This window comes from Anolis carolinensis, chromosome 2, assembly GCF_035594765.1.
Source record: "Anolis carolinensis isolate JA03-04 chromosome 2, rAnoCar3.1.pri, whole genome shotgun sequence".
Classification (NCBI taxonomy): Eukaryota; Metazoa; Chordata; class Lepidosauria; order Squamata; family Dactyloidae; genus Anolis; species Anolis carolinensis.
The window spans coordinates 175,093,447-175,605,321 of NC_085842.1; the positions used below are offsets into that span (position 1 = coordinate 175,093,447).

The 511,875-nt window shown below is 40.2% G+C and overlaps 7 protein-coding genes, 2 long non-coding RNA genes and 1 other non-coding gene across 18 annotated transcripts in view; 3 read left to right on the plus strand and 7 right to left on the minus strand.

Moving 5' to 3' along the window:
* The window catches only part of smurf2 (SMAD specific E3 ubiquitin protein ligase 2), a 110,358-nt gene extending 105,495 nt beyond the window's left edge, over window positions 1–4,863 (minus strand). Inside the window, exon 1 of the mRNA XM_008116381.3 lies at window positions 4,586–4,863. Coding sequence (XP_008114588.2) covers window positions 4,586–4,637 — 52 coding nt within the window. The 5' untranslated portion in view covers window positions 4,638–4,863. The remainder of the gene's footprint in view (window positions 1–4,585) is intronic.
* Window positions 4,864–42,979: 38,116 nt separating this feature from the next.
* Window positions 42,980–55,246, minus strand: kpna2 (karyopherin subunit alpha 2). Of its 2 annotated transcripts, none has more exons than XM_003224440.3 (11): window positions 55,119–55,246; window positions 52,374–52,481; window positions 52,148–52,285; window positions 51,067–51,155; window positions 50,409–50,677; window positions 48,974–49,068; window positions 48,617–48,880; window positions 47,635–47,868; window positions 45,097–45,279; window positions 43,935–44,084; window positions 42,980–43,574 (listed from the first exon to the last, which is right to left on the minus strand). In XM_003224440.3, exons 2-11 carry the CDS (start codon window positions 52,446–52,448, stop codon window positions 43,482–43,484), a joined length of 1,590 nt encoding a protein of 529 aa, XP_003224488.1. In that variant the 5' UTR covers window positions 52,449–52,481; window positions 55,119–55,246; the 3' UTR covers window positions 42,980–43,481. The 2 variants fall into 2 exon arrangements, with proteins under 2 accessions (XP_003224488.1, XP_008114587.2); XM_008116380.3 differs by having other exon boundaries at window positions 52,374–52,455; window positions 55,119–55,223.
* A 2,266-nt stretch (window positions 55,247–57,512) lies between these two features.
* Window positions 57,513–57,585, plus strand: trnar-ccg (transfer RNA arginine (anticodon CCG)). Its single transcript has one exon. It is a non-coding gene; the product is annotated as a tRNA-Arg (tRNA).
* Window positions 57,586–68,886: 11,301 nt separating this feature from the next.
* c2h17orf58 (chromosome 2 C17orf58 homolog) lies at window positions 68,887–83,809 on the plus strand. The gene is made up of 5 exons (XM_003224449.4): window positions 68,887–69,170; window positions 76,774–77,376; window positions 78,404–78,484; window positions 80,069–80,260; window positions 81,436–83,809. The coding sequence occupies exons 1-5, from the start codon at window positions 69,113–69,115 to the stop codon at window positions 81,624–81,626; spliced, it is 1,125 nt and encodes a 374-aa protein (XP_003224497.1). The 5' UTR covers window positions 68,887–69,112; the 3' UTR covers window positions 81,627–83,809.
* A 3,861-nt stretch (window positions 83,810–87,670) lies between these two features.
* On the minus strand, window positions 87,671–174,183 carry bptf (bromodomain PHD finger transcription factor). Of its 6 annotated transcripts, none has more exons than XM_008116374.3 (32): window positions 173,245–174,183; window positions 157,747–158,569; window positions 138,047–138,270; window positions 132,211–132,408; window positions 131,101–131,283; window positions 129,845–130,006; window positions 128,801–128,976; window positions 127,199–127,554; window positions 126,666–126,797; window positions 126,249–126,378; window positions 123,749–123,884; window positions 121,873–122,127; window positions 118,661–121,019; window positions 116,788–116,912; window positions 115,485–115,613; window positions 115,238–115,388; window positions 114,312–114,354; window positions 112,036–112,288; window positions 109,281–109,442; window positions 107,781–107,932; window positions 106,036–106,144; window positions 104,749–104,969; window positions 102,832–103,051; window positions 101,636–102,555; window positions 100,309–100,391; window positions 99,638–99,863; window positions 98,885–99,285; window positions 94,923–95,096; window positions 94,040–94,232; window positions 93,656–93,740; window positions 90,743–90,929; window positions 87,671–88,572 (listed from the first exon to the last, which is right to left on the minus strand). In XM_008116374.3, the coding sequence occupies exons 1-32, from the start codon at window positions 173,933–173,935 to the stop codon at window positions 88,536–88,538; spliced, it is 9,696 nt and encodes a 3,231-aa protein (XP_008114581.2). In that variant the 5' UTR covers window positions 173,936–174,183; the 3' UTR covers window positions 87,671–88,535. The 6 variants fall into 6 exon arrangements, with proteins under 6 accessions (XP_008114581.2, XP_008114580.2, XP_008114585.2 ...); XM_008116373.3 differs by having other exon boundaries at window positions 106,021–106,144; XM_008116378.3 differs by lacking the exon at window positions 109,281–109,442.
* A 23,232-nt stretch (window positions 174,184–197,415) lies between these two features.
* On the minus strand, window positions 197,416–219,988 carry nol11 (nucleolar protein 11). 2 transcript variants are annotated; one of them, XM_062971143.1, is made up of 18 exons: window positions 219,812–219,988; window positions 216,545–216,658; window positions 215,601–215,657; window positions 213,387–213,532; window positions 212,891–212,948; window positions 212,022–212,163; window positions 210,870–211,067; window positions 210,295–210,371; window positions 207,785–207,908; window positions 206,017–206,108; window positions 205,299–205,421; window positions 203,725–203,909; window positions 203,409–203,534; window positions 202,061–202,288; window positions 200,977–201,055; window positions 200,012–200,104; window positions 197,982–198,089; window positions 197,416–197,565 (listed from the first exon to the last, which is right to left on the minus strand). In XM_062971143.1, exons 1-18 carry the CDS (start codon window positions 219,941–219,943, stop codon window positions 197,452–197,454), a joined length of 2,196 nt encoding a protein of 731 aa, XP_062827213.1. In that variant the 5' UTR covers window positions 219,944–219,988; the 3' UTR covers window positions 197,416–197,451. The 2 variants fall into 2 exon arrangements, with proteins under 2 accessions (XP_062827213.1, XP_062827214.1); XM_062971144.1 differs by having other exon boundaries at window positions 205,299–205,364; window positions 219,812–219,986.
* A 4,995-nt stretch (window positions 219,989–224,983) lies between these two features.
* pitpnc1 (phosphatidylinositol transfer protein cytoplasmic 1) lies at window positions 224,984–461,655 on the minus strand. Of its 2 annotated transcripts, XM_008116371.3 has the most exons (10): window positions 460,850–461,655; window positions 352,556–352,704; window positions 331,300–331,388; window positions 326,090–326,097; window positions 300,171–300,242; window positions 280,369–280,467; window positions 264,594–264,749; window positions 258,973–259,036; window positions 241,525–241,643; window positions 231,963–232,102 (listed from the first exon to the last, which is right to left on the minus strand). In XM_008116371.3, the coding sequence occupies exons 1-10, from the start codon at window positions 460,907–460,909 to the stop codon at window positions 232,097–232,099; spliced, it is 822 nt and encodes a 273-aa protein (XP_008114578.1). In that variant the 5' UTR covers window positions 460,910–461,655; the 3' UTR covers window positions 231,963–232,096. The 2 variants fall into 2 exon arrangements, with proteins under 2 accessions (XP_008114576.1, XP_008114578.1); XM_008116369.3 differs by lacking the exon at window positions 241,525–241,643 and having other exon boundaries at window positions 224,984–232,102; window positions 460,850–461,651.
* LOC134296372 (uncharacterized) lies at window positions 436,669–460,835 on the minus strand. The gene is made up of 2 exons (XR_010003095.1): window positions 459,476–460,835; window positions 436,669–456,538 (listed from the first exon to the last, which is right to left on the minus strand). It is a non-coding gene; the product is annotated as an uncharacterized LOC134296372 (long non-coding RNA).
* A 13,931-nt stretch (window positions 461,656–475,586) lies between the features above and the next one.
* LOC134296373 (uncharacterized) lies at window positions 475,587–479,811 on the minus strand. The gene is made up of 2 exons (XR_010003096.1): window positions 479,536–479,811; window positions 475,587–476,154 (listed from the first exon to the last, which is right to left on the minus strand). It is a non-coding gene; the product is annotated as an uncharacterized LOC134296373 (long non-coding RNA).
* Window positions 479,812–479,847: 36 nt separating this feature from the next.
* Window positions 479,848–493,625, plus strand: psmd12 (proteasome 26S subunit, non-ATPase 12). Its single transcript, XM_003224438.4, has 11 exons — window positions 479,848–480,039; window positions 484,124–484,183; window positions 484,656–484,784; window positions 485,409–485,516; window positions 486,332–486,436; window positions 486,977–487,126; window positions 487,240–487,374; window positions 489,171–489,283; window positions 489,858–490,032; window positions 490,576–490,653; window positions 492,704–493,625. Exons 1-11 carry the CDS (start codon window positions 479,932–479,934, stop codon window positions 492,911–492,913), a joined length of 1,371 nt encoding a protein of 456 aa, XP_003224486.1. The 5' UTR covers window positions 479,848–479,931; the 3' UTR covers window positions 492,914–493,625.
* The last annotated feature ends 18,250 nt before the right edge of the window (window positions 493,626–511,875 follow it).

Genomic DNA, 511,875 nt, shown 5'->3' on the forward strand with positions numbered 1-511,875 from the left:
CTTGTACATAAACCTTAATCTGGACAGAGTCGAAGCCAACAGAATTCACTCATCAAACGCTTTCCCACACAGCCAGGTCTTCACTTTTTTCCTGAAACTCAGAAGGGATGGAGCCTGCCGAATATCACTGGGGAGCGAGTTCCACAGCCAAGGAGCCACCACTGAGAAGGCCCTGTCCCTCATTCCCACCAGCCGCGCCTGTGAGGTGGGTGGGACCAAGAGCAGGGCCTCTCCAGACGATCTTAGTGTTCTTGATGGTTCATAGGAGGAGATACGTTTGGACAGGTAAGTTGGACCAGAACTTTGTAGGTCAAAACCAGCACTTTGAATTGGGCTCAGCAGCATATCGGCAGCCAGTGGAGCTGGCTTAGCAGGGGGGTGGTACACTCCCTGTATGCCGCCTCAGTTATTAATCTGGCTGCCGCCCGTTGTACTAATTGGAGCTTCCGGGAGCTTCAAAGGCAACCCCACGTAGAGCGCATTGCAGTAGTCCAAACGAGATGTAACCAGAGCGTGGACCACTGTGGCCAAGTCAGACCTCCAAAGGAACGGCCGTAGCTGGCGCACAAGTCTCCGTTGTGCAAATGCTCCCCTGGCCACCGCCGAGACCTGGGTCTCCAGGCTCAGCGATGAGTCCAGGAGAATACCCAGACTGCGAACCTGTGACTTCAGGGGGAGTGCGACCCCGTCCAACACAGGCTGTAACCACTAGGACTACAACACTTTATAGGACAATGTTTATCTAGCATAAACAATTCTAAATTGTACAAATAGTTATTTTTATTAATATTACTAGAAATTAATGTTTGGCTGTAATCCCACCATAAAGTTTCTTCGAGTAAACTCCATTTAACAAAGTAGGTTTAACTTTTAAATAAACATGTAGATTCACTTCTTTTATTAAAAACTTTCATTTCTTACACGAAAGTTTGAATATTGTCCCATTATCTGTCAGAATTCCCAAAACATTAACAGTTAACTATTGTGAAACAATCATGGAAAATTATGTAGTGTCAAAGTGAAAACATACTGAAATTCAGTTTACAGAACATTCAATAATTATGCTAACTATTTGGAAGAAGTTATATCAACATTTTATATTAATGCTTTACTGTCTCCTTTAGCATTTATACACATTTATAATCTTAACTCCCCTCTATAACTCCACATATATTTACAATTCCATACACTTTTACCTGCACCTAATCTGAAGTATACCTCAATGAAAAGGTGCATAAAACATGGAGTAGTAGAGATCTATGTGCTGATTGTTTAAAAGCAGTAAACAGTAATAGTATTTTTCAAGATCGAACTATCTACTTATTTTTAGAAGCAATAGATTACTTTCCTTCTGCAAAACTCCTCTGTTCAGATACACTCACATAAAAAGTTATTTTTCAAGAATCCACAAGATTAATGTTTTTACACAGAACGGCAAGATAACCATACAGAACTCCAATACAAAGTGGATGTGAACAAGACAACACAGCACAGCAGATCAAAACAAAGGGTACAAAGGGGCTGACAAGTCATTCAAGTTTATGCTCAAAGAGGACAAATTATCTTCTGGATCTCTCTGCTTTGGACCTTGTACTAACCCTTTCAGTGACTTAAACTTGCAACAGCCCAAATCAAGTGCAATGTTTGTTTTTATAGCACAATCAAACTACCCTCCACCATTTCTTCAAATGTTGCAAGATGGATGTAAAAAGTAAAGATTGGAAAGAAAAGCTCTAAGTTTAAATATGTTATAGTTACAGAGACAATACATTCCAAACTATCTTCTTTTGCTCACTAAAATTAACTCATCGCAGTTTCATCTAAATATTTCAGAAACATTTAATACTTGCAGGAAGATATCACACAAGAGGTTTCACTCTTGGGGTGCATCTACTCTGTTGAATTAATGTAGTTGGAAACCCCTTGAACTGCCATGGCTCAACATAAATTTCCAGTTTCTACTAATATTAATAAAAATAAATATCTACACAAATTGTTTATGTTAGATAAACATTGTCCTATAGAGTGTTTGCTGTTCTAGTGTGGTTAGCTCTCAAAAATATTCGTCTGGAATTTGGAAGAGTTATGATTTTAATGCTCCCCAAGCAACACTATTGGGAGCTGTAGTTTTACAAACATTTTAGCCTTCTCTGCCCCCGCCTCAAAAGTGCTGATGCCTCACCAAACTACAATTCCCATGAGTCATTGTATTTAAAGTGGTTTCAATCTGCATTAATACCACAGTGTAGATGTGCCCATTTTCAACAAGCGGCCAATTCAATGGAGGATCACTTCACCTAGAACTCAGTTTCCAGGACTAATGCAATATGTGTTTATGAACACAGGTATGTTTTCAGACTAGGGGTGATTGTTTTAGATTTACGCCCCATCTACACTGCCATTGTAGTTGGATTCGACTGGATTATATGGCAGTGTAGACTCATATAATCCAATTGATTGCAGTTCATATAAAATATAAAATAAAATAAAATCCAGATTATCTGCTTTGAACTGGATTATCTGGCAGTGTAACCCAGTTCAAAGGAGATAACGTGGATCATCTGCTTCGATATTCTGGATTATATGGCAGCATAGAAGGGACCTGAGACTACGCTAACCATGTAATGCAGTTCAATCTGCACTGCAGTGTAGATGGGGTAGACTACCCCTTCTACACGATCATATAAATCCAGATTATCAACTTTGAAATGGATTAAATGGCAGTGTATACTCATATAAGCCAGTTCAAAGGAGATATCATAGATTAGTTGCTTTCAAAATCTGGATTATATGGCAGCGAAGAAGGGGCCTTAAAAGTCGCAAAGGGGTTCAATATCAAATCCCTCTCCTTTACATTTTGTTTTTAAAATTTACCATACCATAGCATCCTATGCTGTATAGCAAGGAAATGAAATCAGGGGTCCTTCTACACAGCCATATATTCCAGAATATTGGCAGATAACCCACATTATCTGCATTGAACTGGATTATCAGAGGGTCCTTCCACACAGCCATATAATTCCAGAATATCAAGACAGAAAATCCCACAATATGTGCTTTGAACTGGGGGTCCTCCCACACAGCTGTATAAAATCCACATTTAACTGGATTATATGGCAGTGTGGACTCAAGATACCCCAATTCAAAACTGATATTATGCATTATCTGCCTTGATATTCGGGGGGGGGGGGGGGAGGGCTTCCACACAGCCATATAACCCAGGGCCCTTCCACACAGCCCTATATCCCAGAATATCAGCCCTATATCCCAGAATATCAAGGCAGAAAATGCCACAATATCTTCTTTGAACTGTTATCTGAGTCCACACTCAGATAAGGTAAAGGTTTCCCCTGACGTTAAGTCCAGTCATGTCTGACTCTGGGGGTTGGTGCACATCTCCATTTCTAAGCCAAAGAGCCGGCATTGTCAGTAGACACCTCCAAGGTCATGTGGCCGGCATGACTGCATGGAGCGCTGTTACCTTCCCGCCGGAGCGGTACCTATTGATCTATTCACATTGGCATGTTTTCGAACTGCTAGGTTGGCAGGAGCTGGAGCTAACAGCGGCCGCTCACACCGCTCCCGGGGTTTAAACCTGGGACCTTTCGGTCTCCAGCTCAGTGCTTTAACGCACTTCGCCACCAGGATACTGTGGGATTTTCTGCCTTGATATTCTGGGATATAGGGCTGTGTGGAAGGGCCCCCAGAATATCAAGGCAGAAAATCCCACAGTATCTGCTTTGAACTGGGTCCCCTTCCACACAGCTGTATAAAATCCACAGTGAACTGGGTTATATGGCAGTGCGGACTCAAGATACCCTAATACAAAACTGGTATTATGGATTATCTGCCTTGATATTCTGGGGGCCTTCCACACAGCCATATAACCCAGAATATCAAGGCAGAAAATCCCACAGTATCAGCTTTGAACTGGGGCCCCTTCCACACAGGCTCCTTCCACACAGCTATATAAAATCCACATTGAATTGGATTATATGGCAGTGTAGACTCAGATACTCCAGTTCAGAGCTGATATTGTGTGATTATCCGCCTTCATATTCTGGCTGTGTGTAAGGGCCCACAGTTATTTGAGGCCCCTTCCACACAGCTGAATAAAATCCCACATTATCTGCTTTGAACTGGAAGATATGGCAGTGTGGACTCAGATAACCCAGTCCAAAGCGGATATCGTGGGATTTTCTGCCTTGATATCCTGTTTATATGGCTGTGTGGAAGGGCCTGCAGTCGCCACTGCCATATATTCCAGTTCAAAGCAGATTGTGTGGGACTGTATTCAGCTGAGAGGCACAGGGGCCAAACTGGCTTGCCTGCTGCCTGCCTCCTGAGGCCTTCCCTTTAGGCTTTCTGAGGGAGGCGGCAGGTTCAACCTCAAAGCCGTGGAAGCCTTGTTTCTCCACACACACACACTCCCTTCCGCTTTATTTTCCCAGCCCCTCAACGCTGTGTCTTCCTTCTCTCCTTTCGAAGCCCGCCAGGCCCCGTGTTTCCTGAAGTAACGTCTGAACGGGAGCACAGGGTTGTTTCCCCCCCCCCCCCGCCACCGGCCCCTTCTTTTCTCTCTCACCTGTCAGTCGCAGCTTGACGGGCCCGTTCCTCCGGGCCCCGGGGTTGGACATGACCCCGCGGAGAAGGAGAAGGCGGAGGAGGAGGGAAGGCAGGCTAATGGAGGCGGCTCAGGGAAGAAGCAGCAGCAGCAGCAGAGGCAAGCAGCAACAGCGGCGGCAGCGGCAATCGCCGCCGAAGGGAGAAATGCCCGGATGTGCCCAGCGTCGCCATGAGCAGGGCTTGCCTCAGAAGAGTAGGAGGAGAGGAAGCTGCCTGCCTTCCTTCCCTCCCTCTCCCGCCCTCTTCTCGGGCAACAAAGGCGGAGAAGGGAAGCCAGAGGGCTGTCCCTCCTCCACACAAAGGGGGTCTCCGCTGTAAAGCCAAGGAAACTCCTCCTGCCCGGTTGCCCCGCCTCCTCCAGACTGCTGGGAGGCCAGGAGCCTGTCTGCACTGGAGAACTGACTCACTTTGGCCCTGCCTGAACTGCCATGGGGTCCTGAACTGTGTGAAAGGGGCCTTCTCCACGAAGACCCTGATTTTTTCAACCCTCTAAGTGCCTGCCTTGGGGCCCTTCCACACAGCCATATATATAACCAAGAATATCAAGGCAGGAAATCCCACAATATCTGCTTTGAACTGGAATATATAGTAGCCCCCTGATGGTGCAGTGGGTTAAACCGTTGTGCCGGCAGGACTGATGGCTTGAAGGATGGGTTGCTGACCTGAAGGTTGCCGATTCGAATCCAACCCGGGGAGAGCACGGATGAGCTCCCTCTATCAGCTCCAGCTCCATGCGGTGACATGAGAGAAGCCAGGAGCCTCCGGTGGCCTAGGGGATAAAAGCCTTGTGACTTGAAGGTTGGGTTGCTGACCTGAAAGCTGCCAGGTTCGAATCCCACCCGGGGAGAGTGCGGATGAGCTCCCTCTATCAGCTCCAGCTCCATACGGGGACATGAGAGAAGCCTCCCACAAGGATGGTAAAACATCAAAACATCCGGGCGTCCCCTGGGCAACGTCCTTGCAGACAGCCAATTCTCTCACTCCAGAAGTGACTCCGGTTGCTCCTGACACGAAAAAAAAAAATGAGAGAAACCTCCCACAAGGATGATAACACATCAAAACATCCCAGCGTCCCCTGGACAATGTCCTTGCAGACAGCCAATTCTCTCACATCAGAAACAGCTTCCAGTTTGTCAAGTCACTCCTGACCAGGGCCGTAGCCAGAGGGGTTTTGAAAATTTGGGGGGGGGGGGGGGGGGGTTGAACCCCTAGCACACACCTCTCCCCGCTACAAACCTGTCAATATCTGCTTGAAATAGTGCCTGGAGGGAATCTTAATGTTTTGTGTCTCATAGACTTAGCATGGGGATTTGGTTAACCAGTTAAAATTCATGAGTAAACCAGGTTTTTTTTATAACCTGAAAAATTTCGGGGGGGGGGGGTTGAACCCCTAAAACCGCCCCCTCGCTACAGGCCTGCTCCTGACACACACAAAAACTGGAATATATGGCAGTGTGGACTCAGATAACCCAGGGCACTTTCACACAGCCCTATATCCCAGAATATCAAGGCAGAAAATCCCACAATACCTGCTTTAACTGGGTTATCTGAATACACACTCCAATAATGTGGGATTTCAGTGTCAACATGGACACTGAAATACACCGCCGCCTGAGCTGTGCGAGTGCAGCATTTTTCCGTATGAAGCAGAGAGTGTTTGATGACCGGGACATCCGTAGAGATACCAAGGTGTTTGTTTATAAAGCCATTGTCCTCCCAACCCTGCTCTACGCCTGTGAAACGTGGACGGTCTACAGACATCACACCAAACTCCTGGAGCGTTTCCATCAGCATTGCCTCAGAAAAATCCTGCAAATCTCTTGGGAAGACAGGCGGACAAATGTCAGCGTGCTGGAAGAAGCAAAGACCACCAGCATTGAAGCGATGCTCCTACGCCATCAACTCCGCTGGACTGACCACGTTGTCCGAATGCTCGATCACCGTCTCCCAAAGCATTTGCTCTACTCCGAACTCAAGAACGGGAAACGTAATGTTGGTGGGCAGGAAAAGAGATTTAAAGATGGGCTTAAAAAACTGTGGCATAGACACTGAGAACTGGGAAGCCCTGGCCCTTGAGCGCTCTAATTGGAGGTCAGCTGTGACCAGCAGTGCTGCAGAGTTCGAAAAGGCACGAATGGAGGACTTAAGGGAGAAACGTGCCAAGAGGAAGGCCCATCAAGCCAACCCTGACAGAGACCGCCTTCCACCTGGAAACCGATGTCCTCGCTGCGGGAGAACATGCAGATCAAGAATAGGTCTCTTCAGCCATTTACGGATCCATCCCCAAGATAGCGAAGACGGAGGACCATCATCCTTGAACTATGAGGGATCGCCTAAGTAAGTAAGTAATGTGGGATTTTCTGCCTTGATATTCTGGGATATAGGGCTGTGTGTAAGGGCACTTAGTGCCTATCTGGGAGCCTGCAGTGGTGCAGCAGATTAAACCTGAGCTGTTGAACTTGCTGACCAAAAGGTTGGCTGTTCAAATCAGGGGAGCAAGGGGAGCTCTCACTGTTAACCCCAGCTTCTGCCAACCTAGCAATTCAAAAACATGCAAATGTGAGTAGATCAACTGGTACCGCTCCAGTGTGAAGGTAATGGCTCTCCATGCAGTCATGCCGGCCACATGATCTTGAAGGTGTCTGTGGACAATGTCAGCTCTTCAGCTTAGAAATGGAGATGAGCACCAATCAGACATGACTAGACTTAATGTCAGGGGGAAACCTTTAGCTTTACTAGGCATGTTTTGTCGCACAGCATGACTGTGTTTATTTATCTATTGTTTTTGTTCAAAACAGTCCTGATTGCATATTTTGTGGCAACCCCATTGATTTCATTGGGTTTTTATACTAGAGAGGTTTTTCCACTTCTTTCTCCTGAAATATAGACTACAATATCTAGCATCTCTTGGTGTTCTCCCATTCAAGTACCAACTAGAGATTATCCTTCTTAACTTTCAAGATCAGACAGAATTTGGTGCCTTTATTAGGAACAATAATAAGGTATTATTATTGGGACTGCATTCAAGAAATGGGACTGCATTCAAGAAGAAAAAGAGGTCCTTGTGGGCAGCATAAGCACCAACCCCCAGAGTTGGACACGACTAGACTTAATGTCAAGAGGAAACCTTTAATTTTACCTTAAGTGCCTATCTAGATACTGTATATGTATGTGTGTGTACCCATAGAAATACATTTGGTATGACTATTCTAAAGCCTTTGACTGTGTGGATCATAATAAATTGTGTCAGGTTCTTGGTGATATGGGGATACCAAGCTACCTTGTCTGTCTCCTGAGGAATTTGTACAACAACCAAGTAGCAACAGTAAGAACAGACCACAGAACAACTGACTGGTTCAAGATTGGGATAGCAGTACGGCAGGGCTGTATACTCTCATTCTACCTATTCAACTTGTTTGCAGAACACATGGAAGAAACAATAGCAACCTCAGATATGCAGATGATACCACTTTGATGGCTGAAAGGCTGAAAGGAGGAGCCGAGGAGCCTTATAACCAACATGAAATAAGAAAGTGCAAAAGCTGGGTTACAGTTAAGCATAAAAAACAGGATTATGTCAACTAGACTGGCAAATAGAGGGAGAAAACGTGGAGGCAGTGATATACTTTGTATTTCTAGGTGCAAAGATCACTGCAGACACAGACTGCAGCCAGGAAATCAGAAGACGTTTAGTTTAGCAATGACCAATCTTGATAAAATAGTGAAGAGTAGAGACATCACACTGGCAACAAAGGTCCGCATAGTGAAAGCAATGGTATTCCCCATAATAACCTATGGATGTGAGAGCTTGACCATAAGGAAGGCTGAGTGAAGGAAGATAGGCACTTTTGAATTGTGGCGTTGAAGGAAAAATCTGAGAGTGCCTTGGACCACAAGAAGATCCAACCAGTCCATACTTCAGAAAATAATGCCCGACTGCTCACTGGAGGGAAGGATACTAGAGGCAAAGATGAAATACTTTGGCCACATCATGAGAAGACAGGAAAGCTTGGAGAAGAGAATGATGCTGGGGAAAATGAAAGGAAACAGGAAGAGGGCAAGATGGATGGATGTTATCCTTAAAGTGACTGATTCGACCTTGAAGGAGCTGGGGGTGGCCACGGTGGACAGGAAGGTCTAGCATGGGCTGGTCCATGAGGCCAGAAAGAGTTGGAAGCGACTGAAAGAATAAACACACATCTGCTTTGAATGGGAATATCTGAGTCCACATTGCTATATGTCCCAGTTCAAAGCAGATAATGTGAGATTTTATTCAGGTGTGTGGAAAGGACATCAGATAATACAGTTCAAATCCAATATTGTTGATCATCTGCCTTGATATTCTGGGCCCTGTGGGTGTGTGGAAGGGCCCCCAGGATATTAAGCTAGATAATACACAAAATAATAATAATAATAATAATAATAATAATAATAATAATAATAATAATAATACAAACAGAGGCATAACTATGTGGCCCAAATGATTCATTGGAACTTCTGCCTCAAGTACCACCTCCCAACAGTAAAGAACTGGTGGGATCACAAACCCCATCACACATTACAAAGGTAATGGAAAATGAACATGCAAAAATACTGTGGGACTTCCAAATCCAGACTGACAAAGTTCTGGAACACAACACACCAGACATCACAGTTGTGTAAAAGAAAAAGGTTTGGATCATTGATGTTGCCATCCCAGGTGACAGTCGCATTGATGAAAAACAACAGGAAAAACTCAGCTGCTATCAGGACTTCAAGATTGAACTTCAAAGACTCTGGCAGAAACCAGTACAGGTGGTCCCGGTGGTGATCGGCACATTGGGTGCCGTGCCAAAATATCTCAGCCGGCATTTGGAAACAATAGACATTGACAAAATTACGATCTGTCAACTGTAAAAGGCCACCCTACTGGGATCTGCGCACATCATCCAAAAATACATCACACAGTCCTAAACTCTTGGGAAGTGTTCGACTTGTGATTTTGTGATACGAAATCCAGCATATCTATCTTGTTTGCTGTGTCATACAACATTGTTGTGTCAATAATAATAATAATAACAACTTTATTTCTTGCCCACCTTGCCTCACAGTTTGAGGCAGTTTACAGCATTACTAAAACACAAACAAACACATAATCATTTTAAAACACTCCATAAATTTCACATATTTTACTGGATTGCATGAGACCCCTTCCACACAGAAGAATAAAATCTGCTGGGATATATGGCAGTGTGGACTCTGATAACCCAGTTCAAAGCAGATATTGTGGGATTTTCTCCCTTGATATTCTGTGTTATATGTCTGTGTGGAAGGGCCCCCATAATATTAAAGCAGATAATCCACTTCTGGAATTGTTATGGGGATAAGGTGGCTCCAATGAAGCTTTCTCACCAATTCTTGTTTTCACAACATGCCACATTTTCCAAAATCCACTGATCACAGGGACAGAAAGTAAGGGGGAATATTTTGAACAGGGGTACAGACAGCAAAACAGACACCACAGGGATGTACTGCTAACCAGTCCCTATGCTATCCAAAGCGTGTGTGTGTGTGTGTGTGTGTATATGTATGTATGTATGTATGTATGTATGTATGTATGTATATATATATATAGAGAGAGAGTTACACTTCAAAAATGTACTTGTTCCAACCTACATGAAAATTCAATTTAAGAACAAACCTGCAGTGGGAAAGATTTCGTGGCCAGATGGTCTCCTCAATCTGTTTCGTTGGTCTTAATATTTGATAGGCAACTTCTAGGCCTATGCTCATTCTTCTTAGGGCCCTTCTACACTGTCATATACTCCAATTCAAAGCAGATAATCTGGATTTTATTCAGGTGTGTAGAAGTGGCCTTCGAGCCCTCCCACACAGCCATATAACCCAGAATATCAAGATAGATAATCCAAAATATCTGTTTTGAACTGGATTATCTGAGTCCACACTGCCATATAATCCTCTTCAGCGTGGATTTTATCCATCTGTATGGAAGGGGCCTAAGTGTGCTCCCTTTTAAAATAGTCTTGGCTGGAGATCACTCTCATATAGAGAGGTTTCCTCTCTGTAAAATAAGACATAGCCACTTAATAGATAATGCCTTTTTCGTGTGATAACAAACAACACGCTTAAGTCAGGGATATATGCTTATGCACTCCAGTCTCAAAGGCATTACATGCAATAAATATTTGCACATGTAAAGCATTCTTGCCTCCTACACCCTAGGAGTGTCAATAAACAATGTGTTCAGCATTATTGCTTTGAAGGGTGGGTTTTGATTTAATTATGTGCTCCCTGCACAGCCTGTATCTTCGCAAACCCTTAGTACTGTTTGTGAGCAATATATATAACACACCTTGCTATGAAGCCGTAGACGGGTAATGTGACCCTTTCATAGGCAGTTTTATACTTTGTTCACACATCCCCGTCTTTAATAGACCCTCAAATATTCCTTGGTTTTGCCTCCTTTCACCCTGGAGACACACATCCTCAATCACTAACCTTCTGGCGTCTGGAAGATGACTGGTAGGAACTCCCTTTTGAGCTTTTCAGAGTTGCTATCATCCAAGAAGTGAGCTGTTGGGTGATGCAAGACACTCCCTTCCCTCTGGGACTGTGCTCTTTTACCTCATCTTGAAAGGATTCGTTGCTTGGTGATATCAGCCTAGATCGCTTGACAGGCTGTAATGTTAACATGAATCCTTGAATGCTCACATCACAAAATCCATTCCACAAGAGACATGTGGAACTGCGGATACTTTTAAAAATCCACTTGAAGTGTCAAAATACTCCTCATCCATCTGAAAACTTTGGCGGGATTAATTTCAGGACTGATGCCTCTTTCTAGAAAGGGAGATGATCACAGGGTGGAGTGCAAGGAGCCATTTGAGGCTAAGGGAAAACACCCAGAGTTGCTCTGGCCACCAGTCACAAAATTTCCATTGCATTATTTCATGGAGAAGGAAGATTGCTGCTTTGAGGAATGGCCAATTGCTTAATCTCCTCTAAACTAGCAGTGACATAGACCCTGCTAGGATCAAAATGCATCTTGGTGAACTGAGGTATCCTGACATCAGACTTGCATGGTGGGCATTTCTTAAATTTTACTTTACTTTTTTTTTCATGTCAGGAGCAACTTAAGAAACCACACTCCAGAAGCAACTGACTTTACTAGAATCCTGCTTTACTTTGAACAAGCTTCATATCATTAGATAGAGTGAGGCAATTGCCTTAATCACATAAAACATGCTGGTGTGCACTGGCAAGATACTGGGATATATCAATGGTGGTGGTAGGCACTATCCCATCTCTAGTGCTGAAATAATATTCAGCTGAGATTGCATTGGGCTTTGGGAAACAAACAAGGGAACAATGTCCAAAACCTCAATTGGCCAAATGCTCAGTTTCCCCCTGGTGATCCTGAGATATAAGGACAGTATAGAAGGAGCCTAAGTCACATGGGCCACACCTAACCAAATCTGGCCCACTGTGTCCTTTTATGTGGCCCTCCAGATGCTGGACTCCAGCTCCTGTATTCCCCACCAATACACATCATGACTAGAGCTGTTGGGAGTTGTGATACTGAGAGAGACGTACTTTTAAAATGGGATTTTCATAGATGTTTTCAATGACTGAAAATCCTATGTGCCTGCTTTTGCAGAGGGCCTTTGCTTGCTCCATGCATTCCATCCCTATTGCTGGCCTGCAATAAACAGCTTCTGCAGTTGGAAATTCAAGTTATGTTGTGTCTTCCATTACATCGTCCTCTTGAGCCCAGAGGACTCCAGACAACGTACAGAGAGCTGGAGGAGTGCCAGTGAGCTATTGCCCCTACAATACAGTCACATCTGGAAGGCTATAATTTGTTCTGTTTAGTCAGGAGAGTGGGGTTTGGATTGAGGTACAAAGCTTGTGGATATGATGTCTGACTTTAAAATGTCCATTAACCTTTCTTGAACCTCAGAGCCACAAGTACTGTTGGGTTGCGATCCCTGTTGTTTCCAGTCAGCACGGTGGATAATAAAAAATAATGGAAGTTGTCATTCAATAACACCTGGGGAGGCCAAATTGTGTAAAAATTAAACCTCTATGGAATAAAAACTATAGTAGGCCCTCTATATATTCACAGATTCTCCTTCCATGGATTCAACAGCCCTTTGAAGGCAACCATAAGGTTGATGTGACCCTCCATAAGAATGGGTTTGATACCCTGCTTAGTGTTAAGGGACCTTGAATATGCACTCTTGTTTGAGAATATATTGAAATCATAGCAGTACAGTCTAGTGTACATTAGCCTCCTCAATGGCACAGATCCTGAATTTCCACTAGCATTAGATACAAGCTTTTACGGGGTTGTCTGCTAGTTCAATCCTATATCAGTTTGATCCTAATCACATTCACCATGATCCAACATTATTTCAAGAACAGGTAAGCCTAGAGCCCTTCCACACAGCCATATAACCCAGAATATCAGGGCAGATAATCCACAATATCTGCTTTGAATTGGGTTATCTGAGTCCACCTTGCCATATAATCCAGTTCAATGTGGATTTTATACAGTCGTGTGGAAGGGGCCCTAATGAAGCCAATTTAAGTATGCTTAGATTTGCTTTGAGTTGGTCCCATGGTGAGCAAGTGTTTTGAATTAAATAAATTATTTTACTAAAAATGTACCTCCTGCTATATTTAACCAAGAAGATGGTTAATGGAAACATCCCACAATACATTTGAATGATCAATCAATCAAGACTTTATTTCAGTCCATGAGCAGCACAGAGAGGGGCATAAATGCCCTGGGATGGGGAAGCACAGTTCCCTAGGGAGGCAATCATAAAAGAGATTAGAAAACAGTTTAAAAAAAAGAGAGAGAGAGAGAGAGAGAGAGAAACTAGTTATGGGACGGCGGGGAGTCTGATAGGAGGGGTCAAAACACTAAGGGGGCACTAGGTAGAGAGGGAAGGGCACATTGCAAATCCAGCAGCACCTCAGCTGCAAGAGGTTGCTGTAGCCGCTCTCCCGTCAGGGTGCTGCCCTGCGGGGTCAATCATAATCCATCGAATTTTAAGTGCTGCAGCACAGAACCTAGCAACACTCTAAGTCAGGGGTCCCCAAACTAAGGCCCGGGGGCCGGATGCGGCCCTCCAAGGTCATTTACCCGGCCCCCACCCTCAGTTTTAGACTTAGGCTTGCCCAAAGTCTGAAATGACTTGAAGGCACACAACAATAACAATCCTACTTAACTTGACTATCTCATTGGGCAGAAGCAGGCCCACACTTCCCATTGAAATCCTGATAGGTTTATATTGGTTAAAATTGTTTTTATTTTTAAATATTGTATTGTTCATTCATTTACTAATATTGTGCTATGGTAATAATATAATATATTGTGTATACATATAATATTGATAATAATATTATAATGTAATACAATATAATATTTATTTATTATGGTATTTCTACCCCGCCCTTCCCACCCAGTAGGGGACTTAGGGTGGCTAATAATAATACTAATACAATGTAATAATATCGTATAATATAATAATATTAATTATATATTAAATGTAATATTACTAATAATATGGTACAGTGGTATAGTACAATATAGTAATATATAATGATAATATTGTGCTATGCTAATAATATAATATATTGTATATACATACAACTTGTAAGCTGCTCTGAGTCCCCTTTGGGGTGAGAGAGAGTAGAGTATAAATTTAGCAAATAAATAAATAAATGATTGTTGTTGGGGTTTTTTGTACTACAAATAAGACATGTGCACTGTGCATAGGAATTTGTTCATTTTTTTTTTCAAATGATAATTCGGCCCCTCAACAATCTGAGGTACCATGAACCGGCCCTCCACTTTAAAAGTTTGAGGACCCCTGCTCTAAGTTATTGTAGTGCTAGAGTTGGAGAGCAGCAGGCTGGGTGGTATAAAATTTTCTGTTGTGCTCTGGGTATTTAAGAAGCCATGGAGTGATGAGACTAGTTCTAATGTCTCTGTAGAATATGCATTGAAGGAGCACATATTCGATTGTTTCTGTGTGTCCGGACTTACATGGGCATAATTTCTCCTTGAAGGGGGTTTTCTGATACCTCCCCTCCAATACAACCAACAGGAGGACATGGCATCTTGCCAGGGTGAAAGCCCTTTGGTGTTTGGACATGTCAAGGTTTGTTAGGTACGCCATGGGGGTGGTGATGTACCTGTTAGGTTCACTAACACTAAAGGCTGGGGCGCAGGCTAAGTCTGATTGGCGCTCTTTGTCCAGGATCCATTTCTTAATGAGATCATTGGCTTGGTCCCCTCCCATGCTTAGCAATTGTCCTTTGGAGACGCCTAGTGTTGTGGTCTACACTGCCACTGTTTTAGTCCATGTGGCCTGGAAGTCGTCCTCCACTTTGACTAAGCTTGTCTCCAATCGCAGTGTGGTGTTAGAGACACATCTGGAGGCCTGTAGAGCCAATCTTAGGAATTTTGATTGAATAATAATAATAATAATAATTTTATTTTTGTACCCCGCCACCATCTCCCCAGAGGGACTTGGGGCGGCTTACAGATATAAAACCAGTAATATCAAATACAAAAACACACAAATAAATTTAAAAGGCATTAAAAATCACAATGTAGTGTAATGCAATATAATACTTTTTTTTCGTGTCAGGAGCAACTTGAGTCACTTCTGGAGTGAAAGAATTGGCCGTCTGCAAGGACGTTGCCCAGGGGACATTGCCCGGATGTTTTGATGTTTTTACCATCCTTGTGGGAGGCTTCTCTTATGTCCGCGCATGGAGCTGGAGATGATAGAGGGAGCTCATCCGCGCTCTAATGGGACATAATTTGGAAAGGGGCCAAGCTGGGCTATATACAGCATTGGTTTGATTGGCTAAGATCAAGTGTATGTGAATGATGTAGATGTACTCACCATGATACATGGCAGCATTAGAATAGGGATGTAAAGCATGTGTTTGCATATTCAGCTGAACAATGCTGAAAGATGTCTTAAAGAATGATGCTTCCATTCTCTGTGGTAAGCTAACCCCAGCTACAGTGAGCATTTCATGCAATTTCAAACCCTTATTGAAGAAAGCTGTTTCCGTATGCAGAGGATTACACAGGAAGTCCTGGGACCAGTTGGAAGCCTGGATGGATTACACAAACCACAGAGCTCTTTTTTGTAGACCATATAATCCAGATTGTCAAATCAGATTTTTTTTTCGTGTCAGGAGCAACCGGAGTTGCTTCTGGAGTGAGAGAATTGGCCGTCTGCAGGGACGTTGCCCAAGGGACGCCTGGATGTTTTTATGTTTTACAATCCTTGTGGGAGGCTTCTTTCATGTCCCCGCATGGAGCTGGAGCTGATAGAGGGAGCTCATCCCCACTCTCCCCGGGTGGGATTCGAACCTGGCAGCCTTCAGGTCAGCAACCCAACTTTCAAGTCATGAGGCTTTTATCCCCTATGCAATCGGAGGCTCCCGTCAAATCAGATAATCCACATTATCATCTTTGAACTGGATTATATGAGTCTACACTGCCATATAATCCAGTTCAAAACAGATAATCTGGATTTTATATGGTGGTGTAGATCCAGCCGTACTCTTTTGTGGGAGTTTATTGCCTGTCCAACTAGATTAAAACGGCATCTAAACGGTCACTGTAGATGGGGCCCATGTCAAACAGAGTAGTTCCACACCTTAGTACTCACAAGCAAACCCCATTGTATTTAATTGGATTAAATATCAGACAAATGTGGATTGAATTACAACCAAATCTTTCTTTTTTTCTAACCATAATACAGTAATTGTAGGAAACCTTGGTAAGCAGGTTTGTGATTAAATGTGTGGCAGGTGTTGAAAAAAAAATCAGCATTTCTGGTAAACCATTCTGTTTTATAAAACATTAAGAATAGTTCATAAATACTAATCGTTGTAATATATATAAAGGGGGGAAGATGGGCACGTGGAGCTGTGTTCAAATATTCTGTGTATATATATGTGTGTGTGTGTGTGTGTATCACTTCATTCCAAGTTAAAATACTCAACATTTGTTCTATAATCTGGAAACAATTTAGACTTCATTAAACGGCTTTTAGAAAACTTGGAGGATTTTATTGATCTGTGCTCCATCAATGTCTTTTAAAATTTTAGACTAAAATATTAAAATAATTGAACTTCTAAGTAACAAAAGCGCAGTACTCTGGGCACTAAATTTTTTATTTGGCATTAAATTATTGAATGTTAAATTACTTCCTTAGAATTACCCCAAATACTTCTATTTAACTAGTCTGCAGTTTAATAAGCAGGCAGTTTCTTCTGAAGTTCTAATTCATAGACAGAAAGGCTAATCTCACCTATGGAAATGCTATTTCAATTATTTATATATACATAAAATATCCAATTAAATTGACGGTGTTATTGTATTTTTTTTGCTCCTGAAGCGCTGTTTGAAAATTAGATGCTATTTCTTTCCTATACTTTATTTAATTAAAATGACCTTAATATTGGCACCAAAAGTTCTAACAGGCAGACTGTCAGCTGGCTTCACATTATTCAGTATGATGTATGTTAAAGTTTTAGTTAGTGCGGGATCTCGAAAATGTATTACATATTTGTTGGGAACTGTATTAATATTACAATTTGGTTTTTTGTCCTCATGGAGCCCATTTCCCAAATGACAGATTAAGCAGTACACATCTGTGCAATGCATGTGCCCTGTGGAGCCCCCAGTGGCGCAGTGGATCAAACCCTTGTGCCAGCAGGACTGATGACTTGAAGGTTGGGTTGTGACCTGTAGGTTGCCGGTTCGAATCCAGCCCAGGGTTTCTGGTGGACGTCCTGTGGCAGCCATCTTGCAGGCTTTGAAATCCTGGAACAAAGCAGGAAGTTTGGATGTCGCAGGCACAAATCCTGGGACTAACAGGTCTGTGTGCGGATCTATTCTCAGGTCCCGAGTTTTTAATAAACACGTGATTAGCTGTCTAGAAGCACCCTCAGGTAACCTTTCACCAGAATCTCTTGACCCTGGGATTCCCTCCAGTGTTTAACTGGTCATCACACCAACAGTGGACTCAAGAGCCCACCACCACTGGAATCAATTCATCGCTATTGACTCCCATAAGACCCGCTGTACAAGGAATAACAGGACCTTTGGTGATTAGGCCACCCTTCCTTTGTGCAGCCACATGGACACAAAAGGAACATTAATCATCTGGCACTCTTTCTTGATACTGGGAGGTCCTGCCCCGCTTTCCAAGATACCATTTCCCCTTTCCCGGGATTCCATAATCCCATCACTTTGGACAATACGCTGACGTGTACTACAATCCTCCCAGCTGGCTGTGACGTCAAAACCAGCTCCGCCAAACAGCACTAAGCCAGCCTTAGCTGGGCATGAGTGGGAAAAACAAAAGACTGTACAGTATAATAATAATAATAATAATAATAATAATAATAATAATAATAATAATAATAATATTTTTGTATGCCGCCTCCATCTCCCCAGCAGGGGACTCGGGGTGGCTCACACAGGGGACAAGCCCAATATAATCACATAGAATCTTAAAATAACAATTTAGACATCAGACAACACAATTTAAAAACAATTTAAACAGGTCATAGTTAAAATTGGCATAGTTGAAATGTTAAACAATCACCCAGGCATTAAAGGTCCAATATAGGATAACATCTGGGCGATAAGCAAAACTGATTTAGGGAGTATGTTTTATTTGTACCAAACATGTCAGCTTCTTTGAGCGGCTTACCACTGGCTGTCATCCTGTTTGGCAGGATTGAATAAACTCCTTGGTGGCTTCTTCTTCAACTGGTGAGATTTCTTTCGTTGGGGAACATTGGGTCATAGCTTTTCGTCTCGCCAGGCACAGACACTCAGAAGCTTGCTGCCGGGTTTTGTTATTCTCCTAACGGATCTCGATATCCGCATATTGGGTTTCTCTATCCACAGTTTGGATCTCACTATCCATGGTCTGGATATCACTATTCATGACTATATTAAATTGCTCAATTTCACTAAGGCAACCTATCATTGGGTTATCTTGGTAAAATGTGTTCAGAGGGGAATCTTCCATTGCCCTCTTCTGAGGCTGAGAGTGTGGCTTGTCTAAGGTCACCCAGTGGGGCTGGATCTACACTGTCATATAATCCAATATCCGAGTCCACATTATCTGCTTTGAACTGGATTATATGAGTCTACACTGCCATATAATCTAGTTCAGAATAAATAAACTGGATTCAGAAACTGGATTATATGGCAGTGAAGATGGGGCCTGGGTTTCCATAACCAAGCAGACATCCGAACCCTGGTTTCCAGAATCAAAGTCAAATGCTCAAACCGCTGGGCCATGCTTTTCGCTTATTAGAAGGAATAATAGACAGTTTTGTATTTGTTATTTCTGTAATATGAACACTGATCCCCCATATTCTTCCAGGTGATACACTATCAAACAGATGTATATGATACAAATATTAAAATTAATATACAAATAAGCAGAAATATCTATTATCTATCTATCTATCTATCTATCTATCTATCTATCTATCTATCTATCTATCTTAGATCTATCTATCTCTACCAAAAGATAGATAGATGACAGCTAGCTAGCTTCAGTTCAACTAAAATCTCAACTGAATTAGTTCAGATAGCTCAGTGGTATCTGAGCCTCTCTTTGTGGGTGTATCTATACTGTAGAATTAACGTAGCTTGATAGCACTTACCTGCCTTGACTCAATGCTATGGCATCACGGGATTTGTAGTTCAGTGAAGCATCAGAAGTCTTTGGCAGACAAGGCTACAAACCTACAACTCCCATGAATCCATAGCACTGTGCTATGGCAGTTGAAGTGGTTTCAAATTGCATTCATCTTACAGTATAGATGCACCCTGTATCTAAAATGCAGTCGAATCAAGTCAATCTATTCAACCTATGAAGCCTCAACTTTTATATACCAAAACACAAGATACATGCGTGCACACTCCTCATACAGAAAATATTATTCTTTGCAGATATAACAGAGTAAAATTAAAGTTTTAATTAATAGTTTTCAAGATGGAATTAAAGCATAGCTGGTGTTTCTTAAAGACAGGTATACGAATTGTGATTGCTGCTTTTTATGTAATTTCACCAGGCATTTTTCTTTGAAATATTATCTAAACTAGTTTATTCTGCTCCTCTGGTTCATAATGCTTAGTTAGTTAAGATTTTAACTTGTAGCACCTATTTGTGCAACTGAAACATTACTCTGCTCTGAAGTTGTTTTCACGTACAATTATTCCAGAATTAGGGATTTCAAGACAACAGTACAGATGATATACATTTCAAAATATTTGAAACACCATCAGGAGATAAGTCATAAGGGCAAACCTTGAAGTTAGCCTAGCCACACGTCATCTCATAAATGGTGAGTAATAAACATTCCTTCCACGTAAGTATTTTGTCAGGCCTTCTAATTGATCTGCTGCATGACAAATCAGAATGTGTGTATTTGTTTATTGTATTATCACATGCTTTGCTATATATCTACAACAGCATACTGTTATATAAATGATCAAGATGATCCAAGAGATTTATTTATTGTGTCAGAAGAAAATTGAGGGTACAGTTATAATGCATTTAAAACAAAACACAAACAAAGTTAGAAACTTGACATTAGATTTCCTTTGACCAGAAGTTGGCCACTTGGAGTGCCTCAGGTATTGCTGTGAGAAGGTCCTCCATTGTGCATTTGGAAGGGCTCAGACCGCATTGTAGTAAGTGGTCTGTGGTTTCCTCTTCTTCACACTTGCATGTTGTGGGCTCCATTTTGTAGCCCCATTTCTTAAGATTAGCTCTGCATCTTGAGGCCCCAGAGCACAGTCTGTTCAGCGGTTGCCCAGTCTTCTGTGTGCCCAGGAGGGAGTTTCTCATCTGACATCAGCCACGGATTGAGGTTCCAGATTTTAACCTGCCACTTTTGGACTCTTGCTTGCTAAGGTGTTCCTGCGAGTATCTCTATAGATCTTAGAAAATTGTTTCTTGATTTAAGGTGTTGGCATGCTGCTGATATCTAAACAGAGGATGAGCCGGAGATGTCCATGTCTTGGCCCTTCTATTATTGGCTGCTACTTCCCAAGATATTTATATATATTTAAAGAAATACAGTCTGTAGATGTAGAGCCTCCACATGTCACCAAGTGTGAAATCCCTATATCTTCCTAAAAGGTAAGGTAAAGGTTTCCCCTGACGTTAAGTCCAGTCATGACTGACTCTGGGGGTTGGTGCTCGTCTTCATTTCTAAGCCGAAGAGCTGGCGTTATCCGTAGACACCTCCAAGGTCATGTGGCCAGCATGACTGCATGGAACGCCATTACCTTCCCGCCGGAGCGGTACCTATTGATCTACTCATATTTGCATGTTTTCGAACTGCTAGGTTGGCAGGAGTTGGAGCTAACAGCGGGCGCCCAAGCCACTCCTGGGATTTGAACCTGGGACCTTTCAGTCTGCAAGTTCAGCAGCTCAGCACTTTAACGCACTTCGCCACAGAGGTTCCAATATCTTCCTACAAATCTTAAATACGATGTTTCACCAAATCTAAGGTGCCATCAAATCTACAGAGCATTTTTTCTTTTGCATTTCTCAGTTGGTTTAATTTCACATCCTCTGACTGGAAGTAGCACAGCTGCTACTCCATATACCATATTCAACGACCTACTGTAAGAGCCAGATGGGCATAGGCAGCTGTATACAAACCTACTGTTGAAACACATTCACTAAAGCTCAGCCCCACTGCAGCCAGTGAACATAAAGAAAGGGGAGCTTAAAATGCAGTTTTGTAAAACCGGAAAGCTAGAAAAGTTAGGATCAGAAATAGAAACGTGGCATAAACACTGAGAACTGGGAAGCCCTGGCCCTCAGGCATCATAACTAGATGGTGCAATGGACATTGAAGAGGCACAAATAGAGGGAGAAAGGGAGAAACGTGCCAAGAGGAAGGCACATCAAGCAAACCCTTGTTGGGACCACCTTCCATCTGGAATTCTATGTCCTCATTGTGAAAGACCATGCAGATCCAGAATAGGTCTTCACAGTCATTCACAGACCCACTGCCAAGACTCTACCCTTGGAAGATAATCATACTCAGCCACAAGGAATTGCCCTGGTTGATGACCCCTTGATATATCAGCAAAGTCCCTTGATCTTAGGTTTTGACTATAAGATCTCTGGATGCTTCAGAGCTCACAATACGATTATGTAGACTAGTGTGGTCCAACATTTAGTTACCCGAGGGCCATGGATTATAACAGTCAAAGAGTGAAGCTTCAATATGGCTGTTATATTGCTGTTTCTTAAAAAACTTAAAGCAGTAAGAAAGGCAAGGGCCAACAAAAATGAATTGGTGGGCCACATGAGGCCCACGGTCCGTGGGTTGGACCCCACCGATGTAGACAATGAATATCCCCATTCCCGTAGGGTTCTCCAGAGCCTACCTGGGCATATGTGTACCATGAGATGGATAGGCAAGAACTGAGCATATATAAGAGCAAAGTGCGTTAAAGCACTGAGCTGGAGACCGAAAGGTCCCAGGTTCAAACCCCAGGAGCAACGTGAGCGGCCGCTGTTAGCTCCAGCTCCTGCCAACCCAGCAGTTCGAAAACATGCCAATGTGAGTAGATCAATAGGTACCGCTCGGGCAGGAGGTTAATGGCGCTCCATGCAGTCATGCCAGCCACATGACCTTGGAGATGTCTATGGACAACGCTGGCTCTTTGGCCTAGAAATGGAGATGAGCACCAACCCCCAGAGTCGGACACGACTGGACTTAACGTCAGGGGAAACCTTTACCTTTACCTACTGAGCATATATACATAGTCAAACATACATGAACCATAAAATGTTCAGCTTCCTGGCTTAAATCCTGGAATCCCTAGTGAACTGATGAATTTGAATATTCCAACAAAATACAATTAATTAAAGAGACATTAAGGTTGAAATGGACATATCTAAATCATGCCAGTACCAGGTCACAAGTCACAATGCTATCTTTGTGCCTCAACTGATCCGTTTATTTGCAGAAATTAGATAAAAAAGCTATTAGCTAGGCACAGGCGAAGATTTATAAGGAAGAGATGGATAAAATATGGCCCTTCTTTTTTAGTTACAGTACACCTGCCATCATCTTTAAACGTAGACATACTAGTCAGAGCTGATGGAAAAGAAGAATCCTATGACTTTGGAGATCGGGAGATTGGCCAGCCCAGGCTGAGGACAAACCAAGTCCCATGTCTGAAGAAGAAGTAATCGGTTATTCTCACCTATGAAAAGCAGGGAAGACATGGAGTAACAGACACCATGCCCTATGAGACAGGATGCGTCTTGGGGAAGCAATGCATTTGCAAAGGGAAATGACTGCAGCTGTGGCTAAAGGGGGGGGGGGAGAGCACAGCTGCCATACCACAGGATTTTCCAAGCATTAGTCACCCTCTGAGTCCGTCTTTGGCATATTTGTGAATGATGTGCAGTTTCTTGGCTCTTTAACTCCTTGTGTGTGTGTTGACCTAACTTTCAGTTTTACTATCCTTACTGCAATGGTGTAGTTCATTAGGAAAAGCAGGTCCATCTTCAATTAATAGCCCCAAGTCTCTTCCACAAGACTAAATAAAGATAATCTACCTCTACCATTAGAACAGGAGCCCCTGATAGCGCAGTGTGTTAAACCACAGGGATGCTGAACTTGCTGACCGAAAAGTCGGCGGTTCAAATCCAGGGAGCGAGGTGAGTTCCCACTGTTAACCCCAGCTCTTGCCAACCTAGCAGTTCGAAAACATGCAAATGTGAGTAGATCAATAGGTGCTGCTTCGGCGGGAAGGTAACAGCAGTCATGCCAACCACATGATCTTGGAGGTGTCTACAGACAATGCCGGCTCTTCGGCTTAGAAATGGAGATGAATATCAACCCCCAGAGTCGGACACGACTAGACTTAATGTCAAGGGGAAACCTTTATCTTATCATTAGAACATGTCTACTTTGAGCTTGTGAAATAAAACCTATACAAGTCACTGAGTTAGTTCATTGTAATAAGCGTGTACCTGTCTGATAGTGTCTGTTTTCTGGATAGTTATTTATTGTGTCAGAAGCAAATAGAGAATACAGATATAATGTATAGAAAAAACACAAACAAAGTTACAAACTTGACATTATACTAAATTTCCTTTGACCAGAAGCTGGCCACATGGAGTGCCTCTGATGTCGCTGTAAGAAGGTCCTGCATTGTGCATGTGGCAGAGCTCAGGTTGCATTGTAGTAAATGTTCTATGGTTTGCTCTTCTCCACACTCGCATGTTGCGACTCCACTTCGTGGCCCAATATCATAAGGTTAGCTCTGTATCTCTTGGTCCTAGAGCGCAGTCTGTCCAGTGGCTTCCAAATTGCCCAGTCTTCTGTGTGCCCAGAAAGGAGTTTTTCAACTGGTATCAGCTACTGATTGAGGTTCCGGGTTTTAGCCTGCCACTTTTGGACTCTCTCTTGCTGAGGTGTTCCTGCGAGTATCTCTGTTTCTGTTAGAAAGTTTAAGAGACTTACAAAGGACTCTAGTCCATTAATCAATGCAACCTCAACTTGGCTTCCAGTAAGAATTGACTTCTGATTGCAGGAAAGAATTCATAAAAGCTATTTTTTTAGATTACAAATCCCTAGTAGTGTCTAGTGGGGCAGAAAATCCAATCCAGGTTTTTGTTGAGGCTTTCAACAAGCTATTTTGTGTTGCTGAACATATACTGGGGACAGGGCCGTAGCCAGAAAAAAAATTCAGGAGGGGTTTTGAAAATTTCGGGGGGGGGGGTGGAGCCCCTAGCACACACCCCTCCCCGCTACAAACCTGTCAATATCTGCTTGAGATAGTGCCTGGAGGGACTCTTAATGTTTTGCGTCTCATAGACTTAGCATGGGGTTAACCAGTTAAAATTCATGAGTAAACCAGATTTTTTTATAACCTGAAAAATTTCGGGGGGGGGGGGTTGAACCCCTAAAACCACCCCCTCGATACAGGCCTGACTGGGGATAGGTTTTAGGACCTTGGATAATTCCTAGACTGATCCACTCCATTGACATGGAAGCCATACGTCACAACTGTAGCTCCCAGAATCCTTCAACTAGCAAGCCCAATTGCCAGGCTGTCAAGACGAATTGTGTGAGACGGAATCCAAAAAAAGTATGCTCCTGATTTACCAGGAAGAGATATAATAGCCAGAAGGAAATGTGTTTATAAACAGCTTCACCAGCACCGCACATTAAAGATGTATGGCAATTATATATTTCCTCCTGCACATAAGCAAGAGCATTTGGAAAGTCTTCTAACGCTGCTGGTGAGACGTCAGTTGGCAAGTCTGCTCTGCCCTGTTTGCCAGAGACAATATGACATAGTTGCTGCGGAAACACCCGCTTGAATTAGCACCGCCACAGCTGCCCAAATATGTGGGACTGGGGAAACCACGTCACTTCACCAGTGACTAAACACATTTCTCAAACTATTCGATTATTCCCCAAGACGAGAGGGTAGCAACGCCATTTGGTTAGACAACATGCCTGTGTAGACCATTTTTCCTTTTCAAAGTATCCAACAATGTTGATTTACTGTGGTATAAAATCTAAACTTAATATTTAAACATGACAGTTGATCATGGTATTGAGATTCAATATATCTGCCATTTTCTTTCAGGGGGGATGTTGGTTGAACTTTTACACATATCATCAAGGTCAGGGTGATGGACCAGAAGAGCAAGGTAGTCTGGGATGGATGAGAATGAGTCTGTGTGTATTTGGGTATTTTTTCACATTTCACCATTGCCAGGTCCAACAATGAAAGGAAGAGGAAAGACGTTCCTAATTCTGTTATATACATCTCTGTGTTTTATAGCACCACTACATCATACGATCTAGGATTTTATAGAGACCAAGATTTTGAAATAACCCAAATGTATACGTCAAAGGAATAAAAATGTATGCATGCTTATGAAAAAGTTATTATTCTAAGGCTTTGGTTTGTATAAAGAATATGGATTCAGTGACGTAATGATACAACAAAGCCAAATATAACAAGAAATCAGAATGTTCTTCTCACTCCCAGTTGCCACACTATCTTTACATAATAATGATGATGATGAATACCATATGAACTATAAACTTGCCCCAGAAAGAATGTCTGATTTCATGTCAGCGATCTAAATTCTGCGGCTAAACGTGTGAGCTAACTTTCCAAATATGGAAATCTCCTAAAAACCAAACAATAATGCCATTTGAAATAATCTGATGTTTAAAAATATGGAATTTAGGTGCTCTCAATTCTGACTGTTACCAAGGAAAGAGAAAATAATAAATGGCATGGCTGAATATTTCATAATAATTGAGAATTTGATGCCTGCACTCTGCCTGATGGTGGAAACACCACTGAAAACACCTCCACTTCACTAGCAGAGCTAATATGGGAAGGTCATTTGAGCAATAAGGAGCCCGTGGTGGTGCAGTGGGTTACACCCTTGAGCCGGCAGGATTGCTGACTTGAAGATTGGGTTGCTGACCTGAAGGTTGCTGGTTTGAATCCAACCTGGGAAGAGCGCAGATGAGCTCCATCCTATGGGCAACGTCCTTGCAGATGGCCAATTGTCTCACACCAGAAGTGACTTGCAGTTTTTCAAATAGCTCCTGACACTAAAAATAACATAAAATTAAGTGATACTAACATGTTATGTTTAGCTGGGAACAGGTTTGTTGTGTTACATTTAAAACCTCTTTTCAATAACTTAAACCTTGTCTTAAATAATATATTAGAAGCTTAATTTACCATCATGCAAACAGAGAAGCCAGTGACAGGATGAATCCTTTTATGTATGAAAGGAGATTTTTCCCAAATTAAACTAGGATCACTCTCAGCACCTCACCATCTACCGTGTTTCCCCGAAAATAAGACAGTGTCTTATATTAGTTTTTGCTCCCAAAGATGTGCTAGGTCTTATTTTCAGGGGATGTCTTATTTTTCATTTATTGTCGAACAAAAAAAAATGAACATTTATTATATACTGTACAGTAGTTGTCATCACAAACCAACATAATCAAACCAGACAAACTATGAATCCTGTCAAGAATTTCTTGTTACTACATAAATATAAATAATATACAATTTTAATATATTATTACCATTATTTCCATGTACAACTGGTATGTACATTTACCAATCCTGCAAGTTCTGGTATTTTGTTTGGCGGGTGCCGGGCATACTTCCAAACAAAAACTTTACTAGGTCTTACTTTCAGGGGAGGCCTTATATTTAGCAATTCAGCAAAACCTCTGCTAGGTCTTATTTTTTGGGGATGTCTTATTTTCGGGGAAACAGGGTATGGGCCTGGTCTGCATCTTGGATTGCAGCAAAACAATAATCCACTATTACAATATTAAAGTGATTACAAACATATACTTATTCCCACAATTTATAAAAGATGCAGCAAGCAGTGATATACAATGAAACATACGTTTGTTATAATCACAATACTAATTGCTAGAAATTGTCACCACCACCACTACCCGGCAAACATTGATCTGTGTACCAAACCTTTACAGCATGAATCATTCTGGATTTCCACCCTTCAAACTGAACATCCGAAAGGTTTAAATGACACCAATACACATGATCGTTTTTTATAAATTCATGGGAATCATTCTTTAAACAGTTACAACACTAGTATTACTATTTGCAAATCTGTGGGGTAGCCTTTAGATGTGATTTTAAAGAAACAGTTACAACACCACAAAATTCATCACCTGACCTCTTTAAGTGTAGTATAATAAATAGTAGAGTCAGCCTTATAGTTTTGTGCTCACTATGGAATCAAACAAACTAATCCATCACTCATGAGAACTTGGTTTGAGTAATTTTGTCTTTGTATTTGTAATGTGTAAGTTTTAGGGTTTTGTGCTACCAAGAAACTATTCCTTAGCCACTTTTATTCATTCCTTTTAGGTCCACTTTATTTTGTAAAATTAGAACTTTTCCACCTGAAGAAGACTTTGTCAAGGTCGAAACCGGTTGTGGAAGTACTCTACAGGGAGGCGGAAGTGCTCCATAAGAAAGCATAGAAGAAAATCTGTGCGTACAAACTTTTGTTGGAAATTTCCTTTTACAAGAAAGAAAAAGATACTATTACTTTAAAGAGGAAATCTGTTTAAAGACACTTTTGTTGGAAACTCCCTTCTACAGGAAAGAAATAGCATTCAGTATTGTGTTTATAACAAACTTATGTTTCATTGTATATCACTGCTTGCTGCATCTTTTATAAGTTGTGGGAACAAGTATATGTTTGTGATCACTTTATTATTGTACTAGTGGATTGTAACAGTGGATTATTATTATTATTATTATTATTATTATTATTATTATTTTATTATGTCACAGCAAACAAGATAGATATGCTGGATTTCGTATCACAAAATCACAAGTCGAACACTTCCCAAGTGTCTAGGACTGTGTGATGTATTTTCGGATGATGCGCGCAGATCCCAGTAAGGTGGCCTTTTGCAGTTTGCAGATTGTAATTTTGTCAATGTCTATTGTTTCCAAATGCCGGCTGAGATCTTTTGGCACGGCACCCAATGTGCCCATCACCACCGGGACCACCTGCACTGGTTTCTGCCAGAGTCTTTTTATTATTATTATTATTTTATTATGACACAGCAAACAAGATAGATATGCTGGATTTCGTATCACAAAATCACAAGTCCAACACTTCCCAAGTGTCTAGGACTGTGTGATGTATTTTCGGATGATGCGTGCACATCCCAGTAGGGTGGCCTTTTGCAGTTGGCAGATCGTGATTTTGTCAATGTCTGTTGTTGTTGTTGTTTTTTTTTTTTTTTTACTGATTCTAGGGAAACCATTTTCTTTATATTTATTGCATCTTGGACTGGCCAAGTGGCTAAACACAGTCAGCCTTTCAAATTCCCTGGAAAGCCCCTAATTCAGGCTCATCTTCCCGGGTATCTGTGGAAAATGGAAAGGATGAATAGACTGAACATGGATTGAGGTGCTGCCTTTATTTATTTATTTATTTTATTTACAGTATTTATATTCCGCCCTTCTCACCCCGAAGGGGACTCAGGGCGGATCACATTATAACACACATAGGGCAAACATTCAATGCCCATAAACACATCAAACAGAGACTGAGAGACACACGCAGAGGCAAGTTAACCTTCTTCTGAGGGGATGTTCGATTCTGGCCACAGGGGGGAGCAGCTGCTTCATCATCCACACTGACGGCACTTCCTCATTCCAGGTCGTAAATTAGTTAATCTTGCCTCCCCACTTTATAAGTGGTACCCAGGGCCGGTTGTTACTAGGCGGCCGCTGACGCGGCCGCCTCGGGCGCTGGCTGCTAGGGGCGCTGTCGAGGCGTCGACAGCGACCCGTAGCGCCACCGACGCCTCCGGTGTTGGCGCGGGCCCGCGGGGCTTCAATCCCCGCGCCCGCGCCAAGCACCTAGGCCATTTTGCCCTTAGTAACAAACTAAGGGCAAAAATGGCCTATCTGTGCTGTGCGCATGCGCACAGCCAGATAAGCCATTTTTGCCCTTAGTTTGTTACTAAGGGCAAATGGCCTAGCTGTGCTGTGCGCACGCGCACAGCGCAGCTAGGCCATTCGGGCCTGACTTCCTGGTCGCGGCCGGCGACCGCCCGGGCGATCGCCGGCCGCAACCAGGAAGTCAGGCCCGAATGGGCTATCTGCGCTGTGCCCGTGCGCACAGCGCAGATAGCCCATTCGGGCCTGACTTCCTGGTCGCGGCCGGCGATCGCCCGGGCGGTCGCCGGCCGCGACCAGGAAGTCAGGCCCGAATGGCCTAGCTGTGCTGTGCGCGTGCGCACAGCACAGCTAGGCCATTTTGCCCTTAGTAACAAACTAAGGGCAAAAATGGCTTATCTGGCTGTGCGCATGCGCACTGCCAGATAGGCCATTTTTGCCCTTAGTTTGTTGACTAAGGGCAAAATGGCCTAGCTGTGCTGTGCGCATGCGCACAGCACAGCTAGGCCATTCGGGCCTTACTTCCTGGTCGCGGCCAGGGCACGGGGGGCGGGGCCAACTCTGGCCCCGCCCCCCGCACTATTCGCCCTGGCCCCGCCTCCCACACAGCGTGGGAGGCGGGGCCAGGGCACGCTGGGCGGGGCCAGGGCGTGGGAGGCGGGGCCGGTGGCGGGGGCGCTTTTTAGCCCCCCGCTTAACATTTAAAAATATCTCCGGCCGGCCCTGGTGGTACCTTATCTCCTACTTGATAGATGCAACTATCTTTCGGGTTGCTAGGTCAGCAACGAGCAGGGGCTATTTTTTATTTTTAATTGACGGGTGCTCACCCCGCCATGGGCTGGCCTCGAACTCATGACCTCATGGTCAGAGCGATTTAAGGCAGCTGCTCAACAGCTGCGCCACAGCCCGGCCCCAAGTTAGATAACCCCAAGTTAACTTTCACCCCAGTTAGATAACCCCCTGCCATTTGTCTCAAAAGAGCAAAGGTCTCACCAAAGGACACTCTGCCCAGGACTTTCTGTCACCCAGATTTGATCTCTATAGGAAGCAGTGAACTGAGGATACTTCATGCCAATAATGTTATTTTTGAAAGCCCCATAGAGTTAATTCCTGACTGAGTACAAACTGTGCCATATGCAGTATAGTACTCAGACTCTGCTCTCAAAGGTCAAAGCCCACCTGAGCGCTGTGCCAAGGACTGTTTTAATCAATCGTATCTGTTCCCCGAATAGGAACTGAGCTCACTTAGATCCAGGTGAGCTCATTCAGGATTGATACACCAACAGAGCAGGGAAAGCGACAGGCCAGCAGCAAAGCTTTTCCGTAAAGGGGACGTGACAGGGTCCATGGGGCTGTAGCATGATGCATGATGCAAGCAAATAGGGAGAAAGGTGCATTGCTTTAGGCTGAAACCAGAGGACAAAGGTAATAATAATAATAATAATAATAATAATAATAATAATAATAATAATAATTTTATTCTTATATCCCGCCCCATCCCCCCGGAGGGACTCGGGGCGGCTTACATGGGGCCATGCCCAGACACGACAGCACAAATCAGATAAAACATTAAACCGAGCAGTAAAACTTCAACATGATTAAAAAGTCATAAAAGTCAATATACACAATAATATTAAAATCCCGATTTGAGTCAAAAGATCCAGGCCAAGGTGCAAAGCAATATCAAGTTATCAGGGAGGGATAATTATACAGCAGGTGTAATACTTAAAGTGCTGAATGAATCCTAAAAACAATCCAGAGGGTAATATAGTGCCTGGCCACTGTGATGGACTGGATGAGGGCTAACAAGCTAAAACTTAATCCAGACAGGACAGAGGTCTTCTTGGTCAGTCGCGAGGCTGATCAGGGTATTGGGTGGCAACCTGTGCTTGATGGGGTTACATGGTCCGCAGTCTGGGGGTCCTCCTGGACTCAGAGCCAACACTTGATGCTCGGTGTCGCCGGTGGCCGGGAGGGCTTTCACACAATTAAAACTTCTGCGCCAGCTGCGAGCGTACCTCAAGAAGTCTGACTTGGCCACAGTGGTCCATGCCTTAGTTACCTCCAGATTGGATTACTATAATACGCTCTACGTGGGGCTGCCCTTGAAGATGGCCCAGAAACTACAATTGGCACAATGGTCAGCTGTCAGTTTGTCAACTGGAGTGAATTATAGGGAGCGGACAGCCCCCTGTTAAAACAGCTCTACTGGCTGCTGATAAGTTTCTGGTCCCAATTCAAGGTGCTGGTTATAAATTATAAACCCCTAAATGGTTAGGGTGCAGCCTACCTTTGTGATCACACCTTTTGCTATGAACCCACGTGAACTTTAAGTTCTGCTGGTGAGGCCCTCCTCTCACTCCCGCCTCCGTCTCAAACATAGTTTATGAGGATGAGGGAGAGGGTCTTCTCGGTGGTGGCACCCCGGCTCTGGAACTCCCTCCCCAGGGAGACTAGATTAGCACCCACCCTGGCCATCTTCCAGAAAATCTGAAAACGTGGCTTTTCCAATTGTGCCTTTCAGTAATCAGTTTAACATTTTGACTTGGCCTTTCAAGCCCTATTTAGTATCTAGCCTTAGCACTTTATCACCAGCCACATCCCTGAATTGCTGTTAAACAATGGCAGTGAGAAGGTATGCCCCACCACACTGGAAGGACACAGGCTTACTCAGGCTATGTGGAATATATCATTTATTGCATGGGTCTCCAAATTAAGGCCTGTGGGCCGGATGCAGCCCTCCAAGGTCATTTACCTGGCCTCTGTCCTAAACTTTAGACTTAGGGGTGACCTAAGTCTGAAACAACTTGAAGGCACACAACAACAACAACCCTAATTTTGGACTATTTCATCATAGTCCAGCCCCCACTTAAAAAGTTTGAGGACCCCTGCTTTATTGCATCTTTGTCTTCCAAACTGCCTCAGACTCTTTCAAAGGACCGTTACTTTGTTGTAGAGCTGGAGCTTGGGCATCTCATTGATGCTATGAATGAAACCGTGAAGGGACACCCAAGACAGAGAGGCAGAGATGGCAGAGAGGTCAGACTAAACACGATCCCTGGGGAAGGTAATGGCAACCCACCCCAGTATTCTTGCCATGAAAACTAAATGCAACATGCGGGGCTTGATGAATCCAAGGCTGGAGTTAAAATTTCTGGAAGAAACAGTAACAACTTTAGATATGCGGATGATACCACTTTGATGGCTGAAAGCGAGGAGGAGCTGAGGAGCCTTATAATCAAGGTGAAAAAAGAAGGTGCACAAGCTAGGTTGCAGTTAAACATCAAGAAAACCAAGATGATGGCAACCAGACTGATTGATAACTGGCAAATAGAGGGAGAAAACATGGAGGCAGTGAAGACTTTGTATTTCTAGGCACAAAGATTACTGCAGACACAGACTACAGCCAGGAAATCAGACGACGTTTACTTCTTGGGAGGAAAGTAATGGCCAACCTTAATAAAACAGTTAAGAGTAGAGGCCTCACACTGGCAGCAAAGGTCCGCATAGTTAAAGCAATGGTATTCCCCATAGTAACCTATGGATGGAAGAGCTGGACCATAAGGAAGGCTGAGCGAAGGAAGATAGATGCTTTTGAACTGCAGTGTTGGAGGAAAATCCTGAGAGTGCCTTGGACCGCAAGAAGATCCAACCAGTCCATCCTCCAGGAAATAATGCCCAGCAAAGATGAAGTACTTTGGCCACATCATGAGATGACAGGAAAGCTTGGATAAGATAATGATGCTGAGGAAAATGGAAGGAAAAAGGAAGAGGGTCCGACCAAGGGCCAGATGGATGGATGGTATGCTTGAAATGACTGGCTTGACCTTGAAGGAGCTGGGAGTGGCGTGGGCTGGTCCATGAGGTCTCAAAGAGTCAGAAGCGACTGAACGAATAAACAACAACAACAACAACAACATTGCTTCAGAGGATCATATCACTCTGCCAGATGGTAGGACTACTCATGCGAAGGATGAAAGGAAAAGGGCCACTATATTATGATGTCACATGATAATCCAGTTGATGAAGTCACAAGCATAAAGGTTGGTATACCACGTAGCATAAGGCTACAAGAGATCACCTAATTGCCCTACAGGTCTAGGGAAATAGCGGAAAAGTATGTATTATGTGAAAAGATATCCATTATGTGAAAAGACCTCTATTATGAACATAGTGATTCTCAGAAAATCGTATAGGAAGTCTAGTCGGGAACAGCACAAATAATGAACTGCTAGTCAGGAACTGTGCAAATCACTTCATTTTCTGATTAAAAAGTGTCTTATAAAATACAGAATATAAATATGTATCAGTAAAAGATTATAGTGCCAATAAGGACCTCATATTTCACTGATCAAACTGAGTTGAGAATAGCAGTAGACAAAAAAATCGAGCTTCGTCCATTTGTTTAAAGTGCCACATATGTTCTTGGTTACACCAGACAGAAGGTATTTCAAAACTTGTCTGGACAAAATGAAGGGAAGAAAAAAAAATGCCATAGGGAACAAATGTGCCTGAGTTGTGGGGGATGGATTGAGCCATTTCCCCTCCCCAGTCACCTTTTCCCTCAGGTCATTCCTAACTTGTGGAGCCCCCGGTGGCGTAGTGGATTAAAGCCTTGTGACTTGAAAATTGGGTTGCTGATCTGAAAAGCTGCCAGGTTCGAATCCCACCCGGGGAGAGTGAGGATGAGCTCCCTCTATCAGCTCCAGCTCCATGCGGGGACATGAGAGAAGCCTCCCACAAGGATGGTAAAAACATCAAAACATCTGGGTTTCCCATGGGTAACGTCCTTGCAGACAGCTGATTCTCTCACACCAGAAGTGACTTGCAGTTTCTCAAGTCACTCCTGACACGGAAAAAAAAATCCTAACTTTGATAGTTGTTTTGTCCCCACCCCAATATCCTGAATTTTAACACTATTTGAACAAGGGCACCTTGGTAGTTAGTGTTACCAATAAGATGATGGTAGCAAACTCTCATCTCTCCTTTCCATCTAATTCCAAGGAAGACTTCTTGGTACTAAATCAGTGCCTGTTGTCAGTAATGCGCTGGATGAGTGTGAACAAAGGTTAATCTGTTAGCAGAATTCATTTCCTATCAGATATTAGGTAAAATGACTAGTTCTTCCATCTTTGTGATTTCTGATATTGGTTTCTGAAAAGCATCATCCATCACCTCTTTGTTGATTGTTTGTAATAAATTCCTGTTTGTTTATTTCTCTATTTAACATATAAAATTGTAATATTCCAGTCGTACTAGTAATCACCGTTTTGCCTATGAAGTCATATATACCTTCCAATAGTGCAGTGGTTCTCAACCTGTTGCTTCCCAGGTGTTTTAACCTACAAATATAAATGTAGCAAATAAATAAATAAATAAATAAATAAATAAATAAATAAATAAACTCCCAGAAATCCCAACCAGTTCACCAGCTGTTAGGATTGAAACACAGGTTGAGAACCATTGCTGTAATGGGACGTCAACTTCATCTTGTTTGGTTCCCAAACTCTGTGCTTAGATTTACAGTAGAATCTCACTTATCCAACATAAACGGGCCGGCAGAACGTTGGATAAGTGAAAATGTTGGATAATAAGGAGGGATTAAGGAAAAGCCTATTACACATTAATTTAGGTTATGATTTTACAAATTAAGCACCAAAACGTCATGTTATATAACAAATTTGACAGAAAAAGTAGTTCAATGCGCAGTAATGCTATGTAGTAATTACTGTATTTACGAATTTGGCACCAAAATAACATGATGTATTGAAAACATTGACTACAGAAATGCGTTGGATAATCCAGAACATTGGATAAGTGAGTGTTGGATAAGTGAGACCCTACTGTATAAAGAAGCAGTCCACAAGTTACACTCGACTTACAAACGACTCGCAGTAAAGAACTGTGGTGAAACATCAGGAGATGAGCGAAATCTACCCCTTGGAAGGAAAATTCACTCCTTTCCCAATCTTGAACCAGTCTGTTGTTCCGTGGCCTGTTCTTACTGTTGCTACTTGGTCGTTACACAGATTCCTCAGGAGACAGACAAGGTGACTTGGTATCCCCATACCACCAAGAACTTGCCACAATTTGTTATGATCCACGCAGTCAAAGGCTTTAGAATAGTCAACAAAACATAAATATTTATTACAACATTTATATCCCGCCCTTCTCACCCAACAGGGGACTCAGGGTGGCTTACAATAAAACACACATATAAAAATTGTACAATACACTATAAATAATATTAAAATTATTAGCTTACATCAACATTCATAAACACATTCATAATAATGATGATGATGATGATGACGATAATTATTATTTTATTTTTATACCCTGTCCCATCTCCCCAAGGGGACTCAGGGCGGCTTACATGGGGCCAAACCCAGGCAACAAGCAATATAAAACTCAGCAATAAAAACAAATCATAAACAAATAAAATCACATATACCAATAAACAATAAGCACACTTTGATAAAAACCTGGGTTGGCTCATAAACACATTCAGATGTTTTTCTGAAACTCCCTGCCTTCCTCCATTATTGGCAATTTGGTCTCTCATTACTCTGTCTTTTCTAAACCCAGCCTGTACATCTGGCAACTCTCGCTCCATGTATTGTTGGAGTCTACCTTGCAGGGTCTTAGCAATGACAAATCTCCCTTGAGTCATGGGCATTGGAAAGGGTAAAAATATAAATAAATATAAGGATAAGTTATTGTCCATACTTTGATTTAATAATAAGCTTTCGTCCATACCTGGATAATTTACAAGTTTTGTTGAAGTTTTCTAAATGGAAGCCCTTAGTTACACAAGCACGAAGAGATACTGGCATTTGTTTTATGGTCAACCCAACTATTTCTCCTTTGCATTCTTCTGGGACTGCTATTCCTCTTTGTAATATCCTCCAGCCATCAAAGGAAACCGAATGCATGCAGGGATGATTCAAGTCCCTACTCATTCCTAGAAAGTCTATTCAGAAATGAAAAATGTGTTTGTACAGAGAAGGGAAAAGGAGGACACATCTTGTGAAACTCCTGCCTCAAATGAAGCCACAGCAATAAAAGAATGATGGTGTTCAATGGAATGCGGCATTTGCAGTCCAAAGCAGTGCAGCCATCTACTGGTGAGAAAGCTATTTTTACATCCGCTTCACCCAACAGGTCAAGGCAAAATCATTTGGATGAGGGTTAAGCGTCTTGGAGATTCCTCAAGGTTTCTTTGGTAGCACCAGCTAGTCCTGTCCTGTCTGTACAATTAGCCGCATTCCCTCAAGGCCATAACTCTGGCAATGTGATTGGAATCCTCTCCAGGATATGACAGGGCAACATGGCCAAAGTCCTACGTGATTTGTGTCAGAGAATAAAGGCAAAGGACTTTCTTTACCTTAAGAAGAAGAAAAAAAAGGACTCATCAAGAAGGAAGAGGGCCATGGGGGGTTTCAACGTAGCAATATAAGCAATGTACAGTAGAGCCTCACTTATCCAAGCTAAACGGACCGTCAGAAGCTTGGATAAGCAAATATCTTGGATAATAAGGAGGGATTAAGGAAAAGCCTATTAAACATCAAATTAGGTTATGATTTTACAAATTAAGCACCAAAACTTCATGTTATACAACAAAATTGACAGAAAAGGTAGTTCAATACGCAGTAATGTTATGTTGTAATTACTGTATTTACGAGTTTAGCACCAAAATATCACGAGATATTGAAAACATTGACGACAAAAATGGCTTGGATTATTCAGAGGCTTGGATAAGCGAGACTCTACTGTATTTTGAACAGATCCTATGAAATGGGATGTGTCCTAAATGAGATCGAGACAACTCTTCTTAGTGTCGCAAATCACAGTGATGTGTATACATCATGGGCAATGTGATATATTTGACATATATGCTGACCAACATTTTTTTTATTTATTTCCAACATTTTTATTTATTTATTTATTTACAGTATTTATATTCCGCCCTTCTTACCCCGAAGGGGACTCAGGGCGGATCACATTATAACACACATAGGGCAAACATTCAATGCCTTTGAACATAGAACAAAGACAAGACAAACATAGGCTCCGAGTGGGCCTCGAACTCATGACCTCCTGGTCATTCATTGCAGCTGGTTTCAGCTGGCTTGCTCTCCAGCCTGCGCCATGGCCCGGGCCCATATCCTGCCCTTCTCACCCGAGGTGACACAGGGTGGCTTACAACATTGCCTGGATCTGCCCCTTCCTTCCCGCAGAGGCCACTGCTGCGTCTCCCCTGGCCATGCCTGCCTCCTTTCTTTGGCTTGTTTCTATCTTGACCTGGAGAGGCTGGATGGCCATATGTTGGAGGTGCTTTGATTGTGTGTTCCTGCATGGCAACTGGGGTTGGACTGGATGGCCTTTGTGGTCTCTTCTAACTCTATGATTATTTGATCTTGACTCTACTTGGAGAAGGGAATTTTTCCTTTTTTTTAAAAAAAATCATTTTGTCAGCCTTTTATCTACAGTAGAGTCTCACTTATCCAACACTCGCTTATCCAACGTTCTGGATTATCCAACGCATTTTTGTAGTCAAAGTTTTCAATATATCGTGATATTTTGGTGCTCAATTCGTAAATACAGTAATTACTACATAGCATTACTGCATATTGAACTTGTTTTTCTGCCAAATTTATTGTCTAACATGATGTTTTGGTGCTTAATTTGTAAAATCATAACCTAATTTGATGTTTAATAGGCTTTTCCTTAATGCCTCCTTATTATCCAACATATTCGCTTATCCAACATTCTGCCGGCCCGTTTATGTTGGATAAGTGAGACTCTACTGTATATCAATAAAAATGTAATGTCTGTTTGTGGTGATCTCCCAAACTGCTTCCCCAATTGCTATGAAGCATTTGAAATGGCAAGTGTTTTGAGGTATTCACATACCTACTATCACAAACCTGTCACACCTGAGACAGGTAAACCATGCCCCTTAGCAGCGTCCAATCAGTCTCCTCCTTCCTTAGCAACGGCTCCTCCCTTAGCAAGCACTGGGGTCCTCCTCTTAGCAATGGCGCAAGCAACAGCCAAGCAGTCTACTCTGTTTAGCAAATCGGCGTGGGTGAGGCTGCAAGGGATGGCTAGGCCTGCCTCCTCACCACTCAGTTCTGCAAAGCCAAGGCTCTGTGGTCTAGCCATGGAAAAGTGAGATACTGAAAGTGAAAATCCTTATTGTGGGTCCCAGCAAGGTGAGTGAGAGATACCATTACTTATTACTTTAATTGTATTACATTATTATATTTTATTATTATACTTATTATATTCTAATATTATATTATAATTGTATTATAGTATAATTAAATAAAACAATTATATAAATATATCTGTGGAATGAGCAGGGTGGGGGAAATAGCTCTTTTCTGCTTGAAGCATATGTGAATGTTGCAATCGGCCAGCTTGATCAGCATTGAATAGCCTTGCAGCTTCAAAGCCTGGCTTCTTCCTGCCTAAGGGGATCCTTTGTTGGGAGGTGTTAGCTGGCCCTGATTTAATTTATTTTATTTATTTATTTCTATCATTTCTACCCTGCCCTTCTCACCCGCAGGGACTCAGGGCGGCTTACAGACTGGCAATTTATGCCAACACACCATAGTATAATAAAATAAACATTAAAGCAGTTAAAACAATTATAATATACAATATACAAAATTTAAAATAGTGCAAAGTGCTTATGCTTGTTTCATGTCTGGAATTCTTCTGTTTTCTGAATGGTGTTTTTCATTTACTGTCCTGATTTTTTTTAATACTGGCAGCCAGATTTTCAATAATAGGGAGAAGGAGGCACTGCGATCGCTCCCAGTAAGAAAATAACATGGTTCTCTATCCTTTCTTTTCCATTGAACCAGACTAGGCCACAGCAACACGTGGCCAGGTACAGCTAGTATACAATATAATTAAAAAAAACAGAAGTTAGAACTGGGAATAGTCAAGGGTATCAATGTTTTCCTTTTTCGATAAGAGTTCAGATACACATTAACCCATGGATAGGTAAATCCAGATTTTTGGGTGATTTTTTTGACATTTTTTAAAACCTTTGTATATAGCAGGCATGGGCAAACTTTGACCCTCCAGGTGTTTGACTGTTAGGAATTGTGGGAGTTGGAATCCAAAACATTTGGAAGGCCGACGTTTGCTCATGTCTGATATATAGAGCCCATCATGTACTACTCTCTCAGCAGGCAACAACTCTACTATAAGTCCAAGGGCCAGTGAATGGCCAGTGGAAACATAGTTCTCTATTCGGAATTCCAGTCACAGTCTGTGCAGTAATTGAAATAAATTAACACTAGAAATTGTATAGTGCAAAGCAAACAAGATAGTGTGTGTTTTTAAGCCAAATGGATTTAAACGTGAATTTAAGCATTAATCTAATTCCAAATCAAGGCAACAAATTTTACATTAACCCAAATCTATTTCTGTTGGATTGGGGGATCCTGGTTTTTTTCTATCTGTTCAGATTGAATGAACTGTAATTCCCCAAACAACTTACTTAAAGGTTTCCCCTGACGTTAAGTCCAGTCATGTCTGATTCTGGCGGTTGGTGCTCATCTCCATTTCTAAGCCGAAGAGCCGGCGTTGTCCGTAGACACCTTCAAGGTCATGTGGCCGGCGTGACTGCATGGAGCACAGTTACCTTTCCGCCGGAGCGGTACCTATTGATCTACTCACATTGGCATGTTTTCGAACTGCTAGGCTGGCAGGAGCTGGAGCTAACAGCGGCCGCTCACGGGGTTTGAACCTGGGACCTTTCGGTCTGCAAATTCAGCATCTCAGTGCTTTAACACACTTTGCCATCGGGGCTCCTTATACTTAAAGCGCTAATATAGGATTAATTGTGCAAAGCCTTTTGAAGTTAGCTGCCGCAATGACTTTATCCTCTACCTCTGCCACCTTATTTCTAGCCATAAAGGATTAATACCACTGAGAGCAGGCAATTGTTTATATCTATAAAATAAATATCTATAAAATCTGGAGTGGAGAAGGGGGATTGTGGGTTCAAGAAGACATCACGGACACACAATAAAGGATTTGAAATCTGAACCCAGGTGTTCCTCTGACCCTGTTCACAATGGTTGGATGGCTTTGATGCAACATAATGCTGACAACCCCTTGCCTTTGTCCCAGATGCTATGCTCCGAAGGTCCTTCATTCCTCTTGACACCATTCCCAGCTTTGGCAATGCTCAAGAATAGTTCCCACAGTCCTCAGTCAATGCAAAAGGCGGAGCTTGACCCTGGGGTGTATCTACTCTGTAGAATTGGTGGTTTGAAACCATGTTAACTGCCATGGTTTAATACTATGAAATCCTGGGAGTTGTAGTTTGGTGAGGCACCAGCAGTCTTTGGCCAAGAAGGCCAAAGACCTTGTAAGACTGCAACTTTCATGATTCCACAGCACTGAGCCACTGCAGTTAAGAGTGGCATTCAACTACATTAATTCTACAATGCAGATGCACTTTTAGCCTTGCTCAGCTGTAAATGTTTTGGACCACAGTCTCTATTATTCCTAGACAATGTAAAGGGGTGGGTGGTGGGGAAGACTGACTTGTGGAGATTTAATTTAGATCCTTGTTGCTCAGCCACAGAAATCCACCATGTAGCATTGGGCATGTCACATTATCTCCACCTCAGAGAAAGGCACAACCAAAACCTGTGCACATCTAAAGCAGCTCACAAGAGTGTATGACTGTAGTAGAAATGTGGTATGTGGATGGGCGGCAGAACACAAACTGGCTACCAGAGGGCACACTCCCAAGAGAAAGTGAGGCTCAAGGCCCGCCTGAAATGCCACATGCAGCCACAAGAGGGCGGCCCTCTCCTTCTGCACATAGGAATTAGCGCACTTGAAAAAGACCAAAACTAGGCAAAATTCCATTATTTCCACCAACGCCCCTGGTCCTATGCACATACACACATTCCAGATAGATAATGTAGCAACTAGCAGTTGCAGTTCTAAGTTCACATGTTGTTCATTGCTGGCATGGTGTCTTTTGACTTGTGGCGAAATTGGATCTCCGATTTCCAAATCCACAAAGAGCAGTTCTTTTAAGATTCTGAAGTGTTATAGGTATATTTTATCTTAAGGTGTTTGCTCTAAATTACCAATCCCAATTGAGGCAAACTCAGTCAACTGTTCAATATGTAAATAACACAGATTCGAGTGGGCCCCCTTTAACGGGGACTTATCAATGGTATTTAGGTCATAGCCGATAATGCCATCAAAAGACAACCGATGTCACTCATGCATGGAAGCCAAGAACCAGGCTCAAATTTAGTCTGATGTTTCCACAAATCATACTGGAGCCATATACACATGGAGCGCTGAGAATTAAAACAGACTTTCCCCCCTTAGGTCTCTATGCAATATTCGGCCTGAATTAGTCAATTAACAGCAACAAAGATGTTCTATCACAGGAAACTTTAGTAGCATTAAATACATGCAAAGCTGTTTTTTTTTAAAGAAAGGGAGGGCTCCTCTTGGAAAAAGACAGCAGTGAAAATATACAGGGTTGCCATAGTAAGCCTTGGCGTTTGTACCAGATTTCTTTCTTAATGAAAAGGAAAGAGTGATGATGCATTCCAATGTACAAGGCTTTTATTCTCTAGGGTGCACAGCTATTCAGAATATTTCCTGGACAGCTGATGTCTGTTAGAAACATACAAGCTTCCAAGCAAGGAGAAAAAAGTAAGGCTATGCAGTAGACCTTAAATGTGTATAAAAAAGGGGGGGAACTGCTTTGCTATATAATTCAAAACAAAAAATCATGACATCTAAAAGGCATTTGGGTGACACCAGTTGGGTGTCTCCATAACTATTTCTATTGCTAATTTATCTCTTACTCTCCTACTCCCCCCAAAACTGTTCCTGGTATAGCTACAACTAAACTGGCACTCTTGATTCATCCCGAAATGAACAGGCTTGCAATTGGAAAAACTGCCAAGAATTGTCTGCCCTGGTGTCCCGTGATTGAGGAAATCATATCTACTTGGAGCTACTGTGCTTTTGTAGAGAATGGGCTTTTGAAGGGACAAGAATCAGTCATGTCCTTCTGGGAATTCCTGATGCCAAGCACCACCCAGATTACTACAACTAGCCATTAAGTCTATGGATTTCAATTTTTCCTTTAGAACGCTGAGCCCACATACAAAGAACATCAGTTCTGAAACTCTCCTAGATCTACTCTTTATCCAAAACAAGGCAAAGGCCAGTGTTAACGTCTGACACCACACAACTTACATTCAAGATCTATGGACAGCCAAAAACAACATAAATAGGTCAATTACTGTGAGTGGTAAAGAACACCCAGACCCACCATGGTTGTTTTCCCTGTTCATCCAAGTGTCTTAACCAGCATCCAATCATTTCAATGAAATTCACGTGGCCCTGACATTCGTATGCCTTCCCCCAACCCCCAGTGTCTGGAAAAAGACTTGGTGAAAACACTGGTCCAAGGGATGCAGTTTTGTCCCCCAAGTTGCTTCATAGACTGCCCCAGTCCAAAATAGCAAAAAAAAAAATCACTTTAAAAACAGCTGAAGAATCACTTTTTGTTTTGGAAAATAGTAGTTGTGCAGTCAGCATGGCACTAACCTCTGTTCCTATGCATCTGCTTCATGCATTACCCGGCACACTTAAAAGCAAATACATTACTCACATTGGGAAAAATAAGGCATTTACAGGACCTGCAACTTATATACCATCCTCCTTATGTCAAGGTACTCTTTAATTCCATTGATAAGGTGGCAAGAAGAATTTCTTCAAACTGCATCAATTCATAAGGTAAGTTTATTTCACTTGAACAAGTAATCTCAAAATCAATTTCATCCTGAAAGCAGAGTAGCCTCTTACTCTTCCAGGAGCTCCTAAGAGAAGTCCTTTTGTTTTAAGTCAAGACTGCACAGTGTTTCAGTTCTGCCAGGCAGTGTGAATGGATCAAACAAGCAATTGCGAGAAAATCCAAGGCCCACGTGCTACTTTCATCTCCCAAGGACAACACAGACAGACTACATCTAGGAAAATCCAATCTGTGAAGGACAGTTCATCAAAGATGCAAGAGCGGAAGTTTACAGGAATACAAAATAAAAAGAGACACAGGTAGAAGAAGACAAGTAATTCACACAGGGCATGGGCCCCTGATGTGAACGATTCAAGTAGTTTCAGACGCAACAAAGTGCTACATCACATTTTCACATAGAAAAAGGGATAGTGTAAAAAGTGGGGAAGACAAGACAAGACAGATTGGTAGTTGTGTTCGGTGCCAAACAATCTACTAGAAATTAAAGGCACCCGTATCATCTTGAATCTGGAAGGCATATCCATCAGGTGTAGATTCGGGAACAACGTTCTCATCTTCATCTTTCTCCTGCAAAGAAAGGAATGCTTTTTTATTTATTAAAAAAAACATAATGCTGAAATCATGCACTGACAACCAGTCAGGGCCAGTTACCGGTAATTTCAACCATATTAACAAGTGTTATAACAGCTTTTGCTTTAAAGAACATTATGCATGGAGTTCACCCATCTGTCTCAGAAATCTTTGCTACCCAAAAGCTTTTTTACTGTGCACCGTTTAAGAACCAATGAGAGCAACTGAGCAATGTTTGCCTGGGAGGAAGAGAGGGAGGAACCTATGTTAAACCCAGATAGGCAATGTCACATTATCTTTCTTGTGACTTAACTGCAGTCCTTACACAACAATTGCTGCCTTGCTAATTGAACTTACCTCTCCAGAAAAGTATTTCTCGATGAGAATTGCAGCAGCCTTGTAAACTTGCTCATTTTCATGGTGTTGCAGAGCTTCAATTTTGTCTACACCACCACATTCTTCAATCATTAAGCCAAGCTTTTCAGTCTCCCCTATCTTCTCAGCTGCCTATGGAAACAAAGTGATTGAAAGGTTGGTTAAATTAGCCTCATTTACACTTGGCAAAAGTACACCAGGAGACCATGCTATAGACCGTTCTAAGTTCAAACATTAGGCTACAAATATATTACACACTGTCTTATTGAAACTTGCTGCTTCTACAAAAGAAATGACCAGCAATAGCAATATATGAACTATGCAAGAGATCATAATATGTATTACAGACCTCTTTACCATTAGGAACTTATATCACAAGACACAATACAGGCTGTACCTCGAGTTACAAACATCCAACTTACAAATGACTCAGTTAAGAACAGGGAGGAGACAACAGGAGGTGAGAGAAATCTATTCCTCGGAAAGGAAATTGACTCCTGAAAGAGTGGGGGGAAAGTGTCTCCACTGAAGCTATATCGCCAATCCTTGTTTCCACAATAAGCCACATTTTTCAAGATCCAATTCTCACAGACAGAAATAAGATGAACTCTTCTGAACAGAAGCACAGGCAGCAAACACTATGAGGGTGTCAACCCTTCCCTATGCTATCATCAGCTATATACATATATATATATAGCTGGAGTTACACTGAAAAATGAACCTGTTCTGAATTACATACTCGTTCAATTTAAGAAAAACCTTGTTCATAACTTGGGGACTGCCTGGACGCAGGTCCAAGAGATAACTAACGTATGATGGCAAACGTTCCACACACCCGTTTGACTGACATCTTCTTGAGTAACAGAAGACCTTGTCCTCAACTGACCTCAACGGTCAAACTTGCCAGTTTTCTTTTGCACTGGGCTCTCTGCTCTATATCAACTGTAAAAAGCTGACTTCTCACCATCTTGGGATACTATTGGTTTGAAGCAGTTCATACTTAGTAGACAGATTTCATTCAGATGAAGTAACCTGAACCACACAGCAAATGGGGCCCAATCCTCAGTACTATTAAAGTGAAAATATGCATTGAAGTCCAATTTGGAAACGACACCTCAATTGCTGTTTCTTTTGCCAAACTTACCTGAAAGATGTTAGTAATGCCATCTAGAATCACTAGGATAGTTTTACTGTCTTTAACTGTCAGAAGATTCAACATTGGCTCGATTACTCCACACTGAACAAGGTGCACAATATGGGGAATTGCTCCACCGCTTGTGTAGTTGGTCACAGCCCATGCTGCTTCCTTTTGGGACTTGAAATCCCCCTGTTTTAAAAAAACATGTATATGATTATGGAGTAAGCATAAAATAGCCTGGAAGGAAGAAAATTTGGACACTTGGGTTGAAAGTAGAAAAATGTGAAAGTTTAAAATGATTTTAGAACTTTCTAAGAATTTTTGTTCAACCCTTTAAAGAGGTTTTCTAATAAAAACAGAACAAATATGCTTTATGTTGAAAGGAAAATAGTTCTAAATAATGACATTTCGAGGACATGACACTATGTAACAAAATTTGAAAAAAAATCTGTTCCTGTTTTGAAAGTGTTATTCCTGTTTAATTGTGTGGTACTTACTTTGAAAATAATTAGTGGCAGCTACAAAAACAATGTTGAATCAACTGAGATCCAATGAGATATTCATTGAAAAACTATAGCAAAATGTGTTGCAGGATGTCCCACAAAAACAATGTTTTTGCAGTTTAATGAACTTTTCCCATGTTCTGGTGATAGAACCAATTAGGAAATGACATTTATAACCCAGGGACAAAAATCATGTTACACAGTGTTACTGCTATGCCTAAAGAGAGCCTTAAGCCCTTCAAGAAAGCGGAAGAATAGCAAAAAATGGTCTCATCCTCTTTTTCTACTAGAAAGAAAGAGGGGAATCTCCCGGTAGAATGAAATATTAGATCCAATGCATTATACTTCATATGCTTGGGGAAGGTAACATTTATAAAAGCTACTGAATTGTGTATTCTTCAAGAAAAGATAAAACAGAGATTATATGTATTTTATAACTGCACTTTCTCAAAAACTGAAAAGATCACCTGTAACTTTAAAATATGTACTATACATTGACACTTACATACTGCAGCAGTGGTTCCCAACCTTTTTTTTTTAATCGGGGATGAATCTCTAATTTTAGAACCAAAATGGTTATGAATCAGATTTTGTGAATTTTAAATTTGCTTTGGTTATTTGGGGTGCTAGTGCAGAAAATTGCACTGGATAGACCACTGATACAGAACATAAGTCACCCAGTAATCGCCATCTACTCGCCCCCAGAAAACCATATTTAATAATCTAGAGCTGATGTGGTCTATCCAATACAATTTTCTGAATCAGCACCCCAAATAACCCCAGGAACAGGATTAAAAACGAAGACACCAAGAAAAAAATATTTTGGTTGGGCTGTGTCATTATCCGTGGATTTTAACGCTCGTGTTAAAAAAAAAAAAACAGAAGGGGAGGGAGCTGAGGTTGAAAAAAATACAAAAAGTGGAGCACGAGACCCAAGAAACTGTCCATAACAGCTTTAATAACAACATCACCAACTTTGAGGGAATAAAGAGGGTCTTATAAATGGCTGCTTTCCCATTACAACTGATGTGTGGCAATGGGAGCTAATAATAATACAGTAGTCTCTCACTAATCCAAGACTCTGGATTATCCAAGCCATTTTTGTAGTCAATGTTTTCAATATATCGTTATATTTTGGTGCTAAATTCATAAATACAGTAATTACAACATAACATTACTGTGTATTGAACTACTTTTTCTGTCAAATTTGTTGTATAACATGATGTTTTGGTGCTTAATTTGTAAAATCATAACCTAATTTGGTGTTTAGTAGGCTTTTCCTTAATCCCTCCTTATTATCCAAGATATTCGCCTATCCAAGCTTCTGCCGGCCCGTTTAGTTTGGATAAGTGAGACTTTACTGTAGTTACTTTGGGAGACCCTCCTTCTCTCTCTCTCTCTCTCTCTCCTCCAGGGGTGCCAGGGAAGCCATGAGAGGGCAAGGGCACTGGCACTGGCTTCCTTCCTTCCTTCCCTCCTCCAACAGTGCCAGGGAATCTGTGAGAGGAACAGCGCTAGCCTCCTTCCCTCCCTCCCCTTTCTCGCTCTCCTCCAATGGTAGCATGCGCACCCCCCCCCCTCCGCGGACCTTATTTTAGGTCTTGTGGCCCACCAGTGGGCTGCGTCCCAGAGGTTGGGAACCACTGTACTACAGGGACATAAACAAATCATCTAGTTCAGTGGTTCCCAATTTTTGGTCCTCCGGCTGTTTTGGACTTCAACTCCCAGAAGTCTCAGCAATCTTACCAGCTGTTAGGAGTTGTGAGAGCTGAAGTTCAAAACACCTAAAGGATCAAAAACTGGGAATCACTAATCTAGATGCAACATAAATATAGTGTATAATCGCAGCAGGTTTCCATCTAAATACAAATGACTACAATTTCACTGTAAGCCAAAGGCTGAAATTGCCTGTACATTCTCCTATCTCAGATGAATATATGAGCTTACAGAAATATGAACAGCATCTTGTTTTCTTTATTTTACAGATTCACTGGGTTTTACATCTAACATTCTTTCAGAGGCCAAAAAATGTTTTATTCACCTTATCCAAAATCCCAACTAGATATGGGACGAGTCCATAGTCCACAACCTTCTGGATCTGGTCCTGCCGACCAGCAGTGATGTTAGACATAGTCCATGCTGCTTCTTTTTGGATGTTGCCTTTGGGATGAGTAAGCAAGCTGGGGAAAACAGCAAGGGCTCCAGAATCGATTACAATCTGAGTTTGTTCATCGGTCCCTGTGACAATGTTTCCTATGGCTCTTAATGAAGGAGTCTGGGAGAAGAAATTAGGCTATTAAGCAAGTGTACATAATACTAAAAGATATTCATTCTGTTCGATATAATATATAGCAGAACACAATTTACCCTTTGTAGCGTTATCGTAGGGAATACATATGGAATTATCCATCCCAGGCAAATACGATATTATACTGCTCTATTAAAATAAAACATGCAGGCAGATCACTCTAGATGTCTTAGCTGCCTGATCATCTCTAAAGATGAAACCATACTTCCAGCTGACCAAGTTTCCTTCCCTATTACATCCACTGGAAGAGAAACATTAGAGCAAAGCAATGGAATCAAATCTCTTTCCAGCATAAGGAATGAGAAACACCTGAGCAGATTCTTGGCTCCCAGATCATCCTTCACTTTTCTAAGAAACCCATTATTATCATTAATTTGCAGCCCCTCAAGTCCTTCCCTTGTGGATCTCAGAAAACATGCTGTTGCTTTATATGTATTCAGACATTTTGGGGGTGGGGAGAGAACCCAGCTGCACATGCAGACACAGGATAGACTAATAAGGTAGGAAGTCTATACTTTTAATTAAACAGAATCACATTAAATCTCTATGGATAGTTAAAGGAACACTAGCAAAATGTAAGGCCCAAATCTATGCTTCTAGAAACCTGCTGCTTCAAGGAGGATAATTATCTACAATTATCTCTGTCTGAACAATTCAAGAGCTGGACCTAAAGTACTGCTCAACTCAACTGATCTGTGTCTGAAGGGCATCTTACCACTATTGGAATTTCTCCACATGCCAAGAGCTTCACTAGTTGTGGCACCACTCCAGTTTTCACCACCATTTCAATTCTGTCATTTGAGCCATCAGTCAAGTAAGAAATAGCCCAGCATGTATCTGCCAAAACCTCATGGTCATGGTGGTGCAGTAATCGGAAGAGAGTAGGAAGGATCTGCTGAACGGCTTCTATAGGCGGTGCAGGGTTCTTGTTACGGCAGAGGTTGGAAATAGTCCAGGTTACATTGCGCAAGTAGCCAAGCTGATAACAAACCGTGAAAGTTAATTAGTGATACTGTTAAAACATAACCCACTTCTAGCATCAAAATTGTTGCAACAATTGTCAGTAACTTACAGGTACAGATGAGAGATCAGGATCAGCAAGCAGAGCCAAAAGTGGGTCAAGTGCACCATATTTAATGACTAAGTCCCTGTAGCCACAGCCATCACCTGAAATTGAGGCAAGGCAATCAGATGTAGGGAAGTGTTCATTAAGCTGTTTGTTTTTCAGACAGGAAAGCCACCACAGGAGAGCACAGAGATAACATGTTACAGACATCAAATGAGGGACAGGGATACAAGAAGTTGACTAGATCCGCTTCCAACACAAGTCAACCGATTGGTATACCAAAAGTGTCTATTGGCACCCATCAGCCATGCCACACAGCTCTTATAATTAGATATAGCCACAAGGAAATTATTAATGCCAAGAGATGGCACAGCTTGTCAGTCCCAGAATTTCTCCATGCAATCCATCTAAGCCAGAGAGTGTCAATAACAACTTGCCAACTCCAGCTTTGAGAATATATGGAGTACTTTTGGCTAATATCCCCAGCCTTCACAGGACCCACAAAAGCATTCCCATCAGCTTAATTCTTGCAAAAGGATTCTTAGATTTGTTTGTCTAATAGGAGTCACACAGCGGTGAAATCTCTTAAAAATCCTTATATGATCATCTACTCTACACATTATCTGGAACATTTGCACAATTTTCATTCAATTACAGTGGAAGACTTTCACAGGATCATGTAATATCATTTATTTATTTGATTACCTTTCTTCAAATATGAGACCCAAGGCTGCTCATAATATAACATAGTGCATTCATATCTAAATATACTGTACTGAGACCCCAAAACTTGGTCCTGTAAGCAAGTTGAGGCAATTCTTCATACTCCTGATATTTTCCCAAGGACAGCTATATGCCAACCTACGTAATTCTACAGGAAAAATGTATATACAGTAGAGTCTCACTTATCCAACATAAACGGGCCAGCAGGACCTTGGATAAGTGAAAATGTTGGAAAATAAGGAAAGATCAAGGAAAATCCTATTAAACATCAAATGACGTTTTTATTTTACAAATTAAGCACCAAAACATGTTTTACAAAAAATCAACAGAAAAAGCAGTTCAATACATGATAAAGTTATGTAGTAGTTACTGTTTTTATGAATTTAGCACCAAAACATCACAATGTATTGAAAACATTGACTACAAAAACATTTTCTACTAACAAATTGACTACAAAGAAAGATAGAATTGCATAAAATGAACTTATAGTAACAACAGTCAGAAATTAAATCCGTAAAAAGTTCAGTCCTTGCTGCCTAGAGAAATAGCTGTGGACCTGGGCGGGAGACAGACTGCGTTGGATAATCCAGAATGTTGGATATGTGAGACTCTACTGTACTTCATTTGGTTTCTAATGAACTATTCTGTCACTTTGCATATACATTTCTTAAAAGAACAAACAGGAGTATTCTGCCATATATCAGTTCTACAAACATACCTGCAATATTTCCCAAGGCCCATACAGCTTGCTCACTGATGTGAATATGGGGAGAAGCAAGCAAACCAATAAAGGCCGGGATTGCTCCTTTTTCCACTACAGCTTTTGTTTGTTCTGATGTGCCAGAGGCAATGTTGGTCAGTGCCCAAGCGGATTCAAACTGAATAGGACTACAATCTGTTCTTTCCAAAAAGGACACTAACTTTGATATCACACCAGCTTTGATTATCTGGTCTATAGGGGGCTGTTTCTCCTTTGACAGTAGTTTCCTACAAGGAATAAGGGAAGTTAGTCCATTAACATCTGACAGACAAAATTCTTAGATTATAATATCCTGCTCAGTTTTAGTTAGCTCCAGTTTTATGATATGAATCCATTTTGAGCAGAAGCATGGCAATGAAGTGAAAGAGGTTTTTCAACTACATTGAATAATACACTCAACTATGATTTAGGATGCATCATATAACAGTTAAATATTTTTGGGTGAAAAAGTTTTCTTCAGCATTAAGAGATCTACAATAGAATTTTAGTATCCCATTCCATATGCTAGCCTGTACGAAACCCCAAATCATATTCAACATCTTGCTTATACGATATCCTCAGTCACCAGCTTGCCTTATGCACAATCTATGGAGCAGTATTAACTCGATATGCTTACCTAGCGGCCTGTGTAGCTTGCAGCTGCAATTCCTCATTACTGCTGTGGATACCTTTAACAATGTCTTCAACAGACCAGTGGACAACAACCTATAAAAGAATAATTTGTATTTACATTAAGCTTATTTGACAATTACTACAAATCTTCACCAATGCAATCCAGAAAGTACATATACATAATTAAAAATGGGACTGTAGCAGTAATAACACAGATAAAAAACAAATTAAAATACAACATGAAAACTATCCAATTAAAATATATGTAGACAAGCAGCACTGAAATATGTCTTGCAGCCAAGGATCCTTAGGCCCCTCGGAGTAAGAATGGCTTCAAATGCTTCTTAACATTGTATGCTTTCATATCATTTCTGATCCCTATCACCAGATTTACCTGGCAAGATTTGTTTGGAGAGGTTTTTAACCTTTGTCTTCCTCTGAGGCTGAAAGAGTGTGACTTGCCCAAGGTCACTCAAAGGGTTTCCATAGCCGAGCAGGGAGTCAAATCCTTGAGTCTAAAGGCATAGTCCAGCACTCAAACGACTACAATACTCTGGCTTTCATTTTCTCAAATATCCTCCCCAAATATGGAATTAATAAATGCTACTAATTATGCACACACCTTAAGTACATAAACCCTTAACATTAAAGTCATTTGTATAATATATTTGAATGTCACTATTAAAATCACCTGATAAATGAGGCAAGACTTCGTCTGTGGTGACATCCAGTTTATGAAATGCCTTCCCCAAAGACAGCACCTGCACTATAGTCTGTTGACTACCTTTTTGTTCTCCCAGGTATTTCAAGAATTCATTTCCGTGCTTTTAGATTTTGCACTTTACACCTGCTAGGTTTTTTAATCTTCCGTTTTTGTTCTACACTGCATTTTATTTTTATTAATTGTATCTATTTTCAAAGTGTTATACGTTTTGAATTTACCGAAGTATTGCTCAGAGAACTCCAATTATCATCTATAATAAAAATAAATAAATGACTCAGCCAGCAGCCTAACTGTTAAATAGATTCTTAAATGACACAAAGGGAGCTAGAAAATCTCTGAACACTTCTGAGGAAGGGCTTACTTGATTGCTTCGGTTTTCTTGTAAAGGTGAAGTGGCATCATCAGGAAATGTACCAACATTTCTTCGTTTAAGCATCTGATCATCTTTTCTGGCTTTCCTCAGTTCCACACTTACTTCCACTCGCCGCCGCCTCATTTCCTGATGGAAATACAGTATTTTAGAACCACACTGCATCTTTAAATCACAAACAAGAGCTGTAATTGAAGATAGCTGTAAAATTACTCACACTGGAATCCTTTCCTTTATTCTTGAATCTGTTTAGGCGAACAGCTGTTCCTCCAGCATTCTCATTGGAAGACATTTTGATCCTGATGTACAGAAGTTATTTTTAATTCTGAAAACAAATTTCCATTTTAGATGTAAAATTTACAACAGAGGTCCTCAAACATTTTAAGGTAAGGGCTCATTCACGGTCCCTTACACTGTTGGGACAGATTATAGTCTGAAAAAAAATTGAACATATCCCTATGCACACAGTACATATCTTATTCGTCATGCCAAAAAAACAATGAAAGAACAATACAGTATTTAAAATTAAGAACCATTTTTTACCAGAAAGTGTGGGCCTACTTTTGGCTGATGAGAGGCAAGTTAATTAGGATTATTGTTATTGTGTGCCTTTAAGCTGTTCCAGATTTATGGTGACCCTAAGTCTAAAAGATTAGGGCGGGGGCTGAGTAAATGACCTGGGAGGGCAGCATCCTGCCCATGGGCCTTAAGTTTGGGAGCTCCTGATTTAGACCATACAGAACAAGAATCTGAGCTGCTTCAAATTGGCATCAAAAGCCAAACCCCACAAGAGATAATAAATGTCATAATTTTTGGCCTTTAAAATGGTTAACAGTTTGTAATGCTGTGATATTTTAATAGTATTATTGCTTCTTGGGTAGGTGGGTGGTTGTATTTGATTCGTTATACTCTGTTCTGGCGACTCTTGTAAAAATTGCCATGTAAGAATCAGGAAGGCGGAAGAAGGCTGAACCAAAAAAATTTAAGAAATGTAAAATTTTAAACTCAGAAGCCAAATTCAATCCTTTTAAAAATGTCTCTGGGATTATAACCAAGAGAATTCTTGCAAACCCTAAAAATCCATCAGTCTGATAAAACCTCAGGGAATCATTTTGTTAATTTTGTTTCATAAAGGTATCCAAATAATAATCTTACCTTTGGATGGGCTGACTCACAAAACCCATCACAACTTCAGGGAGCAGTCCAAAAAAAGCATTCAACCAAATGTGATCACAGCAAATTCCAGGAGAGGCCTTAATTAACTCAGTGAGATTACAGGAGACGATGAACCAGTAGGGACTCACTTGACTGAGAGTAGGGAATCACTCCAATGGGAGTGCAATTGAATGAGCCATGTGACAGAGCCCGGCTCTCATATACAGGCTGGTCATTTCTTATCCAAAATGCTTCGGTTAGGGAATACATTAAAGAGGAGTTATGTATATAACATGTTATCTTGGATATGGGACCCAAATCTAAACATGACATCTGATGCTTCAAATATATACCAATAGCCTGACGGTAATTTTATACATGGTATTTTAAATAATTTTGTGCATGAAACAAAGCCAATGAACAAACAGGAAGCAAATACATCACTCTTAATGAGTATTTAGTGCAGTTTCTAACCAGGATTGAACAGGTAGTGGTTCTGCTATGCAGAGGATTCCATGGGAAATCCTGGAGTCCATTTGAAGCCTGGTGATGAAACAAACTACAGAGCCCTGATGCACATTAAAGGCTTTCTTTTTATCTCTGGTCACCACAGTTTGAAGCTAGCTCTGAACTGAATTTAAATGGTCAGTATAGATGGGATCCATGGGGACAATTGGGGATTTTGGAGTAATTCAGACATCCAAGGGCCCTTCCACACAGCCATGTAACCCAGACTATCAAGGCAGAAAGTCCCACAATATCTGCTTTGGACTGGGTTATCTGAGTCCACAATGCTATATATTGCAGTTCAAAGCCTCCTGATAGGGGATAATCAACTTGCTCTCTCTCTGCATCCCTTTTGCCCACAAGTGAGAGCTTTAAAGCACCAAACTTCTTCACAACCTGTTCTCTCCGTCTGTTTTAAGTGCTAAGCTTAGAAGGGGAACAATTCCTAGGCACAAAGGCACTGGGATTGGGTAGGAAACAGCTAGGGCTCCTGAGGCTGCATTTTCACTGTAGAATCAGTGCAGTTGTACCACATTTTAACTCTATGAGATCCTGGAAGCTGTAGTTTGTACAGTTTGTACAAACTGTGTGACCACAGAGAAAAAACGAATAATAATTTCCAGCCCTGCCATTTGAAATGAACGCTTTTCCTTCAATAATGTGCTTTGTTTTAATGTCTTTTGGGTGATGAGCTCAAGAAGGCAAACCAGGACAAATCCACCACCCTACCCGCAGTAATCTCACAAATGTCTACGCTGTTTTTATATTGTGTAGTCGACAGCTTTCATGGCCGGAAGCACTGGGAATCGCAGGGGGACCCCATTGCAACATTCACACTTGCTTCAGGCAGACGAGAGTTCTTTCTCCCACCCTGGACCTTCCACAGGTATGTAAATCACAGTAGCCTAGTTTCCAACAGACCTCACACCTCTGAGGATGCTTGCCATAGATGTGGGCGAAACGTCAGGGGAGAGTGCTTCTAAAACATGGCCATACAGCCCGGAAAACTCACAGCAACCCACTGTTTTCATATTGCGGCGATAGGGAAACGTACAGAGGAAGCTAGGAGGGAGGTGAACCAGCTGGTGGAGATGGAGCTAATCTGAGAGGGCTTTTGGGCCTAGAAAAAGGCAAATTCCTCTCAAGACAGCCTATGTTTAAAGAGAACACCGTGCGTATGACCTTCAACTATGATTTTGACCGTTTCTCCCCTTCCCCTAAGAATTAATTAGCCTCCCCGCGTGGAAATAATTGCCCTTAATTAAAAGAGGGAAGCGAAGAATGCGTCTTTCTGACCCACCTGGTAGCAGCAGCGCCTCCTTCCCGCCTCAGAGTCCCCTTCGACACGTTGCGGCTCCGGAGGAAGAAGACCAAGGAGCAGCAGCTCGGCCCCGATTTAAATTTCCAGCGCCTTCGCTCTCTCATTGGTCAGTTCGAGTCAAAGCAAAACCGCCATTGGCCAGTTTGAAAAGACGGAAGGGAAACGCCTCTCCGCCCTTCCTCCTCGCGCTGCTGTGGGAGGCGGGGCGTTGCTCGAGGCCTCGCTTAACGTCTATCACGTCGACCGCTTTCAAGACTCCATTTCCCAGAAAGCAACGCGGATATTAGTACGAGATTCATGCTGCATGTCAGACTGTTTAACTCAGGGGTCCCCAAACTAAGGCCCGGGGGCCGGATGCGGCCCTCCAAGGTCCTTTACCTGGCCCCCGCCCTCATTTATAATATAATATTTTTATATCAGTTTTAATAATATAATATATTATATATACATATGATATTGATAATATTATCATGTTATACAATGTAATACTAATAATAATACCATATAATAATATTAATTACATGTTATATATTACATATAATATTACAGTATAGTGGTATAGTTCAATATAGTAATATATAATGCTAATATTGTGCTATGCTAATAATATAATATATTGTATGTACATATAGCTGCTCTGAGTTCCCTTCGGGGTGAGAAGGGTGGGATATAAATGTAGTAAATAAATGTAGTAAATGAATAAATAAATAATTTTAGACTTAGGCTCGCCCACTTGACTTGAAGGCACACAACAACAACAGCAACAACAATCCTAATTAACATGACTATCTCATTGGCCTGATAGGTTTATGTTGGTTAAAATTGTTTTCATTTTAAAATATTTTATTGTTCTTTCATTGTTGTTGTTGTTTTGCACCACAAATAAGACATGTGCAGTGTGCATAGGAATTTGTTCGTATTTCTTTTTCAAATGATAATTTGGCCCCTCAACAGTCTGAAGGATTGTGGACCGGCCCCCTGCTTAAAAAGTTTGAGGACCCCTGGTTTAACTGCTACGGTTCAATGTTAGGGAACCATGGGAGTTGTAGTTTTACACGCTCTTTAACCTTCTGTGCCAACGCATGCTGCTGGCTCACTAAACTGCAATGCCCAAATGCTCTCGGGAATTTCAGGCATGAAACAATCATGGCCAGCTAACACCTCCCAGGCAACTGGAGCCTCCGATGGCCAAGGGGATTAAAGCCTTGTGACTTGAAGGTTGGGTTGCTGACCTAAAGATTGCCAGGTTCGAATCCCACCCGGGGAGAGTGTGGATGAGCTCCCTCTAACAGCTCCAGCTCCATGTGAGGACATGAGAGAAGCCTCCCACAAGGATGCTAAAACATCAAAACATCCGGGCGTCCCCTGAGGAACGTCCTTGCAGACGGCCAATTCTCTCCAGAAGCAACTCCGGTTGCTCCTGACACGAAAAAAACAAAACCCTCCCTGGCTTTGGACAGACAGGCTTTGGAGCTGCAAGGCTATTCAATACTAATTAAGATGATTAATTACAACATCCACACTGGCCTCCAACAGACAAGAGTAACTCTGGACCTTCCAGATATATAAAGCCCACTTGCCTAGTTTCCCAACAGACCTCACAATCTCTGAGGATGTCTGCTATAGATGTGGGCGGAACGTCAGGAAAGGATGCTTCTGGAACCTGGCCATACAGTTCAGAAAACTCACAGCAATCAAGATTTCGGCCATGAAAGCCTTCGGCAAACACATCGTTCTCTGGCCCTTCCACGCAGCCCTATATTTTAGAATATCAAGGCAGACAATCCCACAATATCTGTTTTGAACTGGTTATCAGTTGCCATATAATCCAAAGCAGATAATGTGAGATTTTATTCAGCTGTGTAAATGTGTCCTGAGTGTAGCTTGACAGAGGAAACCCAAGCCTTATTTTAAAAATACTATAACTCAATAGCATTGAGTCAAGGCAGAAAGCGGTTCCAAATCGCATTAATTCGACAGTGTAGATGTAGCTTATGGCAATAGCAAAGTTAGCTAACAGCCATCCAGAGAAAGCACGTTTATGCCATTCCTGGTTGATCTCAGGCTTGCAAACGCTTCCAGGCATGGACGCGCAAAGCATACGCGTATCTCCCATTCACACGTTACAGAGAATGCGCGCTCAAAGCGGGAAACGCCCTCCTCGCCCTCCGGCGTTCTATATGCAAATTAGGTCGGTGGGCGGGGCTAGCACGTCGATAAGAGGACGTTCGCTCCGAATGAACAGGACGCTGCGGGGCGTGGCTTATTTTGAGAGAGGGGGCTGAAGGCCTGAATTACAGGCAGGAAGTAGGCGTGGCCATGTATATCCGGGCGGGGCCCTTAGAGTGCGGCGCTCAGCCGTTTTTGCCGGGTGACCCAGTGGCCTAATGGATAAGGCATCAGCCTCCGGAGCTGGGGATTGTGGGTTCGAGTCCCATCTGGGTCGTGCCTTTGTTGTTTTGCAGGGAGGCCCAAATTCGCGGAGCGCCTCCCTCATTTTGATAGCAGACCTCTGAGTCCTCCTTCGAGTGGATCCGGCTGGAACGGATCAGGTTTTGAATTAACTATGCAGATCTTGCCTAACTCTTCCCTTCTCCATGCCATGCATCAAAGGCTCCAAATGATGCCAGGGCCCTTCATATCTATACGAAAATAGTGGGCAATTCAGAATAAAATGGCTAGCAGCGGGGAAATAGGAGCATTTTTACTCTGTAGAATGAATGCCAGGGCTCAATGCTATGGGATACTGGGAGTTATAGTTTTACAAGGTCTTTAGCCTTCTCTGCCAAATAGTACTAGACCTTAAAGGTAAAGGTTTCCCCCTGACATTAAGTCTAATTGTGTCCAGCTCTGGGGGTTGGTGCTCATCTCCATTTCTAAGCTGAAGAGCCGGTGTTGTCTGTAGACACCTCCAAGGTCATGTGGCCATCATGACTGCATGGAGCGCTGTTACCTTCCCGCAGAAGCTGTACCTTTTGATCTACTCACATTTGCATGTTTTCGAACTGCTAGGTTGGCAGAAGCTGGGACTAATAGCCAGAGCTCACCCTGCTCCCCAGATTAAAACTGCGGATCTTTTAGTCAGCAAGTTTAATCCGCTGCGCCACTACGGGCTCCTAGTATTAGGCCTTACCAAACTACACATTTATTTATTTATTTATTACAATATTTATATCCTGCCCTTCTCACCCAACAGGGGACTCAGGGCGGCTTACAATAAAACGCATATATAAAAATTATACAGTGCAATATAAATCAGTTTAAAATTACATCAGTATTCATAAAACACATTATAAATACAAGTAGGCGTGTTCAGTTCAAAAAACTGGTTCTGTCAATTGAGTTCCAGCGTACATGATAATAATTAACGCTGCCAATTATTATTCAAAAGCCTGGTCCCATAACCAAGTTTTAACCTTCTTACGGAAGGATAGGGAGGGAGGGAGCCTGCCTGACTTCAAATCCCATGGTTCCATAGCACTGAGCCAGCCAAAGTGGTATCAAAATTGCATTCATTTCTAGTGTAGATGCACTCTTAATATTCTTCCTATTCCTATGTTTTGGGATGCATCTACACTGTTGAATGAACTCAGTTTGGCACCATCTTAATTACCAAGGCTCAATGCTATGAGATCCTGGGAGTGGGAGCTTGGTGAGCCACCAACAATGTTAAAGTGGGATTAAACTGTATTATTTCTGCTATGTGGACGCACCCAAAAAGGCTCTCTGCAGCAGTTTATAATTTGCTTTCTTACTACACCTACCACTATTGCCACACCAAAGTTAATTAGGGAATTCTGTGCTTCAAAACAGCCTTGGCTGCTCTTTAAAATAGGGAAAACAGAACTGCACCCGCAAACTGTTCCAGTAAATCACTGGTCCATCTGTTCAGTCAAAGCAAGAAGCAAAGCTTTTGAAATGAGAGAGGACATTTTGCAAAATGCTGGAGACTAGTGTTCAAAAACTGTGATGAGGAATAGATTTTGAGCATAGTTTCAATCCAACTTGTGGCTGCTACGGCTTGATAGCAACATTATGCAGACTTACGCAATGAATCAGTGAATATCATTAATTAAGTATAGTCCAGCTCTAGGGAAAGGTGCTCATCTCCATTTCTAATCCAAAGAGCTGACATCTGCAGACACCTCCTAGGTCATGTGGCCGGCATGTCTGTGTGGAGCACCGTTACCTTCCCGCAGAAGCAGTACCTATTGACCATCTCATGTTTTTGAACTGCTAGGTTGGCAGAAGCTGGGGCTAATAGCGGGAGCTCCCCGGATTCGAACTGCCGACCTTTTGGTCACAAGTTCAGCAGCTCAGCGGTTTAACCCGCTGCGCCACCGGCGGCTCCACACCATGTAATACTCAGTGTCTAAAGTCTTTATTAATATGTCAAGCAATACAAATTAACACATATCACAGTCATATGTGTATGTTGATACATATGGCAACCTTAGGACTTTTCTAGATCAGGTGGTTTCATCAGTTGTCCTTCTTCTGAAATATAGCACCTGCTATCTATTGGTGGCCTTCCATCCAAGTACAAACCTAGGATGACCCTGCTTAGCTTCTAAGATCAGACAGGATATGATACCTTTGGGATATTTAGATCACTGCATATAATGAAATCATGCCAAAGGTATATAATTTAATAAAAAGGAGGTGGGTATATTTTTATTTACAGTATTGGGCTCCCTGGAGCCACAGTGGGTTAAACCGCTGAGCTGCTGAACTTGCTGACTGAAAGGTTGGCAGTTTGAATCCGGGAAGGGGGGGGGTGAGCTCCCAATGTTAGTCCTAGCTTCTGCCAACCTAGTAGTTCGAAAACATGCAAATGTGAATAGATCAATAGGTACCACTCCGGCGGGAAGGTAACAGTGCTCCATGCACATGACCTTGGAGGTGTCTACAGACAACGCCGGCTCTTTGACTTAGAAATGGAGATGAGCACCAACCTACAGAGTCAGATTCGACTAGACTTAATGTTAGGGGAAACCTTTTATTTACAGTATTTATATTCCACCATTCTCACCCTGAAGTGGACTCAGGGCGGATCGCAGAACATACATATGCGGCAAACATTCAATGCGGTTTATACACTGAAAAGACAGACAACTGTACATAGATAGAGGTATATATAGGCTTTTCCCATCTTTGGCATCTTGGAGGCTTGTGCCCAGTTCTGGCCACGGGGGCATGCTGTCGCTCCATCTCCCTGCCGAAGAGCTTTGGTCGTAATTTCCTCCTTTTTTGATTGCCAGCATTTTTTCTGGGTGCCGTCCCCTCTCGAGTACCCAAGCTAAACCATCTCCTTGGTTTACTGAGGAGCTGGCAGCGATGAAGCGAAAGAAGAGGGGACTAGAGGACGTGTGGAGTTCAGAGCTGAACGGGTCAAACTGAACACGGCTAAGCTCCTATCTCAGGTCTTAGCCCACGGCAATAGATACTGCTAAGAATGCTTTCTTTGCAGCTAATATTGCGTCCGCAAAGAACCGTCCAGCGGAGCTGTTTCGAGTTGTCAGAGGTTTGTTATATCCCGCCCTTGTGGATGGGATCCCTGACAACTCTGCAGCCTGCTGCTTCGATCCGCTCTAGCTTTGACACCATATTAACGGCAATCTCCGGGGATGTAACACGAGCACCTGCTTGTTCCACTTTGATGGATTCTTTTCAATCTGTTCAACTCGAGGACGTGGACAAGGTACTTGGAGAGGTGAGGGCTACCACATGCATCCTAGACCCCTGCCCATCCTGGCTGGTGAGAGAAGCCAGAGGGGGATTGGCCGAGTGGGTGAAGGTGGTGGTGAATGCCTCCCTTTGGGAAGGCATATTTCCAGCGAGCCTCAAACTGTGATCAAACCACTGTTGAAGAAGCCATCACTGGACCCCACTCAATTGGAGAACTTTCAGCCGATTTCCAATCTCCCCCTTTTGGGCAAGGTCGTGGAACGTGTGGTGGCCGCACAACTCCAGGCATTCTTGGATGACACTGACTTTCTGGATCCGGCATAGTCTGGCTTCAGGCCGGGACATGGTACCGAGACAGCCTTGGTCGCCTTAGTCGATGATCTACGCCGGGAACTGGACAGGGGGAGTGTGTCCCTGCTGGCTCTCAGGGGCCTTTGATACCGTCGATCACGGTATCCTTCTGGGGCGCCTCACTGGGATGGGGCTCGGAGGCACTGTTTTGCAGTGGCTCCAGTCCTTCCTGGAGGGTCCTTCCCAGATGGTGTCACTGGGGGACTCCTGCTCGTCCCCACAACCATTGTCTTATGGGGTCCCGCAGGGGTCAGTACTGTCCCCCATGTTGTTCAACATCTACATGAAGCTGCTGGGAGAGATAATCTGGAGTTTCTGGGTGCGGTGTCATCTGTACGCAGATGATGTCCAGCTCTGTCACTCCTTCCCACCTGTCACTAAGGAGGCTGTTCAGGTCCTGGACCGGTGTCTGGCAACTGTGTTGGACTGGATGAGGGAGAACAGATTGAAATTGAATCCAGACAAGACAGAGGTCCTCCTGGTCAGTCGCAAGGCTGAACAGGGAATAGGGTTACAGCCTGTGTTGGACAGGGTCGCATTTCCCCTGAAGACGCAGGTTCGCAGACTGGGGGTTCTCCTGGACTCATCGCTGAGCCTGGAGCCCCAGGTCTCTGCGGTGGCCAGGGGAGCATTTGCACAACTAAGACTTGTACGCCAGCTGCGCCCGTTCTTTGGGAGGTCTAACTTGGCCACGGTGGTCCACACCCTGGTTACATCCCGTTTGTACTACTGCAACGCCCTCTACGTGGGGTTGCCTTTGAAGACTGCCTGGAAGCTCCAACTAGTACAACGGGCGGCAGCCAGATTAATAACTGGGGCGACTTTCAGGGAACGCACCACCCCTTGTTAAGCCAGCTCCACTGGCTGCCAATATGCTACCGAGCCCAATTTGAAGTGCTGGTTTTGACCTACAAAGCCCTAAACGGTTCCGGCCCAATCTATTTGTCCGAATGTATCTCGTCCTATGAGCCAGCAAGATCCCTGAGATCATCTGGAGAGGCCCTGTTCTCGGTCCCACCTGCCTCGGAGGCGCGGCTGGTGGGAACGAGGGACAGGGCCTTCTCGGTGGTGGCTCCCCGGCTGTGGAACACCCTCCCAAGAGAGATGCGTCAAATCCCAACCCTGTTGGGCCTCAGAAAAGCCCTAAAAACATGGCTGTGTGCCCAGGCTTTTAATCAATAAATGGCGAACATGACACGGACTGAACTATGGACAAAGCATGAGGAAGAACGGATCTGATTTTATGTTAGAAATTTATATTTTTAATTCATAATGTATTTTAATAGTTTTAACTGTTTTATGTGCTGTTTTATATTGGTTTGTATGGACATCTAATTGCTGCCACTGTTATAAGCCGCCCTGAGTCCCTTCGGGTGAGAAGGGCGGGATATAAATGTGAGAAATAAATAAATAATAAATAAAATACTTCCCCACTTTTAAGCAGTACCTATTAATCTACTACCTAGCATTTGAAGCGCTAGGTCGGTGGAAGCTGGATTAAAAGTCAGGAGCTTACTCTGACCCAGGCTTTGAACTACCAGTCTTTTGACTGGCAAGATTTAAACTGCTTTTTCTGTCGATTTGTTGTAAAACATGTTTTGGTGCTTAGTTTGTAAAATCATATAACGTAATTTGATGTTTAATAGGCTTTTCCTTAATCCCTCCTTATTATCCAACATTTTCGCTTATCCAATGTTCTGCCGGCCTGTTTATGTTGGATAAGCGAGACTCTACTGTACAACTAAAATCGCCTTGATTCCAACAAAGTAAAAAAAAATCAAAACATTACATTAAAATGTGTCAACATATAACATTGGAAAGGAGGCACATCTCAATTTAAAATGCCTTTTTACAGCTGTTACAGAGCAACAGATAAAATTATACATTTATACCAATTATACAATATAATATTAATTATATATTAAATGTAATATTACTAAAAGTATTACCATATAATGATATAGTACAATATAGTAATTTAATGCTATATTAATGCTATATTGTACATATATTGTACGTTCATCGTGTAGGCTGTTAGGAATTGTGGGAGTTGAAGTCCAAACAAATTTGCCCAGACCTGTAGTACATGCACCTTTTGTTTTCTCCTTAGCGACAGCTTGATTGACATAATCGCAATCTCAGTTATTTCAATTGAAATAGGTGGGACAAATACTTGTAGCAGCCTGAGTAAATAAGGCTGTTTTTTGCGTGACATATTGGTTACAATCTGATAGTAGCCAGCATATTTTCATGTAAGTGGTCTCACCCTCTAAGGAAGCCAAAATCTGTCACAAGAATCTCTTCCTGGAGTTTTCGATATAACTGGCAATGCTTCAAAATTCCATATATACTTAGTCATCTCAAAAGGTCCCTTTCCAAGCTAAAGCTGCCAGTGATTAAAATGAAATACAGCAATATAAAAGAGTGACCCTTACTAATGAGGGGATAGAGTGGATCCACACTGTAGAATTAATGGAGTTTAACTGCCATGGCTCAATAATGTGTAAATTATTGGAGTTGTGGTTTCAAAAGGTCACTAGCCTTTTATTCCAAAGAGTGCTGATGTTTCACCAAACTACAGGTCCGAGAAATCCATAACATAAAGCCCTGAAAACATGGCTATGTGCCCAGGCTTTCGGAGATTAAATGATAAAGACGACCCGGACTGATTTACGGCTACAGCATGAGGATTTTGGAGGAATGGATTTTAATCATATGTTTTATATCTTTATATTGTTTTAATTGTTTTATTGGATTTTTATTGCTGTTTTAATTATGTGTAGGCATCGAATTGTTGCCAATTTTGTACGCCGCCCTGAGTCCCTTCGGGTGAGAAGGGCGGGATATAAATGTTGGAAATAAATAAATAAATAAATAAAGCCATGGCAATTAAAGTGGTATCAAACTGCATTAATTCTATGGTGTAGACATACACATAGTATTCCAGACAATTTCAACCAAAGCTGTCTTAACATAAGAGCTGTTTTATGTGTTGCTGCTGCTGCTATTATAGTCATGTATATCCCAACTTTCCCAGTTTGGGACTTCTCGTGACATATAAAGGGAAATACAGTAGAGTCTCGCTTATCCAACATAAATGGGCCAGGAAAACATTGGATAAGTGAAAATGTTGGATAATAAAGAGAGATTAAGGAAAAGCCTATTAAAAGTCAAATTACGTTATGATTTTACAAATTGAGCACCAAAACACCATGCTTTACAACAAATCAAGCAGTTCAATACACGATAACGTTATGTAGTAATTACTATATTTACAAATTTAGCAGCAAAACATCACAATGTATAGAAAACATTGACTACAAAAACATTGATTACTAAAAGGCAGACTGCATTGGATAATACAGAATGTTGGATAAGCAAAGGTTGGATAAGCAAACCTTCACTGTATAGCTAAATGCTGACAGCATGTAAAGTACAATTAAACAATAAATACTTGAAAACCAGTTGTAAGAAGGAAGGAAGGATGCAAGAAAGATAGGAAGGAAGTAGTAAGGTAAAGGTAAATGTTTTCCCTTGACATTAAGTCTGGTCGTGTCTGACTCTGGAGATTGGTGCTCATCTCCATTTCTAAACCAAAGAGCCAGCGTTGTCCATAGAGACCTCCAAGGTCATGTGGCTGGCATGACTGCATGGAGCGCCATTAACCTCCCGCTGGAGTGGTACCTATTGATCTACTCACATTTGCATGTTTCTGAACTACTAGGTTGGCAGAAGGTGAGGCTAACAGCAGGAGCTCACCCTGTTCCCAGATTCGAACTTGCGAACTTGCGGTCAGCAAGTTCAGCAGCTCAGTGGTTTAATCCACTATGCCACCGGGGGCTCCATACACTAACTTAAGGTTGTCCTTATTTGTCTTTATTTGCTTTTAGTTACTGTATTGCGATATTGAGTCAATATAGTTTACGGTGAACCCCATAAACTCTTAGCAGCAAGAGCATATAGGAACAGCTAACTGAGGCCCCCTTCCACACAGCTATATAAAATCCACATTGAACTCAGATCAAAAGTAGATATTGTGGATTATCTGCCTTGATATTCTGGGTTATATGGCTGTGTGGTAGGGCCCAGAACAATGAGTGCACCAAGGTTTCAGCATAGTAGTACAGTAGAGTCTCACTTATCCAAGCCTCGCTTATCCAAGCCTCTGGATTATCCAAGCCATTTTTGTAGTCAATGTTTTCAGTATATAGTGATATTTTGGTGCTAAATTCGTAAATACAGTAATTACAACATAACATTACTGCATACTGAACTACTTTTTCTGTCAAATTTGTTCTATAACATGATGTTTTGGTGCTTAATTTGTAAAATCATAACCTAATTTGATGTTTAATAGGCTTTTCCTTAATCCCTCCTTATTATCCAAGATATTCACTTATCCAAGCTTCTGCCGGCCCGTTTAGCTTGGATAAGTCAGACTCTACTGTACTAACTTTCAGGAGCCTGGCTAACATGGATGGCCCTGGAGGATCTGTTCCAGCTCTATAAGGGATCCTCAACAAACAGGTAGAAAGGAAACAATATAGTAAGCCTGTGCTCTCCTCACTTTCAACACCTGCAGTAGTTTTATGAGGAAAGACATTCTCCCTGCACCTTTCCAGCCTAACTGCAGGTGCATCTATTACAAGGTAGAATTAACAGCAATTACAATACCACTTTCACTGCCATGGCTCAATGCTGTGGAATTGTAGGATCTGTAGTTTTCCCAGCTACCTCTGCCAAAGGATTCTGTAGCGTTAAAATAATTGAGCTGGAAGAGACCACATGGGTCATCTAATCCAAACCCCTTGCCATGCAGGAAAAGCACAGTCAAAGTACTCCTGACAGATGGCCATCCAACCTCTGTTTAAGCCGGGCAGTGAAAGCGGACTGCCTTCTTTCTATGACCTGTGGGCTGGATGAGGCCCTCCAAGGTCATTTCGCCCAAAAATATAGACTTAGGGTTGCCCTGAGTCTGAAACAACTTAAAGACTCTAAGACCCACTATTTATTTATTGTGTCAGAAGCAAACCAAGGGAACAAGTTGTAATGTATTTGAAAACACAAAGTTTTAAAAAGCAACAACAACTTGGCATTATACTAAATGTCCTTTGACCAGTAGTTGGCCACTTGGAGTGCCTCTGTTGTTGCTGTAAGAAGGTTCTCCATAGTGCATGTGTCAGGGATCAGACTGCATTGTAATAAATAGATGGTCTGTGGTTTGCTCTCCCCACACTCGCATGCTGTGGACTCCACTTTGTGGCCCCATTTCCTATGGTTGGCTCTGCATCTCGTGGTGCCAGAGCTCAGTCTGTTCAGTGCTTTCTAAGTCGCCCAGTTTTCTGCGTGCCCAGGAAGGAGTCTCTCATCTGGCGTCAGCCACTGATTGAAGTTTTGGTTTTAGCCTGCCACTTTTGGACTCTCGCTTGCTGAGGTGTTCCTGCGAGTATCTTTGTAGATCTTAGAAAACTATTTCTTGATTTAAGGTGTTGGCATGCTGGCTGATATCTGAACAGGGGATGGGCCGGAGATGTCACTGCCTTGGTCCTTTCATTATTGACTGCTACTTCCCGGTGGATGTCAGGTGGTGCAATGCTGACTAAACACTATAATTTCTCCAGTGGTCTGGGGCGTAGACATCCTGTGATAATGCGGCATGCCTCATTAAGAGCCACATGCACTGTTTTAACATGGTGAGATGTATTCCACACTGGGCATGCGTATTCAGCAACAGAGTAGCAAAGCGCAAGGGCAGACGTTTTCACTGTGTCAGGTTGTGATCCCCAGGTTGTGCCAGTCAGCTTTCATATGATGTTATTTCTAGCGCCCTCTTTTTGCTTGATAGTCAAGCAGTGCTTCTTGTAAGTTAGAGCATGATCCAGGGCAACTCCCAGGTATTTTGGTGTGATGCAATACTCCAGTGGGATTCCTTCCCAGGTAACCCTCAGAGCTTGAGATGCTTGTCTGTTCTTAAGGTGGAAAGCACACATTTGCATTTTAGATGGATTAGGGATCAGCTGGTTTTCCCTATAATAGGCAGTAAAAGTACCTAAAGCTAAGACCCACTAAAAAAAATTCAACAAATACCATGTTCAGTAAAGGATAAGAGGGATCCTCTAATCCAGTTGTTCTCAACCTGTGGTCTCCAGGTGTTTAGGTCTACAACTTCCAGAAATCCCAGCCAGTTTACCAGCTGTTAGGATTTCTGGGAGCTGAAGGCCAAAACATCTGGGGACCCACCATGCAGCTGTGGACAAGTCTACATAGGGACCACCAAACGCAGCATTGCCCAAACACGAATCAAGGAACATGAAAGGCACTGCAGAACAATCAGAGAAATAGCAGAGCCATAGCAGAGCACGTGATGAACCAACCTGGACACAACATATTATTTGAGAACACAAATATGCTGGATCACTCTAACAACTATCATGTCAGACTACACAGAGAAGCCACTGAAATCCACAAGCATGTGGATAGTTTAAACAAAAAGGAGGAAACTATGAAAATGAACAAAATCTGGATACCAGTATATTTCTAATGTGTCAGAAGTGAATTGAGGCAAGTCACTTCTGGTGCGAGAGAATCGGCTGTCTTCAAAGACGTTGCCCAAGGGACGCCCAGATGTGTTACCATCCTGCAGGGGCTTCTCTCATGTCCCCGTATGGGAAGCTAGGTGTGACTTTGTATCTGGACCAAACTTGGCACACATGGCCAACTGTACGTACAGGCCCACTTTGGGGGGTGATTGACCTAGGGTCTGGGAATTGTAGCTCACCCTTATCCAGAGAGTACTGAACCCAAGCAACATCGGATCTGGACCAAACAGAGACCCAACATGGCCAACTTTGGATAGAGGCAGGGTTTGGGAAGGATAGACACACGATTTGGGGAATTGCAGTTCACCCACATCTTTAAGGTAAAGATAAAGGTTCCCCCTGATGTTAAGTCTACTCGTGTCCGACTCTGGGGGTTGGTGCTCATCTCCATTTGGGAGCCAAAGAGCCGGCGTTGTCCGTAGACACCTCTAAGGTCATGTGGCCGGCATGACTGCATGGAGCGTCGTTACCTTCCCACAACTCCGCATATGTATGCTTGCCCACAATGTCCTACCTCATGTACAGAGGAAGAGTTGCTTAAAGCTACGGACAATGTGGTTGCTGTTGCCCGCTTTTGGTCTAAAACTATTTAGGTGCTTGTGATTTCCTTTTTTTCCCCCATCATTTTAAAATGTATTTTGTTATGCAATGCTTTTGACACGAAATAATAAACGAGAGCGGTACATATTGATCTACCCACATTTGCATGTTGTCGAATTGCTAGGTTGGCAGAAGCTGGAGCTAACAATGGGCGCTCACTCCGCTCCCCGGATTCGAACCTGCGACCTTTCGGTCTGCAAGTTCAGCAGCTCAGTGCTTTAACACTCAGTGCGCCACTGGGAGCTCTGCCTACATCCTTATGCAATTTCAAACAGGTGCATTCATACAAAACAAAAGCAAAAACTAGATTTGAACCGCCAACCTTCAGGTGGCACAGGGGTTTAACTCATTGCGTCACTAGTATCCTAGAATATCAGGGCAGAAAATCCCACCAACAGCAGGTGCACGTTTTCCCCATCGTCTAAGGTTAGCTCCCGCAGAATTCTGGGAAACGTAGTTGATTTCGAGGCCCTTGGGATGCTCAACCGGGGAGGCCTGGGACTTCGCTGAACTACATTTCCCAGAATGCTGCGGGAGGGGGGCTCTCAGTTTGCTTCAGAGTTGTGCGGGAAGGGTCGCGGCGTGGGCGTCTCCCAAAAGGCACGAAGAGCCGGGAAGGGAGGGAGGGAGGAGGAGGCTTGCTTGGGGAAACCAGCCTCTCATTAGCATGGAGGGAGGGAGGGAGGCGGAGGGCGCCTTTTCCTCGGCGCAAAGCGCTCCCTTCGCCCCGGAGCCATGGCCAGCGCGCCCGTCCTCCTGCTCTGCCTCGCGGTGGGCGCCTCCCTCGCCTCAGGTAAGTCGCGCACCTGCCCTGCGGCCCCTCAGAGTAGAGCCTGTCTCCTCAACGAGGGCTGGGCTCCTCTCCCTCCTTTCCCGCAGCCCTTGGGCGCTTCCCTCGCCTTCTCGACGCTCACCTGAGGGAGGTCCAGGGTGGGAGAAAGAACTCCTGAGGGAGCGTCTAGACCAGGCGTGGGCAAACTTGGGCCCGCCAGGTGTTTTGGACTCCAACTCCCACAATTCCTAACAGGCGGTAATCAAGGTGGCCAATTGCAACAGTCACACTTGCTTCCGACAGACGGGAGTTCTTTCTCCCACCCTGGCCCTTCCACAGATATATTAACCCCACTTGCCTAGTTTCCCACAGACCTCACAACCTCTGAGGATGCCTGTCATACGTGTGGGCAAAACGTCAGGGCAGAATACTTCTGGAACATGGCCATACAGCCCGGAAAATTCACAGCAACCCAGTAATTCCGGCCATGAAAGCCTTCAACAACATTTTAAATAAAACACTTATAACAGTACAGTAAATAATGACACAACTGAATATATATACTGTAGAGCCTCACTTATCCAAGCTAAACGGGCCAGCAGAAGCTTGATGAGCGAATATGTTGAATAATAAGGAGGCATTAAGGAAAAGCCTATTAAACATCAAATTAGGTTATGATTTTACAAATCAAGCACCAAAACACCATGTTTTACAACACATTTGACAGAAAAAGCTGTTCAATACGCAGTAATGTTATGTTGTAATTACTGTATTTACGAATTTAGCACCAAAATATCACGATATATTGAAAACATTGACTATAAAAATGGCTTGGATAATCCAGAAACTTGGATAAGCGAGGCTTGGATAAGTGAGACTCTACTGTATATATATATATATATATATATATATATCATGTATCATTATTACCCCTACAAGTTTTTTTCATGTAAAAATATGGACCTCCTTATGAAGTAATACAGTAGAATCTCACTTATCCAAGACTCGCTTGTCCAAGGTTCTGGATTATCCAATGCATTTTTGTAGTCAACGTTTTCAGTATACAGTAGAGTCTCACTTATCTAACACTTGCTTATCCAACGTTCTGGATTATCCAATGCATTTTTGTAGTCAATGTTTTCAATATAGAGTCTCACTTATCTAACACTCGCTTATCCAAAGTTCTGGATTATCCAATGCATTTTTGTAATCAACGTTTTCAATATACAGTAAGGTCTCACTTATCTAACACTCGCTTATCCAACATTCTGGATTATCCAACACATTTTTGTAGTCAATGTTTTCAATACATCGTGATATTTTGGTGCTAAATTAATAAATACAGTAATTACTACATAGCATTACTGAACATTGAAATACCCTTTCTGTCAAATATGTTGTATAACATGTTTTGGTGCTTAATTTGTAAAATCATAACTTAATTTGATGTTTAATAGGCTTTTCCTTAACCCCTCCTTATTATCCAACATATTTGCTTATCCAATGTTCTGCCGGCCCGTTTAACTTGGATAAGTGGGACTCTACTGTATATATATCATATATCTTTATCACCCCTACAAGTTTTTTTCATGTAAAAATATATACTTCCTTATGAAGGTAATACAGTAGAGTCTCACTTATCCAAGACTCGCTTATCCAAGGTTCTGGATTATCCAATGCCTTTTTGTAGTCAATGTTTTCAATATATCGTGATATTTTGGTGCTAAATTCGTAAATACAGTAATTACAGCATGACATTACTGCGTATTGAACTACTTTTTCTGTCAAATTTGTTGTATAACATGTTTTGGTGCTTAATTTGTAAAATCATAACCTAATTTGATATTTAATTGGCTTTTCCTTAATCCCTCCATATTATCCAAGATATTCACTTATCCAAGGTTCTGCTGGCCCATTTAGCTTGGATAAGTGAGACTCTACTCTAATTGTGCTTTTCAGAGATGCCATTTATAACCCAGGAACAAAAATCGTGTTAGATGGTGATTATGTTTCATAGACCCTGGACATAAGGAAAAACGCTCCCTTGTTTAAATTTCCAACACTCATGTGCATTGTTTGGTCAGGTGACAAAACAACTTTCTATTGCACAAAGATTTTTGTTTTGACGGAGGGGAAGGGAGAAGGGGAAAATATCTCTTTTACATTCCTGGCAGGTGGAAACTTTTTTACTATTCCTGTTGTGTTTGTAAACACAGTCCTGGGAATAGCTATTGGGAACTGCTGAGTGAATATAGGCAAGAGAGCACTGCACGTCATTTGGTAGCGTTTAATTAAATTATGCTCACCCACAAATCAGGACTTTTCCTCAAATGCCAGTTTTTCTTTTCTGTACATGCGGTCAGTGGCAAAAAAGAAATCTGGGAAGAGTACACAATGTGTGCCTGGTGGGCTCATGGTAGGATGGATTTATATTGATGTAAAATGTAGACTGAACTGCATTATGCGGTCAGTGCAGTCCCATATAATACAGTTTGAATGGCAATGGGCTGCATTATATGAGTCTTCGCTGACTGTGAAATGCAGTTCGGATGCATCATATGGCAATGTAGAGACAGGGTTTGTCACAGGAGACATTTCTAAGCACCACAGTATTCATATGTTGTAAAAGAGGATGCATTGTATTGCCGAAGGCTTTCATGGCCGGAATCACTGGTCAAGAGGAAAGGAAGAAATGCATCCTCTAGGTTGCAGTGAGTTTTTCGGGCTGTGTGGCCATATTCCAGATGCATTAGTCAGGAGAGAATGCTTCTGGAACATGGCCACACAGCCTGAAAACTCACTGCAACCTAGAGGATGCATTTCTTCCTTTCCTCTTGACCAGAAACAAAACTCGCTAAGCCTAACTTTGCAGGAAAAGAGAGTAATTACCATGAGAAACATCAGCCCTTGTTGTTACTTCAGTTAATCCTTTTCCTCGGCCTTTTTCTGGCACAACGTGTCTGGCTCTCTCTCATCTATGCATTTTACTTCTCACAACAACCCTGTATAACATCTGATCCAATGTCTCATTTAGCCCTGAACTTACTCTTAAAATGCTGAGCCAGTGAATAAGTTGGAATAAGGATAGCAGTGTTTTCTCCAGCAGCATTTACACAAAAGGAGTGTGTCATGTGATTGAGATTTTATTGCAAGAGAAGCTATCCCTTTTAATCCTATAATGAGAGTGATGGCCTCTGAGAAGAACCAAGCATGAAGGGTCTATTCGACCGAAGTAGAATAATAACAGAAGGAAGGAGAAAGGTGGAAAGGCAGGTCCCGGCTGTGCTCCCAGCTTCTTCACATTGACTTTCTCCTCCTTTCATGGCAATGTTCTGCCTTCACAGGCGGCATCAGACAATCTTCGCGCTCTCCAGCTGTTGTCATGGGGATGGGGCAAGTAAAAATGAAGTAAACAGGCGAGAGACTTGAGAACTGGAGCTAAACTAGCAGTTAAGATTAAACAACAGGAAGCACAGATAATCAGAACAAGAATTTTTGTAACAGTAGGTGTGTTTGTCTAAACTATACAAAGAAATATAAATCCACTGTTTATTTATATCCTGATTTCAAGATGGGAAAGAAAGGTTGGAATGAAATAATCACCCACTCATAAATTCTCTTGCCCCAGAACAGTTCTGTGCTCATAGAATCATAGAGTTGGAAGAGATCTCATGGGCCATCCAGTTCAACCCCCTGCCAAGAAGCAGGAAAATTGCATTCAAAGCACCTCCAACAGATGGCCATTCAGCCTCTGCTTAAAAGCTTCCAAAGAAGGAGCCTCCACCACAGTCCAGGGGAGAGTATTCCACTGCCGAACAGCCCTCACAGTGAGGAAGTTCTTCCTGATGTTCAGGTGGAATCTCCTTTCCTGTAGTTTGAAGCCATTGTTCCGCGTCCTAGTCTCCAGAGCAGCAGAAAACAAGCTTGCTCCCTCCTCCCTGACTTCCCCTCACATCTTTATACATGGCCCTCATGTCTCCTCTCAGCCTTCTCTTCTGCAGGGTAAACATGCCCAGTTCTTTAAGCTGTTCTTCATAGGGCTTGTTCTCCAGACCCTTGATCATTTTACTTGCTCTCCTCTGGACGCTTTCCAGCTTGTCAACATCTCCCTTCAACTGCGGTGCCCAGAATTGGACACAGTGTGATTCCAGGTGTGGTCTGACCAAGGCAGAATAGAGGGGGAGCATGACTTCCCTGGATCTAGACACTATACTCCTATTGATGCAGGCCAAAATCCCATTGCCTTTTTTTGCTGCCGCATCACATTGTAGGCTCATGTTTAACTTGTTGTCCACAAGGACTCTAAAGATCTTTTTCACTCGTACTGCTTTTGAACCATGCATCTTCCGTTCTGTATCTGTGCATTTCATTTTTTCTGCCTAAGTGAAGTATCTTGCATTTGTCCCTGTTGAAGTTCATTTTGTTAGTTTTGACCCATCTCTCTAATCTATTAAGATTGTTTTGAATTCTGCTCCTGTTTTCTGGAGTATTACCTACCCCTCCCAATTTGGTGTCATCTGCAAACCTGATCATGCCTTCTAACCCTTCATCTAAGGGTTTTGGCCTTCAACTCCCAGAAATCCTAACAACTGGTAAACTGGCTGGGATTGTTGGGAGTTGTAGGCCAAAACACAGGTTGAGAACCACTGATTTAAGTCATTAATAAAGATGTTGAACAGAACCGTGCCCAGAATGGAACCCTGCTTATGGCACTCTACCCGTCACTTCTTTCCAGGATGAAGACACATTGGTGAGCGCCCTTTGGGTTCATTTGCTTAGCCAATTACAGATCCGCTTAACTGTAGTTTTGCCTAGCCCACATTTGACTCGTTTGTTTGCCAGAAGGACTTTGTCGAAGGCCTTACTGAAATCCAGTATAAACTTACCAGTATTTCAGTGGGAATTGTGGACTTTCTTTTTGCTGATGAGAGAGTCAAGTTAATTTTTATTGTTGTTGTGTGGGGAGAAAGTGAGTGACTTTGAAAGTCCATGAAAGCTTACATGCAGGAGAAGACCAAGTAGGAAGACTTGCCCAACTAGACATAGTGCCAGGAACATTTTGTATAATAAATAATAACACACGCATGCTGAAATACTGCACAAAAATGTTATAAAATTTCATTTTGGAGTCATCCCCTCTAATAGTGTCCCCTGGTGCAGTCCATAGCGATGCTAGTGATGACACTTTATCTGGAAGGCGAGCTTGATCACAAGAAATAATTGTGGTGAAGGCAGTTAATATGTTTAAGAGGACAACAAATGAAACAAAAATGGACTGAAGGGAAACCATTGTTAGATCCTACTTGCAGTTTATTTGCATGCTGAAAATGGGATATCTAAGCAGGTAGTAGGTAGAATAGGAAGGTAGGCAGGCAATCAGATGTTTCAGGCACTGGAAGTACTACATTGTGCCCTATAAACCCAAGTTAATTAAAAGTGCAGTCTTAAACATTCTTGCTCTGAAGTTAGTCACAACCTCAAATAACGGAACTGCTGGGTAAACATTGTGAGAATCAATGCAAGACGAGGGGGTGGACCCACGAGACTTTTTCTCAGGGCTCCCAGGCAGCTGATGTGTACATCTGGGGATCTCAATCTCGGGCTAAACAATTATTCGTCAATACCCTGAGCTGGTGATGGGCCTTAAGCAGGCCAGATGACACTGTCAACAAGGCTTCCTGTGGATGGGAAAACCAAATAGCTGTGTTTGTCAAGAGACTTTTAAACAATCAAACCAGGATGCAGTATGAACCTTGCTCCCCAGATGCTTCTTGGGCAGTCAGTATTCCTTTTTTTAGAGAAGAGATTGTTTATAAATTGTGTTTTTAATTTGTAACAAAAACAGGAAAATGTCAAATTTCCGTGATTCTGCCTCCACAGTGGTGGCCTACTCTTTATTTTAAAAAACCCAGCAGTGTTCAGTTTCCATCTGGAAGATGATTAGAGTATTTCCCACAGCCTAGGTCACCACGTCCATCAACACAGCAGCTTGTAGCTTATTCCTTGGTCAATTCATCCCAGGTGGGGAATGTGTAAATTGTGTGCTATACAAGGTCCCCAATTCAGTTTTGCAGCCTGCGGTATGTGCTTATTTAAAACCAGGCACATTGTGATCCGAAGAACACAATTCTTCATTGCAACAAGACATGTGTTACCATCTTCTTTTAAGGTGCAAGTGGGGAGAGGTTTTCCTTTATATTTGTGTTTGCAATCTGTGGCAGGTCCCTAGAACTGTGAGAAATTACACATCCATCAACCAACGTTGCATACCTCTGCCCTAGGTGGGAGAATGTAACTTATTGTAGTGGCTTAACCCTGTGAGTAGCTCTACTGACATTAGTTGAAGAACTTTGATTCTAGGAAGCCAAGGCCAGTAGAAAGCCAAACTTATCCACCTTAGGAGACTGCTGAGACTTAAGACCAGCTTGGGTGCAAGTGCATGCGCTACCACTCAGGACTGCAATTCCACTGATGGCCCTGACCTAGATGTGCCAGGCAAAGAGGACAAGGAAAGGGGCCAGTTTGTTCCGGTTTGTTTGCTGTTTGCATGGCATTTACTGGACTTTTCACATCCATCTCAGGCACAGAAACGGGCACAACGGTCAGCTTCATTGTGTAAATTGACTGTCTGTTCTGAACCAAAAGCTTGGCACAGTTAACAAATGAAGAAGAACAAGCAAGCACCACACTTAAAGTGCAAGTACCCATTCATCTCCAATCCTTTCACATTATGCAGCTATTACACTGTGATTCCATTGGAATTTGGTTCCAGGACCCCCTGTGGATGTCAAAATCCGGGGGTACTCAGGTCCCATTATACCAGGCATGCACAAACTTTTTTTGCCTTGGGCCCGTATTGCAGGCCCGGCCAGGAGGAAGAGGGACCGGGCTCACCCTAGATGGGGAAAGCCAGGAAAAGGCAGTGCAGGGCCAGGGTCATCCTCAGGTTGTTCTCCTGGCATAACAACAGGGCTGTTCACCCCATCCTTATGCTGGGAGAAAGGCAAGACACGCGGCAACTGCCCAGATCCTCCCTCCCAATCCTTGGGCTGCCCTCATGGCATTTCACCAGGAGGACGAGACAGGTAGTGACTGAAAGTGCTCCGGAGGGCTTTCAGCTGCATACATTCCTTGAGCCATCCTCCTGGCATAAGGATGGGGCCACCCGTGCCATCCTTATGCCAGAAGGAGAGACACAGTGGCTGAGAGCGCTCCAGAAGGCTTTGAGGTGCTGTGTGCTCCCTCCCTCATTTTTTTGGGATAAGGATACAGTAGGTCACCATGTCTTTATGCCAAGAGGGCAAGGAAAATGAGGAGGGCTTGAGGTAGCCACCCTGGGGGCCACACTTGGCTCCTGGACCTTCGTTTGCCTGTGCCTGCATTATACACTGGCATAATAAAATGGTCTCTTATATAAAATGGCAAAATCAAGATTTGGTTTTTGGATTACAAATATGTTACAGTTATGGACAGTTGAATACATAGATGCAGAATCCATGGATACAGAGGTCTGACTGTACTCCACAGCTATGGAAAATGTGATAGAGGCCCCGGTTCTCACTATCTCCCCCGCCCAATCTTTTCCCCCATCTCTTTCAAACTCTGTTTTTTTTTTTTAATGCAGTGCCTTATCCTGGAAAGTCCACCCAATCATTCAGCAAAGATGCATTTGGGCTAGTGAACTCTTTGGCTGGCCAAAGTAAGTCTATCTCCAGAGACGGCAACAGCATCAGCAGGGATGAGCCCATGGAAGGCCAGCTCTTGCCTCCAGCTGCCAATCAAAAATTGAAAGATGCAAAAACACACTTGCAGCCCTTGGATAAAAGGAAGAAGATCAAAAATTCAGTAGAGAACTACACCGGTGTAAGGAAGCAGCCTGTTTCACAAACCAAAGCCCTTCCTTCTGGCAGCCATGAGGACACCCCTTCCACTTCTTCCTTCATCCAGACCAACCGAATACATACAAATAGGTTTCAGCTGGAGGCCACCAATAGCATCTCTGCCCACTTTCATCCATCAGTGTATCTCCATCATGATAGATTTCTGGCAGAAGCAACAACATCCAAAAATGTTGAACCTGGCACTGGGCAACAGTCTGGTGGCTTGGATCACCTAAACCGACCTGGCAAGGTAAACCTCAACTCCAAACTCAACACTTCCTTCAGAAATGCTACTAAGCCCTCCTGGCTACAGAGCTGGCTACCTCACTTCAGTTTCTTAAAGAATGGTAAGGATGCAGAATGGATGTATCTGTTGTCACATCAGTACCAGTGTTGTGTTATTCCGTTTACAGAGTTGTGATTTGGACTGCAACCCTGTACTTGGTTAGGAGTGACTCTGACCTCATATAAATGTGAACCACCCTTCAGTGGTGAGAAAAGGAGAAGTGCTTGACAAGGAGCATTTGGCAAACAGGAGTCCTGGATCAGAGGCATGTTTTCAGCATTTAGGACGGATGATAAAGTGCTTTGGGATGTGTACTAGAGCTGAGCCCCTTTCCTCCCCCAATAACTTCTGCTACTTCTCCCAGATTTCTTGAGATCTGGCTTGGAACCTGGCCCTCCATCCTGTTCATTCAGTCCATGGTGACTGAGAACTGTGGCATTCTCGGTTACCAAGGGCATGTTCTCAGAAGAGCCAGTCTTTCAAGATAATCTGCCTAGGGGCATTTCTGTATAAGGAGATAGCCCTTTGTAGAGATCATCCACTTGAAGGTCTCCTAAAACTTGGGTCTGTGCCTCTGTGGCCGGGCCTTGGGAGCAATGGTTTGTCTAAACTGGCTGGTCCCTTACCACCTTGTGAAATCTGGTTGCTGCTCATGGCTGGGATCATGGTGAAGCGGAGGAGGAACATGCAGAGCAAAGTCAACCTTCTGTGTCCAGAGAGATAAAGTTTTCTTGCGCAACAGTCAATCTCCTGCTTCAACAAGGAGTGCTGAACACAAGAAAGATAGAAGGGGGATGATTTTTAAATATCCTTGGGAATTGTATTGGGGTGATACCCTGTGATAATACAACTATAGAGGAGAGCCTGGAAAGCGGCCAAGATTGCATCCCACACTATCTGGGAATAAATCCCATTGAACAAAATTGAGTTTGCTTCTGATTAAATGCTGTACAAGATTGTACTGTAAACATCTTTGGGAGCTAATATACAGGCTTCGATTTCTATCTTGGTAAAGTGTCACTGCCACTCCAGTTCCTGAAATGAGTTAGTGGAACTTCTGAATCCAGCTTTTCTTGTTCTTGTCCTAGCTGCAGATAGTACCGAAATGTGCCTGAATGACTGCAGGAGGGAGCATGAGGAGATGGAGTCCTACTGTAGTAATGAATTCGGTAAGATCATCCAACCCTTTCAAGCTGGTCCTGTAGCTTCTGTGTTCACCTTACTGGAGAACGTATTGCATCTCCAGGCTTGGTATTGTGTGAATGTGAATTCTGTGTTGCTTCAGGTTTATTATTGCTATTGTTACATTGTTGTGAGAGTCAAGGATCAGTTAATGTTAAAATAAGATAAAAATAAACAAATTTCACCAAAAAAATTTTTTTGATCATGCACCTTGAAAATGTGAGGCTCTGTACCTGGGAATTAAGATAGGAATATTGAAACAGATATGAAGGACACCAAGTTGGGAAATGCTATGAATTCAGTGGGCCTAACTCTAGCTGGGACTAAACCCTAGCTTTGAGGCAGAACTGTTAGACCCAACTTTTAAATGAGATATGTAATTCTCAAATTATTGCTGAGCTATATCTCCTAAAAGCCCAACCAGCATTGTTACAAGATGTTGACACTTACAAGATGATGGGAGGTGCAGTCTGATGTCTAGAAGGCTTTATATCTCACTACTGCTCTAAACATTTTAAGCCTCAGTCACATCTATGGAATTACTTTAATTCAGTCTAGAGCGGTGGTTCTCAACCTGTGGGTCCCCAGGTGTTTTGGCCTACAACGTCCAGAAATCCCAGCCAGTTTACTAGCTGTTAGGATTTCTGGAAGTTGAAGGCCAAAACATCTGGAGGCCCATAGATTGAGAACCACTGATCTAGAATGAAAGCCTTAAGATGGAGGCTATGAAATGTCTGCGTTTTTCACAGTTGCTAATTAAGATCACTTCAGTGAAAAATGATCTCTTGTACATGTCGTTTGCAAAGTATGCAGTTCATAATAAGTTCTTAGGTAGTGATACAGATATCCTCTTATTTAAAATACAAGTTTATTTCAGGTCAGTACAATTTTTTACTGTTCATTCTCTAGTTAAATCAGCGATCTGTCATCCTTTAAAAATATTATTTTGATATAAAATAAATAAAATAAACCTTGCCACCCCCACCCCCTTGCATGATTGGTTCAGCTTAGGGTTGCCACAAGTTGATAATAACTTGAAGGCACACAACAACAAATATATTTTCTCTAACGTTGTGGAGGATATTTAATACAGTAGAGTCTCACTTATCCAACATAAACGGGCCGGCAGAACGTTGGATAAGCGAATATGTTGGATAATAAGGAGGCATTAAGGAAAAGCCTATTAAACATCAAATTAGTTTATGATTTTACAACTTGAGCACCAAAACATCATGTTATACAACAAATTGGACAAAAAAGTAGTTCAATATGCAATAATGCTATGTAGTAATTGCTGTATTTATGAATTTAGCACCAAAATATCACGATGTATTGAAAACATTGACTACAAAAATGCGTTGGATAATCCAGAACGTTGGATAAACGAGTGTTGGATAAGTGAGACTCTACTGTATTACATACACTGAAAATGTTTATAACTCTATAGTTACATGCCATTTTTAGACGCGAGTTCACAAAACTATCATTATCAATAGTGTACCATCACTGAAAAATGAATACCATACCTGTAAATTTGAGGCATATGTTGTTCTCTTTCTCTTTTTCAAAAGTGGTTAATGGGATTGTTCATGATATTACCACGATACATGAAGGAACGTGTTTGGTGACACTGTTGGTAAACAGTAACGGACTATACAAGACAAATCGCCTGTACCTCAACCCTGATGGCTTCTTCTTCCGAGTTCACATGCTAGTTGTGGATGCCTTGAACTGCAGCAAACCCTGTCCAGACTTCAGACTCGGTAAAGAATCAGAGTCCTTTATCTATTATAGTCAAGTCATTTTAGAGCGAGACTCAGCAAGATGACAGCATAGATAGATACTGCCAAGTTAAGAGTTCCTGGTGATGTTCTTGTTATTAACATCCTCAGGTACAAAAAGCATTTTTTAACGTACGGATGAAATAAAATTTAGCTTATAGTCTTAAAAAGCACAGCACAGAAGAAGGATGGAGGAGGCGGAAAAAGCAAACTTGAGTAACAGAAAATAGGAAATGTACCATGTCAGTGCTCTACCTCTAAGCATAATGGAAGGGCTGATGCCTTCTTATCCATTACTGGTCTCAATGGCGACAGACTGGTAGCAGGAGATGCTACTATCAAGATAAGCTGTGAAAGGTCTGTATGCAATTTAGACTGGTTATCTAAGAGATTTATCTTTTGCCAGCTCTATTCATGCCAATCAAAGCAAACTTAAGTGCATACAAAGTGACAGTTGTAATAATGTAATGCAGGGGAAATTGCAAGTGTAGCACTGAGAAAAATCTCCTTGGTGGGTCTAGAACAGGCATGGGCAAACTTTGGCCCTCCAGGTGTTTTGGACTTCAACTCCCACAATTCTTAACAGCCTACTGGCTGTTAGGAATTGTGGTAATTGGAAGACTAAAACACATGGAGGACTGAAGTTTGCCCATGCCTGATCTAGAACATCAAGCCTCAAATACTCTGCAGCTAATATATGATTAATAATGCAGGTTCTGGTGTACCTGAAATAAACATGAATGTTATTTCCATAGGCTCGAAGTACTAGAATTGAAAAGTAAACTTGAATCCTGCCAGAGATTTGGTTAGTTACTATTTGATTACTATATATTTTTAACATAACATGTCTCAACTGAGTCATAAGCCTTTTATTTACCATGGTCCAGATGGTACCAGATGTTTTTGGTTTATCCATAGACAGCAAATCCAATGGTTAGGAATTATGAAAGTTGTAGTCAAAAAGAGTATTCCATCTCCGATTTATACGGTACATTCTACAGACCTGAGTCAATAGCAAAGATCTAGTCAACATCCTCAAACTACTTTACATAAGTGCATAAAGATGCATTGCAATTAGTGTGCCATTGGAGCCTCCGTGGCCCAGATGGTTGAGTCCAAAAGGCACTGGTGACCATGTGGCATTTGCCCTTTTCCAGGCAGCAGATACATCGTGATGGGCCAGCTCTACCACAGGAGGCGGCAACTTCCTACAGTTCTGCAAGAGCCTGTGAGAGGACGCTTGAGGCCAGGAGATGGCCTGCTTTGGAGGGGCAGGAGCTATGTGAAAAGGTTCAACCGAAGGAGAAACCTGAAAGTTCAAAGGGCAGTACACACCAAATGTGGATGAGGATGCATCACAGACACAGGTCTTCCAAGGTGCAGGGAGGTTGGACTGATGCTGGATGAAGAAAAGCTTGGTTTTCGCCTAAAGTTCAGAGGAAGAGGTCTCCAGAGGGAGAAAGGGAAACACTGTTACTGAAGCACCAGCAGCCATTGGCTTCCACTACCTATTAGCTGACCCACATAAAATTACAATAGACTATTTGGGTTTCAAGCCACACCTATTGCTATTCTGTATCTGCTTTTAGCACAGCATTAATATATGCCGGAATAGTTAAGCTGGATTCCATAGTTGCACAACTTCTAATAGCCTTGTCCTCCAGGAGCAGCAAGGATCACTTTGGATACAAAAGAGGAGATGGAGGAAGAGATGTCTGCTTATGGAATCGGGCTTTTCCCCTTCTTCCCTCTCTTTGTGACCTTTCAGAAAGCCTTCCTGCTCTGCTGGGGAAGATGCAAATGGAGTGTGGTCCAGAGGCCAGAATGAGAATGGGGTTCATAGAAGTTAGGGATATTACACAAACCATGTCATCATTTACTTTTGACTATCTACAGAAGCCATTTTTGTTGTAGATGTCTGCCAACGCTATATGCACACAGATCGGATTGTCTATTTCAAATACTCTTGAGCTAAGCAAAATATTATGTGTTATTATAGTTCTCCAGTTCTACATTCTTTCTTTGGGATTTCTCAAACAAATCATGTACCAAATATTTACATGTTCTATTCACTTTGACTAACAGAACTGCATAAATACAATTTATCTTTCATAGAAATCAATAACATATTTAATATATTTTCTTGGTAGTGCTTTAAGAGAGTGTTTGGCTCAGACAGTGGTTTGACTAGACTAATTAATACTAGATGTTCATTTTGTATGACGGCAACATCTAAAAAAATGCTGTTATCACCATGACAATCAGGAAATAAATAATGAATAGGGGTTATTGTTACCAGGATGGATACATATGGGAACAGGGCAAATACAGTATATATAACTGGGGAGAAATGCAGTGCTACAGCTCAAAGCAAATGAATGGACGCACAACCAAATTTTAATTTTGGACAAGAATAATAATGCCATAGAGAGTTTGCTTAATGAGACATGGAGAGGGAATGGAAGAATTCATTAGCATGCCTTGCCATTTGAAACTGTTAAATACTCGGATGCAAGCCATGGCTGGAATCTTGTATCAAGCCTGTAAAATTAGTGGCAGCACATTATTCAGGAACATCTCTACTAGAGGTTTTGTGAAATCACATATGTTCTAAGGGAAGGAAGGGAACTGTGACTGATGTGGAGAAATGGCACACTTACAATAAAGATGTCAGAGTTGAACATTTTCCAAGATATTTTGAATGAAGGCACTTTGTCAGAAGGGGCATTTCCTGGCAGTAGTTCAGTCCAAGAGGAAGAGGAGGATGGGAGGGAGGGCAGCTTGCCTACAACTCTTCCCCACATTTATTTCTCCGGATTCTGTCCTATATTTAACTCTGATCTGAATGCCACAGATAGACTTTTTCATTACAGATTGGCAGTTGTAGCGGCACTGTTTTTTTCATAATCTTGTTTTCTAGGGGAAACCAGCATCCTCATGAAGTATGTCATTTGGCAAAGACTTTTATAGGATTAAAATAACCAAGACAGATTGTAATGAATATGTTGGTTGGATTTGATATCTTGATTTGGTGTATACATTTAAGTTCCTACAACAAGCGACTAAATTAACATTAGATTTACAAGAATAATTATGAGGGTAAATGAAAGAAGAGATACTAAATTTTATTTAATTGGCAAGATGGGAAAATAAAATTGAGAAATCAATGGGCATAATTGAAAGAGTTTTGAGTTCCTGCCTCTGATGCAGGTGCACAATGTGATTGTGGATGTCTTCTCTGCAGCATCCAGAGAAATCCCATGTTGCCAAACTATTACTGCTGTAGGAACTTTTAATCCCCTTTTGCTGAAGACGGCATCCCAGCGAATCCTCCAATCTTAAACTCTGTATGATATTTACTGAGGATTGGTGAAAACAAGCTTTCTCCTTCTTCAGGAACAAAACGGAAAGCTTGACATTGAAAAATTGAGCTAAGTATATTGCTTTTGTTGAATCCTCTTGAATTTCTATCCTATTTTCCTGTACAAACTTGTCAAAAGCAAAGAAATAAAAAGGTTGCTCTTTCCAACAGTTCTGAAAATACCTGCATCATGTGTTGTGCAGTGTACTTGTATATTCCTGCCATTTGATTTCTGCTCTGTGGGTTTTCAACATCAGTAAATTTTCTTTGGAGACATGTACTCAACATTTAAAGACATTGGGTCCCTTGAGCACAGATTACTGTATTTCATCACATAATAGTCATTATCACATAAGTCACACATCCTTTTCAGAGTCCTTTTTTTGGTATTTTACAATTCCTTACATAATAGTCATGTCCATGATTTAAGCCATCTCCCCATTGTAAACAGCCTAGCATTTCTTTCCACTCACTCATCCATCTGCTCTACCACCTATCCACTCACCACTTTGCCCATTCACCACTTTACTCACCCACTTGCCTGCCAATTGTATAATGAGTGGATGATGAGCAGTGATCACCAATTGACACCCGCTGGAAATATGAAGCATTTGTCTTCAGAATGGACATGCACGTGGGTCATTAAGAGTTGGAGGCTTAGCACGTTGGACATTGTTGTATCAATTAAACAATATAATATATAATACTCATACTATACTAATATTTTAATATATTGTATATACATATAATATTAATATGATGTAATACAATGTAATAATAATACACTATTACAATTGTATATATTACATGCAATATTACTAATAATATTGCAATATAGTCGTATAATACAATATAATAATATATAATGCATATACAGTGCTTATATTGTGCTATACTAATAATATAATATATTGTATGCATATATAACTTGTAAGCCACCCTGAGTCCCCTTCGGGGTGAGAAGGGCGGGATATAATGTTTATATAAATAATTATTGCAAAAAGCTTTTAAAAACTGGTGTTTCTAATGCTCTGATAGGATTCAGAAGATGTACTGTGTGAGACTTTGAGGGAAGAAAAAACATCTGATGAGCAGCACTGGGGACAGTGTATCAGATAATAAAAGCAGTGACGGTGCAGTCTTCTGAGAAGGAAGATTAAAATGTGTAAATATATACATTTGTTTTCCTCGACAATCCTGTACATATTTTCAAGATGTTCTCAACTTCATTTTATTAAAAAGTTACTGTACTGGAACAAAAAAAAGAGTTCACTGTAAACACGATGTTGTTCCTAACAAATTTGTGTAAAGATGTAAAACAAACACTAGGTGGTACAATAGAGTCTCGCTTATCCAACGTAAATGGGCCGGCAGAATGTTGGATAAGCGAATATGTTGGATAATAAGGAGAGATTAAGGAAAAGCCTATTAAACATCAAATTAGGTTATGATTTTACAAAATAAGCACCAAAACATTATGTTATACAGCAAATTTGACAGAAAAAGTAGTTCAATACACAGTAATGCTATGTAGTAATTACTGTATTTATGAATTCAGCACCAAAATATATTGAAAACATTGACTAAAAAAATGCGTTGGATAATCCGGATCGTTGGATAAGCGAGGCTTGGATAAGTGAGACTACTGTATTCAGAAACCACTTTTTCATGATCCCAACAGTGTGTTTAAGGGACCCCCATTTGGGGTTGGGACCCACACTTTAAGAAGTTTAAGAAGCAGTGTTCTACAAAACCGTGGGTTTTCTTTGATGAATGACCTGCATCATAGTGTACTGCTATTCAATCTGTTTTTGCAAGCAGTCAAGACAAATTGCAAAGTTTTCTTGTTCCATTGTATAAAATGGCTTGCCATTCCCAAAATGGTTAGGATTTATAAGCCAAGAACTTGTTCCAGTTGATGGTATTGGCTTGAAAGGAAGTTGCAAGTCAATATTATGAGCTTGGATAAACACTAATCATAACTTACCATTTTGAGTCACTAAATAATTCAACAATTACAGCAAAATTCTATTAATAAAACCAAGGGAGATAGCCCTCTTGATAATTAACTGTGAATGAAGATAACTATATTAATTAAAAATAAAATGTATAACTGCTGTTGATGTGAAATCAAAAGTAAGCAATGCATTCCAAAATTATGTGTCTCGGAATCTGTAGTGGTTTACCACCATCTGTAATAGGGAAATAATAAACCACTGACTATGTTACACAAACACATGTACCTTTACTCACAGACATTTCAAAAAGAGCAGCCATTCTTACTTTAAGACAGCCATTCCTAAAAACCCATCCACTGTTGTATTTTGCCCACAGTGACACAAACCTTCTACAGCTCTTTGAAGGTAATAGCATTCCAATTTGACTCTCCATAAAGAAACTGAAATCTGTCAAAAAACGTAGAGCGTCTGATTAGCATTTAGAAGCATGTGAACTCTGTTTAGACATGGAGCACAAATTCTTCTGTTTGACTGAGGAGCAGCAGTTTAAAAGTGACCTCAGTTGGCTCATGATACTTCATATCCCCCCTTAGATATGTTTAGTAAGTGAAGAAGCTTTCTGAATTTGTAATAATGCATTGAGGTATTAGAAAAAAATAAAATTTTCTGCACATTGTTTCGTTTAAAAAACTGAGTAAAGTATAGTTTTCTTTATTCCTTTTACAGAAGTGGTATTTAAAATGTACACACATTACACTGGCTCATAAATAAAACTTTTCGAAAAACTAAAAATTACCATAGTTGATACAGCTAATAATTGTCTTTATATATTACAAAGCAGTAGGAAAAATGATGAGGCTCGGTAAAAAGTGTATGAAAGTAGCATTTTCCTCATTTCATAATTATTTATATGAAAAATTCCCAAGAATTTCTGCGCAGTATGGCAATGCCAAGTGCTACATATGTTACTCTAAACAACTGATGTTTCATTAGGAATTTCACCAAATCTGATGCCCAAAAACATTACTTTATTAATCTAAGATGAAATGTCCTATTATGTACAAAAAAAGTTATTCTTCAGTTTGTCACAATTTGTTTAAAAACAGTAATCTATTGCCTATGGGTAGGAAAGTTATTTTCTCAACATGGTTTTTCAATGTTAGGCATATTTATGAATAATACAGAAATATTGTGAAGAAACAATATTTTTAGGATTAAGGTCAAAAACTTCTTCTTAAAAAAACTTAAATGCATACAATATGTAGCATTTCTTTCTAAGAAGTCCTAAGACAATACACCCAAACACACGAATACTCGTCTTCCTACTTTCTAAAAAGCATAAATGGATGCCTTCCTGACAATGAACAATTAACTTTCTTTTGATTTCACATTGGTTAAATGGCAGCATCTATGTACAAAAGTATAGGCTTTCTTAGAGTAACCTCAAAATATCTGTACACCTGAGCCTGCACTTAAGAAAACTGTGGTCAAAAGCAGTGTCTAAGAAAGTAACAGAAAATGGTTTTTGCATAGCAGGGTGAGGTTAAACCCAAGGAAAGCTTATCCACAATGATAAATTCTGGATTACTGAAGAGCAAAAATGTGAATTAGTGCAAAATCTAGTTAAAACGGGTATAGAGCTACAGAAACCAACTGCTGCTGGCTTATGATGCACATACAAAACTCTCATCAACAGCATATAGGGCTGTTTAGAGAGCAATTAAAAAAACCTGCGGAGACTCTCAGTTGGCCTCATCTTTTTATATACCTTTCCTAGTAGAAAAAGCACAGATTAAAACATGTTAACCTCACACAGTCATTTGCTCGTTACTCTTATTTAGCAATGGGCAGTGACAACCCTTGCACACAACTCTTTGTCCTCAATGCAAAAGTTGTGGTGCCACAGAGCAGATGCTTATTGAATTTGATTAAAAAGCAAACTTTGAGCTTGTCCATCCTTTCCCATTTTCACCCTCTTTTTCCGGCACTATCTTGGGACCCTTATGCTTCAAAGCAAACCTCCAAAACTGTACAAACCTGTTAGCGGACATTCAAAAGACACCTACATCTGTGGAGAGAACAATGATCTCCATTTATTTCATTTCATATACATCCATATTTTGAATTTTTTAATACAAAAAAGAAAAAAATTAGAATCTGACAAATGTTTACAAACAAGATACCTTCAAATAGATTTTTACTCATCAATCCGGCGCTGAGTAAATGACATTGTACTGTTATATTCAAGGCAACAAAGTCTGTAGTCCACTGACCACTTAGCCCAACTTTTATGCAAGCTTAATCGATTTTATCTACCATGAATGATAAAGTCATTGTTGATTCCCAGTTTGTTTGTGCACATGTGTACATAGCAGCTCCTTTCATAGAAAGAAAAGACATCTAGAGGTCCTCTTGTACTTTTACCTACAGGAATCATGGTAAGATACAGAATGGGTTACATATAACCAGGGCTGGGAAAGGGGGGGGGGGTTATAAGAAAAAAAATTAGCTGACAAGTGGGGGCAGCGATAAAAAAGCGTCCTTTTGCGACAATAAATAAACACAGTCATAAGTTCTCTGTGTGGACTTAAAACCAGCTTCTTCACTGAAGAACAGATGTGGCATTTCCATGGAGTTAGTACGTGACCCCATTTTACTGTTTCTTGCTTCCTCCCTTGTCCTTCGACAAAATGTTTTCCTGTTTCGGCCACCACGGCACAATTTGATCTTGACAAGAAAACGCTGCTGTTGCTGCCATCTGATGTTCATTCTTTTGTCCTTTGGACAAAATTAGCCAAGAATATAATCTGATGTGACTGATAAAAACGCAGTTTACATCAAGACTTGTCAGGCCACCCTGACTAAAACCTCTGGCTTCTCAGTTAAAAAAAGCTTCAGACAACCAGCTCTTTGTGTATTAAGAGTAAAATATGAAAGTTTAAGAAGCTGTTGACTGCAGTTTGTTGTTATGAGACCTGCAGAAGGCAGAAAAGGGAAACAATTCAGCACCCTTTGTTTGAGAGAACTCGGGCATTGCAAAGGGTTGCCACTGTGTTGAGAATGCAATAACGCTGCTCTCCTGATTTGCAGACCAACATTAGATGGAGAAACCACCTTCTGACATTTCACTATGAAAACGATTTCAGGTTTGTACAAACATGATGCTTAACAGCTAAGAACCCAGAAATATAATAAGTGAAGTAAATACTTTATTCCCCCAATTCTAAGATGTCCTCCCCCTGCCTCCTCCCAATATAAACATCTCTAAAAATAGGGTGTGCCTTAGAATCAGTATTTCCTGTTGGTGATACTGAAATTAATATGTGTCTTTATCAATAGATGGTGGCTTAGAACTGATGAAATACTGTACATTATGTAACACAATTTTTGTTCCTAGGTTATAAATGTCATTTTCTAATTGTTTATATCATAAAAACATGGAAAAGATTTATTCAACTGCAAATAACTTCATTTGTATATTTTGCTACAGTTTTTCAATGAATATCTCATACAGTCTCAACTAATTCAACATAGTTTGTGGCAGCCACAAAAACAAAGTTTCTGGAGTATAATAACTACTTTCAAAGTAAGTACTGGACAATTAAACAAGAAATAACACTTTCAAACCAGGAACAGATTCCCCCCCCCCTCCCCAAATTTTGTTACAGTGTCAGTACATACTCAATTCACACTGCTTTTGGAAATAATTGTAATCTAATTCTCTTTTTGGAAGTGGTTATTAAAATAAATTAATGCTGTTACCCACATAAGCTTCCATTATTATTAATGGGAATTTGATGCAATACTACAAAATGGATCACTGCATGTTCCAATACATCTCTTAGCATAAGACTGCCTCCACAATTTAAAACTAGCTAACATGTATATAGATATTTTAAAATTATAATAATGACACCTCTAAATAAAAGACAGCAAGCAAAACATTCTGTTATGTTCTCTAATTAGCTAAATCTGACTAAATTTAATGCAACCTTTGGTGTAAACAATGAAATGATGGAAACTGCAGCCAAACAATACAAGTTTATAATAAAACTACATATGAGAAAAGAACAAGCTGAGCTGCTACTTTCTCTGCATGTTATTTATTTTTCTTTCGTTCCTGAAGGAAAGCCACCACAAAGGAAGCATCTTCATCTGGAGGAAGAGCAACAGCTGTTTGTGGGCTCTACTAGTGGAGTCTGAACCTTCTCAACCTTTGATTTTGGAAGCAGGGAACTGACCGTTCTGGGAGAAAAGAGCTGGGACAGACAGAGGCAGGCCTTGCTGCCAGAATCCCTTCCTCTCCAGGAATCTAGTTAGTATGTCTATATTAGAGACACTAAGTTCCTGATCACGCACACAGGCAATTCCTAAAGAAGTTGTTGAGTTAGTTTCTCGCAGAAAAACAACAACACAAAGTCTTGTCGCTCAAAAGGATGAGCAAAGCTTTCCTTTTCTACAGAATGCATCCATCTTTATAAATTGTATATAATGAAGTCAGCTGCAGCCCATGCTAAACATAACTTGCTAGTTTGCAAGGTAGAATGAGACTCTTTATGGTTTTCACTGTTTAAAAGGGGAATGATTAACTAGGTGCTTAGTTTTCAAATTTTTTGGAAAGCACAACTACAAAATCTTATCTGCACCTTTGCCACATCTGTAAATTAAACTGGACTCTTAAACACATTTACTATAGTGTAAATACATAAATAGACCTAAATACCCTAAAGACACCAGATCCATCTTGAAAGTGAGGCAATGTCAGTCCTGGATAGTATTTGGCTAGGGCACCACCAATGAATGCCAGGTAGGCTATATTCAGAGGAAGAAACTGGCAAAACCACTTTTGAGTATGCCTTGCCTAAGAAAATTACTACATTTATGGAGTCATCATAAGTCAACAAAGAACGTGAAGGCACCGGTCATAGAATAACTTCCTGTCACTTCAGTATTCATTTATACTGCCATCTTATTTCACAAGGTCCACATCTTTATTTACTAAAAATTCTTATCAGTCTGGAGTTTTCTCTTAATAGCAAAAAGTATAGTGAGCTCCAGATATCAGCAAATACATTCCAGCAGTTTCTAGTGCTAAAATAAATGCCATGCTATCAGAAAGATGAATAAAAGAGAAAGGCTACATACCTGCTTGCTTTGAATCCTTTCAGTTTCTGTACAAAGAATGACTCAAGAACCTCTGCACACTGATAAAAAGGTGAGTCATTTGGATTGTAGTAACGACAGTTATCAAATATTTTGGTCATGTCTGCCACAAACTCAGTCACCTTTTTGTAGTAACGCTTCAGTATTCTTTCTTCCATGGTGGAAAGGTCTTCAAAATAATTGAAAGTTAATTTAGAACAAGGAATCAGCAGTTTACACAATCAGCAATAGAATCTGAAAACCCAGAATCAGAGTATCTTAAGAGTTGGAAGGGACCACAATTGCCTTCTACTCCAACCCCCTGCCTTACAAGTATACACAACTAAAGCACTGTTCAGAGATGCCCATTCAACCCCCTCCTCAATGTAGACAATTCCAATGTCAATTAGTTCTTACAGTAAAGAAAGTCTTCCTAATATTTTCGGTGAATCTCAATTCCTGTCATTTGAATCCAACTGGCTTGTGTTCTAGTCTCAAGAACAGAAGAAAACAAGCTTGCTCTATCTTCAATATGACATATTTCAGATATTTAAAGAGGTCTATAATGTCACCTCTAAGTGTAACCGTACTGAAACTCAAGAGAAAAAAAACATATGCTTGACTAAAATATGAATAGAATGCTTTAAGACAGAAATGGGGAATGTATGGTCATCCACATTTTGTTGGGATGTTACTATTATCTTTCATCAGAGGCCATGCTGGCCAATGTTGCTGCAAACTGCGGCAAAATTTCGCCTGGAAGTCTACATGTCTTCACCTCTGCCTTGGGATATTCTATCACATCAAACAAGTATCACAGAAGAGACTTGAGCCATTTAAGAAGTATATTCAAGTCACACGAGGGCAGTATCTTTGCTATAAATGTGCCTTATTAAAAAAAATACAATCTCCCACAACATTATAAAACCATAGAAAATTGAATTAGCTCACTGATATTCCAACTTATTTATTTTATGAATATCCCCCTATCTTCAGATAAGGATAAAACAAGATATTATTTTAAAACTGGATGATACAAATGTTTCTTTAAATAGCTGTTATGCTTTATAATGCTATGAACCTTTTTACTACATGAGACACCTTGGGGTTTTCTATCCTTAATTTTCTCCTTGTTTTCCTTATTTTTTTAATTTCTCAAAGCAATGAGTGCACATAAGCACGCTGAATTTGCAGTTCATCTGCTCCTGATTGCTCTATATTTGCTTGTCTGAATGTGTCAATTACTCGTAGCTGCCACTGAAATACACATGCAAATGTCTACATCTGTAGACAAAGAAGAGGCTGTGAAAAAGGACCCAGTTTTGTAACTGCCAAGAGTGGTCGCTGAACATTAAAAGGACAAGCTGCTAAAAGGACAAGAGGATTTATCTCATAAAATACTAATAATTCTGTCAAGAAACAGATGAGTTTCTTGTGCATGAATGGACAGCATCCATCAGCATATCACTGCCACTCACAAAAATCTGTCTGTAAGAATATTTCCTCTAAGGAGATGCTTCTGAGTAACAATGTTCTTACAAACATGTAAGAACCAAGCTTTTTCCTGCTGTTTTCTCTATTCTAGTAACTCTTTGGACAGATGCAGCTGCAACCTGAAACCATCTCAGTAACTGGTAGAATCCAGTGAGAAAGCTTGTTTTCCACTGTATTCAGATGCAGATTCCAGGACCTGAAGGCACATGTTTCCTCCCTACGCTGCTCACTTCTGCCTCATGTACCATCTTTCCTGACTGTAAAGCCCCCCAAAATCTGACCATTATTTTGGGAGCTCAGTCTTGACCTAACAAAGATGTTATCCTAATATGGATAATAGTATGAAATTGTCAATTTGTGGAAAATGTTAACTCTCTCAACGGCCATAAAAAACAGAAGAGTACATCGTCACAAAGGGCACGGTTGACAAAAGAAGAAATAAGCATTAAAAAACAGACAATAACAAAGTTCCAGATGCCACAAAAAAGTAAATAATGAAACACATACACATAACAGTTAACCTTGAAAAGCATATGGGGAAAAGAGTTAATGTAAAAAGCAAGAGCACGAAATTCCAAGAAAGAGCTACATTTATGAAATTGGTAATACAGAAAATCAGCAGAGTTCCGATCTTAAAGAGAAAAGGGGTATAATACAATCAAGCAAGAGGGGAAGAGAGTAAATTTAAGACAAAAATCATAAACAGACAGAAGGGGGAGATGCAAGCCATCTTTGTCAAGGGCAGCACTCCAGATACAACTGCAAAGCGAAGGGAGAAAGATATCAGATTCTGAGCCACAAACCAGAATGAATCCTGGTCGATTAAGTGTTATTCCAGATTTGGAAGACAGCTGCTTGTTGTTCAATGAGTTTGGGATTAAGAGGACATGGACATACCATCTCTACTGATACATGTGATAATTGGTCAAACATCAGAACTTGAACCTTCTCATAGTGAAACACAAGTGTACATTAAAAGAGAGACTATTTTTTCAGTATACCGAGAAAGTGTTAGTCCACCATTAAATCTTGAATAAGTACTTAGTCTGAAGGGTGGTCTTCTCCCATGTGAGTGTCCATCATTTATTATATTCACTGTATCCTTACTCTGTTTCCCTTCACTTTTTGGTGCATCACCATTTGGGAAAAAGGACAGGGCCATTTACAGAGGTGGCCTTTCTCCCTTTTAGCTTATCAGTAACTCGCATTCTGCAGATCTTTTGATCATTTTAACTTTGTACCCTGCTGCTACAAAGTTTTTAAAATGCTGCCCTGTTTTTTTAAAACTTCCAGCTCTTTTATATTTTATAGTAATGTTAGAGTAATACATGTAATATATTAATGTAAGTAAAAGAAGCTACCTTGGGGTTCATTTTGCAAAGAAATTTGAATATGAATTTTCAAAAAAAAGAACAGACTTACCCATAGGTTCCTTGATAACAGCGTAATAATCTGGTGCATCATTTGGATCTACTGGTTCTAGGAAGGGCCATGCCATTTTGTGAGCCTGATAAGAAAAAGATATAATCATACATTTCAACAGGTTTCACTTTATTAATTAATATGAGTCATACTCCAGCTTAAAATGTAACTTGCTCAATCCTAGAACAAATGGAGGAAAGTCATTCAAGAATGATGGGAAGTTGCTAAATACTGACTGAACTTGGTTTTGTGAGAAAGCAAGCTCTGTCTTCAGTGAAGCTTCACTTTACAATTCCATCACAAAGAAGATTTATTTGCAATCATATTTAAATATGCTGAGGAACTAAAATGAATAACCAACTCCAATCCAGGTTTTTCCCATACCTGTAATGAACGCAGTACTCTCTTCAGCCCCTCATAATCTTTATCTGTCAAGGGGCTAAGTACTGTCATGGCATCCTCAGTTGACTGACACTGCGGACAGACATACTCATCAATGTGATCTGCTTCACTCTGCAAGATCCCCACGCAGCGTCCATGATACCAATTCTGACATCGGTCGCAACCAATATAAAATCTGCAAGACCCCAAAGGAAATGGTTACCCCATCCTTAGTTCTGACACGAACATCCATCATTTGAAAAGAAACACAACTACATCAGGACTTTTACTCCCCTAGGTTACCCTTAAGTTATAAAGTAAAATTGCCAGTGTCACCATTAGTAAATTGTTGTTTCGAGCAAGAGAAATATTCACAGATAATTATTTTTAAAGCTGTAAAACAAAACCTAAAACGAAGCCCAACATCAAATGTTTCACATCTGCATATACAACTTTTATCATAGGTTTAGGTTTTCCTACTGATCAGACTTTTTTTCAATACACATTGACATTCAGAGACCAACAGCATAATTTGAAAGGGATCAAACGCAATATAATACCATCCTGATTCCATAATAACAATCACAATTCTATTTCTAAATACATTAATTCAACAAATTACGGACTCCTGCATACTATATTTTTGTAGGGAAACTGCTGCAACTGAACAGTAAAATTAGGCTGTTAGCATATTATATTTTATTGACAATAGAAACTTCATGTCAAATGATGGAAGATTTGGGAAGACATTTCTGAGATGTTTTAAAAGTCACATCAATGTATATAACATATGTGGAATAACATTTTTTGTTCAAGAAACACATTACCAAACTCAGAGCAGTTTTGCTACCTAAGTATTAAATAAGAGGTTCTTGTCAGAACTCACTGTGACTCATCATAAGGTGTTCTGCAGATACAGTATAATTCCTCACTGCTGCCCTCTTGTGCCCGTTTACACTCATTACAGATGTACACATCCATTTTCTTAGCCTCCTTTTCTGTGATGCCAACACATTCTCCATGATACCAGTTAGTACAAAGATCACAGCCAATATAGAACCTAAAAGTATTTACAATGAAAATGACAATGTAATTGTCATTTCAAATGGCATGGCACTTCCTAACCTGATTTTTTAAATATGTCTATCTATATCTGTATCTATCTTTTTATTTCCTTAACCATCTGCTCTCCCAAACCTTTTATCTAAAGATGAGACATGTAAATAATTATTTATGACCTATTTCAATACAAAGTTGATTTTTTTAAAAATAGGTCAACTGATATGCACTGTAAAATATAAATGTCTCAATTGTGAATGCACAAAGACAAAGAAAAGGGTCTACATTTTCAAAACTGTTGCTGAGAAGCTACTCAAAGTTAGTAGCAATTCTTAAGATTTGAAAATGGAGGCCTCCAATTTAAAACAAAGCAAAGCGCAGACACACCTAGAACTTACAGATATACTAAAAGGAGCATGCATACCAGTCATGTGTATAATACATATTGGTATAACATGACATGAAGAAAATGGGACAAGTGGATGTAACTTTTACATTTCTATCTAATAAACTGCCTGAAATCAATGGGATTTGACTCCTCGGACTAAAAACGTACTACAATCCTTCAAGAAATCTGTTATCAGACAATACTATGTGACTGATCAGTTATGGCATGGCAAGACATGAGGGTAAAAAAAGAAACCATGCAACATTATCAAGAACCCTCATAATGGTAAGCTTGAAATGTTACCATTACTGGGATTCAAATTCAAACATGAAATAACTGAAATTAAAGGGGGAAAGGAGGGCTATTTACTTAAAGTGTGTGGCTCAATATCTAAAATGCCAGGCTCAAGTCTAATAGCAAGTAAACCCTTTGGGCTCAAATATCGGTCTTGAATATTTGTAGTTTCCAGATTTTTCCTTGTTCACTAGCTTAACATTGGGTTCTTAAATTTAAAAAAACCTGCAGCACCAAAATGCTTAGATTTGATCCTAAATAAAAGGAAAAATATCCTGCAATATCTTAGAATCAAATTTCCTATGGTCCTCATTCCATACAAACACTTTTATTTGCTGTGCTAGAGATTTTTCAAGAAACTGATTTCCCAAATAGCCATATCTTTTTCCTTGTGTTTTGCTGTAATCACAACAAACTGTTTAGACTAAATGAGCCAATTTTCTACAGGTAGACTAAGCAAAAGAGTGATTATTGAATTGCAATATGTTACAATCTGAATCCAGAGTACTGTGAGTGAAATCTGTGCAAACATAGTGGGGTTTCCCTTCCATTTCCTGCCCAGTGCAACTCCCTGACTCTCATCCTACAATGTTATGATGAAGGGGGAAAGTCCCCTAATACTCAGGAGTGGGAATAGGGAGGATGCAGTGGGGAAAGCCCCAGTGCACAAATGGAGTTCTGTCCCTGCTGCTTTGAAACCAAGGACACGACTCAAAGTTGATGCACCCACCATACTTGTAACAGCTTCTTAAATATACTATGCACATTACTATAGAGTTCACAAGGGCCATCTGGTCCAACTCCCTTGCCATGTGCAATCAAGACACTATTGAGATCTTCTAATGTTTTTTGCAGAGGGCTTAGTTATGACACACTGTCAGCCTTTGGTATCCACAAAATCTGCATCCACAGATTCAATCATCCATTGCTTGAATACATTAAAAGAAAATCCAGAAAACTAGCCTTGATTTTGCTCATTTTATATAAAGGACGGCATTTTATTATGTCACTGTATATAATGGAACCTGAGCATCCCCGATTCTGGCCTCCACGAGGGGTCCTGTAGCCAAACCTAAGCTGATATCAAGGGCCAACTGTTCATAGAGTATTCAGCAGGCGTCATCAGCTCACTTCCACCTCATCAATGAAACCAACATTAACCCAAGGCTTGAACACCTTGTAAAGTATATGACCTTGTTGCATGTTCTTTTAAAATATATCAGTGGTTCTCAACCTGTGGGTCCCCAAGTGTTTTGGCCTACAACACCCAGAAATCCCAGCCAGATTATCAGATTTTAGGATTTCTGGGAGTAGAAGGCCTAAATATCTGGGGGACCCACAGACTGAGAACCACTGGAATAGACGAATGAACAAAAGAATGCTTTTTGATCTTTTGGAACTTCCTGGGAGGCGTATTTACTAAAATCTATTTCCAACACAAATCCGCTTTTAAGACAGGTCTCATTAAAATGAGCAAAATATTATTTAGATGAAGATTTCATAGCTTATGCTCTCTGTTAACAAAACTTTTTTATAACTAAAGTGCATAGATTTCAAACTGGCTAGATTAAAAGACCAACTGAAATCAAGGGCATTTAAAACAAGTAAGTTTCAGTTAGTCTATTTTAAGTACAGGCAGTTCCAGGGTTACAAATGATGACTCATAGTTAAGAATGGTTTTTAGACACCAGGAAGTGAGAAAAATCTACTTCTCAGAAGGGAAATTCACTTCTGAAAGAGTTATCATGGGGAAAAAGGTGTCTCCATTGAATTTTTCTCACCAATTTTTGTTTTCACAACAAACCAATTTTTTCAAAATCAAATTATCACAGGGACAGAAAGTGAACTGAAATCTTCTGAACAGGGACAGAGACAGCAAAACAAACACCACAGGAGTGTTAACCCTTCCCTATGCTATCCAACGCTAAACAAGATATATATTTGGCTGGAGTTACACTTTAAAATGTAACTATTAACTGGAGAACAAACCTACAGAATCTATCTTGTTTGTAACTTGGGAACTGCCTGTATAACTAAATCTAGATATAACCAAATGTGCTACCTCAACAATAGTATGCCACATTTGGGGCACTTGTGACAGTACAACGACACCACTCCGTTCAAATCAAGTCTTATCAAATTCAACAGGGCTTTCTTTCAAGGCACAAGATACAGACTAGCAATCCAAGTTCAATTTATGAAGTAGCAACTTTTTATGTTTCACTAAAAAAATAATTTAATGAGAATGCACTCCTAATTATTTAATGGTTCACTATATTGCTAGAAGTCATGTTGAAATCTGTAATTAGTCCTACCCACAAGCCTAGAAAACTCACCTTTCTAAAACAGAAAATTTTACATGAATATGCATAAAGCTTTTAGCTAAAAGGCTAAAAGAAACAGCTCACTTTCTCAAGACTCATGTTTTCAGTAAACAAGGACTAACCAGAACAACTTCTTAAAAGTAATAGTTTATCAATGAATGCTATGGATTTGAGTAAGAAAAAAACCATCTGAGGATCAGAATTGAATACACCACTTTAATATTAGAGCCAAAGTGCTTTATTTAAAAAGGATGGTTCTGTGAATAGAATACAGTTACTCTAAAAGGATCTTCTGGATCATAAGCTTGTTGACGCTGGTTCTTAAACTAAAGTAGCTACAAGTGAAAAGCCATTTCAATCTTTTTAAAATATAGTTTATTTATGAATTGAAAAAGAAAGGACTTGGAGCACAGAGCAAAATGTACAATAGCAAATTACTGTGAGAGGCCCTTCCCCCATCACAATATCTTTAGGATAGCCGAAGGAGGAAACTGGCCTATAATCCCTTGCTTCAGAAGCAGAGGTAAAAAGACAAAGGAAAGAAAACAAGTAAAATAAAAAATGGGCAATGTAAGACGGATCATACAATGGAAACATGCAAATAGATAAAATATGGATCACAAAAGTGAACAGATAGGCATTTACAAAATATAATTCCAAATGCTTACATTGTCAGTCACTTCTCATTAATTCTGTATCTAAACTCCAACTCCATGTACATCTACTAACTAACAACTAAAGCTAAGCTATATATGATTCAACCACGTGACGTCCACTACTCACTTTGATTCATCATAAGGTGTCTTGCAGATGCAGTAAAGCTTTGTGTCCTTCTTGGCTTCCTTTGAGGTAGTAGAAATCATTTTCTTTTTCTTAGATTTTGAAGATGAACATTCCTTCTCTTCCTCTCGTTTTCTCTTATGGGATGACAGAGATGTTGTGACTGTGGTCGTGGATGCAACACTACTAGAGTGTGGTGGTGGTGGTGGAGGAGGAGGTGGTGGAGGAGGAGGAGGCAGTAATGGTGGCGGAGGAGGAGGAGGTGGTGGAGGTGGTGGCGGCGGAGGTGGCGGCGGAGGCGGAGCTGCGGCTATTGCTGCAGCTGCTGCCGCTGCAGCAGCAGCCGCTGCCTGCGCCTTTTCTTTTTCTCTCTTTATTTTAGCCAGGTCTTTCTTTAACTCCTCCTACAGAAAGCAGAATGGTTAGTAAAATGGACACTTTAAAATGAAATTCTGCCATTCAAAAAGATAACAGAATCAGATTTAACAGTATGCTAGCATTTCCTTAGAAATAACAAAGTTCTGCACCTTCCTTTTCATGTGTAAAATGTCATATCAATTTGGCATTTCCAACTGGAGTGTAGATCTCATGAAAACACGAAGAGGAAAAATTGCCTATATACAGAAAAATGTGAATATTTAATCCACTTTCAACCCACATTATCTGGGCTTTATTTGTAATAATTTTATTTTTGCTGCACATTCTACAAAGGAAAACTGTGAGCAAACTTCAAATACACAAGGATAAGAATTGTACCTGCACTTCAATTTGTAGATCTTTGTCCAAAAGTGCCCTTTTCTTCAATATTTCAGCTTTAAGTTGCTCTTTGTGTTTGAAAAGCAGAGCTGAGAGTTTTGTTGCATTCTGTTTGCTACGCTTTTGTTCCACGCTCTCTTCTCGCTTTCGTTTCTTAGCTGCCTGTTTCTCCTCCTTATCAATCTTATCCAGGATATACTTCATTACTTGGTTGCACACTATCATTCTAGGGAAGAAATACAAAGAACACTATTAAGAAGAAATTAATATGGAGAGATATCTATGCTGATAGCTTAAAAACCAAGACTTAAGTTGTAGTGTGTTTCAGGCACTGAAAAATACATCAGGCTAAAAACTGTTGGAGGGAAATAGAAGTATGGACTAAGACAAAACTTCAAAGAATTCAAAAGATGAGGACAAACCCTTTCCATTTTAGTGTCAGGCTTGCAAAACAGGCTGCAATTAGGAGGCAAGATTTCACTGGATATAGGCCTCATAATAATTAAACTGCTTCTGAAAAACACACAGCCATATTCCCTTTTGTGAATGGTAGTTGTGTTAAAGTATATATTCTATATTCTTCAGTATATATTCTACGACGGCAGAAATGACTGGAAGACTTCCCCCCACTCTACTCTGTGTCTGTCCAATAACAAGATAATCTCCCTTACCGTTGATTCTCTTCACGTTCAGCAGGAGTCAATGTCTTTTTCTGCTTTAAGTGCTCTATCACAGCATTATGTTTCATTACAACCTTCAAGACAGGCAAAAAATTCAATTAGAGAGCAAGGAATAAAGGGGAATCTGAGGTACTTTCCAGCCTGCAAGCAATGCAAAGACCTGAGTGCCACAGAGAATAGACATGCTATTCCTGAAAATGTGAACACTTGGTTAGGGGTTATCAATGCAGTTCTGGCAAAGCAAGGTAAGTGCCCTTGCCTGCCTTTGATGGAAACGCAAAATGAGAAAAAATGCGAAGTAGAATAATGGTGGCAGAGCGAGAACTGGGCAAATAGAAGCACAGATGTGTGTTGCTTCAGTTCCAGAAAAATAAAAAGCTTGCAAGAAAGTTTTCAAGGAACCTTCTCTAGAGGCACTTGAAGCAAGGATCCCAGAGAGTTGGCATGTAATGCAATAAAGTTGGCCCTCGCCATTTGTGAGTTTAACTTTTGCAAATGTGATTATTTGCTGCTGTTCTGTGCCATTTTTTAAAATGACTGCAAGCCTTGTGAAAACGCAAATGCGCAGTGAGTTTATATATGGTATATGGCATCTGAATAGATGCTGGGAGACAGGTGAGGATGGGTGGTCTCTGTTTTGCCATTGGATATAACGCATGATGCTGAGACATGGCTCTGGGGACCATGCTCAGTTCCCCACAAAGGAGCACTATTAGCCCTGGTAATTTGGCTGTGGGATGAGGAGATGGCAGCAGCATCCCCAATTGCAAACGTTGAGGGCCTAGCTTCCTACCTTTTAGTTCATCGGTCATATTTTCCTTTGAACTCTTATTCCAATTTGCTCTGGAATGATGTGTATTAAGTTTTATACAAAATGATTTGCTGTATATACAGAGGTTACGAAGAGACTTGTTTGCTAGTTCCCTCAAAAAATGTAGATACATCCCATTTCATGGCAAAACTGTATGGAAGTTCTACTTTAAACCAGCCACTGAAATTCCACAGCACTATCCTTCTGCTTTGTAAAGTCTCTCCTCCAAGAGCAAACCTCCTGGAAAAATACTGGAAAAGACTGGACAATCCAACATGAGCCTCTTCCCTTCACAACTGAATGCACCCTTGCAAGAATCAGGATGGAACAGATCATAAAGTTATAGGAGATGACAGCACATGTGAGCAAATGATACTATATATATGTTTAGGGAATAAATTGCATTCCAAAATAAAGTGAAGTGATGCAAACTGACAAATAAATATCTCTGAGCCTTCAACAACAAAAGATACAGAGATAAAGAATGGAAACTGAAAAGCAATTCACCTGTTTCTGGATAATATCACTCTGATTAGAGGCCTGAAGGGAGTGTTCACGTTTAATTTCAATGTGCTGGTGTTTTTTCTTCTGCTGCTGCTCTCTGAGTTGCTGAACTCTTTGCAGCTGCTCTTGAACACTGGCAGCCTGGACAGTTACAACATTCTGGATCTGATGAGCTTGCATGGGACCAGCTTGCTGGATCTGAATCGGCAACTGAAGCTTAATCTGCTGAGGGAGCCCTCCTTGCTGGGCCTGTATCTGTGCCACAACATGAGACTGAAGCTGGGAGAAGACCTGGACTTGTGGCTGAAGCTGGGGGACAGTAATAACCTTAGTTTGTGGTGGCTTTATCTGCAGCTGATGATGTGGTGACTGCACTGTAACTTGACTCAGAGTTTGTGCAGCTGGCAAAGTCTGAATTGAGACGGGAATCTGGGACTGTTGCGTCTGGATTTGCACTGATGAGTGTGGCTGCATCGGAACCTGCTGCTGGGTGGTGGTCTGTACCTGAGATTCTAGCTGAACAGTCTGGACTCTGGGTGGGGTCTGTGGAGGTACAATGGCAGGGGACTGGGTTTGAACTTGAGCTGAAGGCTGCCCTTGCACAAGGCTCTGGGGTGGAGCTGGAGACACAGCTGGAGTTCCGGGGGATTGTGATATTGATGGCTGTGCTTCAGGGGTAACGGTTGGACATGGAGGTGAAGTGGAAGTCTGAGCTTCAGAGATTTTCTGGGTTTCAGCCTGAATAGCAGACTGAGCAGGTTGCATCTGTGCTGGAGTCGAAGCTGGAGGTTGGCTAGCTTCAGATGGCCCTTGTGGCTGGGCTTGGAGCTGATTCTGAAGTGGCTGGGGTTCGGCAGATGGAAGCACTGGCATTGGCTGTGTTTGTGTCTGTGCTAAGGAGGTTTGCTTCTGCTCTCCTGAAGCTGGGGAAACAAAATACATGCCTTACCCTTAGAATCACACAAATAATCTATGGAACCCGTCATTGCCTTTACATCACCTTAGTCACTTGTTAAAGCCTATAACATTTCTTCTTCTACTCCTTGTATTTACACCATCTAGACAGGTGAGAATTTTACTGAACTCCAGTGCTTGCACACTCTTTTGGTTAGCCCTCAGGAAAATAATATGGATCCCCCCCATACAGTTACTTTTATTGATGAAATAGATGTATTAAATATTTCATATAATAATCTTACCTGATGTTGAAGTTGAAACTGTTGTAGTCGTAGAACTAGTTGCAGTAGCCGCTGTTGGTAATGGTGTAAAAAGAAATCGCTGAACTGTTCCATTTGGCATAGCTGCCTGCATTAGCTGTTGCCCAGGTCCTGGGATTACTGTTACCCCTTGTGGGATTAGTTGCAACTGACCAGTTGTTTGACCCTGGCCCTGAATTACCACAGTCAAACCATGACTACTCTAAAAAGAGGGAGGAAATCAAAGAAGAAAATCATTACAACCATTCCAACGGCAATAACAGGTGGGCTGCATTCTTTTATGAACCAGAGAAGTGATGAGATTTAACACAGGCTGAGTTTACATGGGCAGTTAGGATACCAAACATGTTTTCCCCCCTGAAAAATTCACCTATGCAAATTTTAAAAGGATGAAAGAATGACGAGGGCACAATATATATGAACATATTTGTAACAAAGAATTAGAAAACCAAACCTTAAAAAACTAAAATCTAAGCTGCATGTGCTTACGACAGTTCTTATCACTTGTTTTAGATTCTGCTGCATGGTCTACTAATGCACTCAGAAGTAGCTGTTTTCCTAAAGTATCTGTTCGAATGCAGCACACCATTGGTGACTACCCTGTTTCCCCGAAAATAAGACATCCCCGAAAAATAAGACCTAGTAGAAGTTTTGCTGAATTGCTAAATATAAGGCCTCCCCCGAAAGTAAGACCTAGCAAAGTTTTTGTTTGGAAGCATACCTAGCGCCTGCCAAACAGAACACCAGAGCATGCAGGATTGGTAAATGTACATACCAGTTGTACATGGAAATAATGGTAGTAACAAGAAATTCTTGATAGGATTCATAGTTTGTCTGGTTATGCTGGTTTGTGATGACAGCTACTGTACAGTATATAATAAATGTTCATTTTTTTGTTCAACCATATATGTGAATTCTTCTTCATGGAAAAATAAGTCATCCCCTGAAAATAAGACCTAGCACATCTTTGGGAGCAAAAATTAATATAAGACACTGTCTTATTTTTGGGGAAACACGGTAAATATGAATATTTCAGGAAGATAGCTGAAGACTGCTCTATAGATACAAAGAAACCAAGTGGGGAAAATAAGCTTAAACATTCAAGAACTTCCCTGTTTCAACAGATCAGAGCTTTATCGAGGTGAACTCTGCTGCCAAGAGTGGCTGACTCTGACTTGTGAAAAGCTTAGAAGCATAATGTAATTACCATGCCTGCCTACTTTCCACCAACAACCAGAAATAAGTATATTATCTCTAATTAGAGATAATAATTAACACCAGCACCTCAGAGCTGAAGTAAAAAGGTACATACTTTTACCCCACAAAAAGTATATCTTAGACTAGATTCAAGAAATAGGTGTAATACTATGATTTCGTTTAGAGGTGTCAAACTTGTGGTTCATCAGATTTTTGGGCCTCCAAATCCCAGAAGCCCTAGTCAGCTTGTCCAATGGTCAGGAATTCTGGGAGCTGAAGTTTCCAAACACAACTGCTTTCGTTAACAAAAACAAGACAGCATGAATTTTATTGTAAACTGGGACAAATGGTTACAAATTGTGATAGTTGTGCCATGCATGAAAATTTCAAGGGGGTGATTCTAAATAAAAATAATGTTTTTTGTCGTGTGGTTTTATCTTCTGCATGCAGAGAACAGGCTCAACCAAGTCACTTTCAGAGATAAAAGGAATCATAGTAGTTATTTGGAATACATTCCTCAATAGTAAATGAAAGGGAGTTATTAATGTTCCTTTTTTCATCTTAAACTTCTGAAGATTCAAGAGTTATTTTAGAAAACCTCTGTTCTATACCATAAGCTTTTGTTTAATATACAAAACAGCAGATCAAGCAAAAGAAACCACTGCACATTGATGAATCGTGACCAACATCACATTGGCTTACCTGGCCTTGAGTGAGCTGTGTGAGCTGTGCCATTGTCAGTTTCACCTGGCCCTGTTGAGGACGAGGAAGGTGTGGGGACGTGGCCTGGGGCTGCATGTGCTGGGAAGGTGTCGCAGGCACAGTTACCATCTTCTGGCCTGTAGAGACTGTGGTCGAACCAGACACAGCCGTTGAGACGGGCTGCCCTCGGATAATCTGGGTGACTACTTGCTGGGGCTGACCTATGCGAAGGTAACATTTAGAGCAATGGTGTCAAACTCATTTTCCTCAAGGGCCACATCAGCCTTATGGTTGCCTTCAAAGGGCTGTTCAGTCAATGGATGGAAAAACCATGGATACGGTGGGCCAACTATAGTTTTTTTTTTTTAACCCAGTGGTCGTTGCTCTTTAATACCCCCCTCCCAATTTGGTCCCCTAGAAGTTATTGAACAGCAACTTCCATCACTTTTGATTATCCACCTTGTGGACTAGGAATAATGAGAATTGCAACTCAACTGTACTTGTGGCTCTGAAGTCGGGGAAAGGTTAAAAAACATTTTAAAGTCAGGCATCACATATCCACAAGCCTTGCATTCAAATCCAAATCCAACTATCCTGACTAAATAGAATAAACAGTAACAGATGTTACTGTATCACAACTCCCAGCAGCTCTAGTCGTGATGTCTAATGGGGAATACAAGAGTTGTAGTCCAACATTTGGAGGGCCACATAAAGTGACATGGTGAGCTGAACAGGTCCTGCAGGCCTAGAATTTGACACATGTGATTTAGAGCATTAAGAAGTTATTTTCAACACAAAACGGACTTGCTCAAAAGTCAATCACTATCTGTAAGCTAGTAAATTCATTAACCAGTAAATCAAGGTTCACAGAGCCAGGGAATCGGAACTGTGTGCCTTAATGTCTTCAGTTCAGTGTCAATGTTTTATTGTGAAACACATTTCATGTAACACCTATCTCAATGTTACATTATTCTTTACCTATTGCACTGAACTGCGATTATAATAGAGACTAAGATGTATAGAAATTATAACAAAGACCAAGGCATATGGATGTCCTAACTTGGGGAAAAAGCTAGGATTCAAGTAAAACACATAAATGCTATTGGATGGAACAATTCAAGGGAAATCTGGACTTGGTTCCTTAATCAGAAATTTTTAAACAAAATGGGAATGTTTCTGGTGGAAATGCTTCACTTAGGTGGATGATACAGAAATGGAGAGACAAACCATGCGTTTCACACACTGGATGTTTAAAAATCAAAATTAACCTACTGGCTGGAAGAATACCTTGCTGTACCACTAAAGGTGTTCGAATGATCGTCTTTCCTATCGCTGATTGCTGAAGTGGTGTCCTTATGACAGTCATTCCAGGCCGAAGTGGTGTCCCAGATATTACCTATATGAGTGGCATTGAAAAGAGTTAATCTTTTCTTATGTAAAGGGAGACATGCAAGTACCTTCTTTAAGATTCATCTGCAGAAAGAGAAACAGGGACATAGAACCAGAACTACTATAAAAACCTCTAGTGTTCCCTACTTTTTAAAGTGTCAGATGCATTCTCCCTTCTCTAATCACACCTCTGTAATTTTCAACATATCCTCTCCTCCCCTACCAGTTGGTCCCCAAACTGCTGTAACATTATAAAACAGCAATACAATAATAAAATTCTTGCCCCACTTTTATAAAAAACATAACAAAAATACCTAAATACATTGGAAGAGAAAAAGGGGCAATGCGAAACAAACATTTAAAAAGCTACAGGAAGACCCCTATAAGTTTTCTTCAGTTTCTCAAAGGGCTGCGTGTTGATGGCAGTGAGTGAGATGAGAAGCCAAACCGAGACTCAGACCTCTCTCTCTTTCCCTAGCTCCACTCAGTCATCATATGTTCTTGCTTTCCTGTCCCTTTCCATCAAAATGACCACCTATCAATCTCCTTCTTTTCTACCCATATACAATGTACTGGAAGTCAAGCAAGCATCTGGGTGCTCAGAGGTTGCTCTCTGTGGAAGCCACAAAGAATTGAGGGTTGTCTTCCAATAGTGACAAGGGAGGAATACTGTGGAATTCTCACAGCCAGAGACACCAACACTGAACCCATTCCACTGGTTTCCAATTAGTTTCTGGGCAAAGTACAAGTGTTGGTTTTGACCTTTAAAGCCCTATATGGTTTGGGTCCAGGTTACCTACAGGATCACCTTCTCCCATACAATCCACCCCTCAGGATACCAAGGTCCTCTGGGGGTGACTATTTCAGCCAGTGAGAACCCAACTGGCGATGGTGACCCAGACAACCTTTTCATCAGCTGTCCCAAGATTGTGGAACAACCTGCCGGAAGAGTTCCGACAGCTAGATCAGCTGTCGGAATTTAAAAACCATCTAAAGACCTATCTCTTCCAGCAGGCCTATCCAGTCAGTTTTAATCATGAATTTTAAACTTGCATCTTGTGTTTTAATCTTTGTTCTGTGTATGTATATGTATTTGATATAAATATGTTTTAATGTCAGGATGTCTCCGTACCAGCTACAATGAGCTTAATATGTGTAGTATATGTAATAATCTGGTACAGCTTTTTAGTTAGTTTTAGATGAATGCCTGGAAGGTATGGTAACTCAATGATGAAAAAAAGTGATTTCTATATACCTATTCTTGATTTCCACATTTCAGATATGATGTCTGGCATTGCAAATGGCTCAAGAGATTAAGTCTCATATAAAGCCCTAGAGAAATCTTATTACCAGACTACAGGCTTCCAGAGAAACATTCTCCCTCATAGTATGCATAATTTATGGAGAAAATTAATCTGGGGAGACTCTCTCTCCATGCAACTGCGCTGTTCAAAGTCTGGCAATTTTGTTGTGCCATATCTGGAAATTCCAAAGGAAATCTTCCATGAACACAGTCTGCAGCAATAGTGTACTTGTATGCTACAAATGTAGCATTCTTAACAAAATCACAAACGTTCTGACTTGGCTCAAAGTGGTTCCAGGGAACCTTATGCCAACTTAACAGTAAATTTTATAATCCTTACCTGTGAAGCACTTGTTGTACATACAGTCCCAGTGTTATTAGGCCGAATAGTTACAGTGGCTGTCCTTGGCTGGAATGAAGTGAATGTCTGCTGGTTGGCTCCAGTTGTTGATGGAATGATACCCAACACTTTCTGCTGCACTTGAACTACACCTATTGGGAACATAATTTGTTAATTTAAAAACGTCATCAATCACAATTGAACACCTTCATGTTCTTTATAAAACCATACTCTGTGGAACACATTTTGAAAAAAAGAGTTTTAAAATGGAGGTTTTAAAAAACATTTCTTTCCTACATTTCTCACAACAGAGTACCCTAGACCCCTTATAACAACAATTACAACAATAACACTATGATCCTTAAAGCAAGCACTCAATTAAAAAAGTTTAAAGCAGTCTTTTTTAAACTCTGCTCCTCCAGGTGTTTTGGACTTCAGCTCCCAGAAATCCCAGCCAGCTTACCAGTTGTTAGGAATTGTGGGAGCTGAAGTCCAAAACATTTGGAGGAGCAGAGTTCGATAAACACTGGTTTAAAGCATATGCTTGAGAGTTTAAATAAAAAGAGAACAGACATAGGACCAGCTCGGACTCCCACAGTCTGAGAACAGCCCTTGCTGAGACCCTCTTTCATGTCCGCAGCAACTAGGCCTGGGACTGAGAAAGCATTCTCCTGAGGTCAACACTTAGGCAGATTCATATGGGGATATTCAATCTTTCAGATTAAACTTTTACAGGAAATATTGCATTAACGTGCTCTGTCAACTGTCCACTTGGATAACAGCATATTACCCACACTTCTGCATAATTGAAGAACACAAATGACTAAGACTGGTTGAAATTTTGAAAACCTACAAAGTGATAAAGCAGTTTCATTTTGGCCAGAAAGAGAGGATCTATCAGATTCTCCTTGCAAGGATCTTGTAACATAATGTCCAACACTTTAACAATGATATATCAGAAACAGCTGACTGAAAGTGCTTTAGACCCTCACATGGAGCGCCGATATTAAAGCCATATAGCATAATACAGTCGCCCAACATTAAACCTAAACAGTATGCTTAACATGGAGAGGAAGAATTGTTCTAAAGAGATAAAAGACCACAAAATCCAATGACTTTATCTTGATATCTTAACTACCACTTCTCCCCAAAAACCGCCTAGACTTTATAGATAATGAGCCCTTAACAAACAATATGATCAATTCTCAACATACTGCAAGGCATGTGTAGTTTTTTTTGTTAAAAGTGTAAAGTAGCTTTTGCACAACAGACTTCAAAACAAAATAAGTGTGTAAAAATTATGGAGGTTGAAAAAGAGGTAATGAAAGATTTGGAAGTTTACATGAAAATGAATTTCCAATGCAAATAATAATAATAATAATAATAATAATAATAATAATAATAATAATAATAATATCATATTCCCATTTTGTAATGATATTGTAATTCTTTTAATAATAAAAACAAAGGAACATCCATGTTTTCATGCCATCTTCCTACCTCCTTGTGTGGCTGGTACGTTAACAGCCACAATCTTGCTGTTTGCAGGTAGAGGTAGCTTTGTGATCACTTTGCCTGCCATAGTTACTGGACTGCTTGCAATCTGGAAAGTTTGACCACTGCTGGAAATGGTTGTAGCTGATGTAGCAGCTGTGTTTGTGGCTAACAAAATCAAAATGGTGGTCAGTTTGAGAGTAACAAATGAGTATTAAAAAAACCTGAGTGAGACTTATTTCTCTTATCTTGAGACAGGACTGCAAATACTACAATGCTGATATATTATGAAATGTCTGGTATGGCTACATTCGACATTTTGCGTTTTCGAAGACCTTCCTTCATATGTAAAGTTTTTGGGAGGATATGAAAAGGGAAGAAGGAGAAGAGAAAGGCTTATGAAATGGCACAGTGAAGAAAGAAACACTTTTTAATTATTTTACTCCTCTTCCATCGGCACCACAGTTCATCCAATTATTAGTACAAACAAAAATGAAATGAAGTTTCAATATAGTCAGACCTCTGTGCCCATGGATTCTGCACCATAGATTCAACCACAGAAGTCTTTGTTTAAAACATCCAAAATAAATTTTGCCATTTTATGTAGGGTACATCATGTTACTATGTGATTGCCTATAACAGGAAATCAGCACCCAGAGATTTTAGTATCTACAGGGGGGTCCTGGAACCAAACTGCAATGAATACCAAGAGCCTACTGTACCACAAATGTAAACAGAAGGAATTAAATCAATGCGGCTGGTGCCCTGACCAGAGAGCACTTAACATTGCTATTTTTGATGTAGATCCTACTTGATTTATATTAAACACTGTGTGTTCTGAGTTCAACATCTTTTTACATAGACAAAGTAGCAGCATATGTGATCAGGAGGCTACCTCCCCATAATTGATAGAGATATAGTAGAACCTCTGTAATCCGAGTTAAACGAGCGGACCTCATCTCGGTTAACCCAGATAACTCGGATTACCAGGCCCAGGTGCCCGCCGAAGGGAAAAGTTTCCTCCCTTCAGCGGGCGTTTGGGCCTTTAGAGAAGCTCGAAGCGTGCCTCACGCTTCCCTGGGTCCAGGCGCCCGCCGAAGGGAGAAGTTTCCTCTCCCTTTGGCGGGCACTTGGACCTAGAGAAGCGGGAAGCGTCACGCTTCGCGCTTCCCTGGGTTCAAGTACCCGCCGAAGGGAGAGGAAACCTCTCCCTTTGGCGGGCGTTTGGGCCAGCCAGCCGGCGGGTGAAGGGAGAGGGCCACAAAGGCCCTCCCCCTTCATCTGCCCGTCCATGCCTCGGCTCCTTCATCATGCCAGGCACCGGCAGCACCGGCGCCTGGCGTGGCGAAGGAGCCAGCCAGTGAGTGGGTGAACAGGGAGGGCCGCAAAGGCCCTCCCCGTTCACCCACTTGCTGGCTGTCTAAGTGCCCTGTGCGTGTTGCTAGGTAGATAGCAAGCTACCTAGCAACACGCACAGGGCGCTCGCCCCTTGCAAGGTGCCCCGTGCGTGTTGCTAGGTAGACAGCAAGCTACTTAGCAACACGCATGGGGCGCTCGCCCCTTGGGAGGTGGCCCGTGTGTGTTGCTAGGTAGCTTGCTATCTACCTAGCAACATGCACGGGGCACCTAGCCAGCCAGCGAGCAGGTGAACGGGGCGGGCCTTTGCGGCCCTCCCCATTCACCCGCTCGGATTGCACGGAGGCTTGGACCAGCGGGGCTCGGACCAGCGGGGTTTTACTGTATAACAATATTATCTGGGGGTGAGGAGTTCCCAAAGAAAGTACCTCCTAAACATCTCCCTGTAGATACAGTAACACACCTTTTGACACAAGAGTAGGCTGGGCATGGTATGGAGTATCCAGACCACTGAATGAAGATCCCATTCCCACTGTGTGTTATTGGTACACATTAGCACTCTCCCAATGTATATTATTAGCAAAAACACTTAGTTGGAAGTTCAGTGTTTAGAGGGAGTAGATCTTTGAAAATTCCCCAACTTTGAAAAACATTCCTTCTTTATCAGCAGCTGCCATTGCCTGAACTTCCTAGCATACTACCAAATTTGATGGATTATTGCCGGTACAAAGCTTGACCTTGAAGGAACTGGGTGTGGTGACGGCCGATAGGGAGCTCTGACATGGACTGGTCCATGAGGTCACAAAGAGTCAGAGACGACTAAACGACTGAGCAGCAGCAGCACAAAGCATTAGGTAAGATAAAATAATTAATCACATTAGCATTTTAAATAGTAGGTATACTATGTGTTCCTGCTTTCAATCCTGTGGCAGCCTCCTACAGAATTCTGGGGCGTGTAGTTTAGGGCGGGGCCATTAGAATTCTTAGCAAGAGATTACCTTGGCTGCCCTAATTCAAAATTCCCTTCTACTCACCCCCATCATTAAGTAGGGTGGTGAGCCTATTCAGCAAAGCAATTCCTAGCACCCTTCATAAATCCATTAAAAGAAAGTGACCTCCCAGAATGTGAAATTTCTGCCCAGAATGCACTAATATGAAGGCATGAACTGATATCCACCAAATGGAGGTTGTTCCTCATAAATTTGTGCATCAGCAAAGGAAACTCTTTAGCTGCTGTTAGTGTAACAGAGGTTTACTACTAGAAACAAAAACTCTTGGCTCCTTTCACTCTTGGATATCACTGCTCCAAGGTACGTGAACTGGCTTCTGCACTAAAAAATCTGAAATTATACAAACAAATTAAGATTTCACAAAAATATTTCCTTTTACTGATTTAGTCATTTACCTGCTGAAGGCTGGCCTTGCTTAACCCAAGTAGCAAAAGTCTGGTGGAAGTTCTTGTTCTGCTGGAATGTGACTGTGGCTGGAGATCCGACTTTAGTGGCAAGGACCATTTTGGTTCCACTGGGCATAGGGCGCGGTAAGGGGCCCACCACAACTTTCTGAGGCGTGGCAACTGAGGATGCAATGCTGCTTGTCGTCGGAACTGTAATGGCACCACATACTGCAGGTAACTGCTTCTGTTGATCCAGCCGTTTCTAAAAATTAAAAATCATGATGCAACAAAGAACAGCCATCATTAAGCCAATCAACAGTATTGATTCTCTCACCAAATAGTGGCAAATAACGTCAAAGCTGCAGTTTTGCAGAAATACTAAACCGATTCTGGAGTAAATGTGGACAGGATTAAAAAACATGCCTCACAGCTCATAACACTAAATTAATTCAAAATATTTGTTTCAAAGTGTCATGACAGACATAGCGATTAGAAAGCCCCAAAAGAACAAGTGTTCCTAAGAGACAAATTATTGCGTTCTGCAGCTCTAAACAGAGCCAAGGTATCAAAGCAGCCAAGAGCAGGAACTCCAAAGCCAGTTGCATCTACTTGGAATCTCTCCTCTGACATGTGGACACTGGTAAGGTCCTCACAGTTCAGCCCAAATGTTTGGTCTGCAGATAATACTGATTATTTTAGGACACTAAGGTAGTGGGTGAGATACAGACTATCCCTGTCTCCATTGCCTTGCAAAAAGAAATCTTCATTCTACAAGGATCCAGGAGGGGATTTCTGTTGATTTCTTCTTCTGCACCTGCAGCCCCCTCCAGAGCAGACTGTCAGAAGGAACATATGTAGAAGCATCAGTCAAAACTTAAAAACCTAAAAGTGCTAGCTAACTTTATAATTAGAAATAATTATTTAAAATGTCTTATGTAAGTATGCCCTAGATTTAAAAATACCTATATTCATTTGTTCATTCCCAATATTAAAGAGATTCTAACAGCTTAAATCTTCAGCCTGGTTGCAGTGTTCATGAAATGATATAATTGGAAGAGACCACAAGGTCCAACTCTCTGCACAAAGAAGTACAAAACTAAAGTATTCTGGACACATGGGCATCCAGTCTCTGTTTAAAAACCTCCAGAGATGCAGACTCCACTGTCTTGTGAGGCAGTATATTCTACTGTCAAATAGTTCTTACGGTTAGGAAGTTCTTCCTAATGTTTAGGTTACATCTCTTCTTAAATTTTCTCTTTTCTCAGCCAAACATACCCAGTTCCCTAAGCTGTTCCTCACGGGGCATGGTTTCCAGACCTTTTACCTTTTGTTGGTGGCCCTACTCAGAACATGTTCCAGCTTGTTGTGCCATACAACCAATGCATTTTCTATGGAAACAAGAGGCATTGCAAGAAAATTGTGGCCTGAAGTTTTTGCTGGAAACATTGTGATAAGCTTGTGGTATCATCTCAAATCTACCAAGAGGGCATTTAAAGCAGACATTGAGACATTATATTCTTTCAGAGGCCATTCTAGAGTTAACATTCCTAAAGAAAATGCACATGCTTCTGATGTTATATTTTGCTACATTTGTTGCATCTGTTTACAAATGTTTGGCAAGCCTACTGAAATGGTCACTGTGGCTAGAAAAAAGGTTCCAAATGTTGAGAGAATACCATGCAAAAAGAGATGACAACTTCAAAGAATTCTTTAAAAAAATAACAGTTATTTAATGCACAAACAGAAGATGTTATAAACTGCACATCTGTATGCATGTATGATAATGGACAGACTAATTATCTTGTTTGTGTCTATATAAACAGATCAAATAAATTAGTTTCCATTCCAACATGGAAGCATCTTTGATTCTATATTAACAGGATGCCAAAATTTATTTCCTCCACAGCACAGCAAATTAGGGACCACTGTAATCTGGATCCAGTCATTTTACAAGGGAATCTGCACTATAACATAATGGTGAAATGGAACAATTTCATTTCACATTATACAAGTGGGGACATTTAACTAATCAATGGCAAAATTTAGTTCAGCACTGTAAGCTTCCTATATGGATGCACAACCATGTTTTACTTCTGTATAAACGATAGGAAAAAATTAGATAAGAGACACTTCCATGTTTACTTTAGGAAGGACAAATGCAAACATTACAAACTTCAGGTGGAACTACTAAGAGGCTATCCCATCTGCTGGGCAGCCAATTGTTGCTGTTTTAGTTGAGTCTCTATCTGGGCCTTTAATTCCGCAGCCGCCTTCTGTTCACTAACCTTAGCCTGTTGCTCAACCGCTTGTGCCTTTTCCTTCTCCACTCTGCCAAAGAGATGAACCAAAACACTAGATCACAATCACATCATAATTATCAAACAGCACATCTAATATTAAAAGATCCAATCTTCCAGATTATTGGTACACTAAATTACTGCGGGTTTTTTTAGTATCCATGTGTAACATTTTTAGAAAGCTGTCACTGTTTGGACTGTGTGTAGGAAAAGCAGAAAGGATGATATCCAAGAACTGTTCAAGAAGGAGAAGAAAATGCCCAGATGAATGATGTCTGAGAAATGAACCAAGAAGTAAACTAATTAATAAATGATACACAGAAAGTGGTGGAATGAGAGTTAAACAGAGATCAAGAAAAAACTTCAGCTGTAAAGAAACTAAGTGATGTTGCCTTGACAAGACAAAAAGTGAGAACAGAACAAACTCTGAGTGCAAAGAGAAAATGACAAATGGACAGATCATGGAAAGTGAGTGAGAATGCTTGAATAAGCATAGAGCAGACAGGTGGTCAGAAGGAAGGGCCAAAATGAGAGAATCAAGAAAAACCAATAGAGACAGAGGGAAAAATGAACCAGCATACCTAAATAAAAAGGGCCAGAAAGATTAAACTCTTGGTAACAAAAAATAGACTGCAAAGTTCAAGTCTGGTGCCTCAACTTCACATACAGGATATAAGATAACCAAATATCTCGAGTTTTTTTTTATAACTGACAGGAGAGAATGTCAATGGAAGGAATATTTATTTAATGCTGCAAAGTAGCTGTTCACTTCCTATTTGACTGCATGTATAATTCAATGATATTTTTGAGCTGAACCGTGTTTTAGATCAGATTCGGGATGGCAATGATGATGCAATATTTATGCAATCTAAATATGATACAAACATTCAAAGAGCTTCACATTGTCAGATTACCTTTCAGAAAATGCTTTTATCTCCCACAGTTCCAATTCTTCTTCTGCCACCCAGGTTTCAATAATAACAGGTCCTGTTTGCTTTGGAGTTTCTGGCCTTTTAGGCCTCAATGCACTTGATCGAAGACCTTTCCTTTGAGGTGTAGGAGTTTCTGTACATAAATATGAAGCAAGGGCTGAAATTATAATACCCTCAGTTCAAAAACTCATTGCTCAATGAATATGTTTGGAACTCTATGTCAATTTACCTTTTGGAGCCTCTGGAACACCAATAGGACAAACAATTTTCCGTATACAATATTCTGATCGAATTCCATATGGTCCAACATCTCTCCGTTTGATAATCTCAGTGGTTGTAATTTCTGTTTCTGATGTTTCTGCAAAAGGCATTTCAAAAGGACAACAGATGAATTAGATAATATCTATGCTACAAATACTAGTGTTTTGGCTAAAAGAAAAAAGAGTCAGATTTAAACCCAAAGCTGGAACGCTGGTGTGATATGCCATTGTAGGTAGAAGAAGGTTATAAATGGCTGTGGGTGTACAACAATACAGGAACTTTAAGAACTCCCACATGCTACATGATTTTCCAAACCAGCCTTCCCAAGACATCCTCTATTTGAGGATCCATTTGGAGCACCTGCACTGGGGCTGTCATCATTGCAAAAGCTCTTTCCTTGGTAGTACATAAAAACACAGAACTGGAAGGTTTCCAGTGATGATCATGCTACACATGCGGATTCCTATGAGAAGAGGCCATACCTTATCTCAGAACAGACTGTCCTATATCCAAGTTGAACAGACCCATTGAAAAAAATGGGAACTTGTAACTCAACGTACACTGAAATGTCATGATTCAACGAGTTTACTGTAGCTGGGATTAATGATGGATTTGACCCTAATTTCAATGGAGGATCTTCTTACAGCAACACCAGAGGCACTCCAAGTGGCCAGCTAATGGTCAAAGGACATCTAGTATAATGCCAAGTTTTTTTTAAACTTTGTTTATTTTCAAATACATTACAACTTGTATCCTATGTTCGCTTCTGACACGATAAATAAAATAAATACCCTAATTTTAAAAGCCCATACTTTTCATTTGTGTCTGAAAATTATTGAGTATTAATCACTGGTTACTGATATGTGTGTTATCACTATACCTCCTTATTAATAGTTATAGTTGCAATCTAGATCAGTTGATGTTTCAACAACCTTCACAGGAACCTCCAAAAAAAATCACTACACTAAGTGAATCCCTGTACTTGAAACAAGCTTGTAAGTAAACTTCTCAAAGAGAGCTGGCATAAGAAGTGAAATTGTTTAAAAGTGTTTTCTGATGCTTCGTAGGGTTAACACGATTTTTGTCACAGTGGAGAGAAGCCAGACTAAATGGATCTAGATGGTTCCATCCATAATGGTCTGCAAAATATATATTCTTTTTTGTTTCAAATGATTCAAGTGACCTAAAATATCACAAGTTTTCAAAGAATATTTAAATACCAGCCGTATATTTGGAAATTAACAAAGCCAAGTGCTCCTTTAAAACACTACCTGTGCGAGTAGTTCCTCCACCAGGTGGGGGTTTAGCAGCCATGTCATCCCACTTCAGACATGCCCAGAGTAACCTCAACATAAGGCTAACCCCTGCCAAGGATTTTACGGTTTGAAGTCGATATCTGGGAAAATTCATAAAGAAAATTATGTACTGTACAACTTTGTAACACCAAGTTAACGTAAGGACTTTTAAATTATGTATTTCCAAGACAAAGTGTACAATCTTACACAAACAGGCACGCACACAGACATAATTCATGTTATCTGTGCCTCTATTAATATACAGTACATTGAAGCTTACTAATCTAAGTTCAACAATTAGAATTTACATTAATACACAATAAGGTGAAACAAAGGATTGTTCAACTGGTTCTCTCTCACATACCCTAAATATGTGTTTTAATCATGAATTTAAACTCATGTTCTGTGTTTTTAATATGTATTTCATAGAAATATGTTTTAATACGTATATTTTATAGAAATACACTTAATTTCTGTATTTGTAGAATCTTTACAATGTTGATGTTTTTTAAACTATGCTGTGACCTACCACGAGAAGAGGCGGGTAAGAAATAAAATAATAATAACAGCACCAACTACTATTGCTACTACTACTACTGTCATTTACAGCTGCATTGGATGCCGCAATCAACCAATAGAAAATATGGTGACATGTGTAGAACTGATTTGAAAAAAAGGAACCACAAAAATGGTGCAAGAAAGCAAGTTTCTCCCAACACGAACAACAAAAGAAACTAAATCCTCCTCTCCCTAGATAGAACAAACCGAACAACCTTGAATGTTTTTGTTTCCAGTACTAATAGGCTCCAAACATGGTCACTGGCATATTGTTAGAACACCAAGACCATTCATTCTGAAAACTTTCTCACTTGATATCTAGGGTTCCCAACCTGCTAGATGAAGGGGCCATTTCACCTACTATGTTACTTGTAAGCAAAAGGAGCAATGCATATATTAATTTGCATAGAAGGAATAATGCTGTTTTGCAGGGAGGAGGACCTCTCCTACCAACAAGGATGTGTTGTCCTCAGGGTGGTGGTCTCCTTCAACTGTGGAAAGGGACTTCCATCTCTAATGCAAGTGATTAGTGTCAATGTTCTCTGCCAAAAACAAGAGTATACTCCTCAAACAGGCAGTGGAAACCTACTGCCCTCCATATTCAAGTGAATGGAGCAACTCATTATTGGGATTTGCCACCACATTCCATCCGAAAAGTAGCAAAATGTGAAGGAATATCTAGAACATTTTAAAATCAAATTTCTCCATAAACCTACAGCTCCTTGAACTATGAGAAACAATGACAAAGTAAAAATAGCCACACAGTCATCATTTGCAAATACAGATCAAGGTACACTTGTATAAAGCTTCTTGAAGTCATAGTAATTACTCCACATAATCTTCTGAGTTTACACTTTTCAAATGATTTCTGCTGCATCCATTTTAAGTGGCCATAATAAAACACACAGCAAAAAGCTTCAGGGTACCTTTGCACATCAGGGTTTGGTGTCTGAAGGGGCATTCTTTCAGGATATTTGAGACTTACAACACTGTGGATGCCCTGATGTGCCCAAGCTACATAAACATATGTCCTACCTCTGCCCATACTACTCAGGTACATTGGTGATATATTAAATTTAATGCATGGGAACTGGATAATCTTTCCACTTAAATCCACAAAAGATCTCATTAAATAAATATAGCTTAAACACCAGGAGATGAAACAAAATGGTGCTGTGATTTAAAGGGGATGAGTACTGAAGTGACAAGCTTCTAGGCTAAGTTTTAATTCATTCCCCCATTCATTCAATGAAATCTACTTCAGTTATTTAAAGTATTATTAATATTTTACCTCCAAGAGATACCAAAAGTCGGTCTAGGGGATGGATATGGCCAAATATCCAAAGCAGGCTTAGCAGTGTAGTTGAAACATGGAACCTCTCTGATCCCTCCTCTTCTTGCCAGCTTCCTTAGGTCATCATTGGGCAAAACAAATATGCTCTTTTTACTGCTTTTTGTGACAAACTTCCTGTAAGATGGCAATGCTGTTCCAGAACGAGACTTTTTAGGTCGTGAGCATTTCATTAGCTTCACTTTGTCCTTTGTAGAATATTCCTTGCTGACTGTCATAGAAGTCATCAAGGTTCCTCCTGCAGTAGTTAAGGAATCAGTTACTGTTGTTGTTACCACAGTTTTACTTTGCTCCTTTACAGAAGTGACATCAGTATTGCTATCTGTACTGGAAGTGGTAAGTGTTGTTACAGTAGTGGAGGTGGTAGTTAAAGTGGACACAGAACAGTTTTTCGTAGATGGGGCCAGATGTTCTTTATCATCTTTGAAGCCTGCGAGCTCTGATACTTTATAAACAGTTTTGGATTCGGTGGAAACAGTCGATGTGGTAGTCACCTCTGTGACAACTGTTTTTATTGAAGTTTCACTATTGATGTTTTCAATTCTGCCATGTGTTTGCAATCCATTCTGATCAGCAAAGTCATTACTCAAGCTGGATTCCTCACATGAAGTTACTGGAGACAGGGCAGGTTTCTTAATGCAAGACGATTCAATTTCTATGCACTCCATTTCCTTATGTATGCTGTGCTCATTACAGGACTGGAGGTCTGGGATTGATGCATCATCAAGACAACTAGATCTTTCAGAACCTTCCTTCCTTCCAGTATATTGAGCAGAGTCAGATGTATTATCTTGAGAGGTGTCATTTGCTTTAGAATCACCATCTGCACCCTCAGATCTCTGTAACAACTCAGTGCCAAAATTTTCTCTCTCAAATTTATCTTCGGAAGTGATATCACCATTCATAAATGGTTTCACAGATTCACTGGAAGAAAATGGTTTAACTAAAGGATTATTTTTATTAATATGATTGACTTTAGATTCAACACTGCTTTCTGTTTGTGCAAGTGTCTCTCTTTTCAAACATTCTTCATTAGATAGTACTTTAAAATCAGGATCTTTTCCATTAATCTGAAATGTTTCTGGTTTATCTCTCTCTGTTTGGCTATCCACTTCTCCATTTTTGTTATTATTTTTGTCTGCAAGACTTCTGATTTGGTCAAAGCATTTGATTTTGGAACTTGGTAGAACACATTTCTCTTGGCCTTGCTTTTCACCATTTGTTTCTGTAATTTTAGATTTCACTACCTCGCCCATAATATTTTCTTCCCTCATGTCAGGAATCTGAGCTTCAAACGCCTTTTCTGAAATGAGCTCAGAATGTAGCGATTTCAGGCCTCCAAGCATCTGTTTTGGATTTACTGCGATCTTCGGTTCAGATGCATCTTCACTGTTTTTCAAGGGACCTTCTTTTACATCATTTGGTTGAATAGATGTCACTCCAGAGTTATCTTTTAAACTACACATTTCTATAGAATGTGTGTACTGCTTTTCAGGTTTTAATGTTTCATGTCCCTTTTTACTCAAAAATGAAGTAAGTCCTTCACAGCTACTTTTAGTTACCCCTGGCTGAATAATATTATCACATTGAGAGACAAGGTTATTTGTTCGCTCTGAACATTTTGTATTATCCTTTAAGGTGTCACACTTACTTATTTCTTTGCTTTCTGCTGGTATAGAGGCATTGCTAACAGAACTATCAAGGTCTGTCTCCTTGCTCTGTATTTGAATTTTATCTGTTTCCATTGCTTCACAAACACTTTCATTCGTGTCCTTTGCTAGCGATGTCTGTGCATCTGAGCAATGAACTGAGGTTCTATTTGCTTCTCCCTCTAAGAGTCTGTTTAAGCAAGGCAAAGTTTGGACTGGTCCAACAGTTTTAGTAAAGTGCAGACTATTAGGTGACAAGTGTTCTTTGACAGAATCTTCAGTTTGATTAATACTTGAAATATCCATCTGTTTTTCTTCTCCTGCCATAGCTTTTTGTAGGTCATCCACACTCTGTGGAGTCAGAGATTTACAACCTGAGGAGTTAGCATTAGTTTTCAGCTTCATTCTTTCTAGTCGCTGCTTTTCCTCCAGTGTAAACTGCTTTACTCTTCTTTCAAGCAGTCCATCCAGTTTTGAAGGTTTTACTTTTCTTTTGTAACATGTCCTTAAGTGAAAACCCTCACTAACATTGATTAAATCTGCACTGATTGGAGTTTCTTCACATTTTGTGGAGGTATCCATTTGCACTTCATCTACCTCCATGGGTTCTTCCTTGATGCTTTTATCATTTTCACCAACTTCTTTTTTCTCTGTAAATAAGATAAGAGATTTTTGTATGTAAAATAATACTTTCATAAATAAATTGTGGCCGATTAAAATATTTCTTCCCATGTATGAACATTGCACTGTTGCATTAAAAAACCCTAATTTTTAATGAATGTTTTCCTCTTGATATAATTCAACAGTGATATATAATTATATGGAATCACATTAAGAGGGAATGCTTTACACAAGTTTGTACAGGACAACAAAATTTAAAATGCCTTATCTCTATACATTCAGTAAGTATTAAAAACCTTTTAATCCTTTGGGCTGTTTTCAGATACATGTCTATATCATAATTTAAAATATTTATCTGTCAGGCAACACAACTCCTCACGTTGAATCACAGATGAATAAATTTGGTGAACTTGCTAAACAAGACTAAAACAAAGACTATAGTACAGTATAGTTTTGAACCTAATCTATCAAATTGATTGTGCATCTCCTGCATAGCGGGGGACTGGGCTGGATGGCCTTTATGGCATTTTCCAACTCTATGATTCAATCATTCTGTGAAAGAAACTTGTTTCCTGCTGAACCGACTCTTGAGATTGATGGTGTTATGTTCTAGAATTTCACACTTTTGAACTAATTTTGACTAATCTTGCTCTTTAGATTTTGGTTGATTTAACAAACGTGTTCCACTTTCCATAGAACTTCATAAGTGTTACTGGGATTGCAAGGCAGACATTTGTTCTGTTGAAATCAAAACAATATCACCAGTAACAACCCAGGTGACATTGGGTAAATTTCCTACTATACACATACTCTGCCAAACAGACTTCTTTTTTTTAAAAAAAGCTAAAATACACCCATGAAAATGGAGAAAATGCTTATTACCTTCTTTTGCACAAACCGATTTCTCCAAATATTTGTTAATTTCCACCTTTTCTTCTTTCAATTCAAATTCCTGTTTTGTACAACTTTTTTTTGTGGCTTGAGAATTTTCTGTTTCTTTTTGGTCCTTTTTGTGTAGCTCATGGTGGTTTTTTAGTTTGTCTTTTGAAGAACTATGTTCTATTTTTACTTTTGCTGGATTTTTCCTCTTATCCAGTTCACACTGTTTCTCGGTGATGGCTGCTGTACCATTTTTTGCTATAAAGAAAGTATTTGTTTATTTATAGGGTTTTAAAGCTGATGGTATAACATTCTCAAGGTACCATACATTGAGAGTGTTCAGATATAATATCCACCCCCCCCCAAAAGAATACAGCATTTTTAGTTAGCTCAGACTTAGAACTCTGTAATATAACCGCTATTATTGAAATTCAACAACAGTCAGACTTCCACATTGGTGGACTGGACTTTTGAAGATTTGATTATTTGACAATTTGATTAAAATATTATCTCTAGATCCTCCAATACCATTCTGTAGCTGCACTGGAATATCACTCTGTGGTACACCAAAGAGTCAAATTGGACAGCCTAGAGCAGGGGTCCATAAACAGAGGCCTGCAGCTGGATGTGGCCCACCACAGTCATTTACCCACTACTCATCCTAAACTTTAGACTTAAGAGTTGCCATAATTCTGAATTAAGTTGAAGGTGCACAACAACAACCATCCTCATTAACGTGACTATCTCATCAGCCAAAATCAGGCGCTCAGTTCACATTGAAATACTGGTAAGTTTATTACAATATGTAAAAATCAGTTGTTGTGTGTGTGAACAGGAAAACTGCAAAGCACCAAACTGATTGGCTGGGCCATACCCAGAGAGCCAACTAAGCCTAGGAGTTTTGGCTACAGTTAACATTTTCTGCTGGAGATCAGTTTGGTAAGAGAGCTTAGCAAGAGGTTTTGTTCCTAGGCTGCTGGAGGAAGACGTTTTGTATGGACATCTAAAGGACTATTTGAATTCTCCCTTAAAAAGGACATTGCGTGAATCAATGTAACGGTTCATTATGAATGTATATATGTTGCTCTGCATTACAAAGAGTAAAAGTTCCTGTTATTTACTGTTCATCTGCATGGCTTATCTTTTCTCTGGAAAGACAGTGTGTGGACTCATCAAGCGAGAACTACACATGATTTTCATTTTGTCACAAAGTTTATGTTGGTTAAAATTGCTCATTTTAAATATTGTATTGTTCTTCCATGGTGTTTTTGCACTACAAATAATATATATGCAGTATGCAGAGGGATTCATTTGTGGTTTTTCCAAACTATAGTCTGCCCCCCCCCCCCCAACAGTCTGAGGAATTGTGAACCGGCCCACGACTTTAAAGTTTTGAGGTCCCCTGACATAGAGAATCCTAGAGATAACACCTCTCTAGGAATCTCTACATCTTCCAGTGTGAACGTACAGTCAGTTGACCACAGAGACATGCTTGAACATGTAGAAATTTCTAGAGAGATGGTCTCTCAATAAAAAAATCAACTTTTTATTCATGTTTGTATCACTTTCACATGGATCCTGTGCCCTTAAGTCAAGCTAATGTGGAAGGATGATTCTATCCATTTTCTCAATAATAACTTCACTGTTGATTCAACCACCTGTGTATCACAGGCTGATCCAATGAGAGTTCCCATGGGAGGGAAAGCAAGGAATTCTGGCCAATTTCCATTATGCTGCCCAGTATCACCATCCCATTCAGTTCCAGATTTTTCTACTCCATTAAGTTTAGCCCTGAATGTTAGCCAAATTACTAAATTCAAACCAGCTATCTGAACTTACAGTTAATTCTCTTTTAGAGACAAAGAAATAAAATACTCACCTGGTAGCAACTTTCGATAATTAACATTAGTATTTCCAGGTAATCTGGGCACAAATCTATGGACATGTGTTTTACTAATCCATATCCATCCACCATATCCTGTTACTCTGTATTCTTCTCCTTTTTGTTTCCAAACCTATTAAGTGTTTTAAAATATGTTTAGTTATAAGTGCACTACAATAGTTCAAATATGATATAATCAAGGCATGCGTCACTGCAGCCAAATCTGATGTCCCACGGAATAATAATAATAATAATAATAATAATAATAATAAAAACTTTATTTGTACCCTGCTCTATCTCCCCGAGGCGACTCAGGGCCATTTCCAACAAAAGTAACAAAATGGCAAACATTCAATGCTGAAAACAGACAATGATAAATCAAATCAAAACAGCGGATAAGAAAATCTCAAAATACTTATAAAACATAAAACGAATACATAATTGAAGTTAAATAAACATAATATAACCAATCACATCCAATTTCCACAGGCTGAAGTAGGTGTCCAATATCTAGGTGAGAATATATATAAAGGTGTACTGGTCTTCCTCCTCTCCATATGGTAATGCGCATAAATGAGTTTTTCAAAGCTTTTAAAGGAGAGGAGGGTGGGGGGCATTTTTATTTTTTTAGGGAGGTAGTTCCAGAGGAGGGGGGCAGCCACAGAGAAGGTCTCCTCTCTCGACTCCCCCAATTGTACTTGCGATGGTGGCAGGACTGAGGGCCTCCCTCGTCGAGCGCAGTGCTCAAGCTTGTTTGTATACAGAGATGTGATTTTTCAAATAGTCTGGGCCTGAATTGTTTAGGGCTTTATAGGTAATGACCAGCACTTTGTATTTAATCCGGAAGCAGATGGAAGCAGATGGGTAGCCAGTGGAGATGCTGCAACATGGGAGTGGTTCTCTCCCAGTACAGCCTTCAAGTTAGTAACCCGGCTGCCGATCTTTGGACCATTTGCAGCTTCCAAACTATCTTCAAAGAAAGCCCCATGTAGAGAGCGTATAGGCGCAGCTGGTGTACTAGTTTTAGCTATGCAAACACACTCCTGGTCATTGCCATTATCCAGTCCATTACTGACAACAGATATTGATTCAGTACCAAGAAAAGCTTATTTGGAATGAGATAAAAAGGAAAGACAGAAATGGGTGTTGTCAGCATTGCTGACAACTCTAGATGACATCTTTCAGTAGTTTCATGTAGATGTTAAACAGGATAGAGGGACAAAATGGAAACTCAAGGGACTCCACAAACCAGTGGCCAGAGTGTTGAACAAGAGTCTTCCAGCATTAACGATTAGGTTTGCCCTTCTAAGAAAGATCCTTATAAACCCCATGCCAGAGTGGTGGTTCAGAAAATAACCTGGTTGATGGCATCAAAACTTGCAAACATACTCTCCAGTCCAATTCCCCACACAGATCATCCACTAAGGTATTATTATCTCCATAACCTGAAGCTGTACTGAAATGGATCAAGATATCCTGAAACTCCTGAAGCTGGGAGGCAACCACATACTCCAGAACACTACCATAAATTGAATGTTACAGCCTTGATATATACTGATGGAATCAGGGTGGTGATGATGGAGCTTTTTTTTTTTGTAACTGACTCAATACATCCTCTTTTAGGCAGAACAAAAGCTTCTTCTGTTACAATGATGAATTCACGATTCCCCTTACTTTATTATTTTATAGTAACTAATATTCAAAGTGCTGTACAAGATAAAATACAAAAATCAAATCATTATCAATCAAAAAGGAAAATATGAGAATAAACAAGACAGAATCCTTTTATGAACTCATTACCCTGTCTCCTGATAGTAGGGAAGGAACAATGCTTAGGAAACAATAGCACTATTGGTGCTTGCTTTGCATTTGAAGAGAAACTGTTCCAAAGAGTGGGAAATCATGCTTCAGATGCCAGATGGATAAACCTTCACCAGGCAGTGCTAAGTGCAATAAGATATAACAGGACAGTGCAATAATGTATACCGCTTTAAATGTCTATTTATGTTTTACCTTGATTTATTACAATGTTTTATATTCATACATTTGATTATTTTTTTACTCTGTATTGTCTTTTAAATTGATGGAAGCTGCTTTGGGTCCCCATTGTGGGAGAAAAACAGCATATAAAGATTAATTATTATAACTGATGGCTGTGGCACCACCTTTAGGATGACAATATGGAGATGTCAACATAGAGAAAATCCTCCTTTGAGTAAGCTGTAGAATCGCCTTCTGCCCAGAATTTTCCAGATAGAGGAACTGGGATCAATAAAAACAGCAACTCCATTTCTCATCAGAGAAACAAGTTTATAGTTTACCTCAATGTTTTCCAGTTATGACAAAAGCCAAGACCCAAGACATAATAACTCTCACTTCATCTATTTTACTATGGCACAATTTAAACAAAATGTTAAAAAGACATGAAACTCTTTAAGCATTAATAAATAGCCCATTTTATTTTATTTTCAAAAGATTTTGTATGTGGAAACAGTACCTGGTGTTTTATAGGAAATGTGTACTTCACCCATGTTGCTTGTTGCATGGTCTCTTCCTCCTCTTGCTTTCTCTCTTTTTTTTTCACCTTCTCCTTTTCTTCTCTTTCAATAGCTGTCATTCTACGTAATCTAATCACACAGCACATACAATGGTATTTATTATTTCTTCTAGTCAGCTACTTTTCAGACAGACAACACAAACATTTAAACTACGTGACTTCCTTAGAAATGTTCAATGTATTTTGTTTGGAAAAAGTGAGCTGGAGATGTTACCTTCACGAAGAAGTCACAGCTGCAAACGAAAACAGTACCTAGCAATACAATTTAAACATGTCCCATGGTCATTGCTAAACTCATTAATATTGACATATAGTTGAGCTACCTCATTACATTTCACAAACATTGAGACATCTTACCTGGTATGTCCCAAGGATTCCCTCCAGACTGGCAGCATGACAACTGGTTTAATTGCACATTCTAAAATTGCCAAAGCCAATGCAAATTCTCTTGGTTTGCTACACATCTGAACAGCTTTGATCCAGTTAGACCTGCATTTGACAAAAGCATGAGATATTTCAAGTTCACTGTTTGCAGTAGCATCTGTTTAGCAACTGCAAAATATACTGGAGAAAGGTACCGTGGCAATATTAAAGTGACAACACAAAAAGCCCAATGAAGTTAAATATAAAATACCAATTCTCATTTAAATCTTCCTTCTCAATACCCAGCTTTTTTGTGACGTCTTCGGCATAAACCCTCTTTCCCATGCTTACTGTCACTTAGGCTACAACTAAGCAAACTGTTAAACACATGAAACAACTAAATATGAAAAAACATTGATTCAATGGTTATCTTTGCCTACACTTGCTTCTACTTCCTGTTTGATTCCCTGCAACACACATGCACTGGCTCCATTCAACTATATTATGAAAAGTGAAAACATCTTCACCTGTGAGAAGCCCAATTGGGATGAAGGAAGGATGCTGGGGTGTTGTTTTCCAGTTGAATGATGGTTAGCCTCAGAGTGGATATTGTAAGGACCTTTGAACCATGGACAGAGCCATTCCATTTGAACTCCCCCGCAGGACTCAAACAAAACTTATGAGAAAGGTGTCGTCTCTTGTCATGGTCTTCTCGGTGTTGATGTTTGTTCAGAGCAAAAGAATTGGTGGCATACTGATTATGGTAGACACGGTACTTCCCTTCTTGACCCAACTTGAAATAATTGTTGATGTTTCCTTTCATCACTATTTCTTTCTTGGCATTTAGTCGGGAAATGTCCCCTTGGGAATTAACCACGAGGAGCTTGATGACATTAATAAAAGGGGGGGGGGGGGGAGAAGGAGGGGAAGAGAACACACACTTAAAAAAAACCTCTTCATATTTAGATTTTATCTTTAATCTGAAAGGCAGAAGCCCTGTATTATTTTAGGAACTGTAATATAGAAAACAGCTACTAAAAATGACATCTAATGAAATATCCCCGGCAATAAGAACACAACCCATCATAAATGTTAACTTTCAATACAATTCTGTTGCTTTTGCTACAGAAAATGATTTTTGTAGACTTTTAAAAATGTATCTCCATATTATGCTAACATTCTTCAGTGATAAGCTCAAGAATGTATTACGCTTCCATGAAGTTCTTGTTGGCCAACACAATATAATTGGATTCCAGATAATTGACAACAATGACTCTAGAGAAGTCTTGTGCAAACTTCGGCCCTCCGGGTGTTTTGGACTTCAACTCCCACAATTCCTAACAGCCTCAGGCCTTTTCCTTTCCCCTCTCAGCTGCTTAAGGGGCCTGACACTGTTAGGAATTGTGGGAGTTGAAGTCCAAAACACCTGGAGTGCCAAAGTTTGCCCATGTCTGCTCTAGAGCAACCTCTCAACTCCACTTGAAATAACACTGCTGACAAATAATGAGAAATTGCTTTTTATAGTAGTTTTAATTTCATTTTTGTTGTTGTATTTTATAAGTATGTTTTTTCTTTGTATGTTTGAATAAACCCATTTACAAAAAAGAAAAGAAAAGCAATAGTAGTTGACAAAGTACATTCTTGTGCAACTGCTGATGTTGGTGCAATCCTATATACATTTGTATTGGAGTAGGTGTGTGTGTTGAGGCCTAAATATCCTGTTGGATCTTAGCACTATAGGATACCACCAACAAATTATCAAATGTTGTAGAGGACAGTAATGACAAACTGTCTCCAAGTATTAATCACCACAATTCAACAGGTGACTTAATGGAGCACACACAACCAAAGGGTTTATAATAAGGTTCTGGGTACATATAATAAAACTGCACTGGTACTCTCTGATCTGAACTGATAAGATCCAAGTACAATAGATCCAGCAAACCAATTGTTTGATGGTGATTCAACATTTATGACAAATATATCCAGTTAATTTGACGAGTCTTCTCCAGTTGGGAAAAAACATAGCATTTAAGACTGTTTCATAACAAAATCACTTAGTAAAACCTCAACTTGGTTTGCCAATCTCAGAAGTACTTTAATTAATACTTTTCAAAAGTAGTACAGACCTCTTTGCCTTCTTTAAATAGCTTATTTGCTTCATGTGCTGCAGCAGCAACCTGCTGGCTTTTTAGCTGGCTGAGTTTGCTATCTGGATTTCGTAACCTGGTGACCATCCGTGTGGAACCAGGGGTACTTCTTCCATTGCTTGGAGATTCACTTCTTTCACCATTAGATTTATCTCCTGTCAGAAAAATCAAACATTTAAACAGTTGATATATGGGGGGGGGGGGGGGCTCAAATTAGTATAGATATGACTATCCTTATCTACAGACTCAATATCCACTTTCACTAATCCATGTGCCAAAAACTACCCTTCGCTGGAAATATTTGTGACCTACTCTATGTCTCCCAAGTTCTATTCTAGGATACGTTTCAAGTCAATTTATACCAATATACAGGGTTTAACTGCATTACCATTCCAATCAAACACATTGCTTTGAAGACATTCATTTAAATTTAAAATAATTAAAAAGAGATGACATAAGCAGCACATTCATTGCATGTACTCTTATTGCAAACAGACACAATGACCGCTTAGATAGGCAGGTGTTTGTGTGTTGATTAAAAGAGAGCAGAAAAGGGGCCAACCAAGTCCCTTTTGATAGAGAATTCCATAGCTTAGGAGCAACCATTGAGAAAGTTCTGTTTAAATCTTCACCAGATAGGACTGCAATGGTGACAGGATAGAAAGACCTTCCCAGATATTAAAACTTGGGCAGATGTGTATGAGGACATATAGGCTTTCAGAGAGTTTGGAGCTAGGCTGTACGTAGCTTTAGAGATCATAATCAGAATTCTGAATTGTGGCCAGAAACTGATCAGTAACCACAGAAGCTGTTTCAACAAGGGAGTTATTTGCTGATTAAAACCAGATCTAGTCATAGCATTTTGGACATTCTGAATACTGTACTTGTATCCAGTCCACTGCTAGCAACTAATACCAGTGTAGTATTACAGTTGCTATTTAGGAATTTAAAAAATTACGCAATTAAAAAATAAAGACTAGCAATCACCAAGCATATGCTAATAACAAACTGTTTTATTTTTACCTAGCTCCTCTGAGCTCTGGGACCCTCCTTCAATATTTTCCACTTCAGCAGAAGTCTTTACAGATTCACTCTGCATAGAATTTAGTTCACTGCTATTGCTGTTTTCTGGTTCAGACGAGACTGCTTCAGCAGATGAACTAATATTCTGGCTAGGAGTTTCACCTACAAAAGACAACTATTTTAGGCACTTAGTACTATCTTCAGAACACTTCAAAATGCAAGAAAACAAATCTAAGATGTCAATAATGATGCATTCAGAAAGGAACAAGTTAATCATTTTAAAAGAAAACTGAAGGAAGTATCAGGTAAGGGTACAATATATTTCATTTCACGCACCTACATGCCTCTTGCGTATGGAGAGCAGCTCTATTTCAAGTTTAGTCTTAATAATTAAGGATTTTATTCGTGCAAGAGTGGTCATGGACCAAATCACACAAGAAATGATATGGTGCTCCCCAGTTTTCTGAACAGAACTGCATTTCAGTATGCCCAGCAATAGAAAGCAATCTCTGCACACTACCTTTGGCATAGTGAGTGGAGAACCAGGTTAATGATGCTAGATCAGATTTCCAACATTTTGATATTGTGGAAAACCCTGAACAGTAATCTCTGATCTCCAAGGGGCGATGGTAGGGGGGGTCCCCCCTTTCTTCAGGGAGAATCCCCAAGAAGGCATGGTTTCACAAAGCGGAAAACATATATCCAGGTTATGGGCTCAATTAAACCCACGGGCTGGAGGTTCCCTTCCCTTCTCTATAAGAGAAAGAGGTGATCAAATTATAGATGTTATATGGGCAAGTGTATGCCATATTTTTCTCAGGGGAACATGAAGGTAAGAGATTTCTAAAGCGCACTCCTAAAGTATTCTGCTTGTTGGATTACTCTGCAGGAATTGTAGGCTGTGAACAAACACCTACAAAAAAAATCTGCTACCACTATTGTTGGTAATTTGATCTATTCTTGATAATAGATCAAGGAGTGGTTGTAGTCACATATCACACAAACAATAATTCACACATGAAGTTCCCCAAATGCTTTTGGGATTGACATATACTACCGGTACATAGAGTTCTGGCAAATAAATAATGTCATAAAGGAAAACCTACAGTGAACTTATTCCAATTGCAAATATTTGAAGGACACAAAAACATTAGCACCCTCACAGTAAATGTGGAACACTATCAACTGAATACTAAACAAGTACAAAAGACAGTAAAAGATGATCCAGCAATGAAATACAGGAACCCTTACTGTACCTGTAATATTTTTGGGAGACTCTGATGTTGAATTCTTCTCAGCCTCATTATTATTAAAAGTTTCTGGCTTACATCCCACTATGTTCTTTCCTTCAGAATTATTAGCTTCTTTTACAGAAGGGTTTGTGATGTCGCCTCCAACAGAAGATGTCATGGAATTACTTTTATCACCATCTGCTGGTTCTACAGTAAAATGTACAAGAAATCTTTATAGATTTTTTTTTAAAGTTTGCTTATTAATAGCATGGCGTACAAACAAAAATTATTTTATTTATTTTATTTTTATCCCACCTTTCTCGCGATATAAGGACTCAAGGTGGCAAATTAAGTTCATGAAAACTGATTGTGTTAGGTAAGTTCAGTAGTATGCTGTGAGGAAAATGGCTGATTGTGAAGTGTGAAAATGTCTATATAAATAAAAAAATCTTAACAAATTAAAGACACAAATATGATTTTTTTTCATCCACAGCGAATAATATTCCAGAAAATAAAGCTGGCCTCTGGCATACACTGGGGTTTGGTTCCAGGACTTCATGTAAATACCAAAATCTGTGTATGCTCAAGACACATTGTATACAATACTGTAATAAAATGGAGTACCTTATATAAAATGGCAAAAACAAATGATATAGTAATAAAATATAATGTTGCAAACTTTGCAAAAAAAGCAAATTCAAACTTTGTCTTTTGGAACATTTTTCTTGGGTGAATACTTTCAAGTTGTAGATGGCAACATGTTACAATTACACAAAATTTAAAAATGATGTAATGAGTTTTCAAGTTTTACTATCCATTTTGAGCTTGAAACAAATCTAAAAAATAATCCCACATATGGAGAATGTCTCATTAGGCCTTATCTTGCAAGGTTGCCATCTTGCAAATGACTGAGACCTGGGCTTGTTGTGTGCTGGGAAATGCACCTAGCTGCAATCATTTCAAACGCTATGTCTCACCCTATGAAAGGGGAAGATTCATTCATGGGCAGTTCATGGCTGCAGGGATATAACTATTTCAAATCGGGCCCATCTTTTTGAAATGCCCTGTACATTAACTAATATATTGTTTTTACTTTCCTTGCTTCCTTTTTTAGAACTAATATATTGTTTTTACCTTCTTTGCTTCCTTTTTTAGGTAGCATTTCGTTATTTGAATCTGACTGCTGGTTTGAAAGCTCTTCTTTGCCATTATCAATTTCTGTGCTGTCTTTATTCTCAACACTAGCCTTTTCTTTTGCTGTTTCATCAGTCACTGAGTTTTGATTCTCCAGCGTTTCACCACTTCTGACTCTGGCTGCATCCAGAATTTCATCTGAAAAAAAAAATGAACCAAATTTCGATCAAAGTTAAATTGGAAACTACAGTTCTGAAAGACCCTGAGTGCAGGAAACGCAGCTTCTAACTCTCTTCCATTGCCAAAGCATCCCAATGTTCTTTTGAAAGATCCATGTAGTAGAGTTAATATCTTATTCATCATTGCTTTGTGCCATACTACTTGCACATGCAATTCTACTATGTTATTGAAAGGACAAGTTGATCAGTCAATATACAATGTCCCAATAAATGTCACTGACAGCATAATTAGGGGATTCTGTACATTGGGTTGTTCTCATAAAATATATATGAGTATAATTTATTTATAAAACTGGTAACTGTGAATAAATTACACAATAAATGCAAAGAAGCAAATATTCAGGCTCATATGGAATCAGTAGGAACCTCTTCTCAGTAAGACGACCTCAGTAATAAGGCAGGATATGGAAGAAGGCATGTCCAACAAAATTCTTCAAGTCGGTTTCCCTTTCATTTTAGATATTCTTGGAGATTAGAGACTGGGATTAAAGAAACCTCAACAAAGAACCTACTCAAAAATCTGACCAAATTATTTGACTGGTGAAAGAGATGTTGGAGAAGATGTACCTCCCAGTTTCACCAAACAGTATTATGTTTGTACAAGAATGGACTGGAGGAGGCAGCTACATTCTTGAAAAATATACCATAGTCATGTTCTCCAAATGGAATAACAGTCACAGTAAAGTAGGACCCAGGCAGTTTTACCCTCTCCTGCCCTTGGTTTGTCTTAAGTGTTTCAATCTTAGGAGCAATTTTTTTACATTTGCCTATGGAAAATAAATTCAAACCAGCTAAAGCTTGACTCTGGGCTTTTACAAAAGAACTGATGTGTAGAAAGCAGTGGATCTGGTCTTACCCAATCTAACCCCCTTGCACTTACATGTTCTTTCTTTCATCAAGCAATGAAAGCTATAAATGTTGCCAAGCATTATGAGAAACTAAACAACTTCACAATGGTAAAACTCTACACCTGTGACTTATTTCATTGTATATTAAAGCAAGCTAGGAGTACAAAAAACAAGTTGTCAGAAAACAGTTGTGATCTTATCTTCTCTAGAGGAAAATAGTAGAAACACAACATCTCCAGAACCTTCTGCAAGCAGCATAGAGGTAGTCAACTTTTCTGTAAATTCATGTAATGTATTTATTGTAATACATAAAACAAATTCAAATAATGGTATGGCGTCTGCCAGTACAAAAATAGCAGGGACCTCTGTTTTGGCAATTAGGATTAAGGTTAGCTACTATACTAATGATTAAGGGGAAACTCGTTGGTTAATGGAATCAAATAGACAGAACACAAAACACCAGTGTAGAAATTGTATTCTCTCAGATCTAAAGAAATGTCTGATGTGGAAACTCTGAAAACATGTCATGGAAAATATATATCTATCCTTATGTATCATGATCACTTAACAAGTCCATAGTGTCCTGAGAAGTGACAATGAGTTTAACACTAAAGCGACATTAATGGTAATATAGAATGACATGAAAAAGTTCATAGCAAACTCTGCCAAAGTCCAAGCCAGAGTCTCTTGAAAATATAAACGAAAGCACTATGTGGCCATAATTGATCTTTATAAAACTGGCCAGAGTGACTGACACATACTGCACCAAAACCTGTCTTCACCATTTAAGAGTCAAACTGAGCTCATGTAAGACTGCTTGACAAAAAGATAGCTCTGGTTTGAGACTTCCATATTGTTGATTATGACCAAACTAAAAGGGAAAAAAGAAGAAAAATGTCAAAAATGACAAAAATGATTGAAGTGGCATTATAATACTGCATGTAATAAGCAATGTGAAAATGCATGCCACTATTCAAAGTGGAACTACAACTAGTTGAACATGCTATCTGTAGTGAACCTGGCCCCCGGAAGATGGGCACAAGTACAGTAACCTGTATTTTAAAAAATGGATGTTATCCAAAATAGTGTAACCTCAGCATGTAAGATGTTGCATGAATGAGCTTTTTTTTTAAAAAAAAAACAACACCTTAAACCTATGCTTATTGTATAAAATGTATTTGTTTTGGTAACAGGAAAACTAATATGCCAGCTGTTACCTAGTACAGAAATAATGCCATTATGCTGGGCTAAGATGAACAATGATAATAATTAAATATAAATTTGGAAAAGGAAAGTGCTCCTCAAATAAGATCTCAAGAATAGGAACACATATTGTGATACTTCAAATGTCACATTTGTCAGCCTTATGGTGAATATGCATCATAAAGTTAAAGGTTGTATTAAGAGTTACATTTTAAATATATAACAACAGATATATGGAGTATGTCCTGAGTCATGCAGTTTTTGACATGAGCTTTAAGATTTTTTTACTTTTTTATAATTAAAGGGTAAGTGATTGCCAAACATACATACAAAGATTTTAAAAACAGGATTGACATATGGGGTAACAGTGGGGAAAACATGGGTAAGGGAAGGAAAAGGTGAAAAGACTGTGGAGGAACAAACACATAGGGATAATAGGGGATGAGCTTAAAGATTTTGTGTCTTGTCATTATAGTGTTAAATACAGTAGAGTTCCGGTTATTTGACATAAAGGAGCGGGCAGAATGACGGATAACCAGAACTGTTCGATAACGGGGAGGCCTATTATCAAAGCCTCTCCTTCTCCAAGCCCTGGGCTCCCTCCATTGCTGCAATGGAGGAAGCCGGGGTCTTGGGAGGGATGGGACGCTTCTCTCTCTCCCCAAGCACCGGGCTCTCTCTGTTGCTGCAATGGAGGGAGCCGAGGTCTTGGCAGCGAGGGAAGGAACGCTTCTCTCCCTTTCCAAGCCCCAGGTTCCCACCGTTGCTGCAACGGAGGAAGCAGGGGTCTTTGGCAGGGAGGGAAAGGATGCTTCTCTCCCCCTCCAAGTGCCAGGCACCAGTGGGGGGGGGGGGGGGGGGGGTGAGAAGCCGGGGCCTAGGATAATATGGTGTGTCGGATAAACGAAGTCGGATAACCAGAAATCTACTGTATTTTAGTGTTGTTTCTTAATGATAAAGACTTCTTTATTTCAGAACCAAGTTAACTTAAGTTGAAAGTTCAGAAAGTGCATATAAAGTAAATAGATGTTTGTCTTCTTATTGCATATAATATTGAAAGTATGCATCTTTCAGTGGAAGAGAATGAAAGGTCTTGTATGAGGAGCACTTTGCTTTTCCAATTATCACTTCCATTCACCCTTCCATTTCTCAAAATCTGCCAAATGGTTATCAGAAACACCAGAAAGACTGAAAGTAGGAAGGTGTCCCTTTATATGAATGGGAGCCCACATGCATGACCTTAACACTCAACTGCTTCATTAAGATACATTTCTGAAGACGGTATCTTACCATTTCTTATGACTGATTATATAATTTAGCACAGTCTAAACCTAAAAAATGATAAAAGGCTGACTAATACTATTTCATTTCAGAAGTGATAGCATAAAATATGCTTTTTGACAGCAAATAAGTAAAAAGGTATGTATATTTCTTTGTTTCATGTTCTGTTTAAAGAAGGAAGATATACAAATTCAGAGGCTTGCATCTAATAGCCACTCTGAAAGCAGAAAGCACATTTGTCTGTGTACACAGAGGCAACCTATATGTACCCTGCCATATGTTGTCTCTGCTGTTCAGAGAGACCACTATGGACAATTCACTATGGATAGAAGTGGGGCAGAAAAGGGTAGGGAAAATGAGTTGTACACATATACTGAAAATAGGGGGGTGGGTGGGAACAGGCAGGAAGGGAGAGGGGGGCTCTCTTTGTCTGTTTCAAAATAGCAATGGTTTTGGCTTATCAAAAATACAGCTATATAGACTGAGTAAAGTCTGAGGTCCTAGAGATAAATTCCCATTATCTACATGGGCAATATACATGGTCTCAAGTGTTATCAGTGTTTGAAATTACCTGCTTGTGCTGCCAACATATATAGGGTTTCTGGCGCCATTTGGAGATTATACACAATGATACAAATGCATTCATACCGACTGGGGAATAAGATCAGCCAAAGAATGAAACCTCTCAGAGATGCATATTGACAGTACAACCCATTCTTCATAATGCTAATATATCTACACATTTCTCACTGAATATTAACTCTGACATACATCATACATAAATGCATACTAAAACCTTAAGTGCCTTCCCCTTCTTTATTTCACAACAATTAACTTGCATAATCTAAAAACATTGTCTGTATTTGGAAAAATCCTTAATATGATGTTGCACTTGAATGAGTGGGAAACTAAGGAAGGAATGCGGAGTTTACTGTTGTTTTCCATTACATTAGACCTGGAAAATTGTGGCTAATGTCTTTCAAAAAGATCAGGATAAGGTATGAAGCCATGCCTCAAAGTCAGTTTATGAATGTAGACCTCACTAGAAGCCATGAACCATAGCTACTAGTTTGTAAACAATTGAAAGCTATGTTCAGTTGTGGTTTTCTGACTTCTTTCTTACATTTGAGGAGACAAAGCAAAATAGCAACAATGTAACTGTGTAAGTGTAATGGGTTTGCATTTAAGTTGGCTTATGAATATAGGATTTGATTTTCTGAACATGCCAAATAGCTTGGATAGTGTATTTGAACAAAGCAGAAAACAGAACTACAGCTCTAATTTAATTAGGCAAGCCTCCACTTTACTCTCGTTCTGTAAAGAGCTGAAAACTTGGTGGTTTAAACAAATTTTTGAATAGAGCTCTTAGACCCATCAGCTATGCCCTTGTTTAGTTTTTTATCCACCCTTGCCCACCCGGTATTGGAATACCTGGCACAATTAGCACTTTATAGTTGGCCATTCCAACGCTTAATCTTGGCCACTGTATTTGGACTCATTGATGGAGTTCTGTTATTAGGTTTAAAATGGTGGATTACATGTTTTCTTGATTATTTGTTATGCGCATCTGTTATTGTGTCTAATGTTTTAAATTGCTGTATTTTAACTGACTGTATGTTTTTTAATGTTGGAAACCGCTCTGAGTCTCTTGAGGAGATAGGGCGGTATATAAATAAAGATTATTATTATTATTATTATTATTATTATTATTATTATTATTATTATTATTTATCTTGGTTGATTTTTATTCCCTGAGATTACAAAAACCAAATGCAGAATCAAATATAGTTTGAGTCTGATAAGAATCTGTAACAGCTAATTTGATTGAATTCATTTGCTAAATACAAGCATCACATTATCTGAAAAAATGACTATACAGCATCTTGACTTTGCATTACACTGCAAAGCTGAGCTATTAGAAGAACAATGTGGAGTTTCTACTGTTTATTTGTTTCATTAAAACACAGGGTTTAAAACACACAGGTCAGTGATTTTTCTGTAAAAGCAATAGGAAGAACCTGGCTTAGGGAGTGACAATGTTCAGGTAACTATAAGTGCAAAAAGGAGTGACAATTGTACCTAACAAATTCATGCATTCTGGATGATTAAAAGTTCATTTCAGAGAACTATAATTTCAACCCAATATAAGTTAGCCTGTCTGATTTTTATCAATGGGATACAAGTCAAGAAGGTAAAAACGCAAAGCATGTTTGATAAAGCATTGCATGTAATTAACAATTCAGAATTAGTTAAACAGATTCTTACCATTTGCTACAGCAAGAAATGATTTGTTGCTACCCCGTGCTTTATTAGTAAGGTCTTCTGTTATATCCATATGTCGATGAATTTCTTCACGATTGTCTTCCAGAGTTTTGCAAATATCAGCTTCCCAGTAATCTTTGTCAAGACATTCAATTAACTCTGCCAGCTGGACTTTTGTGCTGTAGTACCAGATTTTCTTATCTTTCTCATGCTCTGAATCTTCCTCTCTGTGACAGTATTAAAATAATTGTTCATAAATTGGCAAGGAAAACAGGAAGAAGAGTATCTAAAGATAGCCAAGGTGCATATTCAATTATTATGGCGATTGCATTGTCGAAGGCTTTCACTGCTGGAATCATTAAGGTGTTGTATAGTTTCCGGGTTGTAATGAACTAATAAATGCCACCCAAACACGGGAGGCCTCTGGGCAGCAAGCAATCAAGAGCTAGTGAACACCACCCAGACAAAGGATGTCTCCAGGCAATAAACAATTCAAAGGGAACAAAGGCTAGGCTACTTCTAGGCAGATATGGATCCAATGGATCTAATTTACATATGTTTTAAATGTTATAATGTATTTTAATGAACATGGCCACACAGCCCGAAAGACATACAACAACCCTGTGATCCCGGCCATGAAAGCCTTCGACAACACATATTTTAATGATGTAGTTTTATAGTTTTAATTGATGATATGTATTGTTTTTGTTTTATTATGTTCTTGGCATTAAATGTTGCCAACTGTTGTAAGCCACCCTGAGTCCCGCCGGGTGAGAAGAGCGGGGTATAAATGCAGAAAATAAATAAATAAATATCTTTACTATTCACATGCTAATGGAGGGATAATAAATAATAAATAATAATAAACTTTACTTTTATATCCCGCCCCATCTCTCTGAAGGGACTCGGGGTGGCTCACAACAGGGACAAGCCCGAAACAACAACACAACATATTTGACAAAAACTTAAAACATTCCAATGATACACAAAATAAAATAATGGACAATACATTAAAATCCAAGCAGATAAAATCACAGTAATTAAAAGCAAACCACTCAAACACTTGCAAATCAAGCTTCCTAACTGCACCCCTCACACTTGGTTAACAGACATTGGTTCTTTCTCCCTGGACACTCCACAGGTACATATACTCCACTTGCCTTACCACCATCAGATCCTCTGAAGATGACAGTCACAGATGCAGGCAAAACATTAGGAGAAAATGCTGCTAGAACATGGCTATACAGCCCAGAAACCACACAACACCCTATTATGGTGATTTTTTCTCCGCCCCAAATTAATCCATTAGATGTTACTAAACTTGTATGATAAATAGCTGCTAATATTAATTATAAGATTACTTCCAAATTCAATTTGTATAACATGATTTGCTACATTATTACAGAATTAACATAATATACAAACACTTTCCTATATTCAAATTGTGTTCTCCTGTAACATGCTATATATTCTAATATAGTTTCAGTATATTTCAGCACTATATGAAATTTCAGAGAAATTGTTCCAAAAAACAGGGGTTTATCAAGAGCACAATATTTAAGTGAAAATATAATCTAATACTCAAATCTAAATGAATTTTTCAATTGTGCATCGAACACCAGATTCACTGTGAGCACTTTGAGTTACATTATTACAGGAAGAACCCACAATTATTAATCAATCTTGTTAGCCTGAAAAATTTTGCTCATTTGAGGAGCAGTACAAAGTTTTATCTCTGATATAATGCTGAGATATAGAGGCACTCACTCTAAAAGAAATATTTTGGGTTAGGAAATGTACTCCACTATGCTTATGAAAATTAAAGATGAAATCTGAAAAAAAATACAGTCACAGAGCTTTAAAAGATCTTGGGAATAATTAACTTCAAATAAAAATTAAATAAATATTCCATTGTTTGCAAATAGTGGACCAATAAGGGTCACTCTGCATATTTTCTTCCAAATTAATATTAAGTGTGCTGTTACAGTCTTTTTTTCTCTGAGGGCAAGAGCAGATATATCCTACATCCAAACATCAAGCGTGGAAGCAAATTTGTTCTGATATGGTTGCAGAAAGAATGAACAGAGAAACCATATTTCATTGAGTAATAGTCACACTTTTTATCCCTCTTTTTGACCAAAAAAAGAGGATAGGACTATTGCACGATTAAGAAATCTAACTCCTGGCAGATGATCTGTACACAGTGTAGCCAGTGGAAGAAGACAAGGAGAAGACTCCGGGTTTCCCTCTTCAGGTGGTTTTGCTGCACTATACAAACAACAACTAAGGTAACTTTTTATGATCAACCCTTAAATGTTTAGGCTTAAAATGTAATTTTTACTGATTTGGTCTTTACATCAAAAATGAATTAATATTTTTAAATCTTCATATGAATAACCCTAGCTCATTTCGCCATTATATTCTGTAGATAATTATTTAACTATTTACAGTGTGGGCTTGAGGAAAACAACAAGGAAATTGTGAAATCTGACGAGAGAATGAGAGTATGACACAGCTAAAGGATCCAGCCCCAAATTGGAGGCTAGGGACCTGAGGTGACACTTCAAAAGGATTGCTGTATGTCACTAACAAACAACAGTGCATTTGTCATGAGGTCCTACTAAATGGACATTATAGTAATCTCCTGGTAATCCAAACTTTCCATACAAAAGGTTTCTTTCCCTATCTGTAAGGTCTTGATGAATTCAAAGGTCTGATCTCAAATGTGTCCATGGGCCAACTTTTTCTAAGCTTTCACAACTTGACCTACCCGTGTCTAACAGCTAGGACTGAGGAACACAGGCATTGTGAAAACACTACATAATAATAATAATAATAATAACAACAACAACAACAACAACAACAACAACAACAACAACAACAACAACAACAACTTTATTTTTATACCCCGCCCCATCTCCCCGAAGGGACTCGGGGCGGCTTACATGGGGCCAGGCCCGATAAAACAAACAAAACAGTAACAAAGCAATAAAACAATTATCCGAGTAAAAAACATCAACATCAATAAAAACAATCATTAAAATCAACAAGCAGGATACATATTCAATCCCTTGTGACTACAGGCTTCAGAACTTCTTAGTATGGCTAAAATAATTACGAGTCTGTCAGTCTAAAATACTATATACAGTTACGTTCCAGGAACACCCACAATAAGTGAAAATCCACAAAGTAGGGAAACTATATTTATTTTAGTATTTATACATTATTTTAGTAGTTATAGACTATTTTAATATAGACTATTTTAAGTCTTTATCAACCAATCGTGTGTTGATAAATCGCATCCTTCTCCTTCCGTTGCCACTTGGGCTCCTTTTCTCTCCCTTTGGCTTCTCCTTCCTCCCTTCCTTACGCTGTAAACTGTAATTTTTTATGACTTATAATAGTCTTTTAGAGGTTATTGAAAAACTGCAAAACAGCGAATCCGCAAAAGTGAACCGTGAAGTAGTGAGGGAACATTGTACTAACTTGTTGATCTTCTAAACCAATTGATAATATAGAACAGTGTTTCTTAAACTCTGCTCCTCCAGGTTTTTTGGACTTCAGCTCCCAGAAATCCCAGCCAGTTTGCCAGCTGTCAGGAATTGTGGGAGCAGAGGTTGAAAACACCAGGAGGAGTAGAGTTTAAGATACACTAATTCAGAATAATCACTAGGATTTGCCTGTGTGCACAAATGCTGACTGCATTTTTCTGTCAAGAACTGTATTAAATTGCAGCTATATTTTGGTACATGTAGAAAAGTGGGCTATCACTTTAAAAATTTGATTAAAGTTTGATGTACAATAATTGTCGTTTTACTGTATGTTTGCAAACCTACACATACTGATTAATGAGGACACATGTATATTCTGAACTTTTAATATTGTATTTTATAGATATGAACTACCTCCTATGTGTTCAGATTTACAGAATATCCAAGAGTTGTTCAAATTCTCTACAAATCAGTTAACACTACGTAACACAATTCTTGTTCCTGGGTTATAAATGTCATTTCCTAATTGGTTCTATCATAAAAACATGGAAAAAGTTTATACTATAGCACATTTTACTATAGTTTTTAATGAATATAGTCTCAACCAATTCAACATACTAATTCAAATCTCACAACCACTGAGGATGCCTGCCATAGATGTGGGTGAACCGTCAGGAGAGAATGCTTTTGGAAGATGGCCATACAGTCCGGAAAACTCACTGTAACTCAATTCAACATACTTTGTGGCAGCCATAGAAACGAAGATTCTGAAGTAAAACAACTACTTTCAAAGTAAGTACTAGGCTTGCTCAAACAATTCGATTTCCCTGTTACCCGTTATTAATTCGTTACTTTCGAAGCAATATACGACCTTGATTGTCCACACGTCTGGATATCGCGGTTTCGAACCGCGACTGGTCGTTTTTTGTTATGTCGTCGTTTTTTTTCGTTGGGAAAAAAAGCTTTTGCAAATCACCCAAACTTGTTTAAGTGCACTGGGGCAACCTAGCGTGTTGTTTGCACCTTGTGGCCAATCAGAGAGCACGTTTAACCCGGGGGAGGGGCTGGTAGTACGTCCTAAATGAAAAGAGCGAGCACAGGGAGCCTCGTGGCTCATTTGCACCGGGAATCTGGAGAGGGTGGAAGTGAGATTCTAGGCAGGCAGGCAGGCAGGCAAGATTGCTGCGTCACAGCTTCCTTGGCTGAGCTAGAGCTAGGCTACAGATTAGAAGACCGGGAGAAAAGGTTGGGTGGGTGAGGTGGGGTGGGGTGGGGTTGGAAACTGTTGGGTGTTTCTTTTTTATTTTTTTGCAAAGGGCCTGTGGGCTTTTTTCCTCACAAGATTGGAGTTTTCCATTTTCCCACCCGGCCTGCAATTTTTCTGCTGCGCCATTTTGCCTGTTGCGGGCGGGGTGGGCTTTCTTCTTGATTAGGATACTTTTCTTTTTTCAATGCAAAAGGGTTTTTGGAAATAAGGGAGCCTGATTTGGCCTCCTTTCCTTCTAGGCTGCTCAAGCAGGGCTGTTTGTCTGTGCCAGGGCCGCTGTGAATCAAAAGCCAAGTTTGGCAAAAGGGTTGCACGTCCCATACTCCTTTGTAGAACTACACCTCCTTTTTGGGAAATAAGGGAGCCTGCCTGATTTGGCCTCCTTTCCTGCTAGGCTGCTCAAGCAGGGCTGTTTGTCTGTGCCAGGCCCACTGTGAATCAAAAGCCAAGTTTGGCAAAAGGGTTGCACATCCCCTACTCCTTTGTAGAACTACACCTCCTTTTTGGGAAATAAGGGAGCCTGCCTGATTTGGCCTCCTTTCCTGCTAGGCTGCTCAAGCAGGGCTGTTTGTCTGTGCCAGGCCCACTGTGAATCAAAAGCCAAGTTTGGCAAAAGGGTTGCACGTCCCATAGTCCTTTGTAGAACAACACCTCCTTTTTGGGAAATAAGGGAGCCTGCCTGATTTGACCTCCTTTCCTGCTAGGCTGCTCAAGCAGGGCTGTTTGTCTGTGCCAGGCCCACTGTGAATCAAAAGCCAAGTTTGGCAAAAGGGTTGCACGTCCCATACTCCTTTGTAGAACTACACCTCCTTTTTGGGAAATAAGGGAGCCTGCCTGATTTGGCCTCCTTTCCTTCTAGGCTGCTCAAGCAGGGCTGTTTGTCTGTGCCAGGCCCGCTGTGAATCAAAAGCCAAGTTTGGCAAAAGGGTTGCACGTCCCATACTCCTTTGTAGAACTACACCTCCTTTTTGGGAAATAAGGGAGCCTGCCTGATTTGGCCTCCTTTCCTGCTAGGCTGCTCAAGCTGGGCTGTTTGTCTGTGCTAGGGCCGCTGTGAATCAAAAGCCAAGTTTGGCAAAAGTTTGCCAAAGTAGGGCTTGCATAAAATCTTTCTCCGATAGTAACCTAACAAGGTCTGGAAAATACAGGTATCCCGTATAACAATAAGAACAACTGTAATAGAAGGGTTTGCGGCAGTTAATAGACCCTGAACACATTGCCAATCAAGAAACAACACATCTTTCCCCCCAGTAACACAATACCTTCCTCCCTTCTGTTACCTGAAAACACTCCCGTTATCATGAAGCGTTCAGCTGAACGCGGGTCTAGTGGAGCAAGTCCTGCTAGTGGTCAAGCTACTGCCCAGACACTGTGGGGGGGCAAAAAAGTTAGGGTGGGTCCCATCCATCTGGAACACGGAACGATGGGAGTTGGTGGACTTGATGAAGAAGCTGGCTGTTCGACTGCTGAAAGTTCACAGCCCTCCACCCGGAGCCAGTTGTCGGTTGGAGCCGAGACAACTGGACAATCAATGGAACATACAGGTGTTGCCGTCCTGGAACTACAGGTGGTGGATAGTGAGGATATAGATAACCCCACCCCTCCACCCGCTACTGACAGTGAGGAGGAGGTAGAGGAGGTAGTAGTACCATCAAATCATAGACTTTCTCATGCTGCTGAAAGGGTGCCCACGACTCCTATCTCCGTGGGCGTCGCAACAGTGGCTGTGGGGAGGCCAAGGTCATATATTTGGGACCATTTCCATGTCCACACTCAGCGTGCTACTTTGGCAGTTTGTAGACCCTGTGGGGCAAATATCAGCAGAGGCAGAGACCTGAGACATCTTGCGACCTCGGGGTTGAGCTCTCACATGAAGCGACACCATCCCTCCATATCGGTAGGAGGGGGAGCTGCAAGCCCTTCCAGTGGCAGCATTAGCACACAAAGTTCTCCTGGTGAAGATGGTGGAAGGCAGACACAGTCCACCTTGGAGGATTGGGCCATTCCTTTAGCCAGGAAGAAAACGGGGGAAACATTACCCACCCCCCAGCAGATAACCCAAAGTGTGGGAGAGATGATTGCCCTTGATCACCATCCCTTCCGCCTGGTTGAACAAGAAGGCTTCGTCCGCCTTATGAAACGACTGTGCCCCCGCTACAAAATCCCCTCCCGTCACACCTTTTCCAGAAAAGTTATTCCCGGATTGTACGAGGGCTGCAAGGAACGCATTATCCAGATGTTGCGTAGCGCCATGGGAGGACACATCCATTTTACCTCTGACATTTGGTCAAGCTTGGGAGGAGGCCATTCCTACCTCTCTCTCACTGCACATTGGTGGGAGAAGGAAGGCAGTATGGATACATCCCATCGTTGGGCACTCCTCGCATTGGAGGTAGTTGATCGTGATCACAAGGCAGAGACCATCTGCAGCTATCTGGAAAACATGATGGGGGAGTGGATGCGGTGCAGGCCGGAAGAAATGAGGAGGGGCTTCATGGTGACTGACGTTGGTAAAAATATGATCAAAGCGGTTGAAAGTGCAGGGTTTTTGAATGTCATCTGCATGGCCCACTTGCTTCACAATACCGTCAAGGAAGGTTTAAAGAGCCCGGAAGAGCAGCCGGCCAGCACCGCAAACATCGCCCTGCTGATCGCTGTAGAAAGATTGCGGGCTACTTCCACAGGAGCATCAAGGCAGCCCGGCAGCTAAGAGACAGGCAGAGCCTTGAAGGCCTCCCGCAGCACAAGCTGCTCCAGGACGTCTCTACCCGGTGGAATTCAACCTATAAGATGCTCGAACGCATGGTCGAGCAGCAGAAGGCGGTACACGGCATCTCCCTTACATTGGTTGCGCCTGTTAGCAAGCTTGTTCCAAATAAGCAAGAGTGGGACACCATCTCCCAGCTAGTAGACGTACTAAAGCCATTCAAACATGCTACAGAGACCCTTTCGGAATCAAAAGCCCTTCTTAGACAGGCAGTGCCCATGTCTTGAGGCTAAGGAGGCACCTAGAAAGGCTTGGGGCCGGTCGAACACTGGACTCCCTGGCTGGACCGCTGACACCGCCGGCCCAGGAGGTTGTGAGGAGGTTGTCCTTTGCTGTACGGAAACGCCTAGAACCACTTCTTTCCAGCAAGGTCCATATGCTGGCGGCCTTGTGTGATCCACGGCTAAAGTACAACGTCTGCCCAAAAGACTTTACCGTGTGGAAGGCCCAACTAGTTAACCTTGTGAGGGAGGTCTTTGCTGCCAGGGTGGAGGAAACGGGCACAGCGGCCCCTCTACCGGAAATGCCTGCCACACCCAGCACTAGCGCTAGTGGCGAGACTGATAGTCCCGGGGAGCCGGCTGGGGGTTGCCGTAGGGATACGGATCTACAGCCGCGACCAGGAAACGCTTTCTTTGCAGAGACGGTGGCCATACTTGCCTGCTCGGAAGAATCCTCTTTGCTGGCTTCTGCTCAAAAGGTAGACTCGGCCGAATGCTCGGTCAACAGGTACTTTGAGGAGCCTCCTGAGATAATTTCTTGTGATCCATTGGCCTATTGGGCTTCACGTGCTCACATGTGGCCGGATCTGTCGCACGTAGCCCGCCAGTTCCTCAGCTGTCCTCCCACCAGCGTTCAGAGCGAAAGGGTCTTCAGCCTAGCGGGAGATGTAGTCACGCCCCACCGCAGCTTGCTGGACCCTCAAACAGTTGAGAAACTGGTCTTCCTGAAGGCCAACCTTCCCGTGTTGAATTTCCCCGATTTGGATTTTGACACCGACGGCTCCTAGAACAACAGTTCTCCTCCTTTAAGCAGCTCTGCTTCTGAGTAACTTTGGCTATTTCTGTAGGGGGCCGGGGGGGGTTGCCCCTTTGGCCTCTGTCCAACAACTCTCTCCTCTATCCTACCATGCTTTCCTTCCTCTCTTCCCTTCCTTTCTCGTCTTTATCATCACACACCGTTGCCCACTGTCGTTTTTGGGTAAATCAATCTCTAGGGGCCGTTCCCTGAATCATAGAATCATCGAATCATAGAATCGTAGAGTTGGAAGAGACGTCATGGGCCATCTAGTCCAACCCCCCGCTAAGAAGCAGGTAATTGCATTCAAAGCACCCCCGACAGATGGCCATCCAGCCTCTGCTTAAAAGCTTCCAAAGAAGGAGCCTCCACCACAGTCAGGGGGAGAGAGTTCCACTGACGAACAGCCCTCACAGTGAGGAAGTTCTTCCTGATGTTCAGGTGGAATCTCCTTTCCGGTTGTTTGAAGCCATTGTTCCGTGTCCTAGTCTGCAGGGCAGCAGAAAATAAGCTTGCTCCCTCCTCCCTATGACTTTCCCTCACATATTTCTACATGGCTATCATGTCTTCTCTCAGCCTTCTCTTCTGCAGGCTAAACATGCCCAGCTCTTTAAGCCTCTCCTCATAGGGCTTGTTCTCCAGACCTTTAATCATTTTAGTCGCCCTCCTCTGGACGCTTTCCAGCTTGTCCGCATCTCCCTTCATCTGCGGTGCCCAAAATTGGACACAGTATTCCAGGTGTGGTCTGACCAAGGCAGAATAGAGGGGGAGCATGACTTCCCTGGATCTAGACGTTATTCCCCTATTGATGCAGGCCAAAATCCCATTGGCTTTTTTAGCTGCCGCATCACATTGTAGGCTCACGTTTAACTTGTTGTCCACGAGGACTCCAAGATCTTTTTCGCCCACACTGCTGTCAAGCCAGGCGTCCCCCGTTCTGTATCTTTGATTTCCATTTTTTTCTGCCAAAGTGAAGTATCTTGCATTTGTCTCTGTAGAACTTAATTTTGATAGTTTCGGCCCATCTCTCTAGTCTGAGGTTCCAATAGGTTTTTTCTCCTGTAATACTGATTCTGGATAGGTAGAAGGATATTCTGGGGGAACTTAGTCCATAAAAGCCAAGGTAGGAAATGCTTCCGCTTAGGGTTCAGTACGGATTACATTCAAATCTCTATCCTTTCTTTGACCAAAAATATTTCCAGAATGAGCCATGACTGTTAGGTCTTCTCCATATCCTCTCAGTTCCCATACAGAAAGAAGATTTTTATAATTGATGTGGATCCTTCGGTAAGACATACTTGGTGAAGGAATACGGGAGAGTCTCACTTTACAGAGATAACGGACCATCAGAACCTTTGTGGATGTGTCTTGCCGCATGAATTAGTACACCTCGTCCTTGGCCACCACTTCTCTAAATTTTCATCTTTCACTTTCCCATCGGCTTGAGCGGGTGTGGTCAACGCAGTGGCCGCAGGACGGCCGAATAATGGTCCCCGCGCCCTCTGTCCACGCACGCGGACGGTGCCGTTTGCCCGTCAGGGCGTGTGCCTTTGCGGCCTCTTTTGATGTGTGGGCGCAGGTTCCGTAGCATGGGAACTGCTTTTTGCTGGCTTGTTGGTATAACGACAGAAGAGGGTGTAATCACCGCTGAAAGTGGGACACCTCGGCCTTGGCCAGCATTTCTCAAAATGGTTGTCTATTGTCCCATCACCTTGAAAGGCTGTGGTTGATGCTGTGGCCGCGGGACGGCCGCCTTTGGGTCCCCTTGCCCTCTGGCCACGCACGCGGACGGTGCCGTTTGCCCGTCAGGGCGTGTTCCTTTGCGGCTGCTTTTGATGTGTGGGCGCAGGTTCCGTAGCGTGGGAACTGCTTTTTGCTGGCTTGTTGGTATAACGATAGAAGAGGGTGGAATCACCAAAGGAAGTGGGACACCTTGGCCTTTGGCAGCATATCTCAAAATGGTTGTCTAGTGTCCCATCACCTTAAAAGGCAGTGTAATCGACGTTGTGGCCACGGGCCGGCCGCCTTGGGGTCCCCTCGCCCTCTGTCCGCGCACGCGGACGGTGCCGTTTGCCCATCAGGGCGTGTTCCTTTGCAGCTGCTTTTGATGTGTGGACGCAGGTTCCGCGGCGTGGGAACTGCTTTTTGCTGGATTGTTGGTATAACGATACAAGAGGGTGGAATCACCCAAGAAAGTGGGACACCTCGGCCCTTGGCAGCATTTCTCATAATGGTTGTCTAGTGTCCCATCACCTTGAAAGGCAGTGTACTCGACATTGTGGCCGCGGGACGGCCGCCTTAGGGTCCCCTCGCCCTCTGGCCGCGCACGCGGACAGTGTCGTTTGCCCGTCAGGGCGTGTGCCTTTGCGGCTGCTACTGATGTGTGTCCGCCGGTTCTGTGTCGTGGGAACTGTTTTTTGCTTGTTTGTTGGTAGAACGATAGAAGAGGGTGGAATCAATGCAGAATGTGGGACACCTCGGCCTTCACCACTTCTCAAAATTGTCTTCTTTCACTGTCCCATCGCCTTGAGCGGGTGTGGTCGACAGTATGAGATGCTAATCTTCCGCAGACTCATAAGTTGAGAATCAATCCACTCAGAAACTCTGTATTGCTATTAAAAACAATTAGTTATGTCTTCATGGTTCCTTTTGACTCAACATTTGTGCTATGTTTCTTCTTTGGATTCATTACTACTCCATTAAACACAATATCTTTCATAATTTTACTTCCTCGACTTTACTGAAACTGTATACCAACAGAAGTCTTTTCCCTCTTTCCAGCTAATCTGCTAGAGAACTTTAATAACACCAGACACACACAAGTCTTCCCTGTAGTTCAACTCCATGGAAACATGAACCTTACATCAGAGCCTTAAAACCCTCCTCTTCCAAAAAGCCTTCGAGGACTGGGTGGTGGATCGTTGCCTATTGAAGAATTGGTTGCCAGGCCAAGAGTATTTCGCACTTTATTGATTTTTAACTGTCAAACTACCTCATCTCTGTGAAGTATTCAGCCCTCGGACCAGAGCCGTGTTTTTACACCACTGTTTTTTAAGCTGGAAATGCTGTATGCTGACTGTGACTTCAGTTTTATTTTATGTCTTATTGATACAACATTTTCTGGAATACAGAAGAGTCTCACTGATCCAAGCAGAACGGGCCAACCAAAGCTTGAATAAGCGAATATATCTTGGATTGTAAGGACTGGTCGAGGAAAAGCATGTTAAACATCAAATAAGGTTATGATTTTACAAATTAAGCACCAAAACTTCATGTTATTATACCAATTTGACAGTAAAAGTAGTTCAATATGCAGTAATGTTATGTTGTAATTGCTGATTTTATGAATTTAGATCCAAAATATCACGATATATTGGAATCATTGACTACAAGTATGGCTTGAAATATCCAGAGGCTTGACGGTTTGCTGTCAGAGAGTGTGCCTTTGTGGCATGGGTTGTGGGGTGTGGGGCCGGCCAACGGTGGCCGGCCCCCCTGGTCTGAGGGGCTTGGGCCCACATTTCAAAAGCAGACGGAAAGAAAACATGCCCTTCCACATGGGTTGTGGGGTGTGTGCGTGGGGCCGGCCAACGGTGGCCGGCCTCCCTGGTCTGAGGGGCTTGGGCCCACATTTCAAAAGCAGACGGAAAGAAAACATGCCCTTCCACATGGGTTGTGGGGTGTGTGCGTGGGGCCGGCCAACAGTGGCCGGCCCCCCTGGTCTGAGGGGCTTGGGCCCACATTTCAAAAGCAGACGGAAAGAAAACATACCCTTCCCCATGGGTTGTGGGGTGTGTGCGTGGGGCCGGCCAACGGTGGCCGGCCCTCCTGGTCTGAGGGGCTTGGGCCCACATTTCAAAGGCAGACGGAAAGAAAACATGCCCTTCCCCATGGGTTGTGTGCGTGGGGCCGGCCAATGGTGGCCGGCCCCCCTGGTCTGAGGGGCTTGGGCCCACATTTCAAAAGCAGACGGAAAGAAAACATGCCCTTCCCCATGGGTTGTGGGGTATGTGCGTGGGGCCGGCCAACGGTGGCCGGCCCCCCCTGGTTCGAGGGGCTTGGGCCCACATTTCAATAGCTGACGTTAAGAAAACACGCCCTTCCCCTTGGGTGGTGGGGTGTTGGCGTGGGTAGAGGCTAAGGTCGCAAAAGCAGAAAACTTTGTGGAGGGCCGGGACGATCTCTCAGGGATGCATGCCAGCCAACTGTGGCCGGCCCGGCTTAATGTGTGGGGGCCTTGCTGCTGCTGGCTTTTTTCTTTCTTTTCTTTTCTTTTTTTTCTGCTGCCTCTCGGCCTACGTGGTCGACTTTCCCTCGATGCACCGCATCTCTCTTCTCTCGCGGCTGTCGTTCCGCACCCCTTTGGGCAATTTTGCACAGATCCTTCCTTTGGGGCGGGGTCCTCTGATGTTTTTCTCTCTCTCTCTCAGGGATGCATGCCGGCCAACTGTGGCCGGCCCGGCTTAATGTGTGGGGGCCTTGCTGCCGCCGGCTTTTTTCTTTCTTTCCTTTTCTTTTGTTTTCTTTTTGCTGCCTCTCGGCCTACGTGGTCGAGTATCCCTCGATGCACCGCATCTCTCATCTCTCTCGGCTGTCGTTCCGCACCCCTTTGGGCAATTTTGCACAGATCCTTCCTTTGGGGCGGGGTCCTCTTTTTTTTCTCTCTCTCTCTCTCAGGGATGCATGCCGGCCAACTGTGGCCGGCCCGGCTTAATGTGTGGGGGCCTTGCTGCCGCCGGCTTTTTTCTTTCTTTCCTTTTGTTTTCTTTTTGCTGCCTCTCGGCCTACGTGGTCGAGTTTCCCTCGATGCACCGCATCTCTCATCTCTCTCGGCTGTCGTTCCGCACCCCTTTGGGCAATTTTGCACAGATCCTTCCTTTGGGGCGGGGCACTCTTTTTCTTTCTCTCTCTCTCTCTCTCTCAGGGATGCATGCCGGACAACTGTGGCCGGCCCGGCTCAATGTGTGGGCCTGGCCTCCTGTGGCATTTTTCTTTCTTTTGTTTTCTTTTGTTTTTTGCTGCCTCTCGGCCTACGTGGTCAAGTTTCCCTCGATGCACCGCTTCTCTCATCCCTCTCGGCTGTTGTTCCGCACCCCTTTGGGCAATTTTGCACAGATCCTTCCTTTGGGGCGGGGTCCTCTGTTGTTTTTCTCTCTCTCTCTCAGGGATGCATGCCGGCCAACTGTGGCCGGCCTGGCTCAATGTGTGGGCCTGGCCTACTGTGGCTTTTTTCTTTCTTTTCTTTTGTTTTTTTTCTGCTGCCTCTCGGCCTACGTGCTCGAGTTTCCCACGATGCACCGCATCACTCTTCTCTCGCGGCTGTCCTTCCGTTCATATTTGGGCAATTTTGCACAGATCCTTCCTTTGGGGCGGGCCACTCTTTTTCTCTCTCTCTCTCTCTCTCTCTCAGGGATGCATGCCGGCCAACTGTGGCCGGCCTGGCTTAATGTGTGGGCCTTGCTGCCTGTGGCTTTTTACTTTCTTTTCTTTTCTTTTGCTGCCTCTCGGCCTACGTGGTCGTGTTTCCCACGATGCACCGCATCTCTCTTCTCTCGCGGCTGTCCTTCCGTTCATATTTGGGCAATTTTTCCAAGATCCTTCCTTTGGGACGGGGTCCTCTGGTTTTTTTTCTCTCTCTCTCTCTCTCTACGGGATGCATGCCGGCCAACTGTGGCCGGCGCAGGGTGGGGTCTTTGCTGCTGAGATAGACATTGGGGTTCGGATCCCCACGGGTAATTTTTCTTTCTTCTTTTTTCTCCATCTTGGACATTGCGGTTCGGATCACCACGTTGATTTTTTCTTTCTTTTTGCTCCAATTTTTCCCACTCCCCCTGCCAGTGCTTTTAATGGATCCAAACCCTCATGTGTATCTCTGCAGCTAAGCCCCCGCCCTACTGCTTTAGGGAAAGGGGCAGGGGTGTGGGATCCATGCCCCCATGTCTATTTCCGCAGTTTAAGCCCACGCCCTGCTGCTTTGGGGAAAGGGGCGGGGGTGGGAGACGGCCCACGGTGGCCGGCTCCCCAGGGGAGTGGGATCCAAGCCCCCATTTTGCCATCAGGCAATAAATCAAACCAACGTCGCACAAATCTAACATTTCTTGGGAGGGGGAGGGGCTTGACCACTGGGGTATAATGGCCTCCAATATGGATGCCTGGGGAAAGTCATTGCGCATTGTGGCAGGCAGCAAAATGTCTCTTGGCCAATGGCCCCCAATGCCCTAACATTTTGACAGATTTACGGGCACTGAAACAATGTTACACAAGTAGAAGAAGGACTTTCACAGTGATGGAACCCCTATTGAATGAACAGGAAATAACAATTCAAAAGCAGGAACAGATTTTTTGCAATTGGTAAATAAGGGTTTTTTATATGAACTATAAAATTGCGCAATAAATCTTAGGAAAGGGCAAACGCTCTGCAATTTAGCGAACAAGCAGGGTGGATTGTGTTCTCCCACTGTACCAAATTTGATCAGTATAGCTGAAAAAATGAGTGCAGGAGAGCCCCCTAACTCCCCCCCCTTGGGCTGTTTTTGGGCGACTGCGCATGCGCGTCCGCCATTAACGAATTAATTTTGAAAATAACGAATTTTCGTTAATTTCGAATTTTTTGGAGGGCAAAATTCGGGAATGCCTTCAAAAACGAAACGCTGCCCCCCTCTAGTTTTGAAATGAGTTTAGAATCAAATTTTTCGTGGATCGCTCAAGCCTACTGCACAATTAAACAGGAAATACCACAAACAGATTTTTTTCCACATTTTGTTACATAGTGTAATTATAGAAAGTACAGGGTGCTCCACTGAATTAAACACACCATTCATATAATGTAACATTTTAAGTGCTCCTTCTTTGGAGGCTTTTAAGCAGAGGCTGGATGGCCATCTGTCGAGGATGGTTTGAATGAGATTTTCCTGCTTCTTGCAGGGGGTTGGACTAGATGGGCCGTGAGGTCTCTTCCAACTCTATGATTCTATGCTCTGATTTTAACTTTAAAAAACAGCCTGCTTATACAAAAGCATGCTAAACCCGAAGTTATGATCACAACAGATCTCTTAATGAACTCAGTAAATTAAGAGCTGCTTTTTTTTTAACAAAAAAAAAGACAATTCTAAAAATTCTGGGGAGAATATATAATGGTGAATGTGACACATACATTGCTACTATGTGTTAAAAGAGAAGCACAGAAGAAGAAAAAGCAACCATTTGTAAAATTTTGGATCTAGAAAAAGAAAAGATAGAAAAGATAATCAATGGTTTAAATAAATAAAAATAAAATAAAATAGAAAAATGTAAGGAATTAGAACTGAAAATAATTACAAAATTCAGCTGGCACACATGATTCAGGGATTAAATCCCAAATGTTGGCATTGTGGAAGTCAGAAGGCATGGCATTCACATCTATGGTGGGAATGTGAAGAGATCCAAAAATTTTGGAACCAAATCCTAAACCAGGTTGAATTGCATACTAAAACAAAATTTGATATAAATATGTAAATTTTGTTAATAGGGATATATGGGGATAGATGAATTAAGGAAGAAGACAAAGAATTAATGATTATAATGTTTAGAGCAGCACACGCAGTAATAGCATGGAGGTAGAAAGATAAAAAGAAATGGACACTTGAAAAATGGTAGGAATATATGTGGGATCAAATACAACCGGATATTATGGACATTTATAAGAAGCAAAAAGAAACATGGTCAGACAAACAGAAGAAAATTAAAGAAATATGGATTCCATTTAGCAGATGGCTACAGATTCTTAAACCAGATGATGAAAGCTGGAAGAAAAAAATGGATAGAATGAAACGAAGGCTCATGTAACGAGCAAAAAAGGATTAAGTTATCAACAGGGAAGGGGGAAGGGGGTGTGGGGAGGGAGAAGGGAATGGAAAAAGAAAAAGTATGCTAACTATGGTTATGTATATAAAATAATAGAAAATGAAAAAAAGAAAGAAAAATATTTGGATCTATCACCTCATTCTAACAGATGCAACACTATATAATCTCTAAAGGAATCATCCATTCTGAAAACATAAAGAGGATATTGAATAGTTCCGTTCTTATCTTCATACATGAATTCTGCAACCGGTTTTCAAATTGTGAATACGAATTTTCTACAAATATATCTCTCATAGAAAAAAAAATCTATCCAACAAGCATTAAAAGTAAATCTAGCCTTTAAAACAGCACTTCTTGTAATATATTTAAATAACTATAAATATTAAAAAGAAATCCCTTAGTGAAAATATTATTTAAAGTTGTACATAATGAACCTAATATCTACAAAAGTATGAATATAATTTGTAATTATTAGGATATCCATCTAATATCTATAAAAGTACAGTGATTAAAGAAGGGAAAGAAATGGTAACAAAGCATGATATTCCTCAGTCTTAGGATTTGTTGATACTTATAACTCAGACATCTGGAAGAAACATTAACAACCTTAGGTATGCAGATGATACCACTCTGATGGCTGAAAGTGAGGAAGAGCTGAGGAGCCTTATCACCAAGGTGAAAGAAGAAAGTGCAAAAGCCGGGCTGCAGTTAAACATCAAGAAAACCAAGATCATGGCAACCAGACTGATTGACAACTGGCAAATAGAGGGAGAAAACGTGGAGGCAGTGACATACTTTATATTTCTAGGCGCAAAGATCACTGCAGATGCAGACTGCAGCCAGGAAATCAGAAGACGTCTACTTCTTGGGAGGAGAGCAATGGCCAATCTTGACAAAATAGTGAAGAGCAGAGACATCACATTGGCAACAAAGGTCAGCATAGTGAAAGCAATGGTATTCCCCATTGTAACCTATGGATGCGAGAGCTGGACCATAAGGAAGGCTGAGCGAAAGAAGATAGACGCTTTTGAATTCTGGTGCTGGAGGAAAATCCTGAGAGTGCCTTGGACCGCAAGAAGATCCAACCAGTCCATCCTCCAGGAAATAATGCCCGACTGCTCACTGATATTAGAGGCAAAGCTGAAGTATTTTGGCCACATCATGAGAAGACAGGAAAGCTTGGAGAAGATCATGATGCTGGGGAAAATGGAAGGAAAAAGGAAGAGAGGACGACCAAGGACGAGATGGATGGACGGTATCCTTGAAGTGACTGGCTTGACCTTGAAGGAACTGGGGGCGAAGACGGCTGACAGGGCGCTCTGGCGTGGACTGGTCCATGAGGTCACGAAAAGTCGAAAAAGACTGAACGAGTGAGACGATGACGATAACTCAGACAATGGAGAAAAAATATTTTCTCTACCCTAACAGTCTGAATAGTATACAGTATATACAGTGCCTGCATGCAACATCAACAGCCCTTTGAAGATCTTATACATATGGCTAAAAAGGGTTCTGAGTCCAGTTTCTACCTTTTAAAGACTAGTGGTCAGTCCTTCTCTTTTGTGGGTTTCCCTTTCACAAATTTGAGTATTTGTGGATTATTTGTTGCTGCATCTGCTGTTACCCTATGCTATTTTTAAAAGGAATTTTAAGCCCTGAAAGACTAAGAGAGACCATGAATGTGAGATGAGGTATGCAAATCCCTATGAAAAATGGCATACAGCAGCAGCAGAGATAACAGATAAGCGAAGAGTGGGGACATACTTAGACATGAAAGAAATGGAGGCAAACTCAGGCAAGGAGAGCAGGTCAATGTACAACAGAAGCAGCAGCTGTTACACTGGCCCCTTTTCTGGACAAGACCCACCTGCTTCCTTCCTGCCATTCTCTACTTGTATGTCTACTTCCTCCATGTCTTTTCCCTATCCATCCATCTTTGTCTGCCCACTTGCTCACTACCTTTCTCCCCAGTGGCAGAGAGAACAACAGAGAGAGCAAGAAGAAAGCAGAGAAAGGTAGGGAGGAATCAGATGCCCAGGCTGAGGGGGCGGGCAGGCAGGCAGGCAAAGAAATTGCTTTGAGATCCTTCCTTCCTCCACCTGTCCACTTACTCACAGCTTTCTTCCCCTCCGGCAGAAGGCAGAATAAGGGAGAGAGAAACCAGCCACCTCAGTTGAGGGAGGTAGCAAGTCAATGGAGGAAAGAGGGGCACCTGTTTCATCCCTTCCTTTCTTTACCTGCCCAATTGCTTGCTGCGTTTCTCTGCTCACTTGTTCATCATCTGCCTCCTTCTTCCACAGCTGGGGTGCATGTGCAGCTGGCAAGCACAGAAGAAAGGAGCTCAGGAAAACAGTTGAACTGTGCTGCCCATCCCTGCATTTCCTCACTCACCTTTACCTGCTAAATGTGCTGTGAAGACTGCCATCTCATAGAATCGTAGAATAGTAGTTGGAAGAGACCTCATGGGCCATTCAGTCCAACCCCCCGCTAAGAAGCAGGAATCGCATTCAAAGCACCCCCGACAGATGGCCATCCAGCCTCTGCTTAAAAGCCTCCAAAGAAGGAGCCTCCACCACATGTGCCCCAGCTGACTGCACCCGAGGGGCTACAGAAGTGACACCTAAGCTCTCCTCCCTAGTCCCTCACTGCTCTCAAAGATATTGATGGTTGTTCCATTTTCATGGTGGGGACTGTTCTCCTAACTCCCATGAAAGTCGAAGGTCAACTGCAGTTCTCAGTAAAGGGGATATCACTACAAACAATGACTATTTTATAACTGTAAAACAAAGGGCCTTTACAAACCAGCAACTAAGGTGATTAAAATGTTAGGAATACTTGGGAAAAGGACCTTAAAAGTTTCCTGCTATCATACCAGAAAAATGCATTAATAAGCATACAGCACCAGAATGTAATCAATGCCCAAGGTGGCCTACATCATGAAGTTAGAAAATGGTACCGTCACAATTTGTTGCTCAGAAGATCTGACTTCTCTGTGATTACATAGTTTCAGAAAATTAGAAGCAAGAAATACTGCTGAATGTCACACTTCAATAAACCCATCAAATGCAATTCCACCACATTTGTTACAAGTACTATATCACACATTTATCCTTGCTGAAACAAAATGTTGAACTTCTTTTTCTAAGCACAAGATATGAAAGCCTAAATCCAAATGTCTGTCTCAATCTGAGTAAATTCAAGCAATTGCAACTAAATCTAGCAACTGGAGTTAGGCATATGAATACAGTTAAATGGTTGGGGAAAAGCTGATTTAGAAGACATTCACCAATATGTGTGTGCATTCAAAATATATACTTACATGATAATCCTCCTGTTCAGGAACCAGTATTTCCTCCTGTTTCTATCATATCCAATAGGTTCGTGTCGAATGTATGGTTTGTTTTTTTGGATTTCAGCAATACAGTCTGTTACACCAGGCACCTTATGTGCTACGCAAACTTCACACTGCCATTCATCCTCCGGTACCTCCTCAAGAGGTGGTTTTACACACTCCAAGTGATACACAGCTGAGCAAGTTTCACAGCAAAGCAAGTCACCCAGTTTGTGACAAACTCTACAATGGTCATCATACTGTATCACACCCTCCGACAATAATTCCTCACGTGCAATGTTTGTTGTAAGAAATTGATCCACTAAAAACTGCAGAACTTTAATTTTATTCTCCACTGGTCCATAAGGGTAGTCCTCTGCCTCTTGATAAGGAAGAACATGATGATATTCCTTATCACTCTCACAATACACCCGCAAAATCTCAGGCCACGTCATTCCATCAATGAAATACAACGTGGAATTAACACTATCTTTGAGGTCAGCAGGACCAAAGGTAGTATTTGAGGTGTCTTCTTCACGTAAAACAGCTTTTAAAAGCACTATGTGCATTTCTGCCATAAGTGTACACTGTTCCTGGCTGACTAGAGCAGCACAAAAGTCCTCAAAACAAAAAGGAGACAAGCGCAGGACAGTGCCAAAGTTCCGCAGTACCTCATAGATGGCAATAACATTCATTATATGTTCATTAGGCACCATTAAGTCCTCTGAGGATTTAGGCAAGTCAAGAGAAGGGATGTCTTTTTCTTCTAAGATTGGTGAGCGTGGACGATGTATTCTTTGTCTTCTCCTGCCTATAAATAGAGAGCAATAAGAAAGGTCTTGATAACAGGAAGATGTCAAAGTGCAACTATCATCATAAACACCACATGCCCTTTTCTCAAAACTAGGTCTCAAAGCAGCTTATAAATTAAAATAAATATAATGCAGATAAAAACATAAAAATTAGTATAAGCATTGAATAGGACTACCACAACCATTAAGCACAACATAAAACATACTATTAAGAATAAAGTTCAGTTTTAAAAAGCAGTACAGGGAAAAACAATACAGAAGCCTCTTAAGTTCTTCTTTTTTAAAAAAAACTTCTACTGAAAGCAGTAAAGCAAGCTGGGAGTCATTTATCTTCCCCTCCTGGAAGGAAGTTCTGCATTCAAACATTTCATTCCAAGATTCTTCTAGTACCCTATATATCACAAATAAAGTCTAGGAATTTTAGTCAAAGAAACCAATCCAGAAAACCTAGCTTGACATAGCCTCAGGTCAATCTGTGCACTATACCTCCATGATAGAAACTGAAAACTGATAAAGGAAGCACCACCTCCCTCTGCACTCTCTGGTATGGCACGACTTCTGTCATTTTCTCCCCAGATAGGGAAATGGTGACAACAAGAGGGTGGGTGGCTTCTTGAGGCAGACCCTTGACAACCAAGAGTTACGGTATATCAAAATTGACTTATACATGAGTTAGACTTACACATGAGTATATAGAGTATTTGTGAATGACAAAACTGGAGAAAAGTGCCTTAATGACACATAGCTCAAAAACAACAGACAAAAACAAACTCACTTTTCATCCTTTGGAACATGACCAAATACTTAGCCAATGGCTGAAATAGGGGTATACTGCAATCTTATACATGTTTATTCAGAAGAAATCTCCACTATCTTCAATCAAATTTACTTCCAGAAACTATTTAGTACAGCCCCCACTGTCCAACATGTTGCAATCCCCAACTGCCTTTCTCCTTCACAAATCAATATTAACTTATTATTCTCTTATTAAGTTGGGGCAGAATACTTACACTTCACTGTTAATGAGAGTATGAAAGAAATTGGGAATTCAAGAATGAAATTAAAATAAGTGAAAATCAAATATTTTCTGCCTTCCTCATTAACAACCAAGTATAACGGCATCACTCCTGACATGCAGGTTGAGCTTGCTTCTGTTCTCACTGCAGTTTCCAGAGCATAAGAGACAACTTGCTCTTTGATGTGAGAAGAACACTGCCTCTTCTCACTTTGAAAGAGTAAGCTGTCTTTTATCCAATAATCAAAATAAGACTTAAAACATTATACAAGCATCAAAATAAAAACAATAATAAAAACAAAATGTGCTTGCTTATTCAGAAACATGAATCTGTATCAAAACCTGAAAGAAATTGACCTCTCTTCAATAAATGAAATGACTATTCATTTTCATGCAAGAGGGAGGGATCCTCTCACTTCTGAAGAAGTCTACCGAATACCATGCAGTTGTGGACAAGTCTACATAGGGACCACCAAACGCACCACCCAAACACAAACCAAGGAACATGAAAGGCACTGCAAACTAATTCAACCAGAGAAGTCAGCCATAGCAGAGCACTTGATGAACCTACCTGGTCACAGAGTATTAGCTGAAAACACAGAAATGTTGGACCACTCTAACAACCACCATGTCAGACTACATAGAGAAGCCACTGAAATCCACAAGCATCTGGACAATTTCAAAAGAAAGGAGGAAACCATGAAAATGAACAAAATCTGTCTACCAGTATTAAAAAAAAACTCTAAAATCAAGACACTAAATAAAGAACAACACTCTGAAAATGGGATTTCCAGCCGGGAAACTATCCGGGCCAACTAACACCTCCCAAGAAAGGATTCCCCCAGGCAGGAAGCACCCTGGCTTTAAAACTGCAAGTCTATTCAATGCTAATTAAGGTGATTAATTGCAACATTCACACTTGCCTCAAAGAGACAAGAGTTCTTTCTCCCACCCTGGACATTCCACAGATATAAAAACCCCAATTGCTTAGTTTCCAGCAGACCTCACAACCTCTGAGGATACCAGCCATAGATGTGGGTGAAACGTCAGGAAAGAATGCTTCTGGAACATGGCCATACATCCCAGAAAACTCACAGCAATCCTACTGCTTTCTTGTTTTTCATGTTATTTGGAACCTACTCAAGGTGAGGCCTCTACTTATAATTATTTTAAATTGAGAATCATGTGCTCTTAAAAACACGCATCTCTATTTTGAGCTAAATTTTCTTCCAGAAAGCAGGAGCAGTGTCTAGAAACTGGACAAAAAGTTCTCACAGGCTTCACAAGAACTGAGGACTGCACAATTCCAATCCCTCCTTGGAATTGAAGCTGCAGCACCAAGAATAACTATTTTATAAAATATCGCTGCATTTCAGAGACACAATACTAATGTTGTCTAGAGAGTATACATTTGTCCTGGTTTGTGACATCTCTTTGTATTATTTCTATCTTTTGCCAATCCCACCTATAGATATTAAGACTAATCTAATGCTAGTTTTACCAAGAGTAGTGCTATTAAAAATGGTGGTTTATAGACAAGCTCTTTGCTGCTGTAAGAAAGGAAAGAAATAAACAGTTTTAGCTAATTTAGCTAATATGGTGGCAGCTTACGGCACACTAGAGATAAAATGTTGTTGGTCCATGAAAAACAAACACTACCTCAATTAAGAGTACTTCAACTTGATGCTCTCCAGATATTTAAAATTACAACACTACTCAGCTCTGACTACTGGCCATGCTGGTAAATGATGTGAACTGTGGCCCAAAACTTCTGGGGAGACCCAAACTGAGTAAGACAATGTTATGGCCACTTAAACATGAGTAAGTATATGTGATTTCCTCTTTCTGCTGTTCTACTTCTGCTGCTGGAACATTCAAAAGAAAAAGCATAGAAGTAATGATGTTCAAGAAACACATACATGCAAGCCTTAAGATCTTTCCTATAAAAACATCCCTTTGAGCAACAGCATTAACAGGATGTGCAAAATATTTCCACATAAAGGAAGCACCAGATACAATTAGCATCCAAAAGCATCTATGAAAACTAAATTCAAATAGAATCTTAAGAGTTTTAAAAATTCAGACCTTCTGATTCATTAATGTCTGAGAATTTCTTTCTTAGAAAGAATATCACTCAATTCCTACAACTCTTTTGTTTTTGTAATCAATTATTTTGGATGAGCCAAGTTTAAAGGTCCTCTGGACCACAGTTCACTAGACTGGAAATATGTAGTTAAGAAGTATTTATTCTACCAGCTATTTTTGGTACAGTGATTCCCAACCTCTAGTCCTCCAGATGTTTTTGACTTCAACTCCCTGAAGCTTCAGCTGCCTTGGCCAATGATCAGAGATTCTAGGATCTGAAGTCCAAAACCTCTAGAACAGTGGTTCCCAACCTTTGGTCCTCCAGGTGTTTTGGACTTCAGCTCCCACAATTGCTACCCTGTTTCCCCTAAAATAAGACATCCCCAGAAAATAAGACCTAGAAGTTTTGCTGAATTGCTAAATATAAGGCCTCCCCCAAAAGTAAGACCTAGCAAAGGTTTTGTTTGGAAGCATGTCCGTCAAACAGAACACCAGAGCATGCAGGATCGGTAAATGTACGTACCATAGAGTATTGTACATGGAAATAATGGTAGTAACAAGAAATGTTTGTGATGACAACTACTGTACAGTATATAATAAATGTTCATTTTTTGTTCAACAATAAATGTGACTTCTTCTTCATGGAAAAATAAGACATCCCCTGAAAATAAGACCTAGAGCATCTTTGGGAGCAAAAATTAATTTAAGACACTGTCTTATTTTTGGGGAAACACGGTAACAGTTGGTATCACTCTGTTTAGGACTTCAGCTCCCACAATTCCTAACATCTGGTATGCCGGCTGGGATTTCTGGGAGTTGAAGTTCAAAACATGTTGGGAACCACTGCCCTAGAAGAGTCTGGAAAACACAGTGATAGGACAATAAATCCAGAGCTTTGGAGTAGCATGTTGCCTAGAAAGCTTGCTTTTGGAGGTTTCCACAACATGTAGTGTCACCACCTTTTCCATGTAACAACAATGGTTTACTAATTACTTGGGGAAATACTTTTGGCAGGCATTTTTGAGGATTTATTTTTCTCCAAATCTTAGGCTATTCTTACTGTTTTAGAACACACTGCAAAAAGTAGTAACAAGTATTAAATACTGCAGCGAGTAATGGCAATAATACTTTTCAAAAACTAACTTTCTAGAATTTGCAGAAATTTAGAGAGGTTTTCCTTTGAAGGTATTTTAAAAATCAGATTAGCATCTGCTAACACTTTATTAAACCTCCAACCTGCCTCTATCAATATATAAATCTTTCCTACTCCAGAAGGAAAAGTAAGGAATGATGTAAAGAACGAGACATCCCTAGTACAGTAATTTATATTTCACACATGTTAAAAATGTCTTAGAACAAATCTTGCATCCTAAATATTTGTACTTAAAACATATATTAAATAACTGCTAAATGTTTAAAATATTAAAAGACAGTATAGTGTGGTTATCAGATACATAGACCCAGGAGTTTGGATTTGTTCATTATTATTAACTGATTCATGTTAATTATTTGAAACATTTGTATTATATATAACAAAACAAAGAACAATTAGGTCTAAATATACTAAGAAGAGGTAACAAAATTAAGACACAATTGTATCCATTTACTCAACTCGCTGCTATTCGTTAAATCAAATTTCCCCTCTGTTTTTTTCTTAGCAATTGCTAATACTCTTAGAAAAAGAATCAAGGACCACAGATATGTTCAGTAGAGTCTCACTTATCCAACATAAATGGGCCAGCAGAATGTTGGATAAGCGAATATGTTGGATAATGGAGGGATTAAGGAAAAGCCTATTCAACATCAAATTAGGTTATGATTTTACAAATTAAGCACCAAAACATGTTTTACAACAAATTTGACAGAAAAAGTAGTTCAATACGCAGTAATGCTATGTAATAATTACTGTATTTAGAAATTTAGCACCAAAATATCACGATGTATTGAAAACATTGACTACAAAAATGTGTTGGATAATCCAGAACGTTGGATAAGCGAGTGTTGGATAAGTGAGACTCTACTGTATATGCTTAGATCCCTTGTTCACTTAAGAAAGTCAAATTTCAATAAACAGGAAAACAATGCGGGGAAAGAATCTTCTGCTGCAAGGCTTTGCTTTCCCCAATTCTTCTAATATTTGACAGCTAGAGTATACAGTACTCCTGAATTGAAGTTTTGCCTCATTTATTGGAGTGTACTTTTCTGTGCATTCTCTTATTTCAATTTTTCTTCACTTCCCTATTCAAATTATTTTAATGTCAGTGTCTTTGCTGGAGCTATTTTTTACAGTCTTAAATAACAGCTGTAGCTGTAACCTGTAGTTATTTTCCAGTGTCTGGAAATCTCTTGTTTATCTACTGCCTTTAGGAATTCCCGATTGTTACAAAGAAAATCATTTTCATCAATGGTTTTAAATGACTTAGTTGTACAAAGCGACAAGATATATTTCAAGTAATTTCAAACACAGTCTGAACAGGGGAGTTATTCCAGTATATACGGATCAGGGAGTCATTCCGACATATATGACATTGCAGCCCTTTCACACGAGACAGATTTTTCTTATCTATGTTAAATGCTATATGTATAAACTTCATAAACAGTATGTTTTTCTCACTGTTGAAACTGATGTCACTGATATAGATTTTATTGACTATTTATGCCAATGATGTTCCACTGCTGGACCCAATCTCCCCCCTCCTTTCCTTCCCCCTCTCTTGCTATAGTATTATAGGACCTCAACAATCCACAAATGCAAAAAAAAAAAATCATGCCCTTAGATTTTTTTTTTTTAACTTCAGACAAACATTTTAATATACTGTACTTAAAGCTCTGGTTCTTTTACTTTTATTAATCAATCTGCAGTCAAAACGATGTACTGGAAGAATATGAAACCTATGTATCATGATACCGTGTTCCCTCACTACTTCACAGTTCAGTTTTCGCTCCCTCGCTGTTTCGCGGGTTTTCAATTAATATTAATGTAATCATTTATTGCGGTATTTTCGCTGTTTCGCGGGTTTTTACATTGTGCAAAGGGTTTTGGAAGGGTGAGAAAAGGAGAAATAAAGGGAGGGGGGGTAGGGAAGGAAATAAAAAGGGTTATTTCGCTTACATTCTTCTTCTCTGCCAGCGTAATGTATAGTGTAACTGCTAAAATAAAGTACAGACTGCATTGTAGTAAGTGGTCTGTGGTTTGCTCTCCTCCACACGTAGAATATAGTGTCCCTACTTCGGGGATTTTCACTTATTGAGGGTGGTCCTGGAACGTAACCCCCACAATAAGTGAGTTAACACTGGATTTATTTTATCCTATCAGCTGTGATAGATTTGCTTAAACCATGGAATTTCTTATGTGAACTATTTATTTCTCTATGATTTTAATATGTGATTTTGAGAAACCAGCACACATCTAGAAGTGGTGAACTGATGATGTTGGAAGGGCCAAAATCTTACTTCAATAAGTTCAAACTTTTATTAATTTTGAAATCATAATTTTGTTATCCTAGAAGCTGGGCATCACAGAGCTGCAGTTTTACAACCAGGTGTTGGGGGGCATCCTCCTCCCTGGCATCTAATTAATACACAGAAGGTCTGGGGGGGGGGGACAGATCTTGCCTTTATCCAGTAACAAATATAGAGCTGGATCATACCCAAGATACCTCTGCTACCCCACAAAGTACAGTATATTTACCATATGGCACCAACAGGATTCCAGCCATAGTTTGAGGGCATCATAGCATCTTTCACAAAACTCTCCACTAAAGCTATCAATCTCAAGGGCCTTTTCATTTATCCTGTCACCTTTATTTCCTCCTCTTTTACTACCCAATTTAAATCTATTTGCTAACTCTGTTAATAGTTCTCTGGTTGATTTTAAACATGACATACATATTAAGGAGACACATGGGGTTGGCAACCATTGTTTTTATTACATTAACTAATGGTTAGTTGTGAGAAGTACTTGCATGAAGGTAAATAGGCACTGCATATGTATACAATCACTATTTACAGATATTTGATTAAAATGTGATCTCTAGGAATCTCTATGTCCTCTAGAGTGATTCTATTGTCAGCTTCCTCACATCACAATGGAGTAACTGTAAGGGTGCTTTGAATGCAATTTTCCTGGGTTGGACTGGATGGCCCACAAGGTCTCTTCCAACTCTATGATTCTATGATTTCTAGAACATTTTTCTAGAAATATAGGTCTTCCAATGTGATTCTGTATCAGCTTCTAGCTGACCACAACGTCGACCACAAATCCATGCTGTTTCTAGATATTTCTAGAGAAGTGTTATCTCAGGTTTAAAAAAAATTAGCAATTTCTTCATTTGCAGTCTTTTTGCTTTCAGTTTTTCACTTTCTGTACCCCTAATACCAGTGTATGTGGAGGGCTGATTGTAGTTTGAAAGGAAGGGCATGCAGTTTGATCATCACCTTGAGTGAGTACTGTATTATGGTGGACCAAGCCACCCCTCACAGTACTGGAATGAGTGCATGTTTCCATATGGAGCTGCAGTGGTACATCATAAAAGCAGATTGCCCAGAAATGACAGTAGGAAACAGCTTTGCCTAGAAATGCCAGTAGCCAAAGCATTCAAGGTTCAATTTTCTTAGTTAGTTGGCTAAAGGGGTTCTGTGTAACAAAAAGGGCATTCCATCACATGCAAAAAGTGAGTAATTTTTGTTTTAAAACATCCCTGAAAATTTATATTCAATCCTTTGTTCAATTCCATAATTCTATACAGAACACTCGTTCTGTCAAAGTCCCTAACATGAAAAGGATGTTGGAAAAAGTTATGTAAGAAGCCATGTATATATTTAAAGCTCTGACATGAACATATCTAAATCAAAAGGCAGGTGAAAGAAAACAACTTTTGGCAAAATGCTTTTTTCATGTACCCAGCCAAAGTAAAATAATTTCAGGGTTCTTTATGATTTCAATTCCTATCATGAAAATATTCAAATATTACTTAGGGGGTATTTCAGAGATGTATTGTAAAAGGCCATCTTATGAGAGTTTGTTGCCTAAAGCAGATCAGCAAACAGCACTGCACATGAGAACTAAGGCTATTCCAGGAGTCTGAGTAATGTTTCATTAATGATTTTATTATAATTATCTTACACATTTTAGCAAATGAGTTTTTTACTGGGCAAAATGTTGAGATTTTTTTAAAGTCAAAAAACATATAAAGTTACTCATTTTAATAAATTTCATTTAGTTATTTTGTATCCTCAGACAGCAAATGCTGCAATACCACACCCTGCAGTGAGAGTGAGGCATTGCAACAACAATATAATGATCATAAAGATTGTCAATTTGCTGATATTTTGTAATCTATGCTCTGCATAATAGTAGTAATATGGAATTATTTCAATAATATATTAGTTAAAATGCTCCAAATTGGATTTTTTTTCCTAGTTTTCCATTTTAATTGTTTGGATGCAGTGGGACCTATAGGATTAGGTAAAGGTTTCCCCTGACGTTAAGTCCAGTCATGTCTGACTCTGGGGATTGGTGCTCATCTCCATTTCTAAGCCGAAGAGCCAGTGTTGTCCATAGACACCTCCAAGGTCATGTGGCCGGCATGACTGCATGGAGCGCCCTTACCTTCCCGTTGGAGCGGTACCTAGTGATCTACTCACATTGGCATGTTTTCGAACTGCTAGGTTGGTAGGAGCTGGAGCTAACAGCAGCTGCTCACGCCGCTCCCGGGGTTTGAACCTGGGACCTTTCGGTCTCCAGCTCAGTGCTTTAACACACTTCGCCACCGGGGCTCCTATGGGATTATGCCACTGAAAAAAGGGAAGAAGCAATCTTTGCATTTTTCTGTAGCATTTTTTGGATCTTGGGATCAGAGGTATGGACTATTTGTCTAAAGCTGCATTCATTTGTACAGAAACCACAACACATTGCTGGATCATCTGCCACTTGTGATTAAGTAAGATCCTAAAGTCCAGCCAGCTGTGGCACTTCTGCTCATTTCTTGGCAAGGCAGAAGCATGTGGCTGGTGAGCAAACACAATAATACACAACACAAACAGCAAACAACCAAGATACAAGGATGAAGACACAAAGGATCTGTGAAATGGTGGCAGGCATGGATTCATACAAGCATTCAACTCAGAATCATGCCATTTCACAGATCCCCATTCTCTCTTCAGCCTTACAAATGGTATGTGACACTCTACTTATGTTGTATCTTTGTCTCCATGGATACAGAGTATACAGATACGGTGGACCCACTGTACGTTCTTCTGTACTGAATTTCATCCTGATGATTTCAAGTCTACCCTGTTAAGAGGTCTGTGAATCTTGATTCTTTCTTCTATAGTGTTATTTTATCCATCCCAGTTTCATTATCACGTACACATTTGACATGCAAGTCACCTGCATCACATATTCTAAAAATTTCCCCATTTCTTTCAAGCGAACTGGTCTGTAGTTTACCAAATCCCATTTCCATCTTTCTTGATGATATGAACAAAATATGCCTCACTCCTCAGGTTCTTCACATATTTTCTAATGATTCTCATTATAAGTAAGCAGATCTAAAATATCAGCGGGCCCCTTGAAAACCCTATGATAGAATTCAACTGGCTCCAGAGACCAAAACCCATTTAAAGTACAGTGTCATTCTCTACCCTGGGCAGAAAGTACCTCCTTACACAGGTCAGTCTATTTGTTCCAGGCTGAGCATAACTCTGCTACTGTAAGAAGACTGAAGAACAACAAAAATTAAGTATAGGTTATGTCTCTCTTATCTGAAATGCTTGGGATCAGAGGTTTTCTAGATTTTTAAAAAATTGAAACACCTCTATTTGCATATACATAGTGAATGAGGAATGGCAGGAAAGAGGGTCACAGATCTAGTGCCTACCAAGCTGCTCCCCAAAGAGCTCCCACTCCAACACGGCCAAAAATTCAACAGGGAAAGAAAATAAGGGAAAGAGAAAAGGACTCCATTTACATAACCCCCTTGCAAATATCCAAGATACCTCCTTGATAGTTGGCAAACTTTCTGCACTTTTAGCAAAGGTTTTAATTATGTCAATTTTAATCACTGTTATTTCATAGTATTTAATTATTTGGATCTTTTGAAATATAAAATTGATAAATACAAGTGTGGTAGTTGTCAATATTTTTCTAAAACAGCTGGATCCAAAAGCGCTGGATAAAGGCAATGATCAGAAATCTCTTCTGTGAAGGTTGCTGAAGCCTTTACACAGCAAATCTTTCAATTGGCTATCGTAACTGTCATATTTTCCCAGACAACTGCTGTTACACAGTCATTTATTTAAAATTATAAATGCCTATTGCTGCCACTGCATTCTGTTTATTGTTGTATTTCAATTGTTAGTTTCCTGCTAGCTGACTTGTAGATTTACAATTTTTAAAATATATTAACTTTAATGGTACACATGCCATCACTGAAGGATCACAAACAGCTAAACATTCATGGAAACAGCTGCCTAATAAAGATATACAAGAAGCTTATAGAACAAATAATGTGCGTGTGGGTACCCGAGAGATAAACTAGAACATCAAATAAATGTTGAGGATACCGATAGTGGCACTGATGTTACATGCCAGCTTTTTTTGGGGGGGGGATGCCTATCAAGCCTGTGCACAGTTTTTCATATTTGTAAGGGAGACTGATCATAGGGGAGATTCACTGTGACCCCTTCTACAATGCCATATAATCCAGATTATCAAAATTATTTGCTTTGAACTGGATTATATGACTCTACACTATCATATAATCCAGTTCAAAGCAGATAATCTGGATTTTAAATGGCACTGTAGAAAGGGCTTGAGCCTCAAAAGAGGGCCTGAGAAAATGTATAAATCAGATATCTGCACTTAGCTTCAGTCATACTGATGTGTATAACTGGATGGAACATGTGCAAAGTTAATCATGCAAAAGAAGGCATATCCTGGGTTTGTTTGGTTGAAGCGCTATCATTTCTTTGTGATATGCTGATGGCTCATGACACTGTGGGTGGAACATTCCAGTCAGAGTTAGGTTGTAGTCAACCAGCATAACAATGTCTATTAATCTGATCAAGCTACTAACGACTGTAACACATAAGTTTGGATAAAATATTAGCAGCAGTCATCATGGACGAGAACAGATCTCTACCCTAAGCCTTATATCATTCTCTTAACAGGGGCAAGATTTTTTTCCATTTTATAGATTATTAATTTTACAGAATTATAATGAAATAATACTCCATTGCAAAAGAGAATACGGAGAACCTTTAGAGCAGGCTAAGGCATATTTTAGGCTTCAAGGGGCTATTTCTGGCTTCTCTGAGATTCATGATGACCACAACTTGCTACCGTTGTTACCAATCTAGGTGATCTTAAGTGATGTTTTCATTACTGAAATACCTCTTGGGAGGCATCTCTTCTGCCCCCCCCCCCCCCATTTTTGAATAGGGCCCCCAAAACAACATTACCATCTAGAACAGTGGTTCTCAACCTGTGGGTCCCCAGGTGTTTTGGCCTACAACTCCCAGAAATCCCAGCCAGTTTACCAGCTGTTAGAGGATTTCTGGGGGTGGAAGGCTAAAATATCTGGGGACCCACAGATCGAGAACCACTGTTCTCTTATTGTACACAGACCCAATTTCCAAATCAGTGTAAAGAAACAAAAGGTGCATCCTTCATGTTCACATACTTTGCCTCTATTCTCCTTCTACATGAACCCCCTTGCTTGGCAAGCAAGCATTTTCACTAATCATAGCTAGCTTGAAAACAATTTGCAAAACTATTTCTAGCCACAATTATAATGTTTGATTAGTCTTAAGACTTCACATGTTCAACACCAAAGAGCTGAATGAGTGAAAACTTTACTGGAGTAAAGGAAGAAAGGAGCACACAACACTACTGTACATATAACTTTTAACCAATAAATGAAAATGTCACCATTTGGAGTCGGAACCCACAGTTTATGAAGCAGTGTTCTAAAGCATATATGTCTAGAGAAGACAAGTTTGGAAAGGTTCCCTCTTGCCAACTTTTTAGTTAAACATACATGTCATGTAATAACATTTTCCTAAAACCTATTTACAATGTGAAGCACATTCTGTTAACTATTCAAAGTAGAGCATAATGCATACTAGTTTTAGTACAACTTTTAAAAAGCTGAATATGAGATTTTGCAATCATCAGAGAAAATAAAAAAGAGCAATGCAATTAAATAAAAAATGTCTTGTGTAACCAAATTGCTTTAAACTGAAATTACTGGATAATGTATCTAACTGTAACAAAAAGATATAACTTTGTCTTAAATATTTTTAAAAAATACAGATGGGTGTTCATTATATTCAAACCATCAGTAATCATTACTATTTATCAATTTTATTCTAAATGCACCTGCTTTCATCTTTCCATCAGCAAGCCTACATATCTACAGTCTGGTATCTGCTAAAATATTTTTTGGTCTACAAAAGTCACAGGCATCCTGCATATGCCTCTTTCCTTTATTGCTCTTGGTTTTGTTTTGTTTTCTTTTTACAAATTGGGTTTTGTTTTGTTTTATGAATTAGTGCTACAGGCATCCTTCTTGCCAGGCAATGCTTACTTCCTGCTTACTTCCTCCATCCCTCCCACCGCTAAGCACTCCCTATGATTTTTAAACAAAACTGTTAAAAATTAAAAAATTTCTAAAACCTCTGCCACGTTCTGGAAAGACATCTGTGACAGAAGACCCTTCTTTGCACAGGTTGAGCATCCCTTAACCAGAATCCCAAAATATTCCAATTGGATGACATGGGTGGTGAAGACAGGAACACTTTTGTTTCCTGATGGTTCAATGTACACACTTCATTTCATGCACAAAATTATGTTTAAAATATTGTACCTAAAGTCACCTTCCATCTATATGAAGTAAATTACACACACATTAATGTGTGTGTGTTCAGGCTTAGGTCCCATCTCCATAATATCTTTTAGTACAAATGCAAATATTCCTAAATCCAGGAGAAAGTAAATCCCAAACACTTCTGGCCCCAAGCTTTTCCAGTAAGGAGGGCGACTCCACCTGTGCCATGGTTAATGTTTATCCTTTTGCAGAGGATGCACATCTGCCTCAGCATGGGCTGCTTTGCAAACCCATTAAAACCCCTTCCAACTTAGCATGAAATGTGACCTTCTGGCCAACCCTGGAGAGATTAGTATTATTACTACTTATAGGGCATTTTTCCTCTGAAAAGAGATTCAAAGCAGCAAACAGCACTAAAACAACAAAACATACACATCAAAACTGGAACACTGCAGACATGAAATAGTGTGAAACTGAAGACTTTGAAATTATTTAAAATTATTAAAACCTTTCAAATGAATATATATATTACATAATGTACATCATATCCCCCCTCAAAACACACACACACAGGAATGGAGTGTACTGCCTCATAGTGAGGTGATAACCTTTTAAGCGGAAGGTGATGGCTGGAGGTGTAGAAGGCTTTTAAACTGATAATGATATATGTGTTTTTATGCTTATTTATATTTTTGTAAATTGTGTTTATACAATATGTGTTTCATTGTTTATATGTTGGGTTGTGGGATGAAGGGTTTTGTTTTATATATTATGTACCTGTTGTGGTTTTATGTATGCCGCTTTGAGCCCCATTCCTGGGAGAAAAGCGGGATAAAAGATAAAAGGTGCCATGGCTAGCACAGCAAGTTAAACCGCCAGCTACAGACAGGAAGGTAGGCAGTTGGGGTGAGCTCCCTTCGTGAGCCCTGGCTTCTGCTTACCTAGCAATTCTAAAACAATGTGAGTAGATAAAAATTGGTATCGCGTTGGAGGGGAGGTAAAAGGCGCACTGAAAAACATGCTGGCAATGGCATGGAAAATGAAACAACAGCACCTCCCCATGGCCGAGTCGGGTACAGCCGGATGACAGAGATGAAAAGAGGGAAGCTTTGCCTCCTCTGTTTATGTACTGTCTATCTTTGTCAATTGTATAATGGCACTGATTGTTTGCCATATATATATATAAAACATTCTCTGAGTACCCTTGGGGAGACAGAGCAGAATATAAATAAGGTAGTAATAATAAAAATAATAACAATAGTAAATAATAATATTAATAACAATGCACAACTCCCAAATGGCTAAATAGAGTTTGGACTGGATGGCTCTGGGGAGCCCTTCCAGTAGTGGAACTCCTTGCTTCATAGTGTGGTAGAGATGCCTCCTTTGGAGCCTTTTAACCAGAGGATGGATGGCCATCTGTTGGGGTTGTTTTGATTGTGCATGGTAGAATGGGGCTGGACTAGATGGCTTATGCTCTGACCATTTTTACTGGGCTCAGCTACTAGAATCAGTTGCTGTTGAGTTTATGTTATTAATGATGGTTTACATGTTTTTTTTAATGTTGGTTATGCTTTGCAATGTACATGTATTTTATGGTGTTGCATTTTAATTTTGTTCCACTGGGCTTGGTCCCCATGTAAGCTGCCCTGAGTCCCTTCGGGGAGATGGGGCGGGATATAAGTATAAAGTTGTTATTATTATTATTATTGTTATGTGATCCCTTCCAACTCTATGATTCTACCTGGGGTGCTGCTGTAGGTGCTGTGGCTCCTGAAGCTGCTCTCGGTGCAGTAGCTGCCGTCGTCGTCGTCCTCCTCCTCCATCTCCTCAGGGCAATCCGAGGGGATGCCTCCTGCCCCGACGCCGCCGTCTTCCTCCTCGTTTTCCTCCTCCTCCTCGCCCTCCATGGCCACCTCTTCATCCGAGCCGGGTTTCTCCTCCGAGTCGGCTCCCTCTTCTTCTTCCTCCTCCTCCTCGGATAAGGCGCTCTCTTCTTCCTCCTCCTCGCTCTCATGGTCGTCGTAGACCACTTTGCTGCTCCTCCGGGAAGACGAGGCCCTGCCCTGACTACTGTGGCGATTCTTGCCTCCTCCTCCTCCTGCCGCCGCCGCCGCCCTGCCCCTTCCCCGGCCGCTACTGCCTCCCCCGCCAGGGGTGCTGCTCTCTCCGCCGCCTTTCCTCCGGCCGCCCCCGCGGCTGGGAGGCGAGCCCCCCGCTGTTGCTGTTGCCGCCGCCCCTCTCGACCTGGGCCCTGCCGTCTTACTCGCCTGGGCCTTGGCCGCCCACCTGCCCCGGCTGCTACCCCGGAGGCGGGACCTCAGCCCGCCGGTGGGCCCCGCTGGGGTGGTAGCAGCAGAAGCACCCGCCGAAGCCCCGGCTCTGGAAGCCGCCGGCGGCGGGTGCTTGGGCGGCCTGCCTCGCCTGCCCCGCATCGCTGGGCGCTGGCTGGCGGGCTGAGGGAGAAGGAGAGGCCGAGAGGGAGACCGAGAGGGAAGGGTGGCAGGCGTTCCGGGAGCGCCTCTTCCCCGCGCGGTGAGGGGGGGGGCGAGAGCCGGAGACCCAGGAGGGAGCGCCGAGGCCCGGCCCGGGAAGGGCTTAGTCCCGAACGCCGGCGCCCCGCTCCGGAACGCCGCCGACCGCCATCTTGTTTCTTCTTCGCCTCAGACTCGGGGAAGCCGCGGCAGGCCCTGGGAGGGTCACGTGGGCAGGGCTTGCGCGCGCAGGGGGCCGGCAGGGGGCGCGCGAGCGCTGCGCGAGGCGGCCGCGGCGAAGGCCCAGCAGTAGTAGGCCTTCGAACTGCTTTTAGGAGCCTGGTCCTCTCTCACTGCTCTTCCACACAGCCATAGAACCCAGGATAGCAAGGCAGATCACCCACCATTGAAATCAACAAGCTGTGGACAATTTCAACAAAAAGGAAGAAACCATGAAAATGAACAACATCTGGCTACCAGTATTTTTTTTAAAAAACCCCTCTAAAATTAGGACAGTAAATAAAGAACAACACTCAGAAAACGGGGGACTTCCAGACAGGAAACTATCAGGGCCAGCTAACACCTCCCAACAACGCATGCCCCCAGGCAGGTAGCAGCCAGATCTTGAAGCTGTAAGGCTATTCAATGCTAATCAAGCTGGCCAGTTTCAACATTCACATTTGCCTCCCAACAGACAAGAGTTCTTTCTTCCACCCTGGACCTTCCACAGATATATTAACCTCACTGATCTAGTTTCCAATATACCTCACAACCAGACAAGGGGTTAGTCTAGATGTCTTGAGGGTTCCCTACAATTCAATTGATACAACAACAAGAAGAACATTTGGGTCCAAACCCCAGACAAGATATTATTATTATTACTATCTGCAGTCCACCCATATACATAGACTCATGTGTAACTTACATCCAGAGAGCCATATGTATTTCTAATGCCATGATTCATAAATACCAAAACCAAACAATGGCCGCTTCTAATATTATCATGACAAAATCCCTAACCCAGGCATCTCTGGGTCCCTAAGATAGTCTATAATAAAAGTGGAAATACGTTTGTATGTTTGTGGATATGTATGTATGTTTGTGATTTCCAAGATGGCTCCGACATCCAAGGAACAATGTGAACCCAAATGATGATGGATCTAGACCAAATATGGCACACAGATCCACCATGACCATCTTAAAATACTGGCAGGATTTGGGAGGGATTTAGGGAGGATGACGGGAGCTGTAGTCCACCTATATCCAAAGACCACGTGTATCCTACATCCAGAGAACTATTTGTATTTGTAATGGGGCCATTCATAAAATCCAAATCCCAACAATGATTCTGATAAATAGTGTTACAAAACCCGGGCATCGCTGAGCACCTAAGCTAGTTCAACACATACACATACATACATACATATTTTAAATGTTTCAATTGATTAACTATGGGAACTTAGAAATAAATCAACCAATTCCCTTCTCCCCAAAATAGATGGATAGATCGATAGATGACTGTATTATTCACAGAGGGATTCCTATGGGTGTATGCATGTTACAGGTAAAGGTAAAGGTTTCCCCCTGACGTTAAGTCCAGTCATGTCTGACTCTGGGGGTTGGTGCTCATCTCCATTTCTAAGCCGAAGAGCCGGCGTTGTCCGTAGACACCTCCAAGGTCATGTGGCCGGCATGACTCCATAGAGCGCCGTTACCTTCCCGCCGGAGCGGTACCTATTGATCTACTCACATGTATGTTATACTTTACGGTTAATGGAAAGCACTTCAGAATGTATTATCTTAACAATTTCTGCCTTAAATTCTGTCATAACATAGAGACATGAAGGAGCACAGCCTTCTCAGTGGCTGCTCCCCAGTTGTTGAACTTACTTCCCCAGAAATCAGGTTGACTCTACCTGCTGGCAGGCAATGCCCTTTTTTTATTTAAGGAAGCATTTAGTTTTTAGTGTACTGCAGCAGATAAAGCTTTTATTGGGGAGGGGTGCTGGTGTCAGTACTATCTTTTATTGTGTTTTGAACATATTTTAGTGTTATTTTTCAGCTGTGTGAGAGTTTTTTAACTGAAATTTACTTTATTTGTGTTTGTACTAAGAATGTTAAAGGTGTTGCGTTGTTATTCTGTACACTGCCTTGATTCCCATGTTGGGAGAAAGGCACGTAGAAGAACACATTAATCACATCCACAAATAATCAAATCTGAAAAAATGAAATCCACAAATGTGAACGGCTGACTTAGATGTGTATAGGATTTTATTGGTCATGTTTAATTTGCTGTTTTATCTTTGCTCTTGATAGTTTTATGACTTGTGTGCGCGACTTCAGTTTTGCTATGGCAATCTCATACATTTCATAGGATTTTCTTAGGCAAGGAATGCTCACAGAGGCGGTCCAACCATAAGGCGAAATAGGCATTTGCCTGTGGCGCCATCGTCCCGGGGGCACCATCGTCCTGGGAGGAGGGCACCACTCTCCACCTCCTTCTCTTTCGGGCCTTCCAGCGACCGCGCTGGGCCTTCCGGCCGGCGCAGACCCACCTTCGCACCACGCAAGCCCACTTTTGGGGCCTTCAGAGATTGTGAGGTCTGTAGGAACTTGGAAGCTAGGTATGTGGGGTTTATATATCTGTAGAAGGTCCAGGGTGGGAGAAAGAACTTTTCTTTGAAGCAGGTGTGAATGTTGTAATTAATCACCTTGATTAGCATTTAATGGCCCTGTGGCTTCAAGGCCTGGCTTCTTCTTGCCTGGGAGAATCTTTTTTTGGGAGGAGTTAGCTGTCCCTGATTGTTTACTGTCTGGATTTCTTCTGTTTTCAGAGTGTTGTTCTTTATTTATTGTCCTGATTTTAGAGGGTTTTTTTAATACTGAGGGCTATCTGGGTTATCTAAGTCCACACTGCCCTATATCCCTGTTCAATGTTTAGTGCTAAATTTGCAAATATAGTAATTCCTACATAACATTACCATGTATTGAACTGCTTTTTCTATTGATTTGTTGTAAAACATGATGTTTTGGTGCTTAATTTTTAAAATCATAATTAATTTGATGTTTTATAGGCTTTTCCTTTATACTTCCTTATTATCCAACATTTTCGCTTATCCAACGCTTTTATTTTTCAGTGATTGGTTTGGGGGGGCGCCAAAATTCTGTTCGCCTACACTTGAAAAATACCTAGGGCCGGCTCTGAATGCTCATAAGTAATTTTGCCAGTTCTTTCTTTTGAAATATAGCACCTGGCATTCATTGGTGATCTCCCATCTAAGTACTAACCAGGTTCATTGTAACAGTTTATTATTACATTTTGTTCACATTTGGTGTTACCATTGAAGGTAGTATATTCTGAAAGTGATTTCATTCTTAAATTTCAAAAAATTAGGAAAAGAATGATACAACAAGTAATATGATAGATTCAGTTTTTTATATAACCATGGAAAGAAATATCCGACAACAAGAAAACCTAATACAGCTACAGATAATTTTGTCTGAGAGCCCATCCCAGGATCTGATCCCAGCTTTTCTGCTTTAAACTGGATTGTATGAGTCCACACTGCCAGATAATCTGGGATAAACAAAAAACCTGGGGTCAGATCCTGGGATATAGGGCCTGTCTGGAAGGGCCCTGACTCAAATTGGAAAACAGCTATATTTAATATATTTTGGTATTAAATGGGTACCATTTCATAGATGTTTATAAATTGTACGTAATGGCATACATTTTATAAATGTATAAAATCTCTCTGTGTGTTTACCTTCAGGTCACCTTCGTCGTCGTCATCATCATCAACATCATAATCATCATCTTTATTTTTATCCCATCTTTCTCCCCATAGGGACTTGTGGCAGCTAACAACCACACAAGCTAATAGCAATTTTAAATCAAACAAATGCAAACATGAAATGAATTAAATATTAGTGTGTGGATATAAAGTTAAATACAGTTAAAATATAATAAATACAATTAAAATTACATTGAAAACTCACAATCTCCCCACAAAAAATCCCCCCACAAACCTCCCCTGACCTTTGCACTTTGATGGACTTGCAGGGTTCTGTTTCACTGTATACATTTTGTAGACTCAGGCTTACACTGGAGAATGAATGCAGTTCAACACCACTTAAACTGCTATAGCTCAGTGCAATGGGATGATGAGAGTTGTAGTTTAGTGAGACCCCAGCATGCTTTGGCCGAGAAGGCGAAAGATCTTGTAAAACTGATTTGAGACATAAGGCACAATTTCCAATTTTCTCTCTAAAAAGTCTGCTTCATTAAAAAAATGTAAAACATTGTTATATTTTAACTTATTTTAGTTATTATATAACCTATGCTAGTTGTTATTAAATTATAAATTTTCCTGATTACTTTTAGACTTTGTCATTGTTTTACTCCTTTCTTTCTCTTTTTGGGAGGGTGGGTCAAAGAAATTTTCACTATGTACTGCTTACCTTTAGCCATGGGGAGACAGGTGGATTGCTTTTCAGTATGGCACTCCCATGCTAGGTAGACATTAAATAATTTAGCTATCCAGTGCAATAAAAAATAAAAGGCTGTCTTGAATCCATCTCTTTTGCAAATTACATTTCAGTTCATGGCAACCTATAGAGGTTTCCCAATCTCAGTCCCCAGAATTGTGCTTTGAAAGCCGAAGGAATACTAAAAGCTTGTCACAAGAGTTCTCTTAGTATATAAAAGCTCTCTAATGACACCACTTACCACAAAAGGACAAGACAAATACATAACAAAGCATTTGGGCCTACCTGTATAACAGAGAAGTACCTGAATTTGTCACCTATGATACATAGAACAAAGAAGTGGGTTCTCTCATTCAAATACTGGAGGAGAAAATGCACTTGCCTCCTCTCACACTCTGCATGGTATTTGTGATATCCTTTTCTTTCTGTTCCAATCGCAAGCACACAAATGGCCATGATCAATGACTGTGTGATCGAGGTGACCCCCCCCCCCCCAGGACTTTGTAAAAGATAGTTCAAAAATCAAGACTTTATGTTCTATATTCCATATATTTATAGTAGAAGGTGATTGAGACTTTTTACTGGAGTTTACTGTGGTTTACTAAAACTCTCTGCACAAAAGGTGTTTGACCTTTTAGCCTGAGGCAAGAGATAACAACTTCATGAATTGTAAAATCATGCTGCTAAAACTCCACTTTTATGAATTTCCATGCTGGGTTCTCCAGATGTTATGAACTTCGTTCTTATCAAATATTTTCAATTGTTTATATCATTCATGATTCCCCTTTATGAAATGTAACTCACTTTTATGAATTCTCCCTTATTTCCATGAAATCTATCTATCTGCCTATATGTATTTGTACTCTTTGGAATCCCCGGAAAATATGTATTTTTCCCAGCCTGGGTTATATTCCAACTTTATTTTATTTTTCATTTTATTTCATATAATTGTCAAATCATGAAATCAAATAGGAAATATTTTGAACTCAACATTAACCCCAGAACCTATCCCATTTCCTATGACCCAGGCTTCCTTTCCCAAAAACAAAAGGATAATCTGCCACCGCTAAATCCAATCAAATTCAAATTGCATGGACAATATAGGGCTTGAGTCACCGAATTCGGAGTTGTTGACCTAAAGGAGATTCGCCCCAAGGCAAACATTGTCATAGCTCACCCAAAGAAATATCCAGGACACCTCAGGAAGGCGCCCTGCAAAGCCTGTCAATATGGCTCATCACCACCCATCTTTGCTTCCATCTCTGACACCCCAAGGCATATCTAAAATCTGTATACGTGACAGAAACCCGGACATCCTTGATTGCTGCCATTAATACAATAGCACCCTTTAGAAATCAGTCTAGCAGGACTTAATCCTCTGGTTCCTGTCCCCGTCACCTCATTGTTTCGCTAACTCCCGCCTTCTCTCTCCTGATTGGCCCGAGTGGAGACGTAAGGCAGCTTCCTATTGGGCCAACGGAGCGAGGCGGGAAACGAAAGCCCGCCTCGTTCAACCTTCTAGCCTATCAACGATCAGATGGGCGGGGAAGTAGGGCGGGAAATTCAAAGGGCTGTCAGACTGAAATTTTGTATAAATATGGCTTTATTTTGATTGTATGGGGCTGCTGGTAAGTCGAATGATCGCTACCAGAGTCCTCTTCAGCTGAATTGCTCAATAAAGACTCCTTGGCGGATTTTCCTTCAACTTTGGCGGACCTTCTTCATTTCGGCTTCAGGTTGTATTGCGGCTCGTATTTTCCTTTTGGCTCCGCCAAGGTCCGTTCTCTCAGGACCGGATCGGGTCTCTCCTCAAGGGCCCCGATCCCCTAAAACGCGGTCGACAACAACTGGGCAACAGAAAATCTGGAAAGAAGACCATTTAAACCAGGGGTCCCCAAACTTTTTAAACAGGGAGCCAGTTCACGATCCTTCGGACCGTTGGAGGGCCGGACTATAGTTGGCCACCGAGCAATAATAATTAATAATAACAACAACAACAATAATAATAAAAAAGAGGGTTGGAAGGGACCCCTTGGGCCATTTAGTCCAACCCTCTTCTGCCTTTGTGCACCAAAAGCCATTAGTATTGCCCCTGACAGATGTCCACCCAGCCTCAATGTTAATAATAATAATAATAATAATAATAATAATAATAATAATAATAATAATAATAAGGGTTGCAAGAGAAGAAGAGACTCCTTGGGTCATTTAGCCCAACCCCCTTCTGCCCTTGTGCCATGGGGGCCAGATAAATGGCTTCGATGGGCCGCATCCGGCCCCCGGGCCTTAGTTTGGGGACCCCTGATTTAAACTATGGTACTATCTTTTAACATTCATCATTTGGAGGCAAGTCTGGTAGAAATAATGTTTCCACTTTGGCAACTTTGATGGGTGAGGTTTCCAGTTTCTAACCTATTGCAGTTTGACTCACATATACAAGATTTCACAAATGGTTTGTTCTGCCAATACTTTTGTTATGACTTCAGTTTCTGCAAGAACCACAGATTCGGAGCCCAATGTGTCAAGCTTCCAAGAAGCCAGATGAAACGCAGGTAGAATGAAGGCAAAATCAGAAGCTTTATTTTCAGTGACCAAAGGGGATGTCAGCAGACAGTGACCAAATAATAATAATAATAATAATAATAATAATAATAATAATAATAATAAACTTTATACCCCGCCACCATCTCCCCGCGGGGACTCAGGGCAGAACAGACATACTGCAATTGGAAGCATACAGATTTATTTATAGCACTTTGACAGCTATTCAAGACTACAGCACTGGCTTCTGATTGGCCAGACATGTGACCACTCCCTGGTTGGTCTGGGGCTTCGTTTGCTGGTTGGTCCGAGCTATGGTGGTAAGCTTTTATACATTATCATTGGATCATTTAGAAGATTTGTGTTCATGTATTGATCCATTCTGCCAACCTAGCAGTTTGAAAACATGCCAATGTGAGTAGATCAATAGGTACTGCTCCGGCGGGAAGGTAACGGCGCTCCATGCAGTCATGCCGGCCACATGACCTTGGAGGTGTCTACATGACCTTGGAGGTGTCTATGGACAACGCCGGCTCTTCGGCTTAGAAATGGAGATAAGCACCAACCCCCAGAGTCAGACATGACTGGACTTAACGTCAGGGGGAAACTTTTACCTTTACCTATTGATCCATCCAGTACAGGGGCATGATTAGAAGGGAATGCAGTGGGTCTTGATATTACAGATTCAGTTAATACAATGGGTGCCAGTCGGGTAAACAAAAGGTGCTCAGAATGTTGGTAATCTCAATGGGGACCCTTGGGAGGGGAATTTAATTTGGTGACAGAGATTAAGAAGTGTTCCCAGGATTAATCCTGATCAAATCAGGAAAAGCAAGAAAAGACCCAGAGGCTCTTGTGTAAGCTGGTTGTATGTTCCATATGTCTTCCTGGGTTATTGTGAAGGAATTATGTTAACAAAGGTGTTGCCCTCCCCTGAGGTATGTATGGTGTTTGTGCAGCATTCCAGGAGAGGTTAATGAAAATAAAACTGAAACTGGGAATGAAGTCAACACGGATTCCCTAATTAATCGTTATGGGACTGTGGACTATGGGATTTATTTTGGGGGGGGGTTTGGTTGTCAACAATTTGGTGCTGTGGTTTTCTGGCCCCCTGCCCAACACGTGTAGCTTTGTAAAAGTCACGAAATATTAGATTCTGTTGCACTGTGAGCCATAATTGTGGCTTGGCTGTTGCTCAGTACCACAACATTGCACCCGTATGAAAAAGGTGATTATCTGTGTTTCAGAGAAACAGCCTTTGACGTGACAGGAAATACTTTGATATTTTTTTCCCTTTGAGTATTGGTATATTGAAGGTGATTTTATCCAGGCCATGAATGTAGAATGGGGCTGCATCTTTAGCTCTGTTGCCAGCCTCTATTATATAGACAGGAGTAGGCAACTGTGGAAAGCCTTGGGGCTGCATTAGGCCCCCAGGAGACCTTGGAGGGCTGCATCTACTCCTGCAAAAGAAATGTCCACTCCCTCCCTGCAAAGCTGCTAGGAGTTATGGGCAGAATTTCACCATATTTTCGGACTTCAAAAACATCCTCTCCTGAGCCTAAACTGGGCCTCGGCCACCACAATACAGCTCATGCTCTCTAGCGCTAAACTTCTTTCTTAATCTGTGGATTGTGGCAACTAACTGAACCTGGGGGGTCATCAAACTTTTGTATAGCTTGCTACCTAATGAATGTTTTAGATATTTATATGAATCCAGGAGAAAAGTGAAAGCCATCAGAGTACATTTTCCCACCTGAGATGACAACTCAAATGTCAAATATTCTGCCACTTAAGGTGACAAATCATGGCATGAAAAATGTTGTATCCTGTAGTATCAAATATTCCACCAAGATTGATTTTTATGTAAAAATAAACAAGCACACACAGGCTAGAGAGCAGCTGCAATGAATCACTGCAATGAATCACTCTGACCAGGAGGTCATGAGTTCGAGGCCCGCTCAGAGCCTATGTTTGTCTTGTCTTTGTTCTATGTTAAAAGGCATTGAATGTTTGCCTATATGTGTAATGTGATCCGCCCTGAGTCCCCTTCGGGGTGAGAAGGGCGGAATATAAATGCTGTAAAATAAATAATTAGTATGCCAATTGGTTTTCATCTTAATACACGCAGTCCTCAAGTTATGAACAGGATAGGTTCTGTAGGTTTGTTAAGTTGAATTTGTATTGTCATGGTCTGACCATCATCTGATCTGTGTAAGTTTCGCCGTGTCTTCTAACCTCCGCAGGGGTGGTGGACCCACTAAGATGGTCCGACCCAGGAGGCTGATGGATCCGGATGGACTCCTGAGGTCTCTTGGGGATCTTCCTGTTCTGGAGACTGGCGATCCTGTCGATGTCCTGGCTGATCGCTATAATAGTGAGCTGACAAGGGCATTGGACATGATCGCTCCCGAACGTCCCCTCTCGCTGCGTAGAGCCACGTCGACCCCTTGGTTCACTGAGGAGCTGGCTGTGATGAAGCGTGCGAGGAGGGGACTAGAGTGCATCTGGAGGAAATCTCAGGACGTGTCCGACCAAGCACGGGCTAAAGCCGCTATTAAGGCTTACTCTGTGGCTTTGCAAGCAGCCAGGAAAGCTTTCACGAGTGCTCGCATAGCGTCTGCGGCCAATAGGCCATCTGAGCTGTTCCGAGTTGTGGGAGAGTTTCTGCGGCCTCCTGAGGTCCAGGGGCTCCCCGATGACTTGGCAGCCAGGTGCAGCGATTTCGCGCACCATTTTGCAGGCAAAGTTGCTCAGATATGCCGTGAGTTGGACTCCAGTTTAATTGTAGTTCCAGCAGAGGTAACCGAGGTACCTGTCTGTTCGATCTTGTGGGATTCTTTCCGGCTTGTTCTTCCTGATGACGTGGAGGGGATTCTTGGGTCTGTGAGGGCGACCACTTGCGCTCTGGATCCTTGTCCCTCTTGGCTGGTTAAGTTGGCCAAAGAGGGGCTGTTGGATTGGTTTGTGGCTATAATAAATGCCTCTTTGAGCCAGGGGTCAGTTCCATCCTGCTTTAAGCAGGCGGTAGTAAAACCGCTACTTAAAAAGTCCTCGTTAGACCCATCCGTATGTAACAACTACAGACCAATTTCCAACCTCCCATTTTTGGGCAAGGTTCTGGAGCGGGTGGTTGCCACGCAGCTCCAGGGGTTCCTCGATGACACTGATTTTCTGGACCGCTCGCAGTCTGGCTTCAGGCCTGGGCACAGTACCGAGACGGCTTTGGTCGCCTTGGTGGATGACCTTCGTAGGGAGCTGGACAGGGGGAGTGTGACCCTGCTGGTTCTCTTGGACATCTCAGCGGCTTTCGATACCATCGACCATGGTATCCTTCTGGGACGGCTCTCTGGGATGGGGCTTGGTGGCACTGTTCTGCAGTGGCTCCGGTCCTTCCTGGAGGACCGTTCCCAGATGGTGAAGCTGGGGGACACCTGCTCGGACCCCTGGCCTTTGACCTGTGGGGTCCTGCAAGGGTCTATTTTATCCCCCATGCTTTTCAATATCTACATGAAACCGCTGGGAGAGGTCATCTGGAGTTTTAGAGGGCGTTGCCATCTCTACGCAGATGACACGCAAATCCACTACTCGTTCCCATCTGACTCCAAGGAAGCCCCTCGGATGCTGAACCAGTGCCTGGCCGCTGTGGCGGACTGGATGAGGTAGAACAAGCTGAGGATCAATCCTGACAAGACAGAGGCCCTCCTGGTCAGTCGCTCGTCGGATCGGGGTATTGGGTGGCAACCTGTGCTGGACGGGGTTGCACTCCCCCTGAAATCACAGGTCCGCAGTTTGGGGGTACTCCTGGATTCGGCGTTGACGCTTGAGGCTCAGGTGTCGGCAGTGGCCAGGAGGGCTTTCGCACAACTCAAACTTGTGCGCCAACTGCGACCATACCTCGTGAAGTCTGACTTGACCACGGTGGTGCACGCCTTAGTTACCTCTAGACTGGACTACTGTAATGCGCTCTACGTGGGGCTTCCCTTGAAGACGGCCCGGAAACTACAATTGGTCCAACGCTCGGCTGCCAGATTAATAACGGGAGCGAGTTACAGGGAGAGATCCACTCCCTTGTTTAAGGAGCTCCACTGGCTGCCGTTCATTTTCCGGTCCCAATTCAAGGTGCAGACCATCATTTATAAAGCCCTAAACGGTTTGGGACCCACCTACCTTCGTGACCGTATCTCCTACCATAAACCTGCCCGAGCCCTTCGATCATCTGGGGAGGCCCTCCTGTCACCACTGCCTTTATCTCAGGCCCGCCTTGTGGGAACAAGGGAGAGGGCCTTTTCTGCTGTGACCCCCTGTTTATGGAACTCACTGCCCATTGAGATCAGGCAAGCCCCCACTCTTTTAGCCTTTAGGAAAGATTTAAAAACATGGCTCTTCCGGTGTGCTTTCGGAGAGTAACTGTATATACCTCCTTTGTTTCTCCCCCCAACATCTATCCTTTAGACCCCTGTTCCCCATGGTTTTATTCTTATCTCTTCTTACCCCGAGTTTTAACTTTGTGTCCATGCGGCCCGCCCTTGTTATGTTATGCTGCGTTTGCTTTGATTTTGTTCTGTACTGTGTAGTGTTATTCTTGTATTGTTTAATTGTATTATGATATGTTGTTTTAATATTTTGTTTATTGTATTGTCTTGGGCATGGCCCCATGTGAGCCGCCCCGAGTCCCCGTTGGGGAGATGGTGGCGGGGTATAAATAAAGTATTATTATTATTATTATTATTATTATTATTATTATTATTATTATTATTATTATAGTATGTAACTTGGAACAGGTACATTTTTAAGTGTAACTCCTGCCGAAATATATATTTAGCTTGAAAGGTTAACACATCCCTGTGATTGTTTTGCTGTCTGTGCCCGTTTGGAAGATTTCACCTCACTTTCTGTCCCCGTGTGAATTGGATTTTGAAAAATGTGACCTGTTGTGGAAACAAGGATTGTGTTGTCGAAGGTTTTCATGACCAGGATCACTGGGTTGTTGTGAGTTTTCCAGGCTGTATGACCATGTTCCAGAAACATTATCTCCTGACATTTCACCCACATCTATGGCAGGCATCCTCAGAGGTTGAGGGATCTGTTGGAAACTAAGTAAATGAGTTTATATATCTGTGGAATGTCTAGGGTGGGCGAGGTACGTGTGAATGCTGCAATTTGCCATCTTAATTAGCATTTTAATGCCCCGCAGTTTCAGGGTCCGGCTGGTAGCTGCCTGGGGGAATCCTTTGTTGGGAGGTGTTAGCTGGCCCTGATTGATTCTTATCTGGAATTCCCCTGCCTTTTTAGTTTTGCTCTTTATTTACTGCTCAGATTTTAGAGTTTTCTAATACTAGTAGCCAAATTTTATTCATTTTCATTGTTTCCTCCTTTCTGTTGAAATAGTCCACATGCTTTGGATTTCAATGACTTCTCTGTGTAATCTGACATAGTAGAGTGGTCCAGCATTTCTGTGTTCTCAAATAACATTCACACGTACCTGAAGTAGACAAGAGTTCTTTCCCCTACCTTGGACATTCCAGATATACAAACCTTACTTACTTAGTTTCCAACTGACCCCTCAACCTCTGAGGATGCCTACCATAAATGTGGGCAAAACGTCAGGAGAGAATGCTTCTGGATCATGGTCATACAGCCTCGAAAACGCACAACAATCATGACACAAGGATTGATCCAGACACAAGGATAAAGCTTCAGTGGAGACACCTTTTCCCCATGATAAACTCATTCAGGAGCGAATTTCCCTTCCTAGGAGTAGATTTCTTTCACTTCCTGTTGTCTCACCCCCGTTTTTAATGATGAGTCATTTGTAAGCCAGATGTTTGTAACTCAAGGATTGCCTGTAAGTGGCAAAATTTATGTATAGCAAAAATTATTTTATTTATGATTTATTCTTTTGATTTATATACCAAGGGTTGTGTAAAAAATTCTCAGGTGAAAAATGTTTATGGCGTATAAAAATGTAAGAAGCCCTGCTCTAGTGAACATAAGGTAAAAATATTTTTGAAGTATATTGCAAAAATTGCTTTTGGACCCAAGGGTCCAGAAGTGGTGGAAATGCCATTTGTACATGCTAGAATGCATTTGGAGGCATTCTGGAGTAAAACCAAATTTACAAAAAAAATTGTGACTGGGGGAGGGCCTGAAAATAGTCCATAGGGTGCATGCAGCCCAAATTTTGCCTGCCCGTGGTATAAGGTTATAACAATATATTTTTAATTGTTTTTCAGTGCAGATCAGGTCTAGGAATCAATCAATCAACTTTATTACAGTCCATGGACCCACAGCTGTTAAGTGGATAACATTAAAGAATTTACAGAACAGGTCTAGGAATCTATAACCTTCCAGATACTTTTGTACTGCACCTTCCAAAAGTTGCCTTGAATACCTATAGCAGGAGAAAGGTGGGATAAAATAATGTGAAATACATGAGGTCTGTGGCAAAGTTGCAGTTCAGCAACATCTGGAGGACCTCACCATTTCCTGTTCTGGTGCAGAGCATTCCTCGGGGTTTTTTTATTATCATGATTCAATATAATGAGTTGAGTTTAAGAGATTTCTTTATTTGGAGACTCCCACACCTTGAGCTATTTTCCCTGTTTGAAAATCCACTTTGGAGGATCAGGGATTCTCTAAAACAGACTTGGAAGTGAAGTAACTAAACAGCCAAAATTGCCTCTATATCACCTGTGCATACAAGCTTTCCCTGGATTGAAAGGTGTTATATGAATAACCAGGAGTCAACAGATATGATTACAATATATATGATTGGGGAATGGGAGAACAATGCTTAAGCAAATTCTTCAGCTTTAGTATTTCCAAGCAGTGATTCATCTCCGTTCTACATTTTTCTTCTTCTTTTTCATATGCATGTGGCTGAGAATGACATCATGTCTTTCCATCTGTCCTGGTATATGGAATAACTGAAAAGGTATTTTAGTTACTGCTAAAACATTTGATTTCATTCATTATCAATTTAATTGTTTTCGATCTCTTTTCAAAAATTTTGGAATAGTACAATTACATTACAGAAGGCATTAGATTGGAAGCTAAGCAAGATTAGCCCTGGTTAGTCCTTGGATGGGAAACTGCCAACCAATCCCAGGTCTTCTAGGCTATATTCCAGAGGAAGGAATTGGTAAAGTCACCTCTGAGGTCCCTTCTACTCCATTTCATAGGGTTTTTCTTACACTTCTACACTATGCTTATATCCTAGGATCTGATCCCAGATTATCTGGCAGTGGAAATGATAATCCAGTTCAAAGCAGATAACCTGGGATCAGATCCTGGGATATAAGGACAGTGTAGAAGGGGCTTGAGTATTCCTTGTCTAAGAAAAACCCTATGAAATGGAGTTGCCATAAAATGACAGGCAACTTTCAAACAGTGGGGTCACTAGGGGAGTGCATTGTGAACTAAACTGGGTGACACTATCAGAAGGGCAATTCAGGTTTGATGTCTATCAATGAAGGAGGAAGTCCCTATGTGAAATCACAGCAGGTGCCCTGAAAGTTCCTAAGAGAAGTGGCTAAAAATGGAGCCAATGCTGCAGCTCCTGCCAACTGCCAGGGAATCCTTGGCATAGTAGATGTGCGACAGAGCTGTGGCCAAGGAAGGCTGCATGCTCTGCTGCTGAACAGGGATTAGGGGTGGGTGGGATGTGGTTGAACGGAGGGGAAGTGATGCAGACACAACACCAACAGCATCCACCACTGCAGAAGCAGCTACAACTCAAACCCATCAAATGGAGGAGGCTGAATTAGGAGAGAAATCGGCTGAACTTGCAGGAGGGCGACAACCAGGAGTCACTGTTTGAAGTACATATACATGCATAATCACAGAAATTTCACTTCCTCCAGTTTGCTATTTCAATTATGATCCTCACTTCAAGGCATTTATTTATTTATTTATCGTGTCCGAAGCAAATTCAGAATAGTTAAAATGTATTTAAAAAACTCACAAAGTTAAAAACTTGACATTGTGCTAAATTTCCTTTGACCAGAAGCTGGCCACTTCAACTGCCTTGGATGTCGCTGCAAGAAGGTCCTCCAGTATGCATATGGCACGGCTCAGACTGCATTGTGGCAAGTGATCTGTGGTTTGCGCTCCTCCATACTCATGGACTCCACTTCAAGAAATTATCTCCTCCAGGAAGGATTATAAACAGTTGTTCATACACTTTAAGTTTTTCTATGACATGTTTCAGATAAATGTTCTAAATCGTATAGGAGTCACCAAAGATTCCTAAGCCTCATTATAAAGGAAAAAAGGAAAGGGGAAGGGGGGAAACTAGCACCAACTGTAATACTAATTTATATTAGTGAGCTTTTGTATCAGTCCTCTTCTTCAGATGTACTACAGAGTGATATTAAAGCCTCAAGTTATTAAGCATATTTATAAAGTTGTGGATGTGGGATTTAATGTATTGATCATCCAAAAATGTACCATGTGACTGATGTTTCAAGTACCCAAACTATTAAGCCGTGTCAAATTATGAAATATTATCCATTTTTCCTAGGTGTGGCTTCAAAACAGCACTAGAAATAAATTAGTTAATAAGTTTGATTATAAATGTGTTTTTGGAGGGTTGTTGTTAAATGCAAAGAAGCCCCTGTGGCGAAGTGCGTTAAAGTGCTGAGCTGCTGAACTTGCAGACCAAAAGGTCGCAGGTTCAAACCCCGGGAGCAGCGTGAGCTGCCACTGTTAGCTTCAGCTCCTGCCAACCTAGCAGTTCGAAAACATGCCAATGTGAGTAGATTAATAGGTACCGCTCCAGCGGGAAGGTAACGGCTCTCCATGCAGTCATGCCGGCCACATGACCTTGGAGGTGTCTACAGACAACACCAGCTCTTTGGCTTAGAAATGGAGATGAGCACCAACCCCCAGAGTCAGACATGACTGGACTTAACGTCAGGGGAAACCTTTACCTTTTTAAAAATGCAAACATAGATATTATCAAATTGGTCATCATCATAGGCTATCACTTGTAGCCAAGTATGATTGTCTTCCAAGGGTAGAATTTTGGCGGTGGGTCCATAACTGACTGTAGAGACCTATCCTGGATCCACATGGTCTTTCGCAGTGAGGACATATATTTCCAGATGAAAGGTGGTCCCAACAAAGTTTTCTTGAAATGCTCTCCTCTCAGCACCTTTTGCCCTCTATTTGTACCTCTTCAAAATCCACAGCACCGGTGGTAACAGCTGACCTCCAGTTACAACACTCTAGGGCCGGGATTTCCCAGTTCTGTGTTTACTCCACATTTTAAAGGTTAGTTTTAAGCCTGTCTTTAAGTCTCTCTCTCTTTTTTTGTCCACAGACATTTAATTTTCCATTCTTGAGCTGAGAATAAAGTACAGTAGAGCCCTGGTTAACTGAGTTCCAGTTAACCAAGATCTGCTTTATCCGAGGCGCCTCCGGGGGCGCCACTCCCTCTCCTTCTCTCAAGCAAAGGGAGCTCAAAAAAAGGAGAGGGAGAGGGATGAGGAAATGCCCGGAAAGGCCTGCAATCGCTGCTGTAGCAGCGCTCATGGGCTGTCTTCCTGGGCCGAGCCCTAGCCCCTTGGGAAGCAGCCCACGAGCGCTGCTAGGCAGCAGCACTCGTGGGCTGCCTCCCAAGGGGCAAGGGCTCACCAAGGGATGTCTCCCTGGATCTTCCTCGGCCAGGCCCTTGCCGGAGAAAAGAGTTTCCTCCAGAAATGGCCTGGCCGAGGAAAACCCACAGCACACTCCTCGTTTCTTGGAGGGACAGGCGGAGATCCGGGGAGACGTCCCTTGGCGAGCCCTCGCCCTATTCGAGCTGTTCGGTTATCCAAGAGAGGGCCCGTCCCTTTATCTCGGATAACTGCGGCTCTACTGTAACTGTTTTGGGAGACAGTGATTGGGCAACGTGGCTGGTCCAGTAAAGTTGATGGTAGAGAATCATTGCTTCAGAGTTGATCTTTGCTTCTTCCAGCATGCTGACGTTTGTCTACCTGTTTCCCAAGAAATTTGCAGGATTTTTTTAAGGCAATGCTGATAGAACCTTACACCACAAAAACGTCTATTATAGAACTCCCATATGCTGATGATAATCGAGTTTGTACTCATTCCGAGGAAGAACTACAAGACACTTAAAACACCTTTGCAGAAGCATATGAAAAGCTTGGCCACTCACTTAATATTGAGAAAACCAAAGTGCTTTACCAATAGGCCTCTGGTACAGGTAGGGACAGCCCTGGTTAGTAGTTGAATATAAGACCACCAATGAATACCAGGTACTGTAGGCTATATTTTGAAGGAATTAGCTAGCAAACCGATGTCTGAGTACTCCTTGCATTAAAAAAAACCCTATGAAATTCACACAGTCACTATACATTGCCAGGTGACCTAAAGGCATATACTTACACACTGGTGGATTACCCCCTCGATGGATTGTCACCTTGCCGTGGTGAGGGGGCTTGCGTGTTCCGATGAACCTGTGGGCACTGGAGTGATGCACTCCCAGGAGTGGCCGCAGGGGAGGTTCCAGACCAAGCACAATTCGAAGACCCAAAGACCTCAACGGCGGAGCAGGCGGAGGATAACATGGTACATGTTACAACGGCTGTGAAGGCGGAAGAAGGCTGCAACAGACTGAGAAGCCACTGTCGTTGTGTTAACCACACCACTGCTGGAACCTCACTCTGTGAAGACTGTGTGTTGACCGGCCGTGCACCGACCTCCACACATTAAAAAAAATCACGCACAGGCGTCTTCCAACAAAAATAAAAACAAACCTACAAAAGTCCCATGGCGATCAGCGAGTGGCGACGGGGGCAGGACTGTGAAATCTGGAAGCCCCTAGTCACAGACTGGCACATGGGCGGTGGATATGGACTCAGTCGTTCTACCTCAAGGACCGAGGCAGTTGAGTAGTCCGGCAGCTGTATCCATGACTGAGCAGCCCTTTTTAGGATCCGCTCTGCTCACCCCACACGGGGAAGGGGCTAGAAAAGGTGCCCTAAACATAGTCTGCCTCTCCTACCCTGACTGGACTGCCGCGTCCAGAGGGGTCACCACTCTGCGGCCAAAAAAGAAAAATGAACTTTGGAACATGGAACGTACGGACATTGTTAGATAACACTGACAGCGAGCGCCCCGAACGCAGGACTGCTCTCATTGCAAGAGAGCTGGGACGCTTCAAGATCGACATAGCAGCCCTTCAGGAGACCCGGAGAGCAGGAGAGGGGCAGCTGAAGGAAGAAAAGGGAGGCTACACCTTCTTCTGGAAGGGACTACCTGAAGAAGAGCGAAGAAGAATACACGGAGTTGGCTTTGCTATCAGAAACGACCTGGTGAAGCACCTGACTGAAGCACCCACTGGCATCAACGAACGACTTTCAACCCTCCGAATTAACCTTGCCAAAAACCAACAGGCAACCATCATATGCGCCTATGCACCAACTCTAGATGCTGACGAAGACATCAAGGAAAAATTTTACTGTCAGCTGGATACCATCCTATCGGAGATACCTAAGGAGGACAAAATCATCCTCCTGGGGGACTTTAACGCAAGAGTCGGAAGGGACTCTGACCTGTGGCCAGGGATCATAGGAAAAGACGGGGTCGGAAACAGCAACTCGAATGGCATCTTGCTTCTCACCAAATGCGGAGAGCACAACCTTGTCATCACCAATACGCTCTTCCGCCAGAAAAACAAGCTCAAGACATCATGGAAGCACCCTCGGTCAAAGCATTGGCACCTCCTGGACTATGTTATCACACGTGCCAGAGACCGCCGCGATGTGCTTCTCACAAGAGCCATGACAGGTACTGATGACTGCTGGACAGACCACAGGCTAATCCGATCCACGATGGCTATCAAGATCGTCCCCAAACGCAGACTCCAAGGAAGAAAAACAAGGCGAAAAATGAACACCCAAGCCCTTCAGGAGCCCTCCAAACGAGCCCTTCTCCAAACAACACTCAAAGATCATCTACCCACAGAACACCCCGAAAATGTTGAGGAACATTGGAACAAACTGAAGACCTCCATCATCACAGCCTGCGAAGAAAGCATTGGATACCTAACTAAGAAACATCAAGACTGGTTTGATGATAACGACAAAGAGATCCAACAGCTGATTGATAACAAAAGGAAAGCCTTCCAAACATGGCAGAGAGACACCAACTGTGCTGCCAAGAAAAAGATCTATGCCAGTGCAAAAGCTGAGGTCCAAAGAAGGACCAGAGAACTCAAGAACATCTGGTGGACAAAGAAGGCTGAAGAAATCCAACACCTTGCAGATACCCATGACGCTCAGGGATTTTTCAAAGCCACAAAGATCATTTATGGACCAAGAAACCATGGCATACAGCCCCTACGCTCATCAGATGGAACCAAAATTCTGAAGGACAAAACATCAATTGCACTACGTTGGAAAGAGCACTACCAGAACCTGCTGAATCGCAGCTCCAATGTGGCCGAAGAGACCCTCTCACAAATCCCGCAACAACAAACCAGGGATGAGCTTGCAGCACTGCCTAGTTTGGAAGAAGTCAGCAATGCCATCAGCCAACAAAAAAACAACAAAGCTAGCGGACCTGATGGGATTCCCGCTGAAATCTTCAAAGAGGGTGGACCTGAGCTGATGCAACAACTCCACCAGCTCATTGAAAAGGTGTGGATGACCGAGAAAATCCCAGCAGACTTCAAGGATGCCACCATCATCACCCTTTTCAAGAAAGGGGACAGAACAGACTGCGGGAACTATCGTGGTATCTCCCTTCTAACCTCCGCCAGGAAAATCCTCGCAAGAATCCTTGCAAACCGCCTTCTCCCTGTCTCAGAAGACACCCTCCCAGAATCCCAGAATGGCTTCCGCCCCTCCAGAGGAACAGTGGACATGATCTTCACTGCTCGACAGCTCCAAGAAAAATGCAGGGAACAAAACCAACCTCTGTACATGGCATTCATTGACCTTGCAAAGGCATTCGACACAGTGAATCGCAGCGCTCTCTGGACCATCCTCCAAAAAATCGGGTGCCCTGACAAATTTGTGAACATCCTGCGGCTCCTCCATGATGACATGATGGCAACAGTCTTGGACAGCAACGGCTCCCAAAGTGACCCATTTAAGGTTGAATCAGGTGTCAAGCAGGGATGTGTTATTGCCCCCACCTTATTTTCCATCTTCATCGCTATGATACTTCACCTTGTTGATGGGAAGCTTCCCACCGGAGTGGAAATCATCTATCGGACAGATGGCAAGCTATTTAACCTCAGCAGACTGAGAGCCAAAACCAAGGTCACCACAACATCTGTTATAGAACTCCAATATGCTGATGACAACGTAGTCTGTGCGCGTTCAGAAGAAGACCTACAAGCCACTCTAAACACCTTCGCAGAAGCATACGAGAAGCTCGGCCTCTCACTGAACATCGAGAAAACCAAAGTGCTCTTCCAACAGGCACCAGCTAATCCCTCTGCAAAGCCAGGAATACAGCTTAACGGTGCAACATTAGAAAATGTTGACCATTTCCGCTACCTTGGTAGCCACCTCTCCACAAAAGTCAACATCGACACTGAAATACAACACCGCCTGAGCTCTGCGAGTGCAGCATTTTTCCGTATGAAGCAGAGAGTGTTTGATGACCGGGACATCCGTAGAGAGACCAAGGTGCTTGTTTATAAAGCCATTGTCCTCCCAACCCTGCTCTATGCCTGCGAAACGTGGACTGTGTACAGACGTCACACCAAACTCCTGGAGCGTTTCCATCAGCGTTGTCTCAGGAAAATCCTGCAAATCTCTTGGGAAGACAGGCGGACAAATGTCAGCGTGCTTGAGGAAGCAAAGACCACCAGCATTGAAGCGATGCTCTTACGCCATCAACTCCGTTGGACTGGCCACGTTGTCCGAATGCCCGATCACCGTCTCCCAAAGCAGCTCCTCTACTCTGAACTCAAGAATGGGAAACGGAATGTTGGAGGGCAGGAAAAGAGATTTAAAGATGGGCTCAAAGCCAACCTTAAAAACTGTGGCATAGACACTGAGAACTGGGAAGCCCTGGCCCTTGAGCGCTCTAATTGGAGGTCAGCTGTGACCAGCAGTGCTGCGGAGTTTGAAGAGGCACGAACGGAGGGCTTAAGGGAGAAACGTGCCAAGAGGAAGGAGCGTCAAGCTAACCCCGACCGGGACCGCCTTCCACCTGGAAACCGATGTCCTCACTGCGGGAGAATATGCGGGTCAAGAATCGGTCTCTTCAGTCACCTAAGAACACATGCCCAAGATACCAAGGTTGGAAGACCATCGTCCTCGAACGACGAGGGATCGCCTAAGTAAGTAAAGTAACACACTGGTACTTTTCATGTTATAAAATACTGGCATATTTCTTTTGAGATTTAGCTGTAAAATGACATTCTATTTCATAGTCATTAGAATGAGAACAATCCTGAGGGATTTAGGAAAGATGTGATTTTAAAAACTTTAGTTTTAAAACAGAACATGGGTACTTGCTATGATGTGGGGAGGGGAATCCTTACACTGAGTCTTGGTTCTCTTATGTGCTGTGTAGGAGGGCTTTATTTAATGTCAAGGAAGGTTTATATATATCTGTGGGAAGCCCAAGGTGAGGGAAGAACTCTTGTCAGTTGGAGGCCCGGGCTGTGGCGCAAGCTGGTGAGCAGCCAGCTGAGACCAATCACTCTGACCAAGAGGTCATGAGTTCGAGGCCAGCTTGTCTTTGTTCTATGTCAAGGTATTGAATGTTTGCCTATATGTGTAATGTGATCCGCCCTGAGTCCCCTTCGGGGTGAGAAGGGCGGAATATAAATGCTGTAAATAAATAAATAAATAAATGTTGCAGATAATCACCCTAATTTGCATTGAATGGCTACATCCACTAGCTACTTTCTGCCTGGGGGCATTCTTTGTTAACTGCCCCTAGTTCCCATGTCTCAGAGTGTTGCTTCTTATTTACTGTTCTGATTTTTGAGTTTTTTAATACTGGTAGCCAGAACATTTACACTGGCCTCCAACTGACAAGAGTTCTTCCCTCACCCTGGACTTCCCACAGATATATATAAACCTTCCTTGCTTAGTTTCTCCATTCCTCACAACCTCTGAGGATGCCTGCCATAGATGTGGACGAAACGTCAGGAGAGAATACTTCTAGAACATGGCCATACAGCCCGGAAAACATACTACAACCCTGTGGTCCCGGCCATGAAAGCCTTCGACAACACATTCCTAGGTAAATCCACCTCGTCTAAAGCTGTAAGAATAGTAGAAGAATGGTAGGATCTTTTCTGAGTAAGGTTTCAGGAAAGAAGGCAACTGATTTACATGTTTTAACTTCATCATAGCTGTTAAAGAATTTAACAGTACAACCATAATTTCGCTGGGAGTTGCTGTGTATTTGCAAGCTAGTCAAGTTTATGCAAAAACTGGCAGACTATAATTTTAAAGGGTGTCCCTGAGTTACAAACATCCAACTCATAGTTATGAACGGGGGTAAGACAACAGGAAGTGAGAGAAATATATCACTCCTGTAAGAGTTATTATTATGAAAAGGTGTCTTTCTACTGGAACTTTATCATCAATCCTTGTTTCCATAACAAACCACATTTGTCAAAATCCAATCATCACAGGGACAAAAAACAAAGTGAAATTTTCTGAATGGGCAGACAGCAAACAAACAATATGCAAAGTGTATGTATGTGTGTGCGTGCGCGTGCATCCATCTACCTACCTACCTACCTACCTCTGGAGTTACACTTTAAAAAGTGCCTGTTCTGACTTATATATAAGTTCAACTTAAGAACAAACCTACAGAACGTATCTTGTTCATAACTTGGGGACCACCTGTACATTTTTATTTATTTTTTATCAAAAGTATTGCATAAATTAGTATAAAAATAGAAGGAGCACAAGTGGCTAAATATCTTTTGACCAAAAACGAGCAACAGCGACCACACTGTAGCCTCAAACAATTCTTCCTCTGTACATGAGGCAGGACATTGCGGATAAACATACAGATGCGGAGCACATGAGAAGCTGCTATTTCTGTATAACACTTTCCTTTTGAATATGCTCATCTGTATATTTTGTGTATTTGAAGAAAATCAGAGTTAAGTTTAATATACATGATCCTCAATAGTGATGGTACAGACATCACATGACTTACAGTGATACTATAATCGAGCGTTGGTATATCTGTACACATCCAGTAGTTGTTTGACTGTAGCTCTCATCAATATTTAGCAGCATAGCAAATTGTGTTTGATGGAAATTCTAGTCCAAAACCTTCTGGAAGACCTCAAATGCCTACTCTTAATATGACTGTTCATCAATTAAACAAGAAATGTAATTTTTGCACTTAGAGGGAGAAAAGCTTCCTAGAGAAGGTGCAATTTTAAAAAAATTATCAACACAAATATTCCACAATGGGTTTATAACAATTTTATGGCAAACGTATCAATTTCAAACAAGTTTCAGAACTTCAATGGAATATAACCCCCCATCTTTTGGTCGGTTAATCCTCTTTAACTCTTTCAGGCTTGCTTCAATCTTGTTCAGATCAGAGTAAAAACGTGCCTGAGAAGAAAAATAAGGAGTCAAAGGATGGGATGCAAATAATAAGTAACTATTTTTATCACTATGAGGAAAAAAAGGGACAGCATGCAGTAATCAAGAAAAAAGTCGACTTTTTGTCGGGGGAAGGCAATTTGGTAGCATCATCTAAAACCTAAGAAGCGATTTGTTCACATCTTTCATCAACTTATTTTCAACAAACACAAAAGTGTGGAAGTCACTTTAAAAAACTCTCCTGATCCTAGATGAGGGCAAACAACTCCCCAATTCTCCTAAGAGGGCATTTGTGGTCAACATTTTTTGCAAATTTATTTTGACTTCAAGGGACTTCAAGAAACAGCCCTTTGAGGTCATATGAAAGTTGTGGCTTTCCATTTGCCCTATGAAACTGCTGCAATAACAAGAGGAAGAGAACTTACTTGAGCTCTTACAAACTTGTGTAATGTATAAAGCAGTCTTCTTGTTTCTGGCAGCATCACAACAACTGTAAAATGAGCATCCAGAAGGAGGTATATCCAGTCCATGATCTGAAAACGAAGCCAATGCTGTTTAAGTTCAGTGGAATTCAACAATATGACATCTCAATGTTCTGTATCTTTAAATGCAAAATCATCCAAGTATTTAGGAAGAATTTTGTTGCAAGTATCCATTACAATTTTAGATTTAATACTAATGCTGACAGTGTAATATTTATAATAATAATAATAATAATAATAACAACAACAACAACAACTTTATTTTTATACCCCGCCCCATCTCCCCGAAGGGACTCGGGGCGGCTTACATGGGGCCTGGCCCGATAAAACCAACAAATAACAGTAACAAAGCAATAAAACAATATTTGCTCATATATTATGAAAGGACATATATTATGTGGGAAATGCATAGTTTCATTCAATTTAAATGTCATGTAAAATGAGTCAGTCAGCAGTACCCAAGCCTCTTCAGTATATTCAATGTAATGCATATCTCTAATTTGCAACCACCGTCCTGTCCGCACTAGAGACACATTCAAATAAGCATCCAAGCTCATATATTATTAACTGAATGTTTTGGGTAACATATGTATGACAGTCATAAGGATAGCAAACCTAGATTGAACACAGGCAGCATCAACCATGGCTGTTGGAAAATAAACTGAAACATCTTAGAATATGCAATGCTTCCAGATTTTCATCAGCTTGCAATGCATAGAACCCCCTCCCAAGAGAGACCAGGTTCAGACAGTCCTTTGGGGAAGGATGAGGATCACACTGTAGGGGAGGTTGTGGGCAGGAGCTGAGGAGGATATTTAGTTTTAAATGTAATTTTTATTTTATGAGCATTTTTATTGTATCTTAACTGTATTTTAATTTGTATCCATGGCACAAATATCTAATTGTTTTTAATTGTTTATTTGCAATGTTTTTAAATGTATTGGGTTGTATCATATTATTGTAAGCTGTCTTGAGTTCCCATGAGGAGAAAGGTGGGATAGAAATATATATAACAAGGCCAAGTATCTCATTGGAGAAGCAGAACACTGGAAGAAACAATTAAAAAAATTCTCTTTTCTCAAGTGTTCCTAATTTTTAAAATTAAAATCAGAATATAATAATGTTAATGAAGAAATAGATCATCTGGGTGAAAAAAACAAACTTGAAGACAACCAAAATATGGGAGTATATATGATGTATAGGTTCAAATCCTGGAGCGGAGTGAGCGCCCGCTGTTAGCTCCAGCTACTGCCAACCTAGCAGTTTGAAAACATGCAAATGTGAGTAGATCAATAGGTTACGCTCCGGCGGGAAGGTAACGGCGCTTCATGCAGTCATGCCGGCCACATGTCCTTGAAGGTGTCTACGGACAACGCCGGCTCTTCGGCTTAGAAATTGACATGAGCACCAACCCCCAGAGTCAGACATGACTGGACTTAACGTCAGGGGAAACCTTTACCCTTATGATGTATAGCCTTTGCTCTCAGGAACACAAGGAAAGATGAATCTACATCCAGCTAAGCAGGCAGAATAGTAAGTGATTTGCCCTATAGATTAATTTAACAATGGCTCATTGACCACAGTCTCCACTTTGAACACTCATCACCATTAAGAATACAGGTTGGGCTTTATGTACAAAATAACAAAATATTTAAGTGCAAAGAAATAAATAAAAGCTTAGAGCAAAAAAAATGAAACAGTGTATGAAAATTTTCTATAGATACAATCTATCTAGGAGGGGGTACTGAAGCTGCCCTCCTCAATCTAATGTCCCCTGCTTTTGCCGGGGGGGGGGGGGGGTGTTTAAAAAAAGAAATATGTAAACCCTATATTCTATTTTGAAAAAGACTTCCCATTGCCTAAAACAGATGTGGCGAAGGGAATAATCCTGAATGTTTCTTTCAGTGAGAAAAACAAAGAGCAGATTTGCACAGACATATCCAAGAAAAAAAATATTTTAATGACTTTTTTACCTGGTTTATGGTCACAGAAGATACACTAGAAAAGTCTGTGGTAGCCTCTACACTGCATTTCATATATAGGTACTGCAAATATTGGAGAAACAACTAGGAAGAAAAAACAAATTCAATCAGGTGCTTAAGTATGTTGATTGTTTTGAAATATATTTCTATCAGCAAACAAATATTCAGTCTAATAAGTTAATCTAATAGTCTAATCTAATAAGTTAGTAGAGTCTCACTTATCCAAGCCTCGCTTATCCAAGCTTCTAGATTATCCAAGCCGTTTTTGTAGTCAATGTTTTCAATATATCGTGATATTTTGGTGCTAAATTCGTAAATACAGTAATTACAACATAACATTAGAGTATTGAACTACTTTTTCTGTCAAATTTGTTGTATAACATGAAGTTTGGGTGCTTAATTTGTAAAATCATAACCTAATTTGATATTTAATAGGCTTTTCCTTAATCCCTCCTTATTATCCAAGATATTCGCTTATCCAAGCTTCTGCTGGCCCGTTTAGCTTGGATAAGTGAGACTCTACTGTACAATGTTACACAGTAATTATACTCTGCTTCTAATTCATAGATTCTGTCTCGGGATTTGCATAATAGCAGTATATGAGAATTAATCTTATAAAAGCAGGTAAAGGTTGGCATAATATTTGAAGATTTTTAAAATATGCTGCCATTGGAGACTAAAAACACCCTCGAAAACCAGTGAGAGCTGAAATATTGTTCACTAGATAACTTCTATGTTTCCTTTTCAAAGTAAAAGGTTATATGGTTTTAGCCACTCAAACCAACCATATCCGATAAAGGCCACCACATGTCATTTCTGTTTAAATACACAGATAAGATTTTGTGTAACTTAGTATTTTGAAAGGTCCAATATGTTCTAGTGAGAACTTCAGATAATACATGGTTCAACAGTCACTGTACTCAGAAAAAGTTCTAGGGAAAGACACCAATACTTACTATGACTTGTTCAGCAGAGAGGTCTTTCAAATGAGGCAAAAGAAAGGTTTCGCTATATGCTGAACAAAGAACGGTATTTCTGTATAACATTCAGATTCAATGGTCAAGGATCTGTATGTGTTAACAGCTATATTCTATTCTATCCCAAACAGCTTCCCAAAACAAACAGTTGTGAAATAAAAGCATTTTAAAAGAACTAATATTAAAGACTGGATGATGATTTTCCATTTTGTAAACAGGATTTCTTCTGGTTGTAGAGAAAACTAATTAAAGAGCTGAATGTGTGATTTCCAACTTTCCTAGACTCAGGAATACAGGTCATATTAGAATTTAAATACTAGCTGTAAAGTAGCAAGGGAATTAGCTGTTATTATACGTATTTTCATCTCACCTTTTAAACCAACTAGAAGTCCAGCACATTAAAAATGATGAGTTTGTCTTCCCTCAAAAATAAATTCTCAAAGGACTACAGTAATAAACTGGGGTTTTACCTGCTTGCATAAAGATACTGAGGGGAGTGCCAGTGTACACTCTCAAGGAGGGGATTCCAGGACTAGGCTTTCCCCCATATTCCCACTTAATTTCCTGAGAGTGTGATGGGACAAACAGAAAGGCCTCCAAGGAAGAACTCAAAACAAGGACAGGGCCATAAAGAAGAGTACAATCCTTCTAAGTACCAGAACAATAACTGTCCTAAAAATAAGATTTCAAACCTTCAATGAGGAATACTACTAGTGCTGCTCAAAGCTGTCATGCTATATAGAACTTGGGATATCAACTAATTGCCAAAGGGGAAAGTAAATTTTCGTAACTAAGTTCAATTGTAGAAAAGCTTGGTTTGGTCTTATGTGGACCATATCGTAGCAGCAATACCAATCCTTGTTAAGTCATAGGGGAATGCTGCAAGTACGGAGCACTAGAGACACACACAAAGAGAATGCATTTGAAGATTATTTTTTTCACCTGCTCGTTCTAATCAAGGACAACTCAGTATCTGCAGATTAAAAAAATCCTGCTTTCCTTTTTCTTTTGTAATACAAATCAGCAATGTTTCAACATTTTTTCTTTGCTTGACAAAGGATACAGTAAACTTGCTTTTTGTGGTCCCACAGGGCACATTTCTTTAGATTCTTTTACAGAAGATTTCTGTGGCAGCTCTGCATCACAGCCATCATCTTCTAGGGGCTCAGAACTGAAGCCATTCTGTGTAATTTTAGATTGTTTTTCCATTTTATTGTCGTGCACAGTATGAACACGACATGTTAGAGCATCTAGGTTGACATTTGTTGCTTCAAGGCGGTCATCACCAATGCTGGAGAAAAAGTCAACAAAAAGTAATGTACTTTCATTTAGTTAGATTAGTTTAAAAATTAATCCTAACGTTGGAATATTAAGGACAATTGCAAAGACATATAGAAAAAAAAAGCTTCTCATGCATGCACTGTAAAGGTCTTACTATTCAATCTGTGTTGATAAATTTCTCACTGCAGGAAAAATATACATGTATTCTAGAAATGACTGAGTATTTGAGTACACTGAAAGCCTTCCTGCAATTAATGCAGTGAATTGGCTCTTCTTGATTTCAAAAATCCAGCCTAGTCTAAGAATAATCTACAGTCTGAGTATAGTAACATGGAAAATCCCTGGAGGAGTGTAAAATATTATGTGGACAAAAGAGAAAGTTTGAAGAATGATATAATCTCTTAAATTGAGATCATATCATTAAATGGTATCTGTTAGCTAGAATATTGGAGACCAAATCATTTATTATGAATAGCATTCGTATACAGGCAGTATCAGGGTTACAAACATCAAACTTACAAACAACTCATAGTTAAGAATGGGGGTGAGACAACATGAAGTGAGATACATCTATTCCTAGGAATGGAAAGTCACTCCTGTAAGGGTTATTATCATAGGGAAAAGGTGTCTCCACTGGAGCTTTATCACAAATCCTTGTTTCCACAACAAGCCAATTTTTTCAAAATCCAATTCTCACAGGGATAGAAAGTGAGGTGAGATCTTTGGAACAGGGCACAAATAGCAAAACAAACACCACAGGGGTGTTAACCCTTCCCTATGCTATCCAAATAGCACATGTGTGTATACATACATGCATACATACACACACACACACAGTATATGGCTAGAGTTACACTTAAAATATATCTGCTTCAACTTACATACAAATGCATCTTAAGACCAAACCTACAGAACCTATCTTGTTTATAACATGGGGACTGCCTGTATACAATAAATTAAGGGAAAAGTATATGGCATTTCCATTACATACCAAAGCAGTCATCTTGGTTCACAGCACAAGATGGCATCTTTTAAGTCTTAAACGGATCAAATATTTTCAAAAAACATTTTATTTTAATTCTTAAATAAAAACCAAATTAGAATTGCAGGTAGAACAGATTTAGCCTCACCTCAGGAAAGTCTGCAGACAAGCACAAATCACTGCTTCAGGGATGTCAGGAAATTGCTGTAGGCATAGCTGTAACAAGTGTACATCTGTTTTCTCCAAGGCAACTGCCATTAAGCCAGGGCACAAACTAGGACACAAGATAAACAGTTACTCCCCAGACAGATGCAAGTTATTCCCTGAATATGAATTCCTTGCCACGCAAAAAAACTTGAAAGAAATTGCTGGGAACACCAGACTGAATAAGAAACTAACTTCTGACAGCCATAACATATCCCCAGTTTTTTATTCTTTATGAGAAACGATGAAGCATCTGTCACCTGTAAGAGAGGCCTTGTGTTTGGACCAGCTGCACCAGGCAATCCCGAGGAAAAAACGATGGCTCTGCTTTGCACCGGTTCACAAGAGCAGACACTACATATCCAATCGATGCTTGAAAGTCGGATGTCTGAGCACTGGACAAAAAGGCCATCACCTTATTTTCTACTATATTCTGAGAAGCATCCTGAAAAAGAGCATTTTAGTCAGTAATTACATAATTATTTACATCAAGAACACACTTAAATGACTAATACGGCATATTATTCAGTTATATGACTCTTAGAGGTTAAGTGAATGTTAATAAACTGTATATGCATTGTTTTTGAAACACCTGTAATGGCAGTATATTTTCCTGATATTGGCAGAAAACCCTATGAAATCCATGGCGTTGCTGCCAGAAGTTGAAATTTGACTTGAAGGCACATAAACATACACATGTGCTTCAGCTGCCACCGTCTTAGAAAAAGTATTTCCTCTTCCAAAATGACATCTACCCCTTGCAAGTTTTCAGAAGTATTTATAGTAACAAAATATAAAACTGAAAAAGGCTGCCCCCTCAGGAGGCATTTATAAACCCATTAATCCAATCAACAAAATGTCTACTTGCACGTACAATACCAGCTTACTAGCCCACTTTCCTAAACAAAGTGCTTCTGCCCAATTTTGCTCCATCCTCCCACCCCCTTCTCTGGAGTCAAGAGGGTCCTGGCTCTGCAGAGAATTTTTTTTCTTCCAGATCTGCATTATGGATGAGGAAAATGTGTTTTCCAGAACCTTTTCCGCTTAGCCAGGGCTGTCAAATTCATTTTCACAGAGGGCCACATCAGCTTGATGGTTGCCTTCAAATTGACAGTGGTAACTGTAAGACAGTATAAATGTAACTATGTTGCCCTGGCATTGAAAGCTTCGCAGACCACATAAAATGACGTGGTGGGCTGGATTCAGATTGCAGGCCCTGATTTTTACATATGTGAACTAAGCATTATCAGGATCTCAGGTATTACACAGTTATAGTAGTTTTGCAATGTTGCCTTCAAATATATGAACATACCACAATAATATTAGATTTAATGTCAAATTTTTAATTTAAATGGCAATTGATTCACAGGTATAAACATTTAAATTTGCTGCATTTATCACTGCAAGGTTCTCTCTTTCCATATGCTCTACATTTGTAAAAAAGCATCATGATGACTGGAATGTACCAGGAGAGGGAGGAATATCTAAATGCAAAAAGAAATGTATTTGTTTACCTGAACTGTATGTGTAAAATGTTATTATCCAGTTTTGATTTTGCTGACCACTATACAGACATAACTCATTAAAAAAAAACTATACATTACACTAAACAACATTTTGTTAACTTGTTAAAATTAACCCAGGTAATGAAATTCAGTTTCTTTCAAATTACCCCAAAATGGAAAGAAACTGAAAATAATGATTTTTTGTTCTTGTTTTAAAGCCAATCTAAACATTGTAAAAAAAAAAAAAAAGCTACAAAGAAAAAAACTACCCTTCAAATTAGCCATATGACACCGGCCTTGCTTTACTAAGAATTTCAAAATATGTTTACCTTGATTCTTAAAAGAAGTTGCTCAACTGTGAGGTTCTCCAGCGGAGCGCTTTTTTTTGATCGTAACTGTGAAAATAAACATACAAAGTTCGTATGTAGTGGGCTGGATTCAGATCGCAGGCCCTGTGGGACCACAAAAAGCAAGTTTACTTTATCCTTTGCAAGCATATTAATAATGGTGAAACATTGCTGATTTGTATTACAAAAGAAAAGGGAAACCAGGATTTTTCTTTTTATCTGCAGATACTGAGTTGTCCTTGATTAGAGCGAAAGAGGGAAAAAGATAATCTTCAAATGTATTCTCTTTGTGTGTCTCCAGTGCTCCGCACTGAGGATACAGAACAACAGAAATCACCCCTCTCCCTCTTGTAGCAGTCTCTCTTGAATCTTGTTTTTTTTTATTATAAAAAGAATACCACAACTGCTATCAATGTTGAAGAAGCAGACTTAGGGTATATCTACACTGTAGAGTTAATGCAGTTTGACTCAACTCAATATTATCAAATTTTGGGAGTTGTAGTGTGGTGAAGTAGCAGCCCTCTGGCAGATATCTAGTAAAACTACAACTTTCAGAATTCCATAGCACAGTGCCATGACAGTCAAAGTGTTATCAAACAGTGTGTATGTGTATGTACGTATATGTGCATGTACAGGTATGTGTGTGTATACACACACACACACACACACACACAAACACACACATTAAGACTATACATACCTTCCTCTTAGAATTTACAGGCTGCTCCAGCTGTACATCTGTTGTTTCATTTTCCTGAAGCACATTCCAATTCACAGAGACAGACTTCACTCCTGGAAACAAAAATATACAAAAATATACACAAATCCATATGTATATTTTCTCCAAAAAAATGGTAATTTCTGTGAGTTGCACTTATGAACATCTGGATGTGGAACCAATGTTGTACAGCATGTGAATACATGTTTCAAATCGCCTATCAACCTACTACAGTATGATCCCATGAATTGTTCTTGGGGTTCATTTAAATATAGCCTAAAGGACCTGGTATTCTTTGGCAGGCTCTCATCCAAGGACAATCCAGAGTTGACCCTGCTTAACTTTAACTCATTGTGTGTATGTCTTGGATTTTAATGAAATTTGAAAATCTAACACAAACCGAGGCCAGGTTTACATTTAAAATAAATCTATAACCCTTGCCTAAGTGTATAGATTTGGAGGCTGCTTTTCTGTATACAGTAAAGCGGCAGCATGTGTCTCCTAAGACAATGTAAGGCATGCATTACTAAGCAATGTTTTGTATTCAGGGGCTTGATATGATTGTTTATTTATTTATTTCCCATGCTTGTATCCCACCCTTCTCACCCTGAAGGGGACTCAGAGAGGCCTCACAACTGGCAGCAATTTGATGCCTGACAAAAAGGACAGGGTTTTCTGAAGAATTATTCAGTAAGTCTAACAAAGTTAACACACTAAGCACCAGATCCTATCTGATCTTAGAAGCTACACAAGGTGGGACTGGATAGCATCTGGATGGGAGACCGCCAGGTGCTGTAGGCTATAATTCAGGGGAAGGCAATGGAAAGATACCTCTGAATTCTTTGGCTGAAAACCCCCTGTGAAATTCATGAAGTTGCCACAAGACAAGAGGCAACCTAAAAACAAATACTTAATCAATTGCAACCTACTAATGGATTGATGCTGTTATTTGGACAATCCTATTTATTTCGCATGAGCACAACCCATTTTCTTAACAGAAACAATACTGCAAAGCAATATTTACATTTTATTGCATTACTATAGATATACTTGTGCAACCCAAAACCAAAAGCTTGTGTTTCTCTAGTCAGCTTTCACCATCCTCTCAATGTTGATCAACTCTCTACACACGGAGGACATGAAACCAAGGGAGACTGGGAGGGTATGAAAAGACTGAAAAAGAAGCTTCTTTCTCAGAAGCCTTGTTATCTGAGGTATGTCTATAATTTAGGGGTTATTTGAATCAATCCAACAAAACTTCCCACCCGCTCACAAGGAAATATCGCACTTGGCCAGACAGAAAGCAGGAAACAAGCAAGCAAGAAAAGATTTAAATCAAAAAGTAGTTAGAAACAAGTGAATCTAGGAAAAAAGCCTTGTTGTTTATCATATTGGAAGCTAAAATAAAGTCCCTTGTCTTAGAGGCTCAATATATATTTAGAAATGTTTTTCTTTCAACTGTAGATGTTTCTGAGAAACAAATAATTTCAGAAAAAACAGTGAAGAAACTGAAAGGATGATACATTATTTTCCTTCCTGCTGCTTGTCTTCCATCTAGCCAAGTGTAATAATTCCTCGTCATAAGACTGAACATTAACATGGACTGATTTAAATACTCCAATTAAATTTAAGATAAATCCTTTTGAGTTTAAGTTCTGTAGTTTTTCCACATTATTTTCAGAAGTGTTTAAGCCAAAAGGACATCAGTGTAGAAGGAAAAATCAGGTTGGCTTTGTCATTTAGTTCTTACCTGAGGTTTGTGTATCTTTGATTTTCCCAATAGCAGCAGCTAAGGATGAGGCTTCACACTTATACAGAATCACTCTTAACTCTTTACCATGTGTTATAAAGAGTTTGTCGCCATAACACCAGCACTACAGAAATAAATGAATACATATTTCATGAGCAGGCAGTGAATTAATGAAGTGAACTCATGCCACAATCATATAGTCTCTAGGCTGCAACATGCTACAAGTCGTTTCTGGTTGTGAGATAAACTGCCGTCTACAAAGACGTCGCCTAGGCGATGCCAGGATGTGTAACAACCCAAAAGCTTAAAGAGAAATGCCACATTATCACAGGATGCCTACACCCCACACCACTCGAGAAATTATACTGTTTAGCTGGCATTGCACCACCTGAAATCCACCAGGAAGTAGCAGCCAGCAATGAAAAGACTAAGGCAGTGACATCTCTGGCCCATTCCCTGTTTGGATATCCGTCAGCACATCAATGCCTTAAATCAAGAAATAGTTTTCTAAGATCTATAGAGATACTCTCAGGAACACCTCAGCAAGCGAGAGTCCAAAAGTGGCAGGCCAAGACCCAGAACCTCAAGCCATGGCTGATACCGAATGAGAGACTCCCTCCTGGACGCACAGAAGACTGGGCGACTTGGAAGGCGCTGAACAGACTGCACTCTGGCACCAGTAGATGCAGAGCCAACCTTAAGAAATTGGGCTACAAAGTGGAATCCATGACATGTGAGTGTGGAGAAGAGCAAACCGCAGACCAGGGCTGTAGCCAAGGACTTAATGAGACGTAATTGGGCTTAAAAGGACTTAATTGGCTGTAGCCAATTTTTCAGGGTTTTTTTTTAATAAACTGGTTTACTCATGAATTTTAACTGGTTAACCAAATCCCCATGTGTACCCTCTGAAGTTTATCGATGGAGCCTGATTTATAAATCGTTTTATGGAACTACGCTTCATGATTTGCTAAAAAAAGTTTCAAGCCCCCCCCCCCCCCCCATTTTTTTTTTCTGGCTATGGCCCTGCTACAGACCACCTATTCCAATGCAGTCTGAGCCCTACCACATGCACAATGGAGGACTGTCTTATAGCAACACCAGAGGCACCCCAAGTGGCCAGCTACTGGTCAAAGGGCATTTAGTATAATTCTAAGTTTTTAACTTTGTCTTTTCAAATACATTACAACCATACTCTCAGTTTGCTTCTGACATGATATATGAATAAATAGGCTGCCACAGAACTCTTTAGACTTCTCATTTCAATAGTATGTTAAATACCACAGTTTTGTTGGAAAAGCTGAGGTGAGACACACATTTTCTCAATTCCTGTTAATTGCATGCCTGGCTCCTTAAATATGGCTACAGATCAGTTCCTACAACTACTGCTATAACAAAGAGATCTGTGGCAGTGGTTTTCAACCTGTGTGTCCCCAGGTGTTTTGGCCTACCACTCACAGAAATCCCAGCAAGTATACCAGCTGTTAGGATTTCTGGGAATTCAATGTCAAAACATATGGGAACACACAAGTTGAGAACCACTGTGTATGAGCTTTGAAGAATCCAGGTATTCCTGTGCAGTGCACAATGTCTGGGTGTCAAGACGACATCTGAAGCTGAGAACAGAAGGCCATATGCTAGCATATTTCCCCCACCTAAGCATACCCTTGCTCTTTTTCCAGCAGTTTCCACTATTGCTGTTTGCAACTGCTACTAGAACTTCTTAGCAATCATTTCAAAGATAAAGAATATGTTTCCCCTGATTACAAAAATGATAAGGTGAGCTGCAGAGTAACAATAATCTGCTTTTGGATCCTGTAAAGAGAAATGTCAAGGGCTGCATGAGGCACCCATGCTATAAATCAGGACTACACAACCTATGGCTTTCCAGGTGTTTGGGCCTCCAAGTCCCAGAAGCCCTAGCCAGATGGTTCAATAGGAATTCTAGGAACTGAATGAGGCCCAAAACACATGCCTGCTGTAGACTTCTTGGGCTAGGTAAGCCACTCTCATTAAGTTCTATGAAGAAGCAAGCCTATACATGAGGTTTGTGTGACTGAGTGAATTCTGTACTTGTTCTTGAGCAGTTGCATTTTTAAACAGCTGCAAGATTCACACTTATGTTCTTCAGGCAACAGCGACCAACTGATATAAAACCATGCAGTTAGTTGAATGGTTCTTCATTTCATGACTTTCCACACAGTCCTTTCATCACACTTAGACAGGGGTACCAGATACTGAAACTCAGTATTTCTTCAGTTCTAAGATGCACTTTCCCCCTTATATAAACATCTCTAAAAATGGGGTTCATGTGTATATATTATATATATTTGGTGGTGGTACCGAAATTAGGGTGCATTTTACAACTGATGGTGTCTTACAATTGAAGAAATATGGTATTTAAAATCTGACAAATGAATTTATTTTAAGAAGGTATTTTCATATATCTCATATCCCCTGTGCAAATGTTTCTGTGAACAATATGCTTGCTAAAATGAAACAACATAACTTACTTGGCCAATGGTTCCATGTGGCAATTCTTTTGAAGCCTGCAGTGTCTGGAACTTTATATTCCATATGGAAAAGCAATCTGACAGAGAAAGAAGGGAGGGAAAGAGAAACATTACTTTTGTACATACTGTACTCTGAAATTACAACATCACATGGAAGTGTATGCACAGAACTTTGACAATATACCCATAAAGTAATTAGTACTTGATTTTCCCCCTGACAATTATTGCTTTGCCTCACATCAATATTTTGCTTTAATTATTAATCTGCCATAATATAGTTCAACAAGTATTTTCTAAAGAATGAAACCGATCACTCTTACTGTGTACGATTCAACAGGTGAACAATCAGTACAGTATCTATTTGTTAACTTCCATTAGGTCTTCCTCTACCACTTTGTTACTTAGATTTTGAGTCCTCAGCCAGTGATCTGTTATTCACTTTTTATACCGTAAATCATCTGAATTCATGTGCATAATCATTATTATGATTTTAAAAATATTCTTAGATATTTCTTTCTGCTATAGAGCCAACAGATTCCTTCAAACTACTTTCATGTCATGAGAGAATTTCTTACCTTTAACATCACTGTCTGGGGAATCCAGGCATCCTGTTACAGCAATATGGTCTTTATCAAGAATGGCAATTGAAGTCCCTTTCAGAATCCTGCCAGATATTACAAGTCTGACCAGAAGTGACTTTGATAGAACGTGTTCTTCTTCAGAGCCAGTTGGTGATAGTGGCACCAGAACCTTAAATACACAGCCATTTGAATCTACACAAAATAATCGAGATTCACTGTGGTTAACAAGAACATGAAATACAAGTTGAGATCCATAAAATATTACTCCGATACAAAGCAAATAGATATGACTTGGGACATATGGTTGTCCCCTTCTTTTTTGCTAGCTACTTCTTTGAAAACGTTATCTAGCACAATTGCCATCACTGCTTTTGTTCTCCCTAGAAACTCTATATTCTGTACAAACCTTATTCATTCAATCCTTAGAGATAATTTTATTATTTTAGGATCATGAAGCTGAGAATAGGCTTCAACTTTCAAGGCCCTTCCACATAGCCATATAATCCAGACTATCAAGGCAAAAAAAAATCCCACAATATCTGCTTTGAATTGGGTTATCTGAGTACACACTGCCATATATTCTAGTTCAAAGCAAAAAATGTGGGATTTTATTCCGCTGTGTGGAAGGGGCCTCAGTTTCTAGTATGGCTATGTTTTTCAGGCCTAACATCAACTTATTTTTGCATTATAGAAATAAACATGCTCTATAGGGAAAAAAGCATGAGCTCACACATAATGATAGCAGAGCTTCTAAACTATAGCTGGAAACAAACCAAAATACAATCCTTATATATGATGTGCAAATGAAATGGCTAACAATACCACTATAAAATAGAGCATTTTTATATTCAGACACATCTGTATGTCCGTGCATATATGCTGATGGTCTTTTCTTTTTACATTTGAAAGGAACGAAAGGAAGAGAAAGTATATGTTGCAGTGCAGAGCCTGAATTACACATTTTTGTTTATGCTTTCCTAAGAGCTAGATGAAACTATACAATTAGAATTTACTATCTACTGCTATAACTGTCATTTACGCACAATTAAATACAGGATGGGTCAAAAGAAATGCTATGTTTTTACATCTGCATTTCCATCAAAGCATGGCTCCCTATTATACAATTAAAGTTCCTTAAATACTTACACAAACAAAGAAGTGTAATAACTTTGTTGTTCAAGTGTCCAGCAAAGCTCAGTGGTGTAGATGTCTCACTCCCTGTTTCAAGTTTAAACTTCTGATGGACACACGTATTACACTGCTGAATGTATATGAAGTAATTCCCATTCTGAAGGAAAAAAGGTTTTGTTTTTATTTCCCAGATAACTATTCTCAGTAAAATAACATCACAGTTAGACAGAAGGCCTTAAGTTAGTTTGGGGGCAGGTGGGGGGTAGAGGGGTTAGGCTTAATATGACACATTTTTTGTTTATGCAGATGAAGCACTGAGATGGAAAAAAGCAAAGAGGATAAAATATGAAAACCAGCAAGATGATAATAAGAGGAAAAGTCTGACACTATAAAGCATTCTGAAGAAAGTGATTTGAGAAATCTACTGGAGCACTTATTCCGGTCAGAAAAATGAATACACTTATCAGAAAGACATGGAGTATATAGATATTATGAACAACTAACCTAATGACTAGCAGTGCATCTACACTAAGACTTAATGCAGTTTGGCCTCACTTTAACTGCTATGGCTCAATGATATGGAATCATAGAATTGTAGTTTTACAAAGTCTTTAGCTTCCCCACCAAAGAGTGCTGGTTCCTCATCAAACTACAAATCGCAGGAATCCATAGCAGTGAGCCATGGCTGCATTAATTCTGCAGTGCAGATGAACTCTAGCATGAAGCATTTCAGATTCAGCAACAGCACTCTTACATTCAATATCAGAATGATATCAATTACAAAGTGACACAAGAGATATTTAAAATTTTCATCTGTGAATTATTATTTGCAAATAAAAATTCATACTTTTACTGTAATTAATTCTATAAATTTTAACACTTACCTGTTCAGTAATAAATGTAAGAACAGGTTGTTCAACTCCCATGAAAACAGTACTCCATCTAAAAAATTATATGATTATTACCACACTGTTGAAAACTTTTGCAAAAAAATTACTGAATACATTATCTAAAGTACTAAATGTTCAGCTACTCCAACGTAACTGCCAACAAAAGAACTAGACAAATTCAAACATATGAAATAAAAACCCTATGCTTCCATCCCTTTTTTAACAATCAAATCATCTTTATCCACAATAGTACTTTGAAGCATCACATCTAATAAAAAACAAATAACTATATGTTTAATGAAGGAATATAAATAAGGAAATGAAAAGAGAATTACGAAGATATACAGCCATGTGTGATTCACAATAATAACTCCCCTATTCCCAGCAGACTAGAGTGGGATAAGATGGCAGGAATTTGGACAGATTAAGTACCAAAATGACTCCTGAATAACATCTAAATTAGAAAGCTAGCACAGATTGCAGAACTGACCTAATAACTTCATCTGAAATGATATTTTCAACTTCTTGCTGGGGTGCAGCTAGCAAAGCATCCAAACTCTTCACAACACCACCCTTGAACAGAACCAGGGGTTCAATATGAGGCAGAGAATGGATCCGATAAACATTGGCTGATAACTGGAAAAAAAAAGTTGTCATTTATTCTCAAATGCAAACTGCACAACAAAGGGTAACAAAACCTACATATCTTTGTACAGTATCCTATTAACAGTGTACTATGTTTTCCCAAAGGCAATTGCTCTGAGTATCGATGGGAGCACCTGAATAAACTACAGCTCAATTCCAGCTGTAAGGCTAACTAATTTTACACAAAACTCATGCCATTTTCTCTTTAAATGTTAAAAGAGAGACATTTAAAATAGGTAGAAACTTTGCCATATTTTACCTGGCAAAAATTCTGCCTACCATCAACACAGAAAAAAAAATCTCCTTTAGCAAATTTAAGATTGTGTATGCATACTGTAAGAGGTGCTGACAGGGAGCTATGGTGTAGGCTGGTCCATGAGGTCACGAAGAGTTGGAAGTGACTGAATGAATAAACAACAATTGTAAGAGGGTGAAAAGTTTCCTTGCAAATGGTCCTTATTCCATTTTTTTTTGATTGAGCAGAATTATTTTTCATTTATTTATTGGATGTGGCCTGATCTCTTCATGAATAGGAATCTCCACTGGAGGAGGCATTTTTACTGCTTCCTCTACCGTCCCTTCACTCAATCTGTGTCCTCCAGGGGATTCTGGGCTACCCAGTGCTGTATTCCAGGGGACAAATAATTCAAAGTCCTTTGCGTCTTCCAGTATCATCTCCCCATACATTTTTATCAGTTTTCCTACATGAGAAGTTATATTCTGAATCCCATTCTCTCATCTTTTACTCCCATGTCAACACACGCTCTTTCAAGTTATTTGTTCAGTCACTTCCGACTCTTCGTGACCTCATGGATCAGCCCACGCTCCTGTCCGCAGTCGCCACCCCCAGCTCCTTGAAGGTCGAGCCAGTCACTTCAAGGATACCATCCATCCATCTTGCCCTTGGTTGGCCCCTCTTCCTTTTTCCTTACATTTTCCCAGCATCATTGTCTTCTCCAAGCTTTCCTGTCTTCTCATTATGTGTCCAAAGTACTTCATCTTTGCCTCTAATATTCTTCCCTCCAGTGAGCAGACAGGCATTATTTCCTGGAGTATAGACTGGTTTGATCTTCTTGCAGTCCAAGACATTTTCAGAATTTTCCTCCAACACCACAGTTCAAAAGCGTCTATCTTCCTTCATTCAGCCTTCCTTATGGTCCAGCTCTCGCATCCATAGGTTACTACAGGGAATACTATTGCTTTAACTATGCAGACCTTTGTTGCCAGTGTGATGTCTCTACTCGTCACTATTTTATCGAGATTAGTCATTGCTCTCCTCCCAAGAAGTAAACGTCTTCTGATTTCCTGGCTGCAATCTGTGTCTGCAGTAATCTTTGTTCCTAGAAATACAAAGTCTCATTGCCTCCACATGTTCTCCCAGTTATCAATCAGTCTGGTTGCCATAATCTTGGGGGTTTTTTTTGTTTAACTGCAACCCAGCTTTTGCACTTTCTTCTTTTTACCTTGGTGATAAGGCTCCTCAGCTCCTCCTCGCTTTCAGCCATCAAAGTAGTATTATCTACATATCTAAGGTAATGTTTCTCCCAGTAATTTTAACTCCAGGCTTGGATTCATCAAGCCCCGCATGTAACATGATGTATTCTGCATACAAGTTGTATAGGTAGGATGAGAGTACACAGCTCTGCAATACTCCTTTCCCAATCTTGAACCAGTCTCTTGTTCCGTGGCCTGTTCTTACTGTTGCTACTTAATCGTTATACAGATTCCTCAGAAAACAAACAAAACTTGGTATCTCCATACCACCAAGAACTTGCCACAATTTATTATGATCCACAAAGTTAAAGGCTTTAGAATAGTCAATAAAACAGATATAGATGCACCGTGAAAATATAACAATTCTTTGCAGGAAAATATTTTGGAAATCTTTTTACATCAAGGTGAGGGGGACCATTGCATTTAATATATCTGGTAAACAAACTAACAGTTAATTCCTGTTCCCTTAATTGCATGTTATACAACTCTAACTCCCAAGCTCTTTGACTTTTTCTCTCTCTTAAATTCAGTTATCTTTATTTGTCATAAAATTATCAACACTTACTGTGGCTTTAAAGACTTTGTCCAAGTTTGTATCAGTCTCCTTCCATATCTGTAAAATCTTTAAAACAAGCAGAAAATGTCCATTTAATAAATATTACTCTCAAAGTCTGGACAAAAAGAGATTACTTAGTCTAACAGTAGCCTAGCACAATGCCTATCAAGCCATCTGATGTGAGGACCAATGATTCTTTTCTCCTCAATATGACATGGACCATATTTGTATACAGTGGTTACAACTGTATTTTCCTATGGTGGAAAATCACCAGGAAACAACAGTTTGTGTGGGTCACCACTTTGAATAGTACTTGTGTAATACAGAGAAAAAGATAGAATGAGTCTACAAAACATATGAATTACTGTAAATTAAATTTCTGCGACTAAAACAATGTTCAAAGTGCAGTCATAAAAACCTAAAAGAAATGGGGTTGGAAATGGAGACATCTCTGCATTTCCCTCTTTAGCATTTCCTCTTGCATTGATGTTTGTGTATAAAAATCTCATCTTTAGTAAGAGAAGATTTACAATCCAATAATAAATTAATTTGATTTCAGTTAAAATGTATTATGCAATAAGTTGATTTTAATAGAGGTATTCAACCCCATCTTTACTTCTTAGAGTTAGTTACTTACAATAAGGTCCATTTATCTCTTGAAAATATGAACAGGATCTCACCTAACTCATCCCAGCATATATTTGAGCAATAAATTGTTTAATCATAATTCAGTTAACTTTTAGGTACCATTGCTTTTCAAGAAGAACACAACCCCACCACTATCGTTCAAGAACAAAAACCGACTGCAATAATCTCGATTAGATTCAATAATACAAGGTAAAAGAGTCACATTCATGAGAGGACAATAGCAACCTCATAATTTTCAGAAAATTTGTGCCATTTTCTTTGACATTCCCACACAGCTAGCTTCTTGTGTCAGTAATAAACCATACCTTGTCATCGTGAACAATAACAAATTCTCTTGTTTCATAATTGCACACAGCTGGACATGTAATTTTTTGGCCTTGTTTGACGGACCAGCAACCCAATGGTTTTTGATCTGAAACCTTTAAAAAGTCAAAATTACCAGTTATTATTATGCTAACATATCACCATAAAATAATCTAGCAAGTAGAAAAAATTGGAACCATTTATTCTGAGCACACAAACTACTGTACAGTTTTACCAAGATTATGAACATTCAGCAAGTCAGGTTGCTTCTATTCTTAAAGACTACCAGCAAATGGTATTGTTCTATACGTTCTTTGGTTCTTGAAACCAGTTTTCAAACCAAATCTGGCTCTTAAAGTGGACTTTAAATATTGTTTTAATAACTAGATAAATTACATTAGCCCCCTCATCAACGGATAAAAGTTGAGCATCCCTTATCCAAAATGATCCACATGGGAGGTTGACGTAGTGACACCTTCACTTTCAGGTGGCCCAATGTTCACACACTTTGTGCCAAGGTTAAAAATATTGCATATAAAACTACCTTCGTGCTATGTTTATATGGTTTACAACCCTACCAATTTAATCATGAATTTTAGACTCACATCTTGTGTTCATTATATTTTAATAATTATTGTGCGTATTTTAATACAAGCAGTACCAAGGTTACTAACATTTGACTTAGGCCCCTTCCATGCAGCTGTATAAAACCCACATTGAACTGGGGGCCCTTCCACACAGTCCTATATCCCAGAATATCAAGGCAGAAAATCCCACATTATCTGAGTGTGGACTCAGATACCCCAGTTCAAAGAAGACATTGTGGGATTTTCTGCCTTGATATTCTGGCATATAGGGCTGTGAGGAAGGGCCCCTAATTAAGAATGGGGATGAGGCAATAGGAAGTGAGATAAATATATCCATCGGAAGAGAAATTCACGCTTGGAAGAGTGATCATAGGGAAAGGGGATCTCTGTTGAAGTTTTCTTACCAATCCTTGACAGGGACAGAAAAACACTCGGGGGGGGGGGGGGGGCTATCCGGTTGGAATTGTCTGGTTTTTCTGCCCACAGGGATATTCTTGCTGTTGCTGGAGGAACATTTAGAGTAGTTGTGGTTCTCATGAAACTTTTCCTTTATTTAAGTCTACTGGGAGCAAGCTGATAGCCATACAGTGGGTGGGCTTCACAATGTTCAACCTTATTTCTCTCACAATTGGCAGCAACTTCCTGTTGCACATCGGGGAAGGGCAATGCCAGCTAGCTTATAAAGTCTTTCAGCAGGGGTAGGATTAAGACACTCTTTGATTATTCACAGGATTATAAGTATTTGTGGAGTAGTTACAATACAATATGCAGACACAGAAATATGATTGCAACGGCTTTGGACAATGATCTTTGGGACTCTGTGCTGTGTTTTTGACAGCTAACTTAAGTGTAAGATCTTCCGGCGAGGCTCTCCTCTTGTTGCTGCCACTACCACAAATGCAGTTCTCGGTGGCCATTACAACCCTATGGAACTTCCTTTGCAAGGAGGTTAAAATAGCCCCTCCCTGTCATATTTCAAAAAACAGCTAAAGACTTTTTTTGTTTGCACAAGCTTTTAATAAAGGCCCCACATAGCCCTATATCCCAGAATATCAAGGCAGGAAATTCCACAATATCTACTTTGAATTGGGTTATCTGAGTCCACACTCAGATAATGTGGGATTTTCTTCCTTGATATTCTGGGATATAGGGCTGTCTGGAAGGGCCCGAAGACACTAAGTTGGAATGACAGGAAGGCTAACTCTTAGTGAGCCGTGCTAAGTTCCCCATCTGTTTTGTTGAGTTCCCATAAGAATTGTATTTGATAAATGTTTTTAAATATATTTATTTCTCACTGTAAATCTGGCTTTAGAGATTATTGTTATACATACAGTAGAGTCTCGCTTATCCAATGTAAACGGGCCGGCAGAACGTTGGATAAGTGAATATGTTGGATAATAAGGAGAGATTGAGGAAAAGCCTATTAAACATCAAATTAGGTTATGATTTTACAAATTAAGCACCAAAACATTGTTAGACAACACATTTGACAGAAAAAGTAGTTCAATACACAGTAATGCTATGTAGTAATTACTGTATTTACGAATTTAGCACCAAAATATCACGATGTTTTGAAAACATTGACTACAAAAATGTGTTGGATAATCCAGAACGTTGGATAAGCGAGTGTTGGATAAGTGAGACTCTACTGTATATGTATGATTATTTATATTGTTTGTATAATGTTGTGAGCTGCTTTGGGTCCTGTTTAGGGAGAAAAGCTGGACACAAATAAAATGTATTATTATTATTTATATGTTTTATTTTTTTGATTTTGTCTAATGTAATTTTATATTTAAACATTTTATGTCGTATGGTGGCATTGAATTATTGCCAATTTGGAAGCCGCTCCGAGTCCCCTTAGGGGTGAGATAGGGTAGGGTAAAAATACAGTAAGTAGATATATAAATAAATATTCTACAGGTTGCACTCAGTGCTATATTCAACTGCTTCATTAAGCTGATTCCCATGAGACCTGGAGAGCTGTAGTTTTACAAGGTTCATAGCTTTCTCTGGCTACAACTCCCAAGATTCTTTAACACCGAGACATGGCAGTCAAAGTGGTGTCAAGCTGCATTCATTCTGTAGATGCACCCTCTAAGGCAGTGGTTCTCAACCTGTGGGTCCCCAGGTGTCTTGGCTTTCAACTGGTAAACTGGCTGGGATTTCTGGGAATTGTAAACCAAAATACCTGGAGACCTAAGGTTGAGAACTACTGCCCTAAGGTAAGGCATTAAGGGCCCTTGCCCACAGTCATATAACCCAGAATATCAAAGCAGAAAATCCCAAAAAATCTGGTTTGAACTGGGCTACACTGTCATATATTCCAGTTCAAAGCAGAACATGTGGGATTTTATTCAGCAGTGTGCCAGGGGCACTAAGTACATGTATACAAATACAGTACAGATGTTCCAAATCCGAAACCCTTCTGGTCCAAAGGGATAGTCAATCCGGATTTAACTCCAGACATAACAGCACGCTTGGGAAAGAAAGGAAAGAGAAATGGGAGGGGGGAATAGCCCTTTCTTCTTCCTCCTCCAGGCCTAGGATGCCTCTCCTGCCTCCGAAGCGCCTCGCGCAGCAGGCAGCACGCGCCACACCAGAGGGCCTCGCGAGCCGTCAGCCACAGCTGGTTGGGAGCTCCGTTGCCATGCAACCGCTGGCGGAGCCGCCCCCTCTTACCTTATACAACGTCACCGTTCGGGCCCGATCCGTGAGCAGCACCCGGTCGGCGTCGGGCTCCAGGCCCAAAGGGGCCTGCGGCGGAGACCCGACTAAGGGACATAACGTGAACTCCTCGCCGAAGGCCGCCATTTTGGAAGCCGCGCGAGAACATCTGCGAGAATAGGAGTTGAGGGTGGTTTCGTTTGACGGGAGAATATAGTGCGCCTGCGCCAAGAAAAGCTCCGCACAGCCTTCGTTCGAACAAGCGAGATCAGGGGAAAGCCTGGGGCTGTGTTACTTCATTGTCGCCACCTGTTGACCCGGAGTGGTAATGCCAGCTGTACTGAGCCTCCTCGAGGTGGCAAGGTTGCCTAGTTCTGAAGTGCATGAATGTGAAGATGTGATCCATGCAGAAACGATATCCCAATAATAATAATTAATAATAAGGTAAGGTTAGGTAAAGGTTTTCCCGTGACATTAAGTCTAGTCGAGGGTTGGTGCTCATCTCCATTTCTAAACCCAAGAGCAGCGTTGTCCGTAGACACCTCAAAGGTAAGGTGACCCGCATGACTGCATGGAGCGCCGTTACCTTCCCACCGGAGTGGTACCTATTGATCTACTCACATTTGCATGCCATAATCTTGGTTTTCTTGATGTTTAACTGCTATGTTGGCAGAAGCTGGGGCTATCAGCGGGAGCTCATCCCGCTCCCCGATTTCGAACCACTGACCTTTCGGTCAGCAAGTTCTGCAATTCAGCAGTTTAATTTGCTGTGCCACCGGGAGCAGTTATAAAGTATCTCCAGTTTCTCCATACCTCACAACCTCTGAGGATTCCTACCATAGATATGGGCGAAAAGTCAGGAGAGAATACTTCTGGAACATGGCCATACAGCCCGGAAAACATACAACAACCCTGTGATCCTGGCCATGAAAGCCTTCGACAGCACATTGAACAGCTCATTTAACTGTCAGATCATCTATTATATCAGGCATGGGCAAACTCCAGCCCTCCAGGTGTTTTTGACTTCAGTTCCCACATTGTGGGAGTTGAAGTACAAAACACAAAGGTGGTCAGAGGAAGCATGTTTTGTACAAGTCAAAAGCTTGCAGCATTTCAAAATACTATAACAAATATTTACAGTAGAGTCTCACTTATCCAAGCCTCACTTATCCAAGCCTCTGGATAATCCAAGCCATTTTTGTAGTCAATGTTTTCAATATATCATGATATTTTGGTGCTAAATTCGTAAATACAGTAATTACAACATAACATTACTACATTACATGAACTACTTTTTTCTGTCAAATTTGTTGTATAACATGAGGTTTTGGTGCTTAATTTGTAAAATCATAACCTAATTTGATGTTTAATAGGCTTTTCCTTAATCCATCCTTGTTATCCAAGATATTCGCTTATCCAAGCTTCTGCCGGCCCGTTTAGCTTGGATAAGTGAGACTCTACTGTATTTTTAAAAATATAACTAAAATGTGTAGCTAGCATTTCCAGACACTGCTTTAGTCTGAAGAAATCTCTTAATCTTCAGTCTGGTTATGGTTCCATAGCAGCAAGAGAAAACAACCCTAATACAGTATTTTTTTCCCTTTCCTATGTCATCCATTCTGTGCGGGCCCCTTGTGCTGGAAACAGACTTAGAGTTAGGCTAACTCTGCTGAGAATAAGTTAGCAGCTAGACTTTAAAATAATGACTTTAAACATTTTTTTAAATCTGCTATTATTTATAATTAGGGTACTGCAGGGGTAACATTAGAGTTGGCAATACTGATGTTGGTAGTACAGTGTCTTACTTGCTAGTAATGGCAGGAAAGCTGTATAAAATAACTAAAAGTTAATAAGTTGACCTTCTTGCAAAATTGAAATGCCAACCTGGCTAATGCAAATATCACCACAGAAGCTGTTGATGTGCAAATATTTGCACATTTGTCATATACATTGAGTTGGAATCACTGTTTCCATAGACAGGTGATATAAAGAAGTGCAAAAAAAAAGGTTTCCCCTGATGTTAAGTCCAGTCATGTCTGACTCGGGGGGTTGGTGCTCATCTCCATTCCTAAGCCAAAGAGCCGGCGTTGTCCGTAGACACCTCCAAGGTCATGTGGCCGGCATGACTGCATGGAGCGCCGTTACCTTCCCGCCAGAGCAGTACCTATTGATCTACTCACATTTGCATGTTTTCGAACTGCTAGGTTGGCAGGAGCTGGAGCTAACAGCGGGCGCTCAAGCCGCTCCCGGGATTTGAACCTGGGACCTTTCGGTCTGCAAGTTCAGCAGCTCAGTGCTTTAACCCACTTCGCCACTGGGGCTCCCATAAAGAAGTATACTTTTGTTATTTTTATTGTTTTATTATGTGTTGTTTTTGAGGCTGAATCTATATTGCCATGTAATGCTGTTCGAATCTGCATTATATGGTCAGTGTAGGCCCATATAATGCAGCTCAATGAGATTAACATAGCATAATTGCCAGATTGACCATATTAGGCAAATTTAAACCACATTATATGACAGTGTTGATCCAGCCTATAGTTTTGTCATATTTGTCAGATAATTCAGCTACCTCTTCTGTTTTGCTGCTTCACTCTTCCTCATGGTGGGGCTGCCCCAACATATTTCTAAATTAAAGTGTTTATAACGGCAGGCTTTAGAACTTCCTTTGGTGATGGTCTCCATTATGTATATTTTCATGTATATTAATGAGGACCTCTCCACCGCTCTTCAAACAGTCATATGGATGGCTGATCATGCCAAAGAGCTTTCATTTAAATGTAGATGAGTTGTTTTGCATCTGATAAGAGAAAAGACTTCCGAAATGATGAGCCCACATGCCTTTCTGTTATTTCAGACACAATTTCAAATCAAAAGCCTTGCTACTTTCAAATATAAAACAGGCAGTTGGTGAGTTTCATTAAAAATGTATAATTTATTATTTGCAAGGGCGCATGCAATTTTCTTTAGAAGGATCCAGAACAGGCTCCCACAGTGGACTACAACTCCCATCACCCTCTGTCATTGCTCTCCATTTGTAGTTGGTTATGATGGGTATGTGAGCAAGGTTTGGTCCAGATCCATTGTCAGTAGGATTCACCACCTCTCCAAATGTAGGTGTACTACAACTACAACTCCCATCATCCACTGCCACTTCTCATCAAAACTTTGCCAGTATTTTAATTTGGACCATGAAGGGTATCTGTGCTGTGTTTGATTCAGATCTATCAAGCCAGGTAGGAGCCTTTGTAGTTCAAATATACACATAAACAAACATACATACAGTTTTTTGACTTTTATATATAGAGATTGGCTGACAGTGCTTCAAAATTTAGATTTTCATTTTTTTGTGATTTGTGAACTACCATCTGAAAGCAGCACAGGAATACTAATAACGATGATAGTAAAAATTATGGCAGTAAAGTGTGTCATCTTTTATGATATACTATTCCAGTCTGCATAAATAATGTATTTTATATTTTTTTCAAAACAAACTGAAGTAGATGCTATGGAAATGGTCGATCAAAGGCAAGGACCTTGTGAAAAATATAAATGTTTAGAGCCCTTGTTTTACAATCCGTGATATCTCTAATTTAAAAAGGATCGGGTAGCATAGTCCCCGAAGAGCAAATGGTGCTCAGATGGATTAAATGGTCTGATTCAGCCTAAACCAGTTTCATAATAAGGTCAGCAGTTGTAAACAGTAGAACGATTTCCACCTGTCTGGATATTTTTACAAGGGAGCAGATGGAATACAGTCAATGGAAACGAATCCCATGAAAGATCTTTGTGACTCATTCTTCAAACAGCAGCAGTTCGCTTGTCTCCATCCCAAAGGACTCTTCAGACATTGATGATACATGCATAATACTGTCGGAAGCCTTCTAGGTTTTTAGGTCTTAACACAGAGAACTCTTATAATGTATTCTTATCATTAACTATTTGCAACCAGAATGGTGTATGTAGCTTTAGTTGCCACCTAAACCAGGAATAGATATTGTATAGGTTGCTGTGAGTCTTTTGGGCTGTATGGCGATATTCTAGAAGCTTTCTTTCCTGACGTTTCACCCACATGAAAAAAAGCTTCTGGAACATGGCCATACAGCCTGAAAGACTCACAGCAACCAAGTGATTCCGGCCATGAAAGCCTTTGACAAGATATTATATATCCCATAGCTGTTGCTCCTAGCATCCCTTACCATTGGCTATGGTGGCCTGGGGCTCTTGAGAGTTACCACCCAATAGCATCTGGAAAGCCATTTGATTCTCAGTCCTGTCTAAATCCTATAGTCACAACACGGATATGCTGTATCAAGCATAATGCACCATCAAATGTAATGCGTACCTTAATTATGAAGGTGCACATTACAAAAAAAGGATTTGCTATCAAATGTAATACGAGGCGATGGTGGCTGTGAAAAGACTGGTGGGAAGCCGCACACTTTTGTCAGGCCTGATGGGAAGATGATAGTCGCCGCGAAAAACCTGCCCTAGAGACTAGGAGCAGTGGCTTCAAATGACAGGAAAAGAGATTCCACCTGAACATTAGGAAGAACTTCCCGACTGTATGAGCTATTCAACTGTGGAACTCTCTGACTTTGGAGTGTGGTGGAGGCTCCTTCTTTGGAAGCTTTTAAACAGAGGTTGGATGTCCATCTGTTGGGGGTGCTTTGATTGTGCTTTTCCTGCATGGCAGTGGGTTGGACTAGATGGCCTATATTGTCTCTTCCAAGTCTATGATTCTATGGTGAGTGCTAGCAGTGGCCATGAAAAGGCAGATGGGAAGCAGGCTTCCCGCCAGGTTTGATGGAGGGATGCAGCATCCCACCAGCCTTTTCATGGTTACCACCACATCTTTCCCCTCCATCCCCAGCTGGGGTGGATTTCTTGCCCATGGTGCAGGTGGGTTTACATGTGTGATTCTAATGTTAATTGAATCTAAGGTGCCCGTCAATTTTAGTGATGTAATTTAGCCCAAAAACATACTCATTCTATGAAATACGGCAATTGAATGGCACCCAGGTATCAGTGAAAATCAATATCCTCACTGGTTGTTTTGCTATGTTTAGCACTGTTCTCACATATTTCAGGATTCCATACAGTTCTGAAGAAGAAACATTCATAAGCCTGGATAGGGCTTTGCAGCATTGTATGGATTAGTGGAAAGAAAAAAGACAGACTTGGAAAGAAGATAGCCTGGTAGTTTATTTACAATCCAATGTAAGAAAATGCAAGTTTCAAAAAACAATAAATAGTTGGAAAAAAAGCAACAAGTATGGCTGATATGGTAACTTATGCAACTTGAACCTTTCTGCGAGGCCTCAAATTGTTGGCGTCTTGGTCCTTCTTTTGTAGAACTAGCTCATCAGATTAACGTAATACTACCCTTACCAGCAAAAAACACTATACACAACATTCAAAGTCACAAGGATTGCCACAAAAATGAAACAAAACTAATTTCTACAAGTAACATTCAAAAATCAGAGATAGCTGTAATTCAAAGACCATGCTGTCCTCACAGGGTGGGAAAACAGTCATGAATAGCTTAGTTTCGAGCCTTTATGAAACAAAAGATGCCTAAATTACATCGGAATAATAGCAGTTGGCAAATTCCTGCTAACAGGTTAATGTATCCTCCCTATTGCATTTACAGCATAATGTGAATTGTCTAAATTGGATGTACTTGAAACGGCAGCATGTTGTAAAGCCCTGCACAGCAAAGGGAGACCAGACATGATCCTAAGTATAATTTTGCTTCCCAAGTGAAGGAAAGATGAAGTCTTAACCCTTTCTCTCCATTTCATTGTCCCTGTTTTTTTATTTATTTTAAAAAAACCAATATAAATCTGTCTCTGCGAGTGCGCATGATGAGGAACTTTCAGGACAATATGGGGTCGGGTGTGGGGCGGAGCGGTTGTAATCGATGGGGGAAATCAGCAAAAAAACTCTGCTCATTCAGGAGCACCTCTGAATCTAAATTAAGGTGTTACTTCATCTTGCTATTATTCAGATACAAACAACAGAGCATTGTTTTTATTCTTTCTAAGAAAGCTTTGGAAATGAAACAACGTTGTCTAATAAAAAGGGGTCTGGATTAGGAAACTGAAGTTTCAAGAGTCAGCACTTTTGTAGTAAATTGTCTATAATTACAGCCTGGAAGATTATGACACTATTTACTTTTGTACAGTTAGATATGCAAGTATAAAGTCGGTAGTAAAAACTGGCAGGGATTATGTTTAGCCATGTATGAAAAACAGCAGGGCTCAACTTTTATCTTAGGACAACACAACTTGTAATGCAACAAACACAATTGGTACATGTACAATGGAGTTTCTTATAGCACACATGTGGGATTTTTTTTAATAATATGGTCATTAAGATTTTGCGGGCTCAATGAATGTTTGTCAATACTTGAATTTTGAGAGATGGCATATCTCCCATTGCTCACAAATAACATGGCAAATGCAGCAGGTACAGACATGCTAATGCTTGTTATAGTAAGAAGTCAGCAAGCTTTACTAAGACTGATTGTACAGTTCTCAAAAGGAGTTTTGTACTCATTTTGCCTGGATATGGAGGCAAAATAGGGACTTGCAAGTTTTAAACAGTTTTAAGACAACGTTGGGATTCTATCTTTTGAGTAGGAAAGATTAATTTAGTAGCAAGGGTATTCTGGCTTCAAAATACATACATTCTGATTTTTCCTCTTTAGCAGTCAGGAAAAGAGAATGCAGCACTAATACTCTGATTTAAACCACAGTTTAAAGAGAGTACCATGTTGTTTCTGAAATCAAATTACAGAAACGGCAATAGGCTTGCCCTCTTTTTCTCACAAGCACACCTAAAAATATAGAGATTTTGTAGAAAGTACTTCAGACAAAACAACACAACAATTTTTGTATAAAAGAGATTTTGGTGCAACACAATGTGCTAGAAGTTTAGTTTTTCCTTTTTGTGTTGGTGATACTTTAAACAAACATGACAAAACCCACTATAGTGAAAACTCATCTGATAGTCTGAAGCTGGTTTGATTGAGAATGTAGGCTGTCATACTGCACATCATGAAAAGGATTGGATATACCATCATGCCTCTTCTCTTTAAAAATTACATGCTTATTTTTGTCAGCCCTCTTTAGAGAGCAGGAGGCAGGTATGCATTGCTCTAGCTGTCATTCAGACATGAAATAATATCAAATTTTGTATTGATTTCTGAGGCACCAAATTTGATAGCACATCTGACTGAATAAATGTGTACAGTTGTGCCACTGAGTAAAGGAGGTATAAGAGAAAAGTCTCTTTTCTTTTTCTATCTAAAGCCATTATTTTTGTTTCAGGTCTGCACAATTAGCATCGTTTACACAAAGCCTGATTGTGTTCCCAAGTCAAAGTGACACAATAATATGGTCGGAAATGAGACAGTTAAAGCAAACCCACATAAAGCTTTTGAATGCCTTGTGCAAAACGTTCTAAAAGAGATACAAGGATAGCAACCTTTTAAAAATGCTATAAAAGGATCACAATCAAATAGGAATATATATGACGGCTACAGCCATGTGCCGATTCATAACCAATTCATACGCAATAAATATATTGTGATAATTAAAAGAAACAGATATTACATACAGAACCACAGAAAATATCAAGATGTTTGAGACAGACACAGAGAGAAAAGGCATGAATAAAATAGAGAAAAGGGTTGAAGCCAAGTGATAGATATATCAGGTATTAAAATAATAGCTACTGGGATTCTTAATTTTTCATCTCACATTTTATACTCCTCCCCTTATATGACTAAAACTAGACCTCTAATCATTTGCCTTAGTACTATTGTTTAAACAAGAAGCCTCTCACTTGAAAACTGGTGTGGGATTTGAGTCAGCAACACTTTTTCACATACAGGATCTGCTACTATGCTTGCTACAAAGATACCCACTTATTTGTTTTCCATCACTCAAATATCATTTTAATCTTCTGAAATTTGCACTTCAATTTCTACATGCTTCTCACACCGGTCTAATTTCAGTACAAGTGTTTAAGACATTGCTAGGGCTGTTACAGCTTGGACAGGGCTAATAAAGAAATGATTGGACTCCGAAGTTTTGAAACAGTTCTGTTCCCAGCAGCTAGACAGGGGTGAAATATCAGGAAAAGAAAAGAGAAATCCTTCATATTTTAAATAGTTGATAAGGGGAAGTGACTTTCATTCCTGAGAATCAAAGGTGAAGTTACTAACAGGCCAGTGGGATTTTTCAGGTTGCAATAGAGAACGGCCATTCTCCTTAGTTGTGTGTCTAAGGCTGGGTATACGTTGGCCTGTATCACAGAATCTGATCCCAGATTATCTGCTTTGAACTGGAGAGATACACACACACACACACACACACATATATACAGTGTTCCCTCATTACTTCACGGTTCACTTTTCGTGGATTTGCTGTTTCTCAGTTTTTCAGTAAACTCTAAAAGACTATTATAAATCATAAAAAATTTCAATTTACAGCCTAAGGGAGGAAGGAGAAGCCGAAGGGAGAAAAAAGGAGCCAAAGCGGCAACAGGAGGAGACGGAGGCGATTTATCAACATACAATTGGTTGATAAAGACTTAAAATAGTGTATAACTACTAAAATAATGTATAAATATTAAAGTAAATATAGCGTCCCTACTTTGCAGATTTTCACTTATTGCGGGTAGTCCTGGAACCTAACCCCAGCAATAAGTGAGGGAACACTGTATATAATATTTGTGTCAGGAAACTGCAAGTCGTTTCTGGTGTGAGAGAATTGGCCATCTGCAAGGACGTTGCCCAGGGGATACCTGGATGTTTTTTTGATGTTTTTGCCATCCTTGTGGGAGGCTTCTCTCATGTCTCCGCATGGAGTCGGAGCTGATAGAGGGAGCTCATCCGCACTCTCCCTGGGTTGGATTCAAATTGGCAATCTTCAGGTCAGCAACCCAACCTTCAAGTCATCAGTCCTGCTGGCACAAGGATTTAACCCACTGCGCTACGAGATAATCTGGGATAAGAAGGTAATCTGGCATCAGATCCTGGGACAGTGTAGATCCAGCCTTAGTGGGACTTCAAGTTGCCTATCAACATATAGTGACCCCATCGATTTCATAGTTTTCTTAGGCAAGGAATACTCAGAGGTAGTTTTGCCAGTTCTATCCTTTCAAATATAGCTGTCAACATCTGGTACTGATGGATGGTCTCCCAGGAAGTATTAACCAGGGATGATTCTGCTTTGCTTCCAAGATCAGAGGGCACCTGGTGCCTTCAGGATTTTTAGTCCTATTTCCATTAACAAAAAAGAGCAAGCTCTTAAATTCTCTCTTGTTGTTGGAAAGAAAACATAAGCAAAGCAACCCTGGAAATGGGCTGACTGCATTGTTTCCAGAAGAAGCCTTATATCAGTTTCATTTCTTTTTTTGCCTTGTTTCTCAATTTTTTGAATACAGGAAGCCAAATTGCATGAGGTCTTATTTCTTGTGATTTAATTCATGAAGCTGCAATCTATTATTGTTGACTATGTTGAAACTGGGCCTCTCATGCTCAGGATAAAACTTTTCCAGTACTGGTGGATTTATTAGAAATTTCTTTCTAAAATGTTTTCCAGAACTGTATTCAGGATTCAGCAATCCACTCCATTCTTGTCTTGCTATGGGATTTTCAGCAGAGGAACCTGATATAAATATATATTTGTGTGTAGGTTTTGGTGTATATACTGACTTATCTTGCCAGCTAATTCTTGTTAAACATAGCTAATTTTCAATTTAGTGTAGTAAATAACTTCTACTCATTATTTTTCTGAGGGATTTGAGCCAATTCTCATAATTTAAAAATATATTTTACTAACAGTTAAAGAATAACATATCTGGAATGTATTTGGTGCTTGTGAGCAATTAATGACCCTTCGCTTAAAAATTGTTAATGCTAATATGTTAACTTTTGTAATAACATTTCAAACTTCTGCTATAGGAACTCCCATTGAAAACAATTTGTTGTTTAAATCCTGAGGAAGACTGTTGCCACACTGTTTGAGGAAACCTGCCTACAATGCTGCTTGACTGTCTCAGGTCTTATAAATAAAAATCCCAGTACAGTTATGCAGCTATCACAAATCAATAGAGTGCTGATCATGGATCAAATGCTACCCAGCCATTGATTTTGTCCTTTTGCTGAGGTGAAAGAGGAACTTGGTCCATCACATCTCAGGCTGGATATACAGTACCATATCATCCAGTTATCTGCTTTAATTTTTTTTCATGCCAGGAGCAACTTGAGAAACTGCAATTTGCTTCTGGTGTGAGTGAATTGGCTGTCTGCAAGGACATTGCCCAGGGGATGCCAGGATGTTTTACCATCCTGTGGGAGGCTTCTCTCATGTCTCCACATGGGAAGTTGGAGCTGACAGATGCAAGCTCACCCAGCTTCCTGGATTCGAATTGCTGATCTTTCGATCAGCAGTCCTGCTGGCAGAAGGGTTTAACCCATTGTGCCACCAGGGGCATATTATCTGCTTTGATAATATGAGTCTACACTGCCACATAATCCGGTTCAAAGCAGATAATCTGGGATCAGATACTAGATTATATGTCAGTGCAGTAGGGACCTCACTGCCTTCTCAAAGCAAGTCTTTTCAGCTTCTCTCACCTTGACAAGAAATGCTCCTTGCCTTTTCCTCCTCTCATCAGTTTATGACAAAGGATACAATGAGGGTGGAAGGAAGGAAGGAAGGAAGGAAGGAAGGAAGGAAGGAAGGAAGGAAGGAAGGAAGGAAGGAAGGAAGGAAGAGGGAGAGCCAAATGCAATAAAAATGTCTTAGGTAGTTTAGGTGCCCCAAAGGCTATGACAATATGGGTATTCTTCTAGGAAGATTCAGATTTACTGTTGAGCATTCTTCTGCGCCATTATCAGAATCAGAAACTTGATAACAGAGATGGGTAATTTGCCAAGTGTGGCATGGCATAGTGGCTTCTCTTCTCCTGCAACTGCCATATATTGTTGGCAGCTCTCTGCGGTGGAGGAGGGTGCCATGGTGCCACAGGAAACCACCACAGGACATTCTGTTGCCCATCCCTGTTTCCTTGCCTTGCTATCTACTCGTGATCTTGCCAAAAAGAAACAGAGCAAATGTTTCCTTTGGCAATTAAATAGGATTTGGGTCCTGCAGTTTCCCTCAGGTTTTAATAGGAATTACGAAGACTTGAAGTAATCACTGAATTGCGACTTAATAATGATAGCCTTCATTTGGATATATTTGTCTCACTTGGGAAATGGAAGCTGTTTCATTGCTTCCAATCCCATTTTCCTCCCTGAAACAAGACTCTCAAATACCAACACAGAAAAGTTATACAACAGCACACAATACAATTTTTGTGCAAGGTACAAATAATTCAAGGGCCTCCAAATAGGTATAGTCTCCACCAGAATTGGAGGACATCGGTTCTTTAATTTTTGAAAATGTGTGCATTAGCTATATCCCAAATCCTGAGTTGTATTCAGTAAAAGAAGAATCTGAATAATTACTGTTGGTATTCAAGTTTTTATCAGTGAATATCAGTTCAAAGGTTTACTTTAAGGTGCACTTGGCCTGAGAGTAAAGAGAATTTTAGACACTGAGATATAATGGCTTGAAATGAGAAATGTTGTCTGTTTAAGCTGTCCCTAAATAGGACCTCATTTTCTCAAGCTATCTTTGCAAGCTTGATTAAATTCCGATAACAGCTCCAGTAATAAATACTGTTGCTCTACATATGAGAATCTCTTTCGCTTACTACATTGCTACAAAGAGATTGCTTTTGCAAGCGATTTCATTTTGTGTTGATAACAACATCTGTCGTATGGCTTAGAGCTTTAGTTTGGGAATCGGAGCACATGAACTATGTTCTCGCATGCATTTTGCTATAACTAGTTGAAGGGACAAGCAGGGACAGAGGGGGAGGCATACTTCCAGATCAGTAAAATTTCTTTAACTAAAACAACTACCATGAGCTGTGCAAATGCCATGATGTCAACCATGGCTTCTTGTAGGAAAACATGCTGGGTTTAGAGAACTTCTTTATCTGGATCTGGCAGCGTGAGTGTTTCTGGGGCAGATTTTTTCCGTGGCCGGTCTTTGGGAATTGCTAAGAATTCGGGTGCTTCTGTGGAGAGAGGTGTCGACGGAGCACTAGAAGGAGTGCTGCGGATGGAAGAGGGCAGGGAGATGTTGGAGATCGATATCGCAGGAGGGAAGAGCCCAATTTTCTTGTTGGTAGCTTCCTGAGTTTCTCTTTCAAACTCTCGGACTTCATCCATAGTCATGTCTTCAAGGAGAAAACAAAGACAGGTGAATTAGTGTTAGCAGCACTCGACAAGTTTCTTCCAATCACAAAGCTTTGATTAATGCCCATTTTCCTTCCAATTGTGTTTTTTAACTCCATAATTAAGCCAATATTTTCAGAACAAGCTGATGACATTTCAGAAGCCATATCTCTGGCATTGGGCATTTCTTAGAGTTTTCAATCACCTTATATATCAGTGATTCTCAGCCTGTGGGTCCCCAGATGTTTTGGCCTACAACTCCCAGAAATCCCAGCCAATTTACCAGCTGTTAGAATTTCTGGGGGTTGAAGGCCAAAACATCTGGGGAACCACAGGTTGAGAACAACTGTTATCCATACTAAATGACTGGGTCATACAGTAAATTATGTAGGACATCTGTTTCCACTGAAGGTTTCAGTCAATGTTTTCTTACTCTTCTCTGTCCTTGCCCAACTAGAGTAGACTTCAGATAACAATGGAAACTGCACCAGGCTTAAATTTACATAGAGCAAAACAGGCAAACCACAAATTACTTCTTTGCTTCCTTTAATAATAGACTGATGCTGAAGTTTTTTCCTCCCCTGATAAAGCCCAAAGAGAGGCCCTTCTAACTGTTTTACCAAGCAACTGATATGAGTTCTATTACATATATGTTATTAAAGGACTGGAGACTAAGCCCTCTTTCTTACTGCCCCTATATCCCAAGATATGATCCCAGATTATCTGCTTATCCCAGGTTATCTGGCAGTGGGGACTCACATAACCCAGTTTAAAGCAGATAATCTGGGATCAGATCCTGGGATATAGGGTAGTGTGGAAGGGGCCTAATACTCCTATTTAAATGGTTAGAGTTGGGATGTCAGATAACACTATTGTGATCGACCCCCCCCCCCCCCAGGACTTTGTGAAAGATAGTTCATAAAGCAAGGCTTTATATTTCATATATTTATAGCAGAAGGCAACTGAACTATTTACTGTCCACTGTAATTTATTAAAATCCCTGCACCAAAGGTGTTTGACCTTTTAGCCTGAGGCAAGAGATAACAACCCTGTCAATCCTTTCCTGACAAACAAAAACACTCCCTGTTTATTCAGACAAAAGAGTTAGCCAATTTTAAACCACATGCTTGCCCTTATTTCTCACTGCTTATCTTTCTGCTTTTCCTGTATTGACACACATTTTCCAATATAATTTTCCTTGTGCAATGTCTTTTCCTATGTATGAATTATGTACCCTACCTGTTCCTTTTCTTTATTCTTGTGAAAAATGTCTTATATTGAAGAATGACCGAGACCTGACCTAGGAATTAAATGGACATGTTGCAACACCCCAGAGGGAGATAATCCCTTCCACCAGGAAGCTGTCAGACACCCATTTCTTGCATGGACAATAGATTTGGTCTCCCCCCTTCCACTGAATATCGGAGCAGCCCATTTAATGCAAAGGGTGACCATCTGGTTCTCGGTTCACTTACAAAAAGTCTACGATGGCCTCGGCTGTCAAAAGGGACTGAACTTTTTTCAAAAACAAATACAGCCCATCACCGGAATCTGGCAAAGCCGGCCAGACCAAAATGTATATTTACACCCCAAGAAGCAGTCTAGAAACCCCTTCTGGACATTTACTCAATGACTCAATCGTAATTCCTCGTTAATCCCCAGCAAGTCCATTGTTCCTAGATAAGCCCGCCTCCTCATCCCTGATTGGTGGGGAACCCCGAGGCATAGGGAGCCCTCTGATTGGACAAGGGTTCCCGCCGCCATTTTAAGGACCAATCGACGCATAGGAGGGCAGGGAATGATGTAGCGCGAGATTCAATCCGCTCCTCCCATATTTTTTGTTATAAAATAGTTGATTTGTAAATGTATGTCATGACTTCTTGATGAACGATCGCAGACTGTCATCTTATTCAGCTGAATAAAAACAACTCTGTCTTCTTTCTTCACGTCTGAGGGTGAGAATTTCTGGCTAAAGCCTTGATTTGTGGCGGCTCCCCTCCTTGCCAGGATCCACGGACCCACGGCCGGGAGAAGAGCAGGAATTCCCTTCTAGAAGGAAATTCCTATAAAAAAATAGCTCGATATCACTATGGAACCTTCCCGAAAGGTCCTATAACCCAGGATCTGATCCCAGGTTTGTTGCTTTGAACTGGATTATATGAGTCCATGCTGCCAGATAATCTGGAATAAGCAAATAATCTGGGATCAGATCCTGGGATATAGGGGTAGTGTGGAAGAGCCCTATGTAACAAGGTTTTTTTGTTGGTTTTTTTGTGCTATAAATGGGTTATATATGTCATTTCCTAATTCGTTCTATCATAAAACCATGGAAAAAGTTTATTAAAATGCAAAAACTTTGCTTTTGTGGGACATCCTGCAGCACATTCTGCTCTAGTTTTTCAATGAATATCTCATCTAGTCTCAACCAATTCAACATAGTTTGTGGCAGCCATCCAAACAAAGCTTCTAGAGGGTTGTTGTATGTTTTCTGGGCTGTATGGCCATGTTCCAGAAGTATTATCTCCTGATGTTTCGCCCACATCTATGGCAGGCATCCTTAGCCTGCCATAGATGTGGGCGAAACGTCAGGAGAGAATACTTCTGAAACATGGCCATACAGCCCAGAAAACATACAACAGCCCTGCGATCCTGGCCATGAAAGCCTTCGACAATACACTGAAGTTTCTGGAGTATAACAACTACTTTCAAAATAAGTACTGCACAATTAAACAGAAATAACACTTTTAAACCAGGAACAGAAAAAAATGTTACATAGTGTAATTTAAAGTTTGTATATTATTTTACAACTTTCTTTTTGCTTGTATGAAGCATTCTGTTTATTTGTATGAACATTGCATTGATTGAAATCCTTCCAAATACCATGTTTTCTTCTGAGACAAGAGAACATACCTTGTCCAATTAAACACTGGCCAAATAAAGCCAAGTTACTCTTGGTTTGAAAATGATTGGCAATATGATCACATCATTATTGCACTTTGCCTGTGTTATACCACTTTAATACTTTCAAACAAGGAAACAATTTTTTCCATAAACGCATGGAGAATTATTTTAACATAATCTTCTCTCTGGCAGCCTACTTTTTTCTCCATATGAAATAACTGTATCATCTGAGCCATCCACCAGCCTGGACACATGACATATTACAATGGCCAGCTGTGTGTGTTTGTGGATATGTATGATAGCTGCAAAAGGAATAGTAGCACTCAATAATAATGTTCAAAGATGTTTGCTTTCATGTTCTATTTAAATGCCTTTCTTTCTAAAAGTGCTGTATAGAGCATAAAGATCAGGAAACCTACGTCTCCCTAGATGGAAAAATGATAGCTCTGGAAACACAACATTCACAGAGACACAGGTTTCACCATCCCATGCTGTATAACATGTTCATTCAGTATGTTATGACAACTATAATTATAAAGAAGCTTATTATGAATTACATAGCATTTTGGACCCCACCCCGTTCCAATTCATTGTAAGGTTGTATAGGTGTATTACGGTTAACAAAACCTCTGACAAACAAGCTCCAATGCCTTTTTATCCTAAGGCCAAGCTAGGCCAGCCCCACCCCCCTTGCTTGCCTTTTGATTAAATTGATGCTTTTGATTTCCCCCCCTTTTTTGGGCATCATTAGCATTTTGTGGAAAAGGGTTGAGTTGCAGCTGTGCGTCTGCAGAAAAAGTGCAATAAAACTTGATCCAGGAAAGAATGGGATTCCTGTCTAGGGCCCCTTCTACACTGCCATGTAATCCAGATTATCAAAGCAGCTAATCCACATTATCTGCTCTGAACCTGATTAGATGGGTCTACACTGCCATATAATCCAGTTCAAAGCAGATAATCTGGATTTTATATGGCAGTGTAGGGCCCCTTCCACACTGCCCCTATATCTCAATCTGATCCCAGGTAATCTTCTTATCCCAGACTAGCTTTGCCCAGCCACGAGTTGCTGTGGCTTATGGGAATCGTTTATTGGCCAGGTGGAATAGCAGTGAATAGCCTTGAAGCCTCAAAGCCTGGCTGTTTTTTTGGAGTAGCTGGAGTAGCACCCTTAATCAAAGAGCAGCTTTGAAGCCTGGCTACTTCCTTTGTAGAGGAATCATTGTTTGGCCAGACTGAATTCCACTGAATAGTCTTGCAGCATAAAAGCCTGGCCGCTTTCTACATAGGGCATCCTTGCTAGGCCAAGTTGAATGGGACGGAGTAGCCTCGTGGCTTCAAAGCCTGGGGGTTTTTCACCTAGGGGAAATCTTGGTTAGCCAGGTTGAAAAACACTGAATAACCTTGCTGCTTGCAAGCCTGGCTGCTTTCTACCTTGCAGAATCCTTGGTTGGCCGGTTTGAATAGCAATTAATAGTCTTGGTGTGGCAGGAATGAATGCTGCAATTAGAGACCTTGATTAGCATTTAATGGCCTTGCAGCTTCAAAGCCTGGCTGCTTCCTGCCTGGAGGAATCCTTTGTTGGGAAGTTTTAGCTGGCCCTGATTGTCTCCTTTCTGGAATTCCCAATTTCCCTGCTTTCAGAGTGTTGCTCTTTATTTACTGTCCTGGTTTTAGAGATTGTATTGTTCTGTATTATTATACCACAGTAACTATTTCATATTATATTTATAATCTTATATTATCTGCTTAGAAGTGGATTATATGAGGCCCCTTCTACACATCTGTATAAAATCTGTATAAAATCCACAGTGAAGTGGATTATATGGCAGTGTGGACTCAAAATAATCCGGTTCAAAGCAGATGATATAAGATTATAAATGGGTAATATAGCTGTGTGGAAGGGCCTTGAGTCCACACTGCCATATAATCCAGTTCAAATCAGATAATCTTTATTTTATAGGCAGTGTGGATCAGGCTTAAGTGCACTCTGCCTGTGCCCTGGGCACCATTTTGGCTGAGGAAGTTGCTAGGATATGAAGGGGGCGGGGCCTAAAGGCAGCGCTGGGAGGGGGGGGGGGGGCTAAAGGCAGCAGAGCCTACCTTTCGAACTGGCAGTTAGGAGGAGAAAGGCTCTTCCTCATCCTCTGTAATTTGGACTATTTTTCTAGGTTTTTAAAATTGAAATACATATTTTGGATGACTATGTCTTTTGTGGCCAAATTTGGTGTGATTGGGTTCAGTGGTTTTGCTGTTTACTCCATAGTAAAATGAACATTACATTTATATATATATAGATTATCTGGCAGTGGAGATTCATATAACCCAGTTTATATAACAGATAATCTGGGATCAGATCCTGAGATACAAGGTAGTGTAGAAGGGGCCTAGAAGGGGCCTTAGAGGTTCAAAATGCTTTAACCAATGCTAGGCTATGGCTGTCTCATTCCAAATGTGCATATTGTTAGTTTTGAATAAAATTTTTGCTGAAGTCTCCTTTTTTGTCCTCTCTATTCTTTCCATATTATTTCTGCCTCTGGCTCAAAAATTTCTCTTAAAGAAATAAAACTCTGCAACACATCCACTTTATTAATGGAAGTATACCTATACTTCCATAAAGATTTAACCATTCAAAATCAGTATAAGTAAAGCAGCCTAAAGGAAGGCAAAGCCCATGTGGTTTAATTGTTTAATTCTGCAAAGGGTTCAGTGACAGCATAATTTCACTAAAAATAGTGTACAGTATCCTGATGTTATTTGATATACTGACAACAGCAATGAGTTTGTTAAGATCCAGCTGGCTGATGTTGTATACCTGAAGAAACTGCAATGCTTAATAATAGCTATTATCCAAGATCCAAACGATTCCCTTATTTTAAGAATGAGGGGCTTTGGCTTTTCATTCAGAAATGGAACAAAACATTTGTTACTACTCAACGCTACACAATTCCAGCAGAGGGCAGAGTTACGTTACTCCGGCTCCTCCTTTAGAAAATTCCAAAGCTAAATTCCTCCCGGCTATTTCCTTCTACCAATTCAAAATTAAATGTAGGTTCAGCAAAAGGTCATCTGAGATTTGCACACCTCATTTCCAATCCAGATTGGTGTTTTGAATGCCAGGGAAGGATTTATTATCCTTAGGCCAAAAAATAAAATGAAAAGAACCCAACCCAGTTTGGTTTCATTTTAGTCCCTCCTTCACTGACTAGGGATTCATGCAAAAGAAACTAAGGCTGGATCTACACACTGCCATATAATCCAGATTAACAAAGCAGATAACCCACATTATCTGTTTTGAACTGGATTATATGTGTCTACACTGTCATATAATCCAGTTCAAAGCAGATAATCTGGATTTTATATGACAGTGTAGAAGAGGCCTAAGTCTGGTTCAAACAATCTACCGATATAGGACCTCATCACATGGAGGTCCTTAAAACGGAGGACAACAGAGCGAACCTCCTTACCATCTCACACCATTTCCAGTCTGTCCCCGGCTTAGTCAATGAGAATGTGGATGACTGCCTGCGTTCTCAGGGCAGCCTCTCAATACGCTGTTGAGATGCAGCCATGATGGAGCTGGGACGGAGCCCCTCCAGAAGTAGCCCTGTGTCATGTGATGGGCTCCGAAAGACTCAGTCTTGGTTGCATCTCAGCAGCGTTCTAGGACGGGGCTTTTTGTACATGTGATGAGGTCCTTAGTTGCTAAAAGGAAACAGTACAGACATTTTAAAAGACCACTCAACAATCTAGTCCAGTGGTTCCCAACCTTTGATCCTCCAGGTGTTTTGGACTAGAAATCCCAGCCGTCTTACCGGCTATTAAGAATTGTGGGAGCTGAAGTCCAAAACACCTGGAGGACCAAAGGTTGAGAACCACTGATAGTCCAATGGCTGGAAGCCACTCAAATGTTTTCTGGAGAAAAGGGTGGAATAGGGCCAGATATAGCACAGACATTGTGCGGAGTTCTGCTGATGGTTTCACAGTCACTTCACTTCAACGGCTGAACTGACAGCAAAACACCTTGGGAGAATGGATGGAAAGTTTCCAATTTTCCATTTAAAGAACTCTGCTTTTTCTTAGAATTTGTATTCATTTAAATCTATCCTGCCCAATATTGTACGATCTTGCAGAATTGGATGCAGCGGGGTAGTCTAGAAATGGAAACCTTGAATTTAAAAAATAGACCCGGAGAGCTATGTTATGTCCCATATGAAAAAGATTCATAGAATCATAGAATCATAGAATAGCAGAGTTGGAAGAGACCTCATGGGCCATCTAGTCCAACCCCCTGCCAAGAAGCAGGAAATCGCATTCAAAGCACCCCCGACAGATGGCCATCCAGCCTCTGTTTAAAAGCCTCCAAAGAAGGAGCCTCCACCACAGTCTGGGGGAGAGAGTTCCACTGCCGAACAGCCCTCACAGTGAGGAAGTTCTTCCTGATGTTCAGGTGGAATCTCCTTTCCTGTAGTTTGAAGCCATTGTTCCGTGTCCTAGTCTGCAGGGCAGCAGAAAACAAGCTTGCTCCCCCCTCCCTATGACTTCCCCTCACATATTTGTACATGGCTATCATGTCTCCTCTCAGCCTTCTCTTCTGCAGGCTAAACATGCCCAGTTCTTTAAGCCTCTCCTCATAGGGCTTGTTCTCCAGACCTTTGATCATTTTAGTTGCCCTCCTCTGGACGCTCTCCAGCTTGTCAACATCTCCCTTCAACTGTGGTGCCCAGAATTGGACACAGTATTCCAGGTGTGGTCTGACCAAGGCAGAATAGAGGGGGAGCATGACTTCCCTGGATCTAGACGCTATTCCCCTATTTATGCAGGCCAAAATCCCATTGGCTTTCTTAGCAGCCGCATCACATTGCTGGCTCATGTTTAACTTGTTGTCCACAAGGACTCCAAGATCTTTTTCACATGTACTGCTGTCTAGCCAGGTGTCCCCCATTCTGTATCTTTGATTTCCATTTTTTCTGCCGAAGTGAAGTATCTTGCATTTGTCCCTGTTGAACTTCATTTTGTTAGTTTCGGCCCATCTCTCTAGTCTGTCAAGATCGTTTTGAATTCTGCTCCTTTCTTCTGGAGTGTTGGCTATCCCTCCCAGTTTGGTGTCATCTGCAAACTTGATGATCGTGCCTTCTAACCCTTCGTCTAAGTCATTAATAAAGATGTTGAACAGAACCGGGCCCAGGACAGAACCCTGCGGCACTCCACTTGTGACTTCTTTCCAAGATGAAGACGACGCATTGGTGAGCACCCTTTGGGTTCGTTCGCTTAGCCAATTACAGATCCACCTAACCGTAGTTTTTCATCCTCTACATGTATTCCCTTCCCACTGATCGTGACTACAGAGAGAAAAGGCATTTGTTTCATTGTTCTCCTCTGTGTAATAATCACAATATCTCTACTCTCTTCCATCTGCTTTCAGATTAGTGCAAACTGAATGCTCATAGGGATTTGAAGTTACCACCAAGCTGCATCAGAGATCTAACCTACAAGAATTTCTTGTGCTCTGAAGCCAGCTATAATTTAACTGGAGAGTCACTATGTGCAGTCTGTTCCTGGAGAACAATTCTGGGTCAGAGTGTACATTGCAGCATGGACCTTGGTGGAAAGGACTGCACGAGGACCGTTTTTGTATAATCCTGCTCCAGCTGGCATGTTAAACTGGAATGTCACATTGCCACTTGGTGCACCACACTTAACTCTAGCCTTGCTGTTTTGTTTTTCTGTGGGAGACAGGCTGGATTTACACGGCCCTAAATCCCAGGATTTGATCACAGATTATCTTCCTATCCCTGATTATCTGGCAGTGTAGATTCAAAGCAGATAATCTGGGATCGGATCCTGGGATATAGGGCAATGTAGACACAGCCTAAGTATTTTTAAAACTTTATACTCCAGTTTTACAACCTTTACTCCAACAAAACAACCAACCAGGAATTGTGACACATTTGAAAAGTGCAGCAACTATGTTAATCCATCGGAGGCCCCATCTACACTGCTTTATAATCCAGATTATCAAAGCAAATAATCCACATTATCTGCTTTGAATTGGATTATATGAGTCTACACTCTTATAATGTGGTTCAAAAGATGACAATTTGGATTTTATATGGCAGTGTAGAAGAGGCATCATTATTTGTTCCTTGCCTTATTTTACAAATATTAGAAAACCAAAACTGAGGGCAGAATAACCCACGATATCTGCATTGAACTGGAATATCTGAGTCCACACTGCCATATATCCCAGTTCAAAGCAGATAACGTGGGATTTTATTCAGCTGTGTGGAAGGGGTCTGAGGCACAGACCAAAGTTTTGAACAATGAAAAACAGTTTTGTCAGGGAGGATGGGGTGGCGTTGTAACATCTCTAGAAATCACCCAGTCGGCTCCAGACAAAAAGACTGGATTTCCATCAGGTTTATTCTTTCCACTGGTATCATTATGTACAATTTGACTTTTTTGGGGGGGTGTCTTTTCCTTGTGTTAGGAGAGAGGAGGCGATAGTTTTCAAGACACTACATACACTTCCTTTGGCATGGCTGTCTATTTCATCCACAGGAGATGAAGGTTGATTGCAAACTTTAATGTTCGTTTTTTCATGCATACTTTTCTCATATTCTCGAACATCCTCCATAGTCATATCTGAAAAAAGTTCAAGATGATGGGAATTTCTATTAATTCATTCTAGATCTTAATTTTTAAAAAAGGGTGAAGGTTTCGAGGAAAATATCTTTCTAGCAAAAGCCAATAAAGCAGGAAGCTTTTTGGGGAAATCACTTGTTAAGACAGTTTAAGTTAAACCAGCCAAGGAAGGTATGAGATGGTTAATTTGGAGGAAAAGATTGTATAGGAATGCTTGGAAGCTGGGGTATTTTTGTGAAGTGAGCGAGGCAAGAGGGTGCAGGGTGCAGGCTTTGCTAGAGGCAAACATCTTCTAAAATGCTTTTAGAAGATTTCCTGGAAAAAAATAGGAAGGATTATGGAGCAGCTCAGGAATGTACTTACCTTGTCAGAAACAATCCAACGAAAGTCTACAGTATTATGTTTAATGACACATTATACTTTATAACAACAACATATATTTATTATTTTAACAGTACACAGCTCAAATTTGAGAAATTAGGGAAGGCAGAAAATATGCAGGTTATTATGGAATGCTGGTGAATAACAGATTAAGTCAATTTAAAATTTAGAAATTTTGTCTTTTGTTCCAAAAAGTTTAAAATTTTAAATATATATAGATCTGAAGGTTGCGGTTCAAAATTGCAACCTTCTTCAAGCCTCCACTAGTTATTTGTTATGTATATAATTGCTTATTGTATTGTATATGTGTGTATTGGTATGCAATTTTACCTTAACTCTTTGTTGTGGGAGGGGCTGCAGACCATGTGATCAAAACTGGGATTGTTCAGGAATCAGACTCCATTTTACAAACAGTTCAGTTTAGACTTCAGTAGCAACAGTATGCTTAGAAACTTCAATTAACTTTCAGACTAGACAGGGACTCTATTAGACTCTCAGAACTGAGAGATGTTTTAGATTATGGACTTCTGGTTATAAGAAAGATGCCCTGTCTTACCTACACAGAAAAACTACTTCAAATCTACTTGTAACTGAATTGATATGAAAAGTACCTGTATGCTGAATACATGAAGTTTGTGAGTAAACCAACTATGTTGGCTTTAAAGAATTCTACTTATTTTTGTCTCTTGAGAGCATGATTTAAACCAAGAGGTTTTAAGGGAGAGTCAATGTTTTTAGGCAACTAAAAAGGAACACTTCTGAAACTGCTGTATATATATGTATGTTTTTGGCACTGGCATATCTTTATTCCCAACAGAACAAAGTGATATCTAAGAGCTGAGAAACCTGGTTGCCTTGCATGAATGCCATTTCCCAAAAGGCTATGACTCGAATAGGTCATGCTTTTTTACCAAGAGGTTATGGCATTATTTTTCAAAAGGTTGTAACTTCTAACAAGGTCATCCCTTTCCAAAGATCATAAAATCTCCAAAAAGGTTATGGAGATTTCCATTTTCCAAAAGTTGCATTTTTGAGCTATCCAATAATGCAACATGCCAACAAGCTCCAATACACTGGACGGGGTATGTGTGTGGTACATGTACTTTCAGCATGTTCTGAAATCTGCAGAAACATGCATGCATAGGCAGTTTCCCAATGCAGAGGTTACCTGTTCTCTTTGAAAGGAGAAGTGTTCTTACATTCCCTTATATTCCACTAAATTAGCATGGCTAAGATTGAGCAGAAAAGGCTATTAGCCCAATATATGATATGATGTCACTATAATATTTTATATTTCCACTGACATAAAATGTGGATTACCCTATATTAATATTAGTGTGTTTTTCTCCCCACCACTTAGAATGAAGGAGCATTACATCATTAACCAAAGAAGCTTATAAGCAATGGAAAATGCATGATCAGAAGCATTTTTTTGCCAAGCAAAATACAAGTTCTATTTTCTTAATAATGTATGTCAAAGGTTACTGCATATTAAGAGTGCATTCCCATATATATCTACCTGGAAATAACGACCCATGGAATGGAAATACTTTTGAGTAAACAAGTTTAGCATCAGGGATTAGTGTGAATTGAAAGGGATAAAGCACTTGGGTCAACAAAAATGGCGTAAGCCAAATCCTGCTGTTATATAATATTCTTTTTAGTTTATCTGATACCATCAACCGCTGTGCACCTTGAACATATAACAAATATATTGAGGAAAAGTGAGGACTGAATTAGGATATATTTGAAACAATCCTTTTTTGCTACTACTGCAACAAACATTACATCACTTACACATCTGAATTATTTAAAGTAATTTTCAAGTGATAGCAACCCAGGTTTGCCAGAGACCAAACTTGACGTTGCAGAGAAAGGCTACAAACCCACTGCAGTGCTTATGCTTCTCAAAGGGGATGTTTACATAATGATTTCACCGGGACAACTTTGCCACGCTTCCAAGTTGCCTCAAGCATCCAGTCTCCTACTCCTGCTTTATTAATCGCTTGATAATAAACCTGCCATTGTGTGGGTGAGGAAAAGTTTACTTTTGGGGGTCGTTCTGGTAATGGACATCTGTTGTCTTATTTGCAAACATAAAATGAAATTTGTTTGCTGAGGAGTGAAGCTTCAAGGAGGAGTGTACATCCAATGACAAGACAATTATGCAGAGAACAGAGAATGCACACTCCTATACTGTTCTGATTTGGCAGACACAGTCCCAATTAATCCCTTGTCATCGTACTTCTTCAGCAGATTATAAAATGCCCACCCAATTTCTCTCTCCTCTGCCCATTTATCCACCTTCCCCTTGGCTTACTTTAGTAAAATGATTTCTAAGTAGTTTACACTCAATTAACACAGTGGGAGGGAAAGGGGAGGAAGAGGCAAAATCTCGTGGACTCAGGCAAAAGTCAACTGGCGCAACCTCTTCTAGTTTGTGTAGTCTTCATTAATAAATATTTGCCAAACCACGTTCTGATGTCGTTTGACTACATGGGTCCCAGTTTCCATCCTGGAAAAGGAAGGTTGGAGAGATTTGAAATGTATCTCTCTTTCTAACCTACCTACCCACCCAACCTGTATATGGGTGAGAAATATAACAGTGATCAACGGTCGAGAGAACAGCCATGGGTGGTTAGAGGAATGGCTCCTCTCTTGCCAATCTGCTCTGGAAGGTCATGAAATAAAGTCTTGTTGCGTGTTTTCCGTGCTGTATGGCCATGTTCCAGAAGTATTCTCTCCTGACATTTTACCCACATTTATGGCAGGCATCCTCAGAGGTTGTGAGGTACGAGGGTTGAATGAAAAGTAATGCCTCCAGTTTCGTTACTTGGGTTTGGATGGGAATATTTTAATAAATCAAAAGCAGAAATAATCCTTAGAATCTGCTCTTTAACTACCACTATTCACTTTTCCACATAATCACCAGACAACTGGATACATTTCTCCCAACGATGAACAAGTTTTCTGATGCCGTCATGGAAGAAGTCGACGCTGCTTGTTTCCACAAGCAGCGTCTCACAGTACCCATCATGCACAGATCTTCCGATAGCCAAGCAAAGCAATAATGTGACCCACACGTTATTGTGAAATGCCGATTATGCTTGAATTTTCTCTCTGAGTGATACGATGATCGTCCTGAATTAATCTGTCAACCTTTTGCTTGTGAAACTCGGTGATTGCTGTCACAGGACGTCTAACTCTTTGTTTGTCACGCAAATCAGATGTTCCCACCTCAACATCTTCAAACTTACTCGCCCAATGACGCACAGTACTCACATCAACACAATCACCATAAACAGCTTGCATTCTCTGATGAATATCCTTTGGGGTGACACCTTCTGCTGTTAAGAATTCAATGACTGTATGTTGCTTAAGTCGCATTAACTGATAGTCTGCGCAGGGTTCAATACTTTGCACTTTAACAACACAACCATTCAATGCTAAGGCTTCCCGCCAAATGGAACTGTAGAGGAGTGTCTACTGAACAAGCCAGTACCTGCCACATACTGGTACTGCCATCTGTTGAGGAGTTACGAAGGTGGAGGCATTACTTTACTGTGTTTTTACTTATTGTAATATGTTTTTATTTGCTGTACATTGTTTATTGCTTTTGGGCCATTGCCCAAAATGGTGGCGGGATAGAAAAATAAAGTTACTTACTTACTTTTCATTCAACCCTCGTATATTGCCTCAGAATCTGTAAGGATGCCTGCCATAGATGTAGGTGAAACTTCAGGAGAGAATGATTCTGGAACATGGCCATACAGCCCGGAAAACACACAACAACCCTGTGATTCTGGCCATGAAAGCCTTTGACAACACATGAAAGAAAGTGTTGGGAAGTTCAACCCAAAGAGCGGAGGTTTGGTTGCATAATACTGGAAGGAACCCAAAATATAATCCCAAATATATCTTGTGAAAAGGTTCTGTGTATTCTTGTACGAATATGCATTTATCCCTTCATTTGCTAAAGCTACTGTTGATTTCTTTTCAATCTTTGAATACCACCAAAAAAAGAAAGAAAGAAAGAAAGAAAGAAAGAAAGAAAGAAAGAAAGAAAGAAAGAAAGAAAGAAAGGAAGGAAGGAAGGAAGAAAGAAAGGAAGGGCAGGAGTGGGGCTGACTCATGGGCATTATTTAATAGAGGCCTACAACAGTCCAATTACATTGCGCACATCTGTTGCATCTATTGCAAAAGCTCTGACTGCTCTTCTGGGGCCTGGTTTCCTCTGCCAGGGTACAGCGCAAAGCACTACATAAAACTACAAATTGAATGTGAGTCCCACAGGCAATGACAGCTTCAAAACATATTATGAAATGCTGGAAAACTCATGAGTTGTGCACCATTTTTGAGTTCTCCGTCTAGCCTTTACCAGTGCACATATACAGTTAGTAGTGCATTTATAGGGGGGATGTGTGTGGAGAGTGCATTTATAGGGGGGATGGACACTCTATCATTATAAGATTAATGTTGGTAAAAATTTCCTCCTATACCATTTTCATATTATATGTCTATGAAGATGTTTTATTAGCCTGAGCGATCTGTTCTCTCGTTCCCTTTCTGACTGAGAGATGAAGGCTGAGGGTATAAGGTGCTTTTGGTCTCTGGCCCTGATGGGCTTTCAGATCGTTCCGTGCTCAGTAAGAGAGTATTATATCATCTTATGCCCGGCTTACATTTCTGGCTAAGATAGTAGCAAAACTTCTCATCCACACAAAATTGATCTAGCTCATTTTGTTTTAATGTTATGGGTTGTAAAGGTCATAAAGTAGCCAATATAAACACAAGGTAGTTCGGTGCATTTCAGCAGAAGGGTTGTAAGCACACAATTATCTGCCCCACCAAAGTCAGTGGAAGCTAGAAGAGCATTAAGTGTATTTGATTTTTGCCTACTAGACTTAGATGGTAGAGCTGCTGTTAAGGTAAAGGTTTCCCCTGACGTTAAGTCCAGTCGTGACCGACTCTGGGGGTTGGTGCTCATCTCCATTTCTAAGCTGAAGAGCCAGCGTTGTCCATAGACATCTCCAGGTCATGTGGCCGGCATGACTGCATGGAGTGCCGTTACATCCAGTAAAAATTAGTACAGTAAGTGTGAGATTGCAAGAGCCTGGAGTGTAATGTGGGAATTTATTATTAATAGAAATGATATTTTAAAATAAGTTTTTCTTCTTTTTTTAAAAAAACAAGTATTTGCTTTATGTATATCTTTTATGATATTTCTCCTGTTCATCTTTTCCCCCAAAACCATGGGTATAGTATGGAGTCATTGGTGCACTTCCCATTAAGGAAATTCATGGATTTTTTTGTACTGATACAGTATTCTTTACCCAATCGTTGATGGAAAACAGTCAATTCTGACTTCACATATATAAATTAATTACAATGTTATTACATTAAATTAATAATACATTAATTGATAATTAATTGAAATTTATCTATACTAGGGCTTGCCAGATGTTTTTGAACTCCAATTCTCATCAGTCCTAGGCAATCATGTAGCACGATGAGAGCAGTATTTCTCCAACATTTTTATTTATTTACTTACTGGATTTATACCCCTCCTTTGTTCCTGACTGGGTTCAAAGGGGTCAGAAGATCAAATCTTCTCAAATATAAATTTACATTATGAAATGTACACTAGCTCTAATATTGAAAGACTGTTCTTGCATTAATTATTCCCACTATCATGAATATTTAATTTACAAAATGCTAACCCAGGTAATTATTAATCTTAAAATTCTATTTAATGTTAAAAATTCCATAGCCATGAAAGAATATATAATGTTCAACAGCTACAGTTCCATGTCAGATATGTCTGCGGAGCCTGCAGGCTAGACTGTGGCAGAATGCAGTACATTGATTTATTGCTGTAACAAAAATCATTCCTTGGCCTGTTTTACTTAGGCAAGAATTGCATAATCTAGTGACACAGTTCTTCAGTCTTGAGAAAGAACTCCAGGAATAATCCTAATTCATTTTAATAAGGATAAATTGCAGTGGAAAGAGAAAGAGGCAGATTTGGGCAGAGAATGATTTAGCGTGTGAGCTTATTGCTAAGAGGTTTTCACATGTGGGGTTTATATCATACAATGAATTCATTCTAGCACTGTTTATCTTAGCTAGAATGTGCATTATATTCTTTTACTGCATTAATAAATTTTATAAATGGAGGCAGGGAATTGTGAAAGCAAATAGCCTTGCTATCCTGGACATTCAGGCATTTATGCAGAGTCAGTATCTTACATTTAATTCCTTTATCCTTATAGTTTTAAAGGATCAGGTGCATATAGCAACGAAAGATCAATACATTTTGAGTCAATGCGAGCTTACTGGGGACACCCTTACTGTGCTGCTGGGACTGCATGGTCCTCTGGAGCATATGGCTATGCCAGGGGTCCCCAAACGTTTTAAACAGGGGGCCAGTTCACAATCCTTTGGACCATTGGAGGGCTGGACTATAGATGGCCACCGAGCAATAAATAATAATAATAATAATAATAATAATAATAATAATAATAATAATAATAAAGAGGGTTGGAAGAGACCCTTTGGACCATTGAGTTCAATCCCCTTCTACCTTTGTGCACCGAAAGCACAAGCAAAGCACCTCTGACAGATGGCCTCCCAGTCTCAATGTCAATAATAATAATAATAATAATAATAATAATAATAATAATAATAATAATAAACCCTTGGGCCATTGAGTCCAACCCCCTTCTGCCTTTGTGCACAAAAAGAACAAGCAAAGCACCCCTGACAGATGGCCTCCCAGTCTCAATGTTAATAATAATAATAATAATAATAATAATAATAATAATAATAATAAAGAGGGTTGGAAGAGACCCTTTGGACCGTTGAGTCCAATCCCCTTCTGCCTCTGTGCACCAAAAGCACAAGCAAAGCACTCCTGACAGATGGCCACCCAGCCTCAATGACAATAATAATAATAATAATAATAATAATAATAATAATAATAATAATAATAATAGAGGGTTGGAAGAGACCCCTTGGGCCATTTAGTCCAATCCCCTTCTGCCTCTGTGCACCAAAAGCACAAGCAAAGCACCCCTGACAGATGGGCACCCAGCCTCAATGATGATAGTAATAATAATAATAATAATAATAATAATAATAATAATAATAATAAATTACGATCTGCCAACTGCAAAAGGCCACCCTACTGGGATCTGCACGCATCATCCGAAAATACATCACACAGTCCTAGACACTTGGGAAGTTTTCGACTTGTGATTTTCTGATATGAAATCTAGCATGTCTATCTTGTTTGCTGTGTCATACAATAAAATAATAATAATAATAATAATAATAATAATAATAATAATAATAATAATAATAATAAGGGTTGTAAGAGAAGAAGAGACATCTTGGGTCATTTATCCCAACCCCCTTCTGCCCTTGTGCTGTGGGGGCCGGATAAATGGCTTTGATGGGCCGCATCCGGCCCCCGGGCCTTAGTTTGGGGACCCCTGGGCTATGCTGAAAGTAATAGTACTGCTAGTAGGGTCTTCCATGTCAGGCAGGCTTTGGCTGAGAATAAATGTGCTACTGGACAGGGGGAAGTGACACTTGTGAAGGCTCCCCGACTCTGGAATGCCCTTTCCAGAGAGATCAAACAAGACCCTATACTATCCTCTTTCCGCAAGGATCTGAAAACTTGGTGGTTCCTGCAGATTTTTTAGCTGGATTAGTCCTACTCTCTCTCTCTCTCTCTCTCTCTCTCTCTCTCTCTCTCTCTCTCTCTCTCTCTCTCTCTCCCCCCCCCCCCCCCCCAATTATAATCTAGGACACTGTTCAGCACTTTACCCACTTCCCGGCCCTATGATATTCTGTTGCACTTGTCTTGCCTAGTACTTTATAGTTGGTTTTGCCCACTCTGAAGCCTTTGTCATTATATCTGGCCCCATTGAAGGAGCATTTTGTAACTTTTTTTTAGTTTTTGTGGTTGTTTTGAATTGTATTTTCTTGTTTCATGTTTATTATTCTTTATTATGTTTAATTTGTTGTATGGTTTCTTTGCTATGTTGGAAACTGTCCTGAGTGCTCTCGAGGAGAGAGGGCGGTATATAAATAAAGTTGTTGTTGTTGTTGTTATTTTATTATGACACAGCAAACAAGATAGACATGCTGGATTTCGTATCACAAAATCACAAGTCGAACACTTCCCAAGTGTCTAGGACTGTGTGATGTATTTTCGGATGATGAGTGCAGATCCCAGTAGGGTGGCCTTTTGCAGTTGGCAGATCGTGATTTTGTCAATGCCTATTGTTTCCAAATGCCGGCTGAGATCTTTTGGAACGGCACCCAATGTGCCCATCACCACCTGCACTGGTTTCTGCCAGAGTCTTTGAAGTTCAATCTTGAGGTCCTGATAGCGGCTGAGTTTTTCCTGTTGTTTTTCGTCAATGCAACTGTCACCTGGGATGGCAACATCAATGATTCAAACCTTTTTCCTTTCCACAACTGTGATATCTGGTGTGTTGTGTTCCAGAACTTTGTCAGTCTGGATTCTGAAGTCCCACAGTATCTTTGTGTGCTCATTCTCATAATTGTACAAATATAGCCTTCACATATACCTATGGTATTAAAGACAGTCCCCGAGTTACAAACATACGACTTGCAAATGTCTCATAGTTAAGAACAGGGGTGAGACAACAGGAAATGAGAGAAATTTACCCCTCAGAAGGAAAATTCACTCCTGGAGAAGCTTTCATGGGGAAAAGGTGTCTCAACTGAAGCTTTATCACCACTCCTTATTTCCACAGGGAACCATTTTTTTCAAAAGTCAATTATCACCGGGATGGAAAGTGAGGTGAAATCTTCTAAACAGGTGCACAGATAACCAAACAAACACTACAGGGGTGTTAACCCTTCCCTATGCTGTCCAAAGCATGCATGCATTTATTTGTTTGTTTGTCTGGAGTTACACTTAAAAAATACCTGCTCTGACTTAGATACAAATTCAACCTAAGAACAAACCTACAGTACCTATTTTGTTCGTAACTTGGGGACTGCCTGTATTCTGGCTGCCACTTTCTACCTTACATGTAAAATGAAAGTGGATGAACGAGCAGCTGTCTCTTATATTGTGAAATAGTGGAGCTCAGATTTACCTGAAGCAAATAGCCCAGATGAAATAGTGAGGGAGCACATGGAACTTAAAAAGTCTCAAGAAGTTGCAAAGGCTTTTACTTTTGATTTTTCCCTATATAAAATGTACTTCAGATGGGCAGTTCTGTGCAAAAAAGAACCTTTCTCCTTGCTATTTATTAGTTAATTTTCCTTGACAGATAGTTGACAGAACTAATCCTGGTCCCAACACTTACTTTCCTCTAAACGGAGTCACCTAATCGTTTCCTTTCATTTTTTTCAACTGAAAAATTCAGATAATAATCCTTATTTCACAGTCCACAAGTGCAATTAATGTGACAAGTGTGCTTTGAAGATTAAAAATGTTAAGCTCTATTGTTGTCCAAGCCCTTCTGAATTTTCTCCATGAAGCTGTTAAATTTTTTGCAGTAGTACAAGATGATATTCTCTGTTGTGATATTCTATTTTTATTTTTGTTGTTTTGTAACCTACTCAGCATTTTTCTTTCTAACTTGAATTCCGACGTTTACAAGTATTTCCTCCAATGAACTAGAAATGGAACATTTTAGGTAGGCTTTACCCAAGGCTGTTTTTCTATAGAAAAAGAAACTGCACATTATTTGGAATTTGTTGTTGTGTGCCTTCAAGTCATTTTCATGGGTGAGAGGAGAACAGAAACTTGGTTTCCAGAGTCGTGGCCCAGTGCTCAAACCCCTAAATCATGATGGCTGTCTGTGACAGAATACTTTAAATGTTTAGTCGAAGTAGACAACAGTCTTCATCAGCTAAGGCTTTCTAGATAGGTAAAGCCCAGTCGTGTCTGACTCTGGGGGTTGGTGCTTATGTCCATTTCTAAGCCGAAGAGCCGGCGTTATCCAAAGACACCTCCAAGGTCATGTGGCCTGCATGACTGCATGGAGAACCGCTACCTTCCTGCTGAAGCGGTACCTATTGATCTACTCACATTTGCATGTTTTCGAACTGCTAGGTTGGCAGAAGCTGGGGCTAACAGCGGGAGCTCACTTCGCTCCCTGGATTTGAACCACCGACCTTTCAGTCAGCAAGTTGACAGCTCAGCAGTTCAACCCACTGCACCACCGGGGGCTCCTACTATACTACATTAATAAGACTATACTTACATTAGTAAGGCTTCTTACTATACTATATTAAAGACAGTATTTCATTTGGCAGACATTCTCAGTAGTTTTGGTCCTGGGATAAAAGTAGGGAAGATTAGAGGAAAGACAGAGGCCCTTTCTACACTGCCATATAATCCAGATTATCAACTCAGATAATCCACATTGTTTGCTTTGAACTGGATTGTATGAGTCTACACTGCCAGATAATCCAGTTCAAAGCAAATTATCTGGATTTTATATGGCAGTGTAGAAGGTGCTTGAGTCTTAATGCGGGTATGACAGATGAAGGGCTAGGAAGGAGCTATTTGCCATTTAATTTATTTGCCTTGTGCTTTGTTTTAGGGGATGGATACTGCTTTAATGGGAAAAAAAGACAGTATATCATATGTGTGAGATTTAGAAGCAAAGGAGATTAAAATACCCCTTGAGATATTATGGGGCATGATCTTTAGGAGCCACAGTACTTGAGGTACTTTGGCTTATCTAACAATTGGATGGAACTCACCAATGGAATAAATTACCAGCAGTGATCAGAATTGTAGGTTAAGCCCATGCTTCTCTCCAAGTGACCAATCTCAAAACAAAGCAAACTAAATGCAGGTGAGGAAAAGTATGTGCTAAGACAAACAAATGTTTTCCTCTTTGGCAAGAACATCTTCTAAATGTGAAATAGAAGCATATTTTGTAGTAAGCTCATACGATTTATATGAATTGATTTCAGTCATATGCATTTTACAAATTAATCTATCAACAAACGGACAGGGTGTTAGATTGTTTGACACTGTACCCTTCAGATACCAAACTCTCCAAAACCTATATTTTATACTGTTGAGCATGGAGAAAGGGAAGAATGCATTGTGGCATCCTTTCCCAGTGGGGTCTTGCTGGATGGTGGCAACCTATTCAAATTGGTGAGTGATATGCCTAATAGTTAAATGTTTATTCTGCTCCATAATGATTCATCTGCCCCAGTGGACATCCTATTCATTTCCACCAGCCAACTGGACTGCAGGAACTTGCTAGCCAAAGTTCTTATTCTAGAGTGCGTGGGGGGGGGGGGGGGGGGAAGGGAAGTCCTCCCCCCCACACCGGGCTGTGGGGCCGGGCTGTGGCGCAGGCTGTTGAGCAGCTGCAATAAATCACTCTGACCATGAGGTCATGAGTTTGAGGCCAGCCTGTGGCGGGGTGAGCACTTGTCAATTAAAAATAAAAAACAGCCCCTGCTCGTTGCTGACCTGCTCGATGCAACCCGAAAGATAGTTGCATCTATCAAGTAGGAAATAAGGTACCACTTATAAATAAGGTACCACTTATAAAAAAAAGTGGGAAGGCAAGTTTAACTAATTTACGACCTGGAATGAGGAAGTGCCATCAGAGTGGATGATGAAGCAGCTGCTCCCCCCTGTGGCCAGAATCGAACATCCCCTCAGGAGAAGTTAAATTGCCTCTGCGTCTGTCTGTCTCGGTGTGATGACTCATGGGCCATGTAGTCCTGTTCCTAACACTGTTGTGACAGATGAAGAGGAAAACTTCGGTTTCCCACCGTTTCAGCCAGAATTGGAGCTTTTTCAGCCAGAATTGGAGCCCTTGCACCTGCAGGAGATTTGCCTTCCAGAAGTCTGCCAAACAAGCCTTGAGCCGAAATCTCCCCCATTTTCTCGCCGCGATTATTATAAACAACAGAAAAGCGCTCAGGAGGCTTCTCGCAGGAGCGCTAGGATCGCTGCCAGGCATTCAGCTGATTAAGCCTGCTTCCCATGGGAAACTTTAGGGAGTCATGCATCTGGACACAGAGAATGGCTTTCGGTTCTGGTTCCCCAGAGAATTGTTCTTTGGCGGGGAAACGAGACCCTATTTAGGTGTTTTGCCCACGTAGGAATCTTGCGGAGTCAATTCGTCAGCTTCGGGAGTAGGTTGTGTGTGGACTACGCTACTCCCGCGTCCAAGCCCTTTGTTCCCGTTTCCAGCCTCGCCTTGCTTCCCAGGACCTTGTCTTGCTCCACGGACCTTGCCTTGCTTCCCGGACCTCGCCACGAATTTACCACGGATCCTGTTCTTGCTCCTCGTTTCTTGTTGCCTTGAAATAAGCCTAGTGTTCCAAGAATCAAGTTCTGCTTCCTAGCCTTGCTTAAGTTTCATGGACTAAAGGACCTTGTCATCTCCCCTCACTTTGCTTGGCAAAGTGAGTGTTTCGGTTGCTGGATTACAACTTTGGACCTTAATATTTCATATTGGACATTGTTTCTTTGGACTAATTTTGACCTTCCTTGAAAGGTCTACTTCTGGACTATTTTCTACACTTGCTTTTATTAACTTTATATATTTCTACAATAAAGATATTAGATAGATTCTGGCCTCTGTGTTTGGTTATTGGTGCTCTGCAGTCTGGGTCCCGACACTCGGTCTCTGTTTGATGTGTTTATGGGCATTGAATGTTTGCCCTATAATGTGATCCGCCCTGAGTCCCCTTCGGGGTGAGAAGGGCGGAATATAAATACTGTAAATAATAAATAAGTATCTGTCTTATTGTAGACACTGGCACCATCCTGGATGTCTTCTCAAGTCTTTGTTTAAATAATTGGGGTACAATTATGTCATCTCACTGGTTGCAGTTCTGTGTTTGGGGTTGCTGGCAATATAATATCCAAGGACACAATACCTTTTCCAACCCTAGTGGCTCCCACTTCAGTGGTTTATTTCTGTTGTGGTACATCTCACAGATCAGCCTCCTAACATACCTTTACATTTAGGATTGCTTTGTTAGTGTTGGAAATAGCAATCTTCTCCAAGCCTCCACTAGAAATTTGTTTGTATATGATTCAGTTTGCTTACTGTATTGTATATGCATGTTTTGGTATGCAGCTTTCCATTTACTCTATGTTTCTTGAGGTTGTGGGAGGGACTGCAGACCACATGATCAGATCTGGGACTGCTGAGATCTGAGACTCAGTTTTAGAACAAAGAAATGCTTTAGCCATGAGACTGTTCAGATATTAGACTCCATTAGAGCACAGAACATCAGATGCCATGTAGACTTTGGACTGTTAAGAGCAAACTCATGTTGATCTTGATTATAAGAAAGATGCCCTGTGTTACCTATCTGTAACTGGATTGACAAGTTATGTACCTGTATGCTGAATACATGAAGGTTGTGAGTAAACAACATATGTTACTTTTAATGAAGTTTACTTTATTTTTGTCTCTTGAGAGCATGGTATAGAAACAAGATTTTTATGGGAGAGTAGATGTTTTTGGGCACTTAAAAGAAACACTTTTAACGGCTATCTTTTGTGTCTTGGCATAATCTTTGTTCCTAACAAATCAGAGACAACCAGACTTTTAGTCAAACAACTGAAAGGTCAAATTGCCTTGCATAAGTACATATGGATATATACCATTGAAGAGAAGATTTTACTTAAATGAGTTTTTGGCTCTTCTATGGAAGGCTAACTATTACTGGCAAACTAGGAAGTGGTATTCATTCTTATTCAGTTCAGGATTTTTCCCTGGTCTACAACTACCCTTCAAATTACAAAATACTGTGAGGAAAGAGAAATCAATTTCCTTAGCAAACGGCACTTTTATGTTTTCTTACATTTCTGTAAGAAATTAATTTCAGATGATGTTTAATTTATAAAACATTCCAAGATTTTAATATAAAATTATAAAACAGGGAAATTCATATACTGTGGGAGCAACACTTCCATTTTCAGGGCGAACTGATTGTTGAATTAATATTACTAGCCAGTGTGCCAGAAGGTTTCTGATGGATTTTCTGACCGACAGTTCAATAACTCAGGAAGCAATATGAAACACACTCATCATATGCCCGCAGTAGTTGCATAAGAAGTTGGTCACAGAAGATTTAATGGAGCACAACTTTACATTCCTGGTGACAGAATCTTATCTAACTGTCTCCCCACCCACCCATTGTTTCTAAGCTACAATTAGACATTTGGGAAATGGCAATGACTGATTCATCCAGATTATCATAATGGACAGATTTTACTGCTTTTTTTACTTTCCTAATATAAAATAAAAACCTGCCTCCTTATTGTAGAATGTGGAAATGTTAATGTTATTAATGTCTGCCATTAGCCTGTAATAGTCAGAACATTATTAGCACTATGATTAGCATAACCGCCAAGCATGAATTGATCTTGGGGTCTACATCAGAACCAGGGGTTCCAAATAGTATATATTTCTTTTTTTAAAGAAAAAATGCTTTCAAAATGCTGGCTTCTCTTTGCTTGCTTTTCTTTTAATGCAAGTCATAGATAACTTACCTTTAATGTAAGTTTCAATGAGAGACCAGTGGTAGATATAACATAACAATATGGTTTGGATTTTGGGAAGAGTCTTCAAGGTTGGGGTGTCGTGATGGCGCAATGGGTTAAACCCTTGTGCTGCCAAACTGCTGACCTGAAGGTCGGCAGTTCGAATCCGCGGGATGAGGTGAGCTCCAGCTGTTAACCTTAGCTCTAGCTCCTAGCAGTTCAAAAACATGTGAGTAGATCAATAGGTACCGCTTCGGCAGGAAGACAAAAAGACGCTCCAAGCAGTTACGCTGATCACACAACCAGGAGGTGTTTATGGACAATGCAGGCTCCCTGAAATCGAGATGAGCACCTCCCTCAGAGCTGGAGATGACAAGCCTTTGGCTTTGTCTGTGTATTTGTGTTCATTGTATTTCATTGTAACAAGGCATCAAATGTTTGTCTGTGTCTGTTTCTATCAGGTATAGGCAATTTTTTTTGCCTTGAGGCTGCATTGTGGGCCTGACCAAGAGGGCTGGGCTGAGAAGGAGCGAGGGCGGCCGGGCATGCGCTAGGTGGGACGGGTCTGGGAGGGAGAGGGCCTGTGAGAGGGTGGGACCAGAAGGGGGCGGGACAGGGCCCAGTTTATCATCAGGTTGTCCTCTTGGCATAAGGATGGATAACCTGAGACATGCGGCAACTGCCCCGATCCTCCTCCCCAGATCTTCGGGCTGTCCTCTCAGCATTATGCCAGGAGGGTGAGACAAGCAACAGCCGAGAACACTCCAGACGGCTCTCAGCTGTTGCATGTCTTCTTAGGGCTTCTAAGGACAAGGCCACTTGTACCATCCTTATGCAGGGAGGAGAGTGAGACATGTGGTAGCTGAGAGCACTCTAGAGGGCTCTTCTCCCACCCCATCTCTTCAGAGCCGCGGACGGAGGAAAGGAGGGGATGCCGCCCCTCAAGCCTGTCTGTCGGCAAGGGCTGCTCCGCTTGGGGAAGGGCTGAGAGGAGAAGCCCAGGCTGGGTCTCCTGAGGGCTCTCAGAGGGCTCTCAGCTGCTGTGTGCCTTCCTCCCCAGTCTTTTCTGCATTAAGATCCAGCGGGCCAGGGTAAATGAGAAGAGCCTGAGACAGAGCCGTCCTTAGGTAATTTTCATGAGTAGGCAATAAGAATTTTGGCGCCCCCCCCCAATGTTGGTCCCCTCCCCAAATTTTGGCACACACCCCTCCCCCCAAACCGGGGTGGGGCTGAGCAGCAGGGAGGGGAGGGGAGGATCAGGGTCTTTCAGGCCTTCTGCTCCTGGGACCCGCAACCCCTGAAGACTTACAGCGAGGCGCAGCGCTTGGCACTGGAGGAGCTAATCGTGGGCAGGTGGTTTTCCAGGCTTTCCTGCAGCGGGAGAAGTGGGTGCCACTTATCTTCTCTGCAAAGCGCTGAGGAACACCTTTCTTCTCGCGGGGAAGGTGTTCCTGGGCACTTTGCAGAGGAGAGAAGCGGCATCCGCTTCTCTTCTCTGCAAAGCGCCGAGGAACGCCTTCCTTCTCGCCGGGAAGACATTCCTGGGTGCTTTGCAGAGGAGAGAAGCCATGGGGCCGGTCCTCAACGGCGCCCCCTACAAGATGGTGCCACAGGCAAATGCCTAGTTGGCCTGGTGGTTGAACCGCCTCTGGCCTGAGGTGAGTGCCCAGGGGGTTACAACCAACCTCCGGGGCTTAGTTTGCCCTTGCCTGGTTTATATGCTGTAATCTGCTCTGAGACTCTGCGAGGAGAAGGGCGGAATATAAATAAAGTGTTGTTGTTGTTGTTATTATTATTATTATTATTATTATTATTATTATTATTATTATTATTATTATTATTCAATGTACAGATTTCTATTGCTCTCGTTCTATCCCAGCCTTGCAGAACCATTCTAATAGAAAGTACCAACTTGTTTCAGTTTCAAAGCCCCATGGCTTTGAATCTCAGCCAATTCCAAAACCATATTTTTCTCGTACATTGAAACTGGTCTCAGTTTAACATAACATGAGCTAGAAAGGAAATTCTAAAACCTTAAGGTGATAAAGAAGCATGTACACAAGTATTATGATGTGTGAAGCACTGCTGCAGGATTGTAGCCATGTCTATAAAGTCATTCATTTAAAGTTACCAAAAATACAGAGTTACATACAGAATGGTTAAAACCATATTCTTTAACATGGATCAGTAATGTCTTAGCCTAAGATTCAGTAATGTCTTAGCCTAAGTATTTGACAATGAAGAAAATAAATGCGACAAATGAGTTCTTTATCAAAAGCAAGAAATACAACCATCATCCTCTAGTGATGGCTGTTTTAACAAAAGAAACTGGAACACAGAAAAGTGTGGCATACAGTGAGTGTGGCCTTAGACATTTCTTATGTGCATAGTGTGCATTCATTTGGAAACATGACTTACCATACCACTCATCCACCCACGCAAAAGCCTGTCGGTGACCAATCAGCAGTATATCTCTGACCACCTGTAACAAGGATAAAGACTTCACTGAGAAAAGAATAATAAGAGCAGCTAAGAACTATACATATGCACTTGACTTAAACTTCAAAGACTCTACAGCAGCACACTTATAAGGCTTCTATGTTTCCTCAACTAAAAAAATAAAACTATCTGCAGACATTGTATAATATCTACATGCTCATTTGTTGAAAGGTAAACAAACAGCCACTTTAAAACAGCTTCAACTGCAGAAACGGATAGTGACAATTATACAAACAGATGTGGGGAATATCTAGATTTTGGGGCTACTAAATTCGTACAGCTTTCTTTTCTAACACTGAATGTGCTCATTTCATGTATAAAAAGTCAATGTTCTTCAAGAGATTGAAACTCAGGATCCGAAATGTAAAAATATCAAAGGTACATACATAGACTAGCGCAGGCCTAAAGATTAGTTGTGGTTAATTGAAAAGAAATCAGGACTAGCAGCTAGTGAAATTGTTAACTGCCATCAAGTCAACTTCAGCTTATGTCAAAAGCTCTGCTCAGTCTTGCAGATTCACGACTGTGGCTTCCTCAATTGGAGTCCATCTGTAACATGGCTTTCCTACTGTCTTTTACCTTCTAGTGAATCATGTCTTCTAATGATGTGTGCAAAGTACAACAGCCTCAGTTTAGTCATCTTGGCTTCTAGGGAGATTTAAGGATTGACTTGCTCTAGGACCCATATTATCTTCAGAGCTTCTCTAGCACCACATCTCGTATATTTTCTTCCTTTCAGCTTTCTTCATTGTCAGGCATTCACAGCCACGGACAGGAATTGGAATTATAATGGCATGGAGAGTTCTGATTTTGACATTCAGTGATTCTGTTGTAATAGTGGCCTCTTGACCAGAGTACAGGTTACACATTAGGTGAATGAAAGGATTTGGTCTACCTATTTCTTTAAGAGCAATCTATAGTTTTTCAACATCTACACAATCAAAAAGTTTGCTGTTTCCCCCCCTGAAATTCTTTGATGTGCTCTATTGTTCAACATCTGTTTCTAATACCATGTCCTATGACTCAAGATGAAATATACCCTGAACCATGAAGGTCAGTGGGATGGTCAGTATCTCTTAGCATTATCAAAATCAAGTATCCAGGACAAAATGTTCAGCTAGAAAGCTAGTATCCTCAAATAACACTATGGCCCCTTCTACATAGCTGTATAAAATCCAGATTATCTGCTCTGAACTGGATTATATAGCAGCATAGACTCAGGGCTCTTCCACATAGCCATATAACCTAGAATATCAAGGCATAAAATCCCATAATATCTGCTTTCAACTGGGTTATCTAAGTCCACACTGCCATATAATCCAGTTCAAAGCAGAAAATGTGGGAATTAATTAAACTATGTAGAATGGATAATCCAGTTCAAAGAAAGTAATGTGGATTATCTGTTTTGATATTCTAGACCAGTGGTTCTCAACCCGGGATCCCCAGATGTTTTTGGCCTACAACTCCCAGAAATCTCAGCCAGTTTACCAGCTGTTAGGACTTCTAGGAGTTGAAGGCCAAAAACATCTGGGGACCCCGGGTTGAGAACCACTGTTCTAGACTATATGGCAGTGTAGAAGGGCCCTATGTAATACAATTTTTGTTCATGGATTATAAATGTCATTTCCTAATTGGTTCTATCATAAAAACATGGAAAAAATCTATTACATTGTAAAAACGATTTTGCGGGACATCCTGCAGCACATCTTGCTATAGTTTTTCAATGAATATCTCATAGAGTCTCAACCAATTCAACATAGTTTGTGGCAGCCACAAAAATGAAGTTCCTGGAGTGTAACAACTACTTTCAAAGTAGGTACTGCACTATTATACAGGAAATAACACTTTAAAATCAGGTACAGAAAAAAAAGAAATTTTGTTACATAGTGTTATGAACTAATGGATAAAAGACATCCTCATCCTGTTTTTTGCTGGAAACTTACTGTCACAGCTACTGACATAAGATGACTGCTAAAAATGTGCTTATGACTAGAGGTGAAATTTTCCTAATGAATCATATATGAAACCTTTCTCCCAGCCTACTTATCTAGCTCTTGTGTACTAGTTGTGTTTTATTCAAGGGAGAAAGAAACTACACAGAAGCTAAGTAATGCAGTTTGAAATTAGAGATTGTTTCAGTGTTGCTAGGTTGTTTGTTTGTTTTTTTTAAAAAAGAAAAGAAAACATGTTTCTATCCATGATGGAACAGTACTGGGAACATGGCACTGTGCCACTTTATGTTGCATAATTCATAAAAGCACAACATTTATCACTTTCTGTCTGTTTCGTTGTTTTCCAAGAACATCCCCAAGTTTCTCAGCAAAAATTTGCAAAAATCACCAAAACATACAGTACACTTGGATGCAAGGACTTATCCCGGAAGACTACAGTCCCTTCTAAACTGATATATAAAATCCAAATATTTTTTATTTGAACTGGGTTATACGGCAGTGTAGACTCATATAATCCAGTTCAAAGCAGATAATGTGGATTATCTACTTTCATAACCTGGATTATATGGCAATGTAGAAGGGGTGTACGTTTAGCAAAATCAGGCGGCTATTAGCTAAGGCAGTAGTAAAAGTCCTTTTAAAAAGTGCACATTTTTACTTAAAAGAAAAACCACATAATTCTTGCTGATGATTTATTTCTACTTCTATTTTATTTTTAAAATGGTATTACATCTAGTCTAGACTAGAGGCACTTTTTGAGATGCAGGGTAGGAATTTTTTTTAAGTAAAGAATTCAGGCATAGTTCAAGGGAAGTCAATTCCAAGTTCCTTGAAAAATGGGAGAACACGAATCACACTTATCAGGCATCAGGAGAAGGAAACATGCTTGCCATGAAAACGAGCAACATTTACACTCTAATACTCCTCTGAGGGCCCTTCCACACAACCATATAACCCAGAATATCAAGGCAGAAAATCCCACAATATCTGCTTCGAACTGAGTTATCTGAGTCCACACTGCAATATATCCCAGTTCAAAGCAGATAATCTGGGATTTTATTCAGCTGTGTGGAAGGGGCCTGAGAGATTCCTCATCACATAGTATGTTCTGCGGCATATCCTTTCTCTTCCAGTTCCTCTTTTGCCTGTTCAGACCTTGAACCTAAGATAAGCATAAATGTGCAGGCTTTTCAGCACATAAATTATAACCAGACCTTTGAGTGAGCAAGTGAAATATATTTCATGTAGAAAGATATCAAAAAGAAGAATGTAGGATAGTTACATTCTTGTTGTGTAAGTTTCTGTCTAGATAGCTTTGTAGATAGTTCTGGGGAGTAATCAGTGATCATGTCATGTAGGCCTAGAAAAAATGTTTATGTTTCTTTCAGGGGAGAGATTTTAAATCCAGAGCAGTGTTCTCAACTTTTTCTTCACCACAACCCCCCCTTTTAAAAACCTTTTGTAGCTGCACGCCAACAAATCTTAAGGCACTAGACTATATCAAATAATTATTTCAATTTTTTCATGAAGGTCCTTCAAATTTAGTGGGGATATAAATTAAATTAATCTGTTAATGCACACACTCCTATTATAATATAATATTTTGATTATAATGATTCTATACAAATTTAATTTTTTTTAAAAAAGGAGCCCCGGTGGCGCAGTGTGTTAAACCGCTGAGCTGCTGAACTTGCTGACTGATAGGTCGGTGGTTCGGTTCAAATCCGGAAAGTAGACTGAGCTCCCACTGTCAGCTCCACTGTCAGCTTCTGCCAACCTAGCAGTTCAAAAACATGTAAATGTAAATACTAGTGTATAAGCCTAGTTTTTCAGTTCTTTTTTAGGACTGAAAAAAAACCTCCTCGGCTTATACTCGGTTGAGGGTCCTGGTGGGCTTATATTCAGGTCGGCTTATACTCAAGTATATATGATTTACTGTATTTATTATTTTTCTCTATTATTATTGGTATTGTTACACTTATTATTTTATTCTATTAATTATTATTATTACATTTATTATTTTACTCTTATTATTGTTGTTACTTTTACATTTATTTTACTCTTACTCTATTTTATTATTATTAATACATTTATTATTATACTGCATTTATTATTATTATTATATTTATTATTTCACTCTTATTATTAAAAGGATACATAAGCACAATTTACATTGAAGAAGATGAAAATAATGATTTAATCAGAGTTGAACCGTCATATCTTAAATTACAATTTGATGTAAAGATTCAAAAACATTTAAACTACTGAAGCCTCAATTAATGTAATTTTATTGGTATCTCGGCTTATACTGGAGTCAATGTTTTCCCAGTTTTTTTGTGGTAAAATTAGGTGCCTCGGCTTATATTCGGGTCGGCTTATACTCGAGTATATACGGTAGATCAATAGGTACTGCTCTGGTGGGAAGGTAACGGCACTCCATGCAGTCATGCCGGCCACATGACCTTGGAGGTGTCTGCGGACAACGCTGGCTCTCCAGTTTAGAAATGGACATGAGCACCAACTCCCAGAGTCGGACATGACTACACTTAATGTCAGGGGAAAACTTTTACCTTTTACCAATTTAAAATAATAGTATCTGTTACGGTTTGACTATGCGTGCAGACCAGCAGAAGATTAGTCCTTTGTATATTCAAAAAATACTAACACAAGTTGAAGAAAATGCACAACTCAAACTTGACTCTTGTGCAGCAGAGTTCATGGAAAAAACACAAATTTTCTAGTAATAATATAGTCACAGTTCCTCTGGAACAGGGGTCCCCAAACTTTTAAAACAGGGGGCCAATTCATGATTCTTCAGACTGTTGGAGGGCCGGATTATAGTTGGCCACCAAGCAATAATAATTAATAATAAGAATAATAATAACAACAACAACAACAACAACAATAAAAAGAGGGTTGAAAGAGACTCTTTGGGCCATTGAGTCCAATCCCCTTCTGCATTTGTGCAACAAAAGCACAAGCAAACCACCCCTGACAGATGGCCACCCAGCGTCAATGTTAATAACAATAATAATAATAATAAAGAGGGTTGGAAGAGACCCCTTGGGCCATTTAGTCCAACCGCCTTCTGCCTTTGGGCACCAAAAGCACAAGCAAAGCACCCCTGACAGATGGCCACCCAGCGTCAATGTTAATAATAATAATAATAATAATAATAATAATAATAATAATAATAATAATAAGGGTTGTAAGAGAAGAAGAGACCCCTTGGATCATTTAGCCCAACCCCCTTCTACCCTTGTGCTGTGGGGGCCGGATAAATAGCTTCAATGGGCCGCATCCAGCCCCCGGGCCTTAGTTTGGGGACCCCTGCTCTGGAGTATCAAACTCACATATGGTTCTTGCATTTAATTCATGCAATGCTTTCCATCAGAAAATATGTCTTCTCCCAATCTTCATTTCTTGTTCATGGAGACGAGCATGGAAGACAAACTTGCCAGCATCAAATAGGCTCCGAGCCAAGAGCTTACCTGGAGTAAGCTCAGAGGCGAACTTACGCACATTGCTGCTTCTGTTCATTCAAGAGACAAAATGGCCAAAGACCGAGAAGCAGTGTCCTTGACCCACCTTGTGAACAAATTGCTCTACTCGAGTTTGAAGTCCCCACACTTCAAATTTCACAGACACCAATTTGTAGGAACACATGATGGGTTCTTGAGTGTCTCTCCAGCCCTCTTTTAATAGGCCTCTCCCAGTCTTCTCTGATTTGAAATATTTAGGATCCTATTTAAAAAAAGAGAAGGAATGGGAAGGGGAAAAAAAAGATAGTTGAAGACAGGAGTATACAAAGTAAATCAATGACAAGCAGTTAATCCTTGTATTTATAAAAGACATTTTAAATGAACTGTTAGGGGAAAAAAGATCCCAATTCACTTCCAGAATGGGAAGTGTTTGTCGAATAGCTGGAATTGTAATACCCATTGCAATTGTAATGGATCCACTGCACGTCATCCTGAGTTTAATTACCATATTTGCTCAATTTTAATATTAATCTTTTTTGACTAAATTACTTTCCCAAAATGAGAGTGTAAATTAGATTCGTGTAATACAGTAAATACCTTTTAGGGTTTCAGTTTTGAAAATTGAGGTGCCCCTTAGATTCAATGGTGCATTAGACTCAAGTAAATATGGTAGTTTTATCAATTTATTAATTTGTTTGCAGTTGTGCACCTTTTACCACTGAGCCAACTGGATCTTTGGACTGTAATAAAGTTTTGAACGAATAATTTGATCTACTGAAAATGTTTCCAATTTTTTTTGACTTACTCAACAATTTATTGAGTGAGTGTACTATAATTGGGTTACCAATGTGATTCAGAAAACATATGTCTATATATTACAACATAATCATTACTGCTAAGCACTAATTCTAGCTTTTTGATTCTAGCTACAGCACCAAAGAAGTTTGCAGAAAAATATTGACTAGACCCTTAACAGGACAAGAAAAATAAACATATGCACTGGGGGTAATGACAAGCCTTACTGGTACTTTTATGATATTGGTTTCAGATCTATTTATTATGTAGTACTTTAATTTACTGAGATCTTGCCTTCTCGCTCAACATATGCATTGGAAGCTTTGAATATTGAAGTCAATATTGACCCACTGACCGGAGTACTGTATAACCAAATCATATGAGCGGACATTAAATTAGTCTACCATTTTAGTTACTATTCAAAGTTACCTTTAAAGGACATTTTCAGTTAATTGGGAATTTTTGAAGTCATAAGATTTCTCTTCCAATAACAGTATTTTTTTTTAAAAAGATGCCACACGTTACTCTTGTAAACATTGTAATAACTACCAGTAAAGTTTTATTGAACAATAGGAGTAATCAACCATTTAATTAATAGGTTTCGCTTTTTCACAAAGCAATTCCCTCGTCTTGGAGAATAATTGCCAAGATTATTACAATGAATTACACATTTTTGATTTTGTGTTTCAACTAAAGATGCTACCAGATAGTTATTTGCAGTTTTCTATTTTCCAGTGAATGCACATTTCAATCATAATCATGTTAAATCAAAAGACCTTTTATGTAGTTGGAAAGTATCTTTATGTAAATCTGACTGGAAATGGCCGTAGTTCCTCCCTTCTTCAAAAACAATAATTAAGTTTGCTTTAATTTCTTCCCCTTTGGATCCAACAGCAAATCAAATCTGGGGCAGCAGTATTTCTGCCTTGTTAGCACCCAATACTGAATGCTATTTTTAAAATGTTTTGCACTTGGCATTACAATGTACTGAAAAATATGAAGTAATTTGTGTGATTTGCTAGCAAAATTATTCCATCAAAATGAGTTTGCCTTGTAAATTATATTTGACAGAAGCACAGAGAGGAGGGGAGAGATGTTCCAAACCAAGTGTTTAAAATAGGATCTTAATAGCAGAGTGATTATGCGCTGAACCAGACAGATGCTGGCTGTAACTCTGTGACTGTTAAGCATGAGCGAGCCCCCATTTCTTTCATCAAGAATTTGTGATGATCTGGAAAGAGCACAAAACCCATTTTTAATTTCTTAAAAAATCTATCTTATTAAAAAGTGAATTTACATTTGGCCTGAAGACTGAGGAATATAAAACAGCACAGCTGGTATCTAGAACATAGTTCCATGAGCCCAAAGGGAGTTTAGATGTGTTTATTTTCAACATTTACGCACACATACACACACTACATCACACTCTGTAAAGGGCGTTTCTGTCCTATTTCATCATAAGGCCAGCTGGGGTGGATAGTTGGCAGAGTGGTTAGCAAGTCTCTTTGGAACCCGATCTCTGACTTTACGTCCAGCTTTATATCTAATTTCTAATAGGTTTTGATAAAACTCTGTCTCCTAGTTTGACCTTAATATTATCTACTGTTTCCTTGGAGAAAGTTTTTACATTTTGAGTTAATAGACCGGTTAAATATAATTTTATTATAAGAGTACTGCTTTCCTTTTTAGTAGCAACCAAACAGTTGGGAATAAATTGGGGATAAATTTGCTCTACTTCATATCAACTTGACTGTCGTTGCTATTACAATACCAAGGGAGGCGTTCTGTGTATCTATCTCACACAGTGCAGTCTGGTTTAAAGCCTGATTTTGAGTTGATATTGGCTCTGGCAGCTCTTCTGAATGAGTTATTTTGGGGAAGAGATGTGGAAGTGCAAACTGTTGTTCCCGCCTGATCTCTTTTTTGATAACATCAAGTATGTCCTCCAGCCCAGTCTCTTTGAGAATTGGCCTGGAAACAAACTATTACTGCAGTTCTAATTTTACTTTTTATTCCAGGGAATAGCATTGAGTACCCATAGGCCCATGTTTTGCCAGCTATATACTGCATCATCTTGTATCCAGTGGTATTTGACAACTACATGAATAAGTTAGGAGTTGCCACTGGGAAATTTGGGTAGAACATATCTGCTCTGTCTCTCTATCTATCTGATTATCTTAAAGCAGAGGAGGGAATCATGCTCCAGATGTTGTTGGACTGTAAGATCCTTATATGTACATATACAGTGTTCCCTCACTATTTTGCGGTTCACTTTTCGCGGATTCGCTGTTTTGTGGTTTTTCAATAAACTCTAAAAGAATATTATAAATCATAAAAAATTATAATTTACAGCCTAAGGAAGGGAGGAAGGAGAAGCTGAAAGGAGAGAAAAGGAGCCCAAGCGGCAACAGGAGGAGGAGGCGGCGATTTATCAACACACAATTGGTTGTTAAAGACTTAAAATCGTGTATAACTACTACAATAATGTATAAATATTAAAATAAATACAGTGTCCCTATTTCGTGGATTTACACTTATTGCGGGTGGTCCTGGAATGTAACCCCCATGATAAGTGAGGGAACACTGTATTTCTTGTTTGGATACTGCCTTCTGACTATTCAAAAATGGAAGATCCAGGTTATTTGGTCAACATCGCCACAATGTCGCTAAAGGTTTCTTCAAGAAAATTGTATTTTTCCCTGATCCTCTGTCTATATATTTTTCACTATTGTTGTTATTTGGTTTGTTTCAGGAAGCCTGACTTCTTATATAATATTATAAAATAAGTGTTTGAAGCGAAAGTGGAGAAACCTTTACACACACTGGATCTCAGTCAGCCAATTATCTTTGTTTGCCTATAAACTGAAGGCAGATGGTTTGCAGGCTGTTCATCACAAAATATAGGAAGAAATGAAGCTTCTCTTTATACTAGTACTGTATACAACTAGTTATTTAATCAGCTGATGTAGAATGCTCCACCAATTGATGTTTGATGAAATGAAGATCTTAAAAATGATCCATGCTTTTAAAAATTTATTTTAGCTACTTATCAATAAAATGTCATTGCAAGCACTGTGCCAAATCCCAAGATTTGCTTTTGGCTAGAATGGGAGCTGGAGATAGGGTTGTTAATTTTATTTTAACTTACGAATGAATATGCTTAATTTACAAGCTATTATGCAAATCTAATCTTTCATGTCAGTTGGATATGTGAGCTTAAAATATCCAGCTCACATATGAAGTTGACCTATTAACTGGAATGCGCTTAAATTCACATAAGGGGGACTTTATTTTAAAAACTGATCATGTGTAGCATATATAATAATGTTTCCCATGCAGTGTTACTAAACAGAGGCTTTAAAAACATCCTAATGATGCTGCCTCTTGGGACAAGCTATTACAGTGGCATTTTCGCATGGAACCTCTGTATTCTGGTTGCCTACATGATCTGATCCCAAGCATCAGCATGTAGCATTCTTCCATAATGCTTACTTCTTTGTGTTTAGCAAGTCCAGTGCCCTGCCAGCATCCACCCTGACATTTCCTGGTTATTTGGAGCCAAAAAATGTAAATTTCCCATAGAATCAATAATAGAATCATACAGTTGGCAGAGGCTACAACGCCCACCCAGACTTTCGGTGCAGGAAAACACAATCAAAGTACTCCCATAATGGCCAAAAGCAGGGATGAAGAACCTCCCTATCTCGTCTGCAAGGACCTCCTGCAAACCCTGCTCTAATGTGAAGCATTTTCTCTGGTTGGAGAAGGAAGAGAAGGTAGGCAAGTAGCTACTGACAGAGCCACTATTTTAAGCAGTCATGGTATAGTTACCTTTCTCTCCTTTTATTTATTTAATTATTTTTATTTCCAATATTTATATCCCACCCTTCTCACCTGAAGGGACTCAGGGCAGCTTACAACACTGGCACAATTACCATGTTTCCCCAAAAATAAGACAGTGTCTTATATTAATTTTTGCTCCCAAAGATGTGCTAGGTCTTATTTTCAGGGGATATCTTATTTTTCCATGAAGAATAATTCACATTTATTGTTGAACGAAAAATAGACTTTTATTATATACTGTACAGTAGTTGTCATCACAAACCAGCATAACCAGACAAATTGTGAATCCTATCAATAATTTCTTGTTACTACCATTATTTCCATGTACAACTGGTATGTACATTTACCAATCCTGCATGCTCTGGTGTTCTGTTTGGCAGGCGCCGAGCATGCTTCCAAAAAAAAACTTTGCTAGGTCTTACTTTCGGGGGAGGCCTTATATTTAGCAATTCAGCGAAACTTCTACTAGGTCTTATTTTTGGGGATGTCTTATTTTTGGGGAAACAGGGTAGGTGCCTATACAAAATCAATCAATAATACATAAAATCAGTTAAAAACTATTAAATACAGTATAAAATTACAGTATATAAATTTTAAAAATACGTATGCTCAGATCCATTCATCCAAAAACCTTGTGCTTTTGCCTTTACTGGCCAAGAAAGAAAAGTGAGGGAACAAAGGTGGATTCATTGTGTGATGCCTCATGGGCCTTGTAGTCCTGCTCCTAGTGCCATCGTGACAGATGAAGACGAAAACATGGGGTTTTCACCGGTTCAACAAGAGCCGGAATCTTTCCAGCTGCCGGATGTTGATGTTTTTGCCCAAGAACCCAGTAAAACAGACCTTGGGCATTCCTCACCCCCGTTCCCTAGGAGACAGTCCTATTCTGCAGACAGGGGAGTGAGAGAACAGACTCACAGGAGCTTACGGATTGCAGCTAAACAACAGGCTGATTAGCCATGCTTCCCTTGGGAAATTCTAAGGAGTTTCACATCTGGACAAAGTTGGGTTTCGTTTCCCGTTCTCTAGGGAAAGAGGTAGTTGGCGGGAAAACGAGACCCCAATATAGGTGCCTGGCACGTTAGAATTGTTGCAGAGTCAACAGAGCAGCTCCAGAAGCAACTTCGTGTTTCCAGCCTTGTGTGGACTTCGCAAAGTCCGCAACCCCAGTTCCTTGCCTTCCGGATCAAGTATTCAAGATTTGTCTAGCTTTGTTTTAGTCACGGACCTTGTTCTTAGAATCTCTGTTTCGCCTTGTTCCTTGTTGCTTGGCAATAGTGTGTGTTTCGGTTATTGGATTAAAAACTTTGAACTCCAATATCATTTATTGGACAATACATTTTTGGACTATATTTGACCTCATTTGATAGGTCTGCTTCTGAACTATATTCTTCACTTGTTTTTATTACTTTTATATATTTACTTAATAAAGATATTAGATAGATATTGGTCTCTGCGTCAGGTTCTTGGTGCTCCGTTGCCTCGGGTGTGACACATTGAGGAGATGGGGTGAGGGATAGATGTAAATCCACTTTGTTGCATACTCAAGATGGATCTATACTTCCAAATAAAATCCATATTATCTGCTTTGAACTGGATTATATGGCAATGTAGATCCATATAATCCACTTTAAAGCAATGTGGATTTTCTGATTTGATAATCTGGATTATATGACAGTGTAGATACCGCCTCCGTGGCAAGGTTTCAACTATCCAGCACAATGTGCCAAAATGTATCAGCTAGGGATGTGAAGGAAGCCTGGGAAGAATATGTGTGAATGTGGATGGGATCAGCAAGTGTGCATATGTGGTAAATTCTATGTCACAGTGAAAGAAAGAGAGAGAAAGAAAAAGGCAGGGGAAGGATTTGTGTTTGTCCGTTCCTGGCCCCTTCTTGAGATAGCAGTGGCACTACCCACTTTACCTACTGCTGGCAAGGGTGGCCACTGTAGTCCCAAGCCCAGCTGGAAGAAAAAAACCTCTATCAACTTTCTGGAATAACAGGAAGGGAAGAGAATTGTGGTAAATTATAATAGCACCCAAGCTGTGCTAACTACACAGGTAAGTCTGCCAGGGCCCACCCATATCAAGATGAGAAATATACTTTGCCAAGAGCTTACATGTTCCTGAAAACCTGGAACCAGCCTTATTTGCGCCTGTGAAATAATGGAAGCTTTGTTATGCTGAATGCATTTAACAGCAGCAATTGGGATCTATTATAACACAGCCCTATTTCACATACAAAAGAAGGAGAAAAAAAGGCAGTGGAAATTCATGGGTTGTTTTGCACCTCCCTGCCTCGCTCCATTCCAGCTGCCTGTGAATGGTTCATCACTCACATTCATATCCCTGGTCACAGAGACCTGAACTTGAGATTATGATACTGAAGGTACATCAAAGCTATTCTAATAAGCAGAAGTGGTTTGTTGCTGTTGTTTATTCATTCAGTCGCTTCTGACTCTTCGTGACCTCATGGACCAGCCCATACTAGAGCTCCCTGTTGACCATTGCCACCCTCAGCTCCTTCAAAGTTGAATCAGTCACTTTAAGGATACCATCCACCAATCTTGCCCTTGGTTGGCCCTTTTTCTTTTTCCTTCCCTTTTCCCCAGCATCATTCTCTTCTCCAAGCTTTCCTGTATTCTCATGATGTGGCCAAAATGCTTCATCTTTGCCTCTAATATCCTTCCCTCCAGTGAGCAGTTGGGCATTATTTCCTGGAGGATGGACTGATTGGATCTTCTTATGGTCCATGGCACTCTCAGAATTGTCCTCCAGAACCACAGTTCAAAAGTGTCTCTCTTCCTTCACTCAGCCTTCTTTATGGTCCAGATCTTACATCCATAGGTTACTACGGTGAATACCATTGCTTTAACTATGCAGACCTTCATTGCCAGTGTGATGTCTCTACTCTTCACTATTTTATCGAGATTGGTCATTGCTCTCATTGCAAGAAGTAAACGTCTTCTGATTTCCTGGCTGCAGTCGGCATCTGCAATAATATTTGCACCTAGAAATACAAAGTCTGTCACTGTTTCCCCGTTTTCTCCCTCTATTTGCCAGTTATCAATCAATCTAGTTGCCATCATCTTGGTTTTTTTTTATGTTTAACTGCAGAAGTGGTAGAGAACAGAAAGCCGTTGAGGGTCAGATAACAAGGAAAAGATGACCCTTCTGTGTTCCCTTTGGATGGGAATTAAACCTGGGAAGAGGAAAATGATAGCATTGGATGTTGCCTTGAACCAGGAGGATAAAAGCTGCATGAATCTGCAGGAACAGGGAATCCTCATGAAACCCTACCTGCCTCATTGTTGTCCTTGAGCAATCTTCTGCATTTTGAAAATTCAGTGAGCATTCCAATGATGTGAGAAAAGAAAGAGGAAAATGTGTGTCCTTATATTACATAGGCATTTGAGCCCGCAGTCTTCAAATTCAGAACAACAACCTCAACCTAGAAATGTATCACCAAAATGCAAATGTGACTGGATATGGAACAAGTCTTGCATAAAAAAGGAGATATATCTAAAGGAATCACTCCACTAACTAATAATAGTTTTAAAAAAGTATGTTCCAGAGCTTAGTAAAGATTACTTGGAATCCTGACAAGGAGGCATTGTTCAGTTTCTAACACAATTTGTTCTAAAAGGGGAAATACAAGGCATAAGCCAAGGTCACTTGCATTTTCTCCTATGTTTTGACTAAAAGTAGAAGACATCAAGATTTTTTAGGGTTTTTTCTTGCATGTAACACCAGAACAAAAGAAGGATTAAACAGAAATTTAGAGTTGATAAAATAAGATACCTCCCCCACTTCATTTAATGCAATCATAACTGGAGGCATGAAACTGTATTTCTTGCTGTTCCCTTGACATAATTACAGTAGAGTCTCACTTATCCAAGCTAAACGGGCCGACAGAAGCTTGGATAAGCAAATATCTTGGATAATAAGGAGGAATTAAGAAAAACATCAAATTAGGTTATGGTTTTACAAATTAAGCACCAAAACTTCATGTTATACAACAAATTTGACAGAAAAAATACTTCAATACGCAGTAATGTTATGTTGTAATTACTGTATTTACAAATTTAGCACCAAAATATCATGATATATTGAAAACATTGACTACAAAAATGGCTTGGATTATCCAGAGGCTTGGATAAGCGAGGCTTGGATAAGTGAGACTCTACTGTACTTGAATATAAGCAGTGTTTTACTGGCAGGACAATATATTTTCAAAGATGTGTGTGTGTGCACGTGTGTGTGTGCATGTGTATATGCAATCATGTACATGTCCATTCAAGTGTACAAGTATTCAAATATGAGAGAGAAAGCATTCTGCAGAGAGAGCAATCTCAGCCCCAGTCATGCCCAGCATGCCTGTGCCCATTGGAGTTTACACTGAGATTGATGCACCCCTCACAAATGCATGAATGTTAAAACCAGTGGTTCTCAATCTGTGGGCCACAGCCCACTGGTGGGCAGTGAGACCTAAAATAAGGTCCATGAGACATGCGGGAAAAATCAGCTCTAGATTATTAAATATGTTTTTTTGTGGGCAAGCAAATGGCGACTACTGGATAGCATATGTTCTGTATCAGAAACCAGAGCTGGTGTGGTCTATCCAATGCAATTTTCTGAATCAGCACCCTAAATAACTAAACTGAATCTAAAGTTGACCAGAAACGGATTCGTAACCCCTTTGGTACTAATGTTGGAGAGTAGCCCCAGGTCAAGTGGATCTAAACCACTGGTTTAGATCAGTGTTGTTCATCCCTTGGTCTTGCAAGTGTCTGGGGATCCCTAGCCAGATTTGTCCAATGCTCAAGAATTCTGGGAGCTGAAGTCCAAAACACCTGGAGGACCAAAGGTTGGACCCCATTGGTTTCGACAGTCCTGGACCTCAGTCCTAAGGTCAAGTGTAGCTACAGTTGGCACTTCAGATTTGTGGGTTTGACTTTTGTGGATCTGATTATTTGTTGATTAATGAGTTCTCTCTAGGAATTTCTAGGTCCTCCAGCATGCTTAAAGATGCCTGAAGACCTAGATATTCCTAGATGTTGCCTGGAACAAGTATCCAAGTGTGTTATAACTTTTAAAAACCCGACTCTTCTCCTGTGTTGCTTAAGCTCAATCATTCTACTTCTGGCACTAGAAGCTTGTACTCTGCTGAACTGCGGATACTGCTATTATTGTTGCTTTACATTTTTGAATCCTTCCTCTCTTTTTAGAAATTAGCCCCACACCCCACACTAGAGAGCTGTTCTCTCAGGTAAAAAAAAAAATATGGATTTTCCCATTTTCATGGGGACCCTGTGCCCCTAACTCTGGCAAAAAAATGGAGGGCCAGCAGTATATTATTGACAGATGATGGTAGGATTTATAGCAGTAAATTTTCTGTCTCTTAATAAGAAGCATTAAAGCTTGAAATGTGCAACTAAAGGTGCTTCCAGACAGCCCAGAAATCTATGCCAAAGTAGGTTATAAAAACCCACTTTGGCACAAATCTCTGTCCCCACTCCCACCAAAAAACCCGAGCTTTACTGGGGGGGGGGGGGGAGAGGATGCCATCCCAATTACAATGGCTATTCCAAAGCCCTCTAAATTGCTCCCTAAAAAGTAAATAAAATTTACCTGGCCACCATTACGTTCCTCCTCACGCCCTACTGGAACAAGGAAATGACGCACCAGGAGATTTTTTTTTGGGGGGGGGGACCCCAAGATGGCTGAGTGGATTGGGCGCAGGCTTACCCTAAGATCTGGGTCTTACCAGGTGTTTGATTAATTCAGAACAAATGAGGATCTGAATTAATTTAGTTTTACCGGATGCGTCATTTGGATGCTTTTGGAAAAACTGAGACAGGTCCCTGTTTTTGGCCTGTCTGGATGGGACTTAATTTGTTTTATTTTGGGTTTCCGACACAAATATTGTAGCTTTCATACATGTGATGCCTCATTCTTCTCTGTTGTTTCTGAGCAATCACACACAGGGGAGTTCATCATATGAGCTCGTTCCCTGGGGCAAAGGGTTTGGCTCTGGTGTCAAGAGCCTTAGTTACATCCCAAATGGATTGTGGTGATGCCTTCCTTTGGTGGGCCTTCCTTTGAAGAATGTTTAGAAACTTCAATTGGTGGAAAGATCTGCAGCCTGATGGCTAATGTGTGTAGCAGCAGGCAGCATACAACCCCCGTGTTGCAAGAGCTCTAGTGGGTACTTGTCTGTTTTCAGGCACAATTCAGAGTGCTGAACTGTGTCTTTTCAAATGAGTCTCCCTGAATTTTAAAAGCAAACAATTTTTAAATGCAAGGGAGCCACTTTTCTTTATCATACTCCATTTACAGGTAAATTTAGTGGTTTGGTTACTCCCACATTTCAGACCTCCCTTCCTAGGGAGGTTAGGGAGGCTTCTTTTTTGTGTTCCTTTCGGCAGCAGGTTACGACCAGGGCTTTTATGGTGCTGTACAAATACCAGCTGCTGTAAGCTATGTTTCAGTGGAAGGAACTGGCAAAATCACCTCCAAGGAACTATATGAAATTCATGGAGGTCACCATAAATAGACAGATGACCTGAAGACACATATTCATTGCCTTAAATCTGCATTAAAGTGAGGTTTTAATGGGTTGTTGTTCTGTTTTATTCTGTATGTGTTAACTATGTTCTGTTACTCCATGCCTTTTTGTAACCGATCTTGAGCCCCAACCTGTTGAAGGGCAAGGAAATAAAACGTAAAATATGGATGGACTTCACAACATAGACACAGAACATGGGAACACAGGCCCCTTCTACACTGCCATATAAAATTCTGATTATCTGCTTTGAACTGGGTTATATGGCAGTGTAGACTCATTATTATTATTATTATTATTATTATTATTATTGTTGTTGTTGTTGTTGTTATTTTATTGTATGACACAGCAAACAAGATAGACATGCTGGATTTCATATCACAAAATCACAAGTCGAACACTTCCCAAGTGTCTAGGACTGTGTGATGTATTTTTGGATGATTCGCGCAGATCCCAGTAGGGTAGCCTTTTGCAGTTGACAGATCGTAATTTTGTCAATGTCTATTGTTTCCAAATACTGGCTGAGATCTTTTGGCACGGCACCCAGTGTGCCCATCACCACTGGGACCACCTGCATTGGTTTCTGCCAGAGTCTTTGAAGTTCGATCTTGAGGTCCTGATAGCGGCTGAGTTTTTCCTGTTGTTTTTCATCATTGCGACTGTCACCTGGGATGGCAACATCAATGATCCAAACCTTTTTCTTTTCCACAACTGTGATGTCTGGTGTGTTGTGTTCCAGAACTTTGTCAGTCTGGATTTGGAAGTCCCACAGTATCTTTGCATGCTCATTTTCCAATACTTTTGCAGGTTTGTGATCCCACTAGTTCTTTACTGCTGGGAGGTGGTACTTGAGGTATAAGTTGTTATCATCATCATCATCATCATCATCGTTTTTTATTTATATCCCGCATACGGAGACTCAAAGAGGCTCACAACTGAAAGCATTGCAGTACAACTTAAAATATTCAAATATACAAGTATTAAAACAGTATTAAACATCAATATAATCCAGTTCAAAGCAGATAATTTGGATTTTCTGATTTGATAACTTGGATTATACTGCAGTGCAGAAGGGGCCACAGAGCTCTGGGCAAAAATAAGGGGGCAACAAATCTGTATAGCACTAGTAGGAAATTTGGCAATCTACGGGATAATGATTTTTGAGTTGGTTTTTTCCCCAACAACTACACCTGGAGGAGGCCTTGAGACAAGAATGGCTGACTTCATGTAGTAAATTAATATTTGTGAACATTCCTAGAACTGACTAATTGAACTGGCAATGTGAAATATTCCAAGCCATTTTTTTCCAGAAGGAAGACAGAGATCAGTGGGGATGAATCTAAAGCCATACATGACTCATGGCTGCTCTGAGAGATTTCAGAGTGAGATATAAGGGCTGAATGAGAAATTGCCAAGAAGGCAGAGGAGTTTATAGATAGGAGACTAAGTCAGAAGTGGTAGCATTAGGCCCATAGCCAGAAAGAAAATTCAGGAGGGGTTGAAACTGTTTTCCCCCCAATATGACTTTTCAGGTCAGTGCCTTCTGATCTAGCAAGAGATCTCAACAAGGCCTTGAAATTGCAAAGGTTCTTCACAGGTAACAAGTCCTGAATCATTGCTCCTTTTTTAAACCAGCTTTTGTCGGCCACAAAGGACAATAGTTTCCACAATTGGCAGAAATTTCTTTCTGTTTTCTTCTTATTTCCTTTATCATGATGACAGGTTACATCAAGATGTTTTCCACTGTGAATTAGCAAGAAGAATTTAGCCAAGCACAAGTTGTTTTGATGGTACTCTGCTTTTCTGGAGTCTACTGAAGACTTATATTGCATTTTTCCATTGCACAAATGGTTTAGCAACCAATGCACCAAACTGCTGATGACCACCTTTATCCCCAACCTCTCCTCCAAACACCACACTGTACTTCCAGAGTGCATCTTGTACATGAAATGAGTAGGCCATCCAGGGGAATCTGCTGAACCATTTGGATTGAAATCTTAGATCTCTCTTCTTATCCACAAGAAATACATATCCTGGCAATGGAGTCTGTGGATTTTGCACTAATGGAGCTTTCACTTAGTCATCAGAAACAGTCTTGTTCATATAAAGTCCAATTACACAGCTTCTTGTCTTTGCTCCTGTTGCATTGTTTCTTTGGCAGGGCTTGGATTAGATGAACCAGTGGGAGACACTTCAGTTTCCAGAGTTTCTTCAATTTCCACATGCAATCCAAGTCAAATCCCACCCAATTCCGCCCCATGCCTTAGGCTTTCCCTACCAGCTGCAGGTAGGCCAACTTGGTCGCTTCCACTTTGTCTAGTCGTGTTGGTGCTCATTGCCATTTCTAAGCCGAAGAGCCGGCTCTGTCCATAGACACCTCCAAGTCATGTGGCCGGTATGACTGCATGGAGCGCAGCAACAACAACAACAACAACAACATCTTGTTATGGATGATCTAAGAACTTGTGTTTTCTCATAGAATTTCTTTGCATGAAATTATTAAACTTACATTTTGTCAATTCCATAAGAAGAGAGGCTGTGAGGCAGACATTATGTTCCTGTAGTTAAATGAACATTAGCCATGGAGTAATTCTTCTTCTCTCTAGTGGTATGCAATGTATCTAGTGATTTTTCCCATGAAAGATAACAAATAAACCTTGATTGACAACTTCCCAGAAATATTTTATTTTTTTGCTGCAAAATTAATTTTCTTACTGTGAAATTTAATTGGGTATAATTAGAATGGAGAAATTAGAAAGGTGTAATTAGAAAAGGAATGTGTTAAAATGTCATCTTTATATCACTAGAGTGTTATAATGGACATTAAAAGAAAATAGTCAGCATACTCTGCTATACAAACACACCCAAAACTTGTCAAGTTTAATTAAATGTACATTCCCCATAGCTACCATTCCTATGGAACAAGAACAGCAGCAAGCAAAGTTAAGATAATAAGTAGCTGAGCCCTTTCCCCAGGTGATGTATAACACCGGCTCAAGTGCATTACAAATGTGTTCCTTCACAGAATGTAATGAACAGCCTGTCACCACCAACGCGTTGCAAATAATGCTTGTATGCTATATAACTGTTATAATGGTTTTCTCCCCAGAATAATAATTTCCTGTACAAGTCAAATGTTTCCATTCATTACCTATGCTAACAGATTCCTTCCAAACCTTCAGTTAACAGTTCCTATATAAAGGGCCTGGTTATTATTAGTATGTTTGACTTCCATTTCCGAACTGAATCATAATGTCTTTGGTATTATATTTTCAGATGACGATGGGTTGAGTCTGAATCAGACGCAATACTGTGTCAGATTCACTACTGCTATATTCACTACTCTTTCCTGCGTCTATGTTGTAGTTGCTCACGTAGGTGTAGCTGCTATTTGACCATAGGCAAGCTGGCATTCACCCTATGATTCGGTGCAACTGGAAAACAAATGTAGAAGGTGATCCTGGGGGCAGAATGCAGCTTCTCAAAAAAATCTAATTCTCTGTCCTTTCAACAACTAACTGCCACTCATCCTTAAGGCTCCAGAGACAGACTTGAAAGTGTCTCAGCAACAGCAGAGAAAACTGAGGAAACCTATGAGAGGTCCGCATAAGATTTCCAGTGGACAGACATGTAGTTTCTTGTTCCCCTCACTGGCCTGCAGTGACAAGTGTGCTCACGCTTTCTTACTGTTAAAAGTATGATTCAATAACTGTTCAAGTAACATAATGCATGTACACACCCTTCAACAGTCATAGTTGTATACTATGTAAACAATACTGTTTACAGTGTAAACTACACTGTCATATAATCCAGTTAAAAGCAGATAATCTGGATTCAGAGATAATCTGGATTCAGAGATAATCTGGATTCAGAGATAATCTGGATTCAGAAATTGAATTATATGGCAGTGTAGATGGGGTTTATGTGCAAACTACTTTGGCACTTTGAACTCAGGCCCCATCTACACTGCCATTTAAAATCCAGATTATCTGCTTTGAACTGGATTATATGACAGTGTAGACTCAAATAATCCAGTGTAAAGCAGATAATGTGGATTATCTGATTTGATAATCTTTTTTATATGGCAGTGTAGATCCAACCTCAGCTTGCAGCAGGAAACGGGAAAATGGAAGGAGGAAAGAGAAACTGAAGCATTTGAAAAAGCAGCTGAAAAACTAGAATGAGTACACGAATACAGTCAGTCCTCCACTTTGGAGGGTTTGACTGTCATGAATTGGATTATTCATAGATTATTTGCTGCAGTAAACATTGTAAGGTTCTGCTCATCTGACATCAAGATGAAGTGGAGGATAACCAAGGGCCATTCCATACAGCCGTATAACCCAGAAGATCAAGGGAGATAGCACACAATATTTTTTTTGAACTGGGTTATCCAAGTTCACATTGCTATATAATCCAGTTCAATGTGGATTTTATACAGCTGTGTGGAAGGAACCCAAGATAATCAAGATTTGGAACAACTGAGAAAAAGTTACATCCTTTTTTGCTTTTTTAGCTTAGAAGGGAATGCATGATGGAGATTCATAACACTATTTTTGGTTTAGGGAAAGTAAATAGTTAACCATTTCCCTTTCTGTATCTGGGGTTGGACATTAAGCTGAGTAATGAAGCAGGATGCAAACCTTCTATCAGTGGAGAGGAAAATGTTTTTACTTACCTCTGATTCTTTGTAATAGCGCTCAGGAATTTCATCACAGGCAATATCAATAAAGCAGACTTCTCTGTCAAGATCTTTGGCTTCATTATTATCGAAAATCTGCAAGATTTTAAACAAACACTTTAATGCCCTGATGGGCTGGCAAACATATATTCTGTAAATGGTTATGAACAGACAACTCTTAGCAGTCCAAAATACCGCTTCCAAAAGCAATAGAGTATGTTCTTGGCAGTATTTCCGAATTGCTGGATTGCATTGTGCAGATGCAAACAATAACTTTAGAAAGTGGAGCAAAATGCTGGAAAACATTTCATTTAGTGCCTTTCGCAAGTTTTTCATTTCTTCTTGCAAGGCTCTGTCAAAATATGGTATAAACCATATAGCCTAAAAGTACTCAGAAGGAAAGTAGTCTTTTGTTCTCCGTGCAGCTCTTTCTCTTGGGTACCTTTATGCTACTTACCATCCTTGCATAAACAGAAACCTGTGTTCAAAGACGATAATCTGGATTTTATATGGCAGTGTAGAGAGTGCCTCAGGGCACTTTCACACAGTCATAAAACACAGAATATCAAGGTAGATAACCCACAATATCTGCTTTCGATTGGGTTACCTGAGGGCCCTTCCACATAGCCATATAACCCAGAATATCAAGGCAGAAAATCCCACAATATCTGCTTTGAACTGGTGTATCTGAGTCCACACTGCCATATGTCCAGTTCAAAGCAGAAAATATGGGATTTTATTCAGTTGTGTGGAAGGGGCCTTAGGTTCATGGTATTACCGTATATACTCGAGTATAAGCCGACCTGAATATAAGCCGAGGCATCTCATTTTACCACAAAAAACTGGGAAAACGTATTGATTCGAGTATAAGCTGAGTGTGGGAAATACAGTAAACTACCTCTGTAAGTGGAAAAGGAGGGTCAACAAAAACAATATGGTATCAACAATAACTTTATAATAGTAGTAATAATAATAATAATAATAATAATAATAATAATAATAATAATAATAATAATTCATTTGTTCCCTGCCCTATCTCCCCATGGGGACTTAGGGTGGCTTCCAACATAGTAACAGGCAAACATTCAATGCATATATAAACAAAAAACAAAAAACAATTTAAACAAAAGACAATACTAAACATTGTTAAAAAAAAAAGGTTTTCCCCTGATGTTAAGTCCAGTCATATCTGACTCTGGGGGTTGGTGCTCATCTCCATTTCTAAGCCAAAGAGCCGGCGTTGTCCATAGACACCTCCAAGGTCATGTGGCCGGCATGACTGCATGGAGCGCCGTTAGCTTCCTGCCGGAGCGGTACCTATTGATCTACTCACATTGGCATGTTTTCGAACTGCTAGGTTGGCAGGAGCTGGAGCTAACAGCGGCCGCTCACGCCTCTCCCGGGGATTGAACATGGGACCTTTCAGTCTCCAGCTCAGTGCTTTAAAGCACTTCGCCACCAGGGCTCCTTAAACATTGTACAATAAGTTAAAATACAATAAGTTAAAATAAATAGTTGCATTAACTAATTACCATTAAAAGCAATTAAAAAACCAGCCAAGGTAAATTGTCATATGAGTTCCCTTTTGCCGTCTCTAAGGCTTCTCCCATTGCGAACCGCATTGGCTTTTCAGTGTGATGCTGAAGTCTAGAACGGCATTAGCCTTTTCAGCTGCAGCATCACTCTGTTGGCTCGTGTTCGGCTTGTGGTTGACTAAGACTCCTTTCATAGAATCCTAGAATTGGAAGGTACCTCTAAAGGCCATCTAGTCCAACCCCTTTCATTCCGCCTTCATGCAGGGAAAGCACAATCAAAGCACCCTCATATAATCCAATTCAAAGCAGATAATGTGGACCATCCGCTTTGATCATTTTGATCATATGACAGTGTAGAAGGGGCCTTAATGTCTCGAGTGCAACACTATACTAGCCCTGATATCCATAACACATTGTTTCCTATTTCTTGAAATCACCTTCTACTGAAACATAAATCTTTGGGCACTCTGAACTTTAATTTATGTACTGTATGTTTTTTTTCTTGTACCGTATCACAGCTGGGGGTTAAATCCTATTATGTTTAATCATCTTGGGAAACCTGCAGTGACAAGTGCCTTAGGACTTTATTGATTTGATTAATCTATTTTGTATTTTACTACCTTTCAAACTATGTTCTGGTTGTACTTTTTGGAGAATGTGTGCATGTTATGATGTATGACCACTTCAGTCTAACCCATCTCTTTTAAAGAAGGACCTTCTCTGAGATAGACATCAACAATACAAAGAAGATAGAGAATAAATAAGACAGATTTATTGCAATGGAAATTCAAGATTGATTTCTTTCCAGGCCCGCTTTTCCTATGCTTCTTCCAGCCAAATACCCTGAAATGCTCTTAGAGTTTGCAGGGGAGATAATTTGATTGGTTTTGCAATCATGCTGGGGATATTTTTAAAAGGTTTTTTAAGAGGTTAAAGCCCCTGGGGGAGGAGAAAAAAAACATAAGGTTTCCCATCTGTGTTTCTCCATTGGCAAAGAGCAAGAAGCAAATGGCAAGAACATTTTGTGTTCTTAACAATGCTGGTATCGTAAAAAGGGCTAATCAATATTATGATATAAGAAGGAAATTATGGAAACCTTGTAGTGATTGGTTTTTTTTAAAGCAATCTAAAATTAATATGACCAAGAGTGTGTCTAAACGGTAGAATTAATGCAGTTTAATGACAGCATTTTAATTGCCATGACTCAGTTCTATCGGATCCTGAGACTGTAGTTTGGTGAGGCACCAGCACTCTTTGACAGAGAAACTAAAGCCCTTGTAAAACTACACCTACAGTGTAAATGTACCCTTATCCAAAGATTTCCAAGGGAAAGTAAAGGCATCCTTTGAAAACAAGTGATTCTGGAAAGCATACATTTTAAATCCTTTGCAAAAATGTGCATTCAAAGTAAAAGATATTGGTCTACCACTAATAAAAATCAACAGGGGCTCAAGTAAATACTATGGACAGGATTCAAAGTTGCCCTTCACCAAATGGTTTCTGAAGTCTAGCATTGGTATCCCACTAGGGGTATGCAAATATTTGTTTTAAAATCATTAGTTATCTCTAATTTATACATTTTTTATCTATGAACAAAACAAAATTAAGAAACATGGGGGGCACGCAAAAACATAAGAATCAAAACTCACCCAATACTTTTTCTTTTGAATTCTGTAATGCTCGGAAGTCAGTGTCATTTTCAGAGCAAGCGAGGTGAAGCCAAAAAGGCTGCCATACCTCTTTAAATTAAGAAGAGATAAGCTGCCTCTTGCCATGTGGAGAGGACAGCAGCTGGCGGGAGGAGCTGACTGGGCTGGGAAAGAGGCTGAGAGAGCACAGAATTCTGGGAAATGTAGTTTGGGAAGCCCTATGGCAGAGAATTCAAAAGGCCCTGCCCAAAACTACATTTCCCAGAAGTCTGCTCAGCATCAGAAAGCCCCGATTAGGATAGGGGAGAGATCTGCCCCTCCTGGTAGCAGTCAGAGTTCCAATGAATTGTTGAATCTGCAAAGAGGAGGCTTGATTGATACTTCAAAACTAGTAAATAAATCTGTGCTGGACTGGGAAGAAATCCCTACATTTAAGTTCTATTGATACGGTGTTGTGTATCCTATAGAGACATTCAATGAGATAGATGTTGTGGCTTAAAAAGGTTTTTGTCAAAGCGTTTACAAATTTTCCCAAAATCAGTAGATGTAAGAATATTTCTGAAACTTGGGGGGTGGGGAATTATCCCCCTGTTATCTTGTGAATATAGAAAATTCAAGGAGATAGCTCTTGAAGTTTTTAAAAATGTTGTTTGTGAAAACTTTGAAAATTCCCCAAAAATTCATGAATGAGTGAAACGTCCTAAAACTGATGGGCTAACAATGGTAAATGTGTTCTATAACCGTAGCAAGTTTCATGCCAACAGCTCTAGAAATGAGGGAGAAAACAGCTCCTAAAGTTTCCCCATTGGTACAATTACCTAACGAAAAGTAACAAAAAATTTATTAACTCATTATAGTTAATACAAACCCTGTCCAATTTCGGAAACACTTTAGAAATGATCTTCCCGCCCACCCTCTAATTTTGTAATGAATATTGAAATATTTTTCAATATTTTTCAATACACAGAAAAGAAGTGAAAAAATCATTTTCACAAATTCTGCCCTTTTTGGATCTTAGTCCCATTTTCATGTTATTCTGGGGAATTCCCTAAACCAGAGCAGCTTTTTTCGGATATATACCGTAAGTGGCATTGTTTGGAAGAAAGAACTGGAAAGAAAAGCCTTCTCACTTCATCTCACATGGTTTTCAATGAAGAAGTTTCCACTGATAGATCATTGTACGAGGGCAAATAAGCGAGAAACAAATGCTACCATGATGGCTCTATCTTCTCAAGTTTTACATCAGTTTTACCCTTCATGTGAAGCTATATAGGCCCCATCCACACTGCCATATAATCCAGTGTCTGAATCCAGATGGTCTGCTTTAAATTGGATTATGAGTCTACACTGCCATATAATCCAGTTTCTCGATCCAGATTATCTGCTTTGAACTGGATTATATGGATGCATATAATCCAGTTCAAAGCAAATAATCTGGATTCAGAAACTGGATTATATGGCAATGTAGATCTAATCATAGAAAAGGCTTGGCTTGGATCACAAGCCAAGCTAAGTGTCATTTCCTTATAGCCGAGGAATATCTGAGCCAGTGGGTTGGATGCTTGGGACAATAAGCAACCGTACTGTATTTAACTACAGGTGAAGAAATATCTGATGAAATTAGAGATATGTACATTAAGTATGAGTGATTACTCATCAGTACATTATATTCCTCTCTGCAGCATTGGTGTCTGCTACATTTCTCTCTTTTGACAAAAAGTTGCTTCAGAACTGCATGTGACCACAAGCTACACTTTTTCTTAAACAACATATGTTTACACAAATATAAGTCTTATAATGTTTAGAGGGAATTATGATTAAGTAATTGTTTTTAGGGTTTCAGTCTAATTTTGACGTTTTGAGAGCTACAGCCTAAATCCAGTTCAAATTAATTTCAATTGGGTCTGAACTTTATTTTTTTTTAATTCACATTCTACACAGAAAAGCACAAAACTCAACCAACATCAGCATTCTCAAGAATCAGTATTACCAGAATCAAGCTTTTAATGTATGTTCAAATATAATGGAATGACCGAGAAAAGAAAAGGATTATCTAAAGAGAAGGGAGTAGAATCAAGTGAAGACATGCACAATCTCATCAACAGAATGCAAATGAGACTGAATTATTCAGTCTGATAATTATGTTTTTCACTGGATTAATGAACAATTTGCTAAAGCTTCTCAAAAAACTCTTTATATTTGCAATTCTGATTAAATACCCTTAGAGTCGCATATCAATATATCTTTGCTAATCTTCTATAAAAAAGGTTGCCAACCTGTTCCAATGACTAGACATCCAATGCTCTAAATTTGGTTGATGGGGAGGAAGACCATTTATAAAAGGTGGACATTTATATTGGTTCTTCTTGTGGCTAGAATAATTTTATTCACTTTTTTGAGGTCCCCATAGTTTCTTCAATGGGAATTACGAGAAGAATGATTATTACTAATTAAAATTAAACTTTTTTAAAAAATATGCTCCAAAACATCATTATGGTAATGAAGAAATGTAGGCTGTTTTCCTGGAGGTCGTAGATTGTTTTCCGTATGCCTGCTCATACTAATGGGAAATGTACATATATTTGGCAGTGCCTGCAAAACTACTTTGTTTAGTAAGCTATACATGTGTGTGTGAAGACAGAATGTAGCATTTCCACCAATACACCACAAAACTGTCTATGATATGGATGTGATATCTTCATTTATACACAAAAAGAGGAGCCCCTTTCATTTAATTGTGGAATGGTGAGTCAACATATCAGTTAATGTAATGGCAATGGAGCTATACTATTTGGACTTAAAAATGACGGGAAAGCCTATATATACCTCTATCTATTGCCTGTCTTATCACTGTTATAATTGGCATTAAAAGTTTGCCATGTATGTGTTTCTGTGATCTGCCCTGAGTCCCCTTCGGGGTTAGAAGGGCGGAATATAAATACTGTAAATAAATAAATTCAGTGTTTCCTGGTGAATAGAAATGGGGCTGGAGTGTAGCCCTTTATAGTACCAAAGGATAAAGATACTTAGCTTGCTATTATATGAGAGACTGATGTTTTAATGGTGTCCAGTAACACTACTGGGATGAAAGGTAAACAAAATCCCTTTTAAACTTTCTACTGTCTCTGTATTTGAATAGAATTAATTGAAGTAGAAGCTTACAATATTCAACAGGTGTATTTATCCATGTGCCTTCAAGCTGCCTGTTGATTTATGACATCCACATAAATTTCATAGGTTTTTTTTAATTAAATAAAACAATGAATAATCAGAGGTGGTTTTACAAGTTCCTTACTCTGAAATATAGTTTACAGTAGTGGTTCTCAACCTGGGGTCCCTAGATATTTTTGGTCTTCAACTCCCAGAAATCCTAACAGCCGGTAAACTGGCTGGGATTTCTGGGAGTTGTAGGCCAAAAACATCCGGGGACCGAATGTTGAGAACCACTACACTTTACAGTACCTGGTGTTTGTTAGTGGTCTCCCATCCATGCACTACCCAGGACTGGTCCTGCTTAGTTTACAAAATTAGATCAGATCTGGTGTTCTTAGGATATTTAAGCATCATCAATACTTAGGTAAATCTAATGGATTAAATGGGTCTGATCTAGTTAGAGCAAGCAAGTAGATCTCATTGTTATCAGTGCATTTTCCCAACATATGCAATAGTATTAGGTCCTCATCACACTTACCAGTTTAAAGTGTCCTAGGACACTTGTCAGCCAGTTGAGGGATGGATGGGCATGCAGATCAACACACAACGTACCTCAACTTCCAGTGGAGGCCCCATAGAAACCATGACAATGACGACAACTGCTGCTATTGTTGGCCCAAAACTTTTCCAAACATTTTGGTTCCTTGAACATGCTTATGCTGATTGTCTTTGGAATTGATGTTTTGACTACATAAATAATAACACTGAGACTATTTACACTCTATTGCCAGGCATGTATGGATAATCTCGGAACAAAGGGATGAATGTGGCTCTCCTAAGATTTATCAGTTGGTGATGCTAATCTCCGCCATGATTCCCTTCTTTGCATTTTTCACAAACAATGACTTCTTCGAAAGCTTAGTTCTTGGCATCTAGACCTACACATCAAAGGAAACTGGTAGATTTGATCTGAACATTGTGCCTTTGATGCCACCCACTACTGGAATGTGGCTCCCAGGAACATGCCTGGAATTGAATTTGATTCCTTGAGCTGAAAGATGTTACTCACCACTGGGATATAAAAATGAGCTGTGTAACCAAATGTTGCACAATACAGAATGCTTCTTTTAAGGACTGGAGACAGACCAGACTTTTTCTCTCCTTCCCACATTCTTTTCACTTTAAGAAAAAGAGAACAGGATGCCTTTCTGGTTGGGATTTATTCTAGTGTAGATCTTTCCTCTTCCCAAAGTTGTCTTGCACATCTGCAAATACTGAGCTATCTCCAAGCCTGCTGATACTTTCTTCTTGTGTATGGATAGAGTCATTTTTAATTCCATACAGAGTGGCACTCAAGAAAACATGTTTACTTATACTAAGAATGAATATTGATTAGCAAAAAATCTGTTTTAGTCAATACATGCTCGGTTTTAGACAATTTGTGGCCTTGGATAAAACATTGCTGCAAATGAGGCTAATCCTAATTCATTTAATAGCTGCTTATAAAACACTCTGTCATAAAGTGGCGTAATGCACTTTTGTGATCCATTTTAAGAGGCCTTCATTTCAGTTGGCGCATACAAGCATTAAAAAAAACTGCCTTGGGTCTTTCCGCCATACAAATGAGACTCCACCAAAACATGTAAAAGTTCGATTTAAAATGGTATTACTGTATTATCTTTCTTACAATGTTTTAATTGTGTTTTATATATTTTTAACCTTGTGTTTTTTAAAAACAAAACTGTCACTGAATTGTCATTTAGCCTTTGTTTGAATAGTTTTTAGGGAAAAAAATCAGATGTAGAGTGGGTCCTTGGTATCCATTGGGATTTGGTTCCAGGACTCTCTGGGGATACCAACATCCTTCGATGCTCAAGTCCCATTATATACAATGGCATAATAACATTGAAAGTCTAATGGCTTCTGTTTCTACTGGCATCTGAAAGCATATTGTTCGTACTGACTTCTAAAAGCATACTGTTTCTAAAATGGAGTCTAAGTCCTGAACAATCACAGATCTGGTCATGTGGTCTGCAGCCCCTCCCACAATAAAGAGTTAAAGAAAACTGCATACTAATACACACATATACAATGCAATAAGCCATTTGAATTATATACATAAGAAATAACTAGGGTTGAAGAAGGTTGCTATTTCCAACATTCTCTGCTATAATATAATAGTGTTTATGTATATTTATGGTTTATTTTATGTTCCAGCATTGAATGTTTGCCGTATATACGTTGTGCTCCATCCTGAGTCCCCTTTGGGGTGAAAAGGGCCAAATATAAATGCTTTATATAAATTTGAATAAATTGGTTTTTTGATTAAGAACTTCAGGGAGGCTCTTGTTCTCCTATAAAAGAAACATCTACATTGTCTTAGGACAAATATGCCTCTCATGTATATTATAATTCTGTGGCACACAAATACCCGTTGTCCACAAATTATGAAAGATAAATATATAAGAACTCTGCAGTCTGGTCTTTGTAATATAGAAAGAGATATAGATATTGAAAGAAACAGCTCAAGATCCAGATCAGCTCACAAGTCACTGTTCAAACTCAGGTCACTGAGCACCTGAACTCCCTTGAGAAATTGGGGCATATTTCCTTGGAAAATTGGATAAAGGAGATACAGAGAGAAGGCAGCTGTGTATTTAGATTTTCTCATTTCACGTCTTGGAGTGTATCAGTGGCAGTTTACAAGGAGGACCAGCAGCAGTTCAAGATCAATTGCAAATGCCTCTATGAAGGAATAGCAAGCATGACAGTAGCACTTCTGAAATGAAATATGTAGTAGTTTCTGGAATAGCTCTGGTAGCATATTGAGCAATCCTTTACACTTTGCACCATATTAGCTTGACAGATGGATTCAAAGTAATGTACCGATCAATATGTACGATACCTAAAGCAAACACATTTTGAAGGCACTAATGGAAGAACTCTCTCTTTTTCAGCAATAAAATTCTGGATTGCTTCTTTAAAATGCTATTGTACTGTTTGGTTTTTTAAAATGATGTCAACATTTATGAACAGAAGTTTAAAAACAGCTTTCATTGGGTTTATGAAGCAGATTTTCCAAGCGCACATGTATTTTGTCAGACTCCCCCCACATAAAAGGCACACTTTGTTCTTTGCTCACACTCTGTTATCGGTAGCAGTTCCTTCATAGGAATCAATAGCTGATGAGCAGCCAAGATAGAGTTGCCTCAGATTAACAAAGAAGTTGTCTTTCTCTTCCTACAGCTTCATCAAACCTGTCCTAGTTGGGAAGTTCAAAATACCTTGAAAAGCAAGGGGTTTTGCTTATGGTATTATACATTTTCATTCTCATGAGCTGTCGCCAATGCGCAATCTCAATAACCTCCCTTTCTTCCCACAGTTGTGCACCCAGTAGCAACCCAACTGTCTCAATTTTTCTACTTGTATCTTTCATTTCTAAACCCCCAACCCAAATACAGATACAGTGGAGTCTCACTTATCCAGCACTCGCTTATCCAACATTCTGGATTATCCAACACATTTTTGTAGTCAATGTTTTCAATACATCGTGATATTTTGGTGCTAAATTCGTAAATACAGTAATTACTACATAGCATTACTGTTTATTGAACTACTTTTTCTGTCAAATTTGTTGTATAACACGATGTTTTGGTGCTTAATTTGTAAAATCATAACCTAATTTGATGTATAATAGGTGTTTCCTTAATGTCTCCTTATTATCCAACATATTCGCTTATCCAACATTCTGCCAGCCCGTTTATGTTGGATAAGTGAGACTCTACTGTAACACAAAAATGATATCAGTGTTTTCTTCCAGGATTTGAGCCCCAATTTTAAACCACAATTCCGAGCATTGAGGATCATTGATCACAATGGATGAGAGTGATGTGAGTTATAATCCAAAATACTGAGAGGGCATCACACAAGAAAAGGCAGGACTACAGATAAACAAGCTGAGGATGGTACTATTTTGCTAATCATTTCATGAATTAATGGATCAACTAGTATATAAATAGAATCATTGCACTATATCCTTTGTACATTTCCTTACAATTAAGCCAAATGTAACCATCATTTAAACAATGTGGTCCAACCTGCAGCCCACCAATTCATTTTTGTTGGCCCTTGCCCTTCTTACTGGAAAAATATGTAACTAAATATTAATATTTTAATTATGTAATTAAATATTAATTATGTAATTTGTTATCTTTCTGGAATGTCTCTGGCCCTCACATTCCTATACTGATGTTTGATTGGCCTTCAGATAACTAAAGGTTGGACTACACTGGTTTATAACATAACTGTGTAGAAAAAAATCAAATTATAAATTGGAAACATATGTGCGCATGGCATAATCTGACTGCATATCAAGAATGACCCTTGAAATGTGTTCTTGCCCTGCCCCTTCTTCTCCTATCATTGGTTCTGAGGGATCAGAAGAATACAAATTTCTAACTAGTGTTTAAATACAGTTTATTATATTATCCAAACCCAAAGCTATAACTATGGTTAAGTGAAACAATTCAGCATCACAAATTATGGTATAATGCTATCCTGCCTCAAGTAATCGTAGTTGAGATTTAATACTATTTGTCTGGATTTAAACTGTAAGGAGATTTAAACTGTAAGGAAAGGAGATTCCACCTGAACATTAGGAAGAACTTCCTCACTGTGAGAGCTGTTCAGCAGTGGAACTCTCTGCCCTGGACTGTGGTGGAGGCACCTCCTTTGGAGGCCTTTAAGCGGAGGCTGGATGGTCATTCTGTAAGGGGTGCTTTGAATGTGATTTTCCTGCTTCTTGGCAAGGGGTTGGACTGGATGGCCCACAAGGTCTCTTCCAATTCTATGATTCTATGTATTTAATCTAAAATAAAGGTGAAAGCTTCCAAGTTCTCCATGCATCATTGTTGCAACTGGGATGGGGCAAGGGTTGTGGTGGTGGAGGAGGTGTGCATTACGTTGATACTGATATTTATTCATTTACGTTCATGTGTGATCAAAAAAAGTTTATAACATTTGAAAGAGCCATCTGAGGACATCAGGATAAATACACAGATTGAGAACATCACCATCACAGATTACTGTTTCAGTCCTTGCATTCAGAACTCTATTGTCCCATAAATACAAAGCCATCCCAAATAATGTTGTAATTGGTTGTTCTGCACATGTCTAGTAAATCAAGAAAATGTTTTCCCTATCAAAGTGAGCCTTACTACTCATGTATGGATGTGAATAACAATTTGTTAAGATTACATCACAGATCACAAATTAATTGTTAATCCAGTTTAACAAAATAGCTCTCAGTGGATAACACATTGCTTAAAGGATTACGTAGTAAGAACCAATATACCTATATGTTAGAATGTTGTCTAACTTTTTTTTTACAATAAAGGAGGAATATTTTCCTGCCTATTCGACAAAAATGCTGATGAATTCAGTTTCTTCCAAGTAGTTCTGCACTGGAAATGATGCAAATGCCCAAGTACTGAATGTGTCTTTTCATTATCACTGGCTAAATGTGTGTGCTTTTCTGCTAGAATTACATTTAATCTGGATGGAAGGCAATCATGGAAAAAAGTACAAGGGCCATGCTTCTGAACCACTGACTGTGCTTAGCACCGGAGAAGAACTATGGAGGGAAAAAGGCAATCGTGTTTACTCATCTTTAAAATATTAGAACCTAAGGTTACTTGAGTTTATTATGTTCTAGGATCATAAGCTACTGGGCTGTATGCAGTGTGCATTTTAGCACAAATAGTAATTTTCGTTGCCTCTCAGCTGTTTGCAGACAGCAAAAACAAGAGAAATATATGGCAGGGGGCCAGTGAGCTGCAACTTGTGATTCTAATCTTTATAGACTGGCGTTAACACAGAACTTTTATGCCCTAGTCAACTTAATATAGAAGCTTCCAACAACCGCTTATGTCAGCATTTCCATTGCAGAGCCTCAGATCTTTGGAATGTTCAACTTGTCCAACTCAATACAATTTTTTTCTTTAAAAACCTCAATTAAATATAGAAATCTTGATTCATGAAAGTGAAACTTATCTTGAAGAGAGAAACAAGATCAGAAATGTGGCTTATTGTGTTGTCTCAAGTGGTTTCAAATTGCTTCTTATAGAAATTAACCATTTTGCTACATACAATGCCATAATAAAGGTAAATGTTTCCCCCTGATGTTAAGTCTAGTTGTGTCCGACTCTGGGGGTTGGTGCTCATCTCCATTTTTAAGCCGAAGAGCCGGCGTTGTCTGTAGACGTCTCCAAGGTCATGTGGCTGGCATGACTGCATGGAGCGCTTTTACCTTCCGCTGGAGCGGTACCTATTGATCTACTCACATTTGCATGTTTTCAAATTGCTAGGTTGGCAGAAGCTGAGGCTAATAGCGGGTGCTCATTCCGCTCCCTGGATTTAAACCTCTGACCTTTTGGTCAGCAAGTTCAGCAGCTCAGTGGTTTAATCTGCTGCGCCACCGGGGCCTTTTTACAATGCCATAAAAGTACATTTTTTGCTCACGCCATGGGATTTGTCTTCCCTTCCACCCAAAACTCCCAAATATTTCCAGATGTCTTGTTTTGGAGAGGGGATTTCTTTACGTGTTGCTGCCCTTTCTCCAATATGATGGGGAAGGAGGGAGAGCACATGGGACACCACAAGACACCTCACGTTCCTTCCCTTTCGCCAGCAACTGTGGGTGCCACAGTGCCATGTGAAGAGGTCCTAACAGCTATACCCTGACATCACTCATGATGTTGTGAAGTGCCACCAGAGTGGATGTAGAAAGATGGTGGATCCATTTCCTTCCTTTTTAAATGATAATAAATTACTGAATGCTGAACCAACACACACACATACACATACACACACATATAGAATTCTCCATGATTTAATTGGTCTACCTTAGTGGAAAACAGCAGTTAGATTTATGCCAAGGACTTGACTTGAAATATACTCTGGAATGACTGGACGTTTTACTTGGAAGTACACATAAATATAAAAAAGCCAATGGGATTCTGGCCTGCATCAATAGGGGAATAGCGTCTAGATCCAGGGAAGTTATGCTCCCCCTCTATTCTGCCTTGGTCAGACCACACCTGGAATACTGTGTCCAATTTTGGGCACCACAGTTGAAGGGAGATGTTGACAAGCTGGAAAGCGTCCAGAGAAGGGCGACTAAAATGATTAAGGGTCTGGAGAACAAGCCCTATGAGGAGCGGCTTAAAGAGCTGGGCATGTTTAGCCTGCAGAAGAGAAGGCTGAGAGGAGACATGATAGCCATGTACAAATACGTGAAGGGAAGTCATAGGGAGGAGGGAGCAAGCTTGTTTTCTGCTGCCCTGCAGACTAGGACACGGAACAATGGCTCCAAACTACAGGAAAGGAGATTCCACCTGAACATCAGGAAGAACTTCCTCACTGTGAGAGCTGTTCGACAGTGGAACTCTCTCCCCCGGACTGTGGTGGAGGCTCCTTCTTTGGAGGCTTTTAAGCAGAGGCTGGATGGCCATCTGTCGGGGGTGCTTTGAATGCGATTTCCTGCTTCTTAGCAGGGGGTTGGACTGGATGGCCCATGTGGTCTCTTCCAACTCTACTATTCTATGATTCTATGATTTTCTCCTTCCTGAAAAGTATTATAAATCTCTTTCTTGTTATGCTTGATAATTATATCCTTAGCTGACTACATTTATACTCAGAACTGTGAATGTTATCTAAAATTACAATGATTTTTTTTACTTGTTTTCATTATATTCTGGCCTATCAAGAGTTTTAAAATAACCAGTGATTATACATTTGAACACAAGCAACTGTTATACTCAAATACAGGTCATATCTATATAATAGCAGCATTGTGTAGAATATAGATTTCTACATGAAAAAGGATTCCCTACTTTAGATGATCTCTTCAGTTGAATGCAGCTTAATATATAATGACAAAAGACATCTGCTATTATCCAGTTGGCTTTTGTATTCTTTGGCTATTAATTTGTCAAATGCCACTGTCATTATTCATTGCCGTCAAGGATGTATACACTAGAAAATTGCCTCTCAGTTTCCATTTGATAAATGGTCAGCTCTGAAACACTCATTAAAAGATATTTCCTATGATGAGGCCAAGGAGTGCATTAACTTATATTGTTTTCATTATCTGTAGAGGTTTCATATGTTTCAATGGATCAGCATTTTTAGCATTATGTATCTAAATCCCGTCTGACTGTAGTAGCATATAATCTGCACTCTTCAAATGGAAATTGCTTTTGCCAATTGCTTCCAAAAAGGATAGCTTTTGAGAATATTGTTTAGCTTTACTGATGACAAAGTCAAATAGCTCCAAACAAGACAACACTGACTCAGGCAGAAATTCAGTAAATTATTATCTAATATTAATTTGCTTATTATTCATTTTAACAATTAGAGTCACGTGGGGCATATGGTTTCATGGACTAAAGCCTGGTTTATCCCAAAGGCTCATGCCATATAAACACTAGATTGTAAAAGGTGAAGTTAAAGGTTTTCCCCTGACATTAAGTTTAGTTGTATCCGACTCTGGAGGTTGGGGTTCATCTCCATTTCTAAGCTGAAGAGCCGGCGTTGTCCATAGACATCTCCAAGGTCATGTGGCTGACATGACTGCATGGAGCACTGTTACCTTTCCGCTGGAGCGGTACGTATTGATCTACTCACATTTGCATGTTTTCGAACTGCTAGGTTGACAGACATTGTGGTTAACAGCAGGAGCACACCCCGCTCCCAGGATGTGAACCACTGACCGTTTGGTCAGCAAGTTCAGCAGCTCAGCGATTTCACCAGGACTTACATACATACATTAGATTGTACAATGCCATAATAAACCTGTTAAACTTTATAATTTCAGAAGTCTGTAGTTGTTTTCCCCTCTGTTAAATCCACATGGTACTCACAGAGGAGGATACAAAACAGATTCACACAGTCAGGCTGCTGCTATATTTTGCCCAGATTAATATCTATTTTCCATGTTTTATTACTATACACGCAGTCCCTGAATTACAAATGTCCAACTTAGAAATGACTCATAGTTAAGAACAAGGGTGAGACAAAAGAAAGTGAGAGAAATCTTCCCTCCGGAAGGGAAATCCACTCTTGAAAGAGTTATCATGGGGGAAATGTGTCTTTACTGTGTCTTTATCACCAATCTTTGTTTCCGCAACAAGCCAAATTTTGACCAAATCCAATTGTCACAGGGACAGAAAGTGAGGTGAAATCTTCTGAACAGGGGCACAGATAGTAAAACAAACACAACAGGGGTGCTAACCCTTCCTTATGCTATCCAAAGCTAAACAATATATATTTCTGGCTGGAATGACATTTTAAAAATCTATCTGTTCCAACTTACAAACAAATCCTATTTAAGAACAAACTTATAATCTATAAGTTTAAAAAGGATATCCTGATAAAAATTAGCTGACAGATCAGCTTATACTTTTATCAGTTTTATTGCTTACTACCCTAATAGTTTTGTGAGCAACAAACATTATATAAGCCATAACTAACACTCCTTATAGAAAGCTACTGAAGATGCATAATACTTGCAAACATGTAATTCCATCAAAAAAATGTTCTTCGCTATGTAAAATGAAAAGGCTAGTGTATTAGGACAGCAGTAAGACAGTGGTTGTGATGATTTCGATTTCAACCATATAATTCACTGGACAGTAGCCTTGGGCAAGTCACTGTAACTCAGTTTAGCCTAGCTCACAGGATTTTGCAGGAATAAATCTGGATATCTCCATGAATACTGCTCTGTTGTATCTTTATTTACTGTTCTTTTTATATCTTTAAAGGACACGAACAGGATTGAGATTGGGATGAGGTACAGAAATCCATGGACTCCTGAGCAGTGAAAAAACTAACAAAATGAATGTTGGCATATCAACAGACCAGAGTGTGACTATCATGTCTGATGCTAAATCTTAGCATATCCACATCTTCTATTAGCAGCCACATTTATTAATATAATTTAGATAAGACAAAGAGCAACAACTTTGCTATTGTACTTGTTATTAAGTTTTAAAGTCAGGTTGTTTATATATTGTTTGATGTGATCTGTTTTGTTCTAATTTGTTTGTATGTTTCTCCTTGCTGGCATTGAATATTTGTCATGTTCGAAACAGCCCTGGGTCCCTTTGGGGAGATAGGGTGATCTACAAATAAAGTGTTGTTGTTGTTGTTGTTGTTGTTGTTGTTGTTATAACAATCGCTTGAAAACCAGAATTACTAGGCCCTAAAGGTATAAGTACATTTTTGTTTTTCTAGATTTAGTGCATTATTTTATTTCCAGTATCCTCTGTGTCCTCTGGAACTTTTTAGATGCTAATAGGAGAATATCAGGTTATCAAGAAATGTGTTCATAAGTATACTGCAGCTAAGGTTCACAGCTGTTATAACTGGAGGTAAAAAAAGAGAACCATGGCAACTAAGCCTGACAAACCGGCTATTAGCTAAAAATAAAACAAATTCTTTCTTTTCTTTCCTAGATTACAGGCCTTTCAAGACACTGTCAGTTAGCTTTAAAAAAGCATGCCACATAAATAGACTTGGCTTCTATATCCAAGATAGTCTCATTATCAGCATATGCAAATACAGGCTTTCCAAACATTCATTGTCCCAAACATTTCAGAGAAGGAATACTGAACCTTTAGTAACTAGTATGATTTATATTTTTGGTCTTGTTGTGAACAAGGGAGGATTCCCACGTATTTTTTTCCCATATTCATAGCCCGCCTATCTACCTATCTAGGTCAACATTTACTCTAGGTCAGTGGTTCCCAACCTTTGGTCCTTCTGGTGTTTTGGACTTCAGCTCCTACAATTCCTAAGAGCTGATAAACTGGCTGGGATTTCTGGGAGTTGAAGCACAAAACACCTGGAGGACCAAAGGTTGGGAACCACCGCTCTAGGTAGATCAGTGATGGGAATTGCAAAGCTCTCCAGATGTTACTAAACTGTAAATCTCATTAATCTAATCAGCACCCACAACAGCGTCAAGTATTTCAGTTCAACAGAATCTGGTGGGCCATACATCTCTCACCCTATTCTAGGGAAACTCTGATCTAAGAAATGTTATACTGTATTCAATTTGTGTTAATAATAATAATAATAATAATAATAATAATAATAATAATAATAATAATACGAGATCCAGCATATCTATCTTGTTTGCTGTGTCATACAATAATAATAATAATTGTATTTCTTTTCTCGTGGCTCGAGGCAGGTTACAACATAGCTAAAAGCACATTATCAACTTAAACATTCTATAAAATACACATATTAAAATGTATTTCTATAAAATATGCATTAAAATACACAGCACAACTATTAAAACACAGGACATGAGTTTAAAATTCACGATTCAAAGCTGGCCTGCTAGAAGAGATAGATTTTTCAGATGGGTTTTAAATTCCTACAGCTCATTTAGCTGTCGGAGCTCTACTGGCAGGTCGTTCCACAGTCTTGGGGTGACCAATGAAAAGGTCCTCTGGGTGAAGGTTGCCAGTCGGGTTTTGGATAGTTGGAGTAGCTGTTCCCCGGAGGACCTCAGTTTCCAGGGATTGTACAGGAGAAGGCGATCCTGTAGGTAACCTGGACACAAACCATGTAGGGCTTTAAAGGTCAAAACCAGGGGTCCCCAAACTAAGGCCCGGAGGCCACATGCGACCCATCAAAACCATTTATCCGGCCTCTGCGGCGGCAACTCTCTCCTTCTCCTCTGAGGAAGGTGAGTGCTTCGCGGGGTCCCATCTCCTCCCTTGCCTGGTGCGTTCCTTCCAAAGCTTTGCTTGTTTATAATGGTATTTTAATTATTATTTAATTAATAATTAATTATTAAGGGGTGCTTTGCTTGTGCGTTTGGTGCACAAAGGCAGAAGGAAGTTGGACAAAATGGCCCAAGGGGTCTCTTCCAACCCTCTTTATTATTTTTATTATAATTATGATTAACATTGAGGCTGTATTTATTCCTGTTTTGTTTTTTTTACTTCAAAATAAGGTATGTGCAGTGTGCATAGGAATTTATTTAAAAAACTATAGTCTGGTCCTCCAACGGTCTGAGGGACTGTGAACTAGCCCCCTGTTTAAAAGGTTTGGGGACCCCTGGTCAAAACCAACACCTTATACTTTGCCCAGAAACTAATTGGCAGCCAGTGAAGTGAGTTTAGTATGGATGTAATATGCTCACTCCTGCTGGCTGCCATATTTTGAACCAACTGGAGTTTCTGAACTTGATACAAAGGTAGCACAATGTAAAGTGCATGGCAGAAGTCCAACCTTGAGGTAACCAGTGAGTACACTATCATCTTAAGGTCCTCCAAATTTAGGAAGGCACGTGACTGAATTATCAACCAAAGTTGGAAGTAAGCACTCCTGATTGACACATCTACCTGGGCTGACATTTTGAGAGAGGGATCCAGGAGCACTTCCAAGCTGTGAACATAGTATTTGAGGCAAAGCGTAACCCCATCTAAGACTGATTGACATACCTCCATCCCCAGATTAGTTCTTAATATGACACATGTCTCCTTGCTGTTTTGTCTAAAGAAGTTTTTTTTAAAAGTCTTTTTTAGATTTTACCACCTGTCCAAACATTTCTACAAGTATGTACTCACACAGATAAATTACAGCACAGAATAGGTAATCATTTCTTTAGATGATTAATGGTCAATTAGCAGTGGTGGTGAGCACTGCCACCCAAAGTGGAGCATGGTCTGGCCAGGCTACTCATCGCTCTGCTATGGTTGTTTTTGTTCTAGTATGCCTTCTAGTTGTTTTCACCTATGGTGACTCTATCACGGCCTTTTCTGGGGCTGAGGCTGGATCTACACCGCCATACAATCCAGTTTCTGAATACAGATTATCGTCTTTGAATTGGATTATATGAGTCTACACTGCCATATAATCCATCTGAAAGCAGATAATCTGAATTCAGTATAAACAGGGTGTAGATGAGATAGTGTGATTGCCCAAGGTAACTAAGGCCCCTTCCACACAACAGAATAAAATCCCACATTATCTTCTTTGACGTGGAATATATGGTAGTGTGGACTCAGATAACCCAGTTCAAAGCAGATATTGTGGGATTTTCTGTCTTTATATTCTGGGTTATATGGCTGCGTGGAAGGGCCCTCAATGAGCTTACATGGCTGAGCAGGGAATTGAAGTATAATGTCTAGAGACAGAATCCAATGTTCAAATCACCTCACTCTTACCCACTTCTTATCCAGTCATCACTCTACAATCATCCCCAAAAGGAGTAAGGTTTAAAGTGCTATAACTATACAACAGATAAAATATAAAATATGAAGCTGGCTGTAAGAAATAATGGAAAAATAACATGTTTAATAGGAATTGTAATGGAACATATATTTAATCTATGTATAAAATATAAATATTTTATATTTAATCTAGAAGATGAGATAATACTTACGTTATCGTTGCTTCCTTTGTTGTCTTCATATTTTGTCTCTATGTGAATTGAGAATTTAGGCAAGAACGAACACTGCAAAGAAAACAAATCATATCAGGACACTTGCAACCATTAATCATTCTGCTAGTTCATATGCCTATTTTGAAATGTATTTGTCGTACAATGCTTTTGACACGAAATAAATAAATATGCCTATTAACAGCTTTAACATTTTAGCATATAATAAGACATAATCCTTAGGTCTATCTGTGTATCAACCATCTCACAGAACTATGGAATTTCTGCTTCAGAATGGAGAGTGGGGTTTCAAAATCAGAATGATCAAGGCTGGAAAAACAGATATTATTTCTAAACACCTGCTTCACATGATGTTTTTAGACACAAAACCTTCAAATAGATGGAAATTTATATTAGTTCAAAAATTTCAACAGCATTGTGGTCCTGAGCAGAATTTTTCAGGCCCAAGAATGGTGTCACAGGCTAACAGAAATATTGGTTTCCCAGCCTTTGCTAAACAGGAGGACACATTTGGATGTTAAGATAGAAGCTCAAGAATTCATTTCAAGGGCAGAATTAAACTTTACATGCCAAAGCTCAACAGCTGTTACTCTTGAGAAAAAAAGCAATTAGAGAAGGAAGATTTCTGTCTACATCCAATTGTTAATTCCCAGTTAGAGCAGACCAGCTGAATCAATGCAAACTTGTTAAATCAACATTGATACATATTCCATTGATCTAGTGGGTCTGCTCTAGATTAGACTAACAAATTAAATCTTGAAGAACAGAGGGCAAAGGAACTGAAGAAAAAAATACCCCAATCTCTAGTTCTGTACTTCAGTTCATCTCAATACCTAGCTAATTATACCTGTCTTAATTAGCGAATTGCAGCTTTATCTCTCTAGTAAAAGTGAAAATATGTTTGTATGTAGGTATGTATGTATGTAGGTATTTATTATTATGTTTGTATGTGGCTTCCAAGAAGGCCCTCACATCCAGAGAGACCTGTGACTCCCACCAATGATAGATCTGGACCAAACATGGCTCACAGACTCCCCTATGACCAACAAAAAATACTGAAGGTGGTCGTGGGGGATTAATCTGAAATGTTGGGAGTTGTAGTTCACCCAAAATCAAAGAGCACTCTGAACCCAACTGATGGATATGCACCAAACTTGACACACATATCCATCATGACCAACTTTAAATATTGGTGGGGTTTGGGAAGGGTGCAATGACAGAGGATTATGAGAGCTGCATTCAACCTGTTGTCGAACACAGTACCTCCACCTCTGTGATTTATAGTTTCTCAAGGGCACCGGGAGCCCCGGTGGCGTAGTGTGTTAAAGTGCTGAGCTGCTAAACTTGCGGACCGAAAGGTTCCAAGAGTGGAATGAGCACCCGCTGTTAGCCCCAGCTCCTGCCAACCTAGCAGTTCGAAAACATGCAAATGTGAGTAGATCAATAGGTACCGCTCCGGCGGGAAAGTAACGGCGCTCCATGCAGTCATGCCGGCCACATGACCTTGGAGGTGTCTACAGACAACGCCGGCTCTTCGGCTTAGAAATGGAGATGAGCACCAACCCCCAGAGTCGGTCACGATGGACTTAACGTCAGGGTAAAACCTTTACCTTTACTAAAATATTTTCTTTGCTGAACTTCCACAATTCCAACAAAGAACAATATTGGCAGATAGATCAGCAGCCTAAACACACCCTTAAAATTTCATTTTTATTTTTATTTTTAATCTGCAGATATGCGCTGATATATTTCAATGCATATACTGAGCAGACTGGCAATGGCAACTTTCCCTCAACACCTCTCTTTTGCTCCTAACCCTCCAATAAAATGTATCTTTTCTTATAACTTTCTGCCCATTTTATATCCCTTTCTCCCTGTCCTGTTCCTATATGTATGAAAATATATAAAATATATGAATCAGCTATATGATTTCTACCAAAGCAAACCACCTTCTTGCTGACCCCACTGAGGAATTTCCTGGACAGATGGGGCTGCCCCAGACAAAGGTGACAATTGGAACCCACTGTTTGCATATGTGAATCAACAGATGGTTTCCACTCCCAATCAGATAAGCATCAGCCAAAGTTTGTTCAATCAAATGTCCCACTTGTGCTAAGACATAGCCAACCATAAAATCAAGGACTCACAATATACATCCAAGTCTGGACCCTGATTGCAGAGATCACCACCCTTTGTTTTAGGAACTCCGGACACCTGACTACCATAACCCTTTCTTTATGCTAGTCAGAATCTCCTTAACCTCTCCAGATAAGGTCACAAGAGCTTCCTGGGGTTGTCCCTTCCCAGAAGGTGCTTAGGCTGTCAGAAACCAACCATGGTCATCCCCTCCCAGCTCAGAGAGTGATGTCAGCTTAGCCCAGCCAATCAGAGAGAGGGCCCAGGCCACCCCCTTCTCTCAGCCAATCCAGGGAGGGAGCAGGAAGCTTGAATGGAAACTAAACTAATTAAAAATCCATATTGTCTGCATTCATGTTTATGCTTGTACATTTTGGCATCAGCCATACATGCATTCTTTCTGGCCGGATAGTATTAAACCTCTGTCGTTTGTTTTCACCTGGTGAGTGTGTTCTCTGATCTGAAACACTGGGCTGTTAGCATAATGCTTGCCAGGCATGGGCCTTTCCTATCCATAGCTCTAAATCTGGCCTCACACCTATATCCAGAGAGCACTGTGAACCCATCTAATAATGAATCTGGACCAAAGCTGGCATACATACCCATCATGACCAACTTTAACTACTGGTACTGTTTGGGGGAAATGACAGATAATGATGGCAGTTATACGAGTAGTTTATGCACACCCTTCTATATTTTTGAATGGGAACGTTCAAAAAAACAAAACAAAAACAAAAACAATGATTACTTCTAATAATTAGTGTTACAAAATCCCTAACCCAGGCATTGCTGGATACCTAAGCTAGTAGTTAATAAACTGCAGTATATTAATTCATTTTTGGCTTAGTTATCATCATGGTAAAGTGAAATACAGTAGAGTCTCACTTATCCAACATAAATGGGCCGGCAGAATTTGGATAAGCGAATATGTTGGATAATAAGGAGGCATTAAGGAAAAGCCTATTAAACATCAAATTAGGTTATGATTTTACAAATTAGATCTAACCATAGAAAAGGCTTGGCTTGGATCACAAATTTTGACTTTATGTTTATGTCCTTCCTCTCTAGTGGTAAGTGTACTTGAGAGTTTCTGTAGGTCCTATTGACTTTTTCATGGGGAAAAGTGTCATTTCCTTATAGCCGAGGAGTATCTGAGCCAGTGGGTTGGATCTAGGAACAATAAGCAACTTTACCGTATTTAACTACAGGTGAAGAAATATCAGATGAAGTTAGAGATACAGTAGAGTCTCACTTATCCAAGCTAAATGGGCCGGCAGAATCTTGGATAAGTGAATATCTTTGATAATAAGGAGGGATTAAGGAAAAGCCTATTAAACATCAAATTAGGTTATGATTTTACAAATTAAGCAGCAAAACATCATATTATACAACAAATTTGACAGAAAAAGTAGTTCAATACGCAGTAATGTTATGTTATAATTACTGTATTTACGAATTTAGCATCAAAATATCACGATATATTGAAAACATTGACTACAAAAATGCATTGGATAATCCAGAACCTTGGTTAAGCGAATATCTTGTATAATAAGGAGGGATTAAGGAAAAGCCTATTAAACATCAAATTAGGTTATGATTTTACAAATTAAGCACTAAAACATCATGTTATATAACAAATTTGACAGAAAAAGTATTTCAATATGCAGTAATGCTATGTAGGAATTACTGTATTTATGAATTTAGCACCAAAATATCATGATGTATTGAAAATATTGACTACAAAAATGCATTGGATAATCCAGAATGTTGGATAAGTGAGACTCTACTGTACCATACAACATACTCTAAAATCTTGTTGTAACTACACACGACCAGAATGAGAGTACAGTGTTCCCTCACTACTTCGCAGTTCACTTTTCGTGGATTCGCTGTTTTGCGGTTTTTCAATAAACTCTAAAAGACTATTATAAATCATAAAAATTACAATTTATAGCCTAAGGAAGAGAGGAAGGAGAAGCCAAAGGGAGAGAAAAGGAGCCCAAGTGGCAACGGGAGGAGAAAGAGGCGATTTATTAACACACGATTGGTTGATAAAGACTTAAAATAGTGTATAACTACTAAAATAATGTATAAATATTAAAATAAATATAGTGTCTCTATTTCGCGGATTTTCACTTATTGCGGGTGGCCCTGGAATGTAACCCCAGAAATAAGTGAGGGAACACTGTATTGCACTTCAATGGGAATTTTGTCCCCATTGAAATTTTCCTTCAGTCTCCAAATTTCTAGTGTTGCATCGAGAATGAGGCACTGAAAACTCTTCATACTTTGTACACTTAGATGGTGTTCATATTCCCCAATACATTTTCCCTGTCCCTTTTCTTTGGGTGCCTGCACTATAGCTCTAAATGTTCACCTGAGGTTTTCAGTTCTTGCAATGCTACTAATGTTGGGATTGAAGAAAAAATTAGGGGTGGGGGGAAGCAAGCTCTTGTTCTTCTTTCTCACCATAGCAACCTGTTTAAAGTACAAAATGTACCAGTCTAAAATACAAAATGAAGGCACTGCCCTAAAATAGCAGCTGAGTGCAAACATGTCAAATTGAGTGCAGCATGGAAAAAAATTAAAACGTTGCTGAAATCTTCTTACTCTGATGGACAGGTTTCACGGCTTTGTGATGAAGCCCCTGCTGTTCATGCAAAAGTTCCAGGTTCAATCACTGACAGATCTTTTTTTTTAAAAGAATTATCATGTAGTAGGTAATAGAAAGACCCATGGCATCTCCCTCAGATTTGAGGCTGCTGCTCCCATTCATTAGATGATAAAAGGGCACCTTCCACACAGCTTTATAAAATCCATATTGAACTGATTATATGGCAGTGTGGACTCTGATAATCCAGTTCAAAGCAGATATTGTAGATTACCTGTCTTGATATTCTGGGTTATATGGCTATGTGGAAGGGCCCTTAGTTAGCTTTATCTTAGGATAAGGCACATTCCTATGTTTCTGGGAACCTTAATAATGACAGTTCCAGGATTTACCTAAGAAAGGTTACCCACAGGATATTCTGAAAAGTGGAAAAGAGATCTTCCTTGATTACTCTGCCCCCCCCCCCACACACACATCCATATATCCCAGAATAACAAGGCAGAAAATCTCACATCTGCTTTGAACTGCATTGTCTGAGTCCACATTGCCCCATATTCTAGTTCAAAGCAGAAAATGTAGGATTTCTTGCTTTGATATTCTGGGTGATATGGCTGTGTGGAAGGGTCCTCAATCTGCTTCATCTCCTAGCACTACGCCCCCTTCTAACCTGTCATATAATCCAAATTATCAAAGCAGATAATCCACATGGCATGCCCGAGCCTTTGAGAAAACTATAGTGTCTGGCTTTACTCGTGGGCTATCTGTATACCTTCTGATAAGATCAAGACCCTTAACATACAGAGGCACTTTAGGCAATATGAAAGTCAACCATAACGAGTTTACTGAAAACAGGAAGAACAAAGGGCTAACTCCACCCGGGACTATGATAAGATAGCTTAAAACAATACATTACAAATGGAGATTTTGCTGAATGCAGTCATCTCTCTGGAATCCTTGAAAGTCTTCTATCTTTGATGTAAAGCGATGGACTTGGTCTTCTACTTTATGAAACTTGGGCTGACCACAAGCTTCTGTTGTCACTGGGACTGATAGTATATGAAGAGTTTAGTGCTAAGGATGCCTGTTTGGATTGCTAGGGCCTAGGATTTCCAGAGAATATCCAGACCTCTAAACTCTGTAGCTCTATATTAGAGAGAAATGAGGGCCTAACAAGAAAGCTCTGTGCAGGCAAATGGACTAAACCAAGGCTGACCTCTAGGGTTTTTTTAAAAGCTCCACCCAAAAACTAATACAAATGGAGGCATGTACACTATTGGAGAACCTGAACAGAGGGAACTGAAGCAAAAGAGAGGAATGACAGAGCCAAGACTTCACAATCTGCTTTGAATTTGGTTATCTGAGCCTATAATGCAAAGCAAATAATCTGTCTTTTATATGGCAGTGTACAAGTGCCCTATGTTTCATCTTCTTCTGGAATTTCTATCCACGTTTTAAAATAGACTTTCATGGGTTCATCTATGAGACTGCAGGGAAGACAGAATTTGGTAGAGATCTCCTGTTCTCCCAGTAGAAATGTTCTTCTGCATCATAATGCCTCTGCAGACACCAAGAGCCCTTGTATTCCTGAGAGGCAGATTTTGAGCTCCTCTCCCTTCTCTTTCTTTAAGCATATCATAAGAATTTCATACTTTTAAAGTTTAAAATTAATGGCAAAATCACTCGGTTTACTGCCGCAAAGAACCAAGTAAAAAAAGTGTCTTCCCTCTTGTTAGTTGTGCTTTGCTGTATTCACATTCATAAGTAAAAGTAAATCTAAGAACTCTTGTTTAGAAATAGCAACTCTGTGATATTAAAATAGTATAAAACTCGCCCGCATTCAAGGACTATGATAATAATTCTGAAAATACTCGAAGCTTGCTGACAAGCAACGACTTAAGAACAGGAGGTTTCAGGGCTCATCTAAAAGGGTCTTAAAACACGTTTGCAAATGTGTTCTTCTTTGTCTTGCAATGTATTTGCTATCTATTTGCCCTAAAGTTATTTGTCAGCATGTTAGACCTGAATTTCAGTGCAAGCTACAGGCTATATTTGGAGATTTGTCACATGTATCCAATAATTATTACCGTGTTTTGGCAGAGTTAGGACAATATGTATGTATCACATGCTGAGCTGTTTATTATAGACCAAGAAGGCATTTCTCTCTCTGAAGTGACATCAAGTTCACTTATGCAATAACTCAGTTTCATATGCAAGGTACAAACACAGGAAATTGTGTGAATATATTGGGGATTTTTTGGCCCATCTCTCTTGAACATATGTTCATCCCAGTACAAATCTGTCAGTTAATCAGTATGCACACGACATAAAGAAATACATCAGAGTGAACTTTCCAACTTTCAACTGGGAAGAAAGAAAATTTCCAGGTGTTCCTCTCGCTAAAGAATACTGTTCTATGATATTTTCATATCAATACTGCAGCTTTTAAATGTTTATGATATTAGGCAATAAATGTATGCAGAAAATAGCTTGTTTTCTAACGAACAAGTAAAGTCTTACTACTGAGAAAACTACATCTGAATCTTTTAAACAGTAATAAATAGTTGCAAGCAGGCCTGTAGCGAGGGGGGGGGGGTTAAGGGTTCAACCCCCCCCCCCCGAAATTTTTCAAGTTATAAAAAAAATCTCGTTTACTCATAAATTTTAACTGGTTAACCAAATCCCCATGCCAAGTCTATGAGATGCAAAACATTAAGAGTCCCTCCAGGCACTATCTCAAGCAGATATTGACAGGTTTGTAGCGAGGAGGGGTATGTGCTAGGGGTTCAACCCCCCTCCCCCCCCGAAATTTTCAAAACCCCTCCCGAAATTTTTTTCTGGCTACGGCCCTGGTTGCAAGGCAGTGTACCTTTTGAACCTCTGCCTTTCTAGTTTTCTGGGCTCACTGTACAGGCAGTCCCCAAGTTATGAATAAAGCTCTGTAGGTTAGTTCTTAAATTGAATTTGTATCTAAGTTGAAAGAGATACATTTTAAAGTGTAACTCCAGCCATACCCGTATTTACTCGAGTCTAATGCTCCATCTAATGCGCATCTCAATTTTCAGATCCCTGAAACCAAAAAAAGTATTTGCTGGTGATTGCAATGCGCAGCAGCAAAAGGTGAACTCTTTGAAATATGCCCACTACAGTTGCTGCCTGCTTCTTTAACAATAACAGTGTTAGAGAACCAAAAGTTTTAGTAATGCAAAATAAAACCTTGGGGTGTATCTGTGCTGTAGAATGAATCCACTTTAACTGCCTTGATTCAATGCTATGGGGTCATGGGAACTGTAGTTTTACAAGGCCTTAAGGCTTCTCTGCCAAAGAGTGTGGACGCTTCACCAAATTACAAATCCCAGAATTACATAAAATGGAGCTACGACAATTTGATTACAGATGACATCCCTCGAATAGGAGTTCCAGGTGCTCCTGAAGCAACTTCCGCTATAACTTTGGCTTAGCACTAAGATAACCACATTATGCGAATCTAATGCGCACTCTAATTTTGACAAGGTGATTAGCCAAAAAAGGTGAGTGTTAGATTCAAGTCAATACAATAGATAATAATAAATCTTTATTTGTACCCTGCCACCATTTCCCCAAAGGGATTCGGGGCGGCTCACAGAAACACTTAAAGTGCCGCATATAAGCAACAATACACAAGCATAAATATAATGACATAAGTATAAACAACAACACGTATAAAATCCCACTAATAAAATTGTAATAGTATAAAATTATAAATATTATTAGATAGATGGTTTGGATAGCATAGGGAAGGATTAACATCCCTGTGGTATTTATTTTGCTATCTGCAAAGATTTAGAAGATTTCCCATCATTTCCTGTCCCTGTAATAATTGGATTTTGAAAAGTTTGGCTTGTTGTAGAAACCAGGATTGGTGATAAAGCTTCAGTGGAGACACCTTTTCCCCATGATAATTCTCTTAGGAGTGAATTTTCCTTCCGAGGGGTAGGTCTCATTCCTGTTCTTAGCTAGGAGCTATTTGTAAGTCAGATATTTGTAACTCGGGAACTGCCTGTACTTTGCAAGTCTCCTAGCCTCAAATGAATTTGTTTCCTAGCCAAGTGTGTAGGGCTTTTGAACAATAGGTTATCTCAGCACAAGGAGCAAAAAGACCCACAAGCACATCTTTCAAAAATATTTGGCAGTAAAATATATATGAGTAACACATAACTAAGCACGTGCTGGCCTTTTTTCAACACCCCAAACCTGCTGCTATGTGAGATGACTGGCTCAGCTTTGCCTGATAGGAGGGCCAGACCTGCCAGGAAAAACACGGGGCCCTTCCAGACAGGCCCTTTATACCCCATGATCCCAGATTTTCTGCTTTAAATTGTATTATATGAGTCCTCTGCTAGGTAATCTGGGATAAACAGAAAACCTGGGATCAGATCCTGGGATATAGGGCCTGTCTGGAAGGGCCCTCTATTTGATTTGGCATTTTATCTTTCATCTGGATTTTGTTGTCTTTCTTCAAGGGTCCACACAAGGGTTTTGGAGGAACAAGGTCACTTCAATGGATTAAGAACCTTGGATAGCTCCTTTCAGATTCAGTCAGAGAGGATTCACTGCCCCAAAGACATGGAAATCACAAGCTGACACTGTCTGTTATTAGTAACATAGGAAGTAGATGAAAACTTTCAGCAGCGTGATAGTAGTGGAGAAGGCATTATCATAAGAATTATGCCAACAAAACCATAACAAGAATGCATATATATTCATTTTTTCATTTATGTAGTCATACAGGGCAGAGTGGGTTAAACCACTAAGCTGCAGAACTTGCTGACCAGAAGGTCGGCGGTTCGAATCTACATAATGGGGTGAGCTCCCATTGTTAGCCACAGCTTCTGCCAACCTAGCAGTTCAGAAACATACAAATGTGAGTAGATCAATAGGTACCACTTCAGTGGGAAGGTAATGGCGCTCTTTACAGTCATGCTGGCCACATGACCATGGACCTATGAACAACATCAGCTCTTCAGCTTAGAAATGGATGTGAGCACCAACCCAGAGTCGGACTCAACTAGACTTAATGTCAATGGGAAACCTTTACCTTTCTTTTTTCTTTTTTCCCCATTAGTTGAAATGTATTTGTTGTACAATGCTTTTGACATGAAATATAAAATAAATACCTTTACCTAGTTTTAAAGAATATGGAATTAAAGCAGAACTTGTTTGATTGCCAAGATATCTTTCTGAATACTTCCTTGATGGAAGGAGAAGAGAAAAGAAGCTACAGAAAACACATCACCATGCGCTGCTTTTCAATTCACCATTTTTAATGTGATGATTGATTAATGTTACCATATCAACAAGAAAAGCCTGAACCTAATATAGCATGTGTAAACCAAAACAAGTGCCGAAGAATTAAGAAGCACAAAAGAAAAAACACATCCCATAATTATGAATGCTATGAAATCAGTCTTGTCATAGCAATGGCATCTGAAGTAATTAAAAAGATTACAGTGTTCTGAAATAAAACACTAGAAATGAAGACAGATTACATTTTGCCATTCTTTCATCTAGGTAGAACCTGTGATTACCAATCAAGATGCGGAAAATATCCCTGATTTCCTTGCCCTTTAAATATTAATTTCTAAGATCAGTTGAAATTAATCTAGGTCTCTCAAATAATAAATACAATGCTTTCCCAGAGTAGGGATGGCACATGGATACGAAATTCACATTCACACAAGCTGCTTTGTCCAGAAGGTACGTAATTTATTTATCCCGTTTCTATGGAGGAACTGGCACTCTTTTTGCCAAACTGATTAATTCCAAGGTGATATCTGTTGCCCTCTGATTTTTTTCAAACCTGATTTATGGCAATGTTTTTGGTCCTAAAACTCAATGACAGCACTAGCTTGTCTAGTGTGGACAACTCTCCATTTAATTTGTAGATTCCCTTTTGTCCTCTTACTTTTAAGAGAGGCTTCTGCTATGCAATTAGTCACTTCCTGTGCACTTGTGCTACAGCTGGGTTTTTTTTTAACCCTTGCAGCACCAAGTCTTCAAATTCAAGGAGATACTGGAAGAAATTCAACTTGGTATATGAACCATGAATCAGAATACATTAGATCCCGAGATTCAAGCAATTGATATAGAAGGTGACCCCCTCCATAAGAAAAGATAGTTTGTAATCCACAACAAGGACCCTTTTCCCATGTCAAGTCCCATTTTGCTTCCTTTTTTCCTTTGCCATTCATTTCCATTCACACACACTCTTTCACTAACTACCTAACCTATAATCCCCTCTCTTGCACCAGATTCCCTATCCCATCACCTGTATCAACTCAACCCCCTGTAGATATGGGAATCTAGATGATTTCCCTGCCCTCCACCCATGGGTCCTTTTTGCGTGCGAGTCTCTTCCCAAAGCAGGCCAGCCTATCTAATGTAGATTTCCTTGCCTTCCTGGACCCTCATGAGGATGTCCCACTATCCTCTTCTATAATTTCATATTACCCCATGGGTAATGTAGGGGAGATGGAAGCGCCCTGTATCCCCCTGGGCTTGGTGTGTATGTAAGCCCACCCTAAAGACTCTCAGGCAGTAGGTCCCCAACTATTGGGTCCCCCTTCAGAAGCAGGGCTTTGGGAGTTCCTCTTGTGCTGTATTTGTTTAACCCCTCTTTATTGTGTCTCATATAAAATTACTGGAGAAGCCACCAACTTAGTCTTGCGGCAACCTTTCGCCTACATTTTCCTGTGCTGGGAAGATCAGCCAACATCTTCTCAGGCATCATTTACATATGACTGGATTTAATCAGCTACTTCAATGGAACCCATATGACCCAGGTGACACAAAGGTCAACTGGAGCCAGGACGACCAACCTTCCTTTGTGTTACTGTTTGGACAATACTTGACATTTGTCATCCCCAGTATGGAGTTTCCAGTCACGGGGGAACCATGTCACTGTCTTTGGAAAGGCTATTTTCCCCTTTGTTATTCCCAGCCATTGAACATTTATATAGACAATACTCTCTGCTGGAACTTACATGGGAGTCTGGTGTTCAGGACACTGGGCTCAATCAGGAACTGAATACATAAGGGACAATAAAGGTTACGAAGGACCCATCAGGGTCATTGTGCCTGCATTAATCCCATCACAAGTCATTTCTTTACTGGGTTGTTCTGTGTTTGAGCCCCGGTGGCGAAGTGCGTTAAAGCACTGAGCTGGAGACCAAAAGGTCCCAGGTTCAAACCCCGGGAGTGGCGGGAGTGGCCGCGGTTAGCTCCAGCTCCTGCCAGCCTAGCAGTTCGAAAACATGCCAATGTGAGTAGATCAATAGGTACCGCTCTGGCGGGAAGGTAACGGCACTCCATGCAGTCATGCAGCCACATGACCTTGGAGGTGTCTACTGACAACGCCGGCTCTTCGGCTTAGAAATGGAGATGAGCACCAACCCCCAGAGTCGGTCACGACTGGACTTAACGTCAGGGGAAACCTTTACTTTTACCTTGTGTGTTTTCCGGGCTATATGGCCATGTTCCAGAAGTATTTTCTCCTGACGTTTTGCCCACATCTATGACAGGCATCCTCAGAGTGAGGTATATTTCTTTACTTATTGTTCAGAGACCTGCCAGCCCTTTTTTCATCATTGGACAAGGAGCCTCCGGGGGCGTAGTGGACTAAAGCCTCGTGACTTGAAGGTTGGGTTGCTGACCTGAAGGCTGCCAGGTTCGAATCCCACCCGCGGAGAGGGCAGATAAGCTCCCTCTATCAGCTCCAGCTCCATGCGGGGACATGAGAGAAGCCCCCCACAAGGATGGTAAAAACATCAAAACATCCAGGCGTCCTTGCAGATGGCCAATTCTCTCACTCCAGAAGCAACTCAAATTGCTCCAGACATGAAAAAAAATATCATTGGACAAAGGGAAATTTGCATCGGAAGCAGGCAGCACTCTCCCATTGGCTGTGGCATGCCGGACTCCTACCTCCACAAGGAGAGCTCATTGACGTCATCCAGGCTTGGCCAATCACGGCCAAGCTGTGTCCAACTGGGGACAGTGGGAACTTTGAATCTGACATGTATAAAAGGGTCATCATAAGTTAAAGCTGACTTGATGGCAAATAGCAGCAACAACACAACAGTCTTTGTAGCTTCCCTTTTTTCGTGTCAGGAGTGACTTGAGAAACTGCAAGTCGCTTCTGGTGTGAGAGAACTGGCTGTCTGCAAGGATGTTGCCCAAGGGATGCCCGGATGTTTTGATGTTTTTACCATCCTTATGGGAGGCTTCTCTCATGTCCCTGCATGAAGCTGGAACTGATAGAGGGAGGTCATCCACACTCTCCCCGGGTTGGATTCGAACCGACAACCTTCAGGTCAGCAACCCAACTTTCAAGTCATCAGTCCTGCCAGCACAAGGGTTTAACCCACTGTGCCTTCCTAATAATGTGCTGAATTCAGGAAAAGATTATCCTTTAGACCAGTGGTTTTCAACCTGTGTCCCCCCCCCCCCCATGTGTTTTGGCCTACAATCCCAGCCAGTTTACCAGCTGTTAGGAATTCTGGGAGTTAAAGGCCAAAACACCTGGGGACCTACAGGTTGAGAACCACTGCTTTAGACCTATGTTTCTCAAACTCTGCTCCTCCAGATGTTTTGGACTTGAGCTCCCACATTTCTTAACAGCTGGTAAACTGGCTGAGATTTCTGGGAGGTGAAATCCAAAACACCTGGAGGAACAGAGTTTGAGAAACACTGTTTTTGATAATCTGATTGTGTTGAATGGGCCTACTCTAGTGGGGACATAGGCCCCATGTACATTGTCATATGAAATCCAGATTATCTGATTTTAACTGGCAGTGTAGAAGGGGCCTTAGGGTGTTTGTTTGTTTGACTTTTCCCCAATGCCTAGCAGAGCCCCTTCCCAATCCTGGGGAGATACTACTAGCAATTTTCTTGCATTTTGAGCCCCTTCTACACTGCCATATAAGACTCCAGATAATCCTGGATTATATGGCAATGTATATTCATATAATCCAGTTCAAAGCAATTAGTGGATTATCTGCTTTGATAAAATCTGGGCTATATGGCAATAGAGAAAGGGGCCTTGGAGCTTTTTGAAATCATTCAACTGTTTTATGCTTGAATGAACCTTTTATCCTAAGATGTAGGAAGTAGATAGTCTGGGTACAGGCAAAATGTCATAAAATGGGCAATATCACTACCTTTCAAGGTTGTGCATAGTGCTATTGGCCATTTGGAGGATGAAACAAACCAACCAACAAACAAAAAGGACTCACACTATGTTTCTTGGGTATGGGATCATAGTCAGTTGGGGAGGGGGGGCATTTTTCATGCATGATGCTTTGGGGCAACATCAGGAATGGTCCTGTTGATAAGACATATCCTTGTTAGAATCATAGAATAGTAGAGTTGGAAGAGACCTCATGGGCCATCCAGTCCAACCCCCTGCCAAGAAGCAAGAAAATCTCATTCAAAGCACCCCCGACAGATGGCCATCCAGCCTCTGCTTAAAAGTCTCCAAAGAAGACCCTCCATCACAGTCCGGGGCAGAGAGTTCCACTGCCCAACAGCCCTCACAGTGAGGAAATTCTTCCTGATGTTCAGGTGGAATCTCCTTTCCTGTAGTTTGAAGCCATTGTTCTGCGTCCTAGTCTGCAGGGCAGCAGAAAACAAGCTTGCTCCCTCCTCCCTATGAGGTGGGAGGTGGTTACTATATAGGTGAGGTAAAGGTTTCCCCCTGACATTATGTCCTAACCCTAACCCTAACCCTGATCTACTCACATTTGCATGTTTTTGAACTGCTAGGTTGGCATAAGTCGGGGCTAACAGCGGGAGCTCACACTGCTCCCCGGATTCGAACCGCCAACCTTTTGGTCAGCAAGTTCAGCAGCTCAGCGGTTTAATCTGCTGCGCCACTGGGGGCTCCTGGTACTATATAGAAGCCAGTAATTTGATTTATAACACTGACTGATTGATCCAATTCCTTTTTCTGGTCTTTTAATTCCACTCCAGTATAAATAAAGTTCTTGTAACCTAGCTGCAGCTTGGGATGCAATTGGAGAGTGGCTTTTACAGAGCATTCAGTTCTCCTTTGCTAAATTTACAGGGTGGGTGCAGGGCTTGGGGGAAGTTAAAAGACAGGCTCTGATAGCAGAAAACAACAACAATGAAATTTTTGCAGTCTATTGTTTTGGCATGTCCCATGTGGCCTGGAAAGTGTTAGTAATGGAGTGGCTGAGTTTCTTTAGCTGGGCAGGAAATGAATAAGCATTAGTTCTCAGGAAAGAAAGCAAGGAAATGCAGCATTTCCTGAGAAAGAGAACAAGAGAGGTTGTGTTTATTATTTACTCTTGCACCCATCACAAGCTTTTCAACACTTTAAGAGTAAACAGATCTATTTTAGACAAAGCTTGAAAGCTGCTATCTTATGAAGGAGTGTAGAATTTCTAATGCAGCCACTCTGTATCACAATCAAAAGCACATGCATTGACCAAATGTTATTGTTGTGAAGTCTGAATCTTTCCTTAAAATGTATCATTTGTCCAAAAGCCAATCAATTGCAGATGGTTAATACAAGAGTTCCTTGTCTGGCATTAATTAAATAACTACAGTACATTTATTAAATAAACTGCATTTATTTCAATGATACATCATGAAAGGCAGATGAGAAAAAAACTATTTGGGACAAAAGAAAAACTCCGGATCATCTCAAATTTAGTCCTGTCCATTACTAATGGTTTCTGATGAGGCATTTAGATCAATGTTCCCTAGCATCAGTCACTGAGGCTTGAGCTTCACTGTCATATAATCCAGTTGAGATAATCTGGATTTTGTATCCAGTATAGAAGGGGCCTTAATTTTATAGGGTCTTCACTGCTAGGCAGAAAAAGATTGAATAGTTGCACATTGCCCTCTGAGTGCTCATGGGAGGAAATGATCCTGGAAATGACCTTTGTTGATTGCTAGAACTACACTGCCATATAATCCAGATTATCAAGGTGAATAATCCAGATTATCAAGGTGAATAATCCAGATTATCTGATTTGACCTGGATTATATGAGTCTATTATGCGGTTCAAAGTAGATAATCTAGATTTTATATGGCAGTATAGAAGAGGCCTAAGTCTGGATCTACACTGCCATATAAAAACCAGATTACAGTAGAGTCTCACTTATCCAAGCTAAACAGGCCAGCAGAACCTTGGATAAGCAAATATGTTGGATAATGAGGAGGGATTAAGGAAAACCCTATTAAACATCAAATTAGGTTATGATTTTACAAATTAAGCACCAAAACATCATGTTATACAACACATTTGACAGAAAAAGTAGTTCAATACGCGGTAATGTAATTACTGTATTTACGAATTTAGCACCAAAATATCATGATACAATAGAGTCTCACTTATCCAACATTTGCTTATCCAATGTTCTGAATTATCCAATGCAGCCTGCCTTTTAGTAGTCAGTGTTTTTGTAGTCAATGTTTTCAATTCATTGTGATGTTTTGGTGCTAAATTTGTAACTACATAGCGTTATCGCGTATTGAACTGGTTTTTGTCAAATTTGTTGTAAAACATGATGTTTTGATGCTCAATTTGTAAAATCATAATGTAATTTGATGTTTAATAGGCTTTTCCTTAATCACTCCTTATTATCCAACATATTCGCTTATCCAACGTTCTGTCGGCCCGTTTATGTTGGATAAGTGAGACTCTACTGCAGGGGTCCTCAAACTTTTAAAGCAGAGAGCCAGTCCACAATCCTTCAGACTGTTGAGGGGCCAAATTATCATTTGAAAAAAAATACGAACAAATTCCTACGCACACTGCACATGTCTTATTTGTAGTGCAAAACAACAACAACAACAATGAAAGAAAAATACAATATTTAAAAATGAAAACAATTTTAACCAACATAAATCTATCAGGATTTCAGTGGAAAGTGTGGACCTGCTTCTGGCCAATGAGAAAATCAAGTTAATTAGGATTGTTGTTGTTGTTATTGTGTGCCTTCAAGTCATGTCAGACTTTGGGCGAGCCTAAGTCTAAAATTATTCATTTATTTATTTACTACATTTATATCCCACCCTTCTCACCCCGAAGGGGACACAGAGCAGCTGTATGTACATACAATATATTATATTATTAGCATAGCACAATATAAGCATTATATATTACTATACATTGAGCTATACCACTATACTGTAATATTATATGTAATATATAACATATAATTTAATATTATTATATGGTATTATTATTAGTATTATATTGTATAACATTATAATATTTTTATCAATATTATATGTATATATATTATTAAAACTGATATAAAAATATTATATTATAAAATGGAGAGTGGGGGCCAGGTAAATGACCTTGGAGGGCCGCATCCGGCCCCCGGGCCTTAGTTTGGGGACCCCTGCTCTACTGTATATTGAAAACATTGACTACAAAAATGTCTTGGATAATCCAGAACCTTGGATAAGCGAGTCTTGGATAAGTGAGACTCTACTGTATCTACTTTGAACTGCATAATATGGCAGTATAGACTCATATAATCCAGGTCAAATTGGATAATCTGGATTATATGGTAGTGTAGATCCTGCCTGAGCTTGACCCAGGAGAATTACTACCAGTCCCAGCAGTGTTCAGTCTAGACTAATTAATAGTCTGCCTAAGGCAGCTAAATAAACTGAAAATTTTCTTTAGAATCTTAAAAATCACATTGATTTTTTCTGTTGTTTAATTAGATATAACATTCTTCATTCGTAGTCACATCACACTCAATTAAATGCAAACCCTACCAGTTGCTTTCATCCATGTTTTCTACCATGAGAGAACTTCATCTCTGAATGCATCTTTAATAACTTAGAAAAGGAAAGCACTGGGAGAAATATTTCTACAGCTATCATGTGGGGAAGTTTGTGATGTTCCTGCAAGTTGTCAAGGTCCACATAAAACAAAAATTTCTGGATAAGGCATTCCAATTAGAATAGAGATAGACAAACCCTGGTCCTCTTAATGTTTTGGACTTCAGCTCCCATTGTCGGTGCTGGCTGGGCCCCAATCTACACTGCCATATCAAATCCAGATTATCTGCCTTGAACTGGATTATATTGCAATGTAGACTAATATAGTCCAGTCCAAAGAAGAGAATCTAGATTTTATATGGCAGTGTGGATGGGACCTGGGGCTTTTGGAAGTTGAAGACCACAGCATCTAGAAGACCAAAGGCCTTATGGAGAAACTATAGGAGCTTCCAAAGTTGGCAGGTGCATTTCGGTTGGCCAACGAAGGTATCACTGTTTTATGGATTCTGTTTTATGTTTCTTCAAAGGATAGCTCTTTTTATTGCTGCCAGAAGCATAAAGACCTTTTTGATGATTATCCACCATTTTTTGCAAACAGCAAGATGTTGAACACACTGCTAAAAACAAAAGCTGACATAAATCACAGTAACACCTCTGGGGAATGAATGCAAGGGGTATATTTCCTGAGAAATCAAAGAAATTGCCAATTATCAACAAAAGGACCCCATTATCTCCTAATTCCAAAACAATATTGTCATTTAAAACTCAGATCAGTGATGGAACAAGTAAATGCCACCAATTAACACCTTGTTGAGGAGCTATAATCTGGGAAAATACTACCAGTTGGTATAATAGTGTGTTTCATTAAAATGTCTTTTTAAAGACAATTGGCTTACTTCGCAAGCTAAGACTTTCATTATCCTCTGTATTCTTGCAATAGCAAAGCAAAATACTTACAGCATTCAACCAATTTCAATTATTTCAGGCATATTTTATGTATTAATGCACATTTTACCAAAGCATCTACAAAACCAGATACCAAAACACTGAAGATTAAGTTCATAGTCAACCTTAGAAACATAATTTTCAAATGTAAGATGGATAGATTCCTTCTGTACCTATCCAACACCTTAGCAGTTGTTTTCTCTGAAAATGTGCCAAGTTATATTTTTCATGGCTATGTTTCAACACTGGATTTCAGGAAATAGTCATGTTTATCTCCCTTCTATCCTCCTACTTAAGATAATTCTGTTGCATACATTAACCCGGGGAAATGGACTCCTTCCCTTTTAGTGATGCATTTTATAGCACTGTTAAAAGCAGAGTTAAATTATGATTAAAAACTAAAAAAAACATCTTAAGTACAAAATAAAATTATACACAACTAAAATGGACCATAAGGGGAGGTGTGTGTGTGATGAAATCATTTGGATATTTTCAGGCCTGAGTTTCAGTGAAAATTAAGAAGGAAAGAGCCTAATAGCACCTAATGGCAACTTTTCACTCGAAAACTGACCATGATACTGTACTATACTATACCATCTGACAAAAGGATGGTTTCTGTCACTACAATATAACAAAATTTGAAAAAAAAATCTGAAAGTATTCTTTGCCGTTTAATTGATTGGTACTTACTTTGAAAGTACGTAGTTGTTATACTCCAGAAACTTCATTTTTGTGGCTGCCACAAACTATGTTGAATTGGTTGAGACTTCATGAGATATTCATTGAAAAACTATAGCAAATGTGCTGCAGGATGTCCCACAAAAATGAAGCTTTTGCAGTTTAATAAACTTTTCCCCATGTTTTCATGACAGAACCAATCAGGAAATGACATTTATAAACCAGGAACAAAAATTGTGTTAAATAGTGAAATCTTAATGGTGACCCAAGGGCACAGTTTCTAAGGCAAGTAAATACATCCATTAGTCAAAAGCAGCACTTTGAAGTTTAATAAAAAGGTGGAGGCCATAAGGTAAAAATTTGGAAACTATACCATGGTTCCAGGGCCCCCAAGTATCCTCAATTTTTGTATCAAATTCTCTAAAATGTCCCCAGGGGAGCATGTAGGAATTTTATTAGATTTTATTTATTGTGTCAGAAACAAACTGAGGGTACAGTTGTAATGCATTTAAAAACACAAAGTTAAAACCTTGGCAGTATACTAAATGTCCTTTGACCAGAAGCTGGTCACTTGTAGTGCCTCTGGTGTTGCTATTAGAAGGTCCTCCATTGTGCATGTGGCAGGGCTCAGGCTGCGTTATAATAGGTGGTCTGTGGTCACTCTTCTCCATGTTGGGAATCATCCTGGACTATTCAAGTCTAGATGTAGTTAGATAGATGATAGAGTTAGATTGAGGGAATCCTTTCCCTGTTTCCAAAACATGCCTAGACAGGCTTTACTGTGTTTCAATCTATCATGTTTATGTCACATCCTTTACTTTGAAGTTATTGGAAATGTGAATCTTTAGGGACACTAACTTCTCATTGGTCAGAATGTCTTTTATGGCCACAATAAACTGGACCATGAGGTTGGAACCATTTTGGTTCATTCTTCTCCCTTTGTTCTTCTAGCTAACAAGAAGCATCTTGCTGTCTCTCCTGGCAAGAGGTAACTATTTAGATGTTTGCTATTTTTCCTTTCTTATTTTTTCTTAGAAACCAGTCTAGAGTAGACTAGACAGCTCCCAAGCCTTTCTATCTACAATGGAGTTCTTTTTACCTGAAAAAATACTTTTTGAACTTTTACTGAGACTCTGCAGTCCATTGCAATCCTAAATGGTCAAAGGCTTCTCTTGCTCACCCCGTGTAAGTAACTGCTGCATTTGTAAGCTTTGCTTTTGCTATTCTGCTGATTTATGGTGGAATCTCCCCCAGAGAGGGTTAAATTGAGTCTAACCGCTCAGAGATTACCACAACACTCCACACTTGTATGTCGTGGACTCTACGTTTGTAACGAAGTAAGGTGACAGGGAATGGAATCCCTTTTGAATCCCACCGCTGCCACCAAAATGTACAGAGGTGAGGTGTCTGACAGGAATGTGTGACAGAGATGGAATCCTTTTGATCCCACACACACACACACACACACACAGATACCACCACTTAATAAAGATGTTTTATGAGAGATGATGTTAACTAATTATTTATTTGACTATCTTCTTCGCTGCCACCAATGGAGGAGACGTCAGGCAGATGGCACTGGTTCTTTTAAGCTTTCTCTATTTGTTCCACTGTAGATGTTGATGTTGCTTAACTTAATATAAGAGTATGACAGAGGCTTGGTTAGAATAAAATCAAAACAAGTTTATTGCAGGTACAGAGATTGATGGTTTCATATAACTTGTTAAAGGCACTTCGCTTAATGGTTACAAACGGATATGAGGTGGTCAAACTTTCAAAATATTTCTTTCTCTGGATTACACTAAACCCTGATCCTCCTGGATCCCCTGGGATTAATTTTCCCTAATCCACAGGCTCTATAAATGACCCTAAACAAGTCACCTAACTTGCCTAGTCTGGTCCAACTTAGATCTGACTCAAATCCTTCTATTTGAGCCAACCTGATTCTCCTCACAAGAATCAGATCCTCCACTGTGACTAGAAAATCACAGACTGCCTTGGGTTTTTAAATATTCCCCCTTTTCCTTTCCAGGCGGCGGTTGGCTCCGCCCCTGTTGCTATGGTAACCTGTCTTAGCATTCTAAGATGGCTACCTTCCCCCACACATCATCAATTCAAATACTCACCATTTTAAACTTTAGCCAAACCTGACTGTTCAAACAAAATCAAATACACATGTCATCTATAAACAAAATATAATTATACACTTCTTCACAACGTTGTAGCCCCATTTCTTAAGGTTGGCTCTGCATCTCATGGTGCCAGAGCGCAGTCTGTTCAGTGCCTTCCAAGTCGCCCAGTCTTCTGTCCGCCCAGGAGGGAGTCTCATCTGGCGTCAGCCACTGATTTTGGTTCTGGGTTTTAGCCTGCCACTTTTGGAGTTTTGCTTGCTGAGGTGTTCCTCCGAGTATCTCTGTAGATCTTAGAATACTATTTCTTGATTTAAGGCGTTAGCATTTGCCTGATATCTGAACAGCGGATGGGCTGGAAATGTCACTGCCTTGGCTCTTTCATTGTTGACTGCTACTTCCCAGTGGATTTCAGGTGGTGCAATGCCAGTTAAGCAGTATAATTTCTCCAATGGTGTGGGGCATAGACATCCTGCGATAATTTGGCATGTCTCACTAAGAGCCACATCCACTATTTAACATGGTGAGATGTATTCCACACTGGGCATGCATATTCAGCAGCGGAGTAGCAAAGTGCAAGAGCAGATGTCTTCACTGTGTCTGGTTTTGATCCCCAGGTTGTGCCAGCCAGATTTTGTATGATATTCTTTCTAGCACCTGCTTCTTGTAAGTCAGAGCACGGTATCTATTTTATTAGATAAAGGTAAAGGTTTTCCCCTGACATTAAGTCTAGTTGAGTCTGACTTTGAGGGGTGGTGCTCATCTCCATTTCTGAGCTGAAGAGCTGGCGTTGTCTGTAGATGCCTCCTATGTCATGTGGCTGGCATGGCTGCATGGAGTGCCATTGCCTTCCTACTGAAGCGGTATCTATTGATCTACTCACATTTGCATGTTTTCAAATTGCTAGGTTGGCAGAAGCTGGGGTTAACAACGGGAGCTCACCCTATCTTGCAGATTCGAACCACTGACCTTCCAGTCAGCAAGTTCTGCAGCTTAGTGTTTTAACCCACTGCACCTCCATGGCCCCTAGGAATTTTATTATATCCCTCCAGGGCTGTTTTTAGGGGTCAAAAGGGTATAGCAATAATATGATGGTGGGATCCATTGTCATCCTGATTCTTTATGCATGTAGGGATTATTTATGTATGTTCTTGGATTATATGACAAGCAGTAGGTGAAACCATTTGTAGTTACAATTGCTGCAGGAACAAAAACTTGTTAAGCATGTTTTGTGTTCAAACACTTGGCATAGATTATCACAGTCTTTGTGATAATCCAGGAACATTGTTGGGTTTTATTAGTATAATTTTGAGGAACAAGTGGAGTGGGGCGGACACCACCTGAATGTCTGTGTGGTAAGATTAAAAAATTCAGACTGCTGTTTGAGTACAATGAGGCATTCAAGGTGGCTCACAATTGACTGATAAGCAATTTTCAAATGCCAAAGTTATCAAATATAAAACAGAGTGAAAGAAAAATTAAAAACAGAACTTTAAATAAAGCAAAACAATGGAACAAAACAGAAGCCAAATAATATATCCAAATATTGTAGGGACCTAAAGTCTGATGGATCATGACATCTTCAGCTTCGATCAGGATGCCTAACAGAAAGCAAGAATATGATAACAAAGAAGGCACAATTCCATGTTTGCATCAGATTAGCCTCAAACATTGGGAGAACATATTGCTGTTTTCAGGGAACAGTGGGGTTCATAAAGTAGTAGATTGTCCTGCCAGTATCTTGTCCAAATCCTTTTAGGATTTCAAAGATAACTAGCACTTTGAACTGAGCCCAGAAATAGTCAGTGAAGATGTTGTGTCAAAAGAGCCACATGCTCCTGATAACTAGCTGAAAGCTTTGGACACTAGAAAAGTGCATTGTAGTAATTGCGATGCCACTCGACCCCACATAATCGCAGGTGCCAGGTCGGCCTTTATTATAAACTAGTATACCAAACTGAGATGGGCAAAGGCAGTCCTGGCATCTACCCAAACATTCATTTGCAAAGCTGCATCCACGGTTGCGTATTTGTCTTTAAGGAGAGTGCAAACACCCAAAAGGTGGTCTCCTTATTGAGGGACTTCAAGTGGAAAGTACTTATTTCCTGGATTAATCTTGTTTGTGCAGCAGCTCTTGTTTAGCCAAGATTAATAAAGTCATCCCTTGCCTCTGCATTTAATCAACCTAGAATGTATATTTCTGGTGTTGAATGGATTACTCCAGGAAAAGGACTGGCTTTGTTGCAGAAGAGGAATAGGCAAAATGGATCTGCATGCAATTTCTGAAGTTGTTTTGTGGTCAAAATTCCCCAGACTCCCTAGACTGTTTCTTAAAATCCAATTTTTCAAAAACATTTGTGGAATTCTGGGAAGTGGATATTCTGTTATTGTGGGATGATGATGTTTATGGCCATTCATATGTTCCTAGTAGATAGGTCAAAGTGTAAGGTGTGAAAATTGTAAAAGGTGAGGTAGATAGATGAAGTGCTGCATTTAGTAGGAAACTTGGGTGGCATAAACAATGAGGTTATTCTTGACTGAGGGATGAGATAAAGTGCATCAGAAAAACAATTGACACTGGGACAGGACATGACATGGAAATTAGTTATTCATTCTTCAAAAGCACAACAGAAAAGCTAAGTTTTTAAAATTTTCCTAAATGGAAAACTTTTCCATTACAGATTCTCAACCTTTTATAGAGTTATTTCTCTGTTGTGTTTGTTTTGTTTTACTTTGCATAATGGACGAAAGTTGAGCAGAAACAAACCGACTGAGTATCCTTTACCTGAAATGCTTGAGTCCAGAAATCATTTGGATTTAAAAAAATATTTTGGAATACCCATACTGGCAAATAATAGTACATAATGAGGTATCTACAAGACGGGATCCAAGTCTAAGCATGAAGTTAAATACTATTTCATACTCACAAAGTCAAAAAGTAATGTTATGGAATCATAGAATCATAGAGTTGGAAGAGACCTCATGGGCCATCCAGTCCAACCCCTTGCAAGAAGCAGGAAAATTTCATTCAAAGCACTCCCAACAGATGGCCATCCAGCCTTAGCTTAAAAGCCTCCAAAGAAGGAGCCTCCACCACAGTCCGGGGCAGAGAGTTCCACTGCTGAACAGCCCTCACAGGGAGGAAGTTCTTCCTGATGTTCAGGTGGAATCTCTTTTTCTGTAGTTTGAAGCCATTGTTCCGCGTCCTAGTCTCCAGGACAGCAGAAAACAAGCTTGCTCCCTCCTCCCTATGACTTCCCCTCACATATTTGGACATAGCTATCATGTCTCCTCTCAGCCTTCTCTTCTGCAGGCTAAATATGCCCAGCTCTTTAAGCCGCTCCTCATAGGGCTTGTTCCCCAGACCCTTAATCATTTTAGTTGCCCTCCTCTGGACACATTCCAGCTTGTCAACATCTCCCTTCAACTGCGGTGCCCAGAATTGGACACAGTATTCCAGGGGGAGCATGACTTCCCTGGATCTAGACGCTATATCCCTATGTATGCAAGCCAAAATCCCATTGGCATTTTTCACCGCCGCATCACATTTTTGGCTCATGTTTAACTTGTTGTCCACGAGGACTCCAAAATCTTTTTCACACGTACTGCTGTCGAGTCAAGTGTCCCCATTCTGTATCTTTATATTTCATTTTCTCTGCCTAAGTGAAGTATCTTGCATTTGTCCCTGTTGAACTTCATTTTATTAATTTTGGTCCATCTCTCTAGTCTGTCAAAATTGTTTTGAATTCTGCTCCTGTCTTCTAGATTTTATACATTTTTACTACTTTTGTAGGTTTGTGTACACAGAACCAAAAATGTCAATATCTCTGAGTTTAGTTCAGAAAGAAGAAGTGGCATAGAAATAAATACAACAACAGCAATATCTTAGCTATTTTGGATTTTGGAATTCCAGGTATGGGATGTTCAACCTGCAATAATATTCTCTCTTTTCTCCCAAATGGGACTGAAAACTGTTTACAGTATAGATCCTAAAAGATTAGTTAAAAGAGTATGAAATAAAAATGCATTAAACGATATATTCAGTTACTATTTTTCCAATGTTAACATTTAAAACTAGGAAAATGCTTAAAATACACAGAGTACTATATATTAAAACAGCACATCCAGTTACATGTCACGCAAGGCTGAAGGTAAATTAAATAAGAAAGGTATCTGCCTGCCAGCGACAACATGGCAGAGAGAGGACAAATCGAACATCCCTTGGAAGGAATGTAACTAGATCGATACCCATTTTATAAGTTAATGAAAGAAAACATAAAAGCTGAAGCTTGACTACCTGCAATAACTAACACTTTGATGGTTCTTGTTCTTTTTTATTTTTACAATTTTTCTGTTACTGCTACTGCATGACAAAATGTATCAAGTGTTTAAAATTATCAAAATATTAAGATAAATTATTGATAAACACCCCCATAATATTATCTGCCACATCTAATTCTTTAAAAGATCCATCCATCTCTTATGGAACATTCTATTGCACAACTAAGAAAGAGCCCACTCTGGAGCCTCCTGTATATTTTACTACCAATGCCCTCCCAATCAATTAAGATTATGAAGAGTAAGAATGACTTACCGTGTATTCTGATCCAAATTTGCCCAATGGAAGGAGAAGAAAAACAAAAACAATGGCATAATTATTTAATTATTCATATTGCTTTAATTAAAATGAAATATACTTTAATATTTGAGCTAGTGACTAGTAGTTATAATGCAATCCCTGTGGATTATTTGAGACAAAACAGAGTGTAGAAGATCATTTTTTTAAAGTTGGTGCACGGGAGTTTCTGAACTACAAAGACAGCAAATGTTCCTGTGTAATTCTTGCTTTTCTGCCCCTCTCCATGAACTACTAATACAGTAGAGTCTCACTTATCCAAGCTAAACAGGCTGGCAGAAGCTTGGATAAGCGAATATCTTGGATAATAAGGAGGGATGAAGGAAAAGCCTATTAAACATCAAATTAGGCTATGATTTTACAAATTAAGCACCAAAACATCATGTTTTACAACAAATTTGACAGAGAAAGCAGTTCAATATGCAGTAATGTTATGTTGTAATTACTGTATTTACGAATTTAGCACCAAAATATCATGATATATTGAAAACATTGACTACAAAAATGGCTTGGATTATCCAGAAGCTTGGATAAGCGAGGCTTGGATAAGTGAGACTCTACTGTACTACCATGGTGCTCATCAGGAAGAAAATAGATCCATCCATCACCTGAAAGTGGCTCAAAACATTTTATGATTTGGAGAGGAGGTGATATTAGTCTGAATTTAATTGTTAGTTCCACCTAAAGTAGGCCTCCTCAATCAATGATGTTGACCTATATGTTGATTAGCTTGATTAGTATTCCATGTCAAATGTCATTCTTACAGTGAAGCCCAAGGTAGGTTAAGCACATTTCTCCCATTTAAATCACCATTCCACACCTGTGTTTAACGGCTGCAATTACATAACTGTCTAACAAATTATCTAGTTAAAGTATTGGCAACAAATGGTATCCCGCTTCTGCTCATTACCTGTCATAATCATGGTTAAAGGGTTATACTAATATTCTAAACAGATAAGACAAGTACACCATATAATCCTAGAGTTGGACGAGACCTCATGGGCCATCCAGTCCAACCCCTTGCAAGAAGCAGGAAAATAAAATTCAAAGCACCCTGACAGATGGCTATTCAGCCTCTGTTTTAAAGCCTCCAAAGTAGGAGCCCCCATCACGCTCCGGGACATAGAGTTCCACTGCTAAACAGCTCTCACAGTGAGGAAGTTCTTCCTAATGTTCAGGTGGAATCTCCTTTCCTGTAGTTTGAAGCCATTGATCCGTGTCCTAGTCTGCAGGGCAGCAGAAAACAAGCTTGCTCCCTCCTCCCTATGACTTCCCCTCACATATTTATACATGGCTATCATGTCTCCTCTCAGCCTTCTCTTCTGCAGGCTAAAAATGCCCAGTTCTTTAAGCTGCTCCTCATAGGCCTTGTTCTCCAGACCCTTGATCATTTTAGTTGCCCTCCTCTGGACACATTCCAGCTTGTCAACATCTCCCTTCAATTGCGGTGCCCAGAATTGGACACAGTGTGATTCCAGGTGTGGTCTGACCAAGGCGGAATAGAGGGGTAGAAGGACTTCCCTGGATCTAGACACTAGACTCCTATTGATGCAGGCCAAAATCCCATTGGCTTCCTTTGCTGCCGCATCACATTTTTGGCTCATGTTTAACTTGTTGTCCATGAGGACCCCAAGATCTTTTTCACACCTATTTATTTATTACAATATTTATATCCCACCCTTCTCACCCAACAGGGGACTCAGGGCGGCTTACAAAAACACATATATAAAAATTATACAGTGCAATATAAATCAGTTAAAAATTATTATTAACTTACATCAGTATTCATAAAACACATTATAAAATACAGATAGGCGTGTTCAGTTCAAAAAACTGGGTCTGTCGATTGAGTACCAGCGTACATGATAATAATTAATGCTGCCAATTATTATTCGAATGCACTGCTATCGAGCCAGGCATCGTCCCCCATTCTGTATCTTTGCATTTTATTTTTTCTGTCTAAGTGGAGTGTCTTGCATTTGTTTCTTTTTTTTATATAGTCGTTTTTATTGAATTTAAAATTTTTCATACAATAATTGCTTTTGTCACATAGCAGATATTTAATTTATCATACAATACTTGCATCATTCTTTTATATCTACTGTTGATTAATATCTACTACATCATTAACCTTTGTCTATATTTCTTCACCACTGTGTATCCCCCCCTCCCTCCCCGAGCCATTTCTTATGTATTGTCTAACCAAAATCTCATTTCTTCCTGAGGCGGTAGCCCTCCATCCCTTTTTTGGAGTCCTTTCTCAATAAATTTCCCCCATACATCCTCAAAATCATTTTTTTTCCATATCCCTCTTTTAACTTTTAATTTACATATTAGCTTATCATTTATTGCCAATTTCCATACTTCCTTGTACCATTCTTCAATCTGTACATCTATTACTTTTCTCCAGTTCCTTGCTATAAGCAGTCTTGCTACTGTCAATAAATTTGTTATTGCTTCTTTTTCTTTTTTATCTATCTTATTATTATTATATATTGATAATAATGCAATACCAGGGTTTCTTTCCAATTTGATGTTCATTATATCCTCTATCTCTTTAAATATTTTGTACCAAAATTTCCTAACATATTTACAATGCCACCACATATGTATATATGTTCCCACTTCCTGACAGCCTCTCCAGCAATTTTTTGGATGGTTTTTATTAATATTTGACATTTTTAATGGCGTTAAATACCATTTCCAAATTATCTTATAATAATTTTCTTTAACTCTTATTGATAAATTTTTCAAGTGCCTTTGTTTCCACAATTGCGACCATTCCATTTCATTTATTTTCATCTCTAACTCCTCCTCCCATAATTCCTTAAGAGTAATATTTTTTCTCTCTCCTACTTTTATTCCACCCAATATTCTATAGATTCTACCAGTTACACCTTTCATTTTTTATAATCATCTATATCCCTTCCATTTTGTATTATTTGTTCAAATTGGTTAGGTTCCTTCCCCTCTTTATTATTTTTTACCCAATTCTTATACCATTGCTCTAGCTGAACACCATGGAACCATGTCAATTTTATTTCCCCAAATTCTTCCTTTATCTTTTCCTTCTTCATTCCCCTCTTAATCCAGTCCCCTATTTTGTCTAGGTTTTTTCCCTTAATACTTTATCCAATATATTTTTTAAATTTTTTGGGAACTTCCTTTCCATTATAACTGGGATTATTCTTGAACCCTCCGGTATTAACTTTTTCTTATATTTAATCCATATATCTAATACATTCTTTAACATTGGGTTTCTAATTTCCCTAATTTCCTTTCTCGTGAAATCCTTAAAAAATATATTCTGAATTTCTTCCTCTACTTTTTCAGAATCTATTTTTAACCATTCTATATCATCCTTGTTATCATTCCTTCAATAACCAGTCTTAATCTATTAGCTTCATAATATTGTTGCATTTGTTTCTGTTGAACTTCAATTTGTTAGTTTTGGCCCACCTCTCTAAGATTGTTTTGGATTCTGCTCCTATCTTCTGGAGCATTGGCTACTCCTCCCAATTTGGGGTCGCCTGCAATATGAAGGAACTGTTGCAGTTTAGGTGGGAGGAAGAAGGACAAAATTGTTTTTTCCTCTGTGTTTTTCATTCCTCACATCAAATCTATTTCTGGAAGGAGAAATCACACTGTGAGACAGTATGCTAAGCTTTCTCCACAAGTCATCCTTTCCCCCTACTTCTCCTTTCAGTGATGAAGGATGGGTTTAACCCTCCATTTGTTCTCAAAGCAGGAGCTGTGAAGGACCAAACTGGGCTCAGCTCAGAAATAATCTCCCTAAACCAGTGGTTCTCAACCTGTGGATCCCCAGATGTTCTGGCCTTCAACTCACAGAAATTCTAGTCGCTGATAAAGTGTCTGGGATTTCTTGGAGTTGTAGACCAAAACACCTTGGGACCCACAGGTTGAGAACCACAGCCCTAAACAATGACTGAAGGTAGTTGGCAATGACATGAGAAAGAGGGAAGGTGGAACTTCAGCAGGAGAAGCTCGCACAGCAAAGCTCCACATGTAGAATTCCCCTCTTGCACATTTACTTCCTTGTGGTCACCTAGCCCAGAGATGTCAAACTTGTAACCCTCCAGATGTTTGGGCCTCCAACTCTCAGAAGCCCTAGCCAGCTTGTCCAATGGGCACGAATTCTAGGAGCTGTAGTCCAAAACACCTGGAGGGCCACAAGTTTGACACCACTGACCTGGCTCTTCCAGAACCATACTCCTTTCTCATCCCCTGTAGCTCTGACACCCAACAGGTTAATCTATCCCTAATCGTCATAGGCAATTACTCGTGGCCGAGCATAATTTTCTTCCAAGGATAGAGCCTTGGTGGCGGGTCCATAAGTGGCTTTAGAGAGCTATTCTGGATCAACATGGTCTCTCACAATGGGTGGAAGGTGATCCACGACAAGGGTCTAACCACTGGGATGGTGGTGGAAATGGGGGAAAAGATTTGACTATTTTTCTTCCAGCAAAGCACGGTTAATCTCTTGGGTTCTCCTCTTAGGACATGTTTCTATTTATTTTACATTTTAATGGGAGATACCATAGGTTGAATCTTATGCTGTCTGAATGCAGAATGTGTGCTGTACTCAGGGAGTTATGGGTTCTTTTCCAACACCATGGCTGGAAGGCTCTGAAGACTTGGGAGCAACCTCTCCAGAGTTGCAGCTCCACCTGTCATCCTTTTGCATTGTCTGTGACTTGTTTCTTCTCAGATAACACAATGGCTATAACAACGTGATATAATAGTTTGAGTGTTGGACTAGAACACTGGAGATTGTGCAATGTGCATGAGTATTCCAAATTCCAAAACACTTCTGGTCCCGAGCATTTTGGATATGGGATACTCAACTGGTATTACTATCGCCTATATCTGCAAAGGGACCATGCTTTCATTCTACACGCATTTAAGTTATTTTTTCCTGAATTCCTCCTGAGCTGCTTACAATTCTGCATTATGTCCCATCTAATCATGAGATGTGTGCCTGCAGATGAGGATTACACGTCATACATCAGATGAAGGAGGGTCAAATCCACAAAAGCTTGTGCCAATTTATTTGTCTTTAAGAGAAAATAACCCTTTAAAACAGAAAACATTAGGAGCAAGTGCTTTTCCCTAAAACAACAACAACAACAACAACAACAACAACATACCTGTAATGGTGTATGGATAATAATTCCAGGCCTTCTCTGTAACATAAAATATTTTAGGGACAACGGCTCTTGCCCAACTTGGAAGTTTGCTGTAAAAACAAAAAGAAGAAAAACAAAGAAAGAAATGTAAATCCCCATAAGACTAAACAGACAGAAGATACAGTGAGTTTGCATCTAGTTATAAGTAAGAGAAGTTTATGTTCAAATTGCCAAACACAGCTTTGGGAATTCACAAATTGCTTGTGTAGCAACAGCTTGTGCTGTCACAAGTTTTGCATATTTTATACTATTCTAAGCCACAAAGTGATGGCTGTCAAGAAATGCTATGCTTTCTCCCATCTGTTACTCAAGCTTTCATATTCATTAAGGCACAAGTGTGACCAGTAATGGTTGTTGGTTTCCATGTCAGCAGGGCAGTGAATCCATTCAGTGTTTTATTCCAATTTTTAAATACACTATCCAGGGTGCTAAACTGGGGATGGGATCTGTACATTGTATAGCTCATTTAAAGTTCAAACTGAAACCCAGAATGGATTAATTATCCTTCTCACACGATCACTGATATATGTGACAGTATTTGACTCAGTAAATTAAATGCAGTATGTATCCGGTATCCAAAGATCTTCCCAACACTAAATCTTAACCTAAACCTGGATTGTGGTGTAATCCAGGCCTCATCTACATTGCCATATAATGCAGCCTAACAACATAAGCAAAAGACTTTGAAAAAGTTGAAAACCAACTTACTAATGCCCTGAAAGATCTCTCTGGCTACTACAAAGATGACCACCTGAAGCCTAACCCTGCCAAGATTCAAGTGTGTGCTTTCTGCCTACAGAATCGTGAAGCCAACAAGAAACTGAAGGTCTCCTGGGAAGGCCAAGAGCTTGAACACTGTTCCCATCCTAAATATCTTGGCATCATCTTAGACTGAATGCTAACATTTAGGAAACACCAAGCACAAAGTAGCTGCATGCAGTAACATCCTGTGGAAACTCACTAATAGTGCATGGGGTGTAGACCCAAAATTAATAAGAACATCAGCCCTGGCCTTGTCTTACTCAACTGCTGAGTATGCCTGCCCCATCTGACATAAATCTGCCCATGCAAAGCAGGTGAATATAGCACTGAATGAAACATGTAGAATAATCACAGGATGTCTTCAACCTATATCTGTTAACAGAAGCTGTAACATCTCAACCTGGGGTCCCCAGATGTTTTTGGCCTACAACTCCCAGAAATCCAAGCTAGTTTACCAGCTGTTAGGATTTCTGGGAGTTGAAGGCCAAAAATATCTGGGGACTCCAGGTTGAGAACCACTGCTCCATAAGCTAGCTGGCATTGCCCCCACTGATGTACGATGGGAAGTTGCTGCCAATTGTGAAAGAAATAAGATTGAACAGTGTGAAAGCCACCCACTGTATGGCTATTAGCCTCCTCCCAGTAGACTTAAAAGTTTCATGAGAACTACCACTCCTCTAAATGTTCCTCCAGCAACAGCAAAAATATCCCTCTAGGCAGCAAAATCAGGCAATTCCACCAGGATAGGGTCTTTCTCCAGGGGCAAACCAAGAATGAGCAACTTGGAAGTCCCTGTACAGACTCAGAAGCGGAGTTAGCAGATCAAAAGACAACCTGTCAAAATGGTACTACCTAGAGGAATCCTCCATCTTATGCGACTGTGGAGCAGAACAAACAACTCAGCACCTGTCTGCTTGCCCACAATGCCCTGCCTCATGCACAGAGGAAGAACTGTTTAAAGCTACAGACAATGCAGTCGCTGTTGCCCATTTTTGGTCTAAAGCTATTTAGCATCCCTTTATCCCTTTTAAGTTTTAAACTTATCTATTTATGCAATGCTTTTGACATGGAATAATAATAATAACAACAACAACAACAACAACAACAACAACAACTGGAAAGTGTTCAATTTGTGATTTTGTGATGCGAAATCCAGCATATACATCTCATTTGCTGTGTCATATTCTGTCTTTGTGTCAATAATAATAATAATAATAATAGACCTGCATTTTATGACAATATCCATGAGATCCCCAGTCAGCACTTTTAAGCTCTGTTGCTCTCAGATAAAGAATAATAATAATAATAATAATAATAATAATAATAATAATAATAATAATTATTATTATTATTATTATTATTATTATTTTATTGCCTTACCACCTCTCCTAATGGCTTGAAGAGGGTTACAACATTGCTAAAACACATAATCATTTAAAAACACTAGGAAAATTAAGTGAGGAAAACTTTCTAGACAACACTTTGAGATATTAGCCAAGGATTGCACTGTCAGTCACAACTTATTTTATGTGCAGTCGATCTGTCTAACTCCCACATGCCAGTGTTTTAGAACCAATTTAATATTCCTATCACAAGTTTTTATGAAGAAAGATGGTTTAGTTTAACAAAAATATTGTTCATAGCGCCACGAAGGAACACAGTTTTCTCATATTTCTCAAAAATGAAATTGTAAAGAGTGGAACAACATGAAATTATTTCTCCCACTTAGTAGCCAAGCATCAAAAATTTTATATTCCAGACATCAATAATTCATTATTATATATAAAAAACACAACATTGCTAGTTCTATGCAAGTGGTCTTCAGAATAAAAGTTTTAAGATGTTACTTGGACATGATAGAAGTCCAGTCCTGTGTATCAACTTAATAAGTTTAAATTGCGCTACCAGTGGTTCTAGAGCTACATTTATTTTAAGAGGAGGGATAAATCTTAAATAATTAAGTACAATAATACTATGTATCTGTAGTATCTCTCTGTCAAGAGATCCACATTGCATGGGATATTCTTAAGATCTGACTCATTCTCTCAGTTCTAGAATTGCTGTTGGTTTTTGTGCCTCCCCAACTCCACATGGATGCTTCAATAACATAATTGAAATACCATTGGGTGCAAAATGACTGCTTGATTTGCGGGCACACATGTATAGTCTTCCTCTTATGCTAAAGGGGATTTATTAGAGAACTACAAGATTATAAAAGGCATGTTTAGCTTAAAGTGGAGAGAACTAAGGGTCCGTTCAAGAGTGGTTCTTGTTAGAATAGGTAGAAACACTTTCCACATTGCCCTGTTATTTTTTAAGTATATAAAAAGGCGAAAATTTGTTCTTGCATTTACTGAAACTTGAGAAAAAAAGCATTTTTTTAAAAAAAAGATAAATTTTAAATGAAGACAAAATAGGCAGTGATACTAGTATTAAGTGTAGCAACTGTATATGCTGCCTCAGGAGGTTGTGTAAACTCCTTAATGGTGGATTTTGATGTAATAATAATAATACAGTAGAGTCTCACTTATCCAACATAAACGGGCCGGCAGAATGTTGGATAAGCGAATATGTTGGATAATAAGGAAGGATTAAGGAAAAGCCTATTAAACATCAAATTAGGTTATGATTTTACAAATTAAGCATCAAAACATCATGTTATACAACAAATTTGACAGAAAAATAGATTAATATGCAGTAATGCTATGTAGTAATTACTATATTTACGAATTTAGCACCAAAATATCACGATGTATTGAAAACATTGACTACAAAAATGAGTTGGATAATCCAGAATGTTGGATAAGCGAGGCTTGGATAAGTGAGACTCTACTGTAATAATAATAATTATAATAAACTTTATTTTTATATCCTGCCCCATCTCCCCGAAGGGACTCGGGCCGGCTTACAACAAGGACAAGCCCGAAAGAACGACACAGCATATTTGACAAAACTTAAAACATTTCAACGATACACAAAATAAAATAATGGACAATACATTAAAATCCAAGCAGATAAAATCAGAGTAATTAAAAGCAACTACTTGCCAGGAATTTCTTAGGAATGCTTCATACATAGTACACTCTGTCTCTGGACCAAAAGATAGACAAATTATCTACTATATTGCTGTCAGTCTTGCGATTATACAATATTTCTTCCACAGAATATTTTATGGTGTTTGATTTTTCCATTGCCTAAATAAAACATTGACTGTTGGATTTTAGGTGTTCAATGTCTCTGCTATATACTTTCTAAAAAAATGCAAACTGGGGATCTTTTCAAATTCTTAGCTCCTCGAAGGTATTTACTTCAAATAATTAAAACTGATTTTTATAAGTGAACATTCCACTTACGGAGGTGTGTTTTATTTTTGAAAGTAAAGATACTACTGAATCAAATTCCAGACATTTTTAGACAGTTCTTTCACTCCAAATCAGTGAATATGTAATTTGTTTAATATGATATGAATCTAAGGTAAAGGTAAAGGTAAAGGTTTTCCCCTGACGTTAAGTCCAGTCATATATAAATGTAATGTGGCACTTTATTATGGAGTAAACAGCTAAACCACTGAATCCAGTCACATCAAATTTGGCCACAAAAGACATAGTCATCCAGTCTACGTCTTTCAATAAAAAACCTAGAAAAATCGTCCAAATTACAGAGGATGAGGGAGAGCCTTTCTCCACTTAACTGCCAGTTAGAAAGCTAGGCTTGGCTGCCTTTAGGCCCCGCCCCCTTCGTATCCTAGCAACTCCCTCAACCAAAATGGCACCCAGGGCAGAGGCAAAATGCACTTAGGCCTGATCCACACTGCCTATAAAATACAGATTATCTGATTTGAATTGGATTATGTGGCAGTGTAGATTCAAGGCCCTTCCACACAGCTATATTACCCAGAATGCCAAGGCAGATAATAATCCACAGTATCTGCTTTGAACTGGCATATCTTGAGTCCACACTGCCATATAATCCAATTCAGTATGGATTTTATACAGCTGTATAGAAGGGGCCTTATATAATCCAGTTCTAAGCAGATGACATAAGATTATAAATACAATATATAATAATTACTTTGGTATAATAATACAGAACAATATAATCTCTAAAATCAGGACAGTAAATAAAGAGCAACACGCTGAAAGCAGGAAAATTTGGAATTCCAGAAAGGAAACAATCAGGGCCAGCTAACACCTCCCAACAAAGGACTCCCCCAGGCAGGAAGCAGCCAGGCTTTGAAGCTGCAAGGCCATTAAATGCTAATCAAGGTGGCTAATTGCAGCATTCATACCTGCCAAACCAAGACTATTAATTGCTATTCAAACTGGCCAACCAAGGATTCCGCAAGGTAGAAAGCAGCCAGGCTTGCAAGCAGCAAGGCTATTCAGTGCTTTTCAACCTGGCCAACCAAGATTTCCCCTAGGTGAAAAACCCCCAGGCTTTGAAGCCACGAGGCTACTCTATCTTATTCAACCTGGCCTAGCGAGGATGGTCTATGTAGAAAGCGGCCAGGCATTTAAGCTGCAAGACTATTCAGTGCAATTCTGATTTTAGTTCTGTATATTAATCAACATTCATATATTTCATTGTATTCCACATAAGTTTTTTGTTTCATGCATGAGACTGGCATCTGGAGTGCATTCTGAGAAATTTGTTTCATACAGTATCCAATGCCATTACTGCATTTTATTCCACTCTTTGTCTGAGGAGTTATAGGCCGTGAAAAGGACTTTCCACTCTCTGTTTTTTCAACAGTGTTGCTAGTTACTTTAGGCTGAGAAATGGTATTTGATGATACCAAGTCACGCTTTAACCTGCATGCCTAAACAGTGATCTAACCCCAGGTCTTCCAGATCCGAAACTACTCAGTGATCCCTTTCCATGGCAAAAAAAAAAAAAATGTTCCAAGCATATTCATACTCTTGTATGAATATGCATAATTTAATCACTAGGGCTTTTTTTGACAACTAATTATTCTATGGAGAACACTAGTTTTCAAAGTTTCTCCTATGGGGAACATTTTTCCTAACAATATAATGCAGAGGCGAAAAGGCAAACTGATGGCCAACAGCTTATATGCATCATACCTAACATGGCCCCGTCTGTTGGATGATCCTATACACTTAAATCAAAGGAAAGTATATCTGAGAAAACAGAGCCAGAATGGATTAGTGGTTTGAGTGCTGGATTTATACTTTGGGAGATCAAGGTTATTCATAACTCTCTCCCTGTCATATAAAGCCCACTCACTTTAATAGTGCACTTGCTGAGTTGTAATGCATATATATAGTGCATAATTTATTGCCAAATCGTAGGCTTGCATGGAGCAGAAGTTATAACAATTTTGTATTAGAGGAACATACACCCTGGATTGTTCAGGTGAAGGAAAGACTATCTGGAAATCTCTTTTATAGGTGAAAAAGATTTTTACTAAGGTTTCTAAGATGTCAATAACGCCTAAAGTTTGGTAAATTATATTTCAGAGAGTCGACATGGTGAAGTGGTTTGAGTGTTGGAACAGGTCTCCAGGTGAGCACGGTTCGGACCACACTCTGCTATGGAAACCCACAATAGGACTTTTAGCCTCAAAGAAAGGCAATGGCATACCTCCCCTGAATAAATCTAATAATAATAATAATAATAATAATAATAATAATAATAATAATAATTGCAAAGGTTGTGGAAAATGAACACGCAAACATACTGTGGGACTTCCAAATCCAGACTGACAAAGTTCTGGAACACAACACACCAGACATCACAGTTGTGGAAAAGAAAAAGGTTTGGATCATTGATGTTGCCATCCCAGGTGACAGTCGCATTGACAAAAAACAACAGGAAAAAGTCAGCCGCTATCAGGACCTCAAGATTGAACTTCAAAGACTCTGGCAGAAACCAGTGCAGGTGGTCCCGGTGGTGATGGGCACACTGGGTGCTGTGCCAAAAGATCTCAGCCGGCATTTGGAAACAATAGACATTGACAAAATTATGATCTGTCAACTACAAAAGGCCACCCTACTGGGATCTGCACACATCATCCGAAAATACATCACACAGTCCTAGACACTTGGGAAGTGTTCGACTTGTGATTTTGTGATACGAAATCCAGCATATCTATTTTGTTTGCTGTGTCATAATAAAACAACAACAACAACAACAACAACAATAATAATAATAATAATAATAATAATAATAATAATAATACTTTATTTATACTCCACTCTATCTCTCTGAGGGGACTCAGAGTGGATTACAGGTACATATATGGCAAACATTCAATGCCGTTATAAAACTGTCAGAGACAGACAGTACATAAACAGAGTCAAGGCTTCCCTCTTTTCATTGTCAGCATCCCACTATGCTTAACTTGGCCATGGTGAGGTGCTGTTGTTTCATTTTCCACACTGAGGAGTCTGTCGTTCATGGACGCTTGTCTGGTCGGATTTTTGCTGGCATGTTTTTCAGGGTACTGATATTACACAGAAATCTATATATAGTACTAGCTGTGCCCGGCCACGCGTTGCTGTGGCGAAGTATGGTGGTATGGGAAATAAAGTATTGAGGAATTGGTGGTAGTTAAGGTCAAGGGTAAACGTTTTCCCCAGACATTAAGTCCAGTCATGTTTGACTCTGGAGGTTGGTGCTCATCTCCATTTCTAAGCCGAAGAGCCGGCGTTGTCCGTAGACTCCTCCAAGGTCATGTGGGATGACTACATGGAGCGGCGTTACCTTCCCACCGGAGCAGTACCTATTGATGCACTCACATTTGCATGTTTTCGAACTTCTGGGTTGGCAGAAGCTGGAGCTAACAGTGGGGGCTCTCTCCGCTCCCCCAATTCAAACCTGTGGCCTTTCAGTCCAGAAGTTCAGCAGCTCAGCGCTTTAACACGCTGCGCCATCAGGGGATATTATTTCCTAAAGGTTGTGAATATACAATATTTCTGATTGGTTTTTTTTGTTTGTTGGAGGCAAGTATGAATGCTGCAATTAGGAAAAATGATTAGGATGTAATGGCCTTGCAGCTTTAAAGCCTGGCTGTTTCCTCCCTGAGTGAATTTTTTGTTGGGAAGTGTTAGCTGGCCCTGATTGTTTCCTGTCTGGAATTCCCTTGTTTTCAGAGTGGTGTTGTTTGCAATATTTTATGTGCTTCTACTGTCTGTGGCCCTGAGAAAACAGAGGATTTTCCAGACTTTGATGATGGGAATACTTTGTTGGGAGGTGTTAGCTGGCCCTGATTGTTTCCTGTCTGGAATACCCTTGTTTTCAGAGTGATGTTGTTTGCGATATTTTATGTGCTTCTACTGTCTGTGGCCCTGAGAAAACAGGATTTGCTAGACTTTGATGATGGGAATACTTTGTTGGGAGGTGTTAGCTGGCCCTGATTGTTTCCTGTGTGGAATTCCCCTGTTTATTTACTGTCCTGGTTTTAGAGATTATATTGTTCTGCATTATTCTATCCCAGTAATTATTTCATATTAAAGAAGAATCTCACTTATCCAACATTCGCTTATACAATGTTCTGGATTATCCAACAGAGTCTGCCTTTTCATAATCAATGCTTTTGTAGTCAGTGTTTTAAATTCATTGTGATATTTTAGTGGTAAATTTGTAAATACAGTACAGTAGAGTCTCACTTATCCAACATAAACGGGCCGGCAGAACGTTGGATAAGCGAATATGTTGGATAATGAGGAATTAAGGATAACCCTATTAAACATCAAATTAAGTTATGATTTTACAAATTAAGCACCAAAACATCATGTTAAACAAATTTGTCAGAAAAAGTAGTTCAGTACACAGTAATGCTATATAGTAATTACTGTATTTATGAATTTAGCACCAAAATATCACGATATATTGAAAGCATTGACTACAAAAATGCGTTGGATAATCCAGAATGTTGGATAAGCGAGTGTTGGATAAGTGAGACTCTACTGTAAATACTACATAGCATTACTGCGCATGGAACTACTTTTTCTGTCAAATTTGTTGTATAATATGATGTTTTGGTGCTTAATTTGTATAACGATTACCTAATTTGATGTTTAATTGGCTTTTCCTGAATCCCTTCTTATTATCCAACATATTCACTTATCCTGCCGGCCTGTTTACGTTGGATAAGTGAGACTCTACTGTATATTGATAATCTTATATTCTCTGCTCAGAACTGGATTATCTGAGGCCCCTTCTTCACAGCTGTATAAAATGCACACTGAAGTGGATTATATGGTAGTGCGGAGTCAAGATAATCCAGTGCAAAGCAGATAATATAAGATTATAAATGGGTTATATAGCTGTGTTGAAGGGCCTTGGGTCTACACTGCCATATAATCCAGTGCAAATTAGATAATCTGTGGAAGAAGCCTAAGTGAGGCCTAAGTGTGCCTGTCCCCTAACTGAAACCTGGTTGTCCCTTGGTTGCTAGGCAACCAAGTGGGCAGAGATTAGCCCTCTAAACCGGCAGCAATTGGATAAAAAAAATTATTGCTCTCCCTCTAATTAGGACTTTATTTTTCTTTTCTTTTTGTTGTATCAACCTTGAGGCGTGGATGATGGGTTGTGTTGTCAAATTTTGAGGTTGGGGGGCCTGTACTTTTGTTGTTTTGTGAATTGCCGTGATGCCATCATTCTTTTATATATATAGATAGAGAAAGGTTGTCCTATTACACACCGTATATAATAGAACTGAAGTAGCAAACGTATAATTAACAAAGGCACATAAGATTTAAACAAATATTAACTATTTCAAAGCACTATAGCAAACATTGCATTTATGTTTATATACTTTCCAAAGCAACAAATGAAAGAGTTCATAAACTGTGGTTAACACTAAATATTCAATGTAGTTTCATGCAGATATAAGTCTTGAAGCTTGGTTGAAGAAGTAGCACAAATAATAATATTTATGAATGGGGTTTTTACCCTTTAAACAAATTCATCAAAGTCCCAAGCAAGAAAGAGTCCTCAAAATGTGCGTTCAAAGAAAGCAAAATCAAAACAACAAGGGTTCCCGGGGTATTCTATGTCCTTGTTTCAGGATGGGTGTCCCTTCTTCAGGTTTAGTTGCTTCTTGTATAGACTTCTGAAGATTTTTACAAACTGTATTATAAGGAGACAACATAATAGATTTGCTGTTACCAGCACCCAGTAGCATGAAATAAATTTTAAAGATATTTGCAAGAAAAACTTACTTTCACTTTTAAAGGTAGTGGCTCTGCTGTAATTCCAGCTCAGGATAGCAATTTTCTCATTTTCCAAGAGTGAGCAAATTGACTGATATGGGCTACTCCCTTTTAAGGTTTGTGAGCTAATTACAAGGCTAATTCACAGGTAACAAGAAAGATCTAATTTGTCATTCAGACCATGTGGATGCATAGTTTGTAATTTGGAAATCCAGAATGCTTCTCTCTGGAGTAGAACCCTTTTTACATCACCATGAGGTTTTATGGTGATCCTTTCTAAGGCACAGAATCTAAAACTTGTATATGAGTGAGCTCTCTCTAAAAAATGTGAATAGAGGGTGGACTCCGATGATTTATTTTTGATCCGTGTTGCTTTGGAAAGTATATAAACATAAATGCAATGTTTGCTATAATGCTGTGAAATAGTTAATATTTGTTAAAATCTTATGTGCCTTTGTTAATTATACGTTTGCTACTTCATGTTTTTCAGGGTGCCTTTTACTCCCTGCCAAAACGGTACCTATTTCTCTACATATATTGTTGTTTTTGAACTGCTAGATGAGCAGAAGCTGGGCTGACGGTAGGAGTTCACCCCGGCGCGGGCTTGAACTGCCAAGCTTCTGGTCAGCAGGATCTTCTATAGCTGGCAGTTTAACCTGCTGTGCTAGCCCAGCACTTATCAAGAAAGTACTATATTAGGATCACCATAAGTTGGAGTTAGTTTGAAGGTGCATCACAACAAACTCAGAAATACCATTCTTCCCTATGAATATACCCTGCAGGGGAAGACTGATACTAATCAGGGTTTCACTAAATATTCCTCCGCATATATTTTCAGCATAAAATGGGAAGGGGTGTTTTTAGGATGTCATTTGCCCAAACTACTCAACATTTAACCTATTTTTGTGAAGATTATTCATCCTCAGAGTCTTTCCTTGCTTTTGGGACTGTGGTTCCAGCCAATCAGGATACAGGTTATAACTCTAATAAGATCATTAAGGAAGTGTTCTGCAAACACTTAGATATGAATGCGGTCTCTGCTAATATTCAACACGGATTTATCAAAAACAAGTCATGCCAGACTAATTTGATCTCTTTTTTCGATACAGTTACAAGCTGGGTAGATACAGAGAACGCCCTGGATGTAACGTATCTAGATTTCAGTAAGGCCTTCGACAAGGTCCCCCATGACCTTCTGGCAAACAGACTAGTAAAATGTTGGCTACAGTTAGGTGGACCTGTAATTGACTAAGTGAACAAACCCAGAGGGTTCTCACCAATGCTTCCTCTTCAACCTGGAAAGAAGTCACGAATGGAGTGCCGAAGGGTTCTTTCCTGGGCCCGGTTCTGTTCAACATCTTTATTCATGACTTAGATGAAGGGCTAGAAGGTACGATAATCAAGTTTGCAGATGACACCAAATCATCTACTCCAGAAGACAGGAGCAGAATCCAAAATGATCTCAACAGATTAGAGAGATAGGCCAAAACTAACAAAATGAAGTCCAGCAGAGACAAATGCAAGATACTCCACTTAGACAGAAAAAATGAAATGCAAAGATACAGAATAGGTGACAATAACTGACTTGAGAGCAGTACATGTGAAAAAGATCTGGAGTCCTTGTGGACAACGTTAAACATGAGCCAACAATGCGATGTGGAGGCAAAAAAAGCCAATGGGATTTTGGCCTGCATAAATAGGAGTATAATGTCTAGATCCAGGAAAGTCATGCAGCCCCTCAATGCTGCCTTGGCCAGACCACAGCTGGAATACTGTGTCCAATTCTGGGCACTGCAATTTGAGGGAGATGTTGACAAGCTGGAATGTGTCCAGATGAGGGCAACTAAAATGATCAAGGGTCTGGAGAACAAGCCCTATGAGGAGCGGCTTAAGAGAAGAAGAGAAGGCTGAGAGGATGAATAGCCATGTATAACTGAATACATGTCATAGGGAGGAGGGAGCAAACTTGTTTTTTGCCGCCCTGGAGACTAGGACATGGAACAATGGCTTCAAACTACAGGAAAGGAGATTCCACCTGATCATTAGGAAGAACTTCCTCACTGTGAGAGCTGTTCAGCAATGGAACTCTCTCCCCAGGACTGTGGTGGAGGCTCTTCTTTGGAGGCTTTTAAGCAGAGGCTGGACGGCCATCTGTCAGGGGTCCTTTGAATGTGATTTTCCTACTTCTTGGCAGGGGGTTGGACTGGATGGCCCATGAGGTCTCTTCCAATTCTAGGATTCTATTATTCTAATGATGTCAGAGGTAGTATATAAAGAAATATATCAAGTTTCTCCGAAATGGAACTCAACTTGAGTGGTAGCAATATAGTACAGTAATGAAGAAAAATAGTTATTGGAATTCACCAAAAGATGGAATAAAACTTCTGGGGAAAGCTTTCCATCTCTCATGGCAGTGGTTAGAGCTGCAAGTGTTTATCTGTGAAACAAGGTACCTCTGCAGAACACAATGGGCCATCTTTGGTGCTAACTCACACATGAAACAATTTCATTGATTGAAAGTGAACAGTGCATTTAGCAAAGCACTTTCAATACCAACTCGCAATATAATGAGCATCCCTATGGGCATCAGAAAGGATGGAACAGATGTCAAAGATTGAATGTTCTGCAGGAGATAGCTTAAAATGGCTTAAATTTCCTAATAATGAGTCATTCATCATGTGAAATTTCTGGCCAGTGTAATCTCTATCTTAGTTTTTTTAAATGAAATTTTAAACTCTTCTATAGAGAGAGAAATCCTATATGCATATAATGCAGGTTATATTACACTTAAATTCATATTTGGCCAAATCAAAAGGACCTTGAAAAGGATAGCCCTGAAAGACAAATAGTAAGGGGGAAATTTCTTAACTATTATGTTGGAAACATTTGTACATGAAGCATGCATGGATGAAATACAACGTTATAGAGTTCTTGTACTTCAACACAAGACAAAACATTCTTTTAAAAATACAGCACAACAATTTACTCCAAAAACGAGGAAGTAAGCATACGTTTCTTCACCAACAGATCAGCCCTGGGCACTTGCCCGAGGAAACTGCCTCAAAAAGGAAAACAAATGTGATACCAGAATAGTTTTGTTGCCATGAATGTGCACACTGTAATGGAGGCAGAAAAACTGCCCAAGGGATTATTCTTCCTGATTGTTAAATGCAACCAAAGGGGAAACAAAAAGGAGATAGATTGGCGTAAGTCTTGTGGCTATCATCAAACAGTACATTTCAAGAGTGAAGGAAACATTCTTTCTTTGAACAGAATTAAGATAAAGCTGGCCGCAATGGCATTTCTGGAGTCTAAAGCCAGCTGGAACATGTATATTGGATTTCACAGGTTTTTAATGTGTTTTGTGCAGACGTATGGGGAACAAACACACACACACACACACACACACACACACACACACACACATATACACACATCTCTCTCTCTCTCTGCATATACAAGGTATACATCTCTGTGGGATGAAGGTCCAGCATGATATATTTGCCATTCGCTTAATGCCAGTTATTCAAAATATGTGCATTTACATTTTTGAAATACTGCAGTATCTAGATAGACATAGATACAAAGGGGAGATGAAGCACCTTATTTACTTTTTATCAGTATACATGCCTGATGCAAATTAGTTTCAATATATATCTTCACTAGAATTTTTGAAGAACTGAACACACAGTTTCAAGGGTTTATAACTGCACGTCAATTTATATAGAGATGGAAATGCATAAGTGAATATATAAAACCATGCAGTGTTGGCTTAAGAGGAAATTTTAAACACAATGACTGCTGGCAGAGATGATATTCCTGTGTTTGTGCATATTATTTTGCTATTTCTCTCAGTCAAGCCAAGCTCATTATTTTAATATTGGCCTGTTAGAGACCAAACTTAATTTTAGGACTGTCATATTTGACTGATATTTTGTTTATAGCAAGCAGAGTTCTAATCCAGCCACAGTTAAATCTTGCTGGTCGTGATGGGAGATACATGGAGCCCAACACTTTTCAGAATTAGAGATACAGTGAAATAGTTATTCCCTGGCTTGGCAGCCTCTAGATGTGTTTGACTATGTGGCTGTAGTGGTAATAGGCTCGGGCTGTGGCGCAGGCTGGAGAACAGCTGCAATAAATCACTGCAATGAATCACTCTGGCCAGGAAGTCATGAGTTCGAGGCCCGCTCGGAGCCTATGTTTGTCTTGTTTTTGTTCTATGTTAAAAGGCATTGAATGTTTGCCTATATGTGTAATGTGATCCGCCCTGAGTCCCCTTCGGGGTGAGAAAGGCGGAATATAAATGCTGTAAATAAATAAATAAATTAAAAAATAGGAGTTATAGTATAGCTGCGCACATACATCCAAGGGCCATTGGCACATCTGAGCTCAAATGGGATACAGGCAAGTGAGTAGATCAATTTTTTTTCGTGTCAGGAGCAACTTGAGTCGCTTCTGGAGTGAGAGAATTGGCCGTCTGCAAGGACGTTGCCCAGGGGACGCCCAGATGTTTTGATGTTTTTACCAATCTTGTGGGAGGCTTCTCTCATGTCCCCGCATGGAGCTGGAGCTGATAGAGGGAGCTCATCCATGCTCTCCCCGGGTGGGATTCGAACCTGGCAGCTTTCAGGTCAGCAACCCAACCTTCAAGTCACATGGCTTTTATCCCCTAGGCCACCGGAGGGGATCAATAACACTATTTAACAAAATTTGAAAAAATGCTGTTCCTAGTTTGAAAGTGTTAGTTCTTATTTAATTGTGGGGTACTTACTTTGAAAATTGTTATACCCCAGAAGCTTCATTTTATGTTGATTGGGACATAAATTGGGGTTGAGACTCGGTGAGATATTCCTTGAAAAACTATAGCAAAATGCTTTCCAAAATACAGTATATACAACCTGCAGGGGAACCTGTCAGGCCAGCTCTACTCCTAATCCTTTCATCTTCAAAAGGTTATCTTGTTCCCTTATGCCTGCAATGCAGCCTAGAAACTGGTGGGGACGAGAGATGGGACCTTCTCAGTGGTGACCCCTCGTCTATGGAACTCCCTCCCCTCCCTAGGAAAAAACATAAGACGCGGCTTTGGGACCAAGCTTTTGACAAGTAATTGGAGCAGTGCAATAAGTAACCATGAATCAAAGTAACTAACAAATGGAACGCTCCGGGATTATGACTTGGATGGTGTGATTTTAATTGTTGTTTTAATAATTTATGTTTTAATTGTTTGGTTTTAATTGTAACTGTTATTTTAATATATGTGTAAGGCCGCTGTAAGGCCGCATTGAATCCCCTCCGGGGTGAGAAGGGTGGGGTACAAATATGGTAAATTTAAAAAAAAGAGTGTAGGGGAAATACTACCATGCTGTCAGCCCTTCCTGGACATTTTAGGTCTTGCTGTCAATTGCATTAAGTCAACTTATAGTGAACCTATGAATGAAAGACTTCCAAGATAATGTTGATAGTCCAGGACTTCCAATGTCAGGGCTGTGGCTTCCTTGAATGAGCATTCCCATCTGAAACATAGGTAAAGGTTTCCTCTGACATTAAGTCCAGTCATGTCTGACTCTGGGGGTTGGTGCTCATCTCCATTTCTAAGATGAAGAGCCGACGTTGTCCATAGACACCTCCAAGGTCATGTGGCTGGCATGACTGCATTGAGCACCTTTACCTTACTGCCTGAGCGGTACCTATTGATTTACTCACATTGGCATGTTTTCGCACTGCTAGGTTGGCAGAAGCTGGGGTTAACAGCGGGCGCTCACTCCGCTCCCGGGATTTGAACCTGGGACTCTTCGATATGCAAGTTCAGCAGCTCAGTGCTTTAACACACTTCGCCACCGGGGCTCCTTATCTGAAACATACTTTTCCATTTTTTTTCCTGCTGCCTTCTACTATACCAATCATTACTGTCTTTTCTTGTGAGTCAAGTCTTATGATACAACAATTTTGGCTGAGTTAGCTTGACGTCTAGACAGAATTTAGACTTGATTTTTCTCTTGGATCCATTTATTTGTCTTTTTAAGTATGTTTTTCTAGTCCGTGGTATCAGAATCCTCCTCCAGCATCACATTTCAAATGAGGTTATTTTTTCCTAGAATTCTTTTTTGTTTCTTTGCTATAGTTTCATATATTCTTTTACTGGATGTTTAAAATCAGGATGTCTCCCAGACGTTGACATATGAATCATTTTCTGGTTGGAAGGCAAGGCTGATTCTAGTTTTAAAATAACCCATGGCGGGCCCAAAATGGAGCAAAATTCCCCCTCTGTGACCTTTCTCTATCTCTGACCCAAACTGTCAGTAGTGAGAGGATTTGAGTAAACCAAGAATATGGGGCTTTCGTAGGTCTGAGGGCCAATTTAATATGATTTTTTTTAAAAGTGACCTCTTAATCCTATTTTGGCCCAGAAAAGAGTTGTTTGTGGATAGTTCTTTGTGTAGCCTGACATGATAGTTGTCAGAGTGGTCCAGCATTTCTGTGTTCTCAAATAATATGCTGTGTCCAGGTTGGTTCAGCAAGTGCTCTGCTATGGCTAACTTCTCTGGTTGAGTTAATCTACAGTGCCTTTCATGTTCCTTGATTTGCGTTTGGGCGCTGCGTTTGGTGGTCCCTATGTAGACTTGTTCACAGCTGCATAGTATACGGTAGACTCCTGCAGAGGTGAGATGATGCCTCTTGTCCTTTGCTGAACATAGCATTTGTTGAATTTTCTTAGTGGTTTTGTAGAGGCTGTGTTTCTTCATCAGCTTCCCTGTGATCAGTGGTTCCCTTGAGATATGGTAAGGACACTTTTTCCTTTGGGTGGATCTTTGTCTTTCCTTTTGTGACTTGTTCTTAGCCTTGCAGCTCTTCTGATGTCTGTGGTGAAGTCTCCATTGGCCTGTAGAGCCCAGTTTAGGTGGTTCAGTTCCCCTTGGAGGAGGTGGGGTTCGCTTTTTTGCATGGTCTGTCAGGGCTTTACCAGTGTTTCTTTTCTGACCTGGGTGATGGTTGGAGTTTATATGTAGGTATCTATCAGTAGGATCCCCCTATGGCACAGTGGGTTAAACTGCTGAACATGCTGACCGAAAGGTTGGCGGTTTGAATTTGGGGAGCAGGGTGAGCTCCCGCTGTTAGCCCCAGCTTCTGCCAACCTAGCAGTTCAAAAACATGCAAATGTGAGTAGATCAATAGGTAATGCTCTGGTGGGAAAGTAACGGCGCTTCTTGCAGTTGTGCCAGTCACATGACCTTGGAAGTGTCTACAGACAACGCCGGCTCTTCAGCTTAGAAATGGAGATGAGCACCAACCCCCCCAGAGTAGGACACAACTCGACTTAATGGCAGGGGAAAACCTTTACCTTTATCTATCTTTCAGGGTGTGGGGTTTTTTGGTAAACTGTGTGGCTTAATTGTTGATTTGGTTTGCAGATGAAGGAGCCATGGAGAAGAAGAACTAAGTACTTTCATCATTTGGAACTATGGAGAAGAAGAACTAAACAAGTTCCTGGACCACCTCAACAGCATCCATCCAAATATCCAATTCATCATGGAAAAAGAAAATGAATGAAAACTGCAATTTCTATATGTCCTTGTCATCCACAAACCAAATCAACAATCAATCAAAAGCATCGGGAAGCATGCATTACAGGTGGACATACTTCCAACTCCCTCCTAGAAGATATATATCCTGTGGTTTAACACCGGATGGAGCAACAGGGGAGTGAGATCCCCGCAACACAATCTAAACCATTCTGCTGCAAGTTGCAGAAACTGTGGTCATTCATAATATTTCCTTCCTTTATTGAGACAAACCTCCCCTTCCCCCTCAGCATTGTTTCCACAAGCAATTCTCTTTGTGCAATAAGCCAGGCTGACTTGATGCTCACACAATTGATGTTGAACAAATGGATGCAAATATGATCCTTGTGCCAAACAGGCTTTAATATCTAAAAGCAAAGTTTTCTCACTGAAAATGCTGCAGCTACTAATTTGGCACATAAATCTGCTTTACAGATTCCATCCCTTTTAAAGAAGTAATTCTGCTTTACAGATGGCACCTTTTCTCTTCTATTGTACCCATCAGGGAACCTGAAAGATTCTGAGAAACATGAATTAATTAGCTCTTCTACATCTTTGGAGCTGAACGTCGGGAATGATCTTCCTCCGCTTTGGCAGGGGCCCTTCCTTGTGTGTTTAACTTTGAAGATTTCATGAAGAGCCGGATTGAAGTGCAATCCTGGCTTGAATCTTCAATATTGCAAGAGCCTTTCCCCCCCAGGCAACAAATCATCCCAGGTATTCACGGACGTGGACAAATAATGGCAACCAGCCAACAGCATTTCAACTAGCAAAAAATATGTGAATTGCCAAGCTTATGCAGAATATTTCCCCGCATGAGCTTTAGTGTTATATTTCTAAGTTGCCTTTCCACTAAATGTGCAGGTGAATATATATAAACCCGTTGTTATCTGTAACTCTATTTGAAATCAAAGTAATCTGTTGGATTTCCACAGTCTTCTGTGAACCCCAGAGCCATCTGCCTTCAGCACTGTTTATCCCACTCCACCCTTATACCATATGTATGACCCCACCCGTAGATGTATGAGCTGATTTCTGGACTGTGCATACCAAACATTCCTGGCACATTAGATTGCATAAGCAGCAGGGTCTGCAAATGTCTTCAGTGAGGAGCGAGCTATTAGGTATTTTCACTCACCAGTTTCCCTTGTCCTTTCCAAAGCGCTCCTAATATATACACACAACAAAAGTGGGTCAGAACTCAGAGGGATGCCAACATTGTTAATTTCTTGGCATCTCTGATAACTCAGTTATGGAGCCCAGAACTCTGCTGGGGTTTAACTCTGCTAGGTTTGTACAGTCGGCCCGCTGTAACCAGATCCTGCACTCACAAATTCCATCATCCGTGGCCTGAAAATATTCAAAAGAAGAATTCCGAAAGGTACACCTTTTACTTTGCCATTGTACATAATGGGATTTGATTATCTACAGATTTTGGTATCAACTGGGGGTCCAGGAATCTAACCCCAGTGATACCAAGGGCCCACTATATATTATTGTATAAGTATTAAGTTATTCTGTAACTATAACTATTTCTGTTATAACACTGATTACACAATGCTAGTAATATGCACAGTTCAATTAATTAACGTTTCAATATCATGGGCAAAATACTTAAAGACATAAATTGTTCAATCATGAAAAATATCCATAATAAACATTAAGCATTGAGTTAATGATTCACAAAGTTGTGAGTTGTCTACAATTCCTCATTATTTCTTCTTTGGAAAGATAATAAAGTTCAAACTCTGTTTCTTCTGTAAGGTAAGGTAAAGGTAAAGGTTTCCCCTGACGTTAAGTCCAGTCATGTCTGACTCTGGGGGTTGGTGCTCATCTCCATTTCTAAGCCAAAGAACCGGCGTTGTCCGTAGACACCTCCAAGGTCATGTGGCCGGCATGACTGCATGGAGCGCCCTTACCTTCCAGCCGGAGCAGTATCTATTGATCTACTCATATTGCCATGTTTTTGAACTGCTAGGTTGGCAGGAGCTGGCGCTAACAGCAGGGTTTCAACCTGGGACCTTTCGGTCTCCAGCTCAGTGCTTTAACGCACTTTGCCACCGGGGCTTAATAATACTTCTGTAAAGTATTATGTAATTAAAGTTCAATCCCATGTAGATTCAAGAAGTCTTAGAAATTCTTGTCGAGTACGTGATAACAGCACTTATAGAAATTATTTTGATGTATGTGGAGATAGCAACTACAAGGGTTACTAGTATTGTAAACCTTGTTACTGAGTGCTACTATAGCATATCTATTCTGTTGTCTTTTTTTAATCTAGTCTGTAAATTCCTTTGAAGATACCCACTATATATTACATCTAAGCACTTTGCATGGTGGCTGTTCAGTGTCATGTATTTCTGTGTTTCTCTTTTTTGTACACTGGAGGTTTCTAAGTGAGTGGTATAGAATAACATACACACACACACTATCTATCTATCTATCTATCTATCTATCTATCTATCTATTTATATGGATTGGGCAGAAAGAAAGAGGAAGACTTCATGTGCTTCACTGGAAGCCAACACAAGGGAGATCACGCACCACCAACTCACCAAACCTTCTGCTAAGGCAACACACCAGCAGATCCTAGGTAGAATCAATGCCTGTTGTTCCCTGAGAGATCTGGCAATGATGCCTTTCTTCAGATTTCAGGGTATAGGCTATCACTGGATGCTATTCCGCTGCCAAGTGGATTTGAGGAAACTTGCTTACAAACAATCCCTATTTTAAAGTCACTTCAAGGCACCTGCATATCTTGATTCCCAGTTGGCCTTTATATAATTGATTTGTCATAGGTTTCATGGAAAGTTGTGTTGCAGAACCCTACCCCAACACCTCTCTCTGGGTTCTCAAATCTAGAGTGCAAATCTTGGAAGAATCTAACAACTAGTTAGGCTTTGAGTATGGCCCTTGTTGCACACTGCATGTTTACTATCACAGGACCTAAGTTTTTCACCAGAAAGTTGGCCACAAGGTGATGAATTGTCCACAGTTGTTGACACAATGGTGTGGAATAACTGTCACAGATTTCATTGGAGGGACCACCCACATAAATCAAATCATAGATCTTCAAGGCATTCAAGCCATGAGAGAAAATTTTTTTTTGCTGACTTGTGCCTCACATGCAAGTTGTTGAAATTTTTTTTCCGTGTCAGGAGCGAATGGAGAAACTGCAAGTCGCTTCTGGTGTGAAAAAATTGGCCATCTGCAAGGATATTGCCCAAGGGATGCCTGGATGTTTTGATGTTTTTACCATCCTTGTGGGAGGCTTCTCTCATGTCTCCGCATGGAGCTGGAGCTGACATGCTCTCCCTGGGTTGGATTCGAACCGGCAACCTTCAGGTCAGCAACCCAACCTTCAAGTCATCACTCCTGCCGGCACAAGGGTTTAACCCACTGCACCACTGGGGTCTCCATTTGCTGAATTAGACAACATGTTACTGAAGCTGAACTCAACATGGATATGTTAAACATAACCAATAAATATTGTCTTAATGATGAATAGAAAAGAAGGGAAATCTGTCATTTTAAAATGTACTGCTTTTTTCAGAATTACAGTTGGCAAATACTAACACCTTCGGTTTGATTTAAGTGGCACTGGCTTTCCATTTCTATCTGGCTTGCCAAACTGCAGAAGGATGTTGTCCTTCCAAAAAGTGAATATGCATTTTCTCCATCCTGCAATGGCCAGATGGCTGCAGAAATACTTGCCTGTTCAGATAAACCCTTTTTTCTGTCAACTGGCCACTCCCGTAATTTGGATCTTCATAGGGTTCATTCTGCACCACTTCTACACCTTCTCCGCGATCACTCTGCTCATGGCTGTGCTTACTGATCATATACAGCTGCCCAATTCTGTACTGCAATTTAAAAGAGAAACAGAAGAATTAGCTTTTCACTAATGCATCCAAACTCATAAAGCACTCAATATGGTAGCAATCAAAATAACTGGAAGTAACTGCAGAGCAAAATGGCTAACTGCTCTGAGATTACAGTAAGTAATATAATAATCAAGACGTGACTATAAGACTCTTTTTTTACTTTTGAAAAGTTACCGTATATACTCGAGTATAAGCCGACCCGAATATAAGCCGAGGCACCTAATTTTGCCACAAAAAACTGGGAAAACTTATTGACTCGACTATAAGCCAAGGGTGGGAAATGCAGCAGCTACTGGTAAGTTTCAAAAATAAAATTAGATACCAATAAAATTACATTCATTGAGGCATCAGTGGGTTAAATGTTTTGAATATTTACTGTATTTCAAAGAAAAACAGTAAACTAACTCTATAAATGGAAATGCAACAATCTATATATATAAAAGAGTGATGGCATCACGGCGACCCACAAAACAACAAAACTACAGGCCCCCCAACCTCGAAATTTGACAACACAACCCATCATCCATGCCTCTAGGTTGATACAACAAAAAGAAAAATAAAGTCCTAATTAGAGAGAGAGGAATAATTGCTTTTATCCAATTGCTGCCAGTTAGAAGGCTAAGCTCCTCCAACTTGGTCTCCTAGCAACCCAATAAAAATAATAAAAAACACTAAAAATTAATACAATAAAATACTATAATAACAGAAAATCACTAAAAATAATACAAGAAAATAATAAAATATAATAAATAAAAATATAACTTACAATAAAATTAATAAACAAATTGCAAATAACATCAAATAAAAATTACACAACTATTTTTAACCAATACCACCACCACTTTGCCACAGCAACGCGTGGCCGGGCACAGCTAGTAACTTTATAATCATCATCATCATCATCATCATCAACAACAGCTTCATTTGTACCCTATCTTCCCCTTGGGACTCAGTCCAGCTTCCAACATAGTAACAGGCAAACATATAATGCCTACATAAACAATGCAGAGCTAGATATAGATCTATCATTATATATACTCATTTCACATGTGGATTTTCCCATGAAACCTTTGCAAATCCTCTATGTGCATTTTCCTCCTGCAATATTTCCAAGCCCGATTTATCAATGTTTATATCTATCTAGACATCTGTGCATGCACATTTTCTTTCTGCACTTGCAAACATGTGAAGGTCAAATTCATATATAAAACTAATGTATACATAGAACAGATATACAGGTACATGGAAATCTCTAGTTATCTATATTTACATAGGATTTGCAAAGACCTGTAAACATATGAGGGGAAAATTCATATATTAATGTATTTGTAGGGGGAACATCTATTTAAATGTTTAGAAGCTTTGGGGCATGCATTTACCCAAGGAAGAAATGCAAGCAAAGCCCCCCTAAAAACAACGTTGTCCTCTTTTCTCCTGCCCTTTCCCACCTCTTTTCTTTCTCTCTTTTACAAACTCTAAAAGTAGCCAGAAAAGGCTTTTTAAAACTTCTCTCCCCCTCCCAAAAAAACCCCCACCTCATTTTTGTTTCCTTAGGAATAAAAAGAAACACACACCTTCTGTTGCTCTCTTTTCCCTCCTTCCCTCCCTTTGGACTCAAATGTTATTGCAATAATAGTAGTAGTAGTAGTAGTAGTAGCAGTAATAATAATAATAATAATAATAATAATAATAATAATAATAGCAATGAATCGTGCAAATTTGCAAGAATATCTTTTTTCTTCCCCTTCTGCCCATGCAATCTGGCTTGCAAGGGTTTCTCTCACACTCTCCTTTCGCTTTTGAAAACAATCGCTTCTTCTCTGTGTCTCTTTCAAAAAAATATAAGATAACCAGCCTGGGAGGAGAAGCAGAGGAGGGAGGTTTGGGAAAAGAAAACATACTGTGGCCTCCAGGCTCCGCTACTGGCTTGACCTTGACCCGAATATAAGCTGGGGGAGGCTTTTTCAGCGCATAAATAAGGGCTGAAAAACTCGGCTTATCTTCGAGTATGTATAATTTGCAGTATTATAAAGTGGGTTCACACTGATTGGACTTGTCTCTGTGTGAGCCACTCTGAGTCCCCTTGGGGAGATGGAGGCAGCATAAAAAAATAAAATTATTATTATTATTATTATTATTCCACTGGAAAATTACATCTGATCTATGACAAGCACAGCTGCAGCCTCTGAAATCTGATAGTAATTCACAAATGCAGTTGCATAAAATGTGCCACCGTGATCATGCAAATTGCTTGTCGATGTGCCCAGCTACATCTTTGGATGAGCCAGATCTGACATTTCTCTCCAAGTGCAGCTGTGTCCCCCTGGGCCACGCTCCATAGGCCATGCTCCAATCAGTCAACATTCAGAATATTTTTGATCATGAGAGAACATTTGAAACGTTCAATGGATATATCCCAGACATTGGCATTGCAACCTAATAATACATACTTGTTTTTAGAAGAAAGAATGAAAGGACTACATTATTATAGAAATATCTTGAAAGGACATTGGAAATGCTTTGATTGTATTTGTAAACAGTGGCTCAGATCCCTAAAGATTCATCATCAGAACTCTTACAACAGGGAAATCATGATGTAAAACCAACTGAACTATTTCTTAAATGATATAACATCTAACAAACTTGAAGGAGGCTTTAGTTCTGAAACGAGAATATATGGACTGGATTTAAATTATAGGACTACCAATGTAAGAAGGAAGTCAATAAACTTTTTGTTAAAATCCTTTCTTTCTTTCTTTCTTTCTTTCTTTCTTTCTTTCTTTCTTTCTTTCTTTCTTTCTTTCTTTCTTTCTTCCTTCCTTCCTTCCTTCCTTCCTTCCTTCCTTCCTCCCTCCCTCCCTCCCTCCCTCCCTCCTCCTCCTCCTCCTCCTCCTCCTTCTTCTTCTTTCTTTCTTTTGGAATTCATTATTGTTAGATAGAATCTCCTTTTTAAATATATACATGCGTATATCGTTTTTTCTCCTTTTTTCTCCTTTCTCTCTCTCTCTTAGCCTCTCTTTTCCCTTGTATTCCTACTTTCTATACAACCCAAATGTTTTCACTCTTTTGTTGTAAACTTATTTAATTTTATAAGATTAAAAGCCCAATAAATATATATATTTTAAAAAATCATACTGAAAGAATTTTATTATACTGGTCAGACTAGGAGTACAAAGCATTAAAACATTAAAATCAGAGATTTTTTAAAAAATACATTAACATAAAGATCAATGATTCAAAAAATTAAAAGCTGCAAGTCCCCAATGTGGGGTCATTATATTTAGAACACACATTTCTGAAGTATTTTGTTAATTTACAGCTAAGAAGATATAATAACAAAGAGCCTGCAGCATACTCCTTGGGCTCAGAAGTGCTACCTGATGCTCATATATCGGCATTAATTCTGGAAACTGTTATGGTTATTGTTTTAACTCTGCCTATTACAGAGAATTTATTATATCACTAACGTATTCATAATGGGCAATTTTTCACAGCAGGATATTTAAAAGCTTGTGGATCCTTTCACCTATAGAGTAGAGTTGTGCACGGAATTTATTCCTACAGTTTCTTTCATGTCTTCTTGTGGAGCATGTTTCTTAAGGAGCATGAAACAGGAAGCCCTGTCCCCGTACGAAAATCTTCTCAACACAAAAGCCTGCTTTCATGTGTAGCCGAACTTGCCTCCTTGCCTTGGAAAGAGTGTGTGTATGTGGCAGGGCGTGCAGAGAGGCTCAGAGTTTGGCTGCAGGTGCATTGAGCACCTCTTATTCTGAAGCAGAAGGTGCCAGGTAAGAAGAACGGGACTCTGTGTGCCAGGAAGGAGAGCCAGTGGGTGGGAAGGCCCACCCCATAATGGTCTGATTTTCGGGATCCCAAACCGAAAACACCCTTCTGAGCCCCGGTGGCGAAGTGTGTTGAAGCACTGAGCTGCTGAACTTGCAGACCGAAAGGTCCCAGGTTCAAACCCCAGGAGCGGTGTTAGCTCCAACTCCTGCCAACCTAGCAGTTTGAAAATATGCAAATGTGAGTAGATCAATAGGTACCGCTCTGGCGGGAAGGTAACAGTGCTCCATGCAGTCATGCCGGCCACATGACCTTGGAGGTGTCTACGGACAAACGCCGGCTCTTCGGCTTAGAAATGGAGTTGAGCACCAACCCCCAGAGTCGGTCACGACTGGACTTAACATCAGGGGAAAACCTTTACCTAATTTCGGGAGGGTCCCAAAAAACGGATCAGGGGCCCAAACGAAAGCCGGGACACTAAACAGGGCAAGGTTTACCCCAAATGCACAACCCTACTGTAGAGATGTTTTTCTACCTCTCTTTTTCATTTCAGCCAACCACATTTATATTACAAATAAAGGGGGAAGTAATTGATTGCTCTTGTAATCCCTATAGGGAACACCAATATTAACCCTTATTTGTATGTAACGCATCCAGTGTAAAGCTTGGCATTGTGTCATATCTTTAAGGCAAGTCCTGCCAATCTATAAAAACAAGACACAAAGCAGAAATACAATGGGACACCCTCGTTGGTTCTGTCCACAGTCTGTTGAGGTTTCCTTACTGTCCTGTTCTGTGGCTGCCAGTTCCTGGCAAGGCTGGAGAGCCCACTGAGCAATTGAACAGCTCAGGGAAGCATCAAGAGAAGCGAGATGGTACATCAGCATTGTAAAATGAATGCTGCTTGACACCACTTTCAATGCCATGGCTCAATGCTATGAAATCCTAGGAGTTGCAGTTTTCCAAAATCTTTAGTCTTATTTATTTATTTATTTATTTATTTATTTACAGTATTAGGAGCCCTCAGATGGCGTAGTGGACTAAGTGACTTGAAGGTTGGGTTGCTGACCTGAAAGCTGCCAGGTTCGAATCCCACCTGGGGAGAGTGCGGTTGAGCTCCCTCTATCAGCTCCAGCTCCATGCGGGGACATGAGAGAAGCCTCCCACAAGAATGGTAAAAACATCAAAAACATCCGGGCGTCCCCTGGGCAACGTCCTTGCAGACGGCCAATTCTCTCACTCCAGAAGCGACTCAAGTTGCTTCTGACACGAAAAAATTTTTTTTACAGTATTTATATTCCGCCCTTCTCACCCCGAAGGGGACTCAGGGTGGATTGCAATGAACACATATATGGCAAACATTCAATGCCAACAGACAACCAACATATATAGACAGACGCAGAGGCATTTAACATTTTTTTTCCAGCTTCACGATTCTGGCCACAGGAGGAGCTGTTGCTTCACCATCCACTAGTGGCTGTAGTTCCTCATTCCTTTCCTCGAGTTTGCTGGCAGTTTTTATGATGTTGTAAATTAGTTAAATTAGCCTCCTGCATAAAGCGTACCTAAATTTCCCTACTTGACAGATGCAACTGTCTTTCGGGGCTGCATAGGTCAACAGCAAGCCGGGCTATTTAATGGTTGGGGGCTTAACCCGACCCGGGCTTCGAACTCATGACCTCTCGGTCAGTAGTTATTTATTGCAGCTGGTTACTAGACAGCTGCGCCACAGCCCGGCTTTGGTAGGGAAGACTAAAATCTTTAGTCTTCCCTACCAAAGAGTGTTGATGCCTCTCCAAACTATACCTTCTAGGGTTTCATAGCATTGGGCAGTGACAGTTAAAATGGTTTAAATTTTGCATTGATTCTAGTGTAGATGCAACCAGAGTCTACCTGGGGTTGGTTTACGAAGCTTCACAAGGATGTCCTCATTGGAAGAAGGATCAAAAGAGTGTTGTCAATAAACAGGGCAGTGTTTCATAAGAGAAGGCAGGGTGCAAACCAAGAGAAGTCTAGGAAAAATGCCAAAGGGCAGAGGAGGCCCCATAACAGGTAGGAATGTCAAAAGCTGGGATTATGGCAGGCAAAGACAGACACGGAAACACAACCAACTAGCTGTGAAGCTGTTTTTATTGCTATTGAATGCGACCACTTCTGCAGCTAGCTGCATTTAATATGGCTAGATAATGTCTGCATCCTTTTTGATGCAAACATAATTCAGGTAAACTTGATTGCCATTCTTCATCAGCCATTTGGCAGCCTCTTTGCTTCAGGGTCAAATGGATCTGTATAGGCTCAGATTGGATCTGCACTGACCAATGTAGGGCAGATTCAAATCGTATTACAGTAGAGTCTCACTTATCCAACATAAACGGGCCGGCAGAACATTGGATAAGCGAAAATGTTGGATAATAAGGAGGGATTAAGGAAAAGCCTATTAAACATAAAATTACGTTATGATTTTACAAATTAAGCACCAAAACATCATGTTTTACAACAAATCAACAGAAAAAGCAGTTCAATACACAGTAACATTATGTAGTAATTACTATATTTACAAATTTAGCACCAAAATATCACAATGTATTGAAAACATTGACTACAAGGGGTCGGGCTGTGGCGCAGGCTGGTAAACAGCTGCTGTAATAAATCACTCTGACCATGAGGTCATGAGTTCGAGGCCAGCCCGTGGCGGGGTGAGCACCCGTCAATTAAAAATAAAATATAGCCCCTGCTCGTTGCTGACCTAGCAACCCGAAAGATAGTTGCATCTATCAAGTAGGAAATAAGGAACCACTTATAAAAGTGGGGAGGCAAGTTTAACTAATTTACAAGGTTGGAATGAGGAAGTGAGGAAGTGCCGTCAGAGTGGATGATGAAGCAGCTGCTCCCCCCTGTGGCCAGAATCGAACATCCCCTCAGGAGAAGGTTAAATTGCCTCTGCGTCTGTCTGTCTGTTGTCTCTGTCTCGGTTCGATGTGTTTATGGGCATTGAATGTTTGCCCTATATGTACATAATGTGATCCGCCCTGAGTCCCCTTCGGGGTAAGAAGGGCAGAATATAAATACTGTAAATAAATAAATAAATACAAAACATTGAGTATTAAAAGGAAGATTGTGTTGGATAATACAGAACGTTGGATAAGCAGAGGTTGGATAAGCGAGGCTCTAGTGTATATAGCACTACATCAGGAGCCGCAGTGGCGCAATGAGTTAAACCCTTGTGCCGGCTGAACTGCTGATGGGTTGCTGACCTGAAGGTTGCCAGTTCAAATCCGTGAGGTGGGGTGAGCTCCTGTCTGTCAGCTCTAGCTTTCGAGGACATGAGAGAAGCCTCCCAGCAGGATGGTAACACATCTTGGCATCCTCTGGGCAACATCTCTGTAGACAGCTAATTCTCTCACACCAGAAGTGAAATTTGCAGGCAACTTCCAATATGAACTCACCAAAGTTGCACCAAGCACAGGCACATATACCAGGGAAAATCCCATAATTTCATCTAGGAAAGAATGTAATCCCTGTGAATTTCACAATGGACCCAGGAGCAACCATGGGGTTTTCCCAAGATACTATCAAGCCTTATCACTGGGAATAAATCCTAATCCCAAAAGGTAAAGGTAAAGGTTTTCCCCTGACGTTAAGTCCAGTCATGACCGACTCTGGGGGTTGGTGCTCATCTCCATTTCTAAGCCAAAGGGCCGGAGTTGTCCGTAGACACCTCCAAGATCATGTGGCCGGCATGACTGCATGGAGCGCCGTAACCTTCCCGCCGGAGCGGTACCTATTGATCTACTCACATTTGCATGTTTTCGAACTGCAAGGTTGGCAGGAGCTGGGGCTAACAGCGGGTGCTCATTCCGCTCCCGGGATTTGAACCTGGGACCTTTCGGTCTGCAAGTTCAGCAGCTCAGCGCTTTAACACACTGCGCCACCACCTAATACCAAACGTTTGATCAAATCCCATCCTTGAAAATCCATTCAGGATGTGCCAACAATCTTGCCTCTCATTGTCTGGCCAGCTAAAACCCATTGTCTCATCCCAAGTAGGCAGGAACAAAGCTATTGGCCCCATTATCACGATCTTATCATGATTCCTTTTCTCCTGCACCCCACCATGCATGGACAGTCAGAAAACAATGACAGTTTATTAAAATTCCTGCTAGACCTGCAAGCCAATGAACAACTATGGTGAGTGGCACATCTTAACCAACCAGCATGAGGCCCCGGCTTGAGCTGAAACCACATAACAGCAGTGTAGACACATTTAATCCAGTTCAAAGCAGTTAATTTGCATTCTGAAACTGGATTATATGGAGTAGATCCAGCCTTTGATTCCCCTCCCCCACAATTAATCCCTTTTGCTATCTTGACCACATTTTGGATGCTGAATGGTCACATGTGTCTCTGTTTTCTTCTATGAAACATTGAAGAGCATGAGCCAAGCATGTATATATTCTCATACACTCACACTCTAGAATATAATTTATTTTTAATATTTTTAATACAGTAGAGTCTCACTTATCCAACGTTCTGGATTATCCAACACATTTTTGTAGTCAATGTTTTCAATACATCATGATATTTTGGTGCTAAATTTGTAAATACAGTAATTACTACATAGCATTACTGCGTATTGAACTACTTTTTCTGTCAAATGTGTTGTTAAACATGATGTTTTGGTGCTTAATTTGCAAAATCATAACCTAATTTGATGTGTAGTAGGCTTTTCCTTAATCCCTCCTTATTATCCAACATAATTGCTTATCCAACGTTCTGCCAGCCCGTTTATGTTGGATAAGTGAGACTCTATTGTATTTCTTCCTACTTTTAAGGCTACCCATATCACAAAGCAACATAAAATGATATATGATTACATTTTACATAGTCAAGCTTTTTTCAGCAAAGGCAAATCTGTTTGTTGTTTATATTCTTCCAGAAAAACTCCAAGAAACCGGTAATTTCAGAGCACTTAATAACACTTCTTGCAAACACTTAATAATAAAGAAGGAGACACACAAGGTTCCCTTGAAGCACATGCCTTTTTAGAAAAGACTGGGATTGCTTTGCCCCATCTCTCATAAATAGAATAATCATGACTTTAAAAAAAATATACACATGGATAACTTTTTGTGAAATATGTCAGTCTTGTGGGTAGGAGTATTTCTATAATCACCAGACGAGATAATCTTTCATCTAAATAACCCTGCTTCTACTGGATTAATTCCCCTGATGTATTTACAGTACCGTCAGAAACTCTCAGATCTGCTTTAGCTAGATCAGACAGACCGCCTTTAAACTTCTTCCTCTCATAAAAAATGCTTCTATAACTGTGATATTTTAAGCAGATTTAGAAGACAATTCCTCACTGATGCCAGTGTGGGCTCCTCCAACCAGCTCAATTGCCAAATAGGGCAGGAGTCTCACTTGGATCTTAGCACTCAGGCAAGGTCAACCCTCCTCTTCCAGAGATCCGGACAAGAGCTTGAATTCAATGGAGCAAGGTTTCAATAGGTTATAGTGATGCAGATCTGAGGAACAAAGACCAAGACGTAAGAGGAAAGGCTGACAAGTTGGACTGAAAGGCTCTGACAGTGTTGCAATTACTGCACTAAACAGACAGAAGTTAGAGAAAATTTGAAATTCAGGCACATATGGGCCAGTCCTCAACCAGACTATGGCATCTCAGGATGGGCAAAGGAGAGAGAAAGGTTGTTTGCTAATTTGGGCAAAATCTTCTTAGACAGCATGAATCATAACAAGGAGGTTTTCAGATCACTTTAAAATACATGATCTCTACGTAGTTCAAGATGATAGTATTATTTATAGCTGTAATTAAACAGAACATTACTCTCATTTCTTTTTAAGTATTCAAATGGGATTGCAGTCATTCCAAAAGTCCACTTTCCTTAAGTCCCATTACAGTGTATGCACTAAGATTATATATGGATATTGCTTGTTCAGGAGAACATGAATTATGGAAACTATTTAATAAGATTTTTTAATTAACCTGTTCTGACCTATATGCATGTGATGAAAAACTAGAAAAGATTGGTATCATGGGCTGTAGCAGTGAGTATATAGGAACTCCCTTATTTTATAAATTTAGCTATCATAACTTGCAAAATGATGTTCCTGTCGTTGGGACCATCACTACCATCAGAGGATGAGGAAGAGCTGTTTTCCCCCTGGCTGCCAGTCAAAAGGGTAGGCCCCTCCCCCTTTAGGCCTCACTCAATTCATTTCCTAGCAACCCCCTCAGCTACAATAGCTAAGGATTCATTTAGGCCTCTTTCACACTGCCTATAAAATACAGATTATCTGATTTGAACTGGATTATGTGGCAGTGTAGATTCAAGGCCCTTCCACACAGCTATATAACCCAGAATGCCAAGGCCCATAATTCACAGTATCTGCTTTGAGCTGGATTATCTTGAGTCCACACGGCCATATAATCCAGTTCAATGTGGATTTGATACAGCTGTGTAGAAGGGGCCTCATATAATCCAGTTCAAAGCAAATGATATAAGATTATAATATATAAAATTACTGTGGTATAATAAAACAGAACAATATAATCTCTAAAATCAGGACAGTGAATAAAGAACAACACTCTGAAAACAGGGGAATTCCAGACAGGAAACAATCAGGGTCAGCTAACACCTCCCAACAAAGGATTCTCCCAGGGAGGAAGCAGCCAGGCTTTGAAGCTGAAAGGCCATTGCATGCTAACCATTCTGACTAATTGCAGCATTCATACTTGCCTCCAACAGACAAAAAAAAGGGAACAACTAGAAATATTGTATATACACAAGCTTTAGGAAATAACATATACTAACTATCACCAATTCCTCAATACTTTATTTCCCATACCACCACACTTCGCCACAGCAGCGCATAGCTGGGCACAGCATATATATAACTTTGGCATTGGATGTTAAGTATGCTTGTAGCTTAACTTCTCCAAGGCAACTTCTGACACAGAACCTGATAGCCAGACATCCATTTGAAAGATACTTCTTTTTAACCTGTGTTGCTGGCAGATATAAATGAATGGATGGACGGATGGATAGATAGATATATGATAATCCTGAAGAGTATGCTAAAACTTTTCTATGTTGGTTCCCAGAATTAAATTTGGGGCAACTGTGGACCTTACACAGATATATAAACCTCCCTTGCCAAGTTTCCAACAAACCTCCCAACCTCTGAGGATGCCTGCCATAGATGTGGGTGAAACGTCAGGAGAGAAAGCTTCTGGAACATAGCCATACAGCCCGAAAGACTCACAGCAACCCTGGTTGGTAACTGTTTGCAGACCTCTGCTTTGAGCTATATATAACATTAGATCTTTTATGTTCAAGAAAGAAGAGAAACACCATCTGTTTTCAAAAGAACAAAAGCCTTTTTTGTATAACCTCAAAAGCAAAAACGTAAGATTTACTTTGCGTAAGCTTTCAACAAGCCAATTTTTGCAATCTATTGTTGGGAATCATGCTACCAGTAATCAATTTAAAACAATTATGCTCAAAAACGGTGTTTCCTGAAGCTTAGTTATCCTCTCAGCAAACAGCAAAATATTGTGAACAAGAAGGAAATCATAATTGTGCTATGTCATTTCAAGGACAAAAATGATCCTCTAATTTGAGAGAGAGTGTAATTGTGCAAGGAAGAAAAAATAAAATGATTTTTTTTCAATTTTTTGTATAATTCACATGGTTTGGGATAAATCTAAAATACACTGGCTTTACTTATTTGTGTATATATACTATATCCATTCTAACTTTCTAAGTATGATTTTCACTCTAGTACCATTTTAGCGGGCCTTGTTCCCATAACACAGAGCTAACCATATCTTGATGAAGAATAGGAAGAATAGGATTATGTGTCCAGTGGCCTAGGACCTCAACCTCCAGATATTCATCACACACACACACAAAACTTCCATGGATCTATCCACAATGTGGATCAGTGCCAGTGGTGTGGCTTAGCATCGTAGAAGCCTTAGTCACATATCCGGGGCCTGTTGAGGCTTTATAACATCTGAAACTTCAAAGATGGGCAGCAGTCACCCACAATTCCACTCTTTCTCATTGTTCATACATTTGTATTTCCAAGTATGTCATATAGATAGCATAAAATATAACTTTTTAGATTATAGTCCCCAGAATACCTTGATTAATAATAATAATAATAATAATAATAATAATAATAATAACAACAACTTTATTCTTATACCCCGCCCCATCTCCCCGAAGGGACTCGGGGCGGCTTACATGGGGCTTTGCCCAACGATTAACTGATAATGGGACTGTTCACCGACCACCTGTATTTGGGGACACAAATACAAACACATTTTGAAAACCAGTCCAACTCTGATTGAGCGGCTTGCCAGTTTAACTTGAGTGAAAATCAAAACTACACTTGCGAAAATCTGAAGCTTTACACTTCCCCATTGACTACTGTTGGAAAATAAGCCATTGCAATCAGCATTGTACCTCAGACAACAAAAATAAGATCATAAGACATAAGTCAATGACATTTTCATCAAAGGCCACACCAAAGGGCTATTGAATCCATGGATGGATAATCTGAGGATATAGAGGGCTGACTAGAAGTTTTTTTTTTAAACGTAATGGGCCAGACTGTGGCACAGCTGGTTAGTAGCCATCAGCAATAAATCACCACTGACTGTGAGGTCATTGGTTCGAAGCCCAGGTCAGAGTTAAGGCTCTCGACTGTTAATAGCCTAACTTGCTGTCGACCTAAGTTGCTTGAAAACAGATATGTCCGTAAGTTGAAAATTCTAGTAAAGGTAAAGGTAAAGGTTTCCCCTGACGTTAAGTCCAGTCGTGTCTGACTCTGGGGCTTGGTGCTCATCTCTATTTCTAAGCCGAAGAGCCGGCGTTGTCCATAGACATGTGGCCAGCATGACTGCATGGAATGCTGTTACCTTCCCGCCGGAGCAGTACCTATTGATCTACTCACATTTGTATGTTTTCGAACTGCTAGGTTGGCAGAAGCTGGAGCTAACAGCAGGCACTCCCCGGGTTTGAACTTGGGACCTTTCGGTCTGCAAGTTCAGCAGCTCAGTGCTTTAACACACTGAGCCACCGGAGGTATCGCTTAATGCGGGGAAGCTAATTTAACTTAATTTATGACACCATAAAACTGCTGACTGTGTGCGAAGAACATGAGGAAGCAATACCATTTAAAGGACTCAGCGTCATAGTAGATGATGAAGCGGCAGCTCTCCCTGTGGCTGGAATCAAGCATACCCTCATGAAGCTGAAAGCTGGGGGGGGGGAATGTTAAATAGCCTCTATGTCTGTCTGTCTGTCTATCTGTATATGTGGTATGTCTGATAATGGCATTGAATATTTGCCATGTGTATGTGCATTGTAATTTGGCCTGGGTCCCCTTCGGGGTGAGAAGGGTGGAATATAAAAACTGTAAATAAAATAAATAAATAGTTCTCTTTAGTTTTTACCCAGTTTGGATCCCCAGATGTTATTGAACAACAACTCCCATCACTTTTGATTATCCACAATATAGACTGGGGAAAATGGTATTTATAGCCCAGCATAACGTGGCTTTGAGGTTGGGGAAAGCTTAAAGGACATTTATTATCAGACCTCATACCCACAAGCCTTGTATCTAATTTCAGTCCCCACTCTCTTGACCAAACAGAACAAACTGCAGATGTTACTGCATCACCACTCCCATCAGTGCTAGTCTGGAGGTCTAATGAGGAATACAGGAGTTGTAGTCCAGCACCTGGAGAGCCACACAACATCATATGGTGAAATGGATTCAGTCTGCGGGCCTCGAGTTTGACACATGTGCCCTAAGAGAATGAGTTTGCCATTTTTCAGAACACTGTCCCCAAATTATTTTAATCCAGCAGTGGTAACAGCTAGTGTACCTGCCAGCATTACTATTCCAACCAAAGTTAGCATAAGGCATACAGAGTCACTGATATATGTGATATCAGAAACAAAGATGGATCCAGGGGTTTAGGTGGAACTCAATTTCTGCTTTTTTGGCTCTCACTTGGGAAACCTCAGAGATTCGAGAGCTGAAGGATTCAGGCTTTTATTAAGTGAAGCAGTGATTATATATTGGCTCCAATAGTTTATCCCTTCCCTTGATAGAGTTGTAACAAGGGAGGGGAAGATAGAGGAAAAAAAATAGATGGATGTTTACCATCATCCAGTCATAGAATTAAAAATCTGAGCCCTAGAATATGTTCACACAATGCTGTAACTAGGGCCGTAGCCAGAAAAAAAATTTGGGAGGGGTTTTGCCCCCTGGTTCAGACCTGTCAATATCTGCTTGAGATAGTGCCTGGAGGGACTCTTATTTTTTTTAGCATGGGGATTTGGTTAACCAGTTAAAATTCATGAATAAACCAGGTTTGTTTTAACTTGAAAAATTTAGGGGGGGGGGTTGAACCCCTAACCCCCCCTCCCTGCTACAGACCTGGCTGTAACTTCCATTGCTCTCACATCTCTTGCTTCTGTGATTTAGCCTAAACACACACTGTAGATGTCAGAGAAATTCAGATATGTCAATTTGCTGATTTATGAGGGTTAGGCTCTCACGGGCCCTGTTGAACTCTTCCTGCCAGCAATCTGAATCTCCACCTTAGCCCTCCTTATACAGACATAGCAATATGGGACCATTCTCCTTATTTCTCCCTGCTAATAATGGTGGGCAAAGTCTTCCTTTCCTATAGGCCAGCGTCTCTCAACTTGGGGGTCGGGAGGTCACCAAAGACCATCAGAAAACACATATTAATTTGCAGTGCTCTCCCGAGGTAGGTGAACTACCTCTACCCTAAATCACTGTCAATTCCTCCCAAATCCCTCCAGTATTTTCTGTTTGTCATGGGGGTTCTGTGTGGGATGTTTGGCCCAATTCTGTAGTTGGTGGGGTTCAAGGAGCTCTTTGATTGTAGGCGAACTATAAATCTCAGTAATGACAACTCCTAAAGGTCAAGGTCTATTTTCCCCAAACTCCACCAGTGTTCACGTTTGTGCATATTGAGTATTCGTGCCAAGTTTGGTCCAGATCCATCATTGTTTGAGTCCACAGTGCTCTCTGGATGTAGGTGAACTACAACTCCAAAACTCAAGATCAATCCCCACCAAACCCTTCCAGTATTTTCTGTCGGTCATTGGAGTTCTGCGTGCCAAGATTGGCTCAATTCCATCGTTGGTAGATTTCAGAATGCTCTTTAACTGTAGGTGAACTATAAATCCCAGCAACTACAACTCCCAAACGACAAAATCATTTTAATCAGTGTTCAAATTTGGCATATTGGGTATTTGTACCAAATTTGATCCAGTGAATGAAAATACATCCTGCGTATCAGATATTTACATTACAATTCAGAACAGTAGCAAAATGACAGTTACGAAGTAGCAACAAATATAATGTTATGGTTGGAGATCACCACGACATGAAGAACTGTATGGCATTAGGAAAATTGAGAACCACTGCTATAGGCAATGATGCATATGCACATGGAAGGAAATGCATGACAGGTAACTGAGATCGGTTTCCATTGCAGATGAATGTAATTCCACCTCCCCATTCTTGCTTGTAACTGGGAAGAGAATCTTATTTTATCTTCATTTTTATGTTATAAATAAATTCAGATTAAAGAATAGAACTGGCTGTGCTTTGCTTTGACAATGCTTCATGTGACATTTAACAATTTATGCAGCTGTTCCACTGCTGCTGTTTAAAGGTTACCTTTGCTAGCCTTGTGTTTCTCTCTGACAGAAAGAGAATGCACAATTAGAAGCCACATCCCCATATACTAAATCCAGTCCTCCCATTGTGTGCCTCTGGCAGACGATTCTGCTTAGTGCCAAGCCAGAGATAAAGTGTCTGGAGTGCCCATCCTGGGTTTGACTTCAATTGATATCAACACAATAAACACAAACATAGATAATAAAACCTGTGACTTATTTATCTTCTGAATTATATTTTATAAAAAAGAACTGGCACAAAGAAAAACAGGCTCCGTTTAGAAAAAGGAACAACTTTTTTTCTCACTGCCTGATGACCAACAGAATCTACTATTACCACATATTATTTTATGCAGTGAAGTCCTAATGCATATTCAGTATTGGACAGTGCGTTAGTAAGCATTATTATTCAAGGGTTATATTTATATTCTTCTTTCCATAAAATGGTGACTCGGCCAAAGAGGCACTATACTCCTCTTGAATATTCTAAAAATGGGAGATAATGCATTAATTTTATTAAACAAGATAAAACTGGAAGTCCAAGAGCCAGAGATAAGGGTTCAGAACAGTGTGGCCTCCTTTCCCAGATGTTGTTGAACTGTAGTTTAGTTTCCATCAGATCTAACCAACATAGCCAATGCTGAAGGATACTGGGAATTGCACTTCAAAATGTCTAAATGCTTGTTGGGGCATGGAACAGCAACTGTAAGTACAGTAGAGTCTCACTTATCCAACATAAACGGGCCGGCAGAATGTAGGATAAGTGAATATGTTGGATAATAAGGAGGGATTAAGGAAAAGCCTATTAAACATCAAATTAGGTTATGATTTTACAAATTAAGCACCAAAACATCATGTTATACAACAAATTTGACAGGAAAAGTAGTTCAATACGCAGTCATGCTATGTTGTAATTACTGTATTTGCGAATTACAGTATCACCCACCCGCCGAACGAAGGGGCTTTCTTCCTTTGGCGAAGGCTTGGAGCCAGGGAAGCGAGAGTCACTTCCCTGGCTCCAGGCCTCCGCCAAAGGGAGGGAGAGCCCCTTCGTTGCGCTGGTGCTCCCAACCGCGGGGAGGCCTCTCCGTGGGGACAAGGGCTGGATCGGGAGGTGCTGCAAGTGCCTCCCGATCCAGCCTTCGTCCCCACGGAGAGGCCTCCCCGCGGTTGGGACGAGGACTGGATCGGGAGGCGTTTGCAGTGCCTCCCGATCCAGCCTTCGTACCCATGGAGAGGCCTCTCCATGGGGAAGAAGGCTGGATTGGGAGGCGTTTGCAGCGCCTCCCGATCCAGCCTGCGTCCCGCCTGGTAATCCGAGTTATCCGGTTGACCGAGTTGAGGTCCGCCCGTTTAACTCGGACTACCGGGGTTCTACCGTATATGAAATGTAAATCAAGTGTTTTTCTGCTGTTAGGCAAGAGTGTGTGTTTCAGAAATGAAACAGTTAACAGCAGGCTAGTTAGACTAACAGCCTGCTATGACCTATCAGGCATGATTTCCAGCTTTGGTTGTCGGGAACTTCCTTCATACTGAGGAATGTGTTTTTCTTATCTCTGTGTGAGTTGAGCTGGTGCTTGCCGTGCGAAGAGGCTATAGAAGAATGCCAGCTGTAAATATTTGTAAATATGTATTATAGATATTGAAATAAATGTTTGGACTTCAGACTAAAGTTGTCTTTGAGTCTGACATTGAAGAGGAATCGGTGAGACAGACGATTGCAACCAATTCATCAGGGTGCTGGAGAAGATGATTGATGGAGTTTGAAGAAACCCCACACAACACGCACCCTGACCTCCACGCTAACAATTATTTCCTGGAGTATGAACTGGTTTGATCTTCTTGTGGTCTAAGGCACTCTCAAAATTTTCCTCCAACACCACAGTTTGAAAGCGTCTATCTTCCTTCGCTCAGCCTTCCTTATGGTCCAGCTCTTGCATCCATAGGTTACTACGGAGAATACTTTAAAAGCTCTGATTAATGGTATATAGTCGCTCCAACTCCAACTATTGACCTGCTTTTGAAACAGGTACTCCAAAAATTGGATTCTTTTAGAGCTCAAGCCTAATTAAACCTGAGGCAGAAGGAAAGTACAGAATAGACTAATACAGGGACAAAACTATTCAGGAAGACGTGCAGAGATGATAGCTATATAGTGAATGATTGATCTTATAACAAAATCCTAAGGCAGATGGTGTCTCTGCTTCATTTTATTTCTCTTTTTGTAACTCTATTTTTAACTGACAATGAATTTCAGCTTGAAGAAGGATGACAGTTTTCAGCCTCACTGCCAAAGATACAGTATATGTATGTATGTATGGACACACACAGAGAGAAGGGAAAATACATATTTCATACAAGTAGAAATAATAAATTAAATATTAATGCTATTTATCAGATAAGGTATCATAAGGTATGTATATGCATTATAACTGGTTCTAGTACTTGTACAAGGTACAATTAGTGAGTGTGGATAAACATTTTAGCACATTTAATACTGAATAGCTAGAAAGTGGGAGATCATTGCGTTGCTGTGAGTTTTCTGAGTTGTACAGTCATGTTCCAGAAAATTCTCTTCTAAGGAATGCATACAGCCCAGAAAACTCACAGCAACCCAGTGATTCTAGCCATGAAAGCCTTCGATAACATGGGAGATCAGTGTTTTTCATAAGTTGCTGGTAGTCTTTTTATTATTCCTTGAAAGCAACACAACAGTGTCTGTCCATTTTATGTATTCTGAAGATAGATCCAAGTAAATAACTTTTGACTCACAGCTGCAATTGCCTTTCTCTTGCCAATTAGCTCTGATTGAAAAACATTCTTTTAGGATGCTAATTAATCCTCTCTGAATAAATGTCTTGACAGCAAATACTTAACCCAGTGTTAGTTTCACCTAAGAGTTGACAAAATGAATGCTCTAACTCTTCGATTTTTTTCAGCGTTAGTTCTGCTGTATATCAAATATAGCTTAATAACAGATTAAAATTCAACAGCCACAGTATTCTCAGCAGGCTTCAATTTTATAATAATCCATAACTCAGTGGAGCTGGAGTCAGCGAAGAGTTAAGGATAACACGGTTTACTATCCCACTGCATGAATATTTAATCTGTAAGATACTCTTCTGCAACTGTGAGCCATATTTTCTCATTTACATTTGAGTTCGCTACACAAATGTAAATTATTTCACACTTTTGGTGCCGAGGGAAGAAGCACACAGCTAAGCAACAAACATCAGTATCTCACCTAGACATTCATTGATATTTCGTATAAATTATTTCTATGTCAACTGGTTAGTGTTGGTTACACTGCTAGTCTCTTTGTTGTTAAGCAACCTATGTTTGCTGCGAGTGCTCCTTATTCAAAGCAAACACTCCTAAAGCAAAGGGACCTTGTGCATCCCACAACAGGCACACATGTGAATATAATATGCTGTTTCAGCCACGAATGAAGGTGGAAGAGGAACAGCAAACATGTGTGGAAACAGCTGCTTTTCCTGTTCTGCACTGTCCAGATTGCTGAACAAGTTAAACAGTTCTTACTGTCTCATCCATCATGCTGTCTAGAAGGAATTTTGTTTGTAGGGGCTCATTACTGTTTGTTTGTCCAGTTATAATGTATGCTTTGTGAAATAAGAGCTTCTCTTAAAGTTTATCAATGTTTCTGCTTAATGCTGTGCCAGTAATGCAGGCAATCTAAAAGCTGGGATCACGATGCCATCAAATAGGCCAGGGGTCCCCAAACTTTTTAAACAGGGGGCCAGTTCACGATCCTTCTGACCATTGGAGGGCCAGACTATAGTTGGCCACTGAGCAATAACAACAACAACAACAAAAAAGAGTGTTGGAAAAGATCCTTTGGGCCATTGAGTCCAATCCCCTTCTGCCTTTGTGCACCAAAAGCACAAGCAAAGCACCCCTGACAGATGGCCACCCAGCCTTAATAATAATAATAATAATAATAATAATAATAATAATAATAATAATAATAATAATATAAAGAGGGTTGGAAGAGACCCCTTGGGCCATTTAGTCCAATCCCCTACTGCCTTTGTGTACCTAAAGCACAAGCAAAGCACTCCTGACAGATGGCCACCCAGCCTCAATGTTAATAATAATAATAATAATAATAATAATAATAATAATAATAATAATAATAAGGGTTGGAAGAGACCCCTAGGGCCATTTAGTCCAACCCCCTTCTGCCCTTGTGCACCAAAAGCACAAGCAAAGCACCCCTGACAGATGGACACCCAGCCTCAATGTTAATAATAATAATAATAATAATAATAATAATAATAATAATAATAGGTTGTAAGAGAAGAAGAGACCCCTTGGATCATTTAGCCCAACCCCCTTTTGTCCTTGTGCCATGGGGGCCGGATAAATGGCTTCGATGGGCTGCATTCGGCCCCCGGGCCTTAGTTTGGGGACCCCGGAAATAGGCCTTCTAGCTTAAAATTCTTATCCAGTTGTGTTTCCAAATCCAGAAACTACACACATCCATGCAAAAATTTCACTGAAATCCGTAAGAAAAAACATAAGAACACACATCTGTATTACTGAAAGCACGTCTCTGTAAAACGTAACTTTTGATTCTTCAAGATGATATATTCACTATAAAGGACCTTGGAAGACTGTCTTCATAAACAAGAAGGATCTGAGTCCAGAGAGGGCAAATGGCCAAAGGTCTTTAGGCCAAGTCCTAGGAGGAGCGGGCTTCGGAAGCTGGGTATGTTTAGCTTGGAGAAGAGAAGGTTGAGAAAGGATAGGATAGTTATGTTTACATATGGAAAGGATGTCACGTTGAGGAGAGGTGAGCTAGAACATGGAGCAACTGACTGAAATAGCAGGAAAATATATCCCACCTAAGTTTTAAGAACGTTATCAAAAATGGCTGAGCCCCCCATCTTTAATAAAAAAGGGTTTATAGTTAGGAATTTATAATTTCCTAAAGGACATCAATCCAGAATGAAATAAAGCAACATCCTCTCTTTTGCATGAATTTTCCCAGTCCCACAGCAGACCAGCAGCAGCTAATATTTCCCAAGAAGTACATTTCCCCCCACTTTTACACTTTTTGACATAATCTGCACAGGTCTGAATGAGATAAATTGTATCTTTTTGCCACAAAGTAAAGGTAAAGTTTTCCCCTGACGTTAAGTCCAGTCGTGTCCGACTCTGGGGGTTGGTGCTCATCTCCATTTCTAAGCCGAAGAGCCAGCGTTGTCCGTAGACACCTCCAAGGTCATGTGGCCAGCATGACTGCATGGAGTGCCGTTACCTTCCCGCCCGAGCGGTACCTATTGATTTACAGTAGAGTCTCACTTATCCAACATAAACAGGCTGGCAGAACATCGGATTAGTTCTAGAGTTAATTTTCTGCTTTGTTAGAAGAGACACAAATCAGAGTTCTACATGGTGCAAGACGTCAATATCATGATAAACAAACCACAGATGGAAGCCCTCCTGTTTATTTACCTGCTGCTACTTGTCGTGGAAGTAATTGGATGGCACACACCAATTTACTGCTTGTGAATGATAAACCAGGGTTCATTCAGAACTCTGGTTTATCAGAACTTGTGAATTGGATCATAATAATTACGTATGTATTCTCAAGTTGTCTCCCATGCATACACTAACTTGACCGCCTTCAGCGAGGAGCCGCAGTGGGGCAGTGGGTTAAACCCTTGTGCTGGCTGAACTGTTGACCTGAAGATTGGGTTGCTGACCTGAAGGTTGCTGGTTTGAATTTGCAAGATGAGGTGAGCTCCCATCTGTCAGCTCTAGCTTGTGGGGACATGAGAGAAGCCCCCAGCATGATGGTAACACATCCGGGCATCCCCTGGGCAACGTCTCTGTAGACGGCCAATTCTCTCACACTATAAGCAATTTGCAGTATGTTTTCAAGTCACTTTTGATACAAAAAAAAAAGACCTTCAGCAAGACTGCTGTATCTTGTACTTTTGAGCCAGAGGTTTTGAAACAATGTGGTACAAGTAGTGTTTGTTACCATAGCTCATTGCCTTTTGGTAATACAAATAACAACAGTCCTTTTGGCCCCATCTACACTGGCCATTTAATGCAATTTCAAAATGGTATTGAAGAAAGCGTGCGGATGATTAAATAGGAAAAAAACCTGGATGGTGATTACACAAACCGCAGATAGCCGTGTTATTGAGAATCGGACCCCCAAAACAGGAATTATATTAAATTCTATGAACCAGCAATCCTAAGCAGACTGCTTTCTTTGCCTCGCCTTTCCTTTGATCATTAAACATGCCCTGGAATGACAGCTAGTTACACCAAAGGAAATCTACATAATTCCTTTACAAATGCAATGTATCTCCCTGGGAAGGAAGGAAATGACTGAGTGCTTCCGACCTCAGCTGTATCTTCAATGTATGTCTCAAGCCCATTAATAAATTTCTTGCTTCATTCATAGACCGACAGGATCCGCTCTGCTCATCCCTTGTATTCATTCATAAACACCATGTATTCATTCATGAATTTCCTGCTTTCATTGATAAAATCTTGTTATCTGCTTATAAGGTTCAGTGCATAAGTTTCGGACAAACTTTGCCCACTATACTGTTTAACACTTGTAAATACCTACTGTCTATACCGGATGCTTCCCCTTTATTTATCAGACTGGACTATTAAATCAATCAAGGACTCATTTGTATGTTGCCACACCATGTTCCTGAAGTTTGCACCCTTCTCAGGGGTGGACTAATAAATGGATGAAGACTTTAAATCAGTGGATGACAGTTTATTAAAAATTTCCACCACCAGAAGAACTAACTATGGGAGCCACTCCATGAGCCTGGGTCCTATCGGGGTCGTTTTTCAGTCAATCGGGGACTGGTGCGGCTTTTCTGAATAGTTGTCAAAGTGAATTAAAATGTTCTATATTTTCCAATGCCTTATGTCAGTACTTTGGGTGCTTACTTTGCTAGCATCCTCTTTGGCCATAAAGACATCTGTAAGCCTCCCCGAGTCCCTCTGGGGAGATGGTGGCAGGGTACAAAAATAAAATTATTATTATTATTATTATTATTATTATTATTATTATTATCTGTTTTGCCTTCAAACCCATTTGCGCTACTTTCGACCTTCTGGCTGTTTTGCACGGAAGGCCTCTGGACCCACGGTTTTGCTGTTATTGAAATCACACCAAATAATGTGCATTTAGGGCTTTCTTTCACATGCTTTTATAGGAGTTCATTGTATGGCTGCCACATATTGAAATTAGCTTTGGACTGCATTAAATAGTCAGTGTAGATGGGGCCAATGTTGTGGGTGTTGCCTTGCAGGACAACATAAAGGACAACACACCTATACTCATCATTATGGCAATATTTTTTACACATTTTCATAATCATGTGGGAACAAAAAAATTGTATAATGAAATAAGTAAACATTAAATGACATAAAGTTACTAAAAATATAAAACAGTTGCAGAACTATGTATATTAGAGGCAAAGAGCTCCTGTGATAGTGAAAAACTATTGACAGAGAAATTGCTATTTTTTAAAATACGAAAGAACATCTCCTTTGTATTTTCTAGGTCTTTCAGCATGACTCGCCATTGGAAGTCGAGCACAAGGTTGTACTGGAGGACCTAGAAATCCCTAGAGGGAGATTCTTTTTAGAAAATCCTAGGTTCTAGACTACAGCATGTTATATTGTAGGACCTAGATCAGTGGCTCCTAACCTGTGGATCCCCAGGTGTTTTGGCTCCCAAAACTCCCAGAAATCCCAGCCAATTTACCAGCTGTTCGAATTTCTGGGAGTTAAAGGCCAAAACATCTAGGAACCCAAAGGTTGGCAACCACTGACCTAGAGAATCTTTGGGATAATATTTTAATCAAATCTGTGAATAAACAAACCTACAAAAGTCAAAATCACAAATACGGAGGAACCTCTGTACATATTTCAGATACAGAACACTTTCCAGAGCAACTTTAAATGTAAATAAAATCTCTCATTTGCTTAGAATCTGTATGGCTTAAGCAAAAACTCATAGTAATCATCCTTTGACTCACTTCAACAAGCCATCCCAATCATGTTTGCAACTCATATATAAAAATCATAAACACAGAGAAAATACCAAGAGCATGTGGTAGACTATTACTGAGTATAAACATCTTTTGAAATTTGTCAACTGCAAAAGACATAAATAAATAAATAAATAAATACAAATAAGAAAATCAAAAAATAAAATAGAACTATTTTAAATCAGATGAGAAAGTGGACAATCAGTAGATTTCCGTGACTTGAAGGTAATTCCTTTAATAAGTGCTGGTTTTGGTAATGAACATTTAAAGGAGATATAAATAAACATAATAATAATAATAATAATAATAATAATAATAATAATAATAATAATAATAGACCCTATTTGGATCTGCACACATTATTTGCTGATACATCACATAACCCTAGACATTTGGGAAGTGTTCGATGTGTAATCCAATTCAAAAGCCAGCATAGTGATCTTGTTTGTTATGTACTAATCTTGAAATCCAGCATATCTGTCTTGTTTGCTGTGTCATACAACAACAACAACAACAACAACAACAACAACAACAACAACAACAATAATAATAATAAGCTGATAAGGAGAAGACCTGGCTATGGCTCACGAATGGGATCCTGAAGAAGGAGACAGAAGGTCTGATTCTTGCAGCCCAGGAGCAAGCCATCAGAGCAAAGGCAATTAAGGCCAAGATCAAAAAATCAGCTGATGACCCAAAATGCAGACTGTGCAAGGAAAGTGACGAAACCATTGATCATATCCTCAGTTGCTGTAAGAAAATCGCACATACAGACTACAAACAGAGGCACAACTATGTGGCCCAAATGATTCATTGGAACTTATGCCTCAAGTACCACCTTCTGGCAGTAAAGAACTGGTGGGATCACAAACCTGCAAAAGTATTGGAAAATGAACACACAAAGATACTGTGGGACTTCCAAATCCAGACTGACAAAGTTCTGGAACACAACACACCAGACATCACAGTTGTGGAAAAGAAAAAGGTTTGGATCATTGATTTATTTTATTTATTTATTTCCAGTATTTATATCCCGCGCTTCTCACCCTAAAGGGACTCAGGGCAGCTTACAACACTGGCACCTATACAAAATCAATCAACAGTACATAAATGGATGTTGCCATCCCAGGTGACAGTCACATTGACAAAAAACAACAGGAAAAACTCAGCCGCTATCAGGACCTCAAGATTGAACTTCAAAGACACTGTTAGAAACCAGTACAGGTGGTCCCGGTGGTGATGGGCACATTGCATGCCGTGCCAGAAGATCTCAGCCGGCATTTGGAAATAATAGACATTTACAAAATTACGATCTGCCAACTGCAAAAGGCCACCTTACTGGGATCTGCGCGTATCATCCGAAAATACATCACACAGTCCTAGACACTTGGGAAGTGTTCGACTTGTGATTTTGTGATACGAAATCCAGCATATCTATCTTGTTTGCTGTGTCATACAATAAAATAATAATAATAATAATAATAATAATAATAATAATAATAATAGCATACAAACACTGGATTCACTTGAATGTTCCAATAATTGTTTTGTTTTATAGTATATTTGTTGCTGGCCCTCATGGCAGAATGTAAGCCGCTCTGAGTCCCCTCGGGGAGAAGGGCGGGGTATAAATGCATGTAATAAATAATCAATAAATAATAAATAATAATTCAGAATTTCAAACAATTCTGATTTATGATGCTTGATCAATATGCTGGCACAGGCTGCTGAACCATCCTCACTCTTCCTGTTCTGTACTCCTCGTTCACTGTGATGTGTGAACCAGTTTCTCGGTTTGTCCTTGTTCTGTGACTCTGGCTTGTCACAGGAGAAAGAAACCAGAGTTCCTCATTTGCAGGTAACAATAAACAAACCAAAAACAAAAGGCATGCAGTTTGCTTAACTGCTCCTGTTTGCAGCATGAATGATCAGGCACCACACACATTGTTTATAAATGGTAACCTAGGGTTCCCTTCCAAACAATGCTTATCATGTTAAGTAAACGGTGGCAGTGTCTTATTTAAGAAGTGAAACAGAGCAAAACTCTTCTTAGTCCCCCTGTATCTAAATGCCTGGATCTTGACAACTGCTATGTGCTGGAAGGGATCCTGAATCAGGCCCTCCATAGCCAATCTCCAGCCACTTCCCTCAGCCAAACCTTTTATGCCTTGATGATCATTATGATTTATGTTTATATATAAACAGGACCTGAAAGACAGGGTTGGTGTGTGCCTTCCAGGCTGTTTGGCCATGTTCCAGAAGCATTCTCTCCTGACGTTCCGCCCACATCTGTGGCACGTATCCTCAGAGGTTATGAGGTTTATATATCTGTGGAAGGTCCAGAGTGTGAGACAGAACTCTTGTCTGTTGGAGGCAAGTGTGAATGTTGTAATTAATCGCCTGGATTAGCATTTAATGGCCTTGCAGTTCAAGGCCTGGTTGATTCCTGCCTGGTACCCTGTTTCCCCTAAAATAAGACATCCCCAGAAAATAAGACCTAGTAGAGATTTTGCGGAATTGCTAAATATAAGGCCTCCCCCAAAAGTAAGACCTAGCAAAGTTTTTATTTGGAAGCATGTCTGCCAAACAGAACACCAGAGCATGCAGGTTTCGTAAATGTATGTACCATAGATTGCTATGGTAGTAACAAGAAATTCTTGATAGGATTCACAGTTTGTCAGGTTATGTTGGTTTGTGATGATATCTACTGTACCGTATACAATAAATGTCCATTTTTTTGTTCAATAATAAAAGTGAATTCTTCTTCATGAAAAAATAAGACGTCCCTTGAAAATAAGACCTAGCACATCTTTGGGAGCAAAAATTAATATAAGACACTGTCTTATTTTTGGGGAAACACGGTAGAATCCTTTGTTGAGAGGTGTTAGCTGGCTCTGATTGTTTCATGTCTGGAATTCCCCTTTTCAAAGTGTTGTTCTTTATTTACCATCCTGATTTTAGAGTTTTTTAAAAAATACTGGTAGCCAGATTTTGTTCATTTTCATGATTTCCTCCTTTCTGTTGAAATTGTCCACATGCTTGTGGATTTCAATGGCTTCTCTGTGTAGTCTGACATGGTAGTTGTTATAGGATCTGAAACAGTAGTTAAATCACACTCATCTGCAGAATTTTGCTATATGAATCAGAATGTGAAGTGTCAGTCTAAGGTCCAGAAAACCAGGACTAGAACGAAGACTTCCCCAGCAGATTTTTTATTCCCATGAGACTTCCTCAAAGTAGCCTTCCAATACTATTTGAAAGGTTTTTTTAAAACCAATAAGGCTTTCAAAGAGTTCCTCTTCTACTAGTACTTTATAGAAGATTACAGTTTTTCTACATTTATAAAATGTCATTTGGTTTTAATTGAAGAAAGGTGGCTAACAACAGCAATAACTATATAAATTCAGAGGGATCTCATATGTTCAATTTAATATTGCATGCATGGCTGCAGTAAATATTTCCTAGACACTTTGGAATACTGGCTATAATAAAGAGATTTGATTGTATTCACCTGTATGAAAATCTACTGATGGGAAATGCAAGGAAATCCAGTTTTGAATAAAAAGGTAAGATACTCAAAAGGACTGTAGACTTTTTGAAAATCCCTCTATAATTCAATATTTCTAAAATACTAGAAATCTCATTTAAAAGATGGAAGAAAATTGGCACTTTTAATATTAGCTAACAATCTGGAAACTGTTCCTCGCTCACTGGTTAACGGCTCAAAGCAGACACCTGTGGGAGCAGGGAAGGACTGAAGAAAATGAAAAAAGTGTTGCTTCTGGAGGCTTCCAGGATTGTTATATTACCTGTACTACTATCCCAACCTCCAGTACCCCCAAGGAAACAACAAATCCAAACTGGAATTGTAGAATATTTAAGCCCACTTAAATCTCCCCAGCCTCCTCCATGTCCTCAATGTATATTTGATCTGGAATGAAGCTATACCACTCAAGCTTTGTTCCTTCTGCAAGTAGAAGCAACTGAAATAATTTAACAGCAATATATATAATAATTTAACAGCAATATAAAATGCAGTATTCCCTTTTTTTCTCTTTTAGAAGGCCAAAGCTTGAAGCTTTTAGCCTTGTTAAGTTGTCAGACCCTTCTATTTGTCTTGTATTTAAAGAAGCAAATGCTGGTAAGTCAATCTCTAGAATTGGTCATAATGTGCCGAGCCAGACTATAGTTACCCCGTCTCACCATAAATAAAACATACCCATAAAATAAGCCATAGCCATAGCCTCCGGTGGCCTAGGGGATAAAAGCCTTGTGACTTGAAGGTTGGGTTGCTGACCTGAAGGCTGCCAGGTTCGAATCCTGCCCAGGGCGAGCATGGATGAGCTCCCTCTATCAGCTCCAGCTCCATGCGGGGACATGAGAGAAGCCTCCCACAAGGATGGTAAAAACATCCGGGCGTCCCCTGGGCAACATCCTTGCAGACGGCCAATTCTCTCACTCCAGAAGCAACTCCGGTTGCTCCTGACACGAAAAAAAAGCCATAGCAGGATTTCTAAGCATTTCTACAATATAAGCCATACCCCGAAAATATGTATGCTTGCCCACAATGCTCTGCCTCATGTACGGAGGAGGAGTTGTTTAAAGCTACGGACAATGCGGTCGCTGTTGCCCGCTTTTGGTCTAAAACTATTTAGCTGTTTGTGATTCCTTTATTTTATCACTTTTGGACTTGTTTGTTATGCAATGCTTTTGACATGAAATAAATAAAACCCCGAAAATAAGACATAGTGATAGGCGTGGCTATGCAGCAGGGCCGGCCCCACCACGGAGGCCACGTGAGGCGGCCGCCTCGGGCGCAGGTCCCCGGGGGGCGCCGTCAGGCTTCCCCCGCCCCAACGGGGACCATGGGCTCGCTCGCCGGTGAACAGTAAGGCCTGTTCGGCGACGAGCGAGCTCCACATAGCCGCTGCCGGCTGGACAAGGCCAGCCAGGCCAGGGCGCACTGGGTGGGAGGCGGGGCACCATCAGGGCGGTGCCCCGCCTCCCGCCCAGCGTGCCCTGGCCCCGCCTCCCACGCAGCGTGGGAGGCGGGGTCAGGGCGAGTAGCACAGGAGGCGGGGCCAGGGTTTGCCCCGCCTCCCGCGCTACTCACCCTTGCCGTCTGCCCTTTTCCAGCTGGCCAGACTGCAGCGGAGGTCCCTCCAGGCCACGATCGCGTGAGAGGCGGGGTCAGGGCGAGCAGCGCGGGAGGTGGGGCCAGGGTGTAGGAGGCGGGGCCCGCCAGCGCCGCAGCCGCCGGCGGGGGGAGGGGCGCTTTTCCCAACCCCCGCTTAATATTTAAAATTATCTCCGGCTGGCCCTGCTATGCAGTGTACAAGGTCGCTCCCCCAGCATCAACCAGCAACAGTCTGTGGGTGTCTCTCACCCCCCATAAACACCAGTAAAGCTGCTGCTCTCCAGCTCTGACCAGCAACAGTCCGTGGGCCTCTTTCATCCCACACAAACACCAGGGGAGAAGGGGAAAGCATCAGCAAGCAGTCTGCTACTGAGCCCAAAGAGATCATCCCATAAATGCAGATTATACCATACTTAATAAAATTAAGACATCCCCTGAAAATAAGCCATGGTGTGTCTTCTTGAGAAAAAACAAACAAAAGACAGTGTCTTATTTTTGGGGAAACACAGTAGGTGACCTAAGGGCGCTTCCACACAGGACTAAAATCCATGCCGAATTGGGTTTAAATAACCTGCTTCAGCGTGGATTTAAATAACCCTCTTCGGCATGGGTTTAAATGACTCTCTTTGGCACAATTTCAAAATCAAACTATACAAACTAGCAAAAGCCAAAGTGAAAAAAAACCCCGTAATGATATGTACAACTTGAAGCCAATCCAGCCACCCATGAGCATATAAGAACAGTTAATTTGATGGACAGTTCTCTGCTAGGGGATTTACTGCTGCTTGACTTTGGCACACCAGTTGCATAATTGCTCAACATTTTCTATTTAAGCCTTTGGAAAAACTGCTGGCTCTTCCTGCGCCTTTGCTTTGACGTCATCTGCAAATAAAGGTGGCTCTCCTTGGCATTCATTTGTCTTGGTTGGGGCATGTTCGTTTCCTGCAGAGGGTCCATAGCTGCCCTGGTTCTGAGCTGGAGTCATAAACAGAGGCAAAACAAACCTTCCACACACACACACACACACACACACACACAATCCAGTATGAATCCACAAAATCCAAATACCTGTAAGTATGAGTTATGACACTGTTTTCAATTCCTAGATATTCCCCAAGTCCCCATGTAATCTTGTGCTATAGGCCAAAGTAATAGTTACACTAAGGATCTTTCTTTAACAACAGAAAGGCTATTGGAAAGAGTAGGACAAAGTTTTATTATTGAGACAGACTGCTGAGCAAGATTCCATTGACTGTAGCAACAACAGCAACAAAAATCTTGAATCAATTATTTCCTGTAGCTCAATTGATTCCAGTTCTTGGTAAGAACATTGAGCTCAGAAGACAGAAGTGAAAACAAAAAAGAGGACAAGAGAAAAAATTCCTAGTAAATATTGACTTTCACTGGTAAATAGGTAACTGAGGTCATTTTCACCCATCTTATCATGTGCTCTATTAACAGTGTTGCCTGTTCTGTTTCTCTGACATGATTTTCATTCCCAACACATTTTTTATTTTATGCATATTTCAGATATAAAAGTAAAGCTTTGTGGTAAATAATACACTGCACTCTGGGGTTCAACATGGTTTAGAACATTGTGAATGCATCTATCTTATTGCAGCTACCTGCCCTAAGGATCTCTGTCCCTTGCTCATTGCTCCATTCTCTAAAGGAGAATCTCAGATACTTGCGTGCTCTAAGCAGAAATATGGAAGAACAACTTCAAGGAAGATCAATACTCTATAGCAGGAGTCCCCAAACTTTTTAAACAGGGGGCCAGTTCATGATACTTCGGACTGTTGGAGGGCCAGACTATAGTTGGCCACCGAGCAATAATAATAAATTAATAATAATAATAATAATAATAATAAAAAAGAGGGTTGGAAGAGACCCTTTGGGCCATTGAGTCCAATCCCCTTCTGCCTTTGTGCACTGAAAGCACAAGCAAAGCACCCCTGACAGATGGCCACCCAGCCTCAATGATAATAATAATTATAATAGTAATAATAATAATAATAATAATAATAATAATAATAATAATAATAATAATAAAGAGGGTTGGAAGAGACCACATGGGCCATTTAGTCCAACCCCCTTCTGCCTCGGTGCACCAAAAGCACAAGCAAAGCATCCCTGACAGATGGCCACCCAGCCTCAATGTTAATAATAATAATAATAATAACAACAACAACAACAACAACAACAACAACAACAACAACAACACAGGGTTTTGGAACACAATACTCCTGACCTCACAATTGGGTTAAAAACAAAGTATGGATTGCCGATGATGCCATCCCAGGTGACAGCAGGATTGAGGAGAAACAACTGGAAAAGCTGACACTATATGAGGATTTAAAGATCGAATTGCAATGACTCTGGCACAAGCCAGTCAAGGTGGTCCCAGTGATGATGGGCACACTGGGTGCAGTGCCTAAAGGCCTTGGCCTGCACTTAAACACAATTGGTGCTGACAAAATTACCACCTGCCAGATGCAGAAGGCTACCTTACTGGGATCTGCACGCATTATTCGCCGATACATCACACAGTTCTAGACACTTGGGAAGTGTCCGGTGTGTGATCCAGTACAACAGCCAGCAGAGTGTCTGCTGTGGACTCATCTTGTTGTATTTCTAATAATAATAATAATAATAATAATAACAATAATAATAATAATGGTTGTAAGAGAAGAGATCATTGGGTCATTTAGCACAACCCCCTTCTGCCCTTGAGCCGTGGGGGCCGGATAAATGGCTTTGATGGGCCGCATCCGGCCCCCGGGCCTTAGTTTGGGGACCCCTGCTCTATAGGCAAGTCATGCAAACAGTTAACGATTTTATGACAGGTAGCTACCGCACATCCTTCAGATAAAAATAATGCCAAGTTCCTTTCTTTTTACAAAAGAAAATCCAGTCTTTTGCCCCTCTTTTCTCCAGAGTCTTTCCACTTGTGCTTCCTCAACCAAGAAGCCCATATTCCATCCTCACTCTCAGGACCTTATTGCAGTCTCCGTGGCAAATCTGTGGGGCAGCAGGGCAACAGTGACGCTTCCCCACAACACGTGCCCTATGGAAGCTTCCTGTGTTGCAGGCGAAGTGTTATAGGACACTTGTGCTATAGTTGATCAACAGAGCTCCGTCAGAAGGTAGTTTGCATCGTGTGACGGGGACGTAGGGCTCTGTGGATTAACTGTGCTGCAAGCATCCTGCGACACTTATTAATAATAATAATAATAATAACAATAATAATAAACAACTTAATTTATATCCTGCCACCATCTTCCAGAGCAAGGAGAAGATGGGGTGATGGTGACAAGGGACAGGGAAAAGGCAGAACTACTTAATGCCTTCTTTGCCTCGGTCTTCTCACAAAAAGAAAGCCATCTTCAACTTCAGCAACAAATTTTACAGAAAAAGTAGTTCAATACGCAGTAATGCTATGTAGTAATTACTGTATTTATGAATTTAGCACCAAAATATCTCGATGTATTGAAAACATTGACTACAAAAATGTGTTGGATAATCCAGAACGTTGGATAAGCGAGTGTTGGATAAGTGAGGTTCTACTGTACTTTTCTATCCCAAACTTGTTTGATTAAAGGGGAGATTTCATATGTTGCTTTTGCTTTGGTGCTCATTCGGGATACCTCTGCACTCCAATATTATTGCAAAATGGCTTCTATTTTGTCAACACAAAGCAAGGGCCAATTGTATGCATGTTGTGCTTACTCTTGCTTTAATTATGCTTTCCCCTTTGGGGATTGAATCTCTGGGGTCATTCTTTGCTGTAGGAGACAAAGTGCAAGACTGTAATTAATCTATTTATATCTGAGTAGAGAAGACAGAACTGCCAACCAGGCCATCTGTTGAGGATCCAAGCATTTCTATGAGTCCTTGGGGGCTAGTTTGCTTCCACAGCTTAAAGAATTCATATCCAAGTGCATCTGAGCAGAAAAGACATAGATATCTAAGAGTATGAGGTGCATGTCCACCCCAACATATTCCGGTGCCTGAGTAAAAAACCAATAGGGTTGTTGTATGTTTTCCAGACGTATGGCCATGTTCCAGAAGTATTCTCTCCTGACGTTTCGCCCACATCTATGGCATGCAGCCTCAGAAGTGAAAGCCTTAGACAACACAAAAAACCAATAGGATGTCATTCCATCTCTATAAGCAAAAGTTGATAGTTCTAGTTACTGGACTTCTTTTCAGTAATGACCTTGGACTTCATCTCATGGGATAAGTAAAGCATTTGGGGTTGTTGCTTTTAAGCTTTGCAAAGTTCTTTTTGAAATTAAATGGATTATGTTCCTACCCCCATCACATGGTTTCCCTCTTTCCGCGTTCTTTTCTAATTATCTGTTTGCATTCTCATCACACGGCAGGCATATTTCTCCTCCCACTGTTTCCTCCCTGTTTTCTTTGGATATTATAATTTCTCTTTATAAGTACAAATAGCTTTCAATTCAAAAGGTAAGTCTATTTATTTTACATTTAACAAGAGATATAAATTATCATTTCTTCCTTCTTGTTCCCAAAGTGGTAACGGTGGAAGAAAGCAATCAGTACTGCCCATCTCAGCTCTTCCCTCCATGACACGAAAAAAGGGACTTCATCACATGCAATAAAATCAGAGTTTCTACACATTTAAGAAACAGCTACTGACAGAGCCCATCACATAATACAAGCTTGTACTGTGGTTTCCAGGTATTTTGCCATTTCTAAAATGTGGGGTTTTTCTATGTTTCTTAAGTCAATTGGCAACTGACTTCCTTTTCAATTCCCCATGTAGAGATGTGTAAAAATGCCCAATTTACCATCATTGTTATGTTTACAAGTGGGCAAGGGGGCATTTCCATCACATGGTAAATTGGGCATTTTTGAAAGCCGCTGAGATGTCTAAGAGAACCAACAGGGACACACTTCCCCTGTCAAGTTCTCTACGGAGGTCATCCACCAAGGTGACCAAAGCTGTCTCCATCCCATGACCAGGCCTGAAGCCAGACTGGAATGGGTCAAGATAATCGGTGTCTTCCAAGAATCCCTGGAGTTGAGAGGCCACCACTCGCTCCAGAACCTTGCCTAAAAATGGGAGGTTTGAAATTTGTTGATAGTTTGATAGAATAGAGGAATCAAGGGATGCCTTTTTTAGAATTGGTCGAATAGTTGCCTGTTTCAGGCTAGATGGAAATTGTCCTTGTTCCAGTGAGGCATTGATAATCCTCAAAAACCAATCGACCAACCCCCCCTCCCCCAGCAAGCTTTATAAGCCAGGTAGGACAAGGGTCTAGAGCCACCCAATCGTTGCCACTGCTCACCCACACAAAACTATAATTAATAATTTAGAGCTGATGTGGTTTATCCAATGCAATTTTCTGAATCAACATCCCAAACAACCCCAGAAACAAGCCTAAAAACAACACCAAGGCACCCCTGCTTCCAGGTGCCACATATTACAGCTCGGCTCAGGAGGAGGGAGGAGGAGGAGGAGAAGCAGCAGTCAGGAGGTTTGTTGTTGCACCTTTCGCGGATAGTCAGACTCTCCCCTCCCGACATCCCCGCTGCCTTGGCACTATAAGAGGGTTCCGCAAGACCAGTCGCTCTTGTTGCAACAGTATAGTCACAGTGAGGCCACGGACCATATTTTAGTTTTTGCAGACTACTGGTGGTCCACGGACCACAGGTTGGGAACCACTGGCCCAGGGGAATCAGCAGTTTGGCAGCCTATCCTACATCCAAATAAAACAATCTACCTTTTGATTGCCCCAACAGAATAAACATTGCAACCTTTCTGCCTTATATGGGGATCATATGTTTCTCAGTGTTCCTCACAATTAGCTGTGTTGCCTAGGACTGCTGGATGTTGTAGTTCAGTACTATCAGGAAGAGATGTGAATATGTATAGGAGAAGGTACTCCCTAGCATCTTAGCTTTAAAAGCAACTAGCAGCTGAAATCATTCAGGCATCCAGTGATGTGCTCCACAAAGAAACAAGCTGCAGCCTTCTGTCCTTTCCTCAAAGGCAGCCACATTATAGAGAGAAAACTGCCATAGTCCACAAGGAGAATACTACAGGCGAGATGGCTCTAGTATCTCTTACCCTTGCGAAGATATTGTGTAAGTCCAAAAACGCTATCTGAGAGGAGCAGCTGCAGCAAGCTGACCAGACTAAGCTGATAAAAAAAGATATTTTTCAGCATGCCTGTCACATGAGAAACAAACAGTAAGGTTGGTTCACGAAAACCCTCAAGCTGCAAGCCAGGCTGTGTAAGCCATTATAAAACATCTGCCCTACAGGCTCAAACCCACCAGGGCTTCTGCCTTGCCTAGATTAAAATTCAAAAAGTATTTGTCAGACTGGTCTGACTTATCAAAAAGTCTGATAAATTGGCCTTGTGACAATTTAATGCACTATTGCTCAGAACTGCTGACTTGCTGCTTCTCTGAGTATCTTTGAGACTCAATGCAACCAGGAGCTGAAATTGAAAAAGCTGAAGGTGATGTCACAGCCCTCACATCATCCTTTCTTTTTAAAGGAGAATTAGGGTCACCAGTGAGGAAAGTTTGGGCTGTTTAGGAAAGTCTGCCAAAATTACGAGCTCTTCAAAGATACAAATTGAGGATACCATTAACAGACAGAGCAGAATATACCCCTCTTCAAATCTGTTTCTCCCACCCATTATTTTTAAAAATCAAGACTGAACATTGTCCAACATCTGATGAAAGACCATCTCTGTAAATGGTCCCACTATGTCATTGCTGGCATAGTTTGAGATCCATCACAGGAATAACGAGGATACACTGTGAAGTTCTGATTTTTTTCTCCTTAATGTATAGATGTCTCTCCAGATTTGATTTTTGCAGATTTGATTACTCACAGATTTGATTTAAAATGTTCTCTCTAGAAATGTCTAGGTCCCCTAGTTGACTCTATGGTCAACTTTCTCCAGTTATGAAGGAGGACTTAGAGCAGGGGTTCTCAAATGTTTTCAGCCACTGAACCCTTTTTGAAGCAAAAGTTTCTCATGGAGCCCAAGAAATGTCTCTCTCTCTCTCTCTCTCTCTCTCTCTCTCTCTCTCTCTCTCTCTCTCTCTCTCTCTCTCTCCCTCCCTCCCTCCCTCTCTCTCTCTCTATATATAGTATTATATAGGAGCCCCGGTGGGGAAGTGCGTTAAAGCACTGAGCTGCTGAACTTGCAGACCGAAAGGTCCCAGGTTCAAATCCCGGGAGCGGCTTGAGCGCCCGCTGTTAGCTCCAGCTCCTGCCAACCTAGCAGTTCGAAAACATGCAAGTGTGAGTAGATCAATAGGTACCGCATGAGAACTCCACAGAGAAAGTCATGATTCCATAGCACTGGGCCATGGCAGTTAAAGTAGAGTCAAACTGCATTCTACAGTGTAGATGCACCCTGTCTTTGATGTTTGATGTTAGTTCCTGCTGTTAGCCCCAGCTTCTGCCAACCCAGCAGTTTGAAAACATGCGAAGGTGAGTAAATCAATAGGTACCGCTCCGGCGGGAAGGTAATGGGGCTCCATGCAGTCATGCCAGCCACATGACCTTGGAGGTGTCTATGGACAACGCCGGCTCTTCGGCTTAGAAATGGAGATGAGTACCAACCCCCAGAGTCAGACATGACTGGACTTAATGTCAGGGGAAACCTTTACCCTTTTTATTGTGTTATATATATAAGCATATTGCAATATATATATATATATATATATATATATATATATATATATATATATAATCCAGTTTCCCCTAAAATAAGACATCCCCAGAAAATAAGACCTAGTAGAGGTTTTGCTGAATTGCTAAATATAAAGCCTCCCCCGAAAGTAAGACCTAGCAAAGTTTTTGCTTAGAAGCATGGAAGCATGCCCAACGAACAGAACACCAGAACATGCAGGATCAGTAAATGTACGTACCATAAAGTGTTGTACATGGAAATATTGGTAGTAACAAGAAATTCTTGATAGGATTCACAGTTTGTCTGGTTATGCTGGTTTGTGATGACAACTACTGTACAGTATATAATAAATATTCATTTTTTGTTCAACAATAAATGTGAATTCTTCTTCATGGAAAAATAAGACATCCCCTGAAAATAAGGCCTAGAGCATCTTTGGGGGGGGGGGGGGAATTAATATAAGACACTGTCTTATTTTCGGGGAAACGCGGTATATCTCAGACATAGGCAAACGTTTTGACACATTGCTTTTTAAAATTTGACAAACCAGCTGGGCCAATGGCAGATAGATGCAGAGTATTTGTGTGAACTAAAAAAAAAAAGGAAAGGGAACAATATTTAGGAGGAAGAACAATTTCAACCAACATAAACTCAAAGCACCCCCAACATATGGCCATTCAGCTTCTGTAGTAGTAGTAGTAGTAGTAGTAGTAGTAATAATAATAATAATAATAATAATAATAATAATAATAATAATAATAAAAGCAACCCCAGGGGCCATCCAGTCTAACCCCCTTCTGCCATGCAGGAAAAGCATAAACAAAGCACCCCCTGAGCAGTGGGAGGGAAATAGGGTTTTTGAAGCAAGGAAGGTGAAGGGGAAAGGGTCTGCATGGCGAGGAAGGTGGGAGTCTTTTGTCAGTGAGGGAGGCGGAGGAAGGGGAACTGCAGGAAAAAAGAGGGAAAGCTTGGAGGAGGAAGGAGGAGGAGGAAGTGCTGAGCCCTTCAGTATGCTTTGCAGAGCCCCAAGGGCTTCGCAGAGCACACTTTAAGAAACACTGATTGAGAGATTTCAAGAGAGACCAATTCTCTAGTAATCTCTAGGTCTTCCAATGCAATTATGTATTCAGTACCCAGAGGAAGTTGACCATAGAGTTATGCTGGAAGACCTAAACATTCTTAGAGATGTGTTCTCTCTGTTAATAAAATTAGCATTTTAGTTATGTAAGGGTTTTTTTGGCATTGGAAAAGGCAGAAAGAGTGGCAGAATGGGAGGAAAATGTGGTCTAAAGGTATAACATTCAGTGAATAAGGCAGGGAAAAGGGTGCAAAGCATGGCTATTCCAAAAGCCCCATTGAGAAATCATTTGTTTTCCTATTCTCTTTCTCGCCATATTTTCCCTCTTTCGTGCTGTGTGAGTTGTAAGTTGCAGGAAAGGGCTGCCTTGACTCATTGTCTATATGTCCAATGAGCAGCTCCAAGAGCCTTTCTGGATGAAGAGCAGGATAAAAATGGCATTGAATAAATATACAGTAGAGTCTCGCTTATCCAACGTAAACGGGCCAGCAGAACGTTGGATAAGCAAATATGTTGGATAATAAGGAGAGATTAAGGAAAAGCCTATTAAACACCAAATTAGGTTATGATTTTACCAATTAAGCACCAAAACATTATGTTATACAACAAATTTGACAGAAAAAGTAGTTCAATACGCAGTAATGTTATGTTGTCATTACTGTATTTACGAATTTAGCACCAAAATAGCACGATATATTGAAAACTTTGACTACAAAATTGCGTTGGATAATCCAGAACATTGGATAAGCGAGTGTTGGATAAGTGAGACTCTACTGTAATAGTTTCTTTTGTTTAACAGATATTCATAATAAGTCCACATACATTTTATATGACAGAAGGGGGGCAAAGCCTTGATCAAGGAAGGGCAACATGGGGCTTTCTATTTGTTGTTTTTTGCTGACAGATGACAACAGAAGTTGTAGTCTAGCAACCAGTGCCATCCTAATGCATGGGTACACTGGGCAGTTGCCCAAGGACCCCACAAGAACAGGAGTTCCATGCTAATCTGTGCTCAGACCAGAGTGAAACTTAAAAGTATTACTTGTCTTTGGCCCCATCTACACTGCCATATAAAACTATTTGATATAGTACTATATGGTAAGTGTAGACTCATATAAAGCAGTTCAGTGCAATTGAATTGCATAATATGTGTCTATAATAATTTAATAATAATAATAATAATAATAATAATAATAATAATAATAATAAAGCTGACAAGGGGAAGACCTGGCTATGGCTCACGAATGGGACCCTGAAGAAGGAGACAGAAGGCCTGATCCTTGCAGCCCAGGAGCAAGCCATCAGAACAAATGCAATTAAGGCCAAGATTGAAAAATCAGCTGATGACTCAAAATGCAGACTGTGCAAGGAAGCTGACGAAACCATTGATCAAATCCTCAGCTGCTGTAAGAAAATCACACAGACAGACTACAAACAGAGGCACAACTATGTGGCCCAAATGATTAATTGGAACTTATGCCTCAAGTACCACCTCCCAGCAGCAAAGAACTGGTGGGATCACAAACCTGCAAAAGTATTGGAAAATGAGCACGCAAAGATACTGTGGGACTTCCGAATCCAGACTGACAAAGTTCTGGAACACAACACACCAGACATCACAGTTGTGGAAAGGGTAAAGGTTTGGATCGTTGATGTTGCCATCCCAGGTGACAGTCACATTGACGAAAAACAACAGGAAAAACTCAGCCGCTATCAGGACCTCAAGATTGAACTTCAAAGACTCTGGCAGAAACCAGTGCAGGTGGTCCCGGTGGTGATAGGCACATTGGGTGCCATGCCAAAAGAGCTCAGCCGGCATTTGGAAACAATAGACATGGACAAGATTACGATCTGCCATACATCACACAGTCCTAGACACTTGGGAAGTGTTCGACTTGTGATTTTGTGATATGAAATCCAGCATGTCTATCTTGTTTTCTGTGTCATACAATAAAATAATAATAATAATTTATTTCTTATAACCCGCCTCCATCTCCCCGAAGGGGCTCAGGGCAGCTTACATGGGGACGAAGCCCTGAGAAAAAGCATACAAGTAAAAACAGTCTACTAAAAGGTGTGCAATTTGCCCAAAAGACATACTGTTTTGGAGTCCATTGTCAGCTGACTCCACATTCAGTTTACCGGGAAATTACTAGAATGTGGAAGGCTTTTGCCATTTTCATTCAGCAAAGATTCGGCACCTACATTGGAAACTTTAAAGGCTCAATCATCTGCCATTTTAAGTCCTTTCTGCACAAAATGTACCTCAGTTTGAGACCCCATTTACCACTGCAGGCCTACCAAGTTTCAAAACAATTCACTGATTTTTTTAGAATTTAAGTTTCAACCATAACATTTCTTAAAACAAGACAAACTGCGAGAGGGCTCTGGGAATTGTAGTTGTTGGTTGTGTCCATTCTCAGCCAATCAGAACATGGACACAACCAGGCTTTTTTTTTAAGCTGGGAAACACAGAGAGAAAGGAACTTCAACTCCTATCATGCTCCGAGAGGAACTTTTCTATGCCCGCCCTATGCAAGTGCTGCTGGGAAAGTGAGTTTGCAGGACCCTCTCTGGAGGAGGAGGGAACCTCCAAGAAATGGATGGAGGCTTCTTCTGGCGGGAGAGAGAAAATATGTAGCAGATCCCTGGCTCAGATATATTGCAGACTTAACTTCTTCCTCTCCAGAACCAATAAAATGTGGCTCCCTTAATCCGTTTTCTGGGCTTTGGGGCTCCCTCTCCTCCGTTCTGTTTTTGGATATTATATAAAACGGACCACCAAAAATCATTTTCCTTCAAACTGATTTGGGCCCAAGCCTAGTGTCTACACTTGGCAGTGTAGATGAGGCTATAGAGATTGTTATGGAAGAAACAAAAGAAGATTGTCTATATCAGTGATGCACTAAATGGTGGTCCCTTGACTTGCGCTGGTCCCCGATCCATTGGCTGCTGGTGCCAGACAAGCTTCCGGGGAAGAAAGAAGGAATTTTAGCCAATGGACACAAATTTAATGCCAGTGCATGAGCAGATTGGAAAACAGTAAGTATTGGTCCCTGCACAGATGGCGGGAGAAGCACTAGTTTACATGATACTAGAGACACTAGATATAAATAATATCTCATTTGATCTAAAATAATTCCATTCTAGCTATCTATCTATCCATCAAAATATTTTTAACAGATTCTATTTTCTAATATAGAAAATGCAGTTGGTCCAATAACAGATTGGCATGTTATGCTAAGAAAAGTTATACCTATGTATGCCTATATATGTTTATATGTATATCACAGCTGTGTGCAGTTTATGCTACATCCCTAGGACGTTTTAAAACTTGAAAGAATTTTATTTACAGGCACTGCACTGTGTCAGCTGCCTTAAACAGAATAGAATTGGGTTGCAAACATTTTAATAATTCCACATAGAACAACAAAGCCTTGTTGAGGGAAACTTTGCATCATATAAGTTTTTAGAATTATCTGCTTTTGTCAAGAAAAATGTGTGGATAAGGAAGATCTGGAATACATCATATACTTGGGCTGAGTTCCAAAGAATTATTTTAAGTTCGTTTTTCACTTTGGCACGCAAGTCCACATCCTATATCACATTGTTTTTAAAAGCATTTGATGTGTGCTGTGCATGTGATTTGAAATGCTGAACTAAAGGAGCACACACCCGAAGACCCTTTGGGAGTACAGGGTGGCTTCTCCACTGCCATATAAAATCCAGATTATCTTCTTGGAACTGGTTTATATGGCAGTGTAGACTCATATAGTCCAGTTCAAAACAGATAATGTGGATTATCTGATTTGATAATCTGGATTATATGGCAGTGGAGAAGGGGCCTAGGAGTAGCTTGCCCGATTTCTTGGATCCAGACCTGCTTAGAATTTGCAAAAGGTTATTGACAAATTTTTCATTAAAGGATCCTAGCAAAATTTAACAGTAAAGAGATAACAGGCCAAGTATTCTTATGAATAAATAACTATTAGGAAAACAGGACTGCATCGATAGTCTTCACAATGAAGAAACAAGGCCCATCAGATGCTGAGATCAATATACTCTGAAGCTGTGTACACAATTATATATGTAGTATGTATTTAGTGCATTTATGTATCACCTCCAAACCCACAAAGGCTCCCAAAGCAATTAACAAATAAGGGCCAATTCAAACAATACAGAGATAAAAACATTTAAGAAACTCATTTAAGCACTCTTTAAAACTCCTAAAAGCAGTCTACAAATGAAACGGTTATGTTTCTCAATGTCTTATAACTCAACATCCTTCTCAGTCAATTCAGGAAAACTGGCTGGGAAAGTTTGCTAATCCATTGCTAAAGATATTTAAATATTTAAAATATATTATATATGTTGGAAATTACAACCTTCTACAAGCCTCCTCTAGTAATTTGTTAATCTATTATTCTGTATGTATGTTCTGATATGCAGCTTCTTTTGTTCTATGTTTCCTGAGATGTTATGGGAGGGGCTGCAGACCACGTGATCTGATCTGAGACTGTTCAGAACTCAGACTCCATTTCAGATTCCTCTTAGATTGCTAAGACCAACACATGCCTGCTGTTGTTGTAAGAAAGATGCCCTGTGCCATCTGCCCAGGGAAACTATCTGAAATATATCTTTAACTGGACTGATAAGCTACGTACCTGTGTTATGTTGAACACATGAAGTTGTGAGTAAGCCAAATATGTTATTTTTTAAATCAAAGTCTACTTCATTTTGTCTCTTGAGTGCATAATATAAAACTAGTTGTTTTATGGGAGAGTAGATATATTTTTGGGCACCGAAAAACACTTCTAAAACTGCCCTGGCATATTCTCTGTTTTCCTAACAGTTTTGTGATAATAGATTCAGTCTAACAACTGAAGCCACTGCCTTGCAAATTACATTTGGTTGTATACTATATGAGAAAATTCTACTCAAACGGGTTTTTTGCTCTTCTGTGAAAGATCAAACTTTTCCAAAAGGTTATGATCTCCAAATGGCTGTAAATGCATTTTCCAAAAATACATATTTTTTTCTTCAAGAGAAAAGTTATGTTGGGCACAGAGAGTTTTCTATACATGAGAACATTTAAAAGCTTTGAACACCCCCTCACCTCCAAGCGCTAATATGTTTTAACGCTGAATGACATATAAGGGCCTTATTAAGTTAAATGACTACAGTATCTGGTTATTAACCTCATATTTTCAGGATTTGTTTCATATTCAAATCACATAAAGGCAGACATATGAGATCTCAAACAACAACCCAGAACAAAAGTCAATGTGACTTTAAAAGATAAATAATCTTTGAATTAGTTGAGGTATTTTCTAACTGGAATTCCATGGACTAATGCGCAGACTGTAATTACACATAAATGGGATTTAAGCAATAAACCTGGAAACAACATTGTAGTTCCTTTTCATAGACAGTGCATATCTTTAAGGCCAAGAGCTTTCCCGTTTATATTATACCTGATGCAGGTTCTGCGTGGACACCCAGTTTAAGTACAAGGCTGGATCTATACTTCACTATATCCCAGGATCTGATCCCAGATTTTCTGATTATCCCAGATTAACTGGCAGTGTAGACTCATATAACCAGTTCAAAGCAGATAATCTAGGATCCGATCCTAGGATATAGGGCAGTGTAGATCCAGCCTAAGTGCCCCCTGTTTTTCGATAGTCTGCTTTTCAACAGTCCATTTTTTGATGATCTATTCCTTTGAACATTACCGAAATAACTCCTTCCTATACTCTGCCTTTTTCTGCCCTTCTCAAAACAAAAATATCCTCGCTGAAAAGTGGGTTTATGTGCAAGCGCACCTCATTTAGAAGCTTTCCCCTCTTATCCCACCAGCCTGCCTACATCCATCTTTTGCTCCTCGTCTTCTCCCATCCTATGTGTTTGAACCATATACAATGATTTTTTGCACTCAGAGCAGCCTCACCACCACCACAGAGTTCTTAAAGACTGAGTTTTAGCCTTTAACCTTTCTAATGAGTGGGGGATGCCTGTGTACCTGAATATAGTACTGTCATTACTCCATAGCCAAAAATGTGTTTATTGGGGTGGTTGTGTGTTTGATATAGTATGTATGTATGGCCATGTTCCAGAAGTATTATCTCCTGACGTTTCGCCCATATCTATGGCAGGCATCCTCAGAGGTTGTGAGGTACAGTAGAGTCTCACTTATCCAACACTCGCTTATCCAACGTTCTGGATTATCCAACACATTTTTGTAGTCAATGTTTTCAATATATCGTGATATTTTGGTGTTAAATTTGTAAATACAGTAATTACAACATAACATTACTGCGTATTGAACTACTTTTTCTGTCAAATTTGTTGTATAACATGATGTTTTGGTGCTTAATTTGTAAAATCATAACCTAATTTGATGTTTAATATGCTTTTCCTTAATTTCTCCTTATTATCCAACATATTCGCTTATCCAACGTTCTGCCGGCCCGTTTATGTTGGATAAGCGAGACTCTACTGTATAAGGATGCCTGCCATAGATGTGGGCGAAACGTCAGGAGAGAATACTTTTGGAACATGGCCATACAGCCCGGAAAACACACAACAACCCTGTGATTCTGGCCATGAAAGCCTTCGACAACACAATGTGTTTATTAACATCAGTATGAGGAAGCAGGAGACAACGGGATCCCAGCTGAACTGTTTAAAACCTGGAAAGAGGTTGCTGTCAAGGTGATACATGCCATATACCAGCAAATATGGAAAAAACAAGAATGGCCATCAGATTGGGGGGGGGGGGGGGGAATCAACTTATACTCCATACCAAAAAAGGGAAACACTAAAGAATATTCAAACTTTCGTACAGTGGCACTTATTTCCCATGCCAGTAGGTAATGCTCAAGATCCTGAAAGGTAGACATGGAGCGAGAGTTGCCAGATGTCCAAGCTGGGTTTAAAAAAGGCAGAGGAACCAGAGACCAATAATATCCACTGGATAATGGAGGAATGTAGGGAGTTTCAGAAAAACATGTATTTCTGTTTTATTTACTATTCTAAATCCTCCAACTTTGTGGATCATAATAAATTGTGGCAAGTTCTTGGTAATACGGGGATACCAAGCCACCTTGTCTGTCTCCTGAGGAATCTGTACAACGACCAAGTAGCCACAGTAAGAATAGACCACGGAACAACAGACTGGTTCAAGATTGGGAAAGGAGTATGGCAGGACTGTATACTCTCACTCTACCTATTCAACTTGTATGCAAAACTCATCATGCGACATGCGGGGCTTGAGGAATCCAAGGCTGGAGTTAAAGTTGCTGGAAGAAACATTAACAACCTCAGATATGCAGATGATACCACTCTGATGGCTGAAAGCAAGGAGGAGCTGAGGAGCCTTATCACCAAGATGAAAGAAGAAAGTGCAAAAGCTGGGTTGCAGTTAAACATCAAAAAACCAAGATGATGGCAACCAGACCGATTGATAACTGGCAAATAGAGGGAGAAAACATAGAGGCAGTGACAGACTTTGTATTTCTAGTTGTGAAGATTACTGCAGACACAGACTGCAGCCAGGAAATCAGAAGACATTTACTTCTTGGGAGGAGAGTCAATAAAATAGTGACGAGTAGAGACATCACACTGACAACAAAGATCTGCATAGTTAAAGCAATAGTATTCCCCATAGTAACCTATGGATGCGAGAGCTGGACCATAAGGAAGGCGGAGCGAAGGAAGATGGACACTTTTGAACTGTGGTGTTGGAGGAAAATCCTGAGAGTGCCTTGGACCACAAAAAGATCCAACCAGTCCATACTCCAGAAAATAATGCCCGGCTGCTCACGGGAGGGAAGGATATTTGAGTCAAAGATGAAGTACTTTGGCCACATAATGAGAAGACATGAAAGCTTGGAGAATATAATGATGCTGCCGTGGGCTGGTCCGTGAGGTCATGAAGAGTCAGAAGTGACTGAACGTATAAACAACAAAATGAGGCAACTTGCCTAAACTTGTGACTAACCAAAATGAGGTGGTCATTCACAAGCTCTGATTTGCTTCATGCTATTTTTAAATTAATGTGACACATACCAAATGGCCTTTAATTGTCATCGTCAATAAGTATCAGCAGTGCATCTGATGTGATTACATAGAAGAAGCCACAGATGAAGCTCTGAATTCACAAGAATCAAGAGACATGCGTATTTAAATAAATAAATAGATATGCACTCTTAAGAGTCATGTCCCAGGAATCTATTGATTCACACACTAAAATTAATTCAGTTTTACTTTTAATTTTTTAATAAGGCCATTATGAGGATTTTTGCTACTCTCGAATTCCAACAAAGGGCCAAGCTTCCAAATAAAGCAATGAAATCATACATATTTGGATGTTCAGTGACAATCAGATTATATCTTAGACACTTAATATGTGCTTCTAACAAATCTAATAACATGAAACAGACTAAGAGTCTGATTTTCTTTTTAATTTCATATACTGACTGATCTCCGGTTTTATGCCCGCAGCTTCACAGATGGCAACAATTGCTAATGCATATTTGCTGGCCACTTTGAGGAGACTGTGTAAATCACAGCATTAGTAAATACTGCAGAAAATTCTGAAATTGGAGAAGACATATTAAGCACAAATTACTTTGCTGTAGAGCAAACACAAGGACAAATTAAAACATAAATCTACAAACCAGTAGCTATCTAACTCAGCAAATCTACTACTCCATAAACTTCATGGGAGGAAAATAAAGTTAAATAAGTATGTACTTCAAAACGAGTGATGATCAGTTTTGCCAAGGCAATGGCAATGTCTCTTAATACTGCAGCCTGTTGGAAGAGCACCAAGCCTTTAATAAACACAGGAACAACAGTGGGTGGAAATCTATTACCTCCAGTTAACTTATGGAAAATCAAAGCAGGAGCCAACTCAGTTCTCAGGAAATCTCAATTTCATTGTAGAACATAATGGAAATATTTGTTTGTGTGGGATGGTAATGGAAAGAAGTAATGCTAGCTGTGTTGGAGAAGAGAAAAATATAGTTGTTTCACTTCTTCTACTTATCCACAAAACCAGGATAGGTTATCCACATGAGGCTAGAAGAGTGAATTAATAGATGTGATAATTAAATAATTCTAATATGTAACCCAAATACAATGAAATACAAATGCTATTGGATAACACTATGCAAAATCAAAAGGTGGGCTCAAAAACAAGAACCTCACACTGGAAGTTGCATGATATTTTATGTGTTTTGGGATCATAAATATATTTCAAAAGGGTAGGCATTAATGTTGCATGCTAGCAAACCTTTATCTGCAACTACAGTAGAGTCTTGCTTATCCAACGTAAACGGGCCGGCAGAATGTTGGATAAGCGAATATGTTGGATAATAAGGAGAGATTAAAGAAAAGCCTATTAAACATCAAATTAGGTTATGATTTTACAAATTAAGCTCCAAAACATTATGTTATATAATACATTTGACAGAAAAAGTAGTTCAATACACAGTAATGCTATGTAGTAATTGCTGCATTTACTAATTTAGCACCAAAATATCATGATGTATTGAAAACATTAACTACAAAAATGCATTGGATAATCCAGAACATTGGATAAGTGAGTGTTAAATGAGACTCTACTGTATATGGCTGAAAGTCCTGTTGAACAAATTTTACTTCAATGAAGTTCATATTATATATATATATATATATATATATATCAATTGCTTGTGTCAGTAAATAATGATCTGAAATCAATGATGTTAAATAGGAAAATGCAATGTAGTGATCAGACTAATGAGAAAACAGGAAATAAACCATGGTTTCCTTTGAGGAATATGACTTAGAAGAACCAGCACAAGAGAGCGTGCAGAATTATAGCTCGTTCCTGGTTATGATATTGGACAACACCATTTCCAGGTGCAACTAAAAGTAGTGGAGTCAAACTTATTTTCACTGAGGGCCACATCAGCCTTATGGTTGCCTTCAAGGGGGCAGTTGGAATTGTAAGACTGTATAAATGTTACTATGTTGCCCTGGCATTGAAAGCCTTGCGGATCACATAAAATGACATGGCGGGCTGGATTCGGCCCATACGCCCTGTGTTTAACATGTGCGACCTATAAAATCTTATGTGGCTTATAGAAGAAAGATTTTTACATATAACTTTGTACAGCCTTCAAAATCAGCAGGAGAGATATTTATTTCTCTCAATCCCACTGTTTTCAGAATGATATGTTTAGTAAAATCAGAAAAGAAAGCTGGTTCCAGTCTCTGAACTTTTTGAAAAGCTTTTCCAAAGGAGATTAGGTTAGGTTAGGTCTTTTCCTGTTGTTGTTTTGGTACTATTCCATTATCTGGGCTGAAGCCCTGCCTGAATAGAAACAACGGTACTGTTCCATTATCTGGGCGGAGGCCACTAGGGGGTGCTAGTGAGAGAAGGATAATTCATTTTATGGGGGTGGAGGGTGGGTTGAAGGAATAAAACCATTTCCCCCCATTTTCCTGTTATTCCTCCCACTCATGTCCCCGTCGTGGAAACAATCCTCGTGTTTGACATGGGAAGGGAAGATTTATTTATTTATTTATTTACAGCATTTATATTCCGCCCTTCTCACCCCGAAGGGGACTCAGGGTGGATCACATTACACATATAGGCAAACATTCAATGCCTTTTTAACATAGAACAAAGACAAACAAACATAAGCTCCGAGCGGGGCTCGAACTCATGACCTCCTGGTCAGAATGATTCATTTTAGTTAATTGCACTGGCTTGCTCTCCCACCTGTGCCACAGCCCAGGAAAGAGGGGGAATAACCCACAAAAATGGGGAAAATGGTATTCCTCCTTCAACTTCACCCCGTAAAATGAATTACCATAAAATGAATTACTGCCCAATTTAAGGTGCAGGTGCTTACCTACAAAGCCCTGAACGGTTTGGGACCATTCTACCTCCGTGACCGCATCTCCATCTACGAACCCACGCGTTCACTTCGGTCATCTGGAGAGGCCCTGCTCGTGATCCCGCCTGCGTCGCAAGCGCGGTTGGTGGGGACACGAGACAGGGACTTCTCTGTGGTGGCCCCCCGACTCTGGAACACCCTCCCCAAGGATCTCAGACAGGCCCCTACATTGGCAGTCTTCAGAAAGAACTTGAAGACCTGGCTGTTCCAATGTGCCTTCCCAGATTAATAGGAAATCTCCAATACCAAGTCCCATAAGCACTTTATTAGAATTAAGATCGCCTATCACACTCTGCACTTGCCCTATAAGCCTTATATATCACCTGTCACATCAGCACTTTTAATCTTGTACCCATTACTCTGGCCCGGCCCAGTTCTATTGTGTTTTAGCGTATTGTTATTGCTTGTTGTTTATACTGTTTTAATTGTTTTTAATTTGCTTTTTGTTTTGTATTGTTATATTGTGTGTTGAGGCCTTGGCCTTTGTAAGCCGCATCGAGTCCTTCGGGAGATGCTAGCGGGGTACAAATAAAGTTTAATAATAATAATAATAATAATACTCGAGTATAAGCCTAGCTTTTCAGCCCTTTTTTAAGACTGAAAAAGCCCCCCTCAGCTTATACTCGGGTGAGGGTCCTGGTTGGCTTATATTTGGGTCAGCTTATACTCGAGAATATGTGGTACATTTATTATTTTTCTCTATTATTATTGATATTATTATATTTATTATTTTTCTCCATTATTGTTGCTACTATTACATTTATTTTACTCTATTTTATTATTATTATTAATACATTTATTATTTCACTCTGATCTTATTATTATTATTGCATTTATTATTTTACTCTATTATTACATGTATTATTTTCCTGTATTTATTATTATTATTACATGTATTATTTTACTCTATTATTATTAAAAAGGATACATAAGCACATTTACATTGAAGAAGATGAGAATAATGATCTGATCAGAGTTGGACAGTCTTATCTTAAATTTGAGCTTTATGTAAATATTCAAAAACATTTAACCTACTGATGGCTCAATTAATGTAATTTTACATCTATATTTATTTCTGAAATTTACCACCCTCAGCTTATACTGGAGTCAATGTTTTCCCATTTTTTTGTGGCAAAATTAGGTGCCTCGGCTTATATTCGGGTCGGCTTATACTCGAGTATATACGGTAACCTTCTCTCTCTAGCACCCCCTAGTGGCCTGAGCCCAGATAATGCGCCCTTGAATGTATAGTTATATGGATTTTTTTAACTAATGCTATCTATTTTAACTGTAATTGTTTTTAGTATTATGTTTTATATTGGTTTGTTCAGCGTCTAATGATGTTAATTTTAAGGCTGCCCTGAGTCCCTCCTCTGGGGTGAGAAGGGCGGGATATAAATGCTTGTAATAAATAAAATAAATAAATAATGGAACAATACTGCTGTTTCTATTCAGGCAGGGCTTCAGCAGCTTACTTCCTAAAGTGGTCTGGTTTTTTTAAAGGGATGTGCTGAACTTAACATTTTTCTGCTTATACTGGTATGCCATTTAAAAAAATCAAAATCATATGAGTAGTTTAACTTTCATGTTAATATACTGTATATATTTTATTTTTACTGGAACTTTGTTAAAGTTATAAGGAACCCACTGAGAGAAAGGCAGGATAGTGATCAACTAACGGTTGCACAAATAGGATGCTGCTGACACAGCTGGACACAGCGCTTTTCCTCCCCAAATCCTTAAATCAGCTCCAGAGTATTTCCCCATCCTACAGAACAGATTTGGCCTATGGTGGAGAGAAGATTGTAAGAGAAGCATAATCTGTTCCTCCAGTCTTTTCCTTTGGCAGATGGACACAGCTGGAATCAACCAGAACAGGGGTCCTCAAACTTTTAAAGCAGAGGGCCGGTTCATATCCCTTCAGTCTGTGGAGGGGCCGAATTATCATTTGAAAAAGAAAACTAACAAATTCCTATGCAGATTGCACATGTCTTATTTGTAGTGCAAAACAGCAACAACAATGAAAGAACAATACCATATTTTAAAATGAAAACAATTGTAACCAACATAAACCTATCAGGATTTCAATGGGAAGTGTGGGTCTGCTTCTGGCCAATGAGATAGTCAAGTTAATTAGGATTGTTGTTGTTGTGTGCCTTCAAGTCATTTCAGACTTTGGGTGAGCCTAAGTCTAAAATTATTTATTCATTTATTTACCACATTTATATCCCGCCCTTCTCACCCCGAAGGGGACTCAGAGCAGCTGTATGTACACGCAATATATTATTAGCATAGCACAATATTAGCATTATATATTACTATATTGAACTATACCACTATACTGTAATATTATATGTAATATATAACATATAATTAATATTATATGGTATTATTATTACTATTATATTGTATAACATTATAATATTATTATCAATATTATATGTATATACAATATATTACATTATTTAAAATGATATAAAATATTATATTATAAAACTGAGGGCGGGGGCCAGGTAAATGACCTTGGAGGGCCGCATCCGACCCCCGGGCCTTAGTTTGGGGACCCCTGAACCAGAATATATTAAGCAAGAGAGCAAAGTTCAAACTCTCCAGTATGAGTATAGGAGGAGGGCAACATCACACGGAAACAAAACCAAATTGAGCAGCCCAGTATTTCAGAAAATAAGAACATGTGAATTTGCCGTTCATTAGTATCTTCTGACTGTAACAAAAGTACAGTAGAGTCTCACTTATCTAACATAAACGGGCCGGCAGAACGCTGGATAAGCGAATATGTTGGATAATAAGGAGGGATTAAGGAAAAGCCTATTACACATCAAATTAGGTTATGATTTTACAAATTAAGCACCAAAACATAATGTTTAACAACAAATTTGACAGAAAAAGTAGTTCAATACGCAGTAACGCTATGTAGTAATTACTATATTTACGAATTTAGCACCAAAATATCACGATGCATTGAAAATATTGACTACAAAAATGCGTTGGATAATCCAGAACGTTGGATAAGCGAGTGTTGGATAAGAGACTCTACTGTACTATTTAATGTTATTAAGGACAGTTGAGAAGCCAAACAATACATTTCTAAAACACACAGAATTTTATTTTCTTTCTATCAAGTTCTCTTGAGTACCAGGTTTTTTTTGAGCCAAGGCAGGATGTTCAATGGATGGAGGATAGGGAGCAGAGAAATACGTCCTTGCATTGCTCCTCATTGAGTCATGCCATGGGAAAAAGAGCAGAACTTTCCACATTCTGAGCTAGATGCCCTCAGAGTACAGTCAGTTTCCTTCACTCAATTTGTGGCAAAAACAGTCAGAGATTATCCGTTTTGGTTCATTTATGTCATGTCCCAAATGCAGGAAGTTTATGGAAACAAGTGCTCTGACTCATGGCCAACTCTGTCTGTTGCTGCCCATTTAGGCTGATTAGTCTTAACAATTTTCTGAGCGATACAGTCAGTAAATAACATATTGCATTGATCTAAAACATTACTTAATTATTCCAAGGCCTAAATACAAATTGCCTTTAGTTTGCTTTCTTTCAGAAAGAGACAGATGTTCCATCTAAATATATGCCTTTTATAGAAATAGGTTTTAATATGTGTATTTGTATTTTTTCAATGTTTATGCATTTGAATTATTTTGTAACCCACCTCGAGTCACAAGGAGAGGCGGGAAATAAAAATAAAAATAAAATAATAATAATAATAATAATAATAATAATAATAATAATAATAATAGACATTGACAAAATTACGATCTGCCAACTGCAAAGGGCCACCCTACTGGGATCTGAACGCATCATCCGAAAACACATCACACGGTCCTAGACGCTTGGGAAGTGTTCGACTTGTGATTTTGTGATATGAAATCTAGCATATCTATCTTGTTTGCTGTGTCATAATAAAATAATAATAACTTCAAAGACTCTGGCAGAAACCAGTGCAGGTGGTCCCGGTGGTGATCGGCACACTGGGTGCCGTGCCAAAAGATCTCAGCCAGCATTTGGAAACAATAGACATTGACAAAATTACGATCTTCCAACTGCAAAAGGCCACCCTACTGGGATCTGTGCGCATCATCCGAAAATACATCACACAGTCCTAGACACTTGGGAAGTGTTCGACTTGTGATTTTGTGATACGAAATCCAGCATATCTATCTTGTTTGCTGTGTCATAATAAATAATAATAATAACAATAATAATAATAACAACAACAACAACAACTTTATTCTTATATCCCACCCCATCTCCCCTGTGGGACTCAGGGCGGCTTACATGGGGACCAAGCCAAGCAATAGACAGTAAAATACAACAACATAAAATACATTCCAATTTCAACAAAAACATCAGAACTATAAAATCATAACATCACACAGTAATGTTATAAACACAGTCATGTTTATAGTTAAAATTATTATTATTATCACATTTTTACTTTGCACTTTTCTGATTAACTGCTCGGAAAACCTTTTAGACTTGTAGTTAGATATAACCTCTTGAGAAGGAACCAATACTGTGTAATTGCACAAAAATATATTGCTTATCCATTCGTTTTAGACATTCGCTGAAATATAAGGCATCTAAGACTAGACGGATATACAGAACACATGGCTAAGACAGTCACATAGGACTAGAATCTGTTTAAAGGAATCTGGGTTTACAAACATAACTTTTGCACAGAATAATTGGAAACAAATGGATCAAAGAAAACAACAAAATGACATTCATGGTAATCCAGTCTTCTCCTTCACCTCCACTCCCAATACAAACTGTTTGGAGGGCAGGCTGCCATTTCATATTACTGCTACTTATGTTTGGTCTGGCAGACTGAAAACATCATTTTAAGGTGGACGCAATAATCCACCCACATGCAATGACTCACAAGGCTACGGCTTGGACCATACAAAATAATGGAGACAATAATGCAACCCTCCTATGTATCTAGACCCTGTAACTTTCACATCTCCCTTGAGCTATTGCTCTCAGCAGTTTTCTCATCTTATTTTCATTGCTTTTTCAAAAACTATCCTTCAGATCATTTCAGAATATGTCAGCTCATTGCACAATTTCCCTCCCAACCAGAATATTTTTATTGGAGCAAGTGCAGATTTCATTGGATAGAAAGCAGCTGCTTCCCGCTGTCTTCTTCCTACTTCTCCCAGTCACTGGCCTACACTTAAAATACGGCTTTTCATATATCAGATGAGTATCAGAAATGTCAATATATTTCTCTTTCATCTGGGAAAACTGAATGATGAGAATTGTATTCAGACTAGGGCTGGATCTACTCTGCCCTATATCCCAGGATCTGTTCTTAGATTATATGCTTCGAACTGGATTATATGAGTCTACACTGCCAGATAATCTGGAATAATCAGATAATCCGGGATCAGATCCTGGGATATAGGGCAGTGTAGATCCAGCCTAACTTATTCCCCTTCCACACAGCTGAATAAAATCCCACATTATCTGCTTCAAGTTGGAATATATGGCAGTGTGGACTCAAATAACCCAGTTCAAATCAGATATTGTGGGATTATCTATATTGATATTCTGGGTTATATGGCTTGTGTGGCAGGGCTCTCAGGCACACCTCAGTTACCTTCTTTCTGGATTGTATTTAATGGGGCCCACACTCTGATTGATTGAATACGTCATAAAACATTTGGCTATACATCAATGGTTTGACTCATAGAAAGAGCTAAAAATATTACTATTGAGATGCATAGAATGCATTGTTTCTAAATTATTGGCTGTGTCTAATAGATGTAAGCATACCCAATTTTGCTGAAAAGTCTTTTCAGAGTGCTCAGCAGTAGTGGCAAATCTAACTTGCATGTTAGTCTGAATCTTAAATGACCTATATAAGGTGCTGAACCTATTTTACTGGCAGATTCCAGAATCTTGGATAGTCAAATTAAGGTAAAGGTAAAAGTAAAAGTTTTCCTTTGACATTAAGTCTAGTCATGTCCGACTCTGGGGGTTGGTGCTCATCTTCATTTCTAAGCCAAAGAGCCAGTGTTGTCCATAGATACATCCAAGGTCATGTGACCGGCATGACTGCATGGAGTGCCGTTACTTTCCCACTGGATTGGTACCTATTGATCTACTCGCATTTGCATGTTTTCGAACTGCTAGTTTGGCAGAAGCTGGGGCTAACAGTGGGAGCTCACCTGCTGTTAAAGCCTGGGCTAAAATACAGAGTGGAATTATCATCCCACCAATACATACATCAGTAGCTCCCACCAGTGCTTGGTATTACAAGGGAAAATGAGTCATAGGTTTGGCGCAATGCAATCCATCCTGACTCCCAAATGGTGGCATTAAAATGAGCTTGCTGTCCAGTTTAAGTGAGTCGCTGCTGAATTCAACTAGATCAAGTGCAAGAGAACAGCAGAAAGATGGGCCAAAGACAGTTTGGGATCAAAACTAAAGAGTCATGAGACATCAGTAGTTAAAGCAGCAGACAGAAATGTCTGCCAAGGAGTAGCCCAAGGTCAAATTCCAAGAGCAGTCCTTTTTTTCTGAGTAAGTAAAGAATCCAATGAATATGTGTGTTAAGGTCAAGTAGCCATGAAATTCAAAAGCACCAGTAAAATATCATAAATAAGAAGAAGGACATTCATACCAGCTAGTCTGGGTTTTTTAAATACCTAGCTCTATGGCAGAATTAAAATTACAGTAGAGTCTCACTTATCCAAGCCTCGCTTATCCAACATTCTGGATTATCCAACGCATTTTTGTAGTTGATGTTTTCAATAAATTGTAATATTTTGGTGCTAAATTCGTAAATACAGTAATTACTACATAGCATTATTTTATATTGAACTACTTTTTCTGTCAAATTTGTTGTATAACATAATGTTTTGGTGCTTAATTTGTAAAATCATAACCTAATTTGATGTTTAATAGGCTTCTCCTTAATCCCCCCTTATTATCCAACATATTCATTTATCCAACGTTCTGCCAGCCCGTTTATGTTGGATAAGTGAGACTCTACTGTAAATAAATAGGGGCAGGGGCAACAACAACAACAACAACAGCAACAAAACTTTATTTATACTTCTCTATTTCCCCGGAAGGGACTCAGGGTAAGCATTCAATACCAACAAAAAAACATACAACATAACTGTAATAAAAACATAAACATACAGTAGAGTCTCACTTATCCAAGCTAAACAGGCCGGCAGAAGCTTGGATGAGCGAATATCTTGGATAATAAGGAGGGATTAAGGAAAAGCCTATTAAACATCCAATTAGGTTATGATTTTACAAATTAAGCACCAAAACATCATGTTTTACAATAAATTTGACAGAAAAAGCAGTTCAATACGCAGTAATGTTATGTTGTAATTACTGTATTTACGAATTTAGCACCAAAATATCATGATATATTGAAAACAATGACTACAAAAATGGCTTGGATAATCCAGAAACTTGGATAAGCGAGGCTTGGATAAGTGAGACTTTACTGTAATTACAATTAAAATAAATTTACCCATTTAAAACAGAACCAGTTTCAGAATGACTCCATTGGGTGAGATTTGGCTACCAATGGACTGAATTCTAGAATGGGCCAGGATAACTGTGAGGACTGGGCTAGGGCTAATGCAATGAAGTAACATAGAGCCAGGGGGTAAATAAAGTGCAACTGATCGCAAGGATAGGGCCTGGGTTACTCCATTTCAAGGCCTGCTGAGTAGCTATAGGACGGCTAGGCTAGTGTAATAAAGTACTGAAGGGCCAGGGAAGTGGGTAAAGTGCAAGACGGGGACCTATCTGGTGGCCAGGGTACAGTCTAGGACAGTGATGGTCAAACTATGACACGCGTGTCAGCACTGACACGTCTAGCCATTTTTGCTGACACGCTGCCGCCTGCAGATCGATTGGATGACTATGTCTTTTGTGGCCAAATTTGGTGTAATTTGGTCCAGTGGTTTTGTTGTTTACTCCATGGGAATTATGCACATTACATTACACACACACACACACACACACACACACACACACACACACACACATATATATATATATATATTCTATTATTATTGTAGTATATTATCATATTATTACTATTATATTATTCATTATTCATGACTACATTGAAACTAGAATAGAGAGAAATCAGTGTGGAAACTGCAAGAGGTACCATAGATCGTTGTACATGGAAATAAGGGTAGTAAATAGTTTTTGAATTATTAAATACAGTTATATATTGCAATTATACATTTTTGTTATTTAAACTATACATATTGCGAAATTATGGTTTTTTCTCTCTCGAAGTGACACACCACCCAAGTCATGCTAGGTTTTTTTGGTGAATTTTGATACACCAAGCGCAAAAGCTTGCCATCATTGGTCTAGGATCTGAGATTAATCACTTTCAAAGACCTGCTGAAACCACCAGGTTTTCAGGTCCCTGCGGAATAAGGGCCTGAACTGTTTAGGGCTTTAGAGGTCACAACCTGCACCTTGAATTGGGCCTGGCAATTTATCAGCAACCAGTGGAGCTGTTTTAATCGGGGCATTGTACATTCCCTATAATTAGCTCTGGTCAAAAAGGGCAAAAAAAATATAACATAAGAAAGAAAGAAACAAGGTGGCTTATGCATAGATTGAAACAAAATGCAGTAGAACAAAGTCTGAAACTACATTACAGCACAAGGTCCAAGGAATCAATTCTTTTGAAAGCTGAGTAGTTTTTCAATTTAGCCTATTTTCTTCTGATGACTTTACCATAAATGGCTATGACTGTCTCATATTCAGCACTTCAACTAGCCTGTATGGAGGGTGAATGAGAAGACAGTAGCCATTCTGAAGAATTCAATATAACCCTATGTAGAAGCAAGGATGAAAGAAAAAGAGTTGAAGTGCTGAATATGAAATAGTCACGATATTTCAGGCAATGGTGGCTGCTGCCTTCTGTTGTCAGTGGCATTCAAATGGTAAAAGAGCTGTTCAAATATGTTCAGTGGAGCTCAAATACAGCCCAGTTACATAGAGTTACTGATGTTATGGCTTTTAGTTCTACATTCTGAACTTTGGTTTCAACACTGAGATAAGAATGAGCCAACTTTGAGCAAAAACACAGTTGCCATTTGACCATTCATGATCAAAACTTGATCCAGGAGCACTTTGGTTGCAAATCTGAGTTTTCAGTGGGTGTGCATCAAAATAATCTGCATTTCTCATCTATAATGTAGCCTTGGGGCAGTTAAAGAACAAGATTGGATGCATACATTTGTTTATTTAACGTATCTAAACTTTTCCCCAACAGAGGCTCAAGGCTGCTTTCAGCAAAGTTAAAACCTGATTATACAAATGGTTAAAAAATTAAATTAAATTAGATATTACATGATGAAGTAGCAATAAGGCCAGATAAATAAAATTCTGAATTCTAATTTCCAGTTTGGCAACTTGACTAGCAGCTTCTAACTCATATGGATGAAGCTTCAGTTTTATTTATCCAATCCAGCTCATTATTACCCCAATGCAAAAGCTTTTCTGGGTTGCTACTGAAAAGAGTGAGAGTTGGGTGACATCAATGCATTGATGATACTGTGCTTCAAGTCCTTAGATGACTTCTCCCAGTGCCGTCACATAAATAGCATGAGGAACAAAATGCTAAGAGACATCATAGGCCTGTGAGCAAAATTGCCAAACAGTGGTTCTGTAGTATAATTGTTATAACTTAACAAGCCATTTTTTTTCCAAAATCCATTTATCACAGGGACAGAAAGGGGGGTGAAATCTTCTGAACATGGGCACAGACAACAAAACAAACATCACAGGGTTGTTCAGACTTCTGACTTACAAGCAAATTCAGCTTAAGAACTGAATTAAGAACAAACCTATGGAACCTATCTGGTTTGTAACTTCGGGGCTGCCTGTATTGCAGAATTACAATACAGGACATGTCTGTTTCTGATGCCTGCCAGAGATCCACTTTTAAAGACACTCAATTTCTAGGTACCATTTTGAATTTGCTCACAAAAATATCACCAGAATTGTTATTCCAGGCATTTTATGTGGGTAAAATAAATGGCAGCCACCATTTTTTGTGATGGCAGTAATCTTTCCAGTACACAATGCTTTGACTTAACAGACCTTCTAGACTGGAGGGGGTTTAGAGCTCCTTGGTAGAACAATACAGGAGGTGGTGTTGAATGTTAAAAAGTGGGGTTCAAGCAATACATGAGGGATACAAGAGGTCAAATGTCAAATGGTGTGGTGCTGTCGCAGCTTAGCTCCTGCATCTCATGTCAGCCAGGAAGATACTCTGATGGATAATACTGAACGTCGCTGCAGGCCAGTACAACCAACAGGGATAAGGTAAAGGTAAAGGTTTCCCCTTGACATTAAGTCTAGTCGGGTCCGACTCTGGGAGTGATGTTCATCTCAATTTCTAAGCCGAAGAGCCGGTGTTGTCCGTAGACGCCTCCTAGGTCATGTGGCTGGCATGACTGCATGAGCACTGTTACCTTCTCACCAAAGCGGTACCTATTGATTTACTTACATCTGTATGTTTTCAAATTGCTATATTGACAAAAGTTGGAGCTAACAACAGGAGTTCACTCCATCCCACTGATTTGAACCGCCGACCTTCCACTCAGCAAGTTCTGCAGCTTAGTGGTTTAATCCGCTGTGCCACCACGGCCCCTACCAACAGGGATATGCTATTCTTAATGCTGACCTTCTCCTCCTTGTTCTCAAGGCCCGAGGTCATATTGAAAAGGAACTTAATAATTTATTTCGAAATCCCTGGAGTTGAATTGCAATCCTAATGAAATGGAAATACAGAGCCCTACATTGAAATGCAAATTTAGCAGAACTGGAGGCAACACAGCTGCCTAATCCTTATTCTTCTGTCCTGAAATCTAACACTGTGCACAGGTTCAACTGCTGATAGAAACAAAATGAAGTTATGCCTGGCTTTCAAAGAATGGTTGCATCACTAACTTTATTTTTTGTAGATCTGTTCTATAATATCGCCTATTGAGGCCCTCAGGGCAGATCACAATAAGAATAGATAATGAGGTAACTATGGGGCCAACTAAAATATTGATTTAACCAAATGGCATTTTAAGTCTTGTAATCTAAAACTCATAAGAAACAGGATAAGCCTTACTCCTCACAGATGGCTCAGATATACCAAACTATCATTTGGAACTGTCCATGGTAACGGTTTTGAATGGATGGGTTGCTTACCAGTAACTCTAGTTCTTCGAATGGTCATATGTGAACTCATACAAATAGGTTTACTGTGCATGTGCAGTACACCAATTGGGGCTTTCTAAAGCTGTTATGTTGGGGTCGGGAAACACCACATCTCTCTAGATTCTGGCTAACACTTTAGTGATGATTGGAAAATGGAGGAAAAGTATACATGACAGGGCTTCCCCAATGAAACAGGAAGGCATCACTATGCAATTATAGGCCAGTGAAGTCCTACAGCAATAAATGGGGCGTTGCTTGATCTGGGCCAAGGCAAAGAGACCCACCTCTAGTCTGGCTTATGTCTTGAAGACCTTCCAAAGTGTGCTGAGATTAAGCTTCCATTTGTGGTAAGAGACTAGTGTCCTGCTTAGAGCATTAACTAAAATGTGCTTCTCTTCTGGCAGACAGATCATCAAGACGGAGATGCCTCTGTCAATGCACTGGTCCCATAGATGAGACGGAGCAGGGTGCCAAATTTCATACCTTCTTGTTTTTCAGACAGTTCTCCATCGTGGTGTTGCCAGAAACTGCCTGAACAATCTTGCCCAGTAGAAGAAGTTAAAAAGTTTGAAAGGCTTTCTTCACAACTAACATCCCAAGAATGTTGATGAATGTTGTCAAAGGCTTTCATGGCCAGGATCACAACCTCTGAGAATGCCTGCGCGAAACGTCAGGAGAGAATATTTCTGGAACATGGCCATACAGCCCGGAAAACATACAACAACCCTGTGATCCTGGCCATGAAAGCCTTTGACAACTGCCTGCATGAACATTGCCAGGCTCAAACCACCATTCCAGCAAATGGTATGATAAGACATAGACAAGGAGTATTGACAAGTGGATCAAAGCAGAAGAATCACGCTTCAGGGAACATTCATGTGCAGTGTTTCTGACATACTGGACATCAGGAATCTGAGAAGTCCTTGAATGTCTCTGGTGCATGCCCTACAATTACAGTAACATCTGAGAATAGTTCTGAGGAGCATCTTGGTACCTGCCATACAGCAGGTAAGGGATGTGACTCGTGAGTCATGCACATTTTGTGTGTGTGCCAGTTTGTCTGTCTCATATTCAATAGTCCCTATTCATCAAATAGGAAGTCCTCAATAGTTGCTCTAGCTTGATGAGACAAGTCCAATGGACAAAGCCATGCATGCTATTGTCGTGCACAAAAAGGAACTAGAGGTTTGAGCTGGAATCTGACTGGTCACAAAATCCATTTGAATGGTGTACTGTTCAAGTTTTTATTTTATTTTTACTGCGCTTTATTCCTTTAGCCGGCCATAGTCTCCTTTGTTTATGCCTTCTCCAGCATTTTAATGGGACATTGGTTTTGTATCGTCCTCTCCCCGACTGTATCTGATACTACTAGCACTTTTATGGCCCAGTTCTTTTTAGGAGCCAACCCAGGATTTTATCAAGCATCTTTGTTTTATATGATTTTATTTGTTTTATGACTTGCTTTATTGTTAATTGATTTGTTTTATTGTTGTGTTTTATATTGTCTGTTTTGCCTGGGCTTGTAAGCCACCCCGAGTCCCCTTGGGGAGATGGGGCGGGGTATAAAAATAAAATTATTATTATTATTGACACAACGACGTTGTATGACACAGCAAACAAGATAGATATGCTGGATTTCGTTTCACAAAATCACTAGTCGAACACTTCGAAGTGTCTAGGACTGTGTGATGTATTTTCGGATGATGCGTGCAGATCCCAGTAGGGTGGCCTTTTGCAGTTGGCAGATCGTAATTTTGTCAATGTCTATTGTTTCCAAATGCCGGCTGAGATCTTTTGGCACGGCACCCAGTGTGCCCATCACCACCGGGACCACCTGCACTGGTTTCTGCCAGAGTCTTTGAAGTTCAATCTTGAGGTCCTGATAGCGGCCGAGTTTTTCCTGTTGTTTTTCGTCAATGCGACTGTCACCTGGGATGGCAACATCAATTATCCAAACCTTGTTCTTTTCCACAACTGTGATGTCTGGTGTGTTGTGTTCCAGAACTTTGTCAGTCTGGATTCGGAAGTCCCACAGTATCTTTGCGTGTTCATTTTCCACGACCTTTGCTGGTTTGTGATCCCACCAGTTCTTTGCTGCTGGGAGGTGGTACTTGAGGCATAAATTCCAATGGATCATTTGGGCCACACAGTTGTGCCTCTGTTTGTAGTCTGTCTGTGCAATTTTCTTACAGCAGCTGAGGATATGATCAATGGTTTCGTCGGTTTCCTTGCATAGTCTGCATTTTGGGTCATCAGCTGATTTTTCGATCTTGGCCTTAATTGCATTTGTTCTGATGGCTTGCTCCTGGGCTGCAAGGATCAGGCCTTCTGTCTCCTTCTTCAGGGTCCCATTTGTGAGCCAGAGCCAGGTCTTCTCCTTATCAGCTTTTCCTTCAATTTTGATTATTATTATTATTATTATTATTATTATTATTATTATTATTATTATTATTATTATTATTACTACTAAGTTGACTAAACCCCTTTCTGTGAGTCAGATGCCTAATTGTAACTCCCTAGTTTTTTTAATGGCACAATGGAAATGCTCAATATTTTATTCCAGCTTCTCTCTCGATTCCTGTTTAATGTGATGTGTTCACATTTTGAACTAAGATAATGAAACCAGTGCCAGTTCACAGTTGGACTTCTTTTACACAGCTGGAAATGGAGCTTGTATCTGTTCAAGGGGTCTGATACTACAAGATATTGGATATCCTCTCTGTTTGACTAGATCCAATCTGCCACGAAATGTAGCTGGTTCCAATAAGTAGCTGCAAAAGTATACATCATCATTTTATTATTATTCTAGCAATGAGCTCAGTTAACTTATATTAGTAAACATTTTCTGTATTTTAACATCAGGAGTGTTAATATTTTTACAGTGTTGCTGCTGTACTCTATGGTCATTATATGCAAGATAAAAAACAAAGTTTATGTTAACATCTATTATTTAAGAACTTATGTTATCGACCCATGGTTGAACCCCCCCCCCCCCCAGATTTATAATTGAGTAAGAGACTGCAAATAAATATATGACTTTTTCTTTTTGGATGCTTCTGCTACAAGAGCAGTTCTTAAGCTTTTATTTATCATGGACCTACAGTAGAGTCTCACTTATCCAACATAAACAGGCCGGCCGAACGTTGGATAAGCGAATATGTTGGATAATAAGGAGGGACTAAGGAGAAGCCTATTAAACATCAAATTTGGTTATGATTTTACAAATTAAGCACCAAAACATCATGTTATACAACAAATTTGGCAGAAAAAGTAGTTCAATATGCAGTAATGCTACATAGTAATTACTGTATTTACGAATTTAGCACCAAAATATCACGATGTATTGAAAACATTGACTACAAAAAGTGTTGGATAATCCAGAATGTTGGATAAGCGAATGTTGGATAAGTGAGACTCTACTGTATTTTAAATATTGTTTGTTGCTGCGGGTCATTAAGACTTAACTGAAGCTGTAAAATATTTTCAAATCTAATAAATTTTATTGGTTCCACTAATGAAGAGTTGTTCAAAGAGGACACTTGTGAAAGGTTTGTAGCCTAGTTTCCATGCATATATTCCAGTTCCTGATGCAAACAAAAAGTAGATTAGAGATCTATTTCCGGTTGATGTGTATGAATTAGAGTTACTCCATGATCGAGACAGAAATCATGTTTTTTTTGCAACATATCAGTTCTTCAGCTGTTGTGAGGTTTTCTGGATTTTGCTATTAACTGAGAAACTTCAAATGAGGCCTTCACTAGATTTTCATTTTTAAAAGCCGTTCTCTTACTTTCTCAAAGCTCCTGCTTCTTAGTTTTGATGAAATCGATGCTATTTTGTGGCACGTTCTTTCTGTTTAATATCAAGCTGTTTTTGCAGTTTTGAAAGTTTCATGACCTTGTTGGGCAATACATCATAACATAACAAACACTATGGGGTTTGCTTGTCTTCTGGGCCCATACGCATGAAGCCAACTGATAGATATTCCTTGCTGTAACAACGGCAATTTTAGGATGGCCGGGAAAAGCTTTATTTAGCTTTCACCAGGATGCACTTTGTCAACAGCATTAGTACCTTTGCTCTTCAAATTCAGCCAATGAACGTTCTTGGGATCAGCCAGAGAATATTGTTATGAAATTCACTATGATAACATTGAGAAGTCCCTTTATCTGACAATAAGAAAACACTTTTATTGGCAAAAAATCAAAGGAACATGTTCAACATTCATGCTCTAGTGAAGTTGTTATTTGCACTGATTGACTCCAGCTCCCTCTTCCCATTGAAATAGTTTTCTTTTTATAACTGAATTTCTTCAAGAAGAAACTACAGAATTCTAAGAAGCAATAGACCTTCCATGAATACTAAGGCACAGTGTGGACAACACTAGAGTTTGGTGGAGCTGAGAGGCAGACTTCTGGCAGTATGCGTGGTAGCAAGAGATGTCACAGGGTTTTTTCTCAGCCATTCAACATCATCTGCTTGCATGTTATCACTGCTTGCAGAAGTAGCAATTACTGAGCACTTTTTTGTTTTTATTTTCATAACTTTAGAACAGTTTGGGATATTGTAATGAACTTTGTACAAATGCTTAATTAGGCAATACAGTGCTCCAAACTTGATTGTACATGTTTTTGTATTTAATCATGATAATGAATTGTTCCAAAAAGAGAACAATTGAAAAGAAAGACAACAAAAGGGAAACTTACAGTGGGAAATAAGACATGGGTGTACATTTCAACAAAGTTTCACATCAACAAGAATCCTGATTGTCCAGCATTCTAGCACATCGGCATGTAAAAAGACATGAGAAAAGTGGCAATGGAAGGGCTGAGGTGGAGCTAGGTGTTCTCTCACTCCCCTGTTGATTCATGTCCAATATATAATGCATGAACAGGACTTCAAAGTTTATTGAATATAGAGTAATGTGACTTTTGTTTAAAATAACATTCTGTAATTTGGTGCTCCATAGCCAATTACAGTTGTCCCTCCACACTCAACTTTTGCAAACTTGATTATTCACAAATTTGATTTAAAATGCTCCTTCTAGGAATTTCTACATGTGCATCAGTGAGACTCTATGGTTACCTTCCTCCAATCATGCTGTTCCTTCTAGAAATTTCTACATGTGCACCAGTGTGACTTCATGGTTACCTTCCTCCAGTCATGCTGTTCCTTCTAGAAATCTCTACATGTGCTCCAGTGAGACTCTATGGTTACCTTCCTCCAGTCATGCTGTTCCTTCTAGAAATCTCTACATGTGCTCCAGTGAGACTCTATGGTTACCTTCCTCCAGTCATGCTGTTCCTTCTAGAAATCTCTACATGTGCTCCAGTGAGACTCTATGGTTACCTTCCTCCAGTCATGCTGTTCCTTCTAAAAATCTCTACGTGTGCTCCAGTGAGACTCTATGGTTACCTTCCTCCAGTCATGCTGTTCCTTCTAGAAATCTCTACGTGTGCTCCAGTGAGGCTCTATGGTTACCTTCCTCCAGTCATGCTGTTCCTTCTAGAAATCTCTACATGTGCTCCAGTGAGACTCTATGGTTACCTTCCTCCAGTCATGCTGTTCCTTCTAAAAATCTCTACATGTGCTCCAGTGAGACTCTATGGTTACCTTCCTCCAGTCATGCTGTTCCTTCTAAAAATCTCTACATGTGCTCCAGTGAGACTCTATGGTTACCTTCCTCCAGTCATGCTGTTCCTTCTAGAAATCTCTACATGTGCTCCAGTGAGACTCTATGGTTACCTTCCTCCAGTCATGCTGTTCCTTCTAAAAATCTCTACATGTGCTCCAGTGAGACTCTATGGTTACCTTCCTCCAGTCATGCTGTTCCTTCTAAAAATCTCTACGTGTGCTCCAGTGAGACTCTATGGTTACCTTCCTCCAGTCATGCTGTTCCTTCTAGAAATCTCTACGTGTGCTCCAGTGAGACTCTATGGTTACCTTCCTCCAGTCATGCTGTTCCTTCTAGAAATCTCTACATGTGCTCCAGTGAGACTCTATGGTTACCTTCCTCCAGTCATGCTGTTCCTTCTAGAAATCTCTACATGTGCTCCATGGAGACTCTATGGTTACCTTCCTCCAGTCATGCTGTTCCTTCTAAAAATCTCTACATGTGCTCCAGTGAGACTCTATGGTTACCTTCCTCCAGTCATGCTGTTCCTTCTAAAAATCTCTACGTGTGCTCCAGTGAGACTCTATGGTTACCTTCCTCCAGTCATGCTGTTCCTTCTAGAAATCTCTACGTGTGCTCCAGTGAGACTCTATGGTTACCTTCCTCCAGTCATGCTGTTCCTTCTAGAAATCTCTACATGTGCTCCAGTGAGACTCTATGGTTACCTTCCTCCAGTCATGCTGTTCCTTCTAAAAATCTCTACGTGTGCTCCAGTGAGACTCTATGGTTACCTTCCTCCAGTCATGCTGTTCCTTCTAAAAATCTCTACGTGTGCTCCATGGAGACTCTATGGTTACCTTCCTCCAGTCATGCTGTTCCTTCTAAAAATCTCTACGTGTGCTCCAGTGAGACTCTATGGTTACTTCCTCCAGTCATGCTGTTCCTTCTAGAAATCTCTACATGTGCTCCAGTGAGACTCTATGGTTACCTTCCTCCAGTCATGCTGTTCCTTCTAGAAATCTCTACATGTGCTCCAGTGAGACTCTATGGTTACCTTCCTCCAGTCATGCTGTTCCTTCTAAAAATCTCTACATGTGCTCCAGTGAGACTCTATGGTTACCTTCCTCCAGTCATGCTGTTCCTTCTAGAAATCTCTACATGTGCTCCAGTGAGACTCTATGGTTACCTTCCTCCAGTCATGCTGTTCCTTCTAGAAATCTCTACATGTGCTCCAGTGAGACTCTATGGTTACCTTCCTCCAGTCATGCTGTTCCTTCTAGAAATCTCTACGTGTGCTCCAGTGAGACTCTATGGTTACCTTCCTCCAGTCATGCTGTTCCTTCTAGAAATCTCTACATGTGCTCCATGGAGACTCTATGGTTACCTTCCTCCAGTCATGCTGTTCCTTCTAAAAATCTCTACATGTGCTCCAGTGAGACTCTATGGTTACCTTCCTCCAGTCATGCTGTTCCTTCTAAAAATCTCTACGTGTGCTCCAGTGAGACTCTATGGTTACCTTCCTCCAGTCATGCTGTTCCTTCTAGAAATCTCTACATGTGCTCCAGTGAGACTCTATGGTTACCTTCCTCCAGTCATGCTGTTCCTTCTAGAAATCTCTACATGTGCTCCAGTGAGACTCTATGGTTACCTTCCTCCAGTCATGCTGTTCCTTCTAAAAATCTCTACATGTGCTCCAGTGAGACTCTATGGTTACCTTCCTCCAGTCATGCTGATAACCGTCGCCCCCGCTTTCAGATTGATTTGAAAACGCAGCAGAGAGTTCCATAGATTACTCTCCGAGAGAACGGAGCGGGACCGCAACAGACCATTATTAAAAGATCTTTTTTTCTTCATTTTCCCTTTCCCTGAACTATGTAACAAATCCCCCCAATAAAAGTAGCATTTATTTTAACAGTAACACTCTCTATCTGGTTATTTTGTATCTCCCTCTGACTCCTTCCTTTTTGCATGCGGTTTCTCTCCCTCCCGTCCTTTAACTCCGGCTGAGGTTCTCCGCCATAGATTAACATGGCGGACGATATAAATTGGCTCATATCTCTATCAAAATTACCCCTAGAACGCTCCTCTTTTAGTCTTAACCCTTTCTAAGGCTCCTGACTCGAAGACAACCAGCAGACCCGAAATCGGTCCAGTTTTCGGCATCTCAACAGCTGACTGTCAAACGGAACCGCGTTTCTTTCCAAGCCAAGTTGCTGCTTTATCCCGGGTTTTTCTCTCCCCGCGACTCGCGGAATGGTTCTCCCTGGCCCCTTTCTGTGAAATGGGGATGGGGGGATCGCTCTCTCGCGGGGGAGACATAGTTCACCGAGGACCCTCACCCTCTACAGCTGCCAAGGGATGCCCGGACGGGGGCTCTCCACGTTTCATTCATAATTTCATAATTTTATGAAAGAGAAGAACACTCTTCCCCACGCCTACCCCTTGGACTTATGAAATCCTATACCTCCAAAGACTTACTAACCCATATGTGCCCCTTCCCCATGCCATCTCTATGAATTCCTTATGAACTCTTTCCCCTCATGTATTTGTGAATTTTCATATTCTATGTACATGACTCACTGTTGTATGAATTTCAAATTGTTGGGCAAACTCCATGGATTGTGAAATCATGCTGCTTGAACCCTACTTCTATGTGGGATTCCCCAGATGTTGTGAACTTCGTTCCTATCAAATGTTTTCTATTGCTCATTTATATTGTTTATATCATTCATGATTCCCCTTTATGCAATGTCACCCACCTTTATGGTTTCTCCTTTATCTACCTATCTGCCTATATGTATTTACACTCTTTGGGATCCCCGGAAAATATGTGTTTTTCCCTGCTGGGTTTATGTTCCGACTTTATTTATAATTTTCATTTTATCCCATATAATTGTCAGATCATGAAATCAAATGGGAAATATTACGACCCCAACCTGAACTCTAGCCCCATGACTCAGACCTCCCCTTCCCAAAAACAAAAGGATAATCTGCCACAGTTTAATCCCATCTCACTCCGATCGCATGGACAATATAGGGCGAGTCACCAAACTAAAGGTGATTCGCCCCCAAGGCAAACATTGTCACATCTCAGGCCAGGACGCCGCAGGAAGGCACCCTGTGGGGCCGTCAATGATGGCTCATCAAATCACCACTTCCCGTCTGGCACCCCAAAGACATATCTAAAATCTGTGAACGTGACAGGACCCCGGACATCCTTGATGGGTGTCATTAATTCCTTTAGAAATCGGCTGGGCCAGAATTAATCAGATATTTCCTGTCCGGTCACCCCATTGTCTCAATAGCTCCCGCCTCCTCCTCTCTGATTGGCCCGAGAGGGGACAAAAAGCGGCTCCCCATTGGGCCAGCAGAGCAAGGCGGGAAACGAAAGCCCGCCTCGTTCAACCTCTCAGCCTATCCGCGATCAGATGGGCAGGGAAGCGGGGCGGGAGATTCAAAGGGCTGTCAGACCGAAACATTGTATAAATATGGCTTTATTTGAAACATATGTTACGCTAGTAGATTGAATGATCGCTACTAGTGTCCATTCAGCTGAATCGCTCAATAAAAACTCCTTGGCGGATTTTTCCTTCAACTTGGCGGACCTTCTTCATTTCGGCTTCAGGTTGTATTGCGGCTTATATTCCTCTTTTGGCTTCGCCAGGGTCCGTTCCCTCAGGACCGGATCGGCTTCCTTCTAAAGGGGCCCAATCCCCCAAACGCGGTCGATAACAATGCTGTTCCTTCTAGAAATCTCTACATGTGCTCCATGGAGACTCTATGGTTACCTTCCTCCAGTCATGCTGTTCCTTCTAGAAATCTCTACATGTGCTCCATGGAGACTCTATGGTTACCTTCCTCCAGTCATGCTGTTCCTTCTAAAAATCTCTACGTGTGCTCCAGTGAGACTCTATGGTTACCTTCCTCCAGTCATGCTGTTCCTTCTAGAAATCTCTACATCTGCACCAGTGTGACTCTATGGTTACCTTCCTCCAGTCATGCTGTTCCTTCTAGAAATCTCTACATGTGCTCCAGAGAGACTCTATGGTTACCTTCTTCCAGTCATGCTGTTCCTTCTAGAAATCTCTACATGTGCTCCAGTGAGACTCTATGGTTACCTTTCTCCAGTCATGCTGGATCTAGAGATTCCTAGAGAAAATGATCCCTTAAACTTACCCTCCCGCCCCCTTCTATTTTGTTCCATTTCGCCAGTGCTACACCTCGTTGGCGCCCTGTCCCGATCAGGGTAAAAGGCACCAAAAGTGTGGGGTAGCTCCAAAACCTGCTTACCTCTCCATCGTGGGTGAGGAAACATCTTGCAACACTTCCTTGCCACTTTAGGCATCAATGGGAGAAGGGCCAAGCCAACATCCTCTGAAGGCATTCGGCAAGCCTCATTCCCAAAGAGGAGCCAGGGGCCAACATACCCCAGTATGATGAGGTGGTAAGAATCTCAAGGTTCTCCGGTGCGGTTCTATGGTCAATTTCTATTTTATATCCCATTCTAAATCTCCTATAAAGCTTTAGCAACTGGTTGTTCTGTGATGGCTTGCTCTGTGGATTCCACTCTTGACATCGCTTTACTGAACCCTGGGATCTTAAGACAAATCTCCTTTATTCTTTCTGAAATTTTCACTTTGGTCCAACAAATCCACAGGCCTTTTTCATGAACTGCCGTTTAAATTTTATCCCTTTCTAAAGGATGTCTCAAGAGTCTTCTTCTCTGTATACTTTAACTTTGATCTTAAATCTGAGTATTTTAAAATACTAGGATGGGTCTCTTTTCATGCAATTTGCTGACCTGGCTACACCGGGTTTTTCAGTTCATCCTTCATTCTGTTGGTTCAGTCCTGGCTGGTAGCCTCCCTACTTATATTTCCTCGAATCAAACTCCCAGGGAAATCTTTGACCAGTCAGATTGGCAGTTGTCAATGTTTCATCATGCTAAGTGATTACCACTGTGACACTGTTAAAGGTCAGTGTCACAGTGAGAAACTCCTTCCTGGGCACACAGAAGACTGGGCAACTTGGAAAGCACTGGAAAGACTGTGCTCTGGCACCATGAGATGCAGAGCCAACCTTAAGAAATGGGCTACAAAGTGGAGTCACAACATGTGAGTGTGGAGACGAGCAATAATATAATATAATATAATATAATAATAATAATTTTATTTATATCCCACCACATCTCCCAGAATGACTTGGGTTGGCTTATAGAATCACATACAAGTGCCATAACATAAAAATAGAGATAAAAATACATCACACATTAAACAATGACAACATCAGTTAAGATAAGCAAACCACAGACCACTTACTACAGTGTGGTCTGAGTCCTGTCATATGCACAATGGAGGACCTTCTTACAGCGACACCAGAGGCACTTAAACTGGCCAGCTTCTGGTCAAGAGAAATTTAGTATAATGCCAAGTTTTTAACTTCGTGGTTTTTCTAGACATTATAATTTTATTCTCAATTCACTTCTGACACGATGAATAAATAAATACTGTTAAAGGTCAATTGTTGCCAGTAAATGCCTTCCCTTTATATAAATTATGTTTCTAGTGTTTTGATCCACATATTTTCATAACAGTGACACAGTGGTAATCATATGCCCATGTTGTAGTAATTAATAAAACCATGAATTATTTAAAACACATGCAATTTTTGTGGATATTACAATATTGCTGGTATTTACTTCATTTAAATCATAGTGGGAAATATGCAGCTACCCAGTTTGTTTAGCAGGCCTCGTATCCCCAGAGAGATTATTGATGCTCAATTTTAAACCAGCATGTGATGATGGAATATTGACAGCTTTCAGTCTGAATGTTCAAAGACCTCTCTGGGAGTCCAAGTGGAGGAAATATAAACAGACTATCAGCCAGAACAGAACCAAGGGGGTGGAGGAAGAACTGAAGACCCTGATGTAGCCAGGTCAGGAAACAGTATTAAGAAATCCATCCTGGAATGTAAAAACACTTATGGCGAAGATGAAGAAGGCCTGCAGAACATAATTTTTAAATAGAGGTTTGGAAGGCCATCTTTCAGAGGTGCCTTAGTTGTGTATTCCTGCATTGAAGGGGGTTGAACTAGTCCAGTGTTTCTCAACCTGGGGGTTGGGACCCCTTGGGAGGTCATGAAGGGTCGCCGAAGACCACCAGAAAACATATATTTCTGATGGTCTTAGGAACCCCTTTGGCAAAGAAGGCTGAAGATCTCTCTGCCTGTCCTTTTTGGAAACAGACGGTGCAGATCCATGGTAGGCTGGGTTCAGAGTGCTCTTTGATTGTAGGTGAACTATAAATCCCAGCAACTACATCTCCCAAATGACAAAATCAATTCCCCCCCCCCCCCCCCAGGCCTACCAGTATTAAAATTTTGGTGTATCCAGTATCCAGTCCAGATCCATCATTGTTTGGATTCACAGTGCTCTCCAAATGTAGGTGAACTACATCTCCCCTAAATCACTGTCAATTCCTCCCAAATCCCTCCAGTATTTTCTGTTGGTCTGATTTATGATTTATCTGCACTCTTAGCACTTTGGCCTAGATTCTTTGAACCTTATCCATGATTTTAACATTTTATCTTGTATGTGGTTTTATGACTTGTTTTTATGGTTTGATTATTGGTTTCATTGGTTTCTTGTCTTGTTTTTATTGTTCTATTCGGGCTTGGCCCCATGTAAGCCGCCCCGAGTCCCTTCGGGGAGATGGGGCGGGGTATAAGAATAAAATTATTATTATTATTATTATTATTATTATTATTATTATTATTATTATTATTATTATTATTATTGGTCATGAGGGTTCTCTGTGGGACACTTCTCCCAATTCTATCATTGGTGGGGTTCAAGGGGCTCTTTGATAGGAGGTGAACTATAAATCCCAGCAACTACAACTTCCAAATGTCAAGGTCTATTTTCCCAAACTCCACCAATGTTCACATTTGGGCATATTGAATATTCGTGCCAAGTTTGGTCCAGATCCATCATTGTTTGAGTCCACAGTGCTGGTGAACTATATATCCAAAATCCAAAGTCAATGCCCACCAAAACCTTCCTGTATTTTCTATTGGTCACAGGAGTTCTGTGTGCCAAGTTTGGTTCAATTCCATCATTGGCGGAGTTCAGGATGCTCTTTGTTTGTACTCTTTGATTGAACTATAAATCGCAGCAACTACAACTCCCAAATGTCAAGGTCTATTTTCCCAAACTCCACCAATGTTCACATTTGGGCATATTGAATATTCGTGCCAAGTTCTTCCAATTCTATCATTGGTGGAGTTCAGGATGCTCTTTGATTGTAGGTGAACTATAAATCCCAGCAACTACAACTCCCAAATGACAAAATCAATGCCCTCCAACCACACCAGTATTCAAATTTAGATGTCATATCGGATATTAGTGCTAAATTTGGTCCAGTGAATGAAAATACATCCTGCATATCAGATATTTACATTTCGATTCATAACAGTAGCAAAATTACAGGTATGAAGTAGCAACAAAAATAATTTTATGGTTGGGGGGCATCACAACATGAGGAACTGTATTAAAGGGTCGCGGCATTAGGAAGATTGAGAACCACTGAACTAGACGATTCTTGCATTTCTTTTCAGCTGTGATTCAATGAACATCTTGTTGCAAAACCCAGATACAAGTAGACGTACAAAGTACCCATTTCAGACACTGTCACCTTAAGGGTTTTGAATGAGTTTCAATCACCAGCCATACAGGGTTTTATTTTCAAGAGATGTGGATTGTGCTCACCGAGAAGCTTCAAGTATGGTACATAACAAGGATGGCCCTACCTGTTGAAGGACAGTTAAGTTCACAGATATCCACTGTGGCAGTATAAGGCTCGTAAACAAGGAAAAATACAACATCCGAGTGTGGTTGTGATAACATCACATTTTCTGAAAGAACAGTTACCTTGGTATAGCTCAGAAAATTCAGACTGGGCACAGTATAGTCAGGATGCGGACAACAGAGTTTGAATCAAATTTCCGTGCTGGGATGGAAAAAAAATTCAACAGCTTAAAACTGACAGAATGAAGTACATGTCAATAGAATAAATCATATGCACCCCTTCCCTCTCCATCTTTACTTCTGCAGAAAGGTAGGGGATAAGAAAGCACAGACAGCACCAAATATCTGGGAAATTGGTTTCGAAGGACTTCTGTAGTATCCAAATTGCATTCCCTTCATTGGGTGACATATCCCTAGCAGACACTTTTTTGTGTGAGTAGTGAACTACCCCCCAATGCCATTAAAATGTGAATTAAAAACAGCTATTTTCCTTCAGGATTTCTATCCATTTCATAATTTGGGGGAGGTTGCAACACACATTTTGGAACACATCGTTGGAAATAACAGTGGCAATAATTACTAGGACATCGAAATTATTTTGGTTACATTTTCCACACAAAAAGATGTCTGGCAGCTGCTTGAAACATATGGTCCACCTCATGTGTTTTCTGGCTCGGGGTGTTTGGGTATTTTGAAATATCCTTCATTCTGTATATATGAAAGCTCTCTGGACATAGAACATTTTATTCCTTCAAATTGCTACGTATTATCCCGATGGGGTCAGAAAAGACCCCAAAATTCACACAATGCAAGTCTTTTTGGGTTGCTGTGAGTTTTCTGGGCTATATGCTTATGTTCCAGAAGCATTCTCTCCTGACGTTTCGCCCACATCTATGGCAGGCATCCTCAGAGGTTGCGAGGTCTGTTGGAAACTAGTCAAGTGGGGTTTATATATCTGTGGAAGGTACAGGGTGGGAGAAAGAACTCTTGTCTGTTTGAGGCAAGTGTGAATGTTGCAATTGGCCACCTTGATTAGCATTGAATTTCCTTGCAGCTTCGAAGCCTGCCTGCTTCCTGCCTGAGTGAACCCTTTGTTGGGAGGTGTTAGCTGGCCCTGATTGTTTCCTGTCGGGTATTCCCCTGTATTCTGAGTGTTGTTTTTATTTATTGTCCTGATTTTAGAGTTTTTTAAATACTGGTAGCCAGATTTTGTTCATTTTCATGGTTTCCTACTTTCTGTTGAAATTGTCCATATGCTTGTGGATTTCAGTGGCTTCTCTGTGTAGCCTGACATTGTGGTTGTTAAAGTGGTCCACTCAGACTACACAGAGAAGCCATTGAAATCCAGACGAAATGTCAGGATAGTCTTGTCCTGTCCCTAGACCTACTATACATACTACGGCCCAGTATTACCATTGTAAGGGCACCAGAATATTGTTGATGATTCATTCAGCATCTATTCTTGTTGGGAATCACCTTGGACTACTCAAGTCTAAATGTAGTCAGATAGATGATAGAGTTAGATTGAGAGAATCCTTTCCCTGTTTCCAAAGCATGCCTAGATAGGCTTTACAGTGTTTCACTCTATCCTGTTTACGTCACATCCCTTACTTTGAAGTTAGTAAAAATGTGAATCTTTAGGGACACTAACTTCTCATTGGTCAGAATGTCTTTTATGGCCCCAATAAACTGGACCATGAGGTTGGAACCATTTTGGTTCACTCTTCTCCCTTTGTTCTTCTAGCTAACAAGCAGCATCTCTCCTGGCAAGATGTAACTATTTAAATGTTTGTTATTTTTCCTTTCTTATTTTTCCTTAGAAACCAGTCTAGAGTAGACTAGACAGGTCCCAAGCCTTTCTATCTACAATGGAATTCTTTTTACCTGAATAAATACTTTTTGAACTTTTATTGAGACTCTGCAGTCCATTGCAATCCTAAATGGTCAAAGGCTTCTCTTTGCTCGCCCCGTGTAAGTAACTGTTGCATTTGAAAGCTTTGCTTTTGCTACTCTGCTGCATTTTGGTGGAATCTCTCCCAGAGAGGGTTGAATTGAGTCTAACCGCTCAGAGATTACCACAACAATTCTACCATTGTGGGAAGTCTCATGCGACATGCACATTATTTTGTGCAAAGTTGCTTCTTTATAGGAATGACACCTATGCATGTAAATTAGACTGGGCAGCACTTTTCTTAACCTTCCTCTGCATTGTTGTGGCGACAAAAGCACTGTGAAGCTTGTAAACAGCAATTAGCAACACAGCAGAGGGTCATTCTAAAAGTAGAACTGACCATAGGGACTGTATAAAAATATACATTTTATTGGCCAAATGACAGCTCTAGTGCTGCCACCACTGCATCTTCAAATAGCTGTCCAACTGAGATCCTAAGGGAGCTGATGCTGCCGCTGTGACAAATTAACTAGACTCTCTGAGAGCAAAGTCACAAAAATTCACTCCAGACAATATGTCACAGAGATGTCTAAGAGACTTAGTTCTACACTGCCATATAATCCAGATTATCAAAGTAGATAATCCACATAATCTGCTTTGAACTAGATAATATAAATCTACATTGCTATATAATCCAGTTCAAAGCAGATAATGTGGATGTTATAAGGCAGTGTAGAAGAAGGTTTAGTTGTATGAAATTGTATTGCATGGGATCAACTCAACTGGTGTAGCCCATGAAAAGCAAGAGACTGCTTTATGTTAATAGACATTAATTCTTATATTAGGGTTAGTTAGGGTTGGGCTGTGGCGCAGGCTGGTAAGCAGCTGCTGCAATAAATCACTCTGACCATGAGGTCATGAGTTCGAGGCCAGCCTGTGGCAGGGTGAGCAACCGTCAATTAAAAATAAAATATAGCCCCTGCTCGTTGCTGACCTAGCAACCCGAAAGATAGTTGCATCTATCAAGTAGGAAATAAGTTACCACTTATAAAAGTGGGGAGGCAAGTTTAACTAATTTACAACATTGGAATGAGGAAGTGAGGAAGTGCCATCAGAGTGGATGATGAAGCAGCTGCTCCCCCCTGTGGCCAGAATCGAACATCCCCTCAGGAGAAGGTTAAATTGCCTCTGCGTCTGTCTGTCTGTCTCTGTCTCGGTTCAATGTGTTTATGTTTGCCCTATATGTATATAATGTGATCCGCCCTGAGTCCCCTTTGGGGTGAGAAGGGCGGAATATAAATAAATTAATTAATTAAGACAAGGGAAACCCATGTTTTCTATACTATGAAAAAGACTGCAACAACTTCTTGTGTAGTTGTGAAGGCTGGAGCATTTTATTCCTAATTTTCATATAGCCACCATTTCCTATTACATTTAAAATAAAACTGATTGTGATATCATGTTCACATTAATGTCATCTGGTGGCTTATCGAAACAACCCCAAATCAAACTATGATTTTCGATCCTTATTTTGATCCCACTAAAATACCACATTGGTTCAAGTCTCGACATAATGGGGAATAGCGGTTTCTGTTTTAAAAAAAGGTGAGTTAAACCCTTGTGCTGATGAACTGATGACCTAAAGATTAGCAGTTTGAATTCACGAGATGGGGTGAGCCCTAGCTGCTGTCAACCTAGCAGTTCGAAAGCATACAAATGTGAGTAGATAAATAGGTACTACTTTGGTGGGAAAAGGCAAAGAGACGCTCCAAGCAATCCTGTCATCCACACAACTAGGAGGTGCAATGCAGGCTCCTCAGCTTTAAAATGGAGAAAAGCGCCTTCCTCAGAGCCAGAGATGAGCACTGCCTCAAAAAGCAGGAAATGAAAGGAGAAGCCTTTGCCTTTGCTTGTATTTGTGTGTCTCATTGTATGTGATTGTAAAGGCATTGAATGTTTTCCTGTGTCTGTTATAAATGCTGTAATCCGCTTTTAGTTCCTTAGGGAAGAAAGGTGGAATATAAATAGTGTTGTTGTTGTTGTTGTTGTTATCATTATCATCATAGAATCATAGAGTTGGAAGCGATTCCAAGGGCCATCCAGTCCAACCCTCTGGCATTCAGGAAAGTCCCAATCAAAACACTCTCAAAAGATGCCTATCCAGCTTCTGCTTAAATAAAAACAACTAGAGAAGGAGACTCCATCACCCTCTAAAGCAATGTATTCAATTGCCAAACAGCTCTTACCATCAGGAAGTTGATCCTAATATTTAGATATAATCTTTTTTTCCTGCAATTTGAATCCATTGCTCCATGTCCTATTGGGTGTGTGTGTGTGTGTGTGTGTGTGTGTGAAGATGAAGCACACAAAGCTAAACCAGTTTGTGCAAACATCAATTGTTTTTACATTTCAGTTCTTCAATATTCTCAGCTTGGTTTCAAATTACTCATGCTTAGCAACAAAGAGTTAAAGAAATCAATTACACTTAATTTATTATTGACTAATTTAAATTAAAAGGAAATCAAGAAGCTGCAAGAATGAGAAACTCTCCCATCAGGTCATCCTTTGGGAGGATGTGCCAAAATATTTGGCATCTGGCCTTTGCCACCAAGCAAATATATTGATTCATTAGAGTCAGATTTTCCACATCTGGATTTTAAAATTACATCTCTTAAGTCACGATTCTTTACATATCCTTAAACATTTTACAAATGAAAATAGGACTCAAGATAGTAAAATGTTACTGATGAGAAGAAAACACATAAGCTATAGCAATATGTGCTTGCCTAAGTCAATAGGGAAAGACAAAATTAACTGAGTGCAAACTACTTTTTCATGTCGAGTTTAGTTTGCAGCAATTGCAGCAAATGGAGGACAAAGGGGGAAAGTGGGAGAAGATGAGAAAAACTGGGACATTGGAAAAGTTGTTGAAAAGCTGGGAATTGGGACAGTTAAGAGATATGCTTTTGACCAACGTCAGCTCTACAAAGCATAAAGCCTACATACAACTTTATATAAGTGGTGCAAAAATTACTGGAATATAATAAAATCTTCATTAACGTGTTGCCGGCAGTGATTCGTTTTTACAACTATGATTTAAATTGTTGTGGTCATTTTGTGTCAACAAACAATTTCAAAAATAGATTCTGCAAGCTAGATCCTAATCCACTAAAATCTCCAGGGAATTTAAAGTGCTTTATAAATCTTACACATGAGATGCAAACAGACAAAAACATGACTTAATAGGCTAGTACAATTTTATTAAGTGGAAAGGAAAGGGATGAGAGACAGACCTAAAGAAGAAAAGCATCTCTTTATAGCTACCAAAGGACAGAGAAGAACACATAGTTCTTAAATCAAGTTTGACTTTTGAACTGATTCAGTTTTGTTTTAAAAACTTCTTTCAAACACACTGTTTTGATTTCTTTTTTTAAAGGATGTTTTTCTCTGTTTTGTATTGCCTTGCGGGAGTTGTCGGGGTTAGAGGTGATAAACAAATATTGTGATTAAAAAACAAACCAGATTACCCGTATATACTCGAGTATAAGCCGACCCAAATATAAGCCGAGGCACCTAATTTTACCACAAAAAAACTGGGAAAACATTGACTCCAGTATAAGTCGAGGGTGGTAAATTTCAGAAATAAAAATAGATACCAATAAATTACATAAATTGAGGCATCAGTAGGTTAAATGTTTTTGAATATTTACATAAAGCCCAAATTTAAGATAAGACTGTCCAACTCTGATCAAATCATTATTCTCATCTTCTTCAATGTAAATGTGCTTATGTACCCTTTTAATAATAATAGAGTAAAATAATACATGTAATAATATTAATAAATACAGGAAAAATATATATAATAATAAATAGAGTAAAATAATAAATGTAATAATAACAATAAGATCAGAGTGAAATAATAAATGTATTAATAATAATAATAAAAATAGAGTAAAATAAATGTAATAGTAGCAACAATAATAGAGAAAAATAATAAATGTACCATATATTCGCAAGTATAAGCTGACCCAAATATAAGCCAACCAGGACCCTCACCTGAGTATAAGCCGAGGGGGGCTTTTTCAGTCTTAAAAAAGGGGCTGAAAAACTAGGCTTATACTCGAGTATATACAGTATTTTGAAATATTCAGAGGATGTAATATTTATACACTGAATGGTACAAAATCTTTTTTGTATCAAATTCTTTAAATTCGTGCAAACGAATCAATATTAGAAACATGTAGGAAAAGTGGGGGATTTAAGAATTGAAACACTCATCAATCATTTTCATTAAGATTCTGTAACATTTGGGTGCTTCCCAAGGTTAGTTTAATTTTCAGTATAAGCATTAAGCAACTTTGGTAAAGCCAAGAGAACATAAAGTGTTTTTCTTCGGCCCAATCGCCATAAGCAAAGGGACTGGGGGTGAGACTAGCAAAGTTAATGGGCGGGAGACTGAAAATACAGCATTCTTAGAAATGTAGTTTGGGAAGGCAGGGCCCCTGTGGCAAAGAATACAAAAGGCCCTGCCCTAAACTACATATCCCAGAATGCAGTGCCCAGCATCTGAAAGTCTCAATGGCACCAGCCGTTTGGAATCAATCTAATAATATTAAATAAAATAATTGAATCTGCAAAGAGGACTAAAGCAAGTAAGTAATAATATAAATCTGTGCTAAGTTGAAGTTATGTGGATATCAATCCATCTCTTTAGATACACAAGAAGAAACCATCAGTCCTTTCCATTTGGTAACAGCTACATAACACACTATGCATTTTTGAAACCTTTTCTGAACGCCTCTTGGATAAGTAAAGGTAAAGTTTTCCCCTTGAAATTAAGTCTAGTCGTGTCTGACTCTGGGGTTTGGTGCTCAATCTCCATATCTAAGCCGAAGAGCCGGTATTGTCCATAGACGCCTCCAAAGTCATGTGGCCGGTATGACTGCATGGAGCGCCGTTACCTTCCCGCCGGAGCAGTTCCTATTGATCTACTCACATTTGCATGTTTTCGAACTGCTAGGTTGGCAGAAGTTGGGGCTAACAGCGGGAGCTCATCCTGTCCCACTAATTCATACCACTGGCCTTCTGGTGAGCAAGTTCTGCAGCTTTGTGGTTTAATCCACTGTGCCACCACGGCCTCTTGGATGCTGAGATATAAATGAAATAAATATATCACCTCCATTACTTTGAGCATGGACATAGAGATGATTTATGAACTTCTGTATATAGTATCATGAAACTGACGGAATACATTTTCCTCTTCTAGAAAAGATAGTCAATTAGTGATTCTTTTTCCTCCTGAAGCAAACAGATTAAATTCAATTACAGCAATTGTACTCACAATGATTCATTTATATTGTTTTACTTGAATATATTGGGCTTTCTGGAGTAAAATATATTTAGAGAACATATACAAACTACTGTATTAACTGAAACTATAACGTAAAACCGAGACCAAATGATTTTAGTCGATTTCATATGAATGGAACCTAAGTTCATCAACATGTAAGCACCTGTTAGGTTGTTATTTTGGTGCTGCTGTATCTATTTTCATTTGCCTTTACCCCCAAGTGTGACATATAATACCATGGTAACATAAACAGATCAAAAAGGTTAAGCTATAAATAGTAAGGCACAGTCTCCAAGGTCCTGAAAGGAGCTGACCTATAGGGCCTCTGTTTTATGAGAAGAAGAAGGCACATATGGAAGAGGGAAGGGAAGTACAGTAAAGTCTCACTTATCTGACACTCGCTTATCCAACGTTCTGGATTATCCAACGCATTTTTGTAGTCAATGTGTTTCAATACATCGTGATATTTTGGTGCTAAATTCGTAAATACAGTAATTACTACATAGCATTACTGCGTATTGAACTACTTTTTCTGTCAAATTTGTTGTATACCATGATGTTTTGATGCTTAATTATTATAATCCTATTCTCACCCCAAGTTTTAACTGAGTGTCTCATGCGGCCCGCCCTGTTATATTGCTTTTTTGATTTTGTGTTGCACTGTACATGATTATTTATTGTATTGTTTAATTGTATTATGATATGTTGTTTTTATATTTTGCTATATTGTACTGTCCTGGGCATGGCCCCATGTAAGCCGCCCCGAGTCCCCGTTGGGGAGATGGTGGCGGGGTATAAATAAAGTTTTATTATTATTATTATTATTATTATTATTATTAATTTGTAAAATTATAACCTAATTTGATGATTAATAGGCTTTTCCTTAATCCCTCCTTATTATCCAACATATTCGCTTATCCAACGTTCTTCCGGCCCGTTTATGTTGATTAAGTGAGACTCTACTGTACTGTAATATGTTACTAATGTCAATTTATTTTTTCTAAACAATTACAAAAATATCTATCTCTCTCTCTCTATATATATGAAAATGGATGGGTGCAGATGGTATTAAATTTAAATTTTGGTACTATTGCATTCAAATAATCATAGAATCATAAAGTTGGAAGAGACCTTGTGGGCCATTCAGTCCAACCCCCTGCTAAGAAGCAGGAAATCGCATTCAAAGCATCCCCGGCAGATGGCCATCCAGCCTCTGCTTAAAAGCCTCCAAAGAAGGAGCCTCCACCACAGTCCGGGGCAGAGAGTTCCACTGCTGAACAGCCCTCACAGTGAGGAAGTTTTTCCTGATGTTCAGGTGGAATCTCCTTTCCTGTAGTTTGAAGCCATTATTCCTAGTCTCCAGGGCAGCAGAAAACAAGCTTGCTCCCTCCTCCCATATCTCATCATTGTGGTACAATGAAGCTAAATTGGAGGCTATGAGGGCTCATGGCAAATAAAACTGAGCACTCCTCAATGTGCTACAAGATGCTGGTCTTTGTTTCTGCAAGAACTGATATGGAAACAGCTTCAGTCCATTATAAAAATCAGACAAAGGCATTCAGATGTGCACAGCTGTGTTATAAACATACTGAAAATGCATCCAGCTCTGAAATATAACATACTGTTATAGTACTGAGATAGGAGCCCCCAGTGGTGCAGTGGATTAAACCCTTGCAGGACTGAGGACTTGAAGATTGGGTTGCTGACCTGAAGGTTGCCGGTTCGAATCCAACCTAGGGAGAGCGCAGATGAGCTCCCTCTGTCAGCTCCAGCTCCATGCGGGGACATGAGAGAAGCCTCCCACAAGGATGGTAAAAACATCAAAACATCTGGGCATCCCCTGGGCAACGTCTGTGTAGACGGCCAATTCTCTCACACCAGAAGCAACTTGCAGTTTCTCAAGTCGCTCCTGACACGAAAAAAAAGTACTGAGATATCTCTCAGCTTTTAAAGAATTGATTGCAAAGAAAGATATAACACTGGTCTGATATGGACCCAATATGAAACAAGATTGCCGTGAACTCATATAGAGAGTGTCTCTAAATCCTATGCTTGAAATTGCCTACTTCCACCCATACCAAGCAGTTTCAAGATATGTAGATTTGCCATTCTTCAAAGGAGACACAGACATAAACACCAAAAGTAAGAACTAAACCGAAATGCAAATTCCTTTGTGTTTCTTCCACAGGACTAGCTAGTATTACTAGAAAGTTCAGCTAATACCCAGTACTAAACATGAGCAGATCAGATGCAGATATCTCAAAAAACAAGCCGGGTGCACTATTTCTATATCAAAACACAGCAGTTTCCAAACTTATTCTATCAATCGACAACCAACATAACCGTTGCTTATTTCTGCAGCTTTTTATGGTCCTATCGAGAAGTAACCTTGCATTCTAGATCTGTTATAGTCATTAGCCTGAAAACTTCAAGGTTAGCCTGAGGTCATGCACTCGTGAAGGCCTTGAGATGTAAGCAGATAGGAGTGCTCAAAAGAGACTCAATCTCTTTGCGCACTTTTGCATTTTTGTGGGAGGAGAAGGCTAACAAACATAAAAGAGCAACAAATATTATATAACAACTAGTTTTCAGTGCACATCAATATGTTCAGCAATTTTGTCTGGAAGTCCAACATGATGAATACATGTTAAACATTTTTTCAAAAAAGAACCGGCATGTGGTGTATGAGTGCCTTATTCTTAATTTAATCATGTAAGTAACACAGTAGTTTTGCTTTAGTTTAAAAACCAGCTGAATTATATTTGAGACTAGCTTGGCTACCCAGCATGGCCCAGGTTATTTGAAAAAGTTTATTTTTAATTGTATAAAATGCATAAGATTGTGGGTAAACTACAACTCACATCATGCCAGGTTAACCCCAAGAAACTCCATCAGTACTTAAAGTTTGTTATGTTGGGCAAGTTTGCTCTAGATGCATCATCAATGGGGTTCAGTGTGCTCTTTGGCTGTAGGGTAAACTACAACTCCCATTATGATGAGTCAGTTCCTCCCAAGCCCACCAGTAATCAAATTTTGGCATATCAGGTATGTGTGCCAAGTTTGGTCCATATCCATTGGTGGTTGGGTTCACAGTGCTCTCTGGATGTAGGTGAACTACAACTCCCGCAAATCAAGGTGAATTTTCCCCAAAGATCTCCAGTAGCTTTTGCTGGTTATGGGGGCTCTGTGTGCCAAATCTGGTCCAATTCTATCTTTGGTGGATTTCAGAATGCCTTTTGATTGCAGGTGAACTATAAATCCCAGTACCTACAACTTCAAAATATCCAGGCCAATTCCCCTCAAAAACCATCAGTATTCAAATTTGGGCATATCAGGTATGCATGCCATGTTTGGTCCAGATCCATCATTGTTTGTGTTCATGTAGGTGAACTACAACTCCTATAAATCCCTCCAAAGATCTCCAGTATTTCTTGTTGGTCATGGTGTTGTCGACCGCGTTTCAGAGGATCGGGCCCCTTAAGGAGAGAGCCGATCCGGTCCTTGAGAGAACGGACCCTGGCGGAGCCAATAGGAGAAAATGAGCCGCAATATCACCTGGAGCCGAAATGAAGAAGGTCCGCCAAAGTTGAAGGAAAATCCGCCAAGGAGTCTTTATTGAGCGATTCAGCTGAATGGACACTAGTAGCGATCATTCAATCTACTAGCGTAACATACATTCAAAATAAAGCCATATTTATACAATGTTTCGGTCTGACAGCCCTTTGAATTTCCCGCCCCGCTCCCCCGCCCATCTGATCGTGGATAGGCTGGGAGGTTGAACGAGGCGGGCTTTCGTTTCCCGCCTCGCTCTGCTGGCCCAATGGGGAGCCGCTTTTTTGTCCCCACTCGGGCCAATCAGGGAGGAGGAGGCGGGAGCTATTGAAACAATGAAGTGACCGGACAGGAAATATCAGATTAATCCTGGCCCGGCCGATTTCTAAAGGAATTAATGGCACCCATCAAGGATGTCCGGGGTCCTGTCACGTTCACAGGTTTTTAGATATGCCTTGGGGTGACAGGGGGAAGTAAAGAAGGGTGGTGATGAGCCGTCATTGACGGGCCCCACAGGGTGCCTTCCTGAGGCGTCCTGGCCTGGGATATGACAATGTTTGCCTTGGGGTCGAATCACCTTTAGGAATTTGGTGACTCAAGCCCTATATTGTCCATGCGATCGGAATGAGATTGGATTAAACTGTGGCAGATTATCCTTTTGTTTTTGGGAAGGGAGGTCTGGGTCATACGGGCTAGGGTTCATGTTGGGGTCATAATATTTCCCATTTGATTTCATGATTTAACAATTATATGGGATAGGATGAAAATTAAAATAAAGTTGGAACATAAACCCAGCTGGGAAAAACACATATTTTCCGGGGATCCCAAAGAGTATAAATACATATAGGCAGATAGGTAGATTTCAAGGAGGAAAGGGAGAATCCATAGAGGGGGGGTTACATTGCACAAAGGGGAACCATGGATGATATAAACAATTGAAAACATTTGATAAGAATGAGGTTTACAACATCTGGGGAACCCAATATGGAAAGTCATAGGAGTGGAGTTCAAGCAGCATGATTTCACAATTCATGAAGTTAGCCCAACGATTAGAAATTCATACAACAGTGGGTCATGAGGGTGTCCAGGTACATAGAATATGCAAATTCATGGATACATGAGGAAAAAGAGTTCATCTGTGATGGGAGGAATTCGTAGAGATGGCATGGGGAAGAGGCACATGTGGGTTGCAGTCTTTGGAAGTATAGGATTTCATAAGTCCAGGGGTAGGTCTGGGGAAGAGTGTTCTTCTCCTTCATAAAATCATGAAAGTATGAATGAAACGTGGAGGGCACCCGTCCGGGCACCCCCTGGCAGCTGCAGAGAGGGTGAGGGTACTTGGAGATCCATGTCTCCCCCGCGAGAGAGCGATCCCCCCATTCCCAGTTCACAGAAAGGGGCTAGGGATCTCTTAAAACCATTCCGCGAGTCAAGGGGAGAGAAAAGTCCGGGATAAGGCTGGAAGAGAGCAGTCGGTCCCGTTTGACAATCAGCTGTTGAGGTGCCGAAAACTGGACCGATTTCGGTTCCGCTGGTGGTCTTCGAGTCAGGAGCCTTAGAAAGGGTTAGGACTAAAAGAGGAGCGTTCTAGGGGTAATTTTGATAGAGATATGAGCCAATTTGTATCGTCCGCCATATTAATCTATGGCGGAGAAACCTCAGCCGGAGTTAAAGGGACGGGAGAGAGAGAGAAATTGCATGCAAAGGAAGGAGTCAGAGAAAGATACAAAATAACCAGATAGAGAGTGTTATTGTTAAAATAAATGCTACTTTTATTGGGGGATTTGTTACATAGTTCAGGGAAGGGGAAAGTGAAGAAAGAAAAAAATCTTTTAATAATAGTCTGCTGCGGTCCCGCTCCGTTCCTTTGGTGAGTGATCTGCGGAACTCTCCGCTACGCTTTTAAATTAATTTTAAAACCGGGGTGACGGTCATCAATGGGGGCTCTGTGTGCCAAGTTAGTCCCAGGTCCATCATTGGTGGAGTTCAGAGTGCCCTTAGATTGCAGGTGAACTATACTTCCCAGTCCCTACAACTCCTATAAATCATTGTGAATTCTTCCCAAACCTCTCTAGTATGTTCAGTTGCTGATCAATTCCTCTGTTTGCTGTGTGCCATAGAAAAGAATAGGAAAGGGTTATGGGAGAGGCAGTGGGCGGGGTCATGCAAATTCCACACCAATGGAAAGAGTCTGAAACACTGGGGTGTCTGTGATGGAGGAAAAACAGAAAATCTAGGATGAAATTGTCCCCATTGAAAGCCTTCACTTGGATGGTGGGCAGTACAGTGCTTGTGGTGGACATTGGCAGGGCTCTTGTATATGTTCATGGCACTCACAATAACCTGCAATGTCATTGGAAGGAGGGCCATTGGTGTCTCCTGAGTAGAGGGAGCTATAGCTGTTTGTGGAGGCAGGAGCTTGTCTGTGTAAATGGACACCCCTGCCACACACACACATACATATGTTCACTTCTACCGTGTTTCCCCGAAAATAAGACATCCCCATAAAATAAGACCTACCGGTATAGATAGATCTGCTGTGAGTAAGATGCCAGGCTGCGATTGTCCTCCCAAATTATAACTATCCTGTCATTATTTAAAACTGGATACTGAAATGTATCTTGACCTCCTTTGAAAAAGGATCTAAAGTTTCATTTATTCAAACATAGGGCAATTATACTGCTAAACTGGGATTCGGTAGTTTTAGTCTCTAAATGCCTGGGGCCACATCCCTAAAGGAACATCTCCCATATCTACCTACAGAGACCCTAAGGTTATGATCTGTGGTCCTCTGCAGGATCTTGGCATAGTAAATAAGTTAATTTGTCCATGTTCATTATATCTATTGCTCTGCCATTGGTAGCTCTTTCGTTCTCCATTTCTGGGCATCTATTATTCTCGCTGCTGTTTTGAGATATGTGAATAGTTTCTCTTTTTTGTTATTTATTTCAAAGTCTATTATACCTAATAGGAAGTATTCATGTTTGAGTTGTAATTTAATGTCCAGTATTTTTTGTACTTTCCATCGTATTTCTCTCCAATATTTTTTGTGGACTTGTAGTTCCACCACATATGGAAGAAGATTCCAGTCTGGTCTTCACATTTCCAACATTTATCATTTAAGTTTGGATAGAATTTTGTTGTGTCAGATACCATTGATACATCATCTTAAACCAATTTTCTTTGAGATCTTATAAGTACATTTTAATTTTTTGTTCCAGGTTTTTCCACAATCTTCTAATCTTATTGTATGGCCAACATCTGTAGCACACTTCACTATACAATCTTTAACTTGTTCTTCTGTCAACCACTCCAGCCATTTTTTTTTGAGAATTTGAGAATTAATTTCCTCTCTGTATTTGTTACTTTATCCCAGAAGGTTTTTTTCTCCATAAAGCCTTTTTTTCTAATCTTTGTTGAAGCTTTCTCTTATTTGTCTGTATTGGAACCATGATATATTTTGTCTATTTCTTTGATTTCTTTCTGTGATTTAAGTATAATTTCTCCATGAAGTTTTTTTTAATTAATTGTCTATAGGTAATAAATTTGTCTTGGCCTAATTCTCCCTTGTGTAAGGCTTCTACAGGTGAGATCCATTGTGGTGTTTCTGGATATAAATATTTATCCCAGATTTTTTATCTTTCCAAAATTTTTCTCTTTTTTATTTTCTCGTACCACAAATAGGCATGCCATCCAGCTCTCAAATCAAAGACTTTGAGTGTTAAAATAAACTGGACGGAGGAGATTGGCATCTGAAACTAAAATTACTCTCTGGAGAGGGGAAAAACAAAGAGGGAATAGCATGAAATACAGATAGGAGAAGAAAAGGAATATGACAACAGATGTGGGGAAGATTGGAAGTCAGCTTTCCTCCCACACCTACCCCCATAGCCCCTTTGCTGTGATTTCTCCCCCTTCTTTCTATCCAGTTTTATTATCTTTATATATGTTGTAATAGATCTTAAAGTTATTTTTAAAAGTTGCCATAAATAAGAAATGACTTTAAAATGTACAACAATAAACTAATATTCTAACCACTACCCTAGTTATCACTCCTTTGGTTGCTCCTACCAAATGTGGTGGCAAGGTGAACGTTGTAGGAAAATAGACTTTTTCCAATGATGGGACCACCACGGAGAAGAAAATAGTAGTGATGGATTTTTCAGTCCCTATGCTATTCTTCAAACTTAAATAGTGTAGTACTCAGAACTACCATTTTGTTTGGCTGCTTAGATTTATATGGTATAGTTTTTGTATTCTTGGCCACTTAAAATTGGTTTTACTACATACTTCTCTATATCCTAGTCTTCTTGTTTGTATTTTACTGTATTGTATACAACTCAGAGAAATGTGGCTATTAAGTCTAAAAGCACAATAAATACGGTAGAGTCTCACTTATCCAAGCTAAACGGGCCGGCAGAAGCTTGGATAAGCGAATATCTTGGATAATAAGGAGAGATTAAGGACAAGCCTATTAAACATCAAATTAGGTTATGATTTTACAAATTAAGCACCAAAACATCATGTTTTACAACAAATTTGACAGAAAAAGCAGTTCAATACGCAGCAATGTTATGTTGTAATTACTGTATTTACGAATTTAGCACCAAAATATCACGATATATTGAAAACATTGACTACAAAAATGGCTTGGATTATCCAGAGGCTTGGATAAGCGAGGCTTGGATAAGTGAGACTCTACTGTAAATGTGTGAAACAATGAATCTAATATTTATTAGTCAGTTTGTAACCACTAAAATTGGTACAACAAAGATAATAACTAATCAGGAATATATTGATACACTATACAGACACTGCAAAACATTTTTCTTGTGTTGAAATGCCCAAAAAGCATTGATTTCCATCTGAAAAAATGTACAGAAAGAATTCTTATGAGCGATACCCTAAAAAAAAATAAAAGTATTGATAAAATGTTAATTAGAACAATTATGATCTGAACTAATGTGTTTTTTGAATAATAGATAACATGGAAGAATAATGTAGTTGCCATTATACAATTAACTAATAATTAGTATTATAAATCACCTTTTCCCAAGGATGAAAGTGTTTGATGAAAGTCGTATTATTCACACTTGTTCTGACTGACTTTGGGGGGATTAACAGTGATTATTTCTTTAATGCTTATGATGGTTGGTTTAAATATTTTGTGGATTTACAGAATGGTATTGGCTTACATGGATATTTAGAGGTTGTTGAAGTTCATATCTGATAATATATCTATATCTATATCTATATATCTATATCTATAGATATATAGATATAGATATCTTTGCTATGTCCACTGTTTAAATTTAATTCTTTCTTTTCAAAGTATGTGTGTGTACACACACACACACACAAACAAATAATTAAGTAGAACACACAAAAGCAATGAATATAACTTTTGTTGTATTTAATCTCACCATTTGTAATTATTTTATGCTATTATGAAGCAGAATAAAATAAACAAAATTAAAAAACTCAAAAATCAAAACAGTAGATGGGAAGCAACACTCTGAGGGCAGAGGAGCCCCAAGGACAGCTAATGACTCTGAACAAAGGATGCCCCCCAGGCAAGAGACAAACCTTTCCAATGCTAATTAGGGTGATTAACTGAAATATTAACGCTGGCTTCCAACTGACAAAGGACTCTTGTCACACCCTGGACTCTCCATAGATATATATTTTTTCCTTCTTTGCCTAGTTTATCCATGCCTCACAACCTCTGAGGATGCCTGCCATAGATGTGGGCAAAACGTCAGGAGATAATACTTCTGGAACATGGCCACACAGCCTGAAAGACATACAACAACCCTGTGATCCTGGCCATGAAAGCCTTCGACAACACATTTTGAGTTTATCTGAGAAAATAATAATAACAATAACAATAATAATAACAATAACTTGCAAACAATTCATAGTTAAAAACAGGAACAACTGGAAATGGGAGAAATCTACTCCCAAGAAGGGAAATTCACTCCTGAAAGAGTTATCATGGGGAAATGGTGTCTTCACTGAAGCTTCCTCACCAATCCTTGTTTCCAAGCCAAATTTTTCAAAGTCAAATTATCTCAGGGGCAGAAAATGCAGTGAAATCTTCTGAACAGGGACACAGATAGCAAAACAAACACCCCTTTGGGGTGAGAAAGGCGAAGTATAAATGAGGCAAATAAATAAATTAACCCTTCCCTATGCTATCCAAAGCGCGCACACACGCACACACACACACACGACTGGAGTTACACTTAAGAATATACCTATTCCAACTTACAAACAAATTCAACTTAAGAACAAACCTACAGAGCCTGTCTTGTTCGTAACGTCAAAACTGCCTGTATATCAACTAATCCTACTATGTTGTGCTTTTGGAAATGCATAATTAAAACTAAATAATTGTCATAATTTAGAATATTGGATAATTTTTTTTCCTATTGCAAAAGTAGACCCCTGACAGCGATCTCAATTCTCATGAAATAGTGGAGAGTTTTCGATTTTACAAAAATAGAATTTCTGGTGCTCCATGTTAAATTGCAAGGGTGTGAAATAGGGAGTTATTAGGAATTAGGGAAGCTGATCTGTAGTGCTGTCCTGTTCTCCAGACTACAGGTCTACAGAACAGGATTCAAATTTCAGCTCAGCCTTGGAAACCTCATCCACTTGTAAGTGTACAGAAGTTTGAGCTTTAAATATTCTATAAGATTAAAGATGGCACACAAATATATTTGCTAAAGAATGCTACTAATATGGACCCATATTATAATCTTCCACTAAGATGCTGTGAAAGTTGCTTGTAAAACATGGTATAAATGAATAAAATGAACAAATTGCTTACAGAATATTGTAAAGACACAATTTTTAAGTTACATATAATCAGATTCTGAAAATATTATTATTAACCTTTTTTCCTTTCCTCACTTTCATATGCGATGAGTAAGGCATTTTCTGATCACATTATCAGGGAAAGGAAGATCATGAAGACGTAAAAACAGAAAACTAGACTACATTGGGAGGAAAAACAATATACAGTAGAGTCTCACTTATCCAAGCCTCGCTTATCCAAGCTTCTGGATAATCCAAGCCATTTTTGTAGTCAATGTTTTCAATATATCAATATAACATGATGTTTTGGTGCTTAATTTGTAAAACCATAACCTAATTTGATGTTTAATAAGCTTTTCCTTAATCCCTCTTTATTATCCAAGATATTCGCTTATCCAAGCTTCTGCCAGCCCATTTAGCTTGGATAAGTGAGACTCTACTGTATATATATACACACACGCACACGCACACGCACACACACACGAGAAAACATTGTACATTCAATGGAAAATTCAATGAATTTTTATAGTATCACATGTAAATTAATTTCTTTTTAAAAATTTCTGTAGGAATATGCTGTGCAAACTCCTGCCCCAGGATCCCTAAACACATAGCATGCCAGAAAGAGGGAGAGCCACAGCAGGCTAAAATAGCAGATCTGGTTTCCGCAGAAGCCCAAACCAGTACTGCCTTACCTACTACGTCTGGTAGGCAGTGTCTCAGAGGAAGGCAAAGCACAACTGCTCTCTGAACAACTCTTGCCAATAGTTACAATTGCCTTAGGTTGCCATCCATCAGAAACTACTTGAAAAAAACACAACAATGTGAGGAATGGGAGTGAAATTGAAGCAGTGCTAAATGGGAGAAATACAATTATATACTTACTAGCTGTGCCCGGCCACGCGTTGCTGTGGCAAAGTGGTGGTGGTATTGGTTAAAAATTGTGTAATTTTTATTTGACGTTATTTGTATTTTTTTTTATAAATTTTATTGTAAGTTATCTTTTTATTATATTTTATTATTTTCTTGTATTATTTTTAGTTATTTTCTGTTATTATAGTATTTTATTGTATTAATTTTTTAGTGTTTTTAATTATTTTTTAGTGTTTTTAATTATTTTTTATTGGGTTGCTAGGAGATCAAGTTGGAGGAGCTTAGCCTTCTAACTGGCAGCAATTGGATAAAAGCAATTATTCCTCTCTCTCTAATTGGGACTATATTTTTCTTTTCTTTTTGTTGTATCAACCTAGAGCCGTGGATGATGGGTTGTGTTGTCAAATTTAGAGGTTGGGGGGCCTGTAGTTTTGTTGTTTTGTGGGTCGCCGTGATGCCATCACTCTTTGATATATATAGATTAGCTATAATATTTTATTGGGACTCTGGAAAATATGAGTTTTGAGAAAGTGGTTTAATGAAATGTGTAAGCAAGGCCACTACCATTCCAAACAGAAGGGGACATCATGGAAGAAATGCAGCCAGTAATTCTAGCCACTGGGTGAATTTTAAACAGTTGATGTTAAAGGAACTCAATAAACAAAGGTCATGGGGAGATAAAAGGGACAATGCAATGGTTTGTAGTACTAAGCCTGAACCATATATTCGGATTTACCTAGTGTGGGAAAGTGCTTATGTTGGGTATACCGTATATACTCGCGTATAAGCCGACTCGAATATAAGCCGAGGCACCTAATTTTACCACAAAAACTGGGAAAACTTATTGACTCGAGTATAAGACGAGGGTGGGAAATGCAGCAGCTACGGGTCAAATTCAAAAATAAAAATAGATATTGCTAAAATTGCATTATTTGAGGCATCAGTAGGTTAAATGTTTTTGAATATTTATATAAAACTGTAATTTAAGATAATAATAAGACTTTAATAAGATAAGACTGTCCAACTCTGAATACCTATATACTCAAGTATAAGCCGACCTGAATAGAAGCCGGCCAGGACCCTCACTCGAGTATAAGCCGAGGGGAGCTTTTTCAGCCCTAAAAAAGGGCTGAAAAACTAGGCTTATACTCGAGTATATACAGTAATTTGAATGGCTGACAAGAAAACATTTATGGCAGCCTAAGAGTATTTTTGTAACCTTCACTATACCGGTAAACCAGGAAAAAGAAACTATAGTGACATATACAACACAGCTCTATTTGTATAATTATATTTATTGGAATAAACTAGAAACATACCAAACCCTTCTGCAAAACCCAATTATATCACTCTCTTAATTAAGTAGAGAGCTGTTCCTTTCCTAAATAGCTTGTAGAGACACATCCTATTCAAAACCTAGATGGAAAAATGTCTTGAAAGAAAGCAAATCAGAAATAAGCACAAAAAGTTCTAATCATATAAAGAAGGGGGTTGGCCAAAGCTGTCATGATGGTGCTATTTTAAGGAATAAAAAAAGATTGTAATGACAATGACTGGTAAAGGGAAATGTATAGAAGATAGGTGGGTGGAGATTAGATCTTCACATCTTCTTCTTCCCCCCCCCCCCCCCCCCCACTGCACCATCCTTCGGAAGTGTGTTAAAGCACTAAGCTGCTGAACTTGCAGACTGAAAGGTCACAGGTTCAAATCCTGGGAGCGGAGTGAGCGCCCACTCTTAGCTCCAGCTTCTGCCAACCTAGCAGTTCAAAAACATGCCAATGTGAGTAGATCAATAGGTACCACTCTGGTGGGAAGGTAATGTTTAGTCCATTGGTTCTCAACCTGTGTGTCCTCAGGTGTTTGGCCTACAACTCCCAGAAACTCCCAGTTTACCAGCTGTTAGGATTTCTGGGAGTTGAAGGCCAAAACATCTGGGGACCCACAAGTTAAGAACCACTGGTTTAGTCAATCAAAATCTGCTGCATGCAAAAAGGCTTTGAATGCCATAATAAAGTAAAGATACCAAGGAAGGTCCCATTAGGGAGAAAAGTGCATAGTATTACTGATTGTTAGTCAAGGACAGTGATGCCCATCTAGAAAGAGATGCATATCGCAATGCTGGGAAAAGATACTGAGAAAATACATTTCAGTGTCAGCAATGTTTGCCATTCCTCTCCACAGATATGTAAAAGCCACTGAGAGTTTTTGGAAAGAGTACAAGTTTGTAAGATCAATACAAACATATCAGATGCCACAGCCTTGAAAGAATGACCTCATTTTTGAGGGCAATGTATATATGAAATCGAACACCAACAACAAATCTTTATTACGGTCATAGACCAGTATAAGGAGAGAGGTTTACAGTCGTATAAAAGTGTTGTACATTGAAATCAAAAGACTAGAAAACAGAGGTATGTTGAAGGCTAAGGCACAAAACTATTTAGAAAAGGGCTGGGGATGGAAAGGGAAGAAAATTGATGGGGTGTAGCAGCATTTAGGGCACAAGTCTAGGCGAGTGGGAGGGGGGCACAAATTTATATTTCGGTTAGTTGATGGTTAGATTGCTAACTTTTGGAGCCAGCCATCACACGGAAGATTTAAAGAGCTGTTGCACAGAACTTGGCAACATTATGGGTTATAACTGAATTGGTATCTGAAAGCAGCAGGGTGGTGTAGCATTGTTCTGAGTGGCCCAGGTACAGTAGAGTCTCACTTATCCAAGCCTTGCTTATCCAAGCCTCTGGATAATCCAAGCCATTTTTGTAGTCAATGTTTTCAATATATCGTGATATTTTGGTGCTAAATTTGTAAATACAGTCATTACAACATATCATTACTGTGTATTGAACTACTTTTTCTGTCAAATTTGTTGTATAACATGAAGTTTTGGTGCTTAATTTGTAAAATCATAACCTAATTTGATGTTTAATAGGCTTTTCCTTAATGCCTCCTTATTATCCAAGATATTCGCTTATCCAAGCTTCTGCCGGCCCGTTTAGCTTGGATAAGTGAGACTCTACTGTATTTTAAAATGACAGTTGAGCTCCTCTGCTCAGTGTCAGCTACGTGGTCTCCATGGGCTCTTCTGCTACTGTTGAATCGGAAAACTACTCCCAAGTGTTGTCGAAGGCTTTCATGGCCGGGATCACAGGGTTGTTGTATGTCTTTCGGGCTGTGTGGCCATGTTCCAGAAGTATTCTCTCCTGACGTTTCGCCCACATCTATGGCAGGCATCCTCAGAGGTTGTGAGGTATGGATAAACTAAGTAAGGGAAAGAATATATATCTGTGTAAAGTCCAAGGTGTGGCAAGAGTCCTTTGTCACTGGGAGCCAGCATTAATGTTTCAGTTAATCACCCTAATTAGCATTGGAGATGTTTTGTCCCTTGCCTGGGGGCATCCTTTGTTCAGTCAAGCCTTCATTGTGTTGGTTCCCATCTACTGTTTTGATTTTGGAGTTTTGTAATACTGGTAGCCAGATTTTGTTCATTTTCATGGTTTCTTCCTTTCTGTTAAAGTTGTCCACATGCTTGTGAATTTCAATGGCTTCTCTGTGTAGTCTGACATGATAGTTGTTGGAATGGTCCAGCATTTTTGTGTTCTCAAATAGTATCTTGTGTCCAGGCTGGTTCATCAAATGCTCTGCTATGGCTGATTTCTCTGGTTGAATTAGTCTGCAGTGCCTTTCATGTTCTTTGACTCTTGTTTGGGCGCTGCGTTTGGTGGTCCCTATGTAGACTTGTCCACAGCTGCATGGTATCCGGTAGACTCCTGCAGAAGAGAGAGGATCCCTCTTGTCCTTCGCTGACCGTAGCATTTGTTGGATTTTCTTTGTGGGCCTGTAGATAGTTTGTAGGTTGTGCTTCTTCATCAATTTGCCTATGCGGTCAGTAGTTCCCTTGATGTATGGTAAGAACACCTTTCCTCTGGGTGGATCTTTGTCTTGACTCTCATGGCTTGTTCTTGGCCTTGCAGCTCTTCTGATGTCTGTGGTGGAGTATCCATTGGCCTGTAGAGCCCAGTTTAGGTGGTTGAGTTCACCTTGGAGGAGGTGAGGTTCACAGATTCTTTGTGCACGGTCTGTCAGGGCTTTGATTGTGCTCCTTTTTTGACTTGGGTGATGGTTGGAGTTTTTATGAAGGTATCTATCTGTGTGTGTAGGTTTTCTGTAAACTGTGTGGCCCAATTGTTGATTGGGTTTACGAATGACCAGAACATCTAGAAATGGCAGTTTTCCTTCCTTTTCTTTTTCCATGGTGAATTGGATGTTTGGGTGGATGCTGTTAAGATGGTCCAGGAACTTGCTGAGTTCTTCCTCTCCATGGCTCCAAATTGTGAAGGTGTCATCTACGTATCTGAACCAAACAGTTGGCTTTTTTGGTGCTTTTTTGGGGAGCCCTCTCAGCCCAGTAGTAGCAAATTTCTATATGGAATACTTTGAAAAACAGGCCCTAGAAACAGGCCCAAAAAGGTCAACTGCATGGGACCTGCTCAATTTTATGTTCTATGTTCCAGAAGTGACTCTTGGTTCTTTTGGCAAAAGCCATGATTTTGGTTTTATTGTAATTAAGTTGGAGCTGTTCTGCTTTGCAGTATTCTTAGTGCTCTCATTGCTCTTTTAAGGCCAATGGGTGTTCTTGAGAGTAAAGCAAACACATTTTTCCCCATTTTTCTCAGAAATATGGCTCAATTAGGGTTTTTTTTAAAAAATTTTGTTTTGTTTTGTTTTTTGGTACAGCTTCAACTGTCAAGATCTAGAAAAGGAGAATCACAGATTTCAGAGCTTTATGTGCCTGGCATCTGGCCCTAATGTCAAGGTGCAATGTTTTTCAAGCAGTCTGTTCAATGAAGAATGGTTTTTAAAGAATGAAATGTGGTAATAAGCCCCTAGCAATCGTTATTTTTAAAGTATAGGGCAAAAGAAACAACATGAAAGCTATTTCTGTACAAATCCTTTATGGATTTAACTCTTATTATTAATTTATTTAGTGTACATATCACCTTTTCTCATTGTTTAGATCCAAGGTGCCATAAAAATGAAAATAAATACAGTTAAAAATACTGGTTGTTGTATATTTTCAAATAGTTTTGGACTTATGGCAACGCTATAATAGGGGTTTCAAGGCAAGATTTGTTCAGAGGGAGGCTTGTCATTGCCTTTCTTTAAGGCTGACAGATTGTGAGTTGTTCACAGCAACCCGGTGGGTTTCCATGGCCAAGCAGGGATTTCTTCTCCTGAGACCTAGACCAGGCATGGGCAAACTTCAGCCTTCCAGGTGTTTTGGACTTCAACTTCCACAATTCCTAACAGCCCACCAGCTGTTAGGAATTGTGGGAGTTGGAGTCCAAAACACCTGGAGGGCCCAAGTTTGCCCATGCTTGACCTAGACCAACACCCAAACCACTACACATTACACTGGCCCTCCTAAAACACTAGAAAGTCACAAAGAAAAAAATAGAAATTTAGCATTAAAACGCAGCCGTGGATTTGCAGTTTCACCTGCACTAAGGCTCAAATATTTTTCTGATTTTTCTGGATTATTGCATCTGGTTGAAGGGTCTTGCAAAATTCCTGAAAGCTCAGCAGCCGATGGGTTTTAATCCCATCTCAGAGCTCCCGCATGGGAACAGGAGCTGTCATATTGTCATCTAGCTTGCCATGAGATGAACTACACAGTATTAGCAAATAATTAAGAGATGTAGGTTTAGAAGACACTTTCTAAATAAATATAATCTTTTATTTAACCAGCTTTCTCTCCTCAAAAAGGGTATCCAGAATGGCTTACCAGAATAAATTGGTAGTCACAAATATAGTAACTTGAAACCTTCACTGCCAGATTGTAGCATCTGGAGGATATGCGGTTGATGACATAAGCAAGGTAAAAACTGCGGGCAAATCTGAGGATTACATGTTCCCCAAATCCATCTGGATAACCATGTCAATCATCCCACTTAAAAGATGTCACATGTTAACACTATTTCTTTTTTTAGAATCCTAGAGATACACTCTGAGCAGTGAATGGTGTGCAAAGACAATCATATTTAGAACCTTTTGACAAAAAGAAGCCAAGATAGCTCCTTCTCTTATGAAATTCCATCATCTGATAACAATTCTATATTACTGGGGCTTTCAGACTGGATCACTGAATACTGTGGTCTCCTAGAATTTTTTAATATATTTAATATTCCCAACATAAATGTTTGATTCTACTGTTTCATTTATACTGAACAGTTTTACGGATACAGATAACTGCTTTGAAGGTTCTTTTAAACAGAAGTGCTCGATGCAAATATTTTAGCAAATAATCATTACATTAAGCAATCACTGTATTTATTTAAAAGATGGGACAAGAAACATGCGCTTTTCTATTCTTTATGCACTTGTGCAAGCACTAGGAACAATCAAAGCCTTAAGGGAAATAACTACTTAGATGTTTCAGTAAATTTCAAAATAATCAATACTTAATTATGCCACAGGGAACTGTTACATCGTAAACAGAGAGTAATGTTTTTTCATCCATACAACTAGATAGGTATAGAACTCAGCACATTTATCTGAGACCTCAAGAATACAAGCTGGAGTGTTTTCAGCATTAAGTAAATTACTCAGTAGGGTTGTGCATTTAGGATAAACCTTGACCCGTTTCATATCTCGGCTTTCAGTGGGAGCCCAGATCTGTTTTTTAGGGAGGATCCCGAAACGGGAGGGCAGAAATCTGTTTTTGCTCTGGGGTGCCGAAAGATTCATTTTCTATCAATCCATTATGGGGAGGGAGGTTGTTGTTTCTTTCTACTCTAGAGGAGGCACTTGGGTGCAGGCACTGGTAGGCAGACAAGCCACACAGACACTCTCTGTCCAAGGCAAGAAGGTAAGTTCTGTTTCTTGCTCTAGAGGAGGCGCTCAGCTGCAGGTACTGGCAGGCACATGCACTTTCTGGGTCTGCATGCCACACACACACACACTCTTTCTAAGGAGAGTGTGTGTGTGTGGCATGCAGGCCCAGAAAGCATGTGCGCCTGCCAGTGTCCGCAGCCGAGCACCTCCCTCCTCTAGAGTAAGAATTTCTTACTCTAGAGGAGGCGCTCGGCTGTAGGCACTGGCAGGCATGCGCTTTCTGGGCCTGCACACCATACACACAGTCTCTTTTCAAGGCAAATTCTGGGAAGCGCTTGGCTACAGGCACACATATTTTCTGTCCTGGGCTACACCATGCCAGCCACACACTTTCCATTCCAATGCATTTCAAAGAGACTTCCCACTTACAGGTAAGGAAGAGCAATGACCTTCTGGAGGAGGAGAGTTATTTTTCAGGGAATTGGGGTTTACATTTTCTTTGCTGGGGAGTAATAAAAAAGATTAAACTGTGATGCCAAAAAGCAGGCCTGGAGCCAGGATTGGCTCCCGCTTGCTTTTGTGTCCATCTGATTTTTGTACAGGGAGGAGGTTCCCATTACGTGCTCCCGAAGTACCTAAAGAAACAAAAGTAACGAAGGAAATGGGAGAAACAAATTCTGCGCACAAATCTATTATTCAGTGGACATTTAGCTGAAATATCTATTAGGTAAGCCCATCTGGCAGGTTGGCTGAATTGTCCCCAGAACATCTCTATGAACAGACCATAGAGACATTTTGGCTGATGTCTGAGGAATTTATTTTCACCGATGCAACTAATTTAAATGAGTTAGACTTTATGCAGTACATTTCTTTTGTTTCTAGCGTTAACTGGTGGTTTTGTTTTTTTTTACCACGAAACCACGATGACATTCCAAAACATTGAGATGATGACATTTCACCACAATGTGACTCAGGTCACATGAGACTTTAAATAAATATCTGAACTGTCCAAGGAAAAGTCCTTTTTGATGATAAATATTCAAAGGTCACAAACGCATAAACATTTTTCAACTAAAGGAAAACGGCATCTTGAAGAAAAGCGATGACATTCTAAGATTGTTACCAGATGACGTACTTGTACATTTACCATGGCTTTCCACATTTAAAAAGAACATTGAAAACAATTTGGGATACAGTCTTCAGGAAAACAGTACATAAGCAGCAAAACTAGCATCAGGGTTAACTACATCCCTTTTCCAGCTTTCCATCACGCACTGACAGAATAAGCATTCAGGTTAATTACAATGAAAGTTGTCCAGTTAGGATAAATGAGGCACTGCTCACTCTTTGCAGGCTGAAGCTGTTCAATGCTAGCTTCCTCGTAGTCCTGCACATGTGGTGGCACTGGCTGTAAACTTCTAAAAACCTTTAGTCTTGTCTCCACAAAGTTCAGAAGATGTTCCTTCTTAGGAAGATGCACTACACACAGCATCTTTCCTCCTCCTTAAAGTCAAAGAAAAGTTTTAAGAAGCTGAGGTCTCTTCAGACAAAGAATGGGGGGAGTGGAGAGGAGCTGGGAAGGAAAGATTAACAGTCCTAGACAACATAACCTTAAAAGGTTAAGTTGACCTATCAAGGATTCAGAAGGACACAGGAAAGGTGGGGGTACAACTTTTGGCCAGTGAACTATTGTACCAGTGCCTGGTGTGAGGGGGCAAACATGATTTAGCTACACAGCCCTAGCCTCCTGCTGCTTACCTTCACTTATATAGTTGTATAGTTGTATGAGCCTATATACTGATTCTTTGATGGGTCCTTCTTTAACTGAATGCAGTCAATGTGGAGAGAAATCAAGCAATATATATTTAACTTCTAAAAAGAGCATTGCATGGAATGGGAGGATATCAACGTGGGAAAAAGTCCTATCCTCTTGTCTTTAGTGCTGATGTGCATGTATACATATGGATCTATATGAGTGTATCAATTTCTTTGAAAATGTCCCATGTCATTCCTTAATACAGGAAGACACACTTTGACTCAAAAAGTTAGTTCAGGTGATTTATTGTTACAGTGAGACATAGGTTTCTGCACTCCCCTGGCTCTTAACAATATCTTCGTATCCCTTTCCTGGTTTGAAATTGGCATTTTATTCCAAATGACTAAATTAGTTTGCATTTGACAGGTTTCTATGTTTTGTTTTTATTTTAGAGAGCAAATGTAAGCCACATTGCCAATATAGGGAAAAAAGGTGAAGCAGTTTGTCTCTAAGCAGAAGGGATGGAGGAGTAAAACATTTTGGGGAGTTTTTTTTAGCAGCATCAGTACTGGGTAGTTGTATGAGCCTATATACAACAGGCATGATAAACAGCAGCTGCCTTCAGAATCCCTTACTTTGCATGCATGGGTGGCAGAATAGAGAAAAAAGAGAGAGAGCAGCTTAGACTTGCTTTGAGTTTAATGGAATTTAACTCTTTAAGTGTGTACGTTCCCATATAGAGATGCTATTATTGTTTTTCTACTATTCTTTCAATTTCTGTAATTAATGTATCGTATGATGGAAGACAAACTAACACAAGTGTCTTGTTTTGAAGTTCAATTAATATTTCAGCAAACAAAAGGTTGTGACCATTTTTAATTGTCCATTGAAGCACATGTCATATAGAATTATTGTCCTCGTTATGTTTTTATTGTTTTATGTAGTTATAATGTTTTTAATTGATTATTCTGTGTTTTAACTTGTGTTGTTGGACTTGTTTCCATGTGAGCCGCCCCGAGTCCCTTCGGGGAGATGGAGGCGGGATACAAGAATAGAGTTGTTGTTGTTGTTGTTGTTACTACTACTGCTACTACTACTACTACCTATTTGTATAAAGAATGCTGAATTTCTTTTAAAAGGTTTTATGAATCTGAACATAAATTGCTGAAGATAGATACCTGGTCTTGATAAAGAATGTAAAGTATATGTACAGCTCAATTCTATACATTTCTACTTAGAAGTAAGTCACACCGAAGTGGTGATTGTGTGCCTTCAAAGTTCGTCTGACTTAGACCCCATCTACACTGCCATATAAAATTCAGATTATCTGCTTTGAACTGGATTATATAGCAGTGTAGACTCATATAATCCAGTTCAAAGCAGATCATCTGGATTATCCGATGTGATTATCTGGATTATATGGCAGTGTAGATCCAGCCCCTATGTGACCCTAAGGTGAAGCTATCATGGGGTTTTCTGAGGAATATGTGTTCAGAAGTGGTCTATCTTTGCTTTCTTCTGAAGCTGAGAGACTGTGACCTGCCAAGGCCACCCAGGAGGCTTCCAAACCCAAACAGGGATTCGTACCCTTGTCTCCAGTCATAGTACAATGCTCAGACGGCACTGGCTCCTATCTATTAACAGGTGTATATATAAGATTGGAAACCTTAATACATGTGTTGTCGAAGGCTTTCATGGCCGGGATCACAGGGTTGTTGTAAAAAACCTTTCCAATGCTAATTAGGGTGATTAACTGAAACATTAATGCTGGCTTCCCAGTGACAAAGGATTCTTGCCACACCTGGACTCTCCACAGATATATATTTTTTCCTTTCCTAGTTTATCCATACCTCACAACCTCTGAGGAAGCCTGTCATAGATGTGGGCGAAACGTCAGGAGAGAATACTTCTGGAACATGGCCACACAGCCCGAAAGACATACAACAACCTTAATACAATCTATATATTATAACATAACATGTATGTACATATGTATGTATAGATATACAGATATGCAGGATGTCCATAAAGTCTCTTTACCATTTGCTTTGCTGTTACATGGTAAAATGGTAAAGAGGCTTTATGGACAACCTGTATAGCACCAACATACAATGAAAAACCTGCAAAAATAGGCCTATAGGGATACTAAACTTGGAAACATGGACAGGCTGTCCTTTGGGAAGCATTAGAGACAAATATGTATAAACTGTTGTTTTCAATTTTATATATAACCTATCATTTTCATTTTTACTCCCAATGAACTATGAAATGCATTGAGACTAATCTTCATTCATGTTACTTCTTTAGTTGCCTACAGTGATAAAATATTTTGAATGTGGACATAGAATATATAGTATGCATGTCTTGGAGGGTGTTCTTGAAACCTGCCAACTTTTCATACAAGACCAACATAGACACACATTAGCAAATGGTGTTAACTTTGTTAATGGTTGTTAATACCAATTTCTGTGCAAGTATCTGCATACCTCTTAGAAACTAGAGGGACAGTTTGGCTGCCAAGGAGATGATAATCATGAACTACGAAGGGAAAACTAACTGTACACCTAAATACATTTACATACAGAAGAACGGCCTGTCTCAGGGGAACATGCTTGGTATATCAATGTTTAACATTTACACAAATGATCAGCCACTGCCAGTAGGGACAGAGAATTTAAACTATGCTGATGATCATGCCATCACCGCTCAAGCAGGGAACTTTGAAATGGTTGAACAGAAGCTCCCCAAAGCTTTAGGTGCTCTTACTGCCTATTACAGGGGAAACTAACTGATTCCTAATCCATCTATAACACAGATGTGTGCTTTTCATCTTAAGAACAGAGAAACATCTCGAGTTCTGAGGATTATCTGGGAAGGAGTCCTACTGCAGCATTGCAGCACACCAAAATACCTGGGAGTCACTCTGGACTTATAAGAAGTACTACTTGACTATCAAGTAAAATGTGGGTGCTAGAAATAATATCATACGAAAATTGACTGGCACAACCTGGGGATCACAACCAGATACAATGAAGACATCTACACTTGCACTTTGCTACTCTACTGCTGAATACGCATGGCCAGTGTGGAATACATCTCACCACATTAAAACAGTGGATGTGGCCCTTAATGAGACATGCTGCATTATTATAGGATGTCTACACCTGGAGAAATTATACTGTTTAGCTGGTATTGCACCACCTGACATCCGTTGGGAAGTAGCAGCCTGTAATGAAAGGACCAAGGCATTGACATCTCTGGCCTATCCTCTGTTTGGATATTAGCCAGCATGTCAATGCCTTAAATTAAGAAACAGCTTCCTAAGATCCACAGAGATACTCGCAGGAACACCTCAGCAAGCGAGTGTCCAAAAGTGGCAGGCTAAAACCCAGAACCTCAAACAGTGGCTGATGCCTGATGAGAGACTCCCTCCTGGACACACAGAAGATGGGCGACTTGGAAGGTGCTGAACAGACTGCGCTCTGGCACCACGAGATGCAGAGCCAACTTTAAGAAATGGGGCCACAAAGTGGAGTCTACGACATGCAAGTGTGGAGAAGAGGAAACCACAGACCACTTACTACAATGCAGTCAGAACCCTGCCACATGCACAATGAAGGACCTTGTGTTGTCGAAGGCTTTCATGGCCGGGATCACAGGGTTGTTGTATGTCTTTCGGGCTGTGTGGCCATGTTCCAGAAGCATTCTCTCCTGACGTTTCGCCCACATCTATGGCAGGCATCCTCAGAGGTTGTGAGGTATGGAGAAAACTAAGCAAAGAGGTTAATATATATCTGTGGAAAGTCTAGGGTGAGAGAGGTCAGTGTGAATGTGTAGTTAATCACTTAAATTAGCATTGAAAAGCTTATCTGCTGTCTTCTTCCTGCCTCTGGGGCATCCTTTGTTTAGAGTCGTTAACTGCCCTTGGTTGATTCATGTCTGGAAACCCTCTGTTTTCAGAGTATTGCTTTTTATTTACTGTTCTGATTTTTGAGTTTTGTAATACTGGTAGCCAGATTTTGTTCATTTTCATGGTTTCTTCCTTTCTGTTGAAGTTGTCCACATGCTTGTGGATTTCAATGGCTTCTCTGTGTAGTCTGACATGATAGTTGTTAGAATGGTCCAGCATTTTTGTGTTCTCAAATAGTATTCTGTGTCCAGGCTGGTTCATCAAATGCTCTGCTATGGCTGATTTCTCTGGTTGAATTAGTCTGCAGTGCCTTTCATGTTCTTTGACTCTTGTTTGGGCGCTGCGTTTGGTGGTCCCTATGTAGACTTGTCCACAGCTGCATGGTATCCGGTAGACTCCTGCAGAAGAGAGAGGATCCCTCTTGTCCTTCGCTGACCGTAGCATTTGTTGGATTTTCTTCGTGGGTCTGTAGATAGTTTGTAGGTTGTGCTTCTTCATCAGCTTCCCTATGCGGTCAGTAGTTCCCTTGATGTATGGTAAGAACACCTTTCCTCTGGGTGGATCTTTGTCTTGACTCTCCTGGCTTGTTCTTGGCCTTGCAGCTCTTCTGATGTCTGTGGTGGAGTATCCATTGGCCTGTAGAGCCCAGTTTAGGTGGTTGAGTTCACCTTGGAGGAGGTGAGGTTCGCAGATTCTTTGTGCACGGTCTGTCAGGGCTTTGATTGTGCTCCTTTTTTGACTTGGGTGATGGTTGGAGTTTTTATGAAGGTATCTATCTGTGTGTGTAGGTTTTCTGTAAACTGTGTGGCCCAATTGTTGATTGGGTTTGCGGATGACCAGAACATCTAGAAATGGCAGTTTTCCTTCCTTTTCTTTTTCCATGGTGAATTGGATGTTTGGGTGGATGCAAATCAGAAGCCCTCCCACCCAGGCTTTACGGACTCCCCAAAATCCACAAGGACTCCATCCCACTCAGACCCATTGTAAGTGCCATTGGATCGCCGACTTACAACCTGGCAAAATTTCTGGCTACACAGCTACAAACCCACATTGGGCTCACTGCACATTATATCAAGGACTCTACACACTTTATAGAAAAGATCAGCAACCTCAATCTAAGCACCAAGGACATCCTGATCAGCTTTGATGTGGTGTCCCTTTTTACCAAAGTCCCAGTAGCTGACACCCTCACACTAATCAAACAAAACTTCCCAGAAGACATCACAGCCCTGTTTCACCATTGCCTCACCACTAGCTACTTTCAGTGGGACACTGGATTCTATGAACAGAAGGATGGAGTGGCCATGGGGAGCCCTCTCAGCCCAGTAGTAGCAAATTTCTATATGGAATACTTTGAAAAACAGGCCCTAGAAACAGCACCAAAAAAGCCCACTGTTTGGTTCAGATACGTAGATGACACCTTCACAATTTGGAGCCATGGAGAGGAAGAACTCAGCAAGTTCCTGGACCATCTTAACAGCATCCACCCAAACATCCAATTCACCATGGAAAAAGAAAAGGAAGGAAAACTGCCATTTCTAGATGTTCTGGTCATCCGCAAACCCAATCAACAATTGGGCCACACAGTTTACAGAAAACCTACACACACAGATAGATACCTTCATAAAAACTCCAACCATCACCCAAGTCAAAAAAGGAGCACAATCAAAGCCCTGACAGACCGTGCACAAAGAATCTGCGAACCTCACCTCCTCCAAGGTGAACTCAACCACCTAAACTGGGCTCTACAGGCCAATGGATACTCCACCACAGACATCAGAAGAGCTGCAAGGCCAAGAACAAGCCAGGAGAGTCAAGACAAAGATCCACCCAGAGGAAAGGTGTTCTTACCATACATCAAGGGAACTACTGACCGCATAGGGAAGCTGATGAAGAAGCACAACCTACAAACTATCTACAGACCCACGAAGAAAATCCAACAAATGCTACGGTCAGCGAAGGACAAGAGGGATCCTCTCTCTTCTGCAGGAGTCTACCGGATACCATGCAGCTGTGGACAAGTCTACATAGGGACCACCAAACGCAGCGCCCAAACAAGAGTCAAAGAACATGAAAGGCACTGCAGACTAATTCAACCAGAGAAATCAGCCATAGCAGAGCATTTGATGAACCAGCCTGGACACAGAATACTATTTGAGAACACAAAAATGCTGGACCATTCTAACAACTATCATGTCAGACTACACAGAGAAGCCATTGAAATCCACAAGCATGTGGACAACTTCAACAGAAAGGAAGAAACCATGAAAATGAACAAAATCTGGCTACCAGTATTACAAAACTCAAAAATCAGAACAGTAAATAAAAAGCAATACTCTGAAAACAGAGGGTTTCCAGACATGAATCAACCAAGGGCAGTTAACGACTCTAAACAAAGGATGCCCCAGAGGCAGGAAGAAGACAGCAGATAAGCTTTTCAATGCTAATTTAAGTGATTAACTACACATTCACACTGACCTCTCTCACCCTAGACTTTCCACAGATATATATTAACCTCTTTGCTTAGTTTTCTCCATACCTCACAACCTCTGAGGATGCCTGCCATAGATGTGGGCGAAACGTCAGGAGAGAATGCTTCTGGAACATGGCCACACAGCCCGAAAGACATACAACAACCCAATGAAGGACCTACTTACAGCAACCCCAGCAACTTCTGGTCGAAGGAAATTTAGCATAATGCCATGTTTTTAACTTTGTTTCTGGTTTATTATATATTATAGCTGTATTCTCAATTTGCTTCTGACACATTAAATAAATACCTAAATACACATGTACAACAATTCAAAGACTGTTTGCTAGTTCACAAAACCAATTATCTCAAGAGGCACTGAATTATGGGCAGGAATTAAGCAACTAAGATCAAAACAGAATGCCTTGGAATATTCACAATTTGCATTTCTGTTTTATAATTTTATACAAATAAAAACCTCTATTGAAAGACACCACTGTTAGTACATTGTATAACTTTTCTTGCAACAGCATAAACATTACAAGTCCTCAGAACCGCCAGGTTTCCAATGTGTACTTTATGCAATGCAATGATATATTTAACCTTTCTAGTTAGAAAGACATCTGCAGCAAGCAATCCAGCTGTGGTATTCTTATCAAGAACAAAACTCTGGATGGAAAAACATGTCCAAAGCTCCACCTTGTGGACTGAAGTATATTTGAAACACTAAAAAAGAAACATTTTGTGCCTTACCAAACATTAAAGCAGAAAAGAAACTTTTAGGATTTTGATCAGATCGCCATTAAACAAACAACAATGTGTTACCGGACTTCTCAAAAGTCAAGGAACAATCAACCTTCCCGGTGAATAAAACAAGATAGAAGTTGACTATATGCGGATAGTATCCAAAGTTTATTCTCAGAAGGCAGTTATGAAGACATTAAAACTGTAACTGATTCTATATTCTGCATGTGAAATGCCATCATCAATATACACAATTTTATATTGTTTTATCTGTTTCTTTAGCAGTAGACATATTTCATTTTAGAAGCCTACTGTAGCATACACAAGATTAACGGCATGCTGTTTTAGAAAAATACGATAAAACAACTACACTAAAACATGACAAAGAGAGTATAAACCCACTTATAATATCATGCAAGCAAAATAAAAACAAATATATATATATTTAAACATTGGAGCAAGCAAGGAGCATATTTTTGGGACATACTGGTAATACCTTTGCTTGGACACACTTTCACTACATTAATTTGAGCCCAAATCAGCCATGTCAAAACTGAATCCAGATGTTTAAGTTTGCATATATATCCTTCAAAAACCTCTGACACAGTAAAGTATCATGTAATTGTGCTCATTTTGCCCATATTTTCTGTCACAAGCAAGCTATGATTGACTAACCAGGGAAGGAAAACAAAACATTACAGTAGAAAGACCCCACAACATAAAATGGCATTGGATCAACTCATTTCTGGTCACATGCAGGAAAGAAAGAGTTAAGTAAGGCACAGTGTATTATGAGCCAATACACTTACCTCTTCAACTGTCAAAGGCATACAGATCCGGTACTCCTTCATGAGCATATTCCTACACATTCAATGCAAAACAGCAATTGAGGAGAAATGTGATCACAGTGCACTCTGACTGAAGCAAAATGTATATATATAGTCAAAAAATATCAAAAATTGCCAAGATCAACAGCACCCTGCAGTACGTGTGCCTGGAAGCGTATGTGCAATGTGCCGCTGCCACTATCTAGAAAGCTGATCCAGCAAAAGGGAGAGGGAAAAAAACCCTATTTCTTCTATCTTCCTATTTTTCTGCTTCAAAATATAGTCATGTGGTTTTTCACAAAAACAAAAGAGTCTCAAAGATAAACTGCTCTCATTGTGAATTCAAAGGAATCCACAAGAAACCCTTTCAAAGATGGAATTTCCTCGCAGTTCTATCAAGACATTCTTGGAGCAATAGGAAAAAAAAGGAAGTCAAAATAGCTGAAGCAGTCCAAGATGGTTATGGTAGTATCGCCAGCAGTGGATAAGCCAGCGGCAGAGATGAGATGCTGCTGACTTCCAAGACAAAGGCTTTGTAACGTTTCCTTCCCAGATGGGTAAACAAGGTTCTGTTCACCTTACTGTACTTCAACGGGCGGCTGCTATGCCTCCAGCATGACTGCACTGTAAGGGAAGGAGACAGGATGTGCCTTGGCTCTTCCTCCCACCTTTGATCATTCCTGGGGGCTGGGTTTCCCCACCAGAGCCGTGCAGACGTAGTAAGGCTCTATCTGGTTGCCTTGAGAAGTCTCTGCAGCAGCAAACCTTAGGAAGGGTGTGTGAGAGAGAGTGGGTCTGACATCAGCAGCCACAGCAGGAAGGATGGCCCCATCCGGCCAATAGGGAAATGGCACAGCAAAGAATGTGAGCCTTTTAAACAAAACAGCATGTCCCTGCTCAGGAGCCAGCCAGCAAAGTGGAAGCACATTGGAGTCAGACAGGATCACAATCAAATGATGTTTTAAATGGTATTCTCGGACAGCAATGTCAGACCATTGAGTAAAACCCAAACAGAAGTTATTTTGAAGGCTTTCATGGCCAGGATCACTGGGTTGCTGTGAGTTTTCCAGGGTGCAAGATACTTCACTTCGGCAGAAAAAATGGAAATCAAAGATACAGAATGGGGGACGCCTGGCTTGACAGCAGTGTGTGCGAAAAAGATCTTGGAGTCCTCGTGGACAACAAGTTAAACATGAGCCTACAATGTGATGCGGCAGCTAAAAAAGCCAATGGGATTTTGGCCTGCATCAATAGGGGAATAACGTCTAGATCCAGGGAAGTCATGCTCCCCCTCTATTCTGCCTTGGTCAGACCACACCTGGAATACTGTGTCCAGTTTTGGGCACCGCAGATGAAGGGAGATGTTGACAAGCTGGAAAGCGTCCAGAGGAGGGCGACTAAAATGATTAAGGGTCTGGAGAACAAGCCCTATGAGGAGAGGCTTAAAGAGCTGGGCATGTTTAGCCTGCAGAAGAGAAGGCTGAGAGGAGACATGATAGCCATGTACAAATATGTGAGGGGAAGTCATAGGGAGGAGGGAGGGAGCTTATTTTCTGCTGCCCTGCAGACTAGGACACGGAACAATGGCTTCAAACTACAGGAAAGGAGATTCCACCTGAACATCAGGAAGAACTTCCTCACTGTGAGGGCTGTTCGACAGTGGAACTCTCTCCCCCTGACTGTGGTGGAGGCTCCTTCTTTGGAAGCTTTTAAGCAGAGGCTGGATGGCCATCTGTCGGGGGTGCTTTGAATGCGATTTCCTGCTTCTTAGCAGGGGGTTGGACTAGATGGCCCATGTGGTCTCTTCCAACTCTACTATTCTATGATTCTATGATTCTATGATTCTATGTGTATGGCTATGTTCCAGAAGCATTCTCTTCTGACGTTTCGCCCACATCTATGGGCGCCTGCCATAGATGTGGGCGAAACGTCAGGAGAGAATGCTTCTGGGACACAGCCACACAGCCTGGAAAACTCACAGCAATCCAGAAATTATTTCCGTTGAAACTGGCATAGAGTATTTAATGCCATTAAAAATGTCAAATATTAATAAAAACCATCCAAAAAATTGCTGGAGAGGCTGTCAGGAAGTGGGAACATATATACATATGTGGTGGCATTGTAAAAATGTAAGGAAATTTTGGTATAAAATATTTAAAGAGATAGAGGATATAATGAACATCAAACTGGAAAGAAGCCCTGGTATTGCATTATTATCAATTTATAATAACAATAAGATGGATAAAAAAGAAAAAGAAGCAATAACAAATTTATTGACAATAGCAAGAATGCTTATAGCAAGGAACTGGAGAAATGTAATAAATGTTCAGATTGAAGAATGGTATAAGGAAGTATGGAAATTGGCAATAAATGATAAGCTAACATGCAAATTAAAAGTTAAAAGAGAGACATGGAAAAAAATGATTTTGAGGATGTATGGGGAAAATTTATTGAGAAAGGACTTCAAAAAAGGGATGGAGGGCTACCGCCTCAGGAAGAAATGAGATTTTGGTTGGACAATATATAAGAAGTGGCTCGGGGTGGGAGGGGGTGATACACAGTGGTGAAGAAATATAGATGGACAAATGTTAACATTGTAGTAGATATAAATCAACAATAGATTATGCAAGTATTGTATGATACATTATATATCTGCTTTGTGATAAAAGTAATTATTGTATTAAAAAATTTAAATTCAATAAAAACTATTTAAAAAAAAGCAAAAAAGAAACTGGCATAGGAAAAATTAGAATTTGTTCCAGACAGCATAAAAGCTTACAAAGTCAAGAAATGGAGGCCCCAATGGCACAGCGGGTTAAACTACTGAGCTGCTGAACTTGCTGACCAAAAGGTCACTGGTTCGAATCCAGGGAGCAGGGTCAGCTCCCACTGTTAGCACCAGTTTCTGCCAACCTAGCAGTCGAAAACATGCCAATGTGTGTAGATTAATAGGTACCGCTCCGGCGGGAAGGTAACGGCGCCCCGTGCAGTCGGCCTCATGACCTTGGAGGTGTCTACAGACAACACCGGCTCTTTGGCTTAGAAATGGAGATGAGCACCAACCCCCAGAGTCGAACATGACTAGACTTAAGTGTCAGGGGAAACATTTACCTTTACCTTTCTAAGTTATGAAATGCCTACCCCTGGTACTGGGTATTTTGAAATCAATCTCAACACCTGAAATTAGCAATATGAAAACACTTCAATAGCAGCTCACATTAATTGTTATTAGGGCAAAAAATAGGGTTGAACAAGAAACAGTTGTTTTACCCTGAAACTGAAAAAGGAGCCCCCAGTGACGCAGTGGATTAAACCCTTGTGCCAGCAGGACTGATGACTTGAGGGCTGGGATGCTGATCTGAAGGTTGCCAGTTAAAATCTAACCCGGGAAGAGCGTGGATGAGCTTCCTCTATCAACTCCAGCTCCACGCGGGGACATGAGAGAAACCTCCCACAAGGATGGTAAAAACATCAAAACATCTGTCCATCCCCTGGGTAATGTCCATGCAGACAATGAATTCTCTCACACCAGAAGCAACTTGCAGTTTCTCAAGATGCTCCTGACACCGGGGGGGGGGGGGGGATCCTGAAACTGGAAGGGATAAGTGGTAATAAAGATGGGGCTGAGGCGACAAAATATATGTTAGCTACGGTGGAAAGAACATTAAAAATGGGATAAACAAAAATGGTAGAAATATTTAGCAGACTCTATGCTTCAAGATTATGTCATGGATAGGAAAAATAAATATATCAATGGATACTCCAGGGAGAAATGGGAAGAACTGATAGCCAAGGTGAAGGACAACAGAAAATATAAGGAATTGAACCAGACTATCTTTACGATCCAACAAATAGAATGAACGATAAATGAAATGAAGGGAGAAAACAATGGAAAAGGGATGGATACAAGTAGAAGACGAGAGCGATTATATATTTTTCTCTCTTCTTTATTAAATTGTTTATAATATATTCCTAATGAGTAAATGTGGTTATGTTATATTCTACTTGTTCAGCCCAAATAAATAAATAAATAATAGCAGATTACAGTGTTAAAAGGGTAACCACTTGGAACTCCATCTACACTGTGGAATTAATCCAGTTTGATACCTTTGAAAGCCATGGCTCAATGCAAGGGAATCCTGGGAGTTGGCATTTAACAAGGTACTTAGGCCCCTTCTACACTGCCATATAAAATCCAGATTATCTGGATCTGGATTATATGGCAGTGTAGACTCATATAATCCAGTTCAAAGCAGACCATGTAGATTATCTGCTTTGATCATCTGGATTATATGGCAGTGTAGAAGGGGCCTTAGCCTTCTCTGCCAAATAGTGCCAATGCTTCACCAAACTGCAAATAGCATGATTTCCTAACTATGAGTGATAGCAGCTGAAGTGGTGTTAATTCAATAGTGCAGATGCACCCCAGGTGATTTTAATTTTCTTATACCAAACACACACACACCTTTCCAATCAGTCACTAGTAATTTGGACTATGCCGGCTGTACTTTTAACAAATCATTTTTTCAGGACTGCAGGGTAAGGTGTTTCATACATACATATCAGCTGCAACTGCCCTGAGGAATGTATTGATAACAAAGAAGTGTATCCTGATAAATTCCTGATACAGGACAATTAAATTGGGAGCATTGGAATCTCAATCTCCAGAGACGTTCAGGCAAAAGTAAATGAGTCATTGGGGAGGGGAGGGAGAAAACTCATGATGATACACAGATCACCAGCAAAGGATCTTGGAGCAACACAAAATAATTGAGTTGGAAGGGACACAGACCCCCTCTACACTGCCATATAATCCAGATCATCAAAGCAGATAAACCACATTATCTACTTTGAATTGGATTATCTGAGGCCCCTTCTATACTCCCATATAAAATCCAGATTACAGCTGAGTCTCGCTTATCAAACATAAACAGGCTGGCAGAATGTTGGATAAGCAAAAATGTTGGATAATAAGGAAGAGTTAAGGAAAAGCCTATTAAACGTCAAATTACGTTATGATTTTACAAATTAAGCATCGAAACATGTTTTACAACAAATCGACAGAAAAAGCAGTTCAATACATGGTAACGTTATGTACTACTTACGGTATTTACGAATTGAGCACCAAAACATTGCAGTGTATTAAAAACATTGACTACAAATAAAGACAGAATTGCATAAAATATACTTACAGTAACAACATTGTGTTTATTCGTTTATTCGTTTGTTTATTCGTTCAGTCGCTTCCGACTCCTCATGACCTCATGGACCAGCCCAAGCATGAGTTTCCTGTCGGCCGTGGCCACGCCCAGTTCCTTCAAGGTCGAGCCAGTCACTTCAAGGATAACATCCATCCATCTCGCCCTTGGTCGGCCTCTCTTCCTTTTTCCTTCCATTTTCCTCAGCATCATTCTCTTCTCCAAGCTTTCCTGTCTTCTCATGATGTGGCCAAAATACTTCAGCTTTGCCTCTAATATCCTTTCCTATAGTGAGCAGTCAGGAATTATTTCCTGGAGGATGGACTGGTTGGATCTTCTTGTGGTCCAAGGCACTCTCAGAATTTTCCTCCAACAGCACAGTTCAAAAGCATCTATCTTCCTTCGCTCAGCCTTCCTTATGGTCCAGCTCTTGCATCCATAGGTTACTACGGGGAATACTATTGCTTTAACTATGCGGACCTTCGTTGCCAGTGTGATGTCTCTACTCTTCACTATTTTATCGTGGTTGTTCATTGCTCTCCTCATAGTCGGAAGCTAAGTCCGTAAAAAGTTCAGTCCTTGCTGCCTAGAGAAACAGCTGCGGATCTGGGCAGGAGGCAGACTGCTTTGGATAATCCAGAATGTTAGATAAGCGAAGGTTGGATAAGCAAGACTCTACAGTATCTGTTTTGAACTGGATTATATGGCAGTGTAAGATAAAGGTGAAGGTTTTCCCCTGGCATTAAGTCTAGTCGTGTCCAGCTCTGGGGGTTGGTGCTCATATCAATTTCTAAGCCGAAAAGCCGGCGTTGTCTGTAGACACCACCAAAGTCACATGGCCGGCATGACTGCACGGGGCGCTGTTACCTTCCCGCTGGAGTGGTACTTATTGATCTATACACATTTGCATGTTTTCAACTGCTAAGTTGGCAGAAGATGGAGCTGCCAGCGGGAGCTCACTCAGCTCCCTGGATTCGAACTGCTGACCTTTTGGTTAGCAAGTTCAACAGCTCAGCGGTTTAACTCGTTGTGCCACCGTGGGCTCTTTAATATGGCAGTGTACACTCATATAATTCAGTTCAAAGTAGATAATGTGGATTATCTGCTTAGATAATTTGGATTATATGACAGTGTAGAAGAGGCCACAGAGGCCATCTAATTAAGGCAAGCACTCCTGAAGCTTTTCAAGGTATCAGTTCACACTAGAAAAAAAATATCCTTAAATCATCCTATTTTCCCCTGGACTTAGTTCTCCACCCAGCATATCTTTTAACCCTTAACCTCAACCAATAAGCCTTATCAATCTCAGCCATCATTTCTCTTGTTCCTTGGAACAACTCTGCTACTTCTTCCTTAATGTGTCTTATTACTTGGAATTGCCTCCAAGAGGGAGCTCCATTATTTCCCCAAAGTCTCACTTCACAGTTAACATACTTGTAAATGAAATACAATCTTTGATAACCTCAACCAGACTGTTTCCCTTCTTCTGGCTTTTTCCCTGTGCATCTATTTATAAATTGCAAAGTCCCCTGAGACAGGAACTTGACAAACTTGTTCTCTGAAAGTGCCATGTAAACAGATGGCGAGATTTTTTAAAATATATTTGTCTTATTTGTATTGGGCCAGATCCAAGGACTCACACACAGGAGGAAAATAACCATTGACATTGCTCTGAAAAAAAAGCATAAGGACAAGGTGAAATGAGGCTTTAACAACTGCAGCCATTCTTGGGCAATCTCTTGAGCAAAGTTTTAAGCTGAAAAATTCAGTACTTTTGGGCTGGCTTTCTTTTTTCTTATGCAACATTCCAGCATGATGTGCAAGACAGCTCTTATTAGCAAATGATTCCTGCCAGCAGTTCAAACTCATCATTTTAAGTAAGCTGCTAGAAAGAAATGTGATATACGTGTCTTAAATTTATTTATTTATTTATTTATTTATTTATTATTTAAATTTATATGCCGCCACTCCCCTAGGGCTCAGGGCGGCTTACAAGAAAGGCTAAAATCTAACAATTTAAAAACATCTTTAAAATATCTTTTTAAAAAAAATAAAAAATCTTAAAAACACTCCCCCAGGGCCCGGAGTGGCTTACAAAAACAGCTAAAATCTAAGCAATATGAGAATAAAATCTAAGCAAATGAGAATATTTTTCCAATAGCAGGCACAAATGCTTCAGAAAGAAATTTACTACACAGAAGTGAAAGTACAGCATGCGATATACAAGAACATGGTACAAGAACCTCACCCATTTCCTTTTTGTTATATTAATGGCATCTGTCTAATTCTGGAACTATATGTATTACAGGCCTCTCTAATTGTTCTTTCAGTTTCCAACACTGATGCATATTAGTGCAAAAGCATACACTTTAGTGGTAGTCAGTGATGCAGCAGATAATATATGACAAAGCAGCATTCCAGTTCTTTCAGTGGGGTCCAACATGCTTCACAGTGAATAGTAAGTTTGGGCCCCCAAACAAATTCTATCCAGACTATCCTTCAGCAAGACAATGGCAAATTCAGCTTTGTCTTTTTTATCTTGATTTTTTTTTTTTGGAATATTTTTGAGCAATGAATCTATGCACATGGAGGGCCAAGTGTATTTTATTTATTGTTTATTTGTTTATTTCAGACATTTATATCTCATTCTTCTTACCCCCCAAGGGGGAGGGGGGATTCAGCGCGGCCTCACAATCGGCAACCATTAGATGCCAAGAAACATAATATGTAAAACAATTACAATTAAACATTAATTAATTATTTGGTTATTTATTTATTCAGTCATTTCCGACTCTTTGTGACCTCATGGACCAGCCTACGCCAGAGCTCCCTATCCGCCATTGCCACTCCCAGATCCTTCAATGTCAAGCCAGTGACTTCAAGGATAACATCCATCTTACCCCTGGTCCGCCCCTCTTCCTTTTTCCTTCCATTTTCCCAGCATCATTCTCTTCTCCAAGGTATCCTGTCTTCTCATGATGTGGCCAAACTACTTCATCTTTGCCTTTAATACCCTTCCCTCCAGTGAACAGTTGGGTTTTATTTCCTGGAGTATAGACTGGTTAGATCTTCTTGCAGTCCAAGGCACTCTCCAGATTTTCCTCCAACATCACAGTTCAAAAGCGTCTATCTTCCTTCGCTCAGCCTTTCTTATGGTCCAACTCTCGCATCCATAGATTACTACAGGGAATACCATTGCTTTTACTATGCGGACCTTTGTATCCAAATGTATATCCAGAAAGCATCTCTATTCATTCTGTTTCATAGGACATATAGTCTCTTAGCACCCCAGATTAACTTTCTCTATTTTCTCAATAGTTCTTTCTACCTGAGGCTGATACCACAATTATCAAAAGTTAAATTTCAAAATAAAAATACTAACATTTAAAAAATTTTAAGATTTGAAACTGACCTTCACTCAATGTTAGGATCAGTGAGCCTTAGTCTAAAAAAATGGCACCTTGCAAAAATATAAATCATTAGCTACCTATTTAATTAACAGATTTGTACTTGTTAAGCTGGGAGAAAAACTCAACTAATCAAAGGAGCAAATTGATTACTCAGGAATTATTCTTAGGAATGACAAAAATGTGAATATTAAGTACTGCACAGTCAATTGATGTCAAGAGAATTTAGGTTATGCGATGGCTGAAGTGTTTCTTTGGCAAGCATGGAGATCCATGTACAGCTCTCAACTCAGCATGGAAAACCACTGGTTGATTTTGAGCAAATCATATTCCCCATCTTCAAGGAAGGGAAAAGCAAACCTTTTCTGAAAAAATCTTGCCAAGAAAACCTAGTGACAAAATAATCCTAGGGTTGCCATAAATTGGAATCAACTTAAAAGCACACAATAAGATCTAGTTTCAGAGTAGGTTTGATTCGTAATTTAAAATAGGGATACTCCTTAATAACTATGTGAAGCCACATGACAACAGTGTGTTTGGCTCAGTTTTACTAAATGGGTATTGATGCTATGTTCTCAATATGTGGCAGTTATAACATTAGCAAAGCTTGCAGTGTACTGCCACTATAGATGTATTCAACTTTAAATCCTTACTCCACTTGAAAGACAGTGGAAATTCTTTTGCTTATTTCCTAAGATTAATCACTAAAAACAGAAGATGAAGGCCTGCTTCCCAGATTCTTAGTTAGAATTAAGAACTATACACATCTTCCTGCATTAAGTCTTGTACTGCTGTTAGCCCCAGCTTCTGCCAACCTAACAGTTCGAAAACATGCAAATGTGAGTAGATCAATAGGTACCACTCTGGCAGGAAGATAATGGCACTCTATGCAGTCATGCCGGCCACGTTACCTTGGAGGTGTCTATGGACAATGCTGGCTCTTCGGCTTAGAAATGGAGATGAACACCAACTCCCAGAGTCGGTCACGACTGGACTTAACGTCAGGGGAAACCTTTACCTTTACCTTTATAGTCAGCTAATACGTACTTATTATTTCCTGTCTTGCTTTTCCATGTGTCTCATTTTCTTTAATCCTGCAGTTCACTATTGAGCAAATGGAACTGAAAACCAATGATAATAATAGGCATTTAAAAATCAGATTGCAGCTTTGGGATTTCATTTACATGAAAGGAATTACAACCAACCAATATTTATTATCCTCGCATTTACTACCCTTCACTCATCCATCCCATGGTTAGACATATATACAGTGCACACAAACTACTCTAGGGTGACTATTATTATCTCAATATCATATTTTTTAGTTTTCCCCCCTGAGAGATTGAAAAACTGCCTCATTGATGATCCATATAATAAACTAAGCTTCCACTAGCTAGAACTTTTAAATGGGTCAGTGTATGTGCAAGCGTACAATTTTTAGACTTTGAACATATACATTTATAGAATCGGGCTAGAAACTGTCTTACATAAGTTCTATTTCTGTTCTTGTGCAACTGTGTGAGCGCACGCACGTGTATTATTCAAAAGCCCAACTGACAAAATCTACATGCCAACTCCTCTTGCAATATTTTGTATAATGTGTTAATTATGACCCACCGAAATGATGCAGAGTGCCAAGATTACAGTAATATTTGTCATATGTTGTATGAAATATTTCTCATCCTAGATCACTGAAAGACAGAGTCACGGGGTTAGAGTTGGACCAAAACAATTGGATTAAGAGGTATGCCAGGTATATATATTTGAGCAGCAGGGGAAGATTGCCACTTTGGTTTATGAACATCTCAACATGGTGACAGAGATGACTTTCCTGTCCACTCTAATATCTGATCCAGATTTGGTGTTAGGGAGACTCCAAACAACCATGACAGGTCCTCGCAACTTGTTCTCCAGGATGCCAGATGGACTCAAAGAGGTTGAGTTCTGTCAGATTTGGTATAGCACCAGGACAAGAGGGAGGTGTTTCCATTGCTGCTCCTCTGGAAGCTGTGAATTTATGGTATTGTGTTGACTGCTTATTGCCAATGTTTTGTTTTGCACTTGTTATATTTTGTATGTCACGCCTTGAGTGTTTTATGAGCTGCCCCGAGTCCCTCTGGGAGATGGTGGCGGGATATAAATAAAGTTTTATTATTATTATTAGTTTTATAATGTTAAGTGACATGAACCCGGTTGAGAAACTATACGGCATGTAATGGCTATTTCTATTGACATGGTAGTTATAATTCCAATTATGTGTTTAATAGTACACCATGATGGCCCAACGGTACCCTGAGTACCCTGTGTTCAATCTAAACTACCTAACCCTAACTAGAGGGAACCTCTGTGGAGGATGAACCACGTGGAGGTCCGGCTATTCGAAACAAACCTGCATTTTTCTTTTCCCACTTCAAGTAAGACTTACCGTGCTTTCTAAGAACCTACCATAACAACGGCAGAGAGATTGACAATACAGCATTAAGGGGCAATCCTAAATATTCTAAAGCCACCAGATCCTCTCTGATCTTGGAAACCAAGCAGGGTCAGACCTGGGTAGTACTTGGATGGGAAACTGTAATCCAGTACAAGAAGCTATGGGCTATATTTCAGGGGAAGGAAATGACAAAACCATTTCTGAATATTTCTGCCTAAGAAAACCCTATGCTGTCCCCATAAATTGACAGGTGACTTTAAGATACATGCATTCATATTAAGGAGGCCTTCTCAAAAGATAGACTTGTAGAATTGAGTTATAATACTTTTGCTAGGTGTTGCCACCAACTCTGTTTAGCACATATAATTATGGCCCCTTCTATACTGCCATGTAATCCCGATTGTCAAGGCAGATAATCCACTTTATCTGCTTTGAAGTGGATTACATGAGTCTATACTGCCAGATAATCCAGTTCAAAGCAGATTATCTGGATTTTATATGGCAATCTAGATGCGGCCAGTGTTTACATTTTCTGAATGTAATTTGTCTCTGACTTCACCATTTACAACCTTAGCTGTGTAATGCATAACCTTTTGCTATCCACAAAAGGTTATGGTATATTATTTGATGATGGTAATAATGGTAGTAATGACAATAATAATAATGTTACCTGCCTCTTCTCATGGCTCGAGGCAAGGTACAATACAGTTAAAACGCCCAGATAAAACACAATACCATAAAATGCATATATTAAAATACATAAGACAAAATTAAAATTTGTAATAATAGAATATACATTTAAAATTCATAGTTTAAAATCACATATTTTTTTCTTGTTGTTGTGGTTTGTCCTGGTACTTCTATTCCTTCTAGCTCTGTTACTAACTATATTTTATTGCTGATTTTCATTTGTATGAAATTGTAAATGACAGCTAGACATTTTTCCATCTGAATTCAGAGGATACCTTCAGGGGTTGAAGAATGGTCTCATTGGTGATCTTCATGTATACACATAATAAAAGTGAAAATTTGTATGTATATGTGGCACAGGTGTCCGCTCACACAGACAGCCTCCACCTCCACAAACAGGCTATAATTCCCAATGATGAAGAGCCACCAAGTCATTCCCTCCCAGGACAATTCAAGTTACAGCGAGCAGCACATCCCAGTGTTCCTTTTGCTCTCTATTTGCATGACCCCTCCCACTGCCTCTCTCTTAACCCTTTCCTACCCTTTTTTATGGCACACAGCAAACAGAGGAATTGATCAGCAACTGAACATACTGGAAAGAGAGGTTTGGGGAAAATTCACCATGAATTATAGTAGTTGTAGGGACTGGGATGTATAGTTCACCTGGAATCTAAGAGCACTCTGAACCCCACCAATGATCGACCTGGAACTAACTCAGCACACAGACCCAACACAGCCAACTTTGTATATTGGTGAAGTTTGGGGGTGATTGACCTTGACATCCAGGAGTTATAGTTCACCGGTATTCAGAGAACACTGAACCCATCTGATTACGGATCTGGACTAAACTTGGCACACAAATTCAACATGGCCAACTGGGAATACTGGGGGACTTTGGGGGTGATTGACCTTTCACCCTGAGAGTTATACTTCACCTGTATTCCATGAGCCCTCTGAACCCCACCAATGATGGATCTGGACCAAACATGCCACACAGACCCAACACTGCCAACTTGGGGTGATTGACTCATCAGAGAGTTTTAGTTCACCCATATTCAGAGAACACTGAACCCAGCAAGTGATGGATCCGGACCAAACTTGGCACACAGACCCAACATGGCCAGCTGTGAATACTGGGGGGATTGACCCAGGATTTTGGGGAAATTGTAGTTCATCCTACATCCTTATGCATTTTCTAATGGGAGCATTCATAAAAAACAAAGGAAAGGTGGAGGTTTTTTTCTAAGACATAGCTTTACAGATTATCTAAGCCATATTACCTAACATCCAAAAACAAACAAGGACCTTTTCAAATAACCTGGGCATTGCCGGGTACCCAAGCTAGTATCTTTCCATCTGAAATTAAGCTTCCACTACCTAGCCTCCACCCACCAGCCTATTCCATTAATCCAATCCTACACTGATAGGAAAGACACAAGGAAAGCTTTAGAGGGAAAGGGAAAATGCTATTTTTGCCAGCCTTATTACACATGCATTTCTCTCAGACTAGCCGATGAGTTTCATAGTGGATAAATGATCACATTTTAAGATATTATTAGTGCAGATTAGATCCAATTTACATTTTCTTTTTTAACTGATTATCTTCTAAAGCCACTGATTTTTTTTAGCAACCACAACACAATGTATAAAGAGTGAAATATATTCACTGCTTGATACTATATAGAAAAGAGTGGGCTTAAGCATACTTATCTTTGCATGGATCAGGCTGTTAACCTTCCAGTGACTTTTCCGGACAAGTTATACAGGTTTATAGTATGATGGGCAAGAGGTGAATTAAGCACATGGTAAAATAGCATTGTTATCAAGCCTGACCTTGGAGTTAGCTTTAAAAAATCAGAGGGTAGGCTAGTAACTAAAAAGATACTAGATTATGGCAATAAAAGGGGGAGAGAGTAGAAATGACGTTTGCCCTTCTGTCAGCAAGACTTTATTTGAACAGACATTTGGTGACTGTATTATAAGGTCTTTTAATGGACTGCCCATGGTGTACTTTTGATGTTATTCTCATATTCTCCAACTCCCAGAAGGCCTAGCCAGCCTGTTCAATGGTCAGGAATTCTGAGAGTTGGAAGCCCAAACAGCTGGAGGGCTATAGTTTGAGAATGCCTGCACACAGACCATCAGCCCTTTCACCCTACATAATGATAGCACTATAATCCCACTTCAACTGCCATCCTATGGAATCCTAGCATTTGCAGTTTATGGGAAGAATTTAGAAGGAGAATTCTTCCTTACCAACTCCCCCCAGGATGTTAAAAAAATAGGTCTGTAAATACGGGCCCCAAAATGGAAATCATAAGTGAAGGAACATAAAACATAAAACTGGCCAGGAAAGACTTGTCATTCTTAAATGCATTTACACTGCTCTATGTCTCACAATCTGATCCCAAATAATCGGTTTATCCCATCTGCTTTGATAATCTGGATTATATGGCAATGAAAAAAGGAGGCTAGCAGCATAGACTCATTTAATCCAGTTCAAAGCAGATAGTGGATTATCTGATTTGATAATTAGGATTATATGGCAGTGTAGAAAGGGGCTGCATTGTGTGGCGTAGGACCCTCTCTTCTTCCAGTGAACACAACCAAGAATGTATGGACTACTTTGGCCCCATATACGCTGCCATATAAGTCAGTTTCCGAATCCAATCTGCTTTGAAGTGGATTATGACAGTGTAGATTTATATAATCCAGTTCAAAGCAGCTAATCTGGATTCAGAAACTGGATTATATGTCAGTGTAGATCCAGCCTTTGTTAACCGCATAGCTGCATACGAGATAGATTCCCATCTCACAATACTTTCTTATATTACTGACTAGCCGCCTAATGGTCTGCCAGGACTCTGGCATTGATTTATTTTAGCATAATAAGCAAAAATTAATTACTGTAGTCACAAAAGAGAGACTAGAGAGTCAGTATAGTGGCATAAACACTAGAGACTAGAAGTACAATTACACTGTAAAATGGATGCAGTTTGAAACCACTTTAACTTTTATTTATCGTGTTCAAAAGTGAATAAAGAATACAGTTATAATGTATTTAAAAAACCCACAAACTTAAAAACTAGACATTATACTAAATTTCCTTTGACCAGATGTTGGCCACTTGGGAGTGTCTTTGGTGTCGCTGTAAGAAAGTCCTTCATTGTGCATGTGGCGGGACTCAGACCACATTGTAGTAAGTGGTCTGTGGTTTGCTTTTCTCCACACTCGCATGTCGTGGACTCCACTTTGTAGCCCCATTTCTTAAGATTGGTTCTGCATCACAAGGAACCAGAGCAGTCTCTTCAGCGGCTTCCAAGTCGCCCAGTCTTCTGTGTGCCCAGGGTGGAGTTTCTCATCAGCCATGGATTAAGGTTCAGGGTTTTAACCTGCCACTTTTGGACTCTTGCTTGCTGAGGTATTCCTGCGAGTATCTCTGTAGATCTTAGGAACCTGTTCCATAATTTAAGTTGTTGGCATGCTGGCTGATATCCGAACAGAGGATGGGTCAGAGATGTCAGTGTCTTGGTCCTTTCATTACTGGCTGCTCATTCCCTGCAGATATCAAATGGTTCAATATTGGCTAAACTAGTGGTTCTCAACCTGTGGGTCCCCAGATGTTTTAGCCTTCAACTCCCAGAAATCCTAATAGCTGGCTGGGATTCCTGGGAGTTGTAGGCCAAAACACCTGGGAACCCACAGGTTGAGAACCACTGGACTAAACAGGAAGAAGCTGAAGACCTGGCTATGCGCGCAAGCGTTTAATGAATGAACTCAGTTAGCATTGACATGGATTGGATTAAGGCTTTTGCACAAGGTCTGATGGATGATTGGTATATATATTTGGTGTTGCATTGTGTTAAATTTTTATATATTGTATTTTACTATGTTAGTTAATTATTTTAACTGTTTTATTCTTATTTTATTGTATTATGATGTACTGGTAGTGATCCTACCAGTTGTGTAAGCCGCCCTGAGTCCCCTCGGGGAGAAGGGTGGGGTAGAAATATTGGAAATGAATAAATAAATAAATAAAATTTCTCTAGTGGTGTTAGGCATAGACACCCTGTGATAATGCGGCATGTCTCATTAAGAGCCACATCCACTGTTTTAACGTGGTGAGATGTGGTCCGCACTGGGCATGCGTATTCAGAGTAGAAAAGTGCAAGGGCGGATGTTTTCACTGTGTCTGGTTGTGATCTCCAGGTTGTACCAGTCAGCTTTTGTATAATTCTAGCACCCACTTTTTGCTTGCCAGTCAAGCAGTGCTTCTTGTAAAGTCCAGGTTAACTCTCAAGTATTTTGATGTGCTGCAATGCTCCAGTGGGATTCCTTGAGAGAAGCCACCCCATAGCATGGTAACATATCCTGGCATAACCTGGGCAACGTCTTTGTAGGCAGCTGAGGCCCCTTCCACACAGCTGAATAAAATCCCAGGAATATATGGCAGTGTGGATTCTAGGGTTGTTGTATGTCTTTCGGGCTGTGTGGCCATGTTCCAGAAGCATTCTCTCCTGACGTTTCGCCCACATCTATGGCAGGCATCCTCAGAGGTTGTGAGGTATGGAGAAAACTAAGCAAAGAGGTAAATATATATCTGTGGAAAGTCTAGGGTGAGAGAGGTCAGTGTGAATGTGTGTAGTTAATCACTTTAATTAGCATTGAAAAGCTTATCTGCTGTCTTCTTCCTGCCTCTGGGGCATCCTTTGTTTAGAGTCGTTAACTGCCCTAGGTTGATTCATGTCTGGAAGTCCTCTGTTTTCAGAGTATTGCTTTTTATTTACTGTTCTGATTCTTGAGTTTTGTAATACTGGTAGCCAGATTTTGTTCATTTTCATGGTTTCTTCCTTTCTGTTGAAGTTGTCCACATGCTTGTGGATTTCAATGGCTTCTCTGTGTAGTCTGACATGATAGTTGTTAGAATGGTCCAGCATTTTTGTGTTCTCAAATAGTATTCTGTGTCCAGGCTGGTTCATCAAATGCTCTGCTATGGCTGATTTCTCTGGTTGAATTAGTCTGCAGTGCCTTTCATGTTCTTTGACTCTTGTTTGGGCGCTGCGTTTGGTGGTCCCTATGTAGACTTGTCCACAGCTGCATGGTATCCGGTAGACTCCTGCAGAAGAGAGAGGATCCCTCTTGTCCTTCGCTGACCGTAGCATTTGTTGGATTTTCTTCGTGGGTTTGTAGATAGTTTGTAGGTTGTGCTTCTTCATCAGCTTCCCTATGCGGTCAGTAGTTCCCTTGATGTATGGTAAGGACACCTTTCCTCTGGGTGGATCTTTGTCTTGACTCTCATGGCTTGTTCTTGGCCTTGCAGCTCTTCTGATGTCTGTGGTGGAGTATCCATTGGCCTGTAGAGCCCAGTTTAGGTGGTTGAGTTCACCTTGGAGGAGGTGAGGTTCGCAGATTCTTTGTGCACGGTCTGTCAGGGCTTTGATTGTGCTCCTTTTTTGACTTGGGTGATGATTGGAAAAAGAAAAGGAAGGAAAACTGCCATTTCTAGATGTTCTGGTCATCCGCAAACCCAATCAACAATTGGGCCACACAGTTTACAGAAAACCTACACACACAGATAGATACCTTCATAAAAACTCCAATCATCACCCAAGTCAAAAAAGGAGCACAATCAAAGCCCTGACAGACCGTGCACAAAGAATCTGCGAACCTCACCTCCTCCAAGGTGAACTCAACCACCTAAACTGGGCTCTACAGGCCAATGGATACTCCACCACAGACATCAGAAGAGCTGCAAGGCCAAGAACAAGCCATGAGAGTCAAGACAAAGATCCACCCAGAGGAAAGGTGTCCTTACCATACATCAAGGGAACTACTGACCGCATAGGGAAGCTGATGAAGAAGCACAACCTACAAACTATCTACAAACCCACGAAGAAAATCCAACAAATGCTACGGTCAGCGAAGGACAAGAGGGATCCTCTCTCTTCTGCAGGAGTCTACCGGATACCATGCAGCTGTGGACAAGTCTACATAGGGACCACCAAACGCAGCGCCCAAACAAGAGTCAAAGAACATGAAAGGCACTGCAGACTAATTCAACCAGAGAAATCAGCCATAGCAGAGCATTTGATGAACCAGCCTGGACACAGAATACTATTTGAGAACACAAAAATGCTGGACCATTCTAACAACTATCATGTCAGACTACACAGAGAAGCCATTGAAATCCACAAGCATGTGGACAACTTCAACAGAAAGGAAGAAACCATGAAAATGAACAAAATCTGGCTACCAGTATTACAAAACTCAAGAATCAGAACAGTAAATAAAAAGCAATACTCTGAAAACAGAGGACTTCCAGACATGAATCAACCTAGGGCAGTTAACGACTCTAAACAAAGGATGCCCCAGAGGCAGGAAGAAGACAGCAGATAAGCTTTTCAATGCTAATTAAAGTGATTAACTACACACATTCACACTGACCTCTCTCACCCTAGACTTTCCACAGATATATATTTACCTCTTTGCTTAGTTTTCTCCATACCTCACAACCTCTGAGGATGCCTGCCATAGATGTGGGCGAAACGTCAGGAGAGAATGCTTCTGGAACATGGCCACACAGCCCGAAAGACATACAACAACCCTGTGATCCCGGCCATGAAAGCCTTCGACAACACAGTGTGGATTCTGATAATTCAGGGCCCTTCTTCACAGCACTATATCCCAGAATATAAAGGCAAAAAATCCTACAATATCTGTTTTGAACTGGGTTGCCTGAGTCCACACTGCCATATATTCCAGTTCAAAGCAGAAAATGTGGGATTGTATTCAGCTGTGTGGAAGGGGCCCCAGTTCAAGCCCGATATTATGGGTTAATCTGCCTTGATATTCTGGGTTATATGGCTGTGTGGAAAGGCCCTGATTCTCTCACACTAGAAGTGACTTGCAGTATGCAACCACCCAACCAAACCACTTTACCTGCATTAGCTATAATGGTACAGGGAGCCATGGGAGTTGAAGTTTTACCATGCCTTTTCAGCCTTCTCTGCCAAAAGGGGCTGAGGCTTCCAAACTACAAGTCTCAGTAAAGTGCATTCATTGTAACTGCAGCGCCTCCCTCCATTTTGCTTCCTCTTCCCTTTTTGCGCTCCTTTCCCCTCCCACGAAGGACCCCGCCAGAGACAACTTCTCCACACACTCGTATTAGCTGTCTATCACATTGCCTGCTGAGAGGGAAGGAAGGGTCCTTTTCGATATGGCTGTCCCACTGAGTGCCTAGCGAATGGTCCAAACCGGCTTCCGGTTCCGGTGAGTCAGTGTGCGGCTGGTTTGCTTGCTAAGTGAGGCGGATTGGCGGCTGGACGGGACCCAGCCATGGCGGACAGCGGCGCGGAGCGGGCCGACGGGCGTATCGTGAAGATGGAGGTGGACTACAGCGCCACGGTGGACCAGCGCTTGCCTGAGTGCGAGCAGATGGCCCGGGTAAGGCCCTGCTCGCCGGCGGGCTGAGTCATGGCGCGGCTCTGCAAGTTAGGCCGCAGCGGCACAGGCCTGGAGAGGGACATTCTGAGGGAAGCGCAAGGAAGCTGTCGCTTAGCAAGGGCTCTGACCTTCTCTCCCACAGCGGGCTGGTGCCTCACCAAACTACAACTCCCATTATTCTATAGCATTGAGCCGTGGCACTTCAGAGGAGGTCAAGCTGCGTTCATTGTATAGTGTAGATCAGTGATTCTCAACTTGGGGTCCCCTGGTGTTTTTGGCCTACAACTCCCAGAAATCACAGCCAGTTTACCAGCTGGTAGGATTTCTGGGAGTTGGAGGCCAAAAACATCTGGGGGACCTCAGATTGAGAACCACTGGTGTAGATAAACTGATTGAGGCTGTTAAACAGAGGCTGGATGGCCATCTGTCAGGGGTGCTTTGAACGCGATTTCCTGCTACTTGGCAGGGGGTTGGACTGGATGTCCCATGAGGTCTCTTCCAACTCTACTATTCTATGATTCTAAGTGACCGGGTGAAGGCCGGAAGGCACGAGCAAGCAAACATGGTGATAACAAAAGCAGGGGAGGTTCAAGTCTCATTTATGTGCCATTCCACACAGCCATATAACCCAGAATATCAAGGCAGATAATCCATGACATCTGAACTCGATTATCTAAGGCAGTGGTTCTCAACCTGAGGTCCCCAGATGTTTTTGGCCTAAATCCCAGAAATCCCAGTCAGTTTACCAGCAGTTAGGATTTCTGGGAGTTGAAAGTCAAACATCTGGCTCTTACAAACAGGCCCTATATCCCAGGATCTGTTCTCAGGTTTTCTGCAGTGGGAACTCATATAATTCTGTTTAATGCAGAAAATCTGTGGGCAGATCCTGGGATATAGGGCCTGTCTAGAAGAGCCCTAACATCCCTTCTACACACTTGAATAAAATCCCACATTATCTGCTTTGAACTGGAATATATGACAGTGTGGACACATAACCCAGTTCAAAGCAGATATTGTGGGATTTTCTGCCTTGATATTCTGGGATATAGGGCTGTATGAAGGGCCTTGGTAACACAAATTTTGTTCCTGGGTTATATATGTTATTTACTAACTGGTTCTATCATGTTGTTGTTTATTTGTTCAATCGCTTCCAACTCTTCAGGACCTTATGGACCAGCCCACACCAGAGTTCTATCATAAAAACAAAGTGTTTATTAAGATGTAAGAACTTTGTTTTTGCTGGACATCGTGCAGCACATTTTGCTATAGTTTTTCAGTGAATATCTCATTGAGTCTCAATCAATTCACCGTAAAGCCCTAAACAGTCCAGGTCCAGGCTGTTTGTTTTAACACATTTCCTTGTATGAAATTGCCTGGGCCCTGAGATTTCAGGAGGGGCCCTTCCGCACAGCCATATAACCCAGAATATCAAGGCAGAAAATCCCACAATATCTGCTTTGAACTAGGTTATTTGATCCTACATTGCCATATATCTCAGTTCAAAGCAGAAAATATGAGATTTTACTCAGTTTTGTGGAAGGAGTCCTAGACCTACCTCCATGTCAAGCTCAGTTGGTGGGAAAGAGAGAGTGGGCCATCCTTTTTGGTCACTGCCCCTCAACTCTGGAACTCGGTCCTTCCAGACAGGCACTATATCCTAGGATTTGATCTCAGGTTTTCTGCTTAAACTGGATTATATAAATCTGCATTGCCAAATAATCTGGGATAAACAGAAAACCTTGATTATATCCTGGGATATAGGACCTGTCTGGAAGGGCCTCCCTTCTTCCCAGGAAAACCAGAATAGCCCTCTCCCTCCTGTGCTTCCGGCAGACGTTTATAGATAGTTTTTAAGTCAGGGGGTACTGTGGTCTTATATACTTTTGATTTTAATGTGTATTGTTATTAATATTAATGATGTTTAATACTATTTTAATATTGGTATCTTGCTTATTTTAAATTGTTGTGTAATACTTTTAATTGTTAGCCACTTTTAGTCTCTGTATGGAGAGAGAAGGCGGGATATAAATAAACAGAATAATAATAATAATAACAACAACAACAACAACAAATATTTTGGCAGGCACAAAAACAAAGTTTCTGGTAAGGACTGTACAGTTAAACAGAAAATAACACTTTCAGACCAGGAACAGAAATTTATTCCAATTTTGTTCCATAGTGTGGTACTGTTCCATTATCTTGGCGGGCTCTAAAAGGGGGCCTAGACAGAGTAGGATAGTCCATTTTACAGGGGGGGGAGTTAAAGGAAGAAAAAATTTCCCCGTTTCCACTGGTTATGTGCTATATACAGTGCCCGTGTACAATGTCATCCCATTTGTAAAATGGATAAAACCCAAGGTTTGCTTTTTTGAGATTTTTTTCCCATTGAAATATTTTCAAGCCGTGGGCGTTGGAACTGGAATCTGGGTGTTGAGGGTTGACTAATTTAGGACTGCTGTGCTTGTTCCCAATTGCTGGGATGACATTCTGACTGGCATAACATCTGAAATTAGATTTGTACATTGCATTGCAAGCTAGTAGAAGTATCTATGTAGGGATTCAACCTAATCATTATAGCCATAAGAGGTAATTGAGTTAGACCCTGTGTCACCACTTCTGTCAAATGCAGGGGAGATATTTCAAAGTATCCACCTATTTTACTATAAGGGATCAGCCTGCATAGCTTCAGTGTAGTGGATTGGGACTGCTTTATGATGACTACTGGCAGGAGATGTAGCTACTAAGTCAGTTTACTACTGCCCTTTTTAGCATAATGATTGAGTTGTATTTTCATATATTTTTACACTGAAGTCTTTTCACAGACTGCTCTGGTATTTTGAAATGTTTTGAGAAAGAACTTAATAACAAAATATGTAAAACTGCAATTCAAGGTCTACAGTTAATTAAATGTATTTCTAAATGCTAATTTGTGTTTATTATCTCCTTTTAAAAGAGATTCAAAGCAGTGTATTAGGCCCCTTTTGCACTGCCATATAAAATCCAGATCATTTGCGTTGAACTGTATTATATGGCAGTGTAGACTCAGATAATCCAGTTCAAAGCAGATAATATGGATTATCTTATTTGATACTCTGGATTTTATGGCAGTGTAGAAGGGATCTTAATTCACATTCAGTGGACTTGGGTTTTTTCTTGCAATTTCTGTTATAGCTAAATTCAGCATTTATATGTACTGTTTTTAGAATCAAGTATGCTACACTTTGAGATTTTTTTTACACAGTTACACACACTTAGAAGTGTAAGTCACCTACTCTTCTTATATTAGCAAACAATTATTTAGAATAGTTTTTTATTTGGAATTTCAGTAGCATTTGACAGCTTTGGCTTTTAGTTAAGCACTGGAAATCATGTCAGTATGCCTTCCAGTAATCCTTTTAGATGTTTTCTGCCCTGCCTTTAAACAACAATCTTCCATGGCTTTAAAATACTTCAAATTAAGAGCTCTTTCACACAGTAATATAACCCAGAATATCAAGGCAGAAAATCCCACAATATTTGCTTTGGATTGGGTTATCTGAGTCCACACTGCCATATATTCCAGTTGAAATCAGAAAATGTGGGATTTTATTCGTCTGTGTGGAAGGGGCCTAAGACAACAAAGTTACAAGAGCAGTTTTGTGAGTTAAAAGGAACAGAAACAACACCAACAACAGTGCAGCCAGAATGTCAATGGTCAGGAATTCTGGAAATTGAAATTCCACATGTCTGGTGAACCAAAATGTGAAAACCTGCTGACTGAAGTTATTTGAAGTCCTCTAGCTACCTGAAAGAAAGGTAGACATACATTCATTGATGACAGTCCAGGTCATGACTCAAATCAGTGATTACCAGCAAAACAGGTTCATTGCAAGTTACTTAAATCTCATTGTTTTCAGTGTCTACGTTGAATTTGGCTGTTCCCTTCATTTCATAATTCGGTTTCTTATTTGTATGACAAAGATTCCACATTTTAACTTTGCTTTCTCAAGTATTGTATTGGATGTGTATTGCTGGAAGCTCTTTGTAATTACCAAATATATGTTCCCCATCCCACATGTTGAAGAGTATGTAATTAATTTTATAGGATGGAAGGCTTCAAGAAGCAGTTGAAACCTTGTTGTCCTTGGAAAAACAGACTCGAACTGTAAGTACAACACTTTTTTAAAAGTAGTTTTAAGAGTCCTCTAACCCTAAAGGTTTTCTGTACCAACTTTTCTAAACTGGCTGCCCACTGATTCCTTCTATTTGAAGTTTAGGTCTCTTGCGGAGATCAGAATGATGATGGTTACATTTTCCTGCTGAGAAAAACATTGTTTTGGAATCAGATCTGTATGTTCCTCTCTGTACTTCTTTCCAAATGGTAATGTCCAGGTACTAGAGCTGGAGCTTCAGCTATTTGGTGACCAGGCAATTAGTGTCTAGATGGCATCTAGCTACAAATCTACTGGAGCACAGTACCAATTATGTTTTCTTAGCTGCAGATCTGCAACCAGTTGTTGCTTGAATTCTTTCCACAAATCACAGAATGGATGCTTGGAAATTGTTGTTTGTGTGAGCTGGGGAGCAGGAGTATCTCTGCCTTGTCCTCTTAATGCAGGTTTTTATTTCCTATCTAGGCTTCTGATATGGTATCTACATCTCGGATTTTGGTTGCTGTAGTGAAAATGTGTTACGATGCTAAAGATTGGGATGCTCTTAATGAAAACATCATTCTTCTGTCCAAAAGGAGAAGTCAGTTGAAACAGGTAAATTACATTAATTGATACGGGGTCACAAAATGTGCTATTTGAAAATTATCTGTGTGCATTGATGATCAGTTGTTTTTAATCGACACTGATGTAAGGCACTTTCTGTATTTCTAAAAGTAATGCTTTCTTTTTGTACCCATTACTCCGTGAGATATATCCATAGTAGTGCAGTTGCTGGGTTGTGTATGTTTTGCAGCAACCATTCCTGTGCATAATGTTGATGCTGTCAGCGTCATGCATTCACTTTGAAAAATTCAATCTGCTTTCCTATCATTGTGCATTTTTAAATGGTTTTTAACTCCTGTAGTAAATATATGGGTTCTCCTGAAGATCAGTAGAATAATACTTCTGGTTGCCATCAACATCCCAGCAAGTATGTATTCATGATATTGAACAGGATGGTGATACATCCTCCTGAATGAATGAGTGAGTCCACTTTGTTTTAGTCCCCTATGAGTTTTAATTATTCAGGTTCTTATGTCATATATTGCATTTGAAAAGATTAATATTTTGTTTCCATGAATGGCAGCACCTCTGAACAACTTGGATAATTTGGAGTTCTAGTTAAGGTAGGCTATATATGCACAGTGAGATTGCAGTTTTTCTCTCTTTTTGCATTAGGCAGTTGCTAAAATGGTCCAGCAGTGCTGTTCTTACGTTGAAGAGATTTCAGATCTACCAATCAAATTGCGATTAATTGACACATTGCGGATGGTCACAGAAGGAAAGGTGAGACTCTTTTATTCTCGCTGCTGTATGCCATTGTTCTGGGCATGTTGCTAGGTTCGCCTGGTGTTATTATGCAGTCCAATAAGAACTTACCAGGATCATTGTATAGCAGCCAGTACAATAACTTTGAAAAAATTTGCTTACATATTCGCCATTAATTTGTACTTGTTCTTGGTTTGGTCTTCTGTTATCTTGATAGAATGACGTAATGCAAGTAAGGGGGCTGTGGACACAACCCTCTACCTTGTGAGTGTGGTGCCAGCATGGAGGTGTATGCACAGGGGGCTCTGGTAATACTGTACAGGCAGTCCCCATGTACTCCTAGTTACAAGGGTGAGACAACAGGAAGTGAGAGAAATCTACCCCTAGGAAAGGAAATTCACTCCAGGAAGAGTTATCATAGAGAAAATGTGTCTCCACTGATACTTTATTCCATGACAACCCAACCTTTTCAAAATCCAGTTGTAACAGGGACAGAAAATGAGGTGACATCTTCTGAACAGACAGCAAGCAAATAGTTTTAACTCTTCTCTGTGGTATCCAAAACTTTAGAAAAATGGATTGGAGTTACACTTTAAAAATGTACCTGTTCGACTTATATACAAATTCAACTTAAGAACAAATCTACCAAACGTATCTTGTTCATAACTTGGGAACTGACTGTAGTTCTGATCTCCCACTCAAACCAGAGTTGAAAATAGCCCTCTAATCTTCCTCTGGGTACTCATTCTGCATGCAGGGACTGATCGTGCTCTATTTAATATTGAATATGACTCTTTGTGTATTTATATAAAACAAAATCTTTCTCTATTCAGATTTATGTTGAAATTGAGAGAGCTCGGCTGACAAATACTCTTGCAACAATAAAAGAACAGAGTGGAGATGTAAAAGAAGCTGCTTCCATTCTGCAAGAACTTCAGGTAACGTACCAGAGGTGCTTGGCTTGAAATAAATAAGAGCTCTCCAAGGATTATCCTTTTAACTTTATTTAGCTTTTTATAATACATAACTGTTGATTAATTGTTTTCATTAATTGCAAAGAGAAAAATTGCACCATCCAAAAGGATTATCATTTGATTTAAAATATATTTTATGGTATTTATAGCTATTGCTTGTAGAATGCGGCACATTGCTTTCCAGAAATAGTTGCATACTTTGCGAGTGCTACTTACAATATGCTCCCTAATAATTTTGTTGGTGATTATCCAAAACTGAAATTTGGCAAAAATCAAAAGCAGGGAGGCTTATATTAGCTGAGTTGCATAGGTTGCATTGAAACAAATAAATACAAACCAAATTATAAGCACAGGTTATGTTTACTAGATAGTTAGCCCAGAAGCAAAGCATTTTAGACAAATAATAAACAAGTATTTCAATTCTATTTTTATTTAAAAGTTTGTGTGATGTTCTCAGCTTTTATGTCTTGCAGTGTATAATGTATTATATATTCTGAATATTAGGTGGAAACTTACGGATCAATGGAAAAGAAGGAGCGCGTGGAATTCATTTTGGAACAGATGAGGCTTTGTCTGGCTGTGAAAGATTACATTCGTACCCAAATTATTAGCAAAAAAATTAACACCAAATTTTTCCAGGAAGAAAATACAGAAGTAAGTCTGAAGGCAGCAAATTTATGCTACGGTGGTTCATGGGTATGAGGTATTTGGTTGTTCAGCTTCCACCTTTAATGTGTTTGTTAACCTGAGATTATTTGACATTTCAGAAATTAAAACTGAAGTACTACAATTTAATGATTCAGCTGGATCAGCATGAGGGTTCCTACCTTTCCATCTGCAAGCACTACAGAGCAATTTATGACACCCCTTGTATCCAGGCTGAAAGTGAAAAATGGCAGCAGGTAAAAAAAATTCTACATACTGCTAGAAGAATTTTTGTCTTTTCAGTTGTTAGGTGAAAACAGATGTATTTCATCTTTCAATGCAGTAAATGTCCATTTGTTGTTTAATTGAGGATAACTGTAGTCAAATGCCTCCAACTTCGAGCAATTATTTTTCAGTAAAACAGCTGGACCATATTCTGTTTCAAATTACTTTTGTAGCTTAGTTTGATTTGTTCATAAGAACACGCCCCCCCCCAAAAAAACACCAGTTGTTGGCAGCAATATTATTATTATTTGATAAATAATCTAGCTGTATGGCTAAAGAATTGTGTTCTGAAAATGAGGGGTTAGTTGCATTTGATAAAATCTTTTCTTCAACTTTAAATGAACTAGAGATCTTTTCAAGCATGCGGGGTCAGTACCTTGTATTGTCCTTACTAAATGCTTTGCTAATATGGATGGGAGCTTTAATCAAGGCCCTATTCCCTAACATTTCCATCTTCAAGCAAAGGGAGTTATTTTCTTTGGAATCACTTTACCCAAAGTCCAAATATTTTTCTATTGGATTATTTGTTTTCTAATGTGTTCATGAATTTTTTTGGGTAGAGGACTGGGGAGCACATCTTCAATAAGGAGAATGTCATAAGGAGAAAATCTTTGTATGAACATCCAGGGTGTGTATATTGATCTGTAGAATGAAAAACTAAGATGACAAGTTATAATTTGAAGAGAATCTGATAAGAAGGCAGCAATATAAGTCAGTTCCATTGTTTGCATAGTTACACTGGAGGAAAGACATAGGAAAACCTAAAAGAATCCAAAGGGCACTGGCCGAAACAGCTAAGCATTGGGGAACGGAATGTAAGGAATTACAGAGGAGTTTAGGTTTGCATTCTTCAAGGGAAGATCACTTTGTTTTCCATTCCACAAGGACCTGTTCTTAAAAACAGTTGGTGTTCGATATTTTTCTATCAGGAACAGGAAATGAGTGTAAAGCGGGATTTAGAAGTTAAACACTGCCAGGATTGAGGAAAATAACTATTCTGTCTGTGGGTGACCTAGAAACAGTTTGCTTTAGGGATAGAGGTTTTTTCTCGTTTAAGTAAATTTTAAACTAAATACATTTAGATGACAATCGTATTTCTTGATTGGAAGTTCTTTAAAGTGATTTCCTTCTTTGGGTTGTATCCTGCCAGTGGAATGGCTTTCTTCAGTGTAGCAGGGCAGAGAGACAAATTCTTTTCCAGAGGTTTGGAGGAATTTTCTGGAGCCAATATTAGAGGTGTAGATAAGAAAAAGAAAAGGCCTGCTGTGTAAACAGATACCCACTCGATCCAAAATTTTATGTAACAAAGAGTGTCTTGCATTTATATACTGCTTTTCTCACCCCTAGGGGGGATTCAAAGCTGTTCACAGCATAATCAATGGCAAAATTCAATGCCTCACAGATGTTATATGTTGTTTTAATATTTGATGTTTACAATATAATAGAAACTATTAAAACTATAAAACTGTGATAGCAGTCACATACACGACATAAAACATATACAGTAATTACTGGATATGCAGTAATTTTATGGTCACTTTGGTTAGAATTCCTGTATCTGGCACAAGGTTCGACTTGATGGCTCTATTTGTCAGTTCTCGGTCTCACAACGTTGTGATAATGTGCATGTGGTTTATTTAAGAACATAGATCAGTATGTTTGGCCCTTTGTTCTGAATGGCAATTTCAGATGTATTTACATTATAACATTCATCTTATCCAGTTGTTTCATTGTAAAATTAAATTTCTATTCTCTTTCTCTGAAACAGGCCCTGAAGAGTGTTATTCTTTATGTTATCCTTTCACCTTATGACAATGAACAGTCTGACCTGGTGCATAGAATAAGCAGCGATAAAAAACTAGAAGACATTCCTAAGTATAAGTATGTATAGTTGGCATGCTAAATGTTACTGTAAAACATTCCCTGTAGCATTGAGTGTGATGTTCAACATGTGTTCTTTGTGGTAGTTAAAGATACACAGATAGGATGTATGTGTGTGTGTGTGGTGATGTAGCTAACATTTGTAGCTAACTGTTGTATGTGCAAGTGTGACAGATCTCAATGCTGATGTCTTTTAGATGGTAAATGAAAGTGTAGTTTCAATCCTGACAAACTCATTCAGCCTAAAGCTGTTCCAAATCTGTCATAGCCCATCTGATTCTGTTCCCAGATTTTTTCTTTTATTATTATGGTGTTGTAAGCTCCAATGGAATTTCTAAACACATCTATATAATAATTTTGTAACCTGTATTGAACTGAAGGAACATGCACATGCTTAGTATATATTTTGTAGTATTAGTAGACTGTGTCAGTATGCTCTCTAAAACAATTAACAGAAAAGAAGCTGGTGCATTGATATGCTGTTTTTGCTGAGTTCCTAAAATATTTGTATGTTGTTTATTGTGTTTGAGAGTAATGCTGTTAACAATTTACAGAGATGTTCTTTTTTTAACAGAGATCTTTTAAAACTGTTTACCACCATGGAATTGATGCGCTGGACTACTCTAGTTGACGAATATGGAAAAGAATTGAGGGATGGTTCTCTAGATAGCCCTGCAACGGATGTATTTGGTTATACAGAAGAAGGAGAAAAAAGATGGAAAGATTTAAAAAACAGAGTAGTGGAGCATGTAAGCAGAACGTACTTTCTAATTATTCATTAGAACTGTAAGGAATGCTATTTGTAGTCATTTTCATCTTAATTTACAGCACTGGTTTATAAGGAGAATTAACGCAGGCCAAATCAAGCAGTCTATTGAGGTTGTTTTTTTATTGATATCAGGCATGATACCACCTCTGGTCAAGCCAAAATATATTAAAGAAATTGTAGCATAATGTAATTTGAATTTGCTGTAGCTTTTTACACTTTATAATTAAATTCCCAAACATTTAGACACTTTTATTTCATTGAGTATTCAATTAAAAGTCCTGTGTTCTGTAAGATGTTGATAGTCACATTTTCCATTAAGTTTATTACTTCTTGAATTGCTTAATTTCTTCAGTCCAAAGTTTTATTGCTAATAGTCATAGGTTATTGCTTAAATAGAATCTAAGCCTAGAGAGGTGGAATCTAAGGCTGTCTATATATTCTGTATTGTATATAGAGAGAGTCAATTTTAGTTGTGTCTTGAATGTTATGAATAGGAGACTATTCATTTTCTTCTTCTTTTTAGAATATTAGAATAATGGCAAAATATTATACCAGAATTACCATGAAAAGAATGGCACAACTTTTGGATTTATCAGTTGATGTAAGTGATATTTAAGTTTCCACAGTTCTTTTGTACAAGTGAAATATTACAATATAGTAGAAAAATAGTGAGGAAAGAATAGTGCTTTTCAATGTTGATTTTTGGAATAATACTCTTATTATAATAGCTGTAATTTAAGTGAGTGCTTTCTCATTCTGATAGTCAGGAAACTCAGTGTATCTCTCTACACTGGATCTATGTTACAGAGTTCATTGATTATGAAAATCTTTTAAAAATCAATTAAAATGAATAGTGCTTTTGAGGTCTTTGAACTCGAACCAAATTGGATAGATCGTCACATAAACCAGCTGAACTGAATTTTATTTTGGTCCAAAGCTGAACTCTGAGTGTTGGTTTTGAACTTGAAAGCCCCAAACAGCTTGGGACCAGAATATCTAAAATACTATCTTCTTCTCTGACTGAGAGGTTGGGTGGTGAGTTCATGGGCCAGGACTTTCTCTGTTTTTTTACTTGTTGATTTTATTTGCTGTGCATTGCCTCAGGAGCCCCCATGGGCTGCAAGACAATAAACAAACCCATAAATAGATAATCACTTCTGGGTTAGAACACTTACCTAAAAAAAATCTCAGTGATGCTTGCATTCCTGTAAACAACAATCTAGGAGAAAGCTCCCTTGAACTTAGCGAGATTTTTTTTGTTAAGGCATTTATTTATTTATTTATTATGTGCTGTATTTATATGCCGTTTTTCTCACCCCTGGGGAGACTCAAAGCAGTTTACATCATAATAGTGGCAAAATTCAATGCTAAACACATGTAAAAATAAAATCATAATATCTAAACAATAGCATATAACTATGAGTTAAAATCCTTAAAAGCATTAACACATGAGATAAACATTTAGACATAGAATTATAACATTCTAATACAAACATTAAAATCACATGATCCAAAATCATAAACTGAAGCCATTCCAATTGTCAGTTGCACATATTTCCTATTTATTTCTTGCACTGCATTACTTTACTGGCCAAAAGCTTGGTCCCATGGATATGTCTTTGTTTTCTTTCTGAAGGCCAAGAGGGAGGGCGCTGATCATATCTCATTGGGGAGAGAGTTCCAGTTCCATACATTTATAGCCATGCAAAGTTTCTTGAGACTGGGATCTCTTGATTACTATTGTTTATGTTTCACCTTTTACTAAAAAAGTTTGCTACAATGACTGTCAAAGTACAGGTGCAGAATCTTAAACATTTTGTCACACTGAAGCTAATTGTGTAAGAAAGCACCTCATTCCAATGATGGTCTCAAGACCTTTGCTGAAATTTCAACAGCAACTAATATGTTGTACTCATCAGTCAATCCAATATGTCCTTCCTTTCTGAGCACAGCCCTATACCCTCTTTTTAAATGGAAAAGGAGAAGGTTAGCTTGGACTTTGCTTCCTGGAAGCACTATGTGACCTCTTCCTGAGAGATAAACTAGACTAGAGGGAGTGCCATCAATTGGCTTCGGATGTTTCAAGCTCCCTAAGTAGTTTTAAGCAGCAGTGACTACTTCCCGCCTCTGCATTTCCAGGCTGTCATTTGGAATATTTTGAGATTAAATATTCCTGTATACATAGGTCTAGAAATTTTACTCAAAAATCCAGCCAAAAAAAAACCTGGGTTGACTTATCCATGAGTCAGTGTGAGTACTCTAACAACTTCTTATCAAAAAAGGAATTGTCCTCTTCTCTGAGAAGGTTGGCAAACGGTGAGAGCTTAGTCCACCCTGGGAGAAGCTTGAAAGAAACACGATTTTAAAGGCCTGGTTTGATAACACCAATTTAGTTTTAGTTCTGGAAGTGTAGATGTCTGAAAACACTGTCATGGTTAAAAAAAACAAAAAAAACCCCAAGAAAATACATAATTAGGTCAAGTTGGAATGACTTAAATATACTGTTTAAATCCTGTAGAGTTTAAATCAATGTTTCTACTTGAAACCATATTTGTTCTTCAGGGTGTGATAATGATTTTGTATTCCTACTGTGAATTGAAGCCGTTTTTCTGTTCGGTTTTCTAATACAGTGCTGTTTCCTTCCTTCCCAGGAATCTGAAGAGTTTTTGTCCAACTTGGTGGTAAACAAAACCATCTTTGCCAAAGTTGATAGGCTGGCAGGGATTATCAACTTCCAGAGACCGAAGGACCCTAATAACTTACTCAATGACTGGTCTCAAAAGCTCAACTCATTGATGGCTCTTGTTAACAAAACAACACACCTCATTGCCAAAGAGGAGATGATACATAACCTGCAGTAGGATGCCTCAGTAGCCTTAATGCTTAGGGAGGGCATTGAATTGGTCATAGAAAAAGACTTTATCCCACTGTATATTTGGTTTTTTTTCATATTTCCCTTCCAGGTGAAACTGAGAACATAATCACTTTTGAAGAATTGTTGACAATTAAGTTACTTTGATTATTCATTTGGTTTATAATATTTTTTTGCTGCAATTGATGGGAAAACAATAAAATTGTATCGCCTGTGTAATAGAAATGGCCTTTTAATTTCCTCCAGTTTGTCTTTACCTGTCCAGCAAAAAACTTCTGCATTTGTCTATCTTAGGTAGCTTAGATATTACTTTCAGTCTTCCAGATGTATGAGTATGTTGTAATATATTATTTTATAAAGAAATGTGGCAACGTGGCTCTGTAATGTTCACTTTTCCTAAACAAAGTATCTTGGAATTTGAGGCATGAAGCTGAATTTACCATTGTTATTCCATGCTGTAGTATAGTAGCGGTATAACAGAATGTGCTTTAACAAAGATGGCATAGAATATGTTGTAGACTATTTTTGCTTTTTATCTGTAATTTTTTAATCTGACTTGTATTTAACTACAGTAATAGTGAAGTAAATTTTACTGAAAGTTGAGTTCAGCTTTGCAAATAGCTCAACAGATCTTGATAAAATATATCTAAGATGTTTCAGTTAATCTTTAAGATTTTAAAATGAAAGCAGAATGTAAATAAGTCAACTTGGTGTTTTATTCTTCTGTTCTATCCTTACATTTGTTAAAAGGCAATCTAGCCTAGGCTGTGGTCCTATCCATTCTTCCAAATTAATATGTCATTAGATCAGCCACATTTGGTTATAAAAACTAATTGTACCAAGTTATAGTTTGAAAATTCTTTAAAATAGTGCTTCTAGGGATACCACTATTGTCTTGCAAGTGCTTTTGATACCTTGGCATGCTATCTCAATACTACAACTTGCAGAAGCTCTGGCCAGTAATGATGAGGGACAGTGAGGACTGCAGTTCCTACAGCACTTGAAGGGCTACATGTTTTATGTCATTACTTGAAAAGGGTTTATTGCTGTTCTGCTGAATTTCGGCAAATTAATTTACAGCTGAATTTGGGCCAAAGACTAGGAGCATGTTATCCACTACCTACTTTGAAAGCATAAAAATACGCATACGGAACTGCTCATGTGCACTCTAAGGTTTGTCACGTTGCACAGAACATGCTTGTACTGTAATTAGATTTTGCACAATACTTTTAGTGTCATCATTTTGTAAAGGGCTGAGAGTGTACATATGAGCTTTTGCTCCACTAACTACTAGAACAGTGGTTCTCAACCTGTGAGTCCCCAGATATTTTGGTCTTCATTTCCCAGAAATCCTAACAGCTGGTAAACTGGCTGGGATTTCTAGGAGTTGTAGGCCAAAACACCTGGGGACCCACAGGTTGAGAACCACTGTTCTAGAGCTCCAGCTAACAGCTTGAATCCAGAAAGGCAGAGGCAGTAGGTGGAGGATGTGTTCACTGCACTCCCAAGGAGCAGGGTAGATTGTTATTTAGTGCACAAAGCTGAGGAGGCATAGGGAAAGCTAGGCCGTTTTGAGAAGAAGCCGACACACATCATACAGAAATGTAATGTCTTGATGTGTGTGTGTACTCATGCCTCTGCATGATGGACAACCCCTCCAGGGAGTGATATCGTAATGTTTCATTCTGAATGACTCTGCTTTTTGATCATTCAGTGCAGAATCAGGCAGCCTTACGTTGCTGAAGTGGGTTAGATTTTTATATATGAGGAAAGTTGCTACAACAGGCATGGGCAAACTTTGGCCCTCCAGGCATTCTGGACTTCAATGTCAGCTGTTAGGAATTATAGGAGTTGAAGTCCAAAACAGCTGGAGGGCTGAAGTTTGCCCATTCTTGTGCTAGAATGACACACAATCTTTCAAAATTGTATTCATTTCTGTGCCAAGTTTCTCCCTCTGTCCACCTTAAACTTAAATTGGGATCTATATCAACAAGGATAACTAACAAATACAGTAGAGTCTTGCTTATCCAACGTAAACGGGCCAGCAGAACGTTGGATAAGTGAATATAATAAGGAGAGATTAAGGAAAAGCCTATTAAACATCAAATTAGGTTATGATTTTACAAATTAAGCACCAAAACATCATGTTATACAACAAATTTGACAGAAAAAGTAGTTCAATACACAGTAATACTATGTAGTAATTACTATATTTACGAATTTAGCACCAAAATATCACGATGTATTGAAAACATTGACTACAAAAATGCGTTGGATAATCCAGAATGTTGGATAAGCGAGTGTTGGATAAGTGAGACTCTACTGTAGTACAGTCCCTGGTGAATAGTGCCTTCTACCTGCTTGATGCTTCTCCTTTCAGAGAGATGCATTTGACAAAATGGGCAACGACTTACCTGAATGAAAATATATGTAAGCACAGTCCAGGATTTCTATCTAATTCCCAACTCTTGCCATTTTTCTTGTTTCTTTAAATTGCTCTTGTGAAGTTTTCTATAGATTACATCAGAAAAAATGAAACATCAGCTTCGAACCAGTAGGACCCTTGGTTGAATTAAATTCCTTTCTGTAAATAGAAAAGGCTGCATGCATTCCACTCAAACATTATTACAGACAGTTCCTGAATTACAAGCATCTGGCTTGCATAGTTAAGAACAGGGGTGAGACAACAAGAAGTGAGAGAAATCTACTCCTAGGAAGGGAAATTCACTCCTGAAAGAGTTACTGGAAAAAGGGTATCTCTACTTGAAGCTTCACCAACCCACAACAAGTCAATTTTTTCAAAATCCAATTATCGCAGGGACAGGGAATGAGCTGAAATCTGAACGGGGCACAGACAGCAAAACAAACATCACAGCGGTGTTAACCCTGCCTGATGAGACCCAAAGCTCTATATATGGCTGGAGTTACATTTTAAAAATATATCTGTTCTGACTTACATACAAATTCAACTTTAGAACAAACCTACAGGACCTATCTTCATAGCCTTGGTGACTGCCTGTATATATTTGTCTCTGTATTAAAGCCAAGATTGGTTTTAATTTCTCTGTCCATAGCCTTCAATGGATTTCTTACAGGTTTGTCAACACTTTGAGAACAAGCTGAGCAGTATCCTAAGATCTAGTTTCAGCCTTCTTGTACAACTCTGTTGTCTGAGGTGTTAAATACACATTCTTGTCAACAGGAAGGTACTTTTGGATCCAATCTGTAGGTCCTACAAAGTATGTGCTAATAACATGTGAAGCTAAGCAGGATTTCCCATGGTAAGACCAAGACTTCAGTGTTCTGTAATGGTTCTTTATCCTCTCTGTGATATCTGGAAACCGGATTAAGTTGTGCTATGTGAGCAGCTTTAGTAAAGCTTTCCTTCTCCTGTGGTTGAACATGCAATTTCTCCCTCTGTCTCTCTGACTTAATGTGCTGCTTCAGGAAACATATATGGTTACCAAAACCTATGTAACTGAATGAGTCAGACTGAAACTGAATGTTTTTCTTCAAGAGATGATGAAATCTGTTCCAGTTAGCATCTCCAATGAGAAAAATTAAACCCATTTCTAATTTCTGAAACACAATAATCGGGAAATTAAACAGAAGTTTGGTTTTAAATTTAACATAGAATCAATATTTGAAACAGTCGGTCTCTAACTGATTTTATTTATTTACTGTATTTTACCCCCTCTATCTCAACCCCAAAGGGGACTCAGAGCGGCTTATTTCATGTCCTGAATGAAATGTTCACCAATTCTCATTACCATTCTTGCTTAAAACATCGTCTTGAGAAGAAACCTCTCCCCTTTTAGCTGTTAGAGGATGAGATTTCTCTTCCATAGCTCAATTTAGCTCATCTTTGGACCCATGTGTTATAGTCTGGGGCTCAATACATTTTGGAATACATGAACTGGCACTTAAAGAACATCACATATTTTTATGGAGCATACTAGGATATCCTTCTAAGGACGAACTGGGGTGGAGATCTATGGACAGTATCATTTCCCTGCATTGGTACTTGGAAATAAATAGAATCTCAAATACTATTCCCTTTGTTGGTCAAATGAAATACAGGTATACCTCACTTAATGAAGTCAGTGGGTCCTGGGTGTTACTTGTTCAGCCAAAATGGTGGTACCAAAGGCAGAAATAACATGGGAAGAATTATAGATCCCTGCACTGCCACAAAAGAAAAAAAAAGTCCAGCACGTTTCAGCAGACTTTTTATCCAAAACAGAAGATGCATCTTTGAAAATAAATGATAAGTCAGGCATGCCTTCCATAAGGAAACAAAATCATTTTGAATCTTCTAGGGACAACCTAAAGGTTTATTTAAAAAGTATCCAGGGTTAACTTTTTTTCACTAGCCTCCACTTTTCTGATGATTTTCATTTTGGTGGCCAGACATATGTCTGGTTTTTTTAATATGCTGGAGGTAGCTGGTAAGGCAGGTGTGTCTCCTCTCTTTTTCTCTATTTGGTTTTAATTCATGCTTAGTAAAAGACTGGAAGCAAATGCTGTTTACTTTCTAATTGTAGGAAGACAGATGCATCTGCAAAATGAGCAACTAGAATCCCAATCTTTCCCAGCTCAAAGTTTGATTGAAATCTTTATTGCTGATATGCTGTTGGAACCTAATACAGTAGAGTCTCACTTATCCAACGTTCTGGATTATCCAACGCATTTTTGTAGTCAATGTTTTCAATATATCATGATATTTTGGTGCTAAATTCGTAAATACAGTAATTACTACATAGCATTAATATGTAATGAACTACTTTTTCTGTCAAATTAGTTGTATAACATGATGTTTTGGTGCTTAATTTGTAAAATCATAACCTATTTTGACGTTTAATAGGCTTTTTCTTAATCTCTCCTCATTATCCAACATATTCACTTATCCAACATTCTGCTGGCCCATTTATGTTGGATAAGTGAGACTCTACTGTACCAAAAGTCTGTGTTTCTCCAGCCTTCCTTCCTCATTCTCCCAATTCCAGTACTGTTGAACACTTCCATCTAGACAGAGAACAAGGAAGACGGACTTGTGAGGCACAAGAATACTTTGTTGGAATAAGCTTCTTAATCTGAGGCTTTGTCAACTAAGGTATGCTTGCAGTATCAAATAGCCTCGACAAAATTCTGTGCCTTTGGCATGGAGGAATTCAGGTGTATTCTGGACTTTGTTTAATAATTACAGATGCTGGGGAATCAAGCCAATTGCTACACTACAGTATTCTTGAATTGAGTGTTACCTGTATCTTCAGTGCTCCAGGCTGCCATTATTAGTTGTCTGTTATTTTTGTTATGTATAAGTCACAGGTGACTTGTCAGTCTGTTCAGCACAAGGATTAGAAATTCTACTTTCCTACCATTTCATCACACGAGAGTTTGAATCCACTTTAAATCCACTTTATGGAGGGGCCTTTACACAGCTCAGCCAGACAGGTTCTGGGCCTCACCAAACGACAAACCCCAGTATTCTGCAGGAGCCCATATACAGTCAGATCAAAATAATCACATTGGAATCATAGAATCATAGAATAGTAGAGTTGGAAGAGACCTCATGGGCCATCCAGTCCAACCCCCCGCTAAGAAGCAGGAAATCGCATTCAAAGCACCCCTGGCAGATGGCCATCCAGCCTCTGCTTAAAAGCCTCCAAAGAAGGAGCCTCCACCACAGTCCGGGGCAGAGAGTTCCACTGCCGAACAGCTCTCACTGTGAGGAAGTTCTTCCTGATGTTCAGGTGGAATCTCCTTTCCTGTAGTTTGAAGCCATTATTCCGCGTCCTAGTTTGCAGGGAAGCAGAAAACAAACTTGCTCCCTCCTCCCTATGACTTCCCTTCATGTATTTGTACATGGCTATCATGTCTCTTCTTAGCCTTCTCTTCTGCAGGCTAAACATACCCAGTTCTTTAAGCCTCTCCTCATAGGGCTTGTTCTCCAGATCATTTTAGTTGCCCTCCTCTGGACGCTTTCCAGCTTGTCAACATCTCCCTTCAACTGTGGTACCCAGAATTGGACACAGTATTTCAGGTGTGATCTGACCAAGGCAGAATAGAGGGGGAGCATGACTTCCCTGGATCTAGATGCTATACCCCTATTTATGCAGGCCAGAATCCCGTTGGCTTTCTTAGCAGCCGCATCACATTGCTGGCTCATGTTTAACTTGTTGTTCACAAGGACTCCAAGATCTTTTTCACATGTACTGCTGTCTAGCCAGGCGTCCCCCATTCTGTATCTCTGATTTCTATTTTTTCTGCCAAAGTGAAGTATCTTGCATTTGTCCCTGTTGAACTTCATTTTGTTAGTTTCGGCCCATCTCTCTAGTCTGTCAAGATCGTTTTGAATTCTGCTCCTGTCTTCTGGAGTGTTAGCTATCCCTCCCAGTTTTGTGTCGTCTGCAAACTTGATGATCGTGCCTTCTAACCCTTCGTCTGAGTCGTTAATAAAGATGTTGAACAGAACCGGGCCCAGGACGGAGCCCTGCGGCACTCCACTCGTCACTTCTTTCCAAGATGAAGATGACGCATTGGTGAGCACCCTTTGGGTTCGTTTGCTTAGCCAATTACAGATCCACCTAACCGTAGTTTTGTCTAGCCCACATTTTACTAGTTTGTTTGCCAGAAGGTTGTGAGGGACTTTGTCGAAGGCCTTACTGAAATCCAGGTAGGCTACATCCACGGCATTCCCTGTATCGACCCAACTCGTAACTCTATCGAAAAAAGAGATCAGATTAGTCTGGGCATGACTTGTTTTTGGTAAATCCGTGTTGACTATTAGCAATGACTGATTTGTTTCTAAGTGTTAGCGGACCACTTCCTTGATGATCTTTTCCAGAATCTTGCCTGGTATCGATGTGAAGCTGACCGGACGGTAATTGTTTGGGTCATTCTTTTTTCCCTTCTTGAAGATAGGGAATGATCATATGAGGCAAACATACTCATTTAAAGTCGATGTGACAGTGAAAGACACTCCTTCGTCAAGGACTTTTTTCCACAAACAATATAATTCTTAGTATTGCTTTTCCTACTTAGGTTTCATACAATTACCGGTACATTTCTGGATTCTACAAGAACTGGATATTAATTGCTTGTGGATCCAGTATGAATTGCCAAAAGGTGACAATGGTGAATATTAACATTGGGGCATCAAATCAAAGTACAATGTTTAGTTGTTTAAAAAAAAATTTTTTTTATGTGACCCAGAACATATATACCCAGAACACCTTTGCAGCCAAAATAATCTATACACATAATGAAAGTGAAAAATGTGTATGTGGGGGAGGTGTCCACTTAGACAGCTTCCTGCCTCTACAAACAGCTATAGTTCCCACTGAGCAGGAAACACCAATGGCTCTCCTTCTACTGACATGCAAGTTATAGTGAGTGCCATGAACATGTAGCCCAAACTGCCAGACTCCACAAACATCATTCTGCCCCTCCATCCAAGTGAAGGCTTTCATGCGGGGACCATTTCATCCTAGATTTTCTGCTTTTCCTCCAGAATGGACATCCCAAGGTTCCTTCATTTGCATGACCCCACCATTGCCTCCACTTTCCTACGGCACACAGTTAACAGAGGAATTGATTAGCAACTGAACAAGAGATTTGGGGAGAATTCACCATGATTTACAAGAGTTATACTTGACCTACATCCAAAAAGCACTGTTAACCCAACCAATGATGGATCTGGACCAAAGTTGCCATGGATAATGGGACTTGCAGTAGCTTCACTGATACTGTGATCCCCACCAACAATAGACTGGGACTAAACATGGCACAGAGAAGTACCATGACCAACTGAACATACTGCAAGGGTTTAGGAAAATGGACCTTGATTTTGGGAGTTGTCGTTCATCTGCATCCAGAAAGCACTTTAACTTGGCACACAGGAACAACATGGCCAACTGTGCATACAGGCCTGCTTTGTGGGTGATTGATCTCAGATCTGGGAGTTGTAGTTCATCCTTATCCAGAGAACCCTGAATCCAGCTGATGACAATTTTGGACTAAACTTGTCACATAGACCCAACATGGCCAACTGCAAATAATGTTAGGATTTGGGGGGGTGATTGCTCTGGGAATCTGGGAGTTGTAATTCGCCCTTATCCAGACAGCATTGAACCCAGCCAACAACGAATCTGGACCAAACTTCAGTGATATTACCTAACATCCCAAAACAAACAATGCCTTCTTCTAATAACCCGGGCACCGCCAGGTCCCAAGCTAGTATTAAATAAAGATGGATCTCAGCGTGGAAAGAAAACATTAATGAGTTGATCTGTAATTAGAGCTGGAAAAGAACATTCTGTGCATTCTAAAGTATGTAATCATTTTAGTGAGAGCAAAAATGAGTAGAGAAAACATATGGGAATTAAACATGAACACTGCACTTTCAATAAAAAGATATATTGCAAGCTGTTCCTTTAGTGACATCCTAAATTTTTAAAAATTCACCTTCATTATGTTGTTGTGTGTTCTCACTTTATGCATAGTTTCTCAAGAAAACCAAGTATTGGAACAGATGGCAAGATCAGCCTTGTTCTTAACATTAATCTATATTTTTATTGCCCTGGGTTGATAAAAGGAATAGGAAACATGTTGGAACGCTATACTTCATGTTAAGTAACCCTGAAGCACATTTACCTGTTCCTGAATGCTTTGAACAGTTACTTAATTCCTTTGAAGACTGGCATACTTTACTAACTTGTTCTTGGCATTTCTTCTCTCTTCCCTTCACATGAATTTTCATGAAACATATTCAGAGAGTGCCATGTTGGCCATGCAGTAAAACAAAACCCAGATTCACAAAAGAATGACACTTTTGTTGAACAATCAAAACACACACACACACAAAAGCTCTACTGGCTTCTTCTCCAGGCAAAATATGTATAAAAATAATAAAAGTGATGGCATTGTCTTTTTGTGGCTTCTACTGTTCAGTTGAGGGAATCTCATGTAGGCAGAGGTTGCTCCCACTTTTCTGGCCATGTAGCTGCCTTGAGACTCTATGGGAAGAAATCCTGGATAGAAATAAAAATGATGATGCGGGAACTGAAACAAAGGGCAGTGAAATTTAACCCCTCCAGCTTCAGTAAAGTAACTCCTATTGCAACACAAGGTATCTTTATGTTACACTTATTGCTACTTATATTTTGGGATACATAATATAGGTCACAACTTCTTAAATTTTTTCCACTTCTGACCCCTTTTTGCAAGATATTTTTTACGCAACCTTGGGTATATAGGTATATAAAAGAGGTAAACAAATCAAATAAATTATAAGTAATTCATTTTAAAACCACTCTTATGAATACATATACTTTTACTATTTATTAGAAATGAAAGCACTAATGAGATTGATATGCTTGTTTATTTTTACATTAATAATTAAATTTTGGCTGAATATTTTATACATTATTTTGTGCTATGCTGGCATGTTTAGTTTGCAGCCTCCAGTGGCAGAATATACTTTGTTAGCTCTCGTTTTTTTTCTCCTGGATTCATGCAAATGTCTACAACAGCCACTAGGTGGCAACTTACACAGCTTTTTGCAACCCCCACATTCAGTTAGGGGACCACAAATATGGTTGTCACTCACAGTTTAGGAAGCTTTGATCTAAGTAGTTTCTACTTCTGTTTGATTCTGCTCAGTTGCAAGTAGAATATAAACACTTGATGCATTTTAAACATTTAAATATATTTATGGCACCTTTTCAAGACCAAATGCCCCCACAAAGCAGATTAAATGCTAGCACAGCTAGTAATTTAAATGCCAGTCCATACTTGAATCCAGCAGTTTAAGCCTGTGGTCTGCAAAACCTCACTTGGGCTTCACAAAGGCGTGAAGAAATTTTACAAGCTTTTAAAGTAAAAAAAGAAAGAAAGAGGAAGGATAGGCAGAGGAGCAGACATTGATCTCAAAGAAAATTAGCCTTTTGTGTGTGGGTGACATAAATAATTTTTACTACGTTTCATAACAATATCCTCAAAAGTTTGACTGTCGTGGATAGCGAGGGTGAGGAGATGGTGGTTGAAGGGCCAGCATTGGAGCTGGAGTCCAGCGGTGTCCAGCAACTCCCTCAGCCAAGCTTAGAAGAAGAGCCTATGGAGGCAACTACCATTTCTCAGTCTGCAGAGCAAGTGCAAACAAACTCCTCTGAGCAGGCAGAGCTAAGTGGCCCAGCTTTTATAGACCTGTGAAGAGGGAAAGCTCAACTTCATAGGTCTTCTAAATTAGCACAGCTAGCAATACGTACCACCTGAGAACCTAGCATATAAGGAGCTCAGGTGTGGCATCTTGTTGCTGGCAGCAATGTCAACATTTGGAAATGTGACCTCGGACTCTAGGCTTACTCACGGACTCTGTTTTTTTGATTGACCTCAGACTCTTTTGGCTTTTGGAACAGACTATTGGCTTCTCTGGTGTGTTACCCTGCTGTTGTTGCCTCTAGGCTGGACTATTTGGCTTGAACTCGGACCTTGTTAACTCTCTGCTTGCAAATGGGATCGAGGCTCTTGACATTTACAGTAAAAACATGTGATAGCAAAAAAAGTACTCAATCGCATTTTGTACGCGATAACAACATACAACGGAATGATGATAAGTGGCCTAGAAAAAGCACATGACATTTCTTTCTACAATGCATATAGTCAGAAGCTGTCTTCATAGCTCCACCAAACTCTAGTGTTGTCATTTTGTGCCTTCATGTTCTTGAAAGATATATTACTTCCCGATATTCTTTAGTTATGTCAGGAATGTTCTTGAAGGCATATATATATATATATATATATATATATATGAAAGGAAGAAAGGGTTGGAGTCAGTCAATATGTGTTAGCTTTCGATGGATTTCAGAGTAGACTATTGAATATGATTGTGCTTCCCTTCAATTTCTGCCAATAAAACTAGTTATTGGTGAGTAAATTTACCTTTCATTGTTACCGTGGTGTATTTCATTTTGGCTGAACCTTAGGATAGTTTACAATAATTGAATCAGAAACACAAAAGTATTGTTGATTTTGATGAAAGTGCATTCTATTAAAAGCAAAATGAAGCATCTCTCAGTTATCCTTAAAAAGGATAACATCTGTTGAGTGACTTCACATGTGCAGGCCTGGAAGACAAGCAACTACCACAGTGTGTTATGTTTTGATGTAGTGTCCAGAAAGGCAATGAAATCATCAAAATTGCAAAGATGTTTCTACAGTAAACAGAAAGAACATGTCACAAAGAACATTGATTTTATCAAAACTAAGTAGCAGGAGATTTGGGGGGAAAATATATTGATTTTTTAAAATTGTAAGCAACTGTAGCAAATAAAATACAGTGAGCAACTCATTTGAAATTTCTCAACTAATAGCAAAAAATTTAAAAACTGCACCAAATGATTAAAGAACTTATAGTTACCTGCTGCTGAAATCATAGTCTCTTCATTGATCAAGTGAATCAACAGTTTGTCAGCCATAAAGGATCAGTTATTAGAAAGAATCTGAATGACCTCCCAAACAAGCACTTCAGATATCCACATAATGCCACAAGATTTAGAATTATTGGCTTAAATAGTATAGTATAGTATAGAGGAAATACTTGAGTGTAAAAATAAAATGAAATACAGTCAACCCTCCATATCTGTGGATTCTGTATCCACAGATTGAGCTAAACATTCTTCAAAAACATTCTGAAGAAATTATCCAAAAAGCAAACCTACATGCCAAGCACTACACTGAGGTGTAGCCATATGTTCCCATCATTCCACAGATCCCTGGGCTCTCCCTGGCACTCGTATGAGTTGTTTGTAATTTTATATAAGGAATATGGTTTTAATCTGGGGCTTCTATGGATTTTAGTATCCATGGGAGATCCTGGAACCAAACCCCTAAAGACACCAAGGGTACACCGTAATAAAAGACTGAAATTCTGAAAGATCAATTACTGAAATCAATACGACTTTCTCCTAGTGAAATGTGTTTTGAACTGAAACATGAGCACATGTGACCCTGCACAATATTTGTCTGCAATCTTCTCACTGTTCCACTTCCACTAACTCTTATTGATTTACTTAGGACCTGAGCCAGTGCACTGGGCAGAGATTAAGGCAAACATTAATTATTAAAGGAGAGCATAAATAAATAATGTTGAGACTTCTATGGATAGTAAAACCATTCACTCTTGCATGGATAGGTATTATTACCCAAAGATAAGGTATTTCCTTAGTACTCTATTTAACAATCAGGAAGATCATCCAACTAACAGCTTAAGGATAAAATTAAGGTTCATAAATTCCATACGTTAAAAATTAAGACATTCTGTAAATTTTACTAATTCCAGAAATTAGAATTAAGGGACAAATTGTAGTATTTCACTTATTCTGGTTCTAGAGAATCAGCATGATCAGGCTATGCGTACAAGGTGTATGTGTGAAATATAAATTCTTTCCTTTTACTCTTTCTCCTTCCTTCCTTCTTTACTTTCTTCCCTTTTCCTTGGTCTTCCTCATACTCCCCTTCTTTCTTTCCCTTCCCTCCTCTTCCCTTCTTTCGCTTTCTTGTCTTACCACCCCTTATACATTCTCCTTTTCCTCTCTTCCTCACTCCCTTCCCTCCTTTTTCTTTCTCTCCTTCCTTCCCTTCTCCTTTCCTTTCCTTTGCTTCCCTTTCTTTCCTTTCTCCCTCCCTTCCCCTCTTTCATATATCACATGCCATCAGCCAAGCCACTTCACTCCTTTCTTTCTTAATGACATCACAGAGGTCCAACTTTACCTAGCCACAGCCAATCTGTCTCCTAGCAACAACCAATTCATTTCCATCCTTTTCTTTTCTTCTGCTCTGGGCCCAAAAGGGGTGGTTCTTTAAATTCAAAGACATCAATTGTTTTAAGTTGTATAATGTAGGACATATGTGCCAAGTTTAGTTCAGATCTGTCAAGCCATATAGGAACGTCTGTGGTTCAAACGAACCAACTAACCAACATACAGTAGAACCCCGGCAGTCCGAGTTAAACAGGCGGACCTCAGCTCGGTCAACCCGGATCACTTGGATTACCAGGCTTCCTCTCGGTTCGGCCGCGGTTTGGATCCAGAGGAGCTTGCCGCTTCTCTGTGTCCAAGCACCCACCAAACGGAGAGGAAACTTTTCCCTTCAGCGGGTGTTTGGGCCAGCCATTGAGCGGGTGAAGGGGGAGGGCTGCAAAAGCCCTCCCCGTTCACCCGCCCGCCCGTTCCTCGGCTCCTTTGTCACGCCGGGGGCTGGCAGCACCAGCGCCCGGTGTGGGTGTTGCTAGGTAGATAGCAAGCTACCTAGCAACACGCAAGGGGCGCTCGCCCCTTGGGAGGTGCCCCCTGCGTGTTGCTAGCTAGCTTGCTATCTACCTAGCAACACGCACACCTAGCCAGCCAGCGAGCAGGTGAACGGGGAGGGCCTTTGAGGCTCTCCCCATTCACCTGCTCGGATTGCACGGAGGCTCAGACGAGCGGGGTTTTACTGTATATGCATAGATGAAAGGGAGAAGCAGCACATGATGGGCAGTTGATTCATCAGGAGGCTGTGTTCCTTGGCTTTCAATGAAATGAAGGGTATCATTATCTTAATGGAACAACCACCTCTGAGGAACTGGTAACATAATGACTGCAGAATGAATTCCAGATGCTTCCCCCCCCCCAGGAGAAATGGGGAGTCAGTGTGTTATACTGGTTTCAGCATTGGACCACAATTGTGTTAAATCCCTACTTGGCCAAGAAACCCAATAGACAATCGCAGGGTGCATCCCCACTGTAGAATCCCCCTCAATGGGTTGCCACCTTGTTGTGGTGAGGGGGCTTGCGTGTTCCAGTGAATCTGCAGGTGTAACCACCGTAGTCATGCAATCCTGGGGGGGAGGGGGGGCAGGAAAGGTTCCAGACAGAGCACAATCCAGAGACCTCAATGGCGGGATCAGGCAGAAGATAGTACATGTTACAATGGTTGTGAAGGCGGAAGAAGGTTGCAACAGATTGAGAAGCCACTGCCGTCATTGTGTTAACCATGTCAATAGTTGGGACCCTCACTCTGTGAAGATTGTGTGTTGATCCGCTGTGCACGGACCTTCACACATTAAAAAAACTCATGCACAGGCATCTTTCAAGAACTTGGAAGGCCATCATACTTGGATAATGAGAGATCGCCTAATTCAGTAAGAATGAATGCAGTTTGACCCCACTTTAACTGCCATGGTTCAATATTACCGAATCAGAAGACTTTTAGTTGTACAAGATCTTAAGCCTTCTCTGCCAGAGAGTTCTGGTGCCTCACCACACTACAATTTCCAGGATTCCATAGCATTGAACCATGATGGTTAAAGTTGTGTCAAACTGTATTCCTTCTAGAGCCAATCTTGGGAAACACACATTCTCTCAGCCTCAGAGGAAGACAACGGCACACCTCTTCTGAATAAATCTTACCAAAACCATGTTACGATAGTTTTGTATTAAGGTCACCATAAATCAGAAGCAACAACAGTGACTAGGTACAACACTGAACATAATTTCTCTTTGGGACTATGGTGGAAGTGAAGCATATCCTGTTCATTTCTTTCTTTACTTATGGTCAAGAAGTGGGAACCAAACTTTAAAGCCATGATGTAAAGGGGGAAGTCCCCCAATAAGAACTAGGATGTGTGAGTGCTAAGGGCCCTTCTACTTTGATAAGATGGATAATTTATAATCCATGTTATCAAAGAAGATAAACCACATTATCTGCTTTGAACTGGACTATATGAGCCTACACTGCCATATAATCCAGTTCAAAGCAGACAATCTGGATTTTATATGGCATTGTAGAAGGGGCCCAAATGATATATAGAGCTGCTGTCGATTTTGATTAGATGCACTTCCCTAAATTGCAATCAGCACTGAATGTATGCTACTAAATGCAGCTGTATTCAGTTAAAAATATGATTTGACTTTTTGGAGCGGAAAGAGAAGTGGGTGAAATAAGCTTGATCATTATCTCATCTTCCACATAGCAATGTGAGGAAAATGATTGGTGATACAAGATGGCATTTAAAAGGGAAATTATTGGTGGACTTTAGTTGTTTTGGTAATTAAATGTCAACTAACGACAGGTCAACTAACAAACTGGATACCAAGCGACCACAAGCAGTCCTTGGGCAGACCTCATATTTGATGGGACAAACCAATGGTTAAGCTATTTGGCTAGAAATGGAAAAGAAAAGCACAGGATCATATATTTTGGCAAATGGCAGATTTGTATGAAGCCCAAAGGAGTGGATTGATGACAAATTGGATAGAATAAGATACTGGTAGAAGAGTAGAGCGATCTATACAAAAGAAACAGAAAGAAAACTACTTCAGCAAACTGTAGGAAAAGGAGAAAGGTAAAAGTAGCTGAGGAAGAGCAAGTATATAGCACAAGGTTTTATAGAGTGCAGGAAGTAGCCAACTGGGCTGAAGAAATGATAGTCGTATATTATAGAGTGTTTAGAATAAATAGCACCAGGTCTGATTTTACACTGTATAATTAATGCAATTTGACACCACTTTAACTGCCATGGCTCAATGCTGTGGAATACTGGGAGTTGTAGTTTGGTGTGGCACTAACATCATTTGGCAGAGACCTTGTAAAACTACAAGTCCCTTGATTCCATAGCATTGAACCATGGCAGTCAAAGGGCCCTTCTACATTGCTATATAATCCAGATTATCAAAACAGATAATCCACAATATCTGCTTTGAACTGGGTTATATGAGTTTATACTACCATATAATTCAGTTCTAAGCACATGTCCTGGATTTTATATGGCAGTGTGGAAGGAGCCTCACTAAACCCCTAACTTCCACAGTTCCATACCCCTGAGCCATGGATCTTAAGCATATATTTTCAAACATTTTGTCATTTCACATTACATTTTGGCAACACACCCACGCATTGCACCTAACACAGGGAGGCTGGATCTACACTGCCCTGTATCTCAAGATCTGATCCCAGGGCCCTTTCACACAGTCATATTGAAGGGGCAAAGATATAAAAATATGTAAAAATAGTCCTCTTAATCCAAAGTCAAAAGCAGGAGGCCTCTTTTCTGTGGAGAGGGAGAGGAAGGACACCACGAAAAGTTGGATCTTCAAACTGCAAAAAAGTTATTTATTGCGAGCTTAGCAATAACGACAAAAACGTGCATACATTAATGCAATAAAAGGATTTGTTGCCCTTTCAAAATGGTTGCAAGGGTTTTTGTCACTTTTATAGAACATAGTAAGCATATCCTTATTGGCTTACAAAGATCATTTACCCCATTCGTTTAATGTTGGCTACATCACAAGCATCTTAACCATCATGCAGTTCCATGTGACTCTTTAGACAATGGTGCTTTTCATGTTATTGACTCTGATCTCAGTACCTGCTTATCTTCCTCTTGTTGCATGTACAGGTTTGAAACCGTATGGGTATCCTAGGGAGTAGTGGTTAACTGGTTCGGACTTGATGTATTGTTATTATTGAAAGTAACTTCTTTTTCTCTGAACCCCCCCCCCCCCCAAACATTAACATTTTCTCTCAAACATAGGCTTTTCTCAAACATAGGTCTTTGCAACTTAGGTCAATCAAAACATAGGGGACTTATAGTCATTGGAAGTATCTTTGAAAATTCTCTTTTTAAACCCACGTCCCCCTCAATATAACCTAGAATATCAAGGCAGATAATGCACAATATCTGCTTTGAACTGGATTATCTGAGTCCACAATGCTATATAATCCAGTTCTATGTGGATTTTATGCAGCTGTGTGGAAGGGCCCCTAGATTATCTGCTTTGAACTGGATTATATGAGTCTAACACTACCAGGCCTTCTACACTGCCATATAATTCAGATTATCAAAGCAGATAATCCACATGATCTGCTTTTAAATGGATTATATGAGTAAGGGCCCTTTCAAACAGGCCCTATATTCCAGGATCTGATCCCAGGTTTTCTGCTTTAAACTGAATTATATGAGTCCACACTGAAAACCAGGGATCAGATCCTGGGATATGCCTGTCTGAGGGCCCTTCCACACTGCCCCTTTATCCCAGGATCTGAACCCAGATGTTTATCCCATCTTATCTCATAGTGGGGACACATATAGTCTAGTTTAAAACGGAAAATCTGGGATCGGATCCTGGGATAAAGGATAGTGTGGAAAGGCCCTAAAAGGGCCCTACACTGTCATATACTCCAGTCCTGAGCAGATAATCTGGATTCTATATGGCAATGTAGATGGGGTCTCACTAAATTCCCAACTTCCACGATTCCTTAGCATTAGGCTCCTTCTACACTGCTATATAAAATCCAGACTATCTGCTGATGTGGGTTATGTGGCAATGTAGGCTCATATAATCCAGTTCTGGATTACATAATTTGATAAAACTGGATTATGTGGCAGTGTAGATCCAGGGCCCTTCCATACAGCCATATAACCCAGAATATCCAGGCAGATAGTCCACAGACCCCTTCTACACTGCTATATAAAACCCAGATTATTTACAGTATTTATTTCAGAGTTTTTTATGCTGTCTTTCTCCAAAACGGACCCAAGGCGCTCACACCATATCTAAAATCATACATACAAATATTAAAACCATTAATTAAAACCCATGTGTAATCTTCAAAAATATTGCAATAAAAATAGCCGCTTTGAGTCCCGTCCCAGGAGAAAAGCGGAATAGAAATCAATCAGTAAAAATAATGCACAAAACTGTCCATGTTTTAAACATCAAAGATAAAACCGTCAAAAATTCTCATAGTTCAATGTCCATAAAGTGCCTGGCTTCAGTTGAAAGCTGAGGTCCCTTCTACACTTATAGATTATCATCAATCAATTGGATTACAGTAGAGTCTCACTTATCCAGCACTCGCTTATCCAACGTTCTGGATTATCCAACGCATTTTTGTAGTCAATGTTTTCAATACATCGTGATATTTTGGTGCTAAATTCATAAATACAGTAATTACTACATAGCATTACTGTGTATTGAACTACTTTTTCTGTCAAATTTGTTGTATAACATGATGTTTTGGTGCTTAATTCGTAAAATCATAACCTAATTTGATGTTTAATAGGCTTTTCCTTAATCTGTCCTTATTATCCAACATATTTGTTTATCCAACGTTCTGCCGGCCCATTTACATTGGATAAGTGAGACTCTACTGGCAAATAATCCAGTTCAAAGCAGATGTGGATTATCTGCTTTGATAATCTGGATTATATGGCAGTGTAGAAGGGGACTGAGACCTCTTCCGCACAGCTGTATAAAATTCCCTAATATCTGTTTTCAACTGGGTTATATGGCAGCGAGGATTCAGATAACCCATTTCAAAGCATATATTGTGGATCACCTGCCTTGATATTCTATATTTTGAGGGCCCTTCCACGCAGCCATATAACCCAGAATATCAAGGCAGAAAATCCCACAATATCTGCTTTGAATTGGGTTATCCGAAACACTGCCATATATTCCAGTTCAAAGCAGAAAATGTGTGATTTTATTCAGCTTTGTGGAAGGGGCTAGTGTTATATGGCTGTCTAGAAGTGGTCCAAGTTCACAGCTGTGTGGAAGGGGTTGTGTCCACACTGGCCTAAAATCCAGTCCAATGTGGATTTACACAGCTGTGTGGAAGAGGCCTGAGTCCATACTGCCATATAATCCAGTCCAATGTAGATTTTACACAGATGTGTGGAAGGGGTTGTGTCCACACTGGCCTAAAATCCAGTCCAATGTGGATTTACACAGCTGTGTGGAAGAGGCCTGAATGCACATTGCCATATCATCCAGTCCAATGTAGATTTTACACAGATGTGTGGAAGGGGTTGAGTCCACATAAAATCCAGTCCAATGTGGATTTTACACAGCTGTGTTGAAGAGGCCTGAGTCCACACTGCCATATAATCCAGTCCAATGTTGATTTTAC

Coding starts and splice junctions, on each gene's coding strand:
- kpna2 (XM_003224440.3), bottom strand. CDS start 52,448: ATGTCTTCCAATGAGAATGCTGGAGGAACAGCTGTTCGCCTAAACAGA. Junction 47,869..48,616: donor GTGGAGAAATTCCAATAGTG/GTAAGATGCCCT, acceptor TTCTTCTCCCAG/ACTCCTTCATTAAGAGCCAT. Junction 43,575..43,934: donor AGAAATACTTTTCTGGAGAG/GTAAGTTCAATT, acceptor CTTTCTTTGCAG/GAGAAAGATGAAGATGAGAA.
- c2h17orf58 (XM_003224449.4), top strand. CDS start 69,113: ATGGCCAGCGCGCCCGTCCTCCTGCTCTGCCTCGCGGTGGGCGCCTCC. Junction 69,171..76,773: donor GGGCGCCTCCCTCGCCTCAG/GTAAGTCGCGCA, acceptor TTTTTAATGCAG/TGCCTTATCCTGGAAAGTCC. Junction 78,485..80,068: donor CTACTGTAGTAATGAATTCG/GTAAGATCATCC, acceptor CTTTTTCAAAAG/TGGTTAATGGGATTGTTCAT.
- bptf (XM_008116373.3), bottom strand. CDS start 173,935: ATGCGGGGCAGGCGAGGCAGGCCGCCCAAGCACCCGCCGCCGGCGGCT. Junction 121,020..121,872: donor ATCGGTTTGTGCAAAAGAAG/GTAATAAGCATT, acceptor TCTTATTTACAG/AGAAAAAAGAAGTTGGTGAA. Junction 106,145..107,780: donor GTACAACAAGTGCTTCACAG/GTAAGGATTATA, acceptor CCACTCATATAG/GTAATATCTGGGACACCACT.
- nol11 (XM_062971143.1), bottom strand. CDS start 219,943: ATGGCGGCCTTCGGCGAGGAGTTCACGTTATGTCCCTTAGTCGGGTCT. Junction 213,533..215,600: donor ACAAAGTCTTTAAAGCCACA/GTAAGTGTTGAT, acceptor TTTTTTTTCCAG/TTATCAGCCAATGTTTATCG. Junction 210,372..210,869: donor CCCAGACAGTGATGTTAAAG/GTAAGAAATTCT, acceptor TTTCTCTGTCAG/ATTGCTTTTCCATATGGAAT.
- pitpnc1 (XM_008116369.3), bottom strand. CDS start 460,909: ATGTGTAGGAATATGCTCATGAAGGAGTACCGGATCTGTATGCCTTTG. Junction 331,389..352,555: donor AAAAGGGTTTATCTGAACAG/GCAAGTATTTCT, acceptor TTGTTTTTACAG/CAAACTTCCAAGTTGGGCAA. Junction 264,750..280,368: donor GCTATTACAAAGAATCAGAG/GTAAGTAAAAAC, acceptor TTTTTTAAATAG/GATCCTAAATATTTCAAATC.
- psmd12 (XM_003224438.4), top strand. CDS start 479,932: ATGGCGGACAGCGGCGCGGAGCGGGCCGACGGGCGTATCGTGAAGATG. Junction 484,184..484,655: donor TGGAAAAACAGACTCGAACT/GTAAGTACAACA, acceptor TTTCCTATCTAG/GCTTCTGATATGGTATCTAC. Junction 490,033..490,575: donor AAAACAGAGTAGTGGAGCAT/GTAAGCAGAACG, acceptor TCTTCTTTTTAG/AATATTAGAATAATGGCAAA.